The sequence below is a fragment of the Sciurus carolinensis genome, chromosome 15, assembly GCF_902686445.1.
Source record: "Sciurus carolinensis chromosome 15, mSciCar1.2, whole genome shotgun sequence".
Lineage (NCBI taxonomy): Eukaryota > Metazoa > Chordata > Mammalia > Rodentia > Sciuridae > Sciurus > Sciurus carolinensis.
The window spans coordinates 64,332,011-64,908,726 of NC_062227.1; the positions used below are offsets into that span (position 1 = coordinate 64,332,011).

At 43.6% G+C, this 576,716-nt stretch overlaps 2 protein-coding genes and 2 long non-coding RNA genes across 16 annotated transcripts; 3 read left to right on the forward strand and 1 right to left on the reverse strand.

Annotated features, from left to right (window-relative positions):
- The first annotated feature begins 77,343 nt into the window (after window positions 1-77,343).
- Window positions 77,344-390,321, forward strand: Nedd4l (NEDD4 like E3 ubiquitin protein ligase). Of its 11 annotated transcripts, XM_047526345.1 has the most exons (32): window positions 77,344-77,726; window positions 181,457-181,530; window positions 247,903-247,984; window positions 250,565-250,603; window positions 253,148-253,201; window positions 312,380-312,430; window positions 318,475-318,536; window positions 318,680-318,782; window positions 320,370-320,536; window positions 326,993-327,125; window positions 328,126-328,302; window positions 331,202-331,276; window positions 332,788-332,847; window positions 338,150-338,281; window positions 338,787-338,906; window positions 340,034-340,231; window positions 345,407-345,484; window positions 346,795-346,849; window positions 346,947-347,000; window positions 351,829-351,887; window positions 358,429-358,494; window positions 360,797-361,026; window positions 362,514-362,635; window positions 364,442-364,512; window positions 366,450-366,545; window positions 374,042-374,115; window positions 376,140-376,200; window positions 377,631-377,690; window positions 379,058-379,165; window positions 380,485-380,581; window positions 381,286-381,358; window positions 385,813-390,321. In XM_047526345.1, exons 1-32 carry the CDS (start codon window positions 77,679-77,681, stop codon window positions 385,913-385,915), a joined length of 2,982 nt encoding a protein of 993 aa, XP_047382301.1. In that variant the 5' UTR covers window positions 77,344-77,678; the 3' UTR covers window positions 385,916-390,321. The 11 variants fall into 11 exon arrangements, with proteins under 11 accessions (XP_047382301.1, XP_047382302.1, XP_047382303.1 ...); XM_047526346.1 differs by lacking the exon at window positions 346,947-347,000 and having other exon boundaries at window positions 77,345-77,726; XM_047526349.1 differs by lacking the exons at window positions 77,344-77,726; window positions 181,457-181,530 and adding an exon at window positions 207,155-207,281.
- Window positions 216,958-223,763, forward strand: LOC124965448 (uncharacterized). Its single transcript, XR_007105175.1, has 2 exons — window positions 216,958-218,345; window positions 223,350-223,763. It is a non-coding gene; the product is annotated as an uncharacterized LOC124965448 (long non-coding RNA).
- A 39,766-nt stretch (window positions 390,322-430,087) lies between the features above and the next one.
- LOC124965246 (uncharacterized) lies at window positions 430,088-434,882 on the forward strand. Of its 2 annotated transcripts, XR_007105139.1 has the most exons (4): window positions 430,091-430,202; window positions 431,275-431,381; window positions 432,996-433,327; window positions 434,568-434,882. It is a non-coding gene; the product is annotated as an uncharacterized LOC124965246 (long non-coding RNA). The 2 variants fall into 2 exon arrangements; XR_007105138.1 differs by lacking the exon at window positions 431,275-431,381 and having other exon boundaries at window positions 430,088-430,202.
- Window positions 434,883-451,046: 16,164 nt separating this feature from the next.
- On the reverse strand, window positions 451,047-571,047 carry Alpk2 (alpha kinase 2). Of its 2 annotated transcripts, XM_047526676.1 has the most exons (13): window positions 570,552-571,047; window positions 557,322-557,449; window positions 554,222-554,339; window positions 533,142-534,840; window positions 495,953-499,331; window positions 492,813-492,960; window positions 487,774-487,901; window positions 487,640-487,675; window positions 480,397-480,671; window positions 478,630-478,718; window positions 475,553-475,770; window positions 470,432-470,480; window positions 451,047-451,927 (listed from the first exon to the last, which is right to left on the reverse strand). In XM_047526676.1, exons 2-13 carry the CDS (start codon window positions 557,428-557,430, stop codon window positions 451,720-451,722), a joined length of 6,456 nt encoding a protein of 2,151 aa, XP_047382632.1. In that variant the 5' UTR covers window positions 557,431-557,449; window positions 570,552-571,047; the 3' UTR covers window positions 451,047-451,719. The 2 variants fall into 2 exon arrangements, with proteins under 2 accessions (XP_047382632.1, XP_047382633.1); XM_047526677.1 differs by lacking the exon at window positions 557,322-557,449 and having other exon boundaries at window positions 570,552-571,000.
- Window positions 571,048-576,716: the final 5,669 nt, after the last annotated feature.

A 576,716-nucleotide genomic window follows, 5' to 3' on the forward strand; every position in this document is an offset into this window, starting at 1 on the left:
GGGGGAATCTCTCCAACCTGAGTATCCACAAGTGAAACACGTCAGTGACCGGCTTAAGGTTCAAGATTTTGAATTCCAAAGTAGGTGGCTACTGTCTCAGGAAAGGGGGAAAAATTCAAAGAGGTGTTCAGCATTTCTTAGGAGGGGGAGAGCAAGCCAGGGGTCTGCCTCTGGAAGGACTTTGGAAAAAATCTGTGCATTGGATTTTAGGGTCAGGGTCAGAATATTTCTACATTATGCTGCTTATGAGATTCCAAGGGTGCCCCTGAACCTTGGGAGCAGCTCTGATGGATGGTGGAGCTATGGTTGGAATAAGAGCTGGTCATTGTCACCCACGACTACCAAAGAAGCCACATATTTACCAGTTGTCTTACTGGAGAATTTGAGGGCAGGGAGGTGCCAACTATCCTGGAAACCAGGCTGGATCATATCAAGTTGATTCCAGCAATAATCCCATGCCTACCAGAGAACAGAGCATCAACTCTTTGTCTATTTCCCCTATTGTTTGAAAAGAAAATTAAAGGGAATAAATATACTCTACACCATTCCCCAACTCAACACACATCTTTTAAAGTGCAACAGCATCGCCTTTAACAATAGGCAGTTTTTGAGACTTACCTTTCTTTTCTTAAGTTTTAGATGTATTCTTAACACTGTGTATGTGCAGCATAATTTTATAAGAGAATATTTTGCTTTAAATACACATGGGGGCTGACCATATAAGGGAATCCTATGATGAAACCATTTGTAAAGCAAATAATCACTTCCTGAATAAATTTATCTCTAAATCTGGACTTTGGTATCCTAGATCAGTTTCATCTGAAGGAAGTGCTCTACAAATTTATCCACTGTTCTAATTAGAATTCATCTGTATTCATGCAACCTCTAGAATATCACTTCTATAACAAGCCACCAAATGCATATGTTGTTAACAGTCCAATTCTATCAATAATTGTAGCTCACTTTTGCCTTTTATCCACACCTCAGAAAATATGGATATCTTTCTTAGATTGGGTTGCTATAACAAAGTACATGCACTGAGTGGCTTATAAAGAGCAGACATTTCTCACAGTTCTAGAGGGTGGAAATCCAAGATCATGGCCCCAGCATGGTAGGGTTCTGGTGAAGGTCCCTGTCTGGGCCACACACTCTGGTCTTGTTCAGAGTGTGGTGAGTGGGTGAGGAAGCACTCTGGGGTGACTTTCAGAAGAGCACTAATTACATCTTGAGAGCTCCACCCTGATTACCAAGTCACCTCCCAAGGACCTACCTCCTAAGCCCATCATCTCAGGGGTTAGACTTTCAATGAATTTGGGGTAACACATTCAGTTCATAGTAATATCTTATGGAACAGAGATATGTTTGGTTTCTTTGTAAATCTTAGGACTTAATCCACTAAAGAAGGATGCAGATGGAAATTAATATGTGAAAAGAAACTCAATCTCACCAACAATCAAAGAAATGCAAAGTAGCTGAAACAGGGTACCATGTTAACTCATTCTAGTAGCAAGACATCCATTGTTGACCAGATGTGCAGAAAATATCTAAATTGAAACAGACATTTTTGGAGAATAATTTGGAAGTCTTCACACACCTTCTGACCTACCAAATTCATTTCTAGAAATATTTTTTACATATTTGTACACATACACAAAAATACATATGGAGAGATGTGCATTCTGGCACAGTTTCCAGAAACAGAAAAACTGGGACAACAGGTATGTCCAACAGAAGAAAACAGTTTAAGTAATTATGCCCATGCTACGGATTATCATCCAATGGTTACAGAGAATGTGGTATGGTGAGTATATTGATGTGCAAAGATTTCCAGGGCAGAATTAAGTAATGAAGAATAAAAGCAGGTTTCAAAGTAATGTTCACAATTTATCTGGTTTATTTATTAAAAAAAAAAAAGAAAGAGGGCTGGGGGCACAGCTCAGAGGTGAAGTACTTGCCTAGCGTATGTGAGGCCTTGGGTTCAATCCCTAGCCCTGGAAAAAGAAAGGAAGAAAGGAAGGAAAGAATCAAAATGCTAAAATTATGTATGAAATACAGGTGATGGATAGATTTGGTTAAATTAAACATATATTAAGAGGTTGATATGGTAATTCATGTATGTTAAAATGCTAAGTGGTTAAACTGAGAACTGAGTGGGATGGGCGTGGTGGACTCTGCTTTTTTAATTCTCTTGTTTGATTTTTCACAAGAGGTCTCTATTTATATAATTACTGCGTAAATTTCAGTTTGCATGAAACTTAAGAAGTGTCATATTGCATTCAGAAGGGAAAAAATTTACTACTGCAATACATAGGAGGTGACCCTAGGTGACAAACACACCAGGTGGAAATATGAGAAGTCCTCTCCTTGCCCCAAATTCTCCATCATTACAGCAGGAAAGCTAATCCTCATCTCTGTGCCGTAAAGATCTCCTATATAAAATGGATCCTGTGCAACAAAGTTCCTACGGGGAAAGGATGCTCTTTTTCACCTTTATTGTTTTACCTTAAGAAAAATAAGCTTCAGGGGATCCCTTTTCTGGCTACCTGGGGAGGCTGCTGAGGGCTGACCAGGGCTTCCTGATGAGGAAGGGCATTGACTGTTGTAGGACAGGGAAGATTATCTCACTAAAATCCCAAACTGTCCTCAGGGAAACTGCACTGTGGGTGGACATGCATGAAATGAGGGAGCCATTGGCTTTCTTTACTTCTTCACCCCACTTTCCAGCTTCCTCTCCACTTTACAGTTCATTGATTCCAAACTTCTCCAAGTTTCTCACATCCCCAGATTTTCCAACCTCAAAGCCAAAGTCTTGCCCTAGCAGTCCTTTTGTTTGGGGACCCACCTTCCCCAACCTCTGCTCCATCTTTTCTTGCTTCATTTGTCATTGGTGTACAGGCAGGGGACTCTGGTTGGAGTGACAGAACACTCCATGCTTGGGTGTAATGATTTGGGCAAAGACAGCTTCTCACACTCCCACCTCCATATTTACTTAAGAAACATGTTGGGCATCAAGGTATTAGAAACATAGAGACTAGGGATTTGAAGAATTAAACCTGTCCCAGGCACTGAAATTAGGATGTGTTTTGGGTGACCTGGGTGTCCCTGGTCATGTCTGGGAGGGAGGGAGTCTGCTTCACCTTTTGGTTTATGCCACAGTAGAGACCCATGACCAAGTTTTACATTTCAAAGTCTAGTCTTCTTTCCTGCACCTCAGAGTCATTGCTTTTTCAATGAGGAGGGTTGGACTAGATGACCACTCCTAACTCTGATATCTTAATAGTTTTATTGAAAAAAATGTATTTTTCCAGAAAGGACATGGCAAAAACTATTTAGCCATATTAAAGTAGGGTGCAATTAACAATATAATAACTAACTACCTAGGTTCAAATCCCATCCCTTCCCTGCCACCTGTGTCTTGAGAAGGTTTTTGAGCCTCTTTGAGTCTCCATTTCCGCTTCTATAAAATATAGCAACCTCCTCCTGAAATTGCCAAGAGTTGAAAGACAGAAAGAACTTTTCAGTGTCTGGAACAAATAAGACTGCTGTCACTTGGATAGAGTAGTGAGGATGCACACACATCATGGGTGGAATCTAAGAGTTGAACTCACTTGAAATATTTATAGTTAGATAATATTCACAAACCCAAACACATTAAATTATGGAACAACACCATGATAATGTGGGTAGGCATTAACATCTCCATTACATAGGGAGACAACCAAGATTCAGGGTGGCAACCATAGGGTCAAATGAAAGGAAATTATGAGACCAGAATTTAGACATGTCATTCAGTATTCATTTATTCATGAGGGTCCATTCTCTGTTCAATATTGGGCTTTGTGTAGGGATGGAAAGATGAGTAAAGCCAGTCTGGAGGAGGTGGTAATAGTTTCTCATGGAGAAACTACAAAGAGAAGCCTCTTATAGAGCTACCTCTCCTGGGTCTGAATGCTCACTTAGCACTTAGACAAGCCACTAACAGCCCACTGCTTTAGTTTCCCTATTTCTATGAAGGCAGACCTGATGTTTATCTGGGGTTCAGAAAAGCAGGGATGTTGTAAGACAACTTGGCCTGCAAAAGAACTTCACAAAGACATCACCTTGGTGAATTCACCATAGTCCAGGCCAGAGTCCTCAGCAGAAGGCCTTGATCCCCAATATTCTCAGTAGCATGAAATCCAATTTTTAGGGTTGACCTCATAAATAGCTGCATACAAGGGTGCAATAGTGATTCCTGATATTACCACATAATTCATGATAAGAAAGAAAATGATATAAACCTGAAAATATTCATGTCATGAACAGTACATGGTCCCCCGTGGGCCAGTCAGTGGAAGACTAAAAACAAATGAGTTTTGGGAACCAACCATTTAAGTGCATCATAACTGTTTGCCTAATTCATTCATTTCTCAACAGAGAAGGTGCTCTGCAGTGGTCCATGAAGAACACATTCAGGGTAATGCTGAATTCAGACTATCATGGTAACTGCCTTTCCCTCAGTATTTGTTTTCCATTATGCTCCATTTTGTCTCTTGCTCTCCTGATTGACACAAATTTTTCAACACCACATCTGTGTCAACACCATCACTATGACCTCGTTCACAGAGTATTTTACCTATGCAAGAAGAAATACTCTGCCTTCCAGAAAATTCACATTAGAACCAGTACCTCTTCTGCATGACAGTTCCTTGGGTGCACCTGCAGATGACAGTCTTTCCTATCACCGTCCAAGGTGAAGTAAAATCCCCCAATGTAGACAAACATGGTCTGAAACTTACTCAGGGGGAAAAGGGGTTCTAGTTTCTATGTCTTGTCTTGTGGGAGAGAGGGGCAGGAGAAAGAAGGCAGAAGAAGAGAAACTTTGCTTCCAAGACCCTTTCCATATTCATTGGTTCAAAGTACTTAGCATGCACAAACACCATACTTCAGGGTGTTGTTTTCTGAGCCCCCACCCTATATCCTTGCACTGATTCCTCCATGTACAAAACCATGTCTACTCAAGATAATATCTATTTTAATGTATCAATTAAAAATATCAACTTTATTTTATTTTCCATGTTGGGTGAAAGGGTCATTTGGTTGGACTTGGACCTCAGCAGACAGCACCCTGTCATAAAAAGACTGTTGAAATGACTTCCTCACCCTCTCCTTCTAAGTGTGCTTACTAAATCCCTGTCTTTTCCAGGTTTAAGTCCTGGGCTAGGTCACTGACAAGTTCAAGAAGAAAGACCTCAGGGTACCTCTTGTCCTCACTTTAAGCAGAACATTGCATAAATACCTTGGCAAGCTGGATTAAAGTTCTGTTGAAACAAATGCTGAGTAGTTTTAATTTGTGGAAAGGAAATGTGATTTGGAAAAATGCAGTTCTTAGTGCTCTGCAATATTTTTACACTGTGGTAGGGCTCAGAGTGCTGGAGAAAGTACTTCGAGATCAAAAGCCAGCCCCATTATTAGTAATTCATTTGCTTTAGCACATGTGGGAGATAATGTTCCCTGCTCTGTGGTCCAGGTGGCCATTTCTGCCAGCAGTGATTTGGAAGCACTTCTGAGCTGTGCCACGTGGGTCGCTCCAGGGTGGTGAAGATGCTGCCCTTCTGCTGGAGCCACTAGGGCAGCTGGGATGGCAGCTCCTGTTCTCTTCTGGTTAAAGCAGATTCCAGGCTCAGCTGACAAGAGTGTGTTCTGCAGGCAAAACCCACTGAATGCCTGTGGAAATGAACCAAGGAGCTCAGTGAGCACTTCTTAATGCGATAACATGTTTTCATCTTCAATGTAAGACTCATTTAGCCCAGTTCTGTCATTATCTGAAGGTCACAGGAGGTCAGGGTTATGGGGTTGCATGACACATAAGAGCCGCAGGTTAAAATCAAGAGTGGATTCCCTGTGCATTCTCAGTATATTCTGTGCCAGACTATGGAAACGAATCTCTAAAATGGGAGACACAAATGCTTAATAAATGTACACATAAACTAATCAGGCAATCTGTCAGTCATCAACACTTATTCAAAGTCTCTTCAATTGTCCTGGGCTAGGTCACTATACTATAACCTACCTATTTTGGACACATAGTTATCCAACAAATATTTTTCATTGACTGATTACTATGTGAATCAATGGTTGATTTAAAAAATTCACTATTTATCTTCAGATTGGGATTGCATGAGCTGATCTCCTCCCACAGTTGGTGTGCCCTTCTTTCAAGTACTCTGCTCAAGCTGGTGCTGAAACGAGCTTGCATTTCTCAGTACATACCAATTACTACTGTAGAGAAGGGCCAGGAGAACCCTGCATAGGAAGAGGAACTGCATTGGAGATTAGCCTTTGTAGCATTTGCTGTAAGGAGCAGCAGGGTAGATGAGAGCAACTTGGATTTGGGATATGACAGTGGAGCTGGTTCAGAAGCTGTCAGGTTTAGGATCAGTCTCAGGGGCAGGGCTAATATGCCTAGCATTTAGGGTGGATATGAGGTATGAGAAAGACAGAGAACTGAAGATGACTCCCAAACTAAAGATCACTCCTAGATTCATAACCTGCCCAACTAGAGAGATGGTTGGAGCCTTAGCTAAGACAGAAGGAAATACCTTAGGCGTGAGCCTGTGTGGAATGGAAATAAAGGGGCAAAGGAGAGTTAAGAGCTGTTTCCATCATGGTAAACTTGAGATTCCTGTCTTAGTTTTGGTTCCCAGAAACAAATTTCAAAGGAAGAATTTGAATATGATAAATAGTTTATCTGGGAAGTGATGCAAGGAAGCACAGGTTGGGAGATGAGAAGAAAGACAGGAAAGAGAAAACACAGGATGTACATTATCAAACACATTATCCAGGTATAGACTACTGAACCTTTATGCTGAAACACAGTCTATAGCATGCACTTCAGAGTGGTCCCCTCTGAATGGTAAGGACACTGGAGAATGTACCAATGGTTCCCATCAGTGATCTCAGGGTTTTGATCACTTAGCACTCTTACCAGCTGTAAGTTGGAGTGCAGCAGGCTCTGACAGCCAGAGAAAATCCTTAGGCAGAGAGGCAGGTGCTGGCAACTGAAGTCAAGTAGGTGGGTGCTGAAGTGGCAAGAGCCAAAGGGTGGTGGGCAAGAAGAGTCTAAAGTCAAGCCTACTGAGGACTCCAGATAACACAAGGAGGGGTGCCGGTATCTGAGGAGCCAAGTGCAAAAGTCATTATCGTAGTTGAGTCTAGAGTCACAAAGAAAGACAAGCACCAGGAGAGCCTCTGGACAGGTCAGAGTGATACCCATGAAAGACCAACAGCCAGGGATGGGGTTGTGGCTCAGTGGTGGAGCGCTTGCCTGGCATGTGTGAGGCACTGGATTCTATCCTCAGCACCACATAAAAATAAATAAATAAAGGTATTGTGTTCATCTACAACTAAAAAAATATTTTGAAAAGGAAAGAAAGAAAGAGCAATGGCCCTCGCACACCTTCTGAAGACCCCCAAGTCAGTATCAATAGTGGATATCTCCAGTTCTAGAACTGCAATGGACTGAGTGGGATTGAGTGACCGTCTATGGATGTCAGAGTTGTTCTGTGGAGACCTTGCCTAAAGACTAATTAGGTAACTATTTACAGCTGTCTACAGACCAGAGATCCTATAAGTGTTTTGCTGTCACCAATGAGAAATGAATGTTAGAGTAAGAAAAGGCTTTCTCTTAAACTCTGAAAGTTTGTTGACCTCACTGGCTACAGAACACTGACTCATGAAAGCTCATCTCAGGAATTTTTTTTCATGAAGGGGGTTTGAATGTTTTATCAATATTCATGAGAAATGATTTTTGAAGAAATAACATGTCAAAACATCTCAACCCTGAAGGTTACATTATTCAACTCTTTTCTTCCTATATCACACTTGAATTCTGGGTCATTCTTTTTTCCCTCTGCCAGTCCAGCACAAGTCCTCCAGGCAGTGGTAATTACTCTATCACTTAATTGAGGTCTTAATTAATTAGAATCTATTATCAAATGTGATCCTCTATTTATTTTAAATACCTCTCTTCTCTTCATTAAAGCCACAGGTCAGGTAGTGCTGGAATTTCCCTTCAAGCATAGCTGAATGCAATTTCTCACTGTTTCTTTCTGCAACCCCAGGTTATGCCACCTTCTTGAGCTGGTGGCTGTTTCCAAAGCAGGGGGTCTTTTTTTTTAGCCAAAGAAGGGGGAGGGGCAAAAGCTTTGCAATTTAGATATAAACAATTTCCAGTTTGGGAGCAAGTCCTCCAGCGTCTCCATGACTCTGGGGCAGCTCCTGTTCCTGTTCTTAGCAGTTCACACTTGTGTCCTTCCTGACTGTTGTCTTAACTTTACTCTTAAAAAGTATTTATGATCCTGCCCAAATAAATCCTGTTCTTTCAGTTCTCACTTCACTCTCCACCAGGAATTCTTAACTAGACTCTCATAAACCCTAAGAATTTATAGATTATTTTCAAAGATTCTGTGAAATATTTAAAATGATAGAAAATTTGACATGGCTCAGCATTTGGGCCTCTTCAGGGTCAAGTTCTTTCCTCAGCTTGTGGAGGGAACAAGTAACCTAAAACCAGTCTTTAAAAAATATTATTTTTCTTACATTGATTTTTAAAAGTTTGCATACAAATGATTTTCCCCTCCAAGTCAGCTCTTCAGGGCCTTGAGGGTGCTGCCTCCTTTTACTGAATCATCCCTAGCTAGCTTCGGCAAACACTCCATTTGTGTTTTTACCAGGTAGTTCACAATTCAAATCCACACAGTGAAGTAGAGGATAATTCTTCACTCTCTAATAGTTAAAGTGGTTAACTTTTTTTTTTTTTTCTGGGAATCAACGTTATTAGGATCTTTTTTTTTTTTTTTTTTTGATGCTGGGGATTGAGCCCAGGGCCTTGTGCATGCAAGGCAAGCACTCTACCAACTGAGCTATATCCCCAGCCCACAACATTATTAAGATTTTTAATTTGCCCTCATTTATAAACTGGAACTGTGGATCCTACTCAAAGATGTCCTGGTGAATTAATCATGCTACGAAACAGAAAAACTCCAGGACAATCAGAATCAGAGCCAAAGGACAGCATTTTTCTCATCATGACTTTGTGTCCAGTGAGCCATGTCACATGGTCAGCAGCACAGCACCCTGTTCCTGCTTGCAGGGTCCTGTGCCATCCTGAGCAGCCCAGGAGTGCTAATTAGCCCTGCTTATCTGCCTCCTTAGGGGTGGAGTTGTAATCTCCTAGGATTTGTCCTCTATGTTCTTCTCCTGACCCAGGAGAGAAATGTTGGCTATCATTGTAGTGGACATTCGGTTGTTAGTGTGTGATCTGGAGATGGGTTCATGGTTGGTCAAAGGGAGCCAGGCCAAGAAATCTGGACATTATGCCAAAGGCAATGGAAAGACACCAAATGTTTTAAGTAGAAAAGAGTAGTAATGGCCAGATTTGCAATTTGAGCAGAACCATTTAAAGACTGTCAGGGAGGCATAAGGTCTGGAATCAGCCAGGTTTGGTGGTGTGTGTCTGTAACCCTAGAGACCTGGAAGACTGAGAAGGATTGCAAGTTTGAGGTCAGCTTCAGAAAATTAGTGAGATCTTGTTTCATAATAAAATAGAAAGGCACAGTGGTTCAATCCCAGTATTAAAAAAAAAAAAATGGAGTTGGGGAAGTGAATCTGAAGACTGTGTTTCAAGTTCAAAAATGTGGTCTGTTCCAGATCAGATGCAGGTGTGGAGAAAATGGGTCAGAGGATGTTCAGGAAGTAGGAATTGACTGACCCATGGTGGAGGTAGGGAAGAGGGGAATGGACTGAATCTGCAAAAGATGGGGCATCAATTGCTAACTCTGGAAACAGAATAAGCAGTTTAGTTATGTGGGAAGAAAGAGGTGAGAAGTCAACTTTGGAAATATTGATTTTGGAGTGCTGAGAAATCACTCAAGAAAGAGTGTGCCATAGATAACTAGGAATATGAAGCCTGAAGCTTGGGGAGCAGTTCACTGGTCCATGCCCCAGTGTGCAGATGACCATTGATGTCACGTGAGTGAAGACCACCACATGAGGATAATGAACAGAGAACAGAATCCAGGGCAGAACCTGAAGGAAAACCAATATTTAAGACATGGATGAACAAAAAGGAGACTGAACACAGGTAACTAGGAGTTTAGGAGGAAAACAGTGTTGTCACACAGATGCACTTTGAGGACATTATGCTAAGTAAACAAGCCATACAAAAACAAGCTGTGTTTTTTCCACTTCTACGAGGTACACAGAGGAGTCAGGTTCATATAGAAGAAAGAGGGGTGGTTGTCAGGAGCTGGGGAGGAGAAAACAAGGAGTTGTTGCTTATTGGGTACAGAGTTGCAGTTTTGCAAGATGGAAAGAGTTCTGGAGATAGATGGTGCTGATGGCTGTCCAACGACGTGAATGTACCTAATGTCACCGAACTACACCCCTAAAATGGTTAACATGGTACATTTTTTTATTTCGTCTATTTTACCACATTTTTTAAAAGTGTGTGTTGTCCTGGAAGCCAGGAGAACAAAGCATTTAGAGAGGGGAGGTGGAGTCAGCTGGCAATCATGCCCAAGGCTGAGCATGGTTAGGACTAAGATGTTTACTTAATTTAGCAACATGGCGACCACTGATGACTTTTTCAAAAAGTAGTTTTTGGATGTGGTAGGGATAGAAGTCAGCTTTCTGTGGGTTAAAGAGGGGAGGGCTTTCAAGCAAAGATTGTTTGGTAGGTACAAGATTTAAGGATCCCCCTTGATTGCAATATAACCGTAATACATAAAATATAAAAACAAATGAAAATACAAAACAGGACACTAAAAATTACAAAAGTACTTTTGATGAAATAAAGTCAGGCTACAAAGGTCTTGGTGACTGATTTTAAATACTCTATGTCATTGTGAGGTAGAATTTCCATGTTGCCAATAAAGAACTGAATCTGGGTTGGACCGGTGGTGAAGGCAATTGTGGAATTAGACAAGGAGGGAGAAGTAATAAGAGGAAGAGAGAGAGAGGCCAAAATTCCATAATATATAAAAAAAAAAATAAAGAAAGAAAGACATCCTACAGAATTTTGCAAAAGATAAATTTGTGCTAGGCGCAGTGGCACACACCTGTCATCCCAGTAACTGGGGAGGCAGAGATAGGAGGATTACAAGTTCAAGGTCAGCCTCAGTAACTTGGCAAGGCCCTCAGCAACTTAGAGATACTCCGTCTCAAAAATTTAAAAAAGGGTTGGGGATGTACAGGTGCTGTGGTGCACAGCTGTAATCCCCGTGGCTCAGGAGGCTGAGGCAGGAGAATGGGGAGTTCAAAGCCAGCCTCAGCAACAGGGAGGCCCTAAGCAACTCAGTGAGACCCTGTCTCTAAATAAAATACAAAATAGGGCTGGGGATGTGGCTCACTGGTTGAGTGCACCTAAGTTAAATTCGCTGTACCCGCCTCCCCAAGAAAAAAGGACTAGGAATGTAGTTCAGAGGTAAAGCGCCATAGGATGAAGAGAGAGAGAGAAATTCATTCATTCTGAATGATGGCAGTAATAGAACATTTACAATAAGCATGTTTAGGATCTGCAAAGTAATAAATGAGGAAATTACGTATTTAACAGAAATTTTAGCAGACAATAACAGGGAAAAATGAAGGAAATAGTAAAGAAGAAATACCAAAGAAGCAATATTTGAGGATATAACAACTAAGAATGTTCTGTAATTGAAAATAAGACTTTAAATCAAAAGTATTCTCTTTTTTGTTCTTTTTTTTTTTTTTAATTATTTTTAGTTGTCAGTGGACTTTCACTTTGTTTCTGTGTGGTACTGAGGCTCGAACCCAGTGCCTCACACATGCTAGGCAATTGCTCTACCACTGAGCCACAACCCCAGCAAAAGTATTCTCTCTTTAAAAAAGTTAAGCAGAAATGAAACCACACCTAGAAGTAATCTAATGAAACATGAGGATATAAAGTTCGGAAGGAAAATTTTAGGAATCAGCAACTGGGTTACCTAAAAAGTAAGAAGAATGAAAAATCCCAGGTTTCTCAGCAGCCATGGCAGAAGCTAGAGGACTATGGAGCAATAGCTTCACTGTGGCAAGGGTAATATAAATTATTGTTCAAACTAATATTGAAGAATGAAGGCAAGATGAAGACATCAGGAATTCCTTATTACCCACCAGTGTTCACATTTGAGGTTCATCTCAGCAAGGAATGAAGTGAACCCAGGGAATAGCATGGATGCAACGAATAATTGAGCTGAAATCAATACAACTTCTCAGAAAGACCATTTTTTAAAAATTGTTTTTTAATATTTAAAAACAAAATTAAAACATTAGAAATAGTTATTCATCAGGGGTATGAACGACAGTGGAATGAGACAAACATCATTTCCCTGTGTACATGTATGACTACACAAATGGTATGAATCTACATCGTGCACAACCATAGAAATGAAAAGATGTACCCCATCTGTGTACTGTGAATCAAAATGCAGTCTGTAAAAATAAAAAATAATAATAATTATTTGTATATACATATGAGAAGGACAAGAAAGATTTTATTCAGACTGGTCAAAAACTGGACACAGGACAATGTACAACAGGTGAATAGATAATAATGTAATATGTTTATACTGAAAAATATACAGGTAAAAGAACAAAAAGAGCAGCTGATAGCTGTGATAACATGGACAAATCTTGCAGACATGTTGAATGCAAAAACTCAAACCCCAAATAGCACACAAATCCTTTTTTATTCCATTTATATGAAGTTGAAGAATGGGCAAAACTTAGTAATGGTGCCAATATAGGGTTATATTTAGGAGGAGAATATTAATTGGAAAGGATCAAAGGGCATCTGTGGACTAATACAAATGTTCTTTATCTTGATCTTTTATAATTCATAGAGTTGTATACTTAAGATTTATGCAGTTTATCTTATGTAAATTATGAAATAATTTTTAAAATCTCTACCATTTTAGGGAAAGTACTGAAGGGATTATGGATCAAATCAATATAAATCCTGTGCTTGATTATTTTGAACTTAGGATCACTAATAACTAAAAAGTTATTATGAAAAGTAATTATGGTGAAAGAGACAATAATGTAAGGCATAGAATAAAGCTATAAACTACCAATATTCTTGATGAACATAGACACAAAAATTCTCAATAAAATTCTGGCAAATCACATACAAAAACATATTAAAAAGATAGTGCACCATGATCAAATAGGGTTCATCCCAGGGATGCAAGGTTGATTCAACATAAGAAAATCAATAAACACAATTCATCACATCAATAGACTTAAAAACAAGAATTGTATGATCATCTCAACAGATGCAGAAAAAGCATTTGACAAAATTTAGCACCCCGGCATGTTCAAAACACTAGAAAAACTAGGGATAGTAGGAACAAACCTCAACATTATGAAAGCTATATATGCTAAACCCAAGGCCAACATAATTCTAAATGGAGAAAAATTGAAAGCATTCCCTCTAAAAACTGGAACAAGACAAGGATACCCTCTTTTACCACTTCTATTCAACATCATCCTTGAAACTCTAGCCAGAGGAATTAGAAGAAAGAAATTAAAGGAATATAAATAGGAAAAGGAGAACTCAAACTATCACTATTTGCTGATGACATGATTCTATATTTAGAAGATCCAAAATTTCCACCAGAAAACTTCTAGAACTTACAAATGAATTCAGCAAAGTGGCAGGTTATAAAATCAACACCCATAAATCAAACATGCTCCTATACATCAGTGATGAATCTACTGAAAGAGAAATTAGGAAAAATGAAAACTACCCCATTCACAATAGTCTCAAAAAAATATAATACTTGGGAATCAATGTAACAAAAGAGGTGGAAGAACTCTACAATGAAAAAGCACAGAACACTAAAGAAAGAAATTGAAGAAGATCTTAGAAGATGGAAAGACCCATGCTCTTGAATAGGCAGAATTAATATTGTAAAAACGGCCATACTATCAAAAGCATTATACATATTTGATGCAATTCCTATTAAAATCCCAAAGGCATTCTTCATAGAAGTAGAAAAAGCAATCATGAAATTCACTTGGAAAAATAAGAGACCCAAAATAGCCAAAGCAATCCTTAGCAAGAAGAGTGAAGCAGGAGGCATCACAATACCAGATCTTAAACTATACTACAGAGCCATAGTAACAAAAACAGCACAGTATTGGCACCAAAAGAGACACGTAGACCAATGGTGTAGAATAGAAGACACAGAGACAAACCCACATAAATACAGTTATCTCATACTAGACAAAGGCGCCAAAAACATTCACTGGAGAAAAGATAGCCTATTCAACAAATAGTGCTGGGAAAATTGGAAATCCACATGAGATAAAATGAAATTAAACCCCTGTCTCTCACCCTGCACAAAAATCAACTTAAAGTGGATCAAAGACTTAGGCACTAGAACAGAGACCCTGCACCTACTAGAAGAAAAAGTAGGCCCAAATATTTACCCTGTCAGCCAGGGATCTGACTTCCTTAACAAGACTCCTAAAGCACAAGAAGTAAAAACAAGAATCAATAAATGGGAGGGACTCAAACTAAAAAGCTTCTTCTCAGCAAAGGAAACAATGAATAATGTGAAGAGAGACTATGGAATGGGAGAAGATCTTTATCACATGCACCTCAGATAGAGCATCAATCTCCAGGATATATAAAGAAAAAAAGTAACCCAATCAATAAATGGGCTAAGGAACTGAACAGACACTTCACAAAAGAAATATAAGTGATCAACAAATATATGAAAAAATATTCAACATCTTAAGTGTTAGAGAAATGCAAATCAAAACTACTCTAAGATTTCATCACACCCCAGTCAGAATAGCAATTATCAAGAATACAAAAAACAATAAATGTTGGCGAGGATGTGGGGCAAAAGGTACACTCATACATTGCTGGTGGGAATGCAAATTGGTGCAACCATTATGGAAAGTGGTATGGAGATTTCTCAGAAAATTTGGAATGGAACCATTTGACCCAACCATTCCACTCCCTGGTTTATACCCAAAGGACTTAAAATCAGCATATTACATTGGTGCAGCCACATCCATGTTTATAGCAGCTCAACTCACAATAGTTAATCTATGGAACAACCTAGGTGCCCTTCAATAGATGAATGGATAAAGAAAATGTGGTGTATATATGTGATGGAATATTACTCAGTCTTACAGAAGAATTAAACTGTGGCATTTGCCAGTAAATGAATGGAGCTGGAGAATATCATGCTAAGCAAAATAAGCCAATCCCAAAAAACCAAAGGCCAAATGTTTTCTCTGATATGTGGATGCTAATCACAATAAGAGGGGTGATGGCTAGGGAGGAATAGAGTTACTTTAGATTTGGTAGAGAGGAGTGAAGGGAGGGGAGGAAGTATGGGAGTAGGAAGGATAGTAGAATGAATCAAACATTATTACCCTATGTCCATATATAACTGTATGACTGGTGGGATTCTACATCACATACAACTAGAAGAATGAGAAATTATTCTCTATATATGATGTGTCAAAGTGCATTCTACTGTTATGTATAACTAATTAAAACAAATTTTAAAACTATAAACTAAAACACAATAGCATTTATTTTTGTCTTCAGGAGACAGAAAAGAATATTACAAAGTGAGGACACAAATTTTAAAATTAAGGAACACTTTGAGAACAAAAAGGAGCTATTAGAAATTTTAAAATTTAACCAAAGAAGAATAAAATAAAGATCATTTATTTTATTATTTTCTTTATGGGAAAATAAAACAAAGGTCATTCCTGGACATCAGAGCAAAAGAACAAAGAGATGGAAAATTGGGGGAAAAAATAAAATTAGAGAAATAATTTAAGAGATCCAACATCAGAGTCAGGCTTTATTTTGTTTTGTTTTGTTTTATTTTATTTTCAGTTCTGGGGTTCAAATCCAGGACTTCAGGAATGCCAGGCAAGCCCTCTACCACTGAGCTACATCCCCAGCTCTTACTCAGGCATTCTTAATCTGGGACCCACTGACCCCCAAAGGTTCATGGAGTACATTTGTCCATGAACTTGGATGGGAAAAAAATACGTCTTTTTTCCTAACAGATATACAACATTTCTTTCTGTTAAAAATATAAGAACAAAGCATAATAGTATCTGTGACTTTGCCACCTAGAGAAATCATATATTTTAAATCATGTTGTAGATATCTTGAAATTAGTTATTATAGGCATCTTGAAATTAGTTGGCACTACTTTTCAAATGATAGTTATTACTTTTTAAATGACAGCTATTAAAGAGTTAATAAGTGATAGTTATTAAACTTGCTCTAGGTGTTATTATTTAAGCACATACATGCTTACACGACTGATTTGTTTCTAAATGTTTTGTCAATTATGATTCAGTTGTTGCATATTCCTTTACAATATTAAGCACTTTATTTTGTGCATTAAAACTATTATTGTGAGAAGGAGTTCATGGTTCAAAACAAGTTGAGAACACTTCATCTGAAAATAGAAGTTTCAGAAGGAAAATAAGATATTAAAGAAAATTAAAGAAATGAAAGAAGAAAAATTTCCAGAACTGAAGGACATGAATCTGCAGATCGAATGGGACCTCCTCTTGCTCAGCCCAGTAAGGGAGAAATATCTGCTTTAGATTGAGGATCGTGAAGTTGCAGAAACTGTGTGATAGAGAAAAGATTCTGAAAAGATTTTTCCAAAGAGGAAACAAAGCAATACACAAAGGATTGAGAATGACAGCATCGTGGAATTTCTCAGCAGCAGCCCTGGAAGCCAGAAGTCAATGGAGCACAGCCCACAACACTGAAGGAAAATTATTTCCAGGTCAGGGTTTTATATGCAGCCAAATTCTCCATCTCAATGGATAGTGAGTGTAGGACAAGAAAAATATCAGACAATCCAGGAGTGAAGAGATGTGCCTATTGTGAGCACCCGGAAACTTCTGCTCGATCACAAAAGTACAAGACCTGGAATCCAGCAAACCAAGAACACAGCATGAGACAAAGTGAAGCATGTCCCAGGGTCACAGTGAAGGGTGTCCCAGACTAGCACAGCAGCAAGATGCAAGATGGACAATGTCCCCCAAACAAATGCAAATGACAGTTTCAACAAATGGGAAATTTAATCTCTGGCAGAGATCTGAGGATACATCAATGACAGCTACTTTTGAAAACAAAACAAACCAAAACATGAGAGGAAAGAAAGGAAAACGTTGGGCCAGCTGTGGTGGTACACACCTGAGATTGCAGGGACTCAGGAGGCTGAGGCAGGAAGATACCAAGCTCCAGGCAGCCCTGGCAACTTCGCAAGACCCTGTTTCAAAATTTAAAAAAAGCATAAATAAAAAGAGCTGTGGGTATAGCTCAGTGGGATAGTGTTTGCCTAACACATGTGAGCTCCTGGGTTCAATTCCCAGTAGTGCAAAAATTAAAATAAAAAAGAGTATATGGTGAGATATTGAAACGATTTGTCATAGGAGTTGTGAATTTTTTAAAAATATTTTTCAATTGTTGATGGATCTTTATTTTATTTATTTATATGTGGTGCTGAGGATCGAACCCAGTGCCTCACGCATGCTAGGTAAGCACTGGACCACTGAGCCACAACCCCAGCCCCAGGAGTTGTGAATCTTATCTTCTAGGGACCTTAACTTGAGATTTAGTTGAAGTCATTTGCATTAAGGCAAGAGAATTGACCATATACTCTCTCACAGATTTTCTTCAAATCTGTGACTCTAAGAACACCAAACCAACAGTGTAGATTGCCCCCTGTGTTTCTCTCCAAAATGCATTTAGTACATGTGAGTCTATATATGGGTTTTGATATGCATGTGGATCTGGTTGTGTTGTTCTTTTATTATTATTATTATCATTCTTACTATTAAAACAGTACAGGGGATTGAACCCAGGGCAATCTATCACTGAACTACATCCCCAGGCTTTTTTATTTTATTTTGAGAGAGGGTCTCTCTTATTTGTCCACACTACCCTTGAACTTGAGACCCTCCTCTCTCAGACTCCTAAATAGCTGGGATTACAGGCATGCATCAGCATGCCTGGCCTGCATATGCTTTTGATCTTGCTCCATTTACAGCTATCCACAATTAATTCAGCATGCTTCACATCACTGGACAGCAAACCTTCTAGGTTTCAAAGCAGATCAACAAAATCTTGTGCATGCTGTATACAACAGATAAACACGATGGTCATATTTTTCTATCAGACAGGCAATAAGCTGAGCTGCATGTGGTGGCACATACTTGTAATCCCAGTGACTTGGGAGGCAGAGGCAGGATCATAAGTTAGAGGCCAGTGTGGGCAAATTAGAGAGACCGTGCCTCAAAATAAAAACTAAAAAGGGTTGGGGATGTAGCTCAGTGGCAGAGCACTCCTGGGTTGAATGCCCAGTACAGAAAAAGAAAAGAAAGACAATCAATGAGAAATAAACACAAAACACTCAATATTTTTATTTGCAAATAATGTCAAACTTATTAAAAACTACAAGAATAAAAATAGCACAGAGAATGCTAGCATATCCTTTACTTGAATTCTGTAAACATTTTGCCCCAGTTATTTTAGCATTTGCATTCTCTCTCTCTCTCTCTTTCTCTCTCTCTCTCTGTATGTTTGTATATCTTTCACCCTTTTTCTATTCACACACACACACACACACACACACACACAATTTTTTTCTGAAGGAGTTGTCAATAGGTTACATACATCATGACCTCTCACCCTCAAATACTTTGTGTATTTCCTAAGAATAGACATGTTCTGTTATGTAACCATAGTACAGTTATCAGCTTGGTACATTTATATTGATTCAATACTCAACCATCCTCTTCCTAGTTTTTCTGTTAACCCAATAATGTGCTTTATGACATTTCCCCTCCACTAGAAGATCCAGCCTAGAGTTCATTATTTCATTTAGTTTTTATGTCCTTCCAGGCTCCTTCAGTCTGAAGCATTTCCATAGCTATCCTTGGTCTTTTGTATCAGTAATATCTTTCAAGAATACAGTCCCCTCTCCACCTCTTTCTTTTAAAATAAGACATTCTGCATTTTGTGTTTATCTGATATTTCTTTGTAATTACATTGAGGTTAGGCACCCTTAGCCAGAATACTGCAAGGACATTAGATCCTCAGAGCATCATATTTGGAGGTACATGAGGCACATCTGGCCCTTGTCACTGGTTCATTTTTATCACCAATTCTAGGTATCATCTGATTATTCCAGGGTATGTGGCTACTTTCTTCCTTGTAACTAAGATACCACTGGTGGGTAGACACTCTAAGATTTTTACCAATACCTGCTCCACATCAAAATATCCTCCCAGCTAGAGCATGCATTCCTGATTCTTGTCTGGTTCAATCTTTACCTAGAAGTTTGCAAAAAGATAGTTTTCAGCTCCTGTGCTCTCTTCACGTTTATCAGTTGGTTCATCACCATGGGAAACTCCTAGCTGTCTACCTATCTATCCATTATCTGCATGGATTCGTAAATTCCTATTTTTCAATAGTTTATAAATTGTGATTGTGCTTAAACTTTTTTGTGGTGCTCAGGTTGTGCCAGATTTGTCTACGGGGGGGGGCCCTTCACACTAGCTCCTGTGTTCTGCTGATAAGCCCCATCATTTTTAGAGTAGTTCCTTATTTTCTGGTTTAGAGAAGTCCAGGCCAGTACTGCCCTTAGATCCAGATGAGGTCCTGGGCCAGCATCTCAGGAAGCTGTGTGCTTCAGGAGCACCATCCTCGTCATTTTCTGGCTCCACCAGGACCATCAGTGTTGACTGAGTGTGATGTTCTATCTCATTTCTCCTCTTAAAGAACTTTTCCAGTTCTAATCTCCCCTGCTCTTTTATCTTTCATTGACTCACTCAAGATGTGCTGACATGCTGATTTGGTGTGACTTTCATGTATTCGGACACAGGATGAATTCAGAACTCTGAGCTGTCACCTGTCTACTAAAAGCCCTTGGACTTAAAGCCCAGGTGTGTCTGGGCATTAGCTCCTTCCCATCCATGTATGATCTGTAGCTAATGGGTCTTGACTATCCCCACTGAGGGCTTTTGAGACTTTCTCGGTACCCTGGCTGCAAAGTCTGTTGGCCAAACTGCAAAGCCTGAGGAACCAGAAGACTGCCTTCACTCCTGACACTAATTGCAAGGTCAGAGGATTCCCAAACCACACTCAGATTTTATAATTCAATAAAAGGGCTTATAGGATCTATTAGAAGCCATTATACTAACAGTTACAGGTAGTTCAGTTAATTATAGGGCAGTGATTAAGGCTATCATCTGCCCAAAGTAGGGATGTGTAGGCCAGGTTCCAGGAGGGGTCCAGATACAGAGTTCTGGTCAACCTCTCTCTGTGGAGTCATGATGGCAGTACTTCCTGTGACCACAATGGATTGCCAACAAGAGGTACTCATCCTGAACCTTTGGTGATCCTCTTGAGATTTTATTGGGCCTGCTTCCTACATGACTGATCTTTAGTTGCCAGCCCCTCCCAGAGATCAGGCTAATGCCTGTAGTGTCCAGTTACTCCAGAGATCAGAACTGATATAGCATGTCCCAAAACACCCATCATAAGTGACATTGCTAGACCGTCCAGCAGCTAAAGTCCCCAGGCAAACAGAGATACTTCTACTAGGCAGAACATTCCAGGGGCCTGGAGATCACCTTTGAGTATCCAAGGCCAAAGGCTGCCTCTCAGTTTGGGGAAGATCAATTCGCCACTGTACACTGCAGAGTCATTGAACCATTCCTCTTGTTATCTCTTGTCCTCCCAGTGAGTCTTGAGCTGTGATAGAGAGAGATAAGCCTTCCTTCCAGAAATGGGACTGCTTTTCTCACTCACTCATGAGCCTGACTTGTCTCCTCCCTGTTGTTGGTGGTGTGGAGGGCAGGGGGGCAGTCAACCTGGGAAGAACAGGTTTCAGGAATGCAGTGATTCAAGACAAGCTAGGGTTGGAAGACACGTTATTCTACAGTTAGCCTGTAAAAGTCAGCTGGTAAATTTAATATGACCAGAAAATAAATTACAGTTTACTTTTTCCTGCATACTGGAGGCATTTATGACCATCAACAAAGCACAGGAACAATAATTGATTGAGTCATTGGAAGCTGTGTTCCCAGAAAGCTCAAGAGATGAGGCCACATCATGAGTACAGGTGCCGGGAACAGCAAAGGCAGGAAGAACTATGTCATCTCAGTACAAACCAGTTCTGAAGAACCAGGGCATTGTGAGCAATAACAATGTTGCTGCCTTTTCTCTTATGGCCAGAGAGATGAATTTACCCAGGACAACACTTTTGACAATAAAGAACAGGAAGAGGTGGTGCCTGGATACTAGGAAACCCTTCCTTGTGTGCTGTTTGAAAAATCAATGACATAAGAAGTTCTTCTCCATCACTTAATCTACACATTTACTGATAAATCTTTATAATTTATATGGTATCATGAATTTTGTAATACAATTTTTGTTTGTTTTATTTTTTCTCGGTGCTGGGGATCGAACCCAGGGCCTTATGCTTGCAAGGCAAGCACTCTACCGACTGAGCTATCTCCCCAGCCCCTACAATTTTTAACAAAAATATTATATAGATAGAGAACTTACAAAACTTATTTGCCTAGTATCCCATGAACATAGAGGCAATCCCACGCCTGGCCTACTCCACCCCAGCTCTGGAATCAAACGTTTCACCATGGTGCCTGATTCATGGTATCAGAGACCAAGTTCCGAGTATTAGCTGAGTTTAATGAACACAAAATTTAAACCTGGGAGCTGTGGTTAATAGTTGTGGTCTTTTAGCAGGTTACCATCTGTTGTGGATACTTGTCATTTGGGGTAATGCAGCATGCAATCTTCTCTTCTTCCTACTAATGCCCCATTTTCCATTCCATGGGGTGTCCCTGTTGGGTGTAGTTGGTGGGGGGTGGTGACTCCGTCACTATGGAAACAAAAATGTGCACGTGTTCTTCTTACTCCAGCAGTCATGTGACTCAACCTCAGCCAATTGAATGTTTTCCCGTGGGAATTTAAAACTTGGACCAGAATCTCAGGAACATAGATTGCTGGAGGTGACCCCAGTGGCAATCATGTGCAGTGGAATTTTGCTTGTGTTCTCTTCTGTCTGCCCTCTGAACCACCTTGGTTTCTGACCATTTCCCAAGATTTACTTCATCATCTATGCAGTGATTTTTCTGGTATTTTCCAATATTCTTGCACTAAATCTACCTTTTTTCTTTTTATATAAGATGGCCCATACTGGTTTTGTTTCTTGAAACTGTCAATTCTATCTAAATTGCATATTATTTATTCCTAGTTTGAGGGTCTGGTTTTAGTTATTTGGTATCGAGAAAATTTCTATTCATTCAGTCAAGTTTTGCAAATAGTAATAATTGTAGCTTGTTTTGCAATCTCAGGACACATTTAATTAAGTCCTCCAGAAGTTTGAGAGTAGAGTTGTAGGAAATTTCCATTTCAAAGTCAAAGCATGTACAGTTAGTAGCTAAGAAGGGCTCATAATCTTTAATTGGTGATTGTTTAATTTTGAGGGTGTTAATGAACAGCTTTCTCAGCCACTTGCTGTTCATAGAAAAATCTCTCCCAATATATTTTATAACATTATGAACTGTTCAGTGGTGTAGATAAAAAGAGACTTGAAAATCTCAGAGCCCTTTCCTGACACTTACTTACTCAAAATTTCAAAATAACCAAATTTATCTTGTTTTGCCAAAAACATTTTACTTGTTTATTTAAAACAAAAACAAATTTTCAAAAAAATAAAGGAACAGCTATTTCGTTTTCATCCCTGGCACATTGTCTGCATTTGCAAGCATGGTTATAAAGAGACTGAGGTCTTCCAAAACAGGCTAGCCTTCCAAGACCGTAGGTAACATGCCGCAGCCTCCGTAGGTTCAAACTTGTTTCTGCTCTTTGAAGTGGACATGAGAGTGCATTTTTACAGTTCTCAAAAATAGTAAGAACTACTAAGTATGAAAAAGAAAGTTATAAACTTCTATGTAGAATTATAAGAAAAGTCTGTTGGAACACCCAGCTCTGTTGGGAAAGGTCTTCCTGTTCTGTTTAATCTTTTAGGTTGAACTGTTCTTGGCTTGAAGTCCCCGTACTTACTGTCACCTTCCTTAGGCTCAGCCCATAGGGAGCTCTTTACTCCGCGTACCTAAGCAATGGTTTCCCTCCTATGGCCCAAAGAGAGGCAAGATGCGACCTTCTCAGACTGTTCTCTGTCTGGGTTTTGTAATGTATTTATTTTCATACACGCATGCCTTGTTTTCTCAATTAAGCCCCTCAAAGGCACGCTCCAGGTCTTAGTACACAATCTCCTGTCATTTGATCTGTGTTAGTTTCCACTTCTGCCCTTTAGGCCGCGTTGACCTTCTCAGTGCGGTGTGTCACAGGAGCTCAACTACCCCCTTGCTAATTTTGTCATGTCTTCATGCCACATGTGCTATTTTCACTAGACATTTGTTTTTCTACAAATGGACTCACTTTCTTGCCTACACTGGTCTGTTTTCCATAAATGGAAAACCACTACTGTGTGTCACACGTTGAAGGTAGCATAAATGTAAATACATAAAACAAAAACATCAATGACACTGTTGCTAATTACTCTAGTTGGCTACTGCTACCTCTGGGCTTCGAGCCTAAGGGGATGGGGGAGATCGGCAAGTACTAGAGAAATTTTGCTTTAGATAATCAAAGGGATTCAGTAAGAGCACTGGAAAGGGAATACCTTTCACTCTTACCACAGGATTCAATGTCAAGTTATTCGCGCCATCCGGACCCTCTCAGTAGCATACATGCCAGACACCCACTAAGTTGAGAAGCATCAGCAGGAGCTGAGCAGTTGGAACCTAGGAACTGTGTCTATACCCCATGCTCTTGTATGTCTGTCTCCACAACTCTCTCCAAGCCCTTCTCCACTCTCCCTTACCTGGTAAAACTGCATGATGCCTATACCGTCACTATCTGGGCCTTACGTTTTTATCTGTCAAATAAGAGAACTAGATGCTTTTTCCAGTTTCTTCCAGAAACTTCTTTGCCAGAGTCAGGATCACACTAAGGTAAAATCTTCAAAGAACCCCAGACAGGCACTCTGTTGTCACCAGCTCTGCAGGCCCTTCAACTCATGGCTAACAGAGAGAGGACTAGAAAAAAATCATCGATTGAATTGATTAGTCTAGCAAGGAGGTAGGCAGAGTAGCAGCAGATGTGGTTACCTAACAGGCACAGCAGCCAGACAGCAAAGCGACCACTGCAAGACAGTGGGGCACGGAAAGGCATCTATCCCACAGGTAGAGGGGCAGGGACAGGTGGTCACCCTATATGCAGAGTGGCAAGAAAGTCAAGGGGCGAACAGAACATGTGCATTTGGGGGCTAGACATTAATATATTCGTAAGCCATGCTGTAATTTCCTGTTGCACCTGTGCCAATGTTTGCACATTGTCAAAATGTTTACACATGGTTCACATGAATGGATAAAGAAAATGTGGCATATATACACAATGGAATATCACTCAGTTGTAAAGAAGAACAAAATTATGGCATTTGTTGGTAAATGGATGGAACTGAAGACTATCATGCTAAGTGAAATAAGCCAATCCCAAAAAAACCAAAGGTGGCCAAATGTTCTCTCTGATATGCAGATGCTAACACACAATGGGTTGGGGGGATAATAGAGGTTCATTGGATTAGACAAAGGGGAATGAAGGGAAGGGAGGGGAGATGGTAATAGGAAAGACAGCGGAATGAATCAGACGTAACTTTCCTAGGTCTATATATGAATACACGACAAGTGTAATGCCACATCATATACAATCGCAAGAATGGGAAGTTGTACACCACCATGTATGTATAATATGTCGAAATACATCCTACTGTCCTACATATCTAAAAAGAACAAATAAAAAAAAATTTAAGTCTCCCCTGGGCATATCTTTTAACATGCAAATGCATTTAAATGAGTGCCTGGGTTACTTTTGGTCAAGGGGTTGTGGCCAGGTCTGCTTGCATTATTGATGTTTTCTTGTCTGTCTTGCACAGTGGATGTAGTCAGGGAGGCCCTTATACCATTCAGCTTGCGTATAACTGCGGTGCTTCCCTTGAACTGTCTCCATACTGAACTTTAACCAGATGTGCCATTCCCTGACAATCTGTCTTAGCATGGAACACATCTTGCCCTTCTGCTAACCATCACCAACTTCCAGCCCTGTCCTCCTGCCTCCCTGTTATGCACTCATCACCCAGCAACTGGTCACCGTCTTTCCAATGCTCTGCACTGACTCACTCATCTTCCCCACGAAGCAGGTGACACTTTCCTCCCTTTACAAAAGACAAAAGATCTTTCCCTCTAGGAAGAGACAAGTGCCCAGGAGCACAGTGAGGTTTACGCTTGGCTCTGTCCCCAGCATTTCCATTGTCCTCCTGAGTTCCGATCACTCCTGACACTCCCCATGTTTTATTTCCATAAAGGGAATGGAATCGTAGACAAGCTAAATATATTTTAGTATGCAATCCCAGTTTAAGGTAGCTAAAGAATGACTGAGCCATAAAATCATGCTGAAATCACCCAGAAATTATTTAAAATAAAACAGAATGTTAAGGCATATTAGAGTGAGTATTGAGATTGTCACTCTTTGGTTCTGGGAACTGATCCCAGGGGTGCTTTACCACTGAGCTATATGCCCAGTTAGTGGCTCAGTGGTAAAGTGCCCCTGGGTTAAATCCCCAGTACACACACACACACACACACACAACACACACAAAAGAGGTTTTGGTTTTTCTTTTCCTTTTCTGCTTCCCTTCCCTTCCCTTCCCTTCCCTTCCCTTCCCTTCCCTTCCATGCCCTTCCCTTCCCTTCCCTTCCATGCCCTTCCCTTCCCTTCCCTTCCATGCCCTTCCCTTCCCTTCCCTTTCCTTTTCTTTTTTTTAAAGAGTAGCCCAAGAGAGCAAATGGGTGAATGGTCCGAGAAAGGGGAGAGACAGTGAAATCACAGAACTGAAGGGAATGCTGGGGGATAGGGAGCTAGCCTCCGAACTGGGGAGTTGTGGGCAGGTCTTGGTTCCTAGGCAGAGACTACATTCACATCCTGGTCTCTCTGTACCCAGCAGGAGGGAACAGAAAACGTCTGGCAGTGCCTGCCCTCAGTCAAACTGTGCTGAACCCCAAAGATGCTGTCCACACCCCTGACGTGCTCAGCCTTGGATTCTGGGTCCTTCTCAGCAATGTCACAATCCCCACCACAACCTTCCAAGCAACACTCCTTCTGAGTCCCATCCCAGGGGTGACCTGAGCTCATAACACTGATGAGCTTAGAAAATCTGGTGGTGCTCTTCTCATTTGCATTCCCACCTTCATGACCTTCTCCCATTGGCCTGCAGGTCTCCTTATGGGGGGAGGTGAGGGAGGGGGATGGGAACAACCTCAGGTGTTACAACACAGCAGGGGGCGGGGGGGGGGGGGGAGTGCACGGGAAGCCATACTCTGCTTCTGGTAGTTAAAACAGCATTTTGCCCAGAGACAGTGTCACAAGCCAGGTTGTTGAGAAACAGGATTTACGTTTCCTTTTATCTCCTCCCAGGAGACTATTAGGAGCCTGGTCACCTGCACTGGTTTAGGTTAGAGGTGGTGCCCTAGGGACACAAAGGGGAAAGGCAAAAGCCTGTCCCTTGCACCCCAGGGGAATGTTGGAGAAAAAAGAGGAGAGCAGCGTGAGAAGGAAAGGCAGATTCCAGGATCCCCACGTTCTCTCCCTGTGCCCCACAGGAGGTCCATGGCAGCTTTGCATCTAGAAACGTGCCGACATGCTATGAGGGAGGACCATCTGCCCTCCTCCCTGCTGGAGGCTCTGACTGCCTCCGGGCACCTCTCTAGGCAGCTCCTTCCAAGTGAACAGCCAGCACAATTCTTTTTGTTTGTTTTTGGGTTTTCAAGGCAGATAAATTATGGGATTATTATTCCAGTTACTAAAGAACTCTTCCCTTTACCAAAGATTTATGCAAATGGAGGGAGGATGGAGAACCACGTGGCACTGATGGAACCTGGAAGTTTCCTCCTGTAGTGGGGGCTGGAGAGGCGGCTGGGACCGGGTCAATGGGCCCATCATAGGCCTTCCAGTGGCACAGGGCAAGATGATCCAGTCAAGCCAGAAGGAGAACACAGAACACGCTCAGCTGGATTCACAGCGGAAGGAAAAGCAGACGTCATGCTGGACTGGAGCCTAGGAGTCAGGCAGCCAGACTCCATCAAGTCTAGAAGGCAGACGCCAGGTACCAGAGCTGTGATGGCAGCAGGACCAGCAGCAACCAGGCGGACAAAGGTCATCTCTGTAGAGACCAGAGGAGCCAGAAGGTGTCATATGACCTACCCCTTTCCCCAGTACCTCAAGACTTTATTATCCTGAGTACTGTCATGGAGGAGAGGGTAGCGATGGTGGTGAATTTTAGGTGTTGATGGGATTAAAGAATACCTAGAAACCTGGAAATGCACAATTTGGGGTGTGTCTGTGAGGGCATTTCCAGAGAAGGGTAGCCTTTGGTCCCAGTGGGCCAGGTGAGGAAGACCGGCACTCAGTGTGGGTGGCACCATCCAATCAGGCCTTTGGCTCCACTCCCCACAGCTGGGGCTCACTCAAGTTTGGGGTCTCCAGGTCTTATGCCAGCAGCCCCCTGGGTTCTCAGGACTCAAAAAAAGTTACATCATCAGCTTCCCAGTTTCTGACTTGGACTGAGCCATGCCACTGGCATGCCAAATCTCCAGTCTGTAGGTGGCCCATGGTGGGACCTGGCTGCCACAGGATTGTGAGCCAATTCCCCAATAATCCCCCTCTCCTGAGTCTATATGTATCCTCTAGGCACTGTCACCCTGACTAATAGTGGGTGGGGGGCTGGAGGAAGAGAAGGGAATTAGCAGATTAGGCAGAAATTTCAATATTTTTTTTTCTTGCCCAGTGAGTGGGACTCTTGAGGAAGACTTACATTGGTCTGAACATCTAAACGTACCATCCATGATTTTGTTATTTTGAAACAGAGAGTTCCTGAACTTTCTCATGCTGAGAATGAAAACTTCCTCATGCTGAGAACAGATGCCAAGAAGGCTAAAATTGACATATTCTCTGTGAGCACAGCCCAGCTAAATCTTGCATATGCATATCACCTGACTTTTGCTCCTGTAAATTGTAACTGCTTCTGTAGGACAGCAAAGAAGAAATCTCCCTGCTTTTCTCTAGTTTGATCAAATTAAATTCACTTTTTGCTTCTTATGTCATTTACCTATTTCTTAATGAAGATAGGTGGCTAAGTCTGGCCATTCAGGGATCTAGGCAGGGTCCCTGACTTGGCTGGTGGTAACAATCTTGCATGTGTATCGTCTGTGAATTTCACTTCCACTATTGCCCCTTGTAGAAGCATCAGTTTTATCTCTGAGGAAAGAAGGCCTATGTTTCCTGGACTCCAGACACCCTACTCCTACCAGTGTCCCCCCTGGAATGCTAGGACCTGTGTCTCATACTTGCCGCTGTGATTGGACCAATTGCCCACCACACCTGCCACTGATATGACCTCCAGCTCCACCTGCTGCTGTCCACTCATCCTCGATGGCTGACCCTTGTAATAACCATATTATTGATAATAGGGCCTGCACTGGACCAAGTGCTTCCCATTATCATCAGTATTAAGCCTCATGTTGATCTTAGGAGGTAGGCATGATAATCTCCACATTTCCCAATAGCAAAGTTAAGGCTTAGTTTGACTTGACTCACAAACAGTGAGCGGCAGAGCTGGGCTTTGAACCCATGTAATCTTCAGAGCTCTCAGCACCACGTATCTTCCACTGAGCTTCCCTTCCCCAGTAGCAAACTCCTCCCGCAGCCTCGTGATCCTCCATGTCCCTGACATTCCCAATTCAGATCCCAGATGTCCCTCCTTGCTGGTAGAGCCCACTCCCCATGACAGCTGGTGTGCCCCACACCGTTTGGGCTGTGGATAGTGCATTTGACATGGGAAGATGGTCACACATTCTAGAGCAATCACCCGAGCGGGACTGAGGCCTCCTCACTGGCAGGTTAAGGCCATATTCATTCTCCAGAGAGGATATGGCAGAGACTGTGGGTCACCATGATAAGATTCATCCATCCCCTAACCAGCTTATCTTTTGGTACAACGGAGGCCAGAAAACGGAAAACCACAGGTAAAGTCAGGTTTCCCTGTGTCATTTAGGTCCTGCCAATCAAAGCCACTCATGTGAGGTGCTGATTCAAGACCAGACTATGCTGGCCACAAGGCAAGGGGCAGGCATTCATTTTCCTAGAATAGATCTTGTGTTTTTTTTTTTAATTGTTACAGCAATATCCTGAATCAGACCAATTTATATGGTAGACAGGCCATACATATTTGTGATTTTAAAAAAGAATAAGTAGTAAAAATAAAAAGGTCATTTAAAGGTTGTCAACAACCTCCAAAGTTCATTTCAGTTCCCATCCACTCATCCTGATAGCTGTGACTTTCTCATTTGCCTTTCAGAGAAGCCATGTTTGGCATTGCCTTTGACTTAGAACCATCAGGAACACTATTAAATGTGCCAAGGATTCCAGTTGTTGGAAAAAAAAGAGTGGGAAATAGCAATACAAAAAAGACAATGTAATCAAAAGGATTATTGCTGGGTAGGAAAGATCAATAATTGTCCACTGAGTCCCCAAATCACACCAAAGAGGCAGGAACTGAAGCTTCCATGTGGCACTTAGCCTTTATTTTGCTTGTATACTTTTTATAATGTGCTCTCCACCTCTAGGATCTTACACTTCTCTGACATCTGTGATACACCATTGCAAGTCATAAAGTGCCCTAGAAAACTGCCAATGGACAGGTGAGTGAAAGAGACTAGGAAGATCTGGTAGAATTTTACCAGTGAGGCAAAGGGAAGCTGATTTATTGAAGAGCCAGTGAGTTGGCAACCAAGCCTCAAGCAAGCCTTCTAGGACCTGCTCCAACCTCTTCTTAACCTCTTTCCAATAGATTTCTTGGTAAGAGTTGAAAAAGGCAATAGGCATCCCCAGAGCCAACAGGCCAAGTCTCAAGAAATCCTGGAGGGCTCCACAAAGCCATGAAATTAAAGCAGGAGCTGAATTGTTTCCTCAAAGGACTTTAGTGCATCCTGACAGGCAGAGGCGTGGAGGATGAAGGAACAGTGGTATGAATCCCCTCCCCTCTCAGTGCTGGGGATAGAACCCAGGGCTATGTGCTCACAAACACTCTATTACACCACAACGAATCTTAGATGAACAATTCTAAAGGCCAGGAGTGACTGGTCCTTGACAGCTCTATACCCACTGCTAAAAATAAGTTTTAGTTTTGAGTTGATGCCTACCGTTTGCTCCATTTGGAGGGCAGGGACCTTCCTTCAGTTTGAATATTTACATGGTGCTTTCAACAATGCTCTTGGTGAACTGTGGCAGTCAGCCACTTAGTGGGTGTTCCAAGATAACAATGGCCCCCACTTGGTTCTTTCTTTGAGCTAGTGGACAAGAGCAAGCTGCATGGCTTCTTAAATAAACCAGTAGCCTTTGTGACCTCCCCCTTCTCAGCCAGCAGCACCAGCTGAGCTGCAAGGAACACACCAGCCTTTACTCTAGATTCATCATCCCTCCCACCCCCACAAGTGATGGAAGAGGAAAAGAATCAGACATTTAAATGATCACAATTTTTAAAAGCATAAAGCAGAACAGACAGTTTTATTTTAGACTTTCGGTGAAAGTGCATTAACGTTTTCCTTAGAAAACATGGACTGAGAATTTCAGATGAGCTTCTGTTTGACTGCCTGGAGTTACATTCTGCTTTTTTTTTTTTTTTTTTTAACTTTGATTCTGCAGATTCACACCCCACCTCCTTTACTCCAATCCACTGTGGTCTGACCCTCTACATCTGTTGCTGGATTAGGTAGCAAATGTCCTCAGGAAAGGTATAGAGCAAGAACATGGAGACATCTGGTTGGGCCTCCTAATCACCTCCTTGACCATGACTGGTATCTACCATCCCAGAACACCACGTCTCTCCCTGGCCCCCTCAGCACCTGGGGCTGCTCATTCTCTGTTCATGGCTTCTCCCTTGCCTGGGTCTTTGCTTTAAGGCCAGTACCATGCACTTGGCCTCCCAAGATCCAGCTACATTTTAAAAGCAGGATTCTTATCCAGAGAAATAAAAGGCAACTATCCAGAAATGTATTTAGTTACAAATGTAATAAGTTGATGTGAAAACAAAAGGGCAAACATTGTAGAAGGTTCTGGAGTGAAAGGAAAATATGCCCAGTCCCCTTCCACCTCTCAGCCCACTCCTGGGGCAAGATGAGACAAGAAAGGCTACTTTTGACCATTTTCTTTCTCCAGACCCTAAGGAAGCACCCCCGTGTCTGAAAATAGCATGATACAACCTCTTTGTTGATTTGTCTCCTTAAATAGTGTCTATTGACTTTTCACCATGGAAGTTGGAAAGCTGGATCTTCTTTCTTTTATTAAATTTTTGTTTATTATATTTTTATCTTTTGGTCCTTTTATGAGTCAACTGTAGAAATAAATGAAGACCCACCAAATGTGAAAAGCAAAGGCTGTATATTCTGAGCTTGCTACAGCAAGGGAGTCAGCCGCCCACTGTCACTGGGATCTTGGCAGAAACTCAAAGGCAAGCAAAGGAGTGGAAGAACTCTCTAGTGGAAAGAAGAGAAGGTTTTGGCTGTGGTCTGTGGAGCCTGCTGGCCTGGGGGAGCTCTGACTGGGCTGGTTAGAAGAGGGCACCCTCTGTGATTAGTTAGTGGTGACTGTTTTGTTTCCTCTGGCTGATGTTATTCAGTTACTAATCAAGTCCTGGCCATTTGGGGTTAATCATTCCTGAGGGCATTGTTTAGTTCCCTGGATTGTCACTAGAGATAAGCAATCTGGTTTCCTGCAGGCCCGACTTACATTGGAGGCCTCTGCACTGTCCATCATAAAGAACGGGGTGGGTTTCCTGGGCAGGTTGCTGTGGACTTGGGATCAAAGTTTTAGCTGTATATACAGCATGGATATTGTCTGTGTATTCAGTCTCTCACAACTTGAACCCTAAAAATAATTGAATTACTTCTATTTCTTGATCTTCTGATTGTAAACAGTATTTCTCCCCATTCTGTGAGATTCCCACTATCACCACCCAATCTCCCTCTGCTACTTCCTGATTTCTGCTAGCTACACCATTATTTTTATGATATGAAGATTCAAAGTGTCATGATGCTTTTTTAGTAAATACAAATATCCTATGATATCTGACGATCAAGAGCCAATAGGCAACATTACCAATATTAAAATGAGATAATATAAAATAAATGATAATCATAAAATTAAGTAATATAAATATTATTTACTACTTGAAAAAGTAAGTGGGATTCTATCCATGGAGAAGGAACAGTGATGCCATATCCCTATAAATCTATACCACTTGAAACATAAAATTTAAAGCCTCAATATAAAATTGAATCTTATTATACCTACAATTTTTTTTCCAGAGGGATGCCTGTCAAGTAAACCTTCTGGACTTGAATGTCTGAAAATGTCATTTCTTCAACCTCACATTTGATTGACAGTCTGGATACTTATTTCTAGCTTTGAGGTTTAGGGTCAAGGGGTACTGAGCTCTTGACATCTACTACCCAGTATTGTGGATAAAATCATCTGGTACCAACCTGATTTTTTATATATATATAAACAATTTTCTTATTTCTCTCTAGAAGCCTTCAGGATCATCTCTTTACTCTCATTATTCTGGAGTTTCAGGAGGATGTGTGTTATGGACTGATGTCCCCATCCCCCAAAATGCATGTGTTGACATCCTACTTGAGGTGTTTGGACATGGGGCCTTTGGGAGGGTGGTGGGTTATATTCTCTTGTGGGAAGAAGCACAAGAAGGCTTTGTTTCCCCTCCTGAAGTCCAAGGATCCATCAGCACTGACATCATGGTCTTGGACTTCCGACCTCCAGAACTGTGGGAAATAAAGGTTCTCTATTTAAGTCATCCAGTCTGTGGTAGTGTTACAGCAGCCAGTGCTGAAACCATGTCTAAGAAATCATTTTGGATGGAGGTCTGAAATCCTCCGACCAGATATTCTGCTTGTAACTGGGGTTGGCTCTCTCAGGGCTGTTAAAATCACCTCCCTTCAGACCAGCAGATAGTGTAGGATTGTCTTCTGACTCCACGCTTTGACTCTGCACTTCCTATTTTAAGTAACTCCTTCAGGGAAGCATATTATAGCAGAAAGAGAACTTGCTTTAGAGTTATGGAAGTCACAGCTGTCCATCCTCCCCACCCCACTTTTGGCTGCCCACTCCCACAGAATCCCTCCCCAGGCATGACTTCAGTCCTCCCAGCTACTCAAGGGCTCAGCCGAGAGCGAAGATGACCACTCCAGTGGTCACTTCTTTCCATTCCCAAGCCCCAATGTCAAGAGTGAGGTCTTATTCAGGACTGAGAAGAGAGCAGAATAGTCTGTGGTTATTTGCATGGACGGAGGTGTCCAACAGTTATGATCCCCTCCTGCCTTCTCCTTGTGTGACCTTGGGGGAAAGTTACTCAACCTCCCAAAACATCCATTTCTTTTCTGTACTGGGGATACTGGGGATTGAACCCAGGGGCACTCTACCACTGACCTACATCCTCAGTTCTTTTTATTTTTTATTTTGATGCAGGGTATCCCTAAATTTCCCAGGTTGGACTTGAACTTGTGATCCTCCTGCCTCAGTTTCCTCAGCAGGGATTACAGGTGTGCATCACCACACATGACTGCATAGTATTTTTTGAAACACAACAAATTTTAATATAATAAATACTAATTTATCATTTTTTCTTTTATGAATCATGCTTTTAGTGCTGTATTTAGGACCCTTTACCTGAAGCAAAGTCACAAAGATTTCCTTCTATGTTTGCTTTTAGAACTTGTTTTGTTATTTTTGCAGTGCTGGGGATTCTAGGACCTAATGTTATGGCAGGTAAGTTCTCTTCCACTGAGTTATACCCTAGCCATCTTCTGGAAGGTTTGTGCTTTTAACATAGGTCTGTGAGTCTTTGTATGTGATGGAGGTAAGGGTCTAAAATTCACTTTTTTGTTGTTGGCATTTAGATAAACAATCATGCCATTTGCTGAAAAGAAATTCCATGGAAATATTTTGAGGCTTTTGTCAAAAATCAAGGGATCATAAACACCATAATAGTAAAGGTTTATTTTTGGACTACATTTTGTTCCACTGATTCATTTATCTACCTTTATGGAAATGCTATACCCTCTTAATTAATGTGAATTTATGGTAACTTTTGAAATTGTGTAGAATAAGTCTTTAAATTGTTTTTCTTTGTCAAAATGTTTGTTTGTGATGAAGTGTATGAGGATATTCCCATTTTAACTTGCTTTTAAAATATTGATCAAACTACAATGCAGTCAAATTTCAGCATGGGTTAATTTTTCTGGCATAGAGTCATTTATGTCTTCATCCACTAGATCTGGACTTTTCTGAGGTAAGTACAGTTTCAACTTGACAAAATTTCAGTCTGTGACCCTGAGAGGGCTCACAGTCTCCAACAAAGACATGCCTGTCCACAAACAGCACAGCACTCAGTAAGGTCCTGAAGTCCAAGTGCACACAGGTGATATACACAAGTCTCCAGAGCAGCTCATTCTGCAGGATAAGGCCCAGGAGGCTTCACTCAGAGGTGACAGTTGGGAGGGGTTTTGGAAAGTGGGTGGTTTTACCATGAGAATCTGCAGAAACCCATGCAGGATGGGAAGGGATGGGGAGAGGTCCCAGGGTCTGACCGCAGACCCGAGTCGGGGGCTTTAGACAAGAAGTAAGTGAGCCGTGCGCAGTGGCACACACCTGTAATCCCAGAGACTCAGGAAGCCCAGGCGGGAGAATCACAAGTTCAAGGCCAGCCTGGGCAACTTAGCGAGCTCTTGTCTCAAAATAAAATAATTAAAAGGGTTGGGGGTTGTAGCTTGGTGGTGGAGCATCCCTGGGTTCAATCACCACTACTGAGAGAGAAAGAGAGACAGAGAAAGAAGAGAGAGAGAGGTGAATGGCACAATGGGAGGCTGGGTAGCCAGGTCACATGCCCAACCTCAGATGATGTTTTGGGAGGCTGAGGGAAACAAGGGTCTCAGGAGGTGATGAGGGAGGGGGCCACTTCCCTGCTCCATCAATGGACCCATAGTCTTTACTTATAATCTATTCAGTCCAGTTCTGCTGTCAAAGAACATCCTTCTCCTGGTGGGGAGGGACAAAGTGAGAGAGCAAGCAGCCCACCAAGTTGGCCCCTCCTACTGGAAGAGTGACCTACCCATGTGAGTCACCGATACCATCTTCTGACACAAGGACAGAACACTTTCATTACCACTCTTCACCCTGCACTCTCAAAACCTGAGGGGTCTGGGGATGGACTGGGGCCGTCTTTGCACTGGCAGCTATGAATGTCCTTCCTTCCTTCTCTCAATGCTTACTGGGTATTTTTAACACTTGTCTTTGACTCTAGAGCCATCCTACCACCCACGGGCCTGCGCTCTCTCCTTTTTGGTAGTTCTGCCTAATGCAGAACTGATCCTATGTACTATGTGGACCAGGAGGCAACTTGGAATAAGACTGGCTCTTTTTGTGTTTCAGAATGGCAGGCTTCTAGAACACCACCAGTGTCTCCCCACAGATTCCTGCCAACAAGGCTCTGCTGATAACAGAGCCCAAGCCCTGGAGAGCACTAATTTCCGGTCCAGCCTGCAGGCATCTCTGAGCACAGGCACAGCCTTGAGTTCCTAGCAAGGCACTGACAGTCAGGTAGCTCTAAGCACAGAAAGGTGATGAGAGACACAAACAAAGTAAATAAGGAGAGGAGTCAGGGCTATGCCAGTCCTGGCCTTCCTCCATTTCTATCATCTTAACTCCCTTGAAGATTTAAGTTAAGAACTTTTGTGACTTAAGGGCTTTTTGTGTGTCAAGAGTTATGATACACATGGTCAACTGACCAATTCAGAGGTCTTTCTACTTGAGTGACATCCTATAGAGAAGCTGAAAAATGAGATCCTCATTTGCCTAGCCTCCCTTGCAGCTAGAGACAGTCATGTGATCAAGTTCTGGCCAATGAGATATCATGGGACAGAATCTTCTGCAGAAGTGTTTCCTTTAGAGATAAAAGAAGAGAGGCTTTTGAAGAAATGCTCTTTTACTGTTAATTCTTGTCCCTGGTCCACCGATTCTGTTGGGAATTCTGTTGTAATATCTGCAACTGTAGTAGCCATTCTGTAATCATGAGATCTTGAAACACAGAAATGAAAAACCAACACATGAAAGGTAGTAGAAAAGAAAACCTATAAAAAGAACCCAACTCCTTAAACTCACCACTGAGCTCCTAGCCCAACTCTGCCCTAGATTCCTCCAGACTTCTCTATAGATGAGATATCAAAGCATCTTCATTAAGTCACATAACCATGCAAGTTCCTGTTCTGCTACCACCAATGAAGCCAATAACTCAAGAGACAGAGTAACAAGAGAAAAAAGAGCTTTATTGGCAATAAGTCTGCAAGTTGGAAGATGGAGAACACTTATCCCAAACCCCATCTTTATCAGGAGTCACAGGCGCAAAAGCTTATATGGGGTTTCTGGGAGTCTAATTTTAGCCAGATCCAGGTGAACACCAAAAGGCTCATGGATTCTTGCAGTAGTTAGTTGTCTTGATGCAGTTTTGATGCTGTCCCTAAGTCACCAAGTGTTCCAGACACTCCTGGTTCCTGTGAACCTGAAGAAAGATTACTGGCTAGGAGTATGGAGATCTTTGATGTTTCCTCTTATTCTTCTTTTCAGGCAAGGTTAATTTTGTTGGTTAATTATTTGGGGAGTGAGCAAAACAGAAACAGTGAAAAACATACCCGCCAGTGCCAGGAACAAGTCAACCCATTCACCAGCTTTTGTACCATCCTGGTTAATGAGTGAGTTTAATAGGGACCGACCAGAAAGACACACCTTTCACAGTGCCGAAGATCAGCATTTCTAGAAGGAAGGATGGAGGGGGAGTGACAGATTCAATACAAAATTAAAGATTTGGGCAAAAGCAAGGGGACAGAAGAGGTGGGAAGCTACAAATGATATCAGGAGAAGAACCCAAGCCAGGAGCACACTCTGGTCAAGGCAAGGCCGGGAGGCCTGGAAGCAGCACCGTGGAGGTGCTGGACAGTGGTCTGCAGTGGACCAGTCGAGTTTTATTTTTGTGTTTTCTTTGCAGTGCTGGAGATAGAACCCCTGGCCTCTCAGGATCGCTCTGCCACTGAGCTACACACCCAGCCATGAACTGGAATCTGTCCTGTGGGAGGTTGAGGGTAGAACAGTGTTTTGAAGCTCATTCACAAAATCGGGTTTCTTCAGAACTCAAGGGCTTTGGAAGGAAAAGACCCAGCTTCTTTGGGGGCGATGCAGACAGAACGGGAAACAAATACCCCACAGAGAAGCCAAAGCTGAAGCTGAGTGAGCAAAGCAGAGCCTAGGAGGGACCTGTTCCATAACAAAGCTGAGCCCTGGGAGGTGCCCGCAGGGCGGGTAACCATGCAGCCTCCTGAAAGGTGAAGTGCTAGCCAAGCTGCAGACAGTGCACTGCGTCAGAACCAAGCAGGGGAAACCGAAGCACATAAAAACATTTCAGGGACGGTGTCAGAGACAGCCGGGGTGGCCCGGGAAGGGGAGCCTGGCACTGCTGAATCCCCTGTGGTTTTGTTTGGATAAGGACAACTGACTGATGCAGCCCAGGGGCAGGCCCAGTCTGCTTAGAGCCAGCTGTGTGCCTGGCTCTGGGGCCTTAACAACATGCTCACACCAGGGGCTTAAACAACAGAAACTCATTCTCTCCAGAGGCTGGAGTCCAAGATCAAGTGCAAGATCAGTGGGTGCAGCTTCTTCTGAGCCTCTCTCCTTGGCTTGCCCACAACCGCCTTCTCAGTGTGTCCTCCTGTGGTCTTTCCTATGTGCATGACAGTCTGTGTCCTTAATCTCCTCCTCTTTTTATAAGGACACCAGTCATGTGGATTGGGGCCCAGCCATAGGACCTCATTTGACCTTAATTACCTCTGGAACGGTCCTATCTCCAAATGTAGTCATGAGGTAGGACAGAAGAAATTTTAAAAAGGTGGAAAGGAGATAAACAGGAAGGACAAGAAAATAAGATTTTAATTCAGAAGTTCCACGTACTTTCCCAGGTCTGTCACTTCCCTTCCAGGCCTGTTACTCCCAAATTCCCAGGAAATCGGTAACACTACCTCTACATTGTTAATGAATCCCCCAACAAATAAAGGAAAGAGAGAGAGATGATATCTTGAGGAAACTATAGTTGAGGAGACTTTCCAGCATTATCTATTGATCAAATAAGCCTAAGAATCCTGAGAATGACCAGGGTTAGGCACCCTGGCTTCAATCCTCAGTACCAAAAAGAAAAGAAGAGCTAGGAACCCCAAAACATGTCTCTCTCTGCAGATGGCCCCCATTTTCCCTTGAATGTGTACCTACTTCCCTAAATGAACCTCCATCTATGCCTCTGATTGGCACATTCTGAAATCCCTTTCTGTCTTATAAGCCAAGGACCCTGTTGGTTCTGAGTGGAGTTCCCCCTTCTCTCTGGGACTCCTCAGGCCTTTCTTGGGGACAACTCTTCTCCCATGACAGTCACATTCTGACTTACTGGGAGTTAAGTCTTCAACAGGAATCTGAGTGGAATATAATTCACATACAATTCGTAGCCTTATTGGCATGGTAACAAATTACCACGATGTTAGTATCAGAAAGCAACACAATTTGTCCTCTTACAGTTCTGGAGGTCAGAAATCCAAGCTCGATTTCACTGGGCCAAAGTCAAGGTGTCAGCAGGGCTGAATTCCTTCTGGACCCTCAAGGGGAGAAGACATTTCCTTGCCTTGTCCAGCTTCTAGAGGCCTCCTGGCACTCCTGGGGTCATGGTCTCTTCCTCCATCATCACAGTGGCTGGTCCGGTTTTTCCCCGCCCACATCACTCTAACACTACCATCCTGTAGTCCAGTCTCCCAGGCGGCACATGGGATTCCACTGAGAGTCCACCTACATAATCCAGAACAATCTCTCCATCTCAAAATTTTTAAACACACCTGCAAATCCTTCTTGCATTTAAGATAATGTACTCGCAGATTTGGGGGATTATGACTCAGGCATCTGGGGGTCATTACTTAGGTTATCACTCATCATAAATTCATTTCTGCCCAACATCCCTTGCCCAAGTTCCACCCACGCACTGATTCCAAAGCCACACTCGTGATCTTGAGGACTGACCTTGAGGAGGAGCTTAGGAATGTGGTAACCGAGAAGACCATGTTGAAAGCAGCAAAGCAGAGGTGTCCATGATACCAGCAAGGGCTGTCTGCTCGACGCACAGAGAAGCCAAGACCATGGTACCAGGCTTTTGCAAAAATAAAAAGCTTTTTATTGTGGGTCAGTCACCAAAGAAAGGAAGATACAAAAGCTTGAATCTGTCTCCCCAATCAGTTGGTATTGGGGGAATTTATGGGAAGGGAGGGGGAGAGCTGCTTGTTGTCCTTTGTTGCTGGTGACAATGGTTGTCATGCCTCTCTACAGGTTGAATGGGTTTTTTTTTTTTGGTCAGTGGGGAGATGGAGTTATGTTCTGCATGGGGGATTTTGAGCTTCTGACATCAAAAGGTCATGGACCAGATAAGCTGACTTCTGCACATTTCCATCTTTGAAAATCATTTCCAACCATCCTTGAGTGGATTCTGGAGAATTTTCCTGCAAAACAACTTCAGCTCTTTGTTATTTAATGAATTTATGGGTGTGTCCAGGCCTCACCAGTGCATCTGGTGTTTCATCAAACCTACTGGGTAGTGGGCCACTTTAGCTGTACCCCTTAATTCTTCCACTGGTCCAGTTATCTGCTGTTCTTTGGTGACAACTTTTCAAACCAACTATATCTCTATAATCACCATGCATTTTTAAAAAAGCTTTTACCTAAAAGACACCTCTATGATATTTTTCTATCTTAGAATTTTAAAAAATTGTTTGGGGTGCTGGGGATCAAACCCAGGGCCTCACACATGCAAGGCAAACACTCTAAACCTGAGCTACAACCCCATTGCCCTCTATCTTTAATATTTTAAGTAGTCAGAAAAACTTCGGAGAATTGATTATTAAACATAGGTGCACTGTTAATCCAGGTCTCAGACCTTAACATTTTTCCATAGAATGTGAATCTCTCTTCTTAAAAAAAAAAAAAAAAAAAAAAAACAAACAAAAAAAACCTTTTATTTATTTATTTATTTTCATTAACTTTTTTTTTGGACAGTGATAATATTTTTTAAAAAATCATTTCATTCATGTATATAGGGTAATAATGTCTGTCTCAATCTACCATCTTTCCCATCCCCACCTGCCCCACCTGCCATCACTCCCCTCTGTACAAGCTCTCTCTTCTTTTTAATAACCAAAGAACAACAGAAGATTTTTACAGTAGTCAAACTACTTCGTATCATACTATAATAGTGGACATATGTCATTAGGTACTATCCAAAATCCACTGAATGTACAACATCAAGAGGGAATCATGACACAAACCAAATCTGCTGTTTTGAATTTGAGGTTTATTGTTCCACTCAGGTTCTTTAATGACATCTAATGCATAAATACCTATAGAGAATTGCATGTGTTTGCATGTTTTGAACTTCGTTTCAATGATATGCTATGTATATTCTTCTGAAATAGTTCAGAGGAAGTACTTTTTGGAGCCCTTATGCTCCAAAAGTTTCTTCATTCATCCCCACACTTAAATGATGGTTGGCTGAGAACATAATTCCAGGTTAAAATTATGAAGGTAGAGTGCTTCATAATTCCCTAGCTTCCAATGTTTCTGTTGAGAAATAGAACAACAATACAATTCTTGATCCTTTGGTTGTGATAAGTCTTTGTCCTCAGAAAGCTTTAAGTTTCAGAAACCTCAGAAAGCTTTTAGCATTTCCTGATAGGTAGTGCCTTGTTTCTGAGTTTATTTTCACCCATTGTCCTGGGCATTTAATTGATGGGCCCTTTCGAACTAGAAATTCTTGTTTTTCTGAGAAGTTTTCTTGAATTATATTAATGATAACGCCTCCACCCCCGCCTCTTTGTTTTGTTTCTGTGGTGCCTGAGTTGAACCCAAGACTTTGTATATGCTAGGCAAGTGCTCTACCACTGAGCTACATTCCCAGCCTAGTGATTTCTTCCCTCTATTTTCCTAGGATTTCTATTTTTCAGATGGTGGGCATCCTGTACCAATCTTCTAGTTATCTTATCTTTTTCTTCCTTTCCCATCTATTTCTTTTTATTCTACTCCCTGGGTAATTTTTCAGCTACTTTTCGAACTCTTCTATCGAGCTTTTAAATTTATGTCCTCATATTATAAATTTCTAACAAGTATTTTTGTTCCTAAATGCTCTCTTTTTATAACATTCTGTTCATGGTTAATGATTGCAATATCTTACCTAAGAACAATTGGTAGTTTTTTTTTTTTTTTTCTCTGAATTTTCTCCTATCTGCATTGTTTCTGTTCCCTGCAAGTTGCATTTTTCTGTTCATCTGTTTTGGTCTCTGTCTTGTTTGAAGCTTTTGTTGGTAGCCAAGAATCCTTGGTTGTCAAGTCATATAAAAGATCTGAGGAATAAGATGTTCTTAGAAGGATTTGGGCAGGTGCCTGAGATCTGTCAACAATTAACCTCACTGTAAAAAGACCTGGCTGGACCATTTAGTGGATAAACCTGATCTTACCTGTGTTTTTAGGTATTTCCTCCTTACTTGGTAAAATCTTTCTTAAAAGGCTCTTCCAGTCTCCTGCCACAAAGGTGTCAGCCTTGCTGCTATCCTTCTACTATCCCAGAGAAGAAAGAGAAAGGGGGGTTGGCCTTCAGTATGCACTTGTTCTGAACTTGTCTACTTAACACAGAGACTAGCATCAAGGAAAAACCTTGACTCTTCTGCTAAGGTGAGGGGATTGTAAGGGATGATCTAGGGATCCTACTGACTTTAAAACAGACTTTCAGAACAAGCCTCTTTTCATTAGCAGTGTCCTTTTAACTCTCCATTTTTAAAGTTCCTGCAGCTCCCAATTTTGGAGACTTTAGGTCATTTATTCTGTGTTTTATATAAGTTTGGGTTCATATTTTACCCAGTGCCAGCTTAGAATACAACATTTTTGGCCCTGCTAAAATTTCCATTCTCCAATTTCCAAAATTTGTATTGCTATTCCATTCTCTCCTGTGTTCTCTGTTCCTGTTTCTCTCTCTTTCTCTCTCTCTCTCTCTCTGTCTCTCTCTCTCTCTCTCTCTCTCTCTCTTTCTTTCTTATTCTTTTACTGTCATTTTTGTGAGGTCTTGAGAGGAAGAAAAAAAAAAAGATGCTTTGTTCCTCATGGTGAACCAGATGGTAAACCAATTTTTGTTCCTCTGTCTCCCTTCAAAAGTGGTTTGATTCCAAAGCACAGTCCCTTTAGTTGCACAAACATTTATAGAATAGCTACTATGGGTCATCCCTGTGTCTCTCACTAACCAGGGCCACCCAAACAAATGGACATTGAATAAAAATTTGCAGAATTACATTGAAGCAACATCAAGATCTTTGAGCTGACTGCCCAGGGTCCCTAGCTTCTGCAGTAACCCCTGACTCTTGCCCTATGGTGGCCATGACTAGTGCGTCTGGGGCAGAAGGCTATTTTAGGTTCTGGATTTATAAGCAACAGACACATTTGATCTAATCCTCATTAGCACTCTGTTCTGACCAAGTATTCAAATGAAAAAAATATATATTTGTAGACTTTGAATTCTGGCTCACTAAAAATATTTTTCATAAACACCACATGAAAGAAAAGGGCAGAAGCAAAGTATATTAAATATAAGTTTATTGAGTCACTCTCATTAGTCACCCTGATTCCTCTTTGTTTCTAACCCCATGGATTAAACTGGGTTGTTTTTAGCCAACATAATACATATGATACTGAAGTTCCATCATGTGTAATTAATATACAACACTGAAGATTTGATTGAATAGTATATTCAATGTGGCATAAAACATAAACAAATCTGAAATTAGAGCTATGACTGCAGGCCCCAGGCCACTCAGAGAGAGAAGGTGTGTGTTGTCTAAAGTATATTTTTATATATTTTATCGTATGCCAGGTACTGTCCTAAGCACTTTACAAATGTCCCCTGTCTTCCTTCAATCTCCGAAACAATCTCATGAGAGATGTTCTACCAATACCCTCATAACATAAAGAGCAATGGACACAAAAAGTTTAGGCAACTGTCAAGTAAACACAGTGACCAAAGGTCTTAGCAGTCTAACTCCAACCTAGAAAGGTATGGGCCAGGGGTTCTCAACTGGGGCCATTTTTGCCCTATGTCTCCCAGGGGACCTTTGCAATGTCAGAAGACATTTTTGGTTGCTACAACTTGGGATGGGAATGCTACTAGCATCTAGTGGATAGAAGTCAGGGATAAACATCCTGCAATGCCCACAACAAAGAAGTATCTGACCCCGATGTCGAGAGTGCCAGCAAACTCTTGCTGGAACAGTCAATGCTGGCATGCTAGCTGCTGCTCTTCATCCAGTTTTGCAAGTCCTTCCTCCAAACTTGGTAGAATTTGCATTTCTTGACATTGATGTGGTCATGTTTCTTGTTTTAACTAACATAATGTCACTAGAAGTGACGTGCGGCACTTCTAGGCAAAAACTAAAAGCCAGTGCATGACTGCAAAACGGGATGGAACTTCCCCGGCCTGTGTCCTTATGTGAGGATAAAGCAGAATGGAGCCCTTCACATGGCTTGTAACAGATAGCACCCTGAGCTGCAAATACTCTGCGAGGCTTTAAGCTGCTGAGCTTTGAGGTCATTTCTGTAGTGTTACCTGGACCCCCTTAACTGAGAGGAGGCAATCCTAATCTGAGCACCTATGTCCCTGACTCAGGAATGTGATGTAGGTACTCCTGCTCTGTGCCAGGTTCCTCCCTCAGGTGAAAGGTTTCCTGCCCCCATATGATGAGGCCTGTAAGGTATCACGGTGCCTCTGTGAGAAGTTTTACTTTGCCACTGAGCTGAACACATCTAGCTTCTTTGATGGTGGACTTGCTTCTCTTGTAGGTCTTGGAAAGCCTCCAACACCAGTTGCAGCATACTTGTTGCCATGACAACCAGGCGACTCAGACTTTCCAAGTTCATACACACATTTACTAGTCTTCTCTACCTCAATCTGCTCTGGTGAGGTCATGATTTTTAACATTGTAATATCTAGGATTACATGAACTTTAAATCTCAGGAAGTGTGGGCAGCCTTTAGTCATAGTATTTAATTTTATTCACAGATCTTCTCAATGCTAAAGAAATCTAAGTGTTCTGATCTTACAATTTGTAAATACTTCATATGTAAAATCAATCTACCTGGAAATGAATAGGAATTTCACTAGAATTTCTTATAGTATGGATGGACATGGAATAATTTTATGCAAACCTAACAATACATAGTAATAAGGACTCTACATAATAATTTATTATTTCAACTAATGAAAAAATTGGATACTCAAATCTAGATTACAGAATTAGAGAAAAGTAGATAAAATATTTGTGGAATCCAGCAGTCACATAAAAGTAGACAAATAAACTATTGCTGCTACTTCTTCTGCCAAGAGCTTCCCTACAAGGTCTTTAAAATGCAAGTCTCCTCCTCTTCCACCCCTGTATAATTTTTTCCTACTGTTCTTCCAGTTCAAAATGCAAACAAACAAACACCTTCCTGTCTCTTCTCCTCTCACCCAAATTCCACAAATCCCACTTTAATATGAAGGTCAATTTATCTTCTTCTATGAAGACTTCCAAGCCTTACCACCCTCTTTCTTTGATAGCATTTATAATTTGGCTATGTGTGTCAGTCCTGGGTTGTACTTTCTTTCAACAGATTGATCATTTACATCCTGAGTTAGACCCCAAACTATAAAGGCCCTAATGGAAGTCACTCATGGGCTTATCGGGCTAACAGATACAGAGACATGTAATATGATAAATTATGAAAAATACATGAAAAAGGGAAGGCTGGGTGTTATGTGGCTGTCTGCATTTTACTGTTCTGAGAGTGGTTCTGCTGGATCAAGGTGGGAGGAACATATAAGGTGTGCAGCACACATGCTAGTTTAGCAGGTAACAAAATTCAGAAGCTAGAAAGCAAGGTCTGACAAGTGATCAGTGCCGAGGGGCTATTAGCCATCACCAAAAGTTATAGAAAGCCCAGGAAACATATCAGGAAAGGGAGGTCATGGTAAGGAGGAGCAGATTGGGGAAATGGCATACACCTGTTCCAGTTACTATGGTTGCATAACAAGTTACCCCAGAATTTAGTGTCTTCAAACAACAACTTTAATTTTACTTATGATTCTACATTGTGGACCTGGTTCAGTGGAGATAGTTGTCTCTGATCTGCTCAGCATTGTCTGAAGATCCAAAGGCTCACTTACCTACCTGGCAGTAGATGTTTGTAAGACTCAAACAACTGGTGGTAGAACATCTGGGGCTCCCTTTCCAGCATGGAGATTCTAAGGCAGACAGGTGTTTTGGCTTTCTTTCTATTGCTACACAGCAACTTTAGTGATTTAAACAGAGCATATTTATGTCAAAGATTCTGTGGGTTAAATTTAAGCTATGTGGCTTAACTGGATCTCCTGCTTAGGGTCTCACGGGACTGCAATTAAGGTGTTGGCTGGGTTGCACCCTCATCTGGAGACTCAACTGTGGGAAATCTGCTTCTAAGCTTATTTGGCTGTTTGTCAGAGTTCATTTCTTTGTCCTGTGAGACTTAAAGGCCCGGATTGGGCTGGTTGTCAGCTGGATGTTATCCCCAGCTCCTGCCCACATCCAGAGGGTAGGATAGAGACCCCCACCTCTCAGTGGCAAGAGTACCCATCACATTAGAAGGAAAGCATGTGGAAACGAGAGGCTATTGGTGTTATTTTGGAGAAGACACTCGGCCACTCTTTGTCTTTTGGCCACAAAGATTCATATCATTTCCACATGCCAAATACATTTACTTCCTCTCCCCCAGTCTCAGATTTACTTATCAAGATATGGCACAAAGGAGATGAGTGAGGGGAAAATTCCTAATACAATCCAGAAGAAACCATTTTCAAAAACAGGATTTGTCATCTGAGCTGAATTTTGAGATGGGGATTTCCATGCTATGCTGAAGTTTATTAAATTGATGATACTCACTTTAGCATAGTTTATAAGATGTGGGGCTGCTTTCTGTTTTGTGTCTGTTTTAGCTCCCTGATGAGATGATAAACTTTTAGAAAATAGAGATGTTGCATTCCGTGTTTTTCATTTCCTTGCATGGTGCTGGTCCCAAGGGAGGGACTCAGCTCATTCCTATGAAACATGAATTCCTCAATTCCCTCCAGGCCCCAGTGTGCAAATTACTGTCAACCCTCAGAAAAGTCTCACTGGGAAAGGTGTCTGTTTACCAACTCTGCTGTCACAACAGCCCTTTGCATCAGGAAGCACAGGGTGACTCCGAGGAGGCGGCTGGGTGTTCAGTGATATTTCTTCCACTTAGAAATCCATCTCCGCAGTAGGTGAAAGAGAAAGAGAAAACTAACGTGCAGAGGGACTTGGCTGTGGTCACTTGGAGGGCTTGTGGGAAGGTCTGGTCTTAGAAAAGTCTCCTAGGACCTCGTTCCTCCACCTCGTCCCCAGTGCAAGTAATCTCTAGTTTGAGGAGTTGAACTGGTGAGGCGACTTGAAGAACAAGTTCATTTCCTTGTTGAAGAGAAATATGTTTAAAGGGATGCATTGATTCTGAGCTGTCTTTCAAAATTTTTTTAAATTTTAGAATGAACTTTGTATCAAGAGCTTTGATACCAAGATTTCCCACATTGCATCCTTCCTCCCTATTTGTGCTATTTTTTTTTTTTTCAAATCCACTTCTCCCCAGCACAATTGCAAAATACCCTCCTATGTTTGATCTTTGGTTTTCTTCATTTTTTCTCCCCTCAAAAACTTACAATCTGGGGTAAGGAAAGAAACTGAAATGTATTCAGACAGAAGTCAGAATGACGTGCTCAAAGCTCAAAACTTGTTGCTCAAACTTGAAAGTGTCTAAAGATCACCAAGGCAGCTTGATTGAAAAAGGCAAGTCCCTGGCCTTTAAGGAGAATGTGTGTATGAAGAGGCTTCGGAATATTCATTCTTAATAAAGGCTGACCTAGAGATGGACTTCCCCTTGTCAACAAGTCTTTGTTTGACAAGTCTTTGCTCCATCCTCGAGGACAGAGGGTGTGGTTAGGGACCTGCTCCATTTCCCGGAGCCCGCAGTAAGTCTGATGACAGTGGCTGCCCACACTCATGTAGTGAATGTCATTTTCCCTTTCCCACATGTGAAGTTTGCCTTTGAGAAGAACAGAAAACAAAGGATAGGATTAATTGATGAGAATCCTTCCTATTTTAACATCTATGATTCTATTAAGTATTTCTACCCACAATTCCCAATTATTCATAGGCTCATACAAGATTGGATTTTTGTCTTAAAACTAAGCTAAGCAGCTACTTATGAGTTCTAATTTCACAAGCTCTGTTCCCTGTGGAAACACTTCTGAATAAGTCCAATTCCCAATTCCCATTAAAATTTAGCATTAGGGATTGAAATGAAAACTAAAGAGGATCCCAAATCTGTTCATTTTCTTCCCTCCCAGGGTCATAGCACCACTGTGATTTTGCTAATAACACACATTCCCAACTCATCTTGTTTTCAGGGTAATCTGAGCCCTTTAATAGTCTGGGACTGCCAGCATATTGGCTTATGCCTGAAATCCCAGGGAGGCTGAGGCAGAAGGATCACAAGTTGGAGATCAGATTGGGCAACTTAGAGAGACCCTGTCTCAAAAAAAAAAAAAAAAAAAAAAAAAAAATAGGACTGGGAACCCAGAATGAAACAGACTCAGAGAGATGCAGTAATTTGCCCGATATCACACAGCTTATCTATTGTCCCCTAACCCATGACTCTGTTACAACAACAAGCAAACTGAGAGAAACAGATAACTGGCTTGTGTTTGCCAGTCTTTTTCATTAAAATCTCCCTGGCTATCTGAATGGACAAAATAGTTTTCTGATTCTTTGGCAAAAATTCTCATCACTTTTGGTAGACAAATCTAGATACAAAGATGCTGATCATCACCAACCATGACATTTTAGAATTTAAGAGCCCTTCCAGATCATTTCTTCCAAGCATTCCCTTTACAGGTCTGGAACACAGGCCTAGAGGGTGGGGTCTCAGCTCACAAGGCTACATGGGAGAGGCAGAGACACTGGAATCCAGCAATCCCAAGTCCTGGGGAACAGCTTCTGCTCTGCTGCATCTCTGGAAAATAAATCTCAAAGTTGACCCAAAATACATTTAAAAGGTTTTGTCCCAACTTCCCCTAAATTCTGTATATTTGCACCAGCACAATGTTGTGCTTTTATCTGCCACACTTTTATCCTTGGTCCTGGTACGTGACTCTGTAGTAGTAGAAATGACATGAAAGGGAAAATGGTCTAAGGATCATTTTAAATTTCCCTAAGACGATGGTCTATATGTGAATCTCTTTTGTCTCATTTCAGAATACAAGAACTGTCAGCAGATTTAATACTTGATATGCCGTCACAACCAGTTCAAAATCTGTACACAGTGATGGAAGGGGGTGCTGACAATGACAATACTGACTGGCAAGAACAATGTAGAGCACCTAATTATGGTAGCCTTCTCACTCAGGTGGAGCATGACCCAACAGTACTGCGTGCTCAGGAACTTCTAAAAACTGCAAAATCTTGGGTACACACTAAACCTGCTGAATCAAATCTGTCTTTTCCCAAGATCACCAGGAGACTTGCACGTGGGTAAAATTTGAGAAGCATAGGTCTACAGTATTTCTCTGCTCATCAAGACAATAGGCAGGGCTGGGGAGATAGCTCAGTTGGTAGAGTCCTTGCCTTGCATGCACAAGGTCCTGGGTTCAATCCCCAGCACCGCAAAAAAAAAAAAAAAAGACAATAGGCAGAATAAGGGTTATGGAGCCATATGAGAGGCCCAGCAAACCCAGAATTCTCGAGTGGCTCTTGGAAATTCACCTGAGGCTCTGGTTGAACACGCTGCTACAATGAGCTGCTGGCAGAGAGATTCTTTTCATTCCAAAATGTGTAGGACAGTTGGAGAGATGAGTTGAGTGGCATGCATACCACACATTTGGTATGTTTAATGAAAGCTATTAATACAAGTGTGAATCACAAATGCTAGTCCCATTGACTTCCCATCTCTGGGAAGAAATCACATGCATTGCACAATTCATTGAACTGGGCAGCCGAAGTCTAATTTCCCTTCTGAGATAATCCTGAGAGTTAGGCCAGTGCTGGCCCCACCAGGAGTCCTGACTCAGGTTTTGAAAGCAAAATGATTGCCTCTAAAAGGCAAGCTGTGATTTTCTGCTTGCCTATTATGCTGCTTCAGTCCCTCTCTGTCTGAAGCTTCTTTAATCTGCAGGCTTTGGGCTCCACCTTTAAAGTTTTGATTCTTGTTATTGATTCCAAAGTAAACACTGACCTAAGGCAGCGGGCAACGTCAACATATTCTTTGAAAGGCAATTAATCTTGGTGTCAAGTGAAATCAGATGCCAGCAATATACATTGTTATTACAATTCTGTTGCGTAATAGGACTTAGGAGAATTCCTTTCTGCAGGTAGCAACTACCTCATACCAGTTGTTCTAGATGAGAAATGCCATCTATGTTTGGCAAGAACCAAGGAATATTTAACTTCATAAATCAATAACTCGTCTCAAAGCAACCAGTGACCTCTGATCCACAAATCTGACAGCAAAGAGAGATTATGGGAACCATACCACTGGTAAAATGCAAACCTGTTGGTTAAACATTTGCCAAAAGACCAGCTAGTGACCTCTGATAAAAATGAACCTAATTTGGCCATGTGTCCTTGCAATGCTCTGGAACATCAGAGAAAAAGCTGCCTGACCCATCCCAGCCCAGCTCCTGGGAAAGAGACTCCTTTGGGCTGAGTGTTGGCAGATGTCGTTCTTTTTCCAGTCCCTCTCCTATTCCACAGGCCCTAGGAAGTGGGACCTGTGTTAGGAGGTTTTTGAATACAGCTAACACTTAGGAAAATCATTAAAAAAAAAAAAAAAAAAAAAACTTTATTCTCAACTTTGGTGCCACTAGAAAGGGTGAAAGTTTTTTTTTTTTCATATTCTTTCATCTCTCTTAGGACCTAACATAAAATTTCACAGTCTATGCTTAATAGTTACTTTAAAATGAATAAAATATTTCCACTGTGCTACAATCTTGAGTTGCACAATCATCTACTTGACTGCTTACTACATTGAATTATGTGAGTTATTTGTCTCTTTCTTTCAGAGTTACATCTTTTTAAAGAAAGATTTTGCGTTTTAGTCATTATTTTTTTTTTCTCGGTCACTTGGCACAGAACCCAAGAATTGTAGGTCCAGCTCACATCTTTGTTGTTCCTGGGACAGGGGGGTAGCAGATCAGAGTAAGATAACCCTGCGCAGAAATATCTTAGTGACAGATTTAAAAAGCTCTTCTTTAAAAATGTAAATGCAATAGGTGCCACCCAACTAAATGGACAAGATTCAGAATTTCCCATAAAAGGAAATAGAGGAAGTTAAGCAGCACTTTTGACTACATGGTAAGAGGAGAATCAGATTCCAGAGTTTACAGTGACTCTATGAAAGCCTTTATTAATATTTTCTGTGTTCACTGAAGGAAAATTAGCAGCTGAGAGCATACTAAATAAGAAAATACCAATGAAGCATTGCACATCTTTAATTAGTACTAATGGTGCTATGTAATTAATTCAATTTACCATCCCTTCTTCAGTAGAAACATCTCCCTTCCCTGCAGTTTCCACAAGATGCTGTGTGTCCTGATTTGCTGCAAATAAGGTGCCTTGTTTCCTGATACTGGTTCTCTGCCTTGCAAATGTTTCATGAGCTGGGGCTGCTGGCTCCTGCCCTCCACTCCCCACCCTCGTCTTTTACAGAAGAATGCCCAGATGCTTTGGGAATTTGGGGTAATTTTGGTCAGCCTAGCTCAGGAGACATTCCTCAAGCCCCTTCCCCAGTACCCATGACTGCAGGTTTAACTCCATCCCTGCTAGCTTCAAGTTCAACTCCAGAGGCCACGTACTCCTTACCCAGATCTCAGCCAGGGAGACCTCCAACTTCAGACTTGTTTCCCTTCAGTATAAATCGTACTATATAAATGTCTTCATTTCCTACCACTAATCTTATTCTGCAAGTTGTAAATGATCTCAACTCTAATTGCCCATCTTTCATAATATTTCAAGGTGAGCTATTAGTCAGCCACCACTCCTATTCACTATAACTCACCTAGAATGTGTCAGCTGACGAAAGACAGAATTGCTCTTTTGATTAGGAACTTCAGACAATACACCAAGTCATGAACGGTGGGTGACTGTCTCTTTAGTTAAAGAGAATAGCTATGTGCTTCAGAACACAGAGCCATGTGCTCATTGTATTATATACACCACCAAGATGAACAAGAAGATGAAATTCCCTATTCCACCCCAAAATACATTCAGGAAATATGAGAAAAGAAAGAAAATGACTATGAAGGAAGATAATAGCCAGACTCTGCATAAGGTGAAGTCCAGACTGAGGACTAAATTGACCATAATCAGTCTCATGTGGAACAAGTAAGCACAGGTGTGTGCGCTTGGTTTCTTAGTGTGTGACCTTTCAGCTGCACATGGAAACCTGACCTTTGGTAGAAGATGAAATACTCATCTGATATCACTTTTTTGGAGAAAAGTCATTCTCTATATCTAAGGAGAAAAACTTAAAATCCATTAGGATAGGGCCAAGCCTGTCACCAGCTATGTAGTATCTCTGGGGAGTTAGAAAAATGTTCCCTTTCCTCCAGGCAGATGTGACCCCTCGCCAGGCACATGGTTGCTACTAGCGCAAGGCTGTGTTCCAGTTCTTTTGCCCCCTCAGCAGAAAACCTTGGAGGAGTGTATAAACTGCACCATCTTTGTAAAAAACCTCAATGCCCTACTGAAATTCTTCGATGGTTTGTGATTGGTCTCAAGGCAAACTTCAGGTCGCATATTTTAGTCCCTAAAATAGGCTCTTCTCTATTGTGGAACCCCTCTTAGGCAAATGTGAGCCTTTTAAATTCTGGGGTTGTGTTGTCATTTTGCAGGACTGGGGGTTGAACCGTAGGGCCTTGCACATGCTAAGCACACACTCTGCCCCTGAACTCTACCTCCAGCTCCCTTTTCTGTCTTTTAATGTCCCTTTTACATTTTTCATCTCTGTGCTGCATTCTCTAAATTTCTCCCGACCTCTTTTCCAGTGCACTATTCTGTCATCAGTCATGCTTAATACGTCCATTGCTTTTTTATTTCAATCACTGAATTCCTTATTTGCCTAAGTAATAATTTTTAAATTTGCTCTATCTTGTTTGTTTCCTATTCACTGAAGATGTTCTCAAACTTGTCTATTTGTTCATTTGTTTTTGATCTTGTTGATTTGGTATTTTTTTAAATAATTTGCCAGGTGCCATAGCACACACCTATAATCCCAGAGGCTTGGGAGAATCACAAGTTGAAAGCCAACTTCAGCAACTTAGCGAGGTCCTGTCTCAAAATAAAAAATATAAAAGGGCTGGGGATGTGTTTCAGTGGTAAATTTCCCCTGAGTTCAATCCCAGGTACCAATCGATCAATCCATAAATCAATCAATAAAAATAATTTATATGGGATAATCCAATATCTGAAATTTTGTGATTCTATCTGTCCCATTTTTATATTTGTTCTCTGTCACTCATAATAGCTGATGTCCTTGATTGTTCATTCACTCCTTCCTCCCTGTGAGCTATGCACTTTCCTTAGGAAATTATTTGAGGGAATTTCTTGAGGCCTAAGTGAGATTCTCTGATATTTACATTTGCTACTGTCAGCTTCCTGAAGGTATTAGCAGTCTGCAACAACTTCAAAACAAGTTCACAGCTTGAGGTTTTCTGAACTGATGAGAATTTCTGTTCTGAGTTTGGGCTGCATGACCATGGCTTGTTTTTCTTTACAGCTTCTCTGTGTTGGGGGTTTAATTGTTCCTATCTATTTGGGTCCCAGAAGATTTCTTGGGGGTTGAATTTTCTTCTGGTTTATCCCTAGACATTAAGGGTGTTGTTCTTTAGGATCCTAACTTTATATGTTGAAGATCTCCTATTAGACTTCTTACTTGAGCAAGCCCGGCCTCTATCTTTTGTGCCCCTCCATCAAGGCCTCCAGGACTAAAGTTCAAGTTCAGAAAACACCCTCAATGGAAAGGCACCCTCGATGTTCTTAGGTTCTGAGGAACATTTAGATCTTGGCCTAAAAATTCTTTACTTTCATATCAGTTCTTTCTCTTTTCTCTTTTCTCCTCTTCTGTTTCTCTCTCTCTCTCTCTCTCTCTCTCTCTCTCTCTCTCTCTCTCTCTCTCTCTCTCTCTCTCTTTTTCAGTGCTGGAGATTAAACTCAGGGACTGAGCTAAGTCCCCAGCCCTTTTTATTTTTTATTTGGAGACAGAGTCCTCCTGTGTTACCCAGGCTGGCTTTGAGCTTGCAATCCTCCTGCCTCAGTCTCCCAGTCTCTCTAGCTGGGGTTGCAGGCATGTACCATCAAGCCTGGCTATCATGTCAGCTCTTAAATGCTTTCGAGGAGGTTTTTTGTTTGTTTGTTTGTTTTAAGTACATGTTTGATCCAGGCTATTTCTAGTTGTTTTCTGCAGGAGGGCCAGTCAGCACCACTAGCTGGCTTCCGCACTGACAAAGTCTAATCAGGGTTTGACCTTGGGCAAGTTACTTACCCTGTGCTCAGTTTGTTTCTCTATAAAATGGAAACAGGAACCGTGACTAGGTCATAGAACCAGGGTGAAACATATACAAAAGGACATAAGTGAAGTATTTGGAACAACGTCTGGCCCATAGTAAGCCCCCACTGGGGGTCGAACCCACTTTCAACCTGCAGTTGGCCGCCTCACCTCTGCCAGCTGATCTTGCTTCTCACTCTACCTCTCCTCTTGGCTCTCTGTCATGGTGGAACATGAGAAGTGATTCCTCTATCTGTTGGGGCACTTCTGTCTTCCCGGTCAGGCTGCACTCTCTAGCAAGCCGGGGTCATGACTGATTTATCGACTCCAGTCCTCGGCTCTTAGCATGTGACCTGCACATGACAGGGACTCATCAAACATTTGTTGAATGAATAAATATGTATTTCTACATTTTTAAGGGATTACAAGCAGAATGTAGACTCTCTTGGTGAGAAGTCTTAATAGATAATTCCAAAGCACAGAAGTGGAAATCGAGTTATGTGTGAAGATACCTTTGGTATCCCTGTTTCTTTTTCTGTAAAATGGGAACAATAACAGTACCTGCCTGTGGGTTTGTAGTAGAGACTGAATAAGAACAGGCCTATCAAGCACTTAGCACAGTACCCAGCAAGTGGTAGGAACTCAGTGAATGCTCCAACTATCTCTGCTTTTTAAATTTATTTATTTATTTATTTATTTACTTACTTATTAGTTACTCGTGAGGAGGATCCACTTTCAGAACACATAGGCCCAAAGCAAACAGGGGTGAGAGACCACCTAGAAAAGGAAAGTATGTCAGCGTTTTAGCTTTTCTTATGCTAAAACTGGAAACTGTGTGACACGGTGCTTAGATGTTAACCAGGAACAGACATCTCGCTGTCACGGTCCTCCTTCCCCAGGGTGTTACTTTAGCTCTTAACTACAGCGAGTGTACAGAGTTACAGGAAGAGTGTGGGGCTCCTCCTGACCTGTCAGGTTTTGCTTTTATATTCGATTTGTATTTAGTAAATTCAATATAAACATTTATAAAAGTCACCAGAACAAAGGAATGAGGTGTTCTGAGGAATACCAGGAAAGGAATCTATCTCTTAGGCTGGGAATATTTGCACCCAGGAATCTGGGGAATAAAATCCAAATTACTCTAAGTGCAAGTTGGAAATTCTGTGGCCGTGATGTGCATAAGCTTCTGGAAAGCCTTAGACTCTTGGTTGATTGTCACTCATGCTGACCTTATTTGTCATAAGTTCAAATGTCGCCATCACTGTGTATTACCACCTGTCACTGTGGATTGGACATCAGGGTGCCCAGTGCAGGCTGTTAGGCCAGTATATCTACCCCATGTCTAAAACCAGGAGGGGGAATATGGGTAACACTGCACTATATTGAAGTTGGGTGTGAGGGTTAGCTGAATGGAAATACACTGCAACAAAACCAAAAAATAAAAGAAAACACATTTCATTCCTACAGGAGCAACGCTCCTCTGCACTGTCAGCCAGGCTGTGGCAGCCATAGTAACTGCCAATGTGCTGTCAATCACAGCTGAAGGGAGGAGAAACATGCATCTGTTTATTTGCATACTTTTAAAAATGCTGATTTAAATGGAAGGATCATCATATTCAGACCTCATGAGAACTAAGTGTCCTTAAAATTAATGGAGAGAAGCATTTTTCACTCTGATTGCACATCAGAATCACCTAGGGAATTTTAAAACGCTTGGAAGCCCAAGCCCAGACCCTAATGGAATTAAACCAGCATTCTAGAGGTAGGGCCTGGTGTTGGTATGTTTTTTGTTTTTCCAGGTTATTATGATGTGTTGCCAAATCTGAGAACTGCCAACCATTAGTCCAGCCTCTTGTTATTGTGGGGATTTAGCCCAAGGGTACTCTACCACTGAGCTACATATATTTATATATATATATATATATATATACACACACACACACACACACACACACACACACTCACACACACACACACACACACACATTGTTTTTGTTCTTTTTTTCCAAGATGGGTATTGCTAAGTTGCCCAGACTGGCTTCAAACTTGCAGTCCTCCTGTCTTAGTCTCCTGAGTTCCTGGAGTTACAGCTGTGTACAATTTTGCCCAACCAGCAAAGTATTTCTAGCTGATGTAGGAGAGATGTTACTATCCTCAGTTTACAGATGGAAAAACCAAGACCCCCCCCCCAAATAAAGATATATTCAAAGTTTAGATCAACCACTGTTCAAATATCATAGTATAATAGACACCTTAGAGAAGAACATACCTCCTTTTCCTTGTTCTTAAATAAAGGACCCTTAAAGCTGGGCCTAGGAGCACACACCTATCATCTTAACAACTTAGGAGGCTGGGGTAGGAGGATTGCAAATTTGAGGCCAGCCTGGGCCTCAATTCGGTGAGACTGTCTCTAAAAGATTTTTTTTTTTTTTTAAGAGGTGGGAGATGTTAGAGTGCTTGCCTAGTAGGCATGAGGTCCCGGGTTGAAACCTTAGTATCACAATAAATAAATAGCCCTTAAATCTTACATTGTTAGAATAGGGAAAGACTTCAACTGAAATGAGGCAACTGGGAATCAGAGAATAGGAGCTAAGCTGAACCATCTTTATATTCCTGCACTTCCGAGTACCATGCACTCAACAGATAATTGATAAATTAATGAAACAAGGTGACCAAGTCCACAGAGTCCCCACACCTGGCTTCTGGTCACCAATGGTGCTCACCTGTTTCCCAAGTGTAGGTTCCATGTCCCTGTGTGAAGCTGAGGCCCACACTCCTACAGTGTGTGGGTGAGTCAAGATTTTAAGTGGCCTGTCCCATTTTTCCCAAAGAACACTTCATTTATCTTTCAAGCATGTGTAATGAGTTTTTATTCCAAAACGCTATAGCTGTCTACAGAACAGAAATGCCTGTCACTAAATTAAGGTCTCCCTCCCCCTGTGTCTTCCTCCCTTTCTACTGTACCACTTTTTAATTCTAGTTTCTGGTTTTTGCTGTTGTTATTGTCATTGTTGGCTTGTTTCCTGGGCTTGGAACCCAGGGCCTCATACCTGTTGGGCAAGTGCTCTACCACTGGGCCACACCCCCAGCGCTATATCACTTTTTAAAAATGTAGGAAAAGCCAGTTATGAGGGCCTCATCTCTGTGCAGGAATTGTTTGCGCTTTCACACTGTGATCTATCTCTGCCCCAGTTACAAAGACCCCTGACCCTCAGTACTGTGGGGTTTTCTCAGGCATATGTCAACTTTCTGTTTTGGTCACCTAGTTATTCTCTGAGAACAGGTGTGTGTGAAACTGGGCTGGGATTTTGTGACTGGAGCAGGGGGGTATCTCTGGGGTCTCTGCTACTTAGACTATGGGAAGACTGAGGTGACACCGTCCAGCGGAGTCAATTTGGCGCGGGCGACAAAAGAGTAGTGAGGCTCTTGAATTCTGAACGGTTCATTGATGAATCAGGAAACCCAGGAACTGGAACCTCGACCCTGAGACCTCGAACCTTGAACCTCGAACTCCGGCGCTGGAGGAGAGCCGGCTTATATCCCCTCCAGGAGGTGACTGGTAGGCCTGACGCCAATCATGCAAAGATTAGGCGAGAGTTAGCTGCCCAATCATGGCAAAGGTAAAAAGGAGCAGGCACGATCAGGAGCACTCGGGAGCACCTGTGCACGCGTTGTGTGCGTGGACTTAATTGGATACGGCCAATGACAAATCACCTGGGTGTGCTTATGTTAATCAACCTCCTCACCACAGATGTGATCAAAGCAACCTCTGACTGCCTGCCAGGCGCCATCCCGGTGCAGTCTGAACGGCATAGCCCCCAACACCGAGGGATTGGGGCTGACAGAAACCAAAGAAGAGGACAGAGGCCAAGACTGGATCCTGGCGGTGAGAGGGGCTTGGGAACTTAGGGGCAGCTGGAATTTTCTTTTGTTGTTGCCATTGAACACAGGACCTTAGGCAGGGGCGCCATGGTGATGGGTTGAGGGGTCTGGATGACAGATCAACATCAATTAAGGAAGAATCATCCCGTCAGGGAACCTTATGGAAAGTAAGAACCATATTCTGAGTAGACAAACCCAGCCTTGGGGAACGGGAGAGCTCTCAATCCTGAAATGGTCTTCATGGGATTGCGCCCATGATGAGTCCCACCCTCTAACACCTCCTGCCTCAGTGTTGAACATGGTCGCTACTGTGTAGACACAGAGACCAGAACACCTCATGGTGAGGACCTCATAGAGGCAGCATTGATTCAGACTTGCCTGGACCTTATCCCTGGCTGTGTGGCTTAATTTCTCTGGGTCTCAGTTTCTTATCTGAAAAATACTACCCACTGTATACGGTGATTGAGGCTGCCATTATTTTATATGAAAAAATTATTAAATTACCCATGTATAGATTTGTGTATTTGGTCTTTAGATAAGTAAAAATATTTACAAAACAAACTTTTTAAAAAAGGAAGTGAATTATCTTTGATTATACATTCATTATCGGGAAGTCCATAATAGAACGTGAAGATGACTAATTTTAATTATGACCCTTAAGAGTACTTTCCAAATTGTCAACATAAAGAGTAATGTCTTCAATATAATTTGCTAATTGTGATATTGTTACTGAATTCTCATTTTGAGAAAATTAATACTCCCAATATGTTATATGATGATGTCTCTCTGCTTCTTTCAATATTTAATTAACCAGAAGGTCAAATTTGGGAACTGTGCTGAAGAATTTATAATTGCAAATGTAGTCTCATGTTCTAAATAGCAAAGAATGGGGGTGGAAGCAAGAAATGGAATCAGAGTTGGAATTCTGGTCATCTCCCTGCAAGTCTCACTGTGTGTTGTATCTTTGTGGCTGCAGGTTGTGTGTGTGTGTTTCTTAAATTATGATTCAGGACCTTATAGCTACTAAGTTTTAGAAATGAAAACCAAAGTCCATAAATTTCATGCATAATTGGGGTGAAAAATACATTAGATTTTTTTTAAACAAAACTGATAAAGATAGTATAAAATTTTGTATTATTTTACTACCTCAAAAACCAACTTTACAAACATGAGCTAATTAATCTTAGAAACTACCCCTACATGAGATTATTATGATGATCTTTATTCCCTGCTGGGAGAATGGGAGATAATGTAATTAAATTATATATTTAATTAGGATCCAAGAGTCTTGGATATTAGTCTTCAATTTTAACTAATCATTGGAACATCATTTGGGTTTAAAAAAAAAAAGAAATAAAGAGAACTATTGGATGACTTTTTTTTTTTTTTTTTTTTTTTTTTTTTTTTTTTTTTTTGCCAATTATTCATTTCAGAACAGTCTGGTCATAAAAAGAATTCTAGCATTTTCTTCTCTTAATAAAACACTGTTGTCATGGAAATGTTTCAGTTCCCTCTGTCCTCCAGTTGCCTGCATCAGAACAGGCCATAAACAAGCAGATTAGCTGAGACCCAGGGAAGTCTTTGATGATGGGAGTAAGGTTCCTAACAGGCTCAATTACAGCCTTGCCAAAGTCCACTCCCCAGGAAAGAGAAGACAGAGTGAAAGGCCTCTCCTGAGTCTCACTGTGTTCCCTGACTATGGCAGCTTCTCCTAACTGGCTTAGAGCTTTCCCTCCTTCCAAAACATACACTAAGTCCATTGTTGCTTTTCATGCCAAAGTCTTATTTATCTCGATCAGCTAATAGAAATGAAGTCCCACTTTCTAAGAATGAAAACCATGGTATCTCTCAGAGTCTGCTTCCCTTCAATACTGGGAACTGACTATGTTTTCCAGGCTGTTCAGGTCTGTTGCTTGTCTCTTATTTAATCAAATGATTTTGTTAACTGATACAGCCATTCATTTCGTTCTGGCTGGGGGACCTGCCTGGTGTATGATTTATATTCACCCTGGAAACTTTCTCCTTAATTCCCTCAATAGAGGAGCTCGCATCACATTCCAGGAATTTGTTTAAACCCAGTGGAGTGTAAAAGCAATTTAAAAATGCGGCTTGGAGCAGGAATGCTTTATATCCTCCGTGAATCAGAAGAGGGGATTGAAGCGTCTACCTTAACGGGTGCCTGGACCCAGGGTTCTTCAGCATGCTATTAATTTCATTTTGATGTGGTATTCCTGTCAGCTCCTAGCTCTCTGTGGTTTGTTGCTGTTTTGCAAAACTGGAGAACACAAGAAATGAGTTTTGTTTTGGGATTTTCTCAACTGCCCTGGAAGTGGATGACATCCCGGGAGTGAGTGTGGAAATTGCAAGATGGGCTTGGAGACCAGGAGCCTAGGAAATTAATCAGCTGCTCTCTGCACATTCCTACTTGTTTGGGAAGGAAAGCTACACATTTGGGAAGGAAAGTGTGCATTCATAGCTGATCTAGAGGTCTAGGAGCAGAAGGTGAAAGGGGCAGGATTTATTCCGAGAGAGAGAGAGAGAGAGAGAATGAGAACTTGGGGCATTAATAACTCACATGATAAATCATATAATTTCCTTGATAATGCTGGAGTTGAAGGACAACAAATAAATAGCTAGCTAGCTTATCACAGTAAGTCAGACTGCTGGTGAATAAGCCAGTATTCTGAGAGTAACACAAAGGGCCATGTCATGGGATACCCCGATCACGCCTGTGGTGTCACCTCAAGAGGTGGAAGGGCTGGAAGTGAAATCCCCAACACACCAAGGGACTCAGTCTGTGTCTGCCCTAATGACAAATGCTAAAAGCTCTCTCTAGATCTGTTATCCACTGACTTACCTAAACATTTCCTTGACTTTATTTTTATTTGGAGGTTCTGTAACTTCTGGTGCTAACTTTCATAACCTTCTGTCTACAAGGTAAAGTCTAAAAATTTTTAAGCTTCAGAGGTGGTTCTCAAACTTTGATGTTCCAGAATTTAATGACCAGACTAAACCTGTTGCTCATGTGTGTTGATAATTTTATAAGCTTTTAAAATTTTAACCTTTATTTGCAAAAATAGGTAGTCACTGGTGTTGGTCCATAGATACCATTTTCTGTCCTCTGGTTTAGACCATTAGTACTGGTGTTAGTCTTTCAAACTTTCTTCTATTTGAAGTGTTGAATCTGGGTCCCATTAGCCATTTACTTAATCCATTGATCCTGGAGTTCAGGGAAGACATCACTGAATGCAGCCATGTCTGAGGGTACCAAGAAGCTTGGATATGCAGAGCTATCTGGGGGGTCCTGCAGTGTCTATGAGTAGGTTTTTTATCTCATAGGATGCTAAAAGTTTACAGGAGTATGGAAGATAGAACATAACCGCAAATTCTTTATCATCGCTCTCTCCATCATCTTCATGGAAAGGTGGAGTTTACTTTTGCTCCCTTTGAGACTGAGCTAATTCTTAAACCAAAAGAAGGTGATGGACGTGCTGTTGTACCAGTTCTAGGCCTAAACCTTAAGAAGACCCTAGAAGCTTTTGATTTTGTACTTCTAGGTACCCTAAGCCAAACATCTTGTAGAGAACGCAGGTGAAGATAGAGGCCTTGAGAGCAGATGGAGAAAAAGAAGCCTAGCCGTGACACCATCCAAAGCTAGATTCAGCCTTTCAGTCACCCCTGCCAAGGTATCAGGCAAGCCCCAGGTAACTGCAGGCCCAACTAACATTACATGGAATAGAAGAATTGCCTAGATGATTCCAGTCAACCAAGATAATAAAATTGTTTTCAGCAACTAAGTTTAAATGGCTCAAAACCTAAAATACTTACTATCCAGCCCTTTACATTAAAAGTTTGCCAACTCCTGGTGGAAACTATAAGCATCACAAAATGATAATCACATTGTCATGAGATGACTCTACCCACACATTAGGAAATGCAGAATATCAACAAGCTCTAAAGTATTTTTAATGGAGAAAAAAAATTGTTTTGTGTTGTTGCATGCACCAATAGTTAATTCTTTCTTATTGCTAATTATATTCTATTTTTTTTAATTCATTTACCTATTGACTGACTCTTGTTTCTTTTTTTTTTTTCTTTCTTTTTTTTTTTTTGGTGGTGCTGGAGATTGAACCCAGGGCCTTGTACATACAAGGCAGGCACTCTACCAACTGAGCTATATCCCCAGCCCTGATTGACTCTTAAGTTGTTTGCAGTTTGGGGTTTTCACAAATAAAGCTGTTATGAACATTTTGTGTGGAAAAAAAATTTTTTTAACCTGATCTTCTATTTCTTCCTGGCTGTAGACTTTTTTCAGTGCTAGGGATGGAACCTAGAACCCCACACATGCTGGGCAAGTGCTCTACCACTAAGCTATACCCCTCGTCTTAGATTCTTCATTTTCAAGTGTAAGACTTGTGTGAAAGTACATCTACATCAAGCTGTTACACAATGTATTATCAGATTTGGGGGGAATATGGTTAAATGTGCATTATTAAGCACATCCTAAAATCTACTGAGTACTTGGAGTTTATAAACGTAGTTTAGCCTTCAGCAGTACCAACTAATTCATTCACATCACTGCCTGGGATGGCAGGAAAGGGTTGGCTTATGTGAATGTGCTCATTTTCTTTACTGCAATGGGAAATTCATCCTGGAGGAAAGATCAACATGAGAGAGACATTTTTCTCTTCCAAAAGAGCATAGTTAAGTCATAGAAGAAGTATTTGTCCTGCAGGGCCTTGTATCAACTGAGAGTGGAGGTGGAGGTGGGTGAGGACGATACCCTGAAGCAGCACAAAGATGAGAGTGAACTTTAGGCCTGCAACACTGCTTGGGGCAACACCGTTTGGACCCTTCTTATCATAATTTTGCAGACTAGGTTAGAATTCCATAGTGACATTTGTCCACATTAGTTTCTGATGGAATATCCATTCATCAAGTAACTATCTAATAGGTACTACTGTGTAGGGGCAAAGGCTGCATGCTGGGAACATCCATGATCTGGAATGTACTCTCTTACTCCATCTTATGCTTCTAAGAAAGCATGCCACACACTGGGTAATTTACAAACAAGAAAAATCCATTTGACTCACAGTGCTGGAGCCTGAGAAGCCCAAGACGGAGGAGGGGCCGCATCTGGTGAGGGGTCTTCTTGCCGTGTCATAGCATGGCGGAAATCATCATATGGAAGAGGGGACAAATCACTGTCCTAACAACATTTATCTGTTCATCACCTTTTAAAGTTCTCCTGACCCAACATCTCTGATACCAGCCACTCATGGGTTTTCTTTTACATTTTCAGCCACTCCTTTTCACTTTCCTGCCTGAGGCATCTTTAACATGATTTCCCTGTCCATCAGGCATCTCAAACATTCAAACTCATCCCATCCACAGTCACACCTGCCACCCACCATGCCACTCTCAGACCCCTGTTGCTAGCCCACTCCTCCTTCCATGTTCCCTCTCTCAAAAATGACCTCATTGTCTGCTCAATCAGGTGCTTAGAAAACTGGGAGCCATCTTCAACAATCCCTTTTCCTCTACTCTCAGAACTCTTTGGTTTCCTGGTCTTATCATCCAGATGGTTTCTCAGACACATCCTCATTTTTCTGCTTCCACTACCACTATCTCAGTTCAAATTCCTCACCAGGGTTGCTGCAATAACCTGCTGATCACTGTGTTGTTCAGCTTTGTACTGCAGTGACAGAGTACCTGAAGAAATGAATGTAGAAGGAGAAAAGGTTTATTTTGGCTCATGGTTGCAGTCCATAACCTGCTGGCTCCAGTGTTTCTGGGCCTGTGGTGAGCCAGAACATCTTGGCAGGAAGCATGTGGTGGAACAGAGCTGCTCATCTCATGGTGGCCATTAAGTAAGTTGCCTACCCCTTTAAAGTTCTACCATCTCCCAGTAGTGCCTCAGGCTGGTGACCAAGCCTTCAACACATGGCCTTTGAGGGACATTTAAAATTTAAACCATAAGCCAGGTGTGGGGGCGCACACCTGGGATCCCAACTACTCAGAAGGCTGAGGTGGGAGGATCACAAGTTTGAGGCCAGCTTAGGGAATAAATAATAAAAAGGGATAGGGACGTAGCTCAGTGGTAGAGTACCTTTGGTTTCAATCCTCAGTACTGAGAAGGAGGAAATTCAAACCTTAACAATTACTCTGTGATCAGAGTAATTTCTTCCTTTTCTTTCTTTTCATTTCTTCCTTCCTTCCTTCCTTCCTTCCTTCCTTCCTTCCTTCCTTCCATCTTTACTTGGTGGTGTTGGGAATCTAACTCAGGGCTTTGCTCATGCCAAGCATATGCTCTACCACTGTGCTTCACCCCTAGTCAGAGTAATCTTTCTAAAATGCAAATTGGATCCTATCACTCTGATATTGTCTTCTTAGGTAGGACAATCCCATATGTGGCAAAGATGGCCCTAGGAACTTTAGACTTACCACCTGTTGCATTACCTTAGAATTCCTTGTGAAAAACCAAGCTATTTTGACCTTAATTCCAGAAAAATTCAGTATATGGTTCTTTTGTTGTTGTTGTTGTTGTTGTAGATAATCATCCATTTATTTTTTTTACATAGAATATTCCAAGTGAAACAGCATATGGTTCTTGATGACCCTTTGGGTCATGTGACCATTCCTGAACCAATCGCTGTGTCTGGGGCTCTGGAACTCTGATCGACCAAGCTTGGGCTAGGTGTTTATCTTCAGTGGATATAGTCAGCCCCATGGAAATCAGATGGAGATTGAGGGTGGATTGATACCCCCTCAGTAAAGAGGGACTTGGCTTTAGAAGGAGTAATGGAGGACAGCTGAGCAAGAGTTGTAGATTTGCCTTAAATCTTTTATATTTTTTTTATGATTTCACAACATTTCTGCCTTCATAGATTCACTTCCAGCTCCCTCATGTAGTGTCTCACTTAAGCTTCATGTCTCTGATCATACTACTGGTGCTGTCTGTAGTTTATCATGGGATGGAAGAGTGGAGGAGAGATGATGTGTTCAATTAAGAGCCTACTGAGGGGCTGGGGATATAGCTCAGTTGGTAGAGTGCTTGCCTGGTATGCACAAGGCCTTGGGTTCAATCCCTAGCACTGCCCCCCCAAAAAACAAACAACAACAACAGAGCCTACTGAATTGGGGCTGTCCAGGGGTGATTATGTGGTCTGTTGGATATTCATGGACACACAGACTTAAGGCTCAGAATGGAGGTCTGGGACAGAGATGGATATCTCATAATATTTGATAAAGAGATAGTAACTAAAGACAGAGGAGAGAAGATTACAGAAGACATCATAAAAGATGGGAAGAGAAGAGGGCCTAGCAATGAGGTCCTTTGAACTCAAAGTCTATGATGGAAACTGCATAGAGAAGCCTGGAAGGTAAGAAGGGAAACTAGGCAACTTTCATGTCAGTGAGTCCAGGAAATACAGCAGAAATTTTCCAAAGAGAGAAAGATTTCTGTGGTGGATATTATTATAAAAAAAAAAAAAGATGAAAAGTATCCACCAGCTTAAGTGACATGCATGTTTTCTTTGAAGTTAATGAAAGAAATGTCAATGGTATCTTGGGGTGAGAACTGGATTGGAGGAGTAAGGTCATGAGGGGCAGGGAGGCCGTGAAAACAGCACATGTAGACACTGCACTGTGCAGAGAGGTGAGATAAGGTGGCAATTAGAAGCGGATGTGGAGTTTAAGGAGAGCTTTTGCTTTCTTTTCTTTCCTATTTTTTAGGTTGGAAGAGAATGTAAATGTTGATGGAAAGGATCCAGTGCACAAAAAAGGGGATAACTGGGAGGGAAGGCGGTCCAGGCTTCCTAGAGATGGAAGAGGGAGAATAGGAGAAGGAGCAGGAGGTCAGGGTGTGGGAGAAGATGGGAGAACCATTCTATTTTCTCCTAGAACCGGGAAGGAAAGTCACCACTGAGAGTGAGGGAGAAGGAGGCCAGGAAAATGAGGGTCTGGCTGAGGCTGGTGCCTGAACTCACAGAGGGTGGAAACTGCTGGATTCCTCTCTTTGCCTCAGCAATTCTCAGCTACTCAGATTCAGGATTGGATAAAGCAGAAACATTAAAGGACAGAGGGAAAAGTGGGTAGGAGTAAATTATAAGAGAGGGACTGAAACGTTAAGGCTGGGGAAATGAAGCTAGACCAGGAGGGGGATGGAGTTAAGACTAAGAGGTCAGAGTTAAGGGTGGGAGTAGTGCTCTTGGTGGTGTCAAAGAGCATGTGAGACCCTGGTTGGGGTATGAGGAGCTGATGGTCAGAGACATGCTGTTTGAACCACTGAATGTGGAGGTGGAGCAGGTTGGAGTATTTATAAAGTCTAGAATATATAGAGGGAAGAGGAGGTCCTCAGAAATAAAGACGTCCAGGACCTGAGGGGCCAGGGGACTGGGTGTTGGTCATATCTTGGCACACATTCATTATATTCCAGGAGTTGGGGTGGACACAATAATGGTGAAACAGTACCAGTCTTGGCTCAGTACATGTGTATGGGAAGGAGGGGCATCTGTGAGTGGCAGCAAGAAGGGCAATGGGCAGATCACACGGGTGCCAAAGAAGTACTTTACAATATTAAACGTAAGCTTTAATGAGAAACTTAAAATTGAAGGAAGGAAATGTATTTTTAATGTGCTGCCGTTCTAACAGAGTAATCAATGCTATAAAATAACAGAAGATTTCTGAGTTTTTAAAAAGGACTTGAGTTTACAAGATCATGAGAAATTTCCATTATCATAAAAGCCGAGGAGATTTGTTTGCTTTATATTAATTAGAGGTGAGACCTCACAGAGGAGATCCAGGGGGCCATGCAGAGTAAGTGGCCATTAGCTAGCAGGACTGACTGGAATTACCTATCAAAAGTGACAAGGCCATTTCTTTGGGCACCATTTCAACCATGGGAAATGATGATTCCAGCCAAAGATACTTGGGTTTAGGAGAAAGGGAAAGAGAGAAGAATCCTGAGAGGTTTTGGTTTTGTTTTGTTTGTAAAAATCTATAACAGCAGTTGGTCTTAAAGTTTTTGTGCTGAACCGTCGGGAGTCTCCAGAGAATCTGAGTTTTCTTAGCCATTTCTTTCCATGCCCAGAAATTTGGCTTTCATTTGGATGCTTTTGCCAGTCTTTGCAAATGCTAAGATAGGGTAGGTGGTTTGCATGTACAAGCTCACTGGAGTCAAAGTAGTTCTGTTTGTCTCAAAGTGCTTCTGAGGTCTTTAGCTCCTTCCAATAAGCAACACAGCCATTCCTCAGCAGCTCTCCATTACAGCAGGGACCCCAGGGAGTGTCAGGGCATTCACACCAGGAAGCAGAGGCTGGGCTGTCTTGGGAAACAGAACACCAAAAGCTGCTTTATCCTAGAGTCAGGAGTTTTGAGCCCTGATGTGTTTATTTCCTTTTCAATTCAGGATACAGACACCGAGGCCTTGCTTGGTTCCTTGAGTCTAGATTTCAGATTTCCTTAAACATTTAGGTGGGGGAGGAGGAAATGGGGAGTGGTAGGTCAAAGGACACACAGTGACTACCTACGATGAATCAGTGGGAATACTGAATGGGGATACAAGGTCTATCCTTAATAAGGGTCTATCGAATGCAGGATTTTTGCTACCTCAGCTACACTTGCTGCAGGGGAAAAATTAGGTAATTACATGAGATGATGGATATGTTAATTTGCTTCACTATAGAAACCATTTTACTGTGTATATCCATCTTCTAACATCATGTTATATAACTTAAATAAGCATGATAAAATTTACTTAAAAAAAAAAACTTAGTAGGTGAAATAGAAAAATCCAGAAGCCCATTATCATGCAGTCCTCCAAATTAATTCAAAACATTGCTATGGATAAGAAGTTTTAAAAAATGTTGATGGCTACTCATATCTGATATCCCCAAATAAGAAGGCTCACGATCTCTCTCACATATTTTGTGTAGAATTTTCAAGTCTGGACAAAGGCAATCATCTTTCTCAATGTCTCATTCTTTGAACCTATAGTGGGCCTCTCTTGTCCTGTGTGTTCAACAACCCTATTTCACTTTGGGAACCTTTTCCCTCCTCATGCCATATAGTGCTGGTGGAACTGTCAGTTACCCTACCCTGCCCTCTTCTCCCCATTGCACAGGGATGGACAAGTGACTCAGGTTGGACCTTCCTTGTTTGATAGACTCCTTCTAAACCTTATTAAGGTCTACCTGACAAAAAACAGCTCTCCTTTTGCAGGGAAGATAAATGGTTGAGCTATATTTACTATATTGAAAAAGCTAGACCCTAGAAGAAGCCAAGCAGAAAATGTACAGGGCCACGAGTCAGCCTGATAATCTCTGTACTTCTAGACTTGAGCACATTTCCCCCTTTGCATGCAAATGGAAGCCCAAGATGCACTTGGTTCTGCACTTTGGTTGGTTTGTTGTCTTAGTTAACTTAATATATCCTTAAGATTATTCCATATCCAGGGAAAGTCTCCTCATTCATTTCTGTACTCCATGAATGGACCAATAATTGATTCAGCCACTTCTCTATTGATGGACGTGTGGGGTTGCTTCCAATCTTTTGATATTTGAAATGCATAAGTCATTTCATATTTTCCAGTGCAGATAGTCTTGGAAGTGGGATTGGTGGATTAGTGAGTAAACACTAGAGTCATTTGGTAGATGTAGACCAATTCCCCTCCAGAGGGAGCAAAGTGTGAAAAGTCTTCTTTCCCTGCCATCTTGCCAACAGACCGTGTTATCAAACCTTTGGCTTATTTTCTCTCCTGTAGTTTAATTTCGTCCTTTCAAGTTTTGCCCTCCTGGAAAGACAAAGCAGCTGCTCCATCCATGGTACTGACTTGATTAAAATGTGGAATATTTACAAGAAAAATGTATTCAGAAAGACGCTGGGAACAGAAGCTAGAGTCTGTGAGTAATCATCGGTGTTTGGGATCCTGTTGGACATAGTCACTGATACTGAAAGAATGGCCCATAGAACCAGAATATTCCACCCTAAAAAGAGTAAGAATGGTGAGGGTGGGTGGGGGTGGGGGGTGGTGACAGTGAGAACAAAGGGTTGCATTTGAGGATAGGGATGGAAAACCTTGTGGAGAAAAACCCAGGATTCCCCCTTTCCCCATTAGCTGCAGAGTTGCTTTGGTTTGTTTCAGGTGATAACTTATGCATGGTAAAGCTTTTCGTAATGCAGGAGGACTCCCAGCACATGCACCCCCTTTCTCTTCTCCAGTATTATCTTCTGGGGGACAAATAGTCCAATGCCCCTTCCTCTCCTCTTCCCCCAGCATACAGCAGAAAGCACCTTTTCCATCATCAGTGGCCTCTTTAGCACTGTGAGTTGGGTTATTTAATGGCTTTGCCCTGGTTCTCCTGATTCTAGTACAAAAAATAATTGTGAAGAGAATCCTTCAGACACTTACCTTTAAATTTTAGAGTAATGAAAGAGTTCTAGAATTAAAACACATTTTTCACCTTCTAGATATGTCAACATATTTTTCAGATTAATAATGGAATTATTTTAAAACAAATGATCAATAAACTTGTTAAGGTGGTTAATTAAAGCAGGCGTTCTAGAATTTCTACCACAGAGTTGAAGGGCATCATTTATTTTGCCTCTGGATAGCAAAAATGCAAAGGAAATAGAAAAAACCAAACCATTCCTCTAATGTACCAAAAAATTTTCGAACTCAAATCCTAGAGTGTATTTGGTATCCAGAAAAACAAAGACTGCACTCTATTATCACACTTGTGGGGCAGCTGAATAACAGCCTCCAAAGACATCCAGTTCCTAATCCCAGAAACCTATGAATACGCCCTTGAAGGAATTCAGCAGATGTGATTAAATTAGGGTCTTGAGATGGAGAAGTCATCCCAGGTTATCTGGGTGGCTATGAGATGTCATCACAAGTGTCCTTATTAGAGGGAGGCAGAAGGCATCTGACTGGGGATAGAGGGCAGGTGCTATCATGGCCTTTGTGGAGAATTTGAAGAAGTTGTTGGCTTTGAAGATGGAGGGAGAGGCCATGAGCCAAGGAATGCAAGGCATTCAGCCCCAGAAGCTAGAAAAATCAAGAATACTGATTCTCCCTTGCAGCTGTCACAGGGGCCCAGCACTTTGGTTTGGGCCTAGTGATGCTGATTTTGAACTTCTGGCCTCCAGAACTATAAGAAACTTTTTCTTTTCCTTTTTCTCCCTCTCTTGCACTTTCTCTCTCTCTCTCTCTCTCTCTCTCTCTCTCTCTCTCTCTCTCTCTCTCTCTCTCTCTTTCCCCAGTACTGGGGATTGAACCCAGGCACTCATGCATCCTAGTATCCTCAATGCTTTTTTATTTTGAGATAAGGTCTCACTAAGTAGCCCAGGCTGGTCTAGAACTTGCCATCCTCCTCCCCCATGTAGCTGAGATTACAAGTGAATACCACCATACACAGTTAATTTCTGTTGTTTAAAGTCACTGAGTTTGTGATTATTTGTTACAAAGGCCATATGAAAACAACAGACTTCCCAATTCCGTAATTTCTGGGGAATTACTAAATGAGTTAATGGGAATGAATAAGAATGTAGAGTTAATATTAAAAGAGCAAATTTTATGTAAAAAACAAACAAAAACCCCACCACCACAAGAACAACAACAACAACAACAAAAAAAAAAAAAAAAAAAAAAAAAAAAAAAAAACCAGAAACCCCTTAACTGTGTTAAATATTTGTAAAGGAGGTCAATTGAGCTTCCTAAGTATCCTGTTTAAATGTATTGCTAAAAATACAGTAAGTAAGGGAAATTCACCTCCATATATTAGCAATAGTGATATATAGTGAAAATCTGAAAACTGCTACAATAATAACAATTTATTTCCAGTTTGCATCATATGTTAGTTGTTATAAGGTGGGTGACCCTGCTCCAGGAGGCAGGCCAGGTTCAGGTCTGTTTCAAATGTTTCCTTATTAAGGCTGAAGGAACACCTTTCATCCCAGATGTGACATTCTCATGGCAGAGGGCAGGCAGGAGCTCCAGAGGGGTGGCAGAAGCTTACAAAGCCTCAGGATCTTTGTGTTGAATTGGCCACACAGCCATTTCTGCTCATGCAGTTGTATGTGAGTTATAGGTAAGTTCCAAGGTCAAGTGCACAATTGTTGGGAAGGAACCTTTCCTGGAGGTTGGTAGGAAACATCAGTTGAACAGCACAGTCTGTTGTTCCCCTCTGCCTAGGAATAGTTAGCTAAAATCAGGGAATGGTGTAGCAGGCAGCAAGTAAAAGTAGACCAGCACTGCAGTTGAGTGGAGGCTGACCCTTCCCTAGTGGCTAAACCTAAGTGAGGCTTCTTCACTGAGACTCTCACCTGGGGCTAGTGTAGCCCCACAGTGTCCCTTGGTTCTTAGCTAAAACAAACACAGACCCACTTTGGCTTCCTACTGACTAGGATTAAATAAATAAAATGACAACCAAGTAAATTCCCAATAAACACACATGGAATGAAGTCACTACGTGTGAGAGTCAACGGAAACAATAAAAGGCACAACCTAAACTCTTTTAGAATTAGCAAACCATAAAATAATCAGCTATGAAATGTTAATGAAATAAGATTTGGAAACACACAAATAAGAAACTATCGAGACTGCTTTGTTCCCTGGTTTGGCACCCAAAGCAAACAAACAAAATGAGAAGGTTGATTTGAAAAAGAACTGCATAAAATTTTAGATACAATTGTTCAATTAAAAAAAAAAAAAAAACTCAGTTGATAGGTTAAACAGAAAATTAGACTCAGTAAAACAGCAAAATTGGAGCGAAATCTAAAGAAATCACTTGACTGTAACATATACAGATGAAGAGCTAAAATATGTGAAGCAAGGGAAGAGATAGGGAGAGTAGAATGAGAACACCTAACGTGATTAACTAGAGCCCCAGAAGGACAGAATAGAGAGAATGGAGAAGGACTATATTAAAGAGAAAAAACCTGAGCATTTTTCAGAAATGATCAAAGATTTAAATTCATGGGTAGAGAAAGTACCAAGTATAGTAGGCAGGATGAAGAAAGAAGAAGAGGAAGAGGAGGGGGAGGGGGAGGGGGAGGGGAAGAAAAGTCAGGTATACACAAATTATAAAAAGGTTAGAAGACCAAGAATCAAAAAGCGACTGGAGAAAAGGAAAATGGCTTACAGAGCAACGATCATTCGACCAAGAGCTGACTGTCCACCATCAACAATGGCAACTAGACACCAGAGGAATGGCATCTTCAGAGTGCTGAGAACAAACAAAACAACAATGTGACTTTGGATAAGACTATTTTTTCCTTAAGGATTGTCCTGTTCCCCAGAACTTCCTCAAATAAATGACCATACAAACCTCAGTCTTCAGAAGGATACTGGTCATATTAACCCATCCCTTCCCACAGAGGCTTTGAGTCTTCTATTATGTAAATTTACCTTCTACAATGGAGGAAAGTAGACATTTTCAGATGAACAAAGACTGAGTTTATTACCAATGATTCTTTACAAAAGGAGTTTGAAAGGAATCCTTAGTTAAAAAAAAAAAAAAAAAAAAAAAAAAAAAAAAAAAAAAAAACCAAACACAAAACCTGAAAAACATACTGGTACATCTTTCAAAAAGCATAATATAATAATAAGATCTAAAGTGGTTTACCAAAAAGATAGATGGGCTGGGGGTGTAGTTCAGTGGTAGGACCCTTGCCCTGAGCTCCATCCCTAGTACCTGACAAAACAAACAAAAACCACAAATCTGTATATCAATACTAGGTAAGGAGTTAGTGATTGAAAACAATGTTTCAAATTTCTTCGGATAGAGGATTAAAATGTTAAATGTTAATTTAATTTTGTTACCTTAGGCACACATGTAAAATGTCAAGTGTAACCAGTAAAGGAATAGAACTGTGGTGATTAAAATGCCAATCAGGAGAAGGAAATAAATACAAAAAAAACCAAAACAACAAAACAACAACAACAAAAAACTAGTAATAACAGCATTACTAACAAGATTCATTAAAGGAACAGGAAAAATACATAGTCAAAATGTGGCAAGAGATCGAGATATTTTAGAAGTGATAATGGTTTAAAAACAGTGAATTTCTGATACAGTCAGTTAAAAGGCAGAAAATGTGTTATACTGGAAAAAAAACAGGAATTGAATGTCTATACCTGAGATAATATTTTCAGAGCACCGTAAATGAACAGCAGCACATAAGCGTTGGAAATGTGTTAAAATACTTAGCTGCTATTATGCAAAAAATGTACCCATTTACAAGTCATTCTCTGTTATCTACCTCTGTATTTGTTAAAACTCTGAAGGTTACTTTATTTCCTTAATCATGAACACCTCAAATCATTAGATATCTTTGTGTCAAAGAATGTCGTTATTTCCAAGATGACACTAGTTTTTACAAATCCATGGCTACCTTCAACCTGTCTGCTTCCTGGGTTTTCTTTTCAAAGAACACAACAGAAACTTTCATAAACATGTGACATTATGTATTATTCTACTTTAGATACACATAATCTTGCTAAGACAACTCAATAATTTGAGGAAAGGCTTAGTATTTAAGCATTCCCTATTTCTGATTACCCATTGTACTTTAAAGTTGTTCCTGCTAATTTTTTCATTTCTGATGATCTCAGTGAAGAGCAGTTACCAAACACCCACAGTATCAAACCTAAAATGTAAAGGCAGCCTCCAAAGAGAACAAAATGAAACAAATTCTAGAGGAGAACCTACAAATTATGGTTCTATTTAACTGTTGCATACATGTGAAACTGATTGGAGGAAACTGATTGCTTTGAATAAAAGTGCTAAATAATTTTACCCCCACCCCTGAAGGAAATTAGATTATTATCTGAGACTTCAGAGGGGTAGGTGGTGGATAAAATTGATGAGCCAGTCCTTGTGGTGCACACCTGTGATCCCAGCTACTCAGGAGGCTGAGGCAGTAGAATCTCATCAAGAATTGGAGGCCAACTTATTGAGACCCTATCTCAAAATAAAAATAAAAAGGGCTGGGAATTCAGTTCAGTGGTGAGTGCTTATCTGGCATGCATGAGGCCCTAAGTTTGTCCTAAGGTACTGGAAAAAACCTCTTTGCCATTAAAAGTTGCTTCCCAATGTTCCGATACATGCTTTTCTGCATCAGGGGTCCCCTCATACTGGGAATGGAAACCGAGACTGTGACATTTTTTCTGACTAACATTGCTTTGCTAAATCGACATAGGTATATTTCTTGCCTTTTGTCCCACAGTACCCCCTCTCATTAAAGCTGTTTGTGATCCTGAACATGAAGAGGCACAAAAAATGCCCCCAGACCCTAATGGATACTTCACATTAAGTATATTTGTTTACATACTACTTTATTGCATAAAGAATTTGAGTATATTTTTAATGCATAATTTTCCCTAGATTGAAAAAAAAGCAATTAAAAAAATCAGGATCATGAAAAATATATGAATAAATATAACTACAGGCTAGAGGTCCCTAAACTTTGCTGGGCACCAGAATCACCAGGGGAGCTTTTAAAATGACTGATGCCCATGTGGCACCCACTACTAATTACATCAGAGAGCCTGAGGGTGGGAGGCAAAGGGGCAGTCTCCAAAGATCCCCAGATGCTTTTTTCTCTTCCAGGATGGTGTCTGGAGGCGCTCAGAATGGTCCAGCACTTGACATACAAGCTTTCCATATAGTATCTAACAAAACTAAGCTGCTCCAAATCCTGAGTAATAGAATTGCTCACCTTCACACCAGGAAGGTTGGAAAGCACCCAAATCTGCAGGTTGACTTTAAGGTTTTATATGGCGAGACCTAAAGTTCTTATGAGATTGTCTAAAACAAAACAAAACAACAACAATTTTAAAAATGCCAGCAGGGCCTATGGTGGGTCCACGTGTGCTCAACGTGTCTGTGACAGGATCAAGCCTGCCTTTCTTTACTGCGGAGCAGAAAATCCTTGAGGAAGTGTTGACGGCACAAGCACAGATTCAGAAAGCTTTAAAAAAGAAAAGAAAACAAAAAAGATGTTTTGAGTAATAAAAGATCAAAAGGCTAAAGTAAATAAATAAGATTTCCCAGGTGTTTTTGTGTGTAGCAAAGTTTGGGAATTACTGGGCTAGGCTGCTGGTGTCAGCCTTGAATGTATATTAGCATCACCTGGGATGCTATTGCAACTACGGATGCCTTCTTTCCTATCCTGAAACTTAAATCCTGTCTTCTGTGCTGGCAACTGGGCACTTAGTCAATTTTTAAACTGTGCAGATGCCTCCAATGTGCAGCCAAGATACAGACCCACTACAGTGGGGGAAAGGTGGTACATAGTTACAAAGGGGATTGATTTCTTTTATGGGATCTTTTATGCCTTATGTTCATAAAATTGACCCCAAGTTTCCTGGCAGCCAAAGTAAATAGGAAAATAATCAGTTGAAACAATTTGTGTCATCAAAATGGAAAAGCTTACCAGTTCCTTAAGAGAAAGCAAGCATTCCTCTTAAATCTGAAATAAATGTCTTGAGTCTTCCTAAAGGGAATGTTGAATGATGTTATAGATCAACATTTTATAAACATTCCACAATAAGTGATATAGGGCAAGTTTCATATTACTTTCTAATAACTATTCATCTGGGAAAGCGAAGGACATGACCCCAGACTGCATGTGGGTACAGGTTGTTGGATCAGGGGGTGTGGGAGTACGCTAAAAGATGGGGAAGGAAGAATGACAGCCTTCTTAAGTTCCCTGAAGATACATCTTCACCCAAAGAATCGGCCTGGAACTGCCCCTCCAAGATTTTCTACATTGTTACAAATTGTAATCTTCCATCAGAAAAACTTAATCTGTTACCTTTTCCCCCCCATAATATACACTTAGAAATTTGACAAAGGCCTGGCTGGTGAGGGTGGAGAAGCACTGACTCCCATGTATAGCGGACATAGGCAAAGTGAAGGGCGTCTTAGAATTTATGTGTGTGTGGAGGGGGGTGGGCTTTCTATTTATCAAAAGAAAAGGAATCTAAGTTTGAAAGGTCTAAAAACCTTGGTGTGAAAGATTGAACAGAGATCTGTCTTTGAAATGTTCCTCCATGAATATATATATATTTTTTTCCCCGCTCAGTTGAGATTCTATGGCATCTAAGCACTATTGACTTAATGGCTCAAAATGTCCGTAGAAAATTTCTGAGTAGGATGTTGACTGCACAAGGCTGTCTTGAAAGGAAATCCATTATATGGTACACATTTTAAGACAGTCATGTCGCAGGGAATCCAAGGAAAGCTTAAGTTAGGATGGGTGTGCTTCTTTCCCCCCCGTCCTCCGCTTTTGATCTGCAGGGCGAGCAGCAGATACTTGGCAATGTATTTGGGGACAGGCAAGATGATTCTGTTAAACCATGTGAGTTCTCTCTTAACTTTCATGAATGAAAGTGCTAAATGCACCTTGATAATACCCAAGTAGGCACTTAGATGTTCTTTTCAAAGGCAAATGGCGTTCTGCGTCTGTTTTCTTTTTGAATTCACAACTGCACTGAACATTTAAATTTAACGGTTTCCTGAGAAAGACGAGTGACGAATTTCTCTCGCCGATTTAGTCTCTTGCATTCTTATGAATCTGAAGGATTAAATGAACTGCTTGCTAGAGAAACTGTAGCTGGGATGTGGGAAGACTCCTATGGTGGCTAATAAGACGTCTCAATCGTTTGCATATGCAAAGGATAACCTTAAACTTGAGTTTGATATTTCACGTTGTGCTTCAAAAATGAGCTGCCTTTTATTCAAAGAACCGCGCTGTTTTGGAGTGGGTGGGTGTGTACTCATCAGGCACTGCGTCGGTTTTGTTCCCTGTAACGCTGACACAGGCAATGGCGACTCTCGGCCACACCGGGGCAGCCTCTTCCCGGCTGGCGGCCAGGCCAGGCGGATCGCTCCCCGGAGTTGACAATGTAGTCAGACCCGGTGCTGGGGCTGCCAAGAATTTAAAGGGGTCTAGCAACATCCTTTCCCCCTCTTTTAACAACTACCGCAAGCTCAGGGTTCTGGGTAAAAAGACCCCCGGGAGGAATAAAAGGACAGGGCATTTTTGTTGCTCAGAAAATGTCTTCATCGGCCCCAAAGGTCCATTCCGCCCCCTCCCCAAAGCAGAGGGAAGCCGGGCGAGGGAGGGTCAGCTCAGTAGGCCAAGCCCGCCTGGGCACGCCCCTGAGTCCCAGCCCCGCAGCCGGGTGACCCCCAGACGCCCGCGAAGGCCGGGGATGGGGTGGGCGTGGGGCAGAACTCCACCACCGCCTCGGCCCGCCCCCCAACTCGGCCGGTGATTGGCTTGGGGGGCGCGAGTGCCCGCCCCGGCGGGCGGGGAGGGTCCCCCCTCGGCTCCCGGGGGGAGGAGGCGGAGGAGGGGGCGGGGAGAGTGGGAGCGGGGGGCGGGGGGCCGACGAGCCGGGTCGCGGGGATCGCAGAGCAGGCTCGGAGAGGGGCGGAGAGCGGCCGGCGAGCGGGGAGGGCCGGAGGAGGGAGGTGCGGGCAGCGGGGAGGGGAAGCCCGGCGGCCGCCGCGCGCAGGGAGAGGCGCCTGGGCTGCCGCCCGCTGCTCGGCGCGCTCTCGGGAGCCGCCAGTCCGCACGTCCCGCAGCCTTCCGGGAGGAAGCGGCGCCGGCAGTGGCTGGGGCGGCGCGCTCGGGCACCCTCACCTGCGGGCGCCCGACCGCTTCTCCGTCGGGACGCGCGGTGAGCCGGGTGCGGGACCGCCTGGCTGCGGAGGCAGAGGGAAGACCCGGCGGCCCACGCCGCAGCCCTGCAGCCCCGATCGCTTCGGACCCCGCGCAGGGCGCCGGCTCCATGGCGACCGGGCTCGGGGAGCCGGTCTACGGACTTTCCGAAGACGAGGTGAGCGGCACCCCCTCCCGCCCGGGACTCCCCGGGGAGTTCCGCCCCGCGCCGGCAGGGGAGGGGATCGGGGCTACCCCGGGCTGCACGTCTCCCGCGCCTGCCCGGGAGCCCCAGAAACAGAAGCGCCCGGGAGTGGGGTCGTGGTGGTGGTGGGGGGGTGGCTTGGGTCCCTTTCCCCTCAGCCGAGCGCATTGTTTGTAAATAAAGCGGCGCGAAACCCTTGGAACCGGGGTTCACTCCGCCTCTCCCCGCTTTTGGAGTGGACTGAGGGCACTTGTGCTTCTCTGCCCCGCGGGTCTCCTTCTTTTCTAAGCCGCGTCTCCTGAGCCTGTTGGGCAACTTTCCGCCTCTCCTCCCTGCAGCCCGGAGTCCATGATGCGTGTCACGTCTGGGTCGCGGCAGGAGCCCCGTGCGGTGCGGGGGAGCAGGGGCTGCAGAGGACCCTGATCGTTTTCCCCGGAACTTTCTAACGATCCTGTCAGCAGGCTATCAGAAGCGTGCGTGTGCTGATCCTGGTGATAGTGGGGGAGACGCTGGGAGCTGCGTATGGCCGTTCCTCTGTCTTGCAAAGTCTGAAACCTGGATTGTGCATTTCGGAGCCTCTTTTTGGTGGAGGGCCCATCGAAGGTGGCAGGTGCTGCTGGAAACTTGGAGGAAGCTTGCAGTCCTGCCACCCCCCACCCTCGCCCCGAGGATTTAAAGCCCGGCACCTCCCGGGTGGGTGGAGAAAGGAAAGCTCCATTGATCCCTTTTATTAATAAAGCGAATGAAATAAGCCACGCCCCCAAACGGTCGGTTTCATTGGAAAGGGCTTTTGTTTTTTTTTTTTACCCTCACTCTCTCCTCCGGTTTCCCATTCCCCCTTTTGAAACAATCCTGCTAAATCACTGTTCAGCCCTCTCTCAACCAGCCACGCTCGGCTCTTATTGGTGTGTTGTTCTGCCAAAAAGGGGGGTGGGAGGCCTGTCTCGGGCGCGGCGTGACAGGCAGACTGGATGGAGCAGGTAGGAGTGGTTTGCCATCTGGCGGGGTGCGCGCCCAGGTCTGGCTCCCCTTTGGAGAGGTGAATTTACAACCCATGAAGCATTACTCAGCAGGGAGGTATTTCCTATTCTGGTTGTGCATTTCGTGAAAAGTTGATGCCTGGAAATTCAGGCTTTCTCGATTTGTCTTTTCTTCCTCTCCTTTCTTTCTGAGGCTCCCTTTTCTCTGGTGATGGGGGTGGGGTTTAAAGAGAGGCTATTATCTCAGACCGGCTCACGCTATGGCTTCGTTTTCAGCAGCTTTCCCACCCTGCCCTTGTGTGTGTGTGTGTGTGTGTGTGTGTGTGTGTGTGTGTGTGTGTGTTTAAGTGTGCAATGCAATGGGTATCTTGGGGTGGGGAGGGTGAGTAGGGGATGACTTCTCTGGCGGTGCTAAGCAAGACTTGTGGTGTTTATCAAAGAATGATCATCTTTTGTCATTTTGCCATGTTTTGCTTGGGTAAAATACTTTCCTTTTTTTGCGACTTTCCCTGGAGATGGGTGAACGTAGCGTTGTTTTGCTTACCGAGGGGTTCTTCTCCCTCCTGGATCCTCTCCTGTCCCTTGCATTCTCCACGTCTCCATTTAATGAGGATCAGTAGAGGGCAGCCGGGGAGCTGTTAGAGGTGCGGAGGTATCCACATTCCTGAACAAAGAACTGCTTGGGTTGAGGTGTGGAGGGGGATGTGGACAGCTGTGTTTCATCTCAGGTTTTAAAAAACATTTTTAATAACATCATTTTTAAAAGGTCCCTGAAAAAATATTTTAAGAATGTTTTGGGAAAAGCAACTGGATAAACAAATCACATTTATGTTATTGTTGTTAATGCTTTGTTTACATTGGCAGTGGTGTCAGATTCTGCCTAGAGTGCATCTTGCCACTCTTGTCTAGATGAGTCAATGCTGACCTTAACCGGTTAGGAGTGTGAAAGTGAGGGAGACATAGGAACAGAATCTGAGTGGAAGTGGGCTTGGTACCACTGGGCTCACTCCTGCCTGCTGCCAGAGGGTGTTGGGGACTGTACAGGTTAACAGCAAGAGGTGATGAAGATGCCTTTTATTAGTTATTGTTGGTACTATGTAGTTCAACACACATTATATTACACAAGACAAGTCTCATCATTCTTCCTTTTTTAACCTTCTCCTACAGTGATAAAACAAGCCTGGGCTATTTTGATGATTTCACATTTCTGTGATACTTGGTTTTTATGGCAGTTTTTCACACTGTCAAGTTGCCCTCCAGAGAATCAGGGAATGCCTTCATAGAATATTAACAACAAATTGTTGACTATTCACAGCTAGCATTGTCTCCCTGAAATAGTCTAGGTAAGAAAACAAATGGAAGATTTTAACAGTCTCTGCAAGTAGACTGCCTGGTGAAACAAACAGCAAGGACGGGTTTTCTGAGGTGTGTTAAATATGTGTGCCTCGCAGTCTGCAGACTTGGTGTGCTGCAGAACATCACACATGAAGGTATTTTTGGTTGCTCTAGAGAAGAGTGCACTTACATATGTCTTAGAAAAATAGATACCCACACCTAGCAGATTTCTTATAAGTATATTTGTTACTTTATTTGAGGTTGATGGAAAGCTTTATATATTTGGAGTGCACTTAGTTACATCGCATTATATAAAGACCGTTGAGTTCTCTATACTGTAGCAAAGCATAGTGTTAATCTAGAACATGGGAGCTGGGGCATTGTTCCTTGGAGCATCAGCCTAGGTCTGTCTTATTTGCAGAATAAAAAGGATTAAGATGTAGGCTTTGCTTATGGAAATGTATGTGTGGTTTAATTTTTGTTCTGTGTTTCTGGGTGATGTTCCTCTGGTGAGTTATGCACATTCACTCGGATTTAAATCACATTAGTTTAGGGAACCAAATTTGAAATCACCCTCAGATGAGTTTTGGTGTTGGAGGGATTAGCCATTGAACAAAACTTCTTATTCATGGTTGAGAATTAGATTTGGTTTGGAATTGGAACAGTTTGGACTAGTTTCTGCATCTGGCTTGGAGCCTTCATGGTCTTTTTTTCTATTTTGTATTTGTTTTTGGACATCTGTAGCTCGTTTGGGCATAGTTTGCTCATGAATGATACTGTTAGCTTTCTGAAATCTTTTATTACATCTCAAAAGGTATCTTTCATTGAAAAAATTGTCTAGTGGATGAAAAATAGAATTTGAAGGACAGCCTTCATAGTATTAGATATGGCATTTAAATTTTTTTTTTTTTTTTTTTTTTTTTTTTTTTTTTTTTGGTGAAAGAATGAGGCATATGGCATATAAATGAAGGCCAGGCTGACATGGAATGAGACTTTGATATCCTCTCCTTGTTCTGTGTAAACAGGGATAGACAGTGCTGTTGTTTTGGATGGCTCCTCTCCACCAAGCTCCATGCTAAGCCTTATGCATACAATCTCATTTAAATTGCATTAAAAACCTTGGGAAGTATGCTGTGGTTTACAGATGCTGGATGAGAGAGCTCAGAAACTGTAAGTGAACTGCATAAGGAAGGACACATAGCAAGAAAGTTATGAGATCAGTTCTTTTGATTCCAGAACCCTTGTTTTTTTAACGTGCTGAATGATCTTTCCTTTCTTCTAAGCATCTTGAAAGGTCTTTGTAGCTAGATTATTCATGATGATGTAAAACAGAGACAAACATTAAGGGTTGCAAACTTATGCTTGTGGGTCAGATTTGACTAGGAACCTTGCTTAATGTGGTCTCTATAGTGTGTTAAAGCTTGGAAACTTTCAGGAAAAATCTAACTTTACTGGGGCCACGTTCTCACCTGGCAACAATTGGTGGCTTCACATTATGGCCCTTGGGATGCAGAGGTACGTGTAGTTGCTACAGTTCCCACTGCTCCCTATTATTGTAAGGTGTCTCTTTGCTGATTTGTATGCAATTATGAACTTCATAACAAATATTTAAGGTTGACCTTTGTCATAGACATTTCTTTCACTGTATTTCTTTTAAGGTACTGTCAATTTTAAGATGCACCATTACTTTATGAACCACTAAAAAAAAATGCTGTCAAATTACATACTGTCAATTTTATGAAGCATGCTTATTTCAGGATGTTAAAATATGAAAACAATGATGTTTTAGAATGGATAAATCATTGTAATTAGGAACCTGGGATGACCCTATGCCATCAGATGTAATAGCCCCAATCATTCAACACTTTTTTTGAGCTTTGAAGCTTGAACCCAGGGCCTCTACCACTGAGTTACACCTCCACCCCCAATCCAACTCTTTTAAATCACCTCATAAGCCAAATTTCTGTCTTTCTGTGTCTGAGAACATGATAGAGGGAAATGCTCTTATATGGATATTAGCAGAGAAGAAATCTTAAGAATAATTGTTAATTTTTAAAAAAGTGAACCTTGTATGTTTTTAAGAGACTATTTCACAAACCCCTGGTGCCATCTTTGAGCTGTGCAGAATGGTCAGGACAAGACTGCTTCTGGAGATTGCAGTAGAGATATTGTTTGCATCTGAAGGTGGATTCTGAGAGGTGGTTTTCTAAAGGAAGATAAGTCTTGCCAGTCATGCTAACTCCACATGCCTGTCAGGCCTGGTATGCTTTATGATGTGCAGTATACCCAGGACGTGGGCCACCACTCTTAGAGTCTATGCCACGATTGCTAACATCTAGGAATGTCTAAAAAGGGCCTACGTTTTATGGTGACATTCACAAGTAGCTATTTGTTTTTGGGCAAGCATTTTGCCACTGAGCTGTACCTTTAACCCAAAGCAGTATTTAAATTGGAAAATATTATGCATTGCTTTAAATTCTATACTCATTAAATTTTAATTTGCATCAAGGATGTGGTATCTGTGAAATTTATACATTTTGACATTTTTTTATATTTTCAGTTTTACTAAGCCAGAATATTTGAACTATTTTATTACTGAAAAGCAGTTTCCTTAACTGAAGGAATAAATATAAATTTGTTTAAAGGGGTGAAGACAGTGGCCAAATGGGAATCTTCAGATGATTGCAGTTTCTTTACCATGCAGAACACAGTTGAGGGAAGTCATATCCTGATACCTGGGCATCTCTCCAGTGCAGTAGGTACACCCCTCCCTGGGAAGCTTACTTGGGAAAGTTGGTTTTGGGATTCTGGGAAGCCTCAATGTGTTTGAGATATATTTATTCAGGAGAAGAATGAATAATCTCAGAAGAAATCCCTGTGAATATGCCAAAAGTCACTGAGTTGTATATTTTAAATGGGCCAAATGTATTAGATGTGAATTACATCTCAATAACGTTGTTTAAAAATGACTAATGATTTTAGAATGTAACATTGCACCAATACACAGTTCCAGCTAAATCTTGCTTCTGCGTTGAGTAGAAGAAACTGTTCATTGCTAATTTAACCACCTCTCTTCCTTGTGCAGTATTTAAAATGGCATAAAAATATGGTTATGTATAGCAGAATGAGAGCATATTTCATTTAAAATTTTTATTTTTGAACTAAAAGGTTCTTAACAGATTTTTTTTTTTTTGGTTGTCCTTGAATTTTGTGTTCTAAAGAGTAGTAGCATCAGGATAAAAACAAACTAAAAAAACCCCTAAACCTAACTTATGAGTTTTCAAACTTTTTGATGTTACAGGTGTTTGAATGAGTGACTTCATCTTACTTTTTTTTTTTTTTTTTTTTTTTTTTTAAGAGATAAGGTGCTGTCTGTGTTGTTCAGTTTGGCCCTGAACTTCTGGGCTAAAGTGATCCTCTTACCTCAGCTTTGAAGTATCAGGGAGTCAGGCTTGTACTGCCGATCCAGGCTTTGAGATATTTGTTAACTAGTAATAAAGCAAGCTTTACATTTTCTTTTGGAAGTCCTTATTTAGGTGGATCAAAATAATGTACGTGTGCTGTCATGATCATAAATATTCCAGCATTAGGCTTAATGAAGAGCATGGAAAGTATAACAAAATGTTGCTTTCTTTTTTTTGTATTATTTCTCTTCCAGGTCACAGTATAAACAAATATATTTCATTTTCTGACTATAGGTGGCAATGTTTGTATTGTTGACTAGTGTTACTAATGGCTTTCTTGTTTATTGTTGGTGGAATATGGAAATGAGAGCATGATTTAGAGATGAGAACAAAACATCTAGATTTAGAAAACAGCATTTTCCTATAAACATAAAGAATCAATTATTCAATGAAAACACCTACAGTGACGTTTCTCAGTGTGGGCAGTATAAGGAACCATCAATTTTCCAAGTTTCCAGGGTTCCCATTCCCTAGGTGACACGCAGCTTTAGGAGCCAGGGATGTGCCTTTGGATTTGGGGAAGGAAGTCCCGGCAGCATCCAAGCACACAGAGTGTTGGATGCTCTCCTAGTCCTTCCTTCTTGGGCATGTGGGAACTTCTGAATACTTCTAGTTCTGTTGGGCAGACCTTTCCGTTAACTTACTGTCATTGACTTTGAGAAGAAACTAATGATTGCTAATTGCAGTGTTGGATAGATTCTTGATTCCTGACTCAGGAGGGTAACTCGTGTCTTAGCAGAGAGCGTGGTGGTGTAACGACCTGGGTGACTTACTTTTTAAATAGCTCAAATCTCATTAGAATGTAATGTTTTGTCCAGAACCCAAGTGCTCCTGTCGCTGTGATGCCTTGAGTTGGGAAGAACTATATTGCCTAAGTGCTTCTGGGGTAACTAGCTTAAATTTGACACTTCAGTGGACTTTTTGTCCCTGACTCCAGAGTCCTGTATTGATTCAGAACTCACTCAGTTTAATGTCAAGGCTCTCAGATTCCCCGACTGTCATCAAATTCAGTGTTTGGTGACTTCTTGGCAGGTGAGTCAAGAGGTTTTGTATTCTTATACCTCTTATTCACCAAGAGAACAGACCATTCAAAGGTGAGTTTTCTTTTGGTGCAAGAAGCTAAGAACTGTTCTGCTGCCCGTTTGGGTGACACCCCATCACTGTCACTTGGTCAGGGCTCCTGGGGTCCACCATTTCCAGGCCTGCTGAAGTGAAGTGTTGATGGCTCTGATGAATGTCCACCTCCTGCCTGTGAGGTGAAGACCATGCATCCTGTCTTGAGGCGACCTGGTGGTGAGTGACAAGAGTCCAAGGTGGCTGTTGTCTGGCTGACTGTTGGTCTTCCTGTGTTAGCAGGAAGTTTTAGTGTTCTAATTACATTCCCACCTCCAGCCTGACTCAAAGCTAGCTCCTTCTTTATATTTGGGTGCAATTTTTTTTATCATGTTTTATAATTTAATTTTTAGTTTTGAGACAGGGCTCACTAAGTCACCAAGCCTGGCCTTGAACTTGCAATCCTCCTGCTTCAGTCTCCTGAGTGATAGATTATAGGCACGTGCCATCACACCTGGCTGTAATGTTTTTAAAGCGTATTGTAAAGCCGGGCTCCCTCCGGTGGGTGAAACATTGCGATTGTCCAAACGGAGCTTGGAACAGTGGCTAACACATTCCTACCTGATGGGCAGTCACACTGAATCGCTCCAGTCACACATCTGTTATGAATGAATGTCTTAAAAGTCAAAGTTAAACAGTTTATTAGACTGACCCCGTGATATAGTTTGATATCTACGTTTTGGCAAGTGAGTGGTAAATACCACCAACATGAGAAGTCCAGTGAGGACAGGCTTTGGACCACAGGTAATAGAAGTGACAAAGAACTTTTTGTTATATTCTTCTAGGAAGTTGGAGATGTTTATATTAGGTGGATTAGCTTTATTTTCCTGTTTTTTTTTTTTTTTAAGTTTTGGAAGTTTTGTTTTTTTCATGAAAGTGAAAGCCAAACTAATTTAGAGAATTACTTTGTTTAGTGAATACTCAATGGCAACATATGTTTTAATATTTTATTTTTGATTAACATACATCACAACGTGTGCATAGTATAGCATGCAGTGATCAAATCCAGTCTCCCTTTTCCACCCTCCCCCAATATTAACTATTTAGTAAGGAGTTGAAGTTTCTGTGTCCCACTGAATCCCAGGTTGTGTATACTCAGCATGACTCAGAGCTCTGACCATCCTGCTGCCTGCAGAGCCATCAGTCTTTTAAAAACTCTCTGCCTTCATTCCTGCTGTCCATTTATTTTCCCCTCTCAGTTAATAAGTGAGTTGGCTTTGGTTTCGTCATAATGCTCACTTCCTCTGCCCATTGTGGTTTGAGAAGGGAAGAGCCCGGGGTTTAAACTGAAAATCAGATTGCTATCTTTCGTCTTCCTCTGATTTCTGTGCTCCATACATTGTGTAATACTTGGATATAACCATGATTACAGTTGGTAAGTTGATCGTGAACTTGGTCTGGCCATCTGTGTCCCCATCTTGCTAAAGCCACAGGGTGCAGGAGCGTGGCTCTTGGGCTGAGCTGTATGGAGAGGGAGCTGAGCAATCTAGGCTGATCATCAGCTCTGGAGTATGTTTAATCAGATTCTTGAGAAGTCAGATGAGAGGACTATGGTATGGTCATGGGAGTTGGGGGTGGGAAGGGGAGATGTTGAAGAGCATTTACTCACAAGATGTCAGTGGTATGGTGTGTAGAGACAGTGGTTTACAAAGCAGTGGTGCTGTTGAATCCTATGTGGTTAAAAGTGTTTATGCATAGAAAAAAAGACTAGGAGTGTATCCCAGAATGTAAATGGTGGTTATCTTTGAGCGAAATGATTGCAGATAATTTTTTATTATCTTTTTTTTTTCTTGCTCACTTGTAATAAGCTTTTTTTCTTACTATAAATTTAAAGGTAAGGTAGAACAGTGGGGTAACTATAGTTGTCAATAATCTACTGTATATTTTATGAATAACTAGAGAGAAGAGCTCAAAGACTCTAAACAGAAAGTAAAGCTGAAAAGTTGGAGATGTTACTGACCCTGGTTTGATCAGTACATATTGTGCACCTGTATTAAAATTCACACGGAACCTCACAAATATGTGCAGTTATTACATATTAATTCAAAATTTTTAAAATGTTTAAGGAGCTGGAGATGTTAATTACCCTGATTTGATTATTACATGTTGTGTATATTGAGTTATCACATGGTATCTCATGAACATGTGCAATTAAAATAATGCTTAATAAAATAACTAAGTAAATAAAAATAAGGTAGAAAGATACATCCCCCCCACAACTCCTTACATGCACTTCAAGATTCAGGTAAAAATTAGAGCATCGTTTGGTACAAATGTAGATGCCAAGTTGGTTTAGTTAAACACGTGTTTATCAAGGGTGGCCTTAAGCTTTGTGTCCACTGGAACTAGTGTCATTGAAGTGGCCTGTTAGGACCTCCCCACCAAGTTGGGAGATAGAGGAATAGGAAACAAAATTGAGCATTTTTCAAAATAAATTAAATTGGATTTGTTTTTGCTTACAGTTTATAAAATAGATGTTTTATTTTTCTAACTGTGGGCACTTAATATTTGTATTTTCACATTTGTGCATGATAGCTGCATAAAAGTAATTTTAGTAGTGTTTTGTGTTCCCTGAACTTTTGAGTGCTCTATGAAAATTCTGACCAGTGGTCAAACTCAAATCTATCTTTTTCTTGTTTTCATGGGTTTTGAGTTAGAGATCAAAACCCAAAAGTTATAACTCTATGTAGGTGTTGAATACTTTAATTTTATTTATTTATTATTTTAAGACAGTCGTGCTGTCCAAGCTGACCTTGAACTCATGGGTCAAACTGATTCTTCTGCCTCCATCTCCTGAGTAGCTGGGACTATAGGCATATGCCACCACACTTGGTGAGTAGTTTTAGATATCAGAATGATAGCTATGCATAGATTTAAGTGGCCAAATAAATATTTAAGTGGAAAAAGCTTCATTATTCTTTCTTTATTGGGAGGTGGCGGTGTGCTGGGCATTGAACCCATGCAGGCACATGATCTGCCACTGAGCTAGTCCCATAACCCCCATAAACTCTCTATTTTGTCTGTTTGCTGACTTGTAATGTCCTTTAAGTCTTGAATGTGACCTAGAGTATGTCCCTTCCCAAACAGAAGGGTGGAGTTGACAAATACCATGTTACTTCTTATCTGAGCCTTGTTCTTGATTAGAATGATCACAGCCCTGCCTCAGCTTTTTACTATTTCTGAAATAAGGATGCATCTTACAGTTTATGTGTCTCATATGTTGGTGGGTTCCTTGCATTCACTTCATTCTCGCCCCCTGCTCATTACAAAGTTGCTGTATCTTAGAACTGTGGGACTTGAGTTGGCCCATCTCCATTTGTACATTACAGTGCACAGGTATTATGACAGATTATTGATAGTTGTCATGGGGACTATCTTGTTCACTATCTTGGTGGGTCAATTAGGGAGCATCCACCTAGCCAGTGGGGAGGTGTGCCAGCTCAGTGATGTCATCAAGGAACGAGCTAGTTCTTTTCTCTGCTTTACCACCTGCAGTCTGGCTCTTTTCCAGGGCCTTATTGGTTCGAGTGTGGCTGCCATTGGCAGTCAGAGGCATACTATTTTATTTTATTTTTTTACTATTTGTAGAGGAAAGAGAATGGCTTCCTGTGACTTTCTCTTAAGTTCAAGGATGTCTCATTCCCAGACTCTGCCAGGATGTTTCTCCTTGTGCCCTGCTGGTCCACTGAGGTTTAGCTCCACTTGCCCCTCAAGCTGTTGTGGCAAGGAGAGAGTGGGAAGACCTCGGTTGCCCCCTCCTTGAGCTGGTCTGGCTGCTGTGATGACCTGTGGTCTACCTCTGGGATAATTATTCCCCCCAGCATGCCCTTGACTTCATGACATGCACGTGCCCCTCCCCCGAGAGGCAACCTGGATACCCAAGGGTCCTGGGTGATATGCTATTGTTTTCTTACGCCTGCAAAGAGTTTTTTTTTTTTAAATGATATGGTGGCTTATGACCAAATAGGTTATATTTCTCAAAACATTCAACCTACAGGGGTGAAAAAGAACAGGACAAGGGCAGCAAACTTCTGTTTGGAGAAGGTGAAAGTAGGAGAACTTACAGTGGGTAGCTGGCTAAACAGGAAGAGCCAGGGGTGCTGGTCTTGGTTGCTGGGAGGCTTCTGGTGTCCCATTTTCCTTTGTTGCACCTGAATGGAAAGGACCCGGGCAGATTTCCTTCTCTTGGATCCTGCTTGACCTGAGTTAGGAGCTTTAGGATTGATTGTCTCAGGCTGAATAGCCTTAGACTGGTGTTAGTCCAGCTGGAACTTTCTTTGAGGAAACTGTACCTATGAAAACTTGGGTTCTAGGTTTGTGTGCTTCCAGTCCACTCCAGGGACTGTGACCACAGTCCATGAACTTACCTAGAGGCAGTCTCTGGCTATGGGAATTTTGGGGTCTTAGCATCAGATCGCTCTTCCTTCCTCTGCCTTAGGGCAACTTTGAAATAGTCTTGCATGAAGAGATTTGGGCCCAGCAGACAACAGGGGATGTTTAAGCCACTCTGCTTTCACTTTGGTGTTTAGAGAATGACCACCTTCCCTGGACTGTGATTGTGGACTCAGGGTTCCGTCTACCCTTCCCTCAACCCAGCTATTCCAATTTCTAAAATAATTTTTAAATTGGGGAAAAATACATATAACATAAAATTTACTCTCCTAACCTTGTTTCAGCATACAGTTCAGTGGCCATAAGTGCATTCACATTGCTGGGCAGCCATCACCCCCATCCACCCAGAGAAGACTTCATTTTGCAAAACCCAAACACCTTACTCATCAAGCAGTAACTCCCCATGGCTAGCTGGTCCAGTTTTATTTGTAGCACCCTTTCTTTTTGATGCAAGTTTGGTTGTAGAGTTCTTTTTTTGGCAGTGGCTTGGGCTTTGCATGTGCTGGGCGGTGCTCCCTCACTGAGCGGCTTCCCAGTCCTATTGTCGGGTTCTTGGTCGCAAGCAATAGCACTGATTCTGGTGAACTGAAACACAAAGGGAATTGAGTGAATGACCTTTGGAAGCCAGGCCCGGACGCTGGTTAGGGAACAAGACAGGTGGGCTTTCAGAATTGCAACTGCTAGCATATTTTCAGGTAAAACATGTCTCAGAGATCACTGTTGCAACTTGGATACCCTGTCTCTCCCTGCATCTTCACACTCCAGACTCAAAAGGATCTTTCCAGCTTAGTCCTTCTATTCCTTCCCTGCTGGCAGTTAGTGACCCTCTGTTGAGATGCCTGGCTCAGACAGATGAGACACTTCCTCAAAGCAGACCTCGTCCCAAGCTGTGTCAGGTCCTGGAGTATTTGCTCCAAGCAGAGATCTCAGACTATCTCTTGAGATCAGTTGGTCAAAAATAATTATCTTTTAAAAGATTCTTTTGAATTCTGTGGATTACCCCCTCGATTTTCTCATCTATGCCATTACTTAGGATTTTACTTTTAACTAATCTTTTTTTGCAGAATTGCAAGTGAAAAAACTTTCCATCTCTCTAGCCTCAAGAGAGGCAGTAATGCTCATCAAAAGAGGGGCACAGATTCACTCCTGATAGTTTGACCACCTTCTTAAAAGGGCAAAGAAATGGTTGAAACGGTCATTGCCGATAACAGGTCAGCTGACATTTTGAACCCCAGGATTCATGTTGCCTGACCAAGAGGGCAGTGTCCTTACTGCCCGAGTGTTAAACCAGCACAGCACACTGGAAAACTGAGGTGTCTCCCCTAGACAACAAGGTTGGTATGACATTTGGGACCTGCCAGCCCGTCTTGTGCCGTCCACAGTAAATGATGTAAACGTGTTATAGAACAGACTCACCAGTTGTACAGAGTGACAACCGTAGTTATCAATGTATTGTATTCTTGAGAGAATAGATTTTAAAGTATTCTCACCTCAAAATAATAAGTATGTGAGGTATGCTTATGCTAATTATCTTGACTTAGCCATTCCATAGTGTATACACATTTCAAAATGTGTACACAATAGCATGTGATTTTATTTGTCAATTACAATAAATTTCAAAAAATGAACATAGATTTTAAAGACAGTATTTTAAAGTAGGTTCTATTTACTCCAGAAACTGAGGCACGAAGAAGTTAAATAACTTCCCAGAGCTAGTAGGTGGCAGGACCTGGACTTGAACCATGAGTGGACCCACCGTGCTGGGGAACGTCAGTGGTTTTTTCAGCCTGAGCGTGCGGGAGGGCAGGGCACAGCGGAGGCCTGGGTGCCAGACCGTGAAGTCCGGGGAAGAAATGGCTGCGTGTGAATAGCCTGTGGACCTTATCAAGGAACTCAGGACCTTATTGCTTGAGGCATTGTGAGAAACCTGTTGAGATCTAGACTTTTCCAAAGTTCACCGTGGGTGCTGGGGACGTAGTTCGGTGGTAGAGTGCGTGCTGGACATGCGTGGGGTTTAGATCAGTGAACGAATGAAGGAAGGACTCTCGCCATGTAGCACTGGGGAAAATGGATTTGAGTTGGACAACCCTAGGAGGTCACAGAGCTGTTCCAGCAGGATGATGGTGGAAATGAGCAAGGGGATTGGGGCAGGAGGTATTTAGGAGGAAATCCCCTTGAATTTAGTTACTCCTTGATTAGGTGAGGAAAAAAAGAGGCATCCAGAATAATCCTCCAGGTTCTTGCTTCAGAAGACTACGTGGGTAGGAGGAGGGAAGAATCCTACATCTACTAAATACGTAGAGCAGTAGTTCTGAGGTGAGGGCTCTTTTGACTGCTTCCTTTTCCCCAAGGGCTTTCTGTCAGTACTTGGAAACATTTTTGATTGTCACAACCTGGGAGGCGCTTCTGGCATCTGGTAGGTGGAGGCCAGTGTAGCTGCTAATCTTACAGCCTCTGTGACAACTGATTGGGATTGAGAAATGCCACACCGGTACATTATCAGTTCCATATGGTTATCTCATTAACCCATAAACTGATCATGTGAAATTATACCATGTGTCCTGTTTCTCTTATCAGATCACTGAGGCTTCGGATGGGTCACTTGGCCAAAGCCACATAGTCAGTCAGTGCTGAAAGCAGACCTTGAACCCGGGTCCTCATATGTCCAAGTCCCATTGTGCCCTCTTCTCCCTGCTCCTTCATTCCTCACAGCCATGCCAAGGAAGGTACAGGTGGGGTTGTGGGATGCTTTTCAATGGTGGTGGCTCTAGACCTGAAGTGGCAGGCAGGAAGGAAGGTGGCTATTTATAGTCAGCTCTGCAGTGGATCGAATTTTCCAATCCTAAAGGACTTGGCAGCGGGTAGTTCAAAGGAATATCATCATTTAGGTGTTGGGTTCCCCCTGCAGATATAAATATGGGAACATTTCCTTTAAAAATGCTTCTGTAATTAAGGCATGATAAAATGTGAAAGTTGGAACATAAAGCCCAGCTTATTCCCTGTGGATGTGAACTGTTGCAGGCTAACATTGAGAAGGGATAAGATGGAAAGGGGGATTCGTAGGGTCCTGGGGGAGTCCCCCTGGATTTAGAAGTCGTTGAGCTATTAAGATCATCTTGATTGGCTGGAGGTGAGGAGCCCTCTGAGGATGGGTTTGTCAGTGTCCTCTCGAATGACTGGAGGGCTTCGGGGGCACAGCTGGAGCGAGGGCTTGGTGGGTCTCTCAGCTGCTGCCCTGTATGAATAGTTACCACCCAGTTCTGGCAAAATTGTGGATTTGTTAGACGCCTTCCTTGGCGTCCCCTCATACTGGCGCTTTAGGGACAGAGTTCTCACAGTTGAACTCTTCATGATATCTCAAGTTTATATTTGTGTTTTAATATCTTTGGATGGTGCTCTGAATGAGGCTGCTTGATTGAGACTGAGATACAAAACAAAACAAAAAAATGTTTTTACATTTGTCCCAAGTCTTGTTTTTTTGCCTGGGGGCACTCGGGCAGTTGGGACTGTGTGAGTGTGACATTTTCCCACTTCATCTGTAGGAGCAGTTGTCTTGAAGGTGGGGATGCTAGTTCAGGCAAGGGGGTCGTGAATTTTGGTAAGCAAACAGTGCTCCAAGCTTTATGGTGGGAAAGACCTACAGTGAGTTCATTTTTAAATTGTGCACAGATTAACACAAAGTGAGCCCAAAGAAGTGGAGAAGAACTTGAACCTGATCGTGCGTTGTTATGTCAATGTCATTGGTGGCTAGCCTAGATTATGCTGCAGTGTTAAATTTCAGCTTGGTCTCTTCTTTTCCGGTTCCCTGTTTAGTTTCACGTGTGTAACATGAAAAGTAGTAATAGAAAATTTTGACAAATTGAAGGGTATATAAAGGAACACCACTAAATTTAGCATGATATCGAAGAATCACCATAAAAATGTTTTATTATAATAATGTGAATATTAGTACTGAGGTGGTTTTGCTTGTTTCCCCCTGATTCTAAAATTTCCCACTAGGAATATCTTTTTTTTTTTTTTTTTTGCAGTAGAAGGGATTGAACTCAGGACCTCGTGCATGCTAGGCTAGTGCTCTGTCACTGAGCTGCACCCCAGTTCACAAGGAATGTCTTATTCTAACATTGCTTTCCTTGGGAAGAATGGTGAATCCTACATTTCCTTTTCTACAGCCGGATGACAGCACGTGATGTGTTAGAGTTCAGTGTATCTTTAAGCTTGACTAAGGTGGACCCCCTTTAGAGAGTGAGCACCACCGAGGAGCATGTGGTACCTTCAATTATGTTTATTACAATGTTTCTTCAAATATATCTAAGCATAAAAGTATTAATAAGCATATTTACAGCTGGTGTCTTACCAAAGCTATCACTAAAATGCCTCAATGAACATACAAATTCATGAAAAATCTAAATTCTTAAATGTAGACAATTTAAATTAGCAAAATGATTTTAATGCAACAGGTGATAGTATCTTATTAAAACTATTATCAAGCTGGGTGCAGTGTGCATGCCTGTAATCCCAGTAACTTTGGAGGCTGAGTCAGGAGAATCTTAAATTCAAGGCCAGCCTCAGCAATTTAGCAAGGGACTTGTCTCAAAATAAAAAATCAAAAAGGACTGGAACATAGCTCATTGGTAAAGCACCCCTGGGTTCAGTCCCTGGTACTTCAAACCAACATACGAACAGGAAAACAGAAACAATTTCATTATCATTAATGCTAGGACAGCTTTTCCGTTCTGACCTCTCACATGCCATGCAGAGTGTTATTTTTTATTTATTTTTTCCTATTATTCCATCCCTGTTGTACTATATACTGGAGCATGAAGAAGTCATTGAGCTGTAGTCCTGTTAACTGGCAACACAGCAGAAGTACTGCTGCCCTCTTGATCATCACTACCACTACTAGTTCTGGTTGAAGCCCCAGAAATCATGGAGGAACACCAAATTACAGATGGTGCTTGTGTTTGTACTGGGGGTCCCTGATTTGACTTATTTTTTTACTTTACACTGTATGAAAATTACCCTCATACACCCACTCCCTTTCTCACCTTTAGTAGAGTATTCTCTACTAAATGTAGAGACACCAGTACTTTATTATTAAATAGACCATGTGTTAGATGATTTTTGCCCCACTTTGGCTAACGGAAGTGTTGTGAGTGCATTCAAGGTAGGCTAGACTGAACTATGATGTTTGGTAGTTATGTGTGTTAAATGCATTTTTAACTTATGGTATTTTTACTATACATTGAGGTTATTTGGATGGAACCTGGAAGTTGAGGATCTGTGTTAATATGTAAAGGTCTTTGCTTTTAAGGAAGCCATCTCCAACGGGGAGAGACTCTTACAGGTAGTGGATGGTGCTGGTACCATTGGTACCATTACACGAGCTGTGGTTCATCAGACTGTGGGTGATCATCACCTGGTCCTAGTGACTTACCTTCAATGAGATTGTCAGTCCTAAGACATCTTGTGCATCTGTTGTTTGTTCTGGCACAGGTTTTGGCTTTACTTTTAAAGATAGTGTGTACTGAAAATTCTTCCATAAATAAACGTAATTCATTGAGTTGCTCGTCTTCCCATTTGTTAACAGCTCTTTTTTCCATTTTCACCATCAGATGACCTTGCTGATTTTCCAAGTGGAAAATGCTTTTGCTGTATTATTTTTTTTCCAAGACAAACAAAAATCAATTGTCATTGCTCTGGAGAGCCTGGCTAGGTAGAGCTCAGATCCCCACTCCCCGCTCAGCGTGTCCTGGTGTCTCAGCCACCACACTTTGAGTTGCACTAGTTTCCTGTTTTGCTTTGGTATTCTTGCCTTTTAAAATTTCCCCTTTCCATTGTTTTTCTTAGCTAGGAATGACACCAAAATAAGGACCTATTTGTTCTTGTAAGAGATAGGATGAACATAGCCATTCAAATGAGCATTGCCATTCAGGTGGTTTCTTAGGAAGCCCTGCACTTACTGTAATGGGGCAACCATGGGCCAGTGCATTTCTTTGTCTTACTTACTCTATCTAAACTGCCTTCCCAGCCAGGTACTAGCTGTATTAGTCTTATTACCTTACAATACCAGCTCATTAAAAGGTCTTATGGGTGTTGAACATGCATCTTAGTCACGGCGGTTGGTTTTAAAGCTGTTTCTAGAAGTTAAGTTTATCTCCTGGCTGGCACACGTGCCTGTTCCTCTTAGTATTGTCTGTAAAGGGATCTGGGATTCGGTGGTGACCAATCTAGTAGAGAAGGCCCAAGAAACTGTTGAGTGATGACTTATTGTTGAAATGAGTCCCAAGGTTACAAAGGCATATCAGAGTCCTTAGTGTTTTAAAGAATATTTAAGAAGACTCAGTCACACTCTTTGCTACTCACATCTTGCAGAGTTAGTATGAGGGTAGAAACTTGCTACATCTTACTTCACTGTAACTATAGTGAAATAGCAGAAATAATGGTTGGATTTCTACACAGTAGCAACATGTACATATTTTCTTTTTTTCTCTACTGTAGTCACTTCATTTGCTTATCTCTTATTATATCTGTGACATATTTTGCATAAACCCTTTTTCAAAAATATATATGTGTGAGTGTATATACATATATGTGTGTATATATATATATAGTATTTGTAGGTGGACCCAATGTCTTTATTTTATTTTTATGTGGTGCTGAGGATTAAACCCAGTGCCTCACACATGCTAGTCAAGTGCTCTACCACTGAGCTACAACCCCAGCCCTGCTTAAACCCTTTTTTAAGGTCTCAATTTCCATAGAAGTTAGGTAGTTTTGGGCTTTACTTTTCTGGGCACCTAGAAATTAAGTCCCTGGGCTATGAGTGAGAAAGAGAGAGAGAGAGAGAGAGAGAGAGAGAGAGAGAGAGAAAGAGCGAGAGAGAGAGAGAGAGAGAGAGAGAGAGAGAGAGAGAAAGAGAGAAAGAGAAAGAGTGTTAGTTCTCATTGAATGCTTCCAGCTTGTTCAGGGCTGGCTTTTTTTTGTGAGGATTGTGAACTTAGATCTCCTCAAGTATACCCACGGTGTCATTCAGAATCTGTCATCCTCAATTTTTTTTTTTTTTTTTAAATATGCTTATCAATTTAAACTTTTCAAGTTCCAAAGTCTTAAACTGAACTTAAATGTGTTTTGGTTTTGGCCAGGAAAGAGCAACAGTAGGACCAATAAGTACAATAAAATGTAACAAACTGATAAGAAGAAATTCCTTGCTGGTTGATGGTGTTGATCAGTTCAGCAGTGTTTAGTCCTAGATTAAAACAGTGGGTTTATCCCCCAACAGTCCCTGTGCTGGAAGCTTGGTCCTCTTGGTCCTCAGTGTGGAGTGGTTGGGAGGTGAATCTTTAAGGGTGGGGCCTAGTGGGAGCTCCTGGGTCAATTGTGATCATGGATTATGTCCTTGAAAAGGATTAAGGTACTTCTCACGACACCCTGGTTAGTTCTAGAGAGAGGATTGTTGTGAAAGCATCAGCCCAGCAGCGCCTCGGTCTGGCTTCCTGTTTCAAGATGCCATCTCTTGTTCCCATACCCACTCCTACCATTTGCCTCGATGTCCTTGCCAGATCTTGTGTCATGCCATTTGGACTATCAGCTTCCAAAATGAACTAAATAAACCTCTCTTCATGAAGTTAGCCTGTCTCAGGGATTTTATTATAGTGATGAAAAGTTGACTAATACAACAGGTGTAGATAAAAGTCCAGATTCACATATTTGACTTTAGAAATGTTTGAATCTAGTTTGGTGGATGTGCTTATGTATCCAATACAGTGGTGACCTCAGGCTTTGAAGAGTAAAGACAAAAGAAATGGTGTAGTCAAAATAGAAGAAAGATTAGTGGAGTAGAGGAAGGAGATTGAGGGGGAGGATGGAAGGACAGAATAAGGGAAAACCGGGAGAGTGAATCCGACCTGGCTGTCCTGTGTGCATACAGGAATATACTACGGCGACTCTCACCTTTATATACATCCACAAGACACTAATTAAAAAGAAAAAAAAAAGAGAGAAACTAACTAAATAGCGAAAAGTTCAGGACAGTAGAGGAAAGGGAACGGGGAGAGAGGCAGGGATGGGAAGGAAAAGTATTGGGGGCTGGATTAGAGCAAATTGTATTCCATGCATTCACAATTATGTCAGAATGAATCCTAATGTTATAGAAAACTGATATGAACCAATAAAGATGAAAAAAAAATGATGTAGTATCCTCTATCACCACGCAGCTCTCTGACACCCTTCTGCTTTCCTCGTTGAGCGATTATGGGATGAGTGAATTTGACATTTCCTAGTTAAAGTCATTGCTGGGGTGGGGTGGGTCACTGCGGGCACCTGCAAGGGCACATCTGGGTTACCTGGCACTAGCACATCCGACTGGGAGCCTGTGGAGGCACACCCCTAGTTCCCATGCCCTTGGGTCTGTCAGTTAAGAAGTGGAAGTCCATGCTGGGAAGGGAGAGGAGCCTCTCCATGGGGACTTTGCCAAGCTGTCAGTGCTCTCTCTCAGAGCTGCCCATATATTGTCTTTCCTGATGTACAGTTTGTGCCCAGTGGGGCTCTGCAGTAGTGGAAGCTGGAGGAAGGGATGCCACACAGCACCATGCAGGTGGGGTGAGGCAAGGTAATCGGGAAGCTGGCCTGGGAATAGAGGATCTGAGATGGCAGCTGGTGGTGACAGCAGGAACGCAGTCTGTCAGGGTGGGGAATTGGGCGTGCGGGGAGGTGAGCTTCCGGGAGGCAGAAAGGGACTGCAGTGTTGTGCAACAGGACGACAGAATCCACAGACACGAAGAACAAACGTTTCTCTCCCTTTTCTCAATCAGGCTTTGTTTTTAATCTCAGCAGAAGAGAAAACAGTCGTTACATGCGAAGTGAGAGAACTGGATGAGGAAAGAGAACATGACGAAGGGTCACTCAGATGGAAGTGAACAGATTCTTCTAATTGTCTAATGTGAGACATTAGCCACTGAGTGGGAATTGCTGTGCAGGAGACACGGGAGAAGCCTAAGAGATGTCAGCAAGGTGGCCAACCTTGACCCTGAATGGACAGGGGTACACTATCCCCCAGAGCAGGGTCTGCGGGGCTTTCATTCTTTGAAAAGGGTGTGCTCTCCTGTGAGTGCCTGTGGTGCACTCGGCTCTGGAATAGTTTATCAGAAGGTATGACTGGTTTTGTGTGTCCTTCTCACAAGTGCTAATGGTGTGATCAGTGCAATTATTAAAACTTTTATTTTCATTACCTCTCAAGTAACTGTGACCTGCAATTTTAGAATTGAAATTTAGGTCATCTCACCAGGAACCAACATTCAGATGATGAAGTCACCATGAATTTAGTGACATGGGAAACTTATTACTAAAGGTGCTCTAAATTCTAGTCTTCTTTCTCTGTTAACTCAGTTTTAGGAAGCAGTCCTAGAGATTTCCCTGGGAAAAAATTTGGCTGGATAGAGGTCGGTGATTGTGAATTTTCCAGATCTTTCTTGGATTGTTTATGTTGTTAAAGAAGCAGCAGTTTAAAAATAATGGCAAAAACTCCACTAACATTTCACATAGTAATTCAGATAAGGGCCCTAGAATTCTGTATAACAAAGTAAGGACCTCTGAAAATCCACTCCATAGAGAGAGAACATTGGCAAAACCCATTAATATCAAGTTTTTCAAAACTGGCGATTAAAGATATGCAAAAGTCTGAGAAATAATAACTCAAGGAAAATATTGGAATTTCAGTAAGAAGAGCGATCTTTGTGGTGTGTTAATTTGACCTTATCCCTTTATCCCTCTCTCTGCCTCTGTGGTGGCCTTGAAAACCAATAGCCTTACAAGCATGGCAGCTGTGAAAATCACCAGTCTAGAAGTTATCAGCAGAATAGAACTGGAGCTCTCCCAAAGGACCATCCCCAAAGAAATGTCCCTATTTGACCTGTCTGGTAGCTTGCTTAATAGCTGTCTTCTTCTTCTTCTCTTTTTTCCCCGCTAAGTTATCATGAGAGGTTGGCCTTGACCTTTTTTTTTTTTTTTTTTTTGATGCTGGGGATTGAATCCAGAGGCCTTTAATCACTGAGTCACATTCCCCAGTCCTTTTAATATTTTCTTTTGAGACAGGGCCTCACTAAGTTGCTGAGCCTGACTTTGAACTTGCAATACTCCTGCCTCAGCCTCCTGAACCACTGGGATCACAGGTGTGTCACCACACTCAACTGCCTTGAAGCTTGGAGTTGTAAACTGGCAGATCATCAAAGGGATGCTGTAGTTTATGTGCGTGTGCACGTGCGCTCGCGTGCATACACACACACACACACACACACAAATCCTTGGTAAAAACTAGAAAATGTATTAGTTCAAGGCATTTAAGGAAATCTTGTCCAGTCATGAGTGAACTGCAAAACTCAGCAGAAGCTTCAGAGACCACACATGACAAAAAAGAGAGACTTTATAGAATTAGTTCAGGATGGCCACAAAACAAACACCAGGGGAAGAGGAGAAATCTGATTGCCAGAATTGATACATTATATTTGAAATTTTAAGTGTGTGACAGAAAAGTATAAGATAGCCAAAGAAACAAGAAAATATGATCCATATGTAGGAAAAACAGTATATTCAAACATCTTTAGGGAAACTCATGTGTTGGGGTATATTGCACAAAACTTAAAAGAACTGTGATAGATGTGTTCAAATACTTATGGGAAAGTATGTCTAAAGAATTAAATGAAAGAATGAAATATGTGTCCCAAATAGAGAATGTAAATAAAGAAATAAAGGAAAAGAACCAAGCACATATTCTGGAGTTGAGAAGTACAGTAACTGAAATGAAGAAGTCACTGGAGGGACTGAACAGATTTGAACTGGGAGAAGAAAAAAAATCAGTGAACTTGAAGTTAGCTATTGAGATTGTTAAGTGTGAGGAACAAAAAAGAATAGAAAAATGAACAGACCTTTCAGATTTGTGTGACATCTGTGAGAGTCCCCGAAGAAGAAGAAAAAAGTTAAGGGGAAGAAAATGTTATGAACAATCGTGTGCCCACAAATTAGATAGTCTTGGTGAAATGGATGAATTTATATAGATAACCATAATCGACTAAAGAAGAATTTAGAAATGTGAATAGGCCAATAACAAAGAGATTGAGTTGATAACTAGGAAATTTCCCAGAATGAAAACAATAGGACCAGATAGCTTACTTGGTGAATTCATTGTGTGGATTCTTCCAAATATTATCATTACTCTGAAAAAAGGGGAGGCAACACATCTCAATTTATTCTATGAAGCTAGTTTTCACATGACATGAAAACCAAAGATATAACAAACTATCATATGCCTTGTGAATAGAGATACAAAAATCCTCAACATAATACCAGCAACAAAATTCAGCAACATATGAAAAGAACTGGTCACCATGACAAAGTGTGATTTATTCCAGTAATGAAAACTTGGTTTACCATGTAATAACCACTCAGTGTAATATACTCTATTAATAGAAGAATAGTCAACCACATGATCATTTAGCTAGATACTGAAAAAAAGCATTTTACCATACCTTTTCATGATGAAAGCTATCAACCAGAAGCTGATGGAAGCTTATACAATTTGGTGTAAACTGTCTATGAAAAACCCACACCTAGCATCATGATGAAAAACTGGATGCTTTTCCCATGTATCAGCAGAAAGAAAACCTAGCAATTTTCACCATTTCCACTCAACATTGTACTGGAGAGTCTAGTAAGGAAATTAGTCAAGAAAAATGTAAAAGACATTGAAATTGGAAAAGAAGTAAAACAAATGACATATTTGTAGAAATCATAAGGCATCAGCCAAAAACCACAACTGAAATAACAAATGAGTTGAGAAAGGATGCAAGAGATAAGAACAACGAAAACATTTAGAAATGAAGTTAATTCCATGTACTGTGGTACCAAAGGAATAAAATACTTAGGAATTAGTTTAACAAAAGAAGTGCATTGCTTGTTTACAAACTCCAAAACAATGTTGAGGGAAAATAAAGAAGACCTAAATGAATAAAAAGACATTCCATAAACACAGATTAGAATCTTATATTAAGAAGACAATACTCTCTAACCTCATTTACAAATTCAGTTGATACCTATGAATTCCTAGGTTTTTTTGTTTTGTTTTGTTATTGCTGAAATTGATAGGGTGATCTTAAACCTCAGGTGGAAATGCAGGGGGCTCAGAATATCCAAAATAATCTTGAAAATGAAGGACAAAATTGAAAGGCTCACCCTTATTTTTAAAAATTTAAAATTTACTACAAAGCTATCAAGTCAGTGTGGTATTATTGTAAGGACAGCTGTAAAAAGCAGCAGAATAGAATTATAGCTGTTTTTGATAAGGGTGCTGGGATATGAATTGATAAGTTGTGATTGGTCTATCCATTACAATGGAATATTATTCAACCATTAAAGAGTGAAGTTCAGATAAATGCCACAACATGAATGAACCTTGAAAACATCATGGTAGGTGAAAGAAGCCAGATACAAGAGGCCACATATTTATTTGAAATGTCCAGAGTAGGCAAACTCATAAAGACAGAAAATAGGTTAGTGTTTACTGGAGGCTGGACTGTAATAGAAATGGACTTTCTTTGAGGGGTGATGAGATTTTCCTGGATTTAGCTAATGGTGATAGAGCACAGCTTTGCAAATACATTAAAAATCAATGAATTTTATACTTTAGTAGAGAATATGAATTAGACCTCAATAAAACTGCTACTTAAAACATAATATATGGTTAAGATCACATCTATCAACTAAGATACTAAAACAGTACATTAAGGTGAAATATATGACTTGTGCAGACTTTAAGCGTTTTGTACCTAGTGTCAAATTTTAAGGTCTACGCTTGGTCTTCCATGTACATCCGACTGCTGCCAGCTGGGTCCACGTCTCTATCGCTGCACTGTGAGAGCAGCATTAGAAGCATTGCAGCATTCCAGAAAGGAAGGCGTTAGTTAAGAGGGCGGCATGAACCAGAGGGCCCTGAGTGTGCCCTGGGTAATACGTGAGCTCAGCTTTCCACCAGTGTCAGATGTGGGGACTGTTTCTGCCTATTCTTAGTTACTACTTGTACCCTGGTATTTTGCTCTCATTTCCAAAATGCTCAGAAATATATAGAGTAAGAAAAATATATACTAATAAACATATGCTAATAAATATACTAAGGTATGTATATTAAGATTTATTTATTTATTTATTACTTTTTTGAGGTGGGTCATCACTGTTTTGCTCAGGCTGATGTCAACCTCCTGGACTGAGGCGATCCTCCTGCCTCAGCCTCCTGAGTAGCTGGGACTACAGACATGTGTAATCCTGGCTTCAAAAGCAATTTTGAAGTAATACAACAAGGAAAGAAGCCTTCTAGACATGCTCTTGGCCAACTTGAGTACATTAAAAAAGCCCTGCTTAATAGGTGGTGTGAGACATTGAAGTTGAGTAATTGATTCAAAAGTAAGCAAGGATCATTTGTTGTAAAGAAAACAGGTTCTAATCTCTTTGGGTTAACTTGAGGGAAAGGAATGGTGTGCATCAGGACATGGATAGGGAGCCCACGTGGCTGGGAAATGGAAGAGAGGATCGTGTGGCACTCAGGCCTGGTACTGGCTGTTAACAGTGTCAGTGGGTAAAGGACGATTGGCTCTAAGAAAATGGATGGTGGAAAGTATGAAGGAGGCATTACAGAGCCTGTGGGGCAGGTGGCAGTGGGGAGAGGCACCTCCCTGTGGGTGAACAGCAGTTATTAGGACCGGATGTTAACAAACCTGCATATATCTCAAATGCTGCTGCTGCTACTTCTCTCTGCTAGTCAGCCTTTAGTTGCTGTGACCCAAACACCTGTCAGGAAGAGTTTATTTGGGGCTCACAGTTTCAGCGTCTCAGTCCGTGGTTGATCTACTTCATTGCTTTGTGTTGGTGGTGAGGCAGAACATCATGGTGGAAGGGTGCAGTGGAAGATAGCAGCTCACCTGATGGCAGCTGGGACACAGAGGCAGAGAAAGCGGAAGGAGCCAGGGACAAGATACAGTCCAGGGGCATGCCCCCACTGATCTGTAGCTTCCAGCCACACCCCACTGTTACCTACAGTTACCACCAAATAGTCCATTCAAATTATTAATCTGTCAAGTGGATTGATCCACAGATGAGGTTACAACTCTCATAATCTATAATCATGTCACCTCTAAACACACCAGCATTACACTAGAACTTTTCAGGAGACTTTAAAGATCCAAACCATAACATTCTCATTCTCCTCCTCCTTTGTGCTAAGGACTAAATCCAGAACATGGGTATGTGATGCAGGTATTCTACCACTGAGCTAAACCCCCAATCCTCTAAATATTTCTGTTACAGATTTCTTACGCATCATGTTTTGGGAGAGAGTTTTAGGACCAGAGAACAGCATAGTAGCAGGGACTTCCTGTACTAGAGAGCAAAGGCACAGTGGGAAGTATGAGCCTTCAGGAAGTGAGAACATTTTTTTCTCTGAAGCAGAGATCATGTGTTTTGTTACTTTCCCCTGGGTTAGTGGCACAAAATAATCATTAGGTTGGCCCAAAGTACTGGAAAATGACCATTGCTGACATCAAGAGAAATGATTACACCCTCTGATAAACAGGGAACTAGATTACTAAAGAGTTTCCCTTGATTGCTTGAAACCGGGTTCAGTGGAAATGTTACTTGTCCAGTTTTTGTGGTCAGATTTTTTTTGATAAGTTGAGAAGACCACAAACATGCAAACTGAAGGTGGTGTATTTTGGGACTAAACCAGACTGTGACAGGGAGTAAGTAACTTGAGTTGGATAAACTGTAATGTGGGAAGGCAGAGGTGGCAGCAGATGTCACAAAATGAGCAAACGTGTGACTTTATTCGAAATACATAATAGGACACCTTCCTTTATAAAATTGGGTGCAGTTAAGGATAAAAAGAAATTCAGTAGCCTAAGGAGGAAGTCTTCCTCAGGCTTCAGACTATAATGAGAAAAGCTAAACTAAATAAAATTAGGCAAAGTGATGAGAAGCTTTGTTTTATTTTAATGGAATGTTAGGATATGGAGCAAGAGGTAGCAGGGTCGCAGAGGAAAAGGGACCAACAGGCTGTTTTATAATCCTTGTTGAGGGTTGGCTCCATTTTCTTGCGTTTCTTTGGTCACCTCTGGGTAATTACATAATGGGCCAGGAGAGAAGTGAGATGAGGCTGTGGCCTTCAGCCAGTGTGGGAGTTGGAACTATGCCATTTCAGCACTTGTTAAATCCTGTTGATCAGAATTGTCCCACCCCACCCCCACCATGTATGTTTGTTTGTTTATTGTTTTTGTTGTGCTGGGGATTGAACCCAGGATGCTCTACCACCGACCTCCATCCTCAGCCCTTTTTGATTTTCTTTTGAGACAGAGTTCGGCCAAATTGCCCAGGCTGACCTTGATGGGAACCCTCCTGCTTCAGCCTTCCGAGCTGCTGGGATCACAGCTGTGGCCAGCTCCCTCCTAGTGTTTTATTATGAAAAATTTGAGGCCTGGAGACAGGTTGAGAGAATGCAGAGTGAGCACCTGCACATACCCCCCACTTGGATTCGACAGTGGATATTTTACTGTCCTTGTTTTCTCCTGTATTTATACTCTACCCCCCATCCATCTTTTTTTGGATGCATTTCAAAGTGCTTGACAGACATCAGTACACCTGAATCCTGAGCACTGAGTCTGGGAGTCATTAACTACAGTTCAGTATCTGTCTATGGACCTCTTCCAGGAACTCTTTTCAAGATGAAATTCCCAGTATTTGGAGCTTTCTGAGTTGAAGAGTGGGGCTTTGAAAAGCTCCCAGTTCTTCTCATGAGGAATTGGTTTGGGGTCCCCTGCCCAAGGGAGTCCCTTCTGGATTACATCATGGCCAACGCTCACATAAAACCCGCTGCTGGAATATTGCCGGGGTCCTGACCATGGAGCGCCATTTTCCTTTTCCCTGGAATTATTTGCTTTAAACAGTGACTCCCCACTGGGGGCAGTTTTTGACCAGAAACATTGGACAACATATGGACCATTTCAGTTGTCACACCTGGGAGCAGGAGTAATTAGAGGCCAGGCATCCTGCTGAGCATCCTGAGATAGGGATTTGGAATAAAGAGCCTGAGTTTTAAGGGAAATACCCATGAACAACTGAGTGCAAAAACTCCCAGGAACAACTGCAGCTCCTGAGGGATATGCCCTTGTACCATGAGGGCAGCGAACCGGCAGGAAGTTGTGCAGCTCCCCGCTGCCGTACCTCCAGTTAGCCCCTAGACCTGGCCCTCTGTAAATATTAACACCCCACACCGTCACTCCCACTGGGGATGGCCCTCATATTCCTTGCTTTATCTCAAAAGCGTCTCTCTTTAGATCACCCCATTTTCCCTTGAATATGTATGTTCTTTCCAAATAAACCTCTGTGCCTTTAGGGTGTGCTGAAATTCTTTTCTGTCAGGTATGTCAAGAACCCTGCTGTTCCTGAGTCGAATCCCCCCTTGTCTCTGAAACTCTCGGACCCTTCTTCAGGACATGTCTTCTCCCCTGACAATCCTGTAATATTCCAGACTGCCCCCTGTAGTAAGGAGATACTTGGACCTGACGGAGTGTCAGCAGCGTCAAGACCGAGAAACGTTTTTGCTTAGAAAAAGTTGCTTAAGAGGAAAATCACATGATGAAGTTTTAAGAGCTGGATGAAACCTTTAGAGATCCTCCTGTCAATATCTACCTGGTTTCTGCCCCAACCAGAATTATGCTCCAGAAGTCCCTAATTTAAAATAAGCTGATTTCCAAGACCTTGTTAGAAGGTCAGTGACATCACATTGAGTAAATTCATCTGTAAAAGTAGTGTTGCTAATGCCCATTGGTTTCTTTTAAAAACATCTTAAAGTAGTTCGTAACAGAAAATTGGAAAACGGTGCTTTGGAATTGCAGTAATTAATGTGAGCACAGCTCTTTTGCATATTGCTGCATTGATGGATGAGTGGGGGGAGGGGGAGGGAGCTTCTCCATAATTGTTCTAAGTAGAACACTCCTGCAGTCTCTGTAGAACCGTGGCCGGTCTTCACAGAGCCTAATGCGACACCACAGTGACTGGCTTCCCTGTCTCTTGATCAAGATGGTTTTCTAGTTAATGCCCTGATTCCTTAACCTGTTTTACTGGATTTAAGAAAACAAAACGGAACAGAAAGAGGGCGGGAATGAAACAGTGGTGGCTGGTGGGCAGCAGGATTTTCTCTTGGCTTCAGGGATGAGAACAAAGGTGAGAGGACCCTATTGGCCTGACCACTCACACTGGGTTGATTTCAGGCGCCTGATGGGACCACATGGTGAGAAAACCGGTTGCTGGACTGGGATGGGTGGACGGGGCTTAGTTTCTGGACAGGTCTGCTCATTTCACATCACTGCACGTGGCTGTTGGGAGATGAAGCGGGGTGAGAGGGGTGTTGGAAGTCCGGCTGCAGTGCACATGCCGGAGTGTTCTTTTACCTCTGGGTGGAGGAGGCACTTGGGGCTGGGTGTGGCAACCCGCCCAGACTACCACACCTGTGGGGCCTGGAAGGTGGACACCTGTAAATCATGAGCTCCTGCATCCTGCTGGTTGTGCCGCAGGTCATGTGGATGAAGTCATCTCCTTGGGGATCTTGGCTCAGCTCTGGGGTTTAATGATAATGTAACCCTGGGCAAGTTAATTAATGTCTCCGATTTTAATTCCTTTCATATCTTCATAACTACAATGAAAGACTCTGGGACGATCCTGAGAGTCCATCTTTAGGATTCCCTGCTTCTGGCGTGGCGCCTTCAGGAAGAGTGGCTTCTGGAAGCAGGATGGTAGTATGCACACACGCGTCTTTATTTATTTAACAAACACTGGGCACATCCTGTGTTTTAGCCCCTGTCCTCAGGATCTAAAAAAAAAGCATTTTTAATTTCATAACATCACGTAAGGTAGGTCCTACTATCCCCATCTATAGATGAGGAAACCAAGGCTCAGAGAAGTTTTCGATTTGCCCAAGTCATAGCTGGGAAGTAGCCAGCCTCCTTGGGATGGGGCTGCCTGCCTCAGTACCTGGCCATTTCCTTGCCAGAGGGCCTTGCGAGGCTGCCTGGGGTGGGGCTCTGGAGTGGGCTCACTCCTGGCCTCGGGGTGAGGGGTGGTGGGGAGTGAGGAACTGCAGGAGCTGTTTGGTGGTGGGTGGGTTGTGAAGTTTTGTTTTTGTGACTTCCTTTTTAAACTGGTTGTGGTATGAGCACTGGAATACTGGAGGTGTGTGTCCTGGAGAGGAGACCACCACCAGGGTGGTCTCTGAGGAAGTGTGAGGGGATGGCGTGCAGTGCTACCAAAGGAGCCTTTAGCTGGGGAACCACCTGGACGGTCCCACGTGTCTGGCTTCGATGCGTGCCAGCTGTTTCTTAGGAGCAGCATCTTACTCAGGTTTTAGAGTTTGGCTAAAAGCTTTAGGTTTGACCTCAGAGCCCCTGAGGTTTTGGGCTCTCATGGTGTTTGAGACCCTGAAGCTTGTGGTTTGGTAGCAGTGTAAAGTGGGATTACCTCCGCTGCCATCCTGTTCCCCCAGGACCGTCGGTCTGCAAAGGTGAGCTGTGTATTCACCAGCTGGAGCTTGCCCATGAGTAGAAGCAGATCCATCATGAGAACGCGGCTGTTGCCAGGGAGGGGGTTCCTGAGTCCTGTGCCTGCTGCTCTTAGGAATGTACCCCGCGTGCCAACAGGTGTAGCCACTCCTGACTCTTCTACCTGGGGAGTGGCCTTTGTTTTAACAAAGTATAAGCAAAGAAAGGAAAAGAAAGCAGTCACTAGTGGTGAATGCTGGAGCTCGGAGGCTGTCCCAGGTAAGCGAACTCGGCTGAGGAGTGACAGTTACTCCAGGGATGGGCTTGCCTTGCTGTGTAGACCTGGGATGACTGTCCTCTTCCCTGACCTCCACTCACACGCTTCCAGGAAGAGGGTCAACAATTCCATGGAGCAACCTCCCAAGCTGTGAAGAAAAAGGATTGTGGGAGGTAGAATTGGGACGTGGCAGACGACTAGGCTCCCTAGTCCAAGAAACATGAGCCACCCAAATCCTAACATCAGAGTTCCAGAACTAGAGTTGCCTGGGTCCATTAAAGCTGCCATGTGACAATTACTACTACCATAGCCCTGTTCTCAGCTCCTTTCAATGAGTGAAAACTTCAGGTACTGGAGTGATTTTGTGAGTGTGGACTAGTTTTGGAAACTGACTTGTGTTTGGGAAAATGTATCCCAAGTTTCAGACAACTAACTTGCAAAGGAAATTTTGGCACCCAGTCCATTTTATAAGCAGGGGCTTTATTATTTGCACAAAAGGGCGCTTGAGTTAATTCCATCCAAACAAAACACACACAGCTCATGCAGTTCCCTGCTCTGCTGCTGAGACTCGGCCTTTGTTGTTTTCCCGCCCGACTCCTGGACCTGTGTGTGCAGTTGATCCCTGTCCCTGTTTCACCATACTTACTTTAATTGTAGAAAAAAAATGGACTTGACTGATGCCACTGAACTGTCCAGTATGGCTGGGTGGTTTCTCTATGACAAATGTGTTTTGCCCAGAATTCCCGAAAAACACCTTGCTTAAAGTTAATATAACGTCCTAATCTAATAATCACTCATTATACTTGACAGGACTGTTTATTCCCTTTTAGAGTGAAATAAAAGGATTTCTTTTAATTTATAAAGGAATGGTGCAGAAATTGATTGTAATGGGATGAAACCTACAACTTGAAATCGTTTTTTTTATTCTAGTTTTCTAGTGAGTATTCTTTAACACATTGAGATGGTACTGTTTAAGATTTTTGTACTGCTTTTTAAATTTATAAAAATTAGCATTATCTAAAAAAAGCTTTAGTAAACACTATGAATGATGGGAAAATATTTTACGTTGTGAATATTCACTTAATTTCTTGTCTGATACATATTCTTGATTTCTTTTCCCCCATGACCAATAAGGGTATGGGAAGCATTTTTATTCATCAAAGTCTCTTTTTAAATGTACTTTGGTGTCAGTTTCTCTTAATGAGTCAAAAAGCATATGTATTTTTATTAAGAACTCGAATTTTAAGTAGAAATCTTAACAGATTAAAGTTTACGAGGATAAAGTTGTGTGTTAATTGAATATGGAGATCTAGCAGGGGGGCTTTAGAGTTTCAGTAATTATCAACTGAATGACTGAACATATGAAGGACAGTGACCACCAAGAAAGGGTGCAGTTAGTGGCATGTGCAGGAAGAGCTGTAGTGGTTCATGTTGAGATGAAACCGAATGCTTATTGTGTAATTTAGCTCCACGTATTGATCTTAAGGACTTGTGTGGTCTCTTGGGGTTTTGAGAGTAGAGGAGGCTACCTCTCATACTCATGCTTTGTGATGGAAATAGGGCTTGGAATCTAGGTGGAAAGGTCCAAATGTCCTTCAGCTGATGAAAGAAAGTGTGGTATATCCATACACTGAAATATTACTTGACCATAAAAGGAATGAAGCAATGGTACTTGTTCTAACATGGACAGACCTCGCCAGCTTTATGGTGAAGAAGCCAGTCCTAAAGGGCCACGTGGTGAGGGATTCCACTTATGTGAACTGTCTGTGAGGGACCAATCCACGGATAGGTGAGTGGAGGTTCAGGGTTTGGGCAGAGGGAGAGGGAGTAACCAATGAGGAGTCCGGTTATTTTTTATTTTTATTTTTTTTTCTCTCCAGGTGATGAGAGTTTCTAGAGTTAGATTGTTAGGATAGTTGTACAACTCTGTAAGCATACTAAAAAAAAAAAAAAAAACTACTGAATTGTACACTTTAAGTGGGTGAAGTGTCTCATGTATGAATTTTGTCTCAAAGCTGTTAAAAAGTTGGGTGAGATTTAGCATTGCAAAAGGAAGGTGGGGGTGGATTTATTACTTTGGGACTTCCATAGCACATGCTGGGTGGTTTAAACCACAGATATTAATTTTCTTGCAGTTCTGAAGGCTGGACGTTCAAGAGCAGGGTTGGTTTCTCCTGAGGCCTCTCTCCTGGGTTTGCGGATGGCCATGTTTTTCCTGTGCCCTCAAGTGGTCTTTTCGGCGTGCACATCCCTGGTGTCTCTGTGTCCGCCTGTTTTCTTTATAAGGACACTGGTCAGATTGGATTAGGACCTGCTCCGGTGACCACATCTTAACTTAGTCTCTAAAGTTCCAGTCTCTAAACATTGTCACATTTGAGGTACAGGAGGTTAGGTCTTCAGTGTGTGCATTTTGAAGGGACACATTGAGCCCTTACCAGCGGGGCGTGTCTGGTTGCCTGAGGAACTGATGCAGGGGGAAGCGTCGGGGCCACAGGTTTGGCAGAGGTGAGGAGCGTGCCAGACAGCAGCATGGACTTGGTCCTCTGGTCTGTGGGGGCTGAAGTGGCCTTCAGGGGACTGAGGAGGACGACATCGTGCAAGCACACCTCAGGATAGTTACCTCTGCTGCTCTGATGTGCACATGACACCGAAAGTGGGGAGGGGAACGTGGGAGGTGATGGGGCAAACGTGGCAGGTAAAGGGAGGCAGGGGAGTCTGAGATGGTGTTACCACTTTAATGAACCTGGCCATTTGTAAGCACAGAGTTGTGAACTAGGGAAATTTGAAAAATATAGATTCTCTTGTTAATAAGATATGTAGTGTCACTGATACTGTTTGATCTGCTGTCTTTATTTTAAAAGTAAAATAGCCTCTGTAGTTTTCTTCCAAGCTGAATCTTTGCAACCAGTTCTTACCCTCCCCCCCCCCTTTGGAAGGGAATTTTTGATTTTACACTGATTAAGCACAGATTATCCTGAGTTTCTAGAAACCTGACCCCAGTGACTGGAGGAAGACAAGTAAATTTGTTAATCATTTGTGTTAGTTCAGATTGTACCTTTAAGATTTTATACTTGGTTGCTTGTACAGTTTTCAAGAATAAGTTATGTCGTTAACAGAGTCCAAATACATTTGACTTTCTATAATGTCGGAATTCATAGAATAACAAGTTCATAAACTATATCACTTTCATTGGTGGCAGTTCATTGAGTACTCACAGGTCACCTGGTAGTCATTAAACCAGGCAATCACAGGTTCTTTTATTCCGGTCTTCATTGCTAATATCTAACTCAAGTCACACATCACTTCTTACATAATTATATAGATATAGGTTACAGAAAGGCTAAGAGAGAGTTTTTGTGGTCACAAGGGTCCAGGAGTCTCTGTGCATAGAGCAAAGGCAAAGTGCAGATATGAACGCAGAAGAGTCACTGCAGGTGGTCAGATAAGATGATGAACCAGGAGAATTTGTTTAGGGCACAGAGCTGTTAGAGTACGGAACTTGTTCTAGGCCATGGTCTGGCAGGCAGTTTTGAAGTGAGCCATGTCAGGTAGGGAGCTGAGCTGAGGCCTGTGGAAGAGGGTTGAAGGTTTGTTGACTCTTGAACTTTGGGTTGCTCACTGGATCATCTTATGGCAGCTTGGTGTATGCTGCCGCAACCAGTCATGGGGTGCTCCACCTCTTACCGTGTCAGGTGAAGGAGTTTCTTCATTTGGTTTTCTGTGTTGAAAAAACTCTTGGGCCCAGTGCTACCGATTTAATTCTGTAAGTTCACAGGTGATCATCATTTATTAGCACAGTTTATCATTTTGTGTCTTACCGGTGTGTTACGCAAATGGTGGTTGTTTACTTGTACAAACAAGGTCATTCTATTTTAGCACTTACACTTAACAAGGGAATAGCTCATGGAAAACCATTGCTTTATAAAATGGAGTAACTCAGGGTTAGGTACAGCCTTGAAAACCACTGTGTATTCATCATGGAGTAACTTGGAGCAAGGCGCAGCCTACTGTCCACACCAATGGATGGTTGGGATTCCTGCTGATTATCATTTGGAGTTTCACTACATTTATAACCATTAGAAATACAGGGATATACTCCATGGTTTGGGCAAATTTTTTTCTAAGATATTGACATTTGAGTGGTTGGATTTCACAGGTTTTATTTTGGTGTGTAATCTTTTAAAACATTCGACTTGAGCTTCATCAGGCTCTGTAGGACATCCATCATCCAGGCCTTCATCAAGAAATAGCACCTTGAGTGGCAGGCTGGTCAGCTGCTGTGCAGCTTCTGAGGTGTGCAGTGGATTGTAAGGTACGCTACTGGTGCATCAGGAGGGAGAAAAGAAGATGTGATGTTCACATTTGCTTGTATTCACAAAAAGGAACTTTAGAAACATTCCCAGGAAAACGGCAAGAGCAGTTTCCGGTGTGGGGTGTGTGGCAGGCAGGGAAGACTGGTAGGAGTGGGGTCAGGGTGAGAGAAAGATGTTTTTATGGTGCATCTTCCGGTACGTTTTTCTGAATGATTGACTGTATTCCTTAGAAATGTTTGCGAAGAACTCTTGAGTTCCCAATTTATGTACTGTTTTTAATTTGTTCTCTGATTTAGTGTATATAACCAGAGCTGTTAGTTGGCTTACTTGTAAGTGGGATTTCTTGACTTTTTTCTTCTCTACTTAGAAAAAGCATTTTAAAATCCAAAGCAATTTGAGGGATAATTTTGAATCTTCTCTGTTTTGGGGAAAAAAGTATGTTAATATATTATCTAAGGCAGTATAACTACTAACCTCAAAATTTAGCCTCTAAAACAAGAAGCATTTATTATATCACAGATTCATCCTTTTCTATGAATGTTACCCTGTTTCCAGCTTCTTACAGTCTGCTTCTTACAAATAGTTTCATATATTTCTGACCTTGTGCTTTTCAGCCAAACCAGTTAGGTTTTGCCAGTATAATTCCTTTAAAAATGTTGTGGGTATCCTATGAATCTTACTGGAGTTGGTTATTAGATAAAAGACACATTCAAGAACTTATCAAGTCATTTTGTACATTGGACTTCTGCTGAGACTGCTAGGGAATAAGGCCCTTATGTCTTAGGAGCCTTTTTTGTTTGTCTGAATGATTCTCTAAGGCATTGCCTTGGATTTTTTCCAGAGTTCTTTGTTTGTTTCTGAAACAAATTCTAGAGAGATGTAGTGACGCATGCCTATAGTCCTGGTCACTTGGGAGGCTGAGGTGGGAGGATCAATTGAGCTTATGAGTTAGAGACCAGCTTGAACAACATAGAAAAAGGAAATAAGTTCTTTTTTTCTTTTTAATTGTGTACATACATAATTATGGGGTATAGTGTGTTATTTCAATACATATACATGATGTGCACATCAGGGTTTTTAGTTAGCCAGTACACATGAATTATTAGAACCCGCTATACAGGCTAACAGAGTTTGTATCATATACAGTGATACATCTCCTAGCCAATTGTGGCATACACTGTGTTGTAAAATCTGTGATAATGGCCTCTCTTAGGGACAGGCAGTCCAGATAGTGTCTATTTTTAGGTTACACTGTGATTGTTATTTTTTTTTTTTTTTAACTGTTTTGCCCCAATATATAAAGCCTCTTACAGAATAGTTCTTCCTGGGGTGAAGTTTAATACGGTATATGTGCCCTCTCCTTTATTAATAGGTGCTTCTAAAAAGATCTGAATTTCATAATTGGGTTTTGTATAAATGCATCTGGGGACCTTGTTTTACTACCAAGTGTACATTTTTAGATGTTTAGAGAAATGCCCCCGCCCCATCAGTATCAGCCAAATGTTGGTTTCCATTGTTGCCTTGGGTATAAGGAGCTGAGGGTGACATTTGTGGTTCATGATGGTAATTATGTTGAGCCTAAGTACTGGCATATTTATGTTCTCCTTTATTTGATGCGTTGCTGTAAGATGTTGCAGTTGATTTGTGGGACCAAAACCCAGATATTCTTGAATTCCGTAAATGTTTGTTGAACTCCACATGCTTACCAGATGCTGTTCCAGGCTCTGTGAATTCAGGAGTGGATAGACAGGCAAGTCCCCACTCTTGTACACCTTAGTAATTACAGCCTAGTAATTAAAAAATACTTTAACCTTTGCTCTAGTATGTGAAAATTTTGACCTCTAAGAAAACCTAATTCATATATATGCCTCTGGTTCAAACTTCATAATTCTGCAGTTCATAGAAAAAAATAGATAAAATGTAGCTAGCATGAGGTACTGATTTTGGAGAAAATGCTTCGAAGAGGTTGGTGGGCAGTGGATGGGATGGGATGATGGAAGATTTGAAATAACACTTGAGTCTTTGGAGGCCCCAGATTCACGTGGTTTCCAGGGTACCTCAACAGGTGCAAGGTGACCAAGAAGGTACAACCATTGAGAGCAAGAACTCTGATCTCCAAAATTTAGAAAGAACTTATAAAACTTTACACCAAAAATAGAAAGAACCCCATCAATAAATGGGCCAAGGAACTGGACAGACATTTTAAAGAAGAAGGCATACAGGCAATTAATAAATATATGAAAAAGTATTCAACATCTCTAGTAATTAGAGAAATGCAAATTCAAACAACTCTATGATTTCATCTTACTCCAATTAGAATGACTATCATCAAGAACACAAACAATAATAGATGTTGGTGTGGATGTGGGAAAAAGGCACACTTATACGTTGCTGGTGGAGTTGCAAATTGGTGCAGCCACTCTGGAGAGCAGTGTGGAGGATCCTCAGAAAACTTGGAATGGATCCACCATTTGACCTAGTTACCCTACTCCTCGGTTTATACCCAAAGGCCTTAAAATTAGCATACTACAGTAATGGCAGCCACATCAATGTTTATAGCAGCTCAATTCACAATAGCTAGATTGTGGAACCAACCTAGATGCCCTTTAGCAGATGAATGGATAAAGAAACTGGTATATATACACAATGGAATATTATTCAACCATAAAGAAGAATAATAATATGGCATTTGCAGATAAATGGATGGAATTGGAGAATATCATGCTTAGTGAAATAAGCCAATCCCAAAAAACCAAAGGCTGAATGTTTTCCCTGATAAGTGGATGATGATATATAATGGGGGTGGGAGTGTGGGGAATGAGAGAATAATGGGGGAACTTTAGTTACGTAGAAAGAAATGAGAGAGTGGGGTATGAAAGATGGTGGAATGAGACAGACATCATTACATGTACATGTATGATTACACGAATGGTATGAATCTACATTGTGTACAACCATAGAAATGATGTGCCCCATTTGTGTACAATGACTCAAAATGCAGTTTGTTTTAAAAAAAAAAAAAAAAAAAAAAAAAAAAAGTATATTGGCCTGCTACAATGGAGTGCCACAGACCAGGTGGCATACGTGGTAGACATTTATTTCCTTGTAGTTCTGGAGGCTCGAGCCCTGAAATCAAGGTGTCAGCAGGGCTGGTTTCCTCTGTGCCCCCTCCTTGGTTTCTGAATGGCTGTCTTCTCCCTGTGTTCATATGGTCTTCATGTGTGTGTGTCTGCGTCCTAATCTCTCTTTTAAGGACACCAGTCATGTTGCAGCAGGGCCTACTCTTGCAACCTAATTTTAACTTTCTTTAAATACCCTGTCTCCAAATGCAACTACATTGTGAGGTTACCGGGGAGCAGAACTTCCTGTGGATTTGGGGGTGTGTGCACAATCCGCCTGTCATGAGGAGCTGCGAGCCCCTGGGAAGAGATGCCCGAGACCCCTGGAGGGTGGTTCAGCCCTGGGCTGTACCGCTGGCCATCCTTCTTACTCAGCCTCAGCTTTCATTCTTCCTCCTCTGGTGGTCTTTGCTCATCACTCTTCATGTGGCTTTGTTGAAACGGTGATGGTTTGGGGACCCCGTTGAAGGTTGCACTGGGTGTTAGGGGAGTTGGGGGTTGGGCGCGAGTCCTGCTGCTGGGTCCTGCGATCTGTGGGGCACGCTGGCAGAAGTCCCCTGGTGTTTTGTGTTGGTGTCGCACGTGGACTCCTGAGCTCTCGCTGGTGGCTCCTGTGCTCTCGGCTGGGTTGCCCTTTCCCAGCATGGAAACACTGTCCAGAGAGCACTCCTGATTTATTTCATGGCAGGTGAGATCTCGGCCTTCGTTGCTTGTTCTTTCTGTAGAACCATTTTTCATAGAGGTTTGCCATTTCAAAAAAACGCAGCATCTGATAGCAGACTCCCAGCCTGGGTGAGGGCCTGAAGACACATGTCCTGGCGCAGCGTCCCAGCAGGTGGCCCTCCGGCTGAGCGATTTTTCAGGCTGCTGGTTGAGCGTCCTGCTCATGGGGAACCCCATACCTCCTTGTTCTGCCCTGGGGAGAGCGACTTTGAGGAAACCAATTTTCCTTATTTTGAGGTGAAATCTGTTGATTTGTACATTTTACACAGTCACCTTCGTTCCACCCTGGAACTAAACAGGAACCAGGTGAGCCTGTGTCCCCAAAGTGCCTTCAGGACCTCTGAGTGCCCCATTTGTCTCCACACTAGTTCCAGGACCAATTATAGAGCCTTCTTAGACCCCATCTCCTCATTTGTAAACAAAGGTGAAATGCAGGGAGAGAGGTTGCGCAGACTCCCCGCTGGGCCTGGCAGGTGTTCAGTGCTGGTGTGTGGTGGCTGCTGGCACCATGACAAACGGCTGACCCTCCATCCCTTGATGGAATGCTCCCTCTGAACTGGGAACCACCACTCAGGGCTTCACCTGGACTTACTCATTTAATGTTCACTTGGGCCTAGAGGGTAGCTTCTCCTGTCCCCATCTTACACATGAGCCATCTAAGTCGTGAAGTTATGGAAACTGGCAGTATTCATGCAGCTGGTAAATGGGGAAACCAGGGTTTTCATCTACAAGCATGTCTTCCAGAATCTGCCTTCTCAGCTGCCCTGCTGTGCTCTGTTAATGCACTATGGTGTGAGATTTTTGTCCTCATGGAAATGCATGTGTGATAGTGTCGTTCATGTTGCCCAAGACTGTGGAAGCTCCTTTGGCAGCTGTGCACTACTGCTGTCTGATTTTTGTGCTTTTAGAGGATTTGAGCCCTCACATACCCTGGGAGCTGAGCTGCTCCATCAACAGCCCTAAACTCTGGCTTTCTAGATCCAGGCACAGGCTGTCCCATTCATCTCTGGAACTCTGTTGGAACTCATTCTGTCATTCCACATGTTAGATGTTCTTTTTAGCATTGTGTTGGCTCCAACCATGGTCAACAAGCCCTTTAAGAACTGAGCTAAAGATATGGGTAAAAGGTGGGGTGGCCTGGGGCAGGAGTCATTGAAGATCCGGTGACTTGCCACCAGCATCCTCCTTTCAGGTCTACGTATCTTCACATGGACACTAGTAAGGGGACACTGGTAAAGTAGGAGATGAGAAAGTAGACACATGGACTAGACGTCTCTTCTCCCACTGTTCGCAAGGTGGGTGATAGGGCATTGGGTTCAGATCTGTGTGTGAGGTGGGGGCTGCGAGTGGGGATTGTAAGCAGGGAAGATTGCTAAGCAGCTCTGCCCTGGAACTGAGGGTCAGGCACCACATGGCCAGGCCTGGGGCATCCAAGGGGCACAGCACAGATCACGGGTGCAGAACAGGCAGGAGAGGGGCAGGAAGCTGGGGATTTCTCATGGTTCTCTGATATGGGAAGTACAAAGTTTTTATGAGAAATCTTGCTGAACTGGGTGGAATAAATGAATGCTAGTTGGAATTGCCATCTGCCTACCGACTGTGTAAGCCACTGGGCACAGCACTGCCCAGCTGCAGTGGGCAGAAGACAAGCAGAAACTTCTTGGTCTAGAAGAGTTAATTTAAAAGCATAAAAGCCATAACACTTGAGGTACAATACAACTGGCCAAAATTTCAGTTTATATGGAATTGACGATTGACAGATTTGGAAAAAGTAAGCAAACACCCCGCCTCCCAAGTACTGAAGGAAAAGATCTGTGTATTGTGTGTACCTGCTTTTGCACGGTGTCTCAGCAGTTGTGGACAGTAATTATTATGGTAATAATATGTGTCATTCATGCAAAGACATTTCAATGAAATGGTGATAGTTCTTTTTATAGATTTTGAGTTCTGGGGAGCATGGATGATTTTGCTGACTCACTTTTTAAAAAAATTCTTGATATCTAATGTGATTTTCATACAAGTACTAATTTCCTAGATATTTTTAATAATAGCAAGATTTTTGGTAAAAAAAAAAAAAAAGATGTATTCAGCACTCATTCTTACTCAGCTTCCTACTCTATCAAAGTTGGTTAGTAATGACATTTCAGCGCTGTCTTCTTTCCTTAGGCTAGCTGGGATTACAGTTGAGCAAGTTTTTCTTGAATAGCAGGAATAGCAAACTAGAGTTACCTCTAGTAGGGTTTAAAAAACAAAAAAAAAGTCTCCCACCCCACCCAAAGCGAGGCCGGATGGAAGGCACCAGGGTGTGTGTGTTCGATTCTCATGGTGAGACGTTTGCTTGAGGAACTTGCTCATATAAAGAGGTGATACAACACCATTACCCTATGTAAATGTATGATTACATAAATGATTTGCCCCTACTTCACGTACAGAGAAACAAGTTGTGCCCCATTTGTTTACAATAAAAAAAGAAGCAAAATTCAAAAAAAAGGTGATACACAAGTGATACACTTGATAGCACATGCTCATGTGTTGTCTGACAACATAACGCAGAGGTGACACATTGCACAATCTTTACTGAGAAGGAATTCTTGTCAACTCTCCATTTTGTTCAACATACTAAGCGAATCATCTAGTTTTTTTTTTTTTTTTTTTGCAGTGGGGGGCGTGGAGAGTTATGTAAAAGGTCTAAAGTAGATTAAAATTGAGGAATTATACTACCAAATTATTCAATATTCTTTAAAAATTGTTCCTGCCCAATAAATGTTAGAAGGGCCATGCTGGCACATAGACTTGATCCAGGAGCAGTGGTCCAGCGTGTGCCGAGCATGTGCTTCCCAGAGGTTGAGGCAGGCCTGGGGCAAGTTTTTTTTTTTTTTTTTTTTTGGTGCTGGGGATCGAACCCAGGGCCTTGTGCATGCAAGGCAAGCACTCTACCAACTGAGCTATCTCCCCAGCCCCTGGGGCAAGTTTTCCTGGGACTGGCCCCAGGACCTTCCTCTCTCCTCCCCAACCTTCCGGCAGTGGCAGGGATGGCACAGATGGGCATGCTATTGTCCAGTGCGTGCCCAACAGGGCCTAGTCCCCTGGTAGAGCTTGCAAAGCCCTTTTCATGGGCTGCCTCCAGCACCGCCTGCGTCACTTCTTGCCCCATGACTCTGGCCACCCTCGTCCACTGGACGGCTGTACCCGTTTTCCCTGGCAGTCTTGTACCAGATTGTGCTCTCTCCTCCTGTTCCTGGAGGCCTGTCCTCCTTGCTCACTGCCCTGGTGGCCTTCTCATTCTTGATCACACTGCAGAGACCTTCGTGCTGCCCTGGACTCTGTCCACCCCTGCAGAACTGGAGGCTCCCTTGCTACTGTGCCCAGGGGAGGCCAGCAGAAGGCTTGCTGGGCACAAGGCCAACTGGGTAGGGGCTGTGCCTGAGGGTCTCGGGAAGCCAGCTGCTGGGGCTGGTTGAGGGTGGATGTATCTGAATCACACAGAAGAAATGTAGAAATATGTAGTCCTGAGCCTCCATTGCTTCAATCTCTTCCTGAATGACTAGAAAGAACACTTTGAAAAACAACAAAGGGAGAGCCCGTTTATGACCTGTGCGTCTAAAGACAAACCCCCCGTGTCACTCCAGCTGTGTGTCACTACGCTGCAACACTGGCGTGTGGGAAGCACTAGCTGCATTTCCCAGCTGGGAGGGCGTCGAACGCACACTGCACACACACAGGCTTTCTTCCGGGGGTTGGTGTTGTAGGCTGTTGCCAGCGCCCTCTCATTCTCCTCTTGTCCTTCCTCCCACCCACCTCGATGGCACTTCTGGGCTGTCTGTCTGCAGGGCCGAGCTCCGTGCTGTGCTTGCACCAGGGCCCTAGAAGTAGGCAGGGAGGGACATGGCTATTTGACAGTCCTTACGGAGGGTCAGGTGCCAGGCGTTGGCTGTGGAAAGGTGTAAAGGACATGGATGGAGGGCACCGCTGGGACAGTGCTCACCTGTGCCCACCTGGCTCACCCTCACACACCCGCTCGTGTACTCACTGTGAGTTTGCTGTCATGTACACACTCACTCTCTCCCCTCCTTCACCCCACATTCACCTCTCCCCCTCTTTCCTGTGCAAGGCAGTCTGAGCCATGCTGCCCAGGAGGAAGGGGTGTCCGTCCCTTCTGCAGAGCTGTGCCATGGGCCCTGTGTTGTGGGCTCTGTTGTGGATCCAAGCAGCCCTGGGTGTGTAAGGATTTGAAGGTGATTGCAGGCAGAGCAAGTGGAATGCACACAGGTGTGAAGGCCGGGTTCTGAGGAGAGTTGCCCCCCGCCGCATAATGACAGGTGGGATTTGCCTGTGACAGAGGGACAGTGGGAGGTAGGAGGCCTGAGCAGGTGGATGGGACTAGAACATGGACAGCCTCCCAGGGCTGGAGCCCTCCGCTTTCCCCCGTTGGGTTCCTGGACATTGACACTGTTAGCTTGAGCATCTCTGCCCACTCCCTTGAATTATTTCCATAGTTTCTTCTTTCTTTCTTTCTTTTTTTTTTAATCCTGATGATTTTCTAGGATTTTTATATGAGCATAAAAAAGTGTGCCCACAAACTTTAAATTGTGCCAGAGAGCTTTACCTTCCTGGACCGGGAAAGTTAGGCTGTAGGTTTGGGAATGCCAAGTGTGTGTTTGGGGGCTCCTGTTGGGATGAGCTCACTCCTTTGCACTGACAACTCCTTAGTAGACCCTAAATTAGTACATGGCACTTGCTTTTCATTTGCATTTTCATCTCTGCCGGGCTACTTTATAGTCAAGTACCATTCTTCTGAAATTGGAATTATCTTTGGGTATTGGATCACTTTCCAGGGTGGCGTGATGACTCATTGTTCTGTGACCATCCTTATCTAACACTCAACCCCCTGACTGTAGACCCCACATCATGAGCTTGGTTTAAACAAGGACCATCAGTGAGTTCAGAAACCAGCTGTCTGCTTTCCCTTGCTATATGGGTTTTTCCTTTACAATGGAAAAATACAATTGATCGGTCCTGCAGGCCTGTAAATCATGGAATGCGGTTTTTTGGAATGTGAGTTCTTCTTAGCCTTGCAAAATCATTATCATTGTGGTTAAGTGACACACAGAATAGCAGGTAACAGTTATAACTTTGGGGTATTTTCTTTTCTACAGATTTCACATTAGTCATTTAAGAGCCTAACCTTCTGAGCATTAAAACCAGTGCTTCATAAAACTTCAGATCAAACCGTGGCATCTGAAGAGGAAAAGCATTTGGAATTTGTCCTTAAATTACAGAAAGAAAGAAGAGTGAATGCATGAGGATTGTTTCGTTCCCAAGAATTATGACACAATGCACCAGCTCTGTGGCTTTTTATTCTGATGGGAAAGAAATGAGACCATTGTAAATGACTGCTCAGAATATTTTAGTCCCAGCTCCTCGCCCAGTGCTGCTAAGAACATGGAGAAAGCAATCGAGCCTCAGTCTGAATCTTGGCCCTAGCTGGCCTGTGCAGTCTGCATATAGCCGCAGAGGCCATTCCAGGTGGGAGGAGCCTTCTGTTTCCCAGAGGGATAAACAGAAAACTTAAACACATTTAGTTGAACCAATACAGCACCAAGCAAAATGTTCTACTTATAATTGGTGAAGGACCTCGGAAACAAAAGGTCAGAGTGAGCCCCTGTTGCCTCCTCAGCTATTTGTGACACAATGGCAGGAATCCTCAGCTCTTTATCTATGGCAGCTCTTTATCTATGGCAGTGTGATACTTTATCTAAGGTTTTAAAGTTAATTGATCCCAAGGACCTTTAACTTCTGAGTAGACACACACTAGAATCAGATATGCAAATGGCACAGGAAGAGATAAGTGGTTTCAGGTACTAACTTGGTGGTGATGTGCTGGAAGGGGCTTCAAGGAAGCATCTTATCGATATTACAAAAACTATTGTTGTAGAGAGTAACTTTTTCTAGTGTTTTTTTTTTTTTTTTTTTTTTTTCCCAGAAAATTGAGAACAGCGATGAAGAATCTGGCAGTGTTGAGCTGCAAGGGGGAGAGTTCATGTTTAAGGTCAGGGCTGAGCAGAGGCCTTGAAAAGACTGAAAGGAGATCTCTCCCGTGGGTCGGGAGAGCCAGCAGCAAGGGACAGCATGAGGGTGAGACCAGCTTGCAGTGGGCAGGACTGAAGCAGTGGTTGTGCAAACTTCGGTGGGCCGTGCACATATTGCTCCAGGCACCAGCCCCACCCATGGTCACTCCGATTGGCCCCTGCAGGCCCCATGTTGCCTGATGAGACTTGAACTCCTGGGCTTAGAAGGACCAGTAAGGCCCTCTGTAACCCCTCCATGCTATTCCCTGGCATTTCCTAAATACACTTGGCCTCCGTCTAGGCTTTGATCAGGGACTGACACACAAACGAAGTAATGTCCTGAGTGCTTAGGAACTTGACTTTCTGAGCCCAGGTGCTGCTTTGCTTCTTCCAGTTGTGACCTGTCTGTGCCTCAGTTTCCTCTGTACAGTAGGCGTGGTGTTCAAAAGTGTAGTCAAACTGCATAAGTGTTAGCCGCTGTGGTGGTGGTGGCGATCCTCCTGTCTTTTGAACCCACACGCTCATCCTTTTCCTGAGCGATCTTCATGCTGGATTCCCTGTGGAGGCCGGAAGGAGGGGAGAGCAGACTGTGGCTCGGCATCCTCACTGTGTACCAACCTTGTCGGACAGTGGATTGAATTGCTTCATCCCTGAACCTCAGTTTTCTTACCTGCAGCCAGGCCAGGAAGCCTGCCTGGATACCCACTGATCTGCATAAGAAATAGGCAAATGATGAGAAAAGAAGGAAATTTTTTGCACTTTGATCAAACTGGGGAAAAGCAGCTAGATTGCCTCTGCTGGTCCCACAGAAGCAGTTACAATTTTCTTCAGCTCCAGAGAGGAGTTTTTTTTTTTTTTCCCCCCCTCTGAGGCGCTGGGGATTCGAACCATGGCCCTTGGACATGCTAGGCCAGTGCTCTCCAAAACGAGCTATTTAGCAATTACAATTTTTGGACATGAAGGCCAGGTGATGCACACGTGTAGATGTAGCTGGCTGTGCCTGCGTCCATTCTTAGCATAAGGAAGTTTTTATTCTCAGCATGAGGAAATAGCAGATGCAGAAAAACAGTTATCAGGAAGTTACTTAGAATTTTACAGGGGGCTGGGTTTCAGTTTCCTGATGTAAAAGGAGCAACGTGATGCTCTTCCCATCTCACAGGTGTCGATGAATCCATACCACAGTGTAAGCAGCTGTTCGTCGGTGCCAGGTCCTCTTTATTAGTTGCCATGACAAGTTTTGCCACCTTTATGATAGTTGCGGTGACTTTTTTCCCGGATCCAAATTAGGACACATGCAATGGAGTCAAATGAACTTATTTGTAAATACTTGAAATTGTGATTATCTTTGAATATCTGGAACACATTTTTGTCCAGGTTCTGGTTGTTTTATTACCCTATCACCTTAGAAGGCGGGATACTTGAGGCCAGCACCTATACTGTATTATTTATCTCCGGTTCTCTGAGTCATCAAGCACAGTGCCTTGCTCATGACAGGCATTTGGCAGGTGTTTGACGAATGCACTGAACTAATTTTGAATGGAAAAATAATCAGGCCTGGGGCTGGGGTTGTGGCTCAGTGGTTGAACACTTGCCTAGCATGTGTGAGGCACTGAGAATCCTCAGCACCACATAAAAATAAAACAAAGGTATTGTGTCCATCTACAACTGAAAAAAAAAAAATTTAAAAAAATCAGGCCTGGATTCTCATGTATATGACAATGTTTGTTAAGTGTCTCTATGTCCCAGCTAGCACCTTTCTTCTTCTTTCTTTCTTTTTTTTTTGTGCTGGGGATTGAACCCAGGGTGCTTTACCACTGAGCCACATTCCCTGCCCTTCTTTATTTGGAGACAGGGTCTAAGTTATGTAGGGCCTTACTAAGTTGCTGAGACTGGCCTCAAACTCCTGTTCCTCTTGTCTTCAGCCTCCTGAGTCACTGGGATTCCAGGTGTGTGCTGCCATGCCTGGCACCTTTCTTCTTTTAGTGCTCTTTTCTATTAAAGTGGGAGAGTGATGCTTCGTGTCACCAGGTGGACATTTAGGACAATCCTGGGTTAAAGGAGATTTACTTGTGTTCACCAAGGCTACCAGCTCTTTCACCAGTAGGGAGCACAATACATATCATCAAGAGGCCCTGTTTAATTGGTTATTTCTTTTATGGGTTCAGCATCCTGTTAGGATTTCGGAGTACTTTTAGGGATCAGACGTTTGGATTAGGGATGTTCAACTAGTTAACAACTATGAAATCTGGGAACCAAACTTTTGGACCCAAACATTTTGGATAAAGGCCACTCAACTTGTGTTGAAAGAGTTGGAGAATCTGACCAGCAGTTTAAGTGAACCATCTGGGAGGGAGGAATGGACCTTTGGTTTTGAGGCTTAGGAACAGTACAGGTGATTGACAGGGACTACTTGGTGGCCAGACCTTTAGTAGTGCACACAATGTAGGAAAACTCCTCAAGTAAGATGGGAAATATTCCATTCATGTTGCTTGCTTTTATATTTTGCTCGGTTTACAAAATGATCTGAGATGGCTTATAATGAAAGTGCAAGCCCAATAAAATGAAAATGATTAACGAAGAACCCGGAAGGAAGGGGTAAGAAATGGATTTTAAGGTCCTCTGAGACAGATGGTAACTCCGAGTTTCCTGGCAGCCAGGGTAAGAGAGAAGCTGGGGTCCAACCTGCTGCTGTGGGTTAGTGCAGGGGATTGCTGGAGCGTTTCCCCACCTGGAGCTGGGAGGGATTAGAGAGAGGAGGGCACATCCTTGGGCTGTCAGTCATTGAGGTCCCTTGGCATCATGGCCAAAATTCTGAAACTCCCCCCGAAAGTTGAGCTTTATAATGTTAGACTAGCTTTCTGAAGCCAGTTCTCCTGGAGGTGAGAGTAATGACTGACTGTAATAAAAATTTTCTGTTATCTGCTTGTGAGAGACAATTGTCACTTAAGGGACTTTCCCATGCTTGAGTGAGCAGACCCAGAAGGACAGTTCCCATCTGACCCGTAAGCCCTGTCCACACATTACCCTGAACTCAAGTCTCATGAGCAGGTTCAGAACACATTGGGCAGAGCATGTGCTCACGTGCATGAGGCCCTGGGTTCAATTCCCAGAACCCCCCACCCCATCAATAAAAATAAAAACCGAAAGGGAAGAAGCAAAACACTCCCTGGGGTCCTTTCCACTTGAGACCTGGCCTGTTACTGCAGCCCTGAGTTCCATCTTACCTAGGCTGAGTTACAACTTGGCTGTAAAATACTATACATCTTTCTTCGGAGACCTAATTTTTTTTTCTTTCTTTTTTTTCGGGAGGTGGGGTGGGGGGGGTGATACTTGTTTTTCTGGTAAATCGAGAGAAATCTCCACCTAATCACTTTACTGATAGAGAAGTTAATGGAAGTGAATGTTGGAGTATGAAGCTCCTTTGGGCAAAAAAGAAATAGTTTTAAATTCAGGAAGTTTATGGCTTAAAAAAGGGCTCCCAGGGAGTGTATATCATATATATATTTTTGATGAGTTTTCAATTTTCAACCTGACCTAGCCAATCAAGAGAAAGGAAATACTAAGAGACTTGGGGAAGTGGAAGCGAACATTTCTGCGCCTAGAAGGAGCATCTCACTTCGCCTGGCCCAGCTGTTTCCCTGAGTGACGTCCCTCCTTGGGGCCTGTGAATAGCTGAACTTACAGCCAGGCTCTTGCAATCTGCGCCTTCTCAGTAGAGTTTTTGTTCTGCTGGTTTCATTTGCATTTGGTGTCTGGAGTGCCTGGTCAGGGAAAGAGCCCGTTCTTTGTTTTGGGTAATGAGGGCTGCGGTTTCCAATAAGTATTTCTCGGTTTAACCGGTGTCAAGTGTCATTTGAATAACAAGGGACTGGTGCACATCAGAGCTGGTCCTGCCTGAGCCTCGTGTGCAAATTATATTTTTGCATACCCCTCAATTGGTAGATTAGAGTGACATCAGGAGAAAGAGAACTGCGTTCACACATGGAAATTGATCCCTATTCTGTGCATTTTTATTCTAGGATGGATGGATAGTCCTTTTAAACCCTCTTGTGATGGTTAGTTGGCCTTTGTGGATTACTATATGGAAATGTGCTCTGTGAACCAAGAGAAAGGAAGAGTCGGTATGGAGAGTTTTCTTTTTCTTTTTCTTTTTTTCCCCATTTCATTGTATCTTGCTAGGTGCTTCCTGGAAAGTGGGTGAATTATTCATGATGAAATGGTGTTGTGGGTTTTTTTTTAGATTTGAAGCAAATGTTTAACCCATTTATTAAGTGGCTAGTATTGGTCTGACTATCAGGAAGCTTTGGAACCAACAGGGGCCAATGTGTGGTGTCCCTTTGTTGTTTTTTACACATTGACTTAACTCCTAGCTTTTTGTTTGTTTCTTTTTCTAAATTTTTATTTTCTCAAACTCTGATCATTTGTCTTGGAATTGGGTCTGTGAATGGTTTTCTTTCTTGCCCTTATCTTCCTCCCTTGCGCATCTTATCACATCCCATTGTGTGAGACTGAGTAAGAAGGACCTGGCTTGGGTACAGAGGAGCAGCACAGGCTCAACAGGGTCCTGGGACCCTGCTTTTAAAACACAAAAACCCCTTTTAACTGCTGTCAAGAGTGCACCTCCCTGAAAGTTGTTACTTGTAACTCCACGTGTTGAAGACTTGATGAAAACCAGAAAGTGCACAAAATTGGTCCCTGGGAATGTCTAGCAGAAATTCTATACAGTAAATACAATACATTTTTATTTTAGTGACTTCTCTTAAGTCTCTCTCCTAGGATCAATTCTGACATCGAATTATGCTTTTAAAAACACATAAAATAAATAAAACCCAAGTAAAAATATAATATAGGAAGTTTCATCCTATAGCCGTTGCTGTTTGCTGGTGGCTCAACCTTTGTTCATGTGCTCAAAACCAACTTGTGATTTGATTTCTAAGATCACGGAGGGTGAGGAAGGTCAGAGATGCCATCTCCCAGTGTGGTGAAGGCTGTCCTGGCTTATGTGGCAGTGGCCCTATATTATGAACGCAGGGAACCTTCTCAGAGGACACTTCAGGATGACCTGCACAAGACCACCAGAACCTTCCTCAGGTGTGTTTCCCTTTGTAGTAATGGTGGCGATCAGTGGAGACTATTTACCCTCAAACTAATTGCTGTATACTTCATACGTGTGTGTGTGTGTGTTTGTGTGTGTATGTGTGTATAAATGCATTACTAATGTCAACACGTAGACTTGGTCCTCACTTTGCACAAATTTCATGCTTTAAGCAACTGTGTCCCAACGACACAGTTCCTGTTTCAGTTGCCCAGGTGTTGCCTGAGCTGGGCAAGCGCATGAAGTGCACCCGTGCTGCTGGCGCTTCAGTCCACACGTCATCCCGTAAGTAGCAGATGCACCCCCGCAGCCGGCTGCAGTCACGGTGTGTTCCTGGAATCTCCTAAAGACATCAAAGTGCGTCATCATGTGGCCTTCTTGTCTACCAGGGTACATCCGTGTGACATTTTACAAAATTGTCAAATTGAGAGGGGGTGGGCCAAGAAGATAAAAGTGCAGCTAAGCAGCTAAAAGTGATGATCCTGCAAGTGAGATCAAAGCCTAAGTGGAGTTACTGAAGAAGTCACAGACGGTGAGCCTCTGGTGGTAGGGTCACTGGAGGGACCACGTGTGCAGCAGATGAAGGCGAGGGTCACCTCAGGAACAGGTGGTCGTGAAGGAAAAGGAGCCACCCTAGAGGAAGTGGCGCTGGCCAGATAAATTTCTCATTAAAGGAATATTCAGAGCTATTTCCCAGCAGAGAAAGTGCAGAGGACAAAAGATCATGTGTGTATTCAAATCTAGGGCTCCTAGGGTGCCATTCACTGGTCACTGTAGCCCACAGGTGATATGATGAAATGTCATTAGTGTATGAACAGATAAACGTATGGATAAATATTAAAATGGATTTGCTGGACAATACAGTGGAATATCAAATCATAAAGAAATACTGATATCTGCTGCAGGGTGGAGAATTTTGCTTAGTTAAAGGAAGCCACACACAGAAGGTCACATAGTTTAACATTTTATTTTTGTGAAATATCTGAAACAGGTAAATCCATAGAGACGGGGTATAGATTGGTGGTTGCCAGAGGCTGGGCTGGGGGAAGCTAGAAATTACTGCTTAATGGGTATAAGCAAGGGTACCCCTTACTTTTGGGGTGATGAAAATGTTTTGGAACTAGATAGGAGTGGTTGTACAGATCTGGACGCGCTGAATCCTTCACATTGTTCACCTTAAAATGATATGTGAAGTCACCTCCCACCAAAAACTTACGACATTTTGCCAAAACCTAGAAAAGATGCTGCTTTTTATTATGTGACAAGAAGGCAAGCACTTTTAATAATTATCTTTAATAATTTTTATAAAGAAATATAACACTTTAATTCCAATGTTTTAAATGGCAGAACACTAAATATTTTCCTTTAAGAAGATTCCCCTGTAGATTTGTAACTGACAAAATTTTTAACGTCTTCACAAAAACATTTAAGGGTGGTGGAATAATTGCAACTTTTACTGACTGCTAAGATTGCTTTGCATGAACTCAGTTTGCTTGGTCATTTTTATGATCTTACCATTCTGGGCAAATTGAGGACTACGTGTACACACACGGGAATGCACGAGGGTTAATATGCATCTCCAGTGTATAGAGTGCTGCATCGCGTACCCCCTCTGCCAGTGAGGATTCCGAGATGTGTCTTCTACAGTAGGAAAAAGTATGTTGGTCTTGCCATGAAAAAGCAGAGTAATTGTGTTAGCATGTGAGTTGGTGGGACCTCACCTGCTTCTGGGTAGGGAAGGTAAAGATCAGCAGACCCCAAGGACTAGGTGGAGAGTCTGGGACTTACAAAGTGGTGAACATCAGGACAGTGTGAGGGGATTGGACTAGTAGCCGTGTGGTCAAACCTGGAAGAAATGATGACCCCAGACATGTTCTAGCTTCAGGAAATTTGTTCACAAGGAGAGAACCAGGCTACAGGGCAAAGATGCCTGATACCCAGGAATGCCAAAATAGGCCATGATGCTGTTGTTTAGCATTAATTCACTTGGTGCTGTTTTCAAGGGTCCATGCCATCTCTCTCTCCTTGGCCCCCAGCATGTTTCAGTCTGTGCTTGTGTTACAGTTGGCCTACCATGTGACCCACCAGATGAAGACTTCCACAGGTATCGGAGTGTGGGTTAGTCATTCTGGAGACCCCTTTCCTTGGAAGCGTATAGTAGCAGGTTAATAAACACTTGTTAATGAGCATGACAAAATAAAAAGATCGAGATTTTAATCTATCTTCTATATTGGCCAGGGAATTTATTTTATTTTTTGCTGAGTTTTCTCTCACTCCTCTCTCATTTCTGTTATAAAAATGGTTAGGGGAGAGAGGTAGTGTAGACCGTCATCTGATACCGCGAGTCAGTGTGTTATTGTGAAGCTAACTTAATAATGACAACTCCAGCCCTGAGCTTACACCATAGTTTAACTAAACTAAAAAGTGACGACTCCAAGGTCTCGCCATCCGTGTTGCTTGCGTGTTTTCAAATAGTGCTTTTTGGAAAAGGTAACAGAAAGCCAACCCCTGCGAAATCATCCAGAAGTTCTCATAATCTGTGATGAGACTGAATTACCTTGTAAAATGCACTTCTTTTCCCCCTTTCCAGCCGCCAGCCATCCAGGGTGTTTAGATGTCGGGAACTATCCTGAGAAAAGAAACCTTAGAACATTGCACCAGCTCACAGCTCAGCCAGGCCTGATTTTCCCTGCAGAAAGAAGGTCATTCTTAGGCTGGCTGTGTGTGTCCAGTGAGGGGAGAGACCTTGCCTTCACCTGAGGCCTGGTCCAGGCAGGATACCTGTGTGGGGATGTCCCTGATGCAGAGGTGGCCTGGGATCCCAGGACATTGTCCAGCTCAGCTTTCAGGTCGAGAGCTTGTGTCCAGATTGTGGGAGGACTGTATCCACTGTTACTGTCCCTTGTTACTCCCCCCATTACACACACCCCTTAGGTCTCGCCCCTTCAATTCCAGGCAAGGGTTTTTAATCCCTAGTAGAAGCCTAATTTGTCTGTCATCTGAACCTGACCACTAAATCCAGACTGAGAAGGCAGGAAATGTGTATGTGCTGCAGACGGGGTGGCTACAGCAACTGACATTCGATTTCTTATATTCTGGGAGGCTGGGAGTCCAAGATCCAAGTGTCTGAGTGTTGCTTTCTTCCAAAGCCCCTCTCCTTGGCTTGTAGATGGCCCGTGTCTCCACATGGGCTTCCCTCTGTGCTTCTAAGTTTCCTCCTCTTATAAGGACACTCACTGGATTGGGGTCCACTCTAATCACCCCACTTCAACCTAACTACCTTTTTATAGACCTATCTTCAAACGCAGTCTCATTCTGAGGTGCTGAGGGTCAGGATGTCAGTGTGTGAACTTAGCAGGGACAGTTCAGCTGATGACAGGTAAAGGATTCAAATCAAAACCAAAGGTCAAGTACCTGAATAACGTGGATGGGCGCGAAGGTAGTGCCAGAAAGTGGCTGATGGAGGCAGAGATCTTGTCTAGGTGATGCTCAGAAAGTTGCAGAGGAGACAATCGCGTCGTGGAGGAAAGTTGGAAAGGTGAGCACCCTCCAAAAACAGTGTCTGGGATTAGCTGTCCATGGTGGGATCAGCAGGCACATTGATTTGGTTAGAGCTTGGGTTAATTGGAGGGCACACCAAGTTAACGGGGTACTAAACATTAGGCTGAGAAATTAGTATTTTATTTTGGTAGTCATTTGGGCCATTCACTGAGCAAATAAATATGGCGCCCCTGGGGCTGGGGGTGTGGATCATTGGTAGAGCACCTACTTATTGTGCATGAGACCCTGGACTCAGTCCCTAGCACCACAAAAATAAAAAATGGCGGTGCTGGGGATTGGACTCAGGTCCTTGTGCTTGCAAGGCAAGCACTCTACCAACTGAGCTACCTCCCCAGCCCTAAAAGTGGAGCTCCTTATGGGCCATTGTACAACTGTTTTGTTTTCCATACTGGGGATTGAACCCAGGGGCACTCTACCACTGAGCTGTATCCCCAGCCCTTTTCATTATTATTATTTTTTTTTAATTTTGAGATAGGGTCTAAGTTGTCCAAACTGAGCCGCAATTTAAGATGCTCATGCCTCAGCCTCCCGAGTCGCTGGGATCATGGGTGTTCGCCACAGTGCCTGGCTCTGGCCATACTAATTGAATGAGGGATTGGATTAAAATTTAAGACTACCCAGATTTAAATCCTGGTTTTATCTTATTCACTTGGTCATGTTCATCACGTGACCTAGAGTCTCACTTATGAAAAGTGGATGGTTACCCACATCTCCCTGGCTTGCTGCATGCAGTTGTGCATGGGAATGTTCTAGCACAGTGTCTGTCTCCTCTGGTGACAGAGCACTGCTGTCTGTGGAGGCAGAAGGTTAAAGGAGGACAATTTGGGCACTTTAAAAGATTTTTTTTAAAAAATAGAGGAAAACAGCAAAGATTTTTTAATTCGTTCATTCAGCAACAAGAGTCTGAGAACAGCCGGTGGGTAAGTGCTGGGATTAGTGCAGGACCCTGTGCCCAGCCAGCTTCCGGGCTGGGTGGGGAGGCCCTGCGGAGTGACACGTGCCACCACCCAGGTGTGCTCCCGTGTTCTGCCTGTTGAAGGGGAAGTTTCACAGGGGAGCAGGCGCTTCCACTCAAGTTTGACTTTGTCACCCAGGGAAGAGTGGAGATCTGTGTCACATAGGCATGACGGCAAGTACAGAAGTCCAGAGAGCGGGGAGAGGGTGCGTGGCATGGTTGGAGAGTGACTTTTTCAGTATCTGTCGGACAAGGCGAGGTTTCAGTGGAGGAAGGCAAGACTCTGTTTATAAAGGGGATGGATCATCAGGAACTTTGAGGCTGAGAAGCTTCGCAATGAAATTTGTAGTTCAGGAAGGTTGATCTGATGGCAGTGGGAGATGGTGGGGAGAAGAGGGGAGAGAATTTTAGGGTGATTCTTGTGGTGGTTTTGCTGAGCCTGGGGTCCTGAGCTTGGCCTATAGCTGAAGGAGCCCTGGGAGGGAAAGGTGGCAGAGCTGCTGAGATGGCTGGTATGACGTGACTCTCTCAGGGTGGGGAGGGTCCTGGGTGCTGGGTGTTTAGCTTAGGTGTCCCTGTCAGGGATATTCTTCTGAGGTTGGGGTGGGATGGGAGGGGTGAGCAGAGATGCCCAAGGGACCATGCATGTCCTTTCCTGTAGGTAACTGGACAGTCACAGAGGTCTGGTACCTCATGAGAATGAAAGGACAGGAAATTTACGCACTCCCTTTGTCGGGGGGTTGGCCCTGGAGAGCAGGACTTGAGGTCTGGCATCTAGGGTAGCCGTTGGGATCGTTCACAATGTTTGGACTGCATGTCCAGAAGAGACGGGAGACCCCTCTTCTCCAGGAGCCTATGTGTGGTCAGGTGACCAGCTTGCACTATTTTTGAACTGATGAGGGTCTGGTAATTTTGAGCCCATCAGGACTCTAGAGCCCGAGAGCTTTTGTTCTCACCCAGCCCAGATACCTGGTATGTCCCAGAGGGTAACTGTGCTGTCCCCTGAGTCCCTGAGGGAGGGACCTGCCAAGTCCACCCACAACAGACCTACACTGGGAAAGGAACCTTTGTTTTAGGTTTTGAAGATGGAATTGAGATCGGGTGGCATTTTCTAGCATAACCCAGCCCCTCCTGAGGCTGAGTCTTGTCCACATGCTTTTACTAAACCACAAATTGATTCTGAAGTTACATTTTTTGTTCATATATGTACACACACGTGCATAGGTCGATACTTATAGCTGGGACCAAAAGCATTTCTTGTGCAACCATTATCCTTTTGCCATAGGTATTTTTTAATGACTTGAATATCAGAAAAGCATATACTTAAAAAAAAATACACAAAACTGTCTCCAGACAGAATTCGCATAGCATCTAGTCACCTGTGTACAGTTGAGTGGTTTTACTGTGTTCAGTGCTGTGCAGCTGTTATCATAATTTTGCAGTGTTCTCATTATCCTCAAAAGGAACCCTGTGTCACAAATCCATTGCTCCCCAGTTCTCCCAAGTGCTCCTGTCCTCCTCTCCCTGCAGCCTCCAGTCTGTCTCTCTCTAGATTTGCCTGTCATGGCCATTTCAGATCAATGGCATCAAGCAGCTGGGCTCCTTTGTGGCCAGCTTCTTTCAGTTAGTGCCGTGTTTCCAGGGTTCTCCGTGTTGCAGCACATATCAGTACTTCATTCCTTTTTGTTGGTTGAACAATATTCCCCTGTTCGGGACATAGTGTTGTATAAAATCTTATGGTTTTTGAGGATGGGAGCCATGTGGACAGCTGTAGGGTTTTGCTTATGCATTTGTCAGTTGGTGGACATTTTTTTTTTTTTTTAACTCTTAAGAATAGTGCTGCTGTGACCATTCATGAACATTCTTACATGGGTTTTTTTTTTTTTTTTTTTTTTTTTTTTTTTTTTTTTTTGGTGATTGTTTTCATTTTGCTTGGGTTTATACTTGGAGTTAGCACATGATCCAGCAATTCTGTGTTTGATTGTTGGAGGGCCTGCCGGACTGTTTTCCAAAGTGTCTGTACCATTTTGCATCCCCATTCCCATCAGCAGCCACTGATGGCTCTGGGTTCTCTGCGTCCTCACTGATGGGTGCTTTTTTCCCTCCACCATTTACATGGTACTTGCTTTTATTAAAGATCTTGTATATGTAGTAGTATGTACAGCAGTTGAAAACTCGGTACAGACTGATCTATGATATTTCTGAAAGGAAACCACTCGATGCTCACCATTGTTCAGTGTGCCTTACAAAATTTTTGTCTCTGTAATTGTTTTCCCAGAAAAATTCTAATTGTACATTAAATTTTGTTTTTATAAATGCATAAGTAATTAGAAGCAGTATCTCTTGTGTATTCTTTTAAAATTTTTCATTGTTTCTTTTTAAAATGTTTTTATTAGTACATTATAGTTATACATAATAGTGGGATTTATTTTGACATAGTCATACATGCATAGAATACAATTTTCTCCATTTCAGTACCCAGTGCTGTTGCTCTCTCTCCTCTCCTCCCTCCTCCTGGTCCCCTTCCTATAGTCTACCAGTCTTCCTTCCATTTGTTTATTGTGTCTTTTTAAATTGCCTTGTGGATGGACATAAAAGTAGAATTCACTGTAGTGTATTTTTATATATGTACATAGCATAATTTTGTCAGTTCATTCCACATTTCCTCCCTTTCCCGTCCTTCCTGACTCCTATCAGGCCTCTTCCCCTGCTCCACTGATCCCCTTTCTATTTCAGCAGTGTCTCCCACTCCACCTTTTCCCCTTATTTTGCTCTAGCTTTCACTATGAGAGAAAACATTCCACCCTTTGTCTCTGAGTCTGGCTCACTTCACTTGGCATGAAGTCCGCCAGTTCCATCCATTTACCTGCAAACGCTGTAGTTTCCTTCTTCCTATGACAGAGTAGAACTCCACTCGACATGTGCGTTTGCCTGTTGGCCATTTGGTTTCTGCTACAGATGTTTGTGTTTCTCCCAAAACTCAAGTTGAAAGCCCTGACTCGACAGAACGTGGAACCTTTGGGAGGTGATCAGGTCACGAAGACAGAGCCCTTCTTGATGGGTTTAGTGCCCTCCTGAAAGAGACCCCCGAGACTCATTCACCCTGCTAACAGGCACAGCCAGCAGATGGTTGGCTGTGAACCAGGAAGCTGGCCTTCACCAGAAACCGAATCTCCTGGTGTCTTGGTCTTGATTCGCCAGCCTCCAGAGCAGTTGGTCATAAGCCACCTTGTGTGCGGTAGGTTGTTACAGGAGCCCATATTGGCTAAGGCGGCTCCAAAAGAGGGGAGCTGTGCTGGTATCCTGTGTTCTGTCACGTGCCTGATCGAGTCGCCAGTCAGCTTGGAGTTCAGTGGTGACAGAGCAGAAGGGTGCCTGCCTTTGTGTAGCGTATGGTCCAGCTGCAGCAGACCTGAGAGCTACACATGCAGACATGGCTGCAGATTGCATCAGGGCTGTGGAAGGAAAGGACTTCGAGGGTTGGGGAGGCTTCCTGGTCGGTTTTACTTTCTCTTTGGTCAGGAAAGACCAGTGGAGGGGAGGAGCTTGCCAGAGAAGGTGCTGTGACAGCTGGATGGGCTTCTGCAGCGGAGAAGCACTGTCAGTCTGGGGACCGAAAGACAGACTGTGCGGCTGCTGCCCAGAGCCCGTGGGCAGAGAGGAAGCCCCAGGGCTTGAGGACCAGCCAGTAATTTGGACGTTACTCAGGGTTCAGTGAGGTGTCTAGAGGTGTTTAGCAGAGGGTGGTGGCAAAATGGGTCCAGGGAGGTGGTTGTGAGCAGAGACAGGTCTCAAGGATCCACCCCGTTCTGGGTGGGAGCTGCAGAAGTGACTTGGGCCGGGACTCTCGACTGACTCTCCTACCCGCTGCCTGCACCTCTGCTTGCTTATGTGGTTGGGAGTTGTCTTCTTTAATGTCTTGTGTTTTTTAAAAACATAAGCACAGCCACTGGCAAAGACAAGGCAGAGATTGTCTTTGAGCTTATAGTGCCATGCTTTCTCAAACAACTATCTGAGTGACCCTTTCATAATGAAAATTTATCAACTGCATTAGAAAATGTGTTTTTACAAGTTTCGGATACTCGGGCCAGGGTCTCTGATGGAAGCAGCGTGTCGCCTCTAGTGAGTCTGCTGTCGGGCTGCTTTCGTAGGGTGAAGGTATTTTTTTTTCCCCATGGAATCATTTGGGAGATTTTTTTAAAGGCCTTTATCTTTTTTCTCTTATTTTATGAAATCCAGCCTGTGCTTTTATGTGACATTTGACATGGAAAAAGGAGCCACAGATGTTCTGTGGGGTCACAGATAGGTTCCTGTGGCTGCTACCAAGTGACCACAAGGGTAGCGGTTGAGAAGAGCACAGATTCCATAAGGTCGACCTAGGTTCCCTGGGCTAAATTGAGGTGTCGCTGGGCCATGTCCCTCCTGGAGGTCCAGGCTCCTGGAGGCCCTGCTTTCCTGAGCCCGTCCTGCAGCTGCAGGGGCAGCAGAGCAGCAGCTCTCTGGCCACTTGCCTTGTCATGGCTCCTTCGACCCCCTTCCTCCTGCCTGCCTTGCACTGCAGGAGCTTTGAGATTACACCCTGCCCATCAGGATCGTCCAGGATGATCAGCTGATTAGCAGCCTTAACCCCGGTCGCAGCCTGCACGCCCCTTTCCAGGTCACCTAACATAAGGTCTGGGGACTAGGACCTGGACATTTTGGGGGACCCTTATTCTGCGTTACATAGTGGCAGACAACTTTAGGTTGTTTAATGTTATGAATTTGACTTCTTGGCCTCATTTTTCCCATTTTTACCACCTTCTGAGCACACAGTACATGCTTCAGGTCATGGAGTTGACAGGCCCTCTGGAAATGTGTGTAAGCCCCCACCAGAACTCCGGAATTCATGTGTGTTCACGGTTGAAGTTTTTAAAGCAGTCGTAGGGTAGGTGCAGTTACCTGCTCAAGTTTGGGTTTCTCATGAAAACTGGTTTGTTCAGGAAGCAGAGAGGATTAGCTTGTGTTTTTCTCATTACTGCAGGATATTAAAATACTAAGAGGGACACCTAGGAGTCCAGTACTCCCAAGACAAATTTAAAAGCTTGTCATAACTGTAGAAGTTAATGAGAAATCCTGGATTCTAATGTGCAGCACTTGAGTGGGGAGGAGGCTGTGAGCAGAGTCCAAAGGGCAGGCAGGATTTAGGACCTTCCAAAGAGTACCTGCACTTGCCTCATTTTGCTTAATAACTGCTTCAGCAGAGAGGTGTGTGGTGGGTGTGTGGTAAGACAGTGTTGTAGGGATGGTGGGACCATGAGCCCAGTGGGTATTGATAACTGGGAAGCTTCCGTGAATGTCATTACTAGAGAGTAGGCACCTTTGGTGCAAGCTTGACACTAGAGAGTAGGCACCTTTGGTGCAAGCTTGACATTTTGGATCTTAGAATAGTATTCTCTCCCCTCCTAATAGCTTAGAAAAGTCAGTGTGGTGTTTCTGTGTGGTGGTCCCTGGTACTAACATTGACTGAATGTAAGTTTGGGTTGGAGATTGGGGTTGCTGGAGGAGAAATGTAGATTTAGATCTGATGCTTTTCAGATAACTTGATCATACTCCATCCTGCCAAATTTTCACCCAAAGGACTGTGTCTTTGCTCAGCAGTTGATGTGCCTAACAAAGACCCTGCTATTCCTACAGTGTGCCCCCTTGGGCAGCAGGTAGCTGAGACTGACATTCTGACCAAACACAGTGAACTGCTTGTTGGGTTCTGATACCCACTCGAGACCACACACTTGGGATTGCATTTCTTGCTTGGGGTTGTCTTGTCCTATGGGCATTTTCTGTGAGTTACCAAGTAGATCATAAAAATCACTTCATTTTATGGAAATGAAAATTGGACTTACTGAAATGTTCTTGTTTGTTTAAAAAGCTCAGCAGCATAGAGAGCCATGAATTTTTCTCTGTGCTTTCTTGAACTGTAGTTTTAAGTTAGCTCAAGTTGTCCCAGGTTAGGTTTCTGAGCCCTCTCCAGATCTGTGGCAGCAGAATATAGGGAATTGGGCCTCAGGAATCTGCATTTTAAAACAGCCTGTCTAGGTGAGACTCATTGTGGATTTGAAGCTGCCCTTGGCTTGCACGGCCAACCTAGTGGACTTAATAATGCAGAACAAAGCAAATTTAACTCCTCCTTAAGCCATACTGGCGAGTGCCAGGGTGGGACTGGGCGGCTTTACCAAGCAGAGTATCCTTGGACCCATCTCCAAGTAGAGGATGAAGTAGAGCAAGAGGAGGGGGCTTGGCTTGGCACAGCCGATTCTGCATCTAAACTCATGCCAAGGCTGCTCTGGCCCTGAGTGGAGGGAGCGAGGGTGGGGGAGGCAGGAAGAGTTTGCTGGCCGGAGCTCCCTTCATCTGGATGGGAATCTCAGGCGTGGGAAAGCAGCACAGCCCAGCCCCCACACCCAGGAGAAGGAAGGGCTCAGGAAACATTTAAGGAATGACCTGAGAATTTTAAAACTTAGAATTTCCTAGTCCAAAGCATTTACAGAACCACCTCTTTCTTTCCTGGGCACTTTGTTTTTTTTTTTTTTTTTTCCAGATACATTTCAGCTCAAGGCACCAGACGCTAATTTAAATCGGCACATGTATTATTGAGTATGTAGGAATGTATCCAGGCTCAGTGGCCCTGGAGCAGGAAAAACAGCCCATCCTTATTACCATCTAGAATAATTTATGTTCAAGGTAATGTGCAGTCAGTTTTTTATTAGGTTTGAATTTGACTTGAGTACAGTTTTGAGTTTGGAAGTTAGCTGCATTGCCCTGCACGTTCACCATTATTTATGGGGTAGCAGCCGTTTTTGCTTCGTACTGGGGAGCCATATTGTAGTAGAAGAGGTAAAATTATAACCTAAGGACACCGCTCTGTACGAACGAAAAACCCTGCTCATTACCTCACAGTGTCTTTGGCTGTCTTTCCCCGGGAATGTCTGAAACCATGCCAGCGTGGTTCATGGTCTCCTGCCCCTTTTCCTGGGACATGTGTGAACATTTCCCTTCCTCCTCCTCATGCAGTCAGTGGAAGCCTTGTTCTCAATCTCTGGGCAGCAGCTACCTCTGCTGTATTCAGGTCTTTTTCTCTTTTTTTTTAAACAACTGCTACTCCAAATGAAGAGTGTATGAATGACAGCCCAGCGGAAGGAATGTTCTTGACACACGAGGCTGTGCAGCCCTGACTGTCGGTCTCCCCTAGATAATTGAACTAGCTCTGTACTTCCCTTTTCATTCACGAAATAGTCCAGGAAGCACAGAACTACAGAAAGTTCCAGTGAGCTTTGTGGCTTGGAATTCACATCTGCTGTGTTAGTGAACACACAGATTCGTGCACGAACATATTGTCAGTGTGCAGTGTGCTTCAGTACGTGTGGTGCTCTTATGTGTTATGCATTTGGTTAACAATGTGTGCCTGTTAACTGCCGCTTTTCAAGCGCTTCATGATGCATGTGACATGACGCTGATGCAGAATTTGTGACCTGGAAATGAAAATTGAACTGGTGAACATGTGGCTTTTCTTATTTTTTTTTTTGAAATCTCATTTCCTGGTATTAGAAGTTCTGCTTTGTTAGTGATTGTGCTAATAAAACTTTTTACAAAAGCAAATTGATTTAAAAAAACAAAGCAAACAAACAAACAAAAAAAACACTAGTCCTAAGAACTGTCCTGTCCCTTGCCCAGCCTGCTCATCCGCCCCTCCAGGAACTTTTGCAGCAAATCTTTAACAGTGTCCCCAAACACTTACCCAAGCCATCAGCTGTGAAAGCTGAAGGGGTGCCAGTCTGATTTCTTCATTTCCCAGCTGAGGAAATTGCTGCCACTTCCACCTAAAATAACTGTCACTCAAGAATCCTCTCCCTTGGTCTCGTCAGTGAAGGCCCCCAGGTCCCACTGTCCCAGGGAGCTGATAGCACACTCGGTGCTGCTTCCAGATCACCTTGGGCACCCCAGCCTAACACTGGTTCCTCCTGGGCTCCTAACCTCAGCTACACCTGCTGCCATCTCCCTGGGGCCATATCTCAGCATCTGCTTTGTTTTTGACCTTACAGGGTTTGAGGCAGCATCCTCAAGGCTTTGATGTCCCTGGAGATGTGCTATCTGACTGGCCTTGTCATTTCTCATTGCAGGAAATTCAGTGCTGTTGCCTTTTCTTCAATTCAAGCCCCTTGTCACAGTTGAAAATGCTTTATCTCTAAGCTCTTGAGTTCGGCAGGCTTCCGTTTCTGACCTTACCCTGAAGCTCACCTTTCTGTTGCCTGCACTGTCTTCTTCTCCAGTGGGTCTCATGGGGCAAAGTCATCATAAGCTCTCAGGAGGGCTTGGCCAGTCTCCAGTTGTCTGCTCATCTTTCCCAAGTGCTGGAAACAACGGGGAGGAAGAGGGATGGGATGGATACCTGGATACCTCTCATTGAAAAGGGGATACAGGACATTCTGATTTCCTTCCTGCCCCCAGCCTGCTTCCTTAGTCTTTCTGGAATCTCCCAGACTGGCAGGTGAAATCTGAAATCATGTACCCCGTATTCACCCTGGAGTCCTTCTTGAGCTGCTGTCACAGTGCCTTTGCACCCATGCCACATGCTTCTAACCTCTGATCTACTGATTTGCCCTCCTGGGTGACCCTAGTGTGTTCATCTCTCTACTCCTATTACAGATAATTGCCAGTGAATATCACAAGGGGATGCTTCTGACTTTGACTGGCCAAGCCCTGAACCCCTGAGGTTCAGTCCTCCCAGCTGTGGGTTTGGTCCAGTGGTTCTTAAATTTTACTGCACATTAGAATCACCTAGGAGAGGCTGGAAGCTACCAGTACCTTAGGCTAACACCCAGCAATCCTGATTTCATGGGTCTGTTGTGGGTTTGTTTAAAAGTCAGGTTCTAAGGAGCAGCCAGAGTTGAGAACCAAGGTCTGCTCTCCTCCTGCTCTCTAAGCCCTACATAATTTCACCTTCCTGCTGAGTGTCACCAAGTTCATCCAGCAGGCCACCTGGCAGCCTTCTTAATCCATCTGTAAAGATCTTCCTTCCACCACTTGGTCCCGTGAGGAACCCTCCCTGCTAAGGTCTGCCCCTCCCATCTCTGCATTCCTCTTCCTCACTCTCTTTAGGACCTGCGCCCACCAACCACCTTCTGCCTGTTTGATATCAGCCAGTTTGGACAACCCAAAGGACAATGTCAAGGCCAGGCAGTAAGAATGGAGAGGGGCTGGGGCTGGTGTGAGATGCATGGAGGAGAAGTACAGACGAGGCCTTTTGATTTGCACTGCCGAGGGCTGCAGCTGGAGGAGGGGTGGGTTAGGCGGACCTGAGTTTGAATCCTGGCTCTCCTTCTTTATAGAATGTTACCCTATTGGGGGGTGGTTCTCAGACTGAAATGAGAGCTCTATACAGTATTCTTGGAACAACCCCCATCCATAGGGAGTGTTCAGCAAGCATCTACCCCTTGAAAAGTGTCCCTTCCTACTGTGAAATTCAGGAAGGGTTTCTTTAATTCAGCAGAGGTAAACCACCAACCCCCCATTCCCATCCCTTTGTACTTGGGTGGTCATGTTTTGCTGGGCTGTCTTTGTAAACTGCAGATGATTTGAAGATATGAAGGTTTTTGGAGTTTATATTTGCTGATTGGGTGGTTACGATGTTTCCTGTTTCCTGTCAGGAGATGAAATCATCAACAGGTATTTGTTGGAACTGAATTTAACTGAGGAAGACATGCTGTTTCAGGTATGCGATCTCTTCAGAGTGGAGGGAAGGGAAGAGGATGGTGATGGACAGGTAGAGAGCTGATGACTAAGCATTATGTACTGCTGTTCTCTCAGAGAGAAAGGGTCCCCTGGGTGAGGGTCCTGGATGAGAATTGGGTGTCATTTTAATTTTACCCCTGTTCTTGGAACAAATTAATCTTGTGTTGTTCTCAGGGACAACACACAGAGTTAGACAAGGTGGATTTCGTGCCTTTCTGAACGCCACTGCCTGGAGGTCTCTCTGCACTGAATAGCATCTTGTGTAACTTTCTTCCTAAAGCTTTGCTCAGTTGTGTGTGTTTTTTTTTTTTTTTTTTTTTGGTCTGTGCATTGTACTTCATAATTTCAAAGGTATTTTAAAATTATACCAGTGTGTGAATGTATTCCTGAAAAATGAGATAGTGATCACAAAGTGAAATCACACTAATTTGGTATGTTGTCCCATCCTTCCCTGTTTCCCCAGAGATTAGTCACTCTTACCTAGGTGGTTGGAGTTTGAGACCTTTTCTCTGCCTATCCATACACATATATTTTTCTATAAGTTAGTAGAATTATTTCATCTTAAAAAAAATGAACTGTTTGGGCTTGAAAGAAATTTCAACCCAGGTCTGCTGTCCCTGAGCGCTTAGTTTGATTTAAGCCAGGCAGGTGCTGAAGTTTTGGGTCTGGGTCGCCCTCTAGTGGTGGTTGGCTCTAGTTAACTCTGCATCCTGCCCCAGGCTGGAGTGGAAGTGATGGTTCTGTGCCAACAAGCTGATGACAGGCTAGGCTGTCTTCAGTTGCTGACAAGTGTCTAAAACATAATCTAGTTAGCTCAGGAGTCACTGTTGCCTTTACACACACAGCTTACCCTTTGCAAAAGACTGAGTTTGCAGCAAGTTGTCACAATCAACCACGCTAAGGTACTGCAGAATCCGTGAGCATGCACCTGGGTTATTTATTGTAGGCCATCAAGACAGTTTTAAAATAATGTCCACCACTAAGATGGCTGTTTGCAGTGGCTTACCATTCTTTCCTTTGGACCCTCTGTCACTGGCAGAGTCCCCACATCCTGTCTCCTCTGGATGCTCCATCACCTGGCTCTCTGGGAACACGACTGGCTGCTGCCTGCCGTTTCCCCTACAGTGCCTGCATTCCCACTCCAACCCTCTTTCATTTGCAGCTCATCTGCCTTTCCCCCTCCTTTGAAACCTCAAATCCCTCTGAACCTTATGCCATTGCTGTCCTACCCGTTTGTGCCTCCTTGTTGCTGTCACACCTGGTCACTGGCCTTCATCCATGCATGGCTCCCTCCCTGTCCGGCTCACTCTGCCACTGCTGTGGAAGCCTCAGTGTGCACTGATGCTTCACCTGTGACCTGGTGTCTTCATGCTGGACCTCTCCAGCCCCTGCAGCATGCCGTGCCTCATTTCAGTGACCCTCTTTGGGTCTTAGCGTCCTGGTTCAGGACCTTGATTTGAAGCCGCCGCCTCCATGATCTTCCATTCCCAGCCTTCCTCCCTGAGACTTCCACTTGGAAATTGAAATTCAGGGCCCAACTGTTCACTGCCCTCATGTGCCCTCAAGGGACTTGACTTTTCTCTGCAACTTAGACTTCACGGTCCCCTCTTATGAACTACCAAACCGCCTTGTGCTATCTGAAGAGACCCCAAGCCTGGTGACGCTCACTTTCCCAGTAGTCACAACTGCGCCTCCTGGGTGCACGTCACATTCATGACCACTTATCCCAGGCAGGGGATCATCGCCCCGTCGGGCATTTCATTACACCTTTCCAGCAATCTCTCCAGTTCTGAGAAAACCATTTCGCGCCTTCTGCTTTCTCGTCAGTTCTCCCATGCTTCTTCCCCTTCCTAGCTGATGGTTTTGCTTTTTGTCTCATGGAGGGAAAGAAACCAGTTGGTCTGGCGGCCTCCTCTGCTGACCTCCAGCTCTTCCGGCTGCCTGTCCCTGCAGCAGCGGGAGCTGGAAGCTTTGCCGCTGGCCTCAGGCCATCCCCCCTCCCTTGGTGTCTTCTCCCACTGCCTCAGAGCTGTCACTCTGCAGCTGACTTCTCTCCCCTGCATCATTAATGTCTCCTTTTCTTCTGGATCCTTAGAAATGGCCTAGTAGTAGGCCTTAGAACATTTCTCTTTAAAGCTTTCCTTCAAAACGCTGCCCCTCCTCAGCCCCCATTCCCGTTTTTGCCTCCACAGCCCGAAGTGACCCGGGGACAGCAGATCCACCCCCTACACCACCTGCTTTCTAGTCTTATACTGTCTGTTGCCACCCGGATGACTGGGGTGATCATTTGTCACTTCTGAATCCAGGGGGTTGTTACCCAGATGAGATACCAGACACCAGTCTCATTTATCCATCTGTGGCTGTGGCTGGTTGTAAATTTCTTCTTATCCCAAACTTAATAGGTGAAAGACCCCTTGCTCTGCAGCAGCTTTGATGGGGCTGGATAGGAGTTTATATGTCCAGTTGCCCGTGTTGGGGCTTCTGAGTAAAGCATACAGATGCATTGGCAACGTGAAGGTTTGCATCCAGAAAGGGCAGTTTCCATAATATTAAACCATGAAATGGAGCCTGAGTCCTATTCCTTTCCCCTCTCCCATTGGTTACTGGCTTTCTCAGGGGACCGCGTGTAACAGGAAGGGCGCACTGGCTCCTGGCCGTGCCTTTCCCTCTCGGGTGGTGGCAAGGACTCACTCTTGCTGTTACATGTGTTGGGATTTTCAGTCCCCTTCCTGCCTGTGCACTGTCTCAGCACATTGAAATGCCCAGAGCGTAAGGTGAAGCCTCCCTCGGACGCAGAGGGCAGTGGTGGCTTTTGTTTCTCCTGGTCGAGCGTGGCCTTTGGATGGCCGAGAGCGCACACTGTACTGTTAATGATTTCCTACCTACAGTAACTGCTGTGCTGAAAACGTCGAATACAGTGCGGTTAGTTCCAAGCTATGAAGCGCCCGTCACGCATGCATAACAGGCTTCTGGTTGGGAGACCAGGGGGCTTGGTAGGGGATGGGACCATCCAGTGTTTGTTTTCAAAACAGTTAAAAATCCAGATGACGCATATGAAAGACTTTTAAAAAAATAACCTTGTGCTTTATCATGTTATTTAACATTTATACATGTTGTTGATCCAGCCGGATTGCTGATAGAGAATGCCCTCCAAAAGCGGCCTGGCTGGTTGGTTGTGGCTTGTTACACAGAAGCGTAACTGAGGACCAGCCTTGGCTGTCGCTGCTCACCCTGCTTAGTTCTTGACAGTTCTCGGTGAGGAGAGGGGAACAGAGCAGTGGGTTCACCCCAGTAACAGAGTCATCCCCATTTGGCTTCAGTGCATGAACTGCACTGAACTTTGACACAGCTGGGTCTTCATGCCTTGGGATCGGATGGCAGTGTGGAAGCACACTGTGGATCCGCCTGCCTCCTCCTCATGTGGTCCTCTTCTGTTCCACTAGAACAGAGTGCCAACCTGTTCCATTTTCCTTCTGGCCCTTCTGAGTTAGGGAAGAATTTAAGAACTCGTGGAGGTGGTGACTAGCAAATGACTTCATTCGACTGCCTGCAAAAGGCATCCTTGATAAAATAATGTGAGAATTGCTGCAGATGACAGGGCTTCCTTGATAAACTCTTGTGAGATTTGCTGCCAGACATGGCTCTCGGTTCCCCGTCAGTCCAGGACTTATCTGTCCGTCTGTGACTCTGATGTGGTAGGATTGGTTGTGTATTAGCAGAGCTGCTGTTGATACGATACACGCACAAGGCTGTTCACCAGTTTGTCCTGCCTGAACTTCCATTTCCTATTGCTCCATGTATAGGAATTCAGCCTGTGTAGTTCAAGAAGCACCAGGGTTGATGTCCTCAATGAAAACTATAGAACCAGGATAGCCTGAACAAGTTTCTAAGTCCTGTCCACCTGTATAATGTATTTTAAACTGTGGGTAACCGTTGTATGTTTAATTTGAATTCAAGGGTAATACTACGCTCAACCTGGCAAAAATGCAGTTGCTCCAAGTGCAACTGAGTAATGCTTAGTGGCTTTCAAAAAGCAGCCTTTGGCTGGGCATGGTGACACATGCCTGTAATCCCAGCAACTTGGCAGCCTGAGACGGGAGGATCGAAAATTAAAGGCCAGCCTCAGCAAGGCCCTGTTTCAAAATTTAAAAAAAGGGCTGGTGATGTGGCTCAGTGGTAAAGTGCTCCAGGGTTCAATCCCCAGTATGAAAACAAACAAAAAAGGCAGCTTTACCTTTCAGCCTCATCCCAACTGGCCCAGGTTGAGCATCGCTAATCTGAAATTCCAGGATTCCAAATGTTCCAAACTGAAATTTTTTGAGTGCTGACATTATACCACAGGGGGCAGAAATTCCATACCATGAAACTGTTTTATGTACAAAATTATTTAAAATATTGTATAAAATTATCTTTGGGCTGTGTGTGTAAGGTGTATGTGAGCATAAAATGAATTTTGGGTTTAGACTTGGGTCCCATCCCCAAGATATCTCATTGTGTATGGGCAAAAATTCCCAAATCCAAAAAATTTCAAAATCTGAAATGCTTTTGGTCCCATACATTTGGGATAAGGGATAATTAACCTATATTACCATATCACTTGAAAGTTTGGGCTGAGTCTGTGGTTCAGAGGTAGGGCGCTTGCCTGCCATGCACGAGGCCTGGGTTCGATATCTAACCTTACAAAAAAGGTGGGGAAAAAAGAAGTTGTGGGCTTTTGAAGTGGTGTTTTTGTTTGTTTGTTTGTTTTGTTTTGTTTTGTTTTTTGGCCAGCCATTGGAAAGGGGATTGGTAAAGGAAGACCAGTGAAACTTCCTTAGGATGACTTAAATGTGGAGTTACCACATACAAATGGATGCAGAGGACCATGTATTGAAATGATTGGATTCCTTTGCAGGGCAGAGGTCAGCCTGGCACACAGTGCCATGGAAAAGCAACAGTGTTGCTGTTGGGTGCAACATAAGGAGGCACTTAAGGGTCTTTACTTTTGAAGCTTCTGTTGCAAGGTCCAGCAGATTGTTCCAGCAGCTCTTAGTAGGTTAATTGACCTGTCACCTTCCCAGTTTCCTCACTGGCAAGGTTGTGTGAGGATAGGACTGAGTTGTGCCATTCAGTGAATTGGTGAAGTACGGTGCTTGGCAGATGGTAGGTAGCCCGGCCCAGCTGCCTTTCCGACCTTGGAGGACCTCAGCCTGTCAAGGACTTTGAACCGAGCAGCCAACATTATTCCTGAGTTTTCTGGTTTTGTTGTTTTTGAAGGGTATGAGAGTGTGCGTGTTGGATTTTAATCATAAAAACCAAAGGCTTTTGTTTATGAAAAATGTCAAAACAGAGTTAAAAGGCAGCAGATAGAAAGCAATTTTAATACGTGATAGTTTGGAGGCTTCGTGGATCAACAGATCAGACAAGTCAATTAGGAAATCACTAAACTCAGATAGGAAATGTTGGCTAACTCATCCTTAGGAGATTAATACTGACTTTAAAAACTTGAGTATGTGTCCCAAAACTGGCCGGAGAAGTGTGTTCTCCTTGCAGATTTCAGTTACCCCAGCGTGTGGCCTCTCCTCTTCCCGGCCTGGCCCAGGGTGCCGAGGAAGCCTCTCTCAGTGAGCTGGTGGACGGGTGTGAGTAATGGCTACGCCTGGGACCTCTTCTGCTTCGTTTGGGAGAGTTTGTTTTGACCCTAGTGGGATTCTTAACGTTTTTTAGTACTTAAATATATGTTGCCGTTTAATATCTTCTAAGTTTTGGAGAAAAGAGATCATTAGGAGAGCTTGCTTCTAAAACCTTTGTGCCTGCTGTTTCCACTTTTTCCCGATTGTGCAGCTCCAGAATTAACATGGGGTTCTCTGTAACCCCACTGAATCTTGCCCTGGGAGGTGAGCGGCCCCACCCTTTATAGATGGGGTTGAGGCACAGAGGAGTGTGGACTCGTTCAGTTACTATGCTGGACTGAGTCCTGGGGCAGAACTTGAACCCAAATCCTTTGACCTCAGCTCCTAGACTCTTTGCATTCTCATGTTTGGGGGACCAGGACTGGGGAGGAGGATACGTAGTATTTGAATAAAGAGCAAAACTCCTAAATTGTCAGTTAATTTTTCTTACTGTACTAATACAAGGCAGCAAACCCTACACTGCCCTCCACCCCACCCCCACCCCACCACGGGCACCGCACTGCCCTGCCCTGTGGGGCTCTGGGGCGTTGAGAAGCCCCTGTGTGCACACACGCTGTGCCAGTCCTTGTCCTGAGCGCTCCAGGGGGAGACTGTGCGCTCCTGGAACCCAGACTCCGCATGCTGGCCCCATCCCTCCCCATCCTGCTGACAGATGAAAACGTGAGAACCAAAAACTGGGCTTGTGTTCTTGTAACCTGGCTGGCGTCTGTCACCCAAGGCAATTAAAGCAATTCCATTTCCTAAGTGAAAAATCAATTTCTTTTTATTTTTCCCCTCCTCTTTCCCCCACCTTCTTTCCTTCTTTACTCTAGGGTTGTTGTGCCCTTTCAATCCTCAGTGTAGGGGCTTCCCTGGTTTTGGAATCGCCTCCTTCTGTATTTGTCTGCTTGCAGGCAAGGCCTGGCCTCCTCGCTTGTCTGCTGTCACTCCCGTCTGGATGCCCAGCCTGAGGAAGCCCTGGTCCAGTGTGTGGGGAGGGAACAAATGGGGAGATGTGAAGGCCTAGCCACTGGGAGTGAGGTGGGATGGGTCGAGGGTGTCGCAGGTCACCCAGCATCCTGGGATCTAGTGCCTCAACCTCATGCTGTAGCTTAGCAGCAGTCTCTCTTCTCTGGAGAATGCGACTCCACCATGCAGTTTGTTGAGCGTTTGTGCCTCTTCTGAGAGCCAAGGACACGTTGCATTTGTGTGCCTCCCTGGTCTGGTTAGCCCTTCAATCTGACTGTAAGTTTACAGTCAGATCAAAGACATGGAGGCCATCCGACTTTGCAAAGAGGTGAAAATGACTTTCTGCCTTTCTAGAAGCTGTGATAGTTCAGACTGAAATTCCAAGTTATGATCTGAGGCGTTTGACAAACAGTAACCTTTGGCATACTTGGCCACAGCTAACCTCTTTCTAGTAAATTCCCCACTGGTTTTTGGCTTTTCTTGTGGAATTAACACATTTACAAAGTTCTCTTCATTGGTATTCCTGGTGCGTGGACGAGAATATTCTTCACATTGATTTGTGGGATTGTTTTGTCTTTGGGTCACATATTTGAGGAAAGCCAATGCCAGATGGGGTATGGAAAGAACAAAAGTGGGTCTCCCATGAGGAGGTCCAGGTCATTTGGACAGTCACTGAAGCAGTCCCTGAAGAAGGCTCTGGCTTCTTTTCAGCTCATTGATGTCAGTGCCCCTGGTGTGGTTGACCAGGAAGCTGAACGCTTGCTCCTCCCTGTGGCTGAGTACAGTTACCACTAGTGCAAACCGTGAATTCCTGCTTCTACAAAGGAATCAAAAGGAAAATTAAAAATGTAAACTCAGTTTGAAACTTTTTGTTTCTTAGAGGTAAAGCAAGAAAATAAGAACAGTTCTCATGCTGAGGGCATTTCATGTGTTGTTATTGTGGATGTTAATAACAATTTTGGCTCTCTGTGGGAAGCAGTTTCATACATTTAATGAGCTGGCAAAGAAAGTGCTTCAGGGAGGATTGTTTGTTCTACCTGAGCAGGGAAAGTGGCATTTCAAGTAAGAATCCCCCTGCATGTCCTGCCACTGGGTTGAAATAATATCTTCTAAATTTAGCTTCAGATCAACTTTTAATTACAAATCATCTGCTTGTTTGGAGACTGGCACAAACCCTAGTTATTTACTAAGTGCTCTGGCAAACACACATTCATTTACTCAATGCTCTGGCAAACACATGTTCATTTACTAAGTACCCTGGTTCCCCAAGATTGGAAATGGGCTTGGGGTGAGGCATGGATGACACAAAGAGGGTGCAATGGGGTTCTTTATCTTCAAGGTACTTTTGTTTGACATGCAGGAACCAAGAGGCTGACAAGGAAGAATCTGGAAACTACTATGATTGCAGTGGATGTTCACAAAAGAGGACCTTGAGTACAGTTGGAGTAGTAGGGGAAAGGGTGATCAAGGAAGAGAGATTTAAGTAAGACTTTTCAGTTTAAGATCAATGGAAAAAAGTATTCTAGAAGGACCAAGAAAAGCCAAGGAAGTTGGGCATTGAGATTTGGGAGAGACTATTCCAGACCCAGCATTGCTCTGTAACTTTCCTTTGGGCATATTTTGTGCTTCGTTGACTCCTTCAAAGTATACAACCCCAAACTGAACATGTTCTTCCGCAAATGGCCTAGTCAGTGTTGTAGGCACCAACCAATAGGTTTCACCACTAAAATGGAATAATACCCTGATTTTCCTAATTCAGAGAAAAAATCAAGAAATGTATGTTTTATAAAACATTTAAAGAATTTCTCCTGTATATTTTATTTTGAGCTTTTATGCCATATAGGTTGAATTAAAGGGTAACAAGGTAGTCTGGCAAAAACACCATTAAGTGTGATTGAGCAACAGCTGGCTTTCAAATAGCAGCGAGCAGCCCCTGGAGCGCCATGAAAGTCCCACTTGAGGGCTGTGTGTTCCCCTCAAGCCTGGGAACTGTACTCTGGTATCCTGTGACTTATGGGTCACGTGACTTCTGTGACTTGGCTTCTTATCATAGGAAATTGGACAACCACCACCAGGTGACAGGCCCAGTGCACCTGAGACACTTTAGGATGGAGCTCGATTCTCAAAGGCCTGACTTGCAGGAAGTTGCTGGAGGGACTGCGAGGGCCCCAGCTCTGTGAGGAGGGGGGGGGCACAGTGGGCAGTGGTTTGGTAGCTGGGAAAGCCCTTAAAGTCCAGGGAGAAGACTCAGCCCTCAGTCTCCAGTCCCCATTCCTCAGAGGCAGCCTCTTTCATCCCTGGTTCTTTCAGCTTTTATCTACAAATCTCCAAAACATGATTTTGTTGCTACCACTTGGCTTTCTGGACTTGATTTCCACTTTTGAAAGTGAAGGATTCGTGTGCTCATCCACACGTGCTGGACCCTTCCACATCCAGTGTGGACCTCCTGCAGTGTGGGTTGGGTCAGTTTTCTGGGGTCCCCTTGTGGCAACTTTGTGACCGCTCTTGGCACAGGACCAGGCAGGACAGACACCGCGATTACTTTTCCTGCCCAGCTCTGCCTCTTCCTGTCCCCAGCTCCTCGCAGTTGTCTCGTGTCCTCTTAGTACCTGCTCCCCTCTAGATGTTGCCTTGGCTTGTGTTTGTGAAGAGTCTATCTTAGGGCTTCTGCGGAGATCTGGTCTGGACAGTGCCCTTGGCTCCCTGTACCCATCCTGGGCTCTCCTACCCCCGTGCTGAGCACTCCCTTGACCTCTTGTTGATGCCAGAGTCTGTTGGATGATCTGAGGAACAGAAGAGGGATGATTCCAACCCTGCCCATCAAGAAGGGTCTTGGCTGACACCTTGATTACAAAAGGCAGGTTAACAAGAGGAAGTCAAAGCATGATCGTGGTTTTATGTGACACAAGAGCCTTCAGCGTGAAGACCCGGAGGCCCAGAGTGAGCTGCCTATGTTCGTGCTCAGGTTCAGCAGCACAGGGACGGCTGTATAGAATGTGCTTGAACTGAGGGTCTGAGCTCATGGAAACAGACCCGGGGGTTCCCAGCAAGGCCTGCTGTCCAGGTCCTTTGTGGTCCCTCCGAGGCAGCATCCCTGAGTGTGGGGCAGGACCCCTCTGGGATGAGGGTCCTAGTTTCTTTGTGGTCGGTTGTTGCATAGAAAGGCATGGGAGAAGGTCAGAGTTGTATTTTTAGGTTGTATGGCTGGCTTTGGGGAGAGGGGCTGCAGTTTCTATGGTTGCCTTAGGGATGGGGAAATCTCGTTTCTGTGGCTCGCCTGGTGGGAGACTGAGGGGTGAGGGACACTTTGCCTCCAAGACCCTCACTTTGGGGATTTTCTGAGCCCCATAGCTCCTTCTTAGTTTCTGTATGTTGGTAGTTGAGTGGTGCTTGTTTACTCCATTCTAATCTATTTTTATCTCATTAAGTAAATAGGATCCACAAAATTGATGTCATAACCACAGACTGAGTGACTTGCATTTTGACAAATGCTGGGCTGGGCGGCCACTTAGAGAGATGCCATGTAGTCTTGCTGGCACTTTCTTTCCCTCTCCCCCGCCATTAGCATGGGCACAGGTGCACATCTGATGCTCTGCTACATATCTAACCTTAAAGCAAGCCATCTTACTTATATTTTTTAATAAATTACTAAATAATGGGGGAAATAAGCATCTTTACCCATCCCTCCTTGATGGGAGGACAGGAGTGTCTTAGCTCCATCCACTGAAACAGTACTGTGGACTGGGTGGCTTACACACACACACACACACACACACATATATTTCTCCTGACTGGAGGCTGGGAAGTTCACGATCAAGGTGCTGGGAGATTGGTGTCTGGGTGGGGCATGGCTTCTGGTTCACAGGTGACCGTCTTCTCACAATAGCAAAAGCAGGCTCTGCCATGTCCTTTCATAAGGGCGTGAATCCCATTCGTGAGGACTTCACCTCATGACCTGCTCACCTTCACCTCCCAAAGGCTTGACCTCCTAATACCATCACCTCGTGGGTTGGGATTCTCACAAGGAATTTGGGGTATTGTGCAGAGCAGGCTGGCCCTCTGAGTTACTCCAGCACACATATGACAGCAGTTCTCAGGCTGTGCCTAGACCTTTGTTGCTCCGTTTTTGCCTTGAGCTGCTCCATTTCCAGTTCTAGTGCTGAGGTGGAATGACTCCACACTGTGTGTGTACAAGTAAACAACCACCATCTGCCTGGCCCAACCATGAGGCATAAACCCATAAATTAGTCATGCTAATAAGAATGACCAGGGCCAAGGCGGTAGCTCAGGGGCAGAGCACTTGCCTAGCATATGTGAGCCACTGGGTTTAATCCTCAGCACCACATAAAAATAAATAAAATAAAGATATCATGTCCTACAACTTTAAAAAAAAAAATAAGAATAACCACCCATGAACTTATCAAATGAGTCAGGAGCATATGGGCATATCAGACTCTTGGGGGAAAAACCAGGCCCTTGAGCTTAATGAACACGCCAGGCCACCAAATGATGCAGCCCCCTCACCTGAGATCCAGAAAAGGAGGGGCTTGAGACTGAACATGGCAGTACCTTGACCCCATCACCTGGTCACCTATCATGAGCCTTGCCCAGGAAAATCACCACAGGATAAACCTCTGAATCTGTCCTCGGACGTTAGCAGAGTGTGGTTTCTCCTGCCTGTGATGACCACACAGGTTCTGCTCCAAGCCCATGTCCCAGATGTGAGACTGCCACCGTCTGGGTCTGGACCTTGGCCTAGAGTAAGTTCCTGTGCTTTGATAGCTCCGGTCCCTGAACGGGTACTTTGGTTCCTAATCTTATCTGACCACCTACAGTGACTGCGTTCCTATCTGCTCTCAGCTCAGCCTCCTGAACCCCTCTGGCTGCCTTAACCTGTAACGTATGTATATTGTATATGAAATTGTACAATGTGTGACTTGAGTGTTGTAGATATTAGAAATTAAGATTGGGATAAAAGAACTTGTGTTTGCTTGGCTCATGACTACCACATGACCCACAAGTACTCCGTGAACTGCCACCGATGATCAATAAATTGTGACGTTATGGAAAGACAAACGTGCTTGGTCTCTGTTAGTGACATAGCACGCTCATGACAGGTGGACACACATGATCAGTCCTGACCCCTTGAGGTTAGGGGTCATGAGGCTGACAATAGGATGCCCCTTATGCCACTAATTCCGTGAGGACCACACTGGCTCATTTCACAGGCAGTCACCTCAGCCCTGAGGCCACTGTTCGCTCCTTCTCTGTGCGTTCTCTTCTCAGTCTGCCTTCCCGTGACCTGACAGCCTACAAAGCTAAAGTTCTCCTTATTTTCGTTCACTTAATATACTTGGCCATTTAGCAGTGCAGCTGAAACTTGTATTCTTTTTGCAAGTTGAGAGATCATCATTTTTCTGACTGCTACACCTCCTCTAGGAGAGGACTGGGGAAAAGCCATGATAGAATTCCTAATTTGTCCTCTTTTGCCCTGGAGACCCTCAGATACGCTTGTGTCAGCACCCTCTGTTATATGTTTTGGGGGACATATTTTCCTGAAGCTTTGTTTCGATGACGTGGAGAGAAAATAGTGCTGATATACTCGGGATAACCTATCCTATCAGTTTTTGGTTGTTAAAAGTAAAACGGAGGGCTGGGGAGATAGCTCAGTTGGTGGAGTGCTTGCCTTGCAAGCACAAGGCCCTGGGTTCGATCCCCAACACCACAAAAAAAAAAAAAAAAAAAAAAAAGTAAAATGGAGAAAGTGAGAAAGCCATGGTGATGGTTAGGGACAGATGACGGGTCAAGGAGGCCTTTTGTCTACGTTGCTTGGTGATAAAGTCAGGGCCTGGTGGCTGAGCCACACAGATCTGCTGAGTGGAGATGGCTGTGCCTGAGGAGCCAGCTTCAGAACAGCTGTGCTCACACATCTGTCTCCCTGCTATGCTCCAGGGGGGAAGCTTCTGAAACCCTGGCAAGAGCGAGGCTGTAGCTGAGTGTGTGGTGGGGCGGGGGCGGAGCAAGGCCAGGCTGGCAAGTTATGCAGATGGGATGGGGCTGCCCAACTTGGACTTGAAGTTTTCTGTGGAGTGGGGTGTTATCCCACTGATACTCGGCAGTGTTGCCAGTAAACTCTGGTTCAGTGCCCCTTACGCTAGTTGAGGGCAAGAGCAGAGGCAGGTTGCAGCTGGGAGGCCATGGGGACCATCCTGGTGAGAGGTGGGGACAGGAGCTTGGACAGTGGCTGGAGCAGTGAAGTGCCGTGTCCAGCTGCAGAGTACACGGAGCGTGCAGTCTTGCAGCTGCCGGCGGATGAAGTACGAGGGCAGGTGGTGCCAGGGGATTCCGTTGCAAAGCCTAGCTCAAGGAAGTGCTCAAGTCTTGCCCGGCAATTTGCTGCTTGATTAAAATCACTGCTGAGGCTTGTAAAAGCCCAGCGTTTGCCCACCGAAGGGCCATCAGCACGAAGAAATACACAGTGTACTCCCATATCATATTTAAAAAAATGTGAATTAGTACTGCCTGTTATAAAAATCCCAATCAGATTGGTTCCTCTGTGTGGTCACAATGGATTCTTCTGTCCGTTTTTGAGCGAGGGCTTCCTGGCTGTCTCTAGTGGTATGTTCTCAGGGTTTTTCTCTGAGGAGCAATGCCTTCCGCATGTAATCCATCCTTTTTGTCACACAGTTCTGCTGAATTAAACCTTTGTGCTGGCCTGAGCCACTCTCTCCACTGGAGAAAAAAATAGGTGCAATGCCCTTTGTGCTGAGTTGTTGCTTATTTTTCTGAGGTTATTGGAGGCCTCGGAGGATGTGCCCAGGATTTCATTCTGTGTCTGATGACTGCAGTGACACAGCTCTGGTGGGAGCGACGGGGAAGAGCGTGCCTGCTGCAGGGCGACACCCCTGTGGTTGAGGCCTGGCTCCCCGTTGCGAGGGGCTCTTAGGCCTGTTGGTTCACTTCCTGAGCCTGTTTCCTCAAGCATGGGAGGATGGTGGTCTCACTTTCCTCACTGGTCGGTGGCAAGATGTGCCTCAGTAGGCACCCTGCAGCACAGGACAGTGGCCACTGCTCTTTGGTTCCTGTTAATTAGCAAGGGGTGGGGCTGTGTTAGCAAGATCGGAGATGTCCCTCTCCCTGCTAATGGGGCTGTCACCTTACAGGGGATGTGGAAGAGTATTTTTAAGTGTCATTTACTGTGTCTCAACAGTGAAGTTTCAGGAGAAACAAGATATTATTCAGAATAGAAAACAGGAACTCTTATTCAGTATTGTCATGGAGAGGTCAGTATGATTTGATGGGATGGGATTTTTAAAAAGGCATCTTGAGTTACACAATAAAAGTAACTTCTAAAACACATAGAGGGGTAGAATGGAAACAAAATGAATTATTGACCCCTTTGAAAAGCAATTTTTTTTTTTTTTTTTAAATAGCTAACTTTTCTCTGATTCTGAACACAGAACTTTGGTACAAATAATTGTGATTCTATGAAGTTCTGTTTACCCCTTTAGGTTAGTGTTATGAATAATGTATTATGTGATGAGTGATACGAATATGCATATGTGCACAGGGTATGAGGGTGCACACACTTATCTATGTAAACTATAGATATGTGTATATGTATAAATCTAATCTATCTAAATCTCTACCTAACCTACCCAAGTCAACCATTTAGACTGAATGTAGCTAATATTAATATGTGAATAATTTCCCTGGCCTGTCCCCAGTTTTCACATTTCAAATGAAACGAGAAATGATCTTGGAGCCCGTGTCCATGGGTGGCAACCGGCCCAGCTCTTACATTCCAAGCCGCCATCCTGAAGCTCACGGGCTGTGAAAGCAGCGCCACCTGCCTTGTGGACACCGAGGAGGAGGTTACTGTCACGGCATATTTCAGATAAATGCTGTGGAACAGGAGCCTGTGCACGTAGTCTTTTTCTTTCCCCTAGGAAATGTCTAATTGAATTTGAATGCCTAATTATAAATTCTGACTTAATGCAGTGTAATTTTCTTCCGTTTTCAGAAAGAGTATCTTGTATCTTCCTACTGGGGTGTTTAGGTAGCTGGTGTTCACAGAGAGTCCTGTGACATTTTGGGGCCTGGCACATGGGCTCATGCATGTTCCAAACCTGAGCAGCAGCTTGAAAGTTAAGCAGCTTGAAAGAAGTCTTCAGAATCTTACCTTGTGCTGTGTTTTGTAGAAACCACCTTTAATATATTCCTCATTACTGGCTTAACATTTATGTGTTCAGAGAAAGATCTTTCCACTTTCCATTTTAATGTTGATATTTAAGGAACACTTAGGCCCAGATCTTGTAGACTCCGGAAATGAGAATTTAATTTCCCATCTCGTGTGGCAATGAAAGGAGTCTGAAGATTGAAGTCACAGATCTCACTTTTCACTGTCTTTTTCTTTTTCTTTTTTCTTTTTTCTTTTTTTTTTTAAACTCAATTTAAGAAGAGTGTTTATCTCAGAGGTTTGTTGATTACCAGGTCACGTGTCTCTGGGTGCTGGCAGAATCTTTACAGGAGACCTAAGCCTGTGATCGGACTGGTATTGAAACCTTGTTGGAGACAAGGCAGCATGCAGGAGACACGGCCTGGTTAGGGGTCTCCTGGCTCCCAGTCTTGACTTAAAGGGGGCCACAGTTGTCAATATCCTCTGAGTCCCAGGCACTGCCCCAGCTACTTCACTAGCATCAATCACCCCTCCTGGCAGCCCTCCTGGACACATACAAGGGACAATTATATACTACATCACTGATCTGGTAACTGGATTTAATAGGCCCAGGGTCACATAGCTATCCATCTTTCATGATGTCATTTGACTTAGGCTTGTTATGAGCTGCTCAGCCTGTTCTTCCAAAAGGCTTGGGATATACTAGCCATAGTATCCATGGTATTACCAGAAATTTCTGTAATTCACATAAATATATTTGCAAAGGGGCTATTTGGTTTGCTTGTTTTTCCTTATCTGCAGTAATGGCCACAGACTCCAATGCTGGTCAATAGCCATGCAGTCTGTTTAAAGACAGCAAAGTATGCCAACCAGAGAGAGTGAGCTTGCAGCAGGAGATTCTTGCCCTAGGAACGCCATGACCTGTCCCCACCACCTCAGCCCTGCCCTATTCGGTGTTCAGAGACTCAGACTATGGATGGGATGGAGAGTGGACTGTGGCAACAGGAAGTAGAGTTAACCTTTTCTGCTAATGGTCCCTGTAAAGGCATGGCAGTGTGAAAGATGGACCAAAGGGTTTCTACAGCTGCCCAAGAAAGGGGAAGAGGGACCAAGGGCCAGTGCTGGGACTCAGCAGATATCAGTCTCACTAGGCCACAAAGCACTAGGTTTTCTCACATCTAAGAAAGAAGGGACTTGGTTAATACTAAACAGAAATAGGCATTTTCCCTGTGGTCTGATAGCTCCCCAAAATGTTACTTCAAGTATTATTAAGCCATTGCTTTCCATTTAGATAGAAATAGCAGACACTTCAGTTAGTATTTTGTTGTTGTAATGGTATCTCAGATCTCTTGTTTCTGTCTCTTGGACCAAAACAGAAAACAGTCTACCTTAAATAATATTTCATAACTATGATTATATGTGGAGAGAAGCACCTCTTTTTTTTTTTTTTTTTTTTTTAACTTTCCCTTTGAACCTTTAGGGAGTCTTATTAATCTCTTTGAAGCTCCTGGGCTTCTGAGAGGAGGTTGCTCTAGCCCTAGTGGGAAGCCACCTAGAATGGGAGTCAGGAAAATGTAGTTGAAGGTCCCAGTCCTGGGGTCACAGGTGGACCAGGAAAGGGTAGATTTGGAGTTGTGAAGACAGCAAATAATCAGACCCTGTGTCCTCCTAGGTAATTGCATCTGGAATCAAATTGTACCATGTTCTAATAAAACTTATATTTTACTGTGGATGGTATATCATGGGCATTGACATATCAATAGAGTTGCATATCATTTTTCTTGACAGATCAAATTCTGGAGCTGGACTGCCTGTCTTCAGATGCCAGCTGAGCTACTCATTTAATGACTTGGGCAACATTTTCCTCTTTTACAAAATCTACCAAGTTGTAAGGATGAAATGATAAAATGTCAAAGTATTGGCACTTCATCCAGCTGACAGTGCCTGGTAATTAGGATAGTAATGTTAATTACTGGACCTGACTTTACCAATCGTATTAGATGGATGTCTTGGGAATTCTTTTCTCCCTTGATGGATATTGTTTTGGATACATCTTTGCCTTCTTGCCTGAGATCTGTTAAATAGGTTTTAGAAGTGGTCAGAATCTCCACCACCCAAGGCTATTTCCCCACACTGCCTTTTAGAAATGCTGTATCAATTTTTAGTTGTCCTCCTAACAGAGTACCCGACAATAACATTGTCACCAGTTCTAAGTGTTGTTATTCTTCTTCTTTCTTGAAAATCAGGTGGTTTGAAAAAAAAAATACTATTGTTTTTTGTTTGCATGCATTCATTAGTGAGCGTGAGAGTTTTTTTTCTTAGACTCACTTGGAAACAGTTCTGCTTTGTGACCAATAGTGTGGGCCTCTTCCTGGCTTGTTCACCAAGGTCAACCTTCTCACTCCCTCTGGGTGTGTTTTTCACCCTGGAGATTGTGGGTAGGCATAGTAGTTGACCTCACGGGACTGCTCTGAGAGATGACGGGGAAGTCTAAGTCAGTACCGGACTTTTGGTGGATGCTCAGTTTGCCTTAGTGTCTTTAGCTATTTGGTGTGTTCTTTCTCGGGAAAGGGCATAAGGGAGCAGAGGAGGGGACGCTGGAGTGAGGTGTTGAGAGGTGGAGCAGTGAGTGCCCAAGTCCAGCATGGTGTGGATACGGGGGGATGGAAGTGCTTGGTCATTTCTGGATCAAGGTTGCCATGAACCTTAACATTGTCTAAGATGATGCAGGCTTTGGGTCAAAGAGGAAAATAGTGACCCAGATTCCCTATCCCCTGAGAAGAAAGGATGGGTGCTGGGGTGCTGAGTGCCCTTAGGTAATATGGCAAGGAGAACTCTTTCTGACATGAAGGCATGATGGAAGGTTCCAGCATAGGATTCAGCCCTGACCCTGGAAAGTGCCTCCCTGGGCCTGTCATCTGTGCAGAGCCTAGCTTTGGTCTTGACCAGGATGCAGTAGGAGCCGTTGAATAAGAATGAAGACTTGGTGAGGGAGGCTGGGGCGAAGGAGGGCTAAGCCTGGGTTTTGTGGGCAGGTGACCTGTGCTGTCACTGGTGTCATGCTCTGAAGGGCCCAGTGCTTGGTCTAAAACCGTGCTCTCAACATCTCGGATTTTTAGTGATTGTTGAACACGTGCTCACATTTTCATTTTGCACTGGGTCCGCAGATTCTGTATGAGTCCTGAGAGATTGTGTTGAGCAGATGTGGGCAGGAGAACTGCCCAGGCATGTGGTGGGAGACAGGCCTGAGAAGATGCTTGGGCGGCCTGGCTGAGAACTCTGAAGACAGCCCTTGCAGGTGGGGGCTCAGGATGGTGCAGGAGCCTGAGCACTGGGAGATTTCTCTAGGTTAAAAATAGAATTATTTCAAAACAGGGAAAGATTGCAAGAAGGTATTTGGGCTGGTTTTGGTTCTGTACAGGATTTCCCCATGATGAGGTGCTGCTGATGTTTTGGGTTGGACAGTTCTCTATTGCAGGAGGCTGTGCCTGGTGGCATGTTCCAGTGGCTCTTGCACACTGGATGCCAGTAGCACATCACCCCCATTGTGACGATAAAAACTATCTCTAGATAGTGCCAAGTTTTCCTCCTGGAGGGGGGGCAGTGTTGAGAGCATGGTTCTAGAACGATCTGAACTGTCTTGCCTCTGCCTCCTGCAGCCACTTGAGTTTGGAGAAGATTCTTAAATCTCTTCCTAAGCCTCAGCATTTCTGTCTAAGAACTATGATGGTTATTAATACCACCACTCTTAAGTGTGCTCAATTTTGCATAAATGTCAGGAACTGTTAAAATTCTTAATTTTTGCTAATTTGAGACATGAAAGTGCACGTGATTCCAATTTGAATATTGTAATGAGGCTAGGTCAGGTTTCTATATGTGTGTTTGCTCATGATGTATTTTGGGGTTGATACTTCTCGCCTTTTGTCCAGTTGTCTTGTTCTGGCCCTATTTGGAGGTTAGAAGGAATGCCCTTTTGATGGCTGTGGCCTCTCTTTGCTGAGCTTTTCCTTTGCTCTTCTTCTCAGGCCTGTCTCACTGTCTTCTGCAACCCCAGGCCCTTTCTGTGCTCCAGCTGTGCACTGCAGAAGGGCTGGTCAGGAATGAGGTTTGCTGGTCCAGCAGTGTGCCCAGTGACGGGTGAGGGCCTGGGAGTCCCCCCTGCCTTTCCCCTGTCATCACCCATCCAGAGAATGTTTTACTCCTGTTATCTTTTATACTGTCGTCATGCTTAATTAATTGGTCACTGTAATCCTGTTTTCTCTTTCTGAGTCAGGCAGGACTCCAGTAACAAGCTGCACTGGTGGCTTATGCAACACAAATGCACCCCTACAGATCTGGAGGCCAGAGGCCTGGGACAAGGTGCTGGATGGGTCATTTCTCCAGGGCCTCCATCCTTGGCTGGCAGATGGCTGCCTTCTCCTTGGTTCTCATGTGAATTTACTTTGTACCCACCTGTGGCCCTGGTGTCCCTCTGTGGGTCCACATTTCCTCTGATAAGTACTCTGGTCAGGTGGGGTTAGGGCCACAGTATGGCCTCATTTTAACCTAATCCTCCCTTTTTAAAGACTCTGTCTCCAAATGTAGTCACATTCTGAGAGACCGAGGGTTAGGGCTGCAAAGAATGCATTTTTAAAAAATTTTAATCATAGATGGACACAATACCTTTCTTTATTTCCTTACTTTAATGTGGTGCTGAGGATCCACCCCAGTGCCTCACGTGTGTGAGGCATGTGCTCCACCACTGGAACGACAACGCCAGCCCCAATGAATGCATTTTGAGTGGATGCAATTCAGCCAGTAACTTCAGCTTAACTTTAAGCTTTTTGTGAGAATGAACCAAAGTAGAGGCTATTGACTTTTTCTTAGAGCCAATCCATGGTTTCGGTGTCTTCGCCTTCCATTATTTGATTGCCCTAAGAAGCCAGTGAGACTTGAAATGTGACTTGGCTGAATGACTGGCCTCACACCTGGGTGGAGCCGATCGGATGGTATTTGTCTTGATGGAAACATCGCAGATCCTTTTTCCTGAGAAATTCACTGCCAGCCAGATGTTTTCGTGAGCTGAAAGTGGCAGAGAGGAAACGTTTGCACAGGGTAGAGATGCAATGTTACAAGGGTTCCTTTAAGACAGTGTGTACCTCTAAGTATTTACCCAAGGTGGAGGGACATGGACAACTGATACTATCTCAGCTAGAGTTTTCTGGGCCTAATTCATTGCATTTCTGGAAAGGTAACTGCAGGCCTCTGTGAGTCCACACTTGGGGGTGTCCAGGTGGAAGTTTCCCTAGGCTTCTGTGCTATGACATGATCCCACAGCAGAGAAGGACTTTTCCACACAGAAGCAACCCTGTTGTCACTGTCCTGGGAGCTGAGTTAAAATTCCTCTCCTTTGACTTTGCCACCCACTGGTGCAAAGTTGTGTGGTCACAGCCAAGGTTTTTGCATACTCTTCAGAGCTAGCCGATGCCTTTGAGTGTTCCCGGGTCTCCTCACCATTAGCAACTAGTGTGTCCCTTGATGAGACATCTCGCCTTTAAGAAACTACTACTACTGGGTAAGATGGGGAGAATGGTTCACCTTCCTCTGCAACCTTTTCAAACTCTGAACTCATCCCTGTCATAACAGTTTTGTAATAATTGAGATTCTTTTTGGGGGGCAGCACAGGGGATGGAACCCAGGGCCTCAGGCATGCTGGGCAAGCACTGTACCACTAAGCCACACCCCATGCTGTACCTCAAGATTCTTTAACATAGGGGACCTAGTTTTCTTTTTTCTTTTTTCTCTTTTTGCAGGATTGTGTATGAACCTCAGAGTTGTGAACATTACTATTTAGGAGCCAGTCTAAAAGGGCCTGATTAGTATTCTTAAATGAAGATGGTACTTTGGGAAATAAATTATGAAAATGAGTGCATTTAAAAGCACATGAGTCCCATGACATGAAAGCTGTGACTTTCTTCTCTCCTGAAGGGGGTGAGGGATGAGTGTCTGCTCCTCCAGGTGTGCAGTGGGGAGGGGAGCATTACTTATGGTGGGTTCTTAGGAGTTCTAGGTGGTTAGTCTGGTTGAGAGCTTCTTTTCTGGTATTGAATGCTGAGAATTGTTTGGGCTGTTTTTTGAAGGGAGGTGTGTTTTCTTTTAGGTTTTATGATGTTTCATTTTTGGCCCACTAAAAGAACTCGGTGAAGATTTCAATAGAATTAGACCAACAGCAAAGCCTTCCAAATCCTACCAAGGGCAGATTGGAACCTTTAAGTACTTAGAATGCCGGCATTCATTTGCCTGTGCCATCAACCCTCCTGCTTTTGATACATTGTAACTTGTATGATTTGCAACTTTTGTTTCCAGTGTTTAGAAGGAGAAAATTAAAAGCACCATGATTTGGGATGACAAAAAGCATTTTAGGTTGGAGAGAGCTGGATTGCATCAAAGTTGCTTGCCAAGGAGCAGGCCAGGAGGAGGACAGCCCTCTGCTGGAGAGGGGTACCGAGTGCTCCTTCAGACAACCTTCTGTGAGCTGCAGCGTGTGGTCTCAGGGTGGACCTACTTGCTCCAGTGGCTATGGCTGCCTGGCAGCCTGGCCAGGGCACCGTTTTCCATGGGGTGGGGACTTGCTCCTGTGGGGTGTTGTGCTGAGTCACACCCCCACCTGCTGTGATCTTGCCTCACCCCCTATTGCTACCCCAGGTGAGTTAGTGGGAATCCTTGATGCTTCCTCCTGGAAGCAGACTTTAAACTTTGATTCCACTGGGAATTCAGGCCCCATCTCAGCCAGGTAGAGAGATTGGAATTTCACCTATTTCTTTTTTTAAAAAAAAGACCTCTACAGGGGATGTCATCACTTTCCTGTTAGCATCTAGTGACTGACAGCCTTGACTTTGGGGAATCCTTCCTTTGCCAAACACGCATTCCTTAGGTGCTCACCTGAGGAGATTCTTAAGCTTTTGCCTGATGATGGCTCTTGCAGGGCACCCTAGAGTGGGACTATGGGGACCACCCCTGGAGGGTGGTGCTATACTTGCTGGCTGACCTTGTCTAGCCCCTTTTCTTCTCTTCTTCTGCCGGTCTTTGTTCTGGGTCTTTCCTTTCAGTGCTGTCTGTTTCCCTCATCGGTGTTGGGCATTTCCACCTTGACTCTTCATCGTGTGTCATGGTGAGTTTCAAGAGGTCTGGGTGAGTGGTAGTCATTCTGAAATTTAAATCTCTTGAGCATCGTAGATAATGTTTGTCAAGTGGGGGATCTGCCAGTTCAGAGGCAGCGTGAAAACACAGAAGTCACCGTAGCCCAGTGTCACAGTGTGGTCCTGAAGGCTGAGGCCAGTGAGCAGACTATGCAGTAGGTGTGTTCGAGTGTGTGCACACATGCAGGGTACCTGGAGAAGGCTTGCTGATGGCTCAAGGAGTGCTGGACACCTGGGGGCAGGTACAGGTTGTCACTTATTTGACTGGATTTAGCAGTGATCCATGGGGTCAGAGCAAGAAGGAGGGGTAGTGCTCAGGGGAAAGGCTGGATTGATAGTGAGCAGCACTCTCCAATTGTCTTCACTGGTCAGGACCAGAAGGGACTGTGATTATTACAGCAGGCAGGGGAACAATATGAATGTATTTATATATTTGATGAAATGGAGTTTCAAATAATACTTACCATAAGATAGGCAGAAGAATCATTGAGGTTTGGCAAAAATTGGATGTGATAAAGCAATTCTACCTCCCATGAAAGCAAGTTAATTTCTTATTATGAAAGTGTAGTCCATGGCATTTGGAAAAATAAAAATTAAAATAACTCAGACATGATAGAAAATTATACTCACAGTAAAATATTCCCTCCTCCCATCACTAAAGTAACCTGTTAACATCATGGTGTGTTTTTTCACACAGACTAGTTCTTGACCAGAATGGCTGAGGAGCAGCAAGGCCCTGGAACAAGAGGGACGAGGGGAACAGTGGAGCTGCCCAGTGTTTTGCATGGATCCAGTGCGCTGGCTCTTCCTGGCATTGCTGGCTCCCAGAGCCAGTGTTCAGGGCTGGGATGGAAACAGAGATCGGGGAGTTGTCTGAATTTGCAAGTTTGTTTGTGCTTCCCGGCATTCCATCCCTTTTCCCTGGGGAGAAGGGAGTGAGCCTTATCTTGCAGAAAAGTCCAGCACAGCCCAGTTCAAATGTGAAATCTTAAATATGTGTGCAGGCAGCCTGTTGGGCTCCGTGATACTTCCTTGTTTATTTTAATGGAACATTGTTTCTCATGTTTTATTAGTGCTTCAGAATCACCTGGAGGTCCATAGATGTAGATTGCTAGCCCTTGGCCCCAGGGATTCTGATTCTAGAGGTCTGGGGCAGGGCCTGAAAAATCTGCATTTCCAGCAAGTCACTGGCTGAGGCTGGTAGTCAGGGGTCCGTGCTCTGAGAACCACTGATCTACCCATCTAGGTGTCCAGAAAATTGGTACTCCAGGAGAAGTCTCTGGACCCATCCTGGGGCGTCTTAGCACATCTTCTGCCACAGATCCTTGCACTGTCCACTGTTGGAAATCCCAGGATGGGTATCAGCCTTCTGTGGCTGCTGACAGCCATCTGTGTGACTAATGCTTCTTTGGAGCTTGGTGGGGGAGGGGAGTGAGGTGAACAGGCCAGGTGTGGGAGGGACCTGGCTGCAGGGCCTGACACCTGGTCCCAAGCTCAGTCACCCAGACTTATCTGTGGAGTGGCCACAGTGTAAGATTTGTCCTGGGGTGAAACATTCCTTCATGTCTTTCCACAACCTCTCATTTGATGTTTTTTTTTTTTTTTTTTTTTAATCACCCTTTTAACTGCAATAGGCTCTTTGTAGATGAATCTAAAGAACAACAGAAACTTTGTAAAGAGGTACAGATGTGCCCCAGAGCTGCAGTTGGAGAGCTTTATGTTGGAGGTGGGAAGGGGCTGACATTTGTGAGGCCTGGGTGTGTGTGTGAAGATTGAAAGGAATAGCAACTCAGGGAGCTTTGTGAAACATGGATGGTTGCAACCAAGTGCATTCAAATCAAATGTTAACTCCAAGTTCTAGAAGGAAACAGTGTGTAGAGGCTGATAGATAAAAGTGAGTAAAATATTTGATAGAAACCCTGAAATGGTCTTTAAAAAGAGATACTTTGACCTTCTTTAATTTGGTACCAGGAATTGAACTTAACCATGGAGCCACATCCCAGTCCTTCTCATTTTTAATTTTGAAACAGGGTCTCAATAAGTTGCTGAGATTGGCTTTTAACTTGCAATCCTCCTGCCTCAGCCTTCTGAGTTGCTGGGATTACAGGCATGTGCTACTGTGCTGGGCAAGAATACTTTAACGTTCTTGTTTCTTTTTCCTCTCAGAGCATCCTGTTGCCGGGAACCCAACATTTGTCATTTTAGTTTTGGTATTTCTTAGTTCTACATCTCTTTTGAGGCCATACACATGCACATAGTAATAGTGATTGTCTTGTGGTTTGAAAAAGGCTAGATAACTTGACTTTGATAGTTTTAAGTTAAAGAAAAAAAACACTCCAATTAGGAATCAACTGAAATTCTTTAGTCTTGGTTATATTATATGAGGAAACTGGAAAAAATTATTTGATAAATTACTATTTTGCTTTTTAAAAAAAATGCATGCTTCAGAACACAAGGCAAGTCCCAGATAAACTAGGGAATAGAGCTTTTCAGAGTCGATTCTTGTAGTTGAATTGTTGATATGAGTTTGTCTTTGTCATAAAATGGCATTGCTGTGTGACGGGGCTATCACATTTGCACATTTTAAGGAGTGCAACTGTAGAAGCGGTGACCCTGCCCACCATGAAACCGGTACATAGAGCATGTTTGCCTCCACTAAAGAAGCTGTCTCTGATGTAAGGCATCTAGTAGATGAATGCAAGGTGACCACAACTCATGGTGTGCAGTCAGCTGCTGGTTTTCAGCCACAGAGGTGACAGAAGTAAGTGAGAAATTAGGATGGATTCAAAGCTACACTTGCCTTGGGAGTCTCTGGTCAAGCACAACTGTCATTCAGGACACCCTGGAATCTGCTGTCCTGGGGTGAATCCCACAGTGCTCCTCTGTCTGTGATACTGGGCCTTGTAGCTTCTGGATGTTTTGATGAGACGGCTTGTCCTCTGAGCAGGTTTGTCTTCATGCTTTTCCCATTTGACGAGTCTTGTTTCCTGCATTTCACTTCAGCCTGTGGGACTTGAGCTGGGCTTCAGCCACTTCTTGCTTCCTTGTTAGTCCTTCCCTTTGGGTTTTTATTTCATAAAACTATTCTTAAAACCACTCATCGTAGCAGAAAATGTTGGTGTTCTTCCTAAGAATTTTAAACATCTCCTGCAGAGTGGGTTAGGCACTGTAAATCGTTTTTGGAATGAGATTTGGAATGAGAATAGCAATAATAAATATCCCCAAATGCTGTCGACAGATGCTCGTATTTCATTTTTTTTGGTTGTTGCATTCATGGTCATTTAAAATTGATTGCAAGTAGGAAGCATTCTGATTTGTGAATAATCTTTTGTTTTCACTGTTCTGTAAATGGGAGTGTAATTATCATTCCTGTGCTTTGTCCGAGAGATATCACACACATGCATATGTAAAATGAGGTGTGATCTTACACAATTTCTCTTTGAGTTTTCGGCTTCTCCTGTGCAGGTCTTCAAATCACAACGTCTCCAAGTTGGGAAGGGACTGGGCCCATCTGGTTCATTTTCCTCCCCCGTTGATATTTCTGGCGGGCTGCTGCCTGTGCTCTCTGACCAGTGAGAACTGACCAGCTACCCGATCAGCCCCGCCCCCTGCAGCCTCATCACAGAATTGATTTTGCTTCTGCTCCCATCCCAGTTCCTTCCTGCTAGAAGAATTTGCCTTTTTTTTTTTTTTTTTTTTTAATCAGGTTAAGTATTCCTAAGTCATTCTTCATGTGACTTGTGGTTTTTGCTTATTACCTATCCTGGCTACTTAACTTTTTATTTATTTTTTTGAATTATTAGTACATCTAGATGGTTTTAATGTCAAAGAATAAAGAAAACAGTGTAGTGAAAGTCTCATTCTCTTTTCCAGCCACCCCTGTCCCCATCAATCAGCACTTGCCCACAGAATCAGACAATGTTCCCAAGTTTCTCATGTCCTTATGAAGTTTACATTATGTACTTACAAATATTTGTGCGCACACACCCCTTTTAATACAAAGGCTGGCACACCTTGCAGAACATTCTCTGTTTTATTTCATGTGACAGTCCATCTTGGGATTTCAAGTCTGTATGTACAGAACATCATTCCTATGTTTGCTTAGTGTGCTCTCATATGGATTGTCCTGTTTACTTAAAAAACAAAGCAAAACAGTCTCCCTCCTAGTCATGCTCCTTGGGTTTGAACATTATGCTAACCTAGGGCACGGAATGATAACATCCCTGACTGTGGACTTGTAATAACGTAAGTGATTTATACTGCCCTATTGCTCATTCATATTGAACTTGAGGTTAAAATATGCCCTAGGTTTCCCCCCACTTCTCATGACTCTCTTGTCTCTCTCCCATCCTGCCCTTCTCCACTTACAGGGCAGCCAAGTGCCCACACCACTACAGAACTCCCCTCCTGTGCCATTTGGCCCATCACCTGGTCTGATGAGATCTTTCTGGATTCTGATTTGGTCATCGGACATCTTACCCAGCTGTGTATATCAGCCACAAATTGGATTAGCCTGCCATCAAAATCCTCATCCAAGTTTTTTTGGCTCAGAGCATTGCACAGGATGGATCTAATCATAGAGCCCTATGACATAACCCCCTGAAATCTCCCTGGAGTTTCCTAATGATTATACTTTGGATAGGAGTCAGTACCTGGGTACAACTAAGTCCCAACCAGCTTTACTATGGGTTTAGGATCATCTTGTCTGGAAAAACGTTAGTGTGGTGTTTGGTGTTGCTAGCTAGCTGACTGAAGTCTGCATACAGGAGGTGAACTGTGGTAAGCTGCGTATCCTGGTGCTACTAACCTTACCAGACAAGGAAATAAGTTTGTCTGCAAATCGTATTCTTGGCAAACCTTGGGTATACCTTATCCTCATTTTCCAAATGCTCACAGGCTACGTAATCATTCTTTCCTGCTCTGCTTAGATTGATGTCATTTCTTCACTCTCCTGCAATATTTGGGTGCCCAGCTCTCTGCCAGGGTTTGGGAGGACTGTGTTGAGTGAGGGGAGGGTGCTTAGTGGTTCACTGGCTGAATGGTTGCACATGCGCCCTGACCCTGTCACTTTCTGTGAGCTGTTGTCCAACCTCTGTGCTCCAGAGCTTCCTGCTTGGGCAGGACAACTAATTTAAAGAGCATTGAGAGCAGGAGCAGGAGAGCAGTCGGGCACCGTGGAGGTTGTGGCAGAAGGACTTACCTGGTCTTGAGCCCTGGAAAGACTTTTCAGAAAATGTAACAGTGAGGTTGATACCTCGGGGACAGGCAGGCCATCTGAGGAGAAGTAGTGAAGAGGTGGCACTGGCAGAGGCCTAGCTATCATGAGCCCAGTCTGTGTAATTTACGTGGCAGCAATGGCAGTGGGGGGGCACAGCCCAGAGACCCCAAGGAACTAGGAGAGCACCTGATGACTGAACTCTGCTATTGGTTCTATCATATCATACCCCACGGTGCTGGGGAGAAACTGCCATTCAGGGCAGGCAGGAGTGTCCCTGTGTGTTTGAGTCCTCAGGTTAAACCTTGGTTCCAAGCACAGGCTGGCCAGGATTAGCCTGCCATCAAGTTACGATTGGCTTACAGAGCGAGGATGCTAGTCATTAGTCCTGGGCCTTCACATCCACCGTTTTCTCTGTAAAATCTGTAGCTTGACACTCGTCTGAGCTTCTTAGGAGCTTTGTTCGCATGTAGTTGGGCTGAGATGCAGGGGCCTGCTGACGCATCTTCCTGATCCTTCTTGATGAGTTTTAGCTCTGAGTCCACAGAATTCCCCCTGGCATTCCTGCCAGAGCCTCGAGAGCTGGCCTCTCCACTTCCTTTTATTCAAGCTGCATGTTCTGTCCAAAACCCAGACTTCATGTTATTGCTAAAGGTCAGACTTACGTCTGCCATGAAAAATCTCGAATTTTAGATCCTGAGCTATGATTTTTGGCTTTCAACAAAGTGCCATTGTTTGTTATGACCATTTTTAGAACTGTAAACACAAGATAATTCTCATCTTAGTGATCTTGGAGGAATTTAAAAATGTTTCCTGTCTTATGATTAGAAGTTCAGAACAAAAGAACCCTTGATAAATGGATTCTTTGAAGCCCTGTTACAGGGAGTTTGACCAACTACTCTGGTAAAATGAGAATTTTTAATTAGCGGAAGAGAGTAACCGTGTCCTTTGTGCAGGAACACTTGCCAGCTCATTCATTTCATGGCCCCTACTCAGTGACAGCCTCCTCTCTTCCCCATAATCGCTGAACTACTGTGGAATCTTGGCATGAGTAGACTTAATGTTTCTAATTGAGAGTCACTCAAAATCTCTCCACGTGTGGAAGAATTTGCATTCTTGCTAAGGCAGTATTTGGGTCATGGGAGATGTGTGCATGTTTCTTGAGGTGAGACTGAGCCCAGCCACCACCTGTTCCTAACTCCTCAACCTCCTGTTGGCCTGAGCCCACCTTTGTACCCATCTCTTCTCCATGGAGGTAGGTTATGGGTGAAATGGGATGTGGAATAGTGATATCTGCCAGGGGCTCAGGATAACCACCTGGAGTACCATGACTCTGCTACTCAAAAGCTAGTGACAAAGGCACCCCGTGTTGCCTCTTGCAGGGAGGATTGTCACATGAGCACTTTGAAGGCATGGGTCGGTACAGGTGTAGTTCCCGCATGACTCAATGCAAGCCCTGCAGCACTGACACTGGATGGGCTGCAATCTCAGGAGCATTCCGGGGCAGATCCGCTGAAATTTGTCTCCCACAGCCAACCACGTTCCTGGAACAGGAGGGTGTGACTGCAGCAGGACTGCCAGCCCCTTCCTGGGCACGGGCAGCTGTCAGAAGGCCACCTTTCTCCCGCCATCTTGCAGCTTGCTTCTCACACCTGTGACCCTGGTGGGTCCCCCTCATAGGTTCCAGGAAGTAGCTGTCAGGCAGGCCCACTGTGGTTCCTTCATCCTTTCTCAGCTAACTTGAGTTTTACTTCTGTTTTCTTATGGGCACTTTCCCTCTGAGTACTTTCCAGAATGTCAACAGTTCTCTTAAAGGGATCAGGAGCCCTGGCTGGGGATTTTACCTCTTCCTTGCTTTCTGTGAATACTGTATGAGATTTAGCAGACTTGTTAGGGTTTTGGCCTGTGCTGGACTCATCAGAAAGTCCTCAGGTTTTGTTACACTTCATTAAGCCACCTTTACCACTCTTTCTATATTTGTAATGTGGTTTTAAAAATGTCTAGATGCAGGAACACTGTACTGTGCTACACAATTTTGAATAACTAGACTTTACAACAACTAATCTATAGGTACTGAATTGGCATGCCAGTGTTTAATAATGCAGGGGACATATTGATCCTAGAACATGTGGTTACAGAGAATCTGTCTCATTTCCAGGGAGCGGAATTCCACAAGGCAGCTCTTCTGACATGCTCTAAGTCATCACTGGGTTAAGCATGGAGAATCTTCTCTTGCTCCCTTTTTGGCTTCCTTTTCTACCTTCCTTCCTTCTGTAAGAGGTTGTTCACATCCTGCTATGTTCTTTCATTAAGTTAATGCCCTTAGCAGCATAGTTCCAGTAGATCTTTCTAGATTGTGCTTGTATCTGTGCTATCCAATATGGCTTCCACTAGGCCTGTGTGGCTACTGACTGGTGTTTCCATAAAACAGACTTTTAATTTTTATTTTAATTAAATGAAAACAGCCTCATGTGGCTCCCTGACTCCACAGTGCAGCCGTAGAGTACAGTTGAAGAAATGTCTTACCTGTGATGGGGGTAAGGCCACAATGGCCTATTAAGTGTGGGTATAAAAAGTCAGGCTAAAGGAGGGCCCAGGACATGGAGCCAGCTCCCACACTGGTTTTCATTTCTGATTCTGACGAGCTCCAGTTCGACTTCTCACTGCTTCTTGTACATCTCCACTTGCACGTTGGAAAGATCATTTCAAATTCAAGAAGCCCAAGTTCCTTATTTCCCTTAGCTCAACACGCACTCTTCTTCCCTCGCCTTCCGGCAGCTAAGCACATCAGCCTCCCCGAGCCCTGACACAGCCGGCTTCCATGGGTTCCTTTTCTCTGCCTTGCAGGCCAGTTTGCCCAAACCATGGTGTTTTCCCAGAGTGACTCAGGAACCAGTCCTGTCCTCCACCCCAGAACCTTCATGCTTATCTGCCAGGTGCATAACAGACTGCAGAATTACTATCCCTGTCCTCTCTCAGGGCTCACTACCTTCAGCGTGCCCTCTGCCCCAATTGCTGAGTTGCTTAGTAGGTCTGCCCTGAACCACCTGGAGGATGACACCTGCTTCCCTGCATGCCTGCCCCTCCCAGGGTGTCCACTTTTTCTTCTTCATCTGAAACTTTGTTCCTCACCTTTTCTCATTCTTACAGACCCTGATCAAATATTTAACTCACCTGGAGTTTCCCCAACTTTCCAGCTTATTTCCCTCTCCCTGTCCCTCCCATGTACAGTCATTTTTTCCTCTTCTGGGTTCCTGTAGAATATTACTGATCACTGTTATCAGATATTTTCTATCATATTTCAGTTACTTGTTATACATATTTGTATTAGTCTGGTTTTCATTACTGTAATAAATATGTAAGATAATCAACTTATAAAGAGAAAAGGTTTATTTTGGCTCACAGTTTGAGATTTCAGTTCATGGCCTATTGGCCCCATCACTTTGGGCCTGTGGCAGCAGAACATCATGGTGGGTGCACTAGCAGAGCAGATCCATTCCTGTCATGGCTGGGAAATAGAGGGAGAGGAAGGGGTGCGCTGGATCCCGTTACCCCTCTTGAGGCTACACTCCCAATGACCTAAGTCTTCCCATAGGCTCTCCCTCTTAAAATTTCTACCACCTCCAATAGCACTAAGCTGGGGTCAAGCCTCCAGTACATGGGCCTTTGCTCAACGTTGCAGGTACCATCTACAGGAGTGTTGTTCTGTGTATGTAGAAGGCAATTTCTGTAGGCATGCCCTGTCTCATTGATTCATTATTGCTGTGCTACTTTCAGTACAAAGCAGGCACTTTGGGTCAAGTCACTGCTTGGACTTGAGCAGACCGCTGGGGATGGACAGGTGTTGAATGTGCGGGTACCAAGAAGAAGGGCATTGGGTCCTTGTGAGTTGCACAGGTAGTTCTTGTAGGCAAGAGTAAAGCCCATGGTGATGAGTTTTCAGTGCCAAGTCGAGAATTTTGATTTGATCCATTTGTTCATCAGGCTCCACTGGAGCAATGGAGAAGGGGACATTTTAAGAAGATTGGACTCAAGGTGGCAAGTGAATTAGGAGAGAAGCTGCCTAACATGAATAGCAATTACACAGAGCCTGGAACTTAACAGATGCTCAATAGTTTTTGAAAGAATGAACAAATGAGATTATGCTAGCTGGGGTTGGACCATTCTGCCATTAATGATAACATAAATCAAGGCCCTGGAATAAGAAGGTGGCAGATTTAGTTATTTTAATGGCAAATGTGAGTTTCTTAGTTACTCTCTGATGTTACCATCATTTTTCCTGTACGTTTTCCACCAAAATTTCATACTTATGAATGGTACATATCCTAGATTTTCTGGCGTTGCCTTAGTTTGGTATTGACTGTATTTATTAAGGCATCAGTTTCCATAGTTATTAAAAGTAACACAGTCCTGCACTTACATTGATCATGTCACTAAGTTCTGTTAATTCTGCCTTAAAAATGCCATTGCTTTTATTTGACAGAAAACAGGCAACAGTCTTTACTTCTCACTGGTGTCTTTCTCTTGTATTGAAATGTCCTTGTAATACACAGGAAAATCTCAACTTAGCAAAGAAATAAAATAGATTCTAATTATTGTGTGAGATTCTCTGTGTGCATGCTACTTATCCATTGCTGTATAATAAATTATCCCTGAATACAGCAGCTTAAAAAGCAATAAACATGGATTATCTCATGGTTCCTGTGGGTCAAGAAGTCAAGAGTGACTGTGGCTTGTCTCCATGCATGCCTTTCTGGGTGTGTTAGTCAGTTTTCCATTGCTGCGACGAAATAACTGAGATAATCAACTTAAAAGAGTAAAGATGAGTTTTGGCTCACAGTTTTGGAGACTTCAGTCCACGGTTGGCTCACTGCTTGGCCTGTGGTGAGGCAGAACATCATGACAGGGAGTGTGGGGTGGAGTAAGACTGCTCACATCATGGAACCCAGGAAGCAAAGAGACTGAGAGGAAGGGAGTGGGGTCCCAGTCAGCACCTTCAAAGGCAAACCACCAGTGGCCAACTTCCTTTCAGTAGGCCCCCCACCCTTGCACATATGGACTTAGGGGGAATATTTTATGTCCAGTCCGTGGCACCGGTCACTCCCATGACCGTGGGCAGGAAGCCTCAGTTCTTCACCCCACGGACCTCTCAGTGGGGCTGCCTGCATATCCTTACCACGCTGCTGCTGAGCAGCTCCCCCCTGGAGTAAGTGAGCCACAGAGAGAGCCAGGAGGTCTTTTATGACCTCATCTTCAAAGTTCAAAGTCACTTACTACCTCTTCTGTGTGTGTGTTTTTTTTTTCCTTTTTTTTTTTCCTTTTTTTTTTTTTTTGGTGCTGGGGATCAAACCCAGGGCCTTGTGCATGCAAGGCAAGCACTCTACCGACTGAGCTACCTCCCCAGCCCTGTGTGTGTTTTTAATTAGAAAATGATGGCTAAGTCAAGTCCCCAGTCAAGGGAAGGGAAATCAGGCCCAATTTCTTGAACACAGGATACCAAGAATTTGTAGACATGTCTTAAACCCCCCAACATTACTCTTGAGGTTAGAGTCCTCCTGAGCATTTCAGTGATTTTGCTCTGGAGGGCTCTATCTTTACTCTTTCCCATTCGTTAACTTTTTTTCCACCTGTATAAGAACGGTCGCTATCTAGTAGAGGTCGAGGAATTTAGGTTACTCACAACCCTGTCTTGCTGCAGTTTTTCAGGCGCTTCTATCCATGTGGCTTCTGCTTGTTTGGAATGTGGTAGGACTGGACCTTGACCATGGGTTGTGTGTTGGGCTGACTGAGGTGAACAGACCGCTGCAGTGGACAGTCTGTGGGTTGGGCTGTTGGCTGTTGGCATCACCATCTAAGCCTGAGCCTGACGGGTGGTGCTGTCCTGGGCTCTCATTTCCCACGCTCTGTCTCATTCTCACCACAGACACCTAAGCCTCTCCTCTCTGGCTATGATAGGGGGTGTGCCTGTGGCCAGCCCCAAGGGCAGAGAGTGGTTCCTCTTGCTCAGTGCTCCCTGTTTGTTACTTGGGGAGGGGGGTTGTTGAACTGGTACCAGAGGATCAAAGTAGGGGACCAGGAGAGATTTTCGGAGGGATGCAGCAGTGGAGGGCTGGGGAGCCCACGATGAGAGTGAGGAGTGGAAAAGACCTTGAGGGCAGGATGGGGTGGGGAAGACAGTGTGGGTGGACAGGCTAAGATTTGGGAGGACAGGCATGTGGCAGGGGATAGGACAGCATAGATTTTTTTTTTAATGTAGGCAGAGGATTTTATGTATGATGCTATAGTGACAGATATGTATCGTTATACATTTACAGAAGCCCACAGAAAGCACAGCACCAAGACTGAATCCTGATGAGCATGTGGGCTGTGTGCGATTCTGATGCGTTCACAGGGGCCCATTATTGGTGACAAGTGCAGCACTGGGGCAGGACATGGAGAGCAGAAGACTTTGTTTTTGGGGTGAGAAGCACACGGGAAATCTGTGCTATCCTCTCACTTGCTATGAACCCAAAACTTCTCTAAAACAGTCTTAAGAAATATGTGAAGCCAGGTGCAATGACGCAAGCTTGTAATTCCCCCAGCTTAGGAGGCTGAAGCAGGAGGATTAGAAGTTCAAAGCCAGCCTCAGCGAGGCCCTGTCTCTAAATAAAAATAAAAAGGGCTGGGGAGGTTGCTTAGTGGTTAAGCATCCCTGAACTCAATCCCCAGTACCAAAACAAAAGACCCAAACATATTTGTGTGTGTGTGTGTGTGTGTGTGTGTGTGTGTGTGTGTGTGTATGTATGTATGTATGAAACAGGATCCTATCTCTGGGATGATAGAATGGGGAGAATAAGGATACCTACTTTGTATTGGGCACTTTGATAAGTTAACTTCTATTTTTTGAAACAGTTTATATGGGCACACACACCACTTACATATTTCTGTGGTCCAAAAAAATACTTCTGAGAGTATTTATTGTGAGTATGCAAGTGTTTAGAATATAGAAGGTAAATACATAAATTAATTTAGAGGGGACTGGCCAAGATATTGAGGTCCCTGACTTAGCACTTCCTGTCCATGTAGACAACTGGTGTATATACAACCTGGGGTCACAGTGGCTCCCTGTGAAGGCAAAACATGATTTCCCAAACTTGATAGCCCTCTCTTCTGGGGAGAACAGCTGCCATTGTAGGAAAAGATAAAAGCTAAGTTCCAGAGTCATAGAAGAAAAGGCAAATTTCATATCTTGAGTCTTGAGTTCAAACTTGAAATGTGTTTTACCAGCAGGACCATTTTGATTATGGTGATGTATCACAGAGGCTTTGTGGGTTGGGTGTGGGATTCTAGTAACTGCTTATGCCAGTTTAAGGAGCAGGGCTGCTGGAGTTGCAGGTGCCTGGGGTACAGATGAGCCCGAGGCCCACCTGTTTCTAAGTGCATACCTTATTTATTAGTATGCTGTGTCATGAATGACTTGGGCACCTTATCTGCTTTTCTTGATGAAAACATTAGAAAATTCAGTGGCAAAGAAAAGCACATTAAAGTGCACAGAACCAATCCTATTATATAACAGCAGTGCAAAACACTAGGTTACTAACAGGAAGAGACACAGCCACTGGGGTTGACCTGGCCTCCTCTCTGCCTGCACCTCTCTGAGTTGTACAGCCTATGAATAATATTTTCATTGTCTCAGCCAAGCCACCTTAGTTAAATATTTGATTCTACTGGAGTCATAAACGGGGATCAAAATATCACACATAGATTTTATGAAAGTAATTAAATGCTCCAGAAAGTTCAGTGGCTCAGCATGGGGCCCACTGCTTGGGATAAATTAGTCACACACCTTGTCATGTGTTTCCTTACCAAGTGACCATTGCTACCTATCTGTGTTTAAGCTTGTCATTTTGAGGAAACAAACAAAGTATTACTTTTTAATTTATAATCTGTTCTAATTAGTAATGCATGACAATGCATTTTGACACATTGTACACAAATGGAGCACAACTTCTCATTCCTCTAGTTGTACATGGTACAGAGAGGTAGACAAACTAGATATTTTTTGCTGTGTGTGTAAAACATACTCTTGGGGAACTTCAGATAGGAATGAAACTTCCTGCAACAGCAGCTTGTAAACAGTACGTACTCAATAAATGCTCTCTCCTCTCTCTGCCTCCCAGCTGTCGCTTGTAGATTACTTAAAACCAGCCCCTTTATGTCTTTCAAACATGCAACTCTATACCTTTGTGATTTGGCTATAACAATAACTTGTAGGTTTGATTTTCTCTGGACAGAAATATGTTTATTCATTGTAGTAATCCTGGACAGTAATTCAAAATTTTTATTTTCTTTTTTTGTGTATTTTCTGAAGTTTCTATGAAAGTTTATTTTGGGAGCTGGAGATTGAACCCAGGGCCTCATGCATGCTAGGCAAGCCCATTTTTGTCCCCCCAAAACTCCCCCAGCCTGAAAGTTGTTTTTTAAACAAAATTTTTGATGTTTCAGAAGGACACTCTGCAAATGAGCAAAAATAAATCATTATTCAGAGGTCATCACTATTAGCATATCCTTTCCAGAACTTTGACTTTAAAAAAAAGAGAGAGCTGACCAGAGTGTAGGCTGTCACAGCAACCTTTAGTCTCCAGTGGGACTAACTAGAAGTCTGCTGCCAGCTCATGCCCTGGGAGGGCGGTAGGTCATTTTGGGGTGTGTGTGCTCTGTTTTACTGGCTTCCTAATGTTCCCCGTCTTGGGCATGGTCTCCACTGAGCAGAGGGGTGGAGCTGAGATGGAGGATTTTGACGGCCAATGGAAGACCCTTTGTCATTCTGCACCATTCCATCAGCCAGAATTTAACCACAGGACTGCCCCTAACTGCAAGGAAGCCTGGGAAATAGAGTCCAGCTGTGTCCAGGTGCAAAGAGGATGCGGCTTCTTGCGCTTTTTCCTTGGTTATAAATCACAACTGTAAACGCCTCACTTTGAACCTGTTTGTATAGGCTGAGTCTGGCCCTCCCTGCCTCCACCCTCGGAAGCCCCAGGGGGATCTCTGCCCACCTGTTTACCCTGCTGCTCTCCTTCCCCTGTAGCCCGTTTCCCTCAACAGCCACCATGGTACTTGTAAGTCAGATTTTGTCACTCCCAGGTCTAAAGTCTTTTCAGGGCTTTCCCCACAATTGTTGGAATAATGTCCATCTTCTCCAGAGGCTGCCCGTCTGGTCTCTGCCCCCCGTCTCCACCCGCTGCCTTTCATTGGGTGCTCCCTCGCTGGCCTATCCTGTGGCACTGGGCTGTGCTTGTCATCAGCCCACCTGAGCCTTCCTGACCACCTCGTCACTCTGCCTCCTCAGGTCTCAACTGGGTGTCCACCTGCAGGGAGACCTTGGTGCCACACAGTCCTGCATTTCCTGCCCTCCACTGCTCAGGTGCCGCCACTAGCTGCCCTGTGGTCTCAAGGCCCCGGGCGTTCAGCAGCTGTCCTGCATGCTTGGTTTGCATCCTGTGCTCATAGGCCGTCTCCCTGCCTGCTCGACTGAATTCTGTGAGGGAGCTCCGTCTTGTTTACATCTCTGTCCCCAGATACAGTGTCAGTAAATACTTGTGGGATAGAGGACTGTCGCCACAGGTTCTTGCACGTGTTTTTTTTTTTTTTTTTTTGGTGGTGCTGAGGATTTGAACCCAGGGCCTTGTGCTTATGAGGCAAGCACTCTACCAACCGAGCTATATCCCCAGCCCTCTTGCACGTTTTTAGTGACAGCGTTATGCCCCTTGCACAGATCAAACTGCCTATTATAGAGGAGCTTTTAGGTGTTTTTCATTTACTAAAATGCTTTGGTGAGTATTTTTTATCTAGTCATTTTGTTTGGGTTCTTGCTCCTATCTGTGCTTCTTTTCTTAGGATTGATTTCTAAGTGAGGTTTTGTTTGCTAGAGGGTGTGTGCGTATGCAATTATAAGGTATGTGGTGCATATTGCTATTTGCCCTTTGACAAGACTGCTGGTTTCCAAGCTCTTCATACTCAGAAGCCCTTGGGCTGCCAGGGGTGGGGGGCCCTGTCTTCTTCATTGCTGTGCCCTTAGATCTTAGACTCTAAGGTCATCGGTTTTGTATAGTAAACAAATTAATTTCCCTGAGAAAATTCTAGTTATTCCTTCATTTAGATTTCTTTTTCTTCACTTTTTCATGTAAATGTTACCTGATTTTGCTTGCAGGAAGAACTAGGGCTGTATCTGCCCTGTCCCAGAAAGACCACCCAACGTCAGTGTGAACTTGGGGACCCTGGGGGCCGGGGTCACGTATTCCTTCAAATTCAAGCCAGGTTTGGTTGAGTCTTGTATCAGATCCATGGAGAATTCAGGACCTCACCAAGGGTTTCTGAAAATTCCAAGAAAGAGGCAGTGTCTCACCAGAATTCTTGTCTTCTGTGGTGTGGCGTGGGGCCAACTGGACCTTGCTTTCCATCCTCCACACTGTCCCTACCTAGTCCTCTCCTATCAGTCACAAATGTGAGGCTGCGCTGTGCAGGAAGAACCAGAGCTACATCTGCAGTAGCCACAGCAGGAGTTGCTACTTCACCCGTCCCTCGGCTCCTCCTCCTGAAGGCCCCTTTGTCCTTCCTGCTGCCAGCTCAAGCATCTGCCCCTTCAGCCAGCTCGGGACAGGCCTGCAGACCCATCCCCTCCTTAACAGTCCCCACCCACTCCTGCACACAGTGTCTAGGAGATTGCTGACGGGAGTATCTGTAATCAGGCTCGTTCTTCTCTGGATGTTTCTCGTCATCTTTTTCATTTGATTGATTCTTTATCTCTCTCAAGTCAAATCCGAGCCCCTTGGCCTGGCAAACCGGGGTTTCCTTTTAATCCATTGTTCTCAGTTTGTCTGCTGTGGGCATTTGGGGGTCACAAACTCTTCCCAGGTGTACAAAAAACTCCACACAGGTGTGCTGCCCAATTTCAACCCTATATAAAAAATGAACTATTACTTGAACTGTGCCAGCCCTTGAACTGAGCCACTGTGGGAGGCATCACGTGATTGACATCAGGGGACAACTTGCCAAGAAACAGAAAAGTGCCTCCATCTACATAACATCCCATGATAATGAGAGATCTGTGACCTCTGGCCTTTGTGTAGACAACAGTAAGGTCAGTGCTTGAAGGGACTAGGAGACCAGCACTTTATCCCCCCGCCCACCCCCCACATTTCTGTAAGCACATGGAGACAAGGTCATGCTATGGTAGGGCTGTTTCAGTTGTCCCTGACTTGTCTGGCAATACTTTGCATCTCTTAATCCTTTCACGGGGGCTGTCAAACCTGAACCCATGCAATGTTAGAAGGGGGTTGGTCATAAAAGCACAGACAAGTTGAGAGTGTCATTTTAAATTATTTGTATTGCCCATGCATTTGCGCATGGGCTGCTTTGTGTCTGCAGATGGTTGGGTGGAAGGTTGAATCCTGGAGTGTAAATGATCTCAGCATAGGTTCCAATTGATACATGTATATTTGATCTGTGGCTGATTGGCAAAGGTGTCCTGCATCCCGTTCTCTCCATGTTTTATTTTGCCCTGCCTTTATTTCCTTCCACATTGCATGATAATTATTGCGTTTGAATTATGTTATTTTTCTTTCCCTCACCTAGGTCTTGACTGAATGTATTAGACATGTGAATTGCTGCTACTTCTGTCTTGCTGATCTGCCCTTGTGTTCCCAAGGACTCCATTCCTAGCATTTTTTAACTCTCTTGCTTCTTTTGCAGACTTGGCTATAACTACCACTCACCAATTCTGCATGGTAGAAGTCTCTAGTACAGACCCTGCATTCTCCCATTTATCTATTTGGCCATCGATTTTGTCCATCTGATTGTTTCTTTGTGTGTGTGTGTGTGATGCTGGGGATTGAACCCAGGGCCTTATGCTTGTGAGGCAAACACTCTACTGAGCTATATCCCCAACCCCATCTGATTTTTTCATAAGCATCTTGAACTCTGTGCTCTATTTCAATTGATGTTAACAGTCAGTCACCCAAACTGGAAATGAGATTTATTTTGGACTTGTATCACCCACCTCCTTCTAAGCCATCTTGACATCACAGAGTCCTATACTGTTGATCTGCTCTTCACCTCCAATAGACCCAGGAACAGATACATATTTTTATTTCAAGGTCAATTTCAATGCCCAGTATATAGGAGCCACTGAGGAAATATTGGAATGAATGAAGAGTGGGCTAATGGATGAATGAATCAATGCTTAACTGACTTCTAAAATGGTTTGGGACAGTTACCATTCAGGATGATGCTTTTTATTTATTTTTATTGAAACAGAGGGATTGTTTTTGCTGATACCAATATTTTGAAAAGTAGTGTGATTTTGAAAAAGTTTTTTACTACATAAAACTTTCAGTCCTTTATCCCAGTCCACATTTAATGAATGTAAACTTCAAGGAGGAATTAATTGCTTATTACACTTGTGTTACCTGGTTGTTCCTGGACTTTTATGTAGGTAGTTCCATGTCTGGTTCTGTTCTGGTACCACTGGGAAGCATGTCCTCAATGGCAGGAATAGTTGATTTTAGGGACCTCTTTGACTTAAACCTGGGCTTCACTAGCTGGTGGCCTCAGTCCCTGGAGCCCTGGTGTCTTGGAGCTGCGGTGCTTCATTCTGGACCTTACTGTAACAAGAGGGGCCTCTGCTCCAGGGCTCGCTCTGTATGCCAGTGCTTCACTGAGCGGAAGTCGTTGCTTTGAGAGTTGGGTGTGAGAGTGCGGTCCCTTGAAGATCATTTTTTTAACTTTATTTTTTCCCTTTCCAACAGGGAGAATCCCGTATTCTCAGAGTAAAAGTTGTTTCGGGAATTGATCTCGCCAAAAAGGATATCTTTGGAGCCAGGTATGTCTGATTTTTTTTGGGGGGGGGTGGGGAGAGGGTAGGCTTCTGCAGAGTTTGGCAAGCACTTTTCAAATTTAGGGGTGCATTAGAACCATCTGGAGGGATTTTTTCCCCAGGGGCCACCAGCAGAGGTTGACGTGTGGCCTAGTGCTGATGCAGCTGGCCCAGGCCACGTTTGCACAGGGATCTAACTGTATCCCAAGGGCAGTTAGCAGGCTTGTCCTTCATGTGGGCTGATGGCATGAGGAAGTTAGAGTCTATGGCTGTGGAATATTTTGCCCTCGGGAGAGAAATACAGTTTAGAAATGTGGCTATGCTCATCTTAATACAGCCGGCTCTCGACATCCATGGCCACATCCATGGATTCATCCAACTTCCAGTCCAAGATATTTGGGCAAAACAATTATGTCTGTTCTGAACATGTCATTATTCCCTGAATAATATGGCGTAACAACTATTTAACAGCACTCGCGTTGGGTGTTGTAAGTAATCTGGAGATGACTGAAAGTGTACAGGAGCATGAGCATAGGTTATATGCAAATGCTACACCATTTTATAGAAGGGATTTGAGCATCTGTGGATTTCGGTGCTATGGGTGGAGGGGTCCTAGAACCAGTCCCCAGGGACACTGAGGGATGACTGTAGTTTTTTGTTTGTTTTTCCTAGCTTAGGGAAACCTGAAAGTGTCATTTTGTTCCTAGGAGAACTGGACACCCTTGATGTGTTTAGTCCAAGGGAAGAGATTTGGTGACTTTGGATCTGGTAATGGCTGTGCCATTTACCAGGGGCAGCAGCCTGAGCTTTCTGGACATTTTACCTGTTCTGTTTTGTTTTCAGTTCTGCATTTGAATTCAGATACTTTAAATCCACCCTTTTGTCCTAGTGGACTCTGTGATATGTGGCCTTCAGTTATTGTGCTGGTGGCCAGGTGAGGGTAAAGCCACTTTGAAGTAGGATTGACCTGGGTTTGGGACAACAGATCTTTTGAACTTTTGACCCAGGAGAGTCATTAGAGATGGTCTTGTCCTGCCTCCTGTTTTATGGTTGACGCAGGTCAAGTTCAGGAACTGCTCGCCCAGGTCACACAGGCCAGGGTGCTGGAAGAGTGACCAGAACGACCTGTCTGTCCCTGCCCAGGGCCCTGGTCACTTTGTGGCACTGGGTTATCATGGGTTTCGCAGTGAGGCCAGGTGGCTGCTGAAGGGTCCTCTGATCAGGTTATGGTTTCTTCTGTCGGCCTCCATGCCATGACCCTTGGTGACTCCTGGTCACAGGGACTCCACCTGATGCAGGAGACCCGTGGTAAGGAGGCCCCTTTCCTTCTATCTCACTGTCCTCCCCACATGCCCCATCAGAAGCCGGCTGCCACCAGTGGTCACACCTCTACTTTCTGACCTGCCACACACCATGTGCCTTTTAATTTTGTTGTTAAAGAAATTGGAAGTTACTAGAATGACACCTAGAGAAATTACGAAGAAATACAATTGAAATGAATGTTGGTAAAGCCCTTGGGCGGTTCCTGTGCCTGTGTGTGCCTCAGGTGACAAATGGGGGGCTAGCTCCTGGGGTGGTGTCACAGGGACCTCCTGTCTGAGTGTGGTCTTCATACCGACAGCAGCCTGAGCTGCCGTGATGTCGGAAGGGCAGCCCCTCCACCTGGAGGGCCCTCGTCATGGGACAGTGAGGTCACACTTAGGCACAGGCTGGCCAGCCTCGAGGCAGGTGGCAGAGTCCCTGCTTGCACTTTCCCACCCAGAGCAACTCTGCTGGTTTCAGGTCACTCCTCACCCCTGACATGAAACGCGTTTCCTAGAGTTCTCAAAGTCTGTACCTATGACCCACCTATGGCCCACCTCGGAGCCACCCGAAGGCTTTCCAGAAGCTTTCGGCTCATGTGCCTGTCCTCTCTCAACCCTCTCTGGGGGCCACATGGGCACTAAGATTTAGGATTTGCAGGTGTTATTAACTGGGGACTTCCTAATGTTTTTTCTGCTGGTCTCTGTTGCTAATTTAAAAATGTACTGGGCACAGACATCTCACATTTTCCTGTCTTTCACCTCTTTCTTAACACACAGCACCAAAAACCAGAGCAAAACGTTGTTTTAAAAAATTTAAAGATTTGCATGATTACTAGTAGGTTGTGCTGGTATGGCAAAAGTTCCTTTGCTGCTGGGTGTGGTGGCGCATGCCTGTAACCTCAGCAGCTAGGGAGGCTGAGGCAGGAGGATCTTGAGTTCAAAACCAGCCTCAGCAGCTTAGTGAGACCCTGTCTCTAAATAAAATATTAAAAAGGGCCTGGGGATGTGGCTCTGTGGTTAAGTACCTGGGTTTAATTCCCCATAACCCCCCCCCCCAAAAATGTTGTTTTCACTCTTTCCAGTGAAGTTTATTATTTGAAAGAAGTTGGATTTAGATAATCTCAATTTTTTTTAAAGGTTGATTAGGTTTTCTTTTTCATTACCCCCCAACAAAATGAAATTGATTGAAATAGTATTTCTCTGCCTATCAAGAAGGTCTGAGGTTGAAATTATAGTGGAATGACGCTCAGAAGCTTAGAAGAAAGAGTCAAGGAAATTTCAGCTTTGAAGTTTTTATTCTTTGTAGTTTTTAGGGACAGGGTAAAAAGGAGCTGTCCTCTAAGATGTTAATTAGAAAAACAAATAGTGTTTTGACCTCATGCATCAATTACCAGAAAATGAGCCAGACACTCTGAATCCCCTGAGTCCTCTTTCTGTCCTTCCTTTCCTGAGGTCCTCCCTGCCTGGCGTCTTCCTTCCCTCTGCTCTCTCAGGGGTCAGCTGACTTTTAAGTGCTGCTGCCCTTTAAGGACCTGTTTGCCGATGAGTGAGCTAACTCTGAAGGGTCGGCGACAGTGTGGGTTTGGGCCACGTTGGCTCTCACTCTGGGATGACAGGGTGGTGCCAGCTGTTACCTTTTGGTTTGGCCTGATGACTGCACTGTCCCTCCACACTACCTTGGGTAAATCCTTTAAAACCACCCACATCATAGTATGCTCCATGTAGAACAAGGACGACTGTTTCCTCATGGGAGGCACATGGGACTTGGGGAGGAGCCCAAAGTGACTCCAGTCGATGGGCAGGCAGCTCCGAGGTGTTCCTAGGCGGTGGTCAACAGCGAGGGAGGCCCTGCAGTGTGTTTCTGCCATCCACTGTGTACTTCAGAGCCCTGGGCCAGTAAGTGTACCCTTACCCCAGCCCATCCCTGAGTATTCCCTCCTCCTCGGGCCTCGCTGGGTGCCTCTGCCTGCCCTGGCAGAGGAGAGGAGGAGGGGCCAAGCTGGTGGGCAGTGTTGCCAGAACCCTGGACATGGCAGAGGCCTGGATCTGCAGCCTCTGGGGCTCTGCCACCAAGGGAAGTCACGTGGTCCCTTGGCCTGAGGTGGTGCCAGGTAAGGGGCAGAGTGTGATGGTTGAATGTGATTGGCAGGAGCAGCTGCGGAGGGGAGAGCACTTTATCCCTGCTTGCCCTTCTGAGGTGGTGGTGGGGGCTGCCTGAGGCCATCCAGGGTAGGAGTGTGTGGGGTACAGGTGGTGGGGCCCCTCCGCTGAGGTGACCATCCTCCCTTGAGAGACCTGTGTCTGAAGTGCCTTTCTTTTGGTCTCTCTTGGCCCTAATCCCATGCTTAAGATGCCGGATCATTTTCCATCTTCCCTCCAACAAAGTCCAACTTTATTAAAGGCACCTTTGTTCAGAGAAGGCTTGATAGCTGAGCTGCAGCCCCACCTGAACGTTGGAGTTGGCACACTTGGAGGGCAGCGGTGGGGAAGGACGGTCCCCTTGGGCTGTACCTGGAGGTGGAGCAAGGGCAGTCACTATAGTCATACATCTGCACTGGGACTCTGGCCTGGAAAAATGCCACGTTGGGTGGATGTTAGGGTGTAAGGTATAAATTGAGATTCTGTGACCCTGGGTCAGAGGCTTCCAGTCTTTACCGTCCCTGCCATGAAAAGAATGCTATTTTGTTTTCCAAAACAGTTTTTGAAACAATGCCGAGCAAAGGAAAATTAAACCCCTTAAAAAAGCAGGCTGTGTGTAGGATGCTGCTCATCCTCCCAAGGGAAGGAGGTCCTCTCCACACGAGCGCTGCGGGTCCCAACACGGCCTCTCTCCCCCTGAGCTTTTGCTGCAGCTGTTCTGTACCTGAGACCGCACTCCTTCCTCACCCAGGTCACGGTGACACCTTTGATGGCTTGGCCTTCAGGGCTCAGCTGGCTGGTCCTTGTCTCCTTGAGCATTCAGGCCACCTTCAGTCTCTAGCAGGTTACTTCCTGTCTTTGTTGTGCCCATAATTCCTGGGCAGCACTGGGCATAGTTCTGTCAATGGACCTGACTTATTTTATACTTATAATTATTTCTTATAATCATTTTATAGTTGTTCCTAAGCTACATTTTAGCTCCTCATGGCCAGGATTGCATCTTACTTTTCATCATCTAGAGCCTAGTACAGCACCTAGTGGGTCCTCGGGAAGTGTTTGCCAAGAGTACAAGAGCTGGGTCCTGTCCTCTCTCCTCCTTCCTTTTTTTTTTTTTTCCCTTCTGTCATGAAAACTCGCCATTTTCGAAATGTGCAGTGAAGCTGTCTTGTCTCTTCTTTTCTTAGCTTTTTTTTTTTTTTTTTTTTTTTTTTTTCTCCTGTGTCTGAAATCTGTACTTGTGCTTTCTGGAAGCTACTCATTGAACTTTCAAAGGCCAATTCTCTGGCAGTACACTTGCTGAGGTCCCCTGTCCTGTGACTGCAGCGGAGGACAGAAAGGTGGCTGCCACTTGGCTGTGGTGGTTCCACAGGTCTCCTCCTGGTCCCGGCTTGTTACTGTTCCTAGGCCCAGAGATCTTGCACACTGAAACTCACTTAGTGGAATGTGACCAGAGTGTGCTGCAGCCCAGGCTGCCGACCGCCTGCTCCTGAGGTGCTGTGGCTTGTCACCCTTCTCCCCCAGGCATGCGGGGAAGGTGCTTTTTCTGATTCTCTTGGAGGCTCTGTGTGAACCTGCCTGGGACTCACTCTGCATTCACATGAGTGCAGAGAGGAGATTAAGGGAGGCATACCCAGGACTGGCACCAGAGGAAAGAATCTTGGGAACTTGGGTGGATGGCAGGCAGGAAAGGTTTCCATTTCATGCTAATGTTTGTGCAAAATTGCTACCTCATACCCCAAAGGAGCATACTCTTACTGTGCTATATTCCAGAATATTCTCCTGGAGGCATGTGACCCAGCTGAGCTGGGAATGGAAGGTTGGGGCCCTCACCAGCCCCTTAGCGTCAGGGATCAGGACCCTGGTGTTCAGGTCCCGTTGGCTGCCTGCCGTCTCACACAGAAGTGCAGGTGATGGGTCAGGCATTGGCACCAGCTCATGGGGGGAGGGTTAAGCAACGAGGCAGTTACAGGAATCGGGCTAAAGTGTCAGAAACCTCATTAGGAGTTACAGGTGGGGATCAGCAGGCCACCTGCCCAAGCACTGTTGAGTCAGGCAGATCTGAGCAGAACCCGAGACCTTGGCAAAGTGGACCGAGCACATGCTCATGCCTGGGGCGGATTGATATCCACAGTCGACTGAGCTTGCAACTGACGCCCTTTGGGGTTTTGGGCTCAACCTCCCTGGGCTTTATGGGGGCCTCGATAGCCTTGGTAGGGGCACTCATGGCCTTCCATCATTGGCCTCCTGCATATTTCTCAGGCCTTGCTGTGCTTCATGACAAAGTGCATGTTCTCAGGAACTTGGGGTCTACCCCATCAAGAGACTCATGGCTTTGTGATCAGGGTTTCTTGATGTCATTTTTGCAATTGGTTGTAAGTGCTATGGTTCTAGGACTTGGCCATGCCTGCATTGTAACTTGGGGTTCCAGGAGCACCTGGGACTAGAAGAGGAATCCAGATGTGGTTTGAACTATTTATGTGGGAGCTAATTTGATCTCCCCAGTGTCTCTCTGCATTAGGTGCTCTTGTTCTTCCCATTTTTCAGATAAGCAAACTGAGGCAAGAAAGACTCTGTAGGTTGTTACCTCTCTACCACCACTAAACGGGAGAGCTGGGAACTGACTCAAAGCCTTGGCCCCTCCCAGAAGTTATTTACAGAATGTTACTGAGACTTGCAGTCAGCTGGTGAGGGCAGAGTGCTTCACCCCTGCTTGCCCTTCCAGGGTGGTGGAGGGGCTGCCTGAGGCCCATCCAGGGAAGGAGCGTGTGTGGTACAAGTGGTGGGCCCCCTCAACTAACACGGGCTTCTCAAGGGAGCATCAGTCACTGTTGGAACCCAGTGTGATGTCATCAGATCCTGTCTGAACTTTATGAAGAGGAAATAATTGTCTCTATTTGATCAGTGAGGAAATTGAGAGGTTGTCATTGGCCCAAGTTCAGACAATGCTGTCAGGAGCGGAGGACCAATTAAGACAAGATTTACATGGGTTCAATACCATGTTTTCTCCAGTGATATGCTGGCATTCCTCCTGGTGGGCCAGTTCAGGTGTTGGTGGGTCATTGGACCAGATCACTGGGAGGTTCCCTTTAAAACCGAAATGGATGATATGGTACTTTTTTTTTTGGTGAGCAGATGTAAGGAAATGGCTATTGTATTTGGTAATAACTGACCAAGTTTTTTGAACCAGAAGTAAATACTGTAAATTATTATGTTTATAATAGCTCTATTTTGCTAAGTAAGTTCTGAAAGCTTTTCTTTTAAACTTAGGATATCTTTTGAGGTTTCAAACTTTTTTCAGGTACATTTTCATTTCTAGGCATTCAATCTTCTGCCACAGGTGTAAGCAGAGACTGAATAGGTCATTTTATTGCAATTTTAGTCTAACCCTCTCAATTTTTCCTCCTCAGTGACAGTCTTCATTTGAGATTATAAAAGATGCATTGAAGACTAAAGCTGCCCCTTAACATTTAGCAGCGGTAGATGAGACAGGCCCAATCTGGAATCCCTTGCCCTCAGAGAGAGGGTTGCAGGACATCTCGTTTATGGCTCATTGCACGCGATGTGATTCTTGTTTGGGTTGCCATCCTCTTTTTCTTTTGGCAGCTGGGGATTTGAAATTTAAAACACATGGGCTTGAAGGTACTGGAAGGATGTGGCAAAAAGCCCTGTGTCTCCTAGTGATTGAGAGCAGTGGGCCTTAGTGCTACGTAATGCTGGCCCTGTGGCACCTGCTAACGTTGACCCACTTTATCTAGATTCAAGGTGGTAGCATTTTGCTGTTTGCTTCATCAGTTTTCCCCCCAGGTATTCAAAAGTGAATTATACATATCATGATAATTAGTCCCTAAATACTTCAGTTCGCTTCTTAAAAAAACAAAACAAAAAAACTTATTTCTATATACCTATAGAACTATTTTCATAAAACTAATAATTGCCTAACAGACAGTATTACCAAATCCATTATCTGCCTTCTCCCAACCATTCCTAAAATGCTTCTTGGAGCTGAGCTATTGAAATTCAGCTAAGAACCGTGTTTTGCACTTAATTGGTAGTTCTGTTCCCACTCTTAGCCCAGAACAGTTTTTCTCCTCTCTGCTTTGAAATGACTGATAAGTTGTCTTACTTTCCATATTTGATTGTTTCCTGATAGTATTATCAGTTAACGAATGGATGTTTTCTTCTTTCCTGCTTATTAGAACTTGGATCTAAAAGATCAAATTCAGTTTAAATGTTAGGACAGGATGGGTGACAGTGTGTGCACCTGGAGGGACACAGGGTCTGATTACACCCTTGTCAGTGGAACAGAGATGATTCCTGGTTAACATAGGGGTGGTCTGATTCCACCAGTGTCAAATTACATTTTTTTCCCAGATGACCAGCAAATAATTGGTTATGTGATAAATTTACATTATATACATGTAAATTGTAATTAATTAACCAATTAATTAATTTTGGTGGTGCTAGGACTTGAATCCAGAGCCTCACGCATGCTAGGCCAGTGCTCTGCCACTGAGCTATACCCCCAGTCCCTACATGTAAATTTTAAAGATTAATTTATTTTTCTCCCAAAGGATTAGAAATTGTTATTTTCCTTTGCCTTTAAAAAACGGAGTAAATCTTCCTTGACTCATGGGGAAACTTCCAGGTTGTACATATCTTGAAGTCCCTGCTCTCAAATGTAAGCACTTTCAGGACAGCGCTCAAGCCAGAGTGCGCAGGGCATTGGTCCCTGTGGGTTAGACAGAGTTCACCAATGTGTTTGGACAGTGGAGCATTAAGAGCAGCAGCAGCAGAAACTGAGCCAACATATTTGGAGATTCTGTATTAAACATCCGTATTCCAGGTTTGGGGCATTAATTTTGGCAGTGCTGATGTAGACAGGCAGCTGGCATCTGGGTGTGGGTATGTGACTGGTTAAGTGCTGCAGTTGGGTGGAACTGAGCCTCCTGGGTCACAGAGGGCCCGTCGCTCCTGTCGTCTTACATGCAGCCAGCTTCCCCTGGGGTCAGGAGGTCCCCAAGGGATGGGCCCGCATTTGGTTTTGTGCCCCGTGCAAGCTCTTCCTTAGCAATTAGAGTCAATTTCTCTTCCTACCCGCTGGCGGAGCACCTTGCACTGCGCACAGCCCGTGTTGGCGGTCTGCCGCTCTTGTCAAGTCCCCCTTTCTCTCCAGAGGCCCGTTTGAGCAGCCTTGCTGTCTAGGGCATTGCTGAGAATCACAACATCAACCACCACTAATGGCCTCTGGGCCAAAAGGTGTTTGTCTTAAAATCCCTGATCCAAATAACCTGTACAGTTACTCACGTGAGAGCCCCAGAGAACCTAACTCGGATTGCTCTGTTCTCCCCACTGAGAGAGACGAAAATGACATTAAAGGATATCGGCCCTCTCCCCAAATATAAATTAAAAACCTCTTCTAGTTTCATAACAACTGTATAATCATTCACATTTTGTTTACCTCCTGGTCTTTAAACATATGGATGTCAGCAACTTCCTTTGAAAATATGTCTTACAGCTTGTGTGCCACCCAGCCCACCAGGTTCCAGCGGGAAACATTTGAGGTGGATGATTGCACAGGGCAGTAAGTCTGCAGCTGTGTTAGACCCCAAGGCTTGCTGGGTTCTAGCCAATGCCATGACATTGGGTCTTCCTGATGACCTAGAATCACTGAGAAAAGCCCATGCAGTGGCCAGTGTGCAGTAATTGGGAATGTGGAGATTATCTTTGATTAGTTTTTAAGATTTCCACATACATTAGGGTTGTTGGAGTGGAGAGGGCTCTTGGTGTTGGATTTGTGAGAACCCCTCCAACAACACTCTTTCCCCTCAATTGCCTCCTGATGCACAACCACACAGAATCACAGAGGAAGCTTTACCCCAATGGTTTGAGAACAGAAGAAACATCATGGGCCTCTCGCTCTTCTTTTTTCCATAGTCTGCACCAAGAGTCTGATGTGTTTTTAGGAAGGTGAGGGTATTTAACACATAGTAGGTGCTTGATAAATTTTGCTGACCTGGTCAGAGTAGAGCTAGAGAAAATGGAAAAATTCCAGAGTGGCTGAATAGCCTGGGGGTTGACTTAACTACAAAGGACAGCAAGAGGAGTGGAGTAGGACCTTTGCAGTGGCAGAGTTGAAGTTGGGTCCCCGCCTCCCTGACAATACCCAGAATGCTTGGTGCACTTCCTTCCCCCTCCCCCAGCTGCCTACCCCTTTCCCTCCTCACCCTTATTGCTAGGCTACCACCTCGTCCTGTGTCCTTGTGCCCTTACCCTTTTGGAGTGACTTCCTCTGTTTTCTTTCTGAGGGTTAGGAAAGGGCATAAGAAGAAACTAAAGCGTAAGGAAGGGGAGAGTTGCCAAGCTGAGGTGAGTCAGAAACAAAAGCATTTTGAATGCGTAAGACAAAGAGGAAAACATTTATTTTACAAAGATCGAGCTAGCACCCAAGCCTTCAGGAACTGAGGCTCAGGTGCTGAGGCAGAGAGTGGCTCCAGCAAGGTAGCCAGAGGGCTGCCGTGAGCTCCCCTCCCGAAGTCAGGAAGGACTGTTTGGACACCCACCCTGGCATGCACCCACTCCCAATGTGCAGCCCCATGGGGCCTTAGAATGTGGCCCTGGGCCTGTCATGCATCTGCATGGTTGAAGGCAAAAACATCCCGCTATGTCTGAGAGTCATGCTTTTGGAAGAGCACAATCCAGAATCCATTTTGAAAACATATTGTTGGCATTCCAAAACATTATACTCTCAGGTATAATGTACATCAGGTATAATGAAACATTATCATAGGCTTCATAAAACTATGTTCATATTTGGGGGACGGACCAGGAAGACAACAATTTTTCAGGCTTTTTATAAATGAAGTGAAATGTCAGGTTCTTAAATAGTAAATAAAATGCTTCCCAAGGACCGTATATCTACATCAGAGGCCAGTGAACTTTTTTCTCCCCACTACAAGGGGTCAGACACATAACTTCGGGAGACATGCTCTCCAACATAACACAAAAGCAGTCTGGACAGTATATAAACTGTAGGGAAGTTCAAACTTGCCCTTGGATAGTTTGAATTGAACCTGCTGAGATGAACTGATTATAGATGAGCAGAAGAAAAAGCATACCATTTATTTGATCGTGGTTTTATGTGACACAAGAGCCTTCAGAGTGAAGACCCGGAGGCCCAGAATGAGGTGCCCCATGTTCGTGCTCAGGTTCAGCAGCACAGGGACGGCTGTGTAGAATGTGCTTGAACTGAAGGTCTGAGCTCATGGAAACAGACCTGGGGGTTCCCAGCAAGGCCTGCTGTCCAGGTCCTTTGTGGTCCCTCTGTGGCAGCATCCCTTCTGAGTGTGGGGCAGGACCCCTCTGGGATGAGGGTCCTAGTTTCTTTGTGGTCGGTTGTTGCACAGAAAGGCAGGGGAGAAGGTTAGAATCGTATTTTTAGGTTGTATGGCTGGCTTTGGGGAGAAGGGCTGCAGTTTCTATGGTTGCCTTAGGAATGGGGAAGTCTCGTTTCTGTGGCTCGCCTGGTGGGAGACTGAGGGGTGAGGGACAGGAGGGCAGGGAGACACTTGGCTTCTGAGGTCTTCACTTTGGGGTATTGTTTCTGAGCTCCAGCAAAACAAATGCGTGTTGCTGTGTGCCAACTCCTGAGAGTGCAAGGTACTGATTTTCTAACACAGGTATGTTTAGAATTGGAGGTGTCAGTAGTATGTAGTTACGACTTTCAAATTCAGCCCTCTCATAAAGCTGCTGATTGGTCAATGACAAATGGTAATTCTGCTAGTATTGACTTTTTTTTTCTTTTTGCCTAGGGAAGTGGGATTCCTAGATATTGCAGTAGCCTTTTATTTTCTGTTCAAGGGCAGCAAGCTTAAAATGTTGCTTATGAAACTTTTGGATATGCACTGTGAATTTAAAGCTTTACAAATGAATGCAACTGTAAAATGTTTTGTCTTAGAAAAAAGTAATTATTCTCACTGCTTTGCACATAAAATGCCTGAATGATAAATAAAGTTGAATTTGTATGCATACAAGCAGATGCAGATACATAAATTAGTGTATTGCAATTAAAATGTTGCCTGTTTTTCCTCTTGAATATTTCTTGGGCTTATGACCTTCATGCAAAAAACATTTAATAAGGAATCTACAATCTATAATCAGTAAATTATTAAAAGAACTGGCATTCCTACTGTATAATATCAACACAAACTGTACAAAATACGCCTTGACTCTTAGTGTATGCAGATTCTCTGGCATACAGAGTAAGGAGCATTGAGGAGACCTCAAAGGTTGTTTTCATTTCTGTCCTTGTTGTAGGGACATTGTTGTGCTTCCCCTTTTGCAGAACTGATTATCGTTTCAAGTCACTGTTATTTTTAGATGCTGGAAATTAGGCATTTGTGGTAGGAAAGTACAGAAAAAGTTGAAAAAAACGGCCTGTTTCAAGTTTGGGGAGTGACTGGGTGGGAAATCTAAATGGGCAAATTCTACTTATCACCATCTCCTCTTCCCTCCCGTCTGCTTCCCTCCCCTCCTCTCCTCAGTCAGGAACTGATAGCATTGGTTGTGTGATATATCAGAACTCACCCTCTCTTGCTGATTTGAAGTTCTTTGAGAACAGTGACTTTAAAGTTGGTTAAAGTGATTTTTCAAGGTTACCTAGTGAGTCTGGACAACAAAACTTTGCACATTCCTTTTCTTGGGTGTGGTTTACCAGCTCCCGATAGTGTGACTTCACATTTTCTTGTTATTAAATATGTAACCAAACCATCTTGTTTTGGAAATGAAATATGAACCACCAGTGGGGCCACATAATTTAGAAGCATTTGTCCTTATGCAGTTTCTTGGCCTGGAATGTCAAAATTTCTAACACTATATAGAGGCATCCACTCTGGAGACCTGGGAGTTGTCCTGGGCTCTCATCCCTCCTGTCCGGGGTCTGGCTCTCAGTGGTGAGGTAGAGCACTTCTCCAATGGGATCCTCGGCTGCTATCCTCTCTCTCTCCTGCCACATAAGCATGGGATTCTCTTTCAAATGTAGACCAGGCTGTGCCCCTGGCCCATCCTTTGGTGATGTCCAGAGGCCGTGGATTAATGTTCACACAAAGCCCTCTGTGAAGTCCTCCAGGTGACCCCTTGCCTTGAGCTCTGAGCAGAGCAGTCCACTGAGTCCTGTGAGTCCTCAGAAACTCTGTTGTCCCTCCCCAGTGCCTCGCGGGGCCCATAACCATCACCCTCTCCCTGTCTGCACAACAGACTTGCTCTTGTCCTCTCTCGAGCCCATTTCTCAGGTCTCTTGTGTGCACCTCCCTAGACATGCCTTGGCCTTCAATCCCTCAGCCCAGGCAGTGCTTAGCACACATGTTGAGATTTCCCTTTGCCAGGCCTTCAGCTGGCTGGAAGCTGTGTCCTCTGCACTTGGAGTAGTCCCACATTGGCCCAAGGGCACCAAGTCCACAGCCACCACTGCCCATCCCATCCCTCCCATGTGTGTGGCATGCCTGTGTTGCTTCTTCCAGACCTTTGTCTGTGGTCCCTCTGCAGGATTTCTTTTCTGTGGTGCACTCTCCAAGGGATTTGATACATGCCCCTGTGTGTGTGTGTGGGGGGGTGCAGGGCAGGGTATGGGCATGTATACTCATTCCATTACTTTTCTTGTTCCTTTTGTTATTCTCTAGGTATCTTTAAGACCCTCAATTCTTTAAAATATTAAAGTTATAAATTTTTAAAAATATAAATTTTTTTAAGGTTTACATCATATTGTTTTAAGCTCATTCCTACTTTAAAGTTAGCAAAAATGCTTTTCTTTTTAAGGAAAGTGCCATCTTTAGCCCCTCTGTCCACAGATTTCACTAGAGGAGGGAATTCCGAAGCCTCTGCCACGGTGGCTTCGAGTGTCTACCTGTTTGGGCTCCACTCAGGTGTATTGGGGAGTTGCAGCTCCCCCTGGTGGCCAGATCAGCAGGTGCCTTTTCATTCCAGACAGTTAAAATCAGTTCCAAATCTAATACTAGATCATTGGAGTTCTTTCTTCAAGGACAGTATTAATTCATCTCTTGTTTATTTTTGCAAGTGTTTAATTCATTGTCAATAGTGACACATAAAGGGGGGGGGGAGTTATTTACCTGAAGCAATTCTTCCTTTTCACCTGGTTGATTTTAAAGTAGTACATGGCATTAAATATTATCTCCTCCTCCTCTTTCCTTTCTTCTCTCTGCCAAATATTTTGCTAAATTTGTAGAATAGTCAAAATAAGATGCCACTCTCTAAAAGTAATAAATAATTGATCTTGAAAATACATGAATTTCTTCAAATGAGGAGTGCTATATCCCAATAGTTTCATAGATGAGATGAACTAGAATGTTTTTATATTCAAATTTTTATGATTCAGAACTTAAACACTCTTAGGTTTTCTAAGGAAGGAATTTTCAAACTGAAATTTTTTATAAAACTTTTTTTCTTAGTTATAGATGAACACAATACCTTTATTTTATTCATTTATTTTTATGTGGTGCTGAGGATTGAACCCAGTGTCTCACATGTGTGAGGCAAACACTCTACCACTGAGCTACAACTACAGCCCATACTGACATTCCTACTACAGAAAAATAATACTGTTGTACATGGTTGCTTATATCCTTACTGTTTATGGTAACCGGTATGGGTCATCTCAAAAGAATTTAGATTTGGTTTTGGAATTAAAATTCCCTTTGTATATGGTTTTACGTGATGTTGTAGGAGTTTTCAGTTCTGTAGAGAAATTAACTGAGCCACCCATGACTACAAAAGAGGCTCAGAAGAGGGTAGAAAGGGCTTTAAGATTTCTATTTCCATCTCTTGAAGCTAACTTTGCAATAACATATATAGATAGTGTTACCCTTCATACTGACAGTAACCCTCAAAGAATGATAGCAGCAATTTTTAATTTTCATATTTTTTAATGCAAGCATGGTTAAGTTTCTGTCTGGCATGCTTGAGTTTTTCTTTTTGTTTTTCAATTCTGCCAGATGCAGGGGAAGAGTCCATTTCTTGGTGGACAAAATCTTGGGCAGACTGCTGAAGTGGATATGTTGCGGTGAAGAATTGCAAACAATAGGGGTGCTTAAAACACCCACGGAGAAAATGGAGTGGGTGATTCATCTCCTTATTTTGCAGGGATGTCCTTTGCTTCCTTTGCCATCTTTTAATGTCTACAGTAACTGCCAGAAGCAAAACTAAGCAGAAATCCAGGCATGTCTTCATTGGGATGGAAATGGAGCGGCACTTAGGAAAGAGAGTGGCAGTTTGAGGTGATGTTGATGAAGATATCGTGTTTTCCTTTGCAGACAGATTTGTTCTCAAGGTTGGTAGGGTAATTCACACAGCGCTCTATAGTGACATAGGCACTGATGCACTTTTAATATTTAATTAGTTGGTTCTCATGAGAGAATGTTTTCACGTGACAGCCCTGGTGCTAGGACACTAGACCCAGAGAAGGTCATCTTGCTCATTTCCCTTAGACACTGACCCCCAAGGAAAGCAAGCGTCCAGAGCAAACGTCCTGAAGCTGCCTCAGCTGGGAAGAACAGTGCTACTCACAGGGAATGGTTTGCTTATGCCTGGTGGCTGGAGAGAGTGAGAAACAGAGGTGGTCAGGAGTCTGGGGACAGAGGAGTGTTGGGGTCACCAGTGTGGACCACAGCACCATGTGGCATTCCCTGAAGCCTCCCTTTTTCTGCCCTTTACCCCTTTGTGCTTGATTTTATCCTCCTGGGCATTTGCGGTCAATCTGAGGCTTTAGTAAGAGTCAACTACGGGAGATGGAGGGACATGAAGGGGGAGGATCCTACTAACAGAGTGCCTACTAGCGTTGCCGTCACATATACTACAGGTAGGGCCTGATGTCGCGTTGACACAATAAGAACATACATATTAAAGAAAGTACTCGGGGTCCCTTGAGACAGGAGGCCTTGTTCTGTTCCTTCTTCCCCCCGAGAGGATGGAGCCCCACCAGGGCAGTGCAGCAGAAGTCATCTCGCAGCATGATGGGCACAGCAAGCAGGGGGAAACTTGGAAACGCACCGATTTATATAACATGAAGTGCAAGGCATGTGCTGTTGCGAAGACCTCAGGAGGTGCCTCTGAGGCGTGAAATGAAAGTCCCTAGCCTCCTCCCCCACTGCATAGCTAGACCCTGTGAGTGTGGCCGTGGTTTGAGCGTGTCACCTCCAAATTCCAGTGTGGCCCGCAGGAGAGCGTTAAGGGGTGGGGACTTTAAAAGGCGAGTGGTCCCTGAGGATTCCTCCCTGGTGAAAGGGACAGGAGCCATGGTGGGAGGGCTGGGTGGAGGGAGTTGGCTTCCGCCTTTTTCCTCATGTGGATACAGTGTCCCTCTCCTCCAAGGGTACAACCCTCAGTGGACACCAAGTGCCATGCCCTGATCTTGGACTTCTAGCCTCCAGAACTGTGAGAAATCAGCTTCATTTTATAAATCAACTAGTCTCAGAAATTTGTCGAAGGCAGCAAGGCAAGGGATGCCCCCAGATCTTGTGTGTGCGGGCGGGGTGCGGATCACACTCTCTGATCTCCTTCACTTGTTTGTCACGGCGCAGTTCAGGGTGAAATGTCTCCGGCTCCTGGCATGCTTCTGCCTGACTGAGTCTTTTCTGTGTGCATGGCGTTCGAGATTCTTCAGAAGCTACTGTGCTGAAGGGCAGATGGCCATCCCTGGGATCCTGGACCACCCGCACTTGGCTCGAGAGCATCCTGTGGTTGCTTTGGTTAGAGGAAGTCACAGTGCTCTTTACTGTTGCTGCAGCTGCACAGTTGCAGTTTGTGCCTTGATATTCTAGATATTTTTAAGCCTTTATAGTGGCTGGTGTCCTGTGGACGGGAAGGGTACACCCCCTTGCTCAGAGCACTCTTTTGTCCTCCAAGTCTCTGGGCCCCTGCAGAGGGGGTCACCTTGAAAGGTGCTCCTCGCACACCTTCAGGCCTCTCTTACCATGGGAGGCCTGGCAGTGGGAGCTTCCTCTGGCACTGGGTTGCCACTAAGGAATGAAGCTCCAGGTGGAGGTGTCCCATGATTCCACCCTCGGCGCAAACACTCGGCTGCTGGGCTTCTCATGATGAAAATAAACTTTTTCTTTAGAAATGCAAAGACAAACACTCCCCTTGATTGGAGAGTGGCACATAGGCTGGTACTTACTGCCTTTGTCTTAGTGGAAGTCATGCTGCAGTGTGCTGTCTAGCTGGGCAGGAGGCACAGAACTTTCACCTGTCCCTTGCTTGCCTCAGAGACTAGAGCTCCTCCTGTCCGAGCTAGCTGATGAGTGAGTGTTCAGTTCAGGGCGGGTGCTGTATTCCCCGGCCTGTTCTGAACAGCTCGCTCTTCCGTGCACTTGTGGGTATCTTTTCAGATTGCTTCTTCAGATCCGATTTACCCAAGTTATGCTTGGTTCACCTTAAGTTTGCAAAATAATTATTTTAAAATTTCAGGTAGAAGTGCAAATTAATTTTGAATTAGTTTCACTTATTTAACTTCTGCCTTCTTTCCTCTTTTAGACTGTTTTGCTTAACTTTTGGTGTCCAGAGTTATAGGAAAAGAAAAAGTAGTTATAAAAGAATGAACAACTACCTAAAAGAAAGTGGCTTTGTGTTTTACAGCCTTAAGGATTTAACATGTTGACTGGAGAGATTTGGGGGAGGGTGACCTGGTTGGGACTGTCTCGCCTTGCGCCTGCTGTTTTAATAGAAATCATTGCATTGTGTAGTTGGGTCCCTGGACAGACCCTGAGGCTGAGGATGCTGTCCCCCTTCTCCCCTGGTGCTGGTTTTCTGCCAGCAGACTGTTTGGCATGGTTTTGCTTGTGGAGCAAGGAGACTTTACTGGAGATACTGCCAGATCATCCCAGAAACCTTGTTAGGCATGAGCTGGAAGTTTACTGAAGTTTCTCAAGGGCCTGAGTCAGTGCTAAAGTTTCTAAAGATTTATACAGTGAGTTCCAGAAATGTTCTTGGAGACTTGGTTTTGCGGTACAGGTGTTTCCTGGGCCCTGTCCCCGCTTCTCCTATGGCGGAACCCTTACCTGACCAGGGAGGGGGAATTTAGGCTATGTTGGTTTTTCAGGCGAGTGAGCACTGGGAGTGTACCGTCACGGTCCTTGTACTTGTATCAGAATGGCAGTACAAATGTGCAGCTGACCAAGGAATGCCAGCTCCTGCAGGTGCCACCAGGAGGGAGGCCTTAACTGTGCCTGGGCCGTGCGGTGGACCACGCCACACCAGACCCTGGCCTGAAGAGGCTCATGCCCCTCAGCTTTGATGCAGAGTCTGCAGTTCACCAGGTTGCTGGAACCAGATTTCTAAAGGGTCCACATCAAAGACTTTAACTAGCAATGTCCACCAAACTCAAGCTTTTCAAAGAGAGGTTTAAAGTGGTTTTGCAACACAAAAATCGGAGAAGGTATGAATGATCAGATTCAAGGAAAAAGGCCAAAATTTTTAATGTTCTTATAACAAGTTTTTTAAAAAAAATTCTTTTTTAGCTTTTTGCATGGCCAAAGTTAAAAAGGCAAAGTAGGGAAATACTGCCAGTTTCTATCACAGAAGAGTAAATTTCCTTAACATAAAATGACCTACAAGTCAATAAAAAGACCAGTAACCTAAATGAACAATGATCATTAGAGAATGGGCATAGATAGTTCAAGGAAAAGGGAAGACCACAGGCAAGTGAACATGTTGGGGTAGCCTCACTTACAATAAAGGGGAAAAGCAATTAAAACTCCTGTGAAATGCCATTTTCAACAAATCGTCAAAATTCAAAAATTTAACAACACTCTGTTGATAACAGCTACCCCTAAGCCTTTGTTGGAGGGTGTGTCGGCAGGGAGAACCTGTAGCAGTTTGGAAAGGTTCATGGAAATGACAGGTGCACATCCTCTCAGACCAGGTCCCAACCCTGTCAGTCTATCTGACGGGCACACACGCACGTGTGCACAGTAGAAGAGAGACGAGGATGTGCCTTCCTTGGTGGATGCCATCACCAAAGATTAGAAACAACATTAAAAAGAGCCAAATCCCCCATTCAGACACAGGTGTCCCTTCCCCTCCGGCTGCTTTGTGCTGGTTTCTTCTCAGCCAAGTTCTCGCCATTCAATGGCAGCTCTAGGCTTCTGTGCACAGCAGAGGTCGAAGTTCAGATGTGCATGTGGAACTCGATCATCCCTAGAACCAGTGGCTTTCCCACCCCACTCCACACTGGGGAACTTTAAAACACGCATCGACTGTGATTCAGTTGACCTGGAGTGGGACCTGGATTAGGAGCCTCCGAGTGAGCCCCGTTTTGCAGCAGTGGAAACCAAAGGTTAAAGAAGCTGCTGGTTACCCCAAGGGCCGAGTTGCAGGAGGAGGTTGGGCCGGCCTGGGGCCCCTGGCTGTGTACTCTAGTCTTGAACTTTCCGGTGACATTCCCTTGGTGGGCAGGGTGTCACACTCACCCGCCTGTTTGCATCCTGTATTTTTGAATGACGGAAATTAAACACATGCATATTTATGTTGTATATTATGGTGTGGTTCTTTTCACAAGAGATCAGTATTTATTCCTCTTGCAAGTGGTGAATTCTTTGTCTTTCCAATGAAAACATTGCACAGCCTGCAGCTCTGCCTGTGTAGCAAGATAGAAGCTATTCTCTGGCTCTCTATTCAGCACTGCTCTCCTGAATCTGAAACCCAGCCTTGACCTTCTCCTGGAGGCCCCTTTGTCAGGCTTCAACACTGTGAACAAAAGCCGTTTCTTTCACCTGTCCAGGGCGCCAGGGAAGTAAAGGCTGCTCACCGGGCTTTGCAACCCCGCCAGCCTGCAAAGCCTTTGTCCTCCTGTGATGTGTAGTGAGAGCTGACACCTCCTGGAAATCTTTAAAATTGTTCTCTAGAGAAACCATTCTGCCTCAAGTGCCTATTTTTAGACTTTCTAAAGCTCACATCAATTTTTTTGCTGCCTTTCTCTCTCTCTCTCTCTCTCTCTCTCTCTCTCTCTCTGCTCTAAGCCTGCTGTTTGCAAGGCAATGGGCCCTTTGTCTTTAAAGTTCAGCACTGTCTGGTTTGCTCCCCACCTGAACTCCTCCACCCAGGATGCTCTGGGGATGCTTCTCCTCTCATTCTGACCCAAACCAAAACCACATGTAATAACCTTTACACAAGAGGAGTTGAAACAATACAACCAGGAGAAGAAATAGCTTCCAAACAATGATCCTAGAGAGAGATGAATCTAGAGTGTAAACTGGTCTGTCTTAGGACTCTGGGGCATTTTTAACCTGTTCAGCTAGACCGGTTTGAACTTTGAGCTGTCCAGTTGGTTGTCCTAGTTGAGAGTGAGCACATCTATCTGATGGTTCCTGGCATAAGGAATTAGCAGTTGTCAAATTCAGTGACAGACTGCATGAAATGGGGTTAAAGTGTTGACTTGGGCCTTGACCATAATGGTCAGCCTGGGGTAGTTTCCTCTTTGGCCAGGGATATGGTTCTTCTTTCCATGAGCCCATTGGTTGTAACTAATGGCAGCAGTGTGGTTTTGATAAGCTCTCCTCTTGGACAGTGGTGGGCAGCTGGGCGTCAGAACACCACCTCTGCTCCTTTCCTTCCACTTTGCTTCTCTCTCGGGTCCCAACTTCATCTCTTCCTTCCTCCTTATTAAGTCTTGCAACAAAAGTCAAGTATCTTTTGTCTTTTCTTTGAATGAAATAAACAAGGTAAATGAAATATGTGGTATTCTCTAAAACAAAAAAATTCAAACCTCCAATAAAACCAAACCAAGTATCCCTTTAGGAATACTTGGGTTGAACATCCCTAATCTGAAAATATGAGATGTTCCAAAATCTGAAACCTTCTAAGTACCAACGTGCCACACTTAACCTCATGTAACAGGTTAGTCAAAACATAGGTGCACTAAAAATAATCGTGTACAATTACCTTCAGGTTATATGTATAAGAGGTATATGAAACGTAAATGAGCATTTGTTTTTAAAGTTGGACCCTATACCCAAGATATCTCATGCATATGCAAATATTCCAAAGTCATAATGGTCTTAATCATTTTGGATAAAGGAACACTCAACCTGCATACATAGTTTGGAAAGATCAGAAGGGTACACAACAAAATACTAACATTATAGTAGGGTGGTAGGCACATTTGCTGTTTTTGCAATTTCTAAAGATTTTTTTAAAAGCATGTTTAATGTTCTCAAATGTACAGAAAGAAAAATGTGCGTCTCTGTCCATCTAGCAAACGCGCTTTAAAGGACTTCATTGTATGGAAATAGTGGAGAATGTGTATGTATATATCCAGGGATGTTTTATGTAGCCAAAGAAATAGTTGTAAGGATGAAGCATCAGAGAAGTTAAAACCGCCTAAATTAGTTGAAGTATGATATATCTCTATAATAGAATAACATAAGGCCATTAAAATGATTTTGCAGATAAATAATTGATACTGAGCCATTTTGTGACATAACACAAAAAAGTAAGCTGCAGATTGGTTTGTTGTTTGATCCCATCTTTCTGTAAGAAACACATAATTTATTTGGGTGAAACCTGTAATTTCTTCTCACAGCTGACCTCTTACCACCATGATTTAAATCCATCTCCTCCCTTTCAATAGAAGAATTAACAGTGCTGAGCAGAGCTTATAATGACCAACTGACTTCTGAATGGACTATTGATGACTGTAATGCCTGAGATATTTAAATACCATTTGTATCAATGAATAGTGAGTTTCCCCCACGGTGTGTCTGAGTGTCTTTAGAAGAGACCTGTTATGGGGTGGATGTGAGGTGTCCCCCAAAAACTCACATGTGAGACAATGCAAGAAGGTTCAGAGGAGAAATGATTGGGTTATGAGAGTCTTAACCCAATCAATGAATTAATCCCTGATGGGATTAACTGAGTGGTAACTGGAGGCAGATGGGGTGTGACTGAAGGCAGTGGTAAATGGGTGTGGTTATGGTCTGTATATTTGTATTTGGCGAGTAGAATCTCTCTCTGCTTCCTGATCTTCATGTGAGCCATTTCCCTCTGCCATACTCTTCCACCATGATGTCCTGCCTCACCTCAAGCCCCAAGGAATGGAACCGGCCTTCTGTGGACTAAGACCTCTGAAACTGTGAGCCCTCAAATAAACCTTTCCTCCTCTATAATTGTGCCGTTTGGGTCCTTTAGTTATAGCAGCAAAAAAAAAAAAAAAAAGAAAAAAAAAACTAATACAAGGCTGTAATGTTACTTGGCATACTTCATTGAAATCAGAAGCCTAATCTTTGTAATGGGAAGCTAAATAATGATGTGTGTTCAGATTTGTGTTGAATGAGTGATGCTCTAAGGTCAAGGAACTGGCTTTGGTGGCTGTTTCAGAATTCAGAAGCTGTTTGTATTTATTTGTATTTAGTAGCTCAGTTCCCAGGGCTGAGACTATCTGACAGCTGGCTCCAATGTAAGTGGTAAATTACTAAGGAAGACTTTGACTTTAGTCTATAGCAGAGTAAAATTTTGTTGCTAAGATCAGGCTCATTACAGAAAAATTGCATTAAGCTGGAACTTGTATGGTCAAAGTGCTGAATCGTATGCACAGATGACAGTCATTGAAGACTTCAGAGAAATTGAGACCAGAATGGAGGGTGAGAGGCAAGCCCTGACAAGGCCTTTGATCCAAGAAACGCAATGCCCGCACAGTGGTTGGCAGATACCTAGGAGGAGCCTGGTAAATACTTGAAGAGTGAGATAACAGGTGTTTCAAGCCTGGGTTCCTAAATGCATGGACCTGGAACACAAAATGGCAGGACAAAGAACTGTTGCTTTAACATATTGGCCTTCTGAAACCAAGAAATCAAATGCATTGTTCAGGATCACAAATGATTTGTTGACCACCAAGTATACCATTCATTTAGCAAGACGAGAAAATGGCAGGGAAGTTCCTTAAGACAGCCTGGCTGCTTTTGGAAAGGTTAAGTTGTTAAACTGTGTTAAGTCAAATAAAGGAAGGAGTTAAGGGCATCATTAGGATTAGTTCTTAGGAGTCCTGATTTGGGGCATCATTAGGGTTAGTTCTTAGGAGTCCTGATTCGGGGCTTTTCTAGTTGAGTGATTCCTGTCAGCCCTCTGACAGTTTACCATTCCTCTTAATGTTTATTTACCAGAGTGCCTTGACATATTTCCAGTGTTTGCGTGGTTAGTTTGTACATAGCACCACTCGTGGCTTTCTCCTGGGTTGTTGGTCACGGGACCCCCAGGGACTTGTCTCTGTCTCTTCATGTTGAAGAACCATACTTTTTGAAAGGTGGAGGAGACTTATGGGCCTCCACAAATTTGTCACCACTTGCTAATTTGAGCTTGGCTTGGTCCGTGAACATAGGCCACAGATTTCTAGGTGTTAAAAAAAGGAGGATTTAAAACAAAAAAATCAAAACATGTAGAGTGTTCTCCTGCCTGCTAGCTTCATTTCTGATTGTTTTAAACAGTTCAAGTTGGATATTATGTTCCAACAGGACACTGTAGCCTGTGTGACCGTGGCTATGCACTTGTGCTGATTGCAAAGAGTTTTAAAATGTAGAGGGTAGAAAGAAAGCAAGATCTGTGTGTGTGTGTGTTTTCAGATGTGCAAGCTATTTCTTGATACAAACTGTTTTATAAATGAGTTAATTCTTATTTTGTATGTGAGAGTATACACCTGATCGGAAGACAGAGGTATTAAAATTTATTTTTTAAATTATTCTAGTATAAAATTAAACTGAATATCAATGTGATACTTAATTTTATAGTGTTGCAGATAATGCATTGAGGTAGTGTGGGTAAAAGGAACTTTTCTGTGGCATAACATTCTGACCATTCCTGTCTTCCTCATACCATCCCCTTCTGCCACCACATATAGGAAGATTTACAGCTGTACCACCCAGGCCTTTTCTACGTCTACTTATGAAACCTGTGTTTATTGTCCTCTCTTTGGTGTTTCCTTAGAAATTGCTAGTATCAATTAAGAGACCATCCCAGTGCGCTCCCCACCCCCTTAAATATAAATTTTCTAATTCTTTTTCCATGACCTTGACTTCCTCTGGTGACTTCCCCCTAAGATTGGCATTCACTCTTAACAGCGTCCTAGACCTATTAATTTCACTAAGGATGGATGAAGGCATGGGAGGAGAGAAGTGGTTAAGAACTATTGCTTCAAATGTCACGTGATTGGTAGCTCATTATGCCTGACCTGATTTCCAGCACATGCTCTATTCCCACTGCATGGAACAGCTTACCTGAACCCACCCAAGTCCTTCCTGGGCAGGCCCAGCTCCAAGGCTCTTTGATACTCCCTGACCTCCTCGCTGTGCTTGATGGGACTGCTCGTCTTATGTTGTTCAGTAGTACCAGCTCTTGGCTCTTGCATTTGGGGGACATCCTGGCTCCTTGCTGCACCTCTTTCCAGGTGTCCTGGGAGTTTCATTCTTTGTACCCACACCCCAGGGTGTCAGGTGGGGAAACGAGGGGGCTAGGAAAAAAATAGAGTTTTGAAAAAAAGATCTGATGGGAAAGGGTGAAGGTCATCCTTGAGCAGCCACCCAGGTGCCAGAAAGTCGCTGTGATAAAACCGGAATCCCATGGACTGCCTCCTGGAGAATGGATGCAGGGCTCCTGGCTGCAGTGTGCAAGAGCTGCCACCAGATGGTGATGGTGGCTTCTTGACCCAGGGACTCTGCATCATCTTCCCCTTCCCCTTCTATACGGTCATCGTATAGGCATAGTGTTGAATGGGTGGCTCATCCCCTTTGTCCTTATTGAAGAATGGTCTTATAAGTAATGTGTGAATTCCCATTATAAGAAATAACTGCCTTTTAAAAAGGAAGCATCAAAGAAAAAGACCTTGTCTGGCTCAGGTGTCAATTCTCTTCCTCAACACTCTTGGTTCACTAAAGTGAGCATGTTCTTGGCCTTGAAATGGCAATTTACACAGAACTTTGGGATAAGCCGCTTCCACTTTGAGCTGCAACTTGATGTCCCTGGAAGTATTTGGGCTTGGCTGTTGTATGCAAAAATGATTCCAGAACTGGCCTTCCTAACTGTTGGAGACATTGGTTAAAAAGGTGAGGGGTGGTGGGGTTGTGTCTCAGGGGTCGAGTGCTTACCTCTAATTTTGTGGGGTACTGGGTTCATAAATAAATAAAATAAAGGTATTGTGTTCATCTACAAAAAAAAAAATTATCGGGAGAAGGGAGTGTGTCCTTTGTGTTAGATATACATTAGATCAGGTATTGATTGACTGATCAATTTATCCTGGGGATTGACCGAGTCTTGCACATGCTAGGCAAGTGCTCTACCGCCAGCCTCTTGGATTGGTTTTTAAACTGAGGGAAGGGGAAAGGAGTGACCATTGGTTGATGTAGGACAACAGTTTAGGGCCAAAGTTCCTGAAGTGTAAGTACAGGCAGAGGGGTCAAAGACACATTGATTGGGAAATGTCGCTCTGAAGACTTCAGTGATCTGCCCTCCTCACACTAGGGCACAGGGGAGGTCTCGGGTTCCATTGCTGAAGATGAAAAAACCGAGGTGGGGTGGGTTCAGAAGTTTGCCTAGTGTCACCAAGCTGCTAAGTTGGTGGAGATGTCCCCTAAAGCTAGTTTTAACTGATGAAAATATAGGCTCCTTCTGTATTTATGGAAACAATGGAAAATTATTTAAACAGAAGTATCCAGAGGGCTTTCCTTATTCCCTTAAATATTTTGTCTTCTAACATTGGATGAACATTTAGGAAACAGTGTATTTTCAGAAAGGAACATTCTGGATGTTCAAGGTCTTGTTTGCCCAGCTACCTATGCATACTTCTTACTGTAAGTTACTGTTAACGTTCATGGTGCGGTTTCCTGGGGATGCAGTGTTGTAGGGCTATGGTTTGAATTGGTTTTTGTGTATGTGTTTCTCTTGAATCCACAAAGTTCCTCCTATAGTCATTGGCTGGGCTGCCTCTGATGAGCTGTTCTCTCTTCCCCACATTTAAATTTGCTCCTGATTTGAGAGAGGCAGGCACCAGCGGCAGCTTCCAGCTCAGACAGGCTTCAGCAAAGCTGGCCCAGCACAGCTTGTCAGTGCCGGGTGGGTGGCTGCAGGGCCTACCTGGGCGGTAGCTGCTCAGAGCCCTCCCCTTGGAGCACCTCCCACGCCTGCTCCAGGCTGTTGATTACCTGTCCGGGAACTGGTGAGACCAGGATTTCTCTTCCACTCTTGCTGTTGTTAGGGGAAACAGACCATCTGCATCTAGACCTGCCTCTCCCTCTCCCCTTTAAAGGAGGTCTTCCTGCCTGGAATCTGGTAAGTGCCACCAAAGGGTCTGTTTTCCTTCTCGCTGACTCCATCTGTGCTGTCAGTACCAAAGGGAATAGTCTCTGTTTCACAGATCCATTAGTTTTAACCTAAATAAGCCAGAATTTGGGGGATTCTTGGACCTTGCCTTTCTTCCCTTTAATGTCCACTGAGCATTTTTTTTTTGGGGGGGGCATGCTTCAGAAATCAAAAGGTATACAGTGAAAAAATTTCCTGATTAACTTCTGTCATCTTGTTTGAAACCTCTTTTCTTTTCAGGGTAGTGCACTGAAAAATTATACAGATAATGCCTGGTGCCTCCTCCCTCCTGTATGAATAAATTACTGCATTTGTCATTGCTGTGTTCCTGAAAATGTCAAAAATAGACACAGTGAAGGGCTTTGTCACACACAGTTCAGAAATTTGGTATAAAACTCCAGGTGAAATGAGGACAGATCTTTTATTTAAAATTTTTTTGTCTTTTTCATCTTCATTGTGTACTTGATTCAATTTAAATCACAGTTAATGGAACCATCTAGGTCACAGTGGGACAGGTGTACCTCGTCATTGTTTCAGGTTCGCCTCCTGGGACACAGAATCTTCCTCATTTGGTTTATACCTTTACAGGAAATACTTGGCAATGAGTCACATGACTCCTAACTTTAGTTTCCACGTGTGTTCTCACAGATTTAACCATTTTGCTCTTATATGGAGACATATTCAGTTAGGAGCTTTGAAAAATGTAAAACCAAGTGCCTGATGGATCATTATTCACTGTCTCTCCCATATTCTCAGCCTCTAAACATTTAACTTGACTTTTTAAGAGAAATCCTACAGTCACATATATTCTCTTTGAGTTAAGGAGGACTCATGAGAAATGGCATTCAGAAACATGTAGAAACTTCCTGGAATCAACAGCCTTTCCATTTTTCCATTTGATGTTCATCTCACTAGTCAGGATAGTAAGGCTCACCTTTCTCTCTCTCTCTCTCTCTCTCTCTCTCTCTCTCTCTTTCTCTCTCTTTCTCTAACTTCAGTCACAAATATATTTTATGGCACATATATAATCGGAGGAAAATTGAATTATATAACGCTGAACGGAAAACCAGGGCAGTGCTTGCAGTTTGGGGGCAAACAATGAGAAAGTATAAACAATGAGAAACTATAAACAATGAGAAACTCGCAGGCTGCCTTAGACAAAGGATGAGACTGGAGCCCTGGAATTCGTGAGTGGTGGAGGAGGAGAGAGGGCGAGGAGGAGGAAGCAGCTCAAGCTTGGGCAGCAACTTGAAGCATGTCAGAAAGAACATTTGTCAGAAATCTTCAAAACCGTGGCCGTGGGTAATGTGTGAAATTGAACTTCTGACCCTGTTTGCTTGATGGTGACTTCTTGTTCTGCTTGAGAATTGTGCAGTCTTGGGTTCCTGGGTGTGGGAGATACAGCAGGGACAGTTCATTGACTAAGGACGTGCCATTCTCTTTGTGCGTGACTTGAAATTGTAGAACCTAGATCATCTCTTCAGAAGGAGATGTTTCCACTGAGAAACGGGAAATTGGTGAGAGAAGCCCCACAAACCTTACATGTTTATAGTTTCTTACTGGAAATTGCTTTGCCCATGAGGTAATAGTTAAACCTTACAAAGGAACAGAAAGAAGAGAAAATAAACCCAAGGCAGTCATGGAAGAGAGAAAGGTGCCCCCTCCATGCCCAAGGCACCCCATTTGGCTCTACTCCTGCTTTGCCATTAATGTGCCCTTCTCCTGAAATGACCCAGACCGTGTGTCTGGTAACATTTTTCAACTTGCGAACTCTCACCTCTTCCCAAGAGGCCTGAGCGCCTAGTTAATGATCTCGAATGGAAATGATTCCAGGTCTTGATTTGCAGTTTGCTTGTATAGTACTGCACAGGTTGCACTTGACACTCCTCCCGCAGGAGTTCCTGCCCACTCATAGGAACCGGGCAGAGCCAGTTCTCTATTTATGTGCTCTTTCCCTCTGATGGAATTTGGGCTGAGACAAGATGAGGTAGAACTAAAGATACCCAGCAGAAGTCAGCAACTGCAGATCAGGCCACTAGGTGGAAGATTCCCCGGTGGTTTGGAGCCCCTGACACCCATAGAGCTTGTGGCGAGCCTGCTCTTGGGAGACCTTGGTTGAGCCCTTCTGGTGGAGGTGTTGGGTGATTAAGTCTCCCAGCTGCAGGTGGTGACTGCCTGGGTCTCTTGCAGCCACCTTGGCAACCATCTGTTCTCTTTGCTTTTCTGCTAGGATACCCATTGGCATCCCTCCAAAAATAGACTGTCTGGATGGCCTTGTAGCTTGCAGGATAGGTAGAGTTAACCTTTTTCTTCTGACCTAAACATGTAGTGATGATGATTTCTGCAAGCTCAGATTGCTACCTTAGAGGAGAAATAACTTCCATGACCACAAAAACAAGAATCCATGCTTTTTAAGGGACCACTTTTATAAAACCAGTGTTTAAAAAGTTGGATGACACCAATCTGTGATCTTAGATTTCCCTTGAAAACTTACCTTGTTTAACTATTGATTGTTCAAGTATTCCTCTCTACTCCCACTCCCAACAGAAGGGGAGAGACCTGTAAGAAACACGGGGACATGAGTCTAAACCATTTATTATATATCTTCCCAGTCACATCCTTCCTCTTTCCCTGGCCTTAATTTTCTTTTTGTTTTTCTTTTCTCTTTTTTAGTTGTCAATGGATCTTTTATTTTACTCTGCTAAGTATAGAACTCAGGGTCTCACACATGCCAGGCACGCACTCTACCACCTAACCACAACTCTAACTTCTTAATTTTCTTTTAGAGAAGGAATCTGTTTTAATTGCTGTGGCAAAATGATCCTTGGGCAGGGTGGGCCTATGAGATGGATGTGGGGGGGTTGGGTGGCACACAGTGGTCAGAAGTTGTCCATTTTGGTCCCTTTCCCCACCAAAGTTCTGCCTCATGCCTGGTTGACTTGGCTGCAGGCTACAGGAGCTGATGTTTGCTTGAGAATCCTGAATGTACAGATTTAAGAATGATCTCTAATCTGAATGCTTTATTTCTAGGGAATCATTAAATCTATATATTTATTGTTTTTTAAAAGCACTGATTCGTAACAGTTGAGGTTCTTGGGTCTTGAACTAAAGGATTCAAGATTTTGCTACTTTGGTCATCCTTAGTGAAACAAATCCTGGTTTAGATGATTTAATCAAAGTTTTTAGTCATCGGATCCACAGTGACATCTCACTGTATTTGCACATATCACGAATCCCTTAAAGGCAGTGATTTTCCGCCAGTGGAAGTTCTACCCGCACTGCCCGCCTCCAGGAGAGGCTGGCAACATCTGGACATGTTTTTGGAGGTGAAGGCGATGGTGGGAGGTGGGCAAGTGGACACTGCTGGCACCTGGTGGTGCCCACCACACCATGGGACCAAGCCCAACCTCAGGAGTCCCGAGATTGAGGAACTTGGCTTTAAAGAACGTACTCAATAAAAAATGCCTTGGAAAATCTGAAATCTCTGGGCAGCCTATCCATAAGGAGTCAAAGTGTTCTCCCTCCTCCGAAACCCCTCTCTGTTGAGCCTGGCGGAATCAGTGCGTTAGTGGAGCACGTGAATGATTCAACTTTAGAGTAATAAGATGCCTTTCTCTCAGGTTCAAATTATTGGCAGAGTGCCTTGCCTTAACATAGCTAAATATTTAAGTAACATAGTTATTTGATAGTTTTTAAAATTTTCTTTGCAGTTCTGGGGATGGAACCAGAGCCTGGTGCATGCTCAGCACACGCTCCCCCGCTGAACTGCCTCCCTAGCCCCAGCTTGATGGTTTTCTAGCATCGACTGCAGAAGGGAGGCTACCTTTGCATGCAGGAAAGGAGAGGCTCTTGGCTGTGGGCCTGGTGTCCTAGGACCCTCTGTGGCCAGGACAAGCCTGGGTCCTCGTCTCTGTGATAAGGAAGAATAGGGATAGTTCTGCTGCTTCCCTTGCCATGTGGTTGAGGCTGAAGTGAGAAGGAATTGTGGGACTCTGGAAACGGGAGGCCTCAGTTAATTTAGTATTTTCCTCTGGAGAAAGAAACTCGTTCAGAAAGGTTAACTTCCCTTCTCTGATCTGCCCCCATGTGACTTCTCTCTCCTGTCACTTCTTAGGGCTGTTTTGCCTGTTTAATTCTCTTTTCGGTTAATCATGTACCCATTTCTGATACCTTTTATTGTCATCCTTCCTTGCTCTTTGAAATTGTCAGTTAATTTTATACATGTTTACTTCTTCTTAATTAGTTTAAAATTTTTGGGGAATGGAATAATGACTTATATACTTTGGGCACCAGTAGTACCTGGGCCCAGTAGTACCCAGAGAAGTATCTGGAAAATTTCAGACCCCAAAAAGGTCTTTGTTGGTCTGATTTAATGACACCCATGCTTGGCATGAACGAGATAATATGAGAACTGACGTCAAGTGGCACCTTGGGAGAGGACTGACTTTCTCTTCACACAGGGTGACTGGTTACATGTTGAAGCACTAGTTCTCTAAGGTGGTGGCTCCCGTGGCCGAAGATCAAGGCTGATTTGTTAAAGAGCCAATTCGGTGTCGTTTCATCCAACATTTCCACTTTCTTCTGGCTTAAGGTGGCTTTACGTCATCATGTGAATGTAGTAAAGTACATAGTCCCCTACTGATGGACTCCTGGGTTATTCCGAGGCTTGTCCTGTGTTTTGCAATAAATAGCCCTGAGCATGTGTCATTTTGTATTTTCGTCTAGACATTCCAGTAGGGAGAAGCAAATTCTTCCTCTCTCATCTTGTCAACATGTAGCTCTTCAGTAACCTCTTACTCCCTCAAGCTCGGCTCTGGGGTGTGTGTGTTGCTGGGACTTGAACTCAGGGCCTTGCACATGCCAGGCAAGTGCTACTACTGAGCCACATCCCCAACTCTCTGCCCTGTTATCAATCCTCATTTAAAAGACAGCTCTTCAGGTCATGAACTTTTTTATTGTCTCAAAGTTTTGAAAACTAGAAAGGAGCCTTAGAGATGGGCTCATCCTTCTTCCTTTTGCACATGAAGCATCTGACGTCCAGGAAGTGACAGGAGAGTCAGGAGGCCCGGCCTCCTGCCCTGCTCTCAACAGGTGTGTTCTTTTGGTTAAACTCTCCTTCCTTCTGCCTGCCTGGGCCAGGCCATCATCTGGGGCAGCACTACTCAAAGTGTGGCCCACAGGCCAGCAATGTCTCCTGGGGGCTCGTTAGATAAGCCAGATGTCAGGCCCTGCCCTGGATGTACTGGGTCAGCCTCTGCAATTTAGCTAGATTCCCAGGTGGCGCATGCACAATCGCGTTGAAGAAGTGCTGGCCAGGTGGCCTCCTTCAGGAGCCACTGCAACAGGGTGTATAAGCGTGGATGGTGTAGGCTGCCTTCCAACGAATGGGTTCCTCCCTTCTGAGATGCCCCCTAACCTGGCTGTTGCTGCCCACCCTGCCCGCCCTCTCCTGGCAGGGCCTTGGGATTGGTCTTTTGGGGAGGGGTCTTTCCCAGGCAGTGCTGCTTCTCTTCTTGCTTCAACCGTTCAGCACAGCCAGCATTCTCCTGCCTTTATCTACTATGTCCCACTTCTCTGGTTTGGCAAATACCCTAACTTTATTCATTTCACCCCTGCTTTGTGTTGATTTGTGCTTTCCTCATGAATTTATGTCAACCCTCCATATCTACTGTTTCTGCACTCACAGATTTAATCAATTGTGGGTTCAACCAGCCTCAGATTGAAAACGTGTATGTGGTGATCAGTGCACAATAAAGTCACATGTGGAAACATCACAGTGACAACCATTAATATGTACAGCTAACCAGTGAATGTGATCATAAGGATAATAAAAATGTGAAAACTGAAAATTGTGTATGTACTAACAATTCTTCTTTGTCATTATTCCCTAAACAATACAGTAGTATTGCAACTATTTATATAGCTCTTAACATCGTATTAGGCATTACAGGTAACCTAGAGATGATTTAAACCTCATGGAGGTTGTGCATAGGTTGTAGGGGATTGGAGCATCTTCATATTTTGGTATGTGTATGGGAGGGGGTCTACAGCCAACCCCTTGTGGATTCTGGGGGACAGTTATAGTTAATTGTACATTTTCTCATCATTGATATTGATGTTCTTCAAGTGTTCTGTTGTCTGTCTCTATACCACCATGTCAGTGTTGTGAGCTCTGCAACTTAGCTTTACTGCTTTGCTTTACAGTGCATGCATGTATGAACATGTATTAATCACTGATAATATTAGACCTCAATGTGCACTTAATACAAATTTAATCGCAAATTACTTCTTATTCACAGACTGACTTGGCAGCTGAAGTGATTTCAAGTAGTGAAATTATTGTCATAATAAAAATCCTTTATTGAATTTAGTACTTCTAGTCTCAAATTTCAATTTTGGAAGGTCAATTTTTGGGAAGTGGCAACAATCTACATATGCAAGTGGACTGATGAGGTTTAGTAGACTATAAGGTGTTAGCAAAATAATATGTAGTGTTGGTAAATGTACAGGAATAAGAGGGTTTTTGCTGTTGTTGTTTTCTTTAAAGACAGCTTTTTATACTGAGAACCAGATGATCTTTTTTTCTTAACTGTTAGCTGCACCCAAATTAGTAAATGTGAAAATAACTATGGTAAAAAACATTTTGCAAATTCTTTACTTTTTATATAATTAAGTGAATTCTCCAGTTGGTAGTTCATCTCTCAGATAAATTAAGTCTTGCCAGACTGTCTGAGAAGATTAGTGAATCAGACCCTAAAAACTTGTAACATTCAAAAAATAACAACTATGTACCACAGTTTATAAGAGCATAAAGAAACTTTTTCAGTATTTTAAGATTTGTCCCAGTTAATCATATTAGTCTGGTTTAAGTGAACCCACTTCAAACAAACAACTGTGAAAAAGCCATTGCTTTTAGCCAGAAAAATAACTGGTTTCAGAAAATGATTTCTAATCGAGATTCAGTCTTTATGAATTCAACAGCCTCTCTGACTTCATTACAAGATTTGTCATGGAATACATCTGTATATGATTTCATAGGCATCAATACACTTACATAATAGCAACTGGTGATAAGTTTATTTATAGTAAGCATTTATTTTGCTTATGGTACCTATGCGACAAGCTATGTAGAATACAAAAAGGACCAAAATGAGTTCCTCAACTTCTGGATGTTCAGAGTCTAATAGAAACCTTGGAATTTCCACTGGGCAACATCTTCAGCCAAGCACTCCAGCCAAGTGAATGATCAGATATTGAGAGACTTGCACATCATCTTTGTCATTTTGTGGATTTTTGTCATTATGCCAGCTGGCGACAGGTCATGACGTATGGGAATTGCCTATGTTTCCAAGCTTTAGCGATTGTTTAAAATCAGTTTTAGAATTCCCATAATTTTCATAGCATTATATGTTCATTACATAAAAAATTTGGTAAGCATTGTACACTTGAGGGTCACATGTAAAAGGTTACGAAGTAAGAAAGTGTTATAAAAAGCACTAGTGAGAGATTAAATACTTTGTAAAAATGAATGAAACGCTCACACTCAAACTGGACAGAGTATAATGAAGAAAGAAAAGAAAAATAGGTTAAAAATAAAAGGAAAAAGAGGAACTTGGCATCCTACCAGTAATCAAGAAAAATGTATGTCAGATGCAAATGTCCAGTATACTCGATATAAGTATGTGGGTTGTGTTGAACTTATTGAAAAAAACATATTTCAATAACCTCAAGATAGTCTACGGTCTACCAAAGACAATAGGCAAAAGAATCAATTATAGGTATCCTCTTTATTATGACCAACTATTTGTTTTTCCTGCTGTTTCAATTAGTCCCTTTAATTCCTACTGGGTTTCATGGTCACCAGCCAGCTAGTACTTGGACCGCTGTGGGTGCTGGGATTGTGAGCAGTCCAGGCTGGAACCAGCACCCCTGACCACCTGTTGTGTTCACAAATGGCTAAAGGAATCACAGCTTAAAGAAGGTAGATAGAGTCACCTGGCAAAATATTTGCCCTGTCTCAAAATTATGGAAGTTATACTTAGGAGAACTGTTTTTGGTAAAAATATTTGAGAGTTTGTTTTATAATCATAAGTAGCTTGGGTTATTTTGACCAGAGGGGTGTAGAGAGGGAGGGTGTGAAGAGAGAAGCTGCCGGTAGGGACTGTAGAGTGTGTCAATTGGGAGAGGGAAATGAGATGATTAAGTTAATTGGTGTAGAGTAAGAATAGAAAACACGTAGGAAGTAGAATCTTGAAATTTCAGGGCTACCCATTAGTCATTAGTTGAAGACTTGGAGAGAAATGGGAGAAACCAGCAGTAATGAGGAAAGCAAGAAAGGGCCTCTTCTTTTCTTGGTATTCAGGTAGAATATTCTAAATACATGGATATTCTGGTCCAACCCAGTTCCCTTCATTTCCACTTCTGCCTCCTTTTTCCTAGCCAAGCCAAACTGCCTGTATTCCCTGCCTGATCCTGCTCCTCGCTTCCTTCTGTGGCGCTGTCTCTGCTGTGAAATCTGGGTGTCTCAGCTCCCCTCTTCTCTCCCTTTGTGCTTGGATGCACCTTGCTTACCCAGTGGACCCAGTTCAGATACCACCTTCAGTATGAAGGCTTCTTAGTTCCTTTCACTCCTCTTCACGGGTTTAAGGCTATTCTCAGAAAGATGCTCCCGATGGAGCCATCCCAGTATTTCAGTGTGGCTGAAGGGAGTCAGTTTGAAGGTAACACCAAATATTCCAATCAAATGCAGCCAGTTTACCATGTTGGCGGAACTGTTTGCACTGGGTTGCTGCCTTCTGGCTTCAGGTATAAGGCCCTAGAGGTCAGTGTGCTACTTAAACAGCAGACAAATTCGTCTTTGCTGACGCTAATGTAACTTAACCTATGCATAGAGATCTGGCTTTCTAGCTTAACACACGTGGGAGAAATAACACAAAAATGGAAAGTGCATGGAGAGAGATGGTGAAGGGTCAAATACAGAAGTGACAGGTAGCAGAATTACCAACCAAGATGGGTGGTGTGGATGTTTGAGGGAAGCGTGCTGGTGTACTGCCCCTCGGTCTCATTTGGCAAATACCGCCGCCTTTATGTGCAAGCAGGAATCAATTGTGTTCCCACCTGGGCACCTCATGTAGGGCCTTGTGGCATACCACTAGCAGGATCATGATGAGAATATGGGATAATCCCAAGGAACTCAGTCCTCCCACCCCTCCTTTGCACAAGCCCCTTGAAGTGTCTGTCTCTCCTTCTGAACTTTGCATTGTGAAAGCACCACTTAGTTCTACTGTCTGCTCCCTTCTGAGCTTTAGGACACATTTGCCTGCTCAGAACGAAAGCAGTAAGAGACATTTCCATCAGGAAGTGAAATGCTAGTACTTCAAAGGAAGATATGAGAATAGCCGGAAATTCCAGCTGGTCCAAACAGATAATTTCCTAATCATAACAAATAGTTGACTGTCACTGAACTTTAGAAAACAGGAATTATATGCCGGGTGTGGTGGTGCACGCCTGTAATTCCAGGGGCTCAGGAGGCTGAGGCAGGAGGATTGCAAGTTCAAAGCCAGCCTCAGCAAAAGTGAGGTGCTAAGCAATTCATTGAGACCCTGTCTCTAAATAAAATACAAAATAGGGCTGGGGATGTGGCTCAGTGGTCGAGTGCCCCTGAGTTCAATCCCCAGTACAAAGGAAAAAAAATAAGAATTATTCTACTTAATTTCAGAGTGCTATGCAGGAAAGAAAACTACTAGTCAACCAAATACCCTGTTTAGTAGGATTTTCTTGCAAAATTGGAAACAGTGCTTAGTTATTGCCAGTTCAGGGCATTGAATCTGTCTGTCCATGCTGGAGTTGTTATTGTCTTCACAGAAGAATGGATCAAGCAGGTAGGATATGTGTATAAGTACACATAAGGAGGGGGACATTGTTGGGATTGTTATTTGTAGTGCAATAGGAAGATATTGTGGCATTTGGGCTGCCAGTTTTGTGCAGAACCAGCTGGTAGGTTCTGAGAGACTTGATAGTCTCGAATCCCTGGTCCCTTGTCCACTTTTTTTTAACATTTCTGTGACAGTATTAGCAGCGCTGATGTGAATCCCCAGTGATGTTCTTGGGGCCCCCTGACTTGCCTCTGTATTCTCACACGTGCACTAGTGTCTTACACGTGGCTGGAGATCAGGGGCTGCAAACAGCTGCAATAGGATACAATTCAGTATTTTTTGTTTATTCACATAAGATAGAATTATGTTCCAAAAAAAGTACGCATAGCCTAAAGGGAAGAAATGTATAATTTCCTTAGTGGGAAACCAAAGAGTTCCTGTTAAAATGGGGTTTAATGGTAACACTTTACTTATGGGGATTACTAGGGAAAATATTCAGGAACAAAGAAAAATTAAATATAGAACATATTAAAATTTCCCCTCAGATTTTAGATTTTACAAAGTCTAATGGCTAGCAACCCAAATAGAAGTATTTGCTTTAACCAGCAGATAGATTATTAGCATGTTACTTGTATACACATGAGTCAGAGCTTCTAAAATGTGTTCCCATAAGTAGGTTGAGCCTCCTTCTCAGCCTGTTGTCATAGGGTCTAAAAATGGAAACGTTGAGTCCGAACTCTTTCCAGATCATAAAAATAATTCTGAATTAGTAGAGCATAAATGAATGTGATTTTATTTGAGTGTCATTTTCAAGTGCCCCAGGCCAGGTTGGGACCTTTTAAGTCTCAAAATCCCCTGTGGTGAGGATTAAGGAAAGAGCAGCAGCTTTGCTTCTGGCCTCAGACAGTCTTCTAATTGGGTCAGAGCCTCCCACTCCACTCTGGGACGCACAGATCCTCTTGGTCCCTACAGCATCTGTTTTAGAGAGTTGCCGCTGGAAGCTGTCACGTTGACGAGGTTGCTTCTTACAGGGTACATTGCTGAACCTGGAAAAGTAGTAGATGCTGAATGGTTGGTTCTTCTGACTACCTGAAAGCTTTGTATCCACCTCTGCTGGAAATGCCTGTCCTGTGGATCAGACCACATTCGAGGCCTGACAGTAAGCACACTGTTGACCTAAGACTGAATCTTTGTTCCTCCAGGGTCCTGTGGTGGCTTAGCTCGGGAATGTTGTCCTGATTGTAGGTAGAAGTTTAAAGACCAGGTTAAATGTATATTGACTGCAGGATTTATTCTGGTGGTAGTTTGTGTGTATGTGTGTGTGTGTTTGTAAATCCTGTATGTGAACCCAATCGCTTTTCCAACTGTTGGGGTGTGTTGGGGAGGGGATCACATTGCTTGTATCTAGCCTGTGCTCAGGAGATGGAGACAACAACTCCTCTTCCTCCCACTACCTGCTAGGAGGATGCCAACTAGCATATTGGTTCCGTGGATTACATGTATTATGGTTCTCAAAATTTTCACCTTAGGTAATTTTCTTTCTCGTTCTTTATAAAAATCCTGAATATTATAGAACATGTCACCTAGAAGGAAAGCTGCCTGCAATATTAAAGAAGATGAAGCATAAAGGAATAAGAATTTAGGAAACAGACCAAATAGAAAATGTAAAAACAACTAGGATGTAGGAATTAGTAAAGACAAAAGTCAAAATAGAAAATAGACTTAAAAGTTAAATGAATCCAGTAGCTGACTCTTTGGAAGGACTGATATCAGGCACCTCTTATCCTAAGGAAAACAGAGAAGTTATCATGGGAATCAGAAAGAGGACACAGGAGGAATAAGAAGACTTTGTCAGAAAATACTACACACAGCCTAGGTAACACATTTGAAAACCCAGGGCCGATTTCCTGGTACAATACAAGTTATCAAAATCAATTCAAGAATTGCATGGTAACATTAAAAAGCCAGTTTCCACAGGAGAGATAGAAAAGGGAATCGAAAGTTACCATTGGAAGAGAGACCAGGACTCCATTGATATTTTTTTTTTTTTTAAGCTATGTTTAATCTTTAAAGAACAGAAAATTTCAGTATTACTGATACTATCCTAAGATTTACATTTTATAGCACTGGCAAAATTTTAACTTAAAAACCAGATAAAATTTTAAAGAAGATAAGTATAGAACACTATTATTCATGGAAGAAAACACAGAAATTCAAGATGACGTATTAACACATTGATTATCTAGTGCATCAAAAGTGCACTACAGTCAAGTGTTTTTTTTCCAATAAAACTGGGGTGATTACCGAACAGGAACTCTTATCACTATCATTCATTGTTATACCAACATATTAAAGGAGAAATGCTTATGACCAGGCCAACAGGGCTTGGAAATAAATTTTGTGAAGTTTAGCATCCATTCCTAATGTAATAAAAAATACGCTCAGGGCAAAATAGGAGCAAAAGTAAACCAAAAAAGTACACACACAGTGTGCCTGGGCACACTCATGTGCACTCAAGCAGCAGATGGTTCATCAAAGGCAAAACTCTAAAACTGCTTTAATTAAAATTAGGAATTCGATAAGGATGTCTTTTTTTTACAGTTATTTAATGTTGTCTTAGAGATTCAATAAAATGTTCATCTAGCTAGAAAATCTCAAGAGCCTCCAAATGAAAAAATTCTTGAATCAATAGAATTTGTCAAGGTAACTGTATAAAATATTAATCTTTAGAATTTATCTCTTCTCTGCTTCAAAGATAAGCACCTGGAAATGGAAGTTAAGTATTCCTTTCATGGTGGCACCAGAAAACCTAGGAGGAAGCTGAATTAATACCTGTATTCTTTTTAGTGAAGGATATGAAATGTAGAGGAATGAAAATATGGAACTCATGAATATACTTATTCCAGAATTAATAAGTTGCACGATCAATTAGAATTTCCAAAGTGGTGGTCGTTTTAAATTGAATAAAAATAATCCTGAGGTCTGTGTGCAATACTGCAATACTGTGCGTATGAGGTTTAAATGCATAATGCTGGGGAAGAGCCAAGACGGATGTGTGAGACATGGCGAGGGAGAGCAGAGACCTGACTCACAAGTGATCAATATGCTAAGGGAGTTTTCATGATCACACCAATGTGGTATTCATATAGGGTTACAGAAATAATTCGGGTAGGTAATCCAAGACTGTATCTCCCTGAATTAGAGTTAATGTGCTAAAAAACCACTGTTCCAAACTGCTGAGAAGAGAATGGATGGTGCCCCTGGAATCGTCTCCAAAGGAGGGGGAGTGGCAGGAACGACACACCTCTCTCACATTCTCATCAGAAATAAATCCCAACGTCTTCAAAAATCTCATGTAAACAAGCAATTCAAAATTTGCAAGAAAATATAGGAAACCACATGAGTAATTTTGGCTGGAGGAAGAATTTCTTAAGCAGAATTTGATGTTCACAGGCTGTGCAGAGGGAGACAGATTTTGAATGTAGTTTTTAAACATTTGTGGCAAAAGGATACATGTTTAAGTCCGGGAAGGGTAATTATCCCATAGACAAGGGCTTACTGTCCCTAACGTAGAATTAACTTACGAATTGTAAAAATGCAACTCAAAGGAAAATGAATAAAAATATAAATATGCAATTCACAGAGAGTAAATGCAGACAAAAAATGTGCACAGTCCTATAGAGAAGGAAATTTATTGCACTGGTATTTGCAAAATACTGAAAATACGAATGCTCATCTCGGTTGGAAATTGACTTATGGAATATTTGTACAGTGCAATAGAAAAGCACCATTCTGCAGAGAGAATTAGCCATGTCAGAGCTGGTTTGGGAGCAATTCCGATGATGAATGAGAAGCTAAGTGGACACAGTTTGTAAAAGCAAGGACACAGTCCCCTGTATAAGTGCCATGTATATTTGTATGAGCAGAGCATGGGGAAAAGATGGAAACGGGGTGCAGGTTGTCATGGGTGACGGAAGCAGCACCCCCCCATCTGAGCAAGCAGTTGCACCTGTGGTAAGTGTTAGCCACTCCCTTTTTTTTGGGAGGGGAAGTGAGGTCCTATTGAGGAAGTTGCAGAGTGCTGTGGTTTCAGGTTAAAAATCCTGGTTCCTCCTCTTAGGTCTTTACTTTTTTTTTTTTCCTTATTCCTGCCTGTTCTGTGTGCCCTTCTCACTGGTCCAGCGTGTCTTTGGTGGTTTTCCCCAGGTGATGTACCTATAGTGTCTTCTGACACCTATTGTGTGTTAAAGCTCCATGGTATTTAATGGTCTGTGTGACCATTGTTGAAGATAAATTTGTAGAGTTGATTCCTGGATGAAGGGACCCAGACGTTTACAGTGTTGTAATATATACTGGGAACTCACCTCCTCCAGGATTAGACAGATGTCTGCTGGTGTCTGTAGGCCATAAGAATACCTGTTTCTCCCATAGTCAGGAGTACCCTACTTTATCAGTCTTTTTAATATTCACTAGTATGGAAGAGAAAAGATGTCATTTTATATCTTTATTAGTGATGTCAATGTGTCTCTTCATATATTTGTATTTCTTCATTTATGAAGTGCTCATTTGCATCCTTCTGTCCATTTTTCCTTTGGATTGAGAGTTTTTCATTGATTCTTAGTGTTCTTTTAAATACTGAATTTCAGTGTCATGTTACAGATGTTTTTCACCTTGGATTTATGTGTGTACTGTTGTGTAGAAGCTTTTAATTTTAACAGTGCTTTTCTGTGGTGACTTGGGGAGTTCAAAATGATCAAAAGCAGTATTCCACCTAAAGATAAGAAGGGGTTTTTCACTCTAATTGTAAAACTTACATATTTTTGTAAGTCTGAAAAAAGGAAAAAAAAAAAAAACTATCAGCATCCCATCACTCAATATTTTATCATTTTTCTTTTGTCTTTTGGGGAAGGTATGTGTTTTCCTACATAATTAGCATCAAAACATATAGCCTATTTTCATCTCTTATTCCAATATATTATTTACAACAGTATGTTTTGTGAGTGCTTATCTTATTTAATCATGCTGCTCTGTTTACATTTCTAATTTTTCATGTGAGAGAAAAGATGCTGTGACTATCTTTGTGCAAAAAAATTTGTTTTTAAATTAGATTTTGTTCTTAATGCTACCTCCCTGGAAATGGGATTACTAAATCAAGGAATATTGGGATTTAAATAATTTGGGGCCATATTAACAATTTGCTTTCCTATAATGTGGTGCCAATTTATATTCCCATTAGCATGATGACTCATTGAGCTCCCATCAGAAGAGAGAGAGCCAGCCTGAAGATGTGGGCAGATGCATTCAGAAGGAGAAAGGTGGAACTGAACTTGAGAGACTTGGGGAGTAGCCAGAGGCCAGTGGTGGGAGGAGCAGGCAGGAGAGGCTCTTTAGGACTGTGTGAGCCACTGTGGGGAATCTGCATTTTTCGGTTGGGGTTGTGGGAAGTGGGTTGGAGACCTTCAGCAAAGGGGCATGGCTTGCTGTGGTTTACTGTTGCAGGCCAGAATAGAGGCTGTTGTTGTAGAAGCCTGAATGAGAGACCATAGTTGGGACATTAGGATGGTGACATCCAGGCTACAGAGGGGAGAGTTGGGGGTTCATCTGGAGATGGAGTCCTTTTGGCCTGCTGATAGACTGAATGTGGGAGAGAAAAAAGCAGAGTTGAAGAAGCTTCAGCTTGAAGGGCTGGTTGACTGGTGGCCATCTAGGTGGGAAGGGGTAGCTGGGAAACAATGTAGGGGCAGAACCCAACCTCAGGTTAGGTCCCAGGTGCCTCTTGAGACCTCCACGTGGAGATGTAAAGAAGACCATGGTGCATGAGAATGGAATTCAAAGGACTGGCCAGTGTTGAATGACCACTGGGAGTCCTTTGCATTTGACTAGTCCTTATGGCCTAAGGGACTAAGGACATCACTAAGGTTGAAGTGTTTCTTGCCTGCAACTGCATGTTCAGGATCCTAGGGATCTGCCTCCCAAGTTAAACATAAGGAGCACCATTATTTCCTAAATGAGGAATTGTCTGTAAGCTGCAGGCTTATAAATGTGGCAAGGGTACAGATCTTTCAGTCTGCTTTGAGCAGAGGAGGTGCAGTCTTGTTCACTGAATGGTGTTTGAAGATTCAAGAGAAATCTTTCCTTCTCAGTGAAACCATTTGTTTTTCAGATGCTGTGATAAAATCACTAGGGACTTGATCATATGAACCTGTGAGCACGTAAACCACACATTGTCCTTTCTGGTAAGGCAGTAGAAGAAAAAGCTAAACCAAGTTTGGAGGGTCTGCTTTAAGACCTTGAAGGAAAACTCAAGACTTAGAATTGCTGAACCTCGCCTGTGTTACATAAAGATTTTTGCCTGTGCCATGTCATCTTTGTTTTGTTGAATTTAATTCCTCCCCCTTGGAGTGTCCTAGTTTTTCTTCTACGGTGGCTGGTTTTGAGCAGAGAAACTTGGTTTCTCCCCCGAGCATTTGGATTCTTTTCATTTGCCTACTCGTTTTAAATAAAAAATAAATGATATACTCTTTTTCATACTTTTTAAATAATTCTAATTATAACAGAAAAAAATGTAAAGACAAAAAGGCACCATCTATCAATAAGTCCAACTATCATTGGCTACCATTTTGTTTTATTTTTTTCCTTATTTCTTGTATAGATGTAGGAAATGTATGGAAATATACATGTATAGAAATAGCTTGTGAACTTGACATTCTACCACAGTGTTTTTTCGATGATGCTTTTAGCCAATATTTTATGATAAACTTTTTATGATAGTTTATTATTTTTTAAGCATGATTTTTGAATGCTGCAGATTATGGATAAATTCATGGTATTTAGAGAAAAATTTCTTGATGCTCTCACTAATTGAAAGATCCTTTTAATGTTAAAAATACAAACCAACAAAATACAAAAATCTATTATTGGAACACTACTATGAAATTCAAATTTTATGAGCTTAATAAAAGATCTTGTTTTGACTGAAGTCAGTCTTCATGTTTTTCTTATTCCTTGTGGTTATGTTACCTAAAATTTAATTCTTTTAAAGCATACTTTCCCTCCTTTTCCTTGGAACACATTGATCTAGTGTAACCCATTGTGGTATTTCCTGGAACCCCTCCCTACTGACCATCTAGGCTTCTAAGCTAAATAAACAGTGTTGAACAAATTATTATACTAGTATGTCAGAAGTGTTGAGTCCTCCAAACATGTACATTTAATCAGGAATAATACAGAATTATAGGAACATTACCCCTCGCCCCAAGAGATATACCCAGAATGAAGGCAGTGTCTCTTCCTGCAGACTTCTGGAAGATAGACCCATCCTGGCCATTTATACAAGTCCTTTTTGTGGCCTCCCCTGGTCAGTAAGGACTTGGGGAAATGACACCAAAAGCTGCTATTTCCTCCACTTCCTGGGCTAACTACATTTTGCCCACATTGCACAAACTGAAGTGTCTGTCTTAAGACACAAGCACCTTCCTATGCATCAAATGTAGAAGCTTTTATTTTCTTGGCAGGTGCCTCTTCAGCCTCTGTTCGACCCCTGACCCTTGACTTCCTTGGCTTCCCGTCCCTTTCTCTCCTCTCCAACCATTCCTTTTCTGTTTTACTTCCTTCTCCAAGACTAGACACATTTCCCTTGGATTTTTTTTTAATACCTTGGAAATAGAGATTAGGATTCACAAGTTGTAAAAATGTGTCTATGTAAGCATTTTAAAGTTTTTTTTTCTAAAAATTGGAGATGTTAGGCATAGTTTTATTATAGCTTTAATATTTTTACTTAACATTATATTGTTTTTCATGTTTTAAAATACTCACCGAGGACATGAAGTTACAGATGTCTGTAATTTATTTTCTCTTTGAACATTAAGGTTGCTTAGTCTTTTTGGGTTTGATTTTTGTAATGAACTTCTTAGTTTCTATTATCTGACTTGTATCCTTGATTATTTCCCTAGGAAAGATTCAGTGGGTTGGAATTATGAATTAAAGGAGGTGGGAGCATGTAACCCTTCAGATTGTGGACTCGCTCTTCTCATTGATACCGCCTTCCTCAGGCTTTTGACTTTACTGCAGTAGGTTACTAGCAAGTTTTCTGCTGTGAGTTGTCCACGCCTCCACTAACCACAGACACCTTGGAAACACCAGCACATTGTGGCATCCTTGTATCTGTGTTCCATCAGGGGCTCAAGTCCACTCTTCCCTTGCTCCCAGGTATTTCCAATTGCTGGGGAAGACTGCCTGGGCCACTCAGTACCTCTTGACACCCCTTGACTTAGCCCAGCTCTGCTCCATTTTGCACTGCCTGCTCCAGACTTTATATCCTTGATTTATTCCCTTGGCCCTCCACTCAATCTGTGACCTTGCCACCATCTTTTAGAAAACACACAGAGCCACAAGCATCAGTAGGTAAATATCAAGGGAGGGGAAGGGTAATTTATTATTTTGAGCCTGTCTATAGCACTTGTCTTTCCTTCTTCCATATCAGAAGCTGCCTGTAGCCTCTTCTCCAGGGCCTTCAACTCCTTGACTCTGTATTGGGTTCTGTTCTTTAAACCCAGTGGTTCTCAAGTGGGGGCAGTTTTGCCTCCCAGGGTACACTTGGCAATATCTAGACAGGTTTTTGGTTGTACCACAAACCTAGGGAGAACTGCTGTCCACTAGATACGCAGGGATGTTGTTAAACATCCTCTAAGGCACAGGATGCCCCTGACCCCAAGGAGAATTGTCCAGCCCCAAATGTCAGTAGTGTGTAGTTAAGAAAACCAACTGAGACTTGACTCTCCAACCTTGTCCTTGTTCCCTGTGTGTCTGCATTCTGCTCTGTTTTCACTGTAGCCTGAGTAGTGGCAGGTTTTGCTCAGGGATGGTAGGAGATCAAGTTGCTAGGATGGTTCCAGGCTGTGCTAATTAGAGAGTGGTGAGGCAGGGGTAGTGACACAGGATGGGCACTGTGTTTGGTTTGTCTCCACCCTATTAGTACTCGATCATGACGCTATTGGAGTTGGGCCCTGTTTTCCTCCTCTAGACAAAAGGAATTGCACTGAGACATCTAATATTCCCTTCATCATTAACATTCCTTCATTTAGTGCTAAGATTGTCATTGACTAGACTCAGTCGCATCTTAACACATGCTCAGCAGAAGTCAGGTGCTGTGGGTGAGGAGAACCACGTAGGTGCAGAGAAGTGGGTGCAAACCACTGGTTCACTAATTTTGACTAAAATGCAGAGGGAGGACTTGGAGTTGGAAAGGTCAAATGCAGCCTCCCCCCCACCAACCTTCCCTTCTTCCAGAATGAGTTTTTTCTATGAATATTTCAAAGCAGAGCTTCACCAGACAGGAGAACGTGAGCTTACCTAAGTGAAGGGTATGGTTATGTGAGAATGGTTATTAATTGGCAATCCAAATTGTCTTCATTTCTTATATTAACACTTGGAATGAGGCAATTGTTTAATCAGTGTATTAGTTTTTGACGGCTGCCATAACAAAGCAGCACAAACTGAGCAGCTTCAACGCCACAATTTTTTTTTTTTTCCTCAGAGTTCCGGAGACTTAGCAGTCTGAGGCTAAGGTGTCAGAAGGGTCATGTTCTTCCAGCGCCTCTCTCCTTAGCTTGCAGATGGCTGTCTCCTCCCAGTCTTCCCAATACCTACCTGTGTCCAGATTTCCCTTTTATAAGGACATTGTCCCACTGGATTAGGACCCGCCTTGGTGATCTTTTATGTTAATCACCTCTTTTAAGATCCTATCTCCAAATACAGTCACATTCTGAGCTACCGGGACTGAGACTTCAGCATATGAATTTTGGAGGCATCCAGCTTAGCCCATCATAATTAGGGATGATTTAGTGGAAAGTTGGGGTGCTTTTTAATCTTTAAGGGAATAGGCAGATTGTTCAAAAACACCCAACTTGTTGAAGTATGATTTCTTCCAGTGCATTGTGGTTCCTTTCTTCCTTCCTTCCTTCCTTCCTTTCCTTCCTTTCCTTCCTTTCCTTCCTTTCCTTCCTTCCTTTCCTTCTTTCTTCCTTTCTTTCTTCCTTTCTTCCTTTCTTCCTTCCTTCCTTTCTTTCTTTCCTTCTTTCCTTCTTTCTCTCTTTCTCTCTTTCTCCTTCCAGTTAGCATGCAAATCTGAAATATTACAGCCCAATTTTATAATTTTAGATAGAATCAAAGAACATGGAGTTCCTGGTCTTAAATTTAGTGTTTGGCACTTGTGTGTCCTCACCTGCTGGAGACTGAAAGCTGAAGGTATTTGTCTTGTTTTGAGAATCGGACTGAGAAAGTGGCACGGCCAGCCTGTCCCTGCGAGGATGTGGGCTCTCTAACTGTACCTGGTGCCTGCCCGCTCCACTGAGTGATCCTTCCAGCCACAAGGACTTGCTGGTTCCCTGGCGATGTTTGCTTTCCCACTACCATGGGGAACTCCAGCCCTGAGCACTGATGGGAACTTGAAAGTTGTTTACAGGGCTTCTCAGCTGATGTGCCAGGGACACTTCAGAGGGAGCACACCACCAAATATGAGTGAAGGTAGGAAGGTAGCTTTAGGGGCAAGCAGGGACACTTCCTATGTCAGCACATCTGCTGGGGGAGGGGCTGCTGTGCCAAGAGTGGAGTGTGACCTCTTCAGGTGAGAGGAAGGGGGAGCAGTGTGATGCTAGGCACAGGCCAGGGTAGGAGACTGACTCGCTTCCGGGAGTTCAGTCAGGGTGGTCAGGTTGCCAAACTGTGCGCTCAACGACGACCCAGCCCCACAGTGGCGGGCTGAGCCCTGGCTCCTTCAGGGCCCTCCATCACCCTCTGCCCAGCTCAACCTGCAAACTAGACTGCGGATTTGCAGGGTGGGGCTGTCTCACATAGGACCGCAAACCCTCCCCTGCCGGTTCTGCTCTGTCCCAGTTAGGATCCTAGTTTTCCTGTTGCTGCCTTGTTTTCTCCTTCAAGACTTCAAGCTTTGTGAGGGCCAGGAAGTGGTGACCTCCAGCCTGGCTGGGGTGGGACCTTCCTGCAGGCACAGGGTATAAGCTGAGTTAGCTGTGAAGGGTCAAGGGCCCACCCTACAGCCCCCTGCCCAGAAAACGGAAATGGCTGCTTTAACCAAACAGAACAGCCCGGGCAGACTGACTGCCCTTCACCAGACCGTGTGACCTCTTTGCACTGCCCATGCCTGGGGGTAAGCCCTGGGTCCACCGTCCTACCCATCTGAACTGTCATTTGGAGGAGAAGTGCTGGGAAAGAGCTGCAGGTAACTTAGCATTAGGGCACTGGGTGAGGAGTCTGCCTAATTGCTGGGCTGGGTGGAGTTACTTAATCCTTACAAGGGGGGCGGAGCCTGACTCAACTCCCCTTTCCACCAACAAGTGCCTCTTTATAGCCGCCACTGACGTGAATCATCAGTATAAGCAGCGAGCGAGCGGCATTCCTTCTCAGTTGTGTTAGAACTTGCTGGTGTTCCCCGAGTACCTGCGGAGGTGAGTGTGGTCGCCGCTTGGAAACAGGGAAGCAGCAGACTAGGCAAGGGAGCCCCGGAGCACCCAGGAAGATTTCCAGCCCAGCACATCCTGTCAGGACACATGCCTTATTTTTTTTGTGAGCCTTGAAGAAAATTAGAGGTAAGAACAAAGACACCACTGTATGTTCGTTATATGGATGCCTAGCATCGACTGGCATGGAGTTTGATCTTCTTGTAATAGTAATTTTACATCGACGGCATTATTCTAACACATAAGTATTTCTGTTATAAATTTTGATGTTTGGGGTAAGAAATAGTTGACCAGTTTTGCTCTTCTTGTGTGTAGAAAGGATGGTAGACAAACTTGAAAAGAGTTGTGATCTGATCTCTGGTTCTCTATTCTTTGGTTTCTTATCTATCTCGATCGACTACTTAGAAAAATGTACATTCTTCATTCCCGAATGATCGCAGAATGATTACTTTGATTATCTTTTTGAAATTAATGAAAAACATATACCATTTAAGTTCTGTGAATGTTGCCCTCTGACTTGGAAATTACTGATTTGGAGGCAACAGTTGTGTTTTTCTTCCTGTTCTGTGTTAGGTCTCAATTCTGAGTATTTCTGACTTGGAAATCTCACTGGGGAGAGGGAGACACCAGCTGTACTTGGCTTCAAATGAAATACCATCTTAGGTCATGAAATGGTTGGCTTGGAGAATGATTTATGGTAACTCTGAATCTTTGGAGGGTAGTGATAGAAATCTTTCTTCCTCCTAGTATTTGAGTTACATGATATATATTAAATGCCGTTATTATTTTTTTGAGAGAACAATAACGAAAGCCCAGAACATATACAATTGAATTTTTCCATTAGGTTTTACTGTCATTTCCCATGTAAGAGTATAATTACTCATACATGCAAATATACTTTATGATCAACACGTGATTTTTGTTTTTTTACTGTCTCATTTGATGGTGATTCATAAACTGTTAGTTCACTAGTTAGTGTATATGTGTATGTTGCCAAAGACTGAAATAAACATGAGTGTCAGCCACACCTGCATATTAACACACCAGATTACTTTCAACAAAGTATTCCCAACATTGTCAAATGTTAATTAAGATTGCTGGAATTCTAAAACAATAGAAATGTATCAACAATGTGAAATATCCAAGCCTATAGTCAAATCTGAGTTATTCTCTAATAAAATCCTTTATTTCACATTGAAAAGTACATTGTCTACTTGTATTTGAATTAGATTCTGCCAATCAAATAAAATTAAACAACCTCAGTACCTAAACAAAGAGGGAATTTAAAGTACGTTTACAAATATTTGTGAGGACATGGTGAACTTTACTTCTCATGGGAATCTGAGTAAGAAGTCATGGAGTAACAAAAAATGCTTTCATTAGACAGGAAAAAAAATGGTAGTGATTGTCATCTCTGGCTGTTACAGTTTCTTAAGCTTTATCACTGAGTTTGACTTTTTTTTTAATTTATAAAGGTTTTTTGGAGTCACATATTGCAACTAAATGTGTTTTAAAACAACATGTTTAGGGCATTCTTTTGTCACTGTGAAGTACTGCCTGACAAAGAGATACAAAACGAAGGCAGGGTCTTGAGATGTGAATTTCTCCCTTTGATGAGTAGGAACGTTGAATTCCAGAGTGGTTTGCAAGGCAGGAAGTCCTGTGTGCTCGCTGACATCCTAGAGGCTCTTGGCAGAGCAGGGAGCTTTTGTGGTTGGGAGGGCCACGTGGGGTGGCAGGCTCTTTCACTCCGGGCACTGGATTTCATCAGTTCTCGCCTCCTTGGGCTTTTCCACGTTAGTTCTCAGGTAAAGCCTCTTGCACGACCTTTCCTGAGCCTCCATGAAAATCTTACCTTCCTGTGTGTGTTGGGCTGATGATGACGTAAGGCACTAGTTATGTGGAGGACTTCTTCCTGCAGGTGGGCCTGAAGTGGCCGGCCAGCTGAGACCTCACCTGGGGCCCCAGTGGTTCCCGAGGCCATTCACCTCTGGGCTGATGGCAGCGGCACACGTTCTCAGCTGTTTTCAGAGTCTGTTTGGACTATGTTCCCCGTGGCTCAGAATCCCGAGTAGGGTCCTTGCACACCCTCACCTACAGTAAATATTTGTGCTTCTTTGTGCCTGGCCTGGTTTTCTCAGTACAAAGGAGTACAGGCTGGCAGTGAGAAGCAGGCAGGCAGCCCCCAGGTGCTGTCCCAGCCACCAGGCAGGACTTTGGGGTCAGCACTTACAACTACCACCCCTCTCCTGAAATCAGAGGTCACTGTTTCCTACTCCTCTACAACCCCTGGGATCTGGATCTTATAAATTGTCCCTCCTCCCCTGCTGTAGTCATCAAATCTGAATCAGCCCCAGTAGTCATGGGATCCAGTCTGGTAATCATGAGCTGTACTCTCTCAGCTGAGACGTATGTGAGCTGTTTATTCACCCTAGTAGTTGTTACTGATAAAGGTTAAAAGTCCAGCTCCTGATGGACCTCGCCTCCCAAAACAGAGGATCGATTTTCTTCCAGGGAATGGAAGAATACGTGGAAATTTCTGGAAAACCACATGACACCTGAGACATGTTGTCACCTCACAGAGGTAGTTAACTGTGAGATGAGTGGAATCACAGGCTCGATAGAGTCAAGTGGAGTCAATGGGGTTTAATAGAGTTACATAAAGCACCTCTTTCTTGCTCACTCCACACCTAGTCATATGGCCAACAGCAGCCTGGAGGTCCACTGTGGTTATAAACAGCTTCCCCTGACGAAGGTCAGTGACTGGAAATGCTGTCACCTTGTCTGAGGGCATGTGGGCGTAGATTCTTGGGCAGAGGCTGTTTAGCATCCTGAGGGTGTGATCTTTGAGAGTCTCTGTGAGTGTGGAGAGTTGAACCTTTCAGTTCCATTCACAGTGTTGTAAAGTTTATTTTGACCAAGACCTGCCATGCCAAGAAGACAAGCCCGAGACTGGAAGGAAGTCCGAGGACCTTAAGGGAACAGCCTGGCAGGCTCTGAGGCACTTTAATGTTTCACTATTCGTTCACTATTACCCTATCCTGTGGAGCTTCTCAGGAGCCTGTTTGGATCTGAGGTTAGTCAGGGAGTGATCTATCTGAAAGAAATGTGTTTTTTTGGTCACTATCCTATCTGGTATTATATTCATATGACTCTTTAACTCATTGAATAGTGGCTTAAGTCACTTGGTTTGTTCATTGCTGGAAAATATTATCTCCTGGCTAAAATACGTGTTAGCAATCTCTTGTGCTAGGCGCTGAGGAATACTTCTTTATTTCCCTTGGACTTGTCTTTTTTTGTTGAGATACGAAACTTTTGAGGTTGGTTATTCTTGTTTTCACTCAAATAATTTGTATTTTTATTTAAAAATATATGCATTAACAGTTGTAGCTTTGGGCTGAGTGAGGATGTTTTTAAAGGCAAGTGAGAATAGTCAGACTGGAAAAATAGGTCCACCAATTTTGTTTAACTGGTTTGAAGAAAGTGCCCCCACCCCCTTTTGTTTTGCGGTGCTGAACCTAGGGCCTTCTGCATGCTGTACAGAGCTACATCCCCAACCCTTTTTAAAAATTTTATTTTGAGACAATTTCACTAAGTTTCCCTGGCTGGGCTGGAACTTTCTGTCGTCCTGCCTCAGCCTACCAAATAGCTGGGATTACAGACATGCGCCACATTACCTGGGCTGTTTCTTTTTGATCCTTTGTTTATTGATGGAAGTCTCTACCGCAGGCATAGTGGTTTTCCTCATGCTGTGCCAGGACAACTCTGTTTCTGGGTAAGACGAAGAGCTTAACAGCTGCAAAGGTTATGAAAGCTGAAGGAAATGAGTGTCTGCAGGAGGGGCGGAGGGAAGAGAATGAGAAGAGAGTCAGGGCCCTGTCACCCTGTGGAACTGCGAGTCCCAGGGGGATGAATCCATTTGTAGGGATACTGTCATTACAGTTTGATTTTGAGCATGACACAGGATTGAAAGCTCTGATGGCAAAGCCAGCACCTTAGTTTAGCAATAACCTGTCCAGGGAAAACCCCGCCATCCCCACGGTGAGGTTCAGCAGAGCAGAGTGGGTGGCGAACCCCCGCCCCTCCCCGGGCAGGCAGCCACCAGCTCTTCACCTGCCCCAAGCAAGAGGTCCCGCTAGCTGCATGCAGTTGCCTAATCCTGGGTCTTACCCAAGTCACAGTTAAGTGGCCTTTTTATTGTGCTTGTAGCCATCTCCATGTGGCTTTGCTGCTTCTTTGGGGCAGGGGGCGGGGAGTATGAGCAGAGAACAAAATTAAAAGCAATTTGAAGCTCTAGATTGGGAATGCACCATCAGTCTCAGTGGCCTCCCAACCTCCAGGTGACACTTATTCACTTAGTCAATAACTATGTACTGAGCCCCATGGGGACCACTCAGCATGGGTGCTCAAGAGACCAGGGCTGCACAGGAGAGGCCAAGTGCTCTGGCCTGGGCCAGTGACCTGCATAACCACCTATGACCTCCTGCTTCTCCGACTGGAGGGAGTGTCACCTGATGGGTCTGAATAACCATAATAACCAAGTCCACAGGTAATATACTTAGAGATAACGCTAGGAGCTATAAACAAATCAGGAAGGAAATAACCATTATATGAGCTTTTACTGAACAGCAATTTTGGATTGTTCTGCGTGGTAGCTCCTCCCACTGTCCAGTATGGTTGATTTTGATGAGCGTGTAAGTTGTCAAAGATAATAAGACTTACTTTAAGTGAGCCTTTAAAACATCTTTCCTGTAGAATGCTGTCCACTGCCATGCCTAGAAGGGTAAGTGGACATTGGTCTTAGAGCAGAGTGATATTTCCTGCAAAAGACAGTTCTCACTCACCACAGGTGCTCCATTATCATCTCAGCAATATTGGAAACTGGACCATCCAGAACATCATGTCTGTAAGATAGCCCCAGAGGAAATTAAATATTCTGCCCTATTCCAGTGTGGCAGCGTAAATAAAGGATCAAACTTCTGTCTTTACCATTGACCACCACAGGACCCTCTCATCTCCCAGCCTTGTCATTTGCCAAATGTGATTGTGTTAGATTAAGTGACCTTCAATATCAGAGCTCTAATTTTTCTTTTATTTTCAAGTCAACATCTATTATTACAACTTATCAAACCAACTTTGCAATAAGGGGACAGATGCCAGGGGAAGAGTGGGTTCAAGTGCAGTAGAGAGGCACACATTGCATGGCCTCGGGAGCCTCTGCAGGCAGCACCACTGAGCAGAAGGTAAACCCTGTTTGAGTTTCTCAGGTAGTAAGGGTGCATGCTTGTGCGCTGTGCTCGAGGACAGGGGCCTGTGGCCTAAGTCTAAGCAGTACTGACAGTACCAGCAGCTCACCGAGGGCTGGCGCGGGGCTAGAATGGAGGAACCTGCCTCTAAGCTCATGCATGCCTCACCCCAGTTCAGTGAGAACAGCTGGCCACAGGGGAATAGCTTCGTGACTCTCCTCAGAGCCATTCATTGGGGGTAGTGAGCGTTTTTACTCATTGTGGTTTTTCCTACCTAATTGCCATTCTGGTTATCAGTGTTCAGCATGCTGTAGTTACATGTTCTGCTGTGGTTTTACTTAGCCTTGATCCTGTATTAATTGCCTCTTGGTTCAAACTCCCAAAGAGCAGATTATCCTTCACTTTCAGCTTCTCTGTGGCTATTGGATTTTTGTTTCAGTTGTGACATCAGGAAAGAAAACAAAAACAAAAAAAACAAGAAATCACAAGTGAGGCTTCTGTAAATCTATTCAGCTTACTCCTATTTTAGCATATTGTACCTTAAAATAATGTAGAAGACTGTGGGCCAGAATATGAAGTCTGTACATTTCATGATACAAACAATGGTATTTTCCAGCATCTACCAAGCTCGAGTTTTACCCCACCCACCCACACCTTCTATGCCCCATATGCCTAACCTGCCCTAGGGCCATTGCCATACCCTATAAAACAATTCTCTGTTGCAGATCCATTGTGTGACTGGGATGTGATACCAGTGACTAAGACATGACCCTACTTGCAAGGAGTTTCTAGATCAGTAGCAGGAATGGACACATACGTAGATGATTGCTGTACTGACGGCCTTCTGGCAGTAGGAATGGGGCTTCAGGGTCGGAAGTCTTCTAGAGGCAGTTGAGCTTGCCTTTAGTAAGATCTTGTGCAGGTCAGGTGCAGGCAGGGCATTTCTGAGGACAGAGCATGGTGTGCTCTGAAAACTCAAAGTCCACTTGGCTGAATGCATAAGACTCATGGAAGATGACACTGGAAGGCAGACAGCGCCAGAGCTGACAGTCCATGTCTGGTACAACAGTTTGGACTTCATGTGGTGGGTTTCAAAGAAACAATGCAGAGGGTGAGTCCCTCGTGTTTGGCTTAGGAGATTTGAGCTAATAATCAGTTGCTTTAATAAGAAGTGGAAAAGAAGGGGCTAGGGCCCTTGGTGTGTTAATTGGAGAGGTTGGGAGACCAGGAGGGACCCTCATGCCCGAGATCCCTGCTGGAGACCAAACTTGGCCTGCAGTTAGTAGTTAATAGTCGCAGAGGAGTGGGTGTACCTGGGGGTAGGGGAGTGGGGACCATGTGAGCTCAGCCAGGAATAGCTGCAGAGTGAAAAGATGCCAAAAATGAAGCCTTGGGGAGCTTCCACATGTGACTCTGAGCTCTTCACGAGAGCCTGTTCTCTCCCACACCTTCCCCTCCTTCCCAGGAGAGCCATATGGGATCTCCTTGAGTGCCTCCTCACTCCCTCCAGCAGCCGTGCCATCACCCGGGAGCTGAAGGAGATACACACCCCAGGGCTCACCTCACACCTGCAGGCTCAGTCTACAGTTTAACCAGGCCCCCAGTGGATTACCATGCACGTTGAAATGCTGGAGGAACACTGTCCTCCTGTGGAACTTCTTCACTGTAGGTCTCCATAGGATCTATTTACTGTTTAGAATTTCCTCAAATTGATAGACTGCAGGACATACACAGTCTAAATCTCATGAGCAGATAGTACGTGGAATTTGGCTAGAATGCGTAGTCATCCCTACAGATACCTTTTCTTACATTTAGGTGTCCAGTTAAGGTTCTGGGCTCACTTATAAGGAGGCAAGCTGCCAGAGATTGCATTGATGGCTGAGGTCTCAGACTGCTGCTTCTGTACAGCCCCCAATGTTACCCTGCAGAATGGCAAAGTCTGTATTGCATGCTATCATGTTATCTTCAGTATTCTAACACATGTACTCCCACGTGACCCAGTGGGAAGAGTGCTTGTCTCTGTGGCAATGTATGCTGCTGCCATAATACTCAGTATAACTGTAGTCACTATTTACCAGTAGCTGATTCCACATCAGCTGTGTAGAAATTTGAGGTCAATTACAATTAATGTTTTCTCAATCATTTGCCTTTACTAAGAACATGTAAGAGTTTGGTGAGTGAACAACATTCACATCTGGACTGAGGATCACCATCTTTATTTTGCAAAGAAATCTTTTGGGGGTTGGAAAAAAAACCAACCATAGTCTACATAAGCATGGAAAATGACATTGAGAACTTAAGCAACTCAAATGAAAAGTGTGTAAATGAATGGTTCGTAATGAGCCAGAGATCCATTTTTTAACATGAACTCCTTTGCAGTGCATAAGTGACTGTCAACAATCTAACAAGGGCTTTTGCAATTAACTTTTATTATTTTCTCCCTAAATTTGTCTTTAAACATTAATATTTCTTGTGTATTTTAGATTTGAATAGGTAAGCTCCCCTTCCAAAGGAGTATATCAGTTCCATAAGTCAGTTAAAACGTTCAACCAAAAAGACCCATGATTCTAGTTTTTGTTATTAGTTAATATTGCTGACATGAGGTTTGCTGTGAACTTCCCCCTACATTTTATTGTTTTCTTTGAACTTATAACTCATGACATTATGGGAAACAATCGTGCAGTTTGTAGAAAAAGTGAAGGAAATGAAGTAAGTTCAAGAAAAATGAAATTTATGTGGAAAAATAGATTCTGTAACTGGTTATTCATTATCAACTATGAGATAAATGTGCTAAGAATTCCACATTTTAACCACTCAGGAAAGACAATATTTCCAGATATGTAACTCTGGGAAGAAGTTAACCTGTCATAATGATTGGCAAGAAGTCAGGCAACCAAGAAATGTTTATGGAAGACCCATTTTGTGTAGGGCTTCGTGGAAAATTTAGACAAACCCAAGACATAAGTAGTGGCCTTAATTGCAGCTTAATTGCAGCTGGTTTAAGAGAATTAAGATTTATACACTTGAAAAGGAACAAACAATACAGAAAAGGCACATGAGTCAATGAAAAGGAGCAGCCTAGCTGTCATGCCTGCAGAAATTCAGAGAATGGAGAAGCTGGTTATTAGGGGCTGCTTTGTTCTGGGAAGATGATTAGGAGGAGGTGCTGGCTGCCAGGAGCTTAGGAGAGAAAGGCGCTCCACAGGTAAGGGGTGACAACCTAAGAACATGTGTGTTCCAGTGACTGAGGATGCACCAGAGCCAAGCACTCTGAAGATAGTAGATTGACATACTTGGAGAACCACAGATGTGACAGTTGCTGGCAAGTGGTGAAAATTGGATGCTCCTCTTAGCTGCCTAATAGAAATTCTAAAGCATACAGCAGAAGTTAAAGAAGGACCCTGTGTTTATTAGTAAATGTAATCGAGGTCAGAACTCCACGCTGTTAGTGGGGAGAGGAGTGTAAAATTCTTGTAAATTCTTTTGATCCTGTGCTTTTATCCCATAATTATTTAACTCTTCTTCAGGGTCTGAGGGACAGGGAGAAACAGATACATCCATAAAACATAGTGTAAACTTAATTCTCAAACATACACCCGTGGGAGGGTGTGTGTATGTAAGAATAATGCCTTACTCATGATTTTGGAGCCTACACTAAGTTCTAGAGAAGTCGTACAGCCTCACCTCACTAGAGTCTCACCTGACAGTAGTTTAAGAGAGGATTTTTAAAACTGAATGCCTTCAGATTTCTGACATATTTTACCCGGCTAACCCTCTAAGATCCAAATTTCCATCCTTTTTTGATGTGTCAGATGTAGGGAGAAATCACCAGCGTATGTTCAGCTTTGGTGTTCATGCTGTGGGGCAAGTCAACCAAGATTTTTTATGCTGATGAGGCCTTCATTTCTTCTATAAACTTCTTCCTTGGTAGTACATGGGCCCAGGGACTCCAAATGTGAATAACTACCATATATTTATCTGCCCAACTGGAAAACTCTGTGTCCTATCACACTCAGCTCTTACACTGGGGTGTAAGACATTATCATGATCTAGCCCTCTTTCTGTTGATTGTAATACTGTGAAGCACAATTGTTTGTCCCTGTCTTTTAAAATTCCATCATAAGAAGTCTTGTGGAAGTATGGTAAAACACTTCAAATAATGGAGAGTTCAAGTGCCTGATGGTTTGTTTGCATGTTTAACAGACTTGAAGATAAAACTTCTAAAAAAAAAATAATAATTTTGCAAATAATTTTTCCAATAGTTGAGGGAATACTTTTGTCTCTGAGGAATTCTAGGATTTCACAGGCAGTCTTGTGTTTTTGATAGCAGGCTGAGCGTGACTGGCGTCTTGGCATTAGGAGCACTTTTGAGTGTTCTACAGCTTCGTAGAGGTTCACAGTCCCTTATCTGTAGTTCAAAAAGCCAAAAAGCTCTGGAAACCGAAAACATCTTTGTGGGTTTCTTAAGAAACTCATTTGAGAGCAAAACCTGATGTGAACAGACTTTAAAGTATTTCTGGGCTCTAGGTATAGCACTTGATTTAGCTCTTCATACATATGAGTGTCCGGATATTAACATTTGATTATGGGTCCTGCCCAAGCCCAGCTGGAGATGGTGTGTAATAATTGGAATAATCATTAAGCCGTCTTTCTAAAATGAGGAAAATTCGGAGTTGTGTACACATTTAGCCCCATAGGTTTCCCAAAAAGGCTGACTTTACTGGAGTGTTAACTTTGCTAGGGCAAAGCACCAGGCTAAGTGGCTCAGAGCAGAAATGTATTGTCTGACAGCCCTAAACATCTGAGCTCAAGGTATCAGCAGGGCCACAGGGAGACTCCTTGCTTTTCTGGTGCTGGCTGGCAACAGTCAGTGTTCCTTGGCTCACTCCAGTCAGAGGGCATCTTCTGTGTCTGCGAGTCATCTTCCCTCTTTGCATGTCTGTTCTGTGTCCAGATTTCCTCTTTCCATAAGGACACAGTCATATTGATTTCAAGTATAAAGCAAGCTGTGCCCTTGGGAAGAGTTGACTTCCAGAATTAATTAAAAATATCTTTTCCTCCCTGTTTAGTTAATAAAGACCGAATTCCCCAAGTAGTTCTGTACTTTAGAACCTGCCCTCTTTTCTGGTTTGACACAGCTCGGTGTGAACTCCACTTTGGCATCAAGTTCAGCATTCCTCTGCCTGTCCAGCATGATTTTCTCCTAGATCATGAGAACACAGGTGAAGTTAGCCAAAGAACTGACTTTCAGGATTATAAGAGAATAGTTGGTTTGGAAGTCTGTTCTCAACTTGATTTTAGTGCAGTTCTGCATCTGTGTTTGGGTTTTAGACTACTTGCTTTATAAACTGGGGATGGATGGAGCCACTTAATATATAACATAATTAAGAAGGTATCTTTGGATTTTTGCTTTCGGAAGTTCTAGTTGGCTTGTTTTTTTTTTTTCTTTTTCTAACCACAAGGGAAGCAGATGAGCAGGTCCGATAACTCGGCATTCTAGCAGACTGTCAGAAGAACAAATAGATGGACAGACATGATCCTATCTTGGAATTTTTCTTTGTCTTATTTCTTTTAGGACTAAATTCCTGACCGGTTCCTATTATGACAGTAGTCATAACTGTTCTTGCCTTAGACAAATAATGCTTTTTTTTTTTTTTTTTTTAAAAGTAGACAAGACCTAACTTGCCTTTGCTCTGCTCTCCCCCTTCCACCTCCACCCCCACTGAAGTAAACACAATGTGCTGTTGGCTGGTGAATTATAATTGCAGGTAGACCTTGCAGGTTGCCCTTCCTGTAACCCTAGCATGTGTGTGTGATGTCCAGTAGCCCCGGTTAGCCCACAAAGAGAAGCACTTGGTATCCACTGGTAATAAAAGTTGTCTCCATTCCTTCCCATCTTAGTGCTGGGTTGAATGAGCTCATTATACCGGAAGCTGCAGAAGGAAAAAGGAAAAGATGGAGTTACAGTGGTCCCCACAGTAGGGTGCTCAGGCAAGCAAATAGTTAGAAATGCAAACTATGAGGTTCTGAATTGGAAACTTGGGGATGGAGGCCCAGCAATCTGTGAATTAATCAAGACAATTCTGATACTGCTCACTTGGAGATCTCCTGCTCCAGGAATTCCTCATCCCCAGCCTTCTGCCATCACCTCAGCTACCTGGGCTGGGTTGTGTGTAGGACCCATGTGTCCACCTTTGGCAGCAGAGGGCTTGCGTATCCCAGTTGTCCTGACCTCATCTTTCTCAGGAGCAAGCACCACCAAGGGTAACTATGCCAAGGGAGAAATGAAGCCCTCGGTAGGTAGGGTGAAATGGACCGTTTTGAGGAAGATCCAGGGTGAGGGGACCTGGTGGGAACACTGGAGTTCTTCCATGATTAAATCTCACTGACTTCATAATTTGTTGTAGGATCAGCATTCTCTGATACAAGGTTTTTTATGTGACAACTCCATGTGTCCAGCTTAGGCTGCTTTCCCTGGCCTAGATAATTAATGGACAGCAAAAGTTCCTAATTCTGCTGCAGTATAAAATATAGCTCAAATGGTACACTGGTTTTCAAAGAATTTCTACAGGGGTGGTTTAGTATTTAGAGCTTACAGTACTTTAGGATTCATAGGAGCTGCTGGACTCTGCCCCCTGTCACCCTCCAGGTTTCTCTTGTGCGTAGGGCCTGGAGGAAAGTAAGGAGAGGACCTGGCTCTTCTCTTTGAAGGGAGATCATGCTTGATAACATGTTCTCATTTTGCTGAGGGTTTCTGTAATGCTTACTGTATATTGTACATTGAGACATTTGCTCTATACTACTTGAGAAGTGGTTGCAGTAACTTGAACTTTGTTGAACCACTTCTAATCTGAGAAGTCCTTATCTTTCTATTTGTAAATGGATTAATTTTGGATTTTCCTCTAAACTTTCCAAACACTCCCAGGTTGTTGAATACTCCGTGTACGTTTGCATGTGGCTTGTGGGTTTGCACATTTTCACACATTCTGGAATCATATTTGTAGAAGATATCCTTTATTGCACAGTCTTATCAGTTTGGATGTTTGGTAATTTCTCTCACAAGTAAACAGTTTTTAATTGCTCCTACCCTTAAATTTGCATGTGGTAGCACTTTTGAGGTCTTTGACAGAGTGGGTTTTAGAACCCCCTGAAGGGATGGTAGAGAAGATGTCAGGCATTACCATGGTAATTAAACATGGCTTCCTTAGCACAGGACCGTAGAGGGATGCTTGCTGTTACTTTGATGATGGGGGCTATTGCACCAACAAGATATTAGCATAGATATTAAATTAAAATTAGAGCATTCCTTTTTACTCCATTTAGTATATTTGTATATATTTCTTAAAAGGTTCTTTGAAACATCTTGTCTTACCTAAAAAGGATGTTATTAAATTAGGAATTGATATTAACATTGTAAATGCCTTTTCTCCCACCTATTTTATTGGAACACACAGGATTTTTTAAATTATTACATATGTTTATTTTTTAAATTTTTAAAAAACTTAGTGCATTATAGTTACAGGTTATAGTGGAAGTCATTGTGACATATTCTTTTTTTAATCTCATTTTTTAAAATTTTAAAATTTTTTTACAGATTGCATTTTGATTCATTGTCCACAAATGGGGTACATCATTTCATTTCTGTGGTTGTACACAATGTAGGTTCACACCATTTGTGTAATCATACATGTACATAGGGTAATGCTGTCTGTCTCATTCCACCATGTTTCATACCCACCCTCTCATTTCCTTCTACATAATCTAAAGTTCCTCCATTCTTCTCTTATTCCTCACCCCCACCCCCATTATATATCATTCTACACTTATCAGGGAAAACATTCAGCCAAAAACCAAATGTGACATATTCTTAAATGTGTATAACGTAGATTTCTCCATTTTAATCCCCAGTATTCCTGTTTCTCTCCCCACATAGGATATTTTCTAGTGGCCCCCTTTGTTTCAGACCACATGGGGACTAGCTGTGCCACCTTTCAGTCATAGCAGATAGAGAGTGACACATCTGTGACACTTGGAAAATATAGAGCAATGAAAGGAAGAAAACCCCTTGGGTGCAGAACTACACTGTTGTATGGTTTGGGATCTTTATAATGCAGTAGTTTTGTTTTCTTCTGTAATCATGATTAAATAGAATATTTTATCTTTAAACAAAGAGCTGTTGACTATTTGTTATTATCATTTTAATGGCTACATAGCATTTTATGCATGTAGATGTATAGAGAGAGAGCACATATGTATGTAAGTCACATGTTTCTTTGTACTCTTTCCTAAGCTATTCTCTATTTTGAATTTGGGGCCTGTTTGCAGTTTTTTTCTGCTTTCTTAACTGGCACCATGGGGAACAGCATTGTGCAGTCAGGTGTGCTTCTGGACACTGTGGATTTGGGAGATGGAATGAGTTTCAGAATCTGGCCATACAACCGTTTCTTTTCTTCTCATCTGTGAAATGAGGATACTAGTATTCTTTGCAGGGTTGTGGGGATGAGAGATGATATGTACATAACATATGGCACCAAGCCCAGTGTTTATTAGGCACCAAAGCTACTCAATAAATGACACCGGAGGTTATTACCATTGTTCATAGTTTTTTTTTTCCTGCATTTCAAATCATCTTAGAATACATGCTACTCGTGAGCTGCTTAGAGTGTGTGCGCATGTGTGCATGCAAGAACACCAGCTTTATTAAGGGTGGAATCTGCATGCTAAACTCTCTCCCATCTGACTTTGGCTTCTCTGGAGGGTGGTAGGCAGCCTCTTCGAGGATGGGGTCTGCATCTTGTGTTCCCCCTTCCCCTCCTCGGAGTCCACCATAGTCCTCCATGATGGATGCTCAGTAAATCTTTAAGGAATGAGATCAATTGTGAAATAAATTTTTAGAAACAGAAGTTTTTGTTTCTTATGAGTTATCTCTATTAAACTATTAGATCAAACATATTTGCTAATAGGGAGCAAAGACACAACCTTCCTGCAGGTGCCTGGTACCATGTGGAGCCCTGCCTTTCAAGGCATGGTCTGAGGCTTGCACAAAAGGCAGACCTTCCTCACTGAGGTTCTACTGCCAGCTGTCCTGTAAGGATGCCTTTACAGGGATCTTCCAGTAGATACCTTATCTTAACCGTGGATACGGCAGTGTCCCTGCAGCCTGGCTGCAGTCTGAATGTGATCCACCTTGAGAACAGGTCTCAATGGAGGCAACTCCTGCCCTTCCGTTCACTGTTCTGTCCCCCTGAAAATATGTGGATCTCAGCAAAGACTATTTATTCTGATAAAAATGAGTAAATAACAGGAGCAAAAGAATGTAGAGCACTTCAGCAAGTCAAATGGAGTGAGTCAGGCCACTAGTGATGTATTACACTGTCCTTGTTCGATGCATCCCAAAAGGTTGAGCAACAGGGCAAACACAGAAAGGCTGAGAAATGACTTCAGTGTTCATAGTGTCTTTTGCTCAGCAGTGATGCAGGTGGAATGTGACCCGGCAAATAAAATTTCCAATGTCTAAACTCTTTATAAACTCTCTTGAAGTGAGTGCAGGCCTTTGTTAGGGATGACTGGATCAGAGGCCCAGGCTCCATCTGGAGAATGAAAGAGATGACAGTTTAAAAGTTCTTCTCTTGCAAGTTTTGCAAAATCAAAATGAATTTTTGATCAAGATTTTTTGGGCCTTCTTGTGAGAGAGCAGGCAGCGGGACATGTTTGCTGATCATCTCAGCATCTGTTAGGTTCCTTGCTCTTTCACTTATGTCAAGGGCATCTGTCCTTTAGGCATTGATTTCACACAGTCCCTGGTGCTACGTCTCACGTCCTCAGATAGTGATGTCATCATTTTATTCCCTCCCTCAAATCTAGTCTTTTGTGTTCAGATGAGGTATCTTGCTTGTGAGGGACCAGCTTGAATTTCCCAAGTATTTTTTCTTCTCAATTTTGTACACTTGCTGAAGAATTCTGAGGCACCTAAGGTCTGTATGGGTACATTTTGTGGTCTGCTCAACCACACATTTGCATTTGGAGGCCAGTGTGAATATTCCAACTCCTCGTTGAAATAGTACTAAATTGTTAGGATTCTCTGATGACAGCTTCATTATTTGATCTGCCCTTCAAACTTATATAAAAACGCACCATCATAGACTTGGAGCAAAAGATCCAAGGTGACTAGGCACCCTTGTATACTGACATAACTTGTCAAGGGATCCCACTCTTGTTTTAAGTGGACTGCCCTCCTCCTAGCCTACCTACCTACAGTCTGTTCAATCTGTCCACCGTGACTCTTCATCCTTTCTTTTGGTTGATTTCTGCTTCCTCTTTTGAGTCCTTTTTCATTCTTCTGCAGGAGCCATCTTGCTTATCTCCCTGCCTGCTGTTTGATCTCTTTATAATGAATCTGACCATGAGACTTCTGTATTTCAACACTTTCATAATGGTGAAGATGATGATGACTGTTAACATTTATTGAGTGCTATTGCATGTCAAGTACTATTGTAATTTTAGTCTTCTCAACAGCCTCCTTATAAGGGAACTGTTATTATTAGTCCCATTATGTAAGTGGTAAAACTGAGGCACAGAGAAGCTATGTGAGTTTCCCAAAGTCTTATAGCTATAAATAGGGGATAGGGATTTTTTTTTTTTTCACTTCCAGTGGGGATTGCTGACTGGTTGAGGTTTGAGCCCAGACTGCCTGTCCTTCCTGAGCCCTTCATACTACAACCAACAGGCATTTTAAGATTCAAAATACCAGCTTAACCCATCATTGGCCTTTACCATTGAACCCTTCACCCAGAATCCCCTCATCCTGATCTTGGTCTTCACCCCAGGCCCCACCTGAGCTGTGGTTGACTGGCTCCCAGCTTGTGTTATGTGGTAAATCATGTGAAGTCAAATCAGTAATTGTAAGAGAAGTAGGGAGTAACGAGAAGCAAAGAACCCCTCTCTGGCAGTGGAGCCCAGATGGGTCCATGCAGAGAAATCCTGGATATCGTGAGTGCAGAGTCCCAGGTCTAGGGTGAGACTAGGTGCCTGGATTCCAGGTGACACTGGCATGCATTCAGGATTGCTCTGCCGACTGTTATGTTCCTGGGTCCTTGGCACACTGTCACAGTCGTCATTTTGTTTCTCTGTGTTCCATTCAGATGAGGCAGGGACAGTGTCTTCTGTCTATTTTGGGTGTTTATCTCCTCGTCTGCAGGTAATAGGCACTCAGTAAACAGGAGTTAGTTTGAATGCTAGTACCAGCTTGCTGTCTCCTTGGAAAGGTTGGAAGGAACAATGTAATAATGTCTAAAACAAAGTTTGCAGAACAGACTTTCTCTTCCGATCCACAAAGTCCATTTGGCTTCTTAAAGAGTCATATTAACTCTAGCCTGAGTTGTACTGAATACTAACCCTACGATAGTGACTGGGTGCAGGCGTGAATTTGGACATCCCCACCCAGATATTCAGGGTGCTCATACATGATCTGAATTAGGAGGAAGCATGGAATACTTAGGGAGCTGTGGTTGGCTGGCTCCCAGCTTGTCCTATCTGGTAAATCGTGTAAAGTCAAAGCAGTAACTGTAGCAGAGTGGTGAGTAAAGAGAAACAAGCAGAAAACCCCAAATGCCTCCTAGGAGAGGAAAGAATAGAATACCAAGTGTAATGGTTGACCTTGAGGGAGCACATGTAACTGTATGTTTGGAGCTGTGCTGGGTACTAATGGTACATTATTTTCTTTGATTTTTCCACTAATCCTGTGAATTAGGAATTGTCATTTTCATTTCATTCATAAATAGCCTGAAGTCAGAAGTGGTTAAGTCCTAGCAGAAAGGGGACAAGCTTCCTGAGAGTGGTCCCAGCTACTCACCGTCTTCCCTTCCCCTTGAGCTCACACCCTACTGACCTTTAACCAGGCACCCTGGCCTAAGGTTCTCTTGCCAGGCTGAATTCCCTTCCAGGGAGTTTCTTGGTTGATCTTTGACAGGGTTATCATACCCTGGTGCCTACCTGGATGAGTACTGGAGACATGATGTGCTCAACTCTGCCTTCCTCATTACAGCTGGAAGACATTGCCCACACTGAAAGACCTCACCCACAACCCCCAACTGCATGTGTCACTTTCTGTCATCTCTTCAGGGGATAAAAATTGAGGTAAATAAGTGACTAGTTGAAGAATGTGTGTAAGTGAAGGCTTAGCTCCTTGTTGCAGTTATATAGTAGCCAGCAATCGTGAAAACTGAGGGACATAAAAACTATACATGATGGCAATGTATGGTATTCCTGGTAATGCAGGATTGTGTGTGTGTGCACTGGAAGCCTGTTCTTGAGGTGATGGAAATAATCAGGCTTTGAGGTACTTTTAGCAGTAACTTGGTGGCTAGAAATAGAACATTTTGTTTCTGTAGCTACAAAATACTCTTTCCAAATGCCACACAGAACAGTGATTCTCTAAGTGTGCTTGCTAGACCAGGTGCCTCGGCATTGCTGGGAACTTGCTGGAAATGCAAATTCTGGGATTCCACCACAGACCAACTGAACTAAAATTTGGGCATGGGGCCCAGGTCCTTGTAACCACCTGTCTTCCAGGAGGTTCTGATAATGTTGACACCTGAGCGTCACTCACCTAGACACTGACTTTCACTCATGCCTCAAACCTCAGGTTCCCATGAGGAAGATGCTCTAGGTTCTGGGATCTAGGCTAGGTTCTGACACTTGTGTTTTCCTGAATCTGAATGTCCAGATGAGGATAAGTGGGTGCCTCTGGTTAGATGTTCTTTAACCAAATCAAGGTTTATAGTTTATGGACAAAAGGCAAGATTGACTAATAGCTCTATTCATGTATTAGCAATATTTTCCACTGAGCTTTGAGTTTTGTTTTTGAATATTGGTTATAATCCTGGTACTACCAATCTTTTGTAAAGGATTCATGGCATATTTATTTCTGATAGCAAATACTTATCATTTTAAAGTATTCTATCTAATCTTTGGAAACATTCTGGAGTTGCAAAATACAGATTAATTTTTATGGTATAGGTCTAAAGGATAACTCCCAAATTGGTATGAAGCTAACATGATGGATTGATTGAAACAAATTACCGCTATAGATAATTGTTACATTTATTTTTGTGTTACTAGGAATTGAGTCCAGGGCCTCATGAGCATTTGCCTCATGTTAGGCAAATGATCTACCACTGAGCTACACCCCTAACCATCTAATTATAATTAGATGAATAAAATTGGGAAAGTGAATAGAAGCCCTTTTCATGATTTTTTCAGAAGATGGAGGTCCTTTGGAAGTGTTAGTACATTTAAACTCTTAGTAGATCATCCACATTCTCCCACTAAATTCTTCTAGTATACATCTTACAGAAGATTTTAGCTTCTCCAGAAAAGAATTCTTTAAAAAAAAAAAAGGTGTGCTATACAAAGAATTCTGGGACTTGTAGTCAGGAAGCCTGAATTTTAATGTAGACTTTTCTCAAATCTGTAATTTTGTGTAATCTCTTGACCTTTTGCTTTAGTTTTTTTTTTTTTTCAACCTGTAAAATGGAAAGTCTTGTTTAAATGAATATCGATTGTTTAGCCTCCTTTAGAAGAAAAACAGTTTTTATTCATAGGGGAAATAATAAGATATAAACAGATTTTCTAGCTAGATTTTACTATTGCGAACACATTTTGTATGCCTCTTAGTAATCCTTTTATAATTTTTTCAGAATCTGTGTTTAGAAAAAAATGACAGATAAATTATTTTGAATTAATTGTAGGGAAGATTATCTTTAAAGTTAGAATGTCAGTTTCTTTTTGTCTTTGAAATAAATACGATTGACTCTGGTTGATAGAAACTTCTATGAAAGTATACTGAATTATAGGTATGTTAAAGTGTTGCTTAGTTTATGCAATTAATACAAACTGGAACATTAACTGATTATTACATTATCATTTAGTTTGATTACTTTCTTTTTTAAAATGAAAAGTATAATCCTATTAAATCTGAAATATTTTCTTGCAGTGATCCGTATGTGAAACTTTCATTGTACGTTGCAGATGAGAATAGAGAACTTGCTTTGGTGCAGACAAAAACAATTAAAAAGGTAGGTTGCCCATCCTTTTTTGAAACTTCATTTAAGTCATAATTTAACCCAATTAAAGTGTGTATTTTTGACTTGAGTAAAGTTCATGCATTTTAAGGTTAAGTTGAAACTATTTTTATTTTAAGCATTTATAAGTATTAAATCTTAAAGTTCTCCATAGATCAGAACTTTTCTGTATTAACTGAAGATAGCAATTCTGATTTTTAGTTAAATGTCTGTAGAAACAACATTCTGCAAACAAGTCTTATTACAATTGGTCATTTTTTTTCTTGCAAAAAATAAGCAAAACATAAATTTAAAATGCACTTAATGAAACGGAGTTATTGATGTAATTGGCACAAAAGGAATTGTTTAGCTGAAACAACTATTATCAAAGCAAGCAAAATACTTGCTTTGCTGCATGAAAATGCTAAAATATGCATAAAACTATATATGTGTACAAGTTTTATTTTCTTGTTTTATGTATAATATTTCAGTACACATTTGTTTCCATAGTTAGAATTCTTAATTTGCATGTCCCCATATTTTTGTGTACATATGTAAAATATATGAAAATATTTACCTCATTTGGGGGCTTTATGAAAGATGAATATTTTCTGTCAAAAATCAGATTTTCCTCTGTTTTAGTTGTAGATTACTACTACTGTTCCCTCACTGCCTTTGCGGGGTGGTCAGATGTTTAATTCTTCATTCCACACACTTCCTGGGCAGCATGGTGCTTTAAAAATACTGTATCTCTGCCTATCCAAGAACATGCTGTCATGTATAACTAATCAGAACAAATTTTTAAAAAATACTGAAATTCTCCTGCCTTGAATCTATGGCCAGGTCATTCTGTGCAAGGAACAGTAATGCAGAGTGCCCTTCACCTGGCATTGAGACTGGCATTAAAATCTGTTTTGCAAACAGAAGCCGGTGTTTTGATTAGTGGGAGGATGCCTGCGAAGGACGGAGGCCATTGTTCCCTGTGTTAGGCGCTGTCACTTGTTCTGTTAGCAGTGGAGCAGGGACACCTTTCAGGGAAGGCAGCGGGAGTGGGGGGCTGGTCACCTGCTGACTCGGAGCCCAGGAGCCAGGGCGGCGGCTGGGATCCTGCAATGCTTCCTGCTGAGGGGAGGTCCTCCCCTTCCTTGTGCACGGCGGAGGGCGCAGCTCCGATCCCTTGGCAGCCTGGTCAGTATGTCTGTGCGTCGTGCAGGGGCGGAAGAACTGCCCTCCTCGGTCTCCCTGCGACCCTGTCACTGGCCCTCATTCCTTTCGTGCTCTCTGCTCCTTCCCTTCCCGCCTGCCCACCCGCGCATTTCCGTGAGCTCCCCTCCCGGACCGACGCTGCGCCCAGGGCCAGGCCGCTGCCGCTCCCTCCCAGCTCACAGCCATCCCTGCTCCATTCAACCCAAAAGTATGGATCCCCGTTATTTAGAATTGGATTGACTGTGGAGTTGTGGGTGGGGAAAATACTGATTTGGTTTTTTTAATGCCAGTTCAGGGTTTTGTATTTTTATGGTGCACCGTGCCTCTTTTTTTTTTTTTTTTTTTTTTTTTTTTGGCTTCTCTCTGTTAAAGGAAATAGGTGGACGAAGGCAAATGTTATTTTAAAAATACCTGTAGCAGAGGACGAAGTGGTGAATTTTTTCAGTCTCAATTTTTACACAGAATTTTTTTTAAAGTTTTTAATATATAGTTATATGTAATAATTTGATTCATTTTAACATAATCATACATGTATAAAATTTAATTTGCTCCATTTCAGTCCCAGATATTTATCCTTCTCTCCCCTCTCCCCTGCCCTCCCCCTCCCCTTACACATGATTTTAAGAGAGCTGTTTATATGAGTATCACACCTGTACAAACCACACATGCGCATAGGTGTGTGTTCCTTCATAGAATGTGCTTCACGTTAGGATGTTGGGCAGTCTCCCATTCATACTGAGGGTGAAAGTATCCTTGTCATGCTCTTGTGAGATGTGGATTTAAATTGCTAGAAGGAAGGAAGGATGGAGGGAGGGAGGAAAGACTGAAGGATGAGTAGGAAAATATTTTTAAACTGTTTTTTTTTGGGGGGGGCGGGGAGAAGCATCCTTTTCATTATAACCAGCAGTTTGTATGTGTGTTATGAAGTCTGAGTATCATTGTTGTTCTTCATAAAATATTCTTCTGATGTCAAATTTTTATAAATAATTCAGCCTTCCTCCCATTTCATTGCTCTCCAAGCTTTTTAGGAGGAGTGTCAACAAAGTTCATTTCCTTCTTGATAGAATAATCATATAAGTGCTAATTCCTTGAAAGAAAATTTTATATTTTCATGCTGAAAATAAGTCAGTCCCTGGTGGTGTTTCTTCTGGTGATAACATGCAATATGGTTTCATACTTGTGAATCATTTATTTCATAGGTATCCTCCCTCCTTTCTATTTTTGTTTGTGGAATAGCCTCAAGTAATTGACTACATTTTGTTTTTATAGCCATTGAAAAAACCTTATATTATCAAGAAAAATGTTTAAGCAAATATGAAGACTGTTTTGTACTAGTAACTATTAGTTTCCATAACTGTAAAAGATATTAAAAAATAATTTCTCTTCCAGACGCTGAACCCAAAGTGGAATGAAGAATTTTATTTTAGAGTAAGTTTTTCTTTTTTGGTACTAACTTGTTATTGATACCTAGATTGATATATCATAATAGATTCATGTTGAGGGAAAGCTGTAACATTTTTAATGAGAAATTCCTTTGAAGATGAGAAATGTTTGCATAGCCTCCTAATGTGTATTAAATTTTGCAAGAGTGAATAGCGGTCACAAAATCTGGACTGTTTCATTTGTAGATGTTTGGGGAAATGAAAGTTATCCAAATACCATATTTTATCTTTGCAACTCAAACTTTTTTAAAAAGTAGGATAAAATGTAATTTTAAACAATAGTTTATTTCTACATGACATGGATTATGAATTAATTATTCTAGAGATTGGGTAAAACAGGAGTAGAAACATGTTTACAAAGAAGCACTAAACAGTACTAATTATGGGGTTTTTACTGTAGCTCAGTGCTAGAGCATTTGCCTAGCATGCATGAGGCCCTGGGTTTAATCCCCAGCACCTCCAAAAAGAAAATTATCATTTGTGTTCCTAAAGTTAGGAAGGAAATTTTCTGTAATTCAGATATTTAGTGTGTGTATTTACATGCATACTGTAAAATTACTTCTGAAATTTAAATGCCACCGAATAAGGTAAAATTTCCTCAATTTTTTTCTATTTAATATCCAGAACAGCTATATATGGAAATGACTGAATTTTGTATTGACTGAGATATCTGCTTAGTGAGCTTTCCTGGTTGTTGCTGTTTTTTTGTTACCAAAATTTGGAAATATTAAACTACTCAGCTATTTATTTAAGAAAAAGGATTTTTCTCTTCAAAATGAAAGTTTATAAATTGTCTAAATATCTGTGGTATTAAAGCATGCTCACTTCCAAAAATACAGTAGATTAGGTCTTCTAATTAATGCAGATTCTCAAAGAACTGTATTGCCATTAGACCCACATAATTGTCCTGCCTTCTTTTTTCAGTCGAGGTAGTTTTTTCTGTGCTCCGAACTTGGATTACTGTATCCTGCGTCTGTTTTCTGTTATGTTCAGAACTGAAATATGGCACTGATATTTTAATACTTGGTAGATCCTGTGTTCAGCCTCCACCAGATGTATTTTAAATTACTCTGTGAAGGTTATGGGCACTGAGAGGTGTTATTTGCCCTTAGTTAACTCTCAAATACAGCTTCCTTCTTGTGAAACTCCAAATATTCATACTTCTTTTATTTAAACCATATTTATGTGAGTTATAGTACACCCAAAATTTTTTCAATAACTCTTCACTATAGAGTCATTGAAACTCTACTCATGTTGTTGTTGTTTGTTTTAAAGATCTTCGTTTTTATTTCCTCTGCAAATCTTTACGGTGTCTCCTCTGTCCCCAGCTCCTCTACAGCCTGTGAATTCATTCACTGGTAATCAGCGCTTTGCTTCCCAAAGCTGCTGAGCAGAGACAACCCACTGGCCATTTGTTTGCTCTGTCATGGAGCCTATGGGCCAATCAAGCTAGGAGGGCAAGTGGTGCTCACTGTGCTTATGTGGTCAAATGCGATTTCATTCCATTCCCGGTCAGGAAACAGCCAAGGCCTCCAAATAGTAGACCTGGGTTATATCTCTGGCTTTATCATTTACAGTCTTTCTAACCCTAGAAAAGCCACTAAGGATTCTCATTTTCCCTGGGCGCCTTGTTCCTCACGCGGGAGAGAGAAGTCCTTATGGGTAGGATGTTTCCCTGACATGTGATGATACAAACGAGAACTCCTGGTCCCATTTCTCACGTGGTTGATAGTAAATGATACCTGAATATGGATGGTGATACTTGGGTGATTTTGGTTAGGTTTTGGTAAAAAGAAAGAAAAAGGCAAAAAAATATTTTAAAAACTCGTAGCTCTGACACTGACCCCACCTTGCAAAAGCGGGGACATTTTCTTTCTGGTTGTCTCTGATGGTTCACAGCCTAAGCCCTGGACAACAGCAGGCCAGACCAGGTGTCTAATTGCCTGATATGCGGTCTGTGGGCTCTCAGGCAAGTAACTTCACCTGCATAGTCTCAGCTTCTCGGGCATGAAATAGAGGTGATAGGTACACACCATAAGGTTGCTGTGAAGATTGAATGAGACCAAGAGGAGTTGACACTTAACAAGGAGATAGTACTTAAAAACTAAGCCCACAATGGTAAATAAGTGCTCTTACTGCTTTCTTCATTATTTTAATCACCACCACCACCAGGTCTAAGAAGGTCCCTCAGGTGGGGACTGTATGAGGATGCGACCTTAGTCTATTGGCATGAGAAAACCTTTGTCCAACAGATTAGGAACTCTTTAAAACTGTTTAGAATTAGACTTTCTTATTCTAGAAACATAACTAAGGACCCTTGCCTTTTTCTGGTTTGTCTAAATATTAGAAGAATAATAGAAAAATCAATACTAGAAAATTTTATTTAGGAGAGAATTTCCAGAAAAGCAGGTTGCTTATTAAATAGTTCAGTTGGATGTATTATAAAGCTTTATCCTATTCTTGCTGTTCCTTATTTCATCCTTCCAGCAATTTCTGTTTATATCTAAAGTACTGTTTGTGTTCCTTCTAGGTAAACCCTTCTAATCACAGGCTCCTGTTTGAAGTATTTGACGAAAACAGATTGGTGAGTGATTCCCTTGCTATTGAATTTTGCTTCATTTCTTGAACACTGTATTTTTAGAGTAGCATCTTCCAAACTCTGTCTTTGGTTGTATTTCCAACAGGATTCATACCCAAAGAGAAGACTATTTTTGTCCTACTATTAATGTTTTTAGTTCTAACAAATATTTGTGTGTTGCTAGGACAGAAAATTCATATGAATATATGTCTATTTTTTATTGCAGTTAATATTAATGCAAGTCACTGATGATAGGCTCAGCCTAAATGCTTATGTTTTGGTTTGGGGGAATACAGAATGGTAGGCAAGTCTGTAAAGAGGCCATCAGGCATGTAAACCAAACGTGTGGGGGGTTTTAAATGCAATTACTATGATGCATTCCATAGCTTATCTATGGTGATTCTTTGGGGAAATGAAAATCTAATTAACCATATAGGAGAAAGTAAATCTACACTTAGGTATAATTAAGCTATGTTTTAAAAGTGGTACTTTCTCAAGATGGATCCTTAAAAATTACCTTTAAAAGATCAAAAGTAAGGGCCGTGTGCAGCTCAATGGTAGAGTGCTTGCCTAACTTGCACAGGGTCCTGGGTTACATTTCTAGCACCACCAAAAAACAAAACAAAGCAGATATACACTGGAGGCATATAACTGATTCAAACTAGCATTTTATATATAGGTTGATGTGGGATAATGGGATATAACTAAGATTTAATTTTCAAAATATTTTAGAAGCAAATCTGACTTAAAGTGTTTTGCTTTCTTTACTAATTAAGTACCCATGAACTGTATTCCCATTGTGGCACTGAACACTATTGTGTTATATGTAAGTCCTTAAGGTACTTCAGAAGTGATACTTAAACTCAGTGGAGTCAGTTGTATTCAAAATTACCTTCCTGAAACTTATGCACATTCATTGGTTAAAAGAAATGTTCTTGTGAACCCTTGTTTCTGCAGAATACAACTAAACTCCAAAGTTATAAATAGTTTCAGATTAATAAATATCAGGAGGAGCCTTAAAACACATCATGCAACTCCCTGTCCTTATAGATAAGAGGTCACTGGTCTAGAACCTTTACAGAGTTAAGCATATAAGTCAGGGGACTTGCCAGGGTTCAATCCCCTTTCTCCTTTGCTTCAGCCCAATGCTGGGGAATAACCAGAAGTTTTGCCCTTCCGTGTAGAATTTGGGAGTGTTATTTAATCTAATATGCTTGGTATTATTCTCCAAAATAGAAAACTAAGGGATTCTGCTCTACCATCCTAGTATGTTTCTTATTAAAAATATGGGATTTGGGGACTTTGCATCTCCCTGTTGTTTTATGCCTTGGGGTGATAATTGGCAGCACCGAGTAACTAAATCCCTTTTGTTATTTGTGTGAAGGTATTCTGCTGAGGGTGCAGTTCTTGCCTCTCCACCTTTTGCCCATCCAGGACTGTAGGAATGGACAGTATTTAGTGTAATATAGCATAACTCGCTGAGACACAGAGGCCTCCATAGACTAATCCTTAGTCTCTGTTTTATTGAGTAAAATAACTCTTAAGAAGAAGAAAGGGTCAAATTTGATGGGAAAAAAATGCTTCTTGTTTAATGTGTTCTAGTTTATCATTTAGTTTTCTTCTAAGGGAAATTCACTGTTTAAAAAAGTTTTCCATTTCCATGATCTAAAATACTGACTGCAGTTGAGTGACCTCGCCATGGTTCAGAAATATACTTCCAAACCAAAAAAGGCTTTGAATGCAAAACTTTTGAGAAATCCGGTGCGAATGCAAACTTGATCTGAACAAACGTGTTTTATAATATTAATACATCGCTTTGCCCCAGGCTGTCTGCAGTGTTGTTACTATGCAAAGAATGCTGGTTGGTAGTGGTGGCTTTTTTTCTTTGTTGGCTATTAATCCAGCGGAGATAATACGTGACTATAGTAGTACTTGGAAATTCTAGATTTAAACAAGCTAGCTTCCATTTCCTCAGAGAGGTCATTTTTAGCATTTAAAACTCATGCTTTTAGAAAACAGGTTTGGATGTGTGTAAACACAGAGTTAATCTTCCACACCCTTGACTCTAGAACTGTTGACAAAGCTATGCTTTGCAGATTTTAAAATAAACTTTTTGTCACTCTTTGCAGTTTGGTATTTTCCCCTCCTTTTTTAGCTTTTTTAACCCTCTCCTAAATAAACCTCTAATGTTTCTGGATCATAGAAAGTACTAAGTTTAAAACACACAGAATATTTCCAAGCTCACTACAAAACGATGACAGTTTTTTGAGTGTGCACTTTTATTTTCTTAGGTCCTTTCTGGCTTATTGCAAACATAGCAAGATTCCATGTTTGAATCCCAACTGTGGTAATATTGCTGACTTCCTACTGGAAACGAGTCAGCATTTCTTTGTATAGTATTTAAGTTAAATTACTACAAAAAACCCACATGCACACCAACTTCGACTTCCCTCCCTGTTTTTTGTATTTGTATGAGGAGGTTCACTTACCTGGCATATGAGAGAATATTTTCTCCAGCTGAGTTCTTTTTGTCTGGTACTTCTGTATGTGTGGATCATATTACATGTGAGATGCACATGTGCCCCTTTTAAATGAAAACTAGTTCCCTAGTAGCAAGAGGCAGCCCAGATGCACAGCTGGCTGTGTAGTAAATTGTGCCCCCGTGCATCTCCACATAGCTATTTTGTTACTTGTAGATCATGGTCTAATTATTTCCCGCTAAAGGGACACTGATTCGGTGGGGTGTGTAATCGTATTTATAGTGCCTTTTATTAGTTTGCATTCCGTCATGGTAGTGTAGTGATATCATAAATAACAGAAACATAACCTCTGACGCTTGTGAACCAGCCCCTCCCCACGAAGCTAAGTTGCATTTTACTTGTCGTTATTTGGTGTGGTGGGGAGGTGGGGACATACCAGTGTGTGCTTGTGTTTAATGCCAGATCCCTGGCACCGGTGGGAGACTCGCAGCGCTCTGAGTAGTTGGGAAAGAAATGTCCCATGAATGTGATGCGGTCAGATTTACAGCAGCACAGCTCGAGGTGTGTTTTGCTGCCTCAGTCAGCTGCGGGAGCTCCCCGCTGTGGGCCGCTGCTTTCTGACGGGACAGCAGCAGCTGGGAAGGTGCTGTTTCAGGCTCTTGCTGTTAAAAAAATATGAGAGGGAGAGGGGGGAAACGGCAGTAAGTCCACAAGCTGGCATTGGAGGGGGAGAGCGCGGTCATGTGGTTCTGGCCATCCTACCCTCTGTCACAGTGTAGATGAGAGCTTTTTGCTCTTATCCAATCATGCCTGGAATGCCGCTTGCCACTTGGGCTATTTCTGCTATCTGTCGCTCTTGGTGCGGCAGTGCTAACAGTTTGGCAGATGGGACACTTTTTCTTGGAGTTGGTGTCTTTGGTTTTTGACTTCTGGCAGTGCCGGGCTTGTTGTTGCCGCTCACCCTCTCTCTCCCGGCCCCCCTGGTCACCATGGCCCATCGGCTTCGGTTTCATTTTGGCTCTGGTCGCAGCAACACAGCCCCCGAGTCAGAGATCCTAGACCAGGAGAGAGAAGACGACTTTTTCATGGCATTCCACACCCTCCCGCGGAGAAGCGGCCCGCACCCTTTCGCCCAGAACGGACGGGAGGACAGTGGCGGTGGCCTGCAAGAAGGCGTGGGCGCGCTCAAGCGCAGCACGTCCATGTTCATCCCGCAGCTGCTCACGGGCATTGACGCCCGCCCCACCCGCAGCTCATCGGTGCAGATCTCCCTGCAGCGCAAGGCCGCCGATGGTGCCACCGACGGCTGCGGCCCACCCGAAGGCCCTGATGACCGACCCCCGAGCACCGCCTCCGACTTCGGGGACCAGGTCACCACCGCCTTGGCCACAAGAGCCTCATCTCAGAGCAGCTCTCAAGAGCCCTCGCCAGGGGATGCCCCTGGGAGCTCCCCTCCAAGGGCAGCCCGAGACCCGGGGCCCCTGGTCAATGGCACATGCGGACGCCGCGTGCGGTGCCCTGGCCCAGCCAACAGCACCGAGGAGGCTGCCCCTGGCCTGCGCATCCAGCACCGTGCCTCCAGTGCAGACGTGCGCCAGGTGCGGCTGCTGCCTTTCGGCCCCGATGGCCAGGCAGGCCCAGCTGCACCTGAACCCAGGCGTTGGTCATTGCAGCACGTTCCAGATGCTTCTGGAAGCTCTGGGAAACGGTGCTTTGTCTTCCAGTTGCAGCAGCCCCAACAAGGTGCTCCGGGACTGGGTGGGGACTTCAATTTTGGCTTCACCGGCACAAAGGGGGACAGGTTGGTGAGGTATCCCCGCATTCGGCTAGAGAGGAGCACGTCCTACCCTACCCAGCCCCGAGCTGGGCGGGGGAGCCCTACAGAAGACAGAGGAGCCCCAGAGACGCCACCTCGGGCTGGCAGGATGGCTCCAGAGATCCGTAGGACAAATTCCATGGAGAGGACTCCGCAGGGTCAAGGGTGCACATTTAAGATCAGGCAAGATCAAAATGCGGGGCAGCAGCATTTCCGAATTCTTGTTACTCGGGGACCTGATGAAGCCCCCCAGAATCCCGAGGAGGAGACTACCAAGAGCCCTGATTCCCCGGGAGCCAGCGCCCCGGTAAGTCCGTGCGCATGTTTAAGTGTGCAAATCATTCAGAAAGGAAGATTCCTGCTCAGTTATTCTGCAGCATAATTAAAATAAACTTCATCCTGTGTTCTGGGAGTCTCCCTGCTTCAGGAGAGTGCAACCCAACGTTTTGTCCCACTCTGGGATGATGATTTGTGACCCGGTGTTTGGTAGAGATCCATTAAACTAGTTAGCCTTTCATAAAATATCTTTTCTTTAGGTCCTCAAAGAACTCTATTTTAGAAATCCAAGCAAAACACACTCTTATTTTTCCTTCCAAATAAAAGACTTTAAAAAATTATTAAAATTAATCTGACCAAAAAAACAAACAACCAAAATAGAGTCAGTGCCGGATACATGTTGACTTTGGAAAGCATTTTTAAAACCATTTTCTAATATAGCCAATGACTATACTTTCAAACAAAAACAAGAATCAGTTCTGATAAAAGTGAGAGGGTATTGCAAAAGACTCAACTTTTAATCTCTTAATAATTAAGTGTATATAAAGTTTGGTTCTTCCCAGTGGTCTTTTCATTGTAGAGGATCCTGATGAGTCCTTGTTATACAATTTATTGTCTTTGATCTTTGTCGCGTTAGGTAATACTGAGCAAGAGTAGTGTCACTTTTGGGACAGTAAGAGCTGTGTTTTTGAAGCAGATTGGCTAATGGACCAAGGTTAGGGAAGCTGTGTTGGGGACTCTGTTAATGGTCAGGTTGCGTGGCCGTGCAACTTAACACTGCCCACTGGATGCCTAAGTCAAGGATGCTGTGTATAGAATGGTAAGCACCCTGCCTCCAGCTGTGCACATAGATGCTTTGCAGATTGTGGCTCTGCTGTGCCTGTGTTCTCACTAGCTCCCTTTCAGTGAAATGGAACACAGAAAGACAGCTGCCGACTCTTCCAGGCTTATGATGACTCTGCAGCTTTCAGAGTTTGAGAGTGGGATGAAAACTTTAATCAGGTTTTCTTTTTACTAGGAATTACTAGCCATCAAGTGCTTTCTTAAAGAAGAGGCATCTTATATTTTGAACTGGCTATTTTTTCCTGAATTCCATATGATTACTAGTTGTGGGGTGTGATTATGCAAGGTCTCCGGACTTTTTGTTTGGACTGCACTTGTGAATTGTGTTTTCAAAGTAAGGAGCTGAGTATTACTCTAGAATTGTTTGTTTGTTTTTCTAAACTGCTTTGTGTTCAGAGGTATTCGTTGTAAACTTTATCACTGCTCCATCATTGATTTTCACCATTTTGAAGGTATAATCAGATGCTAAATTCAAGTATATTTTTCTTCTTCATTTCTCTTATTACATAAGTCCTTTCTTTTGTTGCCTCAAACCATTTTTTAAGGAAATACTTATTTTGGCCTGAACTCATACCACTTATTATACAGTGATACGAATTTAAATAGAGTTTTGATAGTATCGCAGCTTTTAGTACCCCAAGAAATTATCATCATGATAGTTTTAGGCTTCTTGTTCAGCAGCACAATTCCATGCTGAACTTGGACCACCTACCACATGAAGATTGAAAAAAATGCATATCCTGAAACTTTGATGATTGTTCAGTTATGTTACTGAACACTTCAATTAGTTTGCAGTTCAGATGTTGAGGACAAGTGAATTTATATGATTAAAATCTCATTTGGTTCAGGGCTTGGGATCATATACCTCATACACCTATAATCCCAGCTACTTGGAATTCTGAGGCAGGGAGATAGCAAGTTAGAAGCCAGTCTCATCAACTTGTCAACTTAGTGAGACCCTGTTTCAAAATGAAATCTGGGGATGTAGCTCAATGGTAGAGCACCCCTGGTCCATGCCTAGTAACTGAGAAAAAAAAAATTTTTTTTTAAATCTCACATGTTACCAAAAGCTTTGTGTATCTTTCTTACAAGGTTTCCTCTAATGTGGAAGGACTATACTGTGGAAAATAAAGTTGGAGATATAAATTGTGGAATAAGGAGCTTATTATGGAGAATAAAAATCTATCTAGGTGAATGGCTTATGTACATATATGTGTATTTTCATATACGAACATAAATTATGACATGGTTGATAAGCTGGTTTTCTTTTAAACAAAGCGTTTTTCTTTAAAAATCAAAACTGGTCACATAATGAAACCGTCTGTTCCATTCAGCAACTCTGCCTAATTCATATGGACCAGGGTTGTTAGGCGCAGGCAGCAGCTGCCATGGCCTTATTTATCTTGAAGGAAAACATTCACTTGGGCGTCTGCAGTCTGGCTGCCACCAGGCCTTTTTAGCGTTTCAAATATCTGCTGCTTGGTCAGAAGGGGATTTTATTATTAAGTTTACATGAAAAGTCAACTAAAATCCATTATAATCTGGTTTTGGAATGATGTGGGAAATCTTTTTTGATTTGGGAATACCTCTCAGGATTCCTTTTACAAATGTGCTCAAATTTCATAAGCTGTGCCTTAGATCTTACTACAAAGTTAAGGCTATGTGCTTTTATCTGTCTGTGCCTTCCATACATTATGCCATGACTAAATCTAAGATGCAGCTTGACTTCAAAAACTGTTAACCAGCTAGATTCTTAGAAAAATTACAGGGGAACCTGTGTGATGATAGATTTCCACCAGGTCACCCATCATCAGTAAAGCTGAATTGGTTCTTAGAGTCATCAGTGATAATTGGCTAAAATAATTCAGAGTTCGTAAAATATCTGTTCAATCCATGACATTATTCCTAGTCATTTAACAAATAACTCGGTTGTCGTAAATGAATTCTTAGATTATTTGGTTTAGTTACAAACCTCTTAATTGCACTGGAGTTATTCTGAGAAAGCTGGGTCAACCTTTAGCAGCACTTATGCCCCCTTACGACACTGTCCTGTGCATAATGACTACTAAACTTTGCATTTTACAGGCTTGGGGACCCAGCTTTCTGATTCCATTAATATTATTGAGTGTTTGTGGTCTACTGTACCACAAACACTCAATAATATAGCATATAGCATTACACTAGTTAACTGAAAAGTTTTACATACTATCACACTTTCTTGCTGACACAGGAGTTTTCAAGGTAAACAGAGGAAGGAAGACCCACAGGGTAAAACCAGGAATTATCACACCTTCTCCCCGCACTGATAAGAAGGGAATGTCCTCTCCATTCCTTCCCCTCCAGGCCCTCTGAGCTTTCTAGTGTCCTCATTGGGCATATGTTTTGCAGTGAGGATCATGTGTTTAAACATTGCTTTGAGATACAACAGAAACAATATCAGCATTGTAATGGAATGAGAAAAAGTAGTATTCCTTTCATTGGCTTGGGTTCTGATTGGATTCCATAGACTTTTCCCCTGTCTTAGCGATAACAGTGATCTCTCTTCATGTGGTCATCTATGATAGTAGCCTAATATAGGACTTAAAAAATTTCAACCATTTCCAGGAACACTTTAAAAGGTTGTGCAGGCAGTGCTGCACAGGGTTGACACCAGTTCAAATTTGTCAATGCAAATGCACGGGACTTGTAGTGATGGCTTAGGTTTTAGTCTTTCACAGTTTGAAAACTGCCTTTGTTTATTTCCTTAGTATATATGACTGTCCATTGTGGAGGCATCATCTCACCCAGCCTTCCCAGCTCTCGTGTGACCTAGGGTTAAGCCGCTGTTTTATAAGAAGCTATGTGACTTTTCATTAGGTATGCTAACCTTCTGTGTATATCATTGTGTGCTTTGTATGCTAATTAGACACAGGTATATATGTATTGTAAGATATACACACAAGTATGTGTAATATATGTGTAATGGATACATATACATATGTATAATAGATGCACACATGTGAATGCATGGTAGATGTGTGTGCATGATACACAAATGCATGTGTAACATAGATATAATAGATAAATGCACATGTATGCCTGAACAATACGTGTGTGACACACACCTATGTGTATAATCGATACACATGTGAATGCATAATAGAAACTCAACACATGTGCATAAGTAGATACATATATTAGGCACACATGTATGATAGATACACATATGTATGTACAATAGATACAGGTGTGTCTTGTAGATACACATGTATGATAGATACACTTGTATGCATAATAGACACATGTATAAGATGCTTGCATAATGTTTGTTTATATGATAGATGTATGTATAGTACTTATGTATGTGTAGTAGATACATGCATAAGGCACGTATGTATAATAGATGCATACATACATATACTTGCATGATTAAAAAGCAGCGTTAAGCCAACAAGCAGTTTTAATGCTTCTTGTGATGGACATTTTGCCAAAAGTTTGGAGGTGACTCATTTGATACCATGCAGCACTGATCTAATGGAGGGAGGAAACAACTTTGGGGACCCAAAAAGCTGCCTTGGCCAATTACTGGCTTTGGGTCCTTGGGTAGGGTAGTTACTCCCTCGTAAGCTTAATGAGAACAAAATGTCCAGCTTTCTGGGTTTCTTCACCAACAAACAAACAAACAAACAAAACAGCTCCTGGGTTGCTAGCTAGGCTTAGTTAGGTTTAAATGAGGCAGCATCTGTACCGGCACCTGGTCATGAGCCAGGCATACAAGTCCTTTCCCTAGGAAGTTAATCAGGTTAGCTTGAATAGTCAGTTTTTGATCCTTATGGCACTAAATACAAGGACAGCATGCATTTGTGGTATACCTTAAAGTGTTGACTTTAATAACCAGCTCTGATGTCTTTTCTGCCATCCTGTGGTCATTCTTTTTTGTCCTCGACACTGCCCTATGATGATGTCATTCATCCTTGCAAAGAATTGACTTGGGAGCTATGCATTGTAGAAGAGGATCATTGATTACATTTTCCATATTAATTTTTTGAAATATTAAAAACATTGACTGCATTTCCTACATAGTTTTACCATGTTATTTTGCTATATATAATTGCTTTCCAGTAATTAAGTTTGTTATCTGTATGAAATTTTTACTTCACATGATTTAAAAAATAGGAACATATGTGGGGAACATGACTTATTAGATTGTTGCCTTTCAAAAGGTTTTCAGAAATGTCACAGCTGCTTTGGCCAGACAGAGTTTCTAGTCACTGAAATCTCCATTTTTATAATACATATTAGAAATTTGCTGCTTCTGCATAACAGTTAACAAGACCAGAAGGAATTTATTCCATGTGAGAATTATTTTAAAATTTTATAAAAGTTGAATTTCTGTTCAGTCGATGGATATTTTTGTGTAGTCGAGGCTAATCCAAGTGCTAATGCTACTTGTGCCAACTTCAAATGATCAAGCAGATTTTTAAATAAAAATAACTGCATATTATTATCGCTAAGAGAGATTAGCTAGCCTAAAGACATTTCCCCCCTTTTAACTCTTTAATTATACTGCCAAGACATTTGCAAATGGGAAAAAATGAAATTCATAGATGGCATTGAAACTGTTGATTCAGTGTATGGGTACCAGAATATCTAAGTTTCCTTTGCAAATGCCAAAAGAAGCTTGGGGAAACCCAATCCAGAATTAGCTAGTGATTATTCAGAGGTTTATTATCATGTCTGCCATCTTCTGGTTCCTTTAATTCTCACCAAGCAGCATAGCATTTATTCCTTATCCTGTGTAAGAGAGCACACCAAAACAGATCTACCTGCTATGTATATTCCTCTCCAGATTGAAAAGTTAAATAGGCCTAAAAGGATGGACTGTAGAAAATATTAGCTAAAGTATTTCTGGACCAAAGGAGAGTATGGAAAGGTTTTTAGAAACAGTCTTAACTCGGTGTAGCATGAATGTATAATATTCTTGGTGGAATTCCCTCTTTAAAAAAATCTTGTGATTAGTCTGCTGTGGCCTACTTGGGCAGACTGGGAAAGAGAGGAGGATAAGTAAATAAGGGTGACAGGTGGCCTGTTGTGAGTGGGCCTGAGTGTAAGTCCCTGATGTCCTGGCTGGTGTCATGCTGTTCCGAGTATGAGTGTCTCCAGGATCACCATATTATAACAGGAAGTTTCGTTTTCAGGAAGGAGGAGGGAGTAGATTAAATTTCAAGAAGTCTGGTTTTTTTACATGGATCGTTTTAGAAGCATAGCCTGTTATGACACTTCTGAATCAAGGCCATGAAATGAAGGTATCAGAAGCTGAGCCAAAGGAGCCCTGTTTTCTTTGGTTTTGACAGTGGTTTCTACATTTTGAATTTAGTTACTTTGTATCAGTTCCTTCAGTGCCTGCCCAGCCTGCTACTTCTTTGAAATCGTCCTGTGTTTTTAAAACTTTTTTTATTTGTTCTAATTAGTTATATATGACAGTAGAATGCATTTATGCATTTTGATAAATCATACATAAATGGAGTATAATTTCTCATTTTTCTGATTGTGTTTTAATGTTAATTATTGTGCCGTATACTCAGTAAACAGAATGGAGGAAACTCCCCCAGGTAGCGAGAGACCAGAAATTTCCCAGGAAATTCTGCCGTTCCTAGGTCCCTAGAGTCACGCAGTCAGTTTTTATAGATTACAGTGAGTTAAGTGGCTTTTACTCCCCATGTGGTAACTTGGAGGCATCTGCTCTCAGCCCAGGTAATCCTTCATCATCTTGTCTGCCTCTTTGAGGGAGGTGAGGTGGACCGGGGTCTCAGTAGCATGTAAGTCCCTGATGATTCAAATAGTTCCTGATAGATTTGAAGTCTGTTTCTGTAGATCAGTCAAGAATTGTACTCTGAACACACAGTGACCTGTATGTGTCATATTCCATCCATTTCCTTGACTTTTTTAAACGGTTCATAATCATATGCCTTGAGAGTTTTTTCTAATATTCTTTTTTTTTTTTTTTTTTGCGGTGCTGGGGATCGAACCCAGGGCTTTGTGCTTACAAGGCAAGCACTCTACCAACTGAGCTATCTCCCCAGCCCCTCTAATATTCTTTTAAAATGCAGGACCAGGCATTTGCCTCTTGATGGAGAGGAAAAAATGACTCTGGTCCAGATTTTTATATTTGAGTTGAATAGAAAAGTTGAGATGAAATAGAAATGCTCTCTAAACTCCAATCTACCACTTCTTCAAACCTGGGAGGTTTTTGTTTGTTTTAGTTATAGATGTTCACAATACCTTTATTTATTTATTTTTATGTGGTGCTGAGGATCCAACCCAGGGCCTCACATGTGCTAGGCAAGCGCTCTACCACTGAGCCACAACCCCAGCCCCTGGGAGTTTGTCAGGCTAAGAGTTTCATTGCAGAACTGACTTATCCTCTGACTTTCTTAAGGAATTCAGCCCCAGTTGACACAGTAAGCCAACAGCATGCTCTGGGATTCTTTGGTGTCATCTTCCTCTTGAGTTAAAATAGTTTAAGCATAATATCTGTCTGATATGACCTTATTAACTGTGCTTTACACTTGATTAAAGACATACTAAAGTGGGCTGTAGCTGTAGCTCAGTAGTAGAGCACTTACCTGGCACATGTGAGGCCCTGGGTTCTATCCTCAGCACCACTTAAAATAAATAAATTAATAAATACATAAAATATTTTTAAAAGATATACTAAGTTGTGATATAACTGGAAACATTTTAGTTTCAATGTTTTAAGTGGATTTAACCTCTTTTATTAGTAGAAACTCTGCTTTTTATAAATCCTGATCCAGTGCTGCACCCATCAGCATGTATTATTGGGGTGCCCAGATGCCAAAGCTCGGGATACCGTGTGCCTGAGACTGGCCTGCACCCTCCATTGACGTTACCTTAGCGAGAGGTATTCCTGCTTTCCATTCCAGAGGATAGCAGTTTTCTCCAGCTAATGTGTGCAGGAATCATTTTTTATTTTAGTTTCATAAAATAGAGTTGAGTTGCTTTAAATTATTACATAGTCCAGTTCCTTGAATTTCAAAGATGAGGAATATGAGAGCCTGACTTTGGCAATGTCAAAGATATCCTTTTCATCTCAAGGATCCAATAATAATTTTTTAATAACTGCTGCATGTGAAGTGTTGACCTTCTTGATGTTGGAAATAGATGTTTGGGAACCTGGTTTGTAGAGCTGTTGGTCCCGCAGAGAGACAGGACAGCTGAGTTTGTGAGGCCCATCCGGAGAAAGCCTTTGTTCCTGGGAGCAGGCTCTAAGCAAGCCTGACTCCCAGCAGGCAGCGGGCGACAGGCTGCTTTCACACGGGCAGGCGAGAGGGACAGGAGTGACATCATGGAGTTTGGAGCTGCATCCTGAAGATAACCAGATTTGTCTGAGTGGGGTGGGTAGGAGAAGCCCTGTCCGGGGACCGAAGGTAGAAGTGACTGCCAGGGATGTGGTGGCTGTGTTTGCACAAGAATTGTCTTGTTTGTGATTAACAGGTATGGGGAAATCATTTTGTACTGTGAAATGTCACTGAAGAAGTTTGGGGTGTAGTTTTTGGCAGGAACATCCCTCTGCTTTTCATTCATTGTGGTCTTGGATGAATTCCTTTCTGAATGGCCCCCTCCTCAGAGAGGGTCTCTGCACCCCTGCCCCAACTGGTCTGAGCAGCAAGAGCTACCAAGACTCAGTTCCTGCCGTTGGATGGTGTAGCGGGTAACTGTCACCTTCATTGTCATATCATACTGTAGGAACATAACTCCAACAGAGAATAGCAAGCGTTACTTGTAGGGTTCACAGTTAACTGTTTATATGTGCAGTGGAGAATTTATCCTGAAAGAACTAAAGAAATGAATATGCTGAAAGCTTCCCTGGAGTTCTTTTTGTTTATAATGACATTTATATAAGAAAATGCTGCTCTTTGCCCTGCATTATGATACAGGAAATGGTATCTCAACTATATACAGTTCACACCCTTAGATATTATATGCATTTAGATTGAACAAAAGAAAAAAAAAACTCACCAAGCACCAATAGTTCAAAGTAAAAATTAAATAATTTCATTTAAAATTTGCCACATTATAGAATAAGCAGCAGTTAAAATTGAAGGATGGTAAAATCCTAACATTAGAAGCAGAAAAGGAAATCACAAAGAAAAGTTGAATGGGATAAGCCATATAAAAATATTAGATTTCTGAACTTAAAAAAAAAAAAAAAAAAAAAAAGGAAAATAACAGTTGTTTTTCTCAATGTATTCATGAGTTTCTCATATAATATATCTTTTTTGGTGCCTATAATTCTATATGCATATTTTTGCCAGTGAATTCCTATCTATCTAGTAAAAGTTCTAGTGAATACTATAAAAATGCTGAACTTCCCTACCCTTATGACTCTCCCGCCCCTGCTCTGGGAAGTATACGTGCCAGGGAATCACACATAGGGATTAACAACAGAGGCAGAAAAATCCAGCTCTAGATTGCACCTTCTATGTTACAAAAATGAACATAATAAAATTGGAGAAATAGAGAATGCAAATAGTATACAAAATTGCTGGTGGCAATATTTATGGATATGACTTTAGAATGATTTGCAAACATTTAAGGTGAATTTTAGGTTCTAAAACCCTTGAGTTTTGAAATGTTGGAGTGAATTAAGGCAAAGTTACAAATCTAAGCCGAAGGCTTGATTTAGATGTTTTTTCTCTGCTTTTAAGGTAGGTTTGCTTTCCATAAACTAGATGAATGGAAAGAAATGTTTTCCAGAGTACCAGCTGCTGTTATAATAGCTTGATGATTGTGCAGTAATGTCCAGGTCTAAGCCATTAGACCTTTTGAAAAATGAATGCTCTTTCTGTCTTTCCTTCAATGTATTTGTCACCTAGAATTTTAAAATTTGAAATTTTGATTTCAGCCCATACACATGTAGAATAGGTCAACTGGTATTTAATGTGTCATTGTTTTTACTTACAAAAACCCTGGTGTCCACAAGAATATGCTTCTCGAAGTTTATATGATTAAGTACTTAAAATATTCTGATTCTGATTGTTAGGTATTAATTTCACATTCATTTTGCCACTTAACTTGGAGTTTAATTTTTTAAAAAAGTTTCCACGTTTCTTATTTTAAAATCAATAACTGTAAGACTCTACTATTCTTTGAATGAAGGCCCATTGCCTTAAGGGGTAATGCTGGAATCACTTGAGAAAACATAACTGAGAAAGTTCCTAAGGAATTTGAGTCTTTGGGTCTCTAGGAGGACCTCTGAAAAGAAGGTTGGCTGTTTCATGGCAGAGAGATGTGGGACATTTTAAACTTTGGAAGGGTAGCTAGAGTTTGGGGGACATGGGGCTCATCCCTATTCCCAAGGAGTGGCTTATTTTGTGGGAAAACAGAACCTATACACAAATGAGAGACAGACACTGATGTGACCTTGGGTGAGCTATTGCCTTGAGTGGTTTGCTGGGCTCAGAGAGTCTCTGATCTAACCCAAGAACAGGAAAACCAGAAAACGATACTGGCCAAATAGAGGGCAGGGATTGTGACTTTGCAGTAATCCAGTGAAGGTCTTTCTGTGACTCTCCAGAAGTCAGATTCATGGAAAAGACAGCTTGGAAAAATGGGCATAAAAAGAAAGAAAAAGCACATAGTTGCTTAATCTAGAACAATACCTTAGGGCCTTTTCTCATCAAGCACTAAGGAGGGGGATTCTTTTTGAAAGAAGATTGCATTGTATTTATGTGTGGTTTTAAGTGAAAGAGAAAAATCTGTAGTTGCGCCCTTCCCTCACTTGCTAGTACCTCCATATTGAAGAACAGTGCCCATCGGAAGAGCTCAGGCAGTGAAGTAAAGAGATCCTGCCCATGTCCATGTCCTCAGAAAGGGGCAGCGACAATCTGGGTGGGTTTGAGGAGTTGATGATCCATCCCAGGGCCTGTGTTTTGTTGGAGTATTTGGAGTGTCTGGGTGAAGGAGATGGTCATGTGATTTTGAATCATGCGATCATAACATTTATTTAAACGTTACCTAAAACCCCCCTGTTGAGCTGGGGGTGTAGCTCAGTGTTAGAGCACTTGTTTAGCATGCACAAGGCCCTGGGGTTCATCCCCAGCACGAGAAAACACAACAAAAAAATTCGTCTTTCTCACCGATGGAATTTTTTTTGCTGCTTGAACAAATGGGTAGAACCACCTGGGTAGCCCTCTGGGGACCCCTAAGACAGCTTTGTGAAGTTGCTTTGTAGATAAAATGTAAACAATCACTAAAGGAATTTGGTGAGCTCCCACTGCCTGCCAGGTCCCCTCGCCTAATTCTGGGTACACTGCAGTGAACAGAACAAACCTGCCTTCCTGTAAGCTTATGTTCTGGTAGCAGGGAGACAGGTGAACAGATAAGTTGTGAGAATTACTGTGAGATGAGGAAGAGAGTTGCAAAGAATGCGGGGGTGGGGGTGGGGGCCTTTGGAGTAGGCCAGGTTGAGGCCTACGTGGGGTAGCCACAGATGGCCTCCCTTAGGTGATAGAGTCGAGGGGATGACAAAAGGAGATCATGCCAGACTGCAGGATGGGTGAGTTCAAAGGTCTTACACATTCAGGTGCCTAGAGAGTAGGAGGAATGGTAAGGACATGCTGGAATTGGGTGAACAGAGATAGAGGTGCAGCTCAAATAAGGAAGGAATGGTCCTGGGGTCCAAATGCCAGAAAGGTCCCTGTGGAGCAGTGAGGGGACAGAAGGAAACAGGAGGGGGTTTGAGCCGAGGGACAGACCGCACTGGCCACCACACTTATGGAGAGGAGTTGGGAGCCAGCTGGAGAGGCCATTGTAATAGGTCATGTTGCCTTCGAGGGTGGCAGAGCCTGGTCCCCAGCCTGTGCTTTGCACCCCTCTGCACATGCACACATACACACACACACACACACACACACCACACACCACACACACACTCTCTCCCCTGGATACCAGGGAGAGAATGTGCAATTCTCTCAAGAGGTTCTCTCACCTTAGTTCTTAGCCTGTCTTTTTCATGTTGCAGTGGCTAGAAAATGGGAAGCTTTTGTGCTCCCTAAGGGAGGGTTATTTCAAGGCGCTTTCTGCTGCTTGTGTCATGCCAGGACGTGGGTGGATGTATTTTTGCAGTTTTGTACCGGAGAGTCTGCTTCTGATTTGCAGATTGCATTTATTATAAGGCATATTGTCCATTGATGAATAATGTGTGGGCTACACAGCAGATCCACAGCTTTTAAAATAGCTCATTTATCCTGCAAGCTTCACCCCAGAGAGAGGCAGGCCTTTCTGGTGCGTTTTCTGAGAGCGAGGTTTTTGCATGTTTTTCTCAGATTGTGGGGCTGCCGGTTTCATCTCCTGGTTTGTCATGCATTTTCTAGATTGGCACAGGATCTGAGGGTGAGCAGATAGATGGACACAGCCTCAGCTACGGAGAAGGCAGGGGATTTTTAAGTCACTGCTAAGGAAATAGTTGCTCGTCTGTCTCAGCTACTGAAGATTTTCCTTGTAACATAGATTTAAACAAAGGGAAGAAATAGACATCATGCTCTGGATTAAAGTTCTGTGGGTGTCATAAAGTGGTCACAGACAGATTTTCCTCAGGTTTCTTTGAACTGAGAAGCAAGGCTTGTGCAGAGGTTCTGCATTTGAGGGAACAAGGGGGCATTTGGGCTGCAGGAGGATTTCCATGAGGGAGGGAGAGCACACTCTGGGGGCAGTCCTTCCATCTCACTGCCACACCAAGGTCTTGGGCAGAGCGGAGCACTAAGTGACTGAGCGCCTCCCTTACCACACCTGAGCCTTCAGCTCAAGGGATCTTCACTCGCTCAACAGGAACCTCTCCAAAAATTATTTTGCCTTTTGAACAGGTTTCTTTTTTGGCCTATTATGTCGCAATCTTCTGTCAGTGGCCAGGTGACATGTGCTGGAATGTTAGTGTGTGTTGCCAGGCACAACAGATGCAGGAAGATTTGGCTAAAGTGGGGGAGAGTGGAAGAAGGGGGTCAGAAGAGTGGGAGGCAGGGTGATTGGGAGGCAGCAGTATGAGATATCTATAGAATGTAGATCTAAGGTTTATTCAATCATGGCTTTAAAACTCTCAGAAAAGCGTGGTAGCTCCTTGCAAATATTTTAGAGTATCGAATGGCTTTTTGGTTTCCCTATGCCGCATTCAGAATGGTGTTTAAAGGGTTCAGTACAGCAGAGAGGATTAAATAGTTACCCTTCTGCCCCCTGCAAGCCACTGGTAATCAGACTTTTTATTTTATCTTAATTTATTGATATTTCTGCCAATGAACAGGTTGACTGTTAGTGAAATAGAATTTACCAAGGAGTGCAGACTGGATAAAAATAATTTTACTGATTTTGATTGTCCAGCACAATAAAGGTACTCAGGGACAGAGTGGACTTATTGATTGTGAGGGGTGAGGGAGCCTACTACCGGGAGGTTCCCTGGATGACAGTGATGTGCATCAGGACTGAGAATGATCAACTTAAGAAGTCGATGCCAAGTCCGAGTCTGGTGAGTGAAAACTTGTGGTGCAGATGCTGATTCTGGAGGCTATTCTTCTCTTGCCTCCATCACTCAAGTCTACATTTTGTTTAGTGGTACCTCTTGCTGCCTCTTTAAAAAAAAAAAAAAAAAAAAAAAAAAAAAAAAAAAAACTATTTATTTTGTGGCTCAGTGGTCCACAAAATAAATTTCCAATTCAAGTGAGCTTGGGCAATACCTCTGCATTCAGAACAAAAGAGTGTTCCAGTTGAGTATTTGCAAAATATACATAAAAGAGCTTATGTCCCAAAATAGCACAGAAATGAAAGGATTAATTTTCTTCTCAGTTTCAAACTGCAAGAAGTCAGTAGAAGTGGGATTCCAGTTCTAGCCATGGCAAGACCGGTCTGTCCTGTTACAGTTTGTGTGCAAATACCTTTTCTCCAAGCAACTAAAGTATCTTCCTGCTGCAAATATTAGCTGAGTACATTTTTGTGGCTTTTGAAAACTCCACTTCTTGAAAGAGGTGGCCACTTGTCAAATTTTCTTGAATTTCAGAGAAGGGACAATAGGTGATTTCTTCCTTACAGTATTTAAAGCAGAATATTAAAAGTGAAAAGAACAGTCAAGGGTTCCTGGGTCACTTCTTAGGCTGGATAGTGTGGTAGCTTGTCCTGGGCACACAGGAAGATGGCAGCAGAGCTTGGACCTCAGGTGGCCTGGTGCCCAAACCATGGCTCTTCCTGCCACACCCTCGTGGGGTTTTGTTAAGTACAACCCAATCTAGGTCATCTGGAGTTGTCTGCAGGTGAACTGCCCAGGGACAGCTTGTCTTTCAGATTGGCCAATAGTTCACATCGTTCAGTTGCTCTCTTTCATGCCTTCATAAGTAGAACACCCCAAGCATATCCAATACTCTTCTGAGTCACTGTCACCCTCGTGGCCGTGAACTGCTGGGAGCACTAGTCATTCCTCATGTAAACAAATGAGCGTCTGTGGACAATGCTGCAGGGCCTGCTGAGGTGGGGCACCTTGCTTCCTCACCCATGTTCTCAGACCCCTTTGAACCTTGGAATGGGTGCTGCTGACATGACAGTCCACGTCTCATTTCTCCTACTCATTGATGACCACCTCTGTGGCTCACTGTGCAGTAGTCTACATACTGTTTTTCCTCTGTGAAGGGCCCAGAGGTGTTAAGCTATTAGCCTTGCATAGGAAGTCTGAATATTTAGGCCATGAGGGCAAGGGCTTGGTAGTTACCTTTTTTTTTTTTAATTTTTTATATGTTGCTAGACCTCTATTTTATTCATTTATTTTTATGTGGTGCTGAGAATTGAACCCAATGCCTCACATGCCAGGCAAGTGCTCTATCACTGAGCCACAACCTCAGCCCCATTATGAAGTACACAGTGATCTCTTTTGTCTTCCTTACCTCTATCTCTTTGCTAACTTATTCTTCTTTGTCCTCTGGAAGCATCTAGACTTAGATTATTGTAAGATTGGATGTAAGAATTCAATGAGATAGTGTATGCTCACTGTTTAACATAGTACCTAGCCCATATTGATACTTAGTAAGTACTAGCTGGTTTTGCTGCTCTTGCTCCCTCTAAAAGAGAAGATGCAAGGTCTCCAGGTGCTGAGAGATCCAGTACATAGCAAGTCTACCCATTGAGCATCCACCAGAAAGCAGTTTTTTAGTTTATAATTTTTTTTATTGCCATTTGGATTTTACCCTTAACCATACAGGGTTAATGAATTTTCTATTGTACTGTTAAGGCAGAGCCATGAAAAAAATCAATAAAAAATGTTCTTAGAAAAGATTTTATGATTCTCCTGACTACCAGGCATCAGCAACTTTTATTTTTATGACTTTAAGTTAAAGAACTTTGAAGACTTTAGTGGTTTATTCTCTCTCAAACCAAGATCACTTTTGGTAATGACTACCTTTCTCTCTGAATATATTTCTCAAAAAGTTTTTATTAAAAATTATTATCAATAAACTCAAATTGATATAATTTAGAAGTTGTCCTTTTGAGTGAGATTAGCTAGGGAAAAAAATTGAAGATTGTTTTAGGTAACTTATGACTAGTAACCTTTTTCCAAAAAGCTTTGGTCTGTATAAATTATGAAATTAAATTATAAACCAAGATCTGTGGGTGGTTGTGGATGATGGAGGGTTGGTTTATCCCTGGTTTTCTTACTGTACATATCAGTTGTGCACTTTGCTATGTAGCAGGATGAAAGTATAGGAACTGAGTGAGTACTTTCCCTCATTGATTATTATCATGTCCAGTGCTAATAATTTTATTAAAATGCACATCTAATTTTTCAGTTTGTATGTTTTCCCAACTTAATGCTGAATGTGCTTCTTTCTAATCTCTGAATTTCAGGAGTCTATTAATAAAGCCTGTGTAGAGAATTAGCTGCTAATTTTGGATGTGCTTGAAATGAGATTGTCAGCAAATTACAACTTCAAACTTGGGACAGTAGTTTGTTATGGATTGGACATCATCCCTGGTATAAGAAGATAAATTCAATTTTTCTGAAAAATAGAAAAATTTCTGATTTTTTTTGTATATTAGACTTTTTGATACTTTTCAAGGAGTCAAAGTGTTCTATAGAATCATGAAAAATCTTTCTTTCCAATTTTTTTTTTTGTGAAGAGTTTATAATGTTAGGTTTATTAGGAAGATTCTAGAAACAAATCTTTATTGATTATGAATTTTCTGACTAAACAGTAAATATAAATATTTAATTGCTAACCCTAAGGAATAGGTAATAGCTATTCAGTGGCATTGATGGAAGGAAATTAGTATCTAATTGAATGTCCCCCACTCTTAATAAAGAAGAGTAAGTCCAGAAAGGTCGGTGCCTCTCCTGTCCTTGCTGCTTGGTACACAGGAGTCAGTCAGCTAAGACTTCTGAATTCCTCTTCCATCCCAGGTACTGTGCATGGTTTTGGAGGTGTAGGTAAATGAGACAGCTGGGGCCGTGGCCCTGGTGGGGCTTAGAGATTGTTATTTTCATGAATAACAGGGATGCTGACAAGTGAAGTAACTGCGTACATATTTTCATCCATGTGCCTAGGAAGTCAACAGGAAACTGAGGTGGAGGAAGTCACAGGGAGGCCTCTCTGGGGTGGATGGTGAGGAAATGTCCCTCTCAGGCCTCCTGGGTGAGAAGGTACAACCCTGACCCATCCTGTGAAGTGCAGGTGTGAGGACACCCCTAAGGTCACTGCTGAGAGGAGCTGAAAGGGATCATCTGAGGGAGTGGACAGTAGTCCGCAATGAGCTGACAGACATACAGGGATACCAGGATTTTTCCTCTGTACTCCATGTCCACTTGTTTGACGGTGAATCACATGATGGTGCCTTTATAGGAAATTTGGACAAATTGGCTTCTCTGAAGCGTGGGAAATTTGGCCTCTTAAAAATGTATGAAGCATTCATGTTTCCAGAGGAAAAATAAAGACTAGAATCCAATCTCTCCTTTGACATCTTAACGAGTCTCCTCCTCTCATTGTTGTCTCTTATAAATGATAGGAGGCTAGTTTCTGTTTCCTCTTCAAAGTCTGTGCCTTGTGATTTGCCTCTGCTGGGTGACGTATCAGGCAGTGCAGCATGTGAGGCCCTAAAGATTTCTTTATACTTCTTAGAGTCCATCTTCACTTTTGAAATATTTGGCCCAGGAGTTTAAGCTCTTTTTGTTTTTTTGTTCCTTTTTTGAACACCAAAATTATGCCTACTGTGCAGATCCTCTGTGGCTGTTGACGATTTGGTGTTGCAAATTGAATCCTGTGACTGTATAATAGGATGGACAGATGAACTTAGCCATTCTGTGAGCTCTAACTGTGCACATTTCTTTGTTTCAGACCAAAATGTTAAGGCTGTATGACCTTTTGTGTGGATTTTCTTTCTGCCTTAAGACCACAGTTAGAGTTTGAATCCATGCATTAGAGTTAAAGATGGGAAGATAGCCCAGCAGAGAAAAGTGGCCACAGACTTTTTTTCCATCCTTCCCCTGTCAAGAGGTGGAGTTCATCTCCCCTTCCCTGTGACTGGCCCTGTGACTACAGTGGAAGGGATGCTGGGCTGTTTCTCCCCTTGGCCTTTAAAAGGTCTGGCAGCTTCTGCTTCCTGCCTTTGGAAATGCTTGCTTTGGGGAGCTAGCTGCCATGTAAATAAGCTCAGGTCAGCCACAGAAAGAGAAGTTCTAGTGTTCCAACCATCTCCACCAAGGAGTCAGACAGGTGAGGGTCACCACCTTGGATCTTGCAGCCCGATCTCCATGTAACTGCTGTCACCTAGGAGACCACCCACCTGCCCACTGGTGAGAGATAGTAAATGGCTGCTGCTATTCTAAGCCTCTAGGTTTGGGGGTGGTTTGTTAGTGGCAGCTAATCAAAAGAGGCAGTGTCCTTAACATTCCATCCTGAGGGATTTCAACTCTGCCTGTTCACCAGAGCCCACACCTGTAGGTAAGCCGTGGAGTGTGGGATGTGGAGCGCTTGCACAGCTGTTTTCCCGGAAGCTGGAGGAGGGGAGCCACGCACAGGATGGGCAGACAGAAGAGCTCAAGGATACACTTGACCGAGACAGCTGAGAAACAGCTGCACTGGCCTAAGTGAGTCCAAAGAGTGGGTGTTTTGTTATCAGGAATAGATTGTTTCAACTTAAAGAAATGAAGTTTTTATTCATCATATTCTTAGAAGTTGCAAAAGAGTTTTTAGTCCAGGCTTCTCCAGGATCCAGTCCCTTGTGAATATGATCTAATAAGTGAATGGTAATCAGTGGTTGGGGAAGGACTTCTTCCCAATAGTAAAGAATGGTTCAACTTAGGTTGCTGGTCTTAATTTTCTCCCCTCTCAAAATTCAGGCCAAAGATTGTGTCCTGTGGGCCTCTCTAGCCTGGTGCTTGGTAACACATTTTTTTATATGTAGGTACTATAATTTGATTCATATAGTATCTGATTTAACTAAACTTGTTATAAAGCACAGCACATACTTGTGTACCAAGTCACAGCAAGCCTACCTACACACTTTAATAGATTCTTTTCATATCATGTGATTGAACACCTACATATATCCCAGACCCACCCCCCAACCCCCCAAAAATGTCAAGCATAGAATTTCACATTTGTTGAGTAATTTGGAAAATACAAAGACCAGGTGATGTGTCCTGAGGACAAGGGCATATGGTGTGCCCTGCAGTGTGACTCTCAGATGTAATAGTCCAGCTGCTTAGTCTGCCCCTCCAGGTGCTGCCCATGACCAGCCATTCCATCATGGCAGCTAGAATAGCCTGGGGCCACACTGCACCTGTTACCTGGAGACTCCTGGGTCAGAGGCACTGCCTTTGAAGAAGGATGGAATGGATGAGGCAGGAAAACTCCCAGCCGTGGCTATACAGTAGAGTTGCCTATGGGCAGTGAAGGTGAAGAGCAGCAGGTGGCCATTCTAGATGGATCTGCAGGAGGCTCAGCTGCAGTGTGCTTTCAGACATGTGTGGACTAGTGCCAGCAGGAACGACTGGTTGGCTTAAGTCTTTAGACACTTTTGACACTTTCTAATCCTGATGTTTTATTAGGCAGTCTTTTCCAAATTAATAGCAAGAAAAAATTAGTACTGCCTTTATTTTTATGTGCAGTATTAAAAACAGCCTGCTTGCAGGCTGGGATTGTAACTCAGGGTTAGAGGCCCTGGGTTCCATCCCCAGAACCACACAAAACACACACACACACACAGGGGGAAAGGGGGAGAGCCAGACTAGCCTGCTGGAGTGTAGTAGGAGAAATAGAACTCTTGGTTTAAGGGTCATTTTCTCTACTGACATCTTCCGTGTTGCGTGGTCACTTTACTTTTTAAATCTACTTCCTTGCTTGTAAAATGACAGTGTTTGCAGTGTTTCATAAGGCATAAATGAGATGACTTTAAGATCAACAAAAATGCTAATATGTTTTACAAAGTGTGGTTGATTGTAGTGTTACTACTAGTGATAAAATGCTTACTAGAGGAAGTTAGTATTTACCCCTGCCCCCTGCCCCCGGCCACACATAAGACAGACCTGAGGAGGATTTAAGCCTAAGTAATAAGCAGGGCCACAGGATGTCATGAGAGTCTTCAGTTTGAACCATGCACACTGAGGCCAGGTATCTTAATTGTTGGATGTGTGGGGCCTCTCTGGTTGCCAACATAGGTCGCTAAGGCATTCTAGTGGAGGGGACCAGGACAGCAGTGCTGGTGGAGACCATTCCTCCCTGGTGAGTGTTCATCTCAGTGCCAGGCTCCAGGTTGACTGCACTAACCTTGGCCTTGTGTGGCCAGGTCAGAAGGGAGACTGTGTGGCAGGTCTCAGAAGGCGTGTTTGATGAAGAGCATCCTGACTGTCGAAGAGGGGTCATGTTAGCCTTGGCTTCTCCCAGTCCGAGGTCCTGGGAGCTTTGATTTTACAAAAGAGGGAGGGAAGAATAACCTTGGTGAAAACATGAGCAGTGACTAAAATAGAGAAGGGTATCCAAGGAAAATCTCTGAGGCTAGAGAGACAGGGAGGCTCTGGCCTGAGTATCAGGTGCTGGGTTCCTAGAGGTAAGAGGGAGAAGGTGCTGCTTGGGTGGTACATTCTGGGACGGGAGAGTTTCTGTAGGTTAGAAGGGGCCTGGAGCGGTGACAAGAAGGTTGTCCATCAGGCATCTTGTTAATGTGGTAGATGTTGACTTACTCATGACAGCCCTCTCCCACCGGGGCTTCTTGCTATCCGCTGCTGGCTGGCTCATTGGTTACCTTCCAGTTCTCTGCTGACTTCAAGGTCTTAATGTGGCAATTAAACCTGTGGTTTCAAACTTTGCTCCCAAGGCTGCTTCCAAGATTCTTCAGCTACTGCCTGAATTTTATTTTTATTATTTTTAACTTTAACAACTATAAACATAGGCACTATTTAATTTAAATGGAAAACAAAATATACAGTAACAAAATAGCCCATGACTATGTATGTTTTCTATTTTAAGATTCTGTATATGCTATTTGGGAAAAAAAATACATTTTAAATCCTTTGGTATATTCCGATTTTGACCTACTTCTAAGTTGTTGAAATATCTTAACTGTTGGGACTGACCAGGGTGTGGTCAAAAATCTTCCATTTTTATGCACACCCCGGATGATTCTAAGACAGATGGTCTACCTTAAAACACCTTCCTCTAGGAGACACTGCACAATGCCTCATAAAAAGTGTCAACCTCAGAAGGCTGGCTTAGTTATTTTCACATTGTGTCACCGAGAAATATCAAAGATTCCTTCTTCTCTGATGATTTTTAAACCAGTATTGATGTGCCTCCATAATCCCATCTAGTTCTTTGATGGACTCGAATCTCAGATAAGCCTACAAAGTTTAGAGAAGCCTTTTCTCCACAGGAAATCTGTATTTCACATCTAACCCTCGGTTCCAAAGTCAAGACATTCTTTTCAGTAAAGGGCCAAGATAGTAAATATTTTAGTCCTCCATTTAGAGTCTGTTTCGGACAGATTGCATTATATATTTAGTTATGAAGTGTACAGATTTTGAGAGGAAAGAAATGTTCTTTGACTATTTTGAGTCTCTGTTCTAAGCCAGGTCAGGTATTCTTGGTGGGATTTTGGAACCTTCAACTGCTGAAGCATGCATGGTCAGCAGACCATCCAGTTTATAAACCACACTATACTAGTTGATGCTGTGGACATTATTTTAAAAGTTGGACAATTTCCCCAACTGTCATTGTCTGTTTTTACAATGCGATTGTTCATCTGCTTCATGTGTGGTGAAGCCAGGACTGGGCAGAGGTGGCCAGGGGGAAAGGGAGCCAAGTTCAGAGTGAGGGGTTGATTTCAGTAAGGAAAGAAAAGCTGATGGGCACTTTATGGGAAGGTGGAGGGGGCTTAGGAGGCATGAAGAAGCAGGTCTCAGGGCTTGGTATCACTTGCCTAGGGTGACTGGAACCTCTCCAGGAAACTGCCCTGTGCTTCCACTGGAAGTTACAGCAGCAGAGAGCAGAGTGGGTGGAGCAGAGGCTCAGTCCCCGGATTATTCTTTGTGAATTGTTTTAAGTATGGCGTTTATTACTGTGATACATAACCACGATGCATGTGCTGATTGTAGAAGAGCTAAGAAGACAACCAGAATTCTCGTAGCCCCGCCAACGCAGAACAATCACCATTCATTCTCTGCTACCTGGGTGACTGGCATTTTACAGGTGAACAGTGGAATGGGGTCAAAGATTAATAAAAAATGACTTATTTCAAGCCAGGCACAGTCATCCCCACAGCTCAGGAAACTGAGGCAGGAGGATCACGAGTTCAAAGCCAGCCTCAGCAATTCAGTGAGGCCCTGTCTCTAAATAAAATTTAAAAAGGGCTGGGGATTTGGCTCGGTGGTTAAGTGACCCTGGGTTCAATCCCCAATACCAAAAAAGACTTATTTCATAGTTGACTACTTTCCACTCAGATGGCACACCCTGATGGAAATGTTGAGACTGCCCAGAGAATACGTTCACATTAACGAGGAGTATAGTGTTTTTAAACCTCTCGAGGCAGCCTTTTGGGTTTCATTCTGTGACTTTCTGTTCACTCTGTGGTAGTTTTCTTTGTTTTTACAGCAGTTTTAGCAAACTGATATGTTAATCAATTTACTTTTTATTGTTCTCCCTGAGCCTGGCAAAGCAGAGCTGTTGGGAAATTGAAACCAGGGCGACCTGGGGAGCGTTTGGTGAATCCTGGACAAACTAATTGCAGCAAAATTCTGTTTGAGTACTCTTGTTGTTTGTTTTCTTTTTTTCCTGTTTTTTTCTTTTCTTCTTCTTGGAAGTACTTGTAGCAAATGTTTCTCATGTTCTGAGTGAAGAGAGTGAATGAGTTAGCAGAAACTCATTCATAGCAAGAGGAAGAATAAGGGACTTGGTAGCAATAAGAATGACCCATCTTTACCATCGCAATATAGACATTTTCATGGGATCAACAGCTTTGGGGACAGGAGTTGCTATCAGCAGTGGGAAAGGGAGAATCATAGAATTACTGGGACTTCCATCAGTATCCTCACTGCATAGTGACAATGTCCAATCTTTTTTTTTTTAAACTGTTATCTTGTGTTTTCGGTGCAAATAGTTTACCAAATACTTAATTTTCTTTCTTTGAAAAGCTTTTTATATAACGGAAGTTTATACACTACTTTGATAAAATCCTATGTCTGGATATTCTGGATATTTTAATTATAAACCTATTGGTATACTATTATAGTTCTAGAGAATGCTGTATCAGAAACTGCATAATTTAATTCTGAGTAAATGCTTTGAGGAGAGGACTTCTCTCCTTTTCTCTTTTCCTTTTTTTATTTTTTCACTGGGGAATGAACATAAGGGTGCTCTACCACTAAACTATAGCTCCAATCCTTTTTATTTTTTATCTTGAGTCTGTGTCTTGCTAAGTTGCTAAGGCTGACCTTGAACTTGGGATCTTTCAGCCTCAGCCTACCAAGTTGCAGGAATTACAGACATTACCACCATACCAGGTGAGGAGAAAATTTCTTAACTGATCACAGCTAGTGGAGAAGATGCTAAATGGTCATTTAAGCATATCCCTTGTTTTCCAAATGAAGCACTCCCCTTATTGCTTATAAACCCCAGATTTTGTTTGAATGGTTCCATTAACTGAGTACACAAACCCAGAGTCTGAGAGAAGCTAACTTACCAATGAGATAATGTACAAAGGTTTGTTTTGAAGCATGAATCTTATATACCATGAATCTAATATATTCTCGATAAACTTTCATCTCTATTTGGGTGTACTGCTGTGAAATTTAAAATTTCAAAGTTGTGGAATTCTGCACATCTTCCAATGATGTCTTGGCTTTTGGGGGTGTTTATGTATCTTACAAGGTCTTTTTCAAAGGCAATTAGTATCTGATTATGTTTTCATAACCATTAATATGAGTATCTTTATGAAAATGAGTAAAATCTAGTTCTTCTTATAGATGCCGGGCTATCCTGAAATCCTATGCCGCCCCAGTTGGCTAAGTCCTTTACACTCTTTATAACCATCAAAGAAGTGAATGTTTAACAAGAATACCCTTTTTGAAAAAAAATTTCTAATCGGGATGAAATAGTTGCTACCAATTGGTTTATCTTTTGCTAAGGGTTGGTAATAACAGAAATTGAACTGTTCTAAAGGAATGATTGTAGGCAAACATAATTATGTTGCCTTTGAAACTTAATTGCAAAGCATCCCTGGGTTGTGGTGTTACAGAACTGATTTAAAGATTTGGTTTCAGATCTGAAGTGGCAGAATGAGTGCTGCAAGAATCAGTGGGCTATTTCTTTGTAATTTGGGATCCTCTTTGATAGTTTCTCTTGACAGCTGAAATGAAAATTGATCTGCAAATTGGTCTGTGGTTAGGTGCCTTTCAACCTAAAAACTCAACCAGAGGACTAATGGACCCTTTCTCATTCTTCAGTGCCTTAATGAGGAAATTGTGACATGGTCACTTAGGGTCAGGAGAGTGGGAAACAGAACTTAATTTAAGGATTTCATAACCTGTTTGCTTTGAGAAATAAAGAATTTGCTATTCAAACACTGTTGCAGCCTTTCCTCAGGATATATAATATGATTTGGAATTTAATATGGAGTGAGTTCTGATATGTTTCTGTTTGCACAGTATTGTGCTTGCCACCAGGCAGGTGTGTCCACTATTCACCATAGGGAATCATCCTCTTGGCCTAAGGAGAACTTAGATTATTGACTCTGGCATCAAGTCTATTATCTCTAGAGGATGAATAGGGGTATTTTTTTTTCCTCCGTAACTAGATAACTGCTTGGGTGTATAGCTGATTTGGGTTTCTGGTTTTTCTCTGATCCTATCATCTAACCAGGTAGTAGAGGCATCTCTGTTTAAAGTGGCCAGCCTCAAGTAGCACTGTGTATGTTCACAGGTACTTTGCTGCAGTAGTCATGACATAGCAGTAGTGCTGGTACCAGGGCTTCGTCTACTCCAGACACTTGTTGAGAGACAGGTGATATGTTCCTGAAGTTTTTCTTTCTGTACAGATTCTTTCTTCACTTTTATTTTGTTCAGAATTTTTTTGTGCATTTGACAGCAATACAGTGAAGAGAACAAAATATAAAACTTAATTGGAAAAACCGTTTTGGGCACAGCATATTTCTGCTTGGAGTGACACTTGTTTTTCACATAGAAGAGGTCATTAGCAGTTTGCTGGTAGGTTTAATTAATGTATTTTAACATCTTTCTATGTGCCTGGCTCTTCAAAGTGCTTGTGATTAAGTTGAAAAAGTGGCCCTTGCACTCAAGAAATATACACACTATTTGTAAAGATAAGCTTATCTTTATTTTTGGAATTCTGTTGTTAAAAATAATGAGGTGCTGCAAGAAATCAAGCACATGCTTGAAAGTGGGTGGGCAAGGCAAACCTTTACTCCTGCCAGAAGTGTGTTACCAGAACCTGGCTAGCGAGTGCACTTGGGTGGGCAGCCCAGTCCGCCTGTTGACATACCTAATGCAGCACTGCCATGGTCCTGATTGGACAAGTGGACAATCTAGGTGGTTGGTTAGTTTTAGAATTGGGGCAGGCAAACGGGAAGGGCTACTACAATTAAAATAACTACAAATGGATCCAATTAAAACTGAATACTATAGTTTGAAATGAACCCCCAGACTTTCTGTTTCTCACACTGTCAGTTAAGGCTGCATGTATTACACTCCTGTGTTGAAAAACAACATGTGAAGACATATCCTCTGAATGTTTGCCTTGATAAGAAGCAAATTGAATATCACTCTCAAATCTAGTCTCAACCCTCTTACGTAAATACAGCAAAGGTCTATAAAAATCTAGTAAAGAGTACAAAAAATTGCCAATGATTTGGAGTTATCCTGATAGTCAGGTTTGGATTTTTGAGTTTGTACTGATTTATTATTACTTTCATTTTAAGTCTCTGAAAGTTTCTTTATGGTCCGATAATAACAAAGTTCTGTAAATCTTGCTTATCTATAGAAATGTCTTCAAGGTATAATAGCCTTGTAGAGATGGTCTCTTGATGTATTGAACCCCCATTGGTGGTTTTCTTTTGATTAGTCTGTGGTTCTTATGAAGAAGTCCTAAGGATGGTTTTGGGGTGAGGCTTTTTGAATTCATTTCTGTTTAGCTGATTTTTTTTTTTTTTTTTAACTGACATCAGTTCCTACTCCCTCACCATCTTGGATAACTGAACTCTAAGGTACACAACATCTCTTCAAGTTATTCTTAATTTCTTAATGATTCTTAATAGTGCTTATTGATTTTATCCATCTTATTTGGTGCCCCTTTAAATCTCCTTAAAATTGCTATGCTCACATTATTGTATTAAGGCATAGAAGAGCCATTTTGATGAACTTCAACTTTCTCTTTTGGATCTGGAATCATTTTTTTTTTCTGTTCCAATTATGTGTTACCCACATTTTGAAAAAATTAAGCCTGTAAGTGGAAAGCATATCTGTGAAGATACCTAGTAATTTTCTGGGTAATATATTTGTTGTCGCTCGCCTTTTCTTTGTATCATTTTTACACACTTATTCAGAATCAGATCACTTGACACCTAGTTTTTGTGTTGAAGATAATACAATAAATACTTGTTGACTGAGTCAGCATATTAAATATGCCCTAAGGTACTTAACAGGAAAATTCAACCCTTACTGTTTTTTTGTCAGTTCCAGGAAAAAAAAAAATGGCTCTTTGTATAACAGGTTTTTCTGTGAAGGCCTAAATTTTGCTGTGTTGTAGCAAATAGCATATAGTGTTCTTATTATTTTATTTTGATTTTTAGTAAGGTCAGGTTTGATATACTTTCTTGGCTGGATAATGGTCCGTATTCTGTTAGGACTCTTTGGAATGTACACAAAAATGCACTGTGCAAAGTTTATATCTTTTCTCTGTTAGATTGTCCCCACTGGAATGCTTCTGATGCCCTCAGACAGGACTTTCCCTGAGACAAGGCTCCACTAAATTCAGAAAGAAAGAAATTGATGGTAGCAAATACCTGTCAGCTCTGTGGGACGAATGGTCAGCTCTCACTCACTCGTCCTGGCTGTTTCTAACTCCTATCCAGGCGAAATTCTAGATTAATTTAAAGTGATATTCCTGCTCCTAGAACACAGATATTGAAACCTGTTCTTTTTCAAATGTGGGCTCTAAAACACAGATACTTTTAATCAAACTGTTTTGTGGAAGTGGAATGTTGAGATTAATGCAAACATTAGATGAACTATATTTTCTAGTCAATTTTCCTCAATTTCAACCCTTTATTCAATGTATCTTTTTTTTTTTGTACTGAATAAAGATTGAACCTCAAAACTCTTAACCACTGAGCCACATCTCCAACCCCTCCTTTTTATATTTTATTTTGAGATGGGGTCTCACTGAGTTACTTAGGGTTTCACTAAATTGCTGAGACTGGCTTTGAACTTTCGATCCTCCTGCCTCAGACTCCCGAATTGGTGGAATTACAGCCATCCATCTATTCGTGAATCTTATTCAAACAACATGTTCAATAAGTTGTTATCTTTCCTACAACAATCAATAGGACATTGTGTATTAAGATGCAGTCTGCTCACCTATGAAAATAATTTAACCTCTTTTTTAAGTAGCTACACACAATTTCCATACCTTAAGTTCTTTATTATCTATGTGCATTTCAGAAATATTGGAGCATTTGCATGTAGATACATTCTCACCTAGACAATGTCTTTTTATAGATAGTCAATCACTGTGGGTATATTAAGGTACAGAGTGGCAAATTAAAAGTGTTATTCATTAAAACCCGAACATAGCCCACTCTGAATTATTTGTTATAATTCAGTATAAAGGAGCACTACAAATATTTCCTGACTATTTGCCTATGGAAGTACGGTGCCATGTTCTGTAGTTTCAGTGGCTGCCGCCCCAGGCCTCACAGTTATCATTGTACTCATGAAAGTACCAATTCAAGATATTAACTTGCCATCTGCAAAATTTTACTGTCATTTTCTGAAAGATGAATGTTACATAAAGTGTATTTTTAAACCCTTCATGGAAATTACCATCTTTCCGGTTCTGATAAGCTGTTTTTTATTTAATGTAGTCATAACCTTCTGGCAGTGGATGTTGTTTTAAATAATGGTGGCAACCTATGGAAAGAGTAAACCGTACATGGTTATAAAATGGCTCCTACTGGAAAACAGACTGCTTCAGTGTGTGTCAGAATAAGTCCCAGCAGACCAAAGGTTTCATAAGCACTGATAATCCCAGCAGCTCAAAGCGTCAGATTGGCAGCTGATCCGTGGCACACAGCAGCACTCACCAAGCCCAGGGGTTTGGTGGAGCAGTTGTGTGTTGAGCTGGTGTCAGGGTTACAGAACTGCCCTTCTCTGCGAGGGGCTTCTTGTGTGCATAAGCTGCATTGGGATGTTTTCAGGATTGGAGGGCCATATATGGTAGCCAGTAGAAGTTTTTCCAGAAGGCCAAGAATATATAGGAACATTTTATTGTTCTTTGGCCATAATTATATAACCTCTTTGTTCAGAATTAACGACTGCAGGCTAACATTTACACAAAAGGAACTTTGTGTGCTGATGATATTTGAGAAACTCATAGAGCTATTTTAAAACAGTTTAACTTTTTTGCTAGACTCATAATTTGACATTGTTCAAGTTTAACTTTGCCCTTGTTTAACTTTATCCTGCACAAATGCTAAGGAGCTTAATAAAGCTCTATATGATCAAAAAGGCAGCTCTCCATGCTGCATGAAATTCCAGTTCATTTATATCTGTTTGCCCACTGCCAAAGAATTCAGACAACTGCATGCTTGACTTACAGACAAATAGAGGACAAAGTGTCACTCAGTGATTGTGTTTAAAATACAGAGCTGTAGTTGGTTGATGTAAAATGCACTAGGAGAAAGGTAGAAGAATGTACTTTCCTGCCCATGTACACCAGTGGATTTAGAGCATCCTTGAGTAGACCAACAGGCTATAAGGTGACATTTTGCCCCCATAATCTTGACATCACTTCTACAAGACATTTATGAACAATGTGGAATCAGGAGTTGGATACAGTTAAGTAATGAAGCTCTGATGTTATACTATAGAATTGCTCCCCTATTCGTACATTTTTTGATGTTCTTGGGTTATCTAAAAATCTTTTAAATGTAAATATTTTTACAATACAAGACCTTCGGGAGGTTTTGTGGTGCCTATTTCCATCTGCTTCCTTATGCATCATATGTTTTGTCAAAAAGAAAGCACCAGGCTCGGTGGACAATTGAATCATTGTGTTAGGGTTTGAATTCAGGTCAACGTCCTTTCATAAGTTGCCTGTGTGCGCATGCCCATGGGTTTTGCTTGGAGGAACAATGAGTAAGCAAAGAGCAGAGCTCACTTGCTCTATCACAGAGGGCAGGGCAGAGTCTCTTAGAACCGTTAAAGAAAACAAATAGGGGAAATGCAATAATGATAATCATGTGCACAGTTCATTTTTCAGATTCATTTACAACTGAGCATGATCTTGAATATTACAAGGAAATAAGCTTTACAACCAAATTATAGTAGGACTTTGCTAATTCATGCCTGACTAATTTGCCCACCCAGTAGTTCTCACTGAAATCTTGCTGTTCCTCTACAGATTTTGAGAAAAAATTAATAGCAGGCTATAGATAAAGCTCATGTTACTTCCTATTTCAAGGTCCATTGTACAAAATGACATATGTTAAGGCATCATAAACAAGTAAGAGAGCACAGACATATCCATCATGAAGAGAAAGAAGACATCTGCAGAAAGCCCAGGTTCTGCTCTTTCTTATTTTTCATTGTAGGATGTTTTTGTTTATGTATCAAGTAGAAACTTAAATAATTGCAAGCAGTCTCCTAGTTTAAAAAAAAAAAAAAAACTATGAAATTTCCTGTAAAATAAAATTATAAAAGAAACTTTGGAGATTAGTGACAGACAGTTTATGTAAGACTTTGAACAGGAAGTAAGATAGACGCTAACATGATTTTTATAGTAGTTTTATGACTGAATTTTGTTCTGTGTGAAAAGAAAGATGAGTGATTTAACTGTTTTATAATGTGATATGCTGACTCCTAAGAGTTTTCATTTGCTGTTTACAAAATGAAAGGGAAAGAATTTTTTATTAATATTGACTTTATTTTCCAAACCCTGTGATAAATGTGAACCAAATGTATGTGATTAGCACCACTGAAGTGCATGTTATATTGAGATGCTGGTAGGATATATTTTCAACCCGGGGCATTCACTGAGTACACCTTTCTCTGTGGTAAAGGTGTAGCTACTATGAACTTGTTTTAAAAAAACTGAGAGGTTCAAATAACTAATGGTTTATATCCCCTCCAGTTAGAAATTAGAAATAGAAATATAAGCATGTAGACAAAAGGAAAGGCAAGGCCTGAGTTTGAGCATAATTATCACGTGTTTAATATTTTATTCTGATAAAACATTTCTATTACTACTAAATTAATTTTGCTTATTTTACTGACTCATTTGTAAAAATGAATAAATCAAGAGTGTTATTAGAATGACAGGATTTCTAAATCAGGATTGAACAGATTGACAAGTAACTTTGACAACAAAACTGCTCATGTTTACAAGTCATGTTTGTGCTTTGTGCCCGGATTAGCTGAGACTCAAGGTTTCTTTTGTAATAACTGAACACTCCATTGCATTTCCCAGGACTTTACTGAGAGAGGTGGAGGGGCAGGTGGGAGGAAGTAGGTGGTTTTCTGTCACGGGGAATTACTGACAGACCTGGGTGCAGGGTGCCTCCTGAGGGACTCGGCCTGTAAGAATGCCAAGTCTGTCTTGAGGGAAGAAAGCAGGTGAGAACCAGCCAGCCAAAGCATTCCATTTATTGACTTTTAAATATTTTTACCACTGGTCTGTTTTTTTCTAGTGCTTAAGGTTAAAGGCAATAGCATGTCCTGTGCATGGCCTGCAGAGCCAGCCTCTGGAGGTGTCAAGGAGGTCAACACGTGTCCTTGGAGGCCCTTCCAGCTGCAGCAACTGCTGGTGGCCATAGTGAGGGGAGCAAGAGGATTCTTCAGTGAAGAGAGGAAGGAAGTCTCTGCTTGACACCTCCTCACCTCCAACGATTTCCTGAGGGGCCATAGTGCCCAGGCAGGAGGGCGTGTTCTATAGTGTCTCTGTATCTTAGGATTACCAGAGTTATAAAATCCCTTGACATCTGTGTGCTTGAGTGTGAACCTCCATGAAGCTCTTGACGAGTTTTCAAATTCTGCCTTAGGTTAATTCCATTATTGCACTGATGGCCTTGTATACCATCATTTCCTTAGTAAGACTAATGGAGGTGATTTTCTGGAGCTTCATTTATAATTCACCAAGTACCCAGGTAACGTGGACCCATGGCCTATAGCACATGTAGCCTGTCATCCAGGCTACTCAGGAGGCTGAGGCAAGTTTTTGGTCAGCCCAGAAAACTTAATAAAAAAAATCGCAAAGGGATGGGGATGTAGCTCAGTGGTAGAGCACCCTGGGTTTTGTCCTACAACAAAAGAAATGACATATTAATATCCATGTACTTTTACTGTTAAAATGTCTGTAACTATCAACTGTTCAATGATGAGACACATCTTATTATAAACATGTATCATTACTATAAAGCCATGGATTAGCTTTAGATGTTCCATGCTCAGAACCTATACATGCCTTGACCCAAAACAGGAATTCAATAAATTACTTGTCAAATGATCGAATGAGTAAGTGAACAAATGAAAGAAAGAAATGACTAATGCACCAAACATTTATCACACGGTTTAGTAACCAGGAAGTCCAATAGGGAAGTACAGCAACCAGATTTCTTTTGTTAATCTTATTAGCATCAAATATTTGTTGGAAAAATAGGTTCACATTCATTCTTTGGACAATCTAAAACAGATCCAAAGCCATCACTCGACTAGGATTCAGAGACGGAAGATAAAATAATTATACTCCCTGCCCTCTGCACAGTGGCTGCTACTGCTGATGAAATCTCCCTCTGGGCAAATGGAACCAGTTCCCAGGGTGAAAGCTTCACAGTCCTGCCAGTGTATAGGCACAATAGTGGCCAGACCAGTAGAGAGGTGATCGCTTATGCTAATGCAAAGTAGTAGTATTAGAAATGATGTGTTGGGAAAGAATCCCTGCAGCTTCTTCTGCAACTTTGAGAAGATATATTCTCCAGTATGACTTCAAAGCAAAGGGTTATTTCTGCTGGAATGTGGACCAAGACTATAGACAGATTCTCTTTGATGAAGAAGAACCGTTTGTTTAGGTCTCTGTCCACAAAGGTAGCATTTTTCTTGGGTTGTCCACTGAGAAACCCTCTGGAATGGTCACTGAAGGTGTATCTGAGTGGCCTGATGTACCACAGGTCATTTCTCATTGACACTACATGCCAATGTGGACCTGCAGGCTTCAGGTTCACATGGTCACAACAGGGATCCAGGCCAGCAGAAGGTTGTCCAAGAGCTTTTCTCAGCCTCATCTCAGGCGTAGTACTTGTCACCCCAGAGTGCATCAGCCACAGCTAGTAACAGGGCCCTGCCTGACCGCAAGGAAGCTGAAAAGCATGGTGTTTTCTGACCTGGGAGGAGAGAGAACTGTGAATTGGTGAATGATATTTTTACTTGAAATCCGACTGAAGTATGCCATGGTGAAGCCAGCATTCGATGCAGTTGTAAATGAATTAATTTAATTTGTCTAGTTTCATGTCAGTTGGCTATTTTCTGAGTCCTGAGAACAACTGAGTCGGCTAGTTTTCCCATGGTACCATCCTCCTGGCGCATAGTGAGTGTGCCATGAGCTTTACATGGTAACAATGGCCTTGATCTTTTCTGTTTCATGTTTATCAATGAGCTAATTTGCTGTATCAAATTTTAAAACTGGGTACCCTTAGATGAAACTAAGGACAAAAAAAAAAAAAAAAAAAAAAAAAATCACCTCTAGTTGTTGATGAGTGAAACTGGGATTTTTAGAGATTTTCCCCAGAGATAGTGAACATTTGCCAGCAGCTCATAGTGGCTAAGATAAAAATATATTTATTTTCCGCTTCTCTCCTCTCCTCCCAGCCACAGCTTCTCCCAAACACTTTTGCTTATTCAGAAATTTCTGGTCACTTACCTGGGGTGTAGCCAGTGTAAGAAACTAGATTGTGTAAGCAGGGTAGCTGTTAATTGCCTGAAACCCACACGTGGCCAAAGCTCTGTATCTGCGAGAGGTGCTCCCTTCCTGTTCCCAAAGGACAGACCCGTGAACTCTCAGCCCAGGGTGCCTTCCAAGACTCACAGGAGGATCCAGTGGACTTCGACTGTTAAGAGCACATGGAAAATTAAACCACACGTGTCCTCTCAGTCCAAGTGGCTGCCAGAGTGTCCAGGTGAGACAGCCCCAGGCTGCCATTTCCCCACTGGCTCTCCTGGTTCTCGCCCTGGCAGCACTGTGCTGGCTTTGCCCAGGGGCCTCCTCCCTGCCATCTCCTCCCTACCTCTGCATGTCCCTCTGTTCTTCCCAGTGCTCCCTTGGCTGTCCCCTCCCCCAGCCATGCCTCTTCCTCTGCTCTCACATAGTATCTTATTATCACCTAACTCATGGCTTGTATTATGTTCTACCTGGTATTTATAGATAGTTCTATAAATGGCTCCTTTTACATCCTTTTCTCTAAGCTGCTGTGGGGCCAGAGATTTTATGTATTTTCTCTTCCCCTTATAGCCTAATATAATGCTTTACACGTCATGAAATTTCTATTAAATGTTAGTGAATGAGTCTATTATACATCATGTTTTTGTACAAGTAAGTATATGGATTGTAACCCCCCCCCCCCCCCGTTGAGATTCTTTGGATGCTTAGATTACATAAGTGTCCTTAATAAATGACTGGCATTAAATTAAATTGAACATAATATGGAAGGTGAAATCTTTTGATCCAAAAATCTCTTAAAGTTTCTTAAAGACACATGAATGGACAACCATATAATTTTTGCCCTCATTTATGAGAGTAGCTTACTGAACACCAAACCTTCCTTTGGGGTGGGATGTACCCAAAGTAATATTTTCCTCTGAGAATATTTTCCTGAGTTTTATCATATCCAGCTGTTCAAAGACCAGTAGTTTGAGATTGCAGTTCAGAACAACTTGTCCAACTATACATGAAAAAATTATAATTAATTGGAGTAAAATGGATCGGTGATTACCTGATATGTGCCTTGCGTGGACTTATTTTTTAAATTGGAGTGATAACTATATCCTTGGACTCTTCGTTAACTGTCGGATATGTTACTTAATAGAATTATTTTATGAAGCTACAAATAGGAAAAGGCTTTTACTCATGGCAAATTCGGTGCCAGTATATTCAATCACCAGTCTAGAAACAACAGTTTATCTTTAAAAATAGCAATAAGTCCCCCTTTAGAATAGCAAGAATATGTCACCTGTTGCACATGGGATCATTGTCATGTGCTTTCACATCAATGTTGTGAAAAGGCACATTAATGACCAGGTTGTGCACAATAAAGCTCCAGTTTCCCAAGAATACGTCTGCCGTGTGCAGGGGTTCTGCAGTAATAAAGCACTCTTTACTTCTGCTGTTCAAGTCTCAATTAATACAACCTGGTCTTTGCAGAACCTCTTAACTACCTTTGGCTCATATTTTCTGGTACACAATAATGGGATCACGTGATTGTTTGTTATATATGGTGTCCTGTTCACCCAAGTGAGCAGTTTTGACCTCAGGAAGTTGTTCTCGTGCCACTTGACTTCAGTGCAGTCAGCACCCTTTGCTCTGACCTTTGTACCAGCTTGCATGTTTGCACATGAAAAATCTGAAAGTAATCAGGATCAGATAAACGTGCACCACGCTTTCTGCTTTCCCCCAAAATAAACCGAAAGGCTCCCCTTCCCACCACCTTCTGGCACTGTTTCTTACTTGATTTTGACAGCAAGATAAATGCAAGGTCTTCATAACCCACCGTGGAGCTTCTTATCCAGGCACTTGAATTTGGTTTTGTGTTGACTGATTTTGTTTGTGTTTGTGTTTGATTTGTTTTTTAGTAAAATTGCATCTGGGGTGAGAAGGAAGCACTTTCACTGACTGGTCCAAGTTCAGTGTCTTATTTTTTAACCAAGCAGCTGTTCACATGAATTGCTTAGGAAGTGGCTAAATAAAAACATGGCAGTTTTGAAATGAACAGATACCGTTGCTCTTTGAAAAACTAGCAACAGTAAATATGTGGTTTCTGTACTCGTTTTTCTGCGATGGCCTCATTGTTTTGCATTCAGTTAAACCTCCATACCAGGTTGATTATTTTTTTTCCTTTCCCTTTTTGAGGAAAGGAACATTTAAGTGATAAAAAAAAATTTGAAGTGATGTTCACATTGTGTATTTTAACAGATGGTCTCCATTATTGGGGCAGTATTAAAACAGTTACTACCATAACCCAGGAGCCACAATAAAACTTTCAAGTATTTGGAGGGCCAGTGGAAGTGGAGTTTGTTGTTTTAATAGCCTTAATTTTTTTTTTTTTGAGCATTATTTGGTTTATAACAGATTGGAGCAAAAGGCACATAAATTTCACATATACCAGTGTTGACATACATGCCTAGCCATCCCCACATCAGCATCTCCTTGGATACAGTACATTTGTTACAGTTGACAAACCTACATTGACACCAATCATTACCACCCAACATCCATAATTAACATCAGAGGTCACTCATGATGTTTGTGCATCCTGTAGGTTTGGACAAATGTATGATGACATGCGTCCATCGCTATGGCGGCTTTAGGGAACAATTTCACTGCCTAAAAGGCTCCGAGTTCTGCCAGTTCGTTCGGTGCACCACCCCAGCCCTGGCAGCCACCGACCTTGGTACCATCTCCACAGTTTGCCTCTTCCAGAAAGCCATATGGCTGAAATCATGCAGTCCACAGCTTTTTCAGATGGGCTTCTCTCACTTGGCAATACGAATTGAAGTTCACTGTGTCCAAGGCTTGCTAGCTCATTTCTTTCTAGCCCAGAACAATACTCTGTTGCCTAGATATAGCATTGCTGCTTATTTAGCTATTCTCCTGCGGAAGGACATCTTGGTTGCTTCCAAATTTTGCCAATTGCGAATAAAGCTGAAATGAACTTTAACAAATAATAATTCAACGGAAATTTAAACACTGAAGTACTTACAACATATCACTGATTGTGTAGATTCAGAAAGCACAACCTAATGAGCTCAGTATCACATCGGGAGTGTTTCAATGTTGCTTTTACAGCTTTTACAATTTGTGAAGAAAGAAAAGTATGCTAGACTTCTGCATAAGTAGGTATATCACCACCTGCAGCTGCACCAGGGTACTCAGGGTAAATAAGTAAAAGCAAGAGAGGGCTTTATTTTTTAGAGGAAATTTCTGACAGATAGTAGAGTGTCTCCAAATCCTTCAAGTTTTAAGAAAATAGAGTTCGTCCATTATCCAAAATTCTTGGAACCATAAATGTTTCAAATTGGTGGGTCTTTTTTTTTTTTTTTGGAGGGGTGGAATGTTTGCACATACATAATGAGGTATCTTGGGAATGGGACCTAGGTTCAAACATGAAATTCATTTATGTTTCATGTACACCTTATACGTGTATAGCCTGAAGGTAATTTCATGCATATTTTCAAAGCACCTGTGTTTTCACTGCAGCCTGTCCCTTGAGCTCAGGTGTGGAATTTTGCACTTGTGGGGTCATGTCAGTGCCATTTTAGTTGGAGGTTTCAGAGCATTTAAATTTCGGGCTTTCATATTAGGGTACTCAACCTGACATAGTTCTTTTTAACAGAGGAATCTGGCTTGCTAAGTGGGGTTGTCCTCCGCTTTGCTTGCTGTCTGTTTTTACAGAAGCAAAGCTACTGTGGAATGTAAGCACAGGCCAAGAGGCTCCAGGCAGAAGAAGGGGGATATCCTGTGTGTGTGCCACTGTGGTCACTTGTCGGTTGGAAGAAATCTGGGGTCAGACCTTCAGATACTCTGATCTCTCCTGCAGGATTTGCGTGTGACCCATGAGTGGCATTTTTATTTTTGGTGGTGCCAGAACAGAAACTTCTGTGGAACCAGAAGGCACTGTGGTTCAGGCAGGCCTTCGGGTTAGCCTAGGTTGCCCTGTGCGACTCAGTCCTCCAGGAGCTTCCTGGCTGATCCAAGGGTGTATCTGTCACCCTTTCATTTACTTCTTTCCCTCCTAACATAGGCTTTTGGATTGATCTTCACCTGTATGGGAGTTTCTTAGGGCTTCTGCAACAAATTACTACCAACTTGGCCTAAATAACAGTTATTCATTTGTCCCAAAGCTAGAGGCCATTTCATCGTCACTATAACTAGACTGAAGTCTGAACATCAGCAGGGCCTTCCTGCTGCAGAGGCCTGGGGAGAATCTGTGCCTTGCTTCTCTGGCCCTTGGGCTGCCCATATTCCTTCAGCTGTGGCCATATCGTTCCTGTCCCTGCGCAGTGGGTACATCACCACCTCTTCTGTTAAATCTGTCTGCCTTTCATCACTTGTGATTGCATTTAGGCCCCCCCCCCCCAGATTACCCAGGAAAATCTCTGCATCTCAGCATCTTTAGTTTTAATCGCTCTCACAAAGACATTTTTCCATGTCAGCTAACAATTGTGGCTTCTGGGCATGAGGAGCTGATATCCTCACAGGCCATTATTCAGCCTACCATGTCAATTTGCAATAACTGTGATGTGCTGGATAGAAGAGAGAGCCAGAGAACTCTTCTAAGTCCCACAGGGGCCATTTTACTCTGAAGATACTTTGCATGCCCATCGAGAACATACCACAGTGCTGGTGCTAAGCACTGTAGGAGATAGAGACACAAACTACATGCCCCAGGTCACTTGGGTTTATCTGGAAGAAAAAACATGTATATGTGAGATGAGTCACAAGGAATAGGTCCCGTCAGATCCTGAGAGCCAGCAAGGTCACCTGCAGTGAGCGTTTGAACCCCGAAGCCTGTTCTCTCGGCCATGCCACTCTGTGTGCTAGAACATTTGACAGGTAGTAGTTTAGGAGACAGTCACATCCTGCCCACCTGTGACTGTGTTCTGGTCTATGGTTTTTCCATTTCTGGTCTCTTCCCAGGAGCCCCTCTGGTGTGTGTGTGGGTCCTTCTCTGCTTATCGTTCTTTCTGATGTACCTTGACAATGCCTTTTTCTGTTCTTAATTCCTTTTTCCAATGAAAGAGCAGTTCAAAACCTTGAAGGGAAACAACTGGAAGATGATACCTCTGCTAACCAGTATGGGTAGAATCCCCCAGGCCAGTGCTGGAGCATGAGCGGAAGCTCAGGGAAGCCCTGGAGAAGGCCCCGCTACCTGCCAAGGCCGGGTATTGCATCTTGTGTGGTGACCTGGGTTTATGCTGGCTTGCTCTGTCTATATGATGGCACATTTCTTAGCATAAACTATGACATACTCTTTTAAAAGAGAAAAATAATTATTTTCCCTTTATATAATTTAAAGGAACCTGAATTTCTCTGGGTTGTAATGCAGTTATCCAGGAATGCCTGATGTTCAACTTATCTCTGGGACCCTGGTGATCTTTAACCTGCAGGGACAATATAGAAACAGAGGCCACACGTTGGGTGGAATCGTGGCTCTTTCCACTATATGACTGACCACGCTGACTATGGGACTTGAGCAAGTTACTTTTCTCAACCACACTTTTCTTCACTTTAAAACAGAGCTAATATGGTTTCTGTCTACTACAGGCTTGTTGGGACAACTAATTGAAATAACACATGTAAGGTATGTAGAGCAGAACAGTAAAGTTTGTTGAAGTTTTCTCCTCTCTCCTCTTTTGTACTTAAAGTGTTTGTGGGGTGGGAGAGTTTACTGGCGCTCTTTAGCAAACCACCCTACGTAATCACTTGCGCTGTATGGTCTCTACCAACAAGATCATGATGGCAAATCGAACATTTCTTGAGATAACATTTCCGTTTGGATATAAACCAAGCTTCTAAATTGCATTATGTTTGACAGTGTCTCCCTGAATTTTTGTCCCTTTTACTTCTCAAATTGCAGGATAGCATATTTCTTCCAGTAAAAACCAAAACTAAATAAATGGTTCAGCTGCTGACTGAGCTAATGATTCATAACATGACAGCGAGTCATAGCATGACTGAGGATTACTTAGCCATTACACCAGTGAGAGTTGCCTTCTAAATGTTACCTTTACAAACCACTTGAGTGTGCACACATCTCTGTTTCTAAACTGTAACACAAATGCGTATACACACCCCTGTGTGAGATGAGGTTGAGGAAGGCCCATGCTTTTGAACACAGTGTGGTCTTATTGGAATAACAAACATTTTGTGGTTAATAATTTTATTTCATTAAAATTCTAACTTTAATTTTAAGGGTGAAAAAGAGGATTGTGCCTACATAGCAGCTAATGGCTCACTTACCGTGTGCATCCTGCATAATAAGCATTTTGCAAAGGTGCCACATCAGTCCTTTGTCCAAGTGTCATCTTTTCAGTCCCCTTTGCAAGGGGAGACGCATAAAGAGAGCTTGATGGAAAAGAATAGCTTTAATATATTTCTTGACTGCTAGACACCAAGATTTTTTTTTGAAAGATTAATGCTTACAAAGAAAAATACAGTGTGTACTGAATCAAAACCTGTTTCTAGCACCTTTGTATATATTGGATGTATTTTGGTTTCTGTTTGAAAACTTGACTCTGAGGCTCCTTGTCATCACTGTGGTTTTGAAATACCCAGAATTATTTTCTGCAGATGGGTAGAATCCATGTAACCATACACAGACAGCTTGTGTATAGGTAAAGACCTGAAACAGATATAGTCTGCTTCATAGAGAAACAAATAAGCACCTTCTCCTCCACCCTGGCCCCTGCGGGAGAAGAACCAGGATGGGGTAGTGGAGAGCCTAGAACAGACCTTCAGAGTCTCATGTCATGTTCAGTGTTTCTCAAAATGCCATCTAAAGTACAACTAAAATTTGTAATTTTGTCTCAAAGTGTGCTTAAATGGTTTATGATCTGACAGGTGCCCCAAAAGACTGTCCCCAAGGAATGGTCAAAGATGTGCTAGTGTCTGGGTAAGATTTTTTATCCGGAAAAAAATAAGAATCAGAATTTTACTTTGAGTATCAATGGCCAAGTGTGTGACATGGCGACTGTAGGAGCTCATATCTTGGCTTCACTGCTCACTGGACAAGTCACTTGGCCTTTCTGTGCATTTGTTTTCTTCTATAATATGGGGATTGTATCTCCCGTAGAAAGCTGTCGTGAGTAGTAAGTGAGGTAAGTTCCACCTAAGTGAATCCCTCAAATAGGCTAGTTGTCATTGTTGATTTATATCTTAGAATGAATTGTGTCATGTAACTAGGAGGGTTACTACCCATAGCCAAAATGGAAGTTTCTACAGCATTTTCCACGCTGGAGAACTGTATATGGGTCTGTGACCTCCCAGGTCCTTCGATACCAGCCGCTTTTCATGTTGTCATCATTATCCCCACTTTGCAGATGAGGAAACTCAAAGAAGTTAAGTAACTGCATCAATTCCTGTCCAGGAAGAGGCAGGGCTACAGTCAGCTGAAGCCAGACCACTGTGCCATACCCTGGGCCGCCTGTGGTGTCTGCAGAGGCTGTGCTTAGCGTTTCTTTGGACTTGGCAGTCAGAAGGGCCAACTCCGTTCTGGGCGGTATTACTGAGCTCTCATATATGCTGGGCTCTGATAGGTGCCCAGGGTTCCAGATGATGGTGCACAGCCAGTGGGCAAGGCTGGCACCCCAGCAGCTCTGCCAACCTTTCTGGGTTTTACCCCCAGTCCAATTGAAAGTAGGTGAAAGTTGCTTGACTTACAGAAATACGTAAGTGGATATTTTTTCCAAAATTGGCGTTGAGGGCAAGGGAAAATGATATTACAGCAAAGTTTGTCTCTTAAGCCTGGGGAACTGTATACATATTAAGGACTTAGAATTAATGACTCTTAGCTCTCCCTGTATTGCAGTGGAAATAGTATGGCCTTCAGGTCGAAGGGATTTTCCTTGGGTTCCATGGATAGGGACCTGTGTTCTCTAGCTCCTGCAATATTCCTTCCATTGAACTATGAAAAAAAAAAGCTTGAGTGACAAGATAGATAAAAGAATAACGATTTTAAAAACTTAAGCATTCAAATCTATCTGTTTAATTCAGCGCATTTGAACTCTGGGCCACTGCTGTTCACTGACTCCCTTACCCCTCATGTTCAACCCATAACTGTGGTCATTAGAAGTTTAATTTTACTGAACTTAATCTGTGTTGGTCAATTTGAAGGTTAGGAACCCTGTGGGAATTATCTGCATGGTTTTTGGCTGTGAATACGCAGAGTACTCCCAAGAGCAGCCTGCAGTTTGTCATTCTGGATTTCTTTCCAGGGAGGTCCCCTGTAGCATAACAATGTAATTGACCTCTCAGGCATCTGCTGTATTCAAGGCTTTATGCTGGTCTTGTACATGCTATTTCCGTGGATCATTAATAATGCACTGGATCACATACCACCGTTCCCACGTTAGAGCTTCTTGGGGAGCCTGGGCGGCTTGCTCCAGGTCAAGGAGAGAGCGATGGAGCCGATCTACTGGGGCCTCTGTTGCGGGGTCCACCTGTTCTTTTTTTTCAAGAGGATGTCTGTGAATCACAGGATAATAAAAACAAGATGAGTATTCTTGAAACCTCTGTTCACCTCAAAGTCTTTCTGGGAAGATTGTAACTCTTCTGTTAAAATCAGCCATCTAAATACCATGAAGTTGAATGCAGAATTCTCATTAATATTAACATGACCCAGAAACTTCACCCTGGCTTCAAGCCCAGTTCATCAGTAACTTGCCTTGGCTGTGAGTCATTGCCCCATGTCCTGTGGTTTTCTCCAAGTGTCCCACAGAAGTGCCCACCAGTGTGCACTTGGAAGGGTGACAAGGGCTCATGAGGCCCTGTGTTGCTCCAGCTGATGGGGAGAATCTCAGCATAGATTTGGAGTATAATTGAAGCTCCAGAGTTAGTTCTGCTTGATGCCACAGGTATTTGTAGGTTTCATAGCCTTTGTAGTCTAGCCTAAAGATTACCATTTATTTATGATACAGTTTTCTTCAGGGTTATAGGTTTCATGTTCCAAATAACCAACCAGCATATATGTAAATGGACTCCTTTGTTTGGTACCAGGTATTGAACCCAGGGGTACTTAGCCACTAAGCCACATCCCTAGCCCTATTTATTTATTAGACAGGGTCTCACTAAGTTGCTTAGGGCCTCGCTAAGTTGCTGAGTCTGGCTTTGAACTTGCAATCCTCCTGCCTCGGCCTCCCGAGCCACTGGGATTACAGACATATGCCACCATGCCCAGCCTGTAAATGGAATCTCAAATGTAGTTTGTTCATAAATTGGTGAGAGCCTCCTGGAAGATCATCTTTTAAAGGAAAGAAAGGCCATTTCTAAAATTCCAAGAATATCCCCATCTTAAATTTAGACCTTAAATCTTGCATCTTGGTACCTGTGTTACATGTCATTGCTTCATTTATTTTTAAGAGATAATTAACTTTGTAACAACCCATTCCATTTTCTAAAGCCCTTTCACATATTTTGCCCCACAGGTTAGAACAGGGTTTCTCAAACTGTATATGCTGAACTCTCTGCCATACAAGAGGAGCTGTTTGTTTGGAGACCAGACTCACTGACCCACCGTGTTGCTGAAAATAGCGGAGTGCTTTCCAGTTGCCCAGTCTTGGCAGGAACTCACTGCTCCTCCTATTTCCCAACAGTCCATTTAAAATATTCACTACAGTAGCTTTATAACACTCAGTAGTAGCCTGGATGAGTCTTGCAGATATACAGGCATCTGAGTACAAACCTGGGACGTGCAGGTGGTCGTTAGCCCCACTTTCCAGATGAGAAACTTGGTCCAGGGAAAGCTTAGTGCTCTGAGTCATCCATCTAGTTAGTTCCCAGACTCCCAGGGCTTTTCCCCCATGCCTGTGATGTAGAACCCATGGATCTAGACTGTGTCCTTCTCGGAGATGGTACTTCCCTCACCTTTTGGTCTTTTAGTCAGCAGAGCAGACAGCTCAGTGGATATAGATTTCAGGACTGGCTATCTAGGGAGAGGCAAGAGGCCTCAGACTGCAGAGTTTAAGCAGGTGCTTCATGTCAGCTCTCAGGCCTCACTGGCCTGGTCCGGGAGGGTTTTCCCAATGGCTGCCTACATGTCCTCTCTTGCAAGCACAGGCACTTACTTGTTTTGTAGTCCCTGATGATTTATGGACAAAGTCTCAAGCAAGTGGTTGAGCTTTCCTTTCCAGGTTTGTCTGGTGTTTTGAGATAGAAAGAGTAAATTTGGTGCCTAGGATACTAGTTATAAATGTCTTTGGTAGTTTGATTGTTGAAGATTTTTGAAATGACTTTGAAGGGATACGCTTTCTCCTCTATGACTTTTATCTAAAGTATACTTGCATTCACCCTCCCACGTTCCTGAGCCTTCCTGGAGGCTTAGAGGGCAGCCCCACTGTGTGCTCCTAATTACAGCCCAACACATAAATGATTCCTTGTTTTAGAAACTGCTTTTGCTGTTGATTTTAAGCACAACTCAGTCAGGCATGGAGCTCAGCCATTGGTGTCAGCCTCTCGGGGATCCCCGGCAGCCACCTGGTGAAGTGTGTCACACTCTGTTTTACCCATTAATTAGGAAATAGTCTAGTGTGTGTAGCTTCATTTCCAGATTTTTCTTAAAGTACTCTAGGGGCTGGAGGGAAACCAGTTGAAGGGTAAGCACATGCCTTTCTTCAAATAAGTAATTAAGCCAGTCTGTCCCATGGTAGAGAGATTAGTCCCTAAGAAATAACATAGCAGAAAAGAATGACTCCTAAGTGCTAGAGTAGGAAAGACGGGGTTTGAGTCCCAGCCTGCCACTCGCTAGTCATGGAAACATACATTCCTCTTTCTTCTTCCCTGGTGCTTCAAGAGCATGTGAGTTACAGAAAATCGAACGACAGATCACCAGGACATTCGCGTGGAACTGCCCAAAGAGAGCAGGCACCTTCCTGAGGGGGAAGGAGGGAGGAAAGTGGGACTGGGCAGTGGTCCTCAGCTAGGAATAATTTTGTCATCACCCTCTCAGGGCATTTGACACTACCTGGAGCCATTTTTTACTTAACTAGGGGGCAAGAGCCGCTATGGCATCTAGTAGTCAGAAGCCAGAGATGCTTCCAAACATCTGACAAAGTACAGAACAGCACCCCCACAGCAAAAAATTGTCCTGTCCAAAATGTTAATGATGCTGACTTTAGAAACCCTGGTGAGAAACAACATTTCTTCAATCTGCTTGCTCCGTTTAATCCATTCCTATGCAAGGTGAAGTTGCTTTATCCTCACTCTGGGTAGAGAGACTGACCTTGGGAGGTGGTGAAAAAAACTTGTCTTTGATTATTCAGCGACCTCGAGGTAGACATAGCACTTTAGATGAGCTGTATATGCTCCTGCCAAGAGGTAGTGTGCCCCCATAATTGATGCTTCAGGACTGACAGGGCAAGAAGCCACTTGAGAGGGATGGATAGAGATGCAGATCTCAGACGTGTGTTGCATGAAGTGACTTTTGAGGTCTTTCCTAAGGATCACCTCCTCTGATTCCATTTTAAAATGGCATTTGTTTTTGTAGTCTCAGTATTAGCGTGGCGGGCAGCTATCCGTTGGCCACAACCAGTGAAATCCCTGTGCTTTGTCTGTGCACCTGTGAGTCCTATTCCTATTAATATCTTGGCCCTATCAGGCCAGAGGGTTAGGGTTCCAAACAGGGGCAGCCAAAAATGCACCCCCTCCCCCGTGTCATCCACATTCCGGGCCCAGCAGTTATTTTTACCCGCATGTGTAAATGGGTCCAGCTATTTCTCATTTGGGAGAAGAGCAGAGGCATGAGGGGGAGGGATGGAACTATTTTATACTTTTAGAGATCACTATTGAATATCAGTTTGCTAATCATCTAACTCTACCAGTTTCACAGATAATTATGGTTTCTCTTTTGTGGACAGGGAAAACTGAGGGGTTTACCTCATGCTTGTCAATCCCAGCCTAAATTAGAATAAACTGGAGAGCTTTTGAAACACAGCAGTGTCTGAGCCCTTCCGCCAGAAAGGTCTGAGGTGAGGAGTGTACGCTGGTTTGAGAACTTTGCAGGTGATTCCAGGCCCTGCCAGGCTGAGAGTTTCTGGTCCTTGCCACACTTGGAGTCCTCATGTGTTCATGAACCTGCAAGTGCTGTTCTGTGCTAGAGACCAGAAGAAGAGCTAGACTTGGCTCCTTCTCCATTGTGTCCTTGGTTTTAAGGTGAAAAAGGTGGCCCATACTCTCTACCTAAGCTGGCACCTGTTAGACTACAAAATTAAATTGTACCTCCTGATCCTTAGAAGTTCTTAGTTTAAATGGTTTACTCTCAAGATACATGTGTCATTAAGATACACACTCCATTTTTACCAAAGCTTTGAAGACCTCTTCTCCAGGTTTCCTCATCAATATTATATGCAGAAAGGAGAAATTTTTCTCTTGTTTTTTTTCTTTTTTCTTTTCCTGCCTTAGGAGGAAGAAGCTTTAAATATTTCGTAAACTTTGAATGAAACTTTTTAATTAGCAAGTTAATAGCCTAACAACTTTATGATAGATTTTATACTCAGATGTCTTCAAAATCTTTGTGTAGATGTAAAGAATTTATAAAACTTTCTCAAACATTTTTTAAGTTGACATCTATGATTTATCATTAGTTCAGTGAGTTATTAGTCCAGTAGTTGCAAAAGATGTAATTTTAAGTATATTGAATATTATATGTGTGCTTTATTTTATAAAGCACCCAGTACAATGGATAATTCAGTCTTGTGGTTGTAGATACAATTCATTTTAATGGAAAATATATGCCATAAATTGAATTAATAAAGTCAGTCGTTGTTAAAACAATTGTCCATGTTGGGTTTATTTTCTGCCAGAAAAATATTTGACATCATCTTTTAAATCAAAGAAACAAGAAAATCAGCTGTATGGAAGGGTGGTAATACACAAGATATTGTCATTCCAGCGGCCCATCACCTTGGTGAAGTCAGGTGGGATCTCCTTCGTGTCCTCAGTTCTCATAAGAGCTGGGCATTTTTTAACCATGTGGTTTGAGTTCAGAGGTTTTTATACCCAGTAAAATAGACTGTGATAAGATTCAGTAAGGATACAAAACAAAACCTTCTTTGGAAACCCTAAAAAAGGGAGGTTGTAATTCAGAAAGGGGAAACAGGAAAGGACAGGTCCCAGAGTACAGACCTGTTACTAGCTAGATCAGGTACAGGGAGAAGGGTGTGTGGACTTTAGAGGATGATTTGTTTGGAATTGTCCATGCCCATGTGCCCAGAAAGTCTCTGTACCCTCCCCCGAGATGTGTATACACCAGTGGGAAGAACAGTGCTTTAGAAGATATTGAGGCAGGGAGTTGGGGTGGGAGGCAGAAGAATAAAAACCATTCAGTTCCATTTATCCTTTAGGCTATACCTTACTCATCTCATTTCTTCTATTAAACTATAAACAAGGTGAAAAGCGCACATGCAGATACTGCTCAGATCACATTCCTTGCGAGCTGGCAGCTTTGGCAAGTGTGACCCCCAGGGGATGTGGAGCAGGCACTGCAGCATACCAAGCTAGAATTTCCTGAGGAGTGGGAGCTTTTTGCGGTTTGCATGAAGGCACTGGTACTTGAAGTTACAGCTGTCCTCTCTCGATGGTGAGTGTGGGTGCTGGAGCCGACGGAAGCACAGCAGGCTGCCACCTGCCTGCTCTGGGGCAGGTTTCTTAACCTTCTGACAGCGTCTGGCACTGAGCGGGAAACTGCATGTGAGCTTGTCATTCTTCACAGTCCGCAGTTCTCCCCAGAGTTTAGCTGGAGCTTTTCCCCAGCAAACTTTGATAGAGTCACTGGCCAGAGATATGATTTCAGCCAAAACATGGCCAGTACAGAAAGGAGACCTGGAAGGATCCAGCAAGGGTGCCAAAGCTCATAGTATGAGGCTGTTCTAATGGAGCCTTGAGGAAAGGTCAGTGTCCTTGCATAAACCTACATGACGCTAGTTGTCTTCAGTCATTAAAAGTCCAAGAATTTAAGCGCGGTTTGTTAACATTACCGTGTGGTCTGTTTGCTGCCTTGTGGGATTCCGCACTTCCACGCTCTTGGCCAGCCAAGCAGCCATGTGGACTGCTAGCCTCCCGTGGCCTGCATGGGAGCCCGAGCTTTAAGCATCAAGCTTGGTAATGAAGTCAAAGAATAAAAATGGCCACGAGTCCCTGGGACCTCGGGTTCACTTTCCCCATCCTCCAGCACTACATTGATGAAGGGTGCCTGCCACTAATTATTTCAGGTTATTAACATCTATACTATGGTGGTCAGGTTCGGAGACAGAATATGAGATTCAGAATTTTTTTCTTTATACATTTATTATTAAAATGACTTGCAGAAAATTTAATTCTAAAACTTATCTAGAGAAGAAATGAGGCACTTATCCTGAGAAAATTATCCTGCAATCTTGAGAAATTGAGACAAATTGTCCTGTAAGGCTGAAGCACAGAATTAAACAATAGTAGGTCATTAAGTGAACCCAGTGACACGTTTTCATTTAAATTAACTTCCAAGTTCTCAGATCAGTTCGCTTTGTAACAAATAGAATATATGAGAATGTTTACCTTATTTTTTAGCAAATTATGTTCATTAAAACTTTTTTAGTGTATTCATCAAATTTAACTTTCACAAGGAGAGATTGGAGGCATGGCAGAAGTAAGAGAGCACAGTCATGCCTCAGCTTTTTCTACATTTGCATTATTTTTACAAAAACAAATAGCTTTATAGGAAGCTTTCAGTGGACTTTGCCCGGGAGCTTTTGTACAATAGAAGAGATAACTGTGACACTAGGTCATGCCCCAGAACCTCAGAGGGTGACAAGCAGTGACCTCTTTCTTCCCTGAAAAGATCCAAAACTGTAGATTGCCATCAGTTGTCTGTACCCAAGCATGTCTGGGCTGGAGGGGAGGACTCCTCCCACCCACAGGGAAGGAAGGAAAGGTGACAAACATGTGAGTGACAGACCCTGGTGGGCTCCTGATACCCTGCTGTCTGGAGAGGGTAGCAGTCTGGTCACACAGTCCCCTTATTTGCACTTGATCTTCCATGGTCTTCCATGTTTGCCTTACATCAGCATCAAGTCAGGAACATTGGTTGCTGAGGATTACTGATGGGCGCTGTGCCCAGGACCTTGCCGACAACCTTGCCTTACCAACAGGAGAGCCCAGGAGTGGACTCTACTGGGTGGGTGCCAAGCCTCCGTTTCCTGAGGATCCAGACCTTCATGGTAATGCCCCCAGCAGGCGACCCTCCTAAGATGCAGTCCTTGCCAGTCGTATTAGTCAGCTTTGCGTCACTGTGACCAAAAGACTCGGCAAGAACAACTTAGAAGAGGAAAAGTTTATTTTGGCTCATGATTTGAGAGGTTCAGTCCACGGTCAGCCAACTCCATAACTCTGGATCTGAGGTGAGGCAAAGGAAAGCAGCTCAGGACATGACAACCAGGAAGCAGAGAGAGCACCACTCACCAGGGACAAAATATAAATCCCAAAGGCATACCCCCCCAGTGACCCACTTTCTCTAGCCACAACTTCCATTTAATCCATTCTAGTGGATTAATCCACTGATTAGATTACAGCTCTCATAACAGTCATTTCACCTCTGAACATTCTCTTCCTGTCTCACGTGTGGCAATACCTCATATCCAAACCATAACACCGGTCCTGTTTAATACCTTCTTGTTTTTTTGTATAAGTGAGCCTCATGGGACCTTTGATAGCCAGCCTCCACTTCCTTCTCTGCCACCGCTTTCCCCCAGTGGCCTGATCTCAGTGCCACCAGCCTCCTACCCACTGCCCTGCAGGCCGCCTCTTCACTCACAGCTGAGGCTGTGCAGCCTGATGCTTCTGCAGCTCACTCCCCACCCCACCCACCCCAGTTGCCCTCCAGCGAACTTCTGCCACATGACCCTGCTTGAAGGTTACATTCTCCCTAAAGTCATCCCAGCCTTGACCCTTGACTGAATGAGGCACTTCCCCCTGGAGATTCCTGCAGCATTCTGCCCTTGCCAGTGTTATGGAGCATCCGTGGCTTGTGTGGAGCTGTTCCGTGCAGAGCTGTAAGACCCTCCCTGCCTGCGGCCACTGAGGACTTGAAATGGATTATCCAGAGTGAGGTGTGCCAAGCGCAGTCTGGCTGTGGCTGACCCCTCCTTGCAGGAGTTAACGAGATTCTGGACTCGGCAGTACTGTTGATGTTCTAAGTCTGGTTCCCAGGATTCTTATCCAGCATTCACCCCCCTCAAGTTTACTGGGTATTAAATTCTGATTATCAAATGCTTCTGTTGGCAAAAAAGTATAAGTCCAGTGTTCCTCTGTTGACCCCACACCTGGAAACAGGCTTATACTTGGAGTTCAGGGGTAGGGACTGAGTATTCTAGAGCCACTTTCACCCACCCAGGGAGGGGACACATCAGGCACATTGTATCCCTTGTAGCTGGACACCTGGAGCAACAGGGATACACTCGCACTACCAAGGAGCATCTTCTCACAACCCAGTTTACATGCCTGGTTGTGCTCCGGGACCAGAGCCAGACCGAGGTCACAGGGCTGCTCCGTGCTCTGCCAGGATGGTTGGACCCCATGCTCCTCCCTGCGCCTTCTGTCTTTATTTTCTGAATTTCAAGAAAAGCATCTCTTAAAGTAGATGGTCTTCCTAACAGAAGACATGGCCAGCTGGTGGAGTTTTCTGCCTGCGTGCCCAGCATGGTGTTTCTGGGGCTTAGGAGGTCCTGTGAGTGCCCTGAGGTTTTGTTGACATGGAAGTCTTGTTTGTTGATATAAATAAGAACTAGCGTCTCCAGGACACACCTTAGTGTTTTAGTGAATGGCAGATTTCAGTCCTTCCTTCCAAAACTAAATGGCAGAGGAGAAGGTAGTGTGAAAGCCATAATGAAATATCTGTCTACCCGTATGGATATTTAAAAAAAAAAAAAAAAAAACCATAAAACCAACCTGAGACTTGCTTGGCCTTGTGCTCTGGGGCATATGAAGTAAATTTATGCATTCGGAGAACATTTCATTGTGGCACTTTTTCTTTAGTTTTAGTGTGCCGTAACGGAATTCTTACTTGATAACAGTAACTGATGAGGTATTCACAGCATTTTGCCTTGAAACCCCGGTGGTGAACCTGTGGCTTGTACAGTGGAGGCTTGCTCCTCACAGCCTCCTGTACACCTGGTGGAGGCTGTTGCCTGTCTGATGAGTGGAGTGGGAGATGGACCAGGACCTCCTTTCCTTTTGTTTTTTTTGTCTGTGATGACAGAGTTGGCTCTTGTTTTACTGAAGAATGAGACAGGTCTAGGAAAGAATCGTTTGTAACAGTCAGGTTCTCCTCAGGCCCAACCATCATAGGCACACTGTATTTGTAGCCTCTGGTTTAAGTCTTCTGTGAAAGCTACTCAGGCCGGGCATTGCTCAGATAATTCAGAATGCACATGCTTCCTAAGTCACTCCAAAAATGGAGAGTCAGGGCCGTCCTGCAGAGCCCAATGCTGCAGGAGGATCTGCAGGCAGAGGAGGTGGTGCGCACTGGAGGGGGACAGGAAGGCAGGCGTCGTCGGTCTGGTGTTAGAGGCAGCTGTGATGTCTACCTTGATGTGTGACATTAAAAAAATGTACCTTTACTCTTAATGCTGATTCTCTAGCTTATGTTGTAAATTCTGTAGACTTTTCTTCCATTCGTCTTAGATTTTGATCTTGGAAGTCACTGCTTTGTGATTTCCAGGGCAAAACTTCAGACAATAAGTTGCTCTAGATGGTTATTATTGTCTATAACTGAGTGGCTCTCAGGTTCTTTTGATGATAACACACCCACAAAAAATTCTGGATCAGAACTTAGTATGCACATTTTTATGTATGTAATTGAAACAAGTTTTTCAAAATAGTACTTACTTATATTTCATGTAAGACGTGGATACTTTCTGTTCTTTCATACTTCATTTTTTAACATAGGAGCTAGGGATATAGCTCTGTGGCCGAGTGCTTACCTTGCGTGCACGAAGCCCTAGATTCCATTCCCAGCAACAGGAAAAAGAAATACACTTTGTAAACCACTTGTGGAGTTGCAATTTACAACTTCAAAACAGTTCCTCACTGGGTGCGATGGCACACGCCTATAATCCTTACAACTTAGAAGGCTGAGGCAGGAGGATGGCAAATTCAAGGCCAGCCTCAGCAACTTAGCAAGGCCCTGTCTCAAAATAAAAAATAAAATAAAAGGGGCTGGGGATGTGGCTCAAAAAATAAATACCAAAAAATACCAAAAAATCCAAAACAAAACAAAACAATACCCACTGCCTCTGTTCATAGCTACAGTCCTGCATGGGGTCATTCCCCCCAAGAATTGCCCATCCCTTTTGACATGCCTTGCCTAAGGAGCCTCATGACCCCAGGGTGACCCTGGCCACCATCCTGGCTTCTCGTACTTTCCTCCCAACACAGTCTCCTGCCCTACTTCTCAGTTTCAGTGGCAAGTTCACACCATGCCTGACCTTGCCGTTGCCCCTGCCCCTGTGCAGAAGAAGCGCGTGATGGAGTTGTGGGTACGATAACGTTTAGGTCCCATCCTTCAAGCGCAGCTCTAACCCAAGGATCAAGAGACTGTGTGGTACTTCAATGGTGTGTTGAGTAGTTGGTCACATGTATGGCGTGAGGACAGATAAGCCTGGTGTCCACTTTGCAGCTGGCAGCCCTGACCAGTGCTTGCTGGTGAGTCTACGGAAGAGCCCAGGAGCTACACTGGAGCTGGAGCTTGTCCCCGCCCCAGGGTCCTGTGGCATTCACACCTCTGCATGAGCATGGCACACTGGTCTCCTTCTCCCTCCTTAAAAGGGAATCATTGTTTTTGAAAGTGAGGAATAGCGGTCCTGAACGTGGTTAATCAGATTTTAGTGAGTAAGCTTCACAAGACTATTTTGATTTGTGCATTTATTTCACTTTTTCATTAGTGCAACATGGATATTTGTTTCACCTTATATGGCACATCTCAGGAGCTCCACTGGACACGGTCATTACACCAGAAAAATAACCTGCTGGCTCGGCAGAAGGGAACCTGTATAACTCTGTTACTAGCTGGTGTGTTTTCACCCTGGAGGACAGTATGGCAGGTAGTGAAGGCTGAAATTCACAGCGTCGTACCATTTTAAAATCACCACAAGAAATGCCAGTATTCACAAGTTGAAGGTACTTTGGTTTTTGGAACTTCTTATAGTTAGGTTTGATGGAAATAATTTTATAATACAAATTACTAAAAATTTATTTGATTGCGATTTTAATAATATTGGTATAAAATGTCACACTGTGGCAAGTGACATCCTAAGACAGTTGTGAGGACCTTGGATATCATCTCTTCAGGACCCAGACAGGACCCTCTACCTATCAAGTCATCCCTGACAGCCGACCGTCACACAGAGGTGTCAGAGGTGTCCCCCGACACTCCCGCAGCTCTTCTGCGGGGTGGGAGCCATTTGTAACACTGCATGTCATGCCTCAAGCCTAAACAGTTACTGCCTAAACTTTCTCCAGTTTTGGCAGCAATAGGATGTTTTGAAACCTACGCCGCTTGGCCAAACACGTCTTCCATTGACTGGTGGAATGTTGGTTTAAGCCCGTTCATTTTGAGCCTGTGTTGTTTTGGACTTGATTCAGTTTTATTTAAGAAATTATCTTATTTCCATCTCCCTTAATATGAATTACGAGCCTTCTCCTCCCTTTAATGGGGAGGTTCCTTTATCTTGGACAGTTTTAGAAATTGTTTTTTCAGTATGACCAGGAAACTTGATAAGGCAGGAGTGGGCTTCCCAGTCTCACAGTACCTGAGGGAACTCAGCAAACTATTTTATTTGAGGGAAGGAGCTGGGGAAGTAGGAGACAGTACACCAAGTGAGCACTTTAATGGAACCCGGTAAAGTTGCAGGAGACCGCTGCCGTCAGAGTCCCCTCTCCCTCACCACTGAAAGCCAGCATCCAAGTACAAGCCCAGGACTTCGCTCACCTTGCTTTCCTGCCACTAGCTGAAATATGTCAGTGTGGGTTTAGAGCAGCTTGGGCCAGCCCATCAGGTAGGAACGCGGCAGGCCACACGCCACTCGGCTTTCCTATCTGTGAAATGGGCGAGATGGTAGTGCCTGCCTCCTGGATTGCTGCACGGCCAGCTGCAGTTTTGGCACAGCCTTGGTAGGACAAGCACTCTGGAAGGGTTTGCCGCTGCGGCCATCAGTGTCGGACTCCCATCTGTAGGTGTCTGGCAGAGCTTAACTCATTGTAGTTTAGAACTTGGACATCTCCCTAGCAAAGCAACAGGGTACCTAGATTTTTTGTGAATTTTTGCTGAAATGTGCTTAGGGGGGAAAAAAAAAAAAGAAATGCACTTAGGTTCATGATTCATGAGTAGCTTTAATGACGTTGTCTTCTGATGATCAGTCACATCCTGTGACTTCCTACATCAGCAGTGACAGGAGGAGGAAGAGGATGGGGGGCGACAATACCAGTCTCCTCACATTAGGCAGACACACAACTTAGGGCCAATATGCAACAAATTTCCATTTCTTGTATGATGGTACTGACATTTAGACCAGTTTTAAAATTATAAAGAAACTGGCCCGGTGGAGGGCTCTAACGCTGGTGTGAGTCACTGGGAGCAGCCCAGCAAAGCTGTCATTCTGCAGGCTTTCTGACTGCCACTCTCGGGAAATCATCCAGAACTTAGGGGCGCCTCCCATATAGCCTTCTGCTGGATGAGGCCTCCCTGTGGTGGGTGGGGGCAGAGAGAGCTGAGAAGAGAACTGAGACTCTCTTGGAGCCGTCAGGAGCTTGTCTCATTCTTCACGCACACCCCACCAGCGCCGACTTTGATTTCTCATTATCCTTCATGCATCGTTTAGAGCAGACAGATGGCTTTCCAGTTAATCAAAACCTTTTAACTATCTGAAAGGAAACTCCTAAGCCTGGAACGGATCATTTCAGTAAATCTTGTTCCTATTTACCTGCTACGCCTCAAAATGAAAAAAGAATTTTTTTTTCAAGTACATTTGGAAAGTAGTTTCTGCAAATTAGAATGTTTCTCAGCAGACCCGCAAAGTGAAGGTAAGGGCCCGGGATTCCGAGTGAGGCAAACTGGGCTCTCTGGCTTTTCCTCAGCTAGCTGTGGAATGCGTTTGCTTTCATGTGAGGAACTTTCCAGCTCTTATGCATTTTGAGTGCGTATTTCTGTATGGGGGTGGCAGAAGTCCTGTTCTGATGTGCACCTCTGGTCATCTGAGCACCAGAGGCCACTCCATAAACCCTGTAACATGAGACCTGGTGTGGACACAACCTGTCAGACACCCTGTAGCCCAGGCCAGAGACTCCTGAACCTGAATTTTGAATTCCCTGGTGACTCGCAGGGTCTAAGAGGGGACCCATAAGTTATCTCCTAATGAATTCTACCTGGGTCCCATTTAAGTTCAGAACAGGCATAACATGTGGTCGGATAGAGAAAGGGAGGGCTCAGCATGTCCAGAAGTTACAGGACTTAATCCCCAAATGTGGATTATCAAGCAGTGTACTTACTGGATTGAAACGGCTTTCATCTTTTAGGATCTGCAGTTCATAAGATTTATTAATAACTAAGCTATGTACTCTTTCCCTAGACACTCAGCTCTCATGAAGCCCTAGGTTTATGGTGCGTGATAAATAAATTCTTGCTAAAACGTTCCCAACATTTCTGTATTATCCTCTTTTTAAGGCGTGCCCAGCTCTGCCACCAAGCCCTCCTTGGCCTTCCATGTTCTCTTCCCTGAGTGACCACCTGCTCACAACCCCAACAGAGGACTCCTTAATGTTCTATTTAGTAGTAAATGCCAACCAGCATCTCAGACAGCTAAAGACCAGATACACAGTGTTTCCCGCTCTCAGTGCCCCTGGCGACAGCTGTCTGCACCTCACCTTGGTTCTCTGCCTTCAACACCCCCACCGTAGCCAGGGTCAGGCTCTGGACCTCTGTCTCTTTTTATAATGAAACATTTTTCTTAAAGAATGTTTGACTGACACTCATTAAATGAATGGTAACCTTCACCATTTGCTCTCTTCTTTACAGACACGAGACGACTTCCTGGGCCAGGTGGACGTGCCCCTTAGTCACCTTCCGGTAAGGACAGCTACATGTCTGTGTTGCATGCTGAGAGCTGTGGTTCCTCATTGCTTCCAGCTGGTGTGTTTGCAGAGCGGCATTCCCTCGGCACCCCTGAGAGGCCACAGTGAGGAGCCTGTGCCTCAGCCCTCTTCCCAGCTAGAAGGTGGGCCTGTGACGGGGTGGACGGAGGTTCTCTTAGTTGTGAGATCCCATGTGTCTGAAGCACATGACACTCTTGTCGGCCTCATCAGCTCCCTCTCTTTTCTGCTCTTTACCTCCTCTACCTTTGTGTGTCACAGAAGGGCCATCTCCTTCTGTCAAGCCTCTATTCTTGTCACTTGCTGTCTTTGCTCCCAAATCTACCCTTTGGGGTAGGCGTTCATTTTCCTGAGTCTGAAAGTACACCTGCTGTGTCCTAGCTGGTGTTTGCCAGGTTGGGGCTTACAGCTTTCTAGTCAGCATGGTGACAAAGGGAAGACACTGTTCCTTCTGAGTCGCCTGTCCCCTGGAAACCCTGCCCTGGCATTAGAAAGTGCACTGAGCTACCACATATGTGGCCACTGGCTTTCCTCTCTGCTCAGATGGGCAAAACATTTGAGGCTGTTGCTATAACTGCTTTTGGGGGTATCGCCTACAACCTGAGGCAGTAGGTATGGTTTGGGAACAGACCTGGAGGTCTTGGTGGAGGTAGGGCATTCCATAGTCCAGCTTCAGTTTTCCAGATTGTTCTATCCTTCCTCCTGGCCTTCTTCCCCTGGGCAGCACAAAGTAACGTAAGTAGGAGCTATGAGAAGAGAGTCAAATATTTCTGCCTTACAAGGGCGTTGTGTTTTGTCAATGCTTTGAGCATGTAGGATAAATAGTCTATAAACTAAAATGACTTAAACCACCCAGCACAAGCCTCCCACTGTGTGGAAACTGGGGCCATATTCCCTATGTTAAATGCTGAGCCTGAATGAGGAGGTCTTGTGAAGGAATGTGCTAGCAAGCAATTGACTCTTACGCACTCAGGGAACCTATTATGGGACAAAGGGTTCAAATGCATTCCTTCCCCAAAGGCTGGGAGCGGAAGTGATAGCATTGCAATCTTTTTTGTTCCTACATAAAATCTTGAAGCTCCAAGGTACCTCAGAAAGGAGTGTATGTGTAACTTCTACATGAGACTAATTCCTAAGCCATCAAAAAAACAAAACAACAACAACAAAATTATCAGTAAAGGACTCATCCCCAAAAGTTAGAAAACAAAACAAAACAAAACAAAAAAAATTATTTTCCTGGGGGTCACATTGACTGGATTTGAATGTCTCATGTGTTGTGAGGAAAGACTCTTTGTGCATGTCTCCATTTGTAGGTTTCCGCTCATGCTCTTCAGGTGAAGCTGTAATCTTGTCATGCTTTTAAGCAGTGGTGTTTGGCTGGTTCTTTGGGTGTCCCCAAGTGCCTTTGCCCTGAAGTAAAAACCAACCCTAAGATGCTTACAAGAGGCACAAGTTAAATTTTTAATGACTGCTCCATTAAGCCCTGTTTGAGTGATCTGCTAGTGATTGGATTTGAAAGGTTGGGCATGGCTTCCAGAGAACAGAAGAGTGTTCCTCTTCAAGAGACCAAGTCAGCAAAGGGAATATACTTCACCTTGGGATCTTGAATGGTGACCAAGCGTGAGCTTTCAAAGAAGACCCGCCTCATCTAAACCAGGAATGTGATGGGGGCGAGGTTGGAGACAGTAAAGGGGGCTTGGGGTAGACTCTCATGATTGTTAGGAAAGTGTTTTTGATAATTTGAGAGTTCTGTTTTGTGTGATTCATGTGTGATTTTAAAAAGGACATCTTGTCGGTCCCATAACTGATGACTGTTAATGAACTTTTCCTTGTTAACTCTGGAGGCTTGTCACTGTGGTTGCCAGTGGATATTGGTGTTTACAGTGTAAAAACTCACTCTCAGATTCTTAGGCTTGACTCTCCTGATGTCCCCATTTTCAGTCGAGAATTTCCTGTCCCAGAGGTGCCTCCCAGCAGACTAGAGGGTCTGCGCAGCCTCCCTTGCTGGGCTCACCCAGCAGCAGCTCCTGGGTGGAGGTGCACAGGGGAACAGGCTCTTCAGCATTGTGGAACTGACCCACATACTCCTCTGCAGCCCACTGCCAGCAGCGGGGTGCCTGCGTTTAGTGTCCTGCTGGGCCCTGTGGGCCCTCCGTGCAAGCCCAAGTTGGCACTCTGCCAGGTGAGGAGGAGGTGGCAGCTGGGACCCGGGAGGTGGGCAGGGAGGTAGTTGAAGCCTGGTGCTCCACATGGTAGAAACACTCTGTCTCAGCTTTCAGCTGCAGCGGCCCCTGAGAGAAATGGCAGTTCTGCCATTCTCTCCTGAGCAGGAAAGGGAGGAAGGGATACTGAGAGAGAAAACCAGCTTCTTTTCCCCCTCTGAGCATCGATTTCCCAGTGTTTGGTTCTTACCAGACGCCTTCCAGATGAAAGAAGAAAATTGTAGATTTGTGGTTCGCTTTCATCCTTGATCGTGAGACTCAATCCTCCTGTTTTTTGGTTTTTTTTTTTTTTTGTGTGTGTGTGTGTGGGAAAAGTAGATAGGAAATAGGATTCCAGTTGTCCAGAATGTTTGGGACCTCTGTTTCCTTCACTGTGTTCCAGTTTAACTGCTCATCTTTTATACCTCTTTTCCATGTTATTTCATTACAAGGCGAGGAGTGAAGGAAGGGGGAACCAGAGGAGAGAAATAGGATTGGTAGGCTGACGCTTTACGTGGGTCAGAGAATTCAGGAAACCTGAGTACTTCCTCTAAGTGGTCTCCAAAGGTGAGGCTTTAAAAAGGGCTCTGTCAGGTATTATTGACTGCTGTGTGGGAGATGGGTGAGTTGCCTGAGTAACCCTAACCAAGTTAGTATTCCTTCCTAGGCTTCTGCTTTCCCATAGGACAAGGGTGCATGCATAGATGAGACCAAGTTTCCATCCAGCTCTGTGATGGAGCCCCGAAGCTGGTCCAGTGTTCCCTAAGCAGAGGCATTGGTGACTGGGATGACGTGTGTTACCTAGGAGATGCTGGCAGCAGCAGAAATGAGTGGTGGTTATAAGTAGGTCCCGTCACCTGCAGCTTAAATACAGCTTCTCTTGTTCTGTACTCTGGAGCAAACTTAGCTATAACTGTACGTGTTCGTTGATTGTTTTAAACTACACTTTCACATTTGTTAGCAAAATTCAGTGCATAATTTCTCAAAAGTTCATAGAGTATTTGATTAGTCATATCTACTAATTATTTAGGGATAAAAGTAACTCTTAAGACTATATTAACAACAGAATGAAATTCTGACAGGTGTTTTCCTGCTGTGCCTCTGAGCTTTTTCTTGCTTCTTTTTGGTCAGTTGTGGCTCCCCTGCCTGTAAAGCCCCCAGCCCTCCCACCTCTGCCCAGCCACAAAACCTGGCCTCTGTGGGCAGTGCCCTGGGGCACTTGTCACAGTGTTCCTATCTCCTGTCTCCCACCGCAGTCAAGTGCTGCCTGGGGCAGTCCTGGCTAACCTTGACCTATAGTTTTCCTAAAATAAAGCATTTTCACGGTGCGGCCCCAGCTATTGTTCAGTCTCCTAACTGTACTTGAGGGTAACCAAGGTGGTCAACATTCTTTCACCCTTCTTTTATTTATGACTGGTGGCAGATTGAGCCCTCTCATGTGTGCAGAATTCAAGAAGTGTGGAAGGAGTTGAAAGGGCATTTATCCATTCCTGAGTTTATTTTCCAGGTGAGGAAACTTAAGGCCAGAGAGAGAAGTGAGCTGTCCAACATTGAGCAGGTTGTTGGCAGTACTGGATCCCCCTGCCGAGTTCCTAGCATCAGTGTGTGCCTAGGCACAGTCAAGGGTGTGGGGGACAGGAGTAGCCTGGGGCCTTGGGAGCTTCTGGTATTCGCAGGCAGGTTTTGAGTCTGGAGACCTAGGAGATCCTCTCCCTCCATTTGCCTGCAAAAATAATTTATCTCACCACGTGTAATGGTGACTGTACTTCTGCTAAAGCAACTGTTCTCTTCAGGATGACATTGCGGTGTATCCAAAAGATTTTCTTTTGAAGTCGCATCAATCTGTTCGTGATGGCTTCCCAACGGGAGCATCCTTGGTGCCCTCCTAGAATCCCCACCTGGCTTCTCTCCAGGGAGCATGAGCAGGTCGTGACCTGGATAAATGCATGTAGTTATCTACAAGGGCAGCATCCTGTTGGGCTAGAGAATTTCCATGAAGGTAATTTTCATCTTTAGCATCCTACCTCTTGTTGCCCGGCATTGGGCTGCCAATACTCCTGTAACAGGAAAACGTAGAATTGGCTTGTGGCAATAATGGTCAAACTTGTTAGGTGTGCTGGGTGTCTTAGTGAGGACTGTGGTAAGCCACCTCAACCAACTGACTTAACCCTCATAACAACCCTGTAAAATCCGGTCACTGCTTCATTTTATAGATGAGGACACTAGAGCACAGAAAGGTAAGGACCCTTTGGGCCATACAGCTCTGTAAGCAACAAAGCCAGGGCACAGACCTCTTGCTCTGAGCTGCTGGTGTTAAACTGTGTGGTGTACACAGATTTACTTCCAGAGTCTGCTGAGCACCGCTCTTTCCCACTCACTCCTTTGCACACTCTCTGCTCTCCCAGGGTCCTTGTGCGAAGACCCTGGAAGCTTTGCTTACGCTGTGTGTTCCCTGAGGTGGTTCCATCCTTCCTCCCACTTCTCCACCAGCCGCGACCTGTGGGGAAGATAAAGGAGAGGGATGCAATAGAGGAAGACAAGATAGGCTCACCGTGACAGTTTAAGATGAGGACTCTGGGGGCAAGATGGCAGATGGAGACAGCCAGACCATCTAGAGTCAGCTGTCCAGCAGAAAGACCTGCCAGTGACCCGGGCCTCCAGCAGGATTAGATGTGATTGGCACACATGGTAGATGAGGCCAGGATGGTTGGAATATGAGGAGTGGTCAGTGGCCATAATGAGGCTAAAGGTAATTAAAAACCCGACCATATACTTTATAGACATAGGAAGGAATTTCCATTTTATTATGAAACAAGTGGGCTAGTGGGAGGTTAAAGCAAGGAATGACATAAGCTGATACAGTTTCAAATGTAAGAGCTTACATACACACATCCTTCATATACTAAATCATTATACTCTGGTTTGTCTCTCTTGCTACAAAAGTAAGTATTTTAAATTGCATTTGATTGAAGGATCTAGATATTTGGGGGTTTACAATATAGTATATTTTTTTAATGATAGTAACAGGGATGGGGCTGTAGCTTAATGGTAAAGCACTTGCCTAGCATGTGTGAGGCACCGGGTTTGAACCTCAGCACCACATAAAAAAATAAGGTATTATGTCCACCTACAACTAAAAATAGATTTTAAAATCCTTTAAAATAATAGTAACACTTTTCTAATTTCCTTCTTCGTTAGGCCAGACAACTTTGTACAATAAAGTGAATACTGATTTCTTTTAAAATGAATAGATTTCATTCCCATTGTGATCATAACTTTATGAAATAAATCCCAGGAGAGGACTTAGTTGGTGGCACTTCTTAGACAACCTCTGTGCTGATCATAATTCTGTTAATTCTTTTAGGCTAAGACATGGTGTTTTAATGCAAAAAATAAAGTTGCCTTCAAAGATTAGGTCTTTATATTCTGTTCCTTCTACATTTAGGTTTCTTGAGTCACAGGGAAAACAAGACACCAGTGACCCTTGGTTCTCTGAAGCAGATCAACTCCCTGAGATTGAGGCCGCACCCTGCAGTTAGAAATTACACTTGGCAGCAACGGCTATAATTTTGTCATTTGTCTGTGGCAGGGGTTGGCTCCTAAAACCCGATGTGGATAGTGACATCTAGTGGATTTTAAGTAGACAAAGCCTGTGTTCTGTCATATGCTTAATTAATCATCTAGTACGTTGAGGAAGCAGCTCCCTTTCACCTTGGCCACATTCTGAAGTATGAAAATGCCTTCTCTAGAACCCAGATGACTGTCTCTTAAACAAAAACTGTCGGGAGCACTGAAACCTATTTTACTTTTCTTCCCATAGACAGAAGATCCAACCATGGAGCGACCCTATACATTTAAGGACTTTCTTCTCCGCCCAAGGAGGTGAGGCTCGGGATGGGTGTGTGGGGTGCTGTCCTGCTGGCTTCAGGCATTGGTTTCTCGGGGAACAATTTCAGGAGTCAATGTAAACAGGAAGGATGTAAGCAAGTCATATCCTTTCTGACCAATTTTCTCCCTTTACGCAGTCATAAATCTCGAGTTAAGGGATTTTTGCGGTTGAAAATGGCCTACATGCCGAAAAACGGAGGTCAAGATGACGAGAACAGTGAGCAGAGGGACGACATGGAGGTACGCAGAAGAGCCACGGGCCCTGGCCTGCCTTCCTGGCTAAGGCCACTGACATTCCACTGTGAGACTTTGTCATTGGAGGACTATAAAAATTTATAAAGTTAAATATGAGAACACCAGTGTGTTTAAACTTGAGAACTACCAGTGCGTTTTAGTATAGGTGAGCTTTTTGTGTCATGCTATGACGCTATCTGAAGAGTGGGTCCTTAGACTGTGGAATGTCCTGTGGACAGCCCTCTGCCCCGTGAGCTTCCCTCCTCATGAAGGCTGTTGTTGCTTTGGGCAGTCAGCTCTATGTAAGTCCCTTGTCATACTTGAAGCTGCCTCAGAGCATTAAGGTGATTTGGAAGGTCTCCCCCTGTTTCTTCTTCATTTGACCTGCAGTGCTAGCGTGCATTAGAAGAGCTCTCCTCTGGAAATTCCAGTTTTGGAATTAGCTGTCCAGAGCAGTTTTCTTTTTGTTCTCCTGGCATAGTGGTTTCTTGGCTTTCTGGTCACATACCTGTGCCTTGGGTCCCATTGTGCCTTCTGTGCACATGCCTCAGGCAGCGCTATTTCCTTAGACACACTCTCATTGTTCTGAAAGTGCGCATTAAACAAGGCCTCTCTGTGGCCGTTTCCACATCTGTTTGCAGCCATCACATATACGTGATACGCGAATAATGTGTTGTGGCAAGTTGACGGACCCACCCCCACCACCACCAAGCCATGTTCACAGGTGGCACTGGCTACAGGCTTTGTGGCTCTCACACGTGGAGAGGACAGCAGTGGGTGGCAGGCCATGGTGGAGGTTGACATTTCATCGGCACAGCAACAGATTTTTATTTCAAATCCAAGGAATTTTTTACACTCTTCTTGCCTTCCAACTGCAGTAACCAGTGAATTACTTAATTTTCCAGTGACTTTACTAGGGGATGTTAGGAAAGCAATACTTAATGCCTAAAGTATGCATTGTGAAAATGTCACTCTAACCCTGATACCATGAAACCTGTTTGTGTGCAGAGCCTAAGGAGGCAGCAGCAGCAACTTCCAGACTTCTTCTGGTTCCTGGGATTAAAGCAGACCAGGGTAGAGGCTTCACCTCCTCCCCATGCCAGCCTTGGGGCTGTCTTCCAGGGACCAGCAGAGCCCTGGGCTTCCCAATCACCCGGGTCATGCTTTCTCTTAGAACACTTGGGTTATGGCTCAGCTTTACCTTCAGGAGGTGTTGAGTGAATGACAGCTGTAACATGGCCCATGTTCTTGGCTTTAAACAGCCCTGTTATTCAGGTCAGAATAACAAACAGGAAACATGACAAGAGTATAATGTGACTTAAGTGACTTCACAGACTGCATGTCCCAACCTGTGTGGCTCCCTGCGGTAGTATCCTCTTAGCAGGCAACAAGAGTAAATGACCATTGCTCAAAAAATTTTTGAGACTTGAATTGATTTTTTTACTCTTTTATGGAAATGCAGCCAAATGTGACACATGAAGCCATTGCAAGAACCAGGGCATGCAGAGCAAGGCAGAAGGACATAGAGAACGCTGGCTTTTCCCACATACTGAAGAAATAACCTCATAATCTTCCTTTAATTTTGTCCCACAGCACGGGTGGGAAGTTGTTGACTCAAACGACTCAGCTTCTCAGCACCAGGAGGAGCTGCCCCCGCCCCCTCTGCCCCCAGGGTGGGAAGAGAAGGTGGACAACTTGGGCCGCACTTACTATGTCAACCACAACAACCGGACCACCCAGTGGCACCGCCCCAGCCTCATGTGAGTACCACACAGTGTGGGGGCACCCGGTCACCCCTGCAGATTAGTTATGATCAGAGTGACTCTGGGACAAGGCTGGAAAGTAAACCGTGTGTCAGTCAAGCAAGTGGCTCCTCACTGCAGTGGGGACATGAGAGCGAGACCAACACGGGTCGGGAGGGAAGAGGCTGTGGCCTGAAGTCCTGGGCTGCCGGTTCAATATGAGCTGATGTGCTTCGCATGTCTTTTTTAATGGAATCCTGACATCTGTTTTTCCAGGAGTTATCATATGTTTAATGATTATATTTCTTCCCTCTCCTTTAGCTGCTTCTCCTGACTGATACAGAATGGAAAACAGCAAGCAAATTGGCTTTGCAGTTTTCTGTTTCCTTTTAATTTTTGGATTTTTATTACTTTTAATTATTGGACTTGGAAACCCTCTGAAAAGCTTTTTTCTCATTTTAGGAAATGTATATATTATCCCCTTCATATAATTAGAAATGCATTTGAGATTTGCAAAGTTAGAATTATTCATTACTGGTCTGGAGTTGTGACTCAGTAGTAAAGCACTTGCCTAACATATGTGAGGCACTGGGTTCAATTCACAGCACCAAATATAAATAAATGAATAAAATAAATGTCCATCAACAACTAAATTTTTTTTTTTAAAAAAGAATTAATAATTACTATTTGTTCTAATCATTCACCAGCTTCAGGGATATAGTAAACCCATTGATGTTTTATTTCCTCAGCAATTTTTTTTTTGATGATAGCAAATGAATCCTACTTAAATCTTAACTACTATAAAGAAGGTTTTGCAGCAGGCTGTTGTTAAATCATAATGCACAGCAAAATGTAAATCCGTTGATACACAATACAGAGCAAAATCAAAGTACTAAGGAAAGGAAAAAATTATTCTAGAATTTATGAGCTTCCTACCATCCAAGCCAAGTGGGTAATTATCAATTATTGTACAATTCTCAATATGTAATGAAGGCAGATATACTAGCTGAGATCATTTTCTCTTCAACTCAGAATCTGAAAGAAATTTGCTAATGGTGCTTTTTAGACACGTGGTGATAGCAGTATACTGAGAAGTTCTTTCAAACCCTTTTGAGAGATTACAGAGATACTCTGCATGTGACCGAGTGGAGAAGGTGAACAATTTGACTGGTTTGGGTTTTATTTAATTTGGAAGTAAAGCTTACAGAATCTAGAGCAATGAATAGCTGAACCTCCCTGAGCCTCCAAGTGGGTTCTCATGAATATCATCTGTCCTTGCTCACTTTGGACTGCCCATTAACTCATTGTTCCCAGAACAGCATAACTGTCAAGACATTGGGGTAATGCTGAACTATGCTATAATTTTTCCCATAGAAATACAAAAAGACATGGTTTAGTCAATGCTATTTATTTGTTCATATTTTTATTTATTCATATTTCCCTCTCATTAAAAATCTGAGCTATTAAAAGTATGGCAAGTGATTTGACTACTTTAGGTGTTTGTAATAAAAATGACCTTGGACCCGCCTTGGGCTTGGTTGCATCCAGAGATGGGAAGTAGTAGCAATACCCTAATGAAGCACCTTTATCCTCCTTCACCAAACAGCACAAGAAAGCAGAACCTGAAAAGGTGACACGCAGCGATGGCCAGAGTATCATGTGATCTCTGTGGAAAAGGGACAGTTACACAAGGGACCAAATCAAAAGACAGAAGCAGAAATAGCTAGCACATAGATGGAAAGGTCTTCAGCTTTGTTGTTAAGTATCATGCAGATCGAAGTCTGCGTTTTTGGGATAAATGGGGATACTTGCTGCTTTCGTTGCCTCAGAGTGGTGTAACTCTAATGAGGGAATTCCTGAGAAGACACTTCACGCATTTTCTCAGCATTCCATCTCTGTGATTTTCTGATAGTTTCACGGGTGTGTGCTTATCCCCAAACTCATCCACATGTGTTCCTTAAGTAAATACAGATTCTATGTGTCAGTTGTACCTCAGTAACTTGGTTAAAAACAGTACCACATTTGTGGGAGTGTCCCAGAGAACTGATCCAAACCAAACCAGTGGATGCATCTCATGTAACTCTGGCTCATCACTAAGCCGGAAGCAGCGAAGGGAAATGCAGTTCTTGACATGAGTTCAGATTCCAGCGTGGTTTCAGGAGAAGTTGGGGCATGGCTGTCCCCATCAGTGAGGCATCACTACTAGAGGGAGAGGCTGAACCAGGAAGGATGTCAGCAGAACTCGGTGAAACACAAGGACGTCTTCCTTTCAGTGGACTCGGCTTCTAGAAAGCAAGACAAAAGTCAGGGAGAAAGTCATTCTTCGTGACAGAATTTTCATATCCTCGGCACTTTTATGGACTGTGTTCCTTTTTCCTTAATTTTGTTAGGCCTGGTCAAAAGCCCTTGGACCCCCAGAATTATCTTGAGAATTGATTTAGTTCAAAAATAATTTTTTCCACCAGGCACGGTGGTGCACGCCTGTAATCCCAGCAGTTCAGGAGGCTGAGGCAGGAGAATGGCAAGTTTGAAGCCAGCTTCAGCAAAAGTGAGGTGCTAAGCAACTCAGTGAGACCCTGTCTCTAACTAAAATATAAAATAGGGCTGGGGATGTGGCTCAGTGGTCAAGTGCCCCTGAGTTCAATCCCCGAGAACCAAAAATAATAATAATAATTTTTATCATAACTCAGTTTTCACAGAATGCTGCAGCACCCATCAAGGGAGATGACTGTTGTTAGGAAGTATCCTAATTAAGAGGTCAGAGAGTGGTTGCCCGTGCTAACTAAGCCAAGAAGTGACCACCTCAGTGACTGATTCTTACCCACCTGCTACAGGCCTGTGTCCAGACTTGAGCCCACTGAAAACAGGTTTGAGTTTTGTCATTGACTCCCTGCTGCCCGCAGGGTGTCCCCACAGAGCTCTTCATCACCCTGGTCTCTGCCACCCACAGTCACACACGTGGTTCATTCAGTGGCCTGGTCACAGCCACTTTCTGCTTGCTTTCACTTGTTCCTGGGTCTTGTGCATAGTAGCCCATCCCCCAAAACAAAAGCGAGTTCCAAGAGTCCAGAGCATGCCCATCCTGGGCCGACTGCACACCTCAGCCCACCGGCCTGCCTTTTCTGAAGCCTTGTGCTGCACCGTGTTGTGACATGGAGCACATGACACTTCCCCATTCAGAGATCTCCTCCTCTACTCCTGGAATGTAGCAAGATACATTTTAAATGGATGGCTATCCAACAGGGGCCACTTCTGGAAGTAACTCGAGGCTTATGATTTAGTGCACTGGCTAGGCCAGCTTTAGGCCTAGGCTCAGAATTTTAGCACACAAGATGACCCGAGAAGTCACCCCAGCTCTTTCATTTCGGAAAATGTCTTTTAAAACATCCCTAATTTTATATTTGTTCTTGATCCTATTTAAAGGTAAACTGTAAATTTTGGCATAAGAACAAAAATTTTTGAAGAGGTGAATGCAGTATATTACAACATTTTGTAAGTAAAGATAAACTTGTTAACACTGGCTTTAGCCCTTTTTGTTGTATTTGGTACAGCCCCTGCTTTCGTAGTGATTCAGTCACCTCTCTGCTTCAGGTTGTCTCTGTCTTCACTATTGTACCTTAGATGGAAATGATCTGACACACTCATCTGTGGTTGGCCCTGAGCTTATTTTCAAGGCAGGTTGGGACCCATGCTCTCTTGCCATTTCCCCAAAAGTCACTGAAGAATGTATGTGCAAAATTCCTGACTGAAGAAAAATGGAAGTAGCCTTTCCTTAAATTATTTTCTTTTCTCCCAGTAAAATCATTTTTCCGTTTTCCATTTTGGCCCATCATCCCAGATATGGAACACCTACATAAACATAAATTGATGACCTGTTTTAATATATCTGTGTCATTGAAATATTTGCAGAACTGAAAACTTGAAACTTAGATGGTTAATTTGTCAGAAATCATCATAAATGGTTCCACGCTCCAAACTTCCAGTCTGTTTCACCAGCCCTCTTGCTCACTCACTTAATTAAATGCAGTGGCCACCCCTGTGTGAACATTTTCAAATTACCACTTAAGACCCTAAAAACCCTTGGGTGGAATTTCAGATTCAGAGTTATCTTGCTTCTTAGGCTGTTTAATTGTTTCTGCTTCATGCTGATTACTGATTTTTCGAGCTCATTCTTTAAAGAAAATTGACATAATTGATTTTAAATGCATCTCTTTTTTTAAAAAAAATTTGATCCTGGCACAATAGACTTTCATATATTTCTGAAGCAAGTAAGATACAGACATAGTAACATTAAACCTTCATTCTTCTCCACCTCTCAGAGTCCCTGTAAGAGCCGAGGATGTACTGCGCACCTTGTTTAGGGACAGGCACTCAGCAAAATGAACAGTTTACGCCCTTTGTGTGACTGCAACTGGCATTTCAAGAAAGATTTAAAATTTTGATAAAACTTTTGGCTGTGAAATATTTTTAAGTGAAGTCGCTCATCCTAAAAAGAAATTGCTTTCATTCTCAAAAAGTGAAAGAGGATGTGTATAGTTTCCTTTGCCTTCTTACTAACTGAAATTGTTTACATATTTTATGAATATATTCTGATCATTTTCCTTCCAAATGTTTCTGTTCTCTATTAACATCGTATTTCATTGTCATTGTGTTTTTAAGAATTGAATATCATATAAAAATGACTACAACATAAAATTACAAATACAGCATTGTGTTTTGTAACATAACCAACAGCATCATTTTTAATAATTCTATTTTCCTGCTTCCAGAAGTTTTATTAATATACTTTTATATACTATGACTTTAATAATTCCCTCTATGATCATAATAATGTTTTCTCCTCTGTTTAGTGTGCTATTTTACTCTAGTTATATTTAGTATAACTATAAAATAGGCAGAGAAGTTATCTTGTTAAGAGTGCCAAACATTTGTGTATTGGATATACAAATATAATAAAATACTAATCCAGACTCTAATAATAAGGAAATATCATTTGAAAAATGTAGATTGAATAGAAGCACACTAACCTGAACACTTGCCCCTTGACCAGGAAAGCTAATAGTGTAAAGTTGTCCATTGGAAATGCTCAGCTGTTTAGGAAGTCCTTGTTGAAAAGTCATCCACTTACTTGCCAACAGCTGCTAATTGCAGACTAGACACTATCACGGGCTCAGCAGGCACTTTTTGGGACATAGCACCAGTTAGTTTGAGACTATACTAGAAACCTTAAAACCTTTGTTTTAGAAAGAATCTATAATTAGGGCTCTTAATATTATATCTCAATTAGTCTAAAATAACTTTCATCTAGTCTGAAACATTAACTTGCAACATATTTTTTGTTAATGGAATGTCAAATCTTATTGGCAATGTGCTGAGAGTTTCCTCTGAAAAATGTTTTGGAATTTAAACTTCTACTCTGAAAGCCTCTGAGTTTTTCTCCCCAGAGGACCATTATCTGTAACATGCAGCAAAAAAACGTTTTCAAGATTAAGTCAGTGCATTCAGATCTTGAATTGAGAACCTTATGTAACCCCCTCCATCACCCCAAAAATACACACAAAATGATGTTGCAGTGTTCTTCAAATCCCAGTGGACTTGGGAAGTTGGTTCAGATTTTTGAAGTAGGTTGGAGGGAAGAGAGGTCGTGGTAGTAGGACTCTTGAGATTTCGTCAGAACGCAAGATAGAAAGCAGCTACTGGGTCAGGAGTCCTTGTCTCTGATTGCTGCCATCAGTTTATACTGTTGGTTATCTTGGGTCAGTTGCTGATGACCAAAGTAGCTGCTTTGTCATTGCTGGGCTCCATAAAGGGTCTGTGCTGATGGGCTGTACGTGTGAGCTCGCTTCTCGCCTCCATCCAGAGGCCTCAGGTCCCACATGGGTTGGAGGACTTTGAGTCCTGTTCTTAAATACTAAAGTACATTTTAAGGTACGATCAGTGCTCTCTCGAGGGTTCTACACATCAAAAATATTTGGAAAAAAGCACTACACCTGTACTGAAACCATACAGAACTTTTATTTTCTTATCCTAAAAAAAGAAGGATAATAGCTATGTTCATGGCATGTACATTGAATTAGGTATTACACATAATCTAGCAATGACAAAGTGCATGGGAGCACGTGGTAGGTTTTATGCAAGTATCATGCCATTTTATGTGAGGGACTTGAGTATCTGTGACTTTGGTTCCCTTGGGAAGCGGAAGGGATCCTGGAACCAGTCTCCTGTGGATGCCAAGGGACAACTGTGTATGCCAGAACAATGCCCTAAAGCTTGTGACCACTGTGCTACGAACAGCGTGCATTTGATCGAAAGGGACCTTGTCCTGCACTCTGCCCAAGATAAGGTGGAAGAGCTCTCTGGCGAGCAGCCGTATTCCGTGTATGTCACTGGTGTCCTGGCGTGCTGCCCTTAGGGTTGGACTGTTGGAGGACTGTTCCGAATACCACTCCCCTTCTCTCCCCCACCCGCTCTTAGGGATGTGTCCTCGGAGTCGGACAATAACATCAGGCAGATCAACCAGGAGGCGGCACACCGGCGCTTCCGCTCTCGGAGGCACATCAGCGAGGACCTGGAGCCCGAGGCCTCGGAAGGCGGGGAGGGCCCTGAGGTAGGAGGGGCTGCCGTGATTCCTTCTCAGTGAGCCTTGTCTAGGATGTCAAGATGGGCTGCATAGCGAATGGGTTGCCATCTGGTGCTAATTAATTTAGCAAGTGCTTGTAAAATCCATGTTTGACAAGCACATGTGACTCTATCATCACAAAAGGGAATAGCATTATTTCTAGTATGAAAATCTGAAGATCTTTTCACTTGGTAATTTGTTTTTCCCCAGAGTCTAACCATATTTTATTAAATGACATCAGGTTATCATATTCGAATAGTTGAACGAGCCCTATAACTTGTTCACAAATCACAGACACGTTTTTACTGAGTTGTTTTGACATCTTAAAAGAGAATTATTACCAAGAAAATACAAATTTGGGATGGGCAATAATCTTAACTTCCATGCTGTCTTAACAGCTTTGTTTACTTGCTAGAAATATGTTCTTTTTAGACATTGTATTGGAAAGAGAACCATTCACAAATTGTTGCAGTAATCACAATTAGAAAAGCAAATTAATGATTTTAAAATAAATCCACTAGAAGTTCTTTATTCCAGTGCTTAATTACAGCTTGTCAGATCTGTGCTGTTTTCATTATGAATCCTCAGCAGTTAGAGTAAAAGAAACCCATGAAAATCATTGGTGCACTCCTGAGAAGATTGTTTTAGCCCATGCACATTAACAAATGCTGACAAGAAGCCACCCCTCAGAGCTGGTGCCCAAGGGGTTTGTAAGCACTACCTCTGCATCAGGCATTTTGGTCCTGTCTCAGTGCCAGTCACTAGCTCTTGTACCTTGGGCCAGTTTCTCTCTGTGCCTCAATTTGCTCATCTTTCAATTGAAACAGGAGTCAGATCTTCCTCATGATTATTGTGAAGTTTGTGTGTCTCATGCTAAGCGTTGACTACATGTTGATTATAGTTATTCCCATGATTATTGTATGTTTTCATTGAGAACAGGGCAATCCCCAGTTCTTAGCCTTTACCCCAGTGTCTCATTCCTTCAAAGCCTTGGGAGACCATTTCAGAAGAAGTGAATATGGCTGGAGACTCTCTTGGACTGGCTCTGCCCCCACCTCCCGCCTCCCCAGTGTCTCGGACCAGCCCCCAGGAGCTGTCGGAGGAGCTAACCAGAAGGCTTCAGATCACTCCAGACTCCAATGGGGAACAGTTCAGTTCTCTGATTGTAAGTAGTAGGCTTGAGCAATATTCTTTTTTGTTACTTCAGGAAAATCGTGTATGCAAATGACACCCAAAAGTCTTCCAACTTCCAGTTAACTGACATTTTCCAAAGTGTCTTCTTCCCTAGAAACAGAACTATACTAAAATTAGCCCAGGCAGGTGAGAATCTTTTTTGATTTGGAAAATAGCTATGCATCACCAGCTCTTTTTCTGGATTTGTAAAAAAAAAAAAAAAAAAAATTCAAAGGTTAAAGTTCCATGAATTCTGTAGTTACTAGCTTTCACCTTGTAGATTTTCTTTCCCAACTAAAAAACTCACAAAAAATTGTGCCTTCATTATGAAGGTGGTATTTCATGGGACCATTATTAGAAGCCTTTGGGTCTCTTGATCAAATCTCTGAAATCATGTTTCAGAGGTTTATCATTCCCACATCACAAGATAAGGGCATGAGATTTAATGGCCCATCCAAGACAAGGTTTGAATGGGAAGCAGAAGACAGGAGCTTCCCAGAGCATGACTCCTTGAGAAATGGTGTGAAAGGTAACACTGGCATCAAGGTAGCCTTTGGGCTGAGGTTCTCAACCATCAGAGAAATGCTTTTTAGAAGCTTCAGATAGGGCTGATCCCCAGTGAAAAGCAATGGAATCAGTCGCGAAGAGCTTTGCATTTTACAAGATGAAACTTCAGAGAAGGCCTATAGGTAATCACTGCATGTGGGTAGAATCAAGATCAAATGCAAACTCAGTGTTTTTCAAGAAATGGAACTTCAAGATGTACTACAGTGAGTGATCACAGTCTCTCCACTGAAAATGGCATCCTAGAACGAACAGTCCCTATTATGAGCATGCTGAACGTAAAGAGATAGGAGGACTCTAAATTACAAAAACATAGTAAGTACTCACAAGATTGTTGCTCCTTTGGATAGGTGTTTTCATTTCAAAAGACATAGTGGGCTAATGTGACATGAGTTGCAGTGATTACTTGTTAATGTGGTTTCACATTAAAATTCTATGAATATTTTTCAGAAAGAGAAATACCACTGAGATGAAAATTTAGTACTAAGTGAACAGGAAAAGAGGTTGTATATGTGAGATATTTGAATTGGTAAAGCTGTTGCTATGGAAACAAGCAATGAAGTCACGTACTTAATACCTATTTTAAAAAAAAGGAATAGTATAAACAATAGCAATTGTATACCTTTAGTCAAACAAGTGAAAAAACTCAGTTTTCCTCAACATTAATAATAAATTAGCATTTCTACTTTTTGCATAGGGAGTTCTTGGATTTAATTGTTCTGTAAGAAAAATACACACGCACATACATCCTTAAGACCCAAGTGCAGTATTTTTATATTTTCAGATTATGTTAAGTGTTAGAATGTCTAGGGAACCCGTCTCTGGTTTTGCCCCTCAGGGTCACTGTATTCAAGGACGGTAGTGTGAACATTTGTTCAAGAGTGACTCCTTTATGGAATCAACCTAGATGCCTGTCAACAGATGAATGGATTAAGAAATTGTGGTATATATGCACAATGACATTTTACTCAGCCATAAAGAAGAATGAAATTATGGTATTTGCTGGCAAAAGGATAGAAATGGAGAACATGCTAAGCAAAATAAACCAGACTTAGAAAATCACAGATCAAATGTTTTCTCTCATGTGGAAGCTAAGGTAAAATAAAGGAAAGAAAGAAGGGAAACTTGGATATCATAAAGCTGTAGGGAAAATCAGTAGTGTAGAAGAAGATGGAGAGGGAGAGAGGAACAGGAAAGGGGAGGAAATGCAGAATGAATTCTTTAAAAATCATGTTATGTGCATATATAAATACACCCCAGGGAATTCCACTTTCATAAGTAGAAAGAACTAAACAAAATAAATACACAGATGAGCAAAAATAAGACCAGTAGAGTAGAGGAAGGAGACATGGGGGATGGGAGGAATGTGGACTAAAATTGAATTCCATGCATGTGTGATTCTGTCCTGATGAACTCAACTACTTTGTATAACTATAATAATCTAATAATAATTGTGTAAAAATTTTTTAAAAAAAGACTCCTCCACATGAGCCAGTGTGGGAAACTACATGGTAGTCCCCGTCACCACCTCAGAGTTTCTCTTGGACATTATCTCATTTTACTTGTCATTGCAAACATGTTAAAAATAAGAGTATGTTGCAGACTTATATAGTGGATAAACCTGCTAATAAGGAGACCCTTGTTTTCAGTCTGTGATCTGCCACCATCTCCGTTCAGATTTGTCAGGCTTTGTTTAACCACGTAGAATGAGAGGAACATTCTACACTGCACACCAGGTTGGTTTTAGATTAGCCCCACTGTTTCCCTTCCTTTTTTGTTCTGTACTACTTGAACTCCACTCAGAAGCTAAAATGAAAAGTACCTCATCCTTCAGGAGGAGGAGAACAAGGTGAGGTTCTGAGTTCCTGGGGACATAGAATCCAACTGATTCTTTGTCACCTCTAAGAGTCAGTAAGTGTTGAATAGCCTTACACCCCGTATCTTCCTTTTCCCTCTATTCCCTGTCACAATAGAAGTTGCCTAGAGCTGACATCCCAAGCAGAGCACAAGAGTGCTGACTTCTTACTGCTGGTTACATAGCAGCTCCGGAGTGTTGCAGGGGCCAGTTGAGCATCCTCTGCAGTAGGTTGAGTCTCCCTCTCTGCTTTAGCTACTAAGTCTAAGGGACCATTCAAAATCCCAGCCTGCTGAAAACACCAAGAATTGAAACAGACTGACTTCACTCCTTCAGGGTCCACTCTGATTACGGCAAAGGGACGTTCCTTTTCATGACTGTATAGGATTGAGTGATAGAATTTTCTTAAGCCAGCGAAGCTCATTTCTAGGAATATGCCTTCTGACGCTTCCTGTCTTTCCCTCCCCTCCAGCAGAGAGAGCCCTCCTCAAGGCTGCGGTCCTGCAGTGTCACCGATGCGGTCGCAGAGCAGGCCCACCTACCACCGGTAACCCATGCTCATTTCCAGTCACCAGCTGGCTTTTGGGCTTTGATTAGAAATCTTCTTGGCTACTGAGAAAGAGTTTTTCCTGTGAAGATCCATTCACCACGTAAATGTGATGCTTGAAACTTACCTCACAAATTGACCAGGGAGGGTGGGTCTCCAACACACAAATTGGTATTGCCACTCAAGTCTCCAAAATACTTAAAACTTTGCTGCTTTGGTTTTCACCCCAATTTCCACCAATTCTGATGTGCTTCCTTAAGGGTAATGACCTGGTACTTTAATAATTCCCTCCACTTTGTGGAGTGACTGTCTCCAGCAAGCTGGACCCCGCAAATCTACCAACCCCTTAAAACAGGAAGAACTCTTCTGGGTAGTCACATGCTCTTTCCATCCCTATGGCCTTGACTCTTAACTCCACAAAGACGCCTGCTCTCTCTTTAAAGGCAGAGAATTGGCAATAGTTTGTGCTTACTCCCCCAACCTTTAGTGACTATCAGCAAACAGAAGCGGTAGAGGGTTAGTAGCATCCAGTGTATATAACAATTAAATATTCCAATTGGAGGACACGTCAGCACTTCCTCAGGAAGTGTGGGACATACACATTATGAAGGAGAAATTTTAGGTCAACTTATTTCCTATTTTGGAGGTAAAAATATTATGCAGTTTTACACATTTGATTTGGCATTTGACCTTGACTTCTTTTATTGCTACGCAGCTGATTATTTTATGACATTCTTCATTATGTGTGAATTTGAGGGGAAAAATATCAATGTCTTTCCTATCGTGTCCATTTTTACTTGACTTCAAAGGGTACTTTGACCTAGGTTTTAGTTTTTTATGCTTAAAAACTGAATTAAAGAGTGCACTAGCCACGCTGATTGATTCAGTTGTGAGCTACACACAGTCGACTGGTTCATAACAAGCTGGAGGAGAGCATCTTTGCGGGAGAGGTTCAGCACGGCCCCTAAAAGAGAACAATCAGCGGTGATGAATGGTGGGGTGGTCCTCACGCTAACCATCCTGTGATTTTCCTTGATGAATTAATGGCACTTTCTCTCCTTTTCAAAATCGATGTCAATTTAATTTGCCAAAGAGCTCACTTTCCTGGAGACTGGTGATTCCTCCCCCTGTGCTGTGAACTCACTGATTACCAGCGGCCTCCGCCTGAGTTTTGGAATTTGCGGATTTGGGAATCTTATCCCTGCCAGTGAGGGCAAAGCAGACCGGCTTTCTATTTTTCTCTTCTCGGCCATCTCACTTTGTTGAGGTTGCTGTCATTAAGCAGACCGGCTCTGCAGCCTGAGCCTCTCTGGGCAGCATGGGGTTGGGTGGGGCTTCTCTGGCTGCTGGTGGTCAGTGACTGCTCAGCTTCATTTGGCCCCCGACTGGTGTCAGGGATTCTGCTCTCTTGTCACCTGCCTTCCGGCACTGTCACAGCCATGATCCCCGGTGCACTATGCCATGGGTCGTCCCCCGAGTGCACTTCACTGACGTCAATTATCATTTAACAGCCCAGTGCCCCAACTAGGAGAGCACGGTCGTCCACAGTCTCGGGTGGTGAGGAGCCGACGGTAATGACACGCTTTATTAGACATTAATTGCAGAGGTCTGTGGGGCGGTTTCATATTTTGATGGATGGTGAATATGCTTTAACAAGTGACCTCACTTTAACAAGTGAGATCCGCTTCAGGGGCTGGAGTTGTGGCTCAGTGGTAGAGCGCTTGCCTGGCACGTGTGAGGCACTGGGTTCAATTCTCAGCATCATATAAAAAGAATAAATAAGTAAAAGGTATTGTGTCCATCTACAACCTAAAAATATTTTTTTTAAAAAAAGATCAGCTTCATTGTGCTACAGAGATGCCTGTGTCTTTTATTTTGAACTTAACTTCTTTGGATTATTTAAAGGTACTGGGTAAAATGGAATGACTTTTGGTCCCATTAACTGTATTAGGAATACCGTCAAGCTTTGGTTAAGTGTGTTTAATTTGACTATTTCAGATATAGTTTTGCCTTCTAGTGTTTGTACTCTGGAAAAGCTTTTGCTTGTTAGAATACTGGGTTAAAATCATTTCATTGGAAGATAATCAAAGAAACCACAGGAATTGCATGAGTTTGTACAAGTGCTTCCTGATTGTGGACCAGGCTACATTCTCCTCTGCATTTCCCATATCATGTTTTTTTTTTTTTTTTTTTTTTTTTTTTTTTTTTTTTTTTTTTTTCATGTGGGGCCAGACTTACTGTGTCTCCACCATGAACCAATGTCCTTTCTCTGTCACTAGAGACTTGATTCACAGGAGAATGCACAGGTGATTATACAATTCCCAGGGCAGGGAGCATAATTAACCATCTTGTCCTGCCTATAAAGACTTAACTCGAGCAACAAATATACTGTTTATAGTAACTTTGAAATAATTATTATGTTCACAGAATGGAAAACTTGGAACTTAGTGGGTTAAGATATTTAAATGATCTAGAAAATTTGGTGCTGCTTTAAACCAGTTACCTACTATTCTTCTTAGTCATTGTTTTGAATATCTTATGCTACTCACGTTTTGGGGTGACTCTACTTTGTGTATTTTAATTGTCTCTGTCCCTAAAGTCAGATTAGCGTTGAGCAGGTGCATTGAGCTGAGGAAGCTTCTTGAAGATTTTGCCTTATTGTTTCATCCGTATTGTTTTTGCTGTAACTGCTCCTTAGTGTTGAATAACTTTAACTACATATATAATAGCTGGTTTTCTGAAGGATGGTGATGATTTAAAGAAGTGATTTAGGTATTGTTAGAATTTAGTGCAGGATTATGCAAGAGAAAATCAAGTTGGCACTCAGTAACCGTTGGCATGATTGAAGGCATTGAGCTGCTTTGGCTTTGGTGGAGTCATGCGTTGAGTGATCAGGCTCAGTCTCCAGGGGACTTCAGAGAATTCTGCATGAACTGTGCACAGGTAATGTCTGTGAGTGACAGAGCCAGAGGGAAACAGATCATTTCACGAGATGACTTTAGCATCTCACCCTGCGCATGGTCAGTGTATCATCTACCTCTGCATTTTATTGGCCTTGCGACCTGTTTCTGTTTTGGTGTGTTGTGCCAGCTGATGATGGTAAACAGCAGAATAACTGAGTCAATGTAGTACTAGGCTCCGTGACCAGAGTCGCCTGGTGGGTCAAGGAGGTTCCATCTGAATGAGATTCCATCTGGCTCCCAAACTGCCCTTTGCCTGCCTTCTTTCCTGTGCTCTCCTTTCCCCCACCCATGAATTAAAAGTGTGGGTTTGGGTTGGGTGTTGGTTTTTAAAAGACTTGAGCTCTGGAGTTCCTCCATGTGTCACTCTCAGGCTGTGCTTTCTCCATACCTGGAGAGGCTTAGAAGGAATCTTCCAGATCCCACCCCACCCTTCCCTTCTACCCCTCCATTCTTTGTCCTGTCTGCCCTGGACTGTTCTTCCCCAGTTCTGCTTCTATCATGGTTTCTGCCTCTCAGACACCCTTTCCTGTTCCTTTGCACATTGTCCTACACAGAAGCGTGTGTCCAGCCTGGAACTCCCTGGGGTGGGTAGCCTTGCTCCTTCCTCTGGGTTTTCCCAAACACGTGTGTGTTTACATGTATACACATGAGCTGTCTTCTTTTAGAAAAGCAAACCGTCATATCCATAAAGCTCAACAAATGAATCTTTTTTACTTATGGTCATCCTTCTGGGACATGTTACTAATTACTTAATATTCAGTGATGTGAGTACAGCTCATTTTGTATGAATTGTCCACACTGAAGGCACATCACTGTGTGGAGTAACCATCCTGGCATAACTGGCTTTCCTTATAGTGCTTTTGGTCCTATAGTATAACAAGGCCCTGATTCTCACCTACACAACCATAGCCCTTTGATTGTGGCAAGTGGATACACACTAGTGTCACTTTCTGGCAAGCTAAGCCGGAGCCCTCCCTTTGAGATACTAGGAGAGGGATAGCACAGTCCTTTGATCTTCACTGTGCAGATTCTAAAATTACACCAACATACTGCTCTGACAGGATTCAAGCCAGTCTTGGAGAATCTGTGGTGGTCAATATCAAAGTGGTTATTTACAAAACCATATTGATACTGGTTCAGTTTAAACTTGATCAAGTTCATCATTTTAATGAAAGAAACAAAGCTGCTGTAAAACTGGAGTTGGTGGACATTTGGCATCATAGAACACAGTGGGAAATTCAGTCTACAAATGGAAAGCTTGAGATGGTAAATGAAGCTAAGCAGCAGGTTTTTTTGTTTTTTGGTTTTTTTTGTTTTGTTTTGCTTTGTTTTGTTTTGATGAACCCAACTTATTTCCCGAGGAGATCTGTAGCACACTGTGTGCACACAGCAGAAGTCTAGATGGCCCCAAAGCTGGCCTGTTCCCGGGATATACTCACCATGTGCATCCTAGCAGTGTTTTGAATCACAAATGGAATCCTTGGCACAGGTTGTCCTACATGTTTATTTGGAAAGGACACAGTAAAGAAACATTTTAATAACACCCTCTCACATAAACGCCACTAAATTGCAGGTCAGCAGTTCAATTCTCAATAGAAGGGACAATGAACATTTTAATAAAATTCAGTAGTCTCTCTACTACTCTGCTGTTTTCCATAAACTGGTTAGTTCTGTTAACTGCTATCTGTGAAAATAACCTAGTCACTGGAAATTTGTACAGTTTAGACGTCAGTTCTGACAATATCCATGGCATATCCAAGTTATTTTAGTTTATCAATTATCTCATAAATATTCTTTCCAAGGACATTGAATTGTAATAATATTCTTAAGATTTTTGGATATGAGTTTTCTGAGAGCATGTTGAATTGCCTCTCCCCAGAGAGTTACATAGCTGATAATTCTAGTGACTCTGGAGGCTGAGGCAGGGAGGATCACAATTTCAAGGCCAGCCTCAGCAAGTTAGTGAGGCCCTAAGCAACTAAGTGAGACCCTGTCTCAAAATTTTTAAAAAGTAAGATAAAAAGGGACTGGGGTGGAGCTCAGTGGCAAACACCCTGGGTTCAATCCCCAGTACAGGAAAAAAAAAAAAAAAAAAAAGAAAGAAAGAAAGGTAACACAGCAGAGAGGGAGAAAAGAACAAACTCCACTTAATATTTCGTTTAGTCAAAAGCATTTTGATTATATAAATCATAGTAGGTTAAAATGTGGTAGCCTGCACTTTGCCAGAAATACTGATTGACTACTAAGATGTAGGCTTTTATCATGCTCAGATAAAGGTAGCCTGGAAATAGTGCTTTTGTGTTAGTGTCACAGCTGGAGAAGGAACAGCAGGGAGCTCTGCTCCAGCTCTGGACTAATCTGCCTTTCTAGTCATGAAAGGCCTTAAGTCTGTGAGTTGAGGTTTCTTCTCCTATTGAATCTCCTCCCCTCCTGGATCCAGGGTGCTGTGGTCATCTTGGAACTGTCTTATGGCACCTTTAGGACTTACCCAGAAAAACTTCAAGGAAATAGTTACTGCATTTTTAGCAAGATAATAATCGTGCCTTGCTGGCTAAGCAGTAACCACTGAATCTGCTGCTTCCCAGTTAATTGTGCAGTTGCTTTTTTTCCAAAGTGTGCTGTTAAGTGGCCTCCAGAGCCTCTTTGGATGCAGCCCTGAGTACCTGCGGGGACCTTGCTTGTGCTTTCCTGGGGTCCCCTGAGGGACCCTGTGTCCGTGACCTTCTTTGCCTAGTCAGGTTGTTAGTAGTGAACAGAAATGGTGGAATAAAGACAGGAAGGTAGGGTTAGCAGATCTACATCCTCAGCTCATTCAAAAAGAGTGACACCTGCTGAGACACCTGAAAGCTCAGGAAAGGTCCTAACTAGGGAGGGCAGCACCCAGGGTGGCAGCAGCCTCATGGAACAGTCACTCCTGGTTGTTGGACCTTGTTCCTCTTACCTTCTCCCAGAAGCCTGGTGACCCTGAAGAGCGTCCTATTTCTGAGATCTCCCACTAGAGCGCTTGTCTGCAGGTGCCGATCTAGGATGTGGCCTTCCCAGGACAGCACTCACTCCACGTGTCCCCTCACCTCATGAGTCCCTAACCCATCCTAGTCAGGTGTTCTTCTATTCAGACTGCCTTTCTCAGACTGCTTCTTAGGAGCAAAAGTGTCTTTCTGCAATCTAGTATGGATTATCCAAATACAGTCAGTCTACCCTGGACATGTTAAACCCAGAGACTGTCCATGGTTCATTTGCCAGTTAAAGGGATATATTCCATATCAGCGTACTGGGGTAAGAGTGGTCTCAGTTTATGAGGCTCCTTGGGATTCCTCTGTCTGGTGACAGACCTCCCTAGCTGAGGCATGCAGATGTACTGGTGCTCCTTAGGTGCCACTGTGGGAGGCTGAGCATCCATGAGGGTCTCTGTGTTGGATTTTTATTTTGCCCCAGAAGCTGTTATATACAGGGCCTCGTTTACTAGAGGAGCACCCCTGTACCAGTTGTGTGGAGCAGGAGTGTCCAGAGTGATCCTCTCATGGACAGTAGTGTTGAGTGGCTTGAATGCCTTTCAGCTCTCTGTAGTTTGGCAGTGAAGTTTAGTAACTAGAACAGATTAGAGTATCTTTCTCTTTCCTTAGAGTCACCTTTGCAACCACCCTTTTAGGTTTAAGACCTCCGGGTCTGAAAGTTGAGCCTGTAAGAACGTGGAGCCCCTTCACCCAGCTGTGTGGGGTTCGTCTCACAGTGGATTCGAAGCTCTTAAAAAGCTATCATTGTCTTTCAGATACTCTTTGGAATGTTTTCTGTGCCAATAAAATTAACTTAACCTTGTCCAGAAAGTAGAATTATCTGGTTGTATGTTACTGTATTAAAACTGATCACAATACAAATGCTAGTTGTTAAATAATAATGATTTCTTGCACAGCCATCAGTGGCCTATGTACATACCACGCCGGGCCTACCTTCAGGCTGGGAAGAAAGAAAAGATGCTAAGGGACGCACATACTATGTCAATCATAACAATCGAACCACAACTTGGACTCGACCAATCATGCAGGTATGAAGACCGCCATTCAACCTAAACGCAGGCTATAGCAACCGGGATACACATCACCCACATCCTCTCCTGATGTTTATGTTCTGCTCTGAAGGACGTGTTTAAAAAAAAAAAAAAAAAAACACGGTTTCAGAAAAGACATGCATTACTTTAATTACTTTAGTATGGCATTTACCTAAGGAAGACTTTGGACCTTAAATCATTCTGTCCCTGGATGTATTTTTTAAATGTGACATGAAAGGTATTTTCAAAATCAGCTTGTTGCAGCCCTACCCGCTCCCCCCTTCTTCTGAGGCTAGTTTTTATGTGGGCCAGTGATTCATTTTTATTCCCCTTGAATGTGTTTCCCCATCCTTTCCCCCATTATTATGTTTAATTATTTCCTCCATGCTTTAACTAGGCCAGCCCTCTTATTATTGCTGTGTGTTGTTGTTTGGGCTCACGCTCCTACTCACACGCAGGGAGATCCTCATATGAAGCTAACTTGTTTTTGCCTCCAAAATAGCTTGCAGAAGACGGTGCCTCCGGATCGGCCACAAACAGTAACAACCACCTAATCGAGCCTCAGATCCGCCGGCCTCGTAGCCTCAGTTCGCCAACAGTAACTTTATCTGCCCCACTGGAGGTGAGAAGGCTCCCTCGTCTAACTGAGGTCACCTCTGTCCTGTGGCTTCTCCTCATCTCTCTTCTCTCTTAACGCGGACTTCAGTTTTGCAGCCTCGTCCTGCGCAGTCATGTGTCTGGGGGTGCGTGTGTCTGGGGGTGCCCTCGTGTAGCCTCCCTACATGCTTCTCTGTCTCACCCAGTTAACATCCGGGACTCCCACGGTCCTCATCCTCATCCGGCTGACGCCGTGCGTGGTACCTTGTGCTGGATGTGGCCCCTCTTTTTCAGAACTTCTTCCATTCTTGTTGTGTTTTGCTCCTTATCGCCTGTTACTGCGTTAGAATTGCATAATAACTCTCTCAAGTACCAATGCTTATATTGAGTTTCGAAACATAGCTGTGGCTTTGATCATTTTTTCCTTTGACTGTAGGGACTCTCATGGGATGGGTGCTCGTGTCTCTGATGCACATCTGCCCCTCTGAGTCATTGCTGGACATCTGCTTTGCGCTCTCCTGTTTGTGTTGTTTAGTGCCATCCCTGGATGTCACAATGTCAGAGTTAGAAAAGCCAGAGAGGAAAGGTTTGAGGTTCTAAACTTGACTCTGCTCGAGAGATGACTGTGGGTTGGTTTCTCCTTTCTCTGGGTCGGGCTGCTGCTAGTGGGGAAGGGCTATGGCTCTTCCAGGCTCTAACGCAAACATGGCTAACAACTAACTCTGTCATTCCAGGTGATTGTCTCCATTGGTGGAGGTTTTTCTTCTGTGCTTTAAAATTTGCCAATCTGTTCTTACGTTAGACTGTGAGCTCGTTAAGAGCAGGGGCATATTTTTCTCCATTCTCTGTAAAGTCTCCATCCATAAGGCTGAATATGAGTATTTTTTGATACCTACCAAGTGGTTACTAAAGAATGGTGGTTATGAGTATTTAATATTGTTGTGTGTTTAACCAACAATAAAAAAGCATAAATAAAAACAAAGTATAAAGTTAGATTGATTTAAAAGTAAATTGAACAAAGAAACAGGGTTTCCAGGAGCTTCCCCCTTGTCCGTGTCCAAGGAGGAGCATTCTGCAAGCCCCACCCAGGTGTGTTTGACACACTGGAGTGGCACATGGTCGAGAGTTCTAATGCTCGTTATTGTTCCTTAGGGTGCCAAGGATTCGCCCATACGCCGGGCTGTGAAAGATACCCTTTCCAATCCACAGTCCCCACAGCCATCTCCTTACAACTCCCCCAAACCACAACACAAAGTCACACAGAGCTTCCTGCCACCTGGCTGGGAGATGAGGATAGCTCCAAACGGCCGGCCCTTCTTCATTGACCATAACACAAAGACCACGACATGGGTAAGGCTGCTGTTTTTCTTTGGCTCCATTTTCATCCTGAGGTCTGGCATTGGTTCTTTCTCTGCAGAGGAGTCTCCCAGACCCTGAAGCGTGTCTCCCGAGGGTCTCCTGACCTGCGTCTGTGCTGCAGGTCTGGACTGGCAGGGGCATAAAGGGCATGGGCACAGAAGCCAGATGCAGGTGTTGGTGTCAGGTTGGCCTGCCTTTCCTCGCAGCACTCAGGAGAGCTCTGGTTCAAGAGTTGGCCACATTTGGAATAAATGTGTTTCATATTGCTAGGGTTTTGTTGTTGTTGTTGTTGGGGGGTGGGGTATTTCATTACATCACCTGCAAATTGTTCACAAATAATTTTTCTTTCTCAGTTTTCTTTTGAAACTTTATTGCCATTACCCCACCTTTCTTGATTTGTCACTTCAGTTTTTAGTGTGGATGTCACTTTAGTGTTTTGCATCTCATGGATTGAATGACTTGACTGTAAATCTGATCACTCTCTTCAGAACACATTTGTCAAATCGATTTTTCTTACCATGTTGTTATTTTGTTGTGCTCTTGGATCATTTGGGAGAAAGAACCTGCGTGACGTATTACACAAAAGTGAATGTGCATGTCTTTATATTCCTCTGTCACTTCATTTCTTTTGCTGAATCGGTGGTGGCTTTTTCAAGGTAGCACGAGGTTCTTGTAAGAATTGGCTGGTGTTTTTCTAGTGTATAATCTCTAGACCTCTAAGTCAACTGAAATGTGTTCTGTCGTCTCTGGGTTTTGATGTGCAGGAGGTTAGTTTTTCCTCCTGCCCCACGTCCCTAGTTGTGTGAGTAGTCACCTCTGAGACTCCCCTGGTCCCTGCATCATTGGTCCTGCTTGCTTTGAGTTTGGAGATTATCTCTGATCCTGCTCTTCAGTCTTGGGTCAGCTTTGGATTCCTTTCCCTAGTGGTCAACACCAATGCGTCCAGTTGGGAGAGCAGCAGTATAATGCTAAGGAAAAGGTGTCAACCAAGGTGACCTGCACTGTCATTTGTACTTGGTGTGTGATGTGATGTTAATCCAGTCCTTGGTGACTGGTCTTGAGGGCACTCCCTAAAGTCGTGCAGACCAGTGCAGTGTGTCCCCATGAGGGCATTCTTGGCCCCAGGGCAGGCCTGTGCCTTCTGCTGTTGGATGTCTAACATCCTTGGCTCCTGCCACTGAGGGCTAATAGCTGCCGTCACCCACTCCCAAAATACTGATAACTAAAAATGCCTCACACATTTCCAAACAGCCTTCAGTGAGAGCCGCTCTTAAAGCTCTTGCTCTTCTGTAGGAGGGGAATTTACTCACCTGCCAAGAGCACTTATCATTGAGATCTGATGACATTCATTTGGTAAACTGATAACTGCTTCTAAGGCATATAATGACACAGAGGTTTGTTTGACTCACCTTTTAGTCTAAAGATAGTATTACAGGGTTGTGGGCCAGATGAGAATGAGAGACAGGCAGCTCTTTGAAAAACAGACTCGTGAAGATTGGATTTGGGTCTTTTTTTGTCACTGACACAGAACCCTGGCAGTCTGCTGGTGCTCCCATTTCCTATAGTGCTGCTATAATTTCATATCCTCAACCAGAAATTGGAGCTCCAGAACCAGGGGGTAAATATTATAAAAGCAGATGGCTCAGGGTATGGAGCCACTGTGACTTGCCAACATAAGCTAGGATTTTAGTAATTTGAACTAGCTTAGTAATCAAATCCCTCACCTTTTCACAGCCTTTCACGCCTCAACTGCAGTGTAATTGCAGCTGGGCAGTTTTTATTTTAAATAGTACGAGCTTTATTTATCGCTGCCACCATTGCTGAAAGAAACACAGTTTTAATTTCCAGTTGTTCCTTTTTACCCAGATAATTGTTATTGACAAATTTACTCATTTAAAATGTTAATTGGTTACAACAACATTTTGTCCCAGCTGCTGCTGTTAAAAATTCTTGGGGGGACAACTGGACATCCCCCAAGTGGCCACCTCCTTTCTTAAACCCAGGTGTGCTGTCACAGCTGTTATCTCTAAACAGAGACCAGCCGGAGATTCTCAGGGTGGAAGACACACTCAGTGTTCCATGTCCATTTTGACAAAGGACAGAGGGGCAGGGAACAGAAAAGATGATTTTTTTGACTTAAAATCGGATTCACTTTGGTTTGGGGATTTGTTTGTTTTCTGAAAGAATATATAAGAGGACAGCACAGCCTCCCTTAGATTTGAACATTAGGATAGGAAAAGGAGAAAAAAGCTGGTAAGACAGTTAATACTAATGAAATAGAACCTCTTCCCCCGTCAGCCGGGCCCTGTGGATTCTCGTACCAACCAGAAGCAGCAGAAGATTCAGGCCAGTGCTTCCCTGTGTGCACCTTGGGTGTTTGACAGCTATTCCTGAACACGGGTGATGAAGCTAGCCGCTGGCAGTTCATGTGGAATATGCATGACCATTTTGAAAAGAAAGAAAGAAAAAACAGGAAAGGGTGGCCTGGTCTCCACCTGGGTCAGGTAGCAGGAAGCAGCCTGCTGGAGGCCATCAGGTGGCAAACAAGAGCCTAGGTGGCCTCGCTGACCATTCCCCCTGCTAAGGGAGCAGCTCAGAGTGTCCGGGTACAGCAGGACATTCAGGCCTCTCACAGCACAAAGCTCTGGCTTATTTTTGTAACAAGAAAGATTACACCATCGTTAAGTTTCAGCTTTGTTTTCTACCCAAGTTCCAACTAATAAAAATGTCTGTGGCCTAGGCTTGATCGCCAGTCTCTTCCAGGAAGGAAAGAATAAAGGAAAAACAGTCGTTGTTTTGTTTTGTTCTTTTTTTTTTTTTTGAACCAACTGGGACTCCTGTCTCACATATTTTTAAGATTTAGGAAATCTAAATTTTAAGAATTAGGAAATCCTGTTTTCAAAGAAGATACTGACCTTTGCATTCCATTTGAAAACACTTACAATCGAATTGAAGAAGCCATGACTCATGGACTACTGATGAACAGCCAGTGTATCTGCATACTTGAGTCATTTGTATTCATATCATTCAAGACCTCATTAGTATTCCATCTTCTTATCATCCCTGGAGCTGTCCCTAACCACCCCCAGCCCTCAGTGGGAGAGCAGCTTTGTGGTGATCTCCAGACAGCCTCAGAGCTACTGCCATTATTTTGATTATTGGGGGTATAATAAAATAATATGACCCTCAGGGCCTCTGATCCTCACATCCTAAAAGCCTGGGTTTCCATGCGAGTCCAGTTTAGCAGACTGTGACACTGAGCTTATATCACATTTCTTGCTCCACTTCAGTCCTCTGCCCTCTGCATTTTGCTTAATTCTCTCTCTCTCTCTCTCTCTCAACCACCAGCCGGTTGTCTTGCACAGTTGACTTTGTGTGATTCTGAGGCGTGACTGGCCTTGCTGCAGCATGCAGAAGCCCTACCTCCTGTGTGAGAGTCGTCCCAGGCTGGCTCTACACCTGGCGTGGTCATTGGCTCTATGGGACCCAAGGGTCCTTGGAAACTGTGACTTTATGTGGTCCAACACAGAGTTGGGCAGCTTTGGTGAAGTTCTGTGCTTTAAGTTTTTCCTCTGTCTGCAGTTAACCAGTCACAAAAGTTGACCAGGTTATCAACTTCTTGGACCTTCTAAGTCCCAGATCTGTTTAGCATATATGTTTACTCTGCCTGTGTTCCAGTATACTATAGAATACTGGACTTTGTGCCACTTCTTAGCCTTTAAAAAAATATATTAGATTCAGGGTCAGCATTTATTACAAATGAAATAGATCATTAAAAGATTATTGCCTCAATTAGAAGTTTGCTATAGTTAACAGAAAGCAATGGTTGATTTTTTTTTTTTTTTAACTCTTGATTCTTGCCAGTTCCCCAAACCTGTCACTTCCTTACAATTCAGGGATAATATGGCTTATTGTTGACTCAGAAAACTGCTGAAGCAGAAAAACTTTTAAATAATTTGACAGCAGCAAAGGCTTTGATAAAATTGAATGAACCTAGTGTCAAATGTCTCAAAAGTTTGCTTTTTAACCTTGAGTTGCTACTCTGATTGACACTGTATTAGTGTGGGTTTTAGCACTTGTTTTCTAATCTTTTGAGTGTGAAGACATGGATTCTCTGCTGGGCATAGTAGCTCACGCCTGTAATCCCAGTGACTTGGGAGGCTTAAGGAGGAGGATCCCAAGTTGGAGGCCAGCTTCAGCAACCTAGCAAGACCCTGTCTCAAAATACAAATGGCTGGAGATGAAGTTCAGTAGTAAAGCACCAAAGTATCCCTGGGTTCAGTCCCCAGTACCCCCACTCCATGGATTCTGAGTTACATCACATTTTAAGTGGGTCTATGCATATATCACCTTTTAATCAGGCAACTCCCAGATGCCAGGCATAATATTTGGGCAAGTCAGTGTTCTAACACTTAGTTTCCTCATTTAAATAAACAAAGACCTTGCTTCCAGCCTCTTCACCAGGGGTACGACAAAATGGTATATCTGGCTATTCTTTGTAGATCATGGTTCAAGATGTTGGAGTCCACATTTCTCTTGTGTTGGTTCTCTGTGGTATCTCATGAACCATATCCCTTAAGAAAAATCTCATGTAAGCTTCTGTATTAAGGCATGAATGAGAATCCAGTCTGCAGAACTCGGTTGGGAATCTGGGTAAAGTTCCATAGCGGGGGCCTGTGATCTCATACGATGAAGCAGGCTGCCTCTGCGGTAGCACAGGACTGCCCAGCAGGCCAGCGAAGGCATGGAGGGCGCCAGCCCTGCTGGACTGCTTTTCCTCACACATCAGGATCCACAGGGGCATCTGTAGCCCTTTTCCCATGATCCCTCGCTCTCTGGAGTAGAGCCACGTCACCACTGGCACCTCCCAAGGTAAATCACTGCTGTAACCCACCCGCCTCAGCTTCCCAAAGTCTTGGGGGTATAATTAACCTTTTATTTAAATGTTCTTATTCTCCTTTCACCAAGCACAAGGAGGAAGAATAGAATCTTGCTTGAGAGCTGGTCAGCCAGGCTTCCTATACAGAGCAGAGAGCTGGGATCCTTCCTTGGCACATGCACAGGCAACCTGGTTGATCTGGAATGAACAACTGGAGAAAAGTAGAGCCCATAACTACTCCAGGGAGTCCCTCTTAACACTGCCCACCTTTTACATTTTTCCTGCAGGAAGATCCACGCCTGAAGTTTCCAGTGCACATGCGGTCAAAGGCATCTTTAAACCCCAATGACCTCGGCCCTCTTCCTGTAAGTACACTGGAGGCTCAAGGAACTGTCTGAGACACTGTTCATTTATCCACCCAGGGTGGAGGAGGAGAGGCCCTGAGGGTGTCTCCTCCTCCAGGCATCCTGGGGTCCCATGGGTCTGCATTTCTGAATAAGATTGAGCGTTTGGTGGGTTTCCATTAGTTCATTCCAGGTGTGGGACCAGTACTTGGGGAAGAAGTTTCTGAATTGCCAGCCACTAGTGGAAGATAGACTGTGAACTAGGCTGTGCAAGAGGAATTCACTATAGGGGACAATGGAGGCAGCATGCTTTTATTTTACAACTTAGCAGCCTGAGAGTTCCACCCATATTGCTGTTTTAGCTAAAAGGGGAAAAAAAGAAAATGGTATGGGAGAAAAAGCCATAAGCCATCCCAGGAAGTGTCTGTGTGTCATTTAACCTCCAGATATTTCACATGTTTTCTCCCTTGTTGGTGACTGTTCACACGTCTAATTTTTTACCAGTTCTCTTTGAGGGAGTGGAGCCCTTTGGTCCAGATGGGATTCTGAGTAAAACGTTTCCCATACATCCTCCTCAGCAGCCTGCCCTCGACAAAGAAAGCTTGGATCAGGGCGGGGCTTGGAGGCCAAGACTATTTTTAAGAGAGATTTTTCTTTGTTACTGTTTTCCAAGCATAAGAACCTTTCTATTAATTGGTGCGGCAAAATTTGAAGCTACAGAAGTTAAGATTCCACGTGTACTCATTAGACTCTGCAGTATCCCTCCCCATCCATGTCTGTTTGGGTCCCTGGGATCAGAGAGAGCCCAGAGAATATGTTTGGAAAGTACGTTTTCTGAATCTGTTGGATTCCAGAGTTTCAGATAGTAAATCAAGATAGATTGAAGGTTGAACACGTACCAGCCTCATCTTAAAAGTTATCCAAATCTTTTAGTTCCGCAGATTAGACAGGGAGAGTTCACAGCAGAGGACACAGCCTCTTAATAACATGAATGAATTCACCGTGTCTAAGTGTTTATATTAGCCCTCCCTCCCCCTCCTCGAAGTACTCAGTATTTATTTAACTAAATGAGCTCTTCCAACTCAACTCTTCCGTGGCATGCTGAGGTTTCCCCCTTGGACTTTGGAGATGGCACCTCCCCACCAAGGCATCTAAGACGGTGGAACATAGGCGTGTTGCTAGAGGTCAGGAATTTACCTGAAAAGTTTGTATTTAGTTTATTCTCAATGTAAAGATGTACCCAAGGAGAGAAGAGTAAGAAAGGGCCTCTGATTTTGGAGCCACTGACTGACATTTGTATTCTCTCTCTCCCCACCTTCCCTGGATGCTAGCCTGGTTGGGAAGAAAGAATTCACCTGGATGGGCGGACATTTTACATTGATCATAGTAAGTTGGCACTGCTGTGGACACAGGTGTTGCCGGGCAAAGGGGAGTGGGTAATTCAAATGTGATAGTGAAAGCTTTGTCCTTTCGCTTTGTCCAGGCAGCCAGGTGTTATGTGGAGAGAGTGACCCCCAAGACTCAGTGCCCTCGTACGGTACTGTGCCTTCACCCCAAGTTTGCTTTAAAGTAGCCTATTGAGCTTTTATCCAATTTGATCTTGTGCCCGATTAACTTTTCTTTTTAATTAAAAAAAAAATTCTTTTTGGTTGATGATCCCTTGACATTTGCGCTTTTAATAAATACATTCTGGAAATAGAAAATAAGATTAGAAGTTGATTTAGTCAAAACAAATGTGTATGTGAACAGTGCTTTTAGCTGCGTCTAAGTTCTCAAAACCCTGCCTTCAGAGGCCTTTGGCAAGATGCCTTTTCTGACCTTATTTTCTATTCATGGCATGTTCCCCTGCTCCCACCACACTAATACATGTGCAGCTGCTTTCTCCAAGTTGTAGTAGAATTGCTGAAGGCTCTTGCTCCAGCACTTATGGATAAGCGTGTGGTTTCTCATTTCAACTAAAAGTTACACTAATAAATGTTTGCTTTTAGCCGGTGCGACTTTTATTATTTTATTTTGAGGCGACATGTTCTTCCTGGGATCATATTTATATAGCCCTTAAACTTTCTGAAAAGAGTATTTAAAAAAGAAGACTTTCAAACAGATCTCAAGTTCAAGTCATGTATGTAGTTTAGTAGTATGTGGGGTTCTGTTTTCACGTAGCTCAAACAGGAAGTCTGCCAGGTTTTCATCACTAAGCAAAGGTGCGTGGATGAGCTACTTACTGGGAAGTGCGGTCATAAGAATCCTCATCATGCAGGACCTGTCACTCTCACTGACCTCATACCTCTCCCCGATAATACTAGGGGACCCATTGCATTACATGCAGGACTTTGTTTTCAGGGATAAGGGTTTGAGGGGTTAGAAACTGAATTAAGAAAGGGGCCCATCAACTTAGAATTAAACCAGAAGTAATCTTACCTGTATTTAGAGGGGTGAGCTACCCTTGAGTTGAAATCATATTTCAGCATACACATAAGTTTAGTTCTTGCAGTCTTTGATCAGAAAAAAATACTGAATTGCATACTTTGCAGATTTTCACAACGAACATAAATTTTCTACCATAAATGCTTTAAAATGTACATGCATACCCCACTTTTCCCCTCAATACAACTTTTTTTTATAATTTTACTCCTGAGATAATTTGCTAAAGAAAGAAGAGGTTGCATCTCTTTTTCCTGCTAAAAACAAAAAGCAATTTCCCTTTCAGTTTTTTATGCATTATAATTTCAATTTGCGAAGAAATATTAAGCATTTTATTAAAACAAGGTCTTCAGTGGTTACAGTCTGGTCTGTGATCCACAGAGAGCATTTCACACATTAAGGCATGTCCTGGCTGAGCTGATGACCTGAAGCTTGGTGACCTGGAAAGAGCTTAGAGACTGTTCCTAATGCACCACCAGGAGTTGGAAGCAAGAACAGCTGTAGTGCAAAGGGTCACCCTCATGTACCTTGGAAACCAAAACCACAGCCTGTTTCCCCAGGGACACACTTGGGTCTTGTATATATTCAGCAGGTGCTTAATAAGTGGCGACCTGAAGTCAGGTTCATGGAAGGTCAGAGGTGAAGGTCTCAGAAAGTTGCCATCAATGGGCACACATGTGCTGGCCAGCCCTGCACCCCCTCCCTGCAGGTGGAAGGAGGCAGCAGCTTCAGATGATCTGTTCACTGCTTGCTCCAATGCCCCTCTCAGATGGTCCTTGTCACTCCACTTCACTCCTGGGAATCAAGTGATGTGGGTAAGGCCTAGCTTAGAGCCTGGTGGATCTGAGCTACCCTAGCATACTTACATCCAGGGACTTGGAGATTAAACTTCATTTTGCCTCTGCACAAGTATACTGAAAGTTGCTCTTAGAGCAAAACTTAGGTGACCAAAACACATTTAAGAAAAAATCCTGTATTAAAGAATTCTGTTAACTTCTAATGCCACATTTTTGACAGTGCTCCATAAGTCACCATGATTTACTTAAGGGAAAATGATACAAGGGAGGTTCATGCCTTTAAAACAATTCAATGTCATTTCTTTATCCTCATCATGAAACCTCTCTTTCCAATTTTCTAACAAAATTTGGTTACCGTTACAGTGCCTACAGGACAGAAATGAGGTCCCTATATAGGTTGTTTTACAGTGAAAGCAGTCATCTTAGAAATTGTTCAGAGACATCCTGTCTTCCTGCAGAGCTGGGACACAGGATTGAGTTACAGACATGAATACACTTGTCCTTTAAATAATTAGGTTATTTAATTATTTTCCTGCTTTATAAATTCTTCCTGAGAACTTAGACATTTTCAAGATTATTCAACCTTAAGGACTAAATTTCAGAAGCAGTGAATGTTCAGTACTGGTCTTTGGTTTAGACCCCTTGGTTCATTGGGTTGATATTTATCAAATCAATAGTTCCCAACATCAAGCAGAATCTCTGACCCTCTTGGGAGGGATATTATTCTTAGGACCAGAATAATTGGTCACCAATATCTTAAATACAAAAGTTAGAAAATTCCAGTGATTCCATTTTTGTTCTTTTCTGCCAGTCTTATCAAACCAGTTAGTAGTAGCTAAATTGATTTTCTTCTCATCATTGTTTCCTTCTTGTCCTTTTATTTGAAATTTAATGTCCCCAAGGTGAAAAGCAAGTTTAGACTCAAAAGTTCTTTTAAACAGAAGCTTGCAGAACTGAACCCTTTGTTCCTGTATCAACAACACTTAGCTGCAAAATCGGTATTTGTCATAACCACACGGGAACTTGGTTTGTTTTCACCACCAACTTTGTTCAGTCATTACAGGGATCACAGATGAATCCCCTCTTACATACTGGACCTCTGTTCTGTGAGGGAAAGCAGGCCATGGAGATGAATAACCCAGCCCCTGCCCTCCGGAGGTGCATGCCCAGCAGGGAGTACCAAGGCATGTCTTAGTGTAGCAGGAACAGTTGCTGTTCGGGTGCAGGTGGAGGGAGCTGGAGAGGCCTGGAGGGAATAGGTTCCTTTCAGACAGGTTCCTCCCATGGAGGGGCCTGAGCCTGGCAGGTGTGGGGGAGAGCAGCTGTTCTGGGCAGGTGAGACTCTTGCAGGTATGTGGCTACAGGCAGGTGTGCTGTGTTCGGAGAAGTGCAGCTTCTCCCCCCGGCTGTGCTCAGAGGAGGCCAGCACAGGTGTCTGCCAGGTGTGGGGACTCAGGTTCATTCTGCCAGCAGTGGGGAGCTCCAGAGGGCTTTTCCAGAGGCGAGTGACCATGGTCAGATATGTTCTTTGGAAAGCTCTTTTGGCAGAGCAGTAGAGGAAGATTTGAACAGGGCAAGTAAGACCATGGCCAGGGGAGCCAAGAGAATAGAACAGTCCAGAAAAAAATATGAATGCCCCAGCAGGAACCCTTCAAGAGAGAGATGGGGAAAGTTCCATGACTACCAGGGGGTGGGGTGGGGATGTGGCCAGGTTCCTAGTTTGATCCACCAGTGGACTGTGAACCTGCTCATCTGGAGCATACGATTATGTGGCAGTTTTGGGTGCAGAGTACTGAGCTGTTCTGTTTGGACAGAGTCAAGTGGAGGCCCCTGGGGGAGGCCAGGTGTTATATCCAGGATGGAGCTTGCTGTTCAGGTATGGCAGGCAGTTCTGGGAATCCTCACGCACTGGCAATAGCTAATTCATTTTTTTTTTTTTTAATTTCATGTCAAGATCTAGTTGAAACGGTTAAAATCCAAGTTGGTATTTTAAGGCACCAACTCTGCTGTATGCTGTGTGCTTTCTTTGGTTTTCTTTTCTCTTGTTTTCCATCACAAGAGCAACTTTTACTTTTCAAAGTCTTCTGTTTTCAAAGCAAGGGACACAACAATGCCTTTTGCTTCCATTAGGGTACCCAAACCGATTAGACTTTTCATGTAATTTTTATGCCAGCATGAAAGCAAAATAAGGATTCTAAAATAGTTATGAGCTCTGGGAGCTCTTTTTTTTTTTTTTTTTTTAACTTTACCTCTGCTTTCATTAAAATAATAATAATATCAGACTTTTAGAAATTCCTGGTACAGTCATTAACACTGAGTGCATGGGGACTGTCCACCACCTCCAGGGTAGGTGCACACTGGGTTCCTCACCACTGCCACCCACCTCTGACCAACTTAGAGGACCCATCATCCCCAGTCCACCTTTTCCCTGTAGCACACACCAGGAACCCCAAAAGTCTTTAATTAGGCACATTCACAAATCCCCTAGACGAGTGGTTCTGTAGGTAGTGTGGACTCATTTGGAAGAAAGAAACTACCCTTGCCAACATGGCCAAAGGGGAACCTTCCTCTGGAGTCTTTCTGGGCTGTCTCTAATACTCACTTTTTTTGAACTGCCTTAGCTGCCTTGGTTTTTGTGTGCGTGTGAGTGACGCATGTAATGGATTATATTTGTTCAATGCAGGATTCCTAATTGAAAGCAGTTTTTCAATACCATAAGCAAATAAAAAACCATTTGAAATGAGAAAAAAAGTCATGTGTGTTTGTGAACCTTCTGGGGAACTAAAACTTTTTATGCCTTTTTTCAATTAAATGAAAATCAAGATCAAGTTATAAATCCTTGGAAGAACAGGGGTTTATAATTGAAATTTCAGCAGATTGCTTGCCAAAAACAATGCGGAAAGATGGTTTCACTTTAGTTGTGCATTTTCAATTGAGTATTTTTAACTAAACAGTATGTGAGGAATTTCCACATAGAGTGGTTACCTTCTAACCCTGAAATACTAAGTCATTACTCTTGGGAGGGGTCTGTGTAAGGCACTGGACAACATTGGAGGAATCCAGAAATGGTTCTTACTAAAACATCCTTTACATAAAAGAGACTTGAACTAATGTCCTGACTTTTTTTTTTTTCTTTAACATTTTCAGATAGCAAAATTACTCAGTGGGAAGACCCAAGACTGCAGAACCCAGCCATCACTGGCCCGGTCAGTATTCACAAGCTCTGAACCTTCAACATAAGCTTTTGGTTTCCTCTATCTCTGCATCTCACGTGTGTCACCTTACTGCCGTGGGACTGGGGTAATTGAGTTGTTTAGCACTCTGCTCCTTCCTCCTCACCAAAGTTTCCAGGTGGGGTCCAGCTACATGTGCCTTTTTATTGGATGGTCATTGTGAAGGAAAAGAAAATGGTTTGATAATGGTAGCAGAACAAAGCATTTTTTTCTTCTCCTTTGTAAAAGGGTGGATTAAAAGTATAACTAAGATTTTCTCCCTTCTTCCTCCTAAGATACAAAACCAAGTCCTTTATTTTGTAGAGCATTGTGATTTCTTTAGACCAAGGTTAGTAAATGTGCACTAATAAATTTAAATCTCTCCCAACTTTTAAAAATCTGTTGGCATTTGGATGAGGTCGTTGCCACCTTGGGGAAACGGGCATTTAAGGATCTTTAACTCTGCTGACCCACTCACTTTCTCACGGGGATATCTGAAAGACTAATTTTGTGGCTTTAATCTGATTCAGTTCAGATTATATTTTAAATGATGAAGCTACGTTCATCTGAAAACTTAAAAGATGCTGCACTGCCAGTGTGCATTGATGACTGACAGTCTCTGGCTTTTATTGATTGATTGATTGATTGATTGTACTATGGATTGAACCCAAGGGTACTTTACCACATCCCCAGCCCTTTTTATTCTGACACAGAGTCTCCCTAAGTGAAGTAGAGCCTCGCTAGTTGCTATGGGTGACCTCAAACTGATGATCCTCCTGCCTCAGCCTCCCAAGTCACTGGAATTTCAGGCTTGTGCCACTGTACCTGACTCCTCTGGCCTTTTTGTAAATTCTTTTGTTGGATTTGTTCAGCTATTTTGGTACTGTTCCCTCTACAAAATGCCCCCCAAAACAGTCAACTCCTTTTTTTTCCTCTGTAGACTAAAAAAACACTGCCTTGCTTTGATGCCTTCTTTTTTTCACACATTCACAGTTAAAATTAATTGTTAGAATGGTATTTCCCTTCTCCATCATTAGAAACAAGGCAAATTCAAGAAACAGTGCTGTTAAGTGAGTGGCAGAAGATGGAAACTTCAACATTATCATATGAACCAACTATTTCTTACCATTTATTAGTCATCTGCCTTTACTCAGAACACTCCTAGTCTTTATTCATTACCCATGAAAATTATTTAGCATTATAAAGTCAGGGCATTGCTCCCAAGCAAGATCTCCATTCTTTCTGTTTTCTGTTAATAAAGGAGGCATTCTTGCTTTTTTATTGTTATTAGTGATACTGCTTTCAATAGAAGTATGTGTATTTAGGTAATTATCAACTTAAAGTAGACATTTGGTGTTATCATTCAGTTCTAAATATTGGGCAGTTTTCATATGATTTTTCTCCTTGATTCTGTAAATTATTTAGAATCTGTTTTTCAGCATGTAGGAGAGGGGTTTTGCCTATCCACCTCTTATTTCTAATTGGATTGCATTGCTAAGGGAATAGTGTTAGGTATTTGAAACTTAATGGAAGTTTAGTCATTTTTTTGTAAATTTTTTTGTGTTTTTAAGAAATATGTATTATGTCTGGTTGGATGTAGAGTTCTCGATGTGTGCATTAGGTCCAGCTCATGGTGTTCAAATTATCCAGATCCTTACTGTCTTTTTTCCTCATTATCTGATCCACTCAAGACTTGGATCAAAATCTCCATAGTGATTGTTGCTGCGTCAGCTTTGTTGATATTTGGGTAATTACACTCACTTTTTCTCTTCGTTAGTGTTTGCTGGGTGTATCTTTTCTGTCTCTTGCAGTGTCTTCTTCTCCTTCCTTGCTAAATGATTAGAGTACTTTCTGCTTTCTTTTCTCTGTGTGCTGTACTTTCTATTCTTTCAGTCCTCACATTAAAATTCTTGATCAACATACATAGCTGAAGGTCTAAGCTAACCACTCTCTCCTGTCCTCCTGTGCACAATCAGGACCTCAGAGAACGTTCATGCCATTCTTTCCCACTCCCATTTTCCATGTTGTCATTCATTGGCTGGAATCTTAAAAACCTCTTGTTTCTAAACTTTCCAAATAGTCATTAATATTTTGTCTTTTTCCCCAATAGTCAATGTTTATTTCATTTTGCCTATGTGTAAACAGATTTCTTGACCCACAGTTGGCTCTTGCGTCCATTCTTTTCCCAGGTTGTCTTCATGAAGTACACAGTACACTCATGGTTCTCACTGTGTGGTCTGCAGGCCTCTTCTGGGAACTTTTTGGAAATGCATGTTTGCAGATCCCACCCCAGATCCATTGAATCAGCCGCTCGGGGAGGGGACAGCAGTCCGTGTCTTACCAAGTCCTCCTCGGTCTGCTGATGCCCACGCAAGTTGAGAACCTCTGCCCAGCAGCACCACCAGTGAGCTTGAGTGGTGATCTCTTGGTCTTCCATCTGAATGTCTGGTTGGCCCTCTCTCAAGATTAAGTTCAGCCAGTTATAGAATTCTTATTTGATTTCCTTCAGTACTGTTTGGAGATATTCTTGCTTGTCTTCTGACTTCCATAACTGATGATGAGATGTGTGTTGTCAATCTGCCACTTCTGCATGGGTAAATAGCTCTGTTCTTGTGTAATTTAAAATTTTTTCTGTCTTTGGTGTTCTTCAATGTCACTATGATGCATGTATGTGTGTATTTCTCTTTGTTTATCCTGCCTTAGACTCAAGATTTTTCAACATGGGGAATCATGTCTTCTCTCTTCCAGAAAATTCTCAGCTATTGTTTCTTCACATACTTCATTGTTTTCATCTTCTGTGTATCTGGTTTGTTTGGGGCAGTGCTAAGAATCAGGGTCTTGCTAAGTTGCTGAGGCTGTCCTTGTCCTTGTGATCCTCCTGCCTCAGCCTTCTGAGTAGCTGGTGTGTGCCGCCACACCCAGCTCAGAGTCTGTGTTTTTATAACTCCTGATTGGGCCTTTGGTTTACCTACATATTGTCTTTCTCCTCTCTTAACTTTCGCATTCTCTCACTTGTACTCTCATGCTCTCTCTCTCCCTCCCCTGTCTCTCCCCCACTCTGCCATATTGTGAGTTATTACTTAGTTCTCCCAGTGAGTCCTTTCTTAAGCTTTTTGTAGAATCCATTCTTTATCTGTTCATTGTATCTATTAGTGACTGTGTTTAATGATCTTCTAAATTTTGCTTTTTTAATTCTTTTATCTTTTTTATCATTTTAAAAACACTGATTTAATATCCCCTTTCAGGTTATTCTATTATCTGTGGTCCTGAGGCATTAAATCTCCTACTTGTTGTCTGTGTATTCTCCTTAATGGTAGATTATTGCCTGGTGTGTGTGTGTGTGTGTGCGCGCGCGCGCACACGCTCATCTTCATTTTCTTTCTAGGGGACTTTTATAAATCCCAGCCTATCTTTATAGTCAACTTGTTAGGCTGAGTCCATGCCACTCGATTAGGATAACTGAACTTCATAACAGCTTTGGAGTATGGATTTATTATAGGCCTGTTCCTTCTGGTTTTTCTCCCATTTGTGGTTCTAGATAGATAGCCTCATACAGTGTCTCTGGGCCAGTAGGTAATTTTCTTTCCCCCTTTCAGAACTCTGCTCTGGCCCCCTGGAACATATAGACTGTTGACAAAGTTATGTGTCCCTGAGGGACAAGATGAACATCTGAACAGGAACACCTGTGTCTGGCTCCAGTGACTGCTTTTTCCTCTGAGTCCTACTGCTAATGGGATACCTATACTCTCTCTTTTCCCCAAATCTTATCTCCAAATTGATCCCGCATTTATATACATTTGTCAGTCGTTGAGAGACCCTTTCTGCAGAGGCTCAGTGTGTGGCAGTACTGAAGATTGGCATGCGCTCCCTCTGACACATGTCACCATCAGTAGCACCTGTTAAGTCCTGTCCCTTCATGCTGCTAGAAGGAAGAGCATCTCAGGCTTGTGTATCTCTTTTTACCTTTCCGAGGACTTTATCAGCAATGTCCTCAGGGAGGTAGGGCAGGTGTTCTCACCAGCTTATCAGAAGCTCGGAAAGCTAATCATATTGTTGCCAATTCCCGCAAATGTCAGCATGAAGCCTGGAGCCCCTGGGTGCTGGCCTCACCAGTATCTCCACAAGCCTTTCTGTCCCAGCATCACCCAGAACAGGATGACACAAAATACTGAGGACTGACCTGTGCAACAAGCTAGGTTTCACACTACAAAGAAAAGAACACATTTAAGGCAGAGCCAAAGGGCTAAACTCACAAGCATGTCGGTTTTTCACATAGGTGTATTTTACAAGTTAAATGGTATGCAAGAAAATGAGATGCCAGGTTTTCAAGAGAGAACAAATAATTTAGTGTGTCTGATGCAAGAAACATACATGTAATTCTCTTCAGAAGCTGCAGCATCTGGCCCTCTGTCCTGGTACGCAGCTGGAAACTTTCAGGAGATTTCCTCCCCCGTGAGAGCTACCCTCGAGGGATGGACAGTTGGCACTGGAGGAGAATGATGTGTGTCCACCTTTCTTGCACCGTTCCCCAGAAGAGAGACCAGAAATATCTCAGCTTCCTATTCCCACCCACAGCTAGTCAGCACCTGCCAGGTTACAAGGCAGGCATGAGAATGGGTATCACAGGCGGGGGCCAGCATTTTGAAATCTGTTCCTTGGGAAATGTGTCACCTTTTAAAGGCCATTTAGCTTCTATACACAATGATGAATATTGAAACTTTTTTCAACATTTGGGGGCAAAAAAAAAATAATTGCTGGGGATCAGATGTTTGGACATAGGAGATCCTGAAGCTGATCTGATCAAATCCTTCTGCTTAACCGTGAAGAAATTCCTTAGCAGAGAGAACATGTCACAGAACCAGCTGGTAGTAAAGTCTCCTTAAAATTCAGGTCTTACAAGCCTGTCCTTAGAGAATGGAAAGAAGTCATGTCTTCAATTTAATTCCCCTCAGTTTCAGTCCTAGCCGAAGGCATCAACCAAAGGCTACCCTCCTTGTGACTTGGTGCTCAGTCTCTGGTCTGTCCCCTTTGCTCAGAGGTCCCTCAAGCTGCCCTTCCTGACCACCTCACATAGAACAGAATTCTGCCCTGGATGGATGGATGCTTTTCTCCCTCAGGACACCTGTCTGTTGCCCCCAACAGCTTGTTACCTCAAGTTAACTGGGAACTGAAAAAGGACCCTTTGTATTATGTGCCATTATTTCCTTAGCACTTAGTGACCTACACACCTTGCACAGAGTAGTACTCAGGAAATGTCTGTTGAATGAATGAACAAGTGAACCACCAAAAAGTGATACGAGACTCATTTGTGATGGAGTGTAGTGTTGGTAGGGCAGAGAAAACCATCTCTTGGTTAGGGTAAGAACATTATATCCTTGTCTGTACATCAGTGGCCTCCACGTATTGGTAAGAGTCAGGAGTCCTACCCGAAGGCTGGGGTTGTGGCTCAGTCTTTTTGCTCCTCATTTTCTCTCTTTATGGTCAAGAATAAGCGTGACACAAGGTGTCAGGGTGGAGTCCGGAAATGTTTTTCTGAGGATTGGTATATTTTATTAACTTGGTCTTAAATGATATCAGCATAAGTATTCTCTGCCTAGACCCACACTGTTCACTAAAAAGGTATGAATTACTGCTTTTGAGGCAGGTGCTGGGGTGTCTGTGTGTATGCAGAAGCCAGTCTGTTCTGCTTCATTAAAAAATAAATAAATAAATAAACAAACAAACAAATAAGCAAACAAACCTGTAAACCTTTTCAATAGCCCAGTCAGGGCTCTGCCTCTAAGCTGCTTTACAGCATAGCAAATAAAGGCTGTGTAAATGGCTGCATAAAAATGTTATCACTCTGCCTGAAGAGACACCAGAACTTTTGAATGGTTACAGCCAGTCAGATGCCGAGCCCACTGCTGTGGCTCCGTCACTGTGCTTCACAGAGAAGGCATTTGAGGTTTAAAGAAATCCTTGTCCAGGAGCCCAGAGTAGTAAGGGGCACCCCTCGTGACTCCCCAGGAAGATCTTCCCAGAGCACCATCTGCCTGACTACGTTTCTCACCAAGGGTGTTAATCACTCCTTTCTGCTCACGGTTTTTCCCCCAGAGATTATAAAAGCATGAATAGATTTTTCAAAACACCCAATATAGGTCATTTTGAATTATATGTTAAACCATCAAGGCCACTAACTCTTAACTATAGAGGGCAATAAATATATGTGTGTGTGTGTGTGTGTGTGTGTGTGTGTATTTCTGATGAAAATTACATAGAAAGCATATTTAGTTTGTGCAGCACACCCTAAATGTTTTCTTGATCATGAAGATGGTCGTTTTCAGGGGCGAAAACACCATTCTATGCCCATTAGCCCTAATCAGTTCTAGAACTTTTCCCGCCTGCTATGTAGACATTATATAAATTTTCTATGGAAAATAACTGCAAGTGAGTACTTAAGGTTTGTGATTCATGGAACTCTCTGAATGTTGGCTCAGTATTCATACATTTCAAGCAGATTGCTTGCATTGTCTATATTTATAAATTTATCTTCCAGGCTGTTCCATACTCCAGAGAATTTAAGCAGAAATATGACTACTTTCGGAAGAAATTAAAGAAACCCGTGAGTAATCGTCTCTTCTCAAAATGCTGTGTTTAGGTCGTTTGTGAGCTGCAAGAGTTACCCAGAATACCCCAATTGTTTCTTTTACGTGTATACTAAAAATATTACCTTCCTTTTTTCACTGCACTTTGATCCACCTGGATCTTCAATCTGAATTTTCTTTTTAACCGAAACGGTAAGTGAAAATTGACTCAGTATTACATATCAAATCACCTGGTGGGTAATTTCTTATGTAATACCTAAAAAGATAGAAGTTATTTTTGTGGGATGGAAAATAATTCAGGACAGCCATCATAAAACCTGGGGAAGCCCATTCAGTCCCTATGGTTGTCATGTTTCAGACTGTTGGGGGCTGTGCCTTGTGGGCTGCGCTGGGATGGCGCCTGGCGGCCAGCCGGAGGTTGCTTTGATCACATCGGCAGTGAGGAGGTTGATTAACATAAGCACACTCAGGTGATTTATCATTGGCCGTATTCAATTAAGTTCATGCACACAACGCTGCACAGGTGTTCCCGAGTGCTCCTGCTCGTGCCTGCTCACTTTAACCTTTGCTGTGATAGGGCAGCTGGCTCCTCGCCTGATCTCAACTAGCATGGCCCTGCCCTCCACCTCCTGGAAGGAATATAAGCGGGCAGTGGGCAGAAGGCAAGGGGAAGCAGCTAGCAGAAAGAAGAAACAGCAGTAAGCAGAAGCAGCTAGCAGAGAGAAGCAGCAGCTAGCCCTCAGATAGATAGCACCTAGTTCACAGGATGCGGGACACAACTCTAAGAAGAAACAGATCTCTGATAAGGGTAGAAGCCTCTCTTTCTCTAAAACTTTCTCTCTAAGCAAAGTCTCTCTTTCTTTAAGCAAAGCCTATCTTTCTCTCAAAGCCTCTCTTCCTCTAAAATCAAGCAAGCCTCTTTTTTCCTCAATAAGCTAGGGAATAAGCAAACAAGCAAGGAAGCAGCACAGGAATAGAAGTAGTTTATTTCCAGTCCACTTCCAATAAATACCCGCGCAATTGTTGCCGCGGGCGGCGACATCAGACAACCTACATCCAGGATTGGAAAGCGTTCAAGTCCTTCCCTTTAAATTCAGAAGTATAGTTTTAACTATTAACATTTATATTTCAGTATAAATTATGTGACAAATAATTACAATACTTGGCAGCCCTTAGCATAATTTTTTTTTTTTTTATTGTGGTTCTCGGTGGCAGTTTACAACCCAGAAACTCCATAAGGTTTTTATAGGCAGGGCTGCAAATTACAGTGCTGCTTACTTTTTGACCCATCACCCCAAGTCCTTCCAGCTGTGCCTCCTGTGCTAGCTGTCATGGTACCTCTCCAGTTCTGGTCTTAGTTTTCTCCTTGGCTGGCTCAGTGACAGTTGTGACGTCTCTGGGAAAGGAGAGTCAGCCATGGCCCAGCTCATGCAGTTTGCCAGGTCTGTCCTCCTCTTCCTGCGCCCTGCTCCCAGGTGATGCCTGGAGCTCTGGGCATCCGCTGGGATGGGGCACGGACGCCTTGCACTCTGTGCCAATCCCCTCTGTCCTTAGTTCAAGTGCCTCACCAATACCTATTTTCCAAACGACTCTTTGTCCTTCAGGGCTCAGCTTTGAACACATAACTTTGCAGTGTTCCTTGGTGAGTCCCTGCGTGTCCTCCAGTAACAGGCTTTGGCTCAGTCTGGCACTTAGGCTGCTGTGCTCTGCTCAGCCCCATTCTCAGGGCAAGGTCAGCCCTGGACCTCATCCTTCTAGGAGACCATTCTCACAGCCCTCTGAGATGCTCCCTCCAAGCTTGACCCGAATCAGAGTTGAACTCCCTGTGATAAATGAACTCACAGGCCTCATGGATCATACCTGCCATCTGTGGTCCCTATCACATATGCAAATGGTCCCAGCCCGGTCAGGTGGGAATTCTCTGTAGGTTTTGATTACCTGGGCTAAAGTCTCTGTCCTTGATTGAAACCATACATGGAGCTGGCTATTTCACTGTCCAGTGCCAGAGAAGGGCCCACCCTGTTTCTCCAAGGGGTAGAGATGATCTTGTACTCAGCAGGTTTTCTTCTACAGCGTGCGTGGCTGACTCAGTCTGAGCCAGCCGCAAGTGGATGCCCTTTGTACCACATCTTGACCCAGTGAGGATTTCTGTCTGGGAGGGGGAATCCATAAAGCAGAGCATCTCGGCGGGAACCATTTGTCCCTGCACATTTATTTGTAGCCTGCCATCGCTTCTCCCTTTTGTTTTTTTCTGAGAAAGCAAGGTGCATATTTACTGTATGGTCCTAAGCTTTTCTTTTTCTTTTTTCTTTTGTACAGGCTGATATTCCAAATAGGTTTGAAATGAAACTACACAGAAATAACATATTTGAAGAGTCCTACCGGAGAATCATGTCTGTGAAAAGACCAGATGTCCTAAAAGCTAGACTGTGGATTGAATTTGAATCAGAGAAGGGTCTGGACTATGGGGGCGTGGCCAGAGAATGGTTCTTCTTGCTCTCCAAAGAGATGTTCAACCCCTACTATGGTCTCTTTGAGTACTCTGCAACGTAAGTATGGAGTACATTCAGAATGTGTGCCCCACAGAAATGGTTTTATCCCGAACGAATTTAAACTCAATGGGAGAACAAGCAATTCACCCATTTGAAGTGAATCAATGCCGCCCACTTCCCTCCCTGCCCATCCCTCCATCTCCTGTGACTCCACCTGGTGAAATAATGTACTCCCTGAACACCTAAAACTCATTCTTCCCTTGTCTGTTGGGTTCCCAGAATTGAAATCGAAAATGCTTTGGGTATTCATGGTAAGGAATAAGAGGCAATCTTCATTTGTAATGTCCCATTAATTCAAGAGGAGAGGTCATCAGAGTCAGAATTCAGAAAGTGTCATTACATGAACAAGAACAGTCTCTGAAGTCACACATGTAAAGGCAAATCATGAAGACTTTGAGGACCCATACTTGGGACACAAAGGACCCTAACCCTGGTCCTGTAAACAAAGAACCAGGCTTCTCCTGGCATTAGGATTTTGTCTCTGCCAGACTTGGAAAACTGAGGCAGATTGAGTTGCTTTCTCAATAGTCAAATGTTGGCTCCTAGTAAGGCCAACCATTTCTCTCCAGGCTCAGGAACCTTGAAAGTCTAAGGCTGACATAAGCTCCAATAGAATAATGATGGCCCTTTCCAAGAGCCATTGAGCATTATCAGTCCTGGGCTTTTAGGGAAACATGTTCTACTGCTACTTCCTCCTGCCACCTGTCACCTGGGGGCTCATTTAGAAGACAGCCTCAGTACATCCTTCTTGGTTGATCTAGCCAAGAATTGCCCAGTGGTGATGGTGGTGGTTACTGAGTCCATGAAAAAGCACATTGTGTAAAACAGATAGAAACCATTGAAGCGGAGGGCAGGATAGGAGGCAAGATCCTCACCTCTCACCCACATTCTCCAAGATGCCCCCTGGAGGGACCTGTCTGCAGTCCAGTTTGAAAAACACTGATCCTCATCATCGTGAGACCAAAGCACAAGGACCACTGGGTCCATCTGGGTATCTGGAGGCTTGCCTTGTTGAGATATTCAGGTCTGCTCCCAGTGCCCTTGAGGGCTCTTCAGGCCAGAGTGATGGTCATATAAACCAAGTGTGGGTCCTGAAGGAAAAAAATCTCAGCCTCTGGAAGAAGTTAACCTCCATCACGGAGCCAATGCCACAGGCCCTGCCCAGCCCCTTCATGGCGTGGTCCATCTCTCTCATCTTCTCCAGATGCTTGCTGAACTTCAGGAATCCACACAGGTACACATCAGCAGTTTCTGGAGATTGACTCTGCATGGTTGCAGGTCAGCCGAAGCAGGCCTCAGTGGCTGGGCAGGCACAGGGCTCCCTGGATGCTAAGTCACTGCCTCTCGAGCGCACCTTTTCCCACTCGGTGCAGGACATTTGCACACGCTGAATGAATGACAAGTGGCAAAGAAAATTCAGTTTCCTGTATTTCTTTTTAAAAAATTATGTTTGGGCCTCACTGCTCTCTTTTCTTCCCCCAAAGGGACAACTACACACTTCAGATCAATCCCAATTCAGGCCTCTGTAACGAAGATCATTTGTCCTATTTCACTTTTATCGGAAGAGTTGCTGGCCTGGCAGTATTTCACGGGAAACTCCTAGACGGTAAGTTATTAAGAAAGCTGGAAGTCCTAAAAATAGGGCCATGCTGTTCATGCGGTTCTGTTTTGGGTATCTTTCACATCCCAGATTACAAGTAAAAGCTTCACCATTTCTCATTAATGCAGTGAATAATTTTTATATGTCACCCATAATAGGGATCTTTCTCCCGGTGTCATCTTGGGCACTGAAGACAAAGTGTCTCCATACAGCTTAAAAATTATTTTTTAACTGAAGTGCAAAGCACAGAACATTCTGTACTTATACAACTTGAATGTTTGCCAGACTAAGTTTTCTTTGGTGAGAGCTAGATTTGGTGACAGATGGAAAAGCTAATTGAAAAGTTAATTAAAATGATCTAATCCATCAATATCCTGCCATTGTTCCATTTGTCCCCAGAATTATTTTTTAATGTGAAAGGACTAAATAATTTCAAAGTAATATTATTACCCCAGAGCCCCTACTGAGACAGATGACACAAAATAACTTCATCCTACTTAGATATGTAAATCACAGGAGAATTTCAAAATACCTTAGAGACATTAGAGGTCAGACCCCCTGCCTGGCTTTGGCTTGTCATACAAGGTTTCATTTCAAAAGTGCTCATAAGAGGCCACTGCAGAAATCATCGGTAGGGAAAAATCACTAGAAGTTTTTTTTTTAAGAACTCAGGTGTGGAATGGTTGAAAATGAAAGACGGTAAGACTAGAGATTGACATTTCAGTTACTGTCAAGAGAGCTGTTTCCAGGGGAATCATGCTAATTGTATTCCAATAAATAATTGATATATCCTATAATATATTTATACTGTTAATTGCTAGCTAATTTTGATCCTGACCTCAGCGAATACCTATTTTAGTGAGGAAAATTTTTAAAAAATATCGCAATGATAGATTTTGGGCAAGTGGGAGTGACAACTTATGTCAGGAACTGCCACAGTGTCCACAGACGTGCCTGATCATCGGGGCTTCCGTGTCTTAAAATGCATGTGTCTGTCAGCAGAGCATACTCTACACATCTGTCTACTGCCCCTGCCGTGGGCTTTGTCCTTTAATCTGACCAAAGTACCCTGGAGTCTGCAGTCCTAGGTCCGTGCCACAGCAGGGCACACTGGCCTGTCCTGCAGGCACTGGGGTGTGGGTGAAGCAAGGACGGGCCGGGGCCACTCGGCGGGGGGCATGTGATGCTCCTTCCTTGGTGCAGGTTCCTGCTGGGGCATGTCCCCGTGGTGGCGAGTCACCCCCTCTGCCGCGGCTTCCCTGAGGCCCCTGCCCTACTGTAGGGAATAGCGTGCGGACCCAGCTTCCTCACTTCTCGGGTTTTCTTCCGTCACTGCCTGAGCAATAGCACTGAAAGACGTGGGGTTTTCCTGGCTTTTCGGTGACTTTCCGCTGCTCCCAGGGAGCAGCCCTTCCCTCCAGCCCCACACAGGCTGTAACTGCCCAGCCCCTTCTCTGGCCTGTCCCCCCTGGGACACCATGCCTTTCCACCCTGACCAACAGCTGACGTGCCCCGTTGGTTCCTCTGTCATGTGCCTCATTTGCATGCACCCTCCTGCTTGACTTGGGGCTCACTGGTGGCCCCTAGAAGCTCTTCCAGCCCTCTCTTACACCACGGCTGTGGGGACACCGACTTCTTCCTCTCGCCCGCCTTCCCAGGCCCTCCTCTGCTGGCTCCTGGTTACTCTAGAGGCCCCTGATTATTCTGTCCTGGTCCCACTCACCTTGAAAGCAGGTTAATCTTTTATTTCATGCTCTGGTGTACAGCAGCATCAAGGACTTAAAACTAAACTCAGTTTTTGCCGTATTTTAGGTTTCTTCATTCGACCATTTTATAAGATGATGTTGGGAAAGCAGATAACTCTGAATGACATGGAATCTGTGGTGAGTAAACGCAGACCATCATGCCAGCCAAATCAGGGCCTTGTGGACAAGGGTTGGAGACGGTGTACAAAGTCACAGTGATTGCTACGGGTGTTGTCGTTCAGTGTGAGCAACAGGGAACAGTTAGTTGTTAGAAATTAACTGATCTCCCTACTTTTTATAATAATCAAATCCCTGTTCACTCTCGTGGAGTCGTGGTACTTATGGTATGTGCACCAAAATCCCAGTTACCCCTGTTTACTCGGCAAGGACTTGTGGGAACAAATTACATCTAGGGGGCATCTGGAGGCCTCACTGTAGCCCGGCTTCCGTCCTCTAGCACTGAATGCCTAGAGAGTCCTCCTCTGTCACCTGTCCTCACAAACATGGCAGCGGCAGGGCCAGAACTAGAGGAGGAGCATGCAGTCATGGTTGCAGTGGGGATGAGTGCCCACCACAGAAGGGAGAGGCAGGGCAAGTGCTGGAGAGCAGTCCTCCAGGGGCCGGTCTGATTTTACTGGGACCGGTCATGTTGGAATGGAAAGGACTTTCTACGGAGCCAAAGCCGACTTTGTTTTCAAAGTATACTCATGCTTCTGTTTTTCTTTCAATTTACCTGCACCCCACTTTCTATCTCTGGAATGTACGGGTGTTTGTCCACGTGCCAACACAGGCGCAGGGCCACTGGGACCCCTCTTTGTCCATGTAGGATATTTGCAGCTTTGCCTGAGTTAGAAATTCTGCCTTCCTTAGTATTTTTTTTTTTAATTACTCTTTTTTATTTATTTCTTCATTTTAGTTGTCAATGGAGCTTATTTATTTATTTATTTATATACCATGCTGAGAATCAAACCCAGTGCCTCACACATGCTAGGCATGTGCTCTACCACTGAGCCACAACCCCAGCCCCTTTTTTTTCTTTAGTTATTGACCTTCTTCTGTCTCACTGGTGGTCATAGCAACTGTCCTTCTTGCTTCTTGGTACATGAGCTGTGTCCTCAGTGCTAACAAGCACTGAACAGCTGCCTCTGTTTCCACAGTAGGAAAGGAGAGGTTGACCACAGTGCCTTAGCCCCTGCCACACACTGTCAGGACTGGGCTGGGATCACAGCCTAGTTCCATCTCACTCTTTCAGCCTTCACCTTTGTTTATGATTTCACCTTTTATTGTTGTTGTATAAGGAAGAAGTGAGGAGCATAGAAACTGTTCTTAAAGTCTAATTTTAGACCCTCAGTGACAGTATTTTAGATGCAGAATGCTTGTTATCTTGGCCTTTTCAGAGCCTGATGTGTCCCCAGCAGTAGAGACCCTGGGCCTGAGCAGAGAGGAGTTGCTGACCTGGGACTCCTACTCTGAGTTCTGAAACCAGAGCAGCCTTCCGTTTTGCTTAAGTTAACTTGCAGAGACCCATGAAAGCTCAGAGAAGTGCAGAGCCCATAACACTGGTGTTAGGTAGAAGCATCTCTGTCCTTCCCACCTTCCTCCGTTTTCACTCTCGAAAGCTGGGGAGCGTATGGCTGCGAGCATGTTGAGTTCTGCAGACCTGGGCAGTCTGGCTGTTCCGACCACACTCTGGCCTCTACTCACCTCACAGAGGACAGGAGTCAACTGCAAACCCCTGTTGACATTTAGAGTTTTGTTTACCTTTTAAGTTAAAGAGGAAAGGTGTGGGCTGGGGTTGTGGCTCAGTGGTAGAGCGCTTGCCTAGCACATGTGAGGCACCGGGTTCAATTCTCAGCCCTGCATAAATAAATACAGGCATTGTGTCCATCTACAACTGAAAATCCTTTTTTAAAAAAGGAAGTGGGGAGGTGGGTTGGGATGGGGCAGGCACCGTCACATTGGTGAATAGTGTAAATTCTTGAGCATTCTGCATGGGGTTAAATTAAAAGGACTTAAATGGAGTCAAATGAGCTTGTTTGGTTTTTAATGCTGTACTTCCTGTGCCATTTCTGCAGGATAGTGAATACTACAACTCTTTGAAATGGATCTTAGAAAACGATCCAACTGAACTGGACCTCATGTTCTGCATTGATGAAGAGAACTTTGGGCAGGTATGGGGGGTGACGCCAGGAGCCCTTTGCTGTCAGAGAACCTTGTCTCTTTCACAGGCTGTAACCCTACTTTGCTGGGCAGTAAAGAAGGGCCACCAGGAGTCAGGTGTTAATTATCACCTCGTTGTAGCAGCATGTGCCTGTCGTACTGGGAAGACAAGTCCTGGTTATGGCCCCTTCTCTCGCCCGACAAGGTTACAGATACTCAAGGGGCTTCGGCATGAGCCAGCCCTGCCTCTCCTCCAAAGCCAATCCTTGATTTTAAAATGTAGGTATTTCAGTAATAGTGTGATCGGTTACTGAGAGATGGGGGCCCATGGCCGAGGTCAAGTGGTATCTCTCTGCTTCGTAGTTCTGTTGTCATGCCGGCATTTGTCTTGTTGGCTCAGGTCTGTCTTCTGTTCCTTCTTGCTGTGCTCCCACACTGCCACTCAGTCCGGATTCATCATAAAAGTCACTTTAAAAGACAAAGCTGCTAGCTTGGGGTTTCCATCCCATCCTGGGGCCTGGGGGGAGTGTTCGTGTTAAACCTGAGAGCTTTGGCTTGGTTGTTCTCCAGTAATGACGCGTCACAGTGTCACCGGCTCCCGCTCCTGACCTCTCACAAAACCCAGAGCTATTTCCCATCTCCAGGACCAACACTGCATGGCCTTGAAATTAATTAGGTCACAGAGCCCTTTTTAAGGGTTGCCATATGGAAAACAAAATAGATTTATTTCTTATTGCTTCGTAGATTCTAGAAAGTGAACTAACTCCACATCACTTCTTTTTTTTTAAGCTGTCCCTATGTAAGAGTCTTAACTGCCAGTATTCAAGACCAGCCTCAGCAACTTAGCAAGGCCCTAAGTACCTAGTGAGACCTTGGCTCAAATGAAAAGGGCTGCGGATATGACTCAGTGCTTAGGCACCCCTGGAGTCAATCCCCAGTTCCGCCCACCCCCGAAAAAAATAGCATATAGATGATTATCCTAGATTGCTGTGTATCTTTTCATTTTTAACACCTGAAGGCGATGGTAGAACCAGAGACAAATGAGTCTTGCATGTCACATGCAACAAGTGCCTCCTTGTATATTCACTTAGAGAAAACACACAAACCAGCTTCCATAGCAGAGTTCAGAAAACTGTTAGCAGTGCCAGTGGTCGAAGTAAAGGAACTGGGAAACCTCCTTTAGTGGTAGTTGAATATAACTATTTCTATTTAATAAGTGAAAACCAAACGCAGGATGTTTGGGTTTTGAAGTAGACTTGTGATAGAGATTCTGTTTATCATCGTAGTCGATGCTAATTGTTCACTATAAACCATTAAGCCGCCACCTTAAATGCTGTGGGTTCTCTGACCTTGAGTAGAATCAGGGAGTAAATGTGATCAGCACAGACCTGGGAGATGACTAGGTGCTCAATTTGTCAAATTATCGCCTTCCCCCTTCAGAGAGCTAACCTGACGAGCAAGGGCCAGTGTACCCACTTTCCATTCCAGGCAGGAATTCAGAGTGAATTAGGCTGCGGTGTTGATCTCTTTTCTCCTCTTCAACCCACATGGAGCCCTGTTCATGGCACCTCCCAAATATGCCTCACCCCCCATCTCTTCCCCCACCAAGGCCAAGTCCAAGCTGCTCTCTCCCCGTAGACTCCCTGCTGGTCTCTCCATATCTACTTTGGCCTCGTAATGGTGCAGTGGTCTTTCCAGAATGTAAAAATGATCTCGCCGTTTCTCTGCCAGAAACCTTCAGGGCTTTCCCGGTGGCCTCGAGGTAAAGCTCTGGTCTGCCCTTTGTCCCACGAGGCCCTGCCTGGGTGGCCTGCTGCTCCTCCAAAGGATCACCTAGACCTGGCCCTGGCCTCAGCTCCACCTGCCCCAGGACTTGTGCGTGCTCTTCCTCCTGCTGGGAGCAAGCTCCTTCCCACTCTCAGGGCAGACATCCCTGCCTCTGGAAAGCTAGCCCTTGACCCCAGGCCACGTACTTCAGAGGATCTTCCCCGTCGCCCTAAGGGGATGCACCATGGTGGACTCACGTTTCTTTGAGTGTGTGTGTAGCATCTGTCTCTGCCAGGCTCCTTCTTGGTGACGGCAGCAGCCTGTGTTGCACACTTGCCACCAGCTTGGTGCCTGGCACGTGGTCGACACTCACGTGTCGGCTGTTAAAACAACTTCAGGCACTGGCAGGCTCTCTGTCCAAGCCTCTGGCCTCTCCCTGCCCTCTGCAGAACTGTTGGCCAGGCACTGCAGTTGATTCCAACACAAGAGGGGACAGTGCCCTGCAGATGCCGAAAGAGAGTCCTGTTCTCAGTGGGATAGAGGGAGCGCGGTCGCCATGGTGCAGCAGACGCACAGTCAGCTTTGCACAGCTATTCCCTCTCTTGTCTCACAATTAGAAGTATCAGACCAGGAAGTTGGTAGTTGTTGATCCCTGTAACAGCCGCAGCTGGTGTCATAGTTGTGCAGGTTGATTTCCTTCTGGCTGGGGAGAACCTGGAGCTGCTGGTTTCTAGGGCCTACTGTGAGTGTTGCCTCTGGAGAACTTCCAGTGTCGGAGTGGTTGTCAGACACGAAGCAAGAAGGCCAGCCGTGCACCCATGACTCAGACGTGCACATATACACACCCTGGAGCTGGGCCCAGTAGCGTGGAACAGAAGTGCTTTCTCGCATACCAGGCAAAGCAGATCCAAAGTGGTGGTTGGAGAGGCTGTGGGGTCTGGGCCTTCCAGAAGCTGTGCAGGAGGCAGGGGCCAGCAGTTCCTCCGCTGCCTGTCAGGTGAAGGTGTGCTTTCTCAACTGGGCGATCACCCCAAATGCTCTTTGGAGACTGAGGCAGAAGGATTGCCAGTTCAAGGCAAGACCCTGTCTCAAAATAAAATTTAAAAAGGGTTGGGGATGTATGGTAGAGTACTTGCCTAGCCAAGCAGGTGCGAGGCCCTGGGCTCACTCCCCAGCACTACACACACACGCGCGTGCACACACACACACACACACACAAGCAGGGGGCGAAGAATACAGCTCGTCTTGGACACTACAAGGGCTCATGGCCACCCCAGGGTGTGTAGCACATAGCACAGGTGTACCTTGGATCACTTACTAGGATGTCATGGAGGTAGGCAAGTCATCCAGGTGAGGACTGTGTTGAAGAACAGGTTGAGAACACTGGGTTGGGGGAAGGGTGTGAAAAGGTCAAACTCACAATGCGAGGTGGAGGGCGGGGAGGGCAGAGCCAGGAAGACCCAGACCAGGAATCTAGAGTGGTGCTGTTAGCGCAAGGCCAGTCAAGGGACAGACAGATGGCAGCTGAGGAAACTTGAAGTTAGGCAAGAGGTGACGCAGAAGCCTCAGTACTGTCTGTACAAGGCCTTACTGTCACTGGGGGAGCCGGGGACGGCAAGGTAGCCATAGCCATAGGGCTCTGACTGCCCGAGGCTGTGTCCTGCAGGGACGTGCACACCAGCAGGGAGCCAGGTCTAGCGCTCAGCACCCAGGAATGGAGTCTTAGAAGCACACAGCCTTCGCTCTGCCCAGGTCCAGCAAGCTCAGTAGGATCCAGAGTTTCTCAGCTAAGGGGGTATCTACTTCTGTGAAGGTCACATATCTCCTCGTTTTTTCCTCTGATCTTTGGTATCGTTTTTATTTTTTGTGGTCACTGAGGATTGAACTCAGGTTTGTACCTGCTAGGCAAGTGCTCTACCATGTATCCCCAACACTTTTTATATTTTATTTTTATTTTTAGACAGAGACTCACCAAGTTGCTGAGGCTGGTCTCAAACTTGTGATCCTTCTGCCTCAGCCTCCCAAGTAGCTGGGATTATAGGTGTGCACCATCAGTCTTAGCTCTTCTGATCTTTATAAGGAAGAGAAAGAAATTTATGGTCAGGCCACTAGAATGAGAAAAAGGAAAAAAAATAAGTTTTCTGCTTGCAGGTTTTCCACAAGCACTTATTGAGCACCTCCTGAGTGCCAGGCATCATGTTAGTGTCTTTGTATTGGGTTCTTCAAGAGAAACCAATACAGACCCAAGAAAATGGCGATGCTGGCCAGAAAACCAGTGTCGGGTGGAAGTGTGTATTTGGCATAGTGGGGAGATAGACAAGGTCAACAGCAATCAGCCCCACAGAGGAGGGCAGGAAGGCTGCTCTCCCAGGAAGCGTCCTCCTCCTGGTGATGCAGAGCTCTGCCCACGCCACCTGTCAAGGGGAGGCATCACGAGGAGCCCTTTGCCTCCCTTGGCCTCTCTCACCTCAGCCTCAGCACCAAGCCGCCTGTGACCCTAATCCTGCAGCTCGTGTGCACAGGAGCACCTGCAGCGCAGAGAGGGCATTTCGTCCTTCCCGCCCATGACAGTGACAGCTGACATGAGGACGCGTGGAGCGTGCGGGAGGTGGAGGCTGCAGTCAGACGCCGAATGGGAGCGTGAGGGGCTGTGGGCCAAGGAGCTGAGCTCCAGGCTCATGGGAACTCGGACCCTCGCCCCGTCTCTCCCACTGAGCCTCACCCTCAACCAGAAGAGGTGGTGTTGGCACCTGCCCCACGGAGTGCAGGCATCTAGCTGCACCTGGGACGGGGGACGCACTCTGAGATTTTGCCCCTATTGGTTGAAAATCTAGGATCCGAACGGTGGTCTTCACTCCCACTGAAATGCTGTCTTCAAAGAACCCAGGGAAGGTGGGAAGTCAGCACCAGGGACGGTGTGACCTGAGAAGCCCGTGCAGGGACCTGGGGGCCTCGCTCCTCGCAGAGTGCCTTAGTGTGGGGACTGGCAAACCGCCCTTCCCAGACCGTCCCAAAGACCCCTCGCCACCAGCACAATCAACTCTGCCGCTGATGGCCACCAGACTATTGCCTGTGGCCACGTTATTTAGCATCGATAGTCTTGATTTTTTTTCTTTTCACAATTTTATCAGTTTGATCAAAAAGTGATGATCTCTATAAAAATGTCTATACGATAAATACATAAAATTACTTATCTCCATTATCTCAAAAAAAATTGATGTGTATCTAAAATTTTTATGTGTATCTTCCAGAATTATTCTCTGTAAGCACAGAGATGTAAGGGTTTTGTTGTTGTTGTTGTTCATTTTTATGGAAGTGAAATTGTACTGTGTCTGTAGTGTTCAACAGAGTATATCACAGGTAGCTTTCCATGTCAGTAAATACTAATCCATGTCGTATTAGTGGCTACACTTTCCATAGTTTAGATGTAGCATATATTTTTTAAATTTTTTATATGTTAATAGGCCTTTATTTTATTCATTTGTTTATATGTGGTGCTAGAATCGAACCCAGTGCCTCACACATGCTAGGCAAGTGCTCTACCACTGAGCCACAACTCCAGCCCGGAGATTTACCATATATTTTTAACCATGTCCTGTTGGTAGGCAGTTAGTCTATATCAGTATTTACTATATAAACATATAATGCTGGAATATTCATGCAAGCTCTGTAATGCTGGAATATGCATTTATATACTTGATTAATTTTCCCCCTTGAAATAAATTCCAGAAAAGTATTTATTAGGAGGAGAATATATATAAATAAATCTTGTTGCCTACTGCCAAATTACGTCACAAAAGTATTGGCCCAGTTGGACTCTGCCAGCAGTGTAGAGAGCACTGTTTCCCCACACTCAGCAGCTCGGGCTCCTCTTAGGGACATGACATCATTGGTCAGTTTTCAGCAGTTGAGTTCCTTTCTGACCTGGGCTAAGGGGCAGTCAAATGTGGGATGAGGAGTTTGACCCCAGGAAGTTGCCTGCAGTGAACTGGAGTGGAGATGAAGAAGCAGTGCCCATTCCTGGGTCATGCACAGGAGGCTGCTTGGGAGGCAGCAGAAGTGTTCCCCTGCACCCCTAATCTGGATGACCCTCTCATTCAGTAGCACTCTGGAATTCACAACTCCAGAGGCCACCTGGGGGCCCCTGTAAGCAGAGCAAGGGAAGGATGAGCCCTAGAAGAAGTATAGCACAGGGATTGTGGGTGTTACTTGTACTTCCTGCCTGGACTGTTCCAGAGCTGGGGAAGAGTCTGCCTCGGGAGAGCTGAGCTGCCCTGAAAGCCTGCCGTGTGTCAAGAGGTGGGCCAGTAGTGCGGGTTGGATAGAAAACCCACATTCCTGAAGGGAACAACAGGGCAACCTTAAAGGAGGACTAAATGGAGAAAAAAGAAAAACCAATATGGCGCTTGTTGAAAATGAGTGCAGAAGGTATAAATGAACACTGTCCACAGATCTAAAAATAAAGACTAAGAGCTGGGAGTGTTCTCTAGGAAATAGCCCCACACCATTGAAAACTTGACATCCTCCACAGGTCAGGAGCTGGAGGACAGCAGCAGGAAGGGAGAGGGGGCCATGGGAAGGGTTGGAGGAAAACTAAACAGGGTTAGAATCCATATTGGGGCAGAAGTCAAATGGACTGTAGAAAATGGAATTCAGTCGTGTGGTGGAAAAGTGAGAGCCCTTCCCAGATGCAGAGGAAAAAGGACCCAGATGGATGATGGATGTGATTGAGGAAGCCACCCCAGTGTAAACAGGAGGGAAAATGGAGACAGAAAAGGTTGGGAGACAAGACTAGGTGTGTGGGGTAGGGTGGGTAGATGGCTGGAGCAACTCTGCTGGGGCCAAGGTCCAGATCACACTGGAGTCCTGTCCCTCACTGTGGCTAGAACTCAGATACTTCATTCCCCCAGGCTTGATTGACTCTGTAATACAACTGGGTGGGTGGAGAAAGAGACTCCCGGGGATCCCCCAGAAATACCCATGTGGCTGTCTTTTAGCAGGGGAGTTGTGGGGGGAATTTTTTTTGCCCTATTTGTTTGAAAATTTCTCCAGTGAGAATCAACATTTCATTATTAAGTGGAAGGCCTCTCTCTTTCCTGTCATGCTAAGTCTTACATCATATGTACTGATATTAAGCCAGGGCTGGGTCAAAGCCCAGCAGAAAGGAGATGGCTTGGTGTCAACAGCTTTGTTCCTTGATGTTCCAGGGTTGCTATGAGGGAGAGTGCCGTGGGGCAGAGAGCAGCCAGAAGTATCCCAGTGCAAATAACTCTGCAGCCCGACTTTCCAAGCTGCTTTTTTTCCTGTGTTTTGCCTCTTTGAAAGAAATTCCATGCATCCTTTTTCGTGACTATAAAATTTAATTTCTAGAAACAAATAGAATGCATTAGAATTTGGATCTCTGTGGTTTTGATGCATATATTTTGTTCTTTTTTCTGTTCAACATAATTAATTTCTCAATTAATGGATAGCAGCTGAATAATGTTGCTCTTCTCTATTGTTGCTAATGTATGAAGGATAATTAAAACCATAAAATAATTTGCCATTAATGATAACATCTTTAAATGTGTAACAGCTCAACAGTTTCAAAGCCTCATTAGACATTCTCATACACACGGAGCGCATTTGCTGGGAAATATTTTGGAATACATTTTTCTTATCTCCCTTTTATAGAAAGATATTACTTAACACACAAAATAACTTCACGATGGTGATGGTTGTTTTTTCTTTGTAATTACAGACGTACCAAGTGGATTTGAAACCCAATGGGTCGGAAATAATGGTAACAAATGAAAACAAAAGGGAATATATTGAGTACGTATGCACATATTTACAAATATTTCTATTAATAAATTGGACAACATAGTTGGTTGATGTCCCCTGCCAAAACAGCTCATGTGTGTTCAGATGGTCGTTGGTCAGTTTTCAGCAATGTGAGCTCGTTTTTGACCTGGGCTGGTGGGAAGTTGAATATGGGATGGAGATTTTGTCTTGTCTTGTGACTTCAGTGAGCTGTTCTTGCAAAGGGCAGAGCATGAAGAAAGGGTGTACATTATTGAGTGATATGACAAATATCTTTTTTTTTTTGGTAGTATACGGGTATCATCTAAAATTTAGAATTGCAACAATGAAAAACAGTGTCAAGAACTAGTTGGGTAAAATAACTACTAGAGATAAAATATTTTCTCTCTCGATTTCTTTTTCAAAATAAAAACTTAGGAAAATAGAGTGGGTAGGAAGAATTCAACATGCATAAGCATAGTGATTTGCTTCTAATATTTGTGACTTTCTTAGCCCAATCTCACTCTCATTTGGTGGAACAATGTTAAATTCTCTTGGGAGTCTAGCTCTTAAGCAGTCCTAGGTCATCTGTACCAGCAGAAGGTCTTTTGGTTGGGTGTATCACATTTTCATTTTGGGTATCACTGTATGATTCAAACACACCGTTCTGGGCTCTTCCAAGGATCACCGGGCTGCCCGGTGCAGGGATGAAGTCAGTGCAGCAGCGTTTGGTTCTGGGGCCCCGCTTCCTGCCGTCTGTGGGTCACAGAAGTGACCTGAGCTTGTTCGTGTGCAGCACTCCCATTTCTACAAGCTGGTGCCCTCCATTCTTCTCACCTGAAGTCGATCAGGGGGCTGGGATTGAAAGAGTTGGCAGAGGGTCTCAGCATGTTTTGGTTTGATCTGAAAAGCAAACCCGTGCTTCCTGATTAGGAATAAATAATGTCACTGTCTCTGCTAGGAGACCCTGAGAGCAGAACTATCCCACAACAGGCTTCTCTACTCTGAAGATGAAAGCTCATTGTGCTTGATAAATAGAAGTAAGATACTATAGCTCTTCCCTGTCCACACTAATGGGCACACTTGTTCTGATCTTGGACAGTTTTAGCAGGTGACACCTGACAGACACCATTACCTTCCTTTGGAAAGTACAGATGGTGAACAGTTTTTTTAAATGCTCCAGCCCAGGACACTGAGGTCCGAAGTTTGAGGAGTGGTGTGTGAAATATGTTGTGCATCACTTGTCACAGTTAATTATTTCAGGGTTCAAATTTGGTGAGAGCCAGGGCTAGGCCAGGGTTTCAGCTAGCTTCACTGAAAAAAAGTACGACTGAAGTCTAACTGCTCCCTGGCCCTGGACTCTGGTGCTGGAAGTGTGGTTTGGGCTGGTGGTTGCAGCCCATTCCTGTCAGCAGTGACTAAGCACGGGGAGTATGCAGGCTGCTCCTCGGGGGCCCTTGCCATGGTGCCACCTCAAAAGTGAGAGCCCTGGGTGAGGACAAAATGTCTTTGATGAAATCCAGAGTGGATTTGCCTTGTGATCAGTTCTACCCCGAACGCTGTCACAGGGAAAATAGTTTCAGTAAAAGCAGTTACTTTGAGAGTCTTCTGTTCATCCTCCAAATTTTGACCTCAGGGCCTTGGTGCACATGATAACGTACTCCCTCTGCAGATGTACACACCTAGTTATCCATGTGGGTGTGTGGATGCATGTGTATTGCACACACATGCCTGTGTGTTCATGCCTCATGATCTTCTTTCCCTTCTTCACATATCACTTTTGCTTTGATCAAGTGAGGTTCGCTGGGGGTGGGTGGGGTGGGGGTCAGTGAGGCTTTGGAAATCCTCGGTGAGGTTTTACATTCCTCACAGATGTCGAAGTGCTTCTTGAACAAATTCCTGCATCAACAGTGGGTGCACGGCAGCAGACCCCTTTGGCTCACTGTTGCAGGGGTTTCTCTCCCTTCCTCTGCCTGAGGAACAGCAGTCCCCACTGTGACAGAGCAGTGAGCACTGGCTCTGGGGAGACCGCTGAGCTGTGCCCTTCTCTCCCGCAGCTTGGTCATCCAGTGGAGATTTGTGAACAGGGTCCAGAAGCAAATGAACGCCTTCCTGGAGGTGAGTCCCGGTGGAGGGAGGGTGGCGGGCCTCCCACAGGTATGCTGGAGCTGACCGTGCACTGGGAGGGTGGGCCCGTGCCAGGAAGGCCACCCTCCCCGCCTCACACCTTGACCAGCTCCAGCATGATCGTATTCACTGGCGTGCTGCCATTTTTTTTTATAAGTGTTCTCTTGCTTTGCTTCTCTGAATTTTCAGTTTGTCTTAACTGTGCTTCAAAAGGACTTTTTACGCACTCGAGCTAGAGACATCCTGAAGTTTCAGGTGGCACCCCTGAGAAGGCTGCCTACTGCTGTGATGCCAGGGTCTGAGGAGTCTGAGGACTTGGGCTGTTTCCCTGTGACAGTGTTCAGGGCAGAACTGATCACACACGCAGGGCAGTTTCCCCTCAGGCCGTCCCTCCCTGGGACATTGCATTCTCCTTCATTGGCTGTGCCCTTCTTCACAGCTGTCTTAAAATTCCTCGCAGATGCTCTCCTCTTCGGGTTCATGGAGAGCACGCCTCCGTCCATGGGGTCTTATCTTGTACCAGCCACCTGTGCCCACTTTCACCTCCCAGATCCAAGCGCTTCATGCTGGGGTTGCTACCAGACCCCTGCTGAGGACCCCGAGCAGAAGGCGAAGGGTTCCTCACTTTAAAAAGTATTTCACGTTGACCAAAAGTGAAATGCTTTTTAAATCTGATGGTGAGTGTTGGCTGTTTAAAAGACAGCAGGAGGAAGTCCGCCCCCAGTGATTTCCAGGGAACTGGTGCCGAGCTCTGGGTGGTGGAGCTTTTGAGCTGACCCCTTGCTCAGTACCTGCTCAGCGGAAGAAAGTCCTCACTGGGCAGAACCCAAAAATTCAGGGCTCGAGGGACAAACCGTGAGGACAGTCTTGACAGAGGTACATTTCAGACTTTATTTAGATCAGGAAACAGATTCCAGGGCCCCACCCTGCAGTCTTCCCTTCAGGCTCAGCTTCTGCCCAGTACTGAGAGGCTGGTGTGGCATCACGCCACTGCTCAGTGAGAGCCTGGTCTGCCATCCCCGTCTCTTCTATACTGTGCACACCACCTCCTCTGTGCTTCCTCTCTCTGCCTTCACGTTATTGCCAATGTGTCCCCTGCATGTTTGTGACTTGTACACACCAGGTCACAACAGTGTGTCATAAATGGCTTTTGGAATTCACCTGCCTGCAATATCCCATGTCATCATAGGGTTTTAAATATTAACTACCTGAACCTTCTAGACTGTGATTAAAAAAAAAAAAAAATTTTTTTTTGTATTGTGACTTTGCAGTTTTTACTGGAACCTATGGTTAACTAGAATACAAATCATTAGTAAAGAATGCATTTTACTTGAACAGCTAAAAAAGCTTATTTTTTTCTGTAAAATTTGTCCTTTTCAAGGAAAAAAAAGTGTTTAATGTGATTTTTTTTTTCCTTTCAGGGATTCACAGAATTGCTTCCTATTGATTTGATTAAAATTTTTGATGAAAATGAGCTGGAGGTTTGTATTACAAACATTTTATGAAAAATAATTTTTAAATAGAATCATTACAGATAATATTTTAATATTCCTTATACTGTCCTACTGTTTTGTGTCTCATTATCTGATATGGGACTAATGCATAGAAAAAGTCATCAACCATAGAGCCCTTGCCCATGAGAGGGCAGTTGTGGAATGTCCCCGCTGAGCTGGATTGGGTTCATGGCACCAGATGAGGAAAATTGGTTTGTAGCAGTACCCTGCCTGAGAGAGCAGGCTGGCCCAGTATCCCTACTGCCTCCCGGTCTCCACCATGGCAATAAATGGGGAACTTGAGCACAGACTGGCTGTGAGCATCTCTTGGGGTCTGTAAACAGCCTTCTCCTTGAACTTGAAGTGGTTTGAATGGACTAAGGAAAAACAGCAAAATATTCTGATGATTGTCCATCTTCGATTCTTGATGTGAGAGAGGGCAAGTTGAAAACCAAAGGAGCATCTTGCCCTTTGTTGTTGAAAGAAACAGGAGAAGGAAGAAAGGCCGTGTCTGTTGCCAGGCTGGTGATAGCAGTTGCTTGTTGTCCACACTACACCAGTGGACTGGCTTTCTGTACCTTCACCTTAAAGTAGAGACCTCCAGATTAATGGTGTCATAGAAACTATGCACTACAAGCCTGGAATTGTGCAGGTGGAGTCTCTGAGGCAGGGAGAAATGAGTCACCTCATAGGTAGACCCAGCAAGGGTTGAGCCCAGTCAGGCCTAGGAACTGTTTTCAGGCTTTGGGTGTAGTTCTCTGTTTTATTCTAGTCCCTCTCCTAAAGTACCTTATTCATTTGTCCATGAGAAACTTTTACTGGAGAGATCCATGGTAGGAAAAGCAAACCTTGGACTGACTGCTTCATTCCATGTCTGTGATCCATGGACTTCTGGACCCATGAGGAAATTTGACCTCCCCTGATTTAATCAATCTGGGGTAGATGAGTTCTTGCTGTCATAAGTACTGGTTTTGGGGTAGGTAGGGAAAGTTTCAAATATTCAGATGAATAACCTCCCAAGGAGACAGCCAGTAATGTGCCCGTGCTGTGTGTGGCAATCCACCAACCTTGTGCTTGGGTTTGGGGGCAGAGGAAGATGACTGATGTGCCGTCCTTATTTTCTGTGTGAAATGCTATGGCCCTGTGTGTGGGTTAGAAGTGATTCACCCTCATTGCCTGTGCTGTCCCTGTGACCCAGCGTGGCAGGGAAAGCTTGGAACACGTATCCGCATTCACTGGTTTTCATGAGTTGCTAGCTTAGTTGGTTTTCAGAGACAAAAAGGCCATTTCTTAGCGTATGGTTTCTTCAGCTTTCTCATCCTGCCTCTTTTATATCTGGTCAATTTCCTTAATAGTTGCTCATGTGCGGCCTTGGTGATGTTGATGTGAACGACTGGAGACAGCATTCTATTTACAAGAATGGCTACTGCCCAAACCACCCTGTCATTCAGTGGTTCTGGAAGGTAAGCGCCCAGGCCCAGCTTCACTGAGTCGGGGCAGAGGCTCTCCAGCACCTGGTCTGGCCTGACTTTAGTACTGACTCTGGATGCTGGGGTCTGCTTGGACTTGGACTGTGGGGAAGGGGAGGGGCCCGCCGAGTCAGAAGCCCTGTCTGTGGTTTTTCTATAACTGCACAGCATGATATTTGAATCCTCAGGAAAGTGCACTGTCCTTCCTTGACCACCTACCTGTTAACAAATTTTCTTTGAGTAACCGGTTGAATAAGGTGATTCTGAAAAGGAGTTCGGTGGCCTCCAGAGTACTGAAGCTAAACCTCAGAAGTGGAAACCAGAATGAGCTTCCTCGGGGTATAAACACACTGTCAGGGCTGACTTGTCCAAGATACTGTTTTCTGTGAAGAAACCATTTTCTCAAGCTTTTCTAAACTCATTCCAATTTTGAACTTTACATCACTCAACCAAAAATGCAAATGAAAATTGATTTACCATCTTAGGGCCAACGTTTGCATCCTGTTCAGCTCAGGAGGGAAGTGAAACAGAAATGGGTTGGTTCAGAGAGATGAAAAACTAACTTTAAAAAAAAAACTAACCCCTCAAAACAAGGCTGATTAAATTTTTAAAATTAATGTTTTAATTTCTAAAGAAAATTAGAAATTATTCCTGTCATTAATGTTTCTATTAGTAATTATATCTATTATCATTAATTAGAAATTATTTCTTTTATTAATATTTCAAGTGCCAGCAGAAGTATGGGGAGAAGATAAAACAGAATCTTCAAATCCTAGACCAAGTCTCACTCAGCTATGACTTCTGTTTTTTTTAATAACCATTCAAACAACATCCAGATATGTATATCACACAGATGGTTTTACAGGCCTATTTTTGCCTCAGTTTTTCCTTCTTTTCATAAAATGTTATCTTTGGGGAATTTGCCATCTGTGGTCCTATCTCATCACCTGGGTTCCCCTTGTGTAGACAATTCTGGAACACTGTATATTTATAATTGGCCTCAAGGGAACTGGCGAGTCTCAAACACAGAAACCTGAGCTGGATGCCATCAAAGAGTTTGCTTTTTATATCATTTATTTTGGCCTCTTGGCAGAAGAAGAAAGAAACCTGGTGATCAGTCACTAAGATTAGAGAGGCTGGAACTGTGGTAACCATTAAAAAAAAAAAAAAAAATACTGACTGGGTTTTCGGAGTCAACTGTCTAGGTCTTCTTCCATGGCAATATAAATAAGATTGAATTTGCCTGCCTGCATTCCAGCATCATGTGCTGCATGTCACATGGGGACATGATGACCTTCCGCCTCTGTTCATAGGCTGTGCTTCTGATGGATGCTGAGAAGAGGATCCGGTTACTGCAGTTTGTCACAGGGACGTCCCGAGTACCCATGAATGGATTTGCCGAACTTTATGGTGAGCAGCATGCACAGATCCAGTTCTCCTGTGGCCGGAGAAATGTTCTGCCCTACCCTCTGCCCTACCCTCTGCCCAGGGCTAGGAAACCCTGTCAGGCCAGCATGCTCGCATGGATTTCGTAGGGTACTGCATAGAAGCAGACAGGTGCTTCTGTCTCAGGAAAAGGGACGGTTTGCAAAGAGAACCGTAGTTTTGTCTTTTCCTTTTTTCATTTTTCTCTTGTTCTAGTTTAGTTTTTTGGTATATCTTTAAAAACAAGGTTTCCCATAACCACCCATGGGGTTCTAGAGTCACCATGTGATCCGCTCAAAGACACCTCGCCTCCAGGGGGCGGAATCCCCAGTGCTCACTGTGAAGAACCCACTCCTCCTGCATGTTGAAGCTCACATTGGTTCACTTCCCCCAAAGCAGCTGTAGGTAGATCACCTGCCGGGCCCAGTGCCTTTGCACGTGTTGCTGTGTCCCTTGCACCTGGGACGGTTCCACCCTGCAGGTGCGGCAGTCTGCTCCATGAGCCTGCGCAGCCCTCGTGTCTCCCAGCATGAAATACTGTGCCCCTGTGGAAGGTGGTGTTACAGGAGTCACCCAAGCCCTACCCCAGCAGTGGCCACCATCCTTTTGTCTCCCCTCTCCTGAGTGTCCCTGCGGCTCTGTCCCGCTGCCACAGGCCCCGCTGACGTGTCTCGTTCTTTCCTGTCCAGGTTCCAATGGTCCTCAGCTGTTTACAATAGAGCAATGGGGCAGTCCTGAAAAGCTGCCCAGAGCTCACACATGGTAAGTGACCGAACGCTGAGGTGTCAGCCCACAGTGTACTACACGCTCGGCTGCGTGACGCCAGCTTAGAGGAACAGTGCTGCACTTCCCGCCCTTAAAGAGCTCAGGGTGAAATGACCATGACGTGGATGAGAACATAAACTGCAGGAAATGCTGGCGGAACTGGAAGTCCTGAGTGGATTCGACCCCGTGTGTTCACACATACAGGGCCAAAGCCTCTGGGCTGTCAGGCCCCCTCTGGGCCCGCCTTCCCTGACTATTCTAGGGAGCAGGGATTTCACTTCCACCGTTTGTGTGTGTGGCCGCTGCAAGCCTCTCAACAGCTGCGGTTTTGCTACCACCTTAAACTGGTCGTTTGGAACTTAGGATAAAATTCCCTATAGAAGGCTCGATTCCAAAGGCCTTCTGTGTGTGTCGGTAGCCCATAATGCTTAGAATTCACTATGTGATCGTGGCTGGAGGAGCGTTAAGAGGTCTGTAGGTGGCCCGTGGCCCAGGATGGCAAGGGGTGGCACGCTGCACCCTCCGGAGGCCCTGTCAGGCTGCAGGTAGGAGGGAGGCCTCTGTGGTTGCCTTGGGAGAGTTACACAGCACCCACACAAGCACAGACTCGGCCCAGCGGGTTTGCAAAACCACATTTGGCGATCTCTTGCTAATCCAAACTCATGTCCCTGTGTTGGTTTTTCTGCTCAGGCTCTTCACTCTTGCTCCCTAGGAAGCAGTGGTGGGGGCCTTCTAGAAGTGGTGAGCAGCCAGCCTGCCACTGTCACGGCAGCAGGGCTTCAAAGTCAGCACAGAGCACACTGGGCTTCGTGAGCCTCAGATGCTCACACAGGCACAGGTCTATTACCTTCCCTATTGCCAAGTAAATCCCACCAGCCTTGTAAAGCATGGCTCCTCATCTGGGTAAAGTCTTCCTCCATGTAGCTGCCAGGAAGCTGCTTCTTTAAAGGGAAGGGCCTGATAGGAGAGATGCCTCGTGAAAGTGAACTTGTGAAAAATTGGCCGTGAAGGGTGTTTTCCTTCTGCGTGGGGGAAAAAAAAGAAAGTTTTTCCATTTTTACCATTCATATGACTCTGAATGGAATGAATATGGTCACCGCCCTTCAGGCCTTTGAAAGCAAGCTGAGTCCAGCCTAAAATTGGTGGATATCCAGAACAGTCATTGTCCATGGTTCTCTGCCTTTATTCTAGGGGATCATGTTTTGATCATCTAGAGCTTTTATTCCAAACAGCATCAGAGTCCAGAGTGGCATTCTGGGTTCTGACAGCCTCGGTTTGGAAGGCAGCCACACAGAGCCCCAGGGACCGTCTATATCCATGCGGAACTCCCAGACTTGAGCACCAATAAGGATGAATATTATAAATTAGTAAATTACTGGGCAGAGCCATTGTCCATTGTCAGGCAGTATTTCCTCTTGACGACAACCTTATGATATACTGTGATCATCCCTCAGGGTGTTAGGACACTTGCACGGGAATACACAGTCCACAGATTCCCAAATCACAGGATTTGAACTTGGGTCTCCTACAAGTAGCCTGCTCCCTTCTACACCAGGTATGCAGCTATTGATATGGCCCTCCTGAGTAAGTCTTCAAAGAGATGCAAGTTAGAGAGCCAATGTCCTCTTCAGCCCCTGCCCCTCTGTGACCCTGTGGACAGGTACCTGACTGTTGAACTTCTCAATTTCAAAGCCGCAACTCAGACCTCTGAGTGCTTCTAACCTTGACCGTGCAGTGGAACCACCAAGGAGCTGTTAAAAAACACTAAGACCAAGGTCCTGCCTCCAGAGAATAGGACTTGGTTGGTGTGGCGTGTGGCCTGGGCAGTGGAACTTTTTTCAATGGAAAAATATTTTCTGAGATTCATTTTTAAAGTAGACCTAGGAAGGGCAAAGCTTACCTACAGGAGGGAAAGAGCCCAACTGACTGCCTCTTCCCAAAACTGATTTTCTGGTCTATCTTGAAAGTAAAGCCAGCAAATGGCTCTTCCTGCTGGCCAGACTGACTGCTGACAAGGGGCTGGCTCGAGGGAGAACTGCTGTACTCCGTCCTGAGTGGCTTTCTCCAGCCAGGCCCTGATGGTAGGAACAGGAAATTGGTGGTCACTTCTTAGCAATGATTCCATTGTGACATTCGCCATGGAGATGTTTCATTTCTTCCGTGTTCTTTGAGAATATAAAATGCACTGACTTCAAACTAAAAATCTGATTTTGTGGAGTGAGCCCCTGCCGGGTGCCAGACACTCGTGGGGCTTTGGTTCATTGTTCTGTGAGAATCACTCCTCAGAGGTTTAAAACGACTCCCTAGCAGGAATCACAGACCCACCTGCTCTACCCACGATCTCCTTTGGCCCACACACCTGAGCCACCAGGGAACTGCAGCCTGCTGAGGATGGTGACTCCTGCCACCCAGTTCCCTAGTGACAGGTGCCTCAGAAGGAATAGTAACAGGCACCTTGCACTTCCAGGCATTGTTCCAGACACAGGATCTGACTGATCCTCATAACTGTCACAATTCAGAGAGTTAGGTCACGGTGGCCCATTCTTACAGATAAGAAAACTGAGGCCCAGACCTCAGCAACATGATAGACCTCAGATCTTAACACTCCTCTCTCCACCATCTCTCCCTGTTGTATCAGGCTTTCTCAAACTCAAATCCTGTATAGGCCTCTTTTAAAGGGAAAATTTTTTCACAAATCCTTGAGAGTGGGTCTTGAGACTCTGTGGGAATTGCAGGTCCTGGACCATGAGCCTCCCATGTGAAAGACAGAGCCACGTTCTGTGAAAGGCACTTTCCAGTGCCTTCTGCAAAGTTGGAGCTCTGACTTTATAATAGGAGAAATGATGTTCTTAGATCATTATTAATAGAAAAACAAAAAACTGAATACTTCTTTTTAGATGTGCCCTTTTAAGGTTCCTGTGTTTCTGAGCAGCGCCATTTAAGAAGTGCAGTGTTACTCTCAGTGTTCACAGGCTGCTATGAAATCTGAGTGGGGCTCGTTAAACATCTCAGAGTTACTAGGGCCCCGGTGTAGAAGTGTGTCTGCTGCTGCTGCTGATGGTCCGTGGTACTTTTAAAACATGAGAAGCAGCTCTGCTCGTACTCAGAGTCACGCCAGCAATGGGTGGGGGCAGCTTTAAGCACAGATGGCATGGACCCCCACAGTAGAGGCAGCCAGGTGTGGATCAAGGGCTGGGCTTCAGAGCCAGCCTGGGGCAGGTTACCTCACCTCCCTGTGCCTCAGGTTCCTCCACCACAAAGCAAGGGAGAAGCATTACCTTCCTCAACAGAGTGAGTGCTAGGGTTCAGGCGGGAGGGACAGGCACAGTACTGAACAAAGCCTGATTCCACAAATGTCGGCCCTCCTCGAGAGATCCTGAGCTGCTGCAAGTGTATGTGGCCATGTTCAGGACAGATCCACATCAGCAGTCCCCCACAGACACTGATTCTGCAGACGTTCAGGAAACATTGACCAAATAGCAATACTGATGATCATCATCATCTACTGAGTGAACCATGCACCGGTCACACTTGCTACCCACCAGGCCTACCTGACACGTTCAAATCTGACCCTCCCAGCACCTCTGTGAGCAGTGTCCCCTTTTCACAGATAAGATCCAAAGAGGTAAGGTGATTTGCCAGAGGTCACACAACTGGCAAGTGGCAAAGCCAGAATTTGAACTCAGTTCCATAAACAGGCAGATTTATGCCTGCAGAGGCCAGCCACATGTCTGAAGACTTCATTCTCACCGGAGTGGTTTGCAGCCCCCCAACCAGAGCCTCCTGATGTGTGGGGGCGTTTTCGAAGCACAGCTCTTCACTCCAGACATCTCCGGCTTGTCTGCCTTTGGTCAGCAAGCGTAGCCTATCACTGGTGTTCTGGAGCCCAAGCAGCCTGGGCTCTGCTTTGAGGTCCACAGTATTCCTAGGAGTAGGTCCCACAGCATCTTGGCTTTGCCTCGCTGCTTCAGGTCACATCTGCAGAATAGAAGTCACCCTGCCTACCTTGTAGTCTAATGATGAAGGCAAAGGAGTCCATGCAGAGACCAGCAGTTGGCTCAGGCCTGGTGGAGAATGAGCAATAGCATTGAAAATAGGTACAGCCTCCCTGCATCCGCAGCCCCAAGCATATATTCTTATGCTCCAGTGGTCTAGAGATCTTGGCGTGGATGTGTCAGTTACAGTGTGTGTCTCCCTTCCACCAGACCACTTGTAGCAGAGGTTTCATGGACTTTAGAAAAGTGTTTTTCTCCTTGGTAATTACATAGCTTGTTTGGTGTGGGCAGTTTCATAGGTAGAATTTATTTATTGAGTACTCAGAATTGGGGCTAAAGCCTTTTCATTCTCTTGCTCAAACACCAAATGCCACGTTAGCCAAATCTAGGAAGTGCTGGTGGGACGAAAGGGTAATAATGGTGGCCTTCTACCTATACTCTTTGTTCATTTTGCAGCTTTAATCGCCTTGACTTACCTCCATACGAAACCTTTGAAGATTTACGAGAGAAACTTCTCATGGCCGTGGAAAACGCGCAGGGATTTGAAGGGGTGGATTAAGCCTCCTGACTCGGGGCTGTTCATCAAGCAAGCTCCCCTTGCACTTTTGCATTTGCCTAACAGACATTTGCAGAGCAGGGGGCAGAGACCGCTGCACGTGCTGTCTGAGCCCGGCCTCTGCCTGGGCCCTGCCCAAGTTCAGATGCGGGAACCCAGTCCCAGCTGGAGTTCCCACCTCTTCCACCACAAATCCTCAACTGGTTGATGTGTACACTAATTACATTTCAGGAGGACTTGTTCTATTTATGTTGTGCCTCTGCAGGCAAAGCCCTTAATAAATATTTTGCATACTTTCTAATGACAATGAATGGAATTAATCACTCTACAGGTATAGTATTACAACTCATGTTTACTTTTTAAAATGATTTAGACCGATTTTCAGATTTTATTTCATTACAATTAAAGATGTCTCATGTACTTGGAAAGTGAGCATATTTTTTTTGTATTTGAATTTCATACCAAGCTTAATGTTAATGACAATTTTATTTTTGAAGTACTTTGACACCCCCACCCTCTACTTTATTAGAACTGGAAGGCTAATTTTTGTCCAAAAGCCTTCTACAGACAAGTACTTTTGAGAGAATTTCAAATCTAGCATTAGGCATAATGATAATTTTTCCATACTCAGAATGAAAATAAACTGGATATTACTTTCTTTTGTACAAATTTAAGTAATAACTACAGGCTGAGAGAATTGTAACATAGCATGACATTTGTGTTAACTTGAAAGGAATCACACCATTATTCCTTAGAATTGCGTGTGCTATAACACATTTCAGACAGGGTTGGACTATCATTTCTCATTGGAGAAATTACTTAACCCTTCCTTGCTGTACAGTCATCCTTTTATTATATTTTCCCCTTTGCTATCTGTCGTAGAGACATTTTGAATGAAACTTGGCATTGCTTGATTCAAAACTGCGGAAGCCAGATCCGTTCTGTCTCCTCCTGGTGTGCGTTTGCCAGCGGCCGCTAAGTAACCAGTTCCTGCTCTAACTGCACCACTTCTGAAGGCACTTTATGTACCACCCGGAGGTCATGTCTGGTTTCGTTTTTGTTTTTAACATAAGCATTAAGTGTGATGATGATTTCTTCTCCCTGCACACATCTTCCTGTGCAACGTCTATCAGTTGTGAATCTGGCTGCTGGTGTATAGAAACCCGGATGTAAAGCTGAGCCTACAGACCTGTCCTCTCCAATTGTTTTGTGATTTCTACTCGACTACAAGGATTTATTTAATATTCACTTAACTGAACTGAGTTCTGTTACCTATGACCTGATGGGTGCATGCTTCAGTTCCGTGTCCCGCCCGTGTCGTGTCTGTTGTACGTTAGATTAACAGAGACTCAGTTTGCTCCACTGAGGTCAAGCTGCTAAACTGGAGGTGGCAGAGGATTGAGGGTTGGTGCACAGTTCGCTTCTTTTCCACTCTTAAGCCTCTGTTGCAGAATTCTGTCACAGTTAGAGACGATGTCTGAAACAGCATTGGAGTGCAGAGGTCCTACCGTCCCTTTTAATTTGTGTCATGGTAGTTAGGGGACACTGGAGCTTTGATCTCTTGACAGGCATATATAAGACAAAAAAAATTGTGATTTTGAAGTCTCTGTAATATAAGAAGGAGCTTTGGTGTAAGAATTTGCTTGTATTTATGCAACTCTAAATGGCATGAGATACACCCTGGGCGACTGTGACTGTGAAGGAACACAGAGGCGTCAAGTTCTAGAAGGTAGATTCCTGTGGAGCTCAGTGTCAGCTCCTGTTCATAGTGGCTTAAAAATGCCTACTAGTGATCAGAAAACTTAGGTGTTAAGTAATTATAAAAAATGATGTTGCTCATTATTTTTGCCTTCTGGTGGGAAATTTTCCCCTACCACCACCTTGACAAATGTCTCAGTGGTAAAAATCCCTTTTTTGTTGCCCTCCTAGTCCAAAGTTAGTAATCTTTTTTTTAAAAAAAAACCATGCCAAAGTCTGAGTTGAGCAGTATACTTGGATGGTTTTTGAAAATGATCATGTAATTATAGGAGGAGAAATCTGATTCTGTTGTGAAAACTGGGATTCTTCTGTCATTTTGTAAACCATGTTTAAAAAAAAAAATATTCACTAAATGCAAACTAGGCCTTGTATTGAAAATAGGAAAAGAGAAGCTATTCTGATCATTTTTAAGTCAGGAACAGAAGAATGATTGAAATATGCTCCTGGAGATATTTGAAAGACAGCAATTGTGAATGGCACTTTAGTTTATCTACCCCTTAATAGTACCCAATTTTGACAACTAAATATTGCTTGATTTGGGGTTTGCTTTTTGTTTTGCTAAATGAAAATGCAGTCACTAGTCCTCAGCTATTTGTGAAACTTCTCTGTTCCTAATGGTCCGGTATCTCTCCTAGATCTTACAACCTGCTCTTGGTGACTGCAGGCAACAGTGCAGAAATGCTCGATAGGAGGAGCAGGTTTCTGGGTCACTCTTTGACCTCCCTGCTCTGACAGCTGTCCTGGGGGAGGAAGTTGGCGCTTCCTGTCCTTGTCCCACCAGCCACACCCCCTCACTTCATGGTCTCTGTTGCCCATTGGCTTCCAGGCCACAGTGATCACTATAGCCCCTCTTCTCTGGTTCCCTGCAGAAGGTGGTTGTCGGACTGTTTTCCACAAGACTGAGAAGTGAGTGCCAGAGCTCACACTGCACGTGGAAGGCTCTGAGTGTCACTTGGCTGCTTGTGGATCCTGGGTGTTACTGTTCCTGCCCCTCGTTGGCCTTTGGATGAATTTGGGAAGTCTACCAGCAGGGTTAGCTTCAGAGAGTGAGCTGCTTCTCTGCCCCCTGCCTCTAGAACAGATGACAGGAGGCATCTGTCTCTTCTGTAGTGTATTTGGTCTCAGTACACTTTCCTTATTTGTCTGAAACATTTACTGTCCTTGACCTTTCTGTAGCCTGTCCTTCAACAGATCACCAGGAAGGGACATACTTAATTTTTGTTTCCAAAGCCCATTAGGACTGTCCCTAAATTCAGACAGTGAATGAGAGAAAGCAACCTGACATGGATTATTCCTCCACATGAGGACCCAGTGGCACAGCCTTGAGAAATGGTTTGCAAAATATTTGAACCACTTTTTGCATCTCTCAATGTTGTGTAGACAACATATACCCCCGTTATTTGACCTTGCCAGATCCCAGTTGATCTCAGAAGCCAGAGTCACATGCAGCAACTTTCTAATTGTTCTAACAGTGAGTCGTTGTTTATCGTTGACACTAGTATTTTGTATCTCATCTCTGAAATGTTAAAATCTGCAAAGAAAGCTTGGGTTCATCAGCTCTCTGGTTCCTCCCCGCTGTGCTAGCTGTCCACTTCCTGTCCTCTCCCCTCCTCACCCAGACTGAGCACCCCCATGCTGCCCAGAGAGGAGGGGAAGTGCTATCTGGAGTCATTTCCTGATTTGTCAGTAGGGGTGCTGCTGTGCAGGGTGACTGCCTGCCCTGTTCCCTTTGACCCCCAGAAGATCATGCACTACCTCTGTCTCCTTCAGGCATTGGGGTACCTAAGTCACGTCAAAACTGCCAATTTTCGGACCGAGATACGTCCAAAAACAAAAACATAAAGAATCCAGTTAGTACTTTAGATTTTAAAACTGGGAAGAAAATGTGATATACTTTGGACCACTTTTTTAATTTATATAAGCCTTAATGAACAGTGTATATACACTTGTGTACGCACACTCCACCCCAGAGTGTTTTCAGTGTGTGAGAAAATGCTGTAGCTTTAGTATGTGAGCCTTTGTAATGATTCCTAGGAAAGGGGTAGCTTTCTGTTGGTCTATTTTCCAGGTAAACTTCTCCTTTGACAACTCTCCTTTATTGAAGATGTTACCCTCAAAGCAATGCATGTTTGAAGTGCATGTCTCTTTGTTGGTTTTGTTTGTAAGGAGTAACGACATCGCTAGTGTACTGTGTTCTCTACCTGGTACCAGTGCATCGGAAGCCTTTCTCAGGACCATAACCTGCATCGACAGAAGCCTGTGTTCCTGTGTAAGCCAGTCTGCCCCTCATACTTGGACTGATTTCACCTAGATTGTCATGGTTTACTTCATGTTAACTTTGTGTGACTTTGTTCTTCCTTACTACTCTGTATGTAACTCATATACGTACATATGCTGTCCAAATATATGTGTATATATTTGTATAGCATTTTTACACCGTTATGAGTAATCTGGTTTCAAAGGGGACTGAGAGCTGAGTCCCTTCTACAGTTTTCTCCAAGCTGTGTCCTGAGAATTCTGACCCTCAGAGCCTGAGAGAACCCTAGGAAGATGTTAATTCGCTGTCATTTATTAATTCAGGATCTGTTATCATGAAACCTGGAAAAAAAAAAAGTGACTTTCAAGGTGAAAAGCGTTTCAAGCATTCCAAATGAATTCTCAGTGTTTCATAACTTTTTATTATAAACCCACCTCTAAAATGAAGCCAAGTACTATTTGATACAGTGGTCAAAACCAACTACCTTGATGTTTTTTTAAGACAACTTATGGATAATGCTCATTTTCATGATCAAAATAGCTTTAAAATACAGTCGAATTTGATACACACGGGAAAAGTTTTGTTCAAGAACAAGTCCTTTTTGCTTTTCTTTCTTCTTGAGAGAGCTAAAAAGAAATCATAACTTGTTTTCCTGACAGCAAAAGAGTAATGTGGCAAAATGAAGTCATTGTAAAGAAGTGATGCGACTTGTCAAATATTTAATAAAGAATTATGGAAGCTGAAGCATTTTCTACAGCAAGTATTATGGGTGGTCTGATTTTAAGTTTCTTCGTAAGTGCGTCATCCTGATTGTGTCAGAGGGGTTTCAAGGCCTGCAGACTTGCAGTATGTTCACTTCTTTAATCTCTGCTGAAAGTTCCACACCTTCAGAAATAAAGTCTGCCCAGAACACAGGGCTTCGGCATAATAAGGGTGCCCATGTGTTCTCGTCCATCTGCCGTTTCATCTTTTTAAAACTGGCACTTTACTAATTTGATATAATGAAAGGAACATTACTAATTTGATATATAATTTGATATAATGATAGCCTACATGAAGTCATTCCTGGAAAGGCAGGTTTCCCCTCTAGCTATCCAGGCGACCCTCATTTCGTGAAGCATTCATAGGACCCAGTGATGTAGTCACGGTGGTGCTCAGGAAGTTGATAGCCAGACCTGCGTCAGTTCCCTGTTAAAACTCTGGCATTTCTCCACCTACCATGTCATCCTGCTCAAATAATCTCTTTGTTTTTAAGGAACTTTCTCTCTTTTTGTTAGTACTGAGCCTCCTCTCTGTGTCCTTCGGCCATCTCCTCAGGGACTGCCCACGGTAACGTCCAGGCAGGATGCCATGCAGTGAGCCCTTGATTTCTTGCCTCTCACCTTTTCCTTTAGCAGAGGATCTTGCTGGAAAGCCGTCAACAGCACCCGGAGCTCCTGCCACCCCACCCAGGCTCACACAGACACACATGTGAGGCACATGGGGACAGAGCCATTCTGAACTCTTCTGTGTTAGAGCAAAATGTAAAGAGTACAGTGAATCAATTACCTCCCTGATGCAGTTGCTGGCTGGCAGCTCTAAACCTGCTCTGATAATAGGCACTTCCAAAATTTTAAGACCCTGGTGAGTGTCAGCAGCAAGCAGGGGTGTCCCCAAATTCTCAACTATCTCTCCCAGGGTTGTCTCAAAGGATCCAGGTTTGAAGGGGCCCTGGGGTGAGAACACAAAAGCCACTTTTGGGTCTGTTTGCTGCTCCCTCCTCTGAGAGACCATTCTGGTGGGTTTCCAGAGTCCTGGAGCTGGGGGTTCGATGTGTATAGGGCTTGATTGGATGGGGCAGGGGCCAGGGGTAATTAAGCCTGAGTTTACTAAAGACTGAGTCTAGACTCCATAACTAGGTCACAGGCTGAGGAGGGCAAGAATGGAGAGTCCCCGTTGGGGACTTTGTAAGGCTAACCTCCAGCCAGAGTGAAGTTCAGTTTGTCCCAAGCAGACTGTCACTTCCTGCCCAGTGCCTTTCAGGGCCCTTCCTCAGCCAGTTCCCCATGCTGCTGGTACACCTCCTTCCCCTCCAGATCCCAAGTTGGTCCTGATGACATTCCCAGTGGGCTGCAAATCACAGGTAAGGGAGGGTGAACGGGTGACAGAGGTGGAGAGTCTCACACCCTGTGATCCCCTGGGAACAACCCAGACTTGCCATGTCAGTTATGCTGGCCAGTCCCTTGCGACTCTGCACTGGCTGCGAGCTCCCTGCTGGATCGTGGGACAGAGGGGCACTGTTGGGGGGTGTGGCAGCAGATGCCCGTGTGTGCGCCCCAGCTTTTCCGCTCACTCACCAAACCCAGATGTGAGGGATTTCTTTCCTCCTCGAGGGCAGGTCTTAATTTGCAAGTTAATTTGGAAGGGGCACCCAGCACCAGAGTCAGCACGCCACGAAAAGGACCAGACCTCAATACCATGAAGAGCCGTAGGCAAGAGAGGGTCTGTGGCACGGAGCTGCTGGGCCTCGGATGACCTGGCAGAAGGGCCCCTGGCAGTGCTCCAGCCAGGTTCCTCTGCCAAATCGATGATTAAAGGCAAATTTGGGCAATTTGTAAGCAATACCCTTCCTTGGCAGTTGTAGATACAGTTGCCAGACCCAGGAAGTTAAATTTTTTCAATCCTGCTTGGTTTTGTCAGAGCAAATGCCAACGCAAGCCAAAGGTCGAAGATTCTCTGTGGCTGTGTCCCAAGCTCATTGAACATGACCTACGTGATCACGGAATGTGCGACCCAGAGGCCTCGGCTTTGCCTTTCCAACACCCTCATTTTCCATCTGAGCCTCAGGGTTCTTGCCCATAAACACTCCACGTGACCAGTACTGTGGTCCTAGAGGACCAGGACCAGGTTTTCAATTTGAGTCCAGAAACGAGGATTCTCATCTTTGCCGGGGGACTGTGGGCGGTCTGCCCTCCCCCAGCAGATCCAGATGCCATGAGGGGCACGACTCCAAACCCAAGTACAGGGAAGCAGAGAGTCCCCCTGCCGTCTGCAAGACAGGCCCTGTGCTCAGGATGAGGCAGGGTGTGGGTTGGCACCGTCAGAGGCAAGGGAGGTCCAGGAGCCCGCAGGAAGTGCCCAGGCAACCTGGGCTGCATCAACCGTGCCTGCCTCCCTCAGCCTCCAGGGCTCTTGGAGAAGAGGGCACAGATGCTTGGCACCAGGACAGTTCGAAGAAACTTAACCAGCCTCCAGGAACACATCCCAGCCCAGGGTGGATCTCAGCAAACATCTGCAGGAGATTGTCTCATTAGAGGCCCGCAGCCCCCTGACAGCCCACCATGCTCCCCAGGCCTTCTCTTTCCTCTTAAAGACGGCCTGAGCTGGAGCACAGAGCTGCTGGGGTCCAGGGGCTCCCCGAGCCTGGGCCCTGCTGTGTTGCTCCTCCAGTCATGCAACAGCCACCTACAGGATGTGGGGCCTGAGGCCACTGAGATGGCCGCCTGTGCCAGCCTCCTCATGCCCGGGCCTTGTTTCCACGTGGTGGCAGAGGATTGAGAGCTCCAATAGTTAGTTAGGTCTTTCCGTGTAACGTTGACTCTTCAGGTTTAAAATCAGTTTTGGGAAATAAATATTCAGGCCGTTTATAGCAGGAGCTCCCTTTGAGATGCTGTCCTGCACAGGGGCTTGGAGGGTCCTCCTGGCACAGGTCCCTCCTCAGGCCCTTGGGCACTGTCCTCTCTGTCTCACGCATGGGTTCACGATCCTCCCGGGACCTCCTGCTGGCCTACCTGCCCTGGCCTCTGCCTATGATTCTCACTCTAACATCATCCTGGAAAGGCCACTTGGCCCCCAGCAGCGCTCCACCAAGCTCCTCAGTCACTTCCGTGTCTGCCAAGACCCTGCTGTGTGTGCCTCTTACCTGCACCTTTGAGGGCCTATGAGAGTCCCCAGCAGGACATGCGACACTCTTTGCTGCTTGCAGCTCCTCCCACCCCACCTGGGGGCTGCTTGCCGACATTTCTCCCCTTACGGTGGTCCAGGGTGCTGAGTTCTGGGGTCTCAGACCCTTCCCCACACCAGTCCTTTCCCTCCACTGAGAGCCCCCCAGGGGACCCGGGGCCTTTTAGCAAAAGTCTATAATGGAATCACCTAAATCTGCTCTTGATGTGGAAAGAGAAGCTTTTAGAGGGGACCGAAATTGCTCGTCCCTTAGTGAAGCCTGGTATACAAGGCCATTTTCTCCCTCAGCACTAAAGAGAGTCAACTTTCAGCCTGCAACGCAATAGTGACCCCCTCAGAAGAATCGCCGGGGGAGCACTCTTGTGCCACCACCCGGTTCCACCCTTCCTTCCCCTCTGCTGGCCTCACCATGGACCTGTCCACAGCCTCTGGTAAACCCCGCCAAACTACTGAAGCATCGCAGAGGAAACTGCAGACCTCATTTACTTCCCCAGATACTCCAGCAAGCGAATCATTAACTAGATTCTTCACTTGCACTTTTAATTTGAGGCAAAATTCACAAACAAGGAAATTCACAAATCTGAAGTGCACAGTCACACCCATGTAGCCCAAATCTCCATCACCACAGAAACTGTGCGTGTACCCTCCAAGGCAACCCCACCCCCACAGATCAGAGCTGTTCTGAAATTTCCCACTAGATATTAGTTTTGCCTGTTCCAGAATTTCATACTAAGCTATCCAACTTATTGTAATGAATTTTTAAATTATAGTTGAAACAATAGTCACTTGTTAAGTCAATTGACAGGAAGCCACAGGGCATGAGGAATGAAAAACTGTCAGTTTAATATTCAAACAGTATCCCCACTTCATAAGCAGCCAGACAGTCTCCACTTTCTGAATATACTCACATCATCTTGTAGGATATTTGAACCTCAAATCGTTTATACACAATGATCATCTTGGACTTCCAAGTGGAAATCCAGGTCCATTTTGCAACAGGTGATTCCCTGGGCATCAAGCCTGAGAGAGGATGGTCAGGGTGGTTTCCATCCCCTGCCTCGTGGTCACCTCCTGCTTCTCTCCTCCTCCTTGTGCATGCAGCCTGAGAGGGAAGAAGGCCAGTGTTTATCAGGGCAGGCTAACCCTGTAACAAGCAGGCCCCAATCTTAGTCTAGGTCCCAGGTAGGTCAGAGCAGATGCCCTGGGCCATGCAGTCATCTAGGGACTCAGCACCCTCTCTTGATGGCCCCACAATTCCCTGGGACAGGATCCTCTGCAACTCACAAGCAGAGGAAGGAAGAGAGCCTGGGGAAGATTGTGTAGGAGGACCAGTCCTGGAGGGCAATCCCCCCCCCCACCTTCCCCTGGCCATTCCTAACTGCAGAGGAAGCTGGGAAGTATCTAGTGGCTCCCAGAGGAAAGGGGAAGGAGATTGGGACCAATAAGCCAAACTCTGCCATTTTGAATCTGTCTTCAGCCCTCAGCCTCTCTTTGTAGAATTTCCCCCTTGGGATAGTGGCCTTGCTGACATATGGTAAACTTCAGGGCTCTTGAGTGCACTGTCTTATGATGTCACTACTACTTTTCATAAGCTTCACATTAGCCTAATGAGGTAGACATTCTTAACACCAATACAGTCTTGGAGGTTAAGAGGCTCGTGAGTTGGTGCTCTGAACCCAGAGTGTCTGGCTTAAGAGCACCATTTAACCATTGACTCTATTCCCGGGTCACCATCCCTTCCATCAAACCTCCCATCCAAGGAAAGAGCTGGTTAACTCACTTATACTAAGGTGTAAATGGCTGATAAGCTGAACGCATGACCCCTTCCAGAAATATTTTTATTTTAACAAATGCAAAAGGGATACTTGTTGAAAGGAATAAAGATCAAACCCATGGCATTTAGGTGTCAGCCATTTGAGTAGGAGGTTTTTGAGGGTGGGCAGGGGAGCATAACTTTGGGTCACTGAAACTATCACAAACATGGGGTGACTGTGCAAGGTGAAAGGCAGCTGGCCTCAGCCCTTAGCAGGCTCCCGTACAGTCTCCTGACTCCCACAGGACAGCGCCCGCTCCCCTCCAGCCTTGCCTCCTCCACCAAGCAAGTGCCCCATAGTCTCAGGCCAGCACACATTTCAGCTCTAGGAGAGCTGGAGGGCTCAAGGCATCAGAGGCGGAAAATGGGATTTTCCATTCCCAGGAATTCTGCAATGGGGCTCCAGGATGTCGTCGTGTTTGTCAAGAGTGTCTGTTAATATGTTAACTTATATTTAATGTCATTCATGGCAGAGAGAGGGAGTTTGGAAGCTGCTTCTGAATTTCCATCAGCCAGACCTCTCATCAGTGCTAAGACCTCTGCCCCTGGTTCCCTCCCCACCCTCACGCCCTCCTGCCCTCTCCGCAGTCGGTATTTCCGTAGAAGATCCTTGCCTGTTCATCGATGGGGATTATCAGGGGACATACCATCCCCACGTAATGAGTGTCTAAACAACAGTCAGGCCTTTGAACCCCGACTCCAGTTAAAAAATAACAGGCTGGATGCTGGATCAATAGGTGACAAATATTAGCTTTGGAGACCAAGAGACAGAGCATTGGGAAATACCTGCTGCTGGTGATACGGAAAGAGCAATGGTCACGCCCGACTAGGGGTCCAGGAACCCTCTGGGCCTCCACAACCTTGGCCAGACGTCCTGCCCTGCAAGTGGAACGTTGAGGACACCAGCCCTTAAGTTCGCTCCTAGAATTCCTGGGTCTGACAGGTGCAGTGTCCTTCTAAAGGGAGGCAACTTCTGCTCTTTCCAGCCACAGCACTCGGTCACTCTGCTGCCTGCTGGTCACTGGGATACTGGGACAGTAGGAAGTTCATTCCCAGAGGGACATATCAAACAGCTGTTCCCCAGTCCTCCTCCTCCTCCTCATCCCATGTGTGAGACAGGAGCAGCCAGGTCTTGCTGAAACTCGCTCGGCCTTCGGTTTCCATGACTCTCCCAGTTACTCTCTTACCCTCAGAAAGCTCCTACCAGTTTTTCTCCTCCCTAAATGTAGATGTTCCCCAAATGTTGTTCTTCATGAGCTTGCTTCCTGTCTCTCTTCCTCCCTCCCTCCCTCCCTCCTCTCCTGGCTTAAGTTATTACCTCCCTGTGTACAATTACCAACTCTTTCTCTAGCTCCAGCCTCTCTCCAGATTGTCATCTCCAAAAGCTGATGGACACCATCATAGCGTGTTCCTCAAATCACTCAAACTCAAAATGTCCCCATTGGAACACACAGCCCTTTCCTACCACTCCTCCTCCCCATTTCCGTGTCTCTGGGAGTCATGCCCTGTCTTCTGGACATCCACCCTGGAACTCCATCTGTGACCTTTCACACGGCTTTGCTTCCCAACTTCCAAGGGCAGCAATTTCCTCTCGCTGCACTGCTTTATTCATTCAACAGATATGTTCTGAGTGGCCACCACTTACTTCTGGAAGCCAAGAATACAGTATGTGAAACAAAGCAAAACAAAGATCTCTTCCATCGTGAAATATAACTTCTAGTGGAGACAAATAATAAACATCTAAATAGGCAATGTACATCATGTTAAATACAGGACAAAATACAGCAGAGAAAGGACAAAATACAGCAGAGAAAGACTTCAGCAGAGAAGAGTGCAGATGGGGCAGATCAAAGGGACTCTCTCGAGGAGATGGGAGGGAAAGAAATAGCCAACACAGAGGCCTAAGCAGGAGTGGGAAGGAAGACGAAGCCCCTTTGAGAAGACCCACACGAGTCATTCTGTGAGCCACGGGAAAAGGTAAGTGGAAAGTGGGATTCTGAAGTTCCCAGACACAACCAGGCAGCAGTGATATCAAAAGCCTTGAAACGGAAGGAGTGGTCCAAGGCCTGGAAGACAAAATGGAGCCGGGATAGGAAGAGTAGCTGGAGAGATGGAGGAAAACCGAGGGAGTGGGGAGAGTTCACCAGAGGAGGAGGAGATGTCAGGTAGGCAGCTCTGGAGGCTGATGGGTCAGCAAGACAAAGCTAGAGAAGTGACCACTGAAACTAGCAATGCAGATGGTGCTGGTGACCTCCATAGGAGAGGGCTGGGAGGGATAATGGGTGCAAATGCCCGAGGAACGAGCTCGAGGGAGAAGGGGGCACGGCACCGAGGACGGCAGGGACATGCACAACAGGGCAGCCATCTGTATCCTCGCTGACATTTCCACTGCTCTCCCTCTTTACGTGCCTCCGTAACTTCTGCCGGTTAGGACAAGGACCACCTGACTGTGCTTCTCTCTCCAGATCCCCAGTCTGGTTTGCGCACAGCTCTGAGTCTAGTCTGACTCCAAAAGCCACACTCCCCTGCAGAAATCCTCCAGTGGCTCACCAGGACCCACACCCTAGCCGGGCATTCAAGGCTGTTCAGGTCAGGTCCTAACTTACTCCTCCTGGGTATTCCTAAAGTCAGTCAAGTGGAACTGTCCCCACGTACAACCCTTGTGGTTCTTCCTACCTTTCTCTCTATGTAAGGAGTGAGCATCCTACACTTCTAAACTGAGTCACCCTTCAGGGCCCATCTCAGATGCCACCTCCTTGAGGCCCTCCCTGATTTCCCAGCCAACTTCATCCTCTCTGGACTCTCAGTATTTGGCCCCTTTCCACCTTTTGTCTCTGTCGCCTTCCTATTCATTGCCAACAGCAATGGATTTGGCCACTGTCTCAGGACCTCGAATGCTCAATAAAACAGAATTTCAGTGGATTGAATGAGGGGCAGGTGGAGGGGGGATGCTGCTGGTTACGGGCAGGTCGAGGGGTCTGTGGATTTGCAGTTTGAGGAACTGGCTCTTTCCTTCCCGTGTGTTCCCTCGTTGACCAGATTAACGAGACTCTCCTACCTCGTGACCCTGACACAGGGGCCTGATCGATTGTAAGACAGTCATTTGGGGTCTCTGGCAAGAGAACAAGTAAAGAGACAGGCAGAGTCAGCACAAGACCCTGAAACTGCAGACAATGGTCTGCTGAGAGTCACACAACCCGGTCAGGGCGACTCACCTGTTGATGCTCCTTTTTCCCTGAAAAGTAGCAAATGTCTGTTTCCTTTTTCATTCTGTCTCACTCCTTTCAAACGCAGTGTTCAAAGCTCCTAGTGTCAGCATCAGTTTAGGTCTTGAGAGTCAACATTCTCCCCAAGAGCCACCAGACATCTGAGCCACACAGTTGTTTAAGTAATTCGCCTGGCCAGTGATTTCTGGTGGGTACTTGGCCATCCCGCTAGGTGTTGGCTGAGGACCTGATTAAGAGGCGGTGAGCCTGCCCTGCTGTACCTAAGAATGACAGCCCCCCACTTGGGGTCCTCACAGCTTAGAAGGAAAAGAATGTTTCAGGAACTCACAAAAGAGTTTCCCAAAGACCACACCAAGGGACAGCACCCGCCATGCATGCAGACAAAGGTCACAAATGATTTGCAACCTGTTTGGCCTTCCCCAGGTTTTTAAATAGGAAAATTCTACCTAAATTTCAAGTTTTTCTATTTTTCTCTAAAAATTAGAAGACTGTGCATCACTCACCAGGAGCTGAATGGGGGCTGCTTTCTTTAGTGGGGCACTAGGTTTCCCGCTTGCCACAGTCCCCTCCACCAATTGTCCTCCCTGGTCACTTCATTATCATCTGCCTGGCCTGTGTAAAGTATTAGAGTTTGCAGTCTCTGCACCCGGACATGAGCAATGTGGACCAATGTGAGATTTGAACTTGAATGATCTAAATAATCAACCAGGCTCTTTTCATAGACTGTGGCTGTTCTCTCCCCTTGTCACAGTACAAGCCAAGGACCTGGGGTCTAGTAACTCATATACTATGGGAGCGCAAGCTCTTATAACTCCAGTTCTCCTCACTTCCCTCTTTTTGAAACTCAGCATATCCTCAGGTCAGGTGCTGCCTGCATATCCTTCACCATGGTCTCCTGCCCTAGAGTTCTTGCCTTTTCCATCCTGGCAGGGGTGGGTCTGGCAGTAGAGCTTTACCTCAGGGAAGGAGAAGCAAAAGAGGATCACTGAGTGAAGCCTTCTACTCCTTCCCCTAGTCTCACAAAATTCTTTTATTAAAGACATTCCAGTGCTATCCAAATGTTCCCTCTTTATCAAAATCCTGCTTAAATGGAATAGCTGTTTGAAACACCATCTTCCTCAGTTCCACTCATATACAATGTCAAATAAATCAGTGTCTCTCTAACTTCAGCCTGGTGAGAATCTTCTGGAGAACTTCTCCAATTTGGAGAAAGCTTATTGTAATTTCAGGCCAGGTTCCAAGAAAGAGGACCCAAAGAGACATGTGAAATTAATTTTACAAATCCTGCCATGAATGTTCAAGGAGCATAGATGGGGAATGTGACAAAGGAAGAAAGACAGGTGCCATTTCCTCTGCAAGGAAGCATTCATTCAGAAAAGAGTAACTGATCCTTATTTGAGTCAAGCATGCTAGATAATGGTCTTTGCTCTTGGGATTTGCATTTAATGGCAAGAAAGAGGAGGCAGACAACAATCAGAACAAAATATACCACCAACACACAATCCAAAAATCTTGGGTCAGAAGAATGATAGAATGTGGATTTATTTATTGCATTGTTGAAAGTGATATGTCATATATACCATACATCATGTAGCACCCACAGCACTCTGGGGCAGGCACCCTGCACAGTGATCCAGGTCCCAGTAAAAATATGGAGGAGACATGTTTGAACTGAATCTTGAAAGATCAACTAGGCAAGAAGCAAAAGAACTTTCCAGGCACACACTAGACTCGGTTTGCAAGCATCCAAGCAGCCTGGAAGCAACGAGTGTCAATCTGAAGGGAAACAGGGTCCCATTGCAGTGGGAGGGAGGTTCAGGAACTGAAATGGCCATCTGCATCAGACTCACAGACACTGACCCTCACCAATAGTATGCCAGGAGCAGAACCCTGCAAGCTGTGTGGAGACAAGTTTTTCAGAAGATGCCTACCAGGCTGAAGTTAGAGAATCACAGATGTATTTGATATATCATACATGCCAGGTATTATTAGTCTAAGTTAGAGAAATATGAACACATTTAACCCTCTGAATAACCTTTACTATGTAAGTACATTCTTATTCCCTTTTATAAATGAGGAAATCAAGGTACCAAGAGGATAAAAACCTCCTCCAAGGTCACAGAGCTGAGAAGAGATAGACCAGAGGGTCTGATTTTAGAACTAAATGCTACATCTGCATGGACTTAGGCATCAGGCCCAAGCGAGAAATGCCACAAGCTGGCCTTGTATCCTGAGTTCTGCCGCACCCTGAAGGTGCACGTCATGCCCTGTGTTTCCTCCCACATGGACCAACCTCCCCGCCGCCACCCACCCCTATGCCAAGCAGCTCACAGGGGAAGGAGCAAAACTTTGGCCTTTCACCCCGGAGGTAGAAGTGGCAGAGAGATGACCAGTTTGCGATAAGCCTGTTAGTCCTGGGGTTCAAAGCCCATGTTGCTCCAGTTTTATCTGTGTTGTTGATATCTGTTTTAGTAGCTTCTGTTTGAGGAGACAGTCAGCAAGCAGGGATAGGGGGTTGGAGTCTGCTTGCTGACTGGAGGGTCAGGCCTTACCGCCAGTGTGTCCTCTTCTTGTGTCAATTCCAAAAGGCAGAGTTTGGAAATAAAATCAACAGAGAGTTTTTCTTTATCTCTGCATAAACAGCCATTCTGCAGTGTTTGGAGAGAATTGGGCAATGCTCGCCTGAGTTGGACCAGAAGAAAAGTCAACCTTAATGACTTTATAGGCTATCATTTGGCTTCAGTTTTCATGTTTCTATCAATGTGCTTATAGCTCACTTCATAAATAAAATGCTTCAAGTTTCTGCGTTTCCCATCCCCAATCTCACTAACATGGAATTAAATGTTCTGGAACATTCTGTTTTCTCCTCTCACACTGAATGTACCATGGGTGTATGCAAACTGTCACCAAGCAACTTCTCTCGATGGCCCTGTAGTTCTTGCTCAAGGACAACTGCTCTCCAGTGTAAGCCAGTTTGGAGAGTACTGGAATCATGCCTGTTGCAACAAAAATGGCCAGGTGCCGGGGTAGGCATAGCAACCATCTACTTGGAGAATTTTAAAAATAGAGAGGAACATTGGAGATCATTTGCTCCAAACCCCTTGCTTTACTGATGAGAAACTAAGACTCAGAGACAGGAGGTTTCTTGCCCAAATGACCCACATAGCAAATATGGGTACAAATCTGAGCTCAGTGCCATTTTGCTTGGATTACTCCCAGCAAACTGCTTGGTTTCTTTTCATTTGTCTTCAAAACTTTCCAGTTCACTTTTCTGATCACCCATTCCATCTTTCATTCATTCATTTTGGAGTATCTTCTAGGAGCCAAGGGATGGGCCAAACCCTAGGATGAACTGTCAAGAGCTCCTATGAGCACTCTCTGGTTGTCTCCTCCCTTCAGAGTCTCTCTCTGGGTTGCAGAGGGAAGGGGCCAGAGGTATCTGAGCACTGTCACAACTGTCACACATCCTCAGCTGTCATCTGTGTAGAAAGGAGGCCCCTATAAACCTCTCAGCAAAGCCTCCAAGGCCTGAAGCCACTGAAATAAAAAGAATAATTTCCACCATAAGCAAAAGAAACAAATGTGTTGGGAATATTCTAGAATTACAGCAGGCACAGATATGAGTAGACAGGGAAGGACCAGTTCAATGGGATATATTTTTCCATTAGGAAGACCAGGGCTTACCATGGGCCCAGCAGCAGTTGTGCTGACAGAGATGCACAGGATTAATTGATCCGGAAACTGTGGGATGTGCCGTCAGGAAGCATGGGGCAGCTTCCTGCAAGATCCTGAGAGGGTTCCTGAGCATCAACATCACAGAATAAATGAGACAATCTGGTGAGATCCTTGCTCTCCCTTAAAATGCAATCTGTCATTCCAAATGACTCACGCACAGACAAGGAAGACTAAAAATATTAAGCACGACATTTGTGTCTATTAAATAGTCACTTTGTCACACATGGCTGGAAATTGGATTTTTGGAAAGGTTACCAGGAATTGTCTGCCTCTGCTGCTGGATATTTGTGGCTTTCAAATGAACTCAAGTACGGGGGATGTTCAGATAGACTAAATGGGCCTCAGAATGAAGAAAGTCATCAATTCATTTATTAGGAGCAGCTATAAGATTTGACTGTTTTGATGACAGAATGAAGAGTCTGGTGGGTTGCCTGCCTCCTGCACACTCCAGGGAGTGTGATGGGTGTAGGACATCTGGGTACCCTCCAAGCTGAGTCTGGACCTATCTGCTATAGTTCAAGCTCTGGAAAGCAACTGATGTGTTGGGTTTTGCTTCCAGGAGCTTAACAGCAGCAGGTTTTACAGTGACTTTTGAACCCATGTCATCCAGGACAAATCAGTGAATTAAGAAACCCTTGTTCCGTATCAAACCCACGGGATTTCTTATCCTAGTCCATTTCACCAGCACAGGTTGGACCATGGCAAACCATCATCCCTCTGTGGTGAGAGCTACTAAAAGTCATGTCGGAGGAGCCAGAATTTGACCTCAAGGGCAACCCCCAAAGAGTGGGAGGGAAGAGGAAGGCATGAAAATGACAAGAAAGAGATGGTTGGAAGTAATACCTTGTTGGGAGAACTGCCTTCCCTGCCTCCTGGGCAGGGCCAAGGGTAGAGTGGGTATGGCAGGTATCACCTATGACCCGTGTTGAGACAGCCAGGTTCAGACCACTGAGGAGGAAGAGCAGTCTGCTACTGGACATGCAGCTTCTGACTGACAAAACAGTTTGAGTTTTAGACAGGACAATGGTTTTCAAGAGGCAGAAGCTCTGTTTATTCTATGAAAATTCTGCAGATCTACTATAAAGAATTTACCCCAAATTGATTTTTCAACCCAGATACATGGCTCAAGATCCACATGGGAAGTTGCATGGCAACAATGTCTTTGAACAGCAAAGGCCTGAACGAATTTGAGGAGCAGTTTGAACAAATTATGGTCTTTTCTTACAGTGGAGAGTGGTGGCAGCTGGCCAGTGCTGATTGAAGTCTCAGTCTATGAATGTAACATAAAATGTCTTTCTCCTTCCCAAATCACTGCTTTCGATTAGCCTGCGTAATTTCCCTTTACCATCCTTTAATGACAACTTGGGCAGATTCTGCCACTTTCTGCCATTGGAATATGTCCAGTTCTCCTAAAACTCGTCTCTTAGTGATCCAAAATCCTCTCTTTCCAGTGACTGCAGAGGAGTGCTGTGATTGGTCTTGGTTGTCTCTCCTCTTTCCCCTTCTGGTATTTGAGGCAGAGAGGTAGACCAGATGGCTGATCCCTCTCATTTGCTGAGGTTTTGTCAAAGGTAGGGTCTCTACCTCTGTGAGGAAAGCTTGGGGATCCTCCTGGTCTTTGAGTAGATACTGAATGTTGCTCTCATGAGGTAGTGTTTGGCTTCACACAGGCTCTCTATCTCTGAGGACCTGCCAGAGAAGGGACCTGGCCTCCTTTTGGTCCAGACCGGAGCAAACAAGTCCCCGAATCCCTCTCTAGGCATTCCATGGCCTGCCCATCTTCACCCCTCCTGTGTCTTTCCAGGGAGATCAGGAAATGCTCAGGTGGGTCCTCTTGGTACCACTGCAGCCCTGGAGAACTGGATTGGCTAGGCTGTCCTATCTTCTCATTCTGCTCTCCTGACCCAGGCACCACATGGACACCCAGCCTCTCTCATCACATAAGATGCCAGAAGTGTTTTGAGCTGTCTCAGGGCTCTCTCACTCCTTCTCCCAAGGCATGTCTTCACATGGGCCCTCCATTCTCTGGACCAGCAAGCATTCAACTGGAAACCAGCCAGTCACCCCTTCTTCACCCCATGAAGGATTCTCTGAGTGTTTCCTATCCATCTATGTGGAGGAAAGTTATTGGGGAGGAAAGGAAGTCACATCTCCCCCTCCATACTGTGCTCCGACAAGATGACTCTTGGCCTCCTGCCAGCACAGGGTTCTCCTCACAGATATCCAAAGGGCTGGGATGATACATAGGAGGTTTAGCTAGTGACAGGTGATGTGTTAGGGAGGTTTAGCTGGGGAGGGGGTGATACACTGGGGAGGTTTAACTGGGAACTAGGCTTATGTGTTAGGAGTTTCCCAAGGCCTCTTCTGAAGTCCTCAGAAGCAGAGTAGGAGGCCTATCAGAGCTCTCTGGAATACAGGAACACTGAACATCTTTTGTTTATAGCTTTGACCCCTGGCTGAAAGTCCAGAATTATGGGAAACACCTGGCATCATATTCTATTATTCAGCCAAGAAAAGAGGATCAAGACTCTACATACTGACACAAAATGACCTGGTCAGTGTACACTCAGTACTTCATATCCCCACAGGTTCAAAAATATTTTTTTAAATATTTCTGGGTCCACAGGTTCAAAAATATTTTTAAAATAGTGTATCTGTACTAAATATGTACAGACTTTTGGGTCATTATTCCCTAATCAATAGAGTATAACAAACATTTACATAGGCTTTACATTGTATTAGGTATTACAAATAATCTAGAGATTATTTAAAGCATACAGGAAACTGTAGATAGTTTCTGTGCAGAATGGGGTCCTGCTTCCCACTGTAGGCCTCTCCAGATGGTTCAGAGCAGGTACCCAACTGAAGTAATGACTCAGAAGGGAGAGAAAGCAAATTAGAGGTGCCTTGACATTCACTTAGCACAAGTAAGTAAAACAGTAGAAGACAGGTCCCCCCAATGCACTTGTACCTACAGAGAAAGGGACCTTGTGACCAGCAATAGGACAAAAGGCATGGGACTTTATAAAAATAAGCTTAGTAGCCAGGAATGACCTGCTTCTAAAGAGGATGAGGGGTAGCTTAGAACAAAGAATGCTAGTGACGTATCAGTTTAACAGAGAGAAAAGAATGGAACCACAGCCATGTGATGAAGTAAAGAACAGACGTCGCTAGAACTCGGACACATGCTCTGCTCCTGCTCTCGAGGACAAGGCTCTTGCCAGACGTATCTTGTTTCAGCAGTGCATCCCACTTCGCAGATGAAGAGACTTCATTTAGAAATCTGCCTTAGTCATATGGGCAGAGGGCACAGGGCCACCTGATGCAATTGTTTTCTGATCTCGAGTATGATTCTTTCTTCTGCCCATATTCCCAGAAATCTAGTGCATGAATATTAACAGTACTATCGACATCTGGAATTTAGCCATGCTGTTGGATGCCAGGTGCTCATAAGAAGCCCCACAACACATCCATCCTTCCACTGATTGTTTCCAATACCATTAGCATCCTCATTCTACAAAAGGGGAAATAGGTTTGGAGGCTCTGGATGACTTGGGCAGGATCACTGAGTTTGAGAGCAGTTGGGAAAGGATTTGGTCCTGGGCTCAACAGCTCCACCTCACTGCCCCCAGGGGGCTGGGACAATCCCGTGCTCACCAAGGAATTCTGCCCCACAGCAGGTACCATGATGGTTGGTCCAGCCTCTTCTCGCTGAAGGTTCTGACTTCTAGTGCTGCAAGCTGAAATTTGAAAGGGATAAATTACATTTAAAGTGAAATATTTCTGATAAAGCCTTCAAGTATGGAATTAATCTCTAAGGGAAATATGAATACTTGGAGTTGTACTATGAGAAAGGAGCAGGTTCTCTGAAAGTTGCACTGGATAATGGAATATCTTACTCCAAGAGCTCTGTATATCACAAAACTCTCGTAGTTTCCCTTTCCAATCACTGGGGCTTTCACAGATTGGGCAAGTCTGAAACTTTGCTCTGGACCTATCAAGACTAGGTTTTATACTCCTTATCTACATTTCTGTAGGGCCCAGGACAGGATCTGACAAACAAGGGTCTCAATAATGTTGGACAGATGGATGGACAGATGTGTGGTAGATACATGGACTGATGGATGGGTAAATGGGTGGAGAGATGGATGAGTGATGGAATGAATATCTCCTCCAAGCTCACTTTAGAATTCCCTTGGAAAGTCGTGTCTAACCCCCTTGAGCCTCAGGATACCTTCACCCTTTGGAAAAAACTTAGACTTCCCCGCCTAGTATGCCTTCAGGAAGATGCCAGGTTTTTACAAATCCAGTTACAAAAAGCTTAAGATAAATTCCTCCTGCTTTTCTTATTCTTAAAAGTAACCACCTCTTCTCATTAAAGACCCTCCAAGTTCATGACACTGTTTGGCTTGCAACTTCAGCATGGAGTAGAGTGATTCAAACACAGAAGACGGCCAATAAATATTTATTGAGTGAATGAACTCAAGTCCCTCTTCCAACTGCAGACACCAACATATGATCATATGCTAACTTACAAGTTATAAAACTTTATGAATACATTGTGCAACTTAAAATCACATATAAGATAGAAACACCAAAAGGGATGAAATAAATACCAACAGAGATCCTAACCATTTCTTGCAGCCCCTCGGAAGACCTGCCTCTTCTTCCCCTGTTCTAGGGGAGCTAGAACACAACTGGAGACCAGCACCCGAGAGTCAGGAGCACCATCCACTCGGTTCTTCTGTCTGTGGGACACTTATGTTCATGGAAGGTGATGAAAATGATAACAATAAAAAATAGCACTACAAATAGTTACTATTTGTTAAATATTTATAAGTCAGGCATTGGGTTAAGCCTTTTATGCCAATTATCCTTATTCAAATGGGGGTCACATAATAAGTACTTCATACATCACTTTTAGTTGCTACAATGGCATTTAACTTCTAGCCTTCTCCATCTCTAAAATCCATCCACAAATTGAAAATGGGCAAAAGCAGGAGGGTCCCCATTATAGGATAGCCAGACCCTGCTTGGTGTCCTGTGGGGGCCTCTGGGGCCTGCAGAGAAGCTCATGGCACTGGAGGTTATTTTGGAGAGGAAGTCAGGTTGCTGCAAAGGATGTGAGAAACTCTGAGACCAACTCCACCTGCTTCTCAACCCTGCTGGGATGGAGCCACTAGGAAGAACTAAAAATCCACAATGGTACTGGGGCTGGTGCCAAAATATCCCTGCATCTTATCCCGGGGAGGCAAAATTGTAATGTGTGATTGATGCTCATATGACCACAGGCAGTCCATTGCCCAGGTTTACTGAGTCCCACTCAGTGATGCCTCTTGATGGTCTAGAGCAAAGCACATGTGACACCAGAAACTGGCTTCTCCAAACAGAGGATGAGTTCTGAAGAAGAAGGACTCCATCTTTGCCTGCCCCTTCCTCCCACCATCCCCTGTGAAGGTGGTCTAATTGACTCAGGCTTCAGGCCTTTGACCTTTGTCTTTTAGTGTTCTGGTCAATAAAAAAGATAGACTCTCTTTTAGCTTTTCTGGGAACAAAACTGGTAATCTTGTTGAGTGCCAGGCAATTTTTTAGCCAAAGTTCACTACCCTTCTTTGCGGCTTAGATAGCAGCCTGACGTGGCAGACGCGCGCGTCACGCACGCTGTTGGCCTTTCCAGAGGGACAGGCTGATAGGGTCTGTTTTCCTGGCAAGAAATACAGAAATAGCTGCCAACAATTGTGAGATCCCCAGTGCATCCTCGTCACTGTGACAGGGCCCCCACAGTGTGGCATGTCATGGGAGAGGAAGAAAACTGTGAGGCAGAGGACAGGAAATTCACACTCATCACAGAGTAATGCAATCAGAAAGCCCCCAATGTCAGGGCTCCAAGGTGGTGGTGTCAGCCCGTCTCTTAATTTCAACAGCAAGAGACCCAAACTAAGCAGGCGGGAGGACCCCTCTCAGCAAAGTCTCCACCATCCAGAGTCAGTCTGATAGGTGGGGTGCTTGATTAGGAGGTTGGATGGATTTCTCAGATCTGGACCTTTCTACCTTATAGCAAATGGTTGAATGTCTCGTTCACCTTAAAACTCAAATGCCAGCTCTGCTCATGAGTCTGGGCACTGAAAGTTTATGGTGTGGGGTGGGACTGGAAAGTTTCTCTCATTTCCCAATATATCAAACTTGAACGCACCCAGATGAACAGAGGATCTTCCCTGCCTCTTGCAACAGGCCCCTTGGCAGATGGGTCCCCAAGCTGATTATTATCAACACAGTACAATTCAGTCAAATCAGTTAAGAAGAATGCACTTCAGTTTGACCTTAATTTTTTTTAATGCTATCGATAATCTAAAAAGGCAGAGAAATAATTTTTTGGTGTTAACTACATTGGTCTTTTCTCAGTTCTCCTCTTTTCCCCTTCTTTTCTGCCTATAACTCCTCCTAAAGGAGTGATTTCCACTGCCATCCCCTGCAGACAGCCAGGTGCCCGACTATTATATACACATAGATGTGCATGCTTCTATTTTTCTAGAACTGTATTTTGGGGGAGAAAGTCCAACTTCTTCAGTGATAATAATGATAAATGGTATTTCACATACTTGCATCCTGCTTAGTTTTTAAAAAATTTTTGTGGCATTTTTAAATACAGAAGTATCTAAATATTTCAGAAATGGGTACAGGAAAGAAAATCATATATTTCCACCAGCTTCCTTTCCAAGGAATGAATTTCTAATGATGAAATTTCAGGCACCAATTTAGGATACATCGACGTTGAGGCAAGGGAAGGAGAAAGAGAAGGTATTTCTTGTGTTTTTCAGTTGTTCTTGAAGATGGCCCAATTATTTGTAGGATCAACCCACAACTAACATACATATCCCTCTCTCCTCTTCTCCTTCCCTGTTTCCCTTTCTTCCCTTCTCCCCCTTCCTTCCTCCCTCCCTTCCTTGTTCCTCCATCCCTCCTTCCCTCTTTCTTCTTTCCTCCCTTCTTTCTTCCTTCTTTCTTCAAAACAGTGAGTTGTTTTGTGTTGTTGTTGGGTTTTTTTGTTTTGTTTTGTGGTGCTGGGGACAAAACAGTGAGTTTTGATGTATACAATAGCCATTATTTTGGACTGGCTGCTATTTTCACTTAGAAATGCAAGGGAACTACCTTCTAATAGTTCTGTTTTTGTTTGAGGGACAAGGTAGATAGAAAGAAACTACTCATGGGATTTTTTTGTTTTAGATGTATTGTTTTCTCAATTTTTGGTTTGCATTTACTGAGCTATAATTCACATACCATAAAATATCCTCTTTTAAAGAGCACAATTCAGTGGGTTTTAGTGAATTCACAAATTTGTGTAGCCATTATACTACCTCATTCCAACAGAATTTATCACCCTAACAATAACCCTATACCATTAGCAGTTACCCCCCACCTCTCCCTCATCCTACTTTATACAGCTTTTCATTTTCTATGCTTCCATAAATGAGGATCAAATGCTTTCAAAATAGGAAATATTAGAAACATTTCAAAGCAAAATACAAACTCACATCCCCTGAGGGGCTGTTCTGAGTGCTGAGCTGTTGAGTGTGGTTGCATAAAGCACACTGAAGGAATTTGTCATGAAAATAGGGGGGAAAAGAATGGTTATGGGAGATCCCACTTCTTTTTCTAGAAACATCTAAGTAATTCGCCCCCTAACAGCGGGAAGCTTTGATAAAAATTAAGCTCCTCTGGGTTATGAGGACTTAACACTGGGAACTGGAAGGAAGGGGATTTAGTCTTAGAAATCTCACGTGGAGTTCTCTATCCTGTGGCCTGGCCTCAAGAAAACCCAGGGGAGGCCCAGGCTGGAGTGCACAGGGAGCTCTGGGGTCTTGGGCGACCCAATGCCCCTGCAGCCAGAGTTCGCTCTCAGGTGGACTGTCACTTCCTTCGTCAGGGTAAGAACCCGTGCTACCCACTGACTGCCCAGCGTCTAGCATGGCATGTCTCTCCTGTTTTGGAGAGAGAAACCTGATTGGTTCATCATCATCCAAACTAGTAAACCCCTGTCCAACACAAACACTAGACAGCACCCTAGGGCTACGGAAACCAAACGAGGCTGCTAGGGAGTCTCTGCTCCTTCTCAAAGCCTCTGGCCAAGATGATTTCCTTCAGCAGGGACAGGAGAGACCAAGGGTGCACCAGCATGTGTGTCAGAGTGTGGCTGGGCCCCAGACATGGACCGCTGCTTATGAACCCTTCCTCTGGCAATGGCAGGCATCTCAGGTTACTCTCCCATTGAACTCAGCCCCAGTTCTTTTTGTTTTTTATTTTGAGACAGGGTGTCCCTAAGTTGCTAACTGCTGACTTTGAATTTGCAATCCTCCTGCCTCTGCCTCCCAAGTCACTGGGATTACAGGTGTGAGCCGCCAGGCCTGTCTTCTGCCACACTCTCTTTATCCTCTACAGCCAAGCCTGAAGCCCACGCACCGCCCTTCATTCCCTTCCTAGCCTGCAGCCCCTTCTGCTAGCCACAGCCAGTGGCAGACAGAATGAGCCTCCTGAAGCACAATCTCAATGGCGGTGGGTGGTGTTCCTGCGCAGGTATGAGCTCTTCAGGTTTCCCACCACAGCCCCTGTGGTGTGCCTCCTCCCAGCCCTCCAGCACTAACCACAGCTCCTGTCCCCCAGCCGCACTGTCACCACAGCCCTCTGGCATCTCAGGTACTCCTCCTGGAATACAGCGTGCCCCGCTCCCCACACCAGCTAGCTCCTTCATGCTCTCTTGTCTTGTCTCAGGCACCACTTCCTCCAGGAAGTCTTCTCGAACCTCCAAGTACCTCACTTTTATCTCCCGCAGTATTTATCCATGGTTACTACGCCTTGACCACAGCAGGCATACAGTAATGGCTGATGGGATGACACACCAGCAGCCCACTAGGCCAGACTCTTTGCCCCAGACTATAATGACCTCTTGTCCAAAGAAAAGTCTACAGAGTCCCCACATAATAGCAGGTTATACTTTTTTTTTTCAAGTTATACTTTTAAGATCCATTGATTAAGGAAATTCATGGTGACCAAAGTTATACTGCATTCAATATAATGTTGAAAGACACTTCATCAAGCCCAACAGTGTGCACATGTATTCCCAGGCTTGGCTCGCACAGGAGTTTCAGGCCTTTGCAGCCCCTCCGAGGCTCCCAGACTGCAGCCTGAAGGGAATGAGGCCCTTAAGAGGATGGCGAACCTTTAAAGGGTCCGGGGCCTTGGATTCTCCAAATTCACAATTTGGGCTTAAGATGGATCGTCCCCGAGGATTAATGAAAATTAGGAACGATACTGGAAAGGGGAGAGAGCCCTGCAATCAGTGTCTGGAAGGTGAATTCATTCCGTCAGGACACAAGTCAATGTCGAAGACTAATGTGGACTCGTGGGATTAGTCATCATCTTTGTGGGAGTGGAGGGAGGCCCAGGAGCACACGTGGCCTCTTGGAGGAAGCTTTCCTAACTCCACCACGAGATCAGGTCCCCTCATCTTCTCTGCCACCACCCCCGACGCCCACTGTGCAGCTCTCTGAACTGTCCAGCTCCCTTCCGAGATCAAGTTAAAGCTCTCCTCATGCCATCCCTGCTTGAGTCCTGGACTGCTGAGTGTCAGAGACCTCCAAGTCTCTGCCTCCAAGTTGAAGATCACACTTGTGGACACCTAACAGCTTTACTGAGATGTCTGACAAGCCTTTGTGCGGAAGTGTTAGTCCTTTGGTGTCTCACAACACGTGGCCTCCACTTTGGGATGAGAGACAAAGTTGCCCACATCTGTTGCTAGAATCAGAGGCTGTGGCCATCTGCTTCTGACCATGCTCCCAAACACTTCAAGAACAGCAAGGTAAATCCCCAAATGCAAAAGCCTCCCATCCCACCTCCAGCACCTAACCCGTCCCCAGAGAACTACCACCAATTATGCTCTTTGTATCCTTCAAGGGAAAAAAAGAAAAAGGTTGTTCTTATCACCAAATATATGCATATGCAAACAAATACATGCAAGTATGTACTCATGTCCTTTTCATTTATACCAAGTGTTCTGATACATTTTGAAGTTAGAAAGCACAGAATTAGTCATCATTCTTGAGCATGGGCCTGAGTTCAATCCCTAGCACTGAAAAAAAAAATCATCCTTAAACTTTTTCTGTATAGCATTATATTATATATTATTTACTTAACCAATTTAACATGTAGATTATTTGGTTTCAATATTGTGCTCTTACAAATAATGCTATAGTGAATATTCTTATGCACTTGTCTTAGTGTACTTTTGTGACTATATCCATAAAGGAAATTCCCAGTAATGGAATAACTGGGTCAAGAAGGATGTAAATTTCCAATTTTGATAGATATTATCAAAGTGTCTTTTAAAAAGCAGACTATCACCACTCCTGGAAGTATTTGAGGGTGGCAGAATTGACATAGTCAATTCTGAATATTGACCAGTTTTTAAATTTTCATTTTTTGAGAATTGACATCTCGACATTTCTAGGATTCTGAATGAAATTAACCATGTTTCTGGGTGTTTACTTTTCTATAAACTCCGAGTTCATATCCTTTCCTGATTTTTGTCTTGAATTATTCAATCCTGATTTATAGGAATGTTCTGAAAACTGAGGACATGTGATTGTGTTCTATGTTGCTAATATTTTTCCATTTGTGTGTATTGATTTTATTGATTTTAATCATTTATTTGAGATTCTTGATTTTAGTCTGTGTGTACTGCTTAAGAATGCATTCTTTGTGGCCCCTCAATATGTGTGTGTGTACACACATATGTGCATATTTTTAAACCCATTTTTAAAGTGCTAGACAATTGCCACAGGCTCTTTTTTTATTTTCTCTTTTTAGTTGTAGACGGACACAATGTCTTTATTTTATTTATCTATTTATATGGTGCTGTGCCCCACACATGCGAGGCAAGCACTCTACCACTGAGTCCCAACCCCAGCCTAGCCACAGGCTCTTAAAGACTCAGTCTGGTGTCTACAACCCTTCAGACCCCTTGAGAAGTCACAGCTTTAACAAAATGCCAACAGTTGATCTTCTTCGCAATCCTAGCTAGGATTTTCTCTTGTTCACAAATTCAGTTAATAAAACGAGTTTCCTTGAGGTTAATTCTATTGATATTTTTCCTGGCTCCAAACTCTTGTCTGGATTATTGACTACTTTTTAGTGTCCTTTCCACACCCTGCATTGAAGAAGACTTTCTATAAATCCAGACACTTAGGTCTAATTAAAATTTGACTCTTAAAACAAGAATGTATTTGAATGCCTTTCAAATTTGGAGAAAATTCGCTTCCTCAATGTCTTTAGCCTCTGGTGCTCAGCACTTCACCTGAACCCTTCCAAAGAGCTGGGATTTCTCTGATGATCTATGAAACAGCCCACACCTACTGTGTGTCGGGCTGAGAAGAGGGAGCAGGTAACTGGAGGAGACAGCAGGGGCTTGAGGGTGGGAAGGTTCAATGTTGAAAGCTATAGCATTATGGGGCTTTCCAGCATGTTTTTAAGAAATAATATTTTTTTTTTAATTTTATTTTTTTACATTTACATAGGGTAATGATGTTTATTTTATTTTTCCCCTCCCCCCACCCCTCCCACCCCTCTTTTCCCTCTACACAGTCCTTCTTTCCTTCATTCTTGCCGCTGTCCTTAGCCTAACTCTAAACCTAACCCTAAACCTAATGCTAGCCCCTCCCACCCCCCATTATATGTCCTCATCCGCTTATCAGCGAGATCATTCGACCTTTAGTTTTTTGAGATTGGCTTATCTCACTTAGCATGATATTCTCCAATTTCGACCATTTGCCTACAAATGCCATAATTTTATCATTCTTCATTGCGCATTAATATTCCATTGTATAAATATGCCACAGTTTCTTTATCCATTCATCAACTGAAGGGCATCTAGGTTGGTTCCACAATCTGGCTATGGTGAATTGAGCAGCAATGAACATTGATGTGGCTGTATCTCTGTAGTATGCTGATTTTAAGTCCTTTGGGTATAGGCCAAGGAGTGGGATAGCTGGGTCAAATGGTGTTTCCATTCCAAGCTTTCTGAGGAATCTCCACACTGCTTTCCAGAGTGGCTGCACTAATTTGCAACCCCACCAGCAATGTATGAGTGTTCCTTTTTCACCACATCCTCGCCAACACCTATTGTTGCTTGTATTCTTGATAATCGCCATTCTAATTGGGGTGAGATGAAATCTTAGGGTAGTTTTGATTTGCATTTCCCTTATTACTAGGGATGTTGAACATTTTTTCATATATCTGTTGATTACTTGTATATCTTCTTCTGTGAAGTGTCTGTTCATTTCCTTAGCCCATTAGTTGATTGGATTATTTGTATTCTTCGTGTAGAGTTTTTTGAGTTCTTTATAGATTCTGGAAATTAGCACTCTATCTGAGGTATGGTTGGCAAAGATATTCTCCCACTCTGTAGGCTCTCTCTTCACATTTCTGATAGTTTCCTTTGCTGAGAGAAAGCTTTTAAGTTTGAATCTATCCCAGTTGTTGATTCTTGCTTTTATTTCTTGTGCTATGGGTGTCCTGTTAAGGAAATCTGATCCTGAGCCAACAAGTTGAAGATTTGGACCTACTTTTTCTTCTATAAGATGCAGGGTCTCTGGTCTGATTCCGAGGTCCTTGATCCATTTTGAGTTGAGTTTTGTGTAGGGTGAGAGATAGGGGTTTAATTTCATTCTATTGCATATGGTTTTCCACTTTTCCCAGCACCATTTGTTGAAGAGGCTATCTTTTCTCCATTGCATATTGTTGGAACCTTTGTCTAGTATGAGAAAATTGTATTTATTTGGGTTTGTGTCCATGTCCTCTATTCTGTACCATTGATCTACCTGTCTATTTTGGTACCAATACCATGCCGTTTTTGTTACTATTGCTTTGTAGTAGAGTTGAAGATCTGGTATTGCAATACCCCCTGCTTCGCTCTTGCTACTGAGGATTGCTTTAGCTATTCTAGGTTTTTTATTCTTCCAGATGAATTTCATAATTGCTTGCTCTATTTCTGCAAGGTACATCATTGGGATTTTAATTGGAATTGCATTGAATCTGTATAGCACTTTAGGTAGTATAGCCATTTTGACGATATTAATTCTGCCTATCCAGGAACATGGGAGATCTTTCCATCTTCTAAGGTGTTCTTTAATTTCTTTCTTTAGTGTTCTGTAGTTCTCATTGTAGAGGTCTTTCACCTCTTTTGTGAGATTGATTCCCAAGTATTTTATTTTTTTCGATGCTATTGTGAATGGGGTAGTTTTCCTAATTTCTCTTTCTGAAGATTCATCACTTATGTATAAAAATGCATTGGATTTATGAGCATTGATCTTGTAACCTGCTACTTTACTGAATTCACTTATGAGTTCTAAAAGTTTTCTGGTGGAATTTCCAGGTTCCTCTAAATATATAATCATGTCATCAGCGAACAGGGATAGTTTGAGTTCTTCTTTTCCTATTCGTATCCCTTTAATTTCTTTGGTTTGTCTGATTGCTCTGGCTAGAGTCTCAAGGACGATGTTGAATAGAAGCGGTGAAAGAGGGCATCCCTGCCTTGTTCCAGTTTTTAGGGGGAACGCTTTTAGTTTTTCACCATTTAGAATGATATTAGCCATGGGCTTAGCATAGATTGCCTTTATAATGTTTAGGAATGTTCCCACTACCCCAATTTTTTCTAGTGTTTTGAGCATGAAGGGATGCTGTATTTTATCAAAGGCTTTTTCTGCATCTATTGAAATAATCATGTGATTCTTAACTTTAAGTCTGTTGATATGGTGAATGACATTTATTGATTTCCGAATGTTGAACCAACCTTGCATCCCTGGGATAAAACCCACTTGATCGTGGTGCACTATCTTTTTAATATATATTTGTATGCGATTTGCTAAAATTTTGTTGAGAATTTTTGCATCGATATTCATTAAGGATATTGGTCTGAAATTTTCTTTCCTCGATGTGTCTCTGTCTGGTTTAGGTATCAGGGTGATATTGGCTTCCTAGAACGAGTTTGGGAGGGTTCCCTCCGCTTCTATTTCATGGAATAGTTTGAGAAGTATTGGAATGAGCTCTTCTTTAAAGGTTTTGTAGAACTCGGCTGAGAACCCATCTGGTCCTGGACTTTTCTTTGTTGGTAGGCTTTTGATGACCTCTTCTATTTCATTGCTTGAAATTGGTTTATTTAAGTTGTGTATGTCCTCTTCGTTCAGTTTAGGTAGTTCATATGTCTCTAGAAATTTGTTGATATATTCGAGGTTTTCTGTTTTGTTGGAGTATAGATTTTCGAAATAGCTTCTAATTATGTTTTGTATTTCACTCGTGTCTGTTGTGATGTTTCCTTGTTCATTCCGAATTTTAGTAATTTGAGTTTTCTCCCTCTTTCTCTTTGTTAGTGTGGCTAAGGGTTTATCAATTTTATTTATTTTTTCAAAGAACCAACTATTTATTTTGTTAATTTTTCCAATTGTTTCTTTTGTTTCGATTTCGTTGATTTCGGCTCTGATTTTAACTATTTCCTGTCTTCTACTACTTTTGGTATTGGTCTGCTCTTCTTTTTCTAGTGCTTTGAGCTGTAGTGTTAAGTCGTTTATTTGTTGATTTCTACTTCTTTTTTTGAATGCACCCCATGAAATAAATCTTCCTCTAAGTACTGCTTTCATAGTGTCCCAGAGATTTTGATATGATATGTCTTTGTTCTCGTTTACTTCTAAGAATTTTTTTATTTCCCTCCTGATGTCTTCTGTTATCCATTTATCATATAATAGTGTATTATTTAGTCTCCAGGTATTGGAGAAGTTTCTGTTTTTTATTCTGTCATTTATTTCTAATTTCAATCCATTATGATCTGATAGAGTACAAGGTAGTATCTCTATCTTCTTGTATTTGCTAACAGTAGCTTTGTGGCATAAAATATGGTCTATTTTAGAGAAGGATCCATGTGCTGCTGAGAAGAAAGTGTATTCGTTCTTTGTTGGATGGTATATTCTATATATGTCCGTTAAGTCTAAATTGTTGATTGTGTTGTTGAGATCTATAGTTTCTTTATTCAGTTTTTGTTTGGACGATCTATCCAGTGGTGAAAGAGGTGTGTTAAAATTGCCTAGTATTATTGTGTTGTGGTCTATTTGATTTCTGGAATTGAGAAGGATTTGTTTGACGTACGTGGATGAGCCAAAGTTCGGGGCATAGATATTTATGATTGTTAAGTCTTGCTGATTTATGCTTCCCTTAAGCAGCATGTAATGTCCTTCTTTATCCCTTCTGACTAGTTTGGGTTTGAAGTCCACATTATCTGAAATGAGGATGGATACTCCAGCTTTTTTGCTGTGTCCGTGTGCATGGTATGTTTTTCCCCATCCTTTCACCTTTAGTCTATGGGTGTCTCTTTCTATGAGATGAGTCTCTTGCAGGCAGCATATTGTTGGATTTTTCTTTTTAATCCAATCTGCCAGTCTGTGTCTTTTGATTGATGAATTCAGGCCATTGACATTCAGGGTTATTATTGTGATATGATTTGTGTTCCCAGTCAATTGACTCATATTTGTTTTTGACATGATTTGGTTTCTCCTTTATTTGGCTATTCCTTTAGGCTAGCGCCTCCTGTTGCTGATTTGCATCGTTGTTTTTCATCTCTTCCTCATGGAATATTTTGCTGAGAATGTTCTGTAATGCTGGCTTTCTTTTTGTAAATTCCTTTAGCTTTTGTTCATCATGGAAGGATCTTATTTCATCGTCAAATTTGAAGGTAAGTTTTGCTGGGTATAAGATTCTTGGTTGGCATCCATTTTCTTTCAGGGCTTGGTATATGTTGTTCCAGGCCCTTCTAGCTTTTAGGGTCTGGATTGAAAAATCTGCTGATATTCTTATTGGCTTCCCTCTGAATGTAATTTGATTCTTTTCTCTCGCGGCCTTTAAAATTCTGTCTTTATTTTGTATGTTAGGTATTTTCATAATAATGTGCCTTGGTGTGGGTCTGTTGTAATTTTGTATGTTTGGAGTTCTATAAGCCTCTTGTACTTGGTTTTCCATTTCATTCTTCAGATTTGGGAAATTTTCTGTTATTATTTCATTGAATAGATTGTTCATTCCTTTGGTTTGTTTCTCTAAGCCTTCCTCAATCCCAATAATTCTTAAATTTGGCCTTTTCATCATATCCCATAATTCTTGTAGATTCTGTTCATGATTTCTTACCATCTTTTCTGTTTGGCCAACTTTGCTTTCAAGATTAAATAATTTGTCTTATTTATGTCTTATTTATGTCTTATTTATGTCTGAGGTTCTGTCTTCCAGGTGTTCTATCCTATTGGTTATGCTTTCTATGGAGTTTTTAACTTGGTTTATTGTTTCCTTCATTTCAAGTATTTCAGTTTGTTTTTTTTTCAGTATCTCTAACTCTTTATTGAAATGATCTCTTGCTTCCCGTATTTGGTCTTTTAACTGTTGATTGGTGCGATCATTTAATGCCTGCATTTGCTCTTTCATCTCCTCCTTCAATGCCTGCATTTGCTCTTTCATCTCCTCATTAGCTTCCCTGATCGTTTTAATTACGTACATTCTGAACTCCCTTTCTGACATTTCTTCTGCTGTGCTGTCATTGGGTTTTACTGATGTAGTATCTAGGTTTGTTTGGGACATTTTCTTCCCTTGTTTTCTCATATTGGTCAGTTATCAGTGGGACCCTGAGATATTGCAGTTTTCCGCTACTGGCTTATAGTGTTCCGGTAGATTTCCAGTGTATCACCTCCCAGCCTTCAGTAGCCTGATGTCTTGGAGGAATCTGATAAAGCAGCTCATCCGAAGAAAACTGCCCCTAGCCCCCTACTGGTTCCATGGTTTGGAACTGGCTCTGTGCAGAAATGCTCTCACTGTGGGCCTGCACCGTGCAGCTGGCCGTGTGGGAGGAGCCCACTGCCGGAGTGTGGAAGGCTACCTTGGGAAGACTCTAGCTGCCCTGCCCGGCTCCGATAAGCCACCTCTATCTGGGCCTGCCACCCGGACCGAGCTTTACCCAGTGGGCAGACTCACCCGTGGCTCTATTTCAGTCTGAGTCTCTCAATGCCTCCCCTTCTTAACTCCAGGGTTCTGGAGCGACTGGGGGTGCAGTCTCCCTCTAGGCCGCCATCTTGGATCGCCCCGTGAAGAGAGCCTGCAGCCGGAGTGGGCAGAGCCGCCTGAAGAGGTCTCTGGCTGCCCTGCCCTAATCCCAGAGGCTGTTTGCGGATCGCGGTTCTCCGCTGGTTCGTTGCCAGAGTACGCTGCGCTGCAGGGGCTCCGGGACTCGGAGCTTGTTCTGGTCAGAAAGGCTCTCACTAGAGGGCCAGTTCCGTTCCGAGAACCTGGAGAAGCTGGCTGTGTGGGCGGGGCCCACTGCCGGAGTGCGCAGGGCTGCCTGTGGATGACTCTAGCTGCCCTGCCCGGCTCCGATAAGCCACCTCTATCTGGGCCTGCCACCCGGGCCGAGCTTTACCCAGTGGGCAGACTCACCCGTGGCTCTATTTCAGTCCGAGTCCCTCAATGCCTCCCCTTCTTAACTCCAGGGTTCTGGAGCGACTGGGGGTGCAGTCTCCCTCTAGGCCGCCATCTTGGATCGCCCCGTGAAGAGAGCCTCAAGAAATAATATTGAGGGTTTTGCAGTTTATAAAATACTTCACATAAATCAACCCAGAACAATGCTGTGGGGAGTCAGACATTATTCCCAGCGTTTTATGTAGAAAAATGGAGATCAAGGAGATAAAGGACTCTGACCAAGGTAACAGGAGGGCTGAGTTGGGTGACCAGTCTGTCTTCTGACTCTGTCTTCTGTCTTCTGAGTCTACTGTTCCTTCCCCTGTCTCATTGTCCTACTGTTGACATTGCCTTTCAGGTAAGAGAGAGAGAAAGAGAGAGTTGAGACTAAATGCAACACGTTTATTGAAATTATCATGTGTGCAAGGAAGGACAGGATTTTAAGGAAGCAGACCTTGAACCTCCAAACAGCCTCCAATAGCATCAATCCAGGTTGATATGAATAAACTAAGCATGCCTATCCCAGCTGCTCACAAGACTGAATCAAGAAGAGCACAAGTTCAAGGCCAGCTGAGGCAACTTAGCAAGATCCTGTCTCAAAATAAAATGTAAAAAAGGGCTGGGGTGTACTGCAAGTGTAAATACTTGCCTAGCATGCATGAGGTTCTGGGTTCAATTCCTGCTGCTACAAGAATTTTTTTTTTTTAATTAGAAAAAATAATTTTTAGTGTAAGTATGCTTGAATATAGCAAATATTTCATGAGACATATTTATGTGAAAATATTTGTTGTTGTTTATTTGAAAGTAAAATTTCACTGGGTGTTCAATTTGCTAAATCTATCAGTTTTTGTTGAGGAAAGACACTTGGTCAGTGGATATAACAAGACTTGTAACATTCTTCATCTGAGAAGGTGTTAGTCGGCTAGTAGCCGTGACTTTAATATAAAACTGGGAAGGGTTACTTAAGTTCTCATAGGCAAGGAGTACCTTTATCCACTTTTCTTGGTACCAAATTAAAAAATTAATAATGCAATATGTAATTGATTTTCAAAAGTAACTAAAGATATGCACAATTATTCATCTATAAAGATGATCTTTGTTTCCACTGTTTGCTATTGATTTGGTAAATAATACATTCAGTCAATGGAAGATGGTGAAATAAGGTAGAATCCAAAGTTGCCTTTAAGAATGTTGATACAGATATTCCTTGATAAAAAAATAGTTGAGGAAGAGCATTGAATGAAAATGCAAGTTGCCAAAATTTACCCTATTTTTATAAAATAATTGCATTTTATCTGTTCATGCAAACTCCTCCCCATTTTAACATCTCTGAAATTAGGATGCCTTTAAAGTTTAATGGCATCTTCAGTTGCTGTTGTTCAGGCAGCAGTCATGACATGACTGTCCCTGATGTACATGTGAGCCCTCGGTCACTGCTGGTCACACTAGACCTCAGTTGTGCTGTTTGCATCAATGTATTTGGAGTTTACCATTTAAAAACTCTTCAAAATTACTCTGTGGCTCAGCATTGAAATAAAAAATTATTTTGGATGTAGGAAAGTGAACTAGAAAGGACTAAATTTGGTTTTAGTGATAGAATTTTTTTTGTTTTAGAAAAAGGATCAGTTTTATATTTCTTACAAAGCAACAACCAAGTGCTTTCTAGAACCCAAGAAGGAAGATACATTCTCAAGTGGATGTAGGGGTATTGTATTTTGTTACTGAGACATAGCAAATGTATTTGTTCCTGGGCTATTTAAGCAAGAACAGGGAAAGCTGGGGACAGAGCTAGGGAGCAGAGTCTAGCCCAACTCCAAAGACCGTCACACCCAGTGTGCTGCTCCTGATTCACTCCCACTCTGCCATAGCAGAGACTGAGCAGTGATTGTGAAGTCTCCACACGATGCCTGGGACACTCCAGCTGTCCCTCTCAGGGTCAAAGCAGCTCTGAGTGACAGCAGGAGGAATAGTGGGAGGGGAGGGTACAGATGGGCAGGTATGGTGCCACCACTTAATTAGCATTTTATCTGCTAACTGAAACTTATTCTGGTCACTTATGAGACTGGGGCAGAGGGGAAACCTTGGGGGTCAGGCCAATGCCCATCTTTGCCCTCTGGACTGGCCCCAAATCTCTGACCCAAGCAAAGGAAGGAGGGGAATTTGCAGCAACTGGAATCCATGTCCTGGCTGCAGAGGGGACTGGGGCCATTTCAAAAGTCAGCCTGTGGTCTCTGTGATGGTAGACCATTTCATGTCCCTCTATCAACCAAGTGAGCATCTCTCTTCTCAGTGCATCTTCTGTGAAACCTGCCTCTAATAATGATACTTACTGAGTCCTTACCATGTGCAGGTGCTGTACTAAGGAATACACACCATATGTAATTTAATACTTGCCATAGTCCTGGAAGGTAAGTGTTATTATCTGAACTTTACAGATTAGAAAATGTAGGCTCAACCTAGCAAGGAAGGATTAGAAACAGGATTCAAACTACAGGTTGCTCTGATCTGGCCCATTACTCACAGTGCATTTCTCTGAAAAAAGACCTCTGACTGCCATCTGGCCTCATCTTTCCAATACCACTGACTTTGTCTTACTCCCACTCCTTGGGCCTGCCTCCTCCGTTCCCCTCCTCTATACCAGGTAGACCATCAAGGAGCTGGTGCGTGTGCCTCCCGTGATCTGCTAAGGGACTCCCATGATCCCCTACGCTTCCCACAATCCCTTGTGCCTCCTATAACCTCCTGTGCTCACAAATAGCAGATACTGACCTCTAGGTATCACCTAGGGTCCACTGGGTCTCAGTGGCTGACTGAATTAAGCCCTTCTCCTCAGCATGATCACTGAGGAACACTTGGTCCCATACTAGTGACCCATTGTAGGACCTGGAGAAAGTTCAGAACCGGGTTTTGTGACTGTCTTTTGCAGAGCGCTCCCTAGGGTGTTTTATCTAACCCCCTGCTCAGACAGGAAACCATCTCTACATTCACTGTGGTATTGGTGTACTTATTTCCACAGTGTGAGTAAGCGGATCTAAAGTCCAGTCTCCCCACCCTGCCCCTGACTCTTTGACCCTCATCTGATGTGAGCAGTCAGCAGCATCCATGTCGTGTGCTCAGAGTACACACCCCTGCCCTGGGATTGTGTCCTAACCTCACTAAACTGCAGCCTGACATTTGGAGCTCAGGAAGTACTGGGGAAATCCGGTTGGGACAAGTGGAGAGGAAGCAGGACGGAGACAGCATGACAGGGTCTCAAGAAGTCAGTGAGACCCCAAGGCCACTGATAGAACAATTTAGTTTGGTACTGGCTCCATGAATTCTGGAGGAATCTGTGAGTTTATAAAATAGAAAACAAACCACATGCTGATTTCAATCTCTGCCCACCTTTAAAGCAAACATGAAACAGAAGGTAGCTGCCACCAGGACACAAAGCAAATACATTAATTCATGTTTAAAACATCCTTTTACTGGACACTGGTTTAATTCAGGGCAAATCTGGGGTTGAGTCTATCAGTAGCTCAGTGTGTTGGGTAAGGAGCACCGAAGAAGAGTAGGGACAGTTGTGTTGGAAGGTGGTAGTGGATGGCCCTCGGGGGCAGGGGGATCTGGGGTCTAAGGTGAATGCTTGTAGGTGCCTCCCTGTGCCAGACAATGGGGAAAGGAAATGGGAACAAAGGCAAGAAGAGAAGGGGAAGAAAGAGACCTACACCAAAAGATGGGCAGTATCCGCAGTGAACTCTCCACCCACCCAGGGACTATAAGAGGTACTCAGAGGGAAGGACACGACACACAAGCCCCACAGCACAAGAGAAACCCAGGTCTGGAATTTGCACTTGAACTTCTCAGCCCAACACTGAACCAAGAGAGAGGCAGAGGGAACATTATCACAGTGATCAAGTGGCTCAGAATTTCTGACCTACTCTCCTTTTCTAGGACTCCAAGAAAAAAGTACACATTGTCTTGTGAACTATTCCACATAGCTGGCTGCGGCTTTCCAGAAAATTATAACAGAGACCACCAAGATGGGTGTATTTGAGACTGTCAAGTGCGGGGTCCCTCTGTTCCTTTAACTCTTAAAAATCTAGATAACTGTGGGCACGGGAGGCTAAGGCAGGAGGATCACAAGTTCAAAACCAGCCTCAGCACCTTAATGAGGCCCTAAGCAAAATAAAAAATGAAAAAGTGCTAGGGATGTGGTTTGGTGGTTAAGCGCCCCTGGGGTTAGATCCTCAGTACCAAAAAAAAATCTAGATTACTTGGGACACAAAGCAAATACATTAATTCATGTTATACCTAGAAGGCTCATGATGCTCCTGGGGAGCAGGTTAGGGGCAGAGATAATTCTGTGACACTAGCCCAAACCCCAGGAGCAGTTGTCTAGGATGGAGCAATGCATGAATGCAGCAACTGAGTCCTTTCTTCATGCGGCATCTTACAAAATGACTTTGCTTTTTCCAAATGAGGCCTCCGATGATGGACGGGCAGGTGCAGAGTGCCTTTGAACTCACAAAGGGTTAGGGGCACTGCTGGGATGGGCCCTCTCTCCTGAGGGTCTGTGTCTGTTCCTCTGTCTTTGACCTGGTGCTAGGTCTTCTTGCATGAAGGACTTCCTCTTGACCAGCAGTTTTCCCTTGACCTTCTGTCACAAGCAATGAGTGAGAGAGGAATCGAGTTTGGTTCCAACAAGTGGATTTTATTCATGCAATACACACTCAACTTAACATTCCCAATAATAGCAAATCAACTTAACGTTCCTAATAATAGCAAGTAACAAACACATTAAAGATTCACTGTCTTATTCACCTGGAGTCCAATCCCCATGGACTTACTCAATGCAACGTCTCTTAGCCAAGAAGTCAGTCAATAAGACCGAGGGAATTCTTCTCAGCCGCAGCTTCTCTCAGCTCCTCAGATGTCCTCGGATGTCCTCAGATGTCCTTGGATTGTCCGATGAGTTGGAGGCTGGATGTTTGGGATGGCAGCTGTCGTTGCTGGAGCGGTGGTTAGGCATCCAGGCTCAGTGACAATGGTTGATCGGTGATGGTGTGGACAGCAATCGGAGCAGTCAAGAGACAGAGCGACGTGGAGTCCTCTGGTCACGGTGCTGCTGACAGTTTGCTCCAAGGGGTCCAGGGGTTTAAGTAGTGATTTTCAGCCCAGCCATGCTCTGGTCTTCATTGATAAAGACCAGAACACGACTAGACTAGGAGCCACCACTCAAATCATAGATGAAGGTTTGTATCGACATTGTTCAGGAGTGTCATCCTGACACATAGCAAGTTTGTCACCAGGCGCCTGCTGCATTTTATGATTTTAGTTTTACAAGTCCAGGCAAAGACCAAATACAGCTTATTACTATATAACACACAACTATAACAATTCCTATTATTTTTCTTGTCTCATTATACCTTCACAAGAAATGAGGCCTAGAGTTTTGCTTCCCACATTCTTGGGTTCACTTGAAATGTCCAAGGTGACAGGATGGTGGCTTGTAAAGCACAGTGATAGCACATCTGGACAAAGAACATGGACTGAATCAACATGACTAAAGAGTTTAGCAACAGACCATGGTTCTGAACAACTCCTACAAAAGTGAAGTCCTGGGTTTTGGAACCTGGCTTCCTTCACCTGCATAGCAGGGACAGCTGCAGAGGGCAGCAGAATCGCCCCTACACAAGTGGACTTTAGGTCCCCATGTGACACAAACCAGCTGTGCCTTTGAGCTATTTAAAATTGAAACAAGAATCATCACCAATGTTGTAAGGATTTAATAACAACAGTGTGACCTTGAACCAGGCTCTGTTCTGAGCTGTGTGCATTCATTCACGTAGTCCTCGCTGTGACCTCATGTACTGCTGCTGATACAAAGAGGAAACTGAGGCACAGAGAGGTCAAGTATCTTGTTTGAGTTCATGCAACTCGGGAGTGGCAGAGATGGGTCATACCCAGGCAGTCTAGCTCATGGTCTATGCTGCTACCAACCAACCAAACTTTAAGAGCGCTCAAATGTGACAGAGAGGAAGAAGCATTCAAATTACTATGTCTCATGGATTGTAAAACACAAATTCTCCCCACATTTTAACATCTCCATAAATCTGTATGTCTTGTTTAAAGAAGTCTCATATTCAATTCATTAGGAAATAAACTTGAGGTGGGATTGATTCCTGAGTGAGTATTCAAATTCCAATTCTAAATTCATGTCCTCTGTACTAGAAATAATAGCAATTAGAATTAAGTATTTATTTTCCACCTACTGAAAATAGCGTAGAGCCAAGTATATCCTGGACTTACAACCATGACCTCCTCACAGCACGCGGGCCTTACTGGCGCGTTAACTGTTTTGGGATATGTCTGAGCAAGTAGGTCCATCTGCCAGGGAATGCTCTTTCCTCTGATAGCCTTGTGGTTTACTCTTTTTATTTTTTCCTCATACTAGAGATGGCACCCAGAGCCTCGGGCATGCTAAGCAAGTGCTCTGCCACACGCAGTCCTCAGGGTTTATTCTTGAACCTCCTCTGCTCTCTGATCAAACCCCACCCAGTGGGGTCGTACCTACTCACACACACTCCTTTAATTGGGTATGTCCCCAAAACTCACCCTGCTTCTCTGCTTTTCCTTATTTTGTGTATTGTCTGTCTCCCAAGTGGAAGCTTCCTGAAGGAAGAAGGCAGACCTTTTCCTGTGGTTGTTTTCGCTCACTGTGTTGCTGCCTTATGCTCACAGCAGGCTTCAACAAATGATTTCTGAATGATAAATTAGTGCAGACACACTGGAGATTCCCATTTGATGTTGAAGGAAAAGTCTTTCTGAGAGTGTTTGCTTGTCCCCAGCAGGGGAGACCATGCAGAGAGGAAGGTCAAGCGGAAGGTTAAAGAACCCGCACTCTGGGCCTTCTCTCCTCGGAAATCCAAGGAGAGGGGCCAATCTCTGGAGAAACTGTGACAGAAACATAACCTTTGACAGAATGTGGGGAGTGTCTGATTAATTTTGTTAGTTAGCATATGAAGAAGCAAAAACAAAATGTAAGTAAGAATCTTGACTGCATTCTAGGTTTAAAAGTGTGTGTGTGTGTGTGTGTGTGTGAGGCGGGGTGGGTGGGAGAGAGCAGTTGATTTGGGGGATGGTCAAGAAATTTGAAAATGAACTGGATATTAGATGCTTCTTAGGGAATTACTATCAACTTTAGCTCTGATCATGGTACTCAGGTTAAGTAAAATATTCTTTGGGGATATGTACCAAAGTGTTTAGGGGAGAAAAATTATAATGCCTGCAGTTTATTTCCAAGGAACTCCTGAGAGTGGGTACCACACATTCATGAGATGACCCCCTCTCTGTTGACACAACAGGGCCCTGTCCCCACCAAGACACCACCAGCGTTCTGGGCCTGTTTCCACCAATAAGAGGAGGACCTTTAGTAGGAGGTGATCTGTGTGACTATAATGAGGAAACCACGGGTCCCTGTCAACATTTGGTTTTCACTTGGGTCCTGGACTGTGACATCGGTTTGAAAGTGATTTTGGTTCCCTTAGTCACATAGCAGAGGCGCCCTCCAGTCCCACTGCCTTAGCCCTTTTCCTGCTCATGGTAAGTTGGACTCCTCTGGTCTCTTCTTTACTAGTGGAATACATAACCAATTAGTCAATATAGCCCGTGACCTTTGTGATTTCTCTACTTCCATCTTTGTTTTTCTCTATTCATTATCAAAGACTAATCCACCTCTGTTTCACCTGAGGTTTCAGAGCAAATGACAAGCAAGTATTCTCAGTGTTGCTACACAGACAGGAAATGAGGCTCAGAAATATAAAATTTCTTGTCCAAAGGCAAAAACCCAAATGGCAAAGAATCTTGAATGAGTTTCAGGATTCCCACTTCAAAACGTCAGCATCCCTCCTGGCAAAAAATATAGCATTCTTCACTGAACCTGCTCACCTCCGCCCACCCACCCAATTTCAAAACGCCTGCAGCTCCTGATGGGAAGATGAGGAGTCTGTCACCTGCCAGGGTGGAGCCTGCTGCCAGCTGCAACCAGTAGAAAGTTGCCTGATTTTCTTTTCCCCCCATTGGTGAAGCCCACTTTTGCAGCCTGTATCTGAGCACAAACATTAGTGATCTAGATTTTCCAAGCTGATCTGCAACCTTTCGGGATTTGAAGCTATCTTCTCTCAAAAGAACCCTTCCCACTTTATTTCTTAAAAAAATAAAAAGTCTGTTTTAAAGGCAGCCGAGGAAGGGTTTGCATGATTTGCCAGAAGTTTGGAAAAGATTTATCCTGTCTCTCGAATTCAGAATCTTTGCAAGCACCATGGCTGGGAATTTAAACAAAATCATCTGAAAGTTGAACATGTGCTTCAGCAGGTTTTCAAAATGAAAGGAAAACGTTCAGCAAAAAGACATCACAGACCAAGAGAAGTGGAGAAAATTGACACCAGATGAGCTCAGAGTGAAGCCTGGTGAGGCGGGGAAGTTGTCCTGCCCTTGGAGAGAATGTCCACGTGGGCATCCCTCAGGAATCTGTTGCACTTTAAAGGAGAAAACCCTACAGGCATTCTGAAAGACATATGATTGCTGTGACCACAAGAAGCAAGAAAAATACAAGCCAGCTTCAACACTGCAGCGCCAGTAGTATGACCTTCAAAAAGATCATGGAGACACCATCTCCGCTGAGCAAAGCTGGAGAACACAGGGCCTTGAGGATTCCACAGGGCCTCAGGGCGTTTCCTGCATTTCACCATGAACTTTGGGGTTTTATCCAAGATGTGCCACACAAGTGCTCAGCACTCGTGGGTCAACCCTGTCTTTTCTAGGGTTGGGATGCAGGATGACCTCAGGTGGTCAGATGACCCCAGGGAAGGAACCCCATGGAAAGTTCAGGAGCAAGAGCAGGACCAGGACCAATAGGCAGCAGAAACTCTTTGGGCTCACTTCTTGAGATGGGTTCTCAGGCAGAAGCGAGAAAAAGCCAGAGCATATTCTGATAGTTACTTTTACCTGGAAGTAAACATGACCAGTAAGAGGAAGTGTGGGACGGGCTGATGGAACAGGCTGCTGAAGGCTGCCCATCTCCCCAGCTCATCACCAGCTTTCACCGGAAAAGCCAGACTCACTTCAGATGGCATCACTCTCTTTAGTTATTCTCTTTAGAGAGGGTAATGAAACAGTTTCCTTTTAAAACTTAAGAAAGCAAACTGCCAAAATGGCCTGAAGAGGAAAAGAAATGACGGGACATTAAAAGTCACAGCTGACAAAAGAACTCGTTTAGGACCACGGCAGCCTGCGCAGTCAGTTGCTGTTGCTCTGTGTCTGTCCTGATTCCAGGTTGTGAGCTCAGGTGGCCTTGCTCCCCTTGTGTCCCCAAGCTTAGCTTATAGGAGGAGCTTCAAAACAATGGCTGGTGTGAACAAGTGAACAGATCGCAAGCCCTTCAGGCAGGACCGGCTCAAGAGGAGGATGAGATTGGTTTCTAAATATTGGTCAAGACTCTAACTTAGGATGTGCCAAGGATATATTTAATTTAATGTGTTCATATGCCTGGGTGGCTTTTCTGCTTCTAGAAGCCTGAGGGGAAGACAAGGTAATGCGCTGGGGTCGTCCTGTGAAGACAGAGCTAAACAAGGTTAAGGCAGGTTTCTAAGGAGAGACGTGCTCTGCAGGGGCAGCTGCCTGCTCCACCCTGTGGGCTTCCATACCTGCCTCCTGGCGGAGTACCCCACACAGCAGAGAGGGGGATGCTGGGTGTTCTGTCTTGCCGAGTGTTTGACCAAAGGTGATGCTGACTTAGTGGACTAAGGTCATGCCCTCCCTTCCCCCACAATCAATAATTTAATGTGACTTATCAGAAAGAGAAAGAATTGTTTACTTTTAAACCCTGGATCCCATAAAGGGAGAGGGGAAAGGCCTAAAAGCCACAGAAGCTCAGGGTTCTGGCCCGCAGCTGCCCCTGCCCAGACGGCAGAAATAGGGAACATGGAAGGCACCATCCTGCTGGCTAGAGGAGCAGCCCTGGGCTTGAGAAGACCAGCACAAAATGAGGTAAGTGCCTTTCTCCAGGGGCCTCCAGTTTCTCTGTGTGAATTAGGCTGCTCTTCAGGGTGGCCACTGACCCAGAGGGAAGAGAGTGAGCTGTTGACTCAGGTGTCTAAAGACCCACACATCACCTGAGGAACCCCAAGTGTTGAACACACCATGTTTAAATTTTCTGCATGACTCTTCACTTTCTTCAGAAAACCTGGGGAAAACCGGAGACTTTCTGGAAGGTTCTTCTCACTCCCGTGGAAGGGAAGGGTGAGGCTAGGGAGAAACAGAGGGTCAGAGGCAATGTGAACTTTCATTTCTGCCCTTGGAGTGACAGCACAGTAAGGTACTTCCCATTTATCAGTAACACCAAGACCTTCAATCAGGATTCCACCAGTGTGACGGACTGACTTTGGTGTATTTGACCAGGAACTCTCCCCTTTCCTGTGCTTTGGGGCAAGTACACAGGCAAAATCCCCTATGCATTTCTCTTGTCCTTCTGAAGTGCTGGCATTGGAGTTGCTTCTTTGTGTCAGTCTGACTTGTATTGTTTCCTCAGTGGCACTAGAAATAGCTGGCCACCTGCACAGAAATGAAACTGGTCCCTTGGAATCCCCAAGCTTCAGCAATTGTCTTTTAAAAGAGTCCACTGAGGTCCCAACTTGGTGGAGAATTCACCCAGTGATCTCCTCTCCACCCCTGGTTGGTGGTAAACACAGATAATAGATGCATGAAGAAGGAGATTTCCTGATTTCCCCTTCTACCTGGGTTTCTAAGAGAAGATGCTGCTTTGCCCCCTGTTGTCAAGAACCTTCTATTTTAAAAGTTCCACATGCTTTTAAAATGACACGACTCAGAAGTGTGATACTGACTTCCTTTGTCTTCACCTCGACTGTAAGAGTCTTAAAAGATCAAATGGGTGCATTTAACATGTCTATTTCACATGACAGTTAAATGTGGGTTTGGAATAAAAATGCTTCTCCATGTATTTTTTGCTTTTTAAGAAATCTTTTTTGGTCTTATTAAGGGGTTAGTTTTGCAGAAAGGTGGCACTTCACAGTCCCTAAAGCACTCTCTTTTGACCCTTTAGGGTTGATCCTTGAATAGTCTAAACCCTCAGGAATGAAATACTGAAACATAGACAAGCTGAAATCTGACCTGGGAAAGAATGGGAGAGTTGCAATATTCCTGGCACATGTGAGTCTAATGTGTCTTGCTGGGAACTGTGGTGTGCACAGATACTTACCTGAGACAAATTTGCTGAAACCAAGTCCTGCTTGTTTTCATACTTACAGGTTCAATGGAAAAACTGCATTGAGAATTGACCACAGCAGCTAGAAACGCCGGCAGATTCAGTCCCGCTTAGTTTCCTAGACAGCCATTAGCAAAGCTTTATTTAGCTTTAATAGTCATTAAGGAATGCCTCACGCTCCACGGCCCTTAGGGAGCTCTCAGGAAGGAAGTCACACAGAGAGATGGCGGGAGAGTCACAGGATGAGATCAGAAGCTTTGAGAAGCTGAGATCCCGCAGGGCCTTTTCTAAGCTGTGGACAACTCTGCTGGCATTTGAACAAGTCATCCTGATTGATACGCAACACCTTTTTCTTAAGCATTATTTTTCCCCACAGGAAAAAATAGGCATTATTATTTCCCAATCATCTTATAAACTTTCTTTGTGTGTATGTGTGTGTATGTGTGTGTGTGTGTGTGTGTGTTGAAACTTGAACCCAGGGCTTTGTGCAATGCCAGGCCAGTTTTCTACCAGAGTCATTTCCTAAGCTCTCTATTGGATATTAATTGGTATTATTTAAATTCAATTGTTAAATTTGAAAATGATAGAACATACATTTTAAACCTGCAGAACAAGAGACTGTGTGGAAAAAAATATATATATATGCATATATACACACATATATATATGTTTAAAAAAATCCAAGAGTAGCTCTTGGCATTCACCTGAGCACCAACATTCATGTTTGTGGCAGACGAGGGTAGACCCCAACTCCTAAATATCAGAAAAGGGTTTGCCAGGGAGAAATTTTTATTAGGAAATCCTGAAGAAAAAAAATGGCTTAACATTTTTAAAAAATCTAAGCAGGTACAGTGGACAATCCTATAATCCCAGGTACTTGGGAGGCTGAGGCAGGAGGATAGAAAGTGAGAGGCCAGCCTGGGCAATATAGCAAGACTGACTCAAAATGAAAAATAAAAGGGGCTGGAGATGTAGCCAGTGGTAGTGCACCCCTGGGTTCAATTCTTCTCCCCAAACAAATTTAAAATTATAGTTATTTTTCTCATTACAAAATTACTACATAAACTGCAAAAATTAATCAATGCAGAGACATTAAAGCTTAATTCCTCCACCCGAAAGTAGCCCTGGTTAACATCTGATGTTTTTGCTTCCTCATATATAACTTTTCACAGAAAGGGGCTCTGCTGTGTATGTTGCTTTGCAAATTACTTCAATATTCGATCAAAAAATCTTGATTTTCTTTCCAAGTCAACAACCATTTTTCTGCAACATCAATTAAATAACTATGGAGTATCATAAATATATAGCCCTTCTCCTATAGTTAGACATTTAGGTCATTTCCAGATTTTACTATTATACACAAAGTGGCCATGGACAACTTGAGCTGTACGTTTTTCTATAATTTTTTTTTTTTTTTTTACTTTTTCCTTGACACGCGTTTCTGGGTCATAGAAATAGAGCAGAGGAATTTGGTTAAGACTTTAACTGTAATGCATTAACTTCCTCCTCTCTTTTCTTCTTCCTTGTTTACTCTTCCTTCCCTTGTCTGTCATTTGCAGAGTGTCCAAAGCCCAGAGCAAACAGAGCTCTCACGGACCGGTGGAGCTCAGGCACTGCACCAAGGCCCTGAGGAGTGGGCTGAGCCCTGACCCAGTGTGCCGCTGGAGGACCCTCGCCATTATTGAATGGTTGCCTTCTCCTCGCTTCTTCCCAATTCGAGCCGAATTGTGATGGCAGCAACATCCCTGGAAGTGGAGATTTCTGTTCTAAACTCCTCAGGCTGACGAAGGTGGATGAGCCTGGTTGACTTGTAAGGAAGAGCAGCAAGGAAAGGGAAGGACCCACAGTCCATCACATGAGTGTGTCGCCAGGCTGCACCTGCAATGCTAAGGTTTGTGGTAGGGACTGGGGCCAGTTGGAACTCCAGGGTTTGCATCCGTTGTCTGAGTCCAGTAGAGCTGACTGCTTGGCAAGGGCCACCTGAAGAGAGCTGAGCCTGGGGGCACTTCCCTGCTGCCCCGCAAGGGACAGCATCCTGTGAAGTCAAGCGGGGCCATAGACAGGAACCAAAGGAAGTCAGTCCTGTAGTGGAAGATAAGCAAATCTACACAGTGAACCAGGAAGGGGAGAGTAGGTGGGGCTCAACACGCCAACCCCATGGAAGCTGGGTGGCGATTATAGCGTGCTTGAAGAGGGTGGTTTCACAGTGCTGGGGAATGAGGGGTATTTTTACCAGAAAATGCAGAAAGGTTCATTTCCGGTTCTTCAATCTAGGCCGGTTTCACGGTTAAAGCAAGGCTCTGGTCACATGTTAACAACTCCCTTATCCTGGGGGGCGGGAAATAGCCCACCCCCAGCTTTCCCTTTTCCCAGCATTTGGGGAAAATGAAGGATTAGGTAAAATGCTTTTATTTCCTCTCATTCTCCAGCATGGGCAGGGGCTCACATAACAGTTGGAAACCCTTTTTAACAGGAAACCTGAGTGACCCCAGAAGGCATTTACTCACTGAACTCCCTTTTTGCTACAAAATGAGTATTATCAGCCAAAACTGGACTACTCCCCTCTTACTCCATCATTTCCCCTTGGGTAGCTGCCCTCCTCTGCCACCCACCACGGTAGTGGAAAACGGCTATGGTGGATCAGATTTACAGTTTGAGCACTGTAGGATGCCTCCCTGGCCAACAGGTGCCGCCGAGAGGAGCTCACGGCTCAACGCTGTATCGCCTTCGAAAGTAATTCTAATTTTCTTAGACTGCAGCTTCGATCCCATTTACTGATGACGAATTGGGAAACATGGTCAGATGCACATTGGGGAGGATCCATTAATTTGATGAGTTATTCCCATTTATAATGCAGTCTTCTGATAAGTTGTTGTGTTCTAGAATCTGTCCCCTCTGGGAATTCTTTCTCTCAGTCCTTTTAGAAAATGGATGAAAATAGATTTCCCATCCATTTCCAAAGGGGGGTCTTTGCTGTCTGCAGGAGGCCTTTGCTGGGTAGTGGGAACGCCCGGCAGAGGAGGCCTCCATTAACACTATTACAGAACACACAACCCTTCCCTGCACGAGGCCTTCTCTCTCCCTCTTGCTCAAGTTGCTCAATACCCATAATCCTTCTTTCCTCTGCTCAGGTCATGTATATGGAGCTGGTGAGGATTCCTGATGGCGGGCAGTGACAGTGGTGGAATATGAGGGCAAAACTGACTCCTTCCCAGTGACAGATTTTCCTTAGCAGAGCTGTGGAGTGTGACAATGGTGTTTGTGTCCAAACTATCAAACGCCATTATCACACTAAATAGCTACTGTTAGGCAATCCTTCCGCTCAATAAGTGTCTTGGCATCTGTTCAGTCTGGGCAAGAAGGTTTGTCATTTACCAGTGCTCTATACCAGTGCTCTCAACTTCTGAATAAAGTCTGGCACTCTGTTGCTTATATGTCTGTCTCAACCCTGCCTTTCCCCTGCCATTGTTAAATAGATGGTGATTCTGATGATGCAGAAAGAAAAACCTGCTCGAACTTGGTTTCTCCACTGTCCTCTCACAACACAGATGGCTTCTGGCCCCAGATGTGTGGAGATTTCTTCACACTAGCAAGTAAGCAATTAATTCTGCAGTGGATACCGACTGGGTGTCCTCTAATCCACTTCAGTTCTGATGCTGATGACCAGGAGACAGCAACAGATCCCACAGAGGGGGGCTCAGTCCCCAAGACTGCCCCTTCCCTCCACTTGAGATGCCAATCCCAAGTTCCAGGTCATTTTCCCTAGTGCTTCTGACCTGCTGCCTTAAATCAGGGGTCCCAACAATAGTCTCCTTGGGTTCAACTAATTTGCTTGAGTGGCTCGCAGACTCAGGGAAATGCTTCCTTACATTTGCCAAGTTGTTGTAGAGGACAAGGAGGGAGAGAGGGAGAGATGCATAGCGCAGGTGTGAATAGGTGAGGGCCCGGGTGCCCTCTCCAAGAGCACCGTCCTCCAGGAACCTCCACATGCTCAGTTACCTGGAAACTCTGCACACACTGTTTTTTGTTGTTGTTGCTGTTGTTTGTTTGTTTTGGTACCAAGGATTGAATCCAGGGGCATTTAACCACCAAGCCACATCCCCAGCCCTTTCTTAAAATTCTGAGACAGGGTCTCACTAAGTTGCTTAGGGCCCCACTAAGTTACTGAGGCTGGATTTGAACTCATGATCCTCCTGCCTCAGACTCGCGAGCCCCTGGGATTACAGGTGTGCACCCCCAACCTGGCCTTTTGGAGTTTTTATAGAGACTTTATTGCATAGGTGTGAGTGAAGCATGGACAACCGTGTCGAAATGTGATTGGATAAAAAAGGGACGATCTAGGGGGCTGGGGGTATAGCTCAGTTGGTAGAGTGCTTGCCTTGCATGCACAAGGCCCTGAGTTCAAACCCTGGCACCAAAAAAACAAAACCAAAAAAAAAAAAAAAAAAAGGGGGCGATCTTTTGTTAAGACTGTGGGAAACCCACCAGGCTGTCTGCTCCCATTCTTCTTGGGCCTCTCTGTGCAGAACTCCTCCTGTGGGCATGGGGCAGGACCCGCTGCAATGAAGAGGCTTTAATTACCTGCCATGAGACAAGGTAGGCAGAATTATGAGCCAGGGACAGAGGGTGAAAACTGAAAAATATCATATTATCACAATGACGATGAATTTTCTTATTAGAGTCCCCCAGTGTACGCAGCACCAAGTGAGGTACCTGATAATCATTCAGCCCATGCTTATTGAGTTGAGCGAGTCATTTGGGAAGCATGAGGTGCAGAAAACTAAAATTGGGTTAAATCTAGGTTATTCAAACCACAGTCTCAGGGGTGTTAAAGTAAGGTATATGACTCCTCCTCTTTCATCATAAAAAAAACCCTTATAATAAATTTATATATGGCTTCAATAACCTTTCAGAAATTCTGGAATATATTTGATTTCTACTGCTTTTAACCAATTACCAGGCTGATTGCTGAATTTGTATGCTGGGTCCTTCTTTATGTTTCAATGAATTACCATCAAAAAATTACATATAAACTATTAGGTTAGTGGCCACAGAAAATCTGAACTCCTTAAAGCTGGGCAGCTTCTGCAACAGTTGGCTCAGCTGGGTGGTTTGGTTGGGAACCTCTCTCTGAGAGGCATCAAGAGTAAGGAGCAGTTTCTGTGTGTGGCTAAGGCCTCCCTCCTGTGGCTTGGCTTTATGAGCTAGTCTATGTTTAATCAAATTTATAGAGTTGGATCAACTATCAGAAACAAATTCATTCAATCAATCAACCACTCCTTTATCAAATAAATGTGTATAGAGTGATTCCCACATGTCCGGCACTGTCCCAGGCCCCAGAGAAACTTTTAAATATGCCTGACATTATTTCCAGAGATAGACATTCACTGACTCACATTCTGTTCCGGGGCCTTCTAGTGGTTCCAGTTACATTTGCTGTGAAACCCAATGAGCAAATCAATTCCAAGTTCCTTGCTAGAAAGTACCACTTGAGTGCAGCCCACACTGTCAAAAAACACCCCAGACCCCCCTGAAATCATCAACACTCTTTCCTTTGTGTGTGTGTGGTGTGTGTGTGTGTGTGTGTGTGTGTGTGTTTCCAGAGAGATCACTAATTGAGTGAGCATTGCTAGAAGGCTTCACTATTGCAGGAAACTTACTGTCTTGCACACTGTTTCATCTGACCAACACAGGGAAAAGAGGGTAAGTATGGTCCCCCACCCGCAGAGGGCAAGCTGAGACTCTGGATGCTCCTGAACCATCTGCTCATGCACCCACAACTCAACATGGGGGTCTTAAATCTAAAGTTAGGTGTTTTATGTGCAGCTTCCTTAGCCTGGTTATTCCACAAAACACCGAGCTCCATGGCTGAGTTCATGTAGAAACCAGGTCAATCATGCCACTGTTTGATCAATGTTCTCCGCCTCCCATGTGCTGGGTCAATAGACTCTGAGGGAAAACCCATAAATAAGAGAGAGATGTGTCATGCCACAGTCTCTCTTTGTGAGGGTTCCTAAGGCAGGGAAAGCCCAACCTGGCACAACACTGTCATGGAAAAATGAAAGGAAAGAGAAGGAATGTCTTTGTGGTGGTTCTGAGGTCAGGAAGCGGGTGGCCAATCTGTGCAGGCGTGGAGCGACATCTCAGTGACTTCACCAACAGAGGCATGCCTGAGGGCTCCGACTCTTCAGGCTCTGAATTGTTCCCAGGTTTGAGGGCATCGTGAATGCTTGATCCTGTACACGCCTCTCCCCTCCTCTCACCCTGAGACTTCTGATGAAAATGAACTGGAGCAAAGAGAAGGGCATTCTTTCTTTGCTACTAGCTTGGCTCATTTGTTGTCTTATTATGATAACTGCCTGGGTTATTCTGCATTCAGGATCAAGATTGGAGGCCTGCTCTTTCAGTAGATCTCTAAGGAACACACATAGAAGGCCCAAGTTCCACAGCCCCACTTTAAAGACACGTTTAATAAAATCCTGCTGCTCCAAATCCGTGATGATAGAGCGTCCTTCCCTAGACCAGCTTTCATCTCCTCTCCTGCCCCAGGAATGCTCCGGCTAGTCATTCCCATAAAGCGTTCCTGGGGACACTTGCTGACTCCAAATGCACTTTGCAAGATGAAAAGGGCCACTTGGACATGCCGTCACAATCACGCTGGAGTGGGGGTGGCACGGCACCAGGCAGCCGCAGTGAAATGTTTTCCTCTCCAGGAGACGAGCCTCTTGAGTCTGACTTTGCTTGGTGAACGGCGCTGGTAAGGCCCTATGAGTCCTTTCATCTTAGCACAGTGTGTCCCTTGAACATGACAGTTACCACTAGGGCGTGCCCTACTTTTCATCCAGCTCAGGGTAGGAGCTGCCATATGTCAATGGTTCATCCACACATACTTCTCAACTCTTTCTTGAACCTATAAAACTCTCCACTTGTTTATTTCTTCACGGTATCGCCTTTAGTATCACTTTGTATCAGAAATATTTTCACAGTTTTAAAAAAAATAGACATGGGTTTCAGCAGTTTGCAGTACTAGTAACTTGATAGAACTGAAAAACGGAGTTTTATCTTTTTGTTCTTCTTCTTCTTAGTCATGCAGGACAGTAGAGGGTATTTTGACATATCATACACACATGGAGCATAACTTCCCATTCTTGTGGTTAAACATGATGTGGAGTTACACTGGTCATGTATTCATACATGAACACAGGAACGTTATGTCTGATTCATTCTACTGTCTTTCCCATTCCCATCCTCCCTCCCTTCCCCCAACTCCCCGCTGTCCAATCTGGTGAACCGCCCCTCTCTCCTCCCCATTATGAGTCAGTATCTGCATATCAGAGAGAATATTTGATCTTTGGTTTTTGGGGATTGGCTTGTTTGACTTAGCATGATTCCACTTGTATACCATTTCAGAGAAGATAATAGTATGCTAAAACTGGAAAGCAGTTTACTTTTTGTTCTGATGAGGAAATTGAAGCTTGAATATTCTGGAATTCACTGGCTGGGTCCACATTTACACCCTCTGTCTGTCTCTGACATCATCAGCCGTTCACTAAGTAGACCGTTGGGTGGTTGCTATGTGCCTGGTATTGTATGGGGCTTCGGGGATGCAAAAAAGGATGAGACTGGGTCCTTCACCTGAGCTGCTCTGATCTAGGAATGGATAAATGCCTAACCACACCTGTGCTTCACTGTCCAATGTGCCAGCACAGAGACACACACAGAAAACTGAGACACTTGAATTAGGCGCTTTGTTTCTTCCCAGATGAGGAAACCCTTAGCCTGGATGTTAAGATCTCTTTTGTTACTGTTGAGAAAATATTCCTCCTTGTTTATTTTGGTGACTCAGTGCCACCAGGTCACAGAGAAGGGCCTGCCTTTATTTTGGGTGTCAGTGATGTAACATGGTCTTGCTGCTTTTATCCTGCCCCTTGACAATCTACTGAGGAGCCCAGGTTCTGCTGGAGTTTAGAGGATGGATCCAGATGCTTCTCAGTTATGTGTGTGTGAAGAATTTTAATTTCCCAAAGGAGTTGGCGAGGATGTGAGCTGGCTGTTCATATTGCAGACTGGGCTGATAATGTGCAAACCGTGCCAGGCCACAAGACTGTTTCCTCCAGGGCGGCCTCTTCCCCAGTCACAAAAAGCCTACTCCCAGGTCCCAATCAACACTGCACTGCCCCTCAGCTGCTCCTCCTTCAGGACAGGCTCAACAAAGCTGCTGATCCAAAGCCATGTGAGTGCCCTCAGGGTCTGTGGGAAGTGGAGGGATGGGGTATCCACTGTCTTCTCTTTGATATCCAAGTTTCGGTCCAAACTTTCCAAAGGAAAAGGAAAGGGTCCAAAGCACATATTAGTTCACAGAAATGTTGCTGCCCCTGGAGATTCTGAAGGACCTGGGCACATGGTGTCTTAATTTAGAAAGCAGGATCACCACATGTGCTCTGAAAAACAATTTATGTGACATAAATTCATTGTGCACTTAGAATATTTAACCACAGTGCACAGGATGCGAGGATGAGGAAACCAACTCTGGCACTGACTCACTCATTCAGTCATTCAACCAACATTCAACCACACGTTCCCACAAGGTGCCAGGCCTTACAGAAGCACCAGTCACTGAGAATTCAAAGATGAGATGATCTCCCAGAGTCTAGTTGTTGCCAACCTAGCAAAGGACACAGACAGGCAATGAGTAATGGCTGCATGGAGCTGTAGGGTCTCCGGGTAGGCAGGGGCATCATGGGGCTTAAGGAAGGAAACACCATTCACAGTAAGAGAGCAAGGTGTGAAGAGCACAAGAGTCCAGCGCTCCAGCACTTCCGGTGCTTCAGGCAGCCATTGAGTGAAAGCCAATATTGTGATCTCAGCCAGCAAAGCAGAGAAGTTTTCACCTTGGCAAGAGGCTGAGTTACCTTCAAGTTCCCAAAGCATTTCCCACCATTTCTCTTCAGAGACCAATTAAACTGTGAACCTGAAACTCATCTGGAGGGGATTTTCCACTCTCAAAATGCAGCCAAACACCCACAGAAAGAGATCAGCTTTAATTAAAAGCACTATGCCCTATTGAGCAAAAGTGCATGTGTGTTACTGCACATGAAAAATTTCCATTTCTGAAGGACCTAGGTAAAACGCCTTTAAAGTCTCATTCACTTTTGTTCTTTTGTTTTTTTTTTTTTGTTTTTTTTGAACCAGGAAAACTAGTGCTAGGATCTCTGACATGGACTGATCCTGGGCTGCACTTTGCACGGGACACTGCCCCCTAGCGGTAGGCTACGCCTCTGCACATCACAGCATCAGGTTTGCTCCTGAGTATTACACAGCAATAGCATTAGGGCTTCCCCTAACCACAAAATCCGGCTTTAATTTTTATAAAGTACTTTTTCAAAGGCTTGGGGGAGAGAGGGAAAAGAGTGGAAGTGATTGTTGTATTGAACATCTGTTGACCCATTAAATACAATAGACAAGAAGTAATCTTGTTTTACCTACAGGACAAGTCTCTTCCTTTTCATTTTCCTGGCACATTTAGCCCAGTAAAGAGCTAATTAAAGTCCTTCCCATTTCTTAGGCTTGCTTGTCTTCCCTGTAGTGCATTTTACCCTGCTTTTCTGCTTGGTTTCACATTGAAGTTGGGTACAAAGATGTCAGAGATTGTCTCCCACATACTTGGAGGTGCCAGCTACTATATTTCTAGTCTCTCTCACTGACAACTGTGCCTGAGATTTTTCTAGTCTCTTCTGTGTCTCTGCAGGAGCCCACTATATCGCAGAATAGGTCCTTTGCTCAGCAATTAGAATGAATGATATGTTGGATTGGGAGAGACAGAAAAGGACAGTTCTGTGTCCTAAATGACATACCATATCACCACCACCAAATGTAGGAAATTTTATTTGCAAGAGGCAATTTTTTTCTTTGGTTATCTCAAGTAATCCATTCTTAGGGCAGTATTCTTAAGCTCTACTATATACGAGGCACTGAATTTCTCCAGGTGGAAAGGCAAGGGAAGAAGCCTCAGACAGAAAATAACACTTGTGAGTCTTCGAATGGGATGGAGTTTGGATCAGCCAAGGAACTGGAAGCAAGTTGGTGTGGCAGGAACATGACAGGCAAGGGGAAGATGGAGAGTGGACAGGGACTGCTGCTTGTTCCTGGCATCAGAACAGAGAAGGAACCCAGGAGGAGAGTGGGCATGGTGAGCACCATCTTCAGTGGTCCTGCCTGGGGAAGTCAAAGATTTTTTTCATGTCTCCAGGATTATGTCCCTACTCAATGGCTCATATTATTGCTGATCAAAATTTCATTTTACCAATATTCACCCTATTACAATTATGGACTTGGCTGTCTTGGTCACCCACTGACCTTTTCTCCTACCAAACACCTAGTCTTTGATCCTCTGAAATCTACCCTGTGTATCCCATGCCAGACGCCAGCCTGAATGCTGCCTGTTCTCTTGTCCTAGGGATGCAGGCATAAATCCCAAGTCCAGAGGTGGACTCGGGGTGATTCTTCAACCCCCTAAAACTGGCAATGACATTTTATGCATAGATGCACTTTTCTGGGGTGAGAATCCAGAGCTGTCAGCTAATCCACAGGACAGTCCTCAACCCTCAGAGGGCCAAGGCTTTCTGATTTTAAGCAACAGCAGTCCGTGTTTCCAAATGGATACCATACTGTCTAGTCTGTGGGGTGCTGTCAGTTTTGTCAGCTTTCTGCACCTCACCGTGTTATGGGGTGCAACTTAAAAACAGACCAAACACCACTGAGAAGTCCAAATTTGAGAGTCTTTATTAAGTCAGTCAGCTGACTGTCTCACACAATGCCCCCAAAATGGCTACTGGGAGAACAGCCCTGACCATAGGGTTGCAGGGGTTTTTATACCATAAATCAGTACATCAATCATAAGTGTCTGTTGCTATGATTCAAAATTACAAACTAACATCATGGGATCTGAAATCATTAGCAGAGGGGGAAGTGGTTCAAAATGACCTTTCTTAGGTACAAACTAAAGAATGGTTACTGACATCTAAACAATCACTGTTGACATCACCGTTAACATGGTACATTGTTTAGGAAACTAGGAATCGAAAAGAGAACAATTTTTCATTATACAAGAACTGCCATTTTGTCATTTTGTATTGCCAAACAAGTCATGCTAAGCAAGTGTTGACGGCAGAGGCGGGGCGTTCCCACGGGGAAGCATTTCCTATGTAACATGGAGTCTCAAGGTAAAATGGAGTCTGTTTAGTCATTGCCCATATAGCCTGGCCATGGAGTCAAATATGGCAACCCATTACAACCAGGCCTGCGTTCTTCATACTCTCGTTACAACCAGGCCTGCGTTCTTCATACTCTCGTTGGTGCCTCCTATCACTTTCTTTTTTTTTTTTATTGTAAACAAATGGGATACATGTTGCTTCTCTGTTTGTACATGGCATAAAGGCATACCATTTGTGTAATCATAAATTTACATAGGGTAATGCTGTTTGAATCATTCTGTTATTTTTTCCCTTCCCCCCCACCCCTCCCACCCCTCTTTTCCCTCTATACAGTTCTTCCTTCCTCCATTCTTGCCCCCCTCCCTAACCCTAACTTTAACCCTAACACTAACCCCTCCCACCCCCCATTATGCGTCATCATCCACTTATTAGCGATATCATTCGTCTTTTGGTTTTTTGAGATTGGCTTATCTTGCTTAGCATGATATTCTCCAATTTCATCCATTTGCCTGCAAATGCCATAATTTCATCATTTTATGGCTGAGTAATATTCCATTGTATATATATACCACAGTTTCTTTATCCATTCATCAATTGAAGGACATCTAGGTTGGTTCCACAATCTGGCTATTGTGAACTGAGCAGCTATGAACATCGATGTGGCTGTATCTCTGTAATATGCTGATTTTAAGTCCTTTGGGTATAGGCCAAGGAGTGGGATAGCTGGGTCAAATCGTGGTTCCATTCCAAGTTTTCTAAGGAGTCTCCACACTGCTTTCCAGAGTGGCTGCACTCATTTGCAGCCCCACCAGCAAGGTATGAGTGTACCTTTCTCCCCACATCCTCGCCAACACCTGTTGTTGCTTGTATTCTTGATAATCCTCCTGTCACTCTCTGAAACCCTGGATTCCAGTTGGTGAATATGAGGGACGTGACCTAAGTGTGTGGTGGGAAGGGTCTTGAGGAAGAGGAGTAAATAGCAGGCAGGTCCAAGCTTGGCAGGGAAGTCTCCAGGTCCCATGGTAACCTAGCAAACAAGCGGCACACCAGGCACTGCGTCCGTGGGCTTCAGCGGGACCAGTTCAGGTTCACGCTGCCTTGAGCAGAGGCCCAACCTGCCTGAAGCCACCTTCTTTGCTTCATGCAGGAAAATTCCTACTGAGTGCTCACCATATGCTCCATGCCTACCACCCGGAGGTAGATTTTATCTATCCCTGTCTTCAGGAAACTAGAAGATTGCACCCAAGTGCAAAGAGCTGGATGTACCAGGAGCTCTCTAAGGACATACATCTGGGAACTTAGAGGAGGACTTCCTGGAGAGGTGACCTCTGAGTGGACACTTGGAAGACCAGAGAGAGGTTATTCAGATGAAAGAGAAGGGAAAAGGCCCCTATGAGCTTTTGGAAGCCAATGACTGAACTTCCCTTAGTAACAATCTTTGTGTTCTTCTTTCCATAGTGGGGAAAGTAAGGCAAATCAGGACCTCCTGGGGCCCCAGAGGTGCGGAGGGCAGGAAACGGGCGCGGAGAAGAGGCTGGGGACAAGAAAAAAAACACTTCACCACAACGGCTGAGGTCCTGGTCAGCAGTGCCAGCATCACCTGGGAGCTTGTTAGAAATGCAAATCTTCGGGCAAACCACAGACCCATGAAGTCGAAACTCTGGCTAGGGCAGCACCTGCCTTTTGACAATTTTCTGGGATTCCCTTGCAGGCTCAGATTTGAAACCTCTGGGCTGGAAGCCCTGTTTACCATGGTTCTCTTTAGTATTCGGTGATAGTGACTTAGGGGATCAATCAACCAATTACTCCGCTTTGGAAAGAAAGGAGTGAGTGTCCTCAACACTGACTGCGCTGTTAGATATGCCCCGCGTGTGTCTAGAAAGTCAGCGCCCAGGCCACGCCCTGGCCACGCCCAGAAGCAATGACGTGAGACCCTATGAGGGACCCAGGCGTGGACGTGCTAAAGCACACTAGACAGTACCCATGCTGGTGCCAGGATGGACCACCTCGGCAGGAAAAGCAGGCAAGATATTCTGCTTTGAATGGTTTGAAGAAATTGTTCTTAAACGTGTACAGCTGAGGTAAAGGTGTGCACCAAGTAGCAAGTGATTTTGATTAAATGGATCTTCTCCCCCCTTGGTACCAGGGATTGAACTCATGGGCGCATGGTCTCGCTTAATTACTTAGGACCTGAGGCTTTGAACTTGCGATCCTCCTGCCTTAGGCTCTTGAGCTGCTGGTATTACAGGCCTGTGCCACGGAACCTGGCAAAGTGGATCTTTTTTTTCCTCCTAGAAAAAAATAAATCTGGAGACAGAGAGCCTAAGACTAGGTAGCAGAGGCACAGTGTCCGCAGCAATGAGGGCTCCTTCTAGGTGTCCATCTAACCTGCTCCTCTGGCCACACACACTCATCTTTCAAAAAGGAAGCACTTAAAGAAAAACTAAAAATTAAACAAATAGGATAGCCCTGCCTAGCCCTATCCTCCTCCTCCTAGAAACTCCACCCTCTGCCTAGATCTCACTGCCCTGCACTGCGATAGCTGATTACTTAGCAGCAAGAGAGTCTGAGTTGGGGCCTCTGAAATCAAAGAGAAGTTCAACAGTGAGACCATTCTTCATAGGCTCAGCCTGGGCCACACTGCTCTCCTCCTGGGAAGAGAGAACTGTACTCTGCTTCACCCTTTGAATCTGAAAAGGAAAGTCGGCTTGAGGATAGGCTTCTCAAAAATACACACTTGTTTTCCTCTCCCAGGATTCATGGCATAGAGTGCTTCTTTAGTGACCTGGCCAAGGATAAGCATTCAGAGATGCCCTTGGGTGTGTGACACTGGCGACTTATGCCATCATATCTCAGTGAAAGGCTGGTGGTAATGGGGACAGTACTTGTGTGTGCTTTGTCCATAGCTACACGCAACTCGAACATAAGCAAGGACCCCACCTGGGCCAGTCCCCTGGTTGCTGCTACATCAGATCCTAGCACCAAAGTAAGGAAAATTCAGTTCAAAACCCCAATGCTCAAGTTATCCCCAGGCTACTTCAGTCACAAGCCCTAGGGTGTGACCTCACATGAGTATTTCCTGAAGCCTCTGATATTCCTATGCCCATCCAAGATTGAGGAAGCTCTGGCTTAGTGAGTTGAGGTGGGAGAGGATCCGTGAGGAATCTGAGGAGAGATCAAGAAGGTAAGGAGAGAGCCCAGGAAAGGCTCTTCTAGAAAAATACCAAATAAAAGGCAAAAACTAAGGGAATTAGTCCAGTAATTCAAAGGAAACTATCCTATTTGCCTTTTAAAACTTGTTCTCCAGGAGATACTGACCTAAGAATCAAAGATAATGCCCAGAATCCTCAGATAGGAGGGCAAGTGGAACCTCAAGATTATCACCCACTGGGAGGATCTTTCTAGGCACTCTGCTTCCTCCGGGATATTTAAAACAGGATTTGATGGCAGAGGCTTTTGCTCCATCAGGCTTTGGGGACTCCCTCTGCCACATAAAATGAGTATACGGGGAATTCGGATTCTAGCAGGTGGAGTGGCCAAGGCAAAGAGCAGGAAGGCAGGGGTAAGTGGGTTTATCTGTATCTTTCCGTGAGGGTGAGGGGCAAGAAGACTGTTTCTTCCTCAGCTCAATCCCATTCCTGGGAGGGAGGAGGGAGAAGATGATGTATGGACCCAGGACCACATTTAATTTAAATCCTGAGTCTGATGCAGTGAGGGATTGGTTTGATTTATTGGTTTCTTGTAACACAGACGTGGAAACAACAGTAAAGGTTGTATTGCTCTTCAAGACCATATCCTGAGGTACCATTAGCAAGACATATAAATTCAGACATGAACCATGATGAAACAAGACCTCCTCCTGGGAAACCAGGGAGGTGCCAAGTGAACAAATTACTGAGGGACAATTTTTCTGTGGTCTGTTGAATCTGAGAAATGTCTGGGGCTACTTGCGAACAGTGGGTCCTACTCTTGAAATCCATCTGCCTGATCAGAACTGCCAGGGCTTTCCCACCACTAGCCAGCCCCCACTGCACCCTCAGTCAATGTAGGAAGCTGCCTCAAAAAGGAAGTTTCCGGATGCTGGAATGGATTGGCCTAGTTTGCTTTCCACGTTGCTCTTCTTTTTCCCTCTGCCTCTGGGTGTCTTAGTCCATTCAGGCTCCTTAACAAAACATCATGGACTACGTGGCTTATAAACAACAGGAATTTATTTCTCCCAGGTCTGTGGCTGGAAGTTCGAGATGGAGGTGGTGGCAGGCTCAGTGTCCTACTTCCTGATTCATAGATGGTGTTTTCTCATTAAGCTCACGTGATGGGAAAGTCAAGGGGTCTCTCTGGAGCCTCTCTTATGAGACCCTAATCCCATGCACGAGGGCTCCATCCGTTATGGGCCAGGCTCTATGGGCAATGACCGAACAGACACCATTTTACCCTAAGATTCCATGTCACATAGGAAATGCTTCTCCCATGGGAACACCCACCTCTGTACCCACCAACAGTTGCTTAGCATAGTGTTTGGCAACACAAAATGGCAATTCTAATACAATGTAAAGGACTGGGGAGATAGCTCAGTCGGCAAAGTGCTTACCTAGCAAGCACAAGGGTGTGGGTTTGATTCCCAGCACCACAAAAAAAAAAAAACTAATACAATGTAAAATTGTTCTCCTTTTAGTTCCTATTTTTCGTGGACAATGTACCCTGTCAGAAAACGATTGTCTAGATGTTAGTAACCATTCTTTAACTTGTACCCAACTGAGGTCATTTTGACCTATTTCCCCTTCTGCTTATGATTTTAGATCTCATGATGTTAGTTTGTAGTTTTGAATCATAGCAACAGCCACTTAGGATTAATGTACCGACATGCTTTACTTATGGTATAAAAACCCCTGCAACCCTAATCTCGGAGCTGTTCTCCCAATAGCCATTTGAGGCGTTGTGTGAGACAGTGTCAGATGGCTGGCTAATAAAGACTCTCCAATTTGGACTTCTCAGTGGTGATCTGTCTGTTCTTAAGTTGTGCCCCACAACACACCCTTAGGTCCTAATCATCACCCAAAGGCACCTCCTTACACCATGACCTTGGGGGTTAGGATGTCAGCACATGAGCTTGGGGAAACTCAGACATTCGGTCCATGGCATTGGGTTACTCCAGCTCTCCATGACTTGCTTCTGAGCCCCCTCTAGACATGGTGCCTTGCTGGCTCCCCAGTGCCTTCTCCTGCTTGTTGGCTCAGAGATGCCTCAGGTGGTAAGGTACCCCAATCTCTGCTCCTCCCCCACTAGGCAGGCACTGTAGTCTCTAGGTTCTAGAGTTCAGCCCATGTCCACAGCTAAGGCCCCAACACCCTTGAAGCCCATATAAACAAGCCAAGATCCCTGGCCAGCCGGCAAAGGCTGCCTAAAGCAAGCTCTAACCTGCCTCTCCTTCCTTCTTGGTGGAACGCCTTGTGTCCTTGCTTCTGAGAATTCCTTCCTGAGGGATCTCCTAAGAATCCCCCATTTGGACTTCCTTCCTTTCTTCTCTGCTGGTCCCTCACCTCCACTGATGCTCTATTCAAAATTCATCACTTTCAGAAAGATGGAAGGTGACAGAGGAAGGAGAAGTTGGAAGGCCTACTGCTCACAGCTGCACTTACCTGAAACCAGCCATTCCTGGACGGTTTTCAGGCAGCAAGGGACTTGATGCTTCAAAGTAAGTTTTTGAAAGACATGTGGCACAACTATGAAACCTCAATTGCCCCAAGAGTTGTGGCACTTTGTTTCTGCAGTAGAAAATCCTGGAGATGACACACAGCAGCAAAACAAAAAGCCACCAACTGTCATTCCACACAGATATTGACAGAGGAGAGATAATGGGATGCAGGGGGACAGTGGAGGAGGAATCTCCACAGCAGAATTGCTTCTGATACTTCTGGGCCCTGAAACAGAAAGCCAAAAGACTGCCAGGCACAGTGGTGCACACCTGTAATCCCAGTAGCTTGGGAGGCTGAGGCAGGAGGATTGTGAGTTCAAGGTCAGCCTTGCCAATTTAGTGAGGCCCTAAGCAACTCAGCGAGACTCTGTCTCTAAAAAAGGTTAGGCATGTGGTTCAGAGTTAAGTGCCCCTAGATTCAATACCTGGCACCAAAAAAAAACCCCAAAAAACAAACAAACAAAAAAAACCTGGCTTTTCTTGATGATATGGAAAAAAAAAATGTCTCTGAGATGATTTACCTATCCAAGACCATTTGGACCTCTAATGAAAAGCAGAATTAATTTTTTTTATCAGTTGACACAATTAGTGCCTATAAATATTTGCTTATCACATCATAAAATTGAAGGCTGGGTCCACACAATCCTATGGATGAAATTGGCTTCTGTCTTAGTTTTCAGTTTTTAAAAATTGCATTAGAAAAAGGAGACGCTCAGTGATTTCAGATCTGCCTGGATTTTGGCAAAGGGGTGGAAACTAGATCATGCACTGGGAGACAAAAGAGGGTTTTGTACCTCTTTGATTTTTTTTTTTTTTTTAAGCTACTTAAGCCCAAGTGGCATCTGCAGCTCTAAATGGCAGAGAAATGCTGCTCTGTTCCTTTTGGCATGCATGGTCCAGCGGAGCAGAACGTACCCAGAGAAAACAAGCGGGAGCCGGGCTGGTGGCAAGCCCCTCCCATCTGCCTCCAGTTGAGCACAAGCCCAATGTGCACAAAGCAGGATGTATATTTAGAAGAGAGCGCTTTGTAATTAGAAAAGAATTGTTGCTTCTTTTGGCCTTCTTTTTAATACAACTCCATTGAAACCCTTTGCTATCACGAGGCTTGTCAGAAGCATGCCTGGGAAGAGCTGGGACAATGACATAACATAAAATATTAATACGAGCCAGCCGTCCACACATCCGATGCTAGGCCTCTCCAGAACATGATGCCCACTGGCAAGAAGTCATTGTTTGCCTGCCATTCTCATTAGTGACAAACCTGCCATTGAAACCACAGGCCCACGTTCATGAATCTTTCATTTGTTTTTGTGATCTCCCCATCACAGAGCTGCATTGTCGAGCCCATTAGGAAACTGAGACACATACATATGTGACCACCCTGCAGGCATCAGATGGTACGAAATCCCCAGCTGGATCCACTGGGCCCTCCTAGCTGGGGGCTGGACTGAGGATTCACTGTCTTTAGAGTCCTTCCAACACTGCACACTTGTGGAGACCAGTAGGAGCACCCACTGAAACTACATGGGTTGCAACCTGAGCCCAAACCACCAGAGTCAAGGTAGACATTTATGAGACCCCAGAACCCCATCATTGGTGTAGGAAAGCCCACTCCATGCACAGCCTATTAATTGACTGTGTAAGGAAACAGCACTTTGTTTCAGGACATAAGGGTTTGGGTGGCAGACAGATGGTCACCCAGCTACACAAGGCCATCCCTGAGAGCCCTGGCTGGGACAAATCCCACTGCGGAGCCCCTTCTGTCTCTGGGCCTCCAAATGTCGGTAAACAAATGAAAGCAGATTATGGTCAACAATACAGGCACTTTGGGGAAAAAAAACTATGCATCTGTGAAAGGAGCAGGGACATCCAGATCCAGGAGAGGCACACTGTGCGCTGACTGCAAATGCACAAAACCTGGGAGCAAAAAATTCTTTCCCTCCATCTGTCCTCTCCAAGTCAGGACTCGGAGCCAGCAGGGAAGAGGAGGGTACCAGGGTGATTGACTCTTCATTTTTATATGCCCCCGTACTTTAAAAAAAAAAAAAAAAAAAAAGACTTGTTTTGATTTTTTATGTAACTACAAATTATTACCAAAGAAAGTCTGCCTGGTCTGTACAAGAAGTCTCTGGTTGTATCATCTAGATGATAGCTAGATGATAGGCAGATAGATAAATGAGTAGATAGATAGATACTCAAAATGTACCCTGTTTGTTTGGTTTTTTTTACTGTTACAGAACTTTCTAGAACTCTACTGTTAAATGTATCTGTATGATCTTTACAGGCAAAGCAGACACTTATTACTGACAAGTGTTTCTTCTTCAAATTCCATTGTGAAACAAAAAAATCTCATCTATGGTCCCTTTTTTTATTAAAATTCCATGCTTGAGGAGAAGAGTATTTTAAAGCTAAAGAAGCCAGGAGTCTTCTAGTGAAGCCAACTGCCCCTGTACGAGGGCTGCACACACGGTCCCCTCCAGTTTTTTGCTTTTTCCAGAATGTGATATAGGGATACACGGGGAAGGAGACTCACATGTGGTCGGGAAGCAGGATCCCTGTGGGCTCAGGCCAGGATCGGCACCTGCCTTCCCCTGCAACACGCCGTGGGTCAGCCCTGGGTTTAGGGAGACCACATATAGGGAGCAGAGTAGAAGGTGATGGAACCTAAACTGCAATGTAAGAACACAGGAAAACACAGACACAAATATTTTGTGCTCCAGCAAATCTATTAGGAAATTACTAAATTACAAGTCCTGGGGGAATGTGAAATACGGCACAAATTCCAAAGAACGAGTGTCTATGACGACATATGCAACTTGCGCTTTCTGTTTAAACATGAACTGAATGAAACAGAAAACTGTCCCTGGCTGTGCGAAACATGATGGGAAGTGGCTTCGAGCTCTAGAAGCCACCTCCCGCAGCGACAGCGTCATGGACACTGGTACAGCAACTTGACATTCATGATTCTGTTCCCATCGCAGCTGGATATGTCTGGAAAGCCCAAGTTAGGGCAGGGACGGGAAGCAATGGGGCTATGAACAGACCCTGCTCAGCACCAAGTCTTTGACAACAAAACCACGTGCAAACAGACAAAGAGATACATGATGCCAAGTCTGTACCACCGCTGTGTGTACAAAGAGTGGACTGTCTTTGACGCTGACAACTGATGCAGTCTCTCCACAAGTCTAGTCACAAATCTGTTCCACGATCACTTCAGCAGACGGCAGGTGACAGGTGTAGAAACATCTTGGGGCAGAGTCCGGTGGGAGTAACGACAGCCACACACTCTGCAAGCTGCGTGTTACAGTCTCCTGTGTGTGTGAGTTTCATTCACAAGCCCGTGTGCTGCTAGCTGGAGGCCCGAGCTACTGAGGGGTCCTAGCTTTTCTTTTCTGCGGGGGTCCCGGGCTCTGGCTTCTTCACTGATATCTGAACTTTGCTTTTCCCGATGCTTGGCTTCTTGGGTTTCTGGGTGTTGTTTTGAAGGGATTTCAGCCCCAGCATTTTACAATACTTGTTACACTGGTGCAGTGCTTTAAACTGATCGATGAAGGTCATGGAACAGTTGCCTTTAAATCCTTTGTACCTGTAAGTTTGGGGGGGAAAGGAAATGGATTTTAAAACAGGACACTTCACCAGTTTAGAAAGAAAATTTTGAAAGGGGACACTGATGCATGAAAAATATGCTTATTCCTGTTTCAGGCAAGGATGGCCATGTGGTTGACACAGTATTAACGAGAGATAAAAACAAAGATTGTGGGATTCAATAAAGACAAAGATTCACTGGTCTACACAGGAAGGGTCAAAATCACAAATCATCCCAGCAGGCCAGGTGGTCAAGGTGGCAACGTGCCAGCATGTCACTCAGTCGTAATGACCAGCACTGGACCATTTTGGTGAAAATTAGATTCCTTAGTGACCCGAAAGCCACCCATCCCATCCAGATGTTCTGAGTAAAGAATTCTAGAACTGTGGGAGGAATTATTTAGTTTGGACCCTTCAGCTTGTAATTAAAGGAATCTAGACTGAGAGGTGGGCCTGACCCAAGAAAGCAAAGCACCTGAACCAAGAGACGAGAAGAGAAGAGATGAGATGCTCAGTCTTCCTTCTGCAGCAGAGCTGTCACCATGCGTCCCACCTGTCCCCAGGAGGAGAAGAACCTGGGCCTTCATCTCCAGCTAGCTCTAGGAGAACGATGCTGACCCCTTCCTTGCCCAGCAGTCGTCTCTGGCTGCTACTTTTGGTCAGGGCCTATACTACGCTAAACTGTGACTGCATTTTTCCATCTCAGTCATGGCAGACTAGCGTGCTCCTTGAATGGACAAGTTCCCAGGTCCCCGAGTCTCCCTGTCCACCTGCAGATTAACAAGATCCATCAGAAAAGCTGGTTGAAAGCTTAGACCTCCTGGGCTCTTGGCAGAATTTCTAAGGGTAGCAGAATATAGCTACTTGTTTTGTAGCTAGAAAAGTGACCCTTTGGGTCTCTCTGCCGGCCAACAGAAAATTCCCATATTCCACAGGCACCGACTCCAGGAACACCCCCTGAGAGAAGAACATGGCCGAACCAGAGCAAATGTGCACACCTGCCATACACTTGCCCGCGACTGGCACCTCCCTGGAGCGGTCTCCTCCTCAGCACAGATGAGCTCCCTTGAATGCCAGAGGAATCTGTCTTCACCATGCAGCATTGTAAACAAACACTTAGAAGAACACGTTCATACCTAACGGTCCATCTTGCATTCACGTGGCCCCTGCCCACTGATGCATTCTGCACGCTGCCACCAGACTGACCTCTACAAAATGTGAGTCCAGCCATTCCCCTGCTTAAAATTCCATTTCTGTTAAGATGAAGACAAAGTTCCAACCCTGCCTGCAGTGCCACTGGCTGGCCACCTCCCCCCACCCTGACCTCCTCTCAGCCCTGGAAGTGACCAAGTTGGTGTCTTCCAAGAGTCTCTGCCTTGCTCATTCCCTCTGAAGGGATGGGCCTGCCTCCCTTCCTCGTCCTTCCCATCTTTGGTCCTCCACACGTTTCACTTCCTCTAGCAAGCCTTCCTGACCTCGAAACCAAGTCACACCCCCAGCGGCAGGCTCACCTCGACCTCACAGCATGCTACACACACAATCTGACGTCGTCAGCGGCGGAGTCGCTTAATCTCTGTCCCTCCCCACACGGCAAACCCACCAGGGTTGAACAGAGTCCAGCACCCTCTCCTCACTGCTCTGCCCCCAACACCCAATCCAGGGAAACTCAATACGCAGAGGATGGTCAGAAACAAAACCAGGGGTGCTTCTAATTTGGGGGGTTGTTCAAAGAGTTTTTTCAATGTTCTCACGTTGTCCTGTGTCTGTGGTGTGTCCTTAAAAATAGAGACATATGTGAGGAAGGGACAGCTACTTTCTGCCCACCCCTTCTCTACAGTACCCAGCCAAGTACCATGCTAGAGGGGACAGGTACAGAGGACAAGCAAGCCATTGACCCCAGTCACTTGTTGTCTAGGGAAGAAGACAGATGTCACATCATTATGGTGACATGTGATGCAGGGGAAGTACTTACTGCTGGCTTAGTAAGACACGAAGCCTCTCTGATCTGCTATCGGTTTTCTCATCCCAAATGGAAAGAGTGATGACACCTAGCCATAGGGTTGCTGAGAGGATGAAGCAGAGAATCCACACAAACCACCCAGCAAAACCACTCCCTCAACAGGACCCAGAGCTCAGGCAACAATGCCAGGGAGGAACAAATGGGATGACAGCAAGTGAAAAGGCATCTGTGCAGCAGGGGAAACAATTAGGAATGTGAAGAGGGAACCTACAGAACGGGAGAGACATCTTTGCCAGCTACTCTTCTGACCGATAATTAATATGGAGAAAAATAAAGAACTCAAAAAACTTAACACCAAAAAGGCAAATAACCAATTAATAAATGGGAACTCAACAGACAGGTCTCAAAAGAAGACATTTACAAATGGCCAACAAATATGGCCAACATTGAAAAAATGTTTAACACCATTATAACTCGGGAAATGAAAGTCAGACCTACACTGAGACTTCATCTCACTCAAGTCGGAATGACAGCCATCAAGAATTCCAACAATAATAAACGCTGGCAGGGCTGGAGAGGAAAAGGAACACTTTTACACTGTTGGTGGAATGGTAAATCAGATGGTAAATCGAAGTCAACAGAGAGGCTTCTCAAAAGACTAAGAATGGAACCACCGTATGACCCATCTATACCACTCCTTGTGTTTACCCTGAAGAATTAAAGTCATCAAGCTGGTGATACATGCACACACATGTTTATAGCAGCACAATTCACATAGCCAGATGATAGGACCAGCGTAGGTGGTGGAATAGATAAAGAAATGTATATACTCAGTGCAGTTTTATTCAGTCCTATAGAATGAAATGGTGTCATTTGCAGGAAAATGGATGGAATAAACTAAATAAGCCAAACTCAGAAAGTCAAGGGTTGTATGTTTTCTCTCATGTGTGGAAGCTAGAGAGAAAAATGGTTGGGGATCTCATGAAAAAAAAAAAGAAAAATCAGTAGAGTAGAGGAAATAACCAAAGGGAGGGGAAAAGGAGAGAAGGGGGAAATACTGAGGAACAATATTGACCAAATTATGTTGTTCTACTGTGTGCATATACAAATATGTAACAACAAATCCCACTATTATGTATAATTGTAATGCACCAAAAAAATAAGGAAAAAACCCACCCACCTAAGTACATGACACATAGCAAAGATTGAGTTGATATTGGCCATGTTCTTATTATAACCTTCACTGTTGTGATTGGTGCAGCTGCTGAGGTCTTCCTGTGAAGGGATATTGAACTTGAGATCGGAGAATGAGGGATTTTCCAAGGAAGGGAGAGAAACAGGGTGTTCCCAGCATACAGAGCCATTGACATAATTTGCAGAGCCCAGGGCAAAATGAAAAGATGAGTTTCCTGTTCAAAAATCATGAAAAATTCCAAGAGAAAAACAAGAGAGCATTAAACCACACACAGAACCCTTCCAAATGTGAGGCCTTGGGCTAGCGCATGAACTGCACACCCACAAGGCTAGCCCTGCAGGGGGAGAGAGTTCAGGCCATTTCTAACTAATAGAACCAAACACAAATTGGTAAAAAGAAGTCCACAGCACTGGTGTGATGTGGATGCTGTAGCTGGTATGAAGAAGTTGGGCCTCCTTCATCGGCTGGTAGAAACCATCCACGTCAGCACACCTGGAATGTGTGGGCAGTGGGACCAGGCTCCTCTCCCAACCATCCAAGCTGGGTTTATGCTCTTTAGGTGTGAAGGCTCTTTCCTTTCTGGAGCTACAGCTCCATCCTGACATGCTTGCTACAAATCCAGCTGCCTCCTCCTCTACCCTGCTAGGGTGTGCTCTGCCCTGGGGAGACCATAGTCCATTTCTTTCTGAAAAATGACTTGGCCTCTATAAGTCAAGTTCATTTTTGGGGGGGAAAAAAAGAAGAAGTCAAAGACAGGAGTTGAATCTAGCAGGGTAGGAAAAATTCTCCTGCTAAGCATGTCATTTTTACATCTCAATCTTTCTCTGCAGGAGACCCCAGAAAAGGTCAAAATGCCAGCCATTCTGCTCTTCCTGAGCACGCCCTGGAGACACATGAGGCCAGCTGCGCCTGCTTGTCAGACACTGTGGTAGCCTCTTCCCCTCTGATGCTGCAGAGGCCTCACTGCCTCACACCATCCAAAGCATCTCAGACAAACTGGGAATGTTATGGACAGGGGCAGCATCCTGGTTCAAGCACATCAGAAATAAGTACTGGTCATTCATGTCAGAACTGCTTGAGGTTTTTAAAACTTTAGACATCTCATCTCTGCAAAAGAGAAAAACTACTTTATGCTTATCCCAGAAAGGTCATGACTTCCTCCTTAAGCATTGCCTTGTGACTAAGAGGTAATGCTGAGTAACAAGTGAGCCCTTATCTAATGGTTCCTGGCTCTGGAATGGAAAGAGCAAAGTTTGCTCAGAGGAGCATGACATCTGGGTAGCCCAGGGAAGCCCAGATCTCTTCCGGGAATCCAGGTCCTTCTTTTTCCTCTACTTAACCTTTTGCCTTATATCCTCAGAGAATGCCAATAACAGGCAGCAAAGACTCAGCTGGTTTGACTGTAGATGTCTATGTATGGGCTCAGTAAGGCCAAGGGCCAAGGCATCCCTGCACAGTCTAGTGGGCCCTCTCCCAACCTCCAGCTCCCTGTGAGTCCCAGGTGGAATGTAATCACTCTGGAGCCCTGTGGGACTCCATGCCACAAGAAGGAATTCCTCCAACCTTATCCATGCTCTTCCTAGAGTTTTCATGGAATTAGTGATGCTTCTGCACTTCTCCTCTCCACAGACTGTGATCTTTCCCAGGACGCTCTGTTATGCTCAAGATTCCTGTCTAGGGCAGGCTTTTTCTATTAATATTCAAGAAACAAATGAATGAATTCCAGCTTAGTTCTCAGATACTTAATCTTGCCCAGCGTGGGTTTCCATATCACATTTCAATACATTTCTTTCTTTCTCTGTATTAGTCTGTTTTCTGTTGCTATAACAAAATACCTGAGGCTGGATATGTTATAAAGAAAGAGATTGATTTGGCTGATGATTCTGGTGGCCAGAGGATTCAAACATGGCATCAGCATCCAGATAAGGATCCCCTAGCTGCATTATATTATAGTATAGAGAAGTTGAAAGAGAAATGGTTAGGTTTTGAAGGGGCCAAGTATTTGGGGTAGCCTTTCTATATAACAACCCACTCTTATGAGAACTAACTTATTCCATGAGAGCAGTATTAATCCCTTTTAGGGCCAGGCCCCCACAACCTAATCACTTTCCCCCAGGCCCTGTCTCTTAAAGATTCCACCACCTCAACACCACCACACTAGGGACCAATTTTCCAACAGGTGAACCTTTGGGGGACGCACTCAAATCATATCCAAACCAGAGTATTCCCCATCTAATGTTGGCCTCTCGGGTAAGAGCAAACTTCTCTCCCACAGCTTTTACATATGCAGACCTTCGGACATTTTTGTTTTGGTTTTTGGTTTTTGCTTCCCAGCATCTACAGAATTAAGACTCCTTCTCCTTAACTTCATCTCTGCCTCAGTCAAGATGTTGGACCTGTGCTTTGACCTCTTGTTCTCTCAAACCAGCAGCCATTACCATGGTCATTGCCCTTGCCTTGGAGAAAAACAGGGTGATGTCCTTATGTTTCTAGACCAGTTAACCCTAGACTTATTCAAAGGACATGAGTTCAAGTTCAGCAGGCTCTCATCTACATAAGCAATGGGAAACACAGCCCTCCAGTCTGTGACCCACTTTGCATGCTGCACATGCCATCTGCTGCCCTTGAGATTGGAGGTGACCACAAATCTGGACATTCATGACAGCTCTGCAGCATGGCCATTGCTGCAGAAATGCACGGCTGTGTAGATGTTTGGGGTTGAATAGCATCTCCCAAAGTCACATCCTTCCCAGAAGCTCAGAGTGTGCTCTCATCTAGAAATAAGGTTGTTGCGGATATAATGACTCAGAATGAGGTCATCCCAGGATAGGCAGGGCCCTTAATCCAGTAAGACTCGTATCTGTATAAGAAGAGGAGAAGAGGCAGAGGCACATGAGAAGGTCATGTGATGTGTGAGACAGAGATTGGGGCGATGCACCCACAAGCCAGGAACACCAAGGACTGGGGCACCCAGCAGAAGCTGGGGAAAAGGCAAGGGGCAGCTCTCCCTCAGCCCCTCCGGAAGGAACTAGCCCTGCCAACACCTTGCTTTCAGACTTCCACTCTCCAGAACTATGAGATGATAAATTCTTAATATGTTAAGCCTCTACACTGTGCTGAATTGTTATGGCAACCCTAAGAAGCTAACACAATGGATTCAAGAGTGTGGTTTTTGAGACTTTTTTACATATATTTCCATTTTTAGAAACCTCAGCTCTGCTGAATGGGACTCAATTTAACTATCTTTAACCTCTGTAGCATGATTTTCTAACCCATCTTTTTTTGTTTGTTTAACTAGTCATCCTCTCAGAACCCCAGAAGTTGAACAATAAATATATTCCTGGATGGGAGTGGTGCATGCAAATTGCCCAGGGATCTTGTTAAAATGCTGGTCTGGATCCAGTAGGTCTGGGGTGCATTTTGAATTTCTGCATTTCTAACAATCTCAGAGTGACCCAGGGCCTTACTCTGAGTCACAAGGACAAAAACTACTCAAAGTATTGAGTGATCTCATAGCATTCTCATTTGACCTTGCACAGGTCTCTGTATTTAAACCAGAACACAGATATAACTTGCAGCCTCACCAAACAACATAATAAAGTCACATTGACATTCCACTTGAGAAGTTAGGAAGGTAGGGAGCTGTTTCCACAGTCCTGCACTCACTCAACCAAGAGCTGACATTTGCTTTGTGTTAGAAGTTGTGCAAGGTGATTTCTTGCTGGAAAATGATTCCTCTTTCCTCTTACCCTGATAAGGGATGGCTCAAATTTGCAGACTCACAAGCAGCATCACTGAGCGGTGTGGACAGCCTTCCCTCAGCAGGTTTGCTCCCAGCTTCCCTATGCAAGGGATCATCTTCACACACACCCAGAGAGAGGAATGGGTGGGAGCCAGCTGCAGAGCTGTTCCATTCTGGCCACGGGGAAGAAAGCAACATTCTGCAATGGCTTCATAAAGGCTCACAGCAAGAAAACTAAATGAGGCAAGAAAAATCCATATAGAAGGCCCCCCATAAGCTAATAACTCTTTCAGAAGCAAGCTGGAAGCTGTTTATAACAGTTTTAGTTCAATATCCTTTCTGAAGAAAATTTTAATATATAAGAAGTGCCTATAAGGTCAAGGAATTCCATTTGAGTGTGCAGATTAGGAATTTAAGCAAAGCCCTTCCTTGGCGTATGTGTACACATATACTATATGGTATATACTATATATATATATAGTATTTGGGTCTAGAATGTCCCCCATATACTATTTGGGTCTAGAATGTCCCCCAAAGTACCATGTTAAGGACTTGGTTCCTAGTCCATGGTGCTAAGTAGTAGAACTTAGCACTTAGAGGTGGGGCCTACTGGAAAGATATTAGGTCATTGTGGACATCCCTTGAAGTAAGTATTGGTACCTCATCCCTTCCTATCTCTCTTTGCTCCCCAGCTGTTTTGCTGTTATGATGTGCCACATACTTCCACCATAATGTTCTGACTTACCACAGACCCAAAGACAATGGGACCAACCAACCATGGACTAAAATCTTCAAAACTGAGCCAAAATGAGCTTTTCCTCTGCTTAAGTAGAGTATCTCGGGTATTTTGTTATAGTAACAGAAAGTTAACTAACATTTGTGTGTGTGTGTGTGTGTGTGTGTGTGTGTGTCTAACATTGTGTACATGTGTTTAGAATAAAACCAAGGTTGGATTTGTGCATTTGCAGGATAGATTGTCACCTATAATGTGAGAGGTTTCCCATTCTGGAAACATCTAGTAATTCCTGAAATTCCATCAAATCCCATACCTTTCATTTCTTCATCTATATTGATTCACTCCTTCATTCAGTGGGCACCAATTATATGTCAGACACTCTAGGAAAACTAGAGGGGATCATTGAGCTCCGTGGCTCTTTACCAGACACTGCTATCCTACAGGCAGACAGACACATCAACTGGTAACAACAGTATTCTGTGATAAAATGCTGTAGGACCCCAGAAGTTACGAGTTTTCACACTTCCTCATGGATTCTGAGAAGGTACCACAGCTGACGATGGCTCAGGGTTCATCTGGCTCAGCACCATCAGTTCACAGGCACACTGTGAGCAAGAGTTCTGAGGAGGGCTGAGTTTGGAGGACCCTTGTGAACCAGCTCCCGCTTCACAGCCATTTTTTTTTCTGTGAATTGGCTGTTCCTAAAAATATGTTCCAAGAAGAAAGAGTCCCACAAGATGCTTTGAAAAACAACATTCTGTGATGTAAAGTCTGTGAGAAATGCATTGTCATGTAACCACATCAGTGTTTTCTAGAAAAGTTGTGTTATGAGGGTGTCTACAGGGTGACCTTCTCTTTGGATGGGTGACCTTCAGCAACTAATCTCCACAATCTCCATGGGAACTGTTACAGTTTAGATATGAGGTGTCTCCCGGAAGCTCATGTGTGACACAGTGCAAGAATTTTCACAGGTGAAATGATTCATTTATGAGCACCTTAACCTAATTGGTGGATTAATCCACTGATATGGATTAGCTGGGTAGTAATGGTAGGCAGGAAGGGTGTGGTTGAGGGCAGCAGGTCTATGGTGGGGTGTGCCTTTTAGTTTTATATTTTGTGTCTAGTGACTGCAGTTCTCTGTTTCCTGACTGTTCTCTCTGTTCTGTTTCCATGTCCTGAGCTGCTTTCCTACACCACAACCTTCCACCATGATGCTCTGTCTTACCACCTTGGGCCCAGAACTGTAGAGTCAGCTGATCATGGACTGAACTTTTTTTGGGGGGTGGGGGAGGTACCAGTGATTGATACTAGAGGCCTTTAACCACTGAACTACATCCCTATCCCTTTTTATATTTTATTTTGCTAAGTTGCTTAGGTCCTCAATAAGTTGCTGAGATTGGCTTTTGAACTTACGATCCTCCTGCCTCAGCCTCCTGAGTTGCTGGAATTACAGGTGTGTGCCTCCACAACCCACTCGAAGGAACTTCTGAAACCATGAGCCAAAATAAACTTTTTTCCTCTGTGTTGTTCTTGTCAGGTATTTTAATAACTGTGATGAAAAAGTTGACTAAAACAGGCACCCAGTTCCAGCCCCACCATCTCTCCCTGGCCTATTCAGGTAGCCTCTTAGTGGTTGGTCCTTGCTTCCTGCCTCATCCAGACAGTGTGTTCTCCCTTGGTTACCCTGAGTGTAAACTGGATCAAGGTCAGGCAAGAGCTGGAGTGTTCCATCTCCCTTAGTATAAACCCTGGGCTTACAGGGCCCCTGTCACCAGCTCCTGCCCACTCTCTGCCCTGATCATCCACTCTCAGCCCTATGGCTCCTCCCTCAGCCTCGGCCTAAGCAACAGCCTGGGCTGCCTCCATGGAAACCATCCCTGGTCCTTTCTTCCCTCAGCCACCCAGCTGGAAAAAAGCAGAACACTGTAAGTTTCTTCCTTCTGCAGAAACATGAGAGAAAGGAGGAAAGAAAGAGCATCCCACCCACTGGCAAGATTATCCAGAATCCCTGCACACTAGCAGGGCTCCTGTTCTTGCTGCTTCTGAAGACACCCCCAAACCATCTCTGTGATGAGAGCCCTGAGGAAGAGAGCAGAGAGAGGCCCTGGGGAGGGGAAGCAATCATCCACTGAGAGCCATTCTTGAGGTGCCACGTGTCCTGTCCCTGTGAATATGCAAGAAGCATAGCATAAAGTCCACTCCCTGTCTGAAGCTGAAACTGGAACTGAGGACAAAGAGCCAAGGAGGGGACAATGGAAGGACTCCCCTCAAATAAGCATCCTGAGATTCATCCACCCAAGTCCAGGGTGCTGGTTCCTGTCCACCCTCATTCCACCAGCAGCAGGGAGCCTCTAGGGCCACAGGCGGAGGGCCCGGGAGGAGTGTGCGGTCCCATAGGTACCGGCTGCTGGAGATTTACCCCCTCAGAAGATGCCCTGGGCAGGGCGAGGGTGGGGGCAAGGCCACATTTCCAGGGTATGGCTGACTAGACAGCGCTAATGCCAGGCCTTCCTAACTGACAAGTTCCAAAGTCCTCAGGAAGGGTGTCCACTCCTCCAGAACAGCGCTCCGTTATTCCCCTTCTTTCCTCTCCAGAGCCTCCTGCCCTTGTGCTTCCGGCAGGTGTCAGACTCCCTCACACCCACACACCACCTCCTTTCCAGCCTTTCCTCTGGAGACAGACCCACTGGGTCCATGCCCTCTGGAAGCACCTTCCTCTTTGATCCCTGTCCCCTGCTTCCCCCTGCCCCCACTGCACTTGGCTCCCACCTTCCCCCAGGCGATGATACCGGTCCCTTTTTTTTTTGACATCTCCAGTCTTCACCCTGTCCTGTCTGCTCAGCGCCCCCTGTGCCCTCCTCTCGTCTCCCTCCTACTGTCTCCCAGCCTGTTTGCAAGGGGCTATCTCTAGCCCTCAGGCTTCCCTCCCTTTCTGTTCAGACTTGTCTCTGAAACCATATAGCAAATGACAAGAAGCCATCCGTGAGTCTCGTAGGACCTGGGAATGGACTGGGCAGGGGGATAACAAGGCAGTAGGGTCAGGAGTGATAGGAACCCCACGGGTACCCACTCCAGTCACTTCAACAGAACTGTCCTGTGGAAGGCTTCAGGGCAGGGGCCAGGAGACGGCCATGCTACCTCCGCCTCGGGCTCTGTGGGACCTTAGAGACTCCGATCACACACCGGGCCTTGCCAAAATGGTGAAATGACCGTTGTTCCCTCACGGCCTCCAGACTTCCTTGATGACAACGACTGGCCAGATAAATCAGCCCAGGGGCCCCCAAGTGCCACAAGAGTATGATCTTGTCAGATCAAATGGATGCAGGCCGCCCTCCAGGGCAGGTGATGACGGTGGCAGCCTAGGACAGAAGAGACCTAGGGTCCGAAGTGCCGGTCTCCAGGGCATTAGGCCTGTGAGACTGGTCCCCAGAGGCCTGGCATTCGTGAGGCAGCTGAAATACCTGGTGTCCCACAGTGACACGGCCCTGCTGGGAGACACGTTCAGGAGAGCTGGGAAATTGTTCTAAAGCCCTTTTGCCCCCCCACACACACACCTGGCACCTTCGTGTACTGCTTTAAATAGTCTGCCCAGCGTCACCCTCTCTCACAGAGCCTTTCTAAGGGTGTGGCCTTGAAGATGAGACTCCATTTCTTCCCCTCTCCAAGTCAGTCGAGGCCCTTTCTCTCCATATATGCTGGTGAAGCAACTGGGTGGCCTTCATCCCCTCCATTTCCCAACTGCCACTCAAAGGGTTACAGTGGGCTGCTCCTGGCCCTGAGGGTGGAACTCCGGCTTGGTGAAGATGAATGTCCACTGGAAATTTCCTTCTTTCCTTGGCTTGGAGGACCAAAACTGGGCAGGCAGAGGCCAGCAGAGCCTACCTTCTCAGCACAACTATTCCCCAGGTGTGTCTGCCTCAATATGTAGGCCTCTGTCACCGCACCTGTGCCATTCCACAGGGAAAAGCCTCTCATGATTCTGTCCAGGGTCTCCTGAATGTGGTTTCCATGTCAGGGATGCCTGACGCTTACCATGCATCCTTAAGCCTCATCCAGTTTTTCTTCCAAGGCTAGAAAGTCCCAAGCACTGATGGGTGGCCACACAGAGGAGAGTCCTTGCTGGCTATTCATATCCATCTTGTTTTGGTCAGTGCTTACTGATGGGGAAGAAATCCGCCCAGTTTTATTTGTTTTACTCAACCCAGCAAACATGAAACTGAGGTGGCGGGAGGTTGTTTTGTTTTGTTTTTGTTTTTGTATTCTTTTGTTTGGAGACTACAGAGGGCAAAGTATTGGCTCTGCTGCCCTCTGGTGGCTGAGTCACTATCCCGTCTTTTCCCCAGAACTCAAGCAGGCTGGAAGAGGGGTGGGTTTTTGCAAAGTCCCCTCTGACCCGTGTGGGTCTCCTCTCCGGCACTCGTTGCTTTAGAATGGTTTGGGCTTGGTTAAGTTAGGTTTTCAAGATAGCAGGCTTGTCTCCCTTAAAGAAACTGTAGGTGGCTGAGCCATTTCAAATCAGCAGCATGTTCAAAGGTCCAGTTAGTATCACAAGTCTAAGTGGAAAATAGATTGCTGGACGTCAAAACAGTCACATTTTGTTACATGAAACTTTTGTACTCAACACTGCCAAAGATGAAGAGTGTTAGATCTAGGTGATTCGCCTCCAGACATGAACACTATCGCCCACTCCTAGGAGAAATACAACATGTTTCCGTTTTAAGGATCATACTACCAAGTAAAGTTGAATTAAAATGAGTAAGTTATGGCAGTTCCCTATTTTCTTTTTGAGATTATAAGTAACTTATTTACTCCCCAATTAGCATCACAACCTTGAACTTCATTAAACAAGAGAACAAGGCAGCCTGCATTTATTGGGGTGTCAGCTAGAGATATGGTGCAGATTGAGACATAGGGAATATTTTCTTTGAATAACACAGAGCTCTGACACTTGTGCTGGGTTCATTCCCCGCAGCAGAGGCCAGGCACTAACCTTCCACAGAACTCCATAGAACTCACAACTCCCCCTTCTAAACTGAGCTAAGCTCGCTAGAACGTGCTTGCGGGGTCCTTACTCATCCATTTCCTCTCCTGTGCTCTCTGGAAGCCCTCTGCAGCCAGCCACTCTGTCTTTCTTCCCCCTGTTCAATGGCATGCCACCGGGAGGGACCTTTCTCATCCTATCTTCAAAGTGCCTTTGAACTTGAATCCTTTCCAAGTCTGTAGATATTGTTTTCAGACCATTTTGTAGATTTGGCTTTTGCCAAAATTTGAGAATTGCTTCAAACAAATCTTGTCTCCCAGCGTTGGGAATTTGTACCTTCCCTTCAGGTCTTCCTTACTTACCTCTCTGGTAAGGGGCACAGGCCCTACCCACCCCTCTTCACCTGCCAAGTGCTGGAGGTGGGCGTGGCCACCCGATTTCACTGCGAGTGTGGGCGGGTTCTGAGGAACCTGTCAAGGGACCTCTCAGACAACCCTGGAGAAATACCCTGCCTTTACCCGTTTTTAAAACCAGGCTTCTAAGATAGTTTTGTGGGGAGAAAGAAATCTGTGACATTTAAAAAAAAAAGTGACTTTTCTTTAAACGTTTAAAAAGATTTTTAAAAACAGACAAGATGATCTAATATCCCTTTCAAAGCTCTCAAACGCTCAGCTGGTCCCTGGGACCTCTCCATGGGTGGGAAAGCTGTAAGTAAGTAACACTTTACAGGCAGCTTTTCTCCCTGGGTTCCAGCCATCCTTCTTCTAATGGGTCTTGGGCAGCGTCCCAGGCCAGATAAGTCACATTAAAGCTGAGAACAAAACCAAAGGCTTGGATTTCTTTTTAAATTAGGAAGGGGAAAAATGTGCCACTTGAAGCTCTAGAATGGTCTGGGTTCCTGGAAACTGTTGATGTGCTTTTGAAAGATGTCTGAAATCATCACGCTCTTAAGTTCATCCTAGTCTGGGGAATGTGGGGACAGTTTTCTGCTTTGTTTTGGTAGAAAGTTGTTATAAACAATGGTATTCATTTGCCTGCACTGGTGTCAGGCCGAGGAATTAGAGGGGAAAGAAAACTTGTATTTATCTAGATTACCCTGAGCTTCAGGGTCTAGATGTAGATTAGCGGGAGCACCTTAACGGGAAGCCTGAGTGTCCCCATTCTGCAGACAAGTGACTTCAAGAAGGTAATGTCACATTCCACACAGATGGAATGATGGGAAGCCAGGGTTCAAACCAGGTATAGCTGATGAGGAAATTAGCCCATGTCCTGCAGAGAACATGGAAATTTAAAGAAAAGCTCCTTTTGGGAAATTCCCCTTTGACCCAGTGGCTTTCATAAATAGGGTCCCCAATGAATTTATCTTCAAAATGGGAACACTTTCAGGACAAATGCTAAAGTGGATGGGAAGCAGGGACATCAGACACAATGGCTGTCCTTGGGACACTGGGATTCCACTTCATCTAGTAGGCTAGGTGAACACCTCCCATGCCAAGAGCAAGGCTACCCAGCAGAAATGGAGGGAGGTGGCCAAACCCAGGTCTCTCTAAAGACCCTTCTCTCCCTACTCTGCATCCTGACTTGCTCCCTTAACAAGCCCAAGGCCATGACCAAACTCCCTGGAGGGTATGCAGTCAGGGCTCTGGTCAGCTCTGGTGGGGGCAGGGTGGAGGGGTCGTAGGGCACAATTCTTTTTTTGTTGTTGTTGTTGTAAACAAATGGGATACATGTTGTTTCTCTGTTTGTACATGGCATAAAGGCATACCATTTGTGTAATCATAAATTTACAAAGGGTAATGTTGTTTGATTCATTCTGTTATTTTTTTCCCTTCCCCCCCACCCCTCCCACCCCTCTTTTCCCTCTATACAGTTCTTCCTTCCTCCATTCTTGCCCCCCTCCCTAACCTTAACTCTAACCCTAACACTAACCCCTCCCACCCCCATTATGTGTCATCATCCACTTATTAGCAATATCATTCGTCCTTTGGTTTTTTGAGATTGGCTTATCTCACTTAGCATGATATTCTCCAGTTTCATCCATTTGCCTGCAAATGCCATAATTTTATCATTCTTTATGGCTGAGTAATATTCCATTGTATATATATACCACAGTTTCTTTATCCATTCATCAATTGAAGGACATCTAGGTTGGTTCCACAATCTGGCTATTGTGAACTGAGCAGCTATGAACATTGATGTGGCTGTATCTCTGTAATATGCTGATTTTAAGTCCTTTGGGTATAGGCCAAGGAGTGGGATAGCTGGGTCAAATCGTGGTTCCATTCCAAGTTTTCTAAGGAGTCTCCACACTGCTTTCCAGAGTGGCTGCACTAATTTGCAGCCCCACCAGCAATGTTTGAGTGTACCTTTCTCCCCACATCCTCGCCAACACCTGTTGTTGCTTGTATTCTTGATAATCGCCATTCTAATTGGGGTGAGATGGAATCTTAGGGTGGTTTTGATTTGCATTTCTCTTATTACTAGAGATGTTGAACATTTTTCCATATGTTTGTTGATTGCTTGTAGATCTTCTTCTGTGAAGTGTCTATTCATTTCCTTAGCCCATTTGTCGATTGGATTATTTGCATTCTTGGTGTAGAGTTTTTTGAGTTCTTTATAGATTCTGGAGATTAGTGCTCTATCTGAAGTATGATTGGCAAAGATTTTCTCCCATTCTGTAGGCTCTTTCTTCGCATTGCTGATAGTTTCCTTTGCTGAGAGAAAGCTTTTTAGTTTGAATCTATCCCAGTTATTGATTCTTGCTTTTATTTCTTGTGCTATGGGAGTCCTGTTGAGGAAGTCTGGTCCTAAGCCGACATGTTGAAGCTCTGGACCTACTTTTTCTTCTATAAGATGCAAGGTCTCTGGTCTGATTCCAAGATCCTTAATCCATTTTGAGTTTAGTTTCGTGCATGGTGAGAGATATGGGTTTAGTTTCATTCTGTCGCATATGGATTTCCAATTCTCCCAGCACCATTTTTTGAAGAGGCTATCTTTTCTCCATTGCATATTTTTGGCCCCTTTGTCTAGTATGAGAAAATTGTATTTATTTGGGTTTGTATCCGTGTCCTCTATTCTGTACCATTGATCCACCTTTCTATTTTGATACCAATACCATGCCGTTTTGTTACTATTGCTTTGTAGTACATAGGGCATCATTCTAACATAAAACTTTACTGAGCAGGTTTTCAGAAGGAAAATATCCAAGTTGCATCTTGGTTCTGAGACCAAACCAGAAGCTCTGTGTACCCAGTGAGAATTTCATGAACCAGACCTACTGATCTGGAGGTTAAAAAAGAATGGTCCCTTTCCATGTCTTCGAATCCCTCTACTTTTCTCCATCCTTCATTAAAGTTGAGAATTTGCATAGCTGTTAGAACAATGCTGACATTGATGGTCTGAAATATGCAGAAAGCTTCTGTCCATAAGTCGTGCCCAACTATGGGAGCACCTCAGTCAACGTGTGTTCATCACCGATTTTATTGTTTTGTATTTCTAATGCTTACTGGCTCCAGAAGGACAGCCCCTGTCAGGGCTAGCCACTTCCCGAAGATAGTAAGTGACTCCTTTCCAGGGTCCCTCCACGTGCCCATGCCCACCCCTCCTCCATCAGGCTGTCACACCCAGGGCACCATCCACCTCCCCTTATCACCACAAGGCAGGTACCAGAATATGAGGGACAACCCCTGTGTCCCAGAGCTCACTGAAAATTTCAAAGCAGCAATCCCAGGCTTGTTTACCCAGCTTTGCCCAATCCTTACTGGAAAAAAAAAAAAAAATTAAGGTTCTTGCCCATGTTTCCCCCTTACTTCCTCTGCCTCCTTACTGTCCCTGTGCTTCCACATGTGGCCCTCCATGGGGAAGTGTTCCCCCTTCTCCTGGGAACTATAAATAACAAACCAGCTTCGTCCACAGTTGGGTCCTGATCCATTGGCCTCACCGTACCTAATCAATAATAAACCTGCATGTTTAAAACAAATCATCCCCTCCAAAAGCCATTTTCCTCTTCTCCTTCTTGCAGATGGTCTTAGTACTTGGGAAGAGCAGTCAGAGGTAAAGGCAATGGCAGCTCCAATAAAATTTCATTCTCATCAAGAACCACCAACAACCAGCTTGGTCCTCAGTGGGGGTCAAGTAAAGCAGAGAGAAGGGACAGTTTGCCTAAAATGATGTCCTGTTGGAAAGTCGTAGCATCATCTGAGCAAGCAACTGAGCAAAGCAACACTCTATACTGAATTAAACAGCCAAAAGAACTAAACAGACACTTCTCAAAAGAAGAAATATAAGCACCCAACAATACATGAAAACAATGTTCAATATCTAGCCATTAGAGAAATGAAAATCAAAACTACACTGAAATTTCATCCCACTTCAGTTAGAATGGCAGCCATCAAAAATACACACAATAACAAACACTGGAGGAGATGTGCAGAAAAAAGAACAGGTTTACACTGTTGGTGGGACTGCAAATTAGCACAACCGCTATGGAAATCAATATGGAAGTTCCACGAAAGACTAGGAATAGAGCCACCAAATAACCCAGCTATAGCAGTACTTGGTATTTGTTTTGAAGAATTAAAGTCAGTACAGTACAGCAATACATGCATACCCATGTTTATAGCAACACAATTCACAATAGTCAAATTATAGAACCAGCCTAGGTATCTGTCAATAGATTAATGGATAATATAACATATGGATTAAAAAAATGCAGCATATATACTCAATGGAGTTCTACTCAACCATAAAGAAGAAAGAAATTATGTCATTTGCAGGAAAAGGGGTGGAACTTGAAAGCATTATGTCAGGTGAAAAAAGCCAAACTCAAAAGATCAAAGGTCATATGTTTTCTCTTACATGTGGAAGCTAGAGAAAAAGGGTGGGGGGAAGTGAAGGAATCTCATGAAAAACAGAAGAGAAACCACTAGAGTAGAAGAAAAGGACCAGGATTGGCAGGTTGGGGAGGAAGGAAAGGAGAGGCACTGGGAAATGAAATTGACCACAAATTATATTGTTATTTTGTATGCACGTACAAATACATGATGACGAATTTCACTATTATGTATGATTATAATGTACCAATAAACAAGAAAATAAATTAATAAAAAAATTAGGGAAACAAAACCACAATCAATAACAGTTCTTTGGCAATCATTGGCTCCTGCGGTAATCATTCTGGTATCTGTGAGTGCCTACAGTAGTTTCAGGGAAAAAATTTATTAAAAATATATAAATTGGCTCAGGATATAGCTCCGTTGGTAGAGTGCTTGCCTTGCATGCACAAGACCCTGGGTTCAATCCCCAGCACGAAAATATATACATATCATCTTTTTTTTTTTTTTTTTCCGGTCCTGGGGATGAACTCAAGGGCGCTTGATCACTGAACCACATCCCCAGACCTATTTTGTATTTTATTTAGAGACAGGGTCTCAATGGGTTGCTTAGTACCTAGCTATTGAACTCACAATCCTCCTGTCTCAGCCTCCCAAGTTGCTGGGATTATAGGTGTGCACCACCATGCCTGGCTATATATATACTTTTAAGGAGTTTTTAAAAGTGAAGATATTAAATGTATAAAAATGGAATATTCATAGTTAAAAGACATCCTCAAAATGTTGGCTTGACATCCCTGTGTTAAATCTGGAAATGTGTTCGCAAAAGTTCTTGTTTGTTTCAAAGTTAGGAAACAAATGTGTTTCCCTGCGAGAACAAAGTCCATAAATATTTTATATAAGCGAGGGAAGTGAATTGAATTCATCCCAAGAACATTTGTCAACCCGCAGCGAGGACAAGAAATCTGCTCTGCCCACATCAGCCTCACGGTGTTTGCCCGGAAGGTGTTTGGAGGCCTTGGGTTAATGACATGCACTCCATTTTTTTCCCCTACTCACCCTTTAGCCAGTGTTGCTATGCCAACGTCAGTTAACTTCATTCCTACACCTATGGGAAGAGAGAAAGGACAGTTGGTGTTACTCAGGATCCTCAGAAAGGGATCAGTCGTCCACTCAGGGAAGGGATAGAGACAACCCCATCGTCACCTCCCTTCCTGCAGAAATGCATTCGTTCCTCCTGGTTTCCACCCCCAGAGGCCCAGAACAGACAGCCTTTCGACATGCACCCCACCTCAGGGGATGAAATGAGGAAGGCAGACCCCTAAGGCGTCAGAGCCTGTGAGTCAAGTCTCGCCTGGCTCATCTCACCCCCGGGAGGGAGGAGCCTCAGCTGTTCTGTAATGCATCTGAGGCTTCCTCTTTCCCATGAGCTCTCTCCCCAGAAATATTCTGGCTTGGACTTGGTTCTGGTCCCTGATTCCTCATTGAAAGTGGAAACCCTTACACAAGGGAAGGAGGAGCGATCATGGGCTATGGTGGTCAATGTCAACAGTGAGACAGTTCAAGGTGACATTGGTTCAGTTTAAAGTCAAACCGTGTTCCCATTTGCAAGAACATGATTTCCCATCCAGAGCTAAAGATTGTCTGCATTGGCTTCAGGCCCAGGGTTATAGTATTTAAAATAGTGACCTGGGCATGCTAACATTTGGGATCCGAGGTCTGTCCTTTTGGCACTTGCCCTAACCTCTATCCATTGAACCATGGTTGGTTGGTGGGGAGGGGTACAAAACCCAAAACGACAAAATAGCTACCTGAGCTACCAGCTTGGCAGAAAGCCATAGGTGTTCCTGGTAGAATCCCAAGCACACAACAGAGGCAGGTGGAAGAGTAGTTAGGAAACCAGAGAAGCAAGGAGGATGGACAATCTATGGCCTTCCAGTGTGAGGAGGGCAAGAGCCCTAACTTCTGCAGCAGAAGAGTCACCTGTTATGGTTTAGATGTGAGGTGTCTTCCAAAAGCTCATGTGTGAAACAATGTAAGAATTTTCACAAGTGAAATAATTAGATTATGAGATATGTAACTTAATTAGTGGATTAATCCACCGATATAGATTAACTGGGTGGTAATTCGTAGGATGTGACTAAAGGAAGTAGGTCATAGAGGGCATGTCTTTGGGGTTCATATTTCGTCCCGATGAGCCGAGTTCTCTCTCTCTCTGCTTCCGGGTTGCCATGTCCCGAGTTGCTTTCCTTCGCCATGCCCTTCTGCTATGATGTTCTGCCTCACCTCGGGCCCAGAGCTGTGGAGTAAGTGGATCCTGACTGAAACTCTGAAACTGTGAGTCAAAATAGACTTTTCCTCCTCAAGTTGTTCTGTCAGGTTTCTTGGTCACAGTAAAGCCGGTTAAAGCGCCACCCTTGCTCACTCTGCCCCACCTAGGCCTGTATCCGCTACCTCTCCCTGTTCTAGCAGGAAGGAAGGGCACTTCTCTGATGCTCAGAGTGTGAAAGCCTTAAGCCCTGGGCCTTTCCAGCATATTTTCCCCTTAACCAGGTACCCATTCTTTTCCTGTCTTCCCAGGGTGGCTTCTGCCCCAACTCAGGGGACCTCATCTATATGATCTAGTAAAGATCACAGGGCATAGCATCCAAAATGCCACCCCACCAGTATCTGACCTGCTGGATGGTGGGCTGGTGTCTTCTCCCCTCCTCTCTCACCTGACTCTGGTTCTATATGGGTCAGGTTGTAAGGACCAGTCTCCCCACCACCAGCAGATGACCTGACCACAAGAAGGCCAGGCAGCCTAGAAACTAGTCTGGGCTATGCAAGAAGGAAACAGTGTTACCTGCAAAGTCAACCCTGAGGGTCATATCTGATGACAGTCTAGTTCTATGATTCCCCATTCCAGAGGCCCAGGAAAGGACAGTTGAAGGGTTAACGCTCTGACCAGCAGGGTCTGCTTGGAGCATGTCAAACCGTGGGACATGCTGCTATTCAGACTGGTTAGTCAAACAGAAGCAATGAGCCTGACTTTTCTGCAGTGCACCTGTGAGCTAAATTAGACATGGCACTTTGGGGGTGCCAGCGAGCCTTTTAAAAGCCTCTTTCACAGTTGGTAACCAATTCATCTCATTTTCTGAAAGCTGCTAACAATTTACACATATGTAAAAATGCTCAACATGCGTTTTATTATGGGGACTATGTTTTGTTTTGTTTTTTTAAGACACCAAAATGCAAAAGCCCTCTTTGGCCATCTTGTTTCATGGAAATCACAGCTCTAAGTTGCACAAAAGTCTAATTTTTAAAGTCATTTGACAAAAGGTCCTTAAACTTGGAGAACTGCTCTCCCTTGCTTCTCATAATTGCCAGCTGTCATTTTCAGTTTAGAAAAATAAAATATAATTTTTAAAAAGAAACTTCTCTCTCTTGGTTTAATAATTTGTCAGCACTTCAACCAAGGTTATTAACAATCACTAGAGAACGATGAATTAAATTCCAGCAGGCAGCTATTAAACTGAGCTGTGGATAATAGTGACCTACAGGTTGTTTCTTATGGAAAGAAGGAAGTTGGCAGCACCAGGAGTCTATTCTCCAGAATTTGAGTTCTTGGGTCTTTTCAGTGACAGCTCCTTACTTCTAAGTCTAATGATCTCACCAGTGAACCAGGTGTCGGTTCCAAACCACAGACTCACATTTTACCCCACAAACCTGTAGGTCCCAGCTCAGTCCTATAAACAAGTCAATGCACCAAGGAAGGGAATAACTTTTAAGAGTTCAAGAAGCAGATGATTGAGTTTGGTTTGCTTTAATCCTAATTCCAATGTCCCAGTCAAATTATAATAAGTGGAGACATCACTTAGAGACTGGATGGGTTATTTCATGCCACAGTGGTAGTGACAATAAAAACATTTTCCCCAGCAGAGTAAGTAGACACCATTATGAAATAGCACACCAGCACATTTAACCACACACGTCATTTACAGAGATGTAATATTCCATTATAGTTGTTTACTAGTGCCTTCAAGCAAAACAAGCTGTGCATGAAGCTCCGGGGCATTGTTTTTCAGTAGACAAACTCTATTTATTGCAAAATAAACTCTGAAGGAGAAAAGATGGGGGGGCAACAACTGACACCATCAGAGTCTGACTAGAATAAATCACTGTTCAGACAAGGGTTCTGGTGTGAGTGTGTGGCAGTCAAACTCTTCAAAGGCAAATGGGTATGGCTTACCATAAATTTGTATATCTGACCATCTGCAAGGCAGGAAGGAATGTTGCAGGACCCAGCGGGCCTGCAAGGAGTCTCTGAGTGGGCTTAGGAGGACGGAGGACAGTGCACATGATGCTGCCTTCTAACCCCAGGGGACACTTGGAAAGGTCGGGAAGTAAAGCTCTTGCAAATTTGTCCACTTGTCGGGTAGTGGGAAAGCCTGGGATTCAGACTCAGAAAGTGTGGGTTGGAGTTTTGGACTTCACTTACTAGCTGAGTGGCAGCCATTCAATCACTGTCTCTCATCCCCAGTTTTCTCATCTGCAAAACGGAGATCATAATATCTTCTTTGCAGGGTTATTATGAAGATTAAATAAAAATAACAGGAAAAAATGAGTGCATGTGGAAGTCAGGGAAATCCAAGTCTGGAGTCCAGTTAATTAGACTGTGCCAAGGGAGTCTCCTGGTTCTGACAAGGTGCTATAGTCATGTTAGATGCTGTCACGAGGCAAAGCTGGGTGAAAGGTGCATGGGGATTTGTATGTATTTGCAAATTCTTCTGAATCTTTAATTATTTCAAAATAAGAACTTCAGAAATAGGGAATATTTTGTTATGTGGCCAGGCTGCAATAAACATTTCACTACCTCCTTTAATCCTCACAACCACCTCAGCTGGAAAGTACTGAAACACAGAGAGGTGAATCGTTTGCCAAAAGGCTGACGGCTGGGAAGCGGCAGAGCCAGGAAGGACACCAGAGGCAGTCCTACTCTCAGCCTAGCCACTTCTGAACACCATGGCTCCCGGGCTCCCGGGGAAATGCCACCACCAGCATTTCTTTGCCCAAGAACTATCTCTGCTCGCTCTGCCCAGCTTGGCTTGCCCAAGTGTTAGGTGGCAGTGCAGGGAATTAAGGTCCCCACCAGGGGTGGCCTTCAGCTGGTACTAGTGGGAGCTGGAGGATAAACATGGGGGCGGGTGGTCCAGGAAGTGCGTTCTGCACAGGTTCCTGGCGGAGTGGGCCCCAGTTACCCACAGCAGTAACTGGCTACCTGTCCATGTGTCCTGTCAGCTGCCTGTCCCTCTTTAGTCTCGCTTCTTCACTCCCCTATAGTTGTTTCCTGGGACACTTCTTCCCAAATGACTATTTGTGCTCAAATACAGTGGCCTTCTGATCCTTCCTCTGCATCTGTAGCTTCCTCATCCTCAGAATCAACCCAGTGTGAACAGAAACGATTCCTCCAAAACTGAACCTGTATTGAATATGTACAAAGTTTTTTGAGTTGTCATTATTCCCAAAATAATTTACATTGTATTATGTACCATACACTAGAGATGATTTTAAATATGCAGGAGGATGTGCGTAGGTTATGTGCAAACACTAGGTCATTTTAAGTAAGGGGCTTAAGCATCCAAAGACCTGGGTATCCACAGGGGTCCTGGAACCAGTCCTCTGAATAACAAGGGATGACAGTATTCGACTTGGTCTGTTCCTGGTGAACCCTAATTATGACGACCCCTCTTCATTTTAAAAAATGGGACTCCTAAAAATTTGTGTATACATTGAAATCCTGCTGTAAATTCACCAGGGCAGCGTAAGATTTGAAGCATTGTAAAGGCCCTTTCACTTATGAAGAATGGAATATTACATCTCAGTTTATCTTTTCATGCATCTGGATGTTCATGTGTACTTCTGAGTTTGCACCTACCAATAAAGCCAATCTCTTTTGTCGTGGGAAAGCATTATTGGCATGAATATTAAAGAGAACTTTATAAATCCATTCAGCTGGCCATTTCAGGCTCTTCTGTCAAACCTTGTTTCTGACGAGATGTTAGGAACACCTTCTTTGGGTAAAGTTGCCTCAGGAACGCAGCAGACCCTCTTTCCCCTCCCCTTCCTACTTTCCTCACTCCTCCCCCTTAAAGCATCCTAGACCAGCATCCCTGCAGCCAGGCAAGCTACTGTCCTCACCCTGCATGTCCGTGACCAGGAGGCAGCCGCTCGTTTTCTGGTATACCCAGTGCTGGAAGGTACAACATTTCTGACCAGCCTCGGATTCTCTTCTCAAGAAGTTTATTTCCTTGCCATCTCTGATGGAATACTTCACAAACTCTCCAATCAGCTCCTCTTCCACTGTTGCATAAGGGATGTTGTTCTCAGGCCGATGGATGAGAAAAATAGGAATGATCCTGGAAGGGAGCAGAACGTGGACATACATCAAGTTTTCAGATGGGAAGAAAAACTGCTGGGCCATTCTGTCCCCACCAGGAGCAGTGAGAGCTGCAGAATCAACCCCTGGGCTCCATTAGACTTTTTTTTTGGTACTGGGAATGGAACCTGGGTCTTGCCCATACTAGGAAAAAGGCTCTACCACGGAGCTACACCCCCTAACCCTATCCATTAGATTTAGACTAAAAAATCCTCCAATTATTATTTAATGAGTAAGAGGATGCATTTCTGTTTTTATTTCTAGACTTGATTAGAAATTCCTCCTTAGGATTAATTTTAATTGCTCATGTAGAAATGAATGTCTTCGTAATAGCCATATCTTAATATTGTATTAGTCAACGACTATAATCAATCTATCCATCCACCCACCTCTCCACCCATCCCACCTCCCTCCAGCCATTCATCTGCTCATCCTTCTTTCCTTCCATTCAGTCTACAAATATTCATTCAGGAGCCTCTGTGTGAGACATGCTTCCAGACACTTCTACCAGCAGCAGTAACGAAAACAGAGGCTCTGCTCTTGTGGATCTTACAGTAAATGAGAGAGAAAGACAATAAGCAAGTAAAAGCACACCGCTGAATGTTAGGTGGAAACATGAAGCAGCAGTGAGGAGACACAGGGGTGGGGAAGGGTGACATTTTATTTAAGGAGGTCAGAGAAGTCCTTGTAGATGAGTAAAGAGCATTTGAGAAGAGACCTGTGGGAAATGAGTGGAGAACCATAAGGAAATCTAAGGCAAGAACATTCCAGGGAAAGGAAAGGGAAAGACATCCTTCTGATTTTAGGATGAAAGCTCTGTGTGTCTTGCTAAAGAAATTTCAGGTGAGGATAAAAGGACCCACAGCCAGATGGAAGTGGGCACATTTGGGGTAGTTGCCCTGCACTCCCCCACCCCCACTGCAATCAGCCTGGCCGACCAGGCTTCCTCTGCTGTGCCTGTCAATTCTGCAGGGGATGCTCTGAGGACCCCCTCTGGCCAGTGACCCTGTTCCAAGCAAAAAAGGTCCATAGTTTGTCTGGGTTCTTATTAAGCATGCAGCCCTGGCAGGGTGAGGGGACAGAAACAAAGGTCAGGCATTACTCAGGTTCTTTATTAGCCTGGTCTCTGCCCAGTGGACCCATGTGCATAGACAATGTGACGCCATTGATATTCATGAATTCAGAAACAGGCTTCTCCAGTGTGGAGTGTTTTTTCTTCACGTTTCCACTGTGCTCCATAAAAGAGAACCTCCCCAGGCCCGCTCCATTGTCTGGAATTAAACACGGGGGTCATTCCAAGGGTCCAGAGCCTCACTCTAGGCTGCAAATGTGGTTAAGCATGGGAGCTTCCAGAGAAAGCTAGAATATACTTGGTCGGCTCTGTGTGTGAATGAGTGGGGAGTGTGTGTGTGTGTGTGTGTGTGTGTGTGTGTGTGTGTGTCTGTCTGTCTGTCTGTGTGTTCTTGCTCTAAAGTCCTTTGATATAAGTGCATGACCGTGGAATCTCACCCAGATGCCCTTCTGAGGACACTTCCCTTCCCTATATTAATCATCATTCATGTGGTCACAAACCCTCCCAGTGTAAGAAAGGGAAAGCAGTTTTTCACAGAAAAAGTCCCCTGTTTCTTCCGGGCCTTGGTTTGTTTGCTGCGATGCTGATTGCTGATGAAGCCCATTAAGCTCCTACCTGCTACAGGCACGGGCCCTGTCCAGGTGTTTAACAGAAAAGCTGAAGGATATGGAGAACAGGTGCTAGGGAACGTCCCTAAATGTTCCCCTACCCGCCCTCCTGCCCCGCCCTAAATGAGCCTGCCACCAAAACCCCTCCCACGACCTGGCCCTGCTAAGACCCTGTAAAACCCAGCTCCTTGTTGCAGCCCGCCCCCATTTTCGCCTTGAAAATGTGCCCCTCCACTGCTTATTAAAGCATCGTTGGTCCCTTGAGGTCTGCCTCCATTCCTTTTTCTTTTTGTATTCTCTTTCATGTGCTTTCAAAAGCAATTGTGTTTTTTCTTTGCATTACATTAATTTTTTTCATTTGCTGACAAATACTTCTTGTGTACTAAATAAGTATGTTAAGTATTTTTTGGAGAAGAGCAGAAAGCATTAGAGACTCTACTGGGTCTGCTCAACACGCCACCTAAGGGAAAGTATTTTTCCCAGTTTGTGAGCTAACAGGGGCACTGTAGAAAAGTTCCCTCCTCTTTCCCCTCCCAGGCTTACTGTGGTGTAAAGGGCAGCTCTGCCTGGATTTCCTGCAGCTTCCTCCTTCCACTTAGCATGCAAATGTAATCAGCAGACACGCAGGCCAGTAAGCACAAGTTCCAGACTCCCCCAAATTTGCTGAGGCCAATAGATATTGCAGCAATGAGTGGATAAAAGCAATCAGTGTAATTTATCTCTGCGGGATTCCAGGAAGTGGCTACTGTGTCCCGGTGACCTGATCACCCAGTGCACTCTTCCCTGTCACATCACCATATCTTATTTTCATCATAGGATGAATTATATTGGGACAGAGTCCTGTGTTTGCTTACTGTTTAGACAATGTTATATCCTTGAGAATAGAGAGCTTTCTTTTCTATTTAATGTGGTAGATACATTATTGAATGAATTCATCTAGCCAGTCATTCCATCCACGCATATATTTTTTTAAAGAATTAGTTATCAGGCATCACTCTGTGTCTCTGGAGTCCAAACAGGACAGCAGGCATGCAATCCCCATGGGACTTACAGACAGAGACCAACCTTATCACCTGACATACTTCTCACCCTCACCCCTCCCGGCCGCAAGTCCCCAGCCAATCAGGGTGGCAACCCAAGGCAGGGTAAACACACTTACTCCGGCACTTCTCCAAAGCCTTCCAGGGGCTGGGCTTCAGCAGCATAGATCTTGGCATAGTGTCTGGCAGTATTCTGAACGTAGCATTCCTACATCACCCAAAAAATTGGGAAATCCAAGTGATTAGAAGGATTCAGAGTATTGCCCAGTAACATCATTCCGGCAGTTTTCCCAATATAGGTCACACGGATGGATTCCTGAACCCATCTTCTGCATGGGGTCACAACAATAGCAACAGATTTATTTATTTACTGGGTTTTTTTGTCATGCTGGGAGTCAAACCCAGCACATGCTAGGCAAACATCCTTCCACTGAGCTACGTCCTCAGTCTTTGAAGCAGCAATTATAACCTAGAGTTGGTCATGTATAGAGGAGCTCTGAGACAGGAAGAGACTACCCAGGCCAAGGTCAAGGGGTCTCCAGGTATCCAAAGTATTACACTTCTAAGACCAGCATGGCTGAAGTTCACCCCTAAATTCATGGGGCTGCCTGCTTGGCATGATGTCAGAAAACACTGGGGTGGGGCTTCTGGTTATCCTGTGAGATCTTCCACTGCAATTCCTTTCTAAGTTTAATTTGCATAGGGAATAAGGACACCTTGACAAGATTTCTGGCTGAGGAAATTCGAAGAGTGACCTGCTTCCTCCTCTGTGGGGCTTTTCTGAGTGTGAGTCTGCGTGCTGGGGGATTTTCTATGACTGGGCCATAGTCAAGATGGAAATCTCAGTGAAAGAAAAGAAAAAGAGGTGTGGATTCAGAGGAGAAAGGAAGCTGACGGGAGCAGCCCCCCACTTGGAGCAGAGTGGCTGCCCTCGTAAGCACATGGTCTCACAGACATCATCACGCCGGCAACGTGGATGGTTTGGGCCTGGCAGTACCTGGGGAGTCATCTAAGCTCAATCCACTAGTTTATGGGTAAAAATGATAGAAGGGCACTTGGTTTGTGAAAGAGCTAGACACGACCCTCCTCACAGCTTAGCCAGTCCTGGTGTGGAGAGTGAACCACAGGAGTCAAGAGGGGGAGGGGGGGAGTGAGGGGAAAAGTCCATGCTCCTGCTCCCCTGACCCCTCCTGGCCTCCCTTGCCCTCCCCTGGCCTCCCCTGCCCTCTTCTCCCCTCTGGCCTCAAGTTCTGCAACTCAGTAACAGAGAGAGATGGGAATCTGGCTGGAGACTTCAACCAAACTCTCTTTATAGTTTACAGGCTGACGTGAAACCAAACTCAGGAAAGTAGGAAACAAGACAAATGCTGACCCTTTGGAATACACTACCCTGCTGTCCCCTCCATAAAACATTCAAGAGTTCGGTGCTGGTTTTATCTGTCTCTGGGATCCTTGGGAATCCTGGAATCTACTGTTGCTTCCAACCTCCACCTTCCATATCATCCTACATCCAAGTAGATTTAAATCTACTTGGTCTCCTAGGGACAGAAATGACCACATTTCAAGTCAGAACTGGGGAGGGGTCTCCAGGCATTGGCTAAGTCACAACCGGCTGGTGTGAGACCAAGAAATTACTTTGAAGAACTCAGTGACTCCCCCACCCCCACCCTCAGCTTTGATCTATACTCCAAGACTAAGTGACCTCCTGCATTCAGCTTTGGTGCACAGCCCAAACTAAACAACCCACACTATTCAGCTTTGAACCCACCCCCAAAACAGAGAAATGCCCTTTGAGAGACACTCCAATCACTGAATCTGACTTTTGTCTCAGGTTATCATGGTCACTGTCATACCTGAAGGGACGCCTTAGGGAAAGCCAGACCCACCTGGGCAGCGAGTTTGTAGTTCCTTTGGATGAGCTCGTCATTGTTTCTGGTCCCATGGGCCACGGCGTTGTGCACCTTGAGCACGCAGGCGTGGCCAGGCTGGAAGACGGGCGTGAGGCCCTGCATCACCGTGCTGCGGAAGGCTTTGCGGTGGACCCCTTCCCCGAAGTGCAGCGCCTCGGTGGCAATCTGGCCACGCAGGCGACCCCCAAAGTAGCTGTCGTTGAGGAAGTCCTCTTTGAAGATGAGCTGGCTGAATTCAATCTCTTCGCATCCTAAAACACAGCACAGTTTGGTTGGACAGACTATTCCCCAGTCCTGACCACTGGAGAACTCGTGTCTCCATGTAAGGACAAGGACACGGTTGACCTGTTGAACCAAGAGGGAGGAACCTCACTCAGCCCCTAACAGAGACATAGCTAAGGGCAGAGACGGGTGGGTTGTGGGGAGAGGAAGCGTCGCTGAAGGAGGACATAGGAGGATCAGTCCAAACCCCAGTGGGACACATGCCAGGGGAGATCAGTCGGAGAGAAACTGGGGACACCAGGAAAAGAACTGTAGGCAGATCTGGAAAGTAAAAGCAGAACCATGCAGATAACTAAAGGCAAGTCAACAAGGCGGGTCAAGGGTCAAGTGCACGTGTAGAGGAGGGAGGCAGGACAAATGACCAGATCCAATAGCACCATACCAACCTTTCATTACGATTGGTGCTTTTGTTGGGCATTTTTTCTAAGTACTCTCCTGTGAAATATTAACACTACCAACTACACACACACACACACACACACACACACACACGCACCATGTGTATATCTGTACTTTATACACAAAAAGAATAAGATTGTTTTGCCCCCTTCAAGTTGATACTGCCTCAATTGAGAAAGTACATGAGATATATATAGCCAAAAAATATGAAAAGGATTTTGTCTTTGAAGAAATATTGAAAAGAGTAGACTTATTTTGGATTTATTTGTAACAAGAAAAGTAGAACTGTTTTCTGAGTTTGCAAGCAGCTGTTTTTTCAGAGTTGATTCTATACATGCGTCAGATGACAATGGATTCAATCAGGATGCTCCATTTTAAACTATAGATGACCAAATCAGACTTCTGACTTGCTGAAAGGGGAAATAAGATGACTTAAATAAAACTATATTGTTCAGATTTTTAAAAACACCTGCTCCTCAGAGCTGATACCTTCCTGAACATTTAAAAGATAAAAGTAGTCATGCATCGTGTAAAAATCCCACTTTGTTTCTCTTCTTTACAAAATTTTCAAATCATATGTTTCAAGAGCAGCCTGTGACTAATACTTGCTATTAAACTGGAAGGAGACCGAGCCTGTGCTTAAAGAATATTGGTTAATGTCTAGGCCTAGTTACTATCAGAAAGAAAGAGGGAGGTGTGGAATTTTCAAATGGAAAATCTGGTGAATTGCTGAAGGCTGCCAGAAGGAAGAGGGTCTTCAGAAAGGCCAACTGGAGACTGGGAGGACCAGAAGGTGCCACCCCCAAATGCACCTCTTCAGGAAAAGGACTGGAACTGCAGGCGATTAAAAAGCAGACACAGGAAAGCTCTCGAACTTCCTCTGATTTTTGCCCAAATCCAAACATACATTTACAAAGACAAAGGGTATCCCACCTACCCCCTCTACCAGGGAGAATAAAGATCATCCATGGGCTGAGAAGATAGCTCAGTTGGTAAAGTACTTGCCTTACAAGCACAGGCCCTGGGTTCAATCCCCAGCACCACAAAAAAAAAAAAAAAAAAAAAAAGATTATCCACTGTGGACAGCTTGGACCCTTAAGGGTCTGGTGATGGCCCAGGCAATCTGCATTAATAAGCCTCACTTGATAACCTTTATGGGCCATTTACTTGCCTTCTGCAAGAAGCCACTTCTAGGAACTCAAAAGCCCTTTCCTCTGACTTGCCAATTCTCTAACAATTTACTGTTTCTTGTTGAAGATACTACATAAACTGGAATTCAAAATTGCCTTTCAGAGAATTACTCGTTTTCTGGTTGTCTCCAATGTAAACATGAAACATACATGATAGTAAACTTCTGCTTGTTTTCCTCTTTCGATCTGTCTTTTGTTACAGGGGCCTGTTCCAACTAAGACCTCAGGAGAGTTGAAGAAAAAATATTTTTCTTCCCCTACAATTCCGGAGTAACCTGTCCAGGATTCCAATGGAATGTATTCTCAGGGAAGTTCTTAGGTGATAGTTGTAACACAGGTTGCATCCTAAGTGACAGAAGCAGAAGAAAAATTTTAAATTATACATAAGAGTGTAGTTTTATTTTGTTACCAGTAAAATTTTAAAAATAGATGAAAAATGGATAGGGATTGTTTTTTATACAACACAAACCTCAATGCTAGTTACATGATTAATTTTGCTTCAAATACCACTTACAGAATATGGGAAATGTTTCTAGGCCAGAACCCAATAAACATAAGCCATATTTGCCACATTCTTTTTCCCTTCAAAATCCCCAAATTTCTAAAATTCAAGTACTTTCAAAGGTAAAAAGTAAAATACTTGGGACTCAATCTAACCAAAGAGGTAAAAGATCTCTACAATGAAAACTACAAAACATTAAAGAAAGAAATTGAAGAAGACCTTAGAAGATGGAAAGACCTCCCATGTTCTTGGATAGGCAGAATTAATATTATCAAAATGGCCATACTTCCAAAGGCCCTATACAGATTTAATGCAATTCCAATTAAAATCCCTATGATATTTCTCATAGAAACAGAAGAAGCAATCATGAAATTTATCTGGAAGAACAAAAGACCCAGAATAGCCAAAGCAAACCTGGGCAGGAAGAGTGATGCAGGAAGTATCACAATACCAGACCTTAAACTCCACTATAGAGCAACAGTAACAAAAACGGCATGGGACTGGCACCAAAATAGACAGGTAGATCAATGGACAGAAGACATAGAGACATACCCACATAAGTACAGTTATCTCATACTAGACAAAGGTGCCAAAAACTTACAATGGAGAAAAGGTAGCCTCTTCAACAAATGGTGCTGGGAAAACTGGAAATCCATATGCAGTAAAATGAAATTAAATCCCTCTCACCCTGTACAAAACTCAACTCAAAATGGATCAAGGATCTAGGAATTAGACCTAAGACCCTTCACCAAGTAGAAGAAAAAGTAGACCTGGATCTCCATCACATTGACTTAGGACCAGACTTCTTAACAAGACCTCCATAACACAAGAAATAAAAGCAAGAATCAATAAATGGAATAGATTCAAACTAAAAAGTTTTTTCTCAGCACAGGAAACAATCAATAATGTGAAAAGAGAGCCTACAGAGTGGGAGAAAATCTTTTCCACACACACTTCAGATAGAGCACTCATCTCCAAAGTTTATAAAGAACTTAAAAAACTTTACACCCAAAATACAAAGAACCCAATCAATCATTGGGCTAAGGAAATGGGCAGACACTGCACAGAAGATATACAGGTGATCAATAAATATATGAAAAAGTGTTTATCATTCCTAGTAATCAGAAATACAAATTAAAACCACCCTAAGATTTCATCTCACCCAAATTAGAACGGCTATTATCAAGAACAGAAGCAATAATAAGTGTTGGCGTGGATGTAGAGGAAAAGGCACACCCATACAATGCTGGTGGAGTGGCAAATTGGTGCAGCCACTCTGGAAAGCAGTATGGAGATTCCTTGAAAAACTTGGAATGGACCCACCATTTGACCCAGCTATCCCACTCCTCGGTTTATACCCAAAGGATTTAAAATAAGCACACTACAGTGATGCAGCCACATCAATGTTCATAGCAGCTCAATTCACAATAGCTAGATTGTGGAACCAACCCAGATGCCCTTCAATTGACAAATGGATAAAAAAGCTGTGGTATATATACACAACGGAATATTACTCAATCATAAAGAAGAATAAAATTATGGCATTTGCTGGTAAATGGATGAAGTTGGAAGATTTCATGCTAAGTGAAATAGGCCAAGCCCCAAAAACCAAAGACCAAATGTTTTCTCTGATAAGTGAATGACAATATATAATGAGGGGGGCGTGGTGCAGGGAAGAGAAGAATGAAGGAACTTTGGATGGTTTTGGAGGAAAATGGGGTAGAAGGGGGTGGAGGACAGAAAGACAGTAGAATGAAACAGACTATTACCCTATGTATATGTATGATTACATGAATGGTGTGAATCTACATTGTTTACAACCATAGAAATGAAAAGTGGTACCCCATTTGTGTACAATGAATCAAAATGCAGTCTGTAAAAATAAAAGATTTCAAAAAAAAAAAAAAATTTAAGTTTATGCTTTCAAATTAATCAAATCTGGGCGGGGAATGTAGCTCAGTGGTAGAGTCCTGGCCTAGCATTCAGGAGGCACTGGATCTGATACCAGTACTACAAACCTCCTTCCATTAAAACAAATTTTAAAAATTAAATTTTAAAAACACATTAAATTTAACCGGGTGTGGTGGTGCACGCACCTGTAATCCTAGCAGTTCAGGAGGCTAAGGCAGGAGGATCGTGAGTTCAAAACCAGCCTCAGCAATAGCGAGGCACTAAGCAACTCATTGAGAATCTGTCTCTAAATAAAATACAAAATAGGGCTGGGGATGTGACTCAGTGATTGAGTGCACCTAAGTTCAATCCCCAGGACCAAAAAAAAAAAAAACCAAACCAGCACATTAAATTTAATTAAAAAGTTGTTCCAGTCAATATACTTAGAAATAGGAGGAAAATAAATTTTGCTACAGTGTTATATGTGGTATAATTAACAATCCTGCTGATTCCAACAGAAATGTCTACTTAACAAGATAAACCATGAAAGGAAAAAAAGAAGAAAAAGAAAAAACAGTACTGGTCTCTGTTTCTGGAGAGCCCTGTGGGGAAAGAGCTGGAGTTTTAGCTAGAATGTGACTCCCTTCGCAGAAGAAGCAGGTTTGCACCTGCAACCTGGTAGAAACTGTGAAAGGATCTCCCGTCCAAAGATGTCTGCAGTAGCAATGCCTGAAATGTCACCGGTACTAAGGGGGTCATCTCAGAGCTCGGCACACCTCTGCAGCAGGAAGCATGCCTTACTGGGACCAGTTTCTTCTTTGGGAGGAGTGGCTGAGGTAATAGGAACACCAAGCACCTGAGGGAAGTCTCAGAAAAGACCAGAGTGTGGCAGTTCAAGTCTCAGGCTGTGAGGAACTCTCCACTGCCGGGCCTCACCTGCCCAGCTGCCTCAAGTACCTGAGGGGACGGTTGTGTGAGAGAACCAGGAAAGACTCAGGGAATCAGTCAAATGGGTGCCTGTGAGTGTCAGGAGATCAAAACAACTCCCTGGGGTTCTCTGCTACACCCACAAGTTGCAATATCCAAATCCTAAACACACAGGGAAACCGTGCAGCTACCTGCAGCCCCTGTGCCACAGACCGCTGTGGGCTGGAGAAAAGCAATCCATGGATACATGCATAAAATGTAACGACATCATTAAGTTGGGCTACTTGTGTTTAATATGGTCCATCATTCATTTCAGGCTTTCCCGAGAGTTTAGCTTTATTAGTTTTTTAATTAGAGACTGACTTACAAAATCTTATTTGTTCCTCCTATAGAGAATTCAGTGAATATTTAGTGAGAGATGCCTCTAAATTAAAAAAAAAAAAAAAAAGTGATGAAAAGTCATTTTCAGCTGATCCAACTAAAGGCACAGGGTCAGGTGAGGCCAGGTATGGCCTCCCCAGCCTCATAAGTCAGTGAAAATGGGATGCCCAGTCACAGAGGGGCAGAAGCTGGGGACAGGGATGTCCTCAAGGTCCATACTCAAACTCTGTGGTTGGAGTCAGCAGGCTCTAACGGCAACACCATTCCCACCTAGTGATCTGTCTCTTCTCCCTACTGCGATCTCACTCTTGACTGGTAAAGCCTTGTGACATGAGTTCATGCAAACCAAAATTAAGAAAGTCATAGCAAACATCGATGTGAACGCCATCAGTGTTAAGAAGCTGCCTGAAACAGCGAAGCCCTTGTCAAAATTGGTTTCTGGAGCAGAAGGAGGAAGGGAATTGATTCTTTGCATATTTTGACTTTTGGGGATGTGAAGCAGAAATGAGGGAAGGATTTTAAATTATAGCGCAAGTACACTACACACTGAAGACAGCGATGATGGCATTTGAATGGGGATGTGAAGAGCTTGCATTTGAGTTTATTGTTTTGGATAAATACTATTGTATTTGCTAGACCATTTCCAGCCGTGATCCAGTTTCTTGCTTTTGGCATACTGGATCTTGGTGCACCTTGATCCCTTCTGTTGTCCTATTTTCACAGAGATCTCAGGCGTTTTGGTTGCTTTAAAACTCAGTACAAGCAATACAACTTTAAGATGCCAACCCAATTTTATCATCAGAGTTTTACCCATTCTTCCCTAAAGTTGAACGAGGGCCCTAAGCTGCGCTGAGTTAGTAACCCGGCAGTGAGGGGGGCCTTCAGGGTCTGCAGAGCCGCCTTGCTCTGGCTCCCAAGAGATGATTGTGGGTCTCTACCAGCTGCACAATTTGTGATCACATCAGTAGTTTAAAATTGGTCATGCTGGGGGCATCTGTACCATGGAAACTGGAAAACTACAGACCAGCTGGGGTGGGCGTGGGTGGACACAGGCAGGCGAGTGATTTTCCCCAAGAAGGAATACATGATGAATGTGGGTTCCACCAAACTGTGAGAAATTCAAGGGATGGCCGTCTGGCGGCACAAGGGCCAGGAGCAGCAACTTTTAGGTAGTGGTGGCACCTGACAGGAAGCACAAAAGCCCATCTTTCATTTTCATTGAGATGCAAACAAACAAGGTTCTACTCCAGCACTGAGCTCTCTCTGCTCAGCGAGTCAATCTAAAAAGGGAATTGAAGGAACAAAACATGCTGTGTAAGTGTCACAGGCTGGAAAACCCCACGCAGCTGGGCTGAGTGAGTATAATGCAGACTGGAGAAGGTCAGGTCCAAGCACCCGCCACCCGTGTTCCCAGCATCTGCACGGCTACAGGCTAATCTCTCTCTGCAACGAAATGCAGGAGGTGTTTGCAGCCCAGTGGAACAAGCAGCGGGGGAAGGCCCTGACAATCTCGTGGAAATGGCTCCTGAATCGGCCCTCATTTCTCCCGTCATCCCTGGGTTGGAAGGGTCCACGGGGACAGTGCTCTACACACCAGGAGCTGTCGTGGGAGCCCATTTCCCCTAACAGGCAACTCACATGGGCTTACCTTTACTCTCCCGGTGACTCAAAAGCTGTTTAAGAACTAGAAGAAGAAAAAGAAGAGACTGGCTTCAGTACAGGTGTCCATTCGGAAGTGGGTGGGGCCAGGGCTTCCACCTGAGACTGAGAAGCCAAGGTTACCTTCCGCCGTGAGGTTGAACTCAGCAGTCACTTTTCCATAGCTGTTCTTGATGCAGCAGCAGTAGAGTCCCTGGTCCTTCTGACTGGCTTGAACGATGGCCAAGGAAACAGCCGAGTTGTCCCCTGCACTGTAAGGGGGGACATTAACATTCACACGCCTCGTCATTCTAATGTCCCATTCTTCTAGTACCCTAAAGAAAGAAGGTAATGTTTCCTGCCCTCCTGTTTTTAGCCAGCGGACCAGTTGAAGGACAAGACCCAATGGGCTGTCTGTGCGTTTGTTTATCCGTGGAGGACCAGGACCCTTGGTGGAACACCCTGACTCTAACGGGCAAGACACTACACAGAAACATGGTGGAGGTTCAACTGCCATTGACAGAGCCAAGAGTTGGAACTCTGGATTCTGGGAGTGGTCAATAACATATCTCCTCAGAATTCACCTCAATTACATTATTAACCCAGGGGTCCTGTGCTTGAAGAAAATCTGGTGACTCTATACCTGACCTAAACACAGACACACTAGGGGGCAAAAACAAAGGGGTCCTTTGTTTTATACAAAAATTTATAACTGAGGCGCCCCCCCCCCCTTCCTTTTTGGTGATCTTTTAAAAGAAAGGATCTCACTGTGTTGCCCAGGCTGGTCTTGGAATCCTTAAGTAATCCTTCCATCTAAACCTCCTTAGCACCTGGGACCATAGGTGTGTGCCACCATGCCTGGATTTGGGAGGATCCTTTTAAAAAATGTCCTCCTCCAGTGAATACCACCCTCCTGTCTAATATCATAAGTTCCAGATATTGCTCTCTGAGTACAAAACAGAGCAATGGCAGGTATTGGTGATGACAATATGACAGCTAATACATACTGAGCACTTGGTAGGTGTCAGCATTGTGCTAAAGCACTTGAGATCCCTGCTCAGAACAACCTCAGAGGGAAGATGGTTATCTCAGCTCATGGATGAGGACACCGAGACATTGAGAAATTCAAGCCAAGGACCTTGGCCTTGTTAAGCTACCTCCCAAAGTGAGTTACGATTTCTGCCCTCAAGTCTGGGAGAATTTGAAAGATGATAAGGGCCACCATCTTTATTCAAGTCTCAAACAACAACAAAAAAAATCCTTTGCAGCAAAAGAAAATGATATTCAAGTATTGTTCTAGTTGTGTTCTAGATGCTGAATTTTGTTTAAATTCCAAGATTATGTGCATGTGTGTATGTACAGTGTACATTCCAGTTTGGGTTCATTTTATAGATTAAGAACAAAATCCACTTAGGTTTGCCTCATTGTATGCTCAACAAAGTGTTCATTATTGGTGGGTTTTGCAATAGACTTCAAGTTCCAGATTTACATCTCTCTTCTGGAATGTACATGTGACTTAAAAGAAGGTCCACTAAATCATAAAACTTCTTCCATTGATGGAGACTCTGAACCTATCCTGAATATATGGTTAAAACTGAACATTAAACCATATGACCCAGCTATACCACTTCTGGGTATTTATCCTAAAGAATTAAAGTCATTAGTACAATGATACATGCATCCCCATGTTTATAGCAGCACAATTCACAATAACAAAACTATGGAATCAGCCTGGGTGTCCATCAACAGATAAATGGATAAAGAGACTCATATATATATGAGACTCATATATATATATACTAAAGCCTTATTCAGCCATAAAGAAGAATGAATGAAATTCCGTCCTTTACTGGTAAGTGAATGGAACTGGAGAACATTGTGCTAATCGAGATAAACCAGGCTCAGAAAGTCAAAGGTTGTATGTTTTCCTTCATATGTGGAAACTGGAGAGGAAAAAGGGAAAAAAGGCGTGTTGGGGGGATCTCATGAAAATAGAAGGGAGACCAGTAGAGTAGAGGAAGGGGACAGGGAGGTGGGACAGGGGAGGCACAGGGGAACGAAACTAACCAGATACACCGTTACATTGTGTGCATGTATGAATATGTAACAACAATCCCACTGTTATGTATAATTGTAATGCACTGATAAAAAAGGAAAATATTTTTTTTTAAAAAATGATGTGAGCAAGTCCAGTTCTAAGGGGAAGATTTCCTGGCAGGGCAGAAAAATGTCGAGTAAGTCACAGAGGATGACCCTAAGTCCTTCTCCAGGGCTATAGACAGCACAGCACTTCTTGTCCTTGAGAGGGACAGTTCTAGATCCCCGAAAGGCTGGGGCTGAACCAGAAGAATGGCCCGTGAGTGTCCTCCTCGCCTAGCAATTCTCTGCCGTCCCTGCCACCTGAGGCTTCCTCCTGGGAGGACTAACTGAGGCGTCGGGGGCTGGGCCTCCAGTCCTGAGGCGGGTGTGGAACTGGGGAGAGCGGAGTGCCTGCTAGGTGTGCTGTGAGGAGCAGCAACTCCTGCCCGGAAGCCTCAGCCATGGTGGTCATGAGCCACTGCTGTGGGGAGCGGCCTGCGGCCGGGCTTTCCTCATCAAGGAACCACCTCCTTGTGCCCCCGGAGGACTGTGAGTGCTCAGCATGGGGGATTCGATGGTGGGAGAGCACAGTCCTTGCCCGTGAGGGTCTTCTGGTCTGGGAGGAGATGGACAGACAGCAAACGGCAACGTAACTGTGGAACGCAGCAAATGAGCCAAGAAGGTACAGCTCGGTCTCCTAGCCTGCTACCCATAAGGAATCCATCCTTCTACCTTTAGGAGAAAACATGGCCAAGCCCAGACGGGGCTGGACAGGAGTGCTCACTCGCTGTGAAGACAAATGCAAAAGGAGCCCAGGCCAAGGCTGCAATCGTGGAAATGGCTGGAGGAGAGGGAACTAACCTGGGGACTTGTGTGGGACAGCCTGTCATCCACCACCAGTCCCAGGAAGCACCCACTGCACGCCATGCAGGCTGGGTGGAGAAGCCCTTGGCTTGCCCTTCTCTGGCTGTCCAATGAGAACAAGCCTCCAAAAGCTACCAGCTCATCATCTACTTTCAAACGCCCAGGGAACTCCTAAGGGCCTCTCTCCCCACCGTGGAGAGTGGATTCCCGGTTACCGGGAAGGCACCAAGGGCACGTGGCACCAGAGGGTGCCAGCTGCAACCTCTGCACAGCCAAGACATCTCGGTGTACATGCACAGGCAGAGCACGCCACTACTTTCTTCTTGGTTTCCTCCACATGTACTAGTCTTTTCCTGGCTACAAGAGAGTGTTCTGACTTAATTTTAAAACTTTAACCTGTTAAGGAAAGTACCAAATCTTGGACAAAGGCAAGAGAATGATAGCATGTTTTAAAGACTTGGTCCTCAGGGTGTTGCTAACAGGAGGTTTTGTGGAACTTCAGGAGGTGGGGCCTCATGGGAAGTTCTTCAGTCATTGGGGATGTGACCCCACGGGGATTTGTGAGACCCAGCCCCTTCTTTTCTTTTGCTTCCTAGTCACAAGGTGAGCAGTTTGCTTCACCACATGCTCCCTGACATTGCCACCCAGCATCCCCAGCAGAAGCCAAAAGCAACAAGTCTGCCCAATATTGGACTGGAACCTCAAGACCTGTGAGCCAACATAAACCTTTTTTCTTCATAATTTAATCATCTCAGGAGTTTTGTCATAGTGATGGAAAGCTGAGTAACACAATAAGTCAATGAGATATTTCATGGAGGGACTTGTAAAAGGAAATACTCAACAGAAAGAAGAGGTGAGAGAGATTATCTAATAGTTGAAAACCCACCTGAAATAATGTAAATGATCTCTCAATACACAAAGGAATTATGATTTCCAAACATTCTCACGTGTTAGTATAACACAAGTGGGTTCAACTAAGCTATTGCCAACATGAAAAGAAGCAAATACTGCTAAGAATTTAAAGGCCTTAAATGCTTATTAATGACATATGTTTCCTAGAGGGAGGTGAGGCTTTTGTAAATATTCCTCAAATGGAAAAGGAAACTGGAAAATTCAAGCACCAAGCAAGCCTGGCTAATTGAAAAACACTGAAAATGCTAGTTAATTGTTCTTAGTTGACAGTTTCAGAAAAAAAAGTTAAAATGAATAATTAGTACTTTTAAAATAAAGCTCTGGGGACCTCCTTGATTTAAAAATCAAGCTACTTTTTCTCCATTATAATAATCTTTTTAAGCCATACATAAGAAAGGCAGGGTCATGGTGACATTTTAGGCCAAGTGATTATTATATCAATCACAAACTAATTAGATTTTCTGGGGTGATGTTAATGGAAACCACAGCTGTAGTCTTCCATTAATTGTGTTTGGGAAAGAATTCCCAGACATGTGTTCCAAGAAGACCAATTTGATTTGACTGCACAGAAACTATCCGATTTTCTCACTTTTTCAATCTACACATGACCAGATGAAAGGGATGTGAACCCCTCCGGTGACTCAAGGGCTGACCTGGGGCCTCCTGGAGCAGAAACCGGCTTCTGCAGGTTGTTGAGTTACGCTGGTTTCATGGAGCCAGGTGATTTGTGTCTAGAAGGCACCCGACGGAGCCCGAGTTCATTGGTTCCATTGAACAAGCATAAACTGCCAAGAACACCAGGTATTCATGGCAAGGATCCTCAGTCTCCTCTCCTGCACGATCCTAGGGACCCAGAAATAAAACTGGTCTTCCCACCTGGTTGCCTGTCATCCTTGGTATCTGTTACTTTTCTGTAAATTAATGGAACTTTTTTGTTTTGATTCACTTTTGTCAGATTAATAGGAATTTATGAAACAGAAACACCCATTAGCAAAATTCACAGCCATACAGAAGAGAGCTCTTTAGCCGTAAGACCTCAGAGCCTCAGCCTAGAATATTAACATATTTCCTGATTTTATAACTATAATGAAAGATCTCTTGACTTCCTAAGGACAAGAGTTCAAGGGTGGCAGAGCCCAGGCAAATGCGGTCTGCCACGTCCCCTGATCAGACACCTGTACGCCATTCCTACCCTTCTTGGAGTTATGGGCATGGGATCTCTATTTCTGTTTCCTTTTCACTTCCTATAATTTATGGTTTTCTTTTACAACTGCACTCAGAAATAAGCACGTAACAACTGTGAAAAGCAACCCCATCAAATATCCCACCTTCTCTGGACTTGAGCTATTGACTTTGAATCTTTCGTCCAACAGATGGTAGAATCCTCATGAACCTCTGCAAACTGGCAACTTAATTTTACATTTCCAGGGTGGTCAGGAAATATCTCCGCTTGGATCTTTTTCAGTAATACTGGAGCTAGAAACAAGAGAAGTGCAGATAAGTGTGTGCAGGAGACTTTCCCATCGCATTTTACTTAATTCTCACAATTCTGGGAGACAGGAAGAACACCCCCAATTTATGAATGAGGAAAATGAGGGACAGGTGGTGTGGCTTGCTTGAACATAAACCGTAGGAAGTGAGATTATCACTCTGACGGGAATCTTCTATATTCATTACTTAAAACTCCTTGGGTGAAGTCTGTAGGGTCCCCTACAGACTTTTTTTTAAATAAAAGGGTGGAAGCAACCTCGTCTATAGGACCTGGGTCAAATAAAGATGCTTTTAAATAATTACCAGGTGATCCAGGCCAAAATTAGAACTGAAGATTAGGGAGTAGAATAAAATCTGGACTATTCAGATAACTGCAGTGAAGTCTCCAAATGTAAAAGACAATTCAACAATAAATTATTTGTTGAAAATTTTCTCATTTTTCTCCCCCCCCCCCTCCATCACAGTTGTCTTTGCTAAAGATGGAGTGGACTGGAGTAATGTTGACATCACTCTCATGCTCAAAAGAGGTGTCTGGTTGAATGAAACAGGAACCAAAAGGAAACGATTTCAGGGACTGGCATGAGACCTTTAAATATCACCTTTTATTTTTATTGGTGGTGAGCACAGAGCCAGACCAGCAAATGTGTAATTAGTGAGGGAAGCCACTGGGGGGCAGCATAGACACTAGAACTGGATGAGGCAGAGTCAGCTCTGCGAAATGATGGAAAATGTGATGTTTATTAAAATCCAAGTTCCATAACTCTGTAGCTTCAGTAACAAACACTATATAATCCAAAGGCAAGCCAAAAGTACCCCTCTGGAGGCATCCTTTACTCTTGTTGCCTCAAATTCCACTTCAGTGAAATAGTGATGTGTTAAAGGGGTTTCCCATTTTTCCTGGGCTCCCGCAGACCCTTGGCTAGGAGAATGCATATTTAAAATCTAACTATGTGCCCAGGAAGTAGCAATGGTTGGGTAACAAATCCCTCAACCACAGAGTAGCTAAGACTACTAACAACATTACTGGAGCCAAGTGCACCATCATCAGGAGAGAAAACTGCGCCCTTACTAATGGCAAACCTCGATTTGGTTCATTGGGCTCTACAGCTCCTGCCCAAACTGAGACTGTTCCAGTGCGCAGCCTCAGATGCTAGACACAGGTCTTGACCAACCACCTGCCCCTGGACCACATCCTTGAAGGACCTTCAGAGTGGTAGCAGTCTTCCTGGGCCATCTGGGGACACCTACACGTTTTGTTTTTAATATTTTGTTTTAGTTGTAGGAGAACACAGGACCTTTATTTTATTTTTATGTGGTGCTGAGGATTGAACGCAGGGCCTCATGCATCCTAGGTGAGCGCTCTGCCCCTGGGCCACAACCCCAGCCTGACACCTACATGTTCTGAAGGCTGTTGTAAGTATTGAAGACCAAGGAAGTTGGAGGGTGGAGAGAAGGGCCTTAAATGGGTGCAAAACTGAATGATGGGTTCTGGGAGATCAGAAACTGGCTCTGCAAGGAGCTTGGGGCCTCAGGAAGGATTTGTTTATGTGAGAAGTAGCCATGAAGCCAGATGAGTGCAGAGGAGGCCCAGGATGATGCTCGTTTATCAAGTGTTGAGAGAAGACCGCACAGAAGTTCTCTGGTGGACGAGGCTTCCACTGTGCTGAGGATGCCATGAAAAGATTCCTCGGCCTTTGCTTTCTTTCTATCAGAATCATCCAAGTCCCTCCCGCCCCACTCCACACACACACTTCCAACTCCTCACCACCTGGTCACTGGTGGGGGGCACTGAACCTGGGCTGCCCTGTCAGCAGCCCTTGGTGCTTGGGGCAGCAGTGCTGGGCCCAACCTCTTCCACAGCAGTGGCTCTCGGCATGGCCCCTGCTTCCACAGGCAACTTGAATAATTGTGGACAAGAATCCCAATTAAATTGTTTCTCTCTAGGCTGAATCCACTTCTGAGATTTTTTTTTTTTTTTAAGTATGACTCCTTTCCATATGTTTAAATACACAGACTAGTAACCTGTTGGAGACCCCTCTCTTCAGAAGGCAGTTTCGTCTACCATCCTTTCAGAACCCTGTCTGATGAGGCCTGGGAAGGAGAAGCTCCAGCCTCGGGGTCAGAGGACCCAGGTGGAGTGAGGACAGAATTTCTCCTCCAAGTCCCCGGGGCCAGAGCTCTGCTCGCTGTCTGCACTGTTCTCCCTCCTGACTTCTGCACTGTGCATGGAAGGGAAGAGCTGAAAAAAAAGGGGAGAGTTTCTGGCTCTGGAATGGAATTTGGAGCTGAAGTGATTCTGTAACTGCAATTACAAGGGCTTTTAAGGCTCAAGTGGCTTGAAATCTGGAACTCGGCTGTCAGAGGAGGTTAAGTTCACAGAATGGGAGGGAAAGTTGGAAAGAAATTTTATACTTGAATTTGGAAGAAAACCAAGGTTAAGTTAAGCCATTTTTAATGAACATCAGTGATTAAAGAGGAGAATCCCAAATTGTATTGGAATATTTCTTTCTATATATCCTGCTGTGTTCTTTTTAATTATACTAATTAGCTACATTGTTTATCTTTTTAAATATTTTTAAAGGCTAATTAAATAGAAAGGATCATAATCACACTCCCTCAATCACACACACCTAGAGCAGCCTTTCCCAGCCCTTCTCAGGTGCCACCCTGCCCCCATCTCCTGGGAACTTGGTAGAAGGGCAGATTCTCGAACCCACCTCCCCATGAATGCTGGATCAGAACTCTGGAGTGGGACCAGGAAATCTGGGTTGTAACAAGTCCTCCAGTGATCCTGATGCCTGATCCTCAAGTTTGAGACCCACAGGCCTGCGTCCCAAGTCACTTGGCCACACCACAGTATCACTGGCCACCTGGTGGATGCTGATCTGAATTGCTAAGGGCTCAAGGGGACATAGGAACTTCACACCTCATTTTACAAACCCAAACTTCAACAATGATGAAAGTCACGGAGCCTCACCTTTTCCTTCTCTTTTGCAAGCTACCTTTTTCAGGTCTTTTTTCTCATCTGTGCATGATAAGGATTTTTCGAGCTTAGGGATCTTTTTAAGAAGATTCGAGTTCTTTCTGACATTTTCCTTCTCTTCCAATCTCAGTCTCAGGGCTGCCACCCTGGACAGAATTTTCTTTTTCACTCCCTCAGCTAAATGTCCACTGCCTGAGGTTTCATGCTGCTTCCTGACCTCCTCCAATGTGGCCACTGCTGGATGGGCCCCTGGTAATTTGCCAGTCTGGGCAGCCACACGACTGGGCTTCTTCACCCCTGCCTTCTCCTCCCTGCCCAGGGTGGAACCCTTCGGCCACAGGTCCTGCAGGAACTCAGAGGTGGTCTCTGACTCACATTCTCTGGAAATGAAAGCCAGAGTCATTTGCGGGGAGCCAGATGAGCTCGGGGGCTTGGTTTCCCCAATTTGAGGCTCTTCTATTTTCAGTTCCTCAATCCTATGACTTAGTGAAGAGTGAGAGATGGTTCCTTCAGGAGATGAAGCGCAATGCAACGGAGCGAGATCACTGGAGGAGGGCACGCGTTTCCCACACTTATGCTCCAAAGTTCCCCTTTCCTTTGAGTCAGAAAATACACACTGATGGTTTCTGGGTTCAACATCATCAATCCTAGGTCCTTCATAAACTGTGGAGTTGTAAGTATCAACCTCAACAGGTGCATGAGTCATTGAAAGACAACCAGAAAGAGGTGAAGTTGGGAAAATAAATTTGGCTGTGTCCTTTTGCCCTTGTTCTGCCTCCCCTGAGGTTCTGCCACTTCCCTCTTGCACTGGGCTTACCCTGCATGCACTGGGAATTCTTTGCCCACCTTCTTCACCTGGCCAGGTGGCAGGTTGGTCTTGCACTTCTGCCTGGTTGTATTGACTTGGTTCGACTTCTTCTCTCTCCCTGTCTACTTGGTCTTGGTTGATTCTGTTTTTGCTTGGAATGGTTTCCCCACTGTCCTGGGGATAAGGAACTTGCAGAATGGTAGGTTGGACATTCACTCTCTGGCCCAAGTTTCCATCAGCTGATGTAGTCCCCTCTCTGATGACCCCTAGTGGGGATTCAGAAGGTTCTGGTTGCTCTGCCCTGGAGTGTTCCACCACACCTGCCCTGTCATCAATAGGATCTACAGAGGACTCTAGGATGTTAGGGGAAGACAGAAACTGTTTAAAGAAGGCAGGGGGATCCGCCTTGAGCTGGTCTTCCTCCTGGTCTTTACTCACATGGTTAGCATTTTTCTTCCAGCCAGCCTCTGAAGCTTCTGGTAGTGACTCTGTGACGCGGAGTTCCTTTTCAATAGGGTCCACAGATGACTCCAGAAGTCTGGGTGGGCTCAAGTCCCGGGAAGGAGGAGTGCTCCTGTGTCCCCTGCCGACTGGTGCTTCACCTTCACAGGTTTCCCCCCTGTTGACCAGAGCTGGGGCTGTCTCAGCCTGAGGACCCTGAGCCCATGCTGCCATCCCCAGCAGGCCTGCCTCAGAGACAGCAGCACCAGATAAAGTCCAGGCCTCGTCAGGGGCTAGGGAACCAGCTTCTGCCTCCCTGTTCTCAGGGTCTGTCCCTTGTCTTGGTGGCCAAATTTCAGAAACAGAAGCCTCTAGGGTTATAATCCTCAACTTGGCTCCTGTTCCCCAGTTTCCTAGTGCAGACGGCTCCTGCAGTGTTTCAGGAAGAGTCGGAACACTGCTCAGAGCCGGACTAGCTCCTTCCACAGCTACTTCCACCATCACGGACGCACTGCTCCCCAGGCCTGAGCTGCTCCTTCTTTCTTCCCTGGACTTCGCTGGAGAGTGTCCCCAGAGTGCCATGCTGGCCTCCCCTTGTGCAGCAGGTGTGGGGGGCAAACTCTCTTGGAAATCATCTGCCGAAAGAAAACCCTGGCAGGATGGGCTCTCCAGTTGGATTCTCCGCTTCGTTTCACTTCCTTTTTCTTGGAAATCTTCTTCAAGGCTCCTGATGTCTGCTCTGTCCACGGGCTGACTCATAGGTCTAGAGTGGTTATCAACCTGAAGATGGGAAATGTTACAGAAACCCTCTCCCTCAGGGGGTGGGGGAACATGACCAGGAACTTCTGGAACACTGAGGGCCAGGCAAGGCGAATCTTTTGTACATTCAGTTGTGGAACCACCAAAAAGATGTCCCAACTGTCCTTTGGAAGGAAATTGAAAAACATTTTCATCTGGTGCTTGAGGTGACCCCTCCTTGACACCAACGGCAATGCTGTTCTCGGAAATTGAAGCAACTTGGCACTCAGCTGAGTGGACTTCAGTGACAACAGTGATAATTGATTTGTCCTCAATCTCCCTGGCCACCTGAGGACCCTCAACGTTAGCAGTCAATGCCTTTGACATCTCCTGCCACAGTCTTGGGATTGAACCATGATTGACTGGTGGGTGAATGGTGACTGGGACACTGGGACTCTGGTCACCTCCATCTTTGAAGTGCAGTAAAGTGTTATCCTCAGAAGAAAGGCGATGTGTCTCCCCACACCCTCCCAAGCTGAGGGCGATCAGGCTCTTCTGGCCAGCTTGTGCTGTGGAGGACAAGATGCAGGAGGAATTCTCTACCTCAGCCTGATGTCCTCCTGCAGCACCTTCATTGGCCTCCTGTGACATGTTCCAGGTGACAGTACTGATGAAAAGAGGGGACACAGCTGTGTTTTTGTCCTTGCTGTTTTCACATGTAGACTCTGGAGGCTCAGAACCTCGTGTTTGTAAAAGAACTGCCAGTGTCTTGTCATCAGAAGGACATAAATTATGTACTTTGCTTTGACCTTCTGTCAGCTCATAGTCCATGCAGCAGATTTCTTGAGGCAAATATTTATCAGCTGGTGCCCCAACAGGTGAATCCATGGTATCACAACACATTCCCTGGTCACTGAATCCAAAACATTCTGTCACACATGCTGCTTCTCTGCCCCTTGACTCCTTGCACACATTTTCCAAGGTGAGGCTGGTGTCCGTGGAGCCAGGGGAAGCAGCAGAGAGAGATTGCAGCTCCTCGGGCTCCTTGCTGTGGGCACTGGCATCCCAGGGGAGAGGGGCTAAGGGTGCAGCCAGGGACATCTTTCCAGCATTGGCTTCTTGGGTATTCTGCTCATGTTCTTCATCTGCCCCAGAACTGGCAGGTGTGTGGCCCTCTCTGCCTGGTTCTTCCTCCTGCTGTGGGCCCTGAGCATGACCTCCTTCTAGGTATTGGGCCAAAGATGCATTTTCCTTGTTGATCCCCCATAAGTTGGAGAAGGAATCAGTTGTGGTCCCGGTGAATGAAGACTCCTTCCCAGCAGGCTCTGGGAAAGCTGGTGTCTGGCTGAGAGAGCTTCTCTCCCTGGCCGTTTCCTGATTTTGCCCCTGGGAAGATGAAAAGTGATATTAATAGAATTGTTCCTGGGAAAGACCACAGCAGGACATAACTGCAGTCCTGAGTGTCAATCCTCGATGACTGTAATAATGGACAACAGGAGCAGGAGTAACTGAAATCCAAACATTAATCCCCAAACTCACTCTAGCTCTTAGAGACTCCCTGGCAAAATACAAATCTAAGCAATGCCCAAATTCACCATTATAAACAAAAAGCTACCTGATAATCATCATTTACTGAATGATTTTTCTCTTTCTCTGAGGAAGAGATGGAAATAAATTGAATGCTAACAATTTTACTCTAATAAGTCACAACATGAACAGTGTGCAGCTTTCTAGAAAGATGAATTTCACATAACCATATCAAAGGAAATACACAGTACTTGTAAAGTAGCAATGAGCAATCTTTGTCCCCCAAATATGACAGTTTTCTAGTTAATAATGTTACTAAAGAACAGAGAGGCCTGTCCTTTGCGCTCACCTCTAAAGAAGTAATGGAGTTGTGATTGGCTATCAGCACTGCCAATCAGTTTTTGCCACAGAGAAGGTTATAAAAATCCTGATGTACCTCCCAGACTTTAGAACAGAGGCCATGTGGCCTTTGGTAAACCAGCCTCCACAAGTAGGTGATTCAGGACTGCCTAGGTTGTTGAGAAAGGGAAAGGGAAAGGAGGAGAGAAGGTGGAGGGAAAAAGAACTCTCACATTCTGAGGACCATCATGGCACCGTCTGAATGTTGTAGATTTGGAATACTGTTCGAGGAAGCAGCAAACTGACTAGATCCTTGTCTTTTGAAACATTCAGCCCACTGATTATTTCAAAACAAAACAAAATTATGTTCAGCCATGGAGAAGGGAAATAATGCTAATTCTTGGCACACAGCGACTCCATCTTTGCCCCCCAGGTCTCCTGCTTTGGGGAGCCCCATTCAAATGTACAGAGAACAGAAGACCGGCCTTAGAGAGGAGAGAGCGGAAGAGTGCCGCCACCCTCCCTGATTCCGACCAGGCAGAACTGAGAAACTCAGGTGTGCAGGGAGCCCCAGAGTCCTGAGGCTTATTTCCATCGCTCCCACAGAGGGGTCTTCCTGCATGGCCGGCAATCCCTGCACCTACTGCCTGCAGGAAGCAGCAGGTCAGCCTAATGGCACCTCTCTCTCCCCATGCTGCTTGCCACCTGCCCGTCGCTCATCCTATTCTCTTCTTAAGCTACAATGAGATTGATTTAACTCCAGATTTTGTTGGCATAAAATTACTAACAGAACAAGAAGAAATTCATTATGCACTCCATGAGGGTTCCATTTTATGTAGTATCCAAGGTCCATTTCAGGGACTAGTGCACAGTAGGTGCTTAGTCAGTATTTGTTGAAAAAAGGAATGAATGAACGAAGCATGCGCCAGGTCACCCATTAAACCTCTGTGTTTGAAAGAGTTTCAACTTTCGTCTTCTCCTAACTTTGGAACAGTCCTATTTTAAAGGAGACTTCTAACCAGAAGCACCATTGGTTCAAATTCTGGTGTTTCTAAAAAGAAAAAAATCATATTTATTTTCTTTCTAAATTCTTTCTTCTTCCTCCTCTTATTAACACGGAAAAGGAAAAACAAGAAAGATAATTTTTGAGAAGAAACAAGACCTTTATAAAGTATCAAAGAGTTCAATGACATATGAAATAGTACTTGCAAAGTAGGAATAAGCAACCTTTGTCCTCAACATGGTCCTCTCCATACCTGATCACCTGTAACATGTAGAGAGAGTGTTCTTTTCATTTGCTATTTTGGTTTAGATTTTGTATAACGAGCTATAGCACAGACATATCAAATCATTAAGCAGAGAAGGGTGGGGAGCTTTCTGGGATTGAGATGTGGACAGAGACCAGCCAGTCAAAAACCCTACCGCTCCTCTCAGGCCTTTTTTTTTTCTGCCTGAATCTGCCCCACCTATGTCAGTTCTTTATTTTAGGGTCTTGCTATGGTCACAGTATCATCAGTACCAATAGAAATTCATAGAGTCACTGCCAGGTAGAGAATTCTCAATCAGGCACCAGGCAACTTGTTTTCAAAGGCTCCACTTAAAAGACTACTTTCTGGGATTGTACCTTTATTCTTACTTACTCAGTATTGATGATTAGTATATCAACAGAGAAATAGGCTGATTCATAGAAGAGAGAAACACAGGGCAATTAAGTTCTGACTAGGATGAATTTGGTCACAGCACTACATTATCATAACATCATGCCTTGATTTAGAAAAGTCATATTCCTATTGTGGTTTATTCTCTCTTTCCTACTCTTGCTTTTAAGGTAACATCCTTAAAAATATCCTAGTGAAGGCCCACACGTTCAGACACAGGATGAGTGCTTGGCAGTGTAAATTCATGCATTCCACACGTCGTGAGTGTCTGTCAGATGCCGGGCACTATTCTAAGCCCTCGGGAGACCAAAGATGGCTGACCTTTGGGAGGTAGGTTCAAGCAACACACCATAAGGCGAGTCCAACAGTTGATGTGAAATTCCATAAATCTGACTTTAACCGATGAGGTGCTTTCACAATGGAGCCTTCAGCAGCCCAGTTCCTACTCCCCAAGGCTTACGGTACCAGTTCTGAGAGCAGACTCCTCATCTCAGTCAGAAGCCAGCTCAGAGGTAGAGAGAAACCTCAGGCTCACACCTTTCCAGTGAGTCAGACCTTTCTTACAGGAGTAGGGCTCTCAGTCTAACCACGATGGAGCTCCAGCAAATGGCATGCCTGCTGCTCAGCTGCTCTTACCACGAAGAGAGTAGTGAGACTCAGTGAGGCTCAGGAGGGCTTGTTATATAGGAAAATTGTTCTCACTGAGGTAAAAAGGAGTGTTCAGGGCTCTAGGAGAAAGTTTACTGTCGTGTGTGGTGTGTGGGCTGGGAGAACTGGCAACCTGGGTTTGTAGCCCAGCTTAGTCCACTACAGCATGCACAACCCCAGGTAATCTCTCTAACCTCCCTGACCCTTTGTCTCCTCCTCTAAGGCTAACCACATGCACGTCAGCACCATCCTGTCAAGTCCCTGGTATATTGCCTGGTGCCCGGAAGGCACCCACTGACATTGGTTTCCTTGTTCTCTGTGAAAAGGAAGTAGCAGCTAAGGCAAAGAGGAAATTGAGCAGTCCCCATGAGTACAACCCTGAGCTGTGGGCTTTACGAGGGCTTTCTCATTTATTCTGAAAAATAAATCTGAAATAAAGATGGCGCATACCTCTTTACTGAGAAGGTGAATAGCCTGGCTCCAATCAGGAGGTAGAAACACAGTAGGTGTAATAAGGAGAGTTAAATGTAAATAAGTGGTAACCGCAATGGAAGAGCACTATAAAATATAAGGACACTCCCTGGTACCCTTCCATGAGGGAAAGTCACAGAGGACAGACTTGAACGGGTTTAGTCCTATTGGAGAAGGTATGGTTAGGTCACCAGATAGCAGAGAAGTTCACTGGCTTATCCAGACCCGAGCTTGTCTGGAGTTGGTGGACAATCAACAGAGGACCCTTCCAAATGAAGGCAGGACCAAGTGGCTCCATTCAGTGGCAGGGCATTCAGTGGGGTCTGAGCACTGAGGGGGCAGAGGCTGGGTCCTCAGACCATGTGCGATGGGGTGGAATTTTGCAGAGGGAAGAAGAATTCCATGTGTGGCAGGCCTCTGGTGGCCATGTGTGGACCACCTGGGGGCTTGTGGAAGGAGTCCAGGTGTTGGGACAGGAAGGAGGCTGTCAGGGTCATGACAGGCACGAACTTCCAGATAAAGAGGGTTGCAGAAAGGTGGTCACTAGGCTGAGGCTACAAGTTACGGATGGACCACATTCTGGGCTTGGAGCCTGAGCAGACTCTAGGGATGACCACACACCCATCTCTTCAATGTCACCAACACTGAAATGACAGGAATCCTCTTCCTCCTGCAGTGTCCTTCCAGCACTTTCAAAGAGAAAAATGGAGTTCTTTTACCATGGAACACATATGCAGGATGGAGTCAGAGCTGAGAAGCGCCAAGGGAAGTCAGCGATGTCCAGGGACTGGAAATCTCCCTGGGGTCCCACGGGCAACAAGAGAGCCACTTCTGTCTGGCTACAAAGACCTTTCCTCCCCACTCCCCACACTTTCCTGTCTTCTTTTGTAATTTGGGGGATCAAACCCAAAGCCTTGCATAAGCTAAGCAAGTGCTCTACCAATATACTACACCCTCAACCCCAAACCCAGCTTTTCTAATCAGAGAAGTTAGAACAAGCCCCACCCCACCAAAGACCAGGAACTCCCCCAAACCTAAGTCCAGAACTTATGAGCTCCAAGGCACTTTGCGTGTAAGACTCCAATGCTTCTCCTTGCACACAACATGACCATCTGTTGATTTGTCTGCTTTCTCAAAGGTTCTAAAGGCAGGGACTCTTGTTATTCACTTCACAGTGTCCAAAAGTTTAGTGCATAGAAGGAATCAAAAAACTTCATTGAGTGAAAAAACCAATGTATGAATATAAGGGGAGATAATGTAAACTGTTTTCTGTTGCTATAATGAAATATTATATTTATAAGTAACTTATAAAGAAAGAAGGTTATTTGGCTCACAGTTCTGGAGGCTAGGAAGTCTAAGACCATGACTGCAGCATCAGCTTGGCATCTGGTGATGGCCTTATTGCTGCATCATGACATGGCAGAGGGCATCTCATGCCAAGATGTGATGGCACAGGTCTGTCTTCCTCCTCTTATAAAGCCACTGATGCCATCAGGGGATCCCATGCTCATGACCTCACATACCTCCCAGTGGCTCCACCCCCGATGTCACTAACAAATGAATTTAGGGATTAAGTTTGCGACACATGAACTTTGGGAAGAAACTTCAAAACCATAACAGATGCGGATATTATAGGTGCCTTGTCTAACGCCTCCTTTTTCCTTTAGTCAAAATGCGATGCCTGATGCTTCGTCTTATTCCAGTCCTGGGGGAACCAGCACAAGAAGGAAACGCAATCACACTTACTGGCAGGGCAGAGAGAAGGAAATTGGGGGTTCGTGGGCATCATCAGGTGCTAAATTGACACAAGATCTCCTCCCCTAGACTCCTTGTGAACAATTTAGGCCCCATGATTTAGGCCACTGTGACTTAGTTATTTTGTGAACCTGAGCTAATATCCTCCTAATGGATAAAACAAACTATATCACTGAGGAGTGAAGAAAGCAGCATGTGAGGTTCACCCTGGAGTCTCCGGACCCACTGAGCAGCCCATGACAGGAATTATGTGGAAGGACAGTGTCACAACAAGCAAGGGGTGTGGCTCCTGGGAAGGGAGCTCAAGGGCTCAGTGAAGATGCCAAGGGATCAAAAGGGCCTGAGGCAAGGTGAACTTGAAGTAGAGTCAGGGCGGGGGAATGGCGAAATATGAGAAGATGGATCACCAAAGGAGAGAGGCCTTGGTCCTAAAGGCCAAATACAACCACCCAGGGCCAGGGCGGTGGAGCCACTTGGAGCTTAGCTTCGGCTGGGCAATGCTTCTGATGCCAACCTGCCCTACTATGGGAGGATTTTTTTCCTTCAACTCCCTTTTCTTAGGGTTCTTTTAATGTTCTTTCCTCCTTTTCTGGATGAAGTCCAAAAAGCACTGTTTTTCACATCTGTCTTCACATCATCCATTTCCTCCTATGGTTCCAGGAATCTTTAAATGATAACTTCCTCTGTCCCCAGTCATCCTGGGCTGCTGTGGCCTCGCCCACAGATAACCTTTCCTAAGTATCTGCTGAGCCTTCACGGCAAGCACAGCGTCACTTGGTCATCCGTCATTCGATAGATCAAATCCATACCACCTGGGGTTGCAAAACTAAAAATAGACAACCAGGTCCCCAGCCAGAGAGAGCTTAAAGGCAAACTGGAATATTTCAAGAACTTGAGTTTATTTTTAGGAGTTGCCTGGTTGCACAGAAAGAAACTTCGCTTTGTTAAAATAACACATCATGAAGTGGAGCACTGCGTCTGATTTGCTAGTCACCTGAAGTCCCCCGTGCTCACGCGGACTCCCAACACTCCTGTCATTTGAACAGCGGGTCTTTATTCCATTCCCTTCCGGGAGATAAGAAACCTCCAATCAACTGGTTGTTATAATCCTGTCTTGATTTCCGGGGAAAGTCTAGAGTTTGGGAAATACCCTGTTGAAGTGTTAGGCGAGAATATGGTTTCCAGAACTCCAACCTCCCGAGGGTGAAGGGGCTCTGCATGTGCAATGGGGTCTTTGCCTGGTACTGTGGTGTGAAGGGAAGGGCCCTAGCAACAGATCCAGGAGCTTCCTGTGTTCCCGGTGCATCTTGCACGGCCTGAGTCTCGCAAGAGCTGATGCTCTGAGCACTCAGCCCTGGGAGCCCTCAACACGTGGTGGGCGCTGTGGTTTACACACCTGATTCAGTTCATGTTTGTCAATGGCATTAACATGGAGGACTTCTTGGGGCTGTGAATCGTTGGAAAGACATACACCACGGATTCCAACACAGGAGATGACCAGTTAGTGGCAGACTCTCAAGCACAATGGATCAGAAAAGTCACTCCCTCCCTTTCCTGCACACATCTAAGTTTTCCTGCATGGGGAGATGAAAGAGAGAGTTCTTATTCCCACAAAGTGCAACTGGGAGACTTGCAAAGAGAGGAAAACCCGGGGCTGTGAATTCCACTGGGCCTTTCTGAATAGTCGAAGGTGGTTTTTTTGTTGTGGTGGGTTCGTTCTGTTTGGTGTTACTCTGTCTTGAGACCAGGACTTGGGTGCAGAGGTAAAAATGGACTAAGGCGACGGAAAAAGGATCAAGACTTGGAAAACCTAGTTTTGGTCCTGGATCTGCTGCTATGTGGAAAGTGGCTTTGGAGAAGTCATGAGATCTCTGAGTCTGTTTCTTCCACAGTAAATTAAGAGGACTGGAGAGGACCCTGTGGCCCTCCACAGCTTGGTGTTCCGTAACCTGCTGTCATGTAAACAACACAAACACTGAAATGGGGCTTAAGCCTCACCCTTCATTTGGAACCAGATTTTCCTTTGATTCGGAAGGTTTCATGATATAATCTTGCCTAGTTACTGTGAGAGTTCTTCAGGCAAAGGACACTGCAGGCTGTGTCTGATCCAAGAATGAACCAATGGGGACCCCAGGGAGAGGCCCCAGGGAGAGACCCCAGCCCCGCCCAGGCTGGAGAAGGGAGGACCGCCGGGCGTGCGCCCTCTGGATTCCTGGCTCTTCACCTGCCTCATCTCTTCACTGCTCCTGGCCATACACATTAAAAGCCTCATGGTTGGTAGTCAATGCTGTGGGCATGTGGGTCCTGCAGCACTCAGGGGCTCACAGACCTGGTCTGGGCCAATGGAAACCATCACAGCCACAGAATGGAAGACCAGTGGCCATGGCACCCCAACTTTACTAACCCTTTGTGAGGTGTGGGTCACTTTGAAGAACTGAGGAAAAGTATGCTTCTTCCCAGAAGTTTTCCTTTAACACGCACAATGTTGCACATAGTTTCAGGGGACTCCAGAGCCTCGTAGGCCCATAGATCCCCTCCTCAGGGCCCGTTGAGCCTCAGAATGAACCCCGCTGTCAGCTGCGAATGTGGGGGGAACTGGAGAGGTATTGTTTACTTCCCACAGACTGAAACTTCACTGCAGATTTCAGTCTGGATAATAAGGGGAAAAATTAAATCTTACTCAGGTTCTAGGAGAATGTTACCAAATCAATATCTCTCTTTATAGTTTCTAGAATTTGTGAGCAAAATCAAAACCAAGGTAGTAGCAATTACTGTACCACGGCGACAATAATATCTTGTACAAAGCAAGTTCTTGTAAACATTAGAAACAGGAAATATTTGTCACGGTTACTACACGGGTGCTTTGCCTATTCAGCGTGGGCTTCAAAGCATACAGTAATGATGGCATTCGGTACTTGGAAAATCTGAATGTAAACATAAATATCAGGCAGGTTGGCTGCGCAGATGTTCATTACCAAAGGATGAGGAGAGAACACAGGTGTGGGCCTGGTATATCCCACAGATCTCCTACAGAAGGACTAGAGGAAAGCTATGGGTCCTCAGGTTTGGTGTTTTTAGCAACAGGAAATACCCTGTGGACAGTAGGTTGTAGGAGGGCAGGGGACCCAGCCAGCAGTAATTTTACCTGATTGAATTCAGAGGTAGCTTCCTGCAGCAGGAGACAAAATTCCCTGGCTATTGAGAACCACAAGAGGGAAGACAGGATTAGTCTTGTTCAACTTGGGGCAAAACACATTGTAGGTGCTCCAAAATTATGTCAAGTAAGTGAGTAGCCATCCAAACTGAGGTTGGCCCATCGTCCCTCCAACAACAGATGCAGGAAGGTGTGGCCTCTTTAATCCAGCATTTCTCTCCCTCTTTCTCTCATTTGAAACGTTGTTTTCCTACCTGGAAAAGGTGTCAGGGTCCCGTGCTTTGGTTAATATATCATTTCTATAGAACTATTCCTTACAAAAAGCTTGGCGTCTAGTTGTCCCGGTTTTTGTTGGTCTAAGCCAGAGTCATATGTTCTCTTTTGAGTAGAGAAACATTCTTATTTTCTGAAGCCCCATGACCCATTGAGGTTTCCAACATATCCCACCCAGAGGACAAGAGCACAACTACACCAAGGCTAGCAGGGCACTGAGCAGAGAGGTGGCAATGTCCTATTTACCTGGGCACAGAGTTGTAAAACTACAATGTGCAACTCAAGGGTTCAGTTTAAGACACCTTTACTTCTTTCAAGACAAAGGATGAGAAGTGGAGACAACCATGGAGGAGATGAAACTAAAAACTCAGGAATCCCTTTGGAACGATCCATCAAAAGAAAATTTCCCCTTGCCGATGGAAAGAAAAGTGATTCACAAGGAAGATTCTGGGAAACTGACATTGGTGGGGAAATGCTCTGAACAGAGGAAGATGGAAATGTCTGGGATTCAGTATGGTGGCTTGAGCTCAGAAGGCCAAAAGGTACTGAGCTGCTATTTGCATGTGACGCCTTGAACACTCACTTGCATTATTTCTCAGAGGTGTGAGTAAATGCAATTTCTTTATTTTGTCTTTGGAGTTGATCTTGTTCTCCCTCATGCCTCACCAGTCCATCGCATGCGGAGGTTTGGTGAATGAGTAGAGAATAACACAATTTTCTCTCTGATTAAACCTGCTTTTGATCCAATCCCTGGGCATCCTTAGGGAATACTTATATACTTATAGTTCTGCTTCTCTTGTCCCACATGGGTAGGCCCGGGGGGTGGTGAGCTCCTGTGTCCTAACACAAACTACCCCTGAACCATAGTTCCCCTTAGCTGTCTCTAACACTATTGTGCCGTCAGGTAAATGAAGCCGGACCAAGTACCCCTCGGGCCCTGACTCTGTCAGCTGCCTCCTCCCTACATCTCCAAGGAGGCAGAGGGAGCCCACTTGTCCACATTCTCTCACTCTTCTTTTATGATCATGCAGTGATTAATAAAAAAAAAAAAAAGAAATCTAGAAAACTCCCCTCTCAACAAAGTCCAATTTTAAAGACTGTTGCTCTGCTTAAACAGAAGAAAAAAAAAAAAATCTCTTTCTTTTCATCTGTTTTCTCTTCAGGATAACTCCAGCTTCATCCCTCCCCAAACAATCCCACGGTCAACTCTATCCCATACCACCCCACGGCCCTCGTCACCCCTGTACACCCCCATCACCTTTCCACCTCCCCCCTGCAGTTACCTCAGTGTCTAGAGATGCTTTGAAAGAGGGTCCTAAAGGCAGAAATGGAAAATTATTTTTTTTGCTAATTCCCTCTATATTGTCAACCGTTTATGTTCTCTAGGACTTCATTCAGTAACTACCGACCGCAAACATGGGTTGACTTGAAACATTATGCATTTATTCTCTCCGTTTTGGAGCCTAGCAGTGTAAAATGAAGGTGTCCTCAGGGCCTTGCTCCCTCTGAAAGTGCTAGGGGAGGATCTTCCCTTATGCCCCTTCCAGCTTCCAAAGGCTCCCAGCAGTGTTGGCTACTCACGGACCTGTCACTCCAAACTCTGCCCCATCTTTATGTGGCCATTTTCCCTCCATGTCTCTTTGTGGGTCCTCTTCTTTTCTTATAAGGACATCACTCACTGACTTTTGGGCCCACTGCAGACCATTATAACCTCATCTTAACTAACTGTAACCTGAGACTTTATTATTAAATGAGATCACATTTTAAGGTTTGAGGTGGACATCAATTTTGAGGGGACACGATTTGACCCACTACTTTTCTTTTCCCAGCCTGCCTACCATACCCTGAAACTCCCCAATCCCAGCTCCATTTTGGTGGGCACACTCTGTAGTGAAGCTTTCTTACTTGATTGGGTGGTATGGAATCGAGAATAGAAAGGTCTAGAATGATATTCTAACAGCAAAGCAATTACAGGGTGCCTGGCTTGTATGTAAACAAAGCCTGTCTTGAGTAGAATTCAGACTAGCTAGAGTCTGCCACTTGTCACCATCTTGTCACTAACACAGCCCTCCAGACACTGTAATCAGTGCCAGCCACTTGAGAATGTTTTTATTAAGATCAGTCCATGACTGAGTTGGATGTTCCCCATCTGGTATGGAGAGGCAGTGACGGGGGCGGGGGGTTTCCTTATGCTTGTTGTAAGATTCAGACCCTGAACCAGAACTCTAAGGATGAAGGGGTAAGTGGTTCTCATGATGGTTATTCTCCCACTCGACCCCACTAGCTTAATGGTAAATGTGAAAGCACTTGTTTTTAAACCATTGGTTTAAAAAAAAAATGTCCCAAATCTCAAGACAGTATCAAAATACCTGTGCTGACTCAGAAAGATAATTTTTCAAGCATCAGCAGAAAGGGGAACTTACAGAATTTGCAAGTTTACCTCCTGCCCCACCTCTCACCCCCTCTCCAGGTCTGCAAGTGTGGTGGCGGCAATAAATTGGAGGGGGTGGGGGAATATGGCTTTTCGTGTTTCTATCTTGCCTCTTAAACTAGATTTAGTTCAGTTCAACAAATATCGATAGGCCCGGTGTTTGTTCTGGGCCTTTAAAGATGAACCAACCCCAGCATCTGTTTCCGGGTAACATACAAGGTAATATCCTAGCTGGGCAAACAAATGACTCTATTACAGAGTAAAGTTTGACACAGAGATAGAAATACCATGACATGGGAGAAATCATTCTAATTCAGGGAGAAGAGAAGGAATAACAGAAAATGCTGTCCTTACATTTACATTTAACCATTACTCCATTCCTTTATTCAACAGGTACTTGTTGAAAGCCCTCTACATCCCAGGCTCCTAGTTTCTGAGAAAAGAATATTAGCAACCGAAGTCTCTGTCTTCTAGGAACTTACATTCTGTACAGGGAAGAGGTCAAGACTTAGGGTTAGCAGACGTTCTATGAGGAGAGAAAGTCATGAGGGAAATCATGATCTAGAAGGGACACTGATGAAGACTGGGCTACAATGGTAGCTCAAGAGATGGAGAGTGTGTTGAACTGTGTCCTTTCAAAAGACGTGTTCAAGTCACAACCCCTGGTACCTGTGAATGTGACCTTATTTGGAAATGGGGTTTTGCAAGTATAGTCCAGTTAGGATGAGTTCATCCTAGATGAGAGTGGGCCCTGATTCAATGGTATCTTTGTAAGAAGAGGGAAGGAAATCTGAACCTAGAGGCACAGAGGGGAGAAGGCCATGTGATGTTGGTGGCAGAGATGGGAGAGATGCAGCTACTAGCCAAGGCATGTCAAGAACTGTCAGCAACCACCAGAAACTAAGAGGGAGGCATGGAATGGCTTCTCCTTCAGAGCAGCAGTTCCTGCCCACACCTTGACTCCAGGCTTCTGATTTTCAGGACGATGAGACAATACCTTTCTTTTATTTGAAGACCCCGGTTTGTGGTAATGTTATGGCAGCCACAGGAATCTAATATAGAGCAGGGAATTCTAATTCAAGAGCCTAGTAGAATTCGAATGACAGGATTTGGTGACTGGTCAGACCTAGGAGGGCTAGGAGTGCATCAAGGACCACTCTCCAGAGTCCCCTCAGAGAGGTTCACTGTAAACAGCTCTTTGAGGTACTGGGATGGCTTACCACAGTACTTGATGCACAAAGTAAGTGCGTAGTATATGCGCTAGCTTACCGGTCATCTTTGGGGCTGTACAGGAGCCCCTGTACAACTTAAACATTTGTATCAAAGTTCCAGGTAGATTAGGGAAGGTGAAGGAAGTTGCCAGTGTTGCTGGGAGGTGCCAAGTGAGTTCAGAACCTAACAAGAGAAAATCTGCTCTCCTGAGTCCAGCTTGCAGGGGTCTAGGGAAGACTCTAGGCACCCCATTGCTGTGGAATGTGGTGGGGTTCAGAGTTTATTTCACACTCTGTCACCTCAGGCCATATTCTGAAGTTTGCTTCTCCTGCCATGATCCCTGGACAGTGACATCTCTGAGTGGGCACTGACCACCAGAGATGCAATGCTTTCTCCCTAGTAACCTGCCCTATGTCCCTAGCCTCTTCTTCTCTGGAGGATCCTGCCTGAGATCCCCAGGAAGAGCATCTCTGCAGCCTCAGTTGGTCCTTCAGATCAGTCACAGATCCGGAGGCTCTTCTGAGCTCCCTATTCTCAGAAGCTCGGAGTCTTGAAGGATGTGGCCAGACTGAATTGCTGGAACCAGCTCAGCCTGCAAGTGGCAGGGTCTGCATGTGCAGTCTTAGTACATGCCATACCAAGAGGATGGGAACTTAAAGTATCACAGAAAACCAGAGGTCCAAGAAGATCTGAACAAAATCTAGGCAAGAGGACGTCACAGAGGGAGCCAAATGTCAGATGGGAGCCAGATGTCATCTTCTCTGTTCTGCTTCTCAGTTTTCTCCAGCCCCTGCCCCTCTAGATGAAGGTAACTGAGAGAAGAAATTGGGGCACCAGGGAGCAGCTGAGGGGTTGCCTGCAGTTTGCTTAGGTTTGAGGCTGCACCTGTTGCTCTGAACTTTGACTTTCCCTAGATTCAAATCTGCTCGGACTTTTCAAGCCAGTCTCCTGAGTTCCTGGGTCGGGTGAAGAATAAAGCACAGAACAGCGGTAAAGGCCAGGTTCAGAAAGGGGATTCGTATATTCAGTAGCTCCGAACATTCCTGCTTTTCATCAATCTTTGTGCTACCCAGTGCCAGTCCTCTTGAGGACTCACAGGCAGCAAGACGGCTCCCGTGGAACCACCATGAAGAAATCTGAACTGGCGGAATGGGAGACAGTGAGGCCCTGCTGCAGGCCTGACCCTGCACACCTGTCTTTCCATCCCCTGGTTGTTGAAGGGTGTTACACCATGGTTGCTTTTCCCCTTGACTCTCCTTGTTCTGTCACCATTTAAGCAGAAGGTGGTACCTCACAGCCAGGGGAGGGTTTGGAGGAGAACCAGCTGCGCTCCAAAGGGTCCAGCTCCTGGTCAATCTCAGGGGGACTTAGAGGCTTTTCAGAGCAGTTAGAAGATTCAGAGGCTGCTATTCTTCCTAAAGTAGCGTCCCTCGTTGCTCCCGCTCCTGCTTTGCCTGCCTTTCCATCACTTATCACTAGCAGGGGCTACAGGGTGTACTGGGTGCTCATGGTGGCCTTCCTCCACACCAGAAGGCCAGTGCCCTCAGGGCTGGGATTTGGCCTTGCTCATTGTTGCATCCCTGGCACAGAAAGGGGCATAACACTTGGTGTGTGTTAAGGACTTGTTGGGTGATCAGAGGACATGGAAGGAGCATTTCGACCAGAGACAAAGGGAGTCTGACTTTCCCTGGTGAGAAAGAGATTACTGGCCTGCGGATGAAGGAGAAGGACAAAGCTGGGATGCCTTTCCTTCCAGCTTCCTGGAGGCTTCTTGCTGGGGTGGCAGCAGGAGCCCACAGAGGGCACAACTGCATGGTGTCCTACAAGATGGGACATCAGGCCCCTGGTGCAGCATAGAAAAGGAGGTAGCCAGAAGACCTGAGGTCACCTGGGTCAGGGTCATGGCCACCTCCCAGCAGTGACCTCAGTGGACAAGTAGCACAAGGATAGTGTTGCCACACCCTGTGGAACAAGGGGAGAGGATCTACAAAAATACCCTGTGTGTTTTCTGCAGCCTGCAGCGTGTGACTCGAAATGGCCCTCAAGCAGAGCCGCAGCGATCCTTACACCTGAGAGCAGGGCTGGGCTTTATACCAGTGACTTCTGCCTGCCTTACTGTGCACATGTGCTATACGATTTCTGTGAATGGCAAGAGTGGTCATGGGAACAGAACCGTGTGGTTACATGTGCTTCACCATATGTGTGAAGCAAATGAAGACCTCTGGACTAGTGGTTCCTTTGGGGGCTGGGTAGAGATGTCAAAGCTGTTTCAAATATAGCAGGAACACATTATTTGTTTGGCACTTGGTGGCATTTCTCCCCACTCCATCGGCCTGTGATAAGGTCCTACCAGCTTCCTAGTATCAACCATGTACACCTTGTTCCACTCACACTGGCCCTTGCCTTCCCCTAAGCCAATTAATACTCTAATATGGGCATTCTTAACTATGACTCATTAAATCGGAAGCTCATCTGTTCAGTAAAAACTGATTAGGCCAGAATCTCTTTTTATAAATTTTTTCAACAATTACATTCACTGCTAAATGAATTTAGAAGTAGTTAACTTGCATTGGTTTAGAAAACATGTTAGAAATCACATTTTCATGATCACAGCTATTAGCTTCAGTTAGTAAGATGGCACTGAAGTTTGAGAATCACATCTGGGTGCCCACAATGGCTAATTCCAAACATTTTTTGGTTAATGCAATCTTCTCCTCTTTGTTAATGTGGATTATCACAAAAGATAAGCACTGTGCAATTCAGACTCCTGCCAAGCTGTCTGAAAGAAGGAATTCTCACATTTACTTTTGAATAGCACCATTTCACCATTATTATCCACTTAGAAAACTGCTACTATAGAGTCTACCTACTGCAGAAAATTCCTGGGTAACTAAGTAGCGATTGTAGCATTTATTGTCTGGTGGGAAGATACAGGCCAGCCTTGTTGTGCATATTTGCAGAGGATGCAAGGTGCACTGTCAGGGCCCAAAGGACTCCCCTTCCCCCACCCCCACAGTGACTCATTCTGAATGGAGGCCTGAGAAAGGCCCAGCTATTGGTATACAGTCTTAACTATGAAGGCTATGGTTAATTTTTTTTGACAAACTGTCTTTCAAAACTGTTCATTAATTTATTGAAATGAATAATATATGCACACAGTACAAATACATGTCCCTCCTACCCCACTCGCCCAGTTACTCCATCCCCTTCACCAGAGGCAACTGCACTTATCGATGAGTTTATTTTAGTTCCCAAGAAAGTTATGGAACTCGGACCTAAAATGGCATCAGGAAAGCTGTTCCACATTGTGGCCAGAGACAAGGGCCTTGAGTCGGTCGGACTCTGCTCAAGGATAAGCGTCAGCACTTCCCATTGCAGAGCCTGGATAAGAGCAGGGTTTATCTCACAGGGTGGTTGAGATAACGAAATGAGTTAACCCAAGCAGAGGGCTTAGCACGGTCCCTGGCGCACACTTCCACTCAACGTGTCAGCTCTGATCAGCGACTGGGCAATGGAGTGTTGGGGGAAGGTGGAAGAGGACGGGCACGCTGAGCACCGAGGAAAGCCCCAAGCCCCTGTTACTCAGTGTAGTACTGGAAACCCCTGGAGTTTGTTAGAAAAGGATCTCAGGCTCCTCCTCAGTCCTGCTAAGTCAAAATCTGCACTGTGACAAGCTCCCAGGAAGACAGGCCCTATCCATCTGATCCCCAGATCAGAAGCCTGAGGGGCTGGGCTGTAGATCTCTGCCCTTCAGAAGAGGGTGCTGCTGTTTCTTCACCCGTGGGCATGAGCCCTTGGACTTGGCGTGATGAAAACCCATGGCAAAACGCACATCCCTCCCGGCCACGGCACTCCACTGCTATTCCATATCTGATTTCCCGGGTCCAATAACCTGTGACCTCAAAGATGACAGGAATGTGTCCTCTTTTGTCCTGTAGCTTGTGGGTAACCTGATAGATAACCCTGGGGGCAGGGTGGCATGTTGTTTTTAAAGTGATATAAGAGACACAGTGGAGCCTGTCCAACAAGCAGCAGGGCTGCCAGGATGCCAAATGGGACACCTAAGCCCTGGCAGCAGGGGCTGCCTTAGCCAGAGCTGGTCATTAGAAATAAGGTCTGCAGGAGCTGAGGGGCTCCCAGGTGACAAATTCTGCTCTTTGCTACTTGTTCCAAACTAGTAGACCCTGGCTGGAAATCTATGGTAGATGCAAAACAGCCCCTTAGAGCAGAATTACATATTCTAATGGTGCATGTGTGCCATAATACATTTGTCGAAACCCATAGCATACACAGCACCAAGAGTGAGCCCTGATGTCAACTCTGGACTTTGTGTGATGGTGATGTCATGGTTCATCGATTGTGACAATGGGGGTGCTGTGCCTATGTAGGGGCAGGAGGTGTAGGGGAACTTTCTGTTCTTTCTGTTCAGTTTTGCTGTGAACTAAAAACCATTCTAAAAAATAAAGCCTACTTTTAAAAAGAGAAAGGGGGCTGGGGAGATAGCTCAGCTGGTAGAGTGCTTGCCTCGCAAGCACAAGGCCCTGAGTTCAATCCCCAGTACTGCAAAAAAATAAAAATAAAAAAATAAAAAGAGAAAGGGAATTTCAGCTCATCACTGGATAAGCTGCAGAAGAGAAAAGAAAACCAAGGTTGTGGCTAACAGCAGACTTTTAAAAAAATCAGAATGAAAACCAAAATGACTTAGAGCTGGCCTAGTCACTCCAAGAGCACCGAACCAGGTGAAGTTAGCAAGCATCTTAAAAGTACCTAACAAAGGAACTGAACTTTAAATTTTATTTAATTTTAATCAATGCACATGTAAACTTTGAAATACATGTGCGATTCTGTTAGAGAAATTTTTAAATAGGTTTGGAACAATTTGGGCATATGAATCTACTCTTTCACTGTTAATTTTATGAACCCTAAATACAGACCAAATATTCCCAATGAGTAGTTAGCACCTAAACTGAGATATGCCACAAGAGTAAAACATGCACCAGACTTTGATGACATTATAACAAACAATGTAAGTATCTTATTAATAATCATATATTGCTTACATATTGAAATAATATTTTGGTTACATTGAGTTAATCCAATACACTATTAAAGTTTATATATGTAAAGTTATATATGTGACCTCATTCACTGTTGTCGGGAATGCAAAATGGTACAGAAACTTTGAAATCCAATATGACGGATGGTTCCTCCAAGGTGGCAGAAATGTTAACTAGAAATTCATTCCTAGGTATTTACCCAAGAAAACTTAAAATGTAAGTCCACACGTAAGAGCCACAAAGTGGAAACAACCCAAATGTCCATCAACTTATGCATGGCTAAAAATACATGTGTTCTATCCATACATTGTAGTATTATTCATCCATAAAAAGAAATCAAGTATTGTTAAATGTTCCTCCATGGATGACCCTTGGTAACATGGTGTTGAGTGAAAGAAATCAGATACACAAAAGTCACATACTGTATGCTTCCATCTATATGAAATGTCCAGGAGAAGCAGATCCACAGAGACAGAAAGATCAGGGTTTGCCAGGGTTTGGGGGTGACTGCTAATTAGCAGGGAGTACCTGCTAATGAGTATTGGCTCCTTTGGGAAATGATGAAAATGTTCTGGAATGAAATTATGGTGATGGTTGCACAATTTGTAGATGTACTTACAAAAAAAATCATATGTAACTTGTATTAATTTCTATTGGACAAAGTTGATTTTAATGAAAAGGCTGTTTTCTTTCCCAATTAGTCAGAGCTAATCAATGAAGGTTGATTTTCACTTTCTTTCCATTCCAGGGGACATTTAGCAATGTTTGGAGACATTTTTGATAGTCACCACTGTGGTGGGGGTGAGGGAAAAGATCTCTACAGGTCAGGAATGGTGCCAAACATCCTACCGTGCACAGTACAGCTGCCCATAATGAAGAACTCCCTCCCAGGATGTCGGTAGTGTGGAGGTTGGGAACCCTGTGTGGAAGGCTGCTCAGATGTCCCCTTCTCCAGGCACTGCCTCCTTTGCACCATCTCCACCTCCTTTCATTTCCCCCAGGGTCAGATTCCAGGTGTGGCCTTGCCTGAAGACTTTTCTCCTGAAACCCACAATAGGCATGTTCAGGCCTTGAGCTCCTCGAGACAACAGTGACTCTGTAGACATGGAACAGTTTAAATAGTGGCCTAGACAACAGTGACTGACTGGAGACCTTAACTCTGACCTTACTCTCTGAGGCTTCCTGGGTCCCAAAATGTTAAACTTACTTTAAGCTGGCCTATTTCAGGTAGATGGCCATTTTTCTTGTTGTTTTCCCTTCCACCTCAGATTTTCCAAGCCAAAGACCTCTGAAATTTGCAAATTCTATTACAAACAGGCTCTTTGTCTGATGGCTAAAGGAATGATGCTGAGGAAGGATATCCTTCTTTGGTCCACTGTTTTCAAACTACGTATTCTGTCTGTATCAGTTTCTTGATGACTGCTGCAACAAATTACCACAAACTTGATGACTTAAAAGTGCATGAATTTATTACCTTACAATTCTGAAGGTCAGAAGTTCAACTTGATCTCCCTGGGTTAAAATCAAGGTGTGAGGAGAGCTGTGTTCCTTCTGGAGATTTTGGGGAAAGAATCCCTTTCTTTTTCCAGCTTATCTAGAGAAGGCCAGCATTCCTTGGCACATGATCCCATCCTCCATCTTCAAAGTCTGCAGAGTAGTCCTTCAAATCTTCCTATCTTCCTCTTTCAGTTATAAGGACCCTTGTGATTACATAGACCTACCTGCATAATTCAAAATATTCTCCTCCTCTCAAGGTCAATAACTTAATCCCATTTCTTTTGCCCAGTGTGGTAATGTATGCACAGTTCAGAAGATCGGATAAGGATGTCTTTGAAGGGCATTATTTTGCCTAGCATACAGTTAAGTTGGCATGGAAAATCTTCTGGGATGTCTCTTATCCACATTTTGCAGCCTTCATTCCATAAGGAAAAGGAATTTAGCATTTTTGCTTTTATAGAGTTGGGGGATTTATTCAATCTGAGTTTTGAGCTAGTTATATTCTAGCTTTCCAGATCCTAATTCTTGTGGACCTATGCCTAGAATGGTCACTAAAACTTTTATAAACTATTTTCCATATTCATTCCTTTACATAGTTTAAAATAAATTAATACAGGTCAGATATTTATTTTGTTGGTTGTTGTTGTTTATAATGTTTCCAAAATTGATGTCACACCTGCTGAGTTTAAATCCCTTTTACAATGTGAACCTACTGGATTCCATGATGATTTTCAACTCAACATTTATTGAGTTCTTCTCACTGTCAGGTACTCGGTGTGCTCAATAAAGCTAAGAGCTGACCCACAAAGAATTTATAGTTTAGCAGGGGACAAACCAGTATACTGTCAATCTAATCCAGGGTAGTTTACAGCAAAGGCTCTAAGTTCAGTTAAATAAAGAGTAACAGGACTACAGAGGAGGGCATGAATCAGGACAGGAGGGTCATACAGGAGATTAGGTCTTGAAAGTGCTATGAAATAAGCCACATTTGAACCCTGGTCCTTCAGGAGTGGGCCAGAATCCTTCAAGGTCAAATCTATATGGGAACTACCCTCAGTGTTCTAGGGCCTGGGAGATTTAAACTTCATGGAAAGCCTTAGGAAGTTGTCTTGAGTTTCCACCAAAAAAGCAACCCCATACAAGAACTTGAAAGAGAAAATAGCAAGTTTCTGCATGAATGAATGTGTTGCTTATGAGGACAACAGGTGTCTGATCACATGGGAAATCTCTATGTTGTGTGGCACTTGCATGAGAATCATTTCATGAGCAGGAGAGGCTGAGATATTATCTACCAAGTGCTCCATCCCCAACACCCTCCCAAACACACACTGGTTAATAATTTCCCTGAACTCTAGATGCACTGTCCAGTGTAGCCAAGCAACATCCAGAGCATGAAGAAGGTTCTCAGGCATTAGAGAACCTTCAGGTGCTGGAAACTCTCAGGTGGACCAAGTTGCTATGGGATAGGTCATTATTAACATCTGCCTCAGAAACAATAAGGTAACTTCAAAAATAGTCCAGATGTTGGAGCCAGTCAATGGGATTCCTTTGTCTGAATGATTCTGACTCTACTATGTCAAAATTCAATGGTGTCATAATCTCTACCGATGTCCATTCATTCTGTGATGATCTGAATTCCTATGGAATTTGAATCCCAATTTTGCTACTTAAAATAGATGTGCCCTGGGCATGTTAATTCACCTCTTAGAGCCCTATTACTAGCTTACAATTGTGTCATATGAATTACAAGAACTACCAAATATAGCACTTTAATATAGCACTGGGGACAAACTCTCAATGAATGATTATTTCTTGGTAGATGATAACAACTCTCGTTTCTCCCACCATCAGTGCAAACTTCTGACCAGGTACAGAAGTTGAGATGGTGATCTGAAAATGGCCCTCCCAGAATGGTTTCATCTTGGACTTTCTGACTACACAACAGAATGACTGGATTTGTGACTTACTGCTTGGTTTTGGTAAACAGCAATTCTCTTTCAGAAAAGTGCCTCACTAAAATGTCATCAAAGTGTCATGCTAAGAGCACAATAATATCAGCAACATCATCTATCAGAACCTAGAATCTTCCAGTGAACATACTAACCTCTGGTTCACAGTAAGTAGATAGGAAAGCCATTTGAGACTACAAGGGGACCTTTTCATAGTTTACTACTTTTATGTACTAAATCCCAAATGACTTGGGATTCTGAATATAATTACTTAGGATTCTGAGAGTGACCTTGTGTTTTGGTTCAGGCTGTTATCAAAAAAGTGCCACAGACAAAGAGGCTTAACTAAGCAAAAGACACAGATCGGGCTGGGGAGATAGCTAAGCTGGAAGAGTGTTTGCCTTGCAAGCACAAGGCCCTGAGTTCGATCCCCAGTACCGCAAAAAAAAAAAAAAAAAAAGACACAGATCTCTCATAGTTCTGGAAACTGAGCAATTCAAGATCAAGATGCTAGATGAATCAGTTCTTAGTGAGGACCTTCTTCCTGGCTTTCAGAAGTCCACCTTCTCACCATGTCCTCACATGGCTGAGCAAGAAAGAGGAAGCAAGCTCTCAGTGCCTCTTCTTATAAGTGAACTAAATAAATGCATTCTGGGCCCCATGCTCATAACCTCATCTACCCAACATCACCTCCCAAAGGCACTTCCTTCTAATGCTATCACCTCGGAAGTCAGGGCTTCAACATGAGTTTTTAGGGGACACAAAACTTCAGTCCACAATACCTTACTTACCATGATTGAGCTGTTTTCCACCTGTGGGGATTAGATACCTCATATACTATAGCCTCATGGAATATGGTTCTAGAAAAATGATAATAAAGGAAATTTTACCCACATTTATTGGTTCTGCTTCATGTACTATTAACTCACATTTAGAGCCCTTGGGATTCAGGGAGCCTTTATCCAGCATCTAACTTTATACTCCGCATTCATGTCCATGCCATCCTCTCAGATATCAAAGAAAAGCATTCTCTTGCTGGCTTTGGGTAGTCTCTTAAAGGATATGAAAAGTTATAGTGTTGTACTATGTAAACTATCTTTTTCAGTAAAATGAAGTGAAGACTGTAAAGTAGCTACAAGAGGAAAGTAGAAGCTATTTTCTTTTTTAATACTCTAAATATATTATCAGTTGTCCTAAATAAGAAAAAAAGTAATGACTTCAAGATGGACTTATTTATTCTAGAATCACAAAGCGGTGTATAGGCATTAAACTGATAAACATGAGCAGGAATTTGACTTAGGGTCTGCCAATGACAAGATGGTGTGACCATAGGCAAATATCTTTATTCTTTCTGTCATGAGACCATGGAACTTACTTAAAGAGATTATATGTGTGTATGTATATATATATATATATATATATATGTATATATATATATATACATATATATATATATTTATCATTTTCATGTATACTCTCCCTGACTTAAAAAAATAATTTTAGGGGGCTGGGGTTGTGGTACAGCACTTGCCTCACCCATGTGAGGCACTGGGTTCAATCCTCAGCACCACATAAAAAATAAATTAATAAATAAAGATATATATATATATATATATATATACACACACACACACACACACACACACACGTGTTATATGTATCCTTTGTAATTTGTTTACATGAAGTTTCATATATCCTTAAATATTTCAAAAGCATGATTTTTTAATAGTTGCATAGTGTTCCAAGGAATTTTGTACCATAATTTATTCAACCACTTTTCCATGTTATTCCTGTCTCATTATAAATCATGCTAGTAAGAATATCATTATCCAGATGAAACTGTTTATATCTCTGATAATCTTACTGGGTTAACGACTGGGCTGAAATTTACATTGTGACGATGTTAGTAAATAGTGCCGATTTGCCATCTAGAAAGGTTATAGCAATTTGCATTTCCATCAGCAGTGTAGGAGAAAACCTATTCCCTCAGTCTTATCAGTCGAGCTATTACCACTTTCAACACAATCTCGGAAAATTGAGAAAGGACAAAAGGAAGGAGGATGTGAGTTGTAAGTTTATGGTGTGTTTACAAATCCTTTAGTGAATGGCCTTTGGATTCCTTTGCACCCTTTGGTGAGGGGACCTGCCTTTCCTTACATCATTTCCGTTGCCTGTACACCACAAGCACTGTCCTGGCTTTCATCTGTTTTTCAATTCTGCTTACAGTGGGGATTATGCAAATTTTTACATCATCAAATTTGTCCGTTTTTCCCCTTTTATGTTTAGAAAGTCTTTCCTTGTCTTGAAAACCATATTTTCTTTCACTTTTTTTGATATTCACTTTGGCAGCTGATACAAAATTCAGGATTCGTGGGCCTTGGAAACTTAGAGATCTTTGTGTTTAACCTCTTCCTTTGAGGAAAAGGGCCCAAAAGGAAGAAAAGAAATTACACAAGTGTATACAGCTTGTTCACAGTGAACCAGGACTAAAATGGAGGGTTTCTAGCTCCAGGTTTATGTTTTTCATTTTTTGTTTTTAATGTTTTCAACAAATGAATACAATCTCCTTTAAAAATATTAAAACATTATCAATTACCTCTCCAAATACTAGATTCCTGCTTCCCTCCCCAGAGTTAATCATTTTATCATTTTCATGTATACTCTCCCTGACTTAAAAAATAATTTTAGGGGGCTGGGGTTGTGGTACAGCACTTGCCTCACCCATGTGAGGCACTGGGTTCAATCCTCAGCACCACATAAAAAATAAATGAATAAATAAAGATATTGTGTCCATCTACATCTAAAAAACTTTTTAAAAAAATACTAATATGCTATTATGGATTGACTTCAGAGGCACAAATAGTGAATGTGGCATGTAATGTTTTGCAATGGGCCTTTCTCATTCTGTTAGTTTTGAGGTGTTAGTTATTTGAACAGGTTATACTATTTAGCTATTTCTCCATAAATGTTGCATTAATCATTTTCATAGCATACATTATGGTACATGTCTATACAGACCCATGTGCAAATTTTCCTTAAAAATAGATATTGAGAACAGCAAGACACAGTGGCACACACATGTAATCACAGTGGCTTGGGAGGCTGAAGCAGAAGGAACACAAGTTCAAAGCCAGCCTCAGCAATTTAGTGAGGCCCTAAGCAACTTAGTGAGACCCTGTCCCTAAATAAAATATTAAAAAAGGGCTGTGGATGTGCTCAGTGATTAAGCACCCCTGGGTTTAATTCCCAGTACAAAAAAGAAAACTAGATATTGAGAAACGAAACTATTTTGTCATGGGTAATACCCGTCTTAGTTTTAAAAGATATTGCTAAACTACACTTCTGCTGGCCATGTACCCATTTCCCCAAAAGTTCAACTTGATATTATCACCCTTTTACTTTTTTTTCTTAGGGGTGAAAGGTGTTACATTTTTTAAATTTGCATTTTTCTAATTACCCATGATCTGGAGCATCTTCTGTGTTTATTCACCATTTGTCTCCTCTGTGAATTTCATATTTATTTACCTTTTAAAAATTTTTGCAAGACGTTTTATTATCTATCTGTTTATAAAATACTTCGGAAATTAATCTTTGTTACATTTGTTACTATAACATATTTCTCTCATTATGTGACTTTCTTTTAATTTTATTTATGATATTCCTTTTTTTAAATTTTTTTTAGCTGTCAATGGATTTTTATTTTATTTATTTACATGTGGTGCTGAGTATGGAACCCAGAGACTCACACATGCCAGGCAAGTGCTCTATCACTGAGCCACAACTCCAGCCCCCTATAATATTCCTTTATATATAGAAAATTTTAATTAGCTATAATCAAAATTATCCAATGTTTTCTTCACTTAAAAAAATTATTTGCGTTCCAAGAAGACCTTATCTCTAGAGTTCAAGATCATAAAAATAGTAATATTTCAATCAGAGTTTATAATTTTGTTTTTTATGTTTAACCCAGAGATTCATCTGAAGTTTTGGGGGGTCTATTAGGATATTTTCTCTATATGGTAGCTAATTGTGTCAGCATGAAGATGTTGATTTTTCTCTAAAAATGAAAAGGTTATCTTTGCCATAAACCAATTCCAGTACTGGATTTGATTCTCTACTCTATTCAGTTTATCTATTCATGTATTGGGGGCTCCTGCCACACTGGTTTTGATTACCCCAGTTTTATCATTTGTCTGAATAAGTAGTTGGTTAGTTTAATGTTTTCCTGTCTTAGTTCAGAGATGCAAGATCATCATCACTCATGAGAAAGAAAGAAAAAAAAAAAAAAAAAAAGACCAACAAAGCATGTCTCTGGCACCCAGCTCCAACCAAAGGCTGTGGTAAGAGATCTGCTACAGGGACAAAAACCCACCCTTGCAGCCAAGTGACCCTCCTCCCACCAGCTTCCCCTGCTTCCACCCAAATCCCTGTCACTTCACTACTCCTCAAAATAAAACTCAGCTGCAAACGGCACACCTGTTTTGGATTAGTTACAATAAATCAGGGCCTGTGTTTATTTCAGTAGTGTGGACAGGTGAAGAACAAGCTGCATTTATAGCAAGCCAACTAGAAAGCAGAGAAAAATCCAAATCATGAGGGATTTTTGTTTGTTTGTTTGTTTCCTGTTTTTGTTTTTTCCTCTTAGGGTTATGCTAACCTCCCTCGATTCCACACTGTGATTCTGCACGCAAACTCTTCCAGTCGTAGTTGTCTTTCCTGGTTCGCGTGATTAAACCCATGGTTTCCGAGCTTCACCGCCCAGATAGCTTATGAAAAATGCAAATTCAGAAAACCTGGGGTGAATTTAAAGGTCTGCACCTCCTTAGGTGAGTCCAGTGCCAATAATCCAGGCCTTGACTTTGAGAAACTGCCCTGAGAACTCAAAAGCAAACCTGGGCCACCTGGGCAGAAGGCAACAGTGGGTCCTCAGAGCAGTCCCCTTGCTGCCACAGGGTCTCTGTAACAAGCGGCACTCGTGGATACCACACAAGCGAGTTGGCACGGTGAGATGGGTCTACAGGAACGTGAGGTCCATGTAGTCACGTCACTGCCTTGGTCCTGAGCAACAAACTTCTCCTGGGCAGAGAGAGCCTCAAGAGCAGGAAGACACTCCATAATCTTGAGCAGGAAAGGACAAAGCTTTCAACTCAACTTTTGTCTCTACAGCAGGGTCGCTTTCAAGGTGTAAACTTAGCAAAATCCAAAAAAAGCCTGTCCCAGGGAACTTTTGTCTAAGCAGCTCACTCCAGGTTTGGGTGTCCAAGGGCGGGAAGCACTGGCTCCCAGGCCCACCTCAACAGCAGTTAGGACGACTCAGAGAACCATTTATGCTTGCAGGGACTTGGATTTTCTCTAGAAGCCCTAGTTTGTTAAGTGCGAGATTTTGCAGAATGTGAGATCTTTTAGGAACACATATAGGGCAGGAACACCTTAACCATTGCCACTGTTAGAAAAGTTTTAGGTGTTGACTAATTGGATGCTTTGTTCCTTGGCTAACATTGTGGAAAGTCAGGGGAAGGACTCCAGAATCCCCAAGAAAACCCTTCAAGATATGCTCAGCCTTTACATCTCTGCAGTCCTACTCCGCATGAGTAGAACCCAGAGCCCCCAGGACAAGCTTTGCATTCAACTCCTGGGCTCCAGGACTCTGCCCAGGTTGTGCTTCCGGTTACATGGAGTCACAGAACTTTCCTAAAGGGCATACATCCCTAGCCCTACCCTAGAACTTCTATATCAGAATCAGGACCTCCTGGACAGGGCTGGGCATCTCTGTGCTTAGAAGTTACCAAGCATGGTTCCAAAGGGTCCTCCACCTTAAAGGGATAAAGAATCACCTGGCGGCTTTAAAAATTCTTGATGCCCAAGCCATACTGCAGACCTAATCACACTGGAATCCCTGCATTGCGGTGGCAGGGGAGGGAGGTGGGGAGGCATGTTCAGGCAGATCCCAGGTAATTCCATGTAAAGTGAGGGATGAGACTACTGTCTTGGGGTCTTTTCTAATCTAAGAAAGATTTTATACTCAGTAGACCATGGTTTCTGGAACTTCAGTGTACATAGAAATCTCCTAGGAATTTGGTTAAGACGCAGATTCAGTAGGACTGGAACAAGGCTGCAGAGTCTGTATTTCTAACCAGCTGGTCCAGATCACACAGCAAGTTTCTAGTCTACAAATATTAATGACTCTTGTTTTTTATTTCTTAACATGGACTGAGTATAGTGGCCACAGTGAGCCTAGACACTAAAGCATCTCACACACCCAGGATGGTTACTGGCATTTGGCAGAAGTGGTGCAGCAGGCTTTGTGATTAAACACAAAACAAATGTTTGTGTGAGTCCCTCTGTCAGCTTTGGAGTGGTGCTGACAAGAGGCTCCACTGTCATGCGCTGCGAGATGAGCCAGTGTAACCTCTGCCCTTCCCATCATCAGCGAGGTCTGGCTACCGGGCCTCTCTGGAGCATTCATCGTTTACACAAGTTGCTGTTTGGAGGAGGGTGACACATATTTTGTTATGTAAACACTCAGATTATTCTGTTCCAGATATGAAAGCTGTATTGCAAGAAGGTTTTGATTATCTGCTTTTATTTTCCTACACCCCCAAAATATTTGCTAGAGACCTGCTGTGCTCTCTTCCTGTTGCTGGATGGCGACACAGTTCTCATGCTGCTATGTCCTTGTTCTTGTCTTGCCTACGAGCACCTAGGTTTACCCACATCAGGTCAAATCTGATTAGCCTAGAAGAGGTAAATCCTCTGTTGTTTCTTAAAACAGACTAGTGGCCAAGGGTGGCAGTTGGCCACCTTAAGAGCCATGATTACCCTTAAGGCAAGAGCATATCATTCAGTAAGAACTGCTGGTCTTGGACTTCAAAGAATGTCTCTATGTTTCTTTCACCCCTGGCTTTCTGTTTAAATTCTTCAATGCTTAGAATTTGAGCAATGTAGGACTGATAGCACACCTAGATTTGTCCCTTCATTCCTAATAACACCAATGGTCCCTTAAAAATGAAAATTCCCTTGGTTTCTTTGATTTCGAGTTCAGTTGGACTTGACCCTGAGTCTGCTGTTGTCTTAGCCACTGGGAAAACTCTCTGGCAGGAAAGTGGTCAATAGCTTTTATCTGACCTAAAAGAGGGGATGAGACTTTGGCATATTTATTGAGCACTTACTGGGTAAGTAGAGATATGCTAAGTGTTCTTTTTAAAAATAGGTAAAAAGCCTTACCAATAAATAGTATTGGAAGAATTGAATATTCATAAGCATAAGGAGAATCTCAATCTAAGCCTCATGCCTTCTACAAAAAACAGCTCAAAATGAATCATAGTACTCAATGTAGAACGTAAAGTTTGGAAACTTAAAGGAAAAACAGAATATTTCAGGATCTAGAGCCAGTCAGACACCATTAGTGACACGGAAGCACAAGTAATAAAAGGGAAAACTGATAAATTGGACCTTATCAAAAGGTCCAATCATGAGCTCTGAGACAGCTCATGTAAAAAGGATGAAAAAACATGTCGCAGATCTGGAGGAAATAGTTGTAAACCAACAAAGGAACTAGTATCTAGAATATATAGAGACCTCTCAAACCTCAACCATAAAGAACAAACAGTTCAATTACAAAATGGATGCAACAAACATTTCATCAGGTCTGTATCGCTGACAAAGAAGCACATTTTAAAATAACGCTGAACATCACTAGCAGTTAGGGAAATGCAAATTAAATCACACGAAGATATTACGGCACACATATCAGAATGGCCACAGGGAAAAAAATAATGATAATACCAAATGCCAGAAAGTATGGGAAGAAATTGGACCATCAACCCTTGCTGGTTTGAGTGTAATGGGCCACCGTTACCCTGGAAAATGGATGAGCAGTTTCTCTAAAACTAAACATGCTGCCACCATCTGACACAGTGGGTGCAATCCTGAGTATTGGTCCCAGAGAAACAAAGACTTAAGTTCATACAAAATCTGCACACATGTTTGATTCAAAACACCGAGCGCTGGAATTAGTCCCACTGTTTTTCAGTCAGTGAATGATCAGATGAGCCACAGGACACACATCGGCAATAAAGGGAATGAACTCGTGACACACAAAACCTGGATAATCTCTGGGAACTGTGCTGAGTGAAAAAAAATGGGTCCCCAAAGTTTATGTACTTTCTGATTCTATGTACATAATATTTTTGAAATGATAAAGTTTTAGAATTGAAGGACAGATTTATGGCTGCCAGAGAAGCGGGTGGGGAGGAGGGAAGTGCACATGGTTATTAAGGGTAACACAAGAGATCTTTATGGTATTGGAGCTATATCTCGCCTCTGGTGGTACATATAGGGATCTATGCATGGAATAAATATTATCGATTTTGTGTGTGTGTGTGTGCGGAGGATTGAACCAAGGCCTGTACATGCTAAGTACACACTTGACCTCTGAGCTAAACCCTCAGCCCCAATAATGGATAGATTAATACACACACACACACACACACACACACACACACACACACAATACAAGTAAAACTGGAGGAATCTGAATAAGATCGGTATGTTGTATCGATGTCCATTTCTAGTTTACAACATTATATTATGGTTTTGTAAAATGTTATCATTGGAGGAAACTGGGCAAAGTGTACAGCCATCTCAGAATTATTTCTTACAACTACATATGAATGTACAGTTATCTCAATAAAAATTTCAATTAAAAATAGGCTTAAAACCATTTTCAGCCAGCCTTCCAGAAGTCTTTAATATGATAAAAAAGGACATGTGTTAAGAAGGTAAGTCATAAACTCAGGTCTCAAGCCATTATCCTAAACAGTAGTCCCCTCCTTGTCCAGGGGGGACACATTCTAGGACTTCTAGTGAATTCTTGAAGCCATGAATAGTACTAAACCTTATCATTTAATACCTTTTCCATCATAACTATCTATCATGTGCTATAGCTATAACTTTTGTGACTTGATGTGCAATAGCAAAACTAGCATAAATGTCTTTCTCATTCACAATTTAACAGAAGATTCATTCTTACCACAGATTTAAGCTACCTCGGCATGTGTTTTTTTTTTTTTTTTTTTTTTTTTTTTTTTCCTTTCCTTAAGTTGAGAACTTTCACATTTTCACTTAAAGGAAGAATTTATAACTTCTCTTTAGTATATCTAAATTTCCAGTATCATTATTGTACTTTAAGTAAAATAATGGTTACTTGAACATAAGCATTGTAATACTGTGACAAACTGACAACTGAAATGGCTACAAGTGACTAATGGGTGGGTAGCACATACAGTGTGGATACTCTGGACAAAGGGATGATTCATGAGTCACAACAAAACTGGATGGCACAAGATTTCATAACATTGCTCACAATGTTGCAAAACTCAAAATTTATGAATTGTGTATTTCTGAAACCACAGGAAGCAAAACTGTAGACAAGAGGTGGTAGACTACTAGATGAAGAATGAAAACAATGCCATGGGTTTCTCCAAAAGAAGAAATCACAGTTAGAGATGAGGAAAGCAACTTCAGGGGCTTGGACCTTGAAGCATCAGGAGGGCTGAGCTAAAATTAGACAGACAGGTATTCCAGACAAGAAGATAGACAACGCACTGCATGTCTGAGAAAATGCTTCAATTTCCAGTGAGCAAACCAGCATGTATGCTTACTTTGCTTCCCAGAGATACACAAAATCAAAATGGTGGAAGGACTTGAGTGCTGGGTGCATGTGGCAAGAACTTCCTGGGTCCAATTAGCAATTTGTGAGATTACAAAGCACTACTAAAGTCAAGTGAATCACCAGAAGGGAAGTGCAAAGTGTGGATGGTTTAGAACAAACCAATCCTTTTCCAGGGCCAAAAGAGCCTAGAGAAGTGCATCCAACTAGTGAGGGGTTGGCAACAGCGTTTGTATGTGAGGGCAACCAAAGAATGTGTTCAGGAAGATAAAGGCTGTGTGGTGGTTCAGATCAATGAAGATTAGAATTGCAATAACTAGGCATTTAATCTTGTATTATATGGCTTCAATGATTGAGTAGCTATTATGTGGCAGTCACTATTCCAGGATGGTTGGGATTTATTGGTGGCAAACTACACTGAACAAATACTTCCCATATGGGGTTCACCTTCTATACTTAGTGCTGATTCCTGGTCAGAAAGATTCTTAACTACCAGAACCTGAGAATGCACTTCCATACTGTACATTTGCCATCTCCTGACCCCAAACAGAAAGGCAAATCTCCCTGGGGTGAAGCTGGGAAGCTTTGCAGAAAGACAGACACAGCACTTCTGATTTAAGAGCGAGAATGATCTTACCCCAGGGTGACTGGAGAAGGAAACTTAAGATGGGCAGATTGGCAGGCCTTGCCTCTGAGTTGAATCAGGAAAGTGAGCTCAAAACCAAGGTGAAAAGTTGGCGGTGTGACCCTTGAAGAGGATTCAAGTTAGCCTGGGGTACCCTCTCTGTTTTCCACTCCCAAAGTAGGATTAACTTTGGAATCTTCCATAAATGTAGAAAAACTGGGGGCTTTCCAATCCTAGCTTGGGTAAGTACTATTTCAAGACTAATCATAGCAAGATGGCCTTGTGTTGTGAGAGAGAGAGAGAGAGAGGCGTAAAAACACCTGGAGACACTATTTAGGTAGGAGATATTCTGCAAGATAGCCTTGATCATAAAACAGAAAATTAGAGACATGGAATTTTCCTCAGAATGCTAAAAGAAACATGCAGATGAAGATAAGATACAAAAACATAAACTGCTGGTCATTTTCTACAGAAAGACAGCTCAAGGTAAGTGAATCAGGCAAGACTCAAGAGTGGGCAGATTTATTAATATTACCCCTAAACAGGATTTTTAATCATTTAAAATTGTTTATGAGCCCACAGTCTCAAATGTCTGAGAATAAGTATATAAAATGTCTTTGGATTTAGTACAGAAAGATTCACAATTTTTTTTTCCTGAACAGTATTCTAAAAAGTTTTATTTAATTCCCAGTTGACCCCCACATTTCTGTATCCCATTGAAATGATAATTAGCCATGTTCCATCACTTTAGCCACATTTTGTAGTGTGTAAAAAATACAGACATCTCCTGCAATTAAATAGTCACTTTTTTGCATCAGGAAAGGACTCTGCATTTTCAAATATGCCAGTCCTATGAAAAAATTTTCCTGCTTCAGTCCAAGGAAAATAATGCCCCAGGCACAAAGATCTCTTTTTAACTTAAGGCTGTGCAGGACTGCTCTTGAATGCCCAGCTTCCATTCAAGTTTCAGGATGTCCCTCGAGTGAGAAGTCAGCCTATACTGACCACTGCAAGGTGAGACTCAGTCCCATTCCTGGTAGAAAATGCAAACTCTTTTCTTGGTGTTCTGAATAGTAATGTTCTCAGTTTGGAGATAATTGTCTTTACTCCCACCACAAAGCACAGGTTAAGGTGGGGTAGATGTGAAGTCATGCATGTGTGTGTGTATATGTTTGTGTGTGTGTGTGTGTGTGAGCAAGAGTTGCATAAGAACTTCCATAGACTGCACACAACAGTCATTCTGTCCCAGACCTGGCTCATTTTATTTAGCTGTATTGCCCAGAAACAAGCCTGCTAGGTGAAGGGGCTCTTCACCCCAGATTTCAGTTTCGGGCACAAACTGAGAATAATAACAGAGATTCTTTCCTGCTGCTCCTTAAAATCTTCCGCTGTTGGAGGAGGGGAAAAATTGCCTCCAGTGGCAATGAGTCTAAAACTGCCTTTGTCAATAGCCCTTTCCCTCTGCCTGCCCCATTTGGACTGCCTTATCTCTTCCCCAAACTGTAGTAATAAAACTGATTTGTCTGTTGAAACACACTGTAAATGGAAAAGCAACTCCAAAAAGACACTTAACTAGTAAGAAATGGAATTTTTATGAACAGAAAAAGAAATGTGGTGTTTATTGACATGAAAAAGTTAACATTGCTGCTTTATTTTGTATGAGTATTTGACCAGCCACCTCTATAAACTAATCTTGGCATGAATCCTGGTCACTGCTGTGTGAGCTACTAAATGGCACACTTAGAGAACTAAATAGGATCAAGCTGGGCTTGCATGGAAAACAAAAAACAAAACAAAAACAAAAAGCAGGGTAGAAATGTGACTTTTTATCTGGCTAATTTGACCATTTGACCAGCAGACAGAAAGAACAATTGGCTTAGCCAAGCTACCTCAGATCTGGAGATCTGTAGACTGGCTGTTTTCATACAGGATCTTGAGAAAGCAGTGTATTGATTTTTGTTGTTTCACAGAGTTCAATACTTTGCATCAGGGAATATTTTGTTTTGTCTTCTACAAAAATGATACCCGATTCCCACATTAAGTCTGGGAGAAGAGGGAACATGGAGAATAGCCAAAATAATAGATAAGTGACTTTTTAAAGGTATTCATTTTCAAAACCCAAATTTTGGCCACAGTACAGCATCAGTCCATTTGGAACTCATTAATATGTAAAATACAAGTGGTGTATCAAGCACAGCATCCTTTGTACATTAATTATTCTTATGAATGTAATTCCATCTCTTTAAAATCAATATTAAAATCATCCTAAATAAGTATTAGGGGAGAATGAATGTTCCTCCTGGCAGTGTTTTCTTGGCCACTTTCATACTTTGTGGACTAAGAAAAGCAAAATAATACAAACATCTGATCAAAAACATCCCACCAGCATGGCAAAATCAACTTTGTCTCCTTTCTCCAGCATCTCTCAAAGTAAGTCCTGTAAGTCTATCAGACACACTGAAATCCTTACACTTATACTATGAATTCTGATTAAAATCAAAACCTACCATTTTCAAAGTATACCCCCCACAAAAGACGTGGTTTTCCCCCTTTAAAGCCTACTCTCAAAATCATTGCTTGAGAAACATTCTGAATAGTGAACATTGCCTAGTAAAACACATGCAGTAGACAAAATATCAGATTTCTTTTTCCAGCTGTCCAGAATCCCATTAGTGCCTCTCACTTCTATCAGTCTTTTGCTATAATTAGGATGGCTTAGGGTTTATCTGGGCCTTTTTCAAAACCAGATTTCCTTCCTAGCAGCAGCAGCTGTCATTCACAAGTACCCTGATGGTAGTGGGAGACTTATTTTGATTTACATTATGGTACAGCAATTGTGACTGTAACGTAAATGAAAGCGCAAGAGCGCGCGCGCACACACGCACACTAATCGCTGTTTACCTTGTAGTTTTTAAAAAGAAGGGTCTTACCTGAGGATGATCACTCTGGTCTGGAAACTGGCTTATTGTAAATAGGTTATTCACGGGCATCCCTTCTCCTTTGAAGTTTGTAGCCTCTTCCTTGGGGACAGAGTCTGCTGGAGATGGAAGGGTTTCTGTGTCTTGCTCTGCCTCCTGTGAAATTGCACATTCTCCCGTGTGGAAGTGGGAATTCCCGCCAGGAGCTGTTGCTTTGGCACAGGGAATTTCTCCGTCATGGCTCCAGCCTGGTGGGCGCCGAGCGGGTTCCTTTGGAGGGGGAGCAAGGGTGCCTCCTGCTGCACTTTCTTTGGGGGTCAGTTTCTTGGCTTTACCCCTGGCCCCTGGTCGCCGCACCCTGGCAGGTTTCTGGATGCCCTTCCTGCTGCCTAAGTCCCTCTCCTCTCCTCTTTCTTCAGTTGCAATCTCCAAACTCTGTTTCATCCCTGACTTTTCCAACCCCCCAGATGAGGGCTTCACCTCTGTCTCTGTCACCGCTTCATCCATGGTTAGCAGATTGTCACTGGCAAATTCCTCTCCTGCTTGGTGTCTGTCTCTGGTTTCTCCTTGAATTCCTGGATAATCATTTTCAGCAGCCTCAAACGCTGTAGGGAGTGGACATCTCCCCTGTTCACTCACTAGAGCTGTGCCATCCTGGTGAGGTCCCAAAGTAAGAGTCATCCCTGTGAGCAGGGATGAGGGACTGTGCCTGGAGGCTCCGCTGCTCTTGACCCCCACTTCTTGGAGTTGTGAGTGATAACCACAGAAGCCAGTGGTGGCATCCATAGGCCCCATGTCACCCGACACCCGAGGCCCACAACCCATTTCACGCCCACCCAGGCTGCACTCACTGAATTCCGTCTCTTCGTCATCGCTTTCTAATAAAAAAACATGCTCAGTCCCCTGCAGGCTCCTTTGCCAAACTGCATTAGTGTAATCCGTCATAACATCGGAACATTCCAGATACTCCAGGTCATCATCTGAAAACTCCTCCATGCAGGTTAGGGTTATCTCTGGGCAAAGTTCATAGTCACTGTCAGAGTCTTCGCTGGAAACCTGGGGACTGGGTTGCTTGTTGACAGGGGCACTGTCACCTGAGTAAATGTACGCAGTTGCCTCTGAGAGCGGAAGACTGAAACTAATGTATTTCTGTGCTTTGGGATTTTGAGGAGTGGAGGGTAAGAGTTCATCATTAGGGCCATCACTACTTAGACCTCCACGCACTGGCCGTGAGACTGTGGAACTCTCTGTTCTGTGGCAAGATGCATCTTGTTTTTCAGTATTATTTGAATTAAGGAAAATTTCTCCTGTGCTATTTGGATCATCAGCCTCTGCAGTTTGCCTTGTTCCTTTAACATCCGGAGCATTTCCAGAGCTGGATGCACTAATGATGTCATTATTGGCCAATAACTGGGGTGAATGTAAGTGGTTGATTTTGAGGGAGGAGGAATCAGGTGGTGTGGGAGCCCCTGCAGGGAGGCTTCCTTCTTCCTTGCAAGGGTGTTCGGTCTCAGCAGTTCCATCTGTGCTTTCCTCTTCATTCCTCTCTTGTTTGTCACGTTTCCACTCTGCGTCCCTGTCACCTCCCAGGTCAGGAGGGAGTCGTGGGTTCTCTGATGGACCCTCGACCTCAATGGTAGCAGAGCAGCAGATCATCCCCAGACAGTTTTTAGCTGAGATTTGATAAACAGCAGCATCGCTTTTGGTACAGCTAGGATCAAGAGAACATACAGGTAAGTTGGGAGGTGTACGTCACATTTTACACATCACGGTGCATGAGAAAATAGCTGTCATTTTACTGCATGCTCAGAGGGATCTGTGGTATCCCTGGAAAAAGGGATTATTGGGGTCAACTTCCCCTGGTTCTGAAATTCTGGGAAGTTCAGCATTTCCCCTTACAGCTTTCCACAATCGCACCCCGAATTGAAAATGCCAATAATTGCTAGGATAAATGGAGGAAATGTTTTATTTAGTTTCTTCTCCCCTTTTAAGTCAGTTTATGTTGTAGGAATTTGAAAGAGCAATATTTTTTTCTAGAGTGAGACATTGTACACAGATAACTAAAGTATTCTACCTCCTGTGTCGGAACAAAGTCAACAGTGGCTCCTTTTAAAACAGTGGCTCCTTTTAAAACCAAGAAGGCATGCTTCTTGCCAGGAGGCTGTAAACAGGATTGTATATGAAGGGCAAGGCCATTTCCTCCTTATTTTAATGTGACCAAAAGATCTAAATCACAGCCATGGTACCCACTGGCTGGAAACCCATATCCAAATGTCATCCTAACTAACATAAATCAAGTCAAGTGCTCAACTTTGACCCAACAGGGAAGAAAAGAATCCTGAAGTGGACTGAGCCTGCTCTCCCTGTTCCAGGAGGGACAGTGCTCCCTCCTGTGGCTCCTCTCTATTGATGAGTGTCACAGTGAGTGGGATCCTGGTGTGCATCACAGCCTCATTTCCTGCTAGAATCCTTTCCCAGGCTCTGCAGGCCCAATAAATCTTGTTATGTCTGTGCAAGTTGCATTCTTGTGTCTCTGGCATTTGACATCATTGTGACATTGCCGATTTCCCTCTATGCGTCACCTAGCTCGGAAGTCAACAAGCATTTTCAGAAGGCAGGAGATATAGGTCCCACTTGAACTTAGAGCAATGCTTAATCTTCATCGGTGGTTCCCTGTGTAAAAGAGTCTCAGATGTCTAACTCAGGAGGGTTAATGTCAGACACAGAAACTGTAACTCTGTCCACCACGTCCTTTCTCTTCCTCACTGGAGGGAGCCCTTGGCCTTCTCAGACCCATATGTGCACATAAGCCTTAATTCCTTGGGTGCCTGCTCATATGGGCCTCATTTTGAGAAATCAGAGATTAGTTTCAATGTCAATAATGTCTTGTTTAGTTGGTAACCTGGCTCCCTAGATACCACTATGGGTCAGGCTTGGCCATGTCCCAGAGTTGGTATCTGACTGTGCCCTGGCTCAGGCATTCTGAAACTTAAGACAAATTTCTGGAGAAAAAAGTTACTGCTCCTGTCCGTTTTGCAAACTTATTCAGGTTGGAATAGGAAAATCAGGGTGAAGGACCTTCAAAAAGCCAAAATCTCACACCAAATTCATTCTCCAAAAATGTGGAAATGCCAGGACCAGACAACTCCTGGTTCTTCCAGACTCATGCAGAAGAAACAACAGAGAACTCTGCAGGAAAATTCTTAGATCTGACTCCCTGGATGGGAACTGAGAACATGATTCTGAAGATCTGGAACCATCCTCGGCCGTGCCCAGAGCTATCCTCATCCTCATCCTCCTTGACTGGACTTCAGTCTCCTGGTAAAAGTCAAATGTTTAGCTGAAGAAAAGCAACTTTTGCTGCAGTTTCACATTACAAACACCATTCCCTTCAGAAACTTTGTCAGTTACTTCTTGGAGTTTTAGCTCTCAATTAAGAGCTTATAGGGAGCATAAAATAACACCATGGACACAGGAAAATCCCAAACATTCAGATTTCCTGACCCATTTAGACCATGCGCTCTCTGCCACAGAAACCACCTACCCCTGAGCCCCCACGACTTGGGTGGAAAGAAAAGGAAAGAAGAAAATAAAGACTGAGAAGCTCAAAGGGCCAATTAAGAAAGAAGAAGAGAGATGACTCCCAAGACTTAAGGAGAGAAAACAAAAAGAATTTGAGAAAATAATTAGGTTAAGTATATTCAACTTAATGACTAATAAACAGGAGGGTATCATGGTTTAGTTATCAATGATTTTATGACCCATGTGTTTTAGTTGAGCTAGGATTTATAATCCATCCTAAGTACACTAAGTAAAGAGGAAAAGTAACTGGATTAAGCATAATTAACTTCTCACTGGTAAATGAAAGCCTTTGAGTTATACTTTGTAGTTGACATGTCCTTGATAATAATCTCTAATTATCCTATAAAAGGGGAGGAGAAAGTCAGGCAAGGAACCCAGCATCTGCTGAGTGCCTTCTATGTTAAACAGCTTGTTTTAGTCAGCTTTTTTGTCACCATGGTTAAAAGACCTGTCGAGAACACCGTAGATGAGGAAAGGTTTATTTTGTCTCATGGTTTCAAAGGTCTCAGTGCATATGATGGCCAACTCCATAGCTCTAGGCCTGAGTTGAAGCAGCACCTCATGGCCAAAGAGCATGGGGCCTGGGGTCAGGGAGCAGCTCAGGACTTGGCAACAGGAAGCAGAGAGAGAAAGAGCTCTGCTCACCAGGGACAAAACATAAATCCCAAAGGCACATCTGCAGTGACCTACCTCCTCCAACCACACCCCACCCACCAACAGTCACCAACAAGTTAATCCATATCAGTGGATTAATCCACTGATTAAGTTAGGACTTTCCATTTAATCATTCCACCTCTGAACCTTCTTGCATTGTCTCATGCATGAGCTTTTGGCGGACACCTCATACCCAAACCATAACAGTGTCTAGCTACAGCCTGTGGGCAAAACAAAGTCTCAAAGGAGTGAAGCAATTTCCCCAAAATGACAAAGCTAGAAAGTGGTAAAGTTGGGATAAGAACACCTGGCTTGATGTCTGCTGTTAGGAAACCATGTTCAGAGAAGGAAATGGTGGGATATAGACATCACCGTACGAAGGAAGAGTCTGTCTCAAGTCTTCACCTTGATCAACTGACCCACATGCTTAGGGGATGTGCTGGTGCCCAGCCCTGTTAAGAGCTGAGGAAAAGCCAAGGAGATGTGTGGGAAATTATCAGAGGACGTTGTGGGTCACTTTTGTGCTAAACTGTACAGACCTCACTGGAAGGAGAAGGGAGCTCGCAGAAGGGACTTCAGAGGGAGAGGCTAAGACTATCAGGGAGGTGGGGGTGGGGGTGGGGGAGTGTAGAATCCTTGCAAGATGCTGGCAGAGAGACCTGTGTGCCCCACAGTGATTTCACAGGAATGCAAAACCATCCTGGAGGAAATTCCCTGAACAATCGAGTTCCCTCTTTGCCTATCTTTTCTTTCGGCTAAAGAAACAGTAGCATTTCTCCACTGTGTTCGGAAAGCTTTCCTCGAATTCTCTAGGTGCTTTCTAAATTAATCATTTCCTAGTAAAGCAAAAGAGGTTCACGTTACTGTAAGTGGATGGGGCTTCTTCTGAGTTGAACCCCCAGAATCAGTCTAAACTAGAAGTTCTGAAAGCATTTTAGTATCATGTCTCTTTTGTACCCTTCAAAATAACTGAGGACTCTAAAGAATCTTTGTTTATATGGTTTTTATCTATCAATATTTTATCAATCAAATATTATAATTAAAACAAAAAATTAATTGTTTCTTTATTAATTCAATTAAAATGAAAATAAGTACATTACACACAAGCATAAAAAATAATCTTATGAAAAACATTTTTCCAAAACAAAGTTAAATTTTATTAAAGGAGCATTGTTTAAAATTATATATATATATATATATATTTAATTGAAGTTGACTATATCTTCTTTTCTTTATCTTTTCATGCATTCAGTGTGATGAAATACATTGTTTGGGTTGAAGAATATGAAGAAAATCTGGTCTCACATAGATATACTTAATGAGAATGTTACCAAAAGCTCTGTCCTTGTCCTCATGCCAATCCACTAATAAAGACAAGATTTTGAGAAAAAGGAAAAAGAAATTTATTGCTTTGCTGGACTCCTGTCCCAGGCTGTGATTCTCTCATGGAGGGAACAGAGGGTTTTTGAAGAGGTGATTCAAAGGCTACATTCCAGGTGTTCCCTGTCCAGAGGTGAAATTCACTTGTTAATTTGGGAGAGAGTCATTTCTTAGATCTTCTGGCACCATCCCATTAGTCTGCAGTGTGACTTACTTTGTTCCTGTGGTGCATGTGTGCTCAGGGACAGAAAACGCTGCCTGGAATAAGGAAGAAAGGTAATCCTGTTTCCTCTGCGATTAGGGAGAGGGTAGGAGAGGAGAGAAAGAAACACGTCCATTTTAAAAATAAGTCACAGCGGCAGAGCAGCAAGGGTCCTCTATCTTCAAAGCATGAAGTGGACCGTTGTTACAAGAATGTCTAAAGGAAAGGCAATAGAGAAAGAGGCAGAAAGAATATTTGAAGAAACTACAAATCGCTAGTTTAGAGAAAGGGACTGAGTAATACTTTTGTTTTTTGTTCTTGTTTTTTTTTTTGTTTGTTTGTTTGTTTGTTTTTGAAGTGTCAGGCTCACTTTGTTCATTTGGGGATCATCTGCCAAATATTCAGAGTGGAATAATCACTATCCGTCCTTTGTTCTTTCAAGGAAAGACTTGTTATCCATGAAAAAAGTGGCTAGTTCAGCTTGCAACTTAAGCAGAAACACGGGTGCTCTGCCTCACCAGCTGAGCCAGCAGAGGTACCTCTGCATGTTACCCATTTGATCGCATGAGCATTAAAAGGGCTGTTGCTGCGTTTTCAAGATTTAATAGCCATTTTTACTCATGCATCAAGGACATTATTAAGTAAAAACTTTTTGCCATTTTTAACCATAGCCCTCCAATGGTGAAGGAACCTATGATAGCTAGTGCCCTCTGAGACTTTCCCTCCATTGCTTTTCTATCATCAGTGCACGTGCCAATATAGCAAAAAAGGCAAATAATGTAAATACTGCTTGAGTGTTTCATGATTCATAGTTTTGACCTCGTGGATGCTCACAAAGATTTTTAGGAACCACCAGAGGTCAATGGGACACACTTTGAGAACCACTGAATAAGCTTTCCCAAGGGAAGCTGTAATGCAGAGTGCTCTTATGGCATAACACCTGATGTTAGAACCTGGAAGAGGGACCATCCCTTGGAAGATTGGCTATTTCATTTGGTATGACCATTGATAGGCCCTCGTGGGCAGAGGACTTAATCTCTGGTTTTCCTTATTTGCAAATGAAAAAGGAGACATATGTCTGGGCTCCACCTCTAGAAGATTCTGATTCAGAGCTTAATGCAAGGGCCTTTGTGATTCACTGGGGCAGAGGAGGCTACTTCCATTGATTCTGGAAGAGTTAATCCTGGAAGTTCCTCAGGACCCAACCAATTAAGCCTTGGGAACAAGAGATAAAAATGTATGCACTAAGAGTGACAAGAATCCGCAAGTCTAGTAACCTTGTCAAGTGAAAATATGAAAACAAGGGGCTGGGAAATAGATGTAATGAGTGCAAAAGGAAAACACAGAGCAGCAATTTATTTTCTCTGATTATCAGCACAATGTGCTCGTCAAAACTGATAGCTTTTAATCTCTGCATTTAGTGGTCATTGTCACCATACCCTAAGGGTGCTGTGTTTTCCTGCATTATTTACACATCCCATTGGCCATTAAGGTGGATGACCCACTGGCACAAATAAAAATAAAATCAGGACAGGCTTTCCCATTTGAACTGGGGATTATCCTGGCCACAGCTACTGCTACCCTAAGGCCATCCATCTTCCCACTCCCGAATAATACTACCTCCAATACTAAAATTGCTGAAATTCAAACGGCCACTTGACCAGGTGCCCTGAAGATGGGTTGATGGGAATAGCTGAAACTAGGGGCAAGAGGTAAGATTTGGAATTCCCTCTGGACTTTAGGTTTTATACAGCCACCAGTGTTCCATTTTATTATGCATCCCACTTTCCTGTGAAAGAAAACAAGATCTGAGAGGGACACATCTGCAGGGGCTTCACTCCTGTAGCCAGGACTCTGGTGGTGGGCAGGTGACTGAAGCTTCCCACCTGGCTGTCAAATGTATGAGCCTTGCACACCCATGCCACACGGGAGGGGAAAGTGGTCTTAGTTGAGAAATACACAATGACATCTGTGTCTTCTCCTTGGTCATAGCACCACATTAAGGTCATAATATTCTCTTAGGCAATGTTACTATATTTTATTACCTGCCTAACTTAGATGTTGTCAGTGATCTTTTGTTTGTTTGTTTGTTTGTTTTGGTCAGGGGTCTTAATTGAATTATTCAGAATAACTGTGAAATAGGAAAGACTTTGATGGGGTTTTTAGCACTATTTATCCATTTTGCTTTGTTTTGGTTTGTCCTGGACATCCTCCATGCTATACCAAAGAATCCTCCATGCTCTACCACTGAGTTACACCAGCCCAAGACTTTGGTTTTTTTCCCAAGCCCCAAAGTTCTGTTTGTCATAGACATAGAGGAATTATAATACTAGAAACACACAGAATTTCTTGATCATATTTTCTACAAGTAGTTAGATATCTTTCAAAATGAATGAGGAGATGCCTCATACATTTACCAATTTATCCAGTAATTTATCCAACAGGTGGGTTGAACCCACCTACAAGGGACCTCTGACTGTGGCTGAACCTGTTTTTCTCACCCACTTTGGTCCTTCACTATTCTGCTCTCTACCACTAGGGCTGATCCCTTGAGGCTGCCACTCCTGGCCTCCCATGACCTCCAGCTTCTTATTGTGTTTGAAGAAGGAGAGACAGGAAATGAGAGGGTAGAAAGAAGGGAGAAGTCGGCTTCAGGTAGCATTCCCACATGTGACTGCACCTCTGTGGTGGCTCCAAGTCCCACAGAACAGCCCACCAGGGATCTAGCTTCTGGCTCATGGTCTGTGATCCAGAACAGTTGTCTTTTCCTTCCTTGGTCTCTATATCCCAGAAAGTGGTGGTTTTCTGCTGACAGCCTCCTCAGGTTGACCTCACTGTTCTTTGCTTGACTACTATACAACCAGGCACTAAACACTTGAAAGTGTGGTGAGTTATTTGTTTGTTTGGTCTTCCTGGTTAGATGCTAACAGATACAGATACAGATGTTGAACCTGAGGCCGGAGATGTGGCTTGTCTTAAGTTTTCCAGCTTTAAAAATGGTCGAAAATATCTACCATGTATAAGACATTGTATTAAGCACTGTATAGAAGATAAAGATGCTTAGTTCCTAGATTCTTCCCTCAGGAGCTTCCCATCTAATAAGGGAAATGAAAATACAAATAGTTACAATATAGGACAGTGTGTGTGAGTGCCATTGAAAATCATGCCAATTAAAGGGACTCAGGGCAGAGGGCAAGAGAGTGAGGGATGGTTTCCTGAGGAACTTGACAGCTGAAGCAGGCCTAGGAAACATGGCATGATTGTGGCAGGAAAGATGACTTGTGCCCAGTGTTGGGGAGGAAGCTGGTCATTTTAGACAGAAGGAGCAGCCTACAGGTTTGAGGACACAGAAAATCTGCAGACCCTCACAAGAAGCAACCAGTTATTATTTGGAATATGAGGGGGAAATAGGCAGACAGGTAGAGCTACTTACTGTTTAAACAGGATACTTGAAACAGTGAAAAGGGATGCTCTTAATACACCAAAACAACAGGCAGAGGCTGGGGCCAGCAAACTGAGGGTGATCCAGCTGAATCAGGAGAAGTGACCGAGCCAGGACGGGGAAGGGTTTCCTAACCTATATTGAGGGGTTTGGACCTCAGGCTCCAGTTCACTGGGAAGCAGATCAAATAACTATTCAGGGAAGAATGAAAGGTGATTCTGCAAGGTCCTCGCTGTGTTCTACGCCGCAGAGCCAAGTGAGGAGGGAACAGTCTTGCTCTCCATGTCTGACATGGCCTCTGGCCCTGCTTGAGCAGGAACACGGCACTCTCCCGTATGTCCAGCTCTATGTGCCCGGCACATCCCCTGGGACTGAAATTGGTATAAGACTTGGTCTTTCCCTGGGCAAGCTGTCAACATTTCTGAGAGGGAAGGTTTTCAGGTGCTTAACAGGGAGCTCTGCACGATTTACAAACCCTAGTGTCGTTGAACTCCAAAAGGCTTAGTTGAGGCAGCAATCACTTGTGGTGGTTAGAAGGGGAGAGGTCAGGGTGGCCTGGATCTCCAGGGAACAGAGCCAGCACATGGAACTTGAACCCAGTGGGTAGGGATTAAACTTTGGCCGATGGGAAAGAAGGGAGGGCATTCCGGGCAGAGCTGGAATGAGCAGGTCAGGTGTGGGAGTCAGCAAAGCAACGAGCTAGTGCGGCAGTGACAGAAGGAAGAGCTGGAGGGGGAGAGGGCCCTGAGGACGGGAGTCGTGCGTTGGAAGAAGCTTCTGAGCCAAAGGCATGGAGACAGGCTGAGCGAGAAAACGGCAAGACAGATTTCCGTTTCCTCTGCCCAAGTGCAATTCTGAGCAGATCACAAAGTCAGTAAGGCATCGTGGTTAAGAGACAGACTTAGCAGCAAGCAAACCTGGGATTGCATGCCAGCCCATACATTGTGTGACCCTGGACAAGCTACTTAACTGCTCTGGACCACAGCTGTATCTACGCAGTGGGGACGACATAAGGATTAATAGAGTTAATTCCTATAAAGATCTTAAAGCAGTAAGACTTGCACACAGTAAGCATGAAATCAGAAGTTCTCAACCCTGGCCGGATGTTAGAAACTTTTGGAGTGCTTTTTAAAAATACCAATGCCAGAGGAGTTTCAGGGCCGTGAAACTAATCTGCCCATTATTGTCATGGTAGACACGTCATGACACACTGTTCAAACCCACAGAATGGACAACATTTTAAGAGTGAACCCTGTTGCAAACTGTGGACTTTGAGTGATGGAGTATCAGTGTAAGGTCCATAAAGTTTAGCAAAGGTATTGCTCTGGAGCTGGATGCAGTTTATGAGGGAGGCTGAGCCTGCCTGAGGAAAGGCAATAAATAGGTCCTCTCTGGAGCTACTGCCCAGCATCTCGGGTGAAACTGCCATCTGTATTTTTTAAGTTTCCCAATGATTCTCAGAGCTAAGAAGCACTGAGTTAAATGAATGTTAGATCTTGTGTCATAAAGACAGAGCTCAAGAAATCAGAACTTTTCCTGGGACTGCGTGGGGAATGGATCCTTGGTTTTCCTTGAGCACAAAAACCCTTCGTTTTTGACAACTTTCTGAGCCTGTGGGAGCATTGCAGACCCACCACAGATACTTTGAACAGGAAATGAACAAAGTGAATTTAGAAAGGACAAAAGTCCTGGGGCATAACTACCACCACCAGTCTTAGTTAACAGAGAACTGACCCCTCTTATTGAAAGAGAACTTAAAGCAACTAGAAATAACCCACTTTCAACACCTAACAGATCACCAGCCTACCTAGCATAATGTCCCAGAAACCTCCAAGGCATGTGACAATATTTTAAAACCCTAAATTAAATTGTAAATCAGTTCTATTTAAGGACCAGGAAGAGAATGCACCATTAGACCACAGCAGGTGGTCACAGGGCCCCATTTCACAAGTGTCACTTGCTGGAAGGCCCAGTGTGCTTTAGAACAGCCAGATGGCATAGAATTCTGAAGAACTATTACTGCTAGTTCATCAAAAGTTCCAGCACATTCCAAACCAACCTCTGTCTGATCTAACCCAAACCTGCTCTGGTCTCAGAAACCCTACTATTCCATTCTACCAACTGCTCAGGCAAAACAACAACCCTGAATTCACCTTTTATTCCCCTCCTGCAACCAGTCCAACAGCAACTCCTATCAGATATCGCCAGAACCTGGCTGCTTCTTGCCACCTTTTCCAGGACCCTCCTGGCAGGAGCCACTATCTGAATTCCTGGGATGGCTACTTAGCTGTCCCCTAACTCTTCTGTAAATATTCATGGCGTGACAACCAGATTCAGCCTTTTAAAACTAAATCATAAAATATCAATTCTTTGTTTAGAAACCCTCCAGCATAGCCCATCTCATTCAAAGTAACCTCCAAGTCACGCATGATCAGAACACATCGACCCTCCAATTCCCCCTTGTCATGATAAACTCAGTCCCAGTGGCCTGGCGGGTTCCCACCTCTGGCTTCTACCTTTGTTTTTCCCTCTGACATCATTCTCCCTGCAGGTAAGGACTTCTTCACCCTCCCACCCTGCCCTTCCCCTTCTGCTCATAAGAGTCGTTCAGAGAGGCCTCCTTCTGGGCTGGGGAGGTAGCTCAGTTGGTAGAGTGCTTGCCTTAGATAACACTAAGGCCCTGGGTTCAATCCCCAACACTACCAAAAAAAGTTTTTTTAAAAGACCTCTTTCCCTCCCTCACCCTGCTTTATTCTTTGTCACCTGACACATTACATAGCTGCTGGTTTGTTAAAAGTCTGACTTCTCGTATTATCTCTATCTGAGCAGGTGAGGGACTCTCAAGTTCACTGCTGTATGCACAGGGTCTAGAATGGTCTCTGGCATATAACAGGCCTTCAACTAATCCACACTTTAAAAGGAAGTCCTTATGATCAGTGCTTTTGAGTCACAGACCAGCATGTTCGTTAGCAGATTTCATTTGGAGGATGGCACTGGTGGGCCGTAAGCCATCTAATGGAATTCTTGGGTTCCAAGTCTAACTTTGTTCCTAATCAGCCATGTTACTTTGGGTGGGTCCCATTATTCGTCTGACCTTGTGTGACCTATAAGGTCCAAAGAGTGGACTAGACCAAATGAATTTGATCAACTAAACAGGATTTCTAAAGGGAGGGAATCTAAGTATGGTATTTTCTTGAGCTCTCCAGGTGTCACATGTGGCCAGGAGTGGGATAACCCTTAGAGCAGAGTTTCTCATTCATTCATCATTCATGTCTGCCCTCAGGGATCTCAGTAAAGTACAATGTTCAGTTGGCTAGTTCTGGAGTTGGAGATGGGTTTCTGACTTTCCAACAAGCTCCCAGCAGATGCTGATGCTGATGGTCCAAACTCAAGCTGCAAGGTCTTAGAGTCACTTCTAGCTCTGGGATGCCAACAGTCCTACAAAGGGCAAAAGTCTCTTTATTAAATTGTCAGAAAAATACTGACTGTCACTTGACTCGCTGCTCAATTTGGGCTGAGTTCCCTAATCATTGCCTGTTAAGATGCTCCCTGACCCATGCAACGCTGTGACTCTCAAAAGTTGGTTTTGCCAAAGGCCAAATGTTTTCTCTGATAAATGGATGCTGATACATAATGGGCAGGTGTGGAGGGCAAGGGAAGAATGGAGGAATTTTGGATTAGGCAAAGAGGAGTGAGGGCAGGGCTGGGGTATGAGGGTGGGAAAGATGGTGGAATGAGATGGACGTTATTACCCTATGGACATGTATGATTGCACGAATGGTGTGACTCTGCATCATGTACAACCAGAGAAATGAAAAATTGTGCTCCATTCGTGCACAATGAGTTGAAGTGCATTCTGATGTCATGGATAACTAATTAGAACAAATAATTTTTTAAAATTTTGTTTTGCTTTAAAAAAAATAAAAAGTGAATTTCTGGGCACAGGCAGGGGAATGAGCCAAAACAGAGCAAAACATTTTTTCTCTCTCAAAAGCTGGCTCACCAAGCATACACAAGGCCCAGAGACCTGAAGTCTACAGGAAACTCACTGCCATTTAATTGCTTTTCTTTGCCTGCTATTCTGTTGTCAGGGCCTCAATGCCAACCATCTTATCTTCTTAACCAACCATCTCATTATGCTCTGCCTCCCCACAAGGCAAGTGTGGGTGAAATGGCAACTGGCAGACAAAGGGGAAAGATGCCTGGTGCCTGGGGGATGCAGCCCCACATTGGGGAAGACTGGTTAGGGTGGCTAGGAAGTCACTCTAACTGGAAGAAGAACCTCCGCATGCTGGAATAGCAGCCCAGAGATTGCTGGGTGACAAAGACAGAAAAGGGCAGCACAGAATGACCAGAAGCTCTATGTCCTACAGTTCAAATGATAACAAGAGCAGGTGCTGCAGGAGGCCTTTTAAAATCATTGTCTTCACAATGCCTTTGAACTGGTAGGCCCACTAGGAAGCCACAGTAAGTCAAAACATGTGCCCAGGTGTAGGTGGTTGTACATGGAATACCTCCTTCCCCTGGCTCTGAGGAGCAAAGAAAAATCACCAGATGTACTGTGTAACTCATTCCAGAAATCTCTACCAAATGTAGAGTAGGAGACAGGTGCTGTGCTAGGTGCTAGAGCTACAGCAAAGGGTAGACAGGACAAGTCAAACATCTTTTCAGTTTTCAGAAGCATCTGACTGTGACTTGGATTATAAAACAGAACCAAGAACTTCCCTAAGGGGAGGATGACTCTCAACTTTCAGAATGGGTCACTGAAGTAACATTTCAAGAGTCATGCAGCATATGTACCATCTCTAGGGATTAGTGTACCTTCCTCTGGTTGTCTCAAGGCCTTGGGAGGGGCTCTTGGATCAATCTGTTATCTGTCCCCAGACTGTCTCCAAAGGGTCAACACCATCGTGGGAATAGTCACCAAATTTCTGACTCCAGGAAAAGGTGAGCAAGTGCCCCATGGTCTGGCCAATGACCATTCTCCTCTGAGACACTTACCTACTAAAGTCACAGTTGGAATGTGATGATGGACAGCAGATTCTCGGAACAGACCTATTACCCCAGGGATGAAATGGGAGTTTCTTGTCAGACTCTCAGAATCATTCAAGCAAGTCTCTGGGCCTGGCGTGAGCAATGGCCATGATGCACGCCTGCTTCGTTCATTCAGGAAGAATGCCGTGGGAGCCCCCTCAGCCCTATGCCAGGAACACAGAGGTCTCCCAGGTGCTGGAAAGTTCTACTAGTCATCCTTAAGACTTGTTACACCTACTTAAGCTCACAGAACACGAAGTTCACAAAATGCCTTCCAGACTTGGATGAAAGACATTGCTCTCTTAGCCAAGACATGGCGAGATTTAGTCATCTTTATTTCTACCCAATGATTCCTTGATCAAGAATGTTAATTACATTTTATCTCTAAGAAGAAAATAGCTGAGAGGAAAAATTCTGCCAATCTAAGCTAACTCTCTTATCTCCAAACTGTCCTGTCCTATTTTAATCCATTCCAAAATCATAGTTCTGTGTAGGGAACATGTTTAAAGCACATGAAATAATATTCATTTATTAAGTATTCTTAAGTATTTTTGCCTGAGTTGATTTAATCTCCACAACAATCCAATAAAGCAGACACTATTTTACACATGAGGAACTTAGGCACAGAGAGGGTAAGTAACTTGCAAGGGAAGATGCATCTTGCAGATCTAGGACTTAAATTCACACAATTTGGCTTCAAATTCTTCGCTCAATGGGGGGAAATAATATCCTGTCCTTTGTAAGGGACATTGATGGTGACAATTCTACCGTTAGCAGGATGTTTCTTCTGAGACCTTTCTTTCCCAGAGTAGGGACATCTTTAACTAAATCACTGATCCTCATCCATCCAGTCTCAGTCAGCTAACCATTCATGCTGTTCCAATGTCTGGCAAAGGGTTTACATTTCCTTGAGTGACCATGGATAGAAGGAGGCAAATAGTTTTCTGAGGGGTTAGAAAAAGCCTTTCACACAGACGACAAGCACTTACAACCAACTCAAACCAGATCACCTTCAGGAATGTAACACCACGTCCTGAGGCTTCTGGGGTCTGTCTGCTCACTCAGATGTGAAGAATAACTGAGCAGGACAAGAGTGTTACCACATCACAGATTTCACTTTCTAAAAACCACCCAAACATGGTCGTAAATATCACTGCGTATAACAAAACCAGCTTAAACCCTTGTGTCTGGGTGACAGTGCTCCACTCTTTTTACATTTGTTTTCTCCATTGCACTGTGAGATCATAGGAGACTTTGTATTCCCTTATATGGCACTGTGACTAGAACATATTAAGTGCTCTTAATGCTCATTTAATCAACAAATGGATTAAAATGAAGAAAATTATTCTAAGGCAAGGGTTAGCCACAGAGAGCAGGGGTCTTGTGTGTTTTGTTTTATTTAAGCAGGATAAAGACATTTACAGATAGGTGATTTAAGAGACTGACTAGGTGTTCCAGTGATAGAAAAGGTACTAGATTATACCTTGCTGCAATGTGACTCTGCCATTCCACTCTTCAAGAGCTGAAGTCTATTTTCCTACCTCTTTAATCTGGATTGGCCTTGTGGTTTACTTCAGCCAAAAGACTGTAGGAGGATTGGTGTTGGGGTGGGCTCAGGCCCTGCAGGAACACTGCCCAAGACTGCCATGTAAGGAAGCCAGTTCCCTGTTCCTGGAGGAGGAGAACCCATGGGGAGAACTGCAGTAGCCTAGCGAACAACAGCATCGACTTCCAGACTTGACATTAAAGCCATTTTGGACCTTCCAGTTCAACCAATCTTCAAATCAACACAATGACATGAATGAGCATAGTGAGCCAAGCAAAACCAGCAGAGAACCACCCAGTCAATCCATAGTCAGGAGAAATAATCCATTGATCACTTAAGGCCCGCAGTTTTGTGGTTTTTTGTTAGTTCTTCAACTTTGGTATTGGCATTTTAGATTGGATAATTCTTTACTGTGGGAGCTGCTCTGTGCATTGTCCAAAATTTGGCAGCATCCTTAGCCTCAACCTACTCAATGCCAGTAGCACCCCTACCCTCTCCAGCTGTGACTACCAAAAATGTTTCCAGATATTGCCAAGTATTCCCTGGGGACAAAAACATAAATGACCCAGGAAATCTTTTTTATTTCTCCTTTGAAAACTTTAATAATCAATGCCTGCTGTGGTTTGTATAGGGTTCCCCAAAAGTCTGTGTGTGAAAGGTTTGGTACCCAGCCCATGGCCACTATTGGGACATGATGGAACCTTTGAGAAGTGGAGCTCTATGAGAGGTCTCTGTCTTGAAGGCATTCCCTCGAAGGGAACCATGGCAGCCAGCCCCTCCCTCACTCCCTCTTGTTTTCTGGCCAGGGGATGAATACATTGCTCCACCGCGCACTCCCACTGTGATGGATCATCTACAGGTCCAGAAGCAAAGGTGCCAACCAATCATGGACCCAACCTTCAAAACTGTGAGCCAAAATAAACACTCTCTCTAAGTTCATTATCTCAGATACTCTGTTATAATGAGCTAAAGTTGACAAACTCAATACTCAATTTTGGAACAGAGTTGGAAAATATTTGCCCCTTGATCTGCAGACCTCCAGATGGTCTGGATGAGCTCATCTGGAGTGTTTGGAGCCAGCTCTACACTGCCAGATGATGCCACCAACCTTTATGTCAAGGTCGGCAAAGGGCAGCACTTTTTCTTACTCAACTGCTCAGACATGTGTATTCATTTCCAGGGCCGCCATAACAAACTACCAGAAATTGGGTGGCCTATAACAACAGAGCTTTATTTTATTCACAGATCTGGAGGCTAAAAGTTCAAAGTCAAAGTGTCATCAATGCCACGCTCCCTCTGAAAGTTCTAAGGAAGGATCTTCCCTTGCCCCTTCCTAGCTCCTGGTGGTTGCTCACAATCCTTCGCATTTCTTGGCTTGCAGCTCCACCACCGCAATCTCTGCCTATCTCCCCTCACTTTCCCTTTGTGTGTATCTCTGTGTCTCTATTTTCTCTTTCTCCAAGGACACAAGTCAATTGGATTGGAGGTCCAGTATGAATTCAGTTTAACTAATGACACCTGCAAAGATCCTACTTCCAAATAAGTTGCATTCTGTGGTTCCAGGTGAATTTGGACTTGGAGAAATACTATTCAACCCCGTATACTCCAAGAGCAGATTGACTTGTAGGGACTGTCATTCTCCTGGCCATCGTCCCCACCCAGTACTCAGCAGGGCCTGCACCAGCCCAGGCAATACCACGTTTACAGCATGCCAAAGGGGCTGCTTTGTCCCACTGGCCCAGGTACTGGCTGAACTTTGGTGCTCTCACCCCACTTGTAATCTGTGCTCTCTTTCAGCACAACGAATGTGACTGTGACCTTCAAAAGGGGCCTCCTTGCTATAGAAAAGAGCCTCTCTTTCTAGGTGTGGGTTCCTGGACAGATTTTTATCTGTTGTTTTGCTACCTGTCTTTAAATTGTGTTCATAAGAGACCACAATTTCCCATTTGTACACATAGCAGTGCCACCTGCTTTCACGATGGGGTTGAAAACATCTATTTGCATTTTTCTCCCAAATCCCACATCTTTTAAAAAAAAAAAAAAAAAAGCAAATCTCCTTTTCGAGCTACAGTACAGATCCTAATGTTATGATCGAAGTTCCTCTCCCTTTAAGTGTTGTCTTGGCTATTTCTCCTTCCTGCCAAGCACCCTTGACCTATGGCCACATAAAAGTTACAACAACCACACTAAGGTATCTCTTCCAGAAAGATGGGAGGAGGAGAAAGCAGGAATGAGAGGGAAGGGGCCCCACCAGGTCAGGAAAGAAGAAAATGCCCCCCTGAGTTCGATCCCCAGTACCACAAAAAAAAAAAAAAAAAAAAAAAAAAAAAAAGAAAGAAAATGCCAAAGGTTGATAAATACAGCCACAGAACTCTTGACCTCAAAGTAGAACTGTAAATTAGATTTGTTAATCCAAAAAAAAGCTCTTGAAAAACAAAGAAACAGGAGCTTTCAAATATCTAAGAGCTTAGATTTAATGACCCAAAGTCCAAGCTCAAGTAGATTTTTAAAATGTGATTTTCTTTGGATTATGAGCTAATCTAGTGGTTTATGGTATATTGATACTGTTAGGAAAATTTGAGAGTAATATTACAAATAACAACTAATTTCTTGTCTTGGAAAGGCATGTGCACAAAATTCTGTTCATTGTTCTAACTAGCATTTAATATACTGGTATAAGTCAATTGACTTTTCAGATGAATGTTAAAGATGCAAAACAATTTTCATCTTGGTCAATTCACTGGAACCACCTGGAGTTCAGGTTTAGTCAGTTGATGTTTGATGATGTTTGGTGAAACCCAAACATTAATGGAATTAAAAACTCCCCAGGACACCAATGGGCAACTCTAGTTCACAACTACTGGTGAAAAAAGTCAGAACTTTCAAAGGTTACTAGTACCTAGAAAATGGACTACTAAGCAGTACATTGTGACTGATCTGTGGTCACATGGCCCTATCATCATTTCTTGTATTAAGACCAAATACTTCTCCCAGTAGTTTGGCTCCATTCCAAAATGTCTCATCTAGGACTTGAAAAAGTAGATTCTATTGCATTAAATCTTTGATTTAAAAAAAAAAAAAAAAAAAAAAAAAAACTGCTTCCCTCCTGGACCTGAATTGTGAATCCTTTCCCCTTCCACGGTGCAGTCTCCCTTCCTCAGTTTCTCCTTCCTGTGTTTTTCTCTCTCACTCTAGCCTGGCCACCTGTCTTTGGGACTTCATCATGGCCTTCTCCATCCCTTAATACCCTAACCCTGCATAAACAACAAAAACATAATACCAAGTCTCAATTCTTAAAAGAACACACATCAGGTGTCTCTCCTGGCTAAAATGTGAGTACTACATTTTGCTTTAGTGTGAAAATAAAATTAATCAACCAAGAAATATGTAGTAAGTACTTAGAGTGGAAAAAAGGAAGGAAAGGAAACAAACACAGAAGTTTAACATGTATATTCTCAAATTTGGCCCTCCAGGTGTTTTGTTTTTTTTTTAATAAAGTTTGACTTGAAAATAGCTATGCTATTTTTTAAACACATATTATCTATGGCTGCTCTTGCACTAAGTGGTAGAGTTGAATAACTGTGGCCTATTTTTGCATCTGGCATGCAAAGTCTAAAACATTTATTGTCTGGCCCTTTATGAAAATAGTTTGCCAACACTGATCCATATAAACTAACAACAAATGCACACATATATTCATATATATTCTCATCTATTCTTTTAACAAATGTTTATGTTCAAGGCATTGTATCAGGCTCTAGGAGATTCATCTGTGTAAGTGGGAAGGACTCCTGACCCCTCTGAGGCCCACAGGCTACCCACCTATCCACCTATCCTGATGCGTACAATAAATAGCACCCACAGGGAGGCTTGTACAATAAGATCAAAGGAGAAGAGAATGAGTCTGGAAAGATCCATGAGTAACTGGAACTTCCTGTGAACCTTAGAGGTGGATTGTAAGATGAATGGGGTGAAGATGAGGAGGGGCAGGCACTGGCAAGATTGGGATGAAGAGGCAGGAGGGTTCAAGCCGTGCTTAAAGCTCAAGAGCCAACTTGGTGTAATGGCACAGAGAGGGAAAGGATGGCCTCTGGGTGCACCACCTATCTTCCATGCTGGAAGTTTTGTGAGGATGTGGACAGTGTTTGTGTTACTCACCTCCACCTCCAGCATTAAGCAAATCACTTGGCATATGGTGCCTAATGAAATGTTATCTAAAGAGTTATAGAGCAGATGAATAAATGGAGCCTTGCTTGTCTAGATAGTTCCGTTGCATCCACCATGCAACCATGGTATATGATCTCTGACCTTGCTTTAAACAAAAGGATGCATGGGGGGTAAGAAAGGTGGTGTTTATTGAACGAATACTACATTTAAAAAACTTTTATAAGCCTCGAATCACTTAATTCTTTCTGTCACCCTTAAATGTTAAATAACAGGCCAAGATCATGCAGCAAGAAAATGGCAGAATTCAAACCTATCTTATTTTCTTATCCTCAGACCCAAGGCCATGAGCACAAGCTTATCCTGCCTGACATTTTCAGCCCATGCTCTGAAGTATCCTCCAGCTCCTTGGAGCCCCATAAGGGCACTGTAATCAGTTCAGTAACTTTGGAGACCAAGAACACAGACTTCCTACCCAATTCTAACCAAAGCAATTCTCATTTTCTCTACATATTGAGCTTCCTCATTTCAAATAAATAGCTCCTGAGGGAACAAAAAAGACTTAGGAACCACTACACTGGACCACCACTAGTTCCTAAAATAAAACCAGAAAAGCTGTTTCTTGTCTTAATTTCATCATCAATTTGCTGGGGAACAGGTCAGTCCCTTCTCCTTTCTTCTTAAACATGGTAGGCTGGATGACAGTGCTGAGGTCCTATCTTGCTTTCTTAACTTTCCCCAAAGATAAGATTAAGTGAAAAGCTCATCTTGTGAATGAAAATGGCTAGGTCACTGAATAAAATTCTAGATTAAGCTTAACTCTATCAATGGCAGCAAACTAGAGAAGTGTAATTGGTGACCACACTCAGCAAAGATGTGATTGGTTGAATCTGCAGATACGGAACCTGCAGATATAGAGGGATGACTATAGTTATCAACAAATGCCTCTGCTGATGTCTGCCAGTAGCATCCAAAATTAGGATGTCAGAAGCAAACATGAGCCAATCTTTTGGCCTTACCTCATAGTATCCAGCCCATGACAGAATAGAGAATGTTAGTAAATAGTCCAAAGGGCCAAAGCCACTTACCAAGAGAGATGTAACACATGGATATACTGATGCTCGAAGAACTCATAACTGGAAACAATGTCACACTCATCTATGGTTTGGCCATTCTTATACCATGTGACCTCTGGTTTGGGCTGACCTGACAACAAAATTAAGAATATTCTTATTATTTTAAGTATGTTTAGAGAAAGGTCATAAAGTTATGAACAAGAACGAGCAGCAATCAGTAGGGATGAGTATAAAGGATTATTTCAGTTGGGGAACTGAAAAGCTTTCTCCCATTGACATAGATGTATGATTCAGTAAAAACTATTGGTCATGTTACATGCCTAAGATGATGATGCTATACTGCAGGGCAGGGATACAAAATGGAAACTGCCAACCCTAATCTCTAGGAACTGTTAGGAGAAAAAAATCCAGTAGGCAAATATATGGATGGTATCTTTTTTAAGTCATATGGGGGCAAAGGTTTACCCAGAAGTGATCTTGGGAATGTACATTATATTACTCAGTGCTTACTACTGACTGAAATTATATGTTAATTTATAGGTTTTTATCCAATAAGATGCAAGTAATTTCTAACAGAAAAGATAAGCCCATAGATCATTTTCTGCCCTAGAGGACATTAAACAAGTTACACCTAATCCAGGAACTTTGCCCTAATGTTATTAAATTGCCTATACATACTTAGCTTCTCAGACCTTAATACTTTTTGGTTTGCTCATTAATTAATGAGTTGAATAAAACCTCTGAAATGTTAATTTCATAGAAATCCCTTTACCATTTTGAAAATTATATTTCAACGGTGCTCAAAGTCAAGTGTGTTTTATGGTACAAAAGAAAAAAAAAAAGCAGATTAGAACACAAGAACCATTTTCTTCATGAGGAGGAGTTCAGATTTCCCACGTTGGCACTAAGCATCTGACTGATGTCATCCCAGGAATGGACGCATGCTTTCTCCCTCGGAAGGGGTTCATCCTTCTCTGTGATCATTAACCAGATATGATACTAGTGGGTGAAAAAGCTGGGAAAACCCCCAAGAATTTCACCCAGCCCTTGGGATTTTTTTCCCTCCTGTTACAGGTCAGGAGAGTTTCTAGTGTGTCCCAGAGGACTTTCTCACTAGCCTCCAGGTCCCTGAGAAGTTATCAAAATGTGCCATATCTACAGGAAAGAAAAGTCCAGCATTTGGAAATAACACACTATGCTGAATCCATCCTGGAAATGTTCTTGTGTTTTGCCTTATTTATGGTATGACTTTTGGCAAGAAATCCAAGAGATCACTAAAGTAAGAACTCCCTGTCCTTCTAAGGTCATAAAAAGGGGAAAGCTAAAAGAGGTGGGGAAGGTAACAGCGAGACCTGTACTATGGCCAGGATCTGAGAATGCTCAGCGTACCTCTTCCTCCTTCTGTCTGTGCTGATGCCATGAATATACTTTTTAGCAACTGTGGGCTTTTCTTCCTTGGCTTTTCCTTCAAGTCAGTGCCTGAGTAGCTGTCCTGAGGCTAGGAGCATGGAAAACCACATGCAGGACATATCCTTCTCCAGCTGCTGTTTGCCTGAGCCTCTTAGAGGCAAATGACTCAACCACTCAAAACGAGATTCCCTGAAAAACCATCAATGAGGTTTCTGATCATAATTTGTTTTTGCCTGTTCTTAGCAGCCTGTGTCTCCCAGTCAGTTTTATTAGGTTCTTTTTTAGGAAGTGTTTCATGGCTCTTATTATATGTGTGCATGACTTTTTTTTTTTTTTTTTTTTTTTTTTTTTTTCCCGGTGCTGGGAATTGAACCCAGGAACTTGTGCTTTTGAGGCAAACACTCTACCAACTGAGCTATACCCCCAGCCCCATGACTTTTTTGAAGGAAGTATGTAAAATAAGCATGAGGTGGGCCAGGGTAAGGCATTCCAACCTCTTGGACCCCAGTTGTTCATTTGGATTGATCAGGGCTGCTTGATTTCCCCCAGTTTCTTCATGGCTGACTGGTTTTTTCCTTGGTGCAGTATAGATCTGAACCATAAGCCAGAAATGAGACTTGCATAGGGAAGTGGTGTCTTGTACCTTGTGGGTGGTTCTCTTTTCTCTCCCTCCTCTTGCTGGAAACATCGCCTGAAAATCCACCCTCTGTTTGGTGTTTTTCCCTTTTGAGGTGTGGGGATGGGACCAGAATCTTGTGCGTGCTGGGCAAGTACTCTGTCATTGAATTACACCCCCAGTTCTTCCTCCCCTTGTTTTTTGAAACTCCCTGTAAGTCACATATTGATAGTCACCTCCTGAATGTTTCAGAATTATTTGGCTAAGGTGTGCAGGAACTCGCAGCCAAGTTTAGGGTCTAACACATGGGGCTCTCCCTAGAGACTCAAAGTCAACTTGTATCGCTCTGTCTGTCTCAATGACGACCAGTGAGCGGGGAGAAAGCGAGGGTTGGGCTTGCTGAGACCAAGTGTGTAGTCTGGCCCTCCAGCCTCCAGACCACATGAGGCCATTTCCAAAGCTGGCTCTTCTCTCTGGGCTTAGGAAAAAGGATCAAGGGGACAAGAGGTTTCTGTCTGCCCACAGGAAACACCGCTGGTGCCTTCATGTTTTCAAGGGTAGAAGACGATATTAATGATTGGTCCTTTTGCCACTGGGGGCACCAATACCTGATCAACTCTGAGTGATTTATTTTCTAGTCCAGGGGCAATTCCCTCCTTGGCTTTTCCTCTGCTGGACACGCTGTGTCTTGGGTTTTAACCTTTTCACTATTAGCATGCCTGAGGAAAACGAGCATTGGGGACAAATTTAACCAATTTGGGGAGATAGGTTAAAAAGTTACCGGAGAGTTGGATAGATATTCTGAAGTTATACATGCCATTCCTGTGTACCACAGGAAGTGAAGAGGGAATTATCTGAAAAAGTAGCCAGTGTGAGAGCTACTTAACCAAGAAACACAACATGAAGTCAGAAGATCACTAACCAATATCCAGGAAGTCACTTGAAAAACCTCATGAGGATTTAGTTGCTCAGGATAAGCTTCCCATCAATTTTCCCAAATGATGTTTTCATAATGCCATTGTGGGCCTAAAACCCTGATTTGCAGGAAGAAGTTAGAGGGTGAGTGACTGGTCTAGGGATGATTACCAGATATCATGCAGCGAAGCACAAGGTCTGCCTTCTCAGGAACCTTCTGGGATAGGAGCGTAGATAAAAAACACAGTGCGCGCCTCTGGGGCCCTCCTGCGTCTGTCATCCTTTCATGCCACGTGAATCTGAAAAACAGACATGCCCAACATCACCATATCTCTGGGATCTCCACAGCTTCCCCAGAAACTCCAGAAAGTACTCAGGCAGGCTTTGTCAGCCTGGGCGCCACCTGCACACTGCTGTAGGGCCATCCTGCACAGCATCCGCAGTCTCTCTCCACTAGACACCAGTAGCACTCCCTAGCTCTCCATATGTGAGACTGGGATGGGCAGAGGCAACCCTGGTTGACAGCCACTGGTCCTATAGTCCTAGGCCAATCCCAGGGCTGCCAGAGCAGCCTCTCTTGAAAGTCTTTTTCTACTGGATTCCCAAAAAGTGTATATGCATATTTGTCTCCCAAAAGAAGAGTAGAATAAATTCAGATCAATCTCCAGATGGGAGATATTTTGAAATTGGGAAGCCACTGCTCCTTCTGAGCACAAGACAGGTTCCCTAGGGGAGGACATGTACTGGGCTTGCATTTTTGAGCCAACATGCGTTCACTGATAAAAAGGAACCTTAAGTACTTAGCTAGTCAACCTCTCTTAAACTACCTAAAAGTGGTTATTAATGACTCCTACAAATTTTTGAAAACGTGAGGCTCAGAGAAGTTCATCAACCTGCTGAATATCTCACAGCCCCACCAGCTGCCATCCCGAGGCTGCCTACAGGGCTGTGCAGGCTGACACCTTTAGTGACCAAGGGGCAGATGGAACTGTGCAAGGCACAACTTGTCAGATAAGAGGCTGACCTGAGAAGGCAGGTTGGTCTGAATCCAGAGAACCCCTTCTTCCCATGCAACCACAGACACACATCAGCACCACTCAACCAAAGCTATCTCGTGCGGAGCCTCAAGTCTGGAAATCATATTTAGCTCCATCCAAACAGTAGGATCCCACTTCCTCTCAGCTTGGTGAGCAGTCCTCACACATTGCGGTGAAATGTGGTGAAGAAGAACAAGGAAGAGACAGTTAGAAACTGCAAACAGTGAGCCCAGAGGTATTGGAGACACTAAGGCAGAAGTCCAAGCCGAGCCTGTGGGGGAAGCCTATCTAATGGGCCACAGTTGTAATGCAGAACGGGAAACCCCTTCCACGTGGAATTAGTGTTGCCCCATTCTTCCCTCTCTCCTCCCAATTTTCCAGGTTGTTTGCTACCCTGAGAGGTGGTTGTCAGAGACAAGCTCCCTGACAACAGTTCAAGGTTTTGCTAACAACTGAAAGTCCTCCTCCCATGAGCAGGAGCAAGGGGAAGAAGCCTGAACGGGAGGCAAAGGATGTTTGGGGACTTCGCCTCAGTAGCAGGATTCAAGATGAAAATGAGGCTTTCTTGTTCAAGTGAATTTTTAGAAGGGTGACAGCAGAGTATTAAAAGAAGGGCCCTTCTCTGGCTGATCCCTGGCCAAAAACATAGGCCTTAGGCCCCTAGGCCAACCCTGCTTAGTAGATGCTCACAAACACTGGAACATTCTGCTAGGACCAGCTCAGGTTCACTACCTGCTGCTTCTGAACTTCAGTGTTCCCTTCATCTCCAAATGTTCTGTTAAGAAAAAAATGAATACCTGAAAACAAAAAGAATTCCCAAACTTCCTCTGCATGAAACACCCATGCTCTCTGAGTATAAGAGGAAAGAAATATGAACTCAGGAGAAGACACTGCCTTCCCTTCTTCAGAGAGTGGGCGGGAAGAATCTCCAAGCTAGGATCTGAAGTTAAACTGGTTCATGTGATGGGTAGAAAGTACTGTCAAGTTGAAGAGGTTACATATTAGCAGCACAAAGGAAGAAAGGTGCTCTAACAGACTTGGTGCAGAACTGTGCGGGCTGGGGGAGAAGTTAGCAGAGAAATTCAGAGGGCTACTGGGTCCTGACGAGAAAGATGGAGAAGATTTTTTAAATATTTGCTCTGTGATTGTGAATTGGATCCTTTTGCATTCAAGACAGACTTGAAATGCATTTCGAGTTCTTTTTGGTCACAGGATTTCTTTCAATGCAGTTGTGCAGAGAGAGACTGGACCACACAAGGTAACCTTGCTAAATTTAAGAGTCGGGTAAGCCCCTCACAGTATAGATGGCGAATTAGTTGCACAGAACATTTTTCTGCAAGAAAACACTCTGCAAGATGGCAAATAGATATCTCCTTTACAGATTAGGTTGCAAGCACATTTTAGGCTGAGGAATTTAAACCAACTTGCATAAAAAGCCCGGTTTTAATTCATATTATTACAGTCATTGCTCAATATCCTCAGGGGATTATTCTCAGGACACCTCAGATATCAAAATACTTGAATGTTCAAGTCCCTTATATAAAATGATGTAGAATTTTAATATAACCTACACACATCCTCTTGTACACTTTAAATCATCTCTAGATTACCTATTATACCTCATACAATGTAAATAATTGTTACAGTGTGGTTAAGGGAGTAATAACAGAAAAAGTCTCTACATGTTCAGTACAGATACAATTATTTCCCAAATATCTTTGATCTGCAGTTGTTGAATCACAGATGTGGAATCCCCCAGACACAGAGGGCTGACAATATCTCTTAGATATTAGAATGGACAAGTTATTCCCAACTAGTTTGAAGAATTATCTAAAATGTAAAAAATCAAAAGGACACCTTTTATGGCAACCGACTTTGCACCAGAATGAAAATGTTTCAAGAAAACTCAATGCACCCTAGGGATATAGTTCAATGGTAGAGCCCTTGTCCAGCATGCTCAAGGCCCTAGATTCCATCTCCAGCACTGAAGAAAGACAGAAAGAAAGAAGGAAGGAAGAATTTTCAAGTTATTACAAGGAATAAATGAATATTCCAGAATGAGAGCAAGCCCATCAGTGCACAGCAAACCAAGAAAAGCAACTAGGGACGCATTGTCCCCAGCCTTGAACAATAAGCAGAAACAGTTTCTCTGTCCACAGCAGTGCATTTACTCACCCATGTTAGACGTTCAAACTGGCAATGAAAGCCAGAACTGTAGATTTGATCTGAGATTAAAAAGTTGCCATTGTTTATCACATAGCAAATTATTTTAGAGCTAAATGTAAACATGTCAGAAAAAATAAAATCTAAGTCCAATTTTTTTTTTTTTTAAGTGAGCAGTGCTGGCAATCAAACTGCAGTCTGTAAAAATTAAAAAATTAAAAATAAATAAATAAAACATGCAACCCAATGACTTTCATGCAACTCTAAGAACAATCACTTTAGAATGTTCTCATTACCTGCAAAAGATCAATAGCATTTAGCTTTAACCACCCACCCATTTCCATGCCCAGTACCAATACACACACTGGTCTAGGTAACCACTAGACTTTCCTATCTCTATGGATTTGCTTCTTCTGGACATTTTGTATAAATAGAACCTTTCACTTAGCGTAATGTTTTCAAGGTTTACCCATGTCATAGCATGTATCAGTACTTAATTCCTTTTATTGGACAATCTGCAACTTTTTTGGGAACAATTATTAGGCAAGAGGTTATCTACCCTGTCTCTCCACTTTCCAGGGTAACTTATCAGCAATTTGGGGGAATCCATGGCTGGAAAGCTCTCCTGACCAGTAGGCATCAGAGGATCATTTGAGGATCAAATCCAGGCTGGCAGGGACAAGTCTACGTCCATTTACCTGGGCAAGGTATTGAGCCTATTTCCTCATCTGTAAAAGGAGATGTTGTTCTAAGGTTTAGAATAATGTATGTCAATTACAGTGTAAGGATCTGTTACATAATTGCTTTTCATACTGGTAATCTGGAGGCTCTAAGGAAAGGCTTGGCTCGTTTCATGTGTTTCCTTTTCTGCTGTGGGTTACCGCAATGATTTGTTTTTTAAGTGATGTACCAATTAGTGGGTAAGCATATCTCCAGGAGTAATCGTTATCTGTAAAAGTAATTTCAGGGCATGACTCCTCCTGCTCCTATTCCTGGGACCACAGCTGTGAATGGGAAGGAAAGAAAGATGCCACACCATTGAGAGCTGGGCCCACAGTGAGGACCCAGTGCGTGGGCTGTGGCTCCTCCCGAGGTGACTACTTCCTGACCGTGGCATCCTCATGTGAAAACACTGACACACACACACACACACCCTGTGACTCACACAGGCAGGTTAGTTACCACGCATGTCAGTCAGGGGCACTGCCTGTTCTCTGGAAAGAAAGAGGACAGTTAAGTCGGGCCACAGTTCATGCATGAGGACAGATTTATCATTCTCTGCGAGAGATGACAAATCAACGTGGAATTGTTAGTATTAGCGGAGGGGGCCGTGGTGGGCTTCACAGACGACCTCGGAGGAATGGCTTGTTAACCGGAAAGAAACACAGGGTTTGTCTTCCTTCCTCCCTTTCTCTCTTTCTTTCTTCCTTCCTTTCACTTGTGTAATCCAGGGAAAGTTGATTACTTGTTAAAAATGTTAAATGCCTTTACTTAAACAGAATCTGAAATGATACAGTTGTGTTCTTAAGAATATATATGTCTCCCCAGAGCACAATTCCTGTATTTCAGTATTTTCTACTTTTCATTCACTACAGAGACAGAGAGAGAGAGAGAGAGAGAGAGAGAGAGAGAGAGAGAGAGAGATACATGGGCACACACACACACAAAGAATAAATGCTGTTCTTCCCATGGCATTAAATTGTATATACTTTCCTTGCAGTTGACTTATTTTTAAGTTTCAGGAATCTTATAATATCCTGAAATTATAATATCAATCACTTCCCTAAAGGTCTCCATCTTTCTTTAAAACTGTTAGGTGATACTGGTATCCCACAGAATGGCAGTACCAGACTTACTCTGCTTTTGTACTGATAAGGATGCCTAGCTTGGCTGGAGGTTTCCGGATTTACGTATGTGTCTCAATGAACATCCTGGTACATGTTCTTTGGGCATGTAGTTTTCTAGAGTAGATACCAAGAAATAGAATTGTCAGGTGGAAGAATATTCACATATGCATTTTACGGGATCCTCCACAAGAGGCAGGTCCCTACAGCTGGCAGTATGGTGTAGTAGTGCTGAAGAGCACAGATTCCTGCACAGGCTTCCTCAGTTCAAGTCTTCGCTCTGCCACTCACTAGCTTATCCTCTTTCTGCCTCAGTTTCTTCATCTATGAAACTAAGATAAGAGCAGTATCTACTTGATTTGGCTACTATGAAAATGGAGTCAGTCTGCATAAAGCTCTTTTGAATAGCATAGTAAGCATAGTATAAATGTTATCTGTTATCAGTGGCTTTGGGTTTAGCATTGACAAAAGTTCCAAAAATAGGGCCTTTTTCTCAAATTGGTGGAGAGCGAGTGAGAAGCTAGAGGAATTCTTGGAACATTGAAAACACTCGAATGAGGCCAGGTTTTATTTTGGCTAATCTGCCCCACACAAAAAGCCAGTGGCATGGCTGCTGTCAGCAGGAAGCCTGCTGTCAGCTGAATGGCTCAGGAAAGAGGCCCGGCCCACACACAGAGCATGGGGAAGCAGCTCTTAGGGAGCTGGGAGGAAAGCCAGTCGTCAGAGTGCCTTCCCACTGGGGACAGGAGGGATTAGTTCTGATTACCCAGCCTAATCCAGTGCAATGGTGCTCCTAAATTTGCCTTCTGAATTACTGAAGATTTGGACACCACACCCACGGTCACTTAATACTCAGTCCCACGTCAGTTAGGGGAAGTACACTCCCGAAAGATGCGTTCTTGACATTTGGGGCAGGGGTGGAGAGACCACGCAGGAAGAGACAATTAACACATTTTGGTGCCTCTGTGTGTCAGTTCGGTGGCTGGGCACCACATAGATGAATCCTCACAGCAAAACTCCTAGGTGGCTATTCTTTCCCACCTCACAGATAATGATCTGGAAGCTTAAGTAAAGGGATGATATAACAAGTCTAATTTCTTAGGGCCTGCAAGGGCAGAGCTGAGCTAGAAGCCCAGGTCTTCTGAACACAAATATTGTGCTTCTTTCTTAGGCTTGATTTTAGGGTTGTATATGAGAAATAGAGGCAAGAAAATAGGCACATGAAAAGAAGCTCAACATCATGAGTTATTATGAAAATACAAATTAAAACCACAATGATACACCACTGCATATCCACTAGGATGGCTAAAATCAGTAACAAATGTGGAGAACAAGAACCCTCATATATTGATAGTGGAGATGTAAAAATAGTAAAGGCATTTTGAAAACCAATCCAGATGTTTCTTAAGAACGTAAACATAAATTTCCCACTGACCCAACAATTCCACACCTAGGTATCTTACCAAGAGAAATGAAACATTTTTGCACCAAAACTTGTACAAAAACATTGTTTGCAAGATTATTCAGAATAGCCCCAAATTTGAAACATCCCAAATCTCTAGCTGGTGAGTGGATAGACAAACTGTCGCATAGCTGGACAATTGATGGATAAAAAGGATCAAAGGAAATGTACATGATATGACATGGATGAACCTTGGTAACACTTTTTATACTGAGTAAAGGGAGCCAGACACAGGTGACCACATGTTGTATGATTCTGTTTATACAAAATGACCAAAAGAAGCAACAGAGACAGAAAGTTAGTTAGTGATTGCTGGAGGTATGAGCAGTAGAGAGAATAATAATTAACAAATTCACATGAAGGATAAGCATCTTTTTCAGGGGACAAAACTGTTCTAAATGTTATCTACGGAAATTGTCATGCATTTGGTAAATGTACTAAAAAGTTGTTGAAGTGAATGGTTAGAAAGGGTTGAATTATATATGTAAAATATGCCTCAAGTTAATTTTTATATTAGACACAGAAGGAGACAAGCACTTAATGAGCACCTACTATATTCATTGCAGCATTACTTGTAATAGCAAAAGATTGGAAGCATATTAAATATCCATTCATAAGAATCTGGTTACTGTATATCTAAACAATGAAATGCTTTTTTAAAAATAGCAGTAGGCATCTAAAAAGAACAAGGTAGTTCTGTATGCACAGACATGGAATAATTTCCAAGAAATATTGTTAAGTGAAATAAAGTAGAGACATGCAGAGTATGCTATCACTTGTGTTAGAAAAGAATATCCTGCCAGGCACAGTAAAGCATGATGGTAAACCCAGTGAGTGATTTGGGAGGCTGAGACAGGAGGATAGCAAATTCAAGGTCAGCTTCAGCAACGTAATGAGAACCCATCTCAAAAAATAAAAACAACTGGGAATGTATCTTAGTGGGAAAGCACCCTTGGGTTCAATCCCCAACACACACACACACAAAAAAAAAAAAAAAAAAAAAAGAAAGAAAGAAAAGAAAAAAGACAAAGCTGGGAGTGTGGTTCAGGTAGAGCGCTTGCCTGGCACGTGTGAGTCACTGGTTTGATCCTCAGCACCACATAAAAAATAAATAAATCAGTGGGCGAATAGTTCATCCTGTAGAGCGCTCACCCAGCGTGTGGACGGACCCGGGTTCGAGTCCCTGGTGCCCGAGAGATGAACCAATAAACCACATAAAAATAAATACATAAAATAAAGGTATTGTGTCCATCTACAACTAAAATATTTTTTTAAAAAGAATATCCTTACAAGCACAGGGCCCTGGGTTCGATCCCCAGCACCGCCAAAAAAAAAAAAATCCTAATATGCTTATTTATACCTATAATGACTTTAGAATTATACAAGAAACTTGTGATCTGATTGCCCCTGGAAGAAGGTCTGAGTTCCTGGGGGGAAATGGGAATATAACTTAAGGACAGTGACTTTACATATGTTAGCTAATAAAATTGAAATTGAATTTTTAATTACTTATAGTGAACACCTCTGCATGCCCAAGAGTGTCTGGGCACAGACTCTCACATAGCCATGGTAAAGGCTGAGCTGTAGCTGCTGCTTTCTCTGGATTTTTTTTAAACTTTCTTTTTATAAAATTTTAGGTAGAATAATCTTCCCACTGATTCTCTTCTCCTATTTAAAACCTGTGTCAATTTCCAATTCTTTGAGGGAGGGCTAAAAGAAAATGCTAAATGTTAAATGAAATCTATGCAAAAGCTTAGTACCTTCCCTGATTTTTCAGTTTGAAAACACATCCGAAACACAGGCAGGTAAAGTGACTTTTCCAAGGTCATACAGTTTATTAGTGGCAATCTAAGTTTCTTGATTATGATTCGCAATGTATTGTATTCAAAGGATACAGTCCCCTGCTTATGTCATCCTTGACCTCCTAGGGTAAAGACAGGGATGAGAGAAAAGCTTCTGAGGCTTAAAACGCACAGGTCATGGTGGTGTAATGAGACCAACTTTCATGAACTAATTGGTTAATGTCACTCTGGTTTGCAGTTGAATATTGTAAGCTGATTGTAGTGTGCAATCTAGTAATGTGCCAACAGGACCATCAAAAAGACACTGTAAAGACATTCTCCTGGTTCCTCCTCTCATCCTTCTCATTTGCTCAGGCTCCCAGAATCCTCCAGCTCTTTTCCCCTATGACAGAAACCCCAGGGCAATTCTGTAGAGAGCATTTGTTTTAAAGGAGTCCAAGAGATGAAATGATGGAATTTCAGGAACCAGGAAGTATAGGAGAGAACGTAGGAAATCTTAGGTTCTCTTCTGTCTCATTCCCTGCCCTGCACACAAGAGTAAGATCCACTCTGGGTATAACAAACTGAGCCTAAATTTATTATGCTGAACTAACCACCCCTCACTATCCTGACTCAATAAGCACATCAGCTGTTTGGAGACAGGGTAGTGGTCGGTGGCAGTCACCTCTGCACATCTTTTACCTTCATCCTTCAACTCAGCCAGTTAGAGCATCTTAGGAGAAAATTTTGATTTAATGCCTCTGCTTGCCTTATTTTCTGAAAATTGTTCTGAAAATCATTCTCTAATATTTTTTAGTAAAATAAAGTGTGCCTTGGGGATAAGGAGCACAGCCAATATAAAGGGCCTCTGGGGTGTAGTACTGTAGCCAAGGTTCGTCCCATGAACAGGTAAGCCTATTTTGTGGAAGAATATTTTAATTTGTCTGAGCGGAACTTGAAAGCAGGTTCATCCCAAATCCTTAAAGCATGACCACTGCCCATGGTTAACCTTATGACTAAAGGAGTGACTGTATGATTTCGGAGACCTTTCGCAAAAAAAAAAAAAAAAAAAAAAAAAAAAAAAAAAAAAAAATCCTAAAACTCCTAAATCGCCATTTCACATGTCCTCCTGACAGTGCCATGGATCTCCCATCACTCGGACTCCTGGTGACTAGAGCAGGCCAGACCACGCCCTTCCTGCTCTGTGGATTCTGATTGGTCTAAACTGATCAGTACCCTTGCCCACTGATTGGTTCGCTAACCAAAGTCTGAGCCAATCATCACGTGGCACTCTCCAGAAAGTGGTTCAGGCTGTGATCCAATCAGTGCAAAGCTTACGACTTTCCTTGGTCAGGAAGGCGAGGTAACTCTCTTGACAGACAGCTGTCCTGAGACTGTGCGAAAGCTGGTTTGAGGTTGAAACCAAAACGGAGAAAAGCTGAGACCCCAAAAACGCAGGGAAACAGAACCAAATTCTGGACTTTTCCTGGAGTGAGTAGTAATTCCCCATGTTAAGTTAGTTTGAGCTGATTTTTCTGTTATGTCTGTAAGGCATTAATGAAGTGTCCACAATCTCTCCTCCTCCATCCATGATCCTAAAATTCCTACCATTGGCTCTCCATTTCAGATCTTTGTGTTGGACATCACGTTATAACACGTTACAGATAAGTAACAGATTTAAGATTCAATGGCTTAATCAAACAATGCTTCCCCAAGAGAGTGTTGACAACTGTGAAAAGCCTGGACCCACCAGACTAATTTCCGATCTCCACTCTCATTATCTTTCTGCCCTTCATGCTTTTGTTTAGATTTTCTTGTTTCCTTCACATAAAAGGACCTCCTCCCAACTCCATCTGTTCAAATCCCACCCTTTTTCAAATGCCCAAGTTCAAATGCTCACTTCCTTTGAAGACTTCCCTGATATCTTCGGTTGGAAAAAACAGCCCCCTTCAAGTAATGGACTGCTTACCTGGGTGTATGGTGCCCACACCCAGCATCCCTCACACACAGCAACACTGTAAAGTGTTTGGCTACAGGATACCTGATTTTTCTTTTGTGTTCTCCACAGCAGTAGCACATTATGTCAGTGACCTTGGCATCTCTGAGAAGAAATGCAAGTTCAGTGATTGAAAATAAGAAGCACAAACAGTTTTCTTCAGAAACTGCAGGCCTAAGAAATGTCTAAAGCAGTGCATCACATCATCAGCATCACGGGGGGGGGGGGGGGGGGGGGATGCAAATTCTGGAGCCCTCAGAATCAGAGACTGGTTGGGGGGAGCCCAACAACTGGTATTTTAACAATATTCACCTAAAATGGATGTCCTTGAAAGTTTGAGAACAACTCAAAGGAAGAACTGAGGAACAAAGGAGCCTGGTTATCTAAGAGCTGGATGAGGATCAAGTAAAGATCAAGGTGAATGCTGCAACCCCGGATGTGGCAATAGCAGCCATGGCCACTGAGAGGTGGGTGCAGGGTGTCCAGACCTGAACTCTCTAGGACTAAGCTTCTCTTCAGAATGCTGTCTGATGCTTCTATCTGAAATCCAATTTTCTGATTGGTTGTGCCCTTTTAAACCATGCCAGGTGGGTAAGCATCTGCAGAAACCCTAATAAAGTCTCTAAATTTTTTAAATATTCTTTTCTCTCATGTAGGCCGGGTGTTTAGACCTTCATTTTTGCCAGCCCTGAGATGACACCATTTTCTCCCAAGTTTCTTTACATTTCTCCAATTCCAGTTTTCCTTTTTGGCATTTTCTTGTGAACCAGTCAGTAGCTCAAGCAAAGAATTTATCAAAATACCCTGATGTGTCTGGGGAAAAGCTGTGGAGTGATACTGTTTACCGAGATGGTAAAAGCAAGGGACAACATGACGACATCTGTAAAGTTCTCTGGAGCTCTCTCACAAGTCCTGCTGGTGATTCTCTCCCAGAACGAGGGAGCACCTTGCTCACTCTGAACCTTACGATTCCAGCCTGCAGGATGGTCCTTAGCACTGGAAACGGCACTGCTCCTGAGATGGCTCATCTGGGTATTGTTTCTGCTCAACCCCCCACGTACTGATAGTCCTCTATGGAGAGTCCTCATCTCCACTTCCACCCACTCTGCTCCACAGCACCTAGGCCTAATCAATGCAAGTCTCAACTATCATTTTCAAGGAAAGTCTGGACTTGGGCCTCAGTTTTCAGTTTCCATAATAATCACGGACATCATCTTATATATAGATTGACCCAATCTTTTATACCTATCCATTCCCAAACACTCATATTTAAATATGGTATTGCTAGATAGTTCAAAGTAATCTTAGATGACATTTATAAATCTCTACCTCTCTTTTTATATAGTAGACATATGGCAATGATTTTCAGTAAAAATTTTTTGCTTATTTATTAGACACATTCTGAAATATAATTCTTTTTTTTTTAATTCCTGTCACAGTTTCCAAATACAGAATTTTCCTCAGAGTCTAATTTTCCATGTTGTTTGTTTAATCACTCTACAAATATCTCTGTGGCGTAGTCTCTATTACTTTATGTAGTTAATATTATGATCATATCCTGAAGTCTTAGCAAAAAAAAAGGAAGAAGCTTTGAATGAACAAAGGTAACTTTTGTTGAGAAACTAAGATGTGGCAGATCTGTTAGGGATATTTACTCATCTAATCACACATCAGTTCTGGTAAAGTGAATATTGTTTTCTTCATTTTACAGATGAAAAAACTGGGGTTCAGACATTTGGAAAAACTGCTAGACTCAGAAGTTGACTTCAAATCTGACTCTGAGACCTGGACTTCCTTCATTCCTAGCTCCATCCTAATGAGGTTACTCACAGTGTCCCTCCCCCTGCATAGGCTGAAAGCTACAATAAGTGTGCATGGGCTATTCAAAACTATTGTTTCTTTTTTTTTTTTTTTTTGGGGGGGGGGGTCAGGTGATAAAAACAGGAATTCTGCCCTACCTAAAAAGTATCACCAAATTTTGATCAAAGGTTTCTTATAAATTTTAAAGGACCAACGTAATTTGGGAGCCAAAACATATTTAGTTGGTTTCAATCCTGGTTTCCAAGATCTGAGCATGTGTATTGGCCATCAGCACCTTTTTAGTACAGGATTTGTAGAGTTGCTGATTCAGAAGGTAGCTTGCAACATCCTGGGTTCCAACTGAGAAGGCTCAGAGCAGACAAGCTCGCTCTTTACCCCTAGAGGCACGCTGTTCTGAAACAAACCATTTGCCTTCAGAGCAGTAAGACTAACTTCCATTCCTGATTAATTGTTCTTCAAAAATGAAGGGTACCTTTGCACAAGGAGAAGGTTGAGGAAAGGAAATAATACAAGCAGAAGCTACTCTAAATGCTGTTCTTGCTTTTATCTATTTTTAAATGATTGTCAGATGTCTGTAACTGACACCCTTAATCAGTGGCTCTAAAGTTTAGATGTGTTGATTAAAATGTAACATGACAGTGGTGCCTTTTTATCAGCAAGCATTTTTTTTTACTGACTTTTTGCCTTACATTTTTTTAAAAATCTACATAATGACTGGACGCATGTTTGTATGAACCACTGAGCCATTTTGAAATACCCGAGAACTTTTCAGTAACTTGCATTACCTGTTATCAGAAAAAATACTGCTGTGTCCCAGAAAGGGCAAATTTTCAGGCATTCAGATAATCCAAGGGAAGAGGAATAACTTTTGACTAAAATACCCATTTATATCAGGCAGAAGTATTTGGGGTCAGAGTTTCCCAGGTAAGTGTCTTTGTGTTACTTTGCAAAACTCCTGCAGACTACTCCTTTTGAATCATTCTGTTTTTTCTAGGTGTTAAGACAGACACAATTTGAAAGAAACTACTTTAATTATTGTCAAACCAAAATAAACAAACATTTTTAAATAATTCTAATTTTCAAAAAAAGGTCAGAGTGGACTTAAACTACCAGACCAAGAGAATTTGGCCACATTAAATCCATAGTATGCCCCAGTGTCCCATGCAGACACCCCTTGTTTCCTCTTGTTTTATTTCTTAAGGAAGCCGTCTGCTTTGCTCTGTTGTAGAAAATGTAAACGAGTATGTACTTAAAGCACAGCTATCCCTTCAGTAAAAACCAAAGTCTCCTTACTTACTTTTCAGTACTGTTTGTCCAAGAGATGTTATTGGAGGGCTGGCTCAGTGGTGGGCTCCCCAGGCTGTGTCAGAGACATTGATTGGGTGGCCCAGTTTCCAGACAGGGATTCAAATTCAAGGTCTTTTCCAAAAACGGATCAAAGCACAATTGGGTGTCCTGTCTTCCTAAGAGGAAAACTCCGTGCCCGGGCAGGTTCTGGAAGAGCATTTTTCCCTGCCCTTGAATGAACTAGGTCATTGCCGAAGCTGGAGAATATTTTTGAGCATCACTGTGATGAAACTTGAGGGCTGTTGCTGCAGTAGGTGCGACACTTGTTGACGCCGGGGAGGCCCTGGCAAAGGGGCCTGGTGAAACGCTGCCCCAGTGAGCTGATGAAACCCAGATGAGCTGTCACTGTCACTGACTGCTGCTGGGGACACCGGCAGCTCCTTGCACAGTCCAGGCAGGAGTTTAATGGCTCCTCTCTTAGGAAAGCGAAAGACTCCAGAAGGCTGGAGTCACACACAACAGGGTTTTGTACTACAGGGAGCAGGCGTTTGAAGTACATAGGAAACCTGAGGGGAGGGTGGAGAGGAGGTGAAAAGAAGAGTCATGTGTTGTTCATTTAGAAATGGCCCTACAGTCGTCCTCGGAAGTTCTCTGAGCCGAAGCCACAGAAGCAAGGCAGGACCCATTCGCCCCTGCCCTTCCTCCCCTTCACATCCACACCCTCTTCCTATTTTGACTTCTCTAGTAAGAAATAAAAGAATAGACAAAGATCAGAAGAAAGTCACAGAAGAAATACCATGAGCTCTATTTCTTCAAATTGCCAGAAACTGTTCCTGTTGGCAAAGTTGATGTGTCATGTGGGCATTTCTTTGGTTGAATTTTGTCCAAATCCAGGAAAAAACAAAGACAATGCAGAGGTATCCTTCTGTAGCTGTTTTGTCTCACGACAAAAGTATTTTAATGCGTGACACCTGGAAACTGACAGCTTAGAAAGAAACCTCTTATGAGACCCAGAGACAGCTAAAATTAGCAGCTCCAAGTGGGTGACTTTGAAAGGGACATAACTATAAATTTTAACTCTGGTATGAGCACTATAATCCTCAAAAGCAAAGTTGTTTTGCAGTTGCTACACTTTGATGGAACGCAGACCAAAAAATTATCTAAAATGATTAAACATGAGTAAGTGTTCTATAGAGTCGATATGTTTTATTTTTGAATATTATCTTCATATGGGAAGAAAGATGTTGAACATGGAGAGACTAAAATAACACCTGTCTTCTGAGAACACACCTTTGAAATGCAACAGAATGCAGGAGTTACCACAGGTCAGTGACTGCGGGTATTTGTTGGTTTTATGTAAAAGCTGGGGGCTTCACAGGGGCTTTTCTGGACAAAGGGAGATAACCTGAAGGTGGGCATTTCTTTGGTTGAATTACTTTAGTTGAATGAAGAGAGCAGAAGAAGTAAAATAAAGAATAAACAAACATTGTCACATACACACACAGCAGGAGAGGATAAAGGTGAAAGTGAACACATGTCCCAAAGCAATAGAGGAATGTGATATGGTTATGAAAGACGAGTTGCTCTAGAGAACTTAAATCTAAACATTGAAATGCACTGAAACTTTAAAAAAATTTTTTATTTTAGTTATACATGACAGTAGAATATATTTCACTGTGAAACTTAATTTTTCTTCTCACAAATATGTTGAAAGTCTGACTTCTTCAATCTCTAGAATTTGTCTCCCAAAAAAATAAATAAAAAGGCATAGGAAGATAGATGGATGATTGATAGAATAACTTACAGGTTGATTTGACCACATTTGTTTCATTCTTCATCTCATTAGCCTGCAGCCAGGGAATTTTTGTTTTAATCTTAGGTTTTGGGGAGTAGGGATAGAAGAAAATCAGAGACCTTGGAATTAAGCTCAATTAGATCAGGACACTTGCTCTGAATTTTCTGTGATTATTAAAGGGGAGATGGAAGGAGTAAGTTGTTGAAGAGAAAAACGAAGTCCTAAGGTGGTGCACCTCTATTGCACAAAAAAATACATGAGTTTGTGATTAAATGTAAAGGCATAAAAACTTTAGTATCATTCCCAGTCAAGCAGTATGGAGTATAAAAAAAAAAAAAAAAAGTTTCAGTAATCTATTTTTCTAAACCTATCAAGAAGGGAAAAAAAAAAAAAACTATTTGTAGGGGGATTTTGCTTCTAAAGAATAGTGTTGGAAATATATATTTACATTAGATTTTTTTTTAATTCCCTCTCTGAAAGTCCTTCTGGACTTCCCAAAATTCCCACTGTTATGTTCTTGGGTTCACAAATGAATGGGAGCTACTGAGGTCACAGCTGCCCTAGGCTTGCTGGGGACAGGGATGTAGTCAGTTCCTGACTAATCTGAACACTTAGAGCGAATTTATTCAGTTCTCAGGCTGCTCTTCACTCCTATAGCTTAGGTCAGGATGGTACGTGAGGGGTCATCTGCTCATTTTCATCTGGCTGGCACAGAAGGTCCTAAGTGCTGGTGTAGAATGGCACAAGTGATGTCATGCCCTTCCCAGCTGAGCACATTCTTGGCCGAGGCTTAGTACCAATCACATGTCAGGTGAGAGGTCCTGCCAGGGTCCTCCGGCCAAGCTGGAACTAAGCAGGTCACTCCTGCTGCATGGAGCAACCAACGTTTGGGGCAGGGTCCCCCCAGCACGGAGAGCATTCCCTCCCAACTGTTCACCTCTCTCCAGGGTCCAGGGCTTCTCCTGGGTGGGCGTGGCCTGAAGCGTGCGTCTGCAACCTTCATTCCATTCACCTGTTTAAAATGGCGGCCAGGCACTCAGGTAGGTCCAGTAAACAGGCAGTTTTCCCCCTCAAGTACCGTGGCAAAAAAATATTGGTAATATTCTGTCCTCTTGTGGCATTTTTCATCCCAGTTAATAGATTCCTATAAAATTCTTAAAGAGACGATGAAGTTTTAAAATATTTGCAAAATATTATTAAAAAATAAAATTTTATCAGAGTTGGTATATCGAAGAGGAACTTTTCCAAACATGTTTGGAATTTGCAATTTATTATCCCCAGAGTATCAAAATTATTAATGGTAGTTAGGTTCATAGGACACAGAAGTGTTCATTCTATCATGTTCCTAAAGTACTGAATTTTAGTTATCTATATCAAAATATCATAAGCAGGTTAAAATTCAATTTATCTAATGTAAGACTCTAAGTACCTGGGGGAAAAAAAAAACACATACTTCCAAGAGAACATTCTGCCATGATTTAGTCTTAAAATTGACACCAGGGCTGGGGATATAGCTCAGTTGGTAGAGTGCTTTGCCTTGCAAGCACAAGGCCCTGGGTTCAATCCCCAGCACCATCAAAAAAAAAAAAAAAAAAAAAAAAAAAAAAAAAAATTGACACCATAAAAAGCATTCATTACACAGTCTACAAAAAATAAAATAAAATAAAATAATTATAACTCTCAGGAGTGATATTTTAAATTTCATAAATGTGTGTGTTGAACCCTAAGCACCATTTCACAAATGCTAAGCAAAATTAACTAGTTGGATAGCATGTTACATATACTAAATATTTTACAATGACTTACTTTTTAAGACTTCTGATTATAAAAACAATATGTGCTCATTACTGAAAATTTTAAATATTTTCATTTTAAAAATTTCAAATCCCTCACCACCCAGAGATAACCACTGTTAACATTTTGGTACATTTCCTTCTACTCTTTATTTTCCCCTTGTATATGCTTATACATATACATAGAAACACAATTCAAATCATTATTAAGTACAATTATCTTTTCTGTTCTTTTTTTTTACTTGACATGAGCAGATCACTAAGAATTTTCAGGAAAATCTGCTCTTTATACTTCAGGAAAATCTGCACTTTAGTCTGTCATATAAACACATTATACTTTATTTCACCAAATATTCTACTATTAGGTATTTGGATTGCTTGTGTATGTTTTGCTTTTATAAATAATGATGTGATAAACATTCTTATATAAAACTCTTTAGGTACATTGCTTTTGTCTAAGAATAGGATAGTAAAAGTGACATTAGCAACTGGGTTTGTGGCTTAGTGATAGAACACTTGCCTAGCATGTGTGAAGCACTGGGTTCAGTCCTCAGCACCACATAAAAATGAATAAAATAAAGATATTGTTTCTATCTACAACTGAAAAATAGAAAAAGCAGTCTTTAAAAAAAAAAAAAAAAAAAAAAGGTGACATTATTTGGTCAAAGTTCCTAATGTTTTTAAGGTTCTGAAACATATTACCAAGCAAGACTCTAGTAGTGTTTATGTTTCTACCACCAGGTATAAGATGGTCCACATCACCAAGAAAGTAACTTTTAGCACCAATCACTATCCTTTAAATGTTTTCACCTTGCTGAAAGTGTTACTCAGTGGTAGAATGCTTGCCAAGTACATGCCAGGCCCTGGGTTCAATCCTCAGCACTACAAAAATAAATAGATAAATAAAGTAAAATGATTTTGCTAATCTGAGATGCAAAGTTGGTATCTCATTTTAATGTGCATTTCTTTGATTACTATTGAGGTTAAGTTCTTTGACCCTTTTTCTTTTAAGGGTTGTCTTTTAAAAATTTTTGGTCAACTCTGCTAGGTGTTTTCCCTTCACTCATTGTCATGGTTTGGATATCATTTAATTGTGTACCCCCACAAAGGTTCATGTTTGGAAGCTTAGTCCCTGGGATGGTACTATTGGGATGTAGTGGGACCTTTTAGAGGTGGGCCTTGTAGGAGGTCATTGGGAGCGTGCTCTTAGAGCTAGTTCTCTTGTGGCCTCTGGGGTTCTCGCAAGAGGGTTGTTGGGAAAGCATCAAGCCTGGTTCCTCTGGCTCTTTCTGCTTCGTGACTCAAGATATAATTTTGCTCCACACACATTCCAGCCACTGCTATTCAATATGAGGTGAGCAATAGCTTCGAAAAAAATAAAGTATTTGGGAATCAATCTCACAAAAGAGGTGAAAGACCTCTACAATGAGAACTACAGAACACTAAAGAAAGAAATTCAAGAAAACCTTAGAAGATGGAAAGATCTCCCATGTTCTTGGATAGGAAGAATTAATATTGTCAAAATGGCCATACTACCAAAAGTGCTATACAGATTCAATGCAATTCCAATTAAAATCCCAATGATGTACCTTACAGAAATAGAGCAAGCAATTATGAAATTCATCTGGAAGAATAAAAAACCCAGAATAGCTAAAGCAATCCTTGGCAGAAAGAGTGAAGCAGGGGGTATCGCAATACCAGATCTTCAACTCTACTACAAAGCAATAGTAACAAAAACGGCATGGTATTGGTACCAAAATAGAAAGGTGGATCAATGGTACAGAATAGAGGACACGGACACAAACCCAAATAAATACAATTTTCTCATACTAGACAAAGGGGCCAAAAATATGCAATGGAGAAAAGATAGCCTCTTCAACAAATGGTGCTGGGAGAATTGGAAATCCATATGCAACAGAATGAAACTAAACCCATATCTCTCACCATGCACAAAACTAAACTCAAAATGGATTAAGGATCTCGGAATCAGACCAGAGACCTTGCATCTTATAGAAGAAAAAGTAGGTCCAGAGCTTCAACATGTCGGCTTAGGACCAGACTTCCTCAACAGGACTCCCATAGCACAAGAAATAAAAGCAAGAATTAATAACTGGGATAGATTCAAACTAAAAAGCTTTCTCTCAGCAAAGGAAACTATCAGCAATGCAAAGAAAGAGCCTACAGAGTGGGAGAAAATCTTTGCCAATCATACTTCAGATAGAGCGCTAATCTCCAGAATCTATAAAGAACTCAAAAAACTCTATACCAAGAATGTAAATAATCCAATTGACAAATGGGCTAAGGAAATGAATAGACACTTCACAGAAGAAGATGTACAAGCAATCAACAAACATATGGAAAAATGTTCAACATCTCTGGTAATAAGAGAAATGCAAATCAAAACCACCCTAAGATTCCATCTCACCCCAATTAGAATGGCAATTATCAAGAATACAACCAACAACAGGTGTTGGCGAGGATGTGGGGAGAAAGGTACACTCTTACATTGCTGGTGGGGCTGCAAATTAGTGCAGCCACTCTGGAAAGCAGTGTGGAGATTCCTTAGAAAACTTGGAATGGAAACACC

Excerpts from the sequence above, each read along its gene's own strand:
- Nedd4l (XM_047526340.1), top strand. The coding sequence starts at position 256,665 with ATGGCCCATCGGCTTCGGTTTCATTTTGGCTCTGGTCGCAGCAACACA. Across the intron at positions 318,783-320,369 it reads AGCAGAGGGACGACATGGAG|CACGGGTGGGAAGTTGTTGA; the intron begins GTACGCAGAAGA and ends TTTGTCCCACAG. Across the intron at positions 345,485-346,794 it reads ATGACCTCGGCCCTCTTCCT|CCTGGTTGGGAAGAAAGAAT; the intron begins GTAAGTACACTG and ends CCTGGATGCTAG.
- Alpk2 (XM_047526676.1), bottom strand. The coding sequence starts at position 557,430 with ATGACAGACGCAGGAGGGCCCCAGAGGCGCGCACTGTGTTTTTTATCT. Across the intron at positions 534,841-554,221 it reads CATGTGTTACATCTCTCTTG|CTGTACCAAAAGCGATGCTG; the intron begins GTAAGTGGCTTT and ends TCTTGATCCTAG. Across the intron at positions 487,676-487,773 it reads GTTCAACCTCACGGCGGAAG|TTCTTAAACAGCTTTTGAGT; the intron begins GTAACCTTGGCT and ends TTCTTCTTCTAG.